At 39.9% G+C, this 576,716-nt stretch overlaps 3 protein-coding genes across 4 annotated transcripts; 2 read left to right on the top strand and 1 right to left on the bottom strand.

The window, feature by feature from the left end:
- Positions 1-126,321: 126,321 nt before the first annotated feature.
- PCSK5 (proprotein convertase subtilisin/kexin type 5) lies at positions 126,322-391,198 on the top strand. Of its 2 annotated transcripts, XM_075725783.1 has the most exons (37): positions 126,322-126,519; positions 153,217-153,321; positions 177,845-177,958; positions 203,107-203,250; positions 205,528-205,604; positions 226,905-226,993; positions 232,081-232,253; positions 248,556-248,768; positions 258,715-258,815; positions 270,080-270,183; positions 294,963-295,080; positions 296,161-296,349; positions 308,129-308,265; positions 315,405-315,548; positions 317,052-317,154; positions 317,706-317,899; positions 319,338-319,422; positions 322,051-322,148; positions 323,721-323,850; positions 324,924-325,039; positions 339,415-339,517; positions 342,875-343,011; positions 344,998-345,195; positions 345,540-345,608; positions 361,340-361,382; positions 362,802-362,944; positions 364,196-364,396; positions 377,211-377,294; positions 377,816-378,011; positions 380,306-380,523; positions 381,532-381,768; positions 382,262-382,492; positions 384,103-384,280; positions 385,480-385,697; positions 387,778-387,893; positions 390,036-390,222; positions 390,795-391,198. In XM_075725783.1, exons 1-37 carry the CDS (start codon positions 126,322-126,324, stop codon positions 391,196-391,198), a joined length of 5,595 nt encoding a protein of 1,864 aa, XP_075581898.1. The 2 variants fall into 2 exon arrangements, with proteins under 2 accessions (XP_075581898.1, XP_075581899.1); XM_075725784.1 differs by lacking the exons at positions 339,415-339,517; positions 342,875-343,011; positions 344,998-345,195; ... (12 more) ...; positions 390,036-390,222; positions 390,795-391,198 and adding an exon at positions 326,870-326,985.
- A 12,850-nt stretch (positions 391,199-404,048) lies between these two features.
- On the bottom strand, positions 404,049-408,965 carry LOC104023988 (riboflavin kinase). Its single transcript, XM_075727053.1, has 4 exons — positions 408,881-408,965; positions 406,846-406,997; positions 405,635-405,737; positions 404,049-404,176 (listed from the first exon to the last, which is right to left on the bottom strand). The coding sequence occupies exons 1-4, from the start codon at positions 408,960-408,962 to the stop codon at positions 404,049-404,051; spliced, it is 465 nt and encodes a 154-aa protein (XP_075583168.1). The 5' UTR covers positions 408,963-408,965.
- Positions 408,966-462,818: 53,853 nt separating this feature from the next.
- On the top strand, positions 462,819-572,227 carry PIP5K1B (phosphatidylinositol-4-phosphate 5-kinase type 1 beta). The gene is made up of 15 exons (XM_075725899.1): positions 462,819-462,992; positions 492,706-492,786; positions 493,421-493,489; positions 511,034-511,164; positions 524,231-524,348; positions 528,424-528,576; positions 530,353-530,652; positions 541,887-542,098; positions 544,468-544,551; positions 544,652-544,700; positions 545,249-545,333; positions 550,511-550,666; positions 551,415-551,559; positions 565,254-565,371; positions 571,788-572,227. The coding sequence occupies exons 3-15, from the start codon at positions 493,421-493,423 to the stop codon at positions 571,788-571,790; spliced, it is 1,623 nt and encodes a 540-aa protein (XP_075582014.1). The 5' UTR covers positions 462,819-462,992; positions 492,706-492,786; the 3' UTR covers positions 571,791-572,227.
- The last annotated feature ends 4,489 nt before the right edge of the window (positions 572,228-576,716 follow it).

Raw genomic sequence — 576,716 nt, 5'->3', positions numbered from 1 at the left:
AGGAGTCCTGCTCTCCACCATAACACCTCCTCCCTCCAGTTTCCTATCATCTGAAAGTGTGCCAAGAGTGCACTCTGTCCTGTTGCTGACATTAATAATGAAGAGGTTAAATATAATCAGTCCCTGAGAAACACTGCTAGTAGCTGGATGGTAGTTGGACTTTGCAACCTCAAGTTTGTGAACTTCCATAAGGTTCAAAAACAGAATAGTGTGAGAAGCCCAGCCTCAGACACACAGCAGAGTTATGCTTTTGCAGCATCCTCTGGCCATCTGAACGTGGGGCCAGATGGGGTCCACAGTCTCTTCTGGGTACCTTAGCATCCTAAATTTAGAGAATGGTAATTATGATAAAGCAGTCCGGAAAATTAATTTCCACAGACACCAGTGAGGGATGAATGGGAAAACAACCCATGGATAAGAAGTCAACAATTTCTGATAGTTTTTCACTGGGGTTAGGGGAGTGGTCACCTATTTTCACTTCTTTACTGTTGGAGACAAAACAGTCTCTTGCTGTGAGGAAGGTCCCAGAACCACTCACAGACAAGTGGGACCACACAAACTGCTGTAGGGTGCAATTAATTTCCTGCTATATCCTGGTCCACCCATTTCACTGGAGTATGCAAGCAAACCAAAGTAACTTGTCAGTATGCTTTCTGATGCAGTGAAACCCCATTAAAGACATAAGATGCTCTAAGTGGGCACTAAGAAAAAAGGAATCTCTTTAAATAACTAAAGAAAACCAAGCATTTCTGAGAGTTAAATATTTATGAGAAATTTATGAGAGCTAAAAACTAGTAACTAATTTAAGGCACCAGCAAAAGGAAAAGAATGGAGAAAAAAAAAAAAAAAAGCAAGCAGCTTGTGTTAATTTCCAAGAGACTCCAGATGGGATTTTTAGTAATTTCTTTTATTTCCTGGACACAGCAAACTCTCTGGTTTCCTGAGGTAGTTTCATCAGCTTGGACAATGTGACCTTAAAGTGTAAACAATGTTGAAGTGATGACTTCAATGTTTTTTTGTGTATTGTACAATTGCATATGATACTGCTGTTCAAAGCTGTAATTTACAATAAAGATTTTATCAGTTCACTGTAAAAAAGTCAGAGACAAGAAAAAAAATCCAGGGACAAAGGATCAAATTTAGAGATGATGTTAGGAGAATGATTAATGAGTCAAAAATATTAATTTTAAACATAAAAACCACAAGCAGTTGCTTGAATGGAAACAAAAACCTCAGAAATGGATAAAGAAAAATTTATCTGAGTTTTTAGTTTTGCAATATAAATTCTCAGAAAAAAGAAATAAAATTTACAATAGTACTCTGACTTTAATTTTCATAAAAGCTTCACAAAAGAAGAGGAGGCAGAGCTAGCATGCAATGAACACACATTTAGATAAGTTTAAACTTTTTCCTTGCTCATTCAACACACTCTTGAATGCCATGATTACACTGAGTCCATTCCTTTTTAAATTTAAATGTTTAAAATAATTTGATCAGGAAATTATTAAATATTATCATCATTTGTCCTTCCTCAGAACCATCAAGTGTTGCCACAGATTTTGGAGAAGACAGAGACAAAGATGCCTAGGGCATAGCAAAAGTCAACCTGATGAGTCTTGTTCACTATTTACCTTTTGAGCTGAATGGATTAGTGATGACAAATCAAAGAAAGCACAAGGTACTCTTTACTTGCACTGGATTTTGTGTCACCCTGACATCACTGAGAAGTGTGACAGGTGGCACAGCAAACAACAGGACCAGCCAGGGTTGATCCAAATCATGTTATCATGCTGAGAAAGGTCATGGGGAACATAGAAAGCTGAGGCAGAGCTGTGGGTGAAATGAGGTCAGAGAGCCTGGAACAGGAAAAGACCCAGAGCTGGGGGAAATAGTATTGGGTTTGCTTGTGACTATTTGGGAAAGGTGAGAGAAGAGAAGGGAAAAAAAGATAGCAATCCCTTCTGCAGGAAAGGACCAGCCTCCATAAGGAGCTGCTACGCTCTATCTCAGCCCTTTCCTCCCTCCCTCTCTTCTTCCTTCCTTCCCTCCCTCCTTCCCTCCCCTCCTACTTCCCTTTCTTTTTCCAGGGAGCAGCAGACCATCACCCTCATTTTCCAGGAATCTGGCAATAATTGAGGAGCACCCCGTGGCCTGAGAGCCATCAGTAGCTTTAGCAGCTGCTTGATAAAAAGCTCAGCAAACAAAGCATTCCCATAGAAACATAGGTGCCTGTGGACTCAACTACAGTCCAAAACTTCCGGAACAATATTACCAGAGGAAACAAAGACTTGGAGTAAAACAAAAGCTAGCTATTTCTACCACTGTTTTACTTTCTTGTCTGCGACTTTTTTTTTCTTAATGATTCTTGCAATTTTGGAAATGGACTCCGCAATATTAGCATAACCAAAGAGACAGGAGTCCATTGCAGATGTCACTAGTGATTCAAAATACTAAGGCTAATTGTTTATTTAATTTTGGACAAATGAACTGTAGTGCTTGTAGCAGATCAAATCCCATAAGACAAATTCTCATCTCCTGCATGCACATTTGCTTTCCTGAGGCCTTTCATGTTGTGGAGTTATGTTGCTGGGAATAACAGTCTACTATGAAAATGGCTGGTCACAGTATCATGTTAAAGGAACAGTTTGTTTCCTGACACCTTAAAAATGTTAAGAAAAATTTGGGATGTCACTGTACCTGATTAACCTTCCTTCTCTAATCCATATGGTATATCAGTTTCTGTTCAATAAAAATAATTTCCATTTAATGGGAGTGTTAGCATAATTTGTGGAACAACACTGATCACTAAGGAATTGGTGATCAGTCTGAAGATAAATAAGCATCTTCCTTTCTTCCTCTCCCTTCAAGAAAATGCTTTCAGGTGTTGATGCTTATCACAAAAGGTGAAGGACAACAATCAAAGGAAGACGCAAGGTTCCTCTGGCATCTTGCAGGGCTGGAGTTAGAAGTCTGTGAGAATCTCACAAGAAATTCTGTAAGTTTCATTTTCTGATATATTTCCCACTTTTTGTTGTAGGGAATCCATCTGTGTGTTCACTTGCAGGAACATAGCCTTGCATAGCAAAAGAGACCTGAGACTTATTGTCATTTCCTGGCTAATTACTCTTTAAACAACTGAACTCAAACTCCAGTTGTGCAGGGATGCAATAATTACAACACTACATTGTTAGTGACTTCAACTCTAAAATTTTGTCTGGAGAGCTTTTCTGCAGCTGGTACCTCATTAGGTAGGTACCTCATTAGATAGCATCAGATCCTCAAGGGGCAGATGAGGTAGACAAAGGGCAATACAGATTTCCTGGTTAATTTCTGTTCCTTCCCAAATAAAGGCACTAATTTTAAAGTCAGATAAGGTTGAAAAACTGTGACAGAGAAAAAAAAAAATAAGCAAAGCAAAAAGTAAAAAGAATGTAGAAATAGCCTCTAATACCCTTAGAGATAGAACACAATGAGATATTTAATGAATAAACAATTTTTAAAAGGAAATTACTGGGAAAATAAGTTTTATGAACACCACCGGTGGACTTTTTGTAGACAGCAAACATGGTAGTATGTAAGCTTTATTACAAACCTGTGGTCTTCTAGCAAAATGCAGGTTTATGAAAAGGCTGTCAAGGCTTATGAAAAATGGGGCTGTCAAAATCTCCAGGTATCACTCACCTAAATTGAAAACGTCTCTATTACCCTCGACTCCCATGTCCTTATATGAGAAGACAGAAGTAGTTTATATATCAGATTACCAGAAGTAATCAAATATAATTTGTTAAAATATAAAAGTAAGGTAGTTCAAGGAGTGGCAGGAAATATCTGCCACTGGCTCCAGAGCGCTGGCTGTAGTGACCACAGAAACAGAAATCTCACAGAAGGCTGAGCAACACTGTTTTGCCAACCTACCGACTCCTGAAGGTACAATGAATCTTGTGATACAGAGCCTGCTGTAGAGATGGTTGAGTACAAGGAACACATCCTGATACTCCGTGATACTCTATTCACCTACACATTGGCCACAATTCTGATCTACTGCATTTGCTGATGTTAGTATTTTTAGCAAGAACTTCTTCCTGAGAGAAGGACTGTGAACAATTAAGCTTTAAGTTAATTTTTAATTTGCAAGTGTTTCAAACCAGACATCCTTTGTCTAAATCTGATTTCTTCCTCTGGAAGTTGCCTTTGCCATTACAGCAATAGTAGGAGCTCCAGCAGGGAGCGGACAGCAGTAAATGTGGCCATTTTCTGCATCAACTATTAGCAAAAAAACTCACCTGGTGACAACAAAAACGTGCAAGCAGATAACAAAATAATTGAAAATGTGTATTAGCTGTTATTCTCCACTGTCTTCCATAACATTAATATTGAAACAAAGTGAATACAAAATGCTGTTAAGCTTGATAATAAAAAAAAAGGTTAAAAAAATAAAATTGTTTCCCAGAGTTCAAGACTATGAATTCAAACCCTACTTTATTTGATATATAAAGCTACAAGAGGCCAGTCATCCACCATATTTCTGGCTTCCCTACTCAGCTCTGCCAACGAAGCACAACTTCAAAACCATCCAAACTGTCCAAACCATCCAAAAGCAATATCTGTACCTGCTAGGACATGTCAGTGCTGTGCCAGTTAAATGCCAGGCACTTACCTATGCTGGGAATGATCTGCCTTATCCAAAGAGTGAGAAACATCAACTGGAAATGAGGATCTTGTCCTCTAACTGCAGTGAAGTTATTCTAGGCATATGCTGCCACAAAACAGGATCTGACCTGTATAGATTTGCACCCACATTACACAAGCATAGATTTTTATATACAGCAAGTGGAAGTGATGCATCTTATGCCCATTGCAAACAAGGTGCAAACTATCATCAGGCACAATGGAGAAAGACACAATTATTTGTGGTGCCCTGAACCATTGGCCAGCTGGTGGCCAAACCAGTCTATAATCCCAAGGGTTGTGTAAAAGTGCTTTCCTTCTGCAGCCAGCAAGCCAGTCTATCTCTTCTCTTCAACCAGCTCTGCTGGACATGTTGTGTCCATGCCCCAGCAAAAGGAAAATACATAGCTTTCCCATGAGTGTGAACACTGAGTGAAAGAAGGAACGTGCTAGGGAGAGTGCTTTCATAGGCAAACATGAAAGTCCTGGATAGTCAATGGACAGCGGAGGTGTGAAAACACAAATTCTTGGTGTTTTCCATGAAAGACAACAATTTTCCTATGCTGGCAAAAGTTTCTCCCTCTCTATTTGTGCATCTTGCTTATTTCTCACACTTGTTCATATGCAGACCAGTTGTTCATGAACAGCCTCCCTGGTAGCATTTGCTTCAGGTTTATCTCTTAAGCATCATCTCTCTCTTCATGCCTCAGGTATATCTTGATTTGAAAAAATAAAAGGTTGAAGAATTGGTTGCTTTTCTTAACAGTTTGTTCTATGGTTAGTCACCCTCATGTTGTAATCATCGTCAGGACTAGACATTGCTTATATGTATTAATCTGGCTTCAGTCTTTTCTTATTAGAGAGTTTCTTAGTGCATAACCTCTTGGCTATAAAGAAACAACTGGCATTCATAGGAACAATTATGTACCTTAGGGGGAAAAAAGGGAATTCTGAGGTACATATACAGGTATATTAGTTTTGCTTATTCATATCAACTGTAGTTTTTTGTCCAACAGATGCCTTCAGTTTCTTATCAATTGCTTAGTGATTTTCAGTTTATAGTCAGTTACTAAATGCCCTGACCCTCTTATATGCTATCTTTTCCCCCCTAATTTCTTCTTTTTCTTTGCTACTGACCTTGCATGGGCTTTTATCTAGGGTGTGCAATTTATGCCAGCTGTTCCTCTAATGATCTCCTAAAGAATATCTCTCTCTCACTTGCATTATTCCATTTTAATTTGTCCTTCAAAACAACTTCACTCAATTTCTCTCAGCTTTGGCAAATTATGTACACCTGATGTTTCTTACTGCTTGAGACTGTCCTTTATTTGACTACAGAAGATATAATGTGTCACCATTGCTGGTTCCTAAGAAACAATGATTAATTAATCACTGGACTGGAACCATTAATCTTTATCTTCTAAAATTAGATTGAAACTTAAGATACCTCCTGTCAGCTGCAATAGCACTTGCATTGGGAGAATAATCACCAAGAAATTTTATGAATGTTAATGTCATTTCTCAGAACCCTGAAAGGCTGCACAAGAAAATCTTCAAGACCAAGTGTGAAGCTCTGGGTGTGAGGCTGTTCTCAGATGACAATGAACCTCTGAACAAGTGAACAAAAACTAGAGAAGGAGACAGACTGAAGTAAAAGAGCCACTTGATTCCATGTCTTCTCTGTGTCATTGAGATGGCTAGAGGACAATGAAGGAGCTCCTCTTCTGTTCACTCTGAAGGAGACTGAAATATGTGGGAGAAAATTGCAGAAGAAAAATGACATAAACACTCCAGAGATATCATAGAATTGCAGAATACCAGGTTGGAAGGGACCTCAAGGATCATCTGGTCCGACCTTTCTTGGCAGAAGCATGGTCTAGACAAGATGGCCCAGCACCCTGTCCAGACAAATCTTAGAAGTGTCCAATGCTGTAGAGTCCACCACTTCCCTGGGAAGATTATTCCAATGTCTGATTGTTCTCATAGTGAAAAAATTTCCTTTTGTGTCCAATTGGAATTTTCCCAGGATTAACTTGTACCCATTTCCTCTCGTCTTTTCAATGCGACTCCTTATCCTGGTTTCAGCTGGGACAGAGTTAATTTTCTTCCTAGTAGCTGGCATAGTGCTGTGTTTTGGATTTAGTATGAAACTAATACTGATAACACACAGTCCCCAAGAAGCTGGGAGGGGGCACAGCCAGAATAGTTGACCCAAACTGGCCAAAGGGCTATTCCTTACCATATGATGTCATGCTCAGTATATAAGCTGTGGGGATTTGGCTGGAGGGCAGTGAGCAATTGCATTGTGCATCACTTGCTTTGTATATTATTATTACTATTATCACTATGTTGTTATTATTACTACTCCTATTTTACTTTATTTCAATTATTAAACTGTTCTTATCTCAACCCATGAGTTTTCTCATTCTTACTCTTCCAATTCTCTCCCCCATCCCAGTGGGGCAGGGGGATTGAGCAAGCACTGTGTGGTGGTTAGTTTCTGGCTGGGGTTAAACCATGACACTCCTTGTAAAAAGGGAGTCTTCATCTTCTTTGTAGCCACCCTTTAAATACTAGAACATGGTCTCTAGCTTTCTTTTTGCATGACTGAACAACCCCAGTTCTCTCAGCCTTTCCTCATATGGCAGGCTTCCCTGTCCTTTGAACATCTTTGCAGCCCTTCCCTGGACCCTCTCCAGCCTGTCCACATCTTTTTGTATAGCAGGGACCAAAAGTGAACACAGCATTCCAGGTGTGGCCTGACGAGCGCTGAGCAAGGTGGGATAATGACTTCTTTATCTCTACTGGTGATGCTCTTGTTGATGCAACCCAGCATCCTGTTGGCTTTCTTTGCCACAGCAGCACACTGTTCACTCATACTGAGCTTGTTGTCCACCCAGACCCCCAGGTCCCTTTCCACAGAGCTGCTCCTTAGCCAGGTAGATCCCAGCCTGTGCTGCACTGCTGGATTATGTTTTCCCATGTTTTCCAAGACCTCACATTTGTCTTTGTTGAACTTCCTAAGGTTCTTGTTAGCCCACTCTTCCAGCCTATCCAGGTCTTCCTGCAGGGTGGCTCTCCCTTCCAAAGCATGCACGTCCCCAGTTTGGCATCATCGGCAAACCTTATCAGAGTACACTTGATCTCATCATCCAGATGTGAAGTTAGCCTTCTTCCAGTCTTGTGGGATATCCCCTGATCTCCATGACTACTCAAAGATTATGGAGAGCATCCTTGCAATGACATCAGCCAGCTCTCTCAACACCCTTGGGTGGATGGTGTCAGGGCCCATTGATTTGTAGGGGTCAAGCTCCTGTAATAGTTCACATACCAACTCTTCCTTCACTGAGGGTGAGTCTGTGTTTCCACCAGCCTGGATTTTTGTTCCTAAGGCCTGAGGCCCAACAGTGCTGGTAAAGACAGAGGTGAAGAAAGTTTGGTAAAGACAGAGGTGAAGAAAGTTTTGAGAACCTCTGCCTTTTCAGCATTGTCGATGACTAATTCACCTCTCCTGCTTAACAGTGGACCAATATTTTCCTTCTGCTTCTGCTTGTCATTTACGTACCTGAAGAACCCTTTCTTGCAGTTTTTGACATCTCTGCCCAATTTCAATTTGAGCTGAGCTTTTGCTTTTCCAACTGCATCTCTGCATGCCATGACAATGCCCTCGTAGTTCTTGATGGGTGTTTGTCCATTTTTCCATCTCTGATACATTTCTTTTTTTGTTTTGAGCAGACTCAGAAGCTCACAGTTGAGTCAAGGGGGTTTCTTCCTCTGCCTACTTCACTTATCTTTAAAGAGGATTAACTGGTTTTGTGCTTGCAGGAGAGCATTCTTGAAAAACTCCCAGCACTCACTACCTCCTTTATATTCCATGGAAGCTTCCCATGGAATCCCTCCCAACTGAGCTCTGAGGAGCTGAAGTTTGCTCCTCTAAAATCTAAAACCTTTGTCTTAGTACTAACCTTCAGTGTGCTCAGCAGGATACCACACTCCACAATATTCTGATCACTGCAGCCAAGGTTATCACTAAGTGAGACATTACAAAGCAGATTTTCTTGGTTTGTGAGGAACAAGTCCAGCAGTGCCTCATTCCTGGTTAGCACATCTAACATTTGTATGAGGAATCAGTCCTCTACACATTCAAGAAACTTGATAGATGACACGTGAGCTGCTGTATTTTTCTTCCAACAAATGCCTGGGTAGCTGAAGTCACCCATAAGAACCAGGCTCTGTTGACCTAGTGCTTGCTTAAGTGGCCCAAATATTGCTTCGTTGGCCTTACTGTCTTGGTTTGGAGATTGGTAGCAGATGCCTACTCCAAGATCCCCCTTGGAGACAACCCATCTGATCTGGACCCAGAGGCATTTGATAGGGCTTCCACAATCACTGTAGCTGACTTCTATACATTCAAGGTTCTCCTTAACATAGAGTATGACTCCTCCTCCTCTTGTTCCCTGCCTGTCTTCACAAAACAGCCTATAGCCATCCATTGTGATCCTCCAGTCATGTGAGTTGTCCCACCATGTTTCAGTTATTCCTATGATATCATAACTTTCCAACTGGGTGTGACGCTCCAGTTCCTCATGCTTGTTCCCCAGGCTGTATGCACTGGTATACATACACCTGAGGTGTATTAAAAATGCAGGCAAACCGTAGTATCTACTGAAACAGAAATGAATGCCATTATTACTGAGATGGAAACAAACAACAATTTTATTACCCTAATGTTTGTTCCTGTTCTTATGTATAAACAGAATCCACGCTGACCTCTCCTTTTCCGAAAGAAGCTAATAACAGAACTACCTTTGTAAAGAGTGCAAAATTTTACTAAAAAAAAAAAGTTTTTAAAACTATCATCACTTCTGATAAATCAGCTGGGGCAAAACGAATATTATTCTTCTTTCTCTTGCTTCCCATTCATCTGACTAAGAACATTTGAAGGCAAAAATATTCTCCAGCATTTTCTTCTGTCAACTGGGAATGGTATCAGCAGGGAATTCAGATTCTATTGAAAATTCAAGTTGTGCAACTGTGTGCTGTTGACTGACCAATCCAAGAAACAGTAGTAGTCCTCTCAGTTTCATGGTTTTCACTGGAAATCACCTTCTTTTTCTAATCCATTAAAAATCCTATTTACAGACATTTGGGTTTCTTGCTTTATCTACATTGAAGAAATAACCACTTTGTAGAAAAGGAAAGAATGTACAATTTCTATCCACTGGTTTTGCTTTTAAGTGGCAAATTCATGGTAGTAATTTGCATTAAAGATAAAAGAATATAAGGCTTCTCTTGGATTTTACAGGTCTTTTTGACAGAAATGAAAATATTATACATCTAACTAGAATGGATTGAATGGTTCAGTGCACAGAGTGTTCTTTTCATCAGTAAACAGCTTGAAAACTCCAGCATGTGAAAAATGAAACACTGATTTAGTCTAAAATTGAAACCTCTCAAATACCCTTCGGCTTGGAATCATTTAGCTTTGGGCTAAAGTCAAAGGCATTAGCAAGTTTTCCCTCTAGAAATACACTATGTCATCATTAACATAAAAGACCACATTTCTAACAGCAGCAGAGAATAGAAGAAAACATTAATAATCTTCAAATATGAGAAACCAAAGCCCAATCTGCTTCAGCTGAGGACACCCAAATTCTGCTTAGCTGCAGCTTGTGCTAGCGATTCACTGCGAGAATGCAGGCTGCATATAAATTACTTGTAATATGGATGCATCACCCCTGAAGACTATCCTTCTGTCTTTCAAGAATTAAATCAATCTAATTTAATGTTCACTGTGTGACTGCACCAGTAGCACTATGAAAAAGTTCAAGTAGTTGTAATCTCTGCAGGGAGGTTTTGTCCATTTTTACTGTTTCATTAAGAGTAAGAGTAAGAAAGTGTCGTCTCCTTTGGAGTGCAGGAGTGAGCCCCAAAGATAAATAAGCATAAACAATCCTCATATAAGCATTTATAAAATGTATTTACATGCATAACTTCACCCATATATATATATATATATATATATATACACGTTCATAACTTCATCAATTAGTGACTGATTTTACTAAGTCATATTTTTTGTGGCAACGTCTGCTTTTAAAATATGATCATAAAGGTCTGTTATTCTGGATAAGTATATACAAAAAGCAAGGCAACAGAACTAGTCCCATTACAGTTCTTTTTATTTGATTATCTTTCAGATGAAAGCATTTGCAAAGGCCCATGAAGATTTATTCTCACACTACTCTCAATTCCTTAAGCCTTTCTACTCCACAAAAGCATATGAGCAAGTGCAACATAGATAATCTAAACCAGCCCAAAATACTTCTAGCAAAGCAGCAATGTTTGCATTATTTTTTCACTTTGCAGGGGAGGAAGAACCACTCCCTACCGCCTTTTATCTCTCCCCCAATTAGTCATTCTACAGTTGCTAAAAGGTAACATAAGAGTTAATATACTGCCAGTTTCTAATTTGATTTAGTCCAGAAAAAACAATTTTATGTCCATCAAATCTGAAATGTCACTTCATCTAAGAAAACAAATGGCAGCACCTTCCTAACCACACATATTATCTTTCACTCTATTTGCTGGCTAGTCTCTCTAGAAAATACTGAAGACTAGATTTTATCCACTTAGGTTAGTGAAGAGCCTAACTATACTGTGTTTAAAAGTTATAAATTTAAAAAAAAAAAAAATTAAAATAACTTTGCCACTATTCCCCATTGATTTTGGTTTTGCTCAGTACAATGCAATTATTTAAAATAGCAAAATGTGTCTTTGTTTAATATCTTCATCAGTGATCTGGACGAGGGGATTGAGTGCACCCTCAGTAAGTTTGCAGACGACACCAAGTTGGGCAGGAGTGTTGAGCTTGAGGGTAGGCAGGCTCTACAGAAGGATCTGGACAGGCTGGATCGATGGGCCGAGGCCAACTGTATGAGGTTCAACAAGGCCAAGTGCTGGGTCCTGCACTTGGGTCACAACAACCCCATGCAACGCTACAGGCTTGGGGAAGAGTGGCTGGAAAGCTGCCTGGCTGAAAGGGACCTGGGGGTGTTGGTAGGCAGGCGACTGAATATGAGCCAGCAGTGTGCCCAGGTGGCCAAGAAGGCCAACAGCATCCTGGCTTGGATCAGGAATAGTCTGGCCAGCAGGACTTATTGTCCTATGATTGTACCCCTGTGTTCGGTGCTGATGAAACTGCACCTGGAATACTGTGTTCAGTTTTGGGCCCCACAATACAAGAAGGACATTTTGGTGCTGGAGCATGTCCAGAGAAGGGCAACAAAGCTGGTGAAAGGATGAGAGCACAAGTCTTATGAGGAGTGGCTGAGGAAACTGGGATTGTTAAGCCTGGAGAAAAGGAGGCTGAGGGGAGACCTTGTCACTCTGTAGGACTACCTGAAAGGAGGTTGTAACGAAGTGGGTGTCCGTCTCTTCTCCCAGGTAGCAAGTGACAGGACGAGAGGAAATAGCCTCAAGTTGCACCAGGGGAGGTTTAGATTGGATATTTGGGAAAATTTCTTCATCAAAACGGTTGTGAAGCATTGGAACAGGCTGCCCAGGGAAGTGGTTGAGTCATCATCCCTGAAGGTATTTAAAAGGTGTGTAGATGTGGCATTTAGGGACATGGTTTAGTGGTGGACTCGGCAGTGCTAGGTTAACAGTTGGACTTGATGATCTTTTTTTTGTGATCTCTAGGGTCTTTTCCAACCTAAATGATTATATGATTCTATAAAAATATAACGCAATGGTCAATGCAATGCAGCTCACTACAGTTTATGATAAGCTTTATGACACACCTCTCTCTCTTTTCTGTAGTCTAGGTGCCATGTCAGCACTGCTTCTTCAAAGGCTGAATGTGTTTGTTTTTTTTTTTTTTCTTTTTTTGCCTATTATAGGTGAGTAAAAATGTTTATTGCTCTTGGTAAAATGCAAAACCAGAAATTAAAATTTATGATTTTGTAATGCAAAATCATAATCATATATTCATAAAACCTTGCTGTAAAATAAAGTGGAAGAATGAATGACAAGGTTGGCCATGGAGCATCTGTATTCAGAGAAACATATAACTGTCCTGTGCTTCTGTTCTCTTTTCATCAGGGAGGCACCTCTGAACACTCTAAAAAGCCCTGCAATCATACACAGAAGGAACAGGCAAAATTCTCAGTGTGCAATTTTCTTGAGTACCTACTTTTCTTAATATAATTTAATCTTTTTATTTCAAAATGGACAACAAAGTAATGATTTAAGTGAAGATCTTCCACTTTTGTTCCCAGAGGCCTCTCAAATACAAGGATCAAAAAATGAGGGACTTAAAAAAAAAAAATACTTCCCACGTTTATATTTCCACAATTCTTACAATAATTTTCTCTGTTTTCAACAAGGATCATGCCTGCATAATGCCCTACCACTTAATTTTTAAGAGTCCTACCAAGTTTGTTTTATATGCAGAATCTCACAGACAGAAAAAAAGAAAAAAGTTTTGAGAGTGGCTAAAGCTACTTTCAATTCAAATATACTAAAGCAGAGATAAAGGTGTGGTAAAATATAAAATATATGCAGCTGAGTACGGCATTCTTTAGATTTGTATCCATTATGTGCAGAATTAGAAAAATTAATTCACTCCAAATAATAGTTCTTAGAACTCATATCTATGAACAGAAAGTTATTATGGAAATTTTTTCAGAATGTTAATCTATTTGTCCTAAGCAGCAGGTATTAACTAAGATGCTATGGCACAAGATGTCATGATACACTTGGAACTAGAAAGAAATTAATTTCTTGTGTCTGACCCACTTGCGTATAGGACTGAGCGTAAAAGTGAGAAAATTCTCCCTTTATCTTCTCTTAGAGGAACTGTCAGCCTTGATGGGATTCAGGGCTGACCCAGATTTTATTCTGGGTTGTACTAAATTGTTTTTAAAAGTGCACTCTGCCTATCCCAATAGGTGACAATCACCAAGATTCATCTGCATTGCCTCTTGTTTTCTACATTGGACTTGTGGAAAAGCTGGGAAAGGGGTACAATGAGTTATTAAAAGATTTCACAGGAGCTGAAGAAGCCATAAACCAAATTCAAAGCCTGGATGAACCCTGAAGCACAGGATCCAACCGAGTCTTTATTCTGATCTATTTTACCCTGATGACAGTGCATTAATTTAAGTGGGAATATATAATTTTCCATGGTTTTAAATGAATAAGATAAAATAAGCAAGTTTGCCTGACAGTCATATCCATGTGTTTCTTTTCCAAAATAAGTATGGCTAGAAAAAGTGAGCCAAATCTTGCTTTGGTTTTGATATAAATTTTAAAGCATAGACCTAGCTGAAGAAGAGAGAGCATATTCCACATTTCAAGCATGTTTGGTCACTTTTCAATCATGCAATCTCACATTAGAATTAGCCCTGCTGTTAGTTTATACAGGATAAATAATACATATAGCCTTTAAACAGATTTCACACTTGAGTGTTTCACTAAGTGAAACAAATTTCTGAGTCTTGCTGATGCCTGCTTAGGGATTGAGACTTGCAGGGTTTCATGTTACTGCAGGGATTATTTTCCTATTAGTATTCCTTTGCTGCAGGTCGAGGCCAGCCAGTCCACCATGAATGGTATCAGGTTGTATTGCAAGTGCCCAAACCAGCCAGACTCAGAGGGTAGCCAGTTACTAATGAGTGGGTTGTTTTAAGTAGAGTGCTCAGGGACTGCATAGTGAGAAAGCAATGATGGCTATCCCTCAAGGCATTTTGTGAGGTTTATGGGTGACAATTTATTCTGTAAAGACCATTATGCTTCTACAGAAGCCCAGCCTGTGGTCATTAATGCCATGCCCACCCATATCACCTGGCAGAGTAGAATGGGGGCAGTGAGGTATGTTACTGCCTTTTTCATGGAAAATTTAGTGCAAGATTGTATTGTTTAGGTAACATAAACCCTGGGTGTGTCATCTTCTATATGATATTGCTTTGTATGCAGCACTCTGCTCATCTGCAATTGCGCTGTAGGGAGTGTTTGTGGAGGAAAGGTGGCCTATGCCTGATCTTTTCTTAATGGGGTCAGCTACCAACCTGGGAAGCAGCCTTCTGAGAAGCATCGTCTTGCTGTACTTTTATTCCAGTATACAGGGGCAACACACCACTCTCACCTGTACAACAACAGTTGTATGGATCTAAGCTTGGCTGCTGTTGTACAGGAGGTATATCTCTCATGCATTGTCAAAGCTCCTTGCACAGAGCTCTTATGTATGCAACAAGAGAGTAAACAAGGAGAAAGTGCTGTAGCAGATGAAAAATTAATATATTCTTAGAAATTCTCAATGCCGATGAAGATGAATGGTTGTTGTACGCAGCACCTAAGATTGTGAATAGACAATTGAATGGTGGCAGAGGGTGATGCTGTGAAGACGGTAGGACTGTTAATGCAGGAAGAACTTCAGGGCAGGGAAAGCATTCACAGGTGAGCTCAACACAAAATTGACTCAGAAGATGATCAACAGAAAAGTGCAGAACCAGAGAGCGCTCCTGAACCCAAGAGTTAGGCCAAGATTTGCTGCCGGTGTTTACAGGTGTTTCTCCTTTCTCTTTTCCTCTGGAAAGCAATTCAAGTTTGGAAAGCCAAACTTGCAGTTCAGTAAGACAATCCATCCTGGAGGTAACCTGTATCCTCTGGTGGGTTTTGAGCCTTAAAAGCTCACAGAAGGCTTTTCTAACATGGCATTCCTTTTTGTGTTGGCTCTATTGGTGGACCTCCTAAGCCTTAATAACTATTGCCTCTGTCTTGGCCAGACTCAGTTTGCTCTCAGCACTCAAGGGTGTCCCTCAGCTGAGTCATGGACTTTTATGCTAGGCTGCAGACATTTTGATGTTATAATCTTGACTAACCTGGCAAAGATGTGAGACATTATCTTGCACAAGACTTGCTCCATCTCTGCCATGCAAGCAAGCTATGCCAGCCAGTGTCAAATCTTAGCCCCTGTGCCACCTCTACACTGACTTCACTGCACTGCATTGATTTCACACTCCTGATTTAGGAATCTGTTGAACTGAAACCTTAACTGACAAGAAAAAAATTTCAGCTGTTATTTGACCAGCTGCATCTTAGTCATGAAACATGGGTCCACCTCTCTTTCAAGGTAAGGAAGAGCCTAGACTTGGATTTCCTGTTTTCCAGGATGTTGTTTACCTACAGTGCACTGTACAGCAGTGCAGATGATAAGAGGTTGGGAAGTCCAAAGAAAACCTCATTTACTATCTATGGTTACTGTGCCTTGTTCACACATCCACAAGAGATGGGAGAGTCAAATTGTGGGTCCTGTCAGGTTACTTTATGATAGCCACTAATGGCCAGTTGTTGTAGTGTAAAATAGGGCTTGCATTGGATTGAAAGTAAGAAAGTAGTTAGCTGCATTTCTTACTGTTTGCTGCAGCTTGCTTTCTCTCAGTGTAGGCTTACAGCCACAGGCAATCCAGATGCTTCTCTTTCATTTCAAGAACTCCAGAAACAATAATTGCAACTCCTCCACTTAACAAATGAAAAAGAATTTGATAAAAACTGTGTAAAATACAGACCTCCCTCACTCTTCAAATACGACAAAACCCTGGAGTTACTTAGAGGCACAAGCCAACAGAAGAACAGGAGGTTAGGAATACCAAAGCGGGCTGACTTAAGTACTCTATTTCCCATCAGCATCCATCTTGTGCTGATGGGCTCTGCCATTACTCCACAAGGAGGTGTTTGAGAAATGGGCTGCCCGATGTGGTCTTCAGTAGCAGAGGTGGACTGACAATGGCCTTCAAGACTGGATGCATGGAACATGGAGAGACATGAGATGGAGGGACATCATAAGCACCTGTCGCTAACCCCACTCAAATAGCTGCGAGGGTGTGTGGCTGTCCTAAACAGGATTGTTGCTTACTTTGGGATATCACGTTTACTTTGCTAAGCCTTTGCTTCTTATCACCTTTATCAGTATCTCTGGTTTCATTCATGCGTACTAAAACTTCTTGGGATCCAAACCCCACACTGTAAGTATGGGCAGGTGAGAGATTCACTGCAAAAGTGCACTAATGCTCTGAACTAAGCTAAACCATTATATAGGTATCCAAGGAGATGTTAGCTGTGCAAGGTCCAAACAAAGAGCAGCAGGGACACACAATGGTAAAATTACAAAAAGTGAAACAGCAGCAGCATTTTTTATGCAGTGCTAGGTACCCTCAAGCTGGTTCTACCCTGCTGGAGAACCTCAGCCTTCTGTCTCCACTTTCCTTGCTAACTAGCAAGGATAATCAGATCTGGTACATCCCTCAGGAAATACAGCTACTAAAAGCAGAAATCTTGTCTCTGAGAATTCAAAAACCCTATAACTAAAATCCACCAGGGATGGAGGAGGACCAGTGACACCTCATCCCTAGAATCAACAGAAATTTCCACATCTAGCAAAAATACAGGCCATTTTCAAAAAATCCTCTTGCAAAAATTCAAGCCATTCTTTGAAAAATGTAGCCTGCCTGGCTATTTAGTTATCAGGTAAGACTTTATATGGGTCTAGGAGTTTTTTTATTTCTTTCTCAGATTTCATCTAGTTTCCATAAACCCTTCTAAAAACTTAGAAAACAAAGACTTCAACAGATTTTTAGTAGGTAATTTTTCTTTTTTTTCCACCATCATATGCTGTAAAGAGTATTAAATTCTCTCTTTATCTATACATCTGATGATAAAGTAAAACAAAAAAAGCAAGCTGGAATGTCTTCTAGAAAGCAATGGGCTATGAATTGTTGATTAAAGAAACAGATTGGGTACTTAGCTCTTCCACATTTGCTGGCAATTTTGTTGATAAATATGCCCATTATCAATCTAGTTCCTGGGATATCCCCATACACTTTAAATCGAGAGTTTAATATATGTAAAAAAAAAATCTTTGTACTGCATTGTTATGCAAGATGAAGGAGTGAGGGAAAATACTGGAAACAAAATGGAATCTGATACATTTTAAGTAGATCAACAGTGTTTGAGTCTTCCCTATCTCCTTGGAAGTGCTCAGAAAATGCATAGTAGATTCCGCCCTGAACATATTTACACTCTGCTCTTAGAATAATAAATAGTCAAGAGAATAAACATTTAAGTGAGTGGAGGGGCAATGGTAGGTCAAACATATTTTGCACAACTATGCTTTGGAAGTCTCTGTGGTAGTAATCACCTATTCTGATTACTTTAAAGCTATTTCAGCTAGCTACTTTGTTCTCCATTAAGTTTTTGTAGGTGTTGGTAAATAACACATTGTATAATTGGAGGTTGCAGGTCATCAGTTATCCACATGGGCTTCTTATACTTTTTAGCTGTTACACCGCAGTCATGACATCAGCATGTAGATAACAGTGCCAGGTGGGCGTGAAGACAATTAATATTGGTAACAAGCAGCACAGGCAGGCAGTACAGCAGTCTAAACCTGCTGAGAAGCAGGTGTGTTACTCCGCAAACACTTTCATAATATAGCTACAACATTACTGTTAGCTGAGTTAGCTACTTCAGAGATTGCTAGGAAATCTGTGCAAAGCTGAGAATTACAGTAGACTGAAACAAGCGTGGGCACTCTCACTGTTACAAGGAGAGTCCTGTATACAATACTGTGTACTGTGTATACAAACCAGAGAAAAAGAAATCTGCTTTGCTTTTTGCACGGGCCAATGAGGCTCTGTCCATTTTTGATCTTCGGTTACTTTAGCCCCTAGCTATTAGCTATATCTGTTTAATTATCAGCAGAAATTTGCTAATGACTGATATAACCACCAAAAAAGCACTAACGCTACATGATGTCTCCTCAGCAGACAAATTACCCCAAGATTCTGGATTTCAGTGCTGTTGATAGTAGTTTGAAAGCCACAATCAGAAGACTTCTCAAGTAAAACGCTTTAGCCATCACAACTCTATTTGTGGGTGCAATATTTGTTGACTTTACCAGAATATTCTTATTTCATAATGATGCTACTTACAGAAACAGACATGCAGAGCAGAACGACCAAAAGTAACCTCACTGTACTTGTCACAAAATAAAGCTTGCAAATACAGCTATGGCAGATACTCACTTTAGCTCTTCCTGTGCTGGTTATATGTTTATACTGGGAGTAATGACAGTATATTCTCATGTCACAGAAGTGACGAATCATATGAGCTTTACACAGGTAGTCAAAATTTTCATCAGCAAGTACAGCTGGCTTACCAGGCCTCCCTTCAGCTGCATCTCAAACTCACCAGTCCTGTATATCAAAGGGGAAAGGGTTTGGCTGTAACTCCACTTACCTTCACATGGAGTAGCTATCCTTCATGACCTTTTTGCATGGTATCCATAGGCTGTTGTTGCTCTTAAGATGAAGGAACTTCACAACAGTAAAAACAACCCCTCCTTTACCAATTTCCTAGCCCTCTTCAAGTCATAGGCTTCCCATTTATCAAGCTGACTCAAGCCCCATTTACTCAGTTGAGTGGGCCTCTTAGGTGCTCAACACTTAGGCAAATTTAGTTCCATCCTGCAAAGACTTAAAGGGATGCTATTGCACACACCTACAATTTAACTAGCTGATGCTACCTCCCCATAAGAAATGAAGGAGAAGAGTTAGAAATTAAATGGTAAGAGAACTGAGGCTTCATTTTAAGGAAGACCAGAACTGTATGCACCACCGGACAGGGGCAGGAACTCCCCAAGGACCTGACTGCAAACAGGATGTAGGAGAAGAACCACCTGGAAGGGATGCTCTACTGCTAGGTGTCCAAGGACAGAGGGTATAATTAAAATGTATAGGAGTCTTAAAACATTTTAAAACAGCTCAGCAAGAAGTTAATCTGGCCAATGCTGTGAAAGAAAATAAAAAATGCTTTTATATTACATCATATAAATTCAGATTCAGTTCAACCAATAGCCTGGAAGCTTGAGTTTATAGCCCTATTCTGGAATCAATAGGAATTCTGGCTGCACAAGATATGCAGGATATTGCTGTTCATTACTGACCCTGCTGTTTATTACTGTAAAGATTTTTAAAAAATAAGGAAGGGAAAAGAATGACATGCTGATCCTTTTGTCACTGAGCTCTGTGTCCAACAAGTACCTAAGTGTCCCAATCATAGCAAAGTAACTTTGCCAGATGTTAAATAAAAGGACAATTTTGTTCACCAATTATTAATTTTTCTATAAACACCTAGCAAGGACTTTTATCTTTAAAGAGCTACTGCTGATATATCTATCCCCCAGGCCTTTTGTAATCTTCTGCAGTATTCGTTGTCAGAAGACATTGCTTGGAAATGCATGTCTTTTCTACCCAGTTCTTATTCAGAGAAAGATAGTAGCACAAGACTGAGAATTCAAAACTACTTCTTCCTTAGTGTGGAAAAACAAACTAGAGATCAACGAAATTATATTCTCATTATAATCTGTCAGCACATGGGTACTGAAAACATGAGACACATGCTTAATAGAAGACAAAGACTTATGTGTATGCATTTGGAAAACATATCTAGCTACTGGAGATTATCAGTAACTATTACTTTTAGAGATTTTTTTTCATATTTTTCACAGAATGCAAACAAAAAAACCCAAATAAAAAATACAAATAAGTGTGGAGAAAAAGCTTCAGCAAAAATGTTGTCACATCATAACTGGACTAGTTGATTTATCTAAACATTTTACAGTGTTTTTAAGATGGGCTTAAAACTAAAGGAAAGAGACAAGAGATCAGTGTTTCAACCAAAACCAAAAGGTCCAGAAAGATTTGTGTCAAATTAAAGCTGATGCTATATTTCTTCATAAAGGCACATATATCTATATAAAGGCACTTTTTATTGAGCATTGCAGTTCAGGAGCCTTTGGCCTTTCTTTATGGGCTAGGTAAGCTGGGACAGATTCCTTCTTCTTTAAAGTAACCAGGGCCACAAGACTAGACAACACGGTCAGGAGGAATTCCCACTGCCTTTATCAATGACAGAAATACCATTTTAAGTGGCACAGTCTGTAGGAGAGCTAGGTCTCAGACCCAGTGGCCACAAGGGAGTGAACAAAAATTAAATCCCAACTTTACTGAGATTATGTGTAGCAAAATATCAGGAATAAATATTAGAAAGTCTATATATGCTTAAATATGTATATGTGTTTATACACATATGTATTCATATATGTATATATGAATATACACACATGTACATACACATACATCTATACGCATTAATCTACTTCACATGAAACATTTTCTGCAATTTCCTTCAATGGCAAACTGCTATTTATTGAGAACCCTATGACAAATGTTACTTACTGATATAAAGCACCTAACAATTTTCACTAGCTGATCATCTATCTAACTGTTTATTCATAGTGATTGTACACATCAGGATGATTTTTATGTACACACATATGTACATACAATTGCACTACCTTTCCCCCCCCTCCCCCCCCTTAGAAAGTCTTTAATGGAAGAAGGACTTAGAAACATTCAAATGTAACTCACTTCTGATTTGAAGTCTGTAAAAACACATTGCAGCTATGTTTGAAAATATTATGCATATTTTAAAAGATATCATATCATCATTCTCTCAAGTAATTTTGTAACTTGTTTTCTAGTCTTTAGATTTGTGAGCCACTGCTGCACTAACAAACCAAAGGAAGACTGGCAAGAGTGGTAGTCATCCTTGACAAATCTATGAAACATTCTGCAACAGACAGCCCCAAATTGTAAGAATGTTTAACATGCGCCCATGAAAAGAGCAGATGGGTTCAGGGGGTTTGGACATATATCTAAGGAAAGTTTGGCCAACTGGGGAGAAGACCACCTCAATGCAAAGGTGATGAAAGAAAGCAGCTTGCAACTCTGTCTGATCTCTGTGATCTGTGGATGTAGCCAGATAGCTTCTGACAGAAAGACAACAGGGGCAGACAGAAATCAGGCAGAGACCATATGTGGTGTTGTAGAACTGCTTTGTTTCTTCATACCATCATCTCCAGGGGCCTCAGGAAATCATCAAAAAGAAACACTGGAGCTGTGATACGTAGCTGGTTGAATCTGGTGGCTAATGTTCTTGCTCTCTAGATAAGCATTGAAGAGGTCAGACTGGCTGACCCATGTGAAGGAAAAATAGACAGGATTTTCATAGGCTAAGTAAGCCTTCACTGAAGAACGGTCTGCAGGTTGCCAGTTTATATAATCTTCCTGCAATGCAAATTAGCTGGAAACATGCTTTGCTAGCTCACAAATGCAATATGTGCTAATGCAAATCCTCCTGAGCCTTTAATGAAATTGCAAAATAAACCTTGTGTGTTATAGAGGGTTTCTGCAGAAAGATTTCTGTACAGGTTGTAGGAACTATTTCCCTCCATATGAAGTGAGAGGGCAGCTGGTCTGCAAACTGGGAAGCTGCAGAGTGATATCACAGGAAACTTCTAATCCTTTTGGGAACCTCCTCATCTGGATCTAGATAATAGGACAAATAAACTTTAACAGAAATTAGAGAAGTGGAACTTGCAAATGATGCGTTAACAGCTGCTTATATATTTGTCAGACTCTGAGAAAGCTGATCATGGGATCACAGGTGGAGTGCCTCAGTGGCCAGATTGTGGGTTAGAAGTGAAACCCTGAGCCTTGTTTTGTGATCTTTGAAAAATGTAGATGAAGATTTTCAAGTGAAGAATTACCACTTCAGAATTTCAAGAACTGACCCTTGTGTAATATAAGAAAGCTGAAAAGTGGTGTGGTGTTCAGACTGCCTATATGTGATATCATGTGCCCTACTTAATTAAGTTTCCAGCAAACTCCCCCAAACATCACTGTATCCGGAATTTAAAAGCTACATGAGCTGTTTTTTATAGATGTACACACAGGCTATTTCAGGCAGATATTAGAGAGCACATTGGCTGAGGTTCTTTTCAGATGTGATTTCTGTACTATTACTTAATGAATTGGCGAAATTTCAGATTTTTTCCATTATCTCTTAAATTTGTAATTTCATTGTCCACACCCACAAACTGAGAATAATAATAAAAAAACTTTTATTAATCTTTTAGACTTCATCATCAACTTTAATCTCTTATTGCTTATGACACAACACAGTATGAAGTAATACTCCTGTGGAACCTAAACAGAAAAAGTATATATGTGTATATATATAGTTACTCTTACCCTGGGACAATGTCTTGAAGTGAAGTGACAGAAGGAGGACCCTAAAGTATAAGGAGAAAAAAGATTCATTATTCCCCGCTTGTGTTTTACTGACTAGTGAAAATCACTTAGCCATGTTATAACCCATTTAGTTTCCAGGACTTCATTTCAAATGCACAGACAGCTTGCAGGCAAAACCAGAAGGTTTAAGCAGGATTAATAATTAATGCATCCAGTAGGAAAAGGTCCAGGTTGTCTGAGGTCAGACTTTGGTCAGTTGCGGCACTTTGCCTTCAGGCTCACCAGCCAGTTCATTTGAGCTGGAGCAGCAGGGTGACCCTGAAAGATACACACACCATTGGATATATCATTGCAGCACATAAACACAGCAGTCATCAAAAGCAAGCAAAGGGAACCATGCAACAGCTATCTCAAGGGGTAGGTCATGCTGAACTGATGGACGCAAGTTGCTTTCGTACAGGTTGGACAGGAGATCAGCTGGTGAGCTACAGAGTCCTACTACCTAATTTCCGTATCTCCCTCCCAGCTCTCTAGCTCTGAGAGAAATGGTTCACAATTTTCTTAAAACTTATCTTGCAAGTATGAGCTGGCCTCAAGTTACTCAGATGTTACCCTTTCTCAAGCAGCTTTCTCCATTCTTTTATGCTACTGCTGAGCATGGGCAGTTCTGCAGAATAAAAGGTCTAACGGGTTAGAGAAGTCCAAACAAAAATATCCCAGCAGTGCAGGAAGCACCTGGGGAAGGTGATCAGTCATCCTGAGCAGAGCAGGCCAGATGGGGTCTCAAGCATGTTGTTCTTCAGCAAGACTATTAAACTGAGGTTCAGCTCTGTAACATGAGGTAAGATTCAGTCACAGGGTAACATGGATATGAATCTTTAAACCATGCTAGTGGGCAATTGCCCACACAAGTTTCTAATGACAGAGAACCACTGTTTTTCAGAAGGTCCCATCAATCCTGTATTGCTACTGTAAGATCTGTAGGCCTGATATGCAGAAGTGTCAAACACCAGCATCTCCCATTGACAAGGAAATGGGACAGAGTGAAAGAGAAAGGTGGGTGTTAACACTACACATCAAGAGATGTGTTTTAAGGTAGAATCCAAAAGTGCAGGCTCCCCAGACATTGGCTGTATTTGAAAATAAAATCTCTAGCATTTCTCTTTTTGCACAGACTTAACAGGTTCCTGAAAAAAAAAGTAGAAGGGAAGGGAATTTCACACTCAAAGGCCTAGGGCACAGGGACATGCAGTAAGTACTTAATATGCACCAGCACTCATCCTGGCATGCACAGAATAAAACCAAGAGGTACAATCAGCAATACATTTATACAGCCAACAGGAAGCATATGAACAGTTCACCTGCCACTGACAGGGAAGACATACATGGCCAAGTTTCAGGCATCATGTGCCTCCCAGAGGTAGAGTTGTACCATGTGGGACCCAGAACAAGGAAGAATATGAGGTAGCACAAACCTGTATTCAAGAAGCATGTCTCTTCTCCCTCCCCCTGACACAGAAAAGCAAAAAGGAATAGGTAATCTGTAGTAAGATGAAAATTCAGTGGAGACGACCTGGTATAATTTTTGTTCACAGAAGAAAGAGCAGAATAATGAGGGAACTGTTTCTCTAGTAGGTCCAGAAAGGATACCATAAGATTTTAAACATCAAAAGACTAATCCTACCTCAGGAGTTAATATTAAATTGCATCTAACAGTTTAGGAAGGGCATCTGCTCTGCAGAGGACTGTATTAAGAATTGATACAAGGTGTATCATGCACATTTAGATTTTGACTTAAACTTGTGAAGTTAGTACTGGAAAAAATTATTTTAGAATCATTAATCATGCTAAAAATCCCTATGAAGGTGAAAGCCATTAAAGGACACTTTGCAGATTAAGCAAAGATTCTGTGGCATTTTGGATGGGCTATCAGATCACCAGAAAAATTTGTTTGCTGATACAGTGTCAGTAGCCTGTGTATGGCAACCCTCCTATTGACAAAGTGCCCAAAATGGAGAAGGTGTTCCAGCCCACAACATAGCTGTGAATATTTGGAAAAGCAAAAGAACCACTTTCCAACTTAATGTTGGAATTACCTTCCAACATAAACAAAAAAAGAAAAATAAATCAACTAGTATGGTCCAGAAATGCACTCCAAATCAAAGTTAAACAGTGATAGCAATAACTATCTTCCCATCTAGTCCCTCATATGGCACAGCTCACAAGTTCTCCACAGCAAGTCCACTCAGCACTCCTGATGTATGATTCAACAGCAGAATGCCATGAAAATTAAAGTACCTTCATAAGGTCTTTCGGTATACTGTCTTGAATATGAGTCAGGTCAGAGAGAGTTGCATGTCATACTAACACAAGTCCAACTCATTGCTGAGGACTGAACAGCATGACTCAGAAGATATAGGGAAAGAAATTACCTAAAAGAGCCAGCAGCCAAGGTAGAGTCTGGTATTCCAAAGCTCACACACAAGACTGGCAAAGAATTATTGAACCTTCACAAGATCTGAGAGTTAGGGAGAGGACAACAGCATCCTGTGTAAAGAAAGTTTGCAAAACCTGCATGACTGAAGGAAAAGTAAATGCTATGTTGAAAATAATAAAACAGTATGTACTAGCTGAAAAATGTTAATGAATATTGAAGACCACAACAAGCACATAAACTAAGACAATCAGATTTTTATACAAGATTATTAAATTCTTGAGGGCTTTATCCATACAGACGTTAATGACCAAAAGGCTCAAATCAAACACATCAGCAACTGAGCCTCTTGTAGTTGTCAGATAAGAGATCAAAGATACAAACCAGGGGTCTTTAACTGTCTGAAAAGGAAAAATCTACTTGACATATTCATACCTTGGCATTTTTAATTTTCATCAGAAATTCTAGTATAATGGCTTGCAAAGTGTCTCCTATCAGGAAAAATGAGCCAGTGACACCCCAGCCATGTGTATGATGCAGCCAAGAAATATCACTTGCAACAGCAGATAGATAAGGTCAGGACTGTGTCAGGCCTAGGTGGGTGTAGGGGTGCGCGCGCGCGTGTGTGTGTGTTATACACTTGTGGATGCAGAGCAAAATTGCACAGCAACATGAGCAAAACAGCCTCAGCTGTACCTTGAAAGGTGATTGCAGTACTTCAGCATCCCCACTAACTCCTCAGCTGCCTACAAGAGACATAGTCATCCCTAACAAAAGGTAAAGGGAGCCAACAGTAGCCACAGTTACAACTAATTTGGTTTTTGTTTTAAAAATTGAAGAGATCAAATAGAATCAAAGCAAGAATATAGTTAAAAGCTCTAGCCTCTGGAAAAGAGCTGGAAAGAAACTTTTGGAGCCATCCTCCAAACAGAGAGAGAAAGGGCAGGATACATACCAAGGTTAGTCACCAAGCATGGCAGTCTTGCTGTAGATGTGGGAGAAGATCCAAGCTCACAATGTGGAAATTTTACACTGGCAATAAACAGAACCTTTAGGACAGCTATCTGTAATTATTTTTGATTACAGAATTGATGTACTGTAATTAAATATTATCAAACTGTTACCTCATCCTTTTAATTCACATAGATGATTCTCAGACGATTCTCAGATGTTGCCCTCATTCTGTGTGCACTGAGATTTTTGGAAAAATTTTTATTATGTGGGAATTGCAGTAATTGCCCAGAATTAAACCAACTCAATTCTACAAGGAAAAGGCAATACAAAGAGGTAGTTTTACAGGCCCATGGAAACCCATTTTAGGCCTACATGGGCATTAGTTATGACTCCTTTGGGTGGTACACTTTCTCTGGGTGGACAGCTTTCAAGAATACTTTCCAGTTTGATCAGGTAGTATTCCTGGCTGGAAAAATAACTCAGTGCATTTACTTTGTAAGGTACTATGCTAGATAGTAGTACGGTGTTTTCTAGCCAAACTGGTAGAGATTATTTCCCATGCAGAGAAGTCAGCAGTAATGCACTACATTAGTAGTGGAGTAGAGCATCTGGTACCTTTCTTGGGGAGTGGGACGTTAGCCTTGGACCAACAGGTATGTTAGCTAGTGAAGCAACATTTTTATGTATGTATTCTGCATGCTTATTGCTAGCCACTTGAGACTGTACTTGCACAAGTCCTGTCAAGAGAAAGCCTATAAGACCAATTCTGGCTGAAAAATTTTTCTTTGGAGGATTTTGGAAGATAAAAGAAACCTTGTTTTCTAGGCAAACAGAAAGGAACAGGGGAGAAAATGAATGTTGAAGTTCAGTACGAGTAGTAGCCAACATGAATGTGATTTCTGAAATGTGCATTACACAAAAATCAGTTCTGCCTTGGTTATAAGCAGAGGAGTCCTATTCAAACCTTTCTTATCTATACTTCATTAACCTCTGTGATGGCCTCATTTGCTCTTTCCACCTCCTAGCAAAGATTCAAGCTGAAACTGCAGGAGACTGAGGAGACTGTCACTAAGGAATCAGCAGTGTTACAGAACATGCTCCAGTACACTCAAATGCTACCAAGAACAAATATCAGTCATCGAAATAATACAGTGAATTAGGGGACAAAGGATTTCTTCAAACACATTTAATTTATCACTCACTAAGTTTACATATTCAGTGTTGTGGTTTAATCCCAGCCGGCAACTAAGATCCACTCAGCCGCTTGCTCAGTCCCCCTCACTGGGATGGGGGAGAGAATTGGAAGAGTAGAAGTGAGAAAACTCACAGGTTAAGATAAAGACAGTTTAATAGGTAAAACAAAAAACTGTGCACACAAGCAAAGCAAAACAAGGAATTCATACACTGCTTCCAATCCATACACTGCTTCCAATCGGCTGCCAGGTGTTCAGCCATCTCCAGGAAAGCAGGGCTCCATCAGGAGTAATGGTTACTTGCGAAGACAAATGCCATCACTCTGAACGTCCCCCCCTTCCTTCTTCTTCCCCCAGCTTTATACGCTGAGCATGACGTCATATGGTGTGGAGTATCCCTTTGGTCAGTTGGGGTCAGCTGTCCTGGCTGTGTCCCCTCCCAACTTCTTGTGCACCCCCAGCCTCCTCACTGGTGGGGTGGTGTGAGAAGCAGAAAAGGCCTTGACTCTGAGTAAGCACTGCTCAGCAATAACTAAAACATCCCTGTATTATTGACACTGTTCCCAGCACAAATCCAAAACATAGCCTCATACTATATTCTATGAAGAAAATTAACTCTATCCCAGCCAAATCCAGCACATTCAGTAATTGAAAAAATTAATTACTCTGCAGATTTCACCCTGTCTTTATTGCAAATATGTTCTAGACTTGCAGTTTGCATTTCATTAGGTACTTTGTTACAGGCAACTAAGTGGTATAAGAAAACTGTGTAGACACCTGGTATGCATATTACTGATGAGAATATTCAGCTATCCAAACAATGTAAACTGTAATCAAAGAGGACAGAACTTGCCCAAATTTGAATGGGAGGTGTGTGGGCTTTCCCACACAGCTCATGCTGTTATGCTTTTCTCCTTCACTGATGAGTCAGCAGCAATGCATTGTAAAACTCCTTTTCAATCCTATTTACTTCACTTTAGTTAATGAGGGATGAATTTGGCTCCTGATATTTAATAACTCTGAATTTGAAAGAAATAACCACCAAACAAATTTACTTTTGGATGTCAGGAGTCACTTTATCAGAGCAATTTTCTGCAAGGAAAGCATTTCTGTTGAGACTGTCTTCTCTTCACAGATCAAGTAGCATGCGAGAAATGTATTGTGCCACCTATACCACCAATTCTATAAACCGATTTGTAAGTACTGACTGCTGGATGTGCTCTTCTCATGCACGTCTGGGCAGATGTCCAGAGACAGCAATAAAATAAGCTTTTTTTTTTTTTTAATAGTTTTTCCTTATGTTGTTGGTATCTTTCAACATCAAATATTCAAGTTTTTGAAGAGGAAAGGAAAAGGAGAGGGGATGGGTACAGAGTACAGTTGGAAGCTCAATAATGTTTTAGTACAAGGAAAGTACTGTCCTGGAAAAGCTGTCTCCAGTATATCTTTCCAGTATGTGACAAAAGAATTACCAAATACAGACACTTCCAATTCCAAGAAAATGGTGCTCTAGGAACTTACTCTGCTCTTTCTGCTGACATCGACCTGCACTAGCATTCATGGACTTTGACTGAGACTTGCACCAGTAAAACTTAGGGCTGAATTTGTCCTGAATAAGGACCTAACTTGTATTTGCACAACAGAGATAGTGGCTGTCAGAACATGTCTATGTATGGGCAGGCTGCTTGAGATACTTAAAAGAAGTCTGATTTTTAAATAACCATCAAATTCTAACATCATAAAAGTCCACTATATAATCTAAGTGTCCAGAAAAAACTCAGAAAGAAGGAATCTTACCTGTTTCCACTTCCCAAAACTCAACAATTTTTTCTGTGTTGTCTGCTTCTAGGAGAGAAGAAGAAAGGCAAACTGTCCTTTAAGACTTTCAACAGTAGAGAGCTGACTATGTGAAAGCATCCCTTTTCTCTTTCCTGTCCAGGCTTGAGCTGAACAGATGAAGTATTTCTGAAGGGAGAAATCAGAAGTACTAGAAATTTGTTTTTACTGCAAAGTAAAGTTATGAGTTATTTCAGCAGCCCATCTCTAGGGAAAGAAATATATAAATTTTTTTTCTCTTTTTCAGCACTTCTTCCTGTAGACTGTTATTCTTCATAACTAAACCACTTCAGATGATGAATCTGGGAACCAGCTAGTACCAAGAAAGTACACTGAAGAAAGCAAGAATGTAACTTTGGCTCTCTGATTCACACTGAAATCTTTGCATCCATTCTTGAACTGTCATCTCTTTGGCCCCATTGTTTGATGAGAAATCCTGTAGATTATTCTCTAACAGGACATGATATAGCCTGAGGAAAAAAGGAAAAAAAAAAAAAAGCACCATGCCATCAAGAAATAGACAACGTAATTGTGGTTTTGAAGTATGGATTATTTATATATTTGCAGATGAGGTCTACAGAGAGAAAAAAACATAGTCTATTAATAATTTCTTCACTGTATGAATGGGGGAAAGAAAAAGTATTTTTATTTTCATTAAAATTCAACACGCATCAAAGTTGAAAAATAGGACATCTTTCTTCATGGCTGGAAGTGAAGAGAAATTGATGATTTTAGAATCCTGTTGTGTGCAGCAAGGAACCAGGTTAGATAACATATTTTCCTAACAGGTAGAAACACACAGGACAGGTAGACAACTAACAAGACTGCAGTGAGATCACTTTGAAACAGGATCACTCCAAGCAAGACAGTCAACATCTAAATTCTCTTTCACTGCAAAGGAGACATTTTCAGTGTTTCACAACATGTGTTATAAGCATTGCTTCTCTTCAACTGATGGGACTTTCATCTGCATCTCTGCTTTGAAACTGTTGCTCTACTGATGCCATAATCAAGTGTCTGAAAAGAATTATTAAGAACACTTGGAACAGAAAGACCAAGTCCTCTTGGAGCACTCAAAGCAATAGTCTAATTTATTCAAATCACATTCCCATGACTGTAGATGGAAAAAACCCTGATATGCAAGTTTTGTCATCACAGTATTGTCATGGTTTAACCCCAGTTGGCAACTAAGCACCACAAAGCCGCTCGCTCACCCTCCCCCTACCCAGTGGGATGGGAGAGAGAATCGTGAAAAAAAAAACCTAAAACCCATGGGTTAAGGTAAAGGCAATTTAATAGGACAGCAGAGGAAAGGCAATTAATAATAATATGGATAAAGGAATATACAAAACAAATGATGCACAATATAATTGCTCACCACCTGCTGACCGATGCCCAGCCAGTCCCCGAGCAGTGATCACTGTCCCCCGGCCAACTCCCCCCAGCTTATATACTATTATATATATAATTATTATTTATTATTATTATATTATATATATAGTGTGTATATATATATATACACACACACACTATTACATACTTACACTAAGCATGATGTCATATGGTATGGAATAGCCCTTTGGTCAGTTTGGGTCAGCTGTCCTGGCTGTGCCCCCTCCCAGGCTTTTTGTGCACCTGGCAGAGCATGGGAAGCTGAAAAAGTCCTTGACTAGTGTAAGCATGACTTAGCAACAACTGAAACATCAGCGTTATCAGCATTATTCTCATACTAAAACCAAAACACAGCACTATGCCAGCTACTAGGAAGAAAATAACTCTATCCCAGCCAAAACCAGGACAGGTATATATTAAATATCTAAAGACATATTTTAGTTAAAGTTGACTACATACATGTATCTGCATTTGCCATCAGAACATTTTTACCAGAAAGATAGATTTCTGAGATTATATCATGTGAAGATCTGGATAGTTGCAGATAGTTAATATCTGATGTCCATACTGCTTAAATACAGCTGCATAATTCTGCACTGCAAAAAAATATTTATTCTTGTATGACTACCCCATCCTAAATCTCTCTTATATTGTTTTTTCCCACCAGTGCAAATCTGTGGACAAAAAGCATACTTCCAGTCATGTCAGCAACACCAGAGACAGAGTATGCTTTTAGGGAAACACAGAATAAATCCATAGAAGTCAAATTTTGATTCCATACTTCCAGTAGAGTAAACCAAAGCAGGTTTACTCCAGAGTCCAGTTCTTTTTTCTTTTAACAGTGGAGTTATATTAGCAAAGATCTAATGGAGATGAGAAGAGAATCAAGGCAATCAATAAAACAACAGACCACACAATGCATAAAGACATCTTTACAGGCATTTTAAATTAATGAAAGCAGATATCAGTTGGGATATAAAGAAAATCATTATTCTTAGCTAATAATGTTCTCCTTCCCCAAACTTCAGTCCATTTCGTTGTTGCCTGTGAACCTGGATTCTAATTTAACCTTCTGGTCAGCGCCTCATCTCAGTTTATCAGAGGCATCAGTCTTCATAATTGTGTTTTGTGAAGAAGCTGTTCTCTCCTGCAATGTCAGGGTCCTCCAGCCTGCACCTCCACAACAGTATTGAATTTTTTCCCCTTACTACCAGTTGAGAGAAATTAATTTTTTTCCCCTCGTAGAGATGCCATTTACAGATAAGCTGTGTTTGATTAGAGCAAAAGACAGGACTGCTCTGATAAACATACAGATAATTGAAAAGGAAGCATTTTAATTTCCTCCTTAATGCATAGAATCTGCAGCTAAAACTGTTGTTCCTTGTTTATGTGCTCCACAAAGCTGGTGTGGGATAAACACCAGGCTTCACTACTGTGAGGCATTTTGTGTAAGAAATCTTAAGTGCACTTTCTGTGCACCCCCCCTCTCCTTATGTTCCCTTCACAATTCACTGAAATAAGACGTATTTCCTGGAGATGGCAAACAGTTCTGCCTGATAAATGAAGTTATTGTTTTGTTTTATACATTACTTCTGGTGTTAAGAACTTTATAAATCTTTCTTTAACTAAGGGACAGAGTGTCACTCTGTGCAAATAATATACTTGTTTGCATTAATAATTTAGGACTGACTTTGGGTTGACCCCATACTATATCCCTCAATGGAGATCTATGAAGGGATATTTGTAATACCTGTGGACATCTTGCATTACACCAGTGGGAGTTTTCGTCATCAGTAGATGAATAGCAGAAACATGGACAGAATAAAACATGGCAGATATATGCAAAAGACAGATTGAACCTGATTTATTTAGCAGTCTATTATTTACTATAGCCCTCCTTGGTCTCTCTCTTGGGTATGTGAAATGGCATTATTTGCTGTAACAGTAAAATAAAACTGGAAAAAAGGAGCACACATAATAAAATACCACTTGAATAGAAGAAGCTTAAATCACGAATGTTATTTCCTGGTTCCTGAATACAGTATATTTTCATCGAAGCCTTCAACAATTTATATTGTTGTCAATCCCCCTGTGAAAGAAAGTAACAAGATTCTTATTCTTATTTGTTGTTACTATTTTAGAGCACCCACATGAGTGCTTGGCACTTTACAGGAGTACAGAAGGAAAAAGGGAGCTCTCGGCCTTGATGAGTATACAGACTCCACAGTGAACAGTTGCTGGCATAACAAACCCAAACAGGAAAAGCAAAGTAGATACCTGGGTTACAGGTATGATTACATGAGCACTCAAACAAGCAGGATGAGTCTTAGAATTTTATCTTAAACATACAAACTCTTTTTTCCACTCTCACTCCTCACCAAAATATTTATTATGGAATTTTACTCTCCATAGACGGATACCAGATTTTCAACTACCTGCCAATATAGAAATCAATCTAACAATATCCCAATATCTCTGTATTTATAGTTGCAGAAAGTATTAATCAGTATGAAGAGCAGGAGGAAAGCATACACTCTTACTCCTGTTGCTTTGATAGAGAATTTTTTTCCTCTTAGCATGCAGTAAAATCGGAGGAGATTGCATGGAACTGGTGGAACTGGTTGGAGATAACCTCTGCTTAGAAAACCAGAGGTGGAGAGAAGGTACCTCCAATAGTTTAATTAAACTGTATGCCATTTATTTAAAAAGATGAAATATTTGCATTTAGACACCAAAGATTAAAAAATTGTGTCCCACAAAAATAATGAGGACAAGTTTTAGCAGTGGCAGCCCCAGCAATGAATGGGATCTTACTTACCTTCTTTGAGTATTGGGTTCTTCCTTTCATGGCCAGAGGTGACCATGCATACCGAGGGAAGAAAATACTCTCTTGTAAGACCCATTCCTGGTTTGTAGCAGGGGGAAAATGCCCATGGCTTCCCTGACCAGTTCTTCTTCAAGTACCTGACATTTTATTTTCAGAAGGGGACTAATATCTGGGACAGAGTCTCCAAAACCACCTTCCACCTAAAAGGCAGGTACTGAATATGCCATGCTACACACTGCTACCATGACTGTGCTGTGTGACACTGTTGCTCCTGAACACTTTTCCTATAACCTTTATCATCTATTATTCCCTTTGTCAGTTGTTGAAGTACTTAATGGTTTAGGGCACAGATGATTTTTAGAAAGTTAACTACCTGAGATGATGCTTAGCCTGATTCATCTTTATTTAAGCTGATTGCAAAGTCCTGGCCAGCAGTAGATCATTTGCTCAACAGCTGAAACACCCAATTATTATGACTAAGTTTAGTATGTTTTCTTGACCTAGGCAAGGTATAAAAGACTCTACCACATTAAATTTCTCACAGCATCATTGATCAACCAAAAAATAGAAAGTCATTGAAATAGGAAAAAAGTCAATGGGATATTTTATTTTCTCAATAAGGAAGATGAAATTACTGGTCCATTGTTTATTTTGAAAGGTGTCATCTGGAGTTCAGTTATAACTATTCAGGCATGTTTTAAAATAGAAGTTACCCGATATTTATAGAATCATGAGAGAGGCTAAATGAATATAATCAACCTTTAGGCTACAGTGTGGAATTGGATAGAAACATTGTGAAGATACAAGCCAAATTCAATGAAATTTTCCAGACTGAAAAGGACTATGTAAATTACAGCCACTCTTAGCAATGCAGAGTCACCATTGTTATTGGATTAAAATGAAAACCAAAACCAAGGTGCAATGAAACAATGCAGTGATGCATATAGAATTCAGTACTTTTCTCCAAGTTATATTTTTTGAGATTCATCAAGGCTTTACACTCACTTGTGGTTAAACAGATACACTGGTACGGAAAAGATTAGTCTGGTTTTTTTTTTTTCCCCTACTATTCTTGCTTAGTTATTTCTTTTGAAACAAATCCTGCCTCCAGCCAACATACCTTTCAGAACCACATCACATCCTCACTTTCACAGAAGAAAGTCACCAAGTCAGTCCTGAGAGCTCCATCCACTTGGGAATCAGGGGACAACTCTGATGAATGTCTCATGAGAAGGACAAGTGTAATCTCTGTGGCTTTGGGAGGAGAGCAAGGTCTCTGCCTGATGTTCTGAGAGCACACATGACCTCAGGTTGACCTTGTGTATTAGTATGAATCACTGACTGTCAGACACAGGCAGAGAATCAGGAACGGGAGCCAAAAATCTCGTGAGTTATTGGCAAGAAGCAATCAGTGGAGAAAAGCAATAATGGAAAAAAAAATTTTTTTGCTTCTCTCTTTGCTGCAAACCATAAAATTTTCACATAAAACCCTCTTTTGAAGAAGCATAGTTTTAAAGGAAAAGTACATGCAGAAGATATGGACACATTTTCCTATATATTATTAACAGATTTGGCTATGTGGGTCTCCTGAGCTACATTTAGCCAATTATTCCCTCACTGCTTATTGATGTTTAATTCCTACCACTTTCAGTATATTTTCCAATAAAACTTTTGTAAATTAATCATGATAATAAATTACATATTTTCCCTTTATTTAGGGAAGACAGTCCCCTAAGGAGCAGACTGAGGAGTATGGCCTCATTTCTCAGTTGATAAAAAAGCCTCCTGGAAGCTATGTTCCAAAAATACTTTCAACTAATGTTAAGGGAATTAAAAATGGAATCTTTCATTCATAATCTTCTGTTTTGGTGGTGTACCAGAAATGCTGTATTACCTCCACTGGTAGAAGATCCAGGATAAGTTGCTTAAAACAAGAAGAAACCGCAAACTCACTAATATAGTATTTCTCTATTCCTCATTAAAAATTAAAAGAAAAATCAAAAAATATTCATGAGTGATATGGACCAGAGCAATACAAGTAATTTTTTCAATACATAGTACATGTACAAGAAGATAGTTCTCTTGCAGTGTCTAAAAATATGCCAAGAGTGTCAAACAGAGAATGAAAGATCTTATAGTTCTGGGGAGGGGGGAAGAAAAATAGTAGATTGGGAGAAACAATAAGAAGTTATGTATAGCAAACACCTTGGAAACACTTCAATTTACTTTTTCTCTCTTCTTAGCCTCCCTCTCAGGCCATTTTTTACCTCTGGTTCACCCCACAGTATCTTCTCCCTCCATCTGAAAGAGGGACATCACTACCCTCCCAGTCCATGCTCAGTATATATATATCTGATATATATATATCTGATCAGTGTATATATATATATATATCTATCTCCTGAACAAAACAGTTCTTGGGCAAAACCCAATTAAGCCATTTTAGTCTGCATTTGTTTGTGAGCTAATTTCTTATTGCAAAGGGACAAGTATTTCAGTTAAATTGGGTTCATATCTGCAATAACATTCGCCAGTTCACAGCGTAAAAACAGATGTTTTGTGAAAAGCTTTATCAAAAGAAACAAACTGAGAAAAGGTTCCCTCCTGATAGTATTAGATGATTCTGTGTTTGAATACAGAAGCTATTGCACTAGTAGTAGGTAAACAGATGCTTTCTTTGGCAAGTGAGGGTGAGGAGGAGGAATAAAAGAGAGAAATCAACAAAACAAAAATTTAGGATTCCATGTAGATTTATTTTGTACAAAAACTCAATTTAGGAAGGACTCAAAGGAATGTATGCTAAGCCAATATTAATAACAGCAAAAAAAAAAAAAAATTCTGAAATGCATTCTGCTAAGTTGCAAGCCAAAATGGTTTTTACTGACATATCTCTCCAAGTCTAACTTTATTATTAAAATTATAGGTGGTACAGTGAAGACTTTGTTAGACCTTTAACCAGAGAATGATTGTAAATGTTGTTCTAATTTATGCAGAGACATTGATGCTAATTAAGTAATAGCAGAGGTTGTCTTCAAGTTTATGCAGCTATAATCGCCTCCCTTGTGTTCGATAAATGCCACAGCTACAGTGTGTGGTGTTAATTTCACACTACAGTGGGAAATGGTGATTGTTGCCAAATATAATCATAAGTCTCAGGCAATTTGGATTATTACAGTCAGGTACAGTGCATGGAGAAATTACTTAGTCCATAATCACTTTTTAAAGTCACTACCAGACATTTAAAAATTATTACTTTTCCACCGCTGCTACAATATACTATATCTCCTGTTCTTAACCTGAAATGATCCAGAGGTAATATTAAATACTTAAACTTGCTATTCCAAAACCAATTTTATGTTACTTATTTTTTTCTTGCATTTGTCAGGTATAGGAAATCTCATTAAGATACATTGTTGCTGGTAACAAACACAGGGGAAGTTCCCATTCGTGGCAGAGGCTCACATTGAGTCAGTTTTGTCTGCATTTCCCCAAAACCCCCCACTCCTAAAGGAGAAGTATGCTTGTGTTCTCCTCCCTCTCTCTGCTCGTTGTTGATGCCAGGCAGACTGCTCTTACGGTGAGGCTTAATGTTGATGTTATATTAATGGAGGTGTTACAGAGAGGAAGACTGTTATTGGACAAAGTCTTTCAAAATCAGTCAATACAGAAACTTTCATCCTATCTTGGAAGGCTGCTGTTGCTATTTGAATAAAAATGAAACACTAAAATAGAGGATTCCACTTAATCATTTCAGAGTAATCATTCCAGTTAAAATCCATCAGCATAAGCAGGAAGGTGATTTTATCCAGAAGAGTTTCATTCACATTTTCCTCTTTCTTTCTCCCTAACTACAAGAAAAAGAAATAAGAGAGGTAGCTATGCTGTGGCAATACTGATGACCCCCTCTTCTGTCCTCTAATTCTAAAAAGTACCCCAAAACCCAGAAGATTGATTAGGGGTGGCATTTATAGATGGTTCTCCCATAGGATTAGCACATGAAAGTCCCCAAAAGAGTGTAAAGCAATGACAGAGGACTGTGTCCTATTCCCAGGCAGGTCAGCAGAGGTTTTCTTGCTCTTGCAAGCCTGAATCTAAACAGTTTCTGTGAGCCATGCCCTGGAAATGGCAGGTGGGAAGCACTGAACATTGCTGCAGACCGGCTTTTGTCCTGCTTGGGCCTCAGTGTCAAATGAAGTAACCCTCTTTGGGACACTGGTGTGACCAAAATACATCAGACTAAGTGTGCAAAACCTGCTTAAGGCAATGAGCTGCTACCCACATAACCTTGCAACTCCCTGTGTCTCTCTGCCTCAGAGAGTAGCACCCTAATTCCTTCTACTGCTAATCTGTTTTAATAGACAACGGCCTCCCCAGAGAAGTACTGAAAGATGGGTTACTTACAGTTTTAACACACAGCCAGGCATTGCTATTGAGAAGAAACTGGAAGGGAAAATGGCAAGGAAATCCACGGAGGTCTCTCTATCTTTGTATCTGAGCTGCTTGCCATTACAACACTTGGCCATCATAAATGACCTAGTAGATGTTTTTCATCTTTAGAATGCATGATTTCATATACACATAGGCACTCAAATTCTCTTCTGAAATCCCATTAAAAACCCACACACTCCACTGCATCTTCATAAAGTCATCTGCTTTAATTCAGAATGAACTCAGAATCGCAAATCATGGATGTTGTCTGGGTCATTGAAATAAATAGCTTCACTTATTAACAAGTTTGTGTCATAACAACTTCAGAAACTACCCTTGGTGCTAAAGAATTTAGTCCCATACCATCTCCTATTTCATGCAATACTGTTTGTACTTTACTAAAGATGAAATAATGCTGTCTCTAGGCCAAACAGGTCTCTTGCTTAATCACCTTCAGATCCCTTTGCAAAACATCTGCTCTTCCCTGCACAAACCCCCAGGTGTGTGTGGGGGTTATCCATGAACTCACAATTTCTCACTTGATCATCACCTTCTCATCCACTTTACAAGGAAGTAACCTATCACTGGTCTCCTGAACCCCTTTGAGACTGTTTCTGCAATGCTGTAATCCTGCTGTTCAGCAGATAGGTAACAGGTTTCTTTGAGAATGTGAGAATGGCTTATTAATGTTAATATTTATTACACCTGACTCACAAAATTACAATAAAAATGAATATAATTGGATAAATCAATCCTGGAGTCACAATTTTTTTTCCAAATATTTGGCTTAAAAAGAAAGCAATAAAAACCCGGGCGCACTCATTATGGTAACTAAATGGTAGATAATTTTTGGGTTATGCTGTTAAAGAGTATTAAGAATACAAACCTTCTTATATTAAACTTTGGAAATACTATCAAGATCATTGTCAGGAAAGAACCTAGAAGTTTCAGAACTAGAGTAGATGTTTTAGCAGGCTAAAGACCAAGGCGGATAGCTATCTATTTAAGTAAATACACGACATTAAACCAGCCCTACAGTCCCAGAATCATCAGAGTAGACACCAGCTGGGACTTGCAGTAGGTTCTCTGCAGCCAAACTCTGTATATGTTCTGATTTGCATAATCATAGCTACTTGACAGTCCTGTAGCAGTATTACTATGTGGCTTTAATTTAGTTTGCCAACATTTTCATTGCTCATATTAGCAAGTTTTTTAAATACATTGGTTTTTTTCCTTGCATAACTCTAACTGCATGACAGGCTTTTCTACTCCCTCAGGGTGTTCCCAAGTAAAATTACCTCATGGCAGAACTCTCCACAGGCAATGGACAGCAGTTATCCATGAATAGCGTAACTTTATGGCACAGTTCCCTGTTGTATGGAGAGATTTCCTTCCTCCACATAGATTTAACAAATATATTTAACGAATCATACATACACATAGAAAATGAAGCATAATTCAACAAGTGGGTTTGCAAGATGTCATAATTCACACCAGTAATAGACAGACTGAAAAATCAATGGCAATGAAAGTTTACTGCTTCTAATATTATTATAGATTTTCCAAAGTGTTTCAAAAAGATCTTATTTAGCATTTCTGAGGACAGATTTTAATCTACAAGACAGAATAGTAATCTTTCTAAAGGCATTTGATATTTCAATGTATAAAGAAATTATTTGTTTTAGAGAAACCACTGAAAGACACTTAGTAAGTCCAGTTCATTCTCTGGTGTGTAGTTTTTTAAGGAATAAATGCAACAGCCCTGTAGAGGGGCATGTCTGATGAAAATGTCCTTTGGCCTTTTTTTTTTTTTCCCTTTTAAACCTTTGTTTGTTTATCAACTACTACTTCTATGGAAGTGGAAATATGTCCCGCAAGCACCATCTGGGAGACCTCTGAGTATCACCTTCAGTAGAAGTCTGCCTCAAAACCATTTACTGAATCATAGGGAAACGTTTCTAAATACTGTTCAGAAAGAGTGTTTAAAGTGAAGGACACATGATGGAAGCCAAAAGAAAGACCAATTTTAAGTAAAACAAATGAAGACGGGAACGTTGAAAACATCGTGGACCAAAATTACTTGTTAAAAAACAAAGCAGACTTTTTTCTGAAAGGAACAATCCATGGGATATATTTTTTGTCATTATTTTAGTTTTGTATTTATTTGAATCTGCTGATGTAAATGGAATAACAGCATAAGATTTTTTCAGAAAGCCTTCAGAGGTGAATTAGCCTTGTTCACTTATATTCATGTGGTGTGAAATCCAGTAATTGCATGTACTGTGATATAAATTGCACATTATGTATATGCAGATTAAATGCTTTACTGCTTACTTTGATTTTGATACAGAAATGACTAGTTTTGCAAAACTAGTACAAGAAGTTTACTACATGAGAAGAGGAATTGCAGCTAAAAAGTATTCACAAGAACCTTGTAAAATAACACTGTCCACAGAACTAGAAAATTATTCTTAATGCTCTTTGTTATCACATGCAGTAGACGTGCTTATGCTGGAACAATGATGAACTCGGCAAAGGAAGACACAAAATGTTACATGTTCTATCATGTTGCATTAGATTTAGGTCATTTCTGTCTTCTTTCTGAATTGACCTGGTGAATTTATTTGAATTGCTTCTACCCGTAATAGCCAAAACACCAGGGTCTGGTGTCTTCTGAAAACAGAAGTGTGTTGTTTAGGGGGAAATATGTAACATCATGAACCAGAAACATTGCAATAGCAGGAAAGAGATGATAGTGACAGTGGACCAGAAGCATGGTAATGGCCATTCTCCTTACAAGGCCTTGCTAGTGGAAGGAAAGAGTTACTGCTTTGTGTCTCGATATCATGACTTCTTTCAGTAATGCCAACTCCTATCCATAGGTGTTGAATGGGACCAGTTTATTACAAGTCAACTAGTGATCTTTCCAATGAAGAAAGAGTGACCAAATCCTGGAAAACAAAATGATGAAAGGAGGTTGCAAGGTTGGAAATTAGGTAGCATGTCTTTTCCCTGGACACCCCACAGGCAACTCTTATGGCCTCAGAAATGTCTGGACACAGAAAGTAGCCAAGGCATCCAATAGAGTTGCTGAATGAGTGCGCTTGTGCTATGGAGATAGTAAAATGCTGCCAGCTTAACCCTGTCAAAGAAAAGCTCAGTAGAAGACCTGTGTGCTTTATTCCAGCTGTGAAAAATTGATTTACAGCTTTCAATGACAGTGTAGAGAAGGCACCTTCCATATTACTGCATCAATGGTGTAGATCTGCTTTGGTATTGTGATGGAGGAGTGGGTGCACGAAGAAATATATGTACAGCACTATAGACTACTTTCAGTACCAAAGCTCCTACCGTGCTCTAACACCCACACAAATAAATCCTCTTACATCAGTAGGGAAGTAGAAAGTTCAACATCAGGGCAGAATCCATCTGTGGGTTTCTACACTTCATAATAATGTGTTTGTGTTGGGATACTGCAAGAGAAGAACAAGGCTGAAGCCTTTGCAAATCAGGTTTCAGCACAAAACCACACATGTATCCTCCCTATTCTGGAGCAGCAGAGTTGGGAACTGCAGGGTATCTTGTCTGGAGCTCTTATATAATCAGATGGTATACATTTGTGGCCTTGTTTTGCAGTGAAAGCAAGCCCTTGGTGGGAAAGGAAGTGAGAGCGAATAATAAAATCTACCTCTAAAAATAAGATCAGCTTTACAATAGGCTTTTTGCTCTTGCACTGTTTATATAGGCAAATTACTTGGCAGACTCTGCTCTGACAGTACAGAAGCAAGCTTTAGCCTGCTATTTTTGAGCCACTTATTCATCACAGGAGCTTTATTAAAAATGTACTTCCCATTCTTCTGCAAACAAATAGAAAAATCTGCTCTCTGAAGATATCAGAGCCATTCATTTTTGAAGCTGGCAGCACTGACTCAGAGAGAAGTTATGCATTATCATTTTTTTTTTTCAGAGCAAACTTTTCTTTTTATCCACTGGAAATAATGAAATATTAAATGTTGTATAAAAAAAATTTAGATTGTTTTGAAGGGAAGAGAAAGCAAATCACACAGTCTGACTCAAGTTCACCGCAGGGAATCTTTCTGATGCTGTGGAGAAGCATAAGAACGTGCTGTCAATGCACATCCACAGGCTACTCCTCCCATGCAGCCTCAATACTAAGGAATTCAGTGTTCCTAGGTAAATAACTTCTATGCCCTATGAGCAATGTATATAACAGACTACCAGCAGAGCAGTCCATGGTTGGTGGTTCAGCCATGTTACACAAGCAGATTAACCTCATCTTTCCCCAGAAACCATCACTGCCTAATTTCAGCTGGCTTTGCCTGGTATAGTTCTGAGGCAGGACGGGAGAAAAGTCACCCCTTGATGTGGATGGTCCTGTTTGTTTCTTGAACACCACCATCTCTGCTTGGTACAACAGTGTTATCTACAGACATGGCAATAGTTTTCCAATATGATCAGGTTTTGGGGGGATTTTTTTGGTCATTTTTATGTTTAGGCTTAAATTTGACTCTTATGATTAGAGAAACCCCAACCAGGGCATCAGGGAGATGCTAAACAGATGGTTACAGCTGTTTGAACAGCTAGTACCTTTATGTGTTTCATTACCGACAAGTGTACTAACACAACACCTCCACCAACACTTCAGAGACAGGACACAGAGCACAGAAAATGCCAATTACCTCTTCCTCCCCCAATAAGTCAGAGTTACAGTAACACTCAAATGCAGTATAAAGAAAAAAAAAAAAAAACACCCAGTATTTAATAGCCCTTGAAAGGTCTTGCTTCTTATCCTTGAGGAAGGCTTGATTCTACAGACTAGCTTAAAGTGTTTCTAACTTGAGGAACAGAAAACATAGTTTAAGATCCATTAAAACATTTAGACTACCTTAACTGCAAACTATCTATGGCCTTATTTGGCAAGAAGGGCAAGAAATCATTCCCAGATGTCTGTTTAAAGGGACCAAGGTCTCATCCCAACTATTCTTCTGGATAGTGCCATGCTGAATTACGGGCAGAAGATGGGGAGGTAGTGAGACTGTGGGTGCTGCTATCTCCCCTCCCAGCTGCAAGAGACTGGGGCATTTCTGCCACCTCCAAGGAGGAAGCATGGAGCCAGACAGCACGTAGCAGCCCCAAGACTGCAGCTCTGCCTCTGCAGGGCTGCATGAGGGCGGGGACCCCTCCATGCCACGGCTGCCTACAGAGCCAGATCTCCCAGGCTCCATTACATTGGTCCCATGAGAGGCATGTACAAGACTGGTGTGAACAAAGGCTCAGATTTGCCCCTATCACAACATCCATAGGAAAAAGACCAGAGAGCAACCCACAGATATGAATAGAAAAAAATGCTACACGCATAGAGCTCAAACACTGCCCTTGGTTGATAGACTGCCATACTACAGATTTGTAAATATAATCAGAAATAGAGAGGACAGAGTTGGCTTATTAAAGCCTGGAAAAATAGATATTTTCCTTATAACTGCAAAGATGTAAATGCACAAAGCACTGAGGCAGCAGAAATTGACAGGGCTTTGAAAGCATCATCAGAAAACTGGGAGGCATATTGTTAATGAACTTCATCCCACTACCTTTTCTGTAGTAGTATTATTTCTACTGCTAGAGATTTGTGATCTCTTTTTAGGTTTCGTTGTAAGTGGAATTCAATGTCTATATCCTACAAACATAATCTATAAATTAAGCCAAATTTCAAGGTCCATCTTAAGATGGAGTTTCCATGTGTGCATATTTAGCTTCACTAAAATAATTCTTTTCAAGCTTTGAAAGAAGTGAAATCTGATATGAATTTTAAATACTTGATTTCCAAATGTTCAGGTCGTATTAACAAGTTCCAGCTGGTCAATAAATCACCATATATATTTCTTATTCAACTGGATGAGCAGATCTTACCCAGTTATTGGGTTTGTGATAACATACACTTAGAGGATCTGACCCAAAATCTTGCTAGTTATTGGTAGGATAGTAAATGGACAATCAATTTATTGGCTTTTCTGTTTTTCCAAGAGCACTTTGGCTATTAAAATTTAATGGGCTGAATGTCTGCAGAAAGCAGACATTTTTATTTGAGGTTGTGTCTTATATACTATCAAAGGCAAAACAAAACCATTCAGTTCTTGCCCAGCTTTGGTTTAAACCAGCTTGTTTTAACTTGGTTGCAGTTCTGGAGAGAACTTGTTGATGTAGAGAGGGGAAATAGTACTAGAATGAGCCGCCTTCTCTTCCCAACTTTATGGAAGAATGAGACCATAGTTACTGCATTGGGGCTGATGAGGCCACTGGAGACAGTAAAAGCCAGGCGAGAGAAAGCCCAGCACACGCAGACACTGGCTGTTCAGAGCACGGTTTTCCGTAAATGGTTGGATACCCACTAAACAAAACCTTTAGAAGAGGACACTGAAGCCAGTGGGTCAGCACCCTGCCATGCTGAGGGCTACAGTTAGCTCTTTCCACAGGCCCCCTGCAGGAGCGTAGAGGGCAAATGCTCTCATTTACTTGTTAATACAAGTATAATTTTAACATTAAACAATTTTAACACTAAAATTGTATCTTTTAAGAAAAAAATGCATTGGTTAACATGCATCCTAACATCCTATCCCTGCCTCCCCGGACTGAAGTAGGACTTCTTATAATGTTGTAGGATAAACTGTAACAGTATGGTGACCATACAGATTCACAGAAAAACAATTACATGTGTGGTAATGTTGGAAAGCTCATCCCATCTGTTAATTCACCTCATTTACTTGGAAGACAAGAGCAGCAATTGGGAACCTGGTTCCTTATCGCTGTAGTGATTCTTTATAAAAGGACATAGCAGATAAGGAAAACATACCCTAATACAGCCATAGCCTGCCATTTGGCCTTCTCAAGAGATACTTATCTATCTGCATACTGAGTAGCTGGATTAAAGGTCAGCAATGATCAATGCAACACTGAGACACCATTATGAGAAGCCTATTAAACACAGCTAATAAGGGGACAAAACAGGATTTATTCCTCACCATTCTTAAATTTTGTGACTTTCTACAAATAGTAAAGCAAAAGAGGCACCTCCAAACAGATGCTGGGTGTGTGTGATTTCACACTCATTGTTTCATCTTTATCATTTGCATTTAGTATTCATTGCCTCCTGTGAAGGAAGCGTCAGATATCCAATCAAGGGGCAGGCACAAATCGAGCACTACATTTCACAGTACCTATGACCAAACAGTCACTGGAGAGCAGACAGAAGTGTAGTCAAAATCAATAGCAAACAACCTATATGAATCAACTTATTTATCAAATATTTGTGATTTATGAGAGCAGCTGGAGAAACAAAAATTAGTTTGCAAATGATCTAAAAGCTTAAGCTTGTAGGATACTTTTTCCAGAACTGGTCAGATCTGTCCTGCTCAAGATATAGCCCTGTTTTTATATATTTAACAGGATGTTTTTTATAGGATTCTTTCTTATAAAAATAGTCAACAGAAACAACAATCATCAGACACAAATTTCTTACAGTGTCACAGCTTTCCAGACAGCCTAGTTTGGCTGTCAGTACAGTTGATGGTGAAAATCCCGCAACACTTCAAGAGACATCACATGATTCAGGACCGAGGACTTTCTAATTTGTACTTAACCTCAGTCTGGAAGCTCAGTGTGTGTGTGCACTACCTGCTATTGCTTTTAAAGGCCTATGTCCTTCACATTCAGTCTGCTATAAGCACTACTGCACTTTCACTAACATGTTTCCAAAACGTTAATCAGTACTTCTCTGTGCAGTAAATATACGGCATGCTGATGTCTGAGATAATTTTGTCAATAATAAACAAAGTTATTTCAAGGATTAATGTTTTAATTAGGATTTGTGTTCTCTGTAACTTAAAATGGTGTCATGAAGCTCCATGTCATTATGTATTCTATAGCACGTATCTTCTGCCCCATATTTCACACTCTTTTCCCTTATCTACTTTGTTGGATGTCTCTCAGTCTGAATAAATATATTCTTTCTTGATCCATTGCACAGCACCAAGTATAATGAAAACAAGTCATAGAAGTCATCTTCCAGTCATTATCCAAAAGGCAATAGCAAAGACAGCTAGGGTATTATTAACGAAAATCTGATCAAAAAGAAGAGGCAAGATAATATAGATATAATTGTCCTAGATATTTGCAGGTAACACAGTAAAATGTGTTTATACTCCTTTACACTAGTAAAGAAGACAGAAGGGTAGGCAAGCCATCTTTAAAAGTGACAGAGGATATCTCCTTTCAAAAAACTTTGACTGACTTTACCTATTTTGTTTTGTTATACTTAGTAAATTCCCTTTCTGATAATTTCAGTCTCTCTACCACAGTAATAAAATTAAATATATTGACGTTTATATGATACATTAAAGGGTGACAGGTGCAAGGGAATCTTAGGTAATGGTACAGTGACATGAAAACACAACTAACCTTTAGTGAAACAATCCAGAGATTATTTGAAATACAAGCTTATTCTTTTCCTTTCAAATTGTGAGGGGGACTGACCAGATCATGCTAAATTCTGATTTTCTGGGGACAATATTGCACAACTTACAAGTTTCACAAGCTACTTCCTTTGACAGTGATCAATTATTTAATTTAGTGCTGTTTGCCTATCCTCATATTTTGGTGCAGGTTATTACTGCAAGCTGTCTCTTGACTTATGATGTCCCTGCCCTGCCACACCATGACTGCCATCATGTGCTTCAACTTACCTGCTCTGCCTAGCTTAGCACAGGAGTCCATCATATTGCAGCCTAAATGGCATGGCCCAACAACAGCAAGGCAGGATTTGCAGCTGTGCCTACACAAAACCTAGTGCTGAATTTTTAATATGGACTAATACATTTATTGAAAAAAATCAGTGCTGATCTACTGTATGAGGTGGCACCACAGGAGCTGGACCCTCTCTTCTGAGAGTGCAGTTTGTTTCTAGTGTCCTTTCCAGACCAGTTAGTAGATTTTGATGGTATCTTTTTCATAGCTGGACTACATAGCATTGCTCCCTGAAATACGAGTCCATTGCCAGGCCAGTGCCGGCCACACCAGCGGTAGTAATGACATACTGGGAAAAGAGAGTAGGCAGAGAGGAAGACCTTCAAAAAAATCTAAAAGTAATAGACCTGTGGAGGCCCAGGGCTCTTTTAACCGACACAGCTAGTACCTAAGCCCTAGCCTCTAGAGTTTTTACACATTTCTGCAGAACTCTCTTCAGCAGTGGTGTTTCAGTAGGTGGCACTCTGTCCTTGGAGTCTGACTGGAGCCCAGCACGGACTTCCAGCACATGAGAAAGTAAACTCTACCTCAATCCCTGAGCTATTGTAAAAGGTTGCTGCGGCCAGTGCTGCAGTGTCCCTCACCCCCAGCTCAGCCCTTCTCCCTCTCCACCCTGGCTGTGCTGTACTCTAGGAGGGCTGAAATTCAGTGGTCAGTGGAGCAACCTGGCTGAAACATGTATTAGTTTCACAGAGGCAATGGACATTTTCATGTTCAGTAAGCAAACAGTTAACCTCTTGAAGCACTGCAAATCAGCTATAGAATTACACAGGGTTTTGTTATACACTACTCAGTTAGTATAAGGAAAAAACAAAGCCAACACATAGGAAGAAAAAAAGATGCAGTCCAGGATTCAATATTCAGGTTCAGTGGCTATCTGGAAACCAAATTGTGTTCATTTGGCTTTCCAGAAAGTACACCACAGAGGTTTCTGATGACAGTAACAGCTGGTGCCCTGGACAGAGAATCCCCCCTGAAAAGTAAATCCAGGGACAGGGTAGTTTGATCAGTAGGTGAGCAAACAGCTGTTTGTCTGTGGAGGTCACTACAGAAGGATCATTAACTTCTCCTTGAAGTGACTTTCTTGTACTCAGGAAACCTGGTCAAGGCATGATTATTGTCGGTACCACCCACTATGTTTTCTTTTGTTGTTTATCCCTGAAATTCATTTGCACTAGAAGGATTTGCAGGCAAGCTGTTGTCCAAGCTCACAGGGACTCAGGACTAGGTTAATGTTTTGCATGGATTTTTCAGCTACATTCAATGACACTATTGAAAACTCACTGATGAAGGGATTCAGCTGACACGTATAACAAGAGAAAGTCTGCAGGGATGGCTAATAAGAAAACCAGGCAAAATCTGCAGAACAAATACCTGGTTAAAACTGTGTTTGGAAAATGACTGAACATTCATTTCAGTAGTAAAATCTCATTCTAGAGGAAACACAGTACAAAGGCAATCACTAGGTAAAGGCAGAACACTGTTTTCCATTTTCTTAGAGCTGCTCATTTCTAATCTTGGCAAGTATCTCCTAAAGTAGCTTAATGAAATGAAACAACGTTTGATGTTGTAATAGGGTAGCATGGTAATTGCAATCAAATTTAAGAATTAACAATCATACTTTTACTATAAGCTTGTACAGCTTTCAGCACCATAAGACTTAATTTCTTCAACACTTGTTCTCAATGAAAGTTATAATTTCTCAACCTTATTTTTTCCTGCCCCCAAATAATTTACAGGCAAGTGAAAAAGAATGTTTGTATTTATGAAGCAACACAAGGCTTGTAGGGGAAATAATTCCTTTCAGCAGCCCCAACAGAGCCAGGGAACTTCCCCAAAATATCACTCTGGTTGAAATAGATTGGTAAATTCTAGCAAGTTATCCAGAGACAGTCATAATTTACATTAAGACAGCTGGACAGAGAAGGTGTTGGAAGATTCACATCCACCCCATCCACTTCAGTCCTGCTCCTTACAAATATCAACACGAGTACATAGGTCCATCATGTCAATGACCAGTTATTGTCTAGGAAATAACCAAGAAAGAAGTAGTATTTTCTTGTCTCTTTTTGAAAACATGAGGGGTTATCACAATCTCAGATCCCTCCTGACAGGCAAGGATGATCAGAAAAGCAGACTTTTCTGTGCCTCCCTGACATTCTCATGACTTTATATGCTGTCTAAAAGTCTGGAAAAGCTGTGCTCCTCTGAGAACAGGCACCCCGACATCCTTAGGAGAGTCTCTCCTCCTCTCCAACTGCTGCATTACAGCTGCATTACAGTTCACTCTTCTGCAGTTATTCTCACAAGGTAAGAAACCACAGACTTCTAAGACTAGATTTCTTAAGGAAAGGTGAACAACGCACCTTTTGTAAATAACAAATGAGCAAGGAACAGAGACTACAAGTCACCCAGGTAACCAGACTGAGAAAAACACCATTAGCAATTTTGGTTGTTTGTAGTTACTTAGATGCCTACAAGTGTTTTTCAAAATCACTTGTTTTAAAGGAAAAACAAATAATGATCACATGAGTAAATTGTTAAAGTGGCATGGACAGCTGGTGCAATACCTGTTAAAGAACCACAGAAATCCATTCTCCAAGTAGCCATCTCAAAGAGGACATTTAACAGGAACCTGTGTTGAATGTGGAGCCAATAATACAGGCTCCATGGATATATGTAGGTTTGTACCACTTCAGAAGACCACTCCAAAAACTACAGGAGATATTTGAACCTGATCTCTGCCGCTTATCACAGAAGGTTTGAGGCCAGGTTTTTTTGTTCCTAGTAGTTCAACTTGGACCTAGCAAAACTGATTTCTCTCTGAATCTGCTCTCTTTGCATGTTTATATCTTGTTTCTGTGCTTTCCCTTTCAACTTCTTAATCCTATTCCTGGGTTTTTCTTCTTTCTTATTTTCTTATTTTTAACTCTCCTTGTAATCATCTAACATAGTTTCACTCTACTAATGAGGAGTACCTCCTTGTTCCTAATTCTGGTTGATGTTATACATTGTTAAGTTAGAGTAGTATCTAGAGCTTGTGGCCAAGCAGAACTCCCTTTTTCTGCTGTGGTGAGTTGGACTTTCACCATCTCAATATACATGTGAGCAATAAGGTGACTGTGAGAGACGCAGCCTTCCCTCTGCTTCTTCAATGTGGAACTGAGACCAGTAGGATGGAGAAAACTGGGAGTCCACCATAAAGGCACTGGCAGAGCAGGAATTGTTGCAGAGGGCCACGGATACAAATCACTGTAAAAACCCCCAGCTTTTGAAGTTTCCAAAAGCAAATGTTATCTTCCTCCTTTTCATGGCTATTACAATCACCTGATTTCCATTTGGTTACAGGGAGTTTCAGATTCACTATCTCATAACTTAAGTTTTTGTTGTCATTTTTCCTGCACTGTACAGATCTCTAAAGAGACCAAGCCAGGCATTTGAAAACATCCCTTGAAACCTCACTTAGAGGACTGTTAAATGTCCCTCTGTAGAATACAACCTGATGGTCTGGCAATTGTCAAATGCTCTTGCAGTGAGCAACACTTGGTGCCTTCCTGGCCCAGTGCTCACAAGAAATAAAGGATCAGTAAGCAGAGAGCAGATGGAAACCTAAGTGTTCACAGTATATCAGAAATTCATGCCAAAACTTCCTCCCTCCCTTCTGCATTTTTAGTAGTTTGTTGCTGTCATTTTATAATTATATTTATCTTCACATAATGCTAATCAGATTTTTTTAAAAAAATCCAATTTTGGATCTCCATTTCTAGAATTAATACACAAGTTTCATACTAGCAACATGTATTTATGTAAGACATCAAATGGAAAGATTTTGCTCCTGAAACTCTGCCTGTTTTATTAGTCTGATAGAGCTGGAGAAGGGATACTGCAGTTCATACAAACCTTGCTTGTATTTATAAAACAGTTAAAAAAAAAAAAAATCTCCAGAAGTTGTCTATACTTCAGCTGTCCTATTTTTCTGTGAGCTTTCTGGTCTCTTAATATTACTCTAAGGAGAAATAAAACCTCATAAAAATTAAGTCACAAAAAAGAGTCTCAAATAATGTTAAGAGTTTTACTTAAGCCTGCACAAAGTTTAAGATATTCCATTTGCCCTCAATACACCACATTGTGCAAGCATTTCCACAGAATGAAGACTCTTACAGACCATACACACCATGGTATCTACCCTAAACCCTACATTTCCCCCCTCCTGCTTCCCCCTTTCAAATTTAATTTGGGCTTTCAAAGTTGTTTTTTGAATAGGCATGGGGAAGCATGGGGAGGGAGGGGTGATTCACTTGTTAGTTTTGTAATGGTCTTTGTTCCCATTCATATTGTTCTGTAATGACGCATAGTATGAACTCTCAGTAATCCTGGAACCAGCATTTCAGCCCAGGCTACACCCTTCCACTGGTCAGAAAACAGCATCATCATCTTAAACAACATTCATGTAAAACAAATGGTGGAGCAAAGAACAATGACAAATAAACAAAGGAAAAGAATGAACTAGAGAGTGGTTTCAATGAATGGCATTAAGTATGAAAGGCAAGTTTTCCTCCTGGCATAATTCTTTAATATTAATCTGTGACCAGATCACAATGGATATTTTTGTATATCTGAACTGAGAAGAGAGAAGCATGCCTTTAGAGAGGGGTATCAGCACACATACACACAGGTTTGTACTGTGTGTTTCCTTCTTTCACTAGTAAATACACAGGTCCTAGATGTAGATGCAATGCAGCTCATCCCAGATCATTAATACCAACTTGAACAACACATTCCTCTAGAGGAATTATACTGCCAAGGCTACTGCTGTTGCTCTTAGGCAAATCAAGTAATACCTGTGGAATTCGAATTTCTCCTGTTTAAAACAAGAACATCTTGTACATTTTGACACTTAGCAATCTGAAAATCATAAGGGGATTTGAGAATTTAGGATTAAAAAATAAAGCACTGTACAGATGTTTATTCAGAGCATATTACATTAGACTTTTCCAGAGGTCTGATTATCTCCTTATCAAATACCCATTTTCCAGCCAGAGTACCTACACAGCATCACTTCACAGCTGTGGAACAACTAATGGGGGCACAACATGCCTGCTGCCTTCCAGCCAGGTTGGAGTGCATTATTTTTGAATTCTTGTTATGTTTGTTTTGATTTCTGTTTTGGGTTTATACACATGCTACATATGCCCATCCCTACAAAGTCCAGTAAAACCAACCCCAGAAGTCATTTGGACTCTAGTGAGCAGCAGCTCAACTGTGGAGATGCAATCCGGTTTGCTGTATCCTTCTGTGTCTTATGGACACTAAGGATGAACTTTTCTGACAATTGTTCTGTTTCCTTTTACTGTTCCCTCTGTTCCGGTGTTATTTGCTCTCCGAGTTGGGCCCAGACATATCCCATTTCAATATGTATTAACCTCACAGGGAGTAGAAGGATATACAAAAGGAGAACCATTTGGTGCAGAAACAGTCACCTGCTTCTTAATTAGAAGACCAACTGTCCAAACAAAAGAATGAATTGCATGCCTGGTTTACTGTGATAGAGTGAAAGAAAGCCTCAAATTACATGAGTTACAAAGAAGATGACACCTTTGCTACAGCCTACTTATTTGCAGCATGTAATCAGGAGATGACAAGGTCAGATTTTTACACAATGATGAAAATTTGGGGATTTTTTTTTCACTCTTCTTTTTCATCTTTGGGGATTACTAAAAGTTTAAACATCTCAGGCTATGTATGTTTAAAAAACCAAAAACCAAAAAACAGTAAAAACCAAACCCAAAAATCAAGTAGCTTGTCCCAAACAAGAGAAATATGTCCTTGGCATGAACTTCTTTATTTCTGTCTTGGTTACTGCAAGACCTTTCATTTCTCACATTTCTTACAGATAGTTTTAAACTTCATCATTGCAACGGGATTATGAAAAGCCTGTACCTTGACTTAGCTTAAATCTGAGTGCAGGTAGTTCACACTGCCTACAGTGATAGTGAGGGGAGGGGAGTGTTAGAATATGTTAAAGTATTTATCTGTCAAGCTTCTCCCCTGGTAGTGCCCCCTGTGCCCAATCAAAGTGAGGATTTTTAGCTAATCAGATTGCATTTATATGCAGATTACTGCTAACAGTATAATGTGCAGTGTATGTGTGGGTATAAGACAACATGCAACTGCCTTAGAAGAAATTATAGTCTTTTGTGCGCACCCACCCCTCACCCCAACCCCTGCCTTCTTTTAAGCCAAGGCATTTCCATGTGATTTGGGATGTGCAGAGCTAGCATTCTATCTTCAGCGATTTGCTCCAGTCCAGAGGTATATACACCATATGAGAGCTGCCAGCACATGATGTTGCTGCCAGGGGCTACAAACTCAATAAGTGTATATAACAGAATTCTGTATATATATCAGAATTTGGTAGCTGTACCTACCCCCTGACTTATGCAGCACTGTCTGAAAACAATGCAAGTCTGAGCATTCTGGGCTCACCACTGCAGTCTCTGCCCAGGCAAAACTACCGTTCAATTCAGAGAGCGCTTTGCCCAGGTAAGCCATAATCACCAAGAGCATTGCTTTTCCAGGCACCAGTCCTAATCTGGGAAGGTAGTTAAGCCTACTCATTCTGCTGGGTCAGCCTGAGGTAAGATCAGAATCTTTTAAGCATGAGGCTCTCATTCTGGGCTTATGCAAATAGGAATGGCAGGGCTCACAGGCAACCTTCCAAGATCTAGGTCATCCTTTGACAGGAGTCAGGGTCTTGCTGCACCAAAATGTGTGCAGGCTACATAGACACACTGCATGTCTTAAGGGAAGAATAATAATTAACTGCAAGTTTGAGAACAGGCAGAAGGAACCCAGTTGGGGAAATCCATACCAGACCATCCTATTTGCAAGGAGCCAAAGGGTCTGTTGAGCAGCTGCTCTCAGACTGCACCAGCACCCGGTTCAAACATTTCATCCCTCTGGACCAAACAATTTTGCTCAGGCTTTGCCCTGAGCAGAGTTTGGATCTTGCTTCAAATCCATACCACATGAGCAAGAAGATATCCCACCTACCCCAAACTGCTCACTTAATACCCTGCTGCACTGCCAAAGAAAGAAGGCAGCAAATGATGCTCAGAAAGCGAGGAACAGAATGACTCCCAGGTAATTTTCAATGTTGCAGCAGCAGAAGTTGGGGTTTGTTTACGCTTTGGAGAAGACTACATATAATTGCAAGGAAATTCACTTGGATGTCTGGAATAAGTGCTAATTCTTGACAGAAAAAGTTAATAATCTGTCTCCTGACAATTCTACTTAATCTTTGCTTGTTATAAGTAATGAAAACATATGTTGCATATTTTGACACGATGGATATTTTAAAGTGACTTGAATGAACAAATACATTAAGTTTTCTGAAATGAGAAATGTGCATTTTCCACACTCTGGCAGCTTTTTTCAAGCTGAGTGTGAGCTAATGCAGGTTGCAAAAGCCTTGTTTTACCTCTTCCTTAACTTCCAAGAATAAAGCAATCAGGATACAAAACACTTGTGCTGTGCAGTCCCAAGCTCTAGTCACAGATTGATACACACACTGCTTATTAATTAAGCAAGTGCATCCTAGGCATTTGGCATTTACCTCTAAAATCAACAGTCTGCACTAACAAACCCCTGTTTGCTGTCATTGAAATACTAGTGCTATTGATACAGTTTAGCTGTAAAAGCTAACAGCACAGCTGGTGTTGCTTCACGAGCTTTTAATATGTAGGTCCCTAAACTGAAAAATTTCATATCATAGACAGCTACAAGCTAGAGCATCTGTATTGACTACAAAAGGACAGTGCTGCCTGGTACCAGAGATTTCTCTGTGATCATAAAACAATTTCTCAGCCACTGCTTTAATTCTCTTTTTACAGAAAAGAGCGTCTCCTCATAGCTCCCTTCTGTTGATTCATAAAATAGCCAGGCTATGCATCATGACTCCTGAGATCTTTTGTAAGTTTTAACACATATCCAGAGCTATCCATTTTCAGAAATGTCACTTTGTTGTTATTGCAAAGTGTCTAACAAAAGATTAAGAGAACAATATGGAACTGCTTCTCCTTGAGTATTTACAACAAGCTTATTAGAAACAGAATTGAATAGCTAAAGTTAAAACAATAGGAACCTCTTCCCACGTACAAGTCGTTTAAGGCTTTTTGGAACTACCATTAACGTGTTGATAATTACATCAGCCCATTACTGGCTTTTTGCTTAAATAAAAGAAAAAAGTAGTAAATACGAAGTTAGAAGAGAAGGCAATCTCCATGAAATAGAGAGGGCTTTCAGTTCCCATTTGTAGCACACAAGTATGTTCCAGCAAATAGAGAAATTACAATGCCACCACTTAACTTACACTCTCTGAAACATTAAGGGTAGGGTACTGTGTTAATACATTTCCATAAGGAAAAGGGAAAGATAGTGATCCCACAGTACAAGCAGCCAGACATACTGAAAACATTTAATAATTTCTTTAAATGGCCTGACTACAATCCAACTCCCACCTCACTGCAACTTCTGCACAGCTCAGACAAAGATTTTCTTTCTGCTTCATACTTACTTTTTGGTACAGAACAGGAGCCAACATAGGAAATATGAAACATGACAGATTTTGTCACAGCTGGGTCTTGCAGTTCCATCTACATTAAGCATCAATCTCTGGAAAATGAAGGTCACTCCCTGTTTCCTCCTTTCTCTCTTCAAATGATGCTTTAATACATCTTTCTTATTCAAAGACATCTCGCAGGCTTTCTGCACAGACTATCGAACACTGCCAAGTGGCCACACACATGAGCCTGTTAAAATCATTGGTGGCCACAGTATTAGGCAGGAGTCCTATGGACTATTCCAGTGAGAAAGAGTACATTGAAGCACTGAAGACAAGAAATCCACTAACACAGCTAAGATACTTCAGCTTGTATGACTAGAGGTGACAATACCAGCTAAGCTGGAGGAGAAAATAAGAAATGTTATAAAAACACATTTAAGACAGAAGTTATGAAAAGAAGCCAAAACAGGCAAGTTCCAGCACAAGTATGGGAAACATGGAAGTGTTGCAAATGGCAACCTCCTATTGATCATTTCAGGCACACAAGGGAGCACTAACTCTCTCACAGCTCTTCTGAAAATGAAACCTTAATCTGGGCAGCCACATGCTATATTGGAGGTTTGCTTGTTAAGGATAAGACTTCACATCTCTATTGCATGTTGTATCCTCCACTCAGAAGAACTTACTCTTATCACCGGCTCTAAACAATAAAACATACTAAATGTCCTCACAACAAAAGACTTTGTAAAAGGATAAATTCCAGGCCATTTTAATTTGGTTCCTTGGTTTAAGCTTTCTCCAAGCTTCTCATTACCAGTGCTTTCCCTTCTTCAAGGGAAGGATAAGACTCACACACACTTGGGACAATAGAAAGAAGAGGAAATATCACAAAACTCAAAGTAAAGCCGCAGCACCTATAATTCTGAGTGCTTACCTCAGAAGTATGTCATTAGGATTAACGAGTAGGATCGCTGGTGTAGAGTGCAAGAAGACTGTGTAATTCACTATGGGGGAACTTTCACATCTGTCCAATGTTCACACATTCATATTTTGCAGTAGGCAAGCCATCACATGCAGTTGCAAGTATTTATATACCCACATAGATCTGGTTTAGGCAACTATCATGCTGTTTATGCTACTTGAAAGTGTGCACTTCCAATTTGAATGTTGGAAAGCTGTGGTCATGTAGAAACAGAAATCAGTATTTTGGTTGGAAAAAAAGACAAAATAAAAGCAGAGTTCTTTTCTGCCCTTCCTATCCTTGGGCAGGCAGTCCCACCCAGTCCTTTGTACCTGTTCTGATGTTTTCACTGGCCCAATTCGAGTTGCTTATCTGGCAGAAAACATTTTTGTTGGTTGGATTTTCTGTCAATTTTCTGCTTTGAGCAAAGGGGAATGGAGAGTGCTCTGATTAATAGTATTGGTAGCACTAGACTGTTAAAATCAGTTCAAGCCAAAACATGCAACTCTGTATTTAAAATCATGCATAATCGGCCACAGTACAATCAAAGAGACTATGATATAAAAAAATGACTGTTTTTTCCATGAAAACACCTTAAAATAAACAAACATACAATTATTTTAAAATAAGAATGTATTTTGTAAATTAAAATGTGGGTCTTCCTTCATGTTTTATCTCTTTTACTTTTTCTTTGCAGGGTATGCAAGTTAAATCCTAAGAATCAGTCTCTTGCCTTCGTTGTTTCAGTGATATCTTGTTAATAACAATTCCCATATACTACCAGTAATCATGATAAATTGGCACTTTAAAGAGCACTGCTGGGGTAATTTTAACAAGTGGCTTTGTTTTTCCTCGTAAAAGCAACACACTTGATGGAGGAAAGAAATGACTTAATTTTTGAAATAGCAAATGACCTCTATTTCTCTCATACCAGTGAGCAGAGGAACTATCAGCAAGGGATAATGGTTACTTTAAAATGAAGTTCTTTGTGCAGAAGGGGAAAAAAGAATCAGAGTTCTCCTGGGAGCACCAAGTCCCTGCTTGGACTGTGCTATGGGCAAAAGAACTGGAGCTGTTGCTCCAGGCAGGATTTTTTCTGTCCTACCTACAGGATAGGCTCATCCATGCAGGATTTTTTTACTGTCACATATGTTGTATTTTCATAGAGCTGAAGAGCTTTCACAAACTTGCCAGTTTGGTCCAGACTGGAGCAGATGAAGGTGTTGCCACCTAGCCTGGACCCAGCATTTGTGATTTGGAAGGTGAAAGAGTCCTTGATTTTCACACATACTGCAGTAGTAATTAAGTTTCTTCCCAGACAAGGATGAGGTCCTGATAAAAAGCTGCAGGTTCACTTGAGTCAAGCCTATTGCCTAGAAATGTCTTCTTTATTAAGAAATAATCAGCTGTCATTTCAGCAGCTAGAGAAAGCTGTGAAATATACTGCACAGGGCTCAGATATGCTAGTTATTTTTAAAAGAAAAAGAGGAATGGAGGGGCTCACAGACAGTTTCCAAGGTTACTCAGGAGGCCCTGCTAGACTGCTTCTCCTTTCACCTTCCCACATCCCTGCAGCTCTCCTAATGGAGAAGCTCTGCTGGGGATGTAACAAGCTCCAGACATCACTCCTCACTTGAACGGGTAACAGCCTCCCTGTTTGGAAGACTGTTTGAACTTTCAAGATGGACCACATACATTCTCCATAGCACACTTAGTTCTTGATTTTTTTCCTCCTCTCTTCTAAATCTATTTTTCAAAAGTTGGAGGGCTTTTCTCCCTTGTTTTCGCCTCTTTTCCTCTCTAGTCAACAATTGAATTTTTCTCAGCAACAGAAAACAGCTGATCAGTCCTAACAGATAAAGATTAAAATGTCGGTTTGGAGTAATACAGTCTTTTTCTGTTCACATTCTGCAGTATTTTCAGTTGGAGCCCCATTTAAATGTGGAGCAATTCCAGGACCCAAATGGGAAAATAGCCTTTCATGAGCCCTTCATAGGCAGAATAAAGAAACTATTGAATGGGCACCGATAAAGGCAGATATGACTCCTACTTGTAAGATCAGAGAGATACTTATGTTTGAAGAGCTTTTTTTCCTGTAGTCTATTACTTACATAATCTAACAGACCCTTCCTTTGAACAGTATCAGTGTGTATGACATTTTATCAACTAAAAACATTCCCTGCTCAAAAGTTCCCCATACTCCATGTAGTGGTAATTCTCTAGATTACCCTTGTAAGTACTGAAGTGAGTACTTATCATTGCCTCAAAGAAAAAGTGGGATCAAAGAAAAGAATTTTAAAAAAAATCTTCAAGCTACACATTCACTGTATCTCCACAATCAAATGGGACAAAATATTGGACTGTAACTCAATTTTGGCAAATACCCTGTATGTCCTTGTGAGAACAGTCAGTTCAGATGGAGCATAAGACATCAATTATTTTCTGAGGAAAGCTTAAAGTATCAAAAGTAAAACCAAAGTGATATTCTGGTTAAAACACACCCCACATTCAAAGACAGCTGCAACACTCTGGGGATTAATATTCTACCCATGCTTCTCTATGTGTTTTAAAGGTTGCCAGAGTACTTGCTGAATGAAAACTTTTCAGAACCATTTTTCTTTCCTTAAGGATTTGACTGAATAAAAAAGAAAAAAAGGTGCCTGCAGATGCAGGGGACAGCAGAACTTGGTCAGAGAGTATTTTCTACTGGATGGGAAAAATCTTTTTCCCTATTACACTGTTACAAATTTCTCTGGTGAAGTGCAGTTGTTCTGATGAAACGAGAAATTAAGAGGGCAGTAAAGTCCACTATCCTTTACATTTTTGTAGAGCATAATTTCCCCCACAAGCATCTTACCATACCAGAATGCTGATATTTTCAGGATGGTCTCAGTATAAAAATAATTCTGAAGTTTTTGGACAGGCCAGACAGCTGGCAAAATAATGTGTATGCAGACACATGCAGATATACCTTGATAAGATTAATTTGCTATGCTGCTTAATGAAAAATTTACCCCCAGTACCAATGCTACCTTAAAATATATACAAAAGAGTGGTATCACATTAGTATAACATGCAAAAAACTTGAACCTTTAGTTAAGCCTTATGTTCCCCACAATATAATGAAGCCACTGAAATGAAGTAAGCATGAACAAAACAGGAACTCAAATTCATTGTAAATGGTCTGATGGGAAATTCTTCCTAACTTCATCCACCTGACCGCTACACTCTAGCCTTCCTGTTTCAACATTTAATTTCTTCCCAAAGAATCCACCATCCTCTACAAAATCATAACTTCTAAGTTTTTGAACACAGAGCCCAACAGAATCTGTCTTTTCTCTCAAACAAGAGAAAAAAAATCCCACATACTACAATGACAACCATTCAGACTTTTCCAGCCACTGCAAGATGCACTAACTCCTCCACACCACTTCTGTCCACCCCCCACCTCTTTGTGTGTCACTAAGTTTCTGTTAATCAGATTAGTTTAGAGAAAAGATGTCATCATGCCAGGGTAGTATGTTTCTTGATATGAGCTTTATTTGGTACAGCAAGTTATAAAAATAAGAAAACTGAGGTAATAACAGACTTTTAGTCAATTCCATAGTGTTCAGGGTGTCACAGATACTATGAGAATGTAGGCTGATACAGGCCACAGTAGACTGAGGAGAAACACACAGGGAAAAGCACAGCTGTTGTAGACTGCAAACTAGCTAGTTCCTGCAGACAGGTCATGATGAATTGGGAGGGGCGGGGGGAGGGCTGGGCTTTTTTTCACAAAGAGAAATGAAGTTGAAGAGTGAGTGAAAGTCCTGCAATGAACTGTGTCATGATTGGCAACCAAACAAAAGCAGCGCTTATTACATTATTCATCCAGCAGTCTTGTCAGAGATATTCAACATGTCTAGTCTTATGCTAATGTTTAAAGAGGAGGAAGTGGTACAATCAAATAAACTGAACATGTTCATAGTGAGGAAAAAACCCCACCAAAAAAAACTGAATGAGGCAAGCCACTTATGGACATAGATGGAACTGGTTAGATTCAATAACATTTGAAAAGTTGAGAAACCATGAAAAAATATATATATATTCATGTCAGCAACCATATGGAAAATCTCTGTAAAGCCCTATTTAAATTAAAGTACACACACGTTTCTTTCATGCAAATAAGAAACAATATGTAGTACCCAGCACTACACACTGCTTTTATTTATTTGGGTGGGTTCAGGCTGTATGTGGCCACTATATTAACTAATAGTCTGCAGAGAGAAATATTAAGGCAGAATTAACAACTTTCCCAGGCTATGCACAAAATCTAAGCCAGAGCTGCCTGGTAGTTGGCAGTCAATTTTTCTAAGAATAGGTCAATTGTACCCCGAGAGCAAGCAAGAGGCATGGCAGCAGTTCTTTATGCTGACTCTATTTTCAACTTTCTACAGCAGAAACTTGTTTCGTTAAGTACATCAGCTGTGAAAAAGAAGGATTTAAATGAAATATACTCAAATCCTTGGGCTTAGTCCTACAAGAAAACCTCTGAGCGTGAGTAAATCTCATTGAAGTCAGCAAATACATTGAGTCCTTTATAGCATCTGCTTGCACACACTCAGTGGTGCATAGTCATGCTCTCCAGTGGCCAAGAGGATGCCACGTGCCCAGAGCACACACCCCACCTCCCCGCCCCACACTGTGGGTGCAACCACTCAAGTCACTCACATCTGGGAGGCGAGTGGTGTCACCTATAGTAAAAATATGCCAGTTTCATGTAGGTAGGAAAGACAGAACTTCAGGTTTTATCTATCACATGGACTCTGTCACAGTAAAAAAACCAAAAAACTATTATAACAGACTATGAAGAGCCCTAGTCAACCTCTTCACAAAAGAATTTCAGCAGAGTGCTGCTGAAATAGTTTTGCACTATCTTTTCCTTGAAAGAAAAATTACATTCTGTCGTAGGCTGCCTCTTCTGTCACCCAAGCTCTGAATGAGAGATATGAAGTACGTACTTATTTACAAAGTCTGAAAAGCTGTATATTGCCCTCACAAAACAGGTATCTACATACTTGATTGGTTTAATCTTGTTCCCCATTAACGTCATGGGAACAAACCAGTTTGACTAAATATGTAGCCATTCACAAGTCACCAGAGATGTACAAATGAGTTTGCCTGTTAATGTGGGTTTTATTATTTGAGCTATGAAAATGAGATACACTAGAGAGCCAAAGGATTACGTCTTTTTAATTTAAAAAAATTAGACTAATCATCTGGTTGGAAGACTTACTCTTTTCTAATTACATACCATTTTATAAGTTCTCTTGGGTTTATAGGACTTATTTCTTAAATGCTAGTGATCTGAAAACAAGACTGTGCTGCAGGACTTGTTTCAAGTACAGTGCTAGAAAAAATAATTTCATTTTTTGCACACACTATATATCAGGCACCTATGTACAAGGTTAGAGAAAAAATTATTAATAATTGATGTAATGATGTAATCAAGTGCTGGAGGTATCTTTCCAGTTTAGGTCAATATTTTGATTTCTAAAATATATTTGCAGTACATCTTGGGACAGAGATTAAACACACCCAAAGGATAGGGAAAGGTTTTTCTCATTGAAATGGGGAAGCCTCTAGGTGAAAACCATTCAGCAGAATTTAACAGCCAGGAAAAAGCCGCTCTTAAGCGACATTACACTACCTACTACTGAAAGAGACAGTGTACTTTCAAAGTAGGTGTAGACCAATTAGGCCCAAACTAACATTTTCCTTAGCAATGACTCACCTTGCCCCAGGGTGAACTGCAATCTAGGAAGGTCACATATATTGTATATTGTCTTTGGGATGCTATGGCAGAGCTCACCACGCATAAACCTGAAAGCCGGGAATATGGCCCAGAATCTGCCTCTTCCCTGTTTTTGAGCTGCCTTTTGTTTGCCCCTTGAGCAGGGGTTGCATTCTACACCTCTCCAAGATGGCCACTGTACTTTGCCAGTGAGGGATGACACAGGCCAAGGAGCTCCCTTGGTTCTTACATTTTCCACCCACCTTGTCAGGGAGTAGGCATCATCTACCCAATGAAGAATGTCAGAGCAAATAGTTTCTTTTTCCATACAAAATCTTTAGTTATCTACATTGTTGTGGGTTAAGGTCATAGAGCAACAAGATGTGACCATTACAAAGACTTTTGTGCAGAAAGAAAGATAGGAGGGTGAGGCTCAGTCCCAAATGGAGTAAATGCAGCTGGAGAGAAGCAAGGAACCCTTTTATGGTTAACAATTACACCAAGTTAGGCAAAGATAGGGTGATGAACTCCCACTTGCCCTGAACACATTTATAAGCAGAGCTCTGTGTGTCTCATAACCACATAAGACTGTCAGATGAGCATTGTTAAAAGCTTAATTATTATGCAGTAAGATGCACAGCACAGTTTTCTGATGATTCTGTTTATGAAGATGTTGTGTGAGCTCTTCCTTTCCTGATAACAGCTTTCAGCTTCTCACCTTTAGTGTCAGCCTTAAAATAGAAATATCTGTCAAAATAGAAATATCTGCCAGTTTTCACAGTGACAAAACCTACAGAAACATACTTGATCCATCAGAAGTAAGCTAAATGCAATTTTCCCTCTCTCCCAACAATGCAAACAAACTATTTTTATCTCTGTCATGTCTCTTCTGTTTTCATCTTTTCCATAATGTCATTAGACTCAATAACAAAGTCAAATGTAATGTAAACACTCAGTAAAGGCTTCTTTGAAGTTTGGTTAGTGCAATAGATTGATTCACCAGGATTCGTGTCTAGATTTTGAAGCAGCCAGACTGAGTTTGGTGGACTCAAAACAGGGCCGACAAAAGTTTTTGCTACCTTATCCTCACACAATGTGGCAATGAAAAGCATTATCATGAGTTACCATGCACTTACCATTTCCACTGCCAGGCATTGCAGCAAAAGGATTAAGCACTGTCTTCTTTTGGCAACAAACTCACTTCAAGTTCATAGAATCATAGAATCATAGAATCATAGAATGCTTTGGGTTGGAAGGGACTGTTAGAGGTCATCTAGCCCAACCCCCCTGCAGTAAGCAGGGACAGCTTTAACTACATCAGGTTGCTCAGAGCCCCATACAACCTGGCCTTGAATGTTGCCAGGGATGGGGCCTCCACTGCCTCTCTGGGCAACCTGTTCCAGTGCTTCACCACCCTCATTGTGAAAAATTTCTTCCTTATGTCTAGTCTAAATCTATTCTTCTTTAGTTTAAATCCGTTATTCCTTGTTCTGTCACAACAGGCCTTGCTAAAAAGATTCTCCCCATCTTTCCTGTAGGCCCCCTTTAAGTACTGAAAGACCACAATAAGGTCTCCTCGCAGCCTTCTCTTCTCCAGGCTGATCAACCCCAACTCTCTCAGCCTGCCCTCGTAGGAGAGGTGCTCCAGCCCTTGGATCATTTTTGTGGCCCTCCTCTGGACCCATGCCAACAGGTCCATGTCCTTCTTGTGCTGAGGGCCCCAGAGCTGGACACAGTACTCCAGGTGAGGTCTCACCAGAGCAGAGCAGAGGGGCAGAATCACCTCCCTTGACCTGCTGGCCACACTTCTTTTGATGCAGCCCAGGATATGGTTGGCCTTCTGGGCAGGCCACAAGTGCACTTTGCCGGCTCATGTCCAGCTTTTCATCTACCAGTACCCCCAAGTCCTTCTCTGCAGGGCTGCTCTCAATCCCTTCATCCCCCAGCCTGTATTGATATTGGGGGTTGCCCCGACCCAGGTGCAGGACCTTGTACTTGGCCTTGTTGAACCTCATGATGTTCACACAGGCCCACCTCTCCAGCTTGTCCAGGTTCCTTTGGATGATGTCTCATCCTTCTGGTGTGTCAGCTGCACCACTCAGCTTGGTGTTGTCAAAGTTCACATCATTATACATTACCAGAACCCACCAAATTATTTGCAAACAATCTATCCAGAAAATTTAACCCTATTTTCTGGCCTGCTTCCTACCAAGGCAGTCACTATTCAAACATGTTCGTTATTTCCCACAACTAGCCTGGCAAAAGGCAATCTAACCGTTCCCAGGCAACTCAGTTGGCTTCAGCTGATCAGGAGACCATGTCTTCTCTGCTGTCTCCTCCCCAAACTACTAACTGCCAAGTTATCAACAGCTGTTCTGCACTAACAAGGAGAGCAAGAGCACATCTGAGTTTTACAGTTCTCATGTGCAAAGTCAGAACATGTGGAAAACTTCTTCTCACCATGGAAATGAATCCCTGCTAATTCAGGGGAGGTGTTTATAATAGCAGGTTATCACTGTTCTTTTTAGTTTGTAAGAGGTGTTTTCAACACACAAAAGAATCCATGTCCTTGGAGGGTTTTCATCTCAGCAGAACTTCCTCCTCTTTACAAGAACAAAAATATATCTATTTTCTCTAAGTGCCATCTGTAAACAGGATGCAATTTGTTAAGGGCTCCTCTTGAGGAGTATACCCATGTATACATGGCCTGTATACACCTGTAGTGGGGAAAATTAGTTCAATCTTTAAGAGTACCAGAGTAGCTCCAAAGACCACTTAACTTGCTAAAAGATGTCTTTTCTTACCAGGCTTAGGATAAGCTCCAGCAAGGGAAAGGACAGAGCTTTTTGAGGTTTTTTAATGTGTTTAACATTCAGTCTTTGCAAGCAGGAAAGGGCAAGCTGTTGAGTCTAAGATCATCTATGCACAATAAAGTTGGATTTTGCCTTGAGAGTGCTGGAACTGCACTTTCTAAACAGTAATGAAGTTTTCTGTCTCTTCAATGAAATTCAGACCGGGTTGTGGGCCTCTAACTATGTTCACAGTTAATTGTAATTCTCTGAATATTCCCCTTTGAAGCAATAAGGCTTTTCATATGCTTCCATATATTAAGCTCACATAAAGCTTTCAAGGTATAAGCACATTGAAAGCTACAGGCAAAATAAAAATATTTTTGTTATTGTTTAGTACTATGGTTCTGGTTGTGGTCATTTTATTGTCTGATTCACTGAATAGCTTTGCAATGGAACTGAAACTGTTAAAAAGATACTTGGGGATATATTCATGTTAAAAACAAAAGCTTTAGTTCATTTGGAAAGGTTTGATGTTCTCAATAGAAAGAGGATTTGCTCTGCAGAAGCACAGGGCTGATAAAATTGTCAAAATTTATGACTCTTACTATTTTTTGCCTCCCTTAACAAGGGCTCTTCACCCCTAAAGAACATGTTTTAAGACTATGCTGGAACAGTAAAAGTGTGTACCACCACAGAAAAGCAAGTTAATTTGTCACATAACAGGGACATGGCATATCTGAAAGTAACTCAACATCACATACAAAACTCAGAATTTATAGCAAAAAAGCATAAATAATAATAGCAAGAGAGAAAGAATTTTTGCATATAGCAGTGATTTTTGCATAGAGCAACATTTTTTGACACATCTATTAATAATAAGATGAGAAAGAAGGGAATAACATTTACCTTTAGTCTAATTTGCCTTAGGAATGATAGCATACAGCAGAACGGAGCAGCAAGCTAGCGAAGAACCACTGGTCTGCAAGGTGCTGACAGGGGATTTTGCACTTCCAGGTAGCTGGAGCTGAGCAAGAGGCTGAACTGTAGCTGCCCTCAGATAACTCTGGGCTCAGGGCAATTGCACCAGCTGCTGCTCTGCCCCCAGGTAATTTTCATATCTTGTGTTTGAGCCCTAAACTGCAGTCCAATTCTTTCTTCTCCCAGAAAATCCTTAAAACCAAAGAGTAAAAACACCAGTGGGCAAGTTTGACTTTGTCAGCCAAAGTGTTTCTACTTTTAGCTGAGTGGAAGCTATGTTTCTTCAGAGTGCCAAAGTAATAGCTACAGCCTGCTATTTAACACTTAAAAACTGGAGTGGAAGTGTGGATTTCAGAGGTTGTTTCCTGTATAATACAATAAAAAGCTGACAGCTGCCATTCACCTGCCAGTCTGGAGCTGTACTGGTGTGAAGTTGTAACGTAGTGGGACAGAAGGACTAGGGTCCTCCTACTTCAAACAATAGTGTTTTAATAGTAACACATACAACAGTACGGCACACTCTTGAGAGACGCTCATTTATATAGTGCAAATACATGATGTTGACAACATTCTCTCATTTTGCTTTTCCATGGCAGATGCTGGCCTAATCATTTGGCAGTAACTTATATTATATAGGCTCTCTGCATCCTCGGTTGATCTCAGCACCCCAATGTGCAGGATCTAGTACAAAGACCTCGTCTTTCCAGTACACCCAACAGTATAAAACCGCACCATACAATTAGTTGTAAGGGGTTCATCACCGTCACAACAGGATTGTCAGACCAAAGGGTGTGTATGAAAGGATAACAAACTTTTTTATCAGTGGAGAAGTGAAGTTGTTTCAGTCTGTACAGCTGAGGCTTCATAGACATTTTTTTCCTTGACATTATATGGCATGAAATGGACGAGATGTCTTTAAGGTTGTTGTCCTCTTATGATAACAATAACCCAAACCCTTGGATATTATCACAGCCAAACAAATTAAGACTAACTACGTATATGAGCTCCTGTTAAAAGTTGTCAATGCACTCCATTCAAGAGTTCTCACAGAAGATCTTCTTTCATAGAATCATGGAATCATAGAATGGTTTGGGCTAGAAGATACTTTTAAACGTCATCTAGTCCAACCGCCCTGCAATGAGCAGGGACATCTTCAACTAAATCAGGTTGCACAGAGCCCAGTCCAACCTGACCTTGAATGTGTCCAGGGATAGGGCATCTACAACCTCTCTGGGCAAAAGTAGGCAACTGAAGATCATCAGGGAAGGTACAGCTGCAGAAATGGCTTTCCAAGCTGTGCACATGTGCCAGTATTGTATCCATTTAGTACTCGGGACCCTAGAGTAACCTCCTAGGTGACTTCAGACAAAGATAGCTTTGCAATGAAGATCCCCTGCAGAACCTTTCACGGAGTAGCTAGGGAAGTTGTGGGTCTGGAATAGAGAATAAAAATTATAATGACTTCCAAATATCTCCCATCTTCCTAGCTACAACCAGTTCAGCTAGCCTTCACTTAAAAGATGTACTACACCATTCAGAGATACAAAAGGTTCCAGATACATTTGCTGTGAAACAATACTTAACTTTTTTCCACTGTTCATCTCCTATGGCACTGTACCATGTACTGGAACTGTGTTAGGCAAGAAATTCATCAAGCAAGTTAACCTAGGACTGGAAATGTTAGGGGCAAGTTCCATATTTTTAAAGCCAGCCAGGTAAGTTAAAAATCTCTGAGCAAATTACTGGCCATCAAAGCCAATAGAAGGTTCCCTGTTCATTTAAATTCATTGTTTTATAGTTAAGTAGAATTCTTATTAATATAATTGTTGACAATTGATTATCAGAAGTGAATTAATTAATTAATATAGCTATTAAACATGTTTGGCTTTTTGCCTTGACACTAAGGGTCCAACTGACTAGGAAACTCCCATGGATTGTGGTAGGAGTCTATCAATTTTATATTCTAGTTAATGATAACAGTGGTTAGCTTACAATTTGCTCACCTGAAATATTAATTATTTTTCTTTTATTTCTGGTGATCCTCTGGCCGTTTTATGCAACTTCCTTAGTTAAGCTTGTTGGAAACATTCAGTAAGATTCATTCTGAATATAAACAACAGATCATGTTTCCAGACTTTTTTCCTATATTAGTTACTTCTTTTCAGATCATTCATGTGAGTAATCCTAGTGAAACAAATTCATCCCCTGCAACCTCACTGAAGTCAATACATTTACCTCCGTTCTGACTTCAGAGTCTTTGCATTATTTGGTCTTCTAAACAGAGATTGAGTTTTACTATACATCAGTATAAAGAAACACTTCCTACGCACCCTGCTGTGTGTAAAGGCAACTGGGGCTATTCATGCAAAGTTAGCAAAACTTATCCCCTAAGCCTTACGATAGAGTTCTCTTTATCTGGTTTTCCTTGCATTTGTTTAACATTGCCTTTTTTCTTCTGAAAAAAAGATCATCTTCTCTTATTACTTGCCTGAGGAAGAAGCGTTTTCCCAAGGTTATTCATCCAAAATCAAAAGTTGAGTGATAACTGAGTTAATGGACCAAGCTCTGGCCTTTCACCTCTGTCAGTGGTACAAATGTAAGTCCTTTGTTTATTCATATTATAGGTACAAGGGAGGCAGCTGTGAACAATGGTCCATAAAACTAATTTCCTAATGACTTAAATAGGTGACTTCGAAAGCCTGATGCAAGGCTTCTGTTAGTGTGTATAGTGTATAGATGTGTATACAAACATGAGTAAGAAACGGATTCTTCATGTTGGGACATTGTTCAGCATTTTCCAGAGTTAAAACATTGTACCAGCTATCAAGGAGTTATGTCAAATATTAGGGTACTATGTATTCACTAATGCTCATTTGCCTAATTAATAAAAAATAACATAGTAGATTGTACTGCAGGGAGGTAAAAAAAGAAAGTTTTATCCCAAGGTTAAAGAAATTGCAACATCCTTAAGAGTAATCTTAATTCGGTGCTGAAGGGTTTGTTAGGGGAAAATATAATTAGTGAATATCTTAAAGCACTGAAAAAGGTTCAACTTTAATTACATTTAGAAAGTAGTTTTTCTTTGCATATGCAATCTATGCCATGACCAGACAAGCTCTCAGTAGTTCAGTGGGACTAATGGATCCACAAAGACGCTTTCCACACACTTACTGCAATCCCTCCTCCACTTTGTATACCCTCATTGTGACTATACCTTTTCTGACAACTAACAAGGGACATAACTTGATCCACACCAGCAACATCATACTCTCTGGTGCCATCAGCTTAACTCCCGTATTCCATTAATAGGAAAGATTTCATTAATGTTCAGGAATGATTTGCAAATTACTTGTGTTTTTAATCCTTTTAATGCAGAACAGTGTTCTTGAGTTTATCTGTCAAATTAATCCCTCTGAGTGCACCTAAGAGAGGCAATAATCTTACGAAATAGCCAGGAAATTGAACCTAGCCTCAAATTTCAATTGCTTGTATCAATGTCGTTATTAGTTTCTGGTGTACGACTTGAAAATAATCCAGTTAAATTGCTTCAGGAAATAGCACTGTATGATAACATATATTATTTGGCTTCCTGCATATGTAGAGTGTGTGTGTCTGTGTGTGTGTGCAAACTAGAAAGCCAAGGCAAACATTTCAAAGGAACAGAAGACAGTGTAATGAAAAAGCAGTGTATTTCTTGTCAGAAGTATACGGATTAGGCACAGTAAAATCAAATAATATTTATTATGGTCTGAGACATTGCAAGAACAATGGATTGATAATTGCTGCTGAACACTTTATTTTCCATAAACATCCCTATGGTGTTGAGGGACTGCTGGGCAAGGTGAGAAAGATGAAATGCCTATTCTGAATTAACATCCATTGCTTTGCAGTGACAAAAGTAAATTTTTTTCCACAGGACAATCACTATTAATGCTTTCAATCTTTTCAAATCTTTTAATCTTTTCAAAGGATCTATGCAAATTTGGTTTACATAATGCTCACAAGAACAGCAGTCTCAAAAAGTAATTCATCAGTGTGAAGGACAGAAGCTTAAACCATGCCCTCAGATTCGTTTCAACTCAAACATCATCCTTACCTTGTAAAAAAAAAAAATCGAGAACACTCCCCATCCCAGCATTTTGGTTTAGTAGCAGATACCACATGCACACAAGAACTTTTTTCTTTTAGGTGTTTTCTATTAACTTTCAGCTGATGATACATGTGGTCATTCAGTTGTAACATAAAGCATACTCATATTTTACTGACCAAATACAGAAACATTTTAATGAGTAGAAGCAGTCTCAGGCCAGTTCATCTTGTTCCACTGGGGAAAAAGGAAGCAGGGTCAGGTTTTTCTCTAATGTTATTAACATTTATTGTTACTAGGAGGGGAGATATTATCTCCTTAAAAGTGACTTGGCAGTCATATCTTCAGGGGCTTCACACTGCTCCTTTGCTAAGGTACCACCAGCAACACTGTTTCCAGAAATTTCCCTGCTCTGCTGGAGAATGCTATTATACTATTATTTGAGAATATTATTGTTAAATAGCAAATCTTTCCTGGAATGCAGTGCTGGATTTGAATTTTAAGGATGCGGGGAGTGATAATTTTAAGAATACTGTATGGCATTAGTTCACATCCAGCTGGATATCATATTGGCTATTTAGAGTTTCCTGAAGAGAAGTGTTAGGGAGATACCGGAGAGCATGTACATAGGACTGTAGTACTGCCCTGTTTTATTTTTACTTGACAACACATTCCATTCAATACTGGGATGGGTAAAATCCTATAGAAATAGAGGACTGCTGTTCCAGCAGCAAAGGTGACAATGGTCAACATGTCTGCAAGCATTGCGCCCATCTCAGGGCTCATGCCAACCCCCCAGGACAGTTTCGTAGTAGAGGCATCTGTGAGAGACATCTATCCACTTGACACATAGTTTTCCAAAAGGGAATGGAGAGTCTAAAGCTGGCCTTACTGATCTCTCTGAGGTCAATTCATATTTTCAGTCAATGCAGTGGAGAGCTAAGTTCTTGGGATATGTTATGCCTGTTCTGCTTTCACACATCTGAGTTTTCTTCTGCCAGGACTCTATAGAGCTCACCCATGGGGCTCACCAGCAGAAAATTCAGTTACAAATCTATGAAAACAATATGCTTGACTCTTCCTTGCACTAAGCTATGGTTTTACTCTAATATTTACCCATTTCAGAGCCTGACTTTTCTGCCATAGTCCCATAATTGAACTCTGGTGAGCAAAATACCTTTACACAATACTCAGCTGGCAAATCATACACACTTTGAACAGAGCCAGACTGGAGTGATGATGGTAGAACAATCCTGCTTGGTCACCCTTATTAGTTTTCCTCTTTGTCTGTTTTTCTCTTCTTGGTTTTGTATTTTTTTTTTCCTGCAGGTCTGACTTTTCTTAACCTTCCAGATGAGCATTTAATCTCGACATCCATTTCTGCTTGAGCTGACCTTTTCTTTTTCTTTTGGAGTGTGGGTAGTAGGGAGAAAATGGGTTAACTTCACTTCAGAATGAGCACAGAGCTGATCTAACTCTGGAATGAGTGCCAGGAAGATGGCAACACAATCACTTCTGTGATGTCCAAGGAACTTCTACAGGGAAAACTCAAATATCCTCATTTTTCATTTCTTCAGTCAAAGAGAACAAGGTCAATTTGGGGCCTGGTGGAGTTTCATTTGGCCTTTTGGGGGGTTTTATAACTCCAGTTTGTTTGTTCAAGCCATATGGTTTTGCCAAAAAGAATTTGCTTGTGTTTACCAGGAACAAACAGTCAGTGGAGCAAGCATTCATTGTGATAAATAGTGTTTGGCATGAAGGGACAAATCGGCGGAGCACAGCCACTATAAAAGCTGTTCTTTTGCTCAAAGTGAATGTTAATGACACTCGTTCAGTGATAAACTAATTCAAAACACTACGTTACTGGAAAGAAATCCTTGACTTCAAGAAATATGCTTGTGTTGCTGTTGAGTCAGAAGCTGGCAGGAGCAGCACTGACATAAATATTTTCTTAAATGTGTACCTTTTTGCTTTTTCTATGTATGTTTTCTGACCCTAAAAGAGGTCAATAGAGAGTGTCCTGGGGTTTCTTTTATTTCAAAATGGAGCTATGCTCTTGCCATAGTCTACCAAGTTCTTTCTCTGTCGTTTAAAACCAACCAAACAAAAAGCAATCAGCAATTCATCCCATCCTTGGTGATGTGTTTACATATCTGAGTCTAATAGTTTAGCCCGTCAGGCCAATAATCCATGTTTTACAAGTTTCCTAAGGATGTATTTAAAAATTCAGTGGTTTGGATCTGCATGTTTAAAAGGCTGCCTTTTTCCTCATGCTATACTACTGCAGTTGTACTCAGCAAAGGCACTTGGGCTGAAGCCTGCTTTCCTCAATGAGTTTTGAGCAGGGCATTTTGGTGTGAAGAGTCCACAGAGGCAGGACCCACCTCCTCTCTTTCCAAACATCCTCAAGGCAGTAGCATTCAGGACATGCTGCTGAGCTTGAGAGAGCAGGGGAAAAAAAGAAAAAAAAAGAAAAAAAAAAGAGAACTTCATAAAGGCTTCTCTTTGTGTTTTTCTATATTCAGAGTTTCTCCCTCACTGGTTATTTGCTGTTGCAGGATGGAAGGAAACTGCTGCTTCATTGTACTTTTCTCTTAATTTGTACTACCCAAACCCCAGGGTTTTAAGGATGTGAAGTCAAGCTTCCAGAGTTAGCAATGGATTAAAGTTTCAGAGCCTTAATTCTGCCCCCTTGTGCTCATGTATAATGGTATAGTCTTTAATTAAATTACCACATGTTATTTTTCCACAGGACTCCAGCCTCATTCTGAGCACACGATGGACTGCCCTCACTGAATGACAGCTATTCAGTACTCCTGCATGATCCTCTTCATTCACTGTGGCACATGCCTTATTTACTCTACATTATTCATAACGCCACTGTGAAGACAGAATTATTAATTTACTTTTCACACCACTCATCCATTTCACAGCTATTCTGCCACATTTGGACACTAGGGGACCACTGGGCTCAGAGCCAAAAGTTGCAGGATTCACCTCCAGTGCTGCACATCCTACCGCTCCCCTTCCATCCCCATCATCTCATGCCACGCCCATGTCAGTCTTCTCTCTCCCATCCTCCAACTTTTGAACCCTGTTTCCAACCCCTTTAGTCAGCAAGTCCTTCTCTCCTCCCTTCCTTACTCCCTAATGGCAGCTACGTCATGAGCCGGTGCCTGTGGGAGCAGTGATTGCGGTAAAGCCCTGCTCAGTCAGTCCAGCAGTATGCACGTTCAGCGCATATGGAGTCTTTGGAGAACTGGCTGCTAAACTTTAACAAGTCTCTACTGAGCATGTGAATAAGATTTTTCAAAGGCTTATAACTTGGCCAAATTTAGGCAGTTTTTCATAGAGATGAAAAAGCACATTCCTGTCACCAAGGCAACCCACTTGCCTAATTTCAAGTTCCTCTGCCAAAACATTGCAGCTCTAGCACTTCTCAACAAACACTTTGCAAGAATTTCTCTCTCTCTCTCTTTTTTTTTTTTTTAAAAAAAACCCCATGGCTAAAACAATACCATTTGCTCTAATCCTCTTCTCAGAAACAGCCGAACCATTTTTACTCAAATTTTCCAAAGACAGGCTGAGTCAGAAACAGAGCATGGAAATCTTAAGCCCAAATAATTAAAGTCTGGCAAAGCTATAAGCAATTAGATATGGGATCTTTACCCTGAGAGGTGTCACACAACCAGAGAGATAGATGGAGTTACCAAATGCACCTAGAAGGAAAGGTATCTTGAATTTTGGAGGTGTTTGGGTTTCCTTCCTCATTTCTCTTACATAGATAACAAATAAAATGTCATGGTTCTCTCCATTTCACCTCTTGGTTGGGTTGCTACACTCTGTTTTTCTTTAATTTTGTGGTAAGAGAAGATGTTTCTTTACTTTTGTGGTAAGAACACAAACTGTCACAAGATAAATCACACTAAAAATCCTGAAGTAGCTAAGCAAAAGACCTATGAGGAAACAAAATACAGCTCTGAAGCTGATTGTCTGGGTTTGAAGGCATGAGTAGGGGTTGGCCATGGTTGGCTATATCTTTGTTAGATTTATATTGCTGCAGTATGTGTGCAGAGCTGGCAATCAAAGATCAGGGCTCTAGTGTGTAGGCTCAGTCCAAACATGAAGTTAATAACTTACTCCTACTCTCTAGAGCTTCCAAGATACAAAAGAAGGATGAGACAGCAGTAGAACAACCCAAACACTGCACAATAAACCACAGTCTCTGCTTCGTTCCCAACTATATAGGTTGAGAGCAATTTTACACTCCAGGCACACAACAACAAAAACCAGACACTGCTTCCTGTTGGGAAGGTGGTGAGGAGGAAAAGGGATGCATCTTTACAATGTTATCTTCATGAAGAAACACACACTTACTTGGTGACAGCTGGAGCACAGTTCGCATCTCCTGGCCTGCATCTGCTCAACTTAAAAGAAATGTGACAGAATTACTGAAGACAGAGTCCCTCTCCCACAGTGTGTCACTAGTGTCATCAGGGTAGAGTAGCAGTGGGCTGTGGCTCACTGGCTCATTTTTCTCTCACTTAGCAGGCAAAGAAGAGCCCATAGGCTATTTCTGGCAGAGCAGTCACCTTTATTTGAGTGTGTTAGGAAGAGCCAATGAGTGAGTGAGTGAATTTTGAAATGCTTGGAGTCCCTTTGCCTCTTGCCTGAAGGCTGTCAATGTAAAGAGGCCTCACTAAAATTCTGATAAAGTTTGCAGGGTGGACTGGGAGGGCTGAATCCTAGCTTCCATATGCTAGAGTATGGGTACATGATATGTGATATATGCATAGAGGACAGAAGAAAACAGGGAAGAGGCAAACACACACCCTGCCCCACAAGGTGAGAAAGTTGAAGACATGTACATTAGCTCCCTTCTTTTAGTTACTGCAAGACCCAGGCAGACCCACAGCAAAAATCAGGATGGACCAAATATTTGGACTGCACAGCTGAACTGTCTAGGTTCATGTGGAAGGGGGACATCTTGCCAGGTTCAGGAGAATACTTGCAACAAAAGGATGTGAAAAAAATTATGACAGAGAAAAGACGTAGTAGAATCTCCATGAACAAAAATCTGCATAAAGTGACTATTAGAAATCTGAAGGCAATGCACAGGAAGAGATTAAAGGTGGAGTATGGGCATCTGGGCATCTGACTATAAAGTCAGAGAAGAGAGGTGGGAATGAGGAGGCAATTTTGGAGCCTTCCTCATGCACTCACTTGTTCTTTGAATGACTAAGTTGCATAAAATTAGATATTATTAATATCTTCCTTGCCACAGCCTGCCACCCTTCCTTCTGGCTGGCAAAAGCAAGCAGTCAGAATCAGGCAGCAGTCAACAGCAGTAGATATTTCTAAGATCTCCCACTCCCTGGTAACAATTACTTTATTCCACTTATTATATTGTATTGTTTGATTTTCCAAAGCCTAAGTGGCTTAAATATGTCAATAATAGAAGCAACATTCCTAAGACTGCCCTTTCTGCCAGTAATAGGAAAGACAAGCATTGCATATAGAAGGCAATACATTATGTCCCTGTTGTACTTGGAAAAGCCATCTTTACAATAAAAATAGCAATGGCACAGTAAGATAAAGAGGAAATTACCAAATCTGTAAGAGCTTGCCCAGTAGATCTGTAACTTCTTTCTTAAGGACTGAATTATCAATTAGATAACATTGCTTTGAAAGAGGTATAATGTGCTACTAAGCGTGAAAAAAAATTTGACCTTTTTATCTAGTCATGAAGTGACAAAAATGCTTCAACAGTTTTTGAAAAGTGACAGGTCTCTGAAATTCCAAAGTCTCATGACTTTAAAAATACTGTGTCTTCAAAATTCCCAGCACTGAAGCTATTATCCCTTCTACATGGAGACAGGCAGTAAATGTTAGATATAAAGAAACCAGTTTCTGAAAACTGTATATAGAAAGAAGAGTTAAAAGGTTTTCTTAATTAACTGTGGAGCCACTACATCACCATAAAAGTTCAGGGAAAAGGAAGATGTTCTGGATTTAAATTTTAGAGCTCTGCAGTTGATCAAAATGGGGGAGTAAATTCCTGCCAGATTTTCATCAGTAAACATGCTTGACTCACTGCTTTCCTTACTGCAGGTCCACTTACCTCTCTGTGGACCCCCACAAGACAAATTCTGCAGGTCTGTATCTTCTTGCTTCAGACAGCAAAGCAGTGGTCAGGTCCACCTGGGCACGCTACAGCAGCTCCCTTCAAGAGGCAATGCAGGGAGCCACAACTCACCATGAGGTACATTATTTTTTATTCTTCCTTTTGGATCAGTTCTATCACACATGAGTGCAGATATATGTTTTCATGGTATGTTTCCTGTTTTGCCCACATTTTATGCTTTAACTTGCAAATTAACATCTGCAGTCTGCTTGTGTCTTTCATTTTCCTTTCTGGGACTTGAAGAAAAAAAAAAGGCTCTGTAGTCAGGGTCTTGATACGTTTGTTTTGTCAAATCCTATTCATGGACACAAGAATCAGAACAATTGTCTTCCCTAATCTGCTGTTCATAAGGCAGATAACTTCCAGGGGATGGAAAACACAGCCTGAATTTCAAAGTAGCCAACTAGAGTAAGAAGCAGGAGCCGAAGCTCAAAGCGCAAGACTGATAAAGTAGTGCCAGTTACTGGTAAGGCAAACACCTTACCAGGAAAAAACACTGGCAGACATCTACTATGGAGAGCAGCACAGCACCAGCCAGGGAATGCATGGGATGACCTACAGGTTATTTCTTCACTTTCCTTTTTACCTTCCTGCTATTCTGCTCTCTCCTTGCTTCACTATTTTTTGGTTGATTATAATCATAATTAACATTAATTAATACCTAACACCACTTCAATGAATATCTTAATAAAATGTCAATAAAGGAATACAGATTTTTAAGGAAAAAAGGAGCACTGTATTTTGGTCTCTGGCAGGAAGGGAGCTGTGTGGTTACTATGAAGTAGTTTCTGCTTCTGGGTTTCTGGAAAGTCAAATAAAGGCAGCTAGCAGCATTTTATTTATAAAATGAAGCCTTCAAGACTATGCCTGGTTTTGCTGATTTGTGAATTCAGTATCACACTATGCAAACAGTTCACAAGAAGAAATTAATTCCAGCTGAACTAGCATTTAGCAGAGAGGACTGTCCTACACAACAAGAAATTACTTTCTGTTCCCTGAAATATATGTTGAGGATGAGTTTTTATCATATTTTGAAAGCCAGTCTTTGCATTGCCAAAACCCTGCAGCTAAATAAACATAATTTACTTGTTAAAACATAGCTGTATTTATCTTCATTGAATTTCAACCAGCAGAGATGTTAGCAAAAGATGGAAAGCTTTGCAACATTTACTAGTAAATTGCAGAAAAAACTTACTTCAAGATGTAAAATTTTGCTTTTCGTCTTCCATGGAAGACCATGGGAGCTGTCATTACTCATAAAAGACAAGGATCTAGTTAGTCAGCATTTATTTGGAACAAACCAGATTAGTAGCTGTCAGTCCACTTTGTTCTGCAAGTCTGCTAAGCTCTGCAGGTAATACTAGAAACACAGTTTCGTCTTCTGAAGTCCCTAGTGTTGCTTTCAGGTCATCTGACATGTACTTTTCAGATTATAAGAGTTCATGTCTCAGCCAAACAAAAGAGTAAATTCATTTCTAATAGCCCCCATGCCCCTTGCTTTAAAATACTGTGATTTTCTAAAACAGTGACTCCCTCAATTTGTCCTATTAAACACATGGAGACTGGCCAAATATTTCAGGGCTTGAAGTTCACAGTCATCCTCCTGACTCAGAGTCATTGCACCACTCCAGACCCAGAGCCATCAGGACTCAGAAAAGCTGCAAAGCTGCCTGGTTTTGGTTTTGGTTCCCTGCCAGCCTAGGGACAGGGTAGCAGAAAGGAGTCTCAGAACTATTTGTGCCAGACTCTGAAAATATTTGGAAGTCCAGAGAGGCAAAGTCTCTCCCACCAGATTTGACTGGTACTGGAGTTAAACTCAGCAGCCTTACACCACTGAAACACCATTTATTATAGCTGTAAATGGAGTCTTTCCAGATTTGCACCAGTGCAAACAAGATCAGAAGAACAATCAAATCTGTCCCTCCAGGGGGTTTTGGGAAACTGAGTTCACAATGCCACAAATAAATCTGATGTTTTCTAAAGATCAGGCCAAGATCTTGCTGTATTACTACAAATCACATTCAGCTTTATGTACTAGGAGAATACATTTTAAAAGAAATGCTAAGGCTTAAAGTTTAATTTGGAGATACCAAAAATCAATGTAGATTAAGGCATTAATGAAATGCTTTCACATAAATCCTTAACTAGACCCTTTTCTATTCAATTCCTACTTTGTTCCCAGCCGGTAAACTCATTTTCATCCTTTGGATACTTGCACTACAGTTATGTGTTGGTCTGCTCTCGTGATCATGGTCTCAAATGTAAAAAGCTGGGTGTTGTTTGATTTTACAGCTCCAAAAATAGTTGGGAATGCTGACAGCTGCTTATTGCTGCAAGTAAAAATAATTCTACTTTGTTAAGAAACAAATCAGAATGGATGTAAATGACTAAAGAAGAAACCACTGCACCTCAGTCTTCATAATCACATAGATTTTCTTAAACTGCTGCCCCTCCAAAGCTAAACAGGAGGTCTTGAATATGCTCATTCACAGCTCCATCCACAACTGGTAGAGTAGGTGCATATATGTCCAGACATCTGACTGAAATAAACTATTTATACTAGTTCTGTCTATTTAATTAACATAATTAAGGGAATTGCACTGTCTTAAAATTTGGACAATCATTACTAACATTAAGCATCAATTTCTATGTACTGTAGATGACCATATGTCTAGAATGACTGGTTTAAGAGAGTTCTCACATTTCAGAAAGGTGTATTTAACTTTTCATTGAGTACTACTGTCCATTAAGCAATTCTCTGCCCTTTTGATGGCCCTGTATGACAAGCTGACATCCAATACACTTTCTACATCTCAAAGCAGGTGTTCTATTGGCAACAGAATTACACAGAATAAACACTGCCACTATACACTGACTGTGTTTTGAAATGAATATTGTAATCAGTATGACTGAAATATTTTCCTAATAATATTTGTCAGCTTCTATGCATTTCACTCTTCTGCACTATTACCACTCAGCCAGTCACAGAGCCTTCACAATACTTTATCCATCACAGAAAAGCAGAGATTTGTTAGTAAATATATTCTTTCTTATTGTAGTTATTTATAGTTTCGTATTTCTTTCCTGGCAGCATGCACACATGGTGGTGAAAAGTAAAATTCTCTTTTATTATTTACAAAGGAAACTACATCAGAATGCCAGAGTGATTTCCACTTTATCTTTTATGTGTCCTGTTGTGCAGAAAGTGAACTACTGCACAATGTTTTTCTACATAATATTGAGCCTGTTCCTTTCAAAAGTAGTCTGAAGTGGCAGTATTGTCAGCCACTCCAGAAGGGCTGGCTTCACTTCTTCTCCCAAATCAGGTGTTACCTACTATCCTTTACTGCTATTTCATGTGAGTATGGCCAACAAAGCCAGAGCCTGTTTTCTGAATCAAGTTTTATAGTGCTCAACATCGCATAGCTGCATTCTGATGTACTATAAGTGATAATGTGTCATACAAATGCAAACGTTCAGTAGTTTCTGATACACCCTGGCTGCTAAATAATCATTCTTATTGTTATAGTAATTCAATAACTAATCACCCTGTACTTCAATAGCCAAGATTCTGCAGAAAATGTAAAGTACTGCATTCAAGCTGGAAGTATTGCAAAAATCAAAGCAGTGAACTCATATCACCAAAAACGTATATGTTAGCCATCAAAATAGTTTTACGTGTTCTAATCTTTACAACAGGTTAGTAAGTCAACTTGATTAGTAAACCAAGACATGGTAATTTGTTGCATGTCCTGCAGAAAGTGCAAGAACCAAGCTGAAGAAATCAGGACTACAGGACCCATGCTGAACAAGGTGGTAGATTCCCACATTCCATAGATTTGGATCTGCACAGCATATCTGTCCCACCCTGCTCTACATCTTTTCCTTCCCATCTACCTCTCTTAATGCCTAACTAAGCAGATAATTTACTTTGAAACAGTTCCTGCTACCTGCCCTATTGTACCTCCCTGTCTCTTACTTGCCATTGAACAACAACAGTGCAGAAAAAATTTCTTTATTTTTTGTGTAATTCCTCCCTGTAATATCATATCACCTTCTTCCAAAAGAATTATATTCATTTCCACAGGAAACAATCTCAGTGTATTGTCCTCTTGAGATATCTCATGACATGAGCTGACTAAGTGAAGTAATAATAATAATCATTCCAAAAGAAGCTGCAAGTTCCTGTATACATTGATGTCAGTATGTGCATTGTGTAGAACAGAGCAGGGTTTACATAGAAAGATGATCCTAAGCAATTTTTTTGGCCACTGGGAAATTGAAAAACATGAATAATAGACACTACACTTATGATTTCAGGAGTCCTACAATATGTTTAGAGGTGAATTTTCTAGGCTGCGTCTGAGTAGTAATAATTAGCAAATGCTGAGACAGGGTGTGCACTAGTTTGTGATCCCAGACAAGAGGATCAGAGATCCCCCTAGAGCAACAGCAAAAAGACAACAGTTGAAGAAGACTCATAGATTCATAGAATCATAGGATCATTTAGGTTGGAAAAGACCTTTAAGATCATCCACTCCAACCATTAACCTAACATTACCAAGTCCACCACTAAACCAGTTAAGGGTAGAGTAGCAATTTCATGTTTCCTGGCTTGGTGGCTGGATTATTTATAATGAAAGAAAAAACTAGGAATCATTAAGATTGGAAAGGACCTCTAAGATCATCAGTCCAATCATCAACCCAACACCACCATGCTCATTAAACCATGTCCCAAAAGTGCCACATCTATCCGTTTTTTGAACTCTTCCAGGGATGGTGACTCCACCACCTCTCTGGGCAGACTGTTCCAACGCTTGACTACTCTTTCCGTGAAGAAATTTTTCCTAACATCCAATCTAAACCTCCCCTGGTGCAGCTTGAGCCTATTTCCTCTCGTCCTATCACTAACTACTTGGGAGAAGAGACCAACACCCACCTCACTACAACCTCCTTTCAGGTAGTTGTAGAGAGCGATAAGGTCTCCCCTCAGCCTCCTCTTCTCCAGGCTAAACAATCCCAGTTCCCTCAGCCACTCCTCATAAGACCTGTGCTCCAGACCCTTCACCAGCTTCATTGCCCTTCTCTGGACACGCTCCAGCACCTCAATGTCTTTCTTGTATTGAGGGGCCCAAAACTGGACGCAGTGTTCCAGGTGCGGCCTCACCAGCACTGAGTACAGGGGGACAATCACCTCCCTGCTCCTGCTGGCCACACCATTCCTGATACAGGCCAGGATGCCGCTGGCCTTCTTGGCCACCTAGGCACACTGCTGCCTCATATTCAGCCGGCTGTCGACCAACACCCCCAGGTCCTTTTCAGCCAGGCAGCTTTCCAGCCACTCTTCCCCAAGCCTGTGGCGTTGCATGGGGTTGTTGTGACCCAAGTGCAGGACCCAGCACTTGGCCTTGTTCTTGTTAAACCTCATACAGCTGGCCTCAGCCCATCGATCCAGCCTGTCCAGGTCCCTCTGCAGGGCCATCCTACCCTCGAGCAGATCGACACTCCCACCCAGTTTGGTGTCATCTGCAAACTTACTGAGGGTGCACTCAGTCCCCTCATCCAGATCAAGTGTACAATCAATTTCTACTTCATTAAATTTGTCCTGGATAAATGCCTAGATTTGCTTCTCCTGTAGATCATTCCCAGGATAAGTCAGAAACTGTCAGACTTAATACAATAAGCCCAGAGTCCTCTACCTGTTGCACTGCCAACTAACAGGTATACCTGCTCACAAGCACTTAACTTATATCAAAGAAAGCAAAATATCCATTTCTGATGTGAAAGGTGTTTGGTATATTTTTGTGTCCTTTCCCCTTTCTTTCCTGCCCAAATCTCAAGCTTCTATTTACAATGAAGCAGCCAGATTTTCTTCTTGATAACAACAGTGCAACATTGCTGGCTTCAGAGAAACTGTGTTTCTTCTGGAGCCTTATCACTGGCAGCTACATCAGCCCAGCCTGCTGGATCTGGCCATTATGAGGAGCATCCTATGACAAAAACTTTTCCACTAGGAAACATTTCATACAGTGGACCTCCATTGGCCTATAGGACATGGCACCAGGAAAAACGCAAACCAGGAAAACAATCCTGATGAGAAAAACCGGAACTTTTCTAAGCTTCACCTGAGCTGAAATTCTGCAAACATTAGTTAGAGAAAGCTTACAGTATTCCTTAAATTTTGTATCTGTAATCCTCACTAGCACATCAGAAAGTAAAGCAGAAGGGAATCTTATTTCTGACAAAAGCTAGCTCTGGATCATTTAGTATTTTCAACAATTTTAGTTATCAAAGGAGAAAAGAGGCATTTAGAGGAGATATGAAATGTGAGGGACACTTAAATTTCGCAAAAGAGAGAGCAAATATGCCTTTAAAAGCACCTAAAGGGAGACCAAGAAAAGAGTTTATGATTGCACTAATGATTTTAAACTAGTCTTGAAAACTCAGGGTGTTTATCAAGTCCATGATTAGACACTACGTGGTGGCCATGGTGACCCGCATCTTGGCCAAAGTCCTCAGAGCAAGACTGCTGAAAAACCTGGAACAAATTAACTTCTAGGTCAAAAGCAGTCACCCTGTCTAGTCTCAAATTGTATTAAATAAAGAACACAAAGTGCACTGCACAGAAAACCCAAGGCAGAAGTCCCTGAAAACTGCAATACTGGCATTACATTTGCTGTGGCACCCACAGGCTCAACAACAACTGGCATACTGAGAAAGTCACAGGGTGAGAAAAAGCTCTACTTCATCCTTCAATATTTTGCAAAAACTAGTTCTGTAGAGTAAAAGTTTTTTCACAAGTGGCATTACTGTCTCAAACAAACTCTTCCTAGGAGTACTGAATATTGCAGCTGGAGATTATGATCAGCTAAGCAAGAGTTTTTATTCATTTTAACTTGGATACTGGCAATCCAGGTGTGGCAAAACTACCCTGGTAGTTTGCATACACACACAAAAAGGTCACAAGGAAAATGCACAGGAAGGAAGAGGGATCAGAGCTTGAATAACCAACTTTTTCCCATTAAAGGCATTGATAAACAGACTGGGCAGAAACCACAGAACAAAACAGGAAAACCAGCACAGGTTGTAACATCACTGTCAGGTTAGCACTAATTTTTACAACTGTAGCACACACTGCTTGTTGGACTTCAGGCTTTATAATCAGTTCCACCATCAGTGGCATTCAAAATAAGCAGAATCATCTTCCAGTCAACTAGTTTATATGGGCTTGACAAGACTGACCCTAGCTGGGCAGTGAAGCTTATTAAAATGTAATTACAGCTCAGTATTATGCAAAAAACCAATACAGACCAGGCCCTGCTGGCCTGTCTCCTACAGCAGTGATAAGCAGAGTAAGAAGGCCGGCATCCATGTCATATAACCCCTGCTATTCTGTTAGCCTCTTATTTCCAGCTCAAGGGGCATGGCAAATCTGAAGTGGTCTGCCTTTTCAGCAAGCCCCTGTGGATCTCTCTCCTGGAGCGCCCATCCAGTCTCTCCTGGAATGAAGGTGAATTTCTTGTGCTTGTAATGGCCTTGGGCACTAGCTCCAGTCTCCCATGTGGTGCATGGAAACAGAGGTGCTAATTTCATCTGATTGCTGTTTGGTCTTGTACTGGAAGAGTTGTACCTGCTTTCCTCATGCCACTTAATAGGCTCCAGAGCACCCATGCATCAGTGTAAGTTATCCAAACCTGGGACTAGACAGAAACACATTAGAGGTATCCAAAATGTTGCAATTTTTCATGGCTTTTACACCAGTGAGAATAAATCCACTGCCCTGTCTATAGAATTATTACATCTTGACACTTTCTAAGCCAACAGAAATGAAGATTTGGTATTGAGCTACCTCTGCTGGAAGGACACTGTGGTTTGTACAAATCATTATGGTAGGACTTTATGCTATTGCATCGTAACTGAACCATTTTAATCACCTCAATTTTAGTCTATCATGGATGTTGGAAAATTTCTTATGCAATAGAAAGTTCAAATGATCTGTCATTTCTCCTGGCAGACTTCTCCTTGCTGGTCTTTTGGTTCACTTACCTGATCTGACCAGTAATCTGCCCATCATTGAGCAGATAATGGAACAGCTCCATGCCCCAGGTGAGCAGTTTCAGCCAGAATTAGGCTCAGCTAACTCCTCTTCTGTCATCTCAGTCTGGATTTCCATGTAGTTTCCAATCTTCCAACATGAAAGCCATCACTGATACTGTTGTACTATCATGGCTACATCCATTAGACACCTGGTACATTAAACTGCTTTAAAAAGGATTTTTATATATACTTTTAAACACAAAGCAACTCCTTTGTAATGGTAAATCTTGAGCAAAACAGATACAGAGTAGAATGAAGATCAAGGAGACAAAAATTGTATCTTTTCTTTTGCTGTGATTCAGTAAATTAAAATGGAACAACCTTACATTTCTCACTTTTCATCACACAGAAAAATCAAATCTGTATTTGTTGCCTTTCCTGGGTGCTATGGAGCTGAGAGCCCTTCAGAAAAACAGCACTAGTACATGAGACTCCAGAGGAACAAAACAGTGGCAAAAAATGGTCTGCAAGGGTAGGAGATCTGCAATGACATTTTCAGGTTTGGCTACCACTTTGACCTGTCAGTTCAGATGCTGGAACAGGACCAGACAAACTAGACTCACTGCTCAGAAACTCTTCCCTGGATGCACATCTCTTTGCCAGTGTACAGTCTCAACCTTTGTATATGCACTCAGCAAAACATTACAGTCAGTGTCTCCACTCTGGGCCAACATGTTCTCTTGGCATATGCTGAGGAAAAAAACATGGTATATTCTTCTGACATGAAGACTATGACATGCCGTCCAAAGTCAGCAAAAATCCAGGTCTCCTAAAAGAAATGTTGGCACAATCATCTTCCTCATACCCCTATTAACTGTTTTGATGTTCTTATCTGAAATATCTTAAGTGTGAACAAACTCCAGTCACAGTAAGGCCCCCGTCTGCAAATACCCAGGTATCAGTGGGCCAGTGGATTTCAGACCAAGAAATTAAGACCAAGTAAGGCTACCTTGCTATGGGATAACCAGTGTTTGGCCATTGATGCTAACAAAAGGAGGTCTTCCACAGAGAGCCAAGAATTCCTTTATGATGGTATAGTACCCTTTTCTCTATGAACTCCTCCAGAATGGGTTGCAAACACAGACCTACAAACGCATCTGCATACTAACACCACTTCTGTCCAAAGGACAGACAAATTTTCCTGCAGCACACTGTGGTATTTTACAGAGATGTAACCTGTGCTTAAAGCAGGCCAAAAATTCAAAGCAGTCACTATTCTCTACATGATCACTAAAATCTTTTGTCTTGTCCATTTCCATTACTGTATTAACTTTTCATAAGCAGGCAGCCGTCTATGCCAAGAGTGTTGGAAAACATCATATTGTCTTAATTCTCTTATGAAAGCTAAAGAAAGGCAGACTTACCTCTCCTGCCAGTTGCTTTTCTCCAGGGTCTGAATTGCTATATAATAGAAGTAATGTCACCTCCTCACTGATTTCAAGTAGGTTTGTGTCTATACTATGTTTTCTGCCAAAACCAATCAAGGAGAAGAAAGTGTACAAATCCATTGAGACTGTACACATAAAGCACAGCAATGCATGAGGGGGATTTCTTGCTGCAGTATGTAAACCAATGTGCTATTGCTTATTGTACCATCTGCACTGCTGATCCAAACTCCAGTCTGCTGCATACAGCTTTATATAAGGCTGTTTGAAGGGGCAAATCCCCAGGGTCAGTGGGAATAGGAGGCAATCACTGTTTTGCAGGTTCAGTGTTATTAAATAGCATATTTCTAACACATAGTACTCTTGATGCAAAGAAGCCATAGGGTTTATTGTATGCCAAGCAGAGATCTATTAACTGGTCTTCATCCAAAGGTTGAATTTTACCCCCCACACACCCAGGAAACAGGTAAAAAAATATTTCTTTTGCAGAGAAACTTTTGACGACAAAATCACAAAGTATTAAAACCCCCACCACTTTCAAATATTAATAAAATACTTTTGAATAACAAGTAGATTCTTAGGGTAGAATTGCAGTATACTGGCACACTAGAGGACTTCATAAGTGCTAGAAATGAGGATATATTTGTCACATGAATTGTGCTACAAATGGAGCTGGACCAGTAATATTTAGTCAATCATCAGTTCACTGATTCTCTTCATAGTTTAATACTTTGTTCCAAAATATTATCACTCCAGCCACTAACAAAGGAAGGAAGAGAATTCATTAATGTGCATGATTTATAGAGTATAACTTTCATATGTAGGTATACATTTTAAAGATTTACATAGGCTTTGGTTGGGAATCACTAAAGAGGGACAGATTACCTCTGTGTGGTGTCTTTGGGCATGGGAGATGTAAATTCATTTCCTGTCTTATTGCGGCCCCTTGATTAAACCACTTCATCTCTCTGTGCCTCAGTTCCCCGTCTATAGAAGGAGGAATGTCTCTGCCAGTCTTTACTCACCTAAACTGAAAAGCACTCAACAATATTACTAATAAGTAATAAAGAGAATTCCTGCTGAATTAAACCTGAATTCTTCCAGAAAACCAAAGCCAGGTAACTAAAGGTTTTTGCTTTGCTTTTTTTTTTTTTTTTTTTTTTTTTTTTAATGAGTACTCACTAAATCCTTCAGAAATCACATGGAAGAGAGAAGCAAAACCTGTCCAAGATCTCTTGAAAGGAGATTAGAGCTATCAATATATTAAGCTTAGATCATGAGGTGAATGCGGCACTTGCAGCCCTCCAGTGCTAAGGTCTGTCTCCCTGTGTAACTTTTGTCTCTCTACATGTTAAATGGACAAGGCAGGCACCTTACTTAGACATTTGCATAGTCTATTGTGGATGCATGGTTGATCAAAAAATGTTCCTGTTGCTCTAATCAAGGCACCTGAAACTACCGGCACAAAATCAGGTGATTACAAAGTACAAATGCCCAAAGCAACCCAAAACCTCAAAAGAGAAATCAGGGAGCCTTACCCCATACCATCTGCCCTGACCCAACCAAAACACAGTGCAATGTTGCAGCAGCCCTGCACAACTAAACAGTTTCCTTTCTGCAGAAAGGAGGTCACTACCTGCAGCAGAGATAAAGTTTGAAATTCTGGTTACAGTATCAAACTAATGTTTAAGGAGTAGATTGACATCTTTTCTGCAGCCAGCACTTCCAGGTTTTACTGAACATCCACTTTAGATGTCCACTACAGAGAGAACTCACACTGACAAACAGGGAGAAGTTCAGAGCTCACCAACAGCTCCTATTGTGACAGTTTCTTACTGAGAAATACTTCATATATTTCATACTATCACAAAGACATACATTTTAATGGTTTGTGTTAACTTTATCATGACTTTCAAGATTCACTTCTTTGCATCCTTCCCTACCTTTTCCACACAGATATTTACATTACTGCTGTTTACTCTCTACACTTCTACTTCGTCTTACAAAGGTGTCATAATTCATGCCACAAACACGGTTGTAAATCAGTCTTTCTACTCACAGAAACTGGATGCTATCAGTGAATAGGTGAGAGCTTTATTCCTTCCCAAAGCTTCCTGTCCAAAAAAACCCCAACCCAAAGCAAGTAACCCTTAAAAAGTACCCACGCAGCACAAAACAACCAACTTTTATGTTTTCTACTGTGATTTTACTGGGCAATTAATTTCAGATGCCATTTATCTGTGACTTAAGAAGATACTAAGAATTTAATCTCTAGGAATGCACTTACTGTTGATTACAGCTGTAAAACCTCTAGAGTTAATCATGGAATATTTAAGAAAATAAGAGAGCCAGGGTATGCCACCCAACTATTTTCTGTAATCACAAACAAAATCAAATAATTTAAATAATTTCCTTGACCTGTCATTATTGAACAAATTTGGGTTTTCTTGAGACTGATTTACCATGGCCATGGAGTGATGATCTAAACAAGGTCTGTAAAATGACCTTCGCTCCACTCCTTTGTGCGCAGGTACATCCTCCTGGAGAATGTATATTCCCACTAGCAACCACAGTCCAGAAAAAGGAAACATCCTCAGCAATGAATTCATTTTGCATCTCAGTAATTCACCCTGTAGCAGAAACAGAGTCCAGCTGCCTCGGTGCTGTAATTCCTTATGTCTACATTGCAACAGTCTAACATACTGGTGGAGACATTAGGTAGAAAGACAACAAAAGAGATAGAGAAAAATCATGTATCTTATAAAATAATATTCTGATGTACATGCATTGCAGGGAAGGGGGAAAAAAAAAAAAATCATTTAAAAGCAGAGAATCAGCTTCCCCGAATGTACTTTACAAGTCTTACTGTGAGTGAACGCTAGAGGGTACCAGTATTTAAAACAGATCATAGTTATAATGGTAACTTGCCAATATGGGAAAGCAACGCAGGACAGAGACATGTTCTTCCTCTCTCCAGTCTGAAAGAACACGTTGTGTAACTTGTGCCTATTTTTCTGTGTGATGCACAGCCTCCAAGTTATGAATTAAGTTATACAGATGTTGTCTGAGTCTGCTTATCTTGTCCCTGACTTACAGACACTTGCTAAACTGTATGGTTTGTAAGTTAAAAGAAATTAAACTACAACATTTTTTATTTGCAGTGAATTATCATTTGGGGTGACAATAAAGCCTTAAAATTGTCATTAAAACATGTTTCAGGCAGGAAAGTTAGTTTTCCTTAGCTGAACTCCAAAATTAATTTGGTTTCGTTTTACCCAGGAACATCTTCATCATGAATGAGTTTTGACATATGCTCAAATTGTCACCAAATTAAAACATACACACACAAAAACTTCTTGTAGACAGTAAGTATCATTTAAAAATTGGTCTGTCCAGAGAATATTTTTTTTAAGTACTTGTGCAACTGATGGAGCACAAATGCACAGAACTTCTGCTGGTGAATACAATCTAACCCAGGTGCCAAATTCTCACTGACATGAAAGGGATTTAGATATTTAACTAGTTTTATGGATTTTGTTCCTCCTCACTTAAGAGCAATTCACATGAGATCAAACTATTTTTCTGCTGCCCACCTGGCATACACATACTTCTGCAGTGTGACTGAAAGATCTTGACACCTGAAATACCATACACAGGAGGAGTAACAGACGATGACTGTAAACGCACTGAAACTTTGGATTCGGGAAACATCCTTGACCAGAGTACATGTGGCAATCTGTGTCCCTTAGAACTTCAATTCCTTCTTTTCCATGTCAGGTAAACTCTTCTTACAGAAGTCCAGTCTTGTACTGCTAGTACATGAGGCATGGATCTTTTCTGAGGTTTATCAGTAAAATGACATACAGAAATAACACTTGGTGCCTGCCTGCTTTATCACACCTACCTACAGCAAGTGTTATTAGTCTTTTGCTTTCATGAACAATTCAGCAAAACATTTAAAAATGCAAGGGGGATGGAAAAGATAATAAATTAAGATGATAAGATAAATGAGGGGAAAGATTTACACCTTTCAAGTAGAGGCTTGAGAGCAAAGTCTTATACTGACATTCTGCAAAGACATCACATGATAATCCTAAACAATTTTTTAGTGCTGAGGTTAACGCTGCCATTGAACAATGAAGGAGTTTGCTGGCAGAAATGCTGAAAGACTGACATCGATCAAAGTTAACTGCAGCATCTTTGCTCATGCTGCACACCCTGGAGGGCTGCCAAAGTGTGTCTCAGGTGCAACTGATGAGGAGGCCATAGATGATTGTGATGATGACTGATGTGACACTTGTGCCTATGTTTGGCTTCTGAAGGCATCTTTGGTTTCCTTCCTCTCCTCTCCTTCTTTCTTTTCTTTTCTTTTCTTTTCTTTTCTTTTCTTTTCTTTTCTTTTCTTTTCTTTTCTTTTCTTTTCTTTTCTTTTCTTTTCGAGCTTAATAAAGATGCATACTTCATCAAATAAAAAAAAGCCTAAATCTTACAGCTGAGGCTAATACTGATAGCATTCCCTTTTTCCCTCAGCTGGCTGATCAGGACCCTTTATTCTAACTGCCCTATGCCTTCTTTGGGGAGGTTAAGGAGCCAAAATAATTTTGCATGTTGCTATGAAACAGAACAACCCCATATTTAGCTGGTGCAAAGGAAATAAGAAGCCCTTTCCTTGACCATTACTACCTTTAGAGTTGATTTAAGTTCAACTTATTCTTATACAAAAGAAATAAACAACTTACACTATTCACATGGCTGTCACAAACTGTACATAATGACCGCAGAGTACTCACAGTTATTTATTGCAGCTTATTAGCTTGCTCTTATCTCACTAGTTCATGCTGAAGGTAAAAGGAAGTTCCTGGCACTGGAGAGGGTTTGTAGCCAAATGATGCAGAAGGGAAGACCACAAGAAGTGCTGTACAATATAAGCCTCATTTAGTTTTGGACACACTTTATGAATAGGTCCCCAGTGCAGGCACAGCACTTGCAGTCTCAGTCTACAGCAAGACCTCTCCATGCTGGGACGCTCCATTTCAGCATAGTAAAGTTCTGTGGAAAATACAGAGACATTAAAGAAGTCAGATTCTTTTTCTATATTGGACATGAGAACAGTAACTCTTGCGGTTCACTCTCTGCTCTTTAATATAATAGCATACTAATGTCACATAAACCTGTCCCTCCAGTGTTTCAGTTCTCAAGTTCTTGTTGAACTGGATCCCATGAGAGAAAGAAAATACATTTCTTTAGCCCTAGGATGCTTTCCTTCCCACCTTTCAAACACCTGCTTCAAACAACAGAGTCGTCATAACTTTAAAAAGGTCCCAAGGATCCTTTGTCATAGGAAGTGTTAGGGATCACTAGCAGCTTCTCTGTTATTATTATAATTACCTACCTGTTAAACTAGTTAGAGAAGAAACAGTTGCTGTTAGCACAGGAATTGGCATGATTTGGCTCCCTTTAAGACAAATGGTGCAATTAACACCTCTGATAAGTTTCTCACAAGTTATTTCAGAATTCAGAATTACAGTCTTGTGCTGCTTTGCATTTTGCTTGCCTTTTCTGTTAGACACAACTTGGCATTATAGGCTTATGTCTTCACTTTTTTTATTCTGAGGCAGGAGGTGATGTCTGCAGCCAACAGCACATAGGGCACTAACAATGCGTTTTGTATTGCCCCACATATCAAGTGGTTGATTAGGATATATCTGCTGTCTTTCACTTTGTACAAGACAAGTTCAGCCTACCTGCTTGGAAAAGCTGCTTTATCTGTTTCATATGTGTTCAATCTACGCTTACATATGGTGGTGAATTTTTAATTTGGGTAAGTGACAGAGACTTGCTTTTCCTTGAAACAGATGTAGGACCAATACAGACAAACCCCGTGCTGATCAATACACTCTAGCTCTAGGTGGTGGAATTATTCAGCACATTCAGGGACAGATACATGTTGGCTCTCCACTTCAGTAATAAATAAATCTACAGGACTTAAAGAGAGTACCCTGAAGTTATATCCAGGAGAACCAGAGGAGAAGCTGGGTAAGACACAGATCTGCTCCTTAAGAAAACAGAACTATGAAATTAAGTAGGCAAATGGCAAGGTGGAACCTGCAAGCAGTTTGTATATAGCAGTGGCAAATTGTCTCTCTCTGCTTGTGGATCAGCACCCCCTAACACAGCTGCCTTCTGCAGCTTAGATGGCACAGTCTGTCACAAGCATGTGGCTGTACCTGAAGAGCTGACTTATCAATTGAAATCGTTATCATTCATACAATCACAGAATACCAGGTTGGAAGGGACCCAAAGGATCACCTGGTCCAACCTTTATTGGCAAAAGCATAGTCTAGACAAGATGGCCCAGCACCCTGTCCAGACAAATCTTACAAGTGTCCAAAATTGGGGAATCCAACACTTCCCTGGGGAGATTATTCCAATGTCTGATTGCTCTCATTGTGAAAAATTTTCCTCTTGACTCCCATCAGAATTTCCCCAGGATTAACTTGTACCCATTACCCCTCATCTTTTCCATATGACTCCTTGTAAAAAGGGAGTGTTCATCTTCTTTGTAGCCACCCTTTAAATACTAGAACACGGTGATGAGGTCTCTCCTAAGCCTTCTTTTCACACAGCTGAACAATCCCAGTTCTCCCAGCCTTTCCTCATATGGCAGGCTTTCCTGTCCTTTGACCATTGTTGTGGCCCTTCTCTGGACCCTCTCCAGCCTGTCCACAACTTTTTTGTATAGCAGGGACCAAAAGTGAACACCGCATTCCAGGTGTGGCCTGACAAGTGCTGAGCAGGGTGGGATAATGACTTCTTTATCTCTGCTGGTGATGCCCTTGTTGATGCAACCCAGCATCCTGTTGGCTTTCTTTGCCACAGCAGCACACTGTTCACTCATACTGAGCTTGTTGTCCACCCAGACCCCCAGGTCCCTTTCCACAGAGCTGCTCCCCAGCTGGGTAGATCCCAGCCTGTGCTGCACTCCTGGATTCTGTTTTTGCAAGTTTTCCAAGACCTTACATTTGTCTTTGTTGAACTTTACAAGGTTCTTGTTAGCCCACTCTTCCAGCCTATCCAGGTCTTCTTGCAGGATGGCTCTCCCTTCTGAAGTGTCCACTTCCCCACTCAGTTTGTGGAATATTCATTACAGTTAAGGGTCCCAGCCTTACTGTGATTCAGGTTGCAGTGGCAAATAATTGGACAGACTGAAGTTATGCAAGAAGCCTGAACTCACTGAGCTCTTTCTTGCCTCTTCCTTCTTCTGCACCCTACCTACTCCTTTCTGGGTTTTGCTGGCACTTGCCTTGTTCCACAAGCTGATTTACAAATGCTGCAAAACACGTGTTCATAAAAACAAACTGGAACAGTGAATAAAATGAGCCCAGAGACTTGAGGAGGGTTTCATGGGTGCAAATCCTGGCACGAGAAGGGGGACAGAACTGCATAATGGGTGGAGAAAGGTGGAACTCAATGACTGACACAAATCTCAATCTGAACAGATCCAGAGAGATTGAAAAATATGCCACAACCCAGAGGTCTGTAATTCTTCTTTAAAGAAAGTCATTAACTCCAATTATATTGGGAACTGTTTATGTATCTGCTTGAAATGATGCAGCTCCATGTTAGCTTTAATAAAACACCTTTGACAAAGAGATGGTTATCACCTGGAACAAATGAGGTTTTGAACTCTGGAGAGCGGGTAGTAACTAAACAGCAAAATCAAACAACAAATTAGCTGGTGGAATAGTTTGGATTACATTGAAAACACATGAAGTGGATCAGGACCACCTGATGAATGGGTATGGATATTAAAAAAGAAATGGCATTTAAACACCAGTTTGAGTAGTAATAAAGTAAGGTATCTTTTTTACTTGAACAGGTATACACTGCAGGATTGAAAGAGGGGAACAGGAGCAGAAGAAGTAGTTTAAAAAAACTTCCTAGAATAAAAGGCATGCTCTGATTTGCTGGAAAAGCTGCATGAATCCTAGACACAGCTGTTTCATTCTGACATGTGCTTAAGAAGTGGTCCATAGTCATGAATAAAATCAGGTATGAATGAGCAAGCAGGTACTTCTTATTTTGTCTATTTCTGTTTCTTTTTTTACTAGCTATGCCTTCTGTGTGTAAACCCGGAAGGCTTCTTCAGATCTGAGAAAGCATAAACCACTGGAAAATTGTAGAGTCCCTATGGGTCTTTAGAATGCAGTGTAATCTGAATGCAAATTCCTTTTTTTGCAGAAATACAGTGCTTCTAGAAAGCATGTCAGAAAGGCTGAAGCAAAAGAGACTGCTGCAGCTCACGGCCTAGACATCACTCAGGACCAATGCAGAGGGGAATACTATACCATATGGCAGCCTGACAAAGATATCCTGGATGGCTTAATTGAAGGTTCAGTCAGAAAGACCAGCCTATATCTTAAAATATTTGGTTTACATGTTTTTTACTGGTGAAAGTAGCATGGAACGAAATAAATGTGGATTACATTAAAAGGAGCCACAAACAAGGAAAAACAGAAGAAAAAGGAGTGATGGAAAAGAACAAGGGAAATCAAAGGACACAGAGAAATCTGAGGAATCAGAAAACAAGAGTTTTGTGAGAAACAGTGAAAAATTGAGAGAAGTGTGAAGGAAGCAGCAAGCAAAGAAGAAGTGTCTATGACCAACCAAAACTGCTGTCCGAGGGCAACAGCATCCCCTGCAACTTTCCAAAGTCTTAGCTTGATCCAGTCCTGCATGCTAGCCTGCTCTGTGGGCCACTGGGCAGAAGGGAGCTGTCTTCCCTCTATTACATGTTCCAGTTAGCAATGGACTCTCCCAGCTTCTCTGTTTCTGTATAACACAGAGGACATGACCAGACCTTAAGTTGTGAGCCATCTAAGCGAGTACAGGTTGCTCTTTTGTTTGTTCTTCTGCTTACAGCTTGTGCTGTAGTTTGTAAGCGTTCATCACTAGAGTTTGGTTCTGAATGAAACTTCTATTATTTATGGCAGAAGTAGAGTAGAATAGCACTATGCCCACGCTTGCTGCTTTTGCTGGATCAAACTGTTTCTGTCCACTCTTTTCATTGATTACTAATTCTAAATACAACTTTACTTACTTTCAGTTCTTTTATCTGGCTGCATTTCCTACAAGTTCCTAGACCCTTTGTCTATCCACTGTTCTTCATGCCCTCAAAACAGGTGTTGAGCAAAGGATTGCTCAGGAATAGTTAAAAATGTTATGAACATACTGACTGCCTAAGGACATTAGTTGGGATCTCTATCCACTGTTAAGCCAGCAATTACCTTGAAATATTCAGCAGCATCACTGTCTTTGATGAAAACTGGCCAATGGATGAAATAGTTTTTTTCAGGGGATGGAAAGCATATCGTAGGTATTATTTTGTTAGAGAATCACGTTAAAAATCCTTATTAAACTGCTCCCCCTCACTTTAACAGTGTTCAGAAATGGTTGTTGACTGTGTGAAACAAGAAAACGGACTGATGCAAAATACTTCAAAACCAGTGCTATAACCATTGATAGTTCATGACTTGTACAGTGATGATAGAATGCTTTCATCCATCCACACATAAGATCCACACCCTGTTTTGTTACATAATATTTTTTTCATTTAATTCCTGACACCATTGAGTTACAGCTGACCTAAAGATAAAGGATGCAGAACAGATTTCAAACACTGCAAAGGAGCATTTGTATCCAAATTTCTCGGTCAACTGTTTACACAGAGGGCCATTGGAAGAATTTACATTTCTCCACCTCTAGAAACCATACTCTTATATAACTGAGACCTTGGCTAAAGTCCATCTCTGCATCTGCCATCTAACACAGGCAGTAAACTGTCCCATGCTGTATACTTTTACTTTCAAAACATCCCTTCTGGGAAGAAATAATATCACACACATACCTTTTCTTTCAATTATAAAAGTGGTGTTTTCCCTTGATCGGTAAGACTTTATAACTGACTTGGAGGCAAATGAGTACAGCTCACACCTTTTTATTGCTCCAAAGCAAAAGAGAAAAGCAAGGTATAACCAGAGTCAAATGCCAGAATGCTAAATCAGGACAGAAAATAAGTCAAACGGGAAGCTGGAGCTGCTGTCTTGCCTTTAATTTCATAACTATGCTGCCATATTAAATAACATTGTGGAATAAACAGTGCAAAATATCCTTTTCCTATTTTACACTCTATTGTTGAAACCAGTTAAGATACACAGCAGAGAATGCGAGTCTTCTGCAGACACTTTCATCAGGGAAGCAGCCATCTCACTATCAATTCACCATGGACTTTATGGCTGTAAGCTTATAGTGCAATGAGTTTATATTATTATATTAATCAATGTCATTAAAAACAGGTTCCAATTACAGTTTTAATACAAAACAATATAAGTGCAAAGTGTTGTTATTATCCTCCCATCTGCTGATCTCAAAGTGCTTTGCATACATTAACAAGCCAAACCCCATAATTCACAATGACATAATGTTTCAGGAAGTGAAAGCAAGTTGCAATCCATGCTGCTTCTCTGGGTCAGATACAGCTTATAGAGTCCTTTACATCCTGCAGTAGTTCAGTGATACTTGTTCAGGAATTCACTGCATTGCCTGTGCGGTTTATTGAGATACTTAGATCAGGATTCAGAAAGGTTCTTCAAGGGGAAATGAACCTTTTCTCTTAATCACAAAATGTCCTATTTATCTTGGAAATTAAGTCCTCAAGTCTACACTACCCAAACAACAGAGAGCAAGGAACAGAGAGGTCTGGCTTTTGCAAGTTTGAAAGGTACTTTTGGAAAAGGGAAATGGAGATAGAAATGGTTAGCAACTGGAATAATTTGAAAAGCAAAGGAAGACTGCTGCTCCTAGAGATAAGAAGGGAGATATCCTGCTTTTGGGACTTAATGTTTTCCTTTACTCAGATTTTTAATATGTTCTGCTCTGTTCTAGTGCCTGAAGAGCTCCCATAATTCCTGGATTGTTCTTAAAAAGAATCAGGACCACTGATTCTTAAGGAAAACAAGATACTTTGCCTTCCAATACAAACTACCAGTGCAGAGGAGCTCAGTTAGAGATCCTGTGTATAACTGGTTTGTAAACAGGGAAAAAACCTATAGAAACCCTCCCCACTTTCAAAACAAGAATGTTGCAACAAAAAGGGCTTCTCTTACCCTGGGTTGGGTAAGAGAGGCAAAACCAGATGGGGTAAAAGAGGCAGTAGTGAGTGGAAATACTATTATCATATGCACATTGCAAATTAGTTATTAGAAGGGCCATTCTCATGATCCTTCCTGACTTTCCTTCCAATTCAAACCAAGCTAAAATGCTATGATTGGAAAAGTGAAGCTTGATAAAGATGTGGATATTGAACAGCTGCAGTTACTGTGTTGGATTTAACCTCTTTAAAAGGTAAGGAATGTAATTACCATCTGACACTTAAATTATTTATGAAAAGCAACCAAGAATGGCATATTTTGGAGTGTAGAAATCTTATTCATAAGCTCACAGGAGTTATTATCCTTCAATTCTCTCCCTAGTATAGGTGGAAAGTTGAACAGAAGGTAAATATCATCCTCAAACATGTTATTCCTTTCCTCACTATCATCTATTCTGCCTATAAAACTTACCTCCGCCTGGATGTTCTTTGACCTGAACATGTGTAAGGTTCTAAAAGGAGCATTCAAAACAGACAGCATGGCTTTGCAGTCTCAGTCTTTCCCAGAGGATGCTATGCCAATTAGAAATTGGATTTGTTACTTACTGCAAACTGCGCTGGCCCTGTTGACAGCTAATATGGGATAAACTTAGAAGATAGAAAGTTTGGAAAAGCTTAGGCTGCTTTCTGGCTTTCAGCTAACAAATAATTTCTGTTTGCTATGTATATGTTTATTATTTGTAGACTATGCACTGCTGTATCAGGACCGTTCCATTGGGACTGTTCTGTGAGGTCTTGTTTCTGTAACACAAACTACACAGGCACTTTCGCTGCTACACAAACCTGTGGATATTAACCCTTCTGCTCCTCATCAAACAATGTGACAAGATCTACAGACAAACCAAACAAACTGTAGATCTACAACAGTTCACACACTTTACACAGAACAATTGCAACAATAACTTCACAACCTTGGCACAAATGTTTGTTCTAATAAGTGCAATTTGAAATTGAAAAAAATAAGCTCAGATACTAGATTATAAATATTTTCAGATCTATTTCCGCTTACAAGCCTGGAAGGAATGGAATAAAAGATATATTTTCAAAAGTGTGTGCATGTATTTGCACACAACATTCAAAATGTTTGCACTCCCATACTAGGATATGATGTGTTACTACAGCATACCAAAAGCAGAGGAGCAAATTGAGGTTCACCTTTGCAAATTAGTCTGGTAACCAGATCCTTCCAGATGATCTTTTCATTTATTGTTTAGTTATAACAAAAAAGCCATGATACATTGCTAACATTCTGTGTATGCAATGTTTCTCAGATACTCAGTAGAGGAATTCCAGAAAGATATGCAAGTAGAAGCTAACTACAGAAGAAAACAGCAAGCAGTTACCAACTAAAAGAAGAGGAAAAGAGAAATGGAGTAGTCAGTTTTGCTCTGGCCCTGATACAGCCATGTTAATACTCTCAAACTCTCTTCTTCATGAGGATTCACATTCTCACTTTCAAAAGTGAGCTTCTAGTCCCACTCCCTGTTGATTCATTTATGTTCAACATTACATATTGAGTACGTATGTATTCCTTCCATTTCTCCATTATTTAGATGTCTCTATTTCTGTGTAGCCTTTCATTCTAAATCACCTATCTCTCACCCTAACTTCCCTTAAAATTCTTAGAATGATTCCCACTGTGACCTTTACCACCTCAGTGCATGTTTTTTTGTGCCAGGAACCTACAGTCCCTTCTCAATATGTAAATGCCACTGCCTGAGCAAGGATTCTTCACATTAACTTCAAATCACAGGGCTGAATCCTGCAAACCCTTCACATGCATAGTCCCTACGCAGGGGTCTCCCTTATGTGTAAGGTGTGCAAGATCAGGTTTCCAGTTTGAATGTAATGCTTTTCCACTGAAAGTAGTTGGATTTGCATTTCTATCCCGGACCTCCCTCATTGACATTTCCAACCCCATTTCTTTGTATGCAAAGGACAGATTATTGAAAAAAGGGTGCTTTTTTCCCCCATGAAAGGGTATTTGCCAGTGTCACAGAGTTTTCTCAGTATTCTGACTTCTCTGATTTGAAATTTCACTAAGATTTTTATTTGCATGAGACTAGGGCATAGCTCAATATGACCCTACTGGGGTATCATTCTGAATTTACATCTTCTGCAGCCACTGTGGGGGAAAGGTTGAATCAGTGTCATCCATCCAACTAAACAAATGGAATTTAAATGTTCATTTCCACAGAAAAGGGTGAAGTGCATTCATTTCAAATATCAGCAACAACAAAGACACCACACAGTTCTGAAACAGTGATAGCATTTTTGTATTTTAATTAAAAGGACATTTGTCATATGCAATGCAATATAATCAAATGAAGGAAAAAAGTATTTATGATCAATTAATACTATCAACTGTCAGATAACTGTTTATTAAAATCAAATAAAGGCATGGCAATGAGAGCTCTATGATAAACAGTAGAAGCACAGGACAGACAGTATACTTGTCTTCCTTAGCCTCACCATTCTTCCAGCTATTCAGCCAATTCCAGAAGGACATATAAAGCTACTGAGCCATTTCTAGAAACCTTTCTTTCCCATGTCGGAAAGATTTTGAAATACTGGACCCTAAAATGGCAACTTTATTATTTACAGAAAAGCTTGTACCAATTGATTGTACCCATCAAAATTGTGTAACCTTCTAAACAGTATCCAAAATAACTTTTTGGCTTCCACAAATGAGGATGGAGAGGAAAGTGAGAAGAACTCCTCCTCTGCTGATAATTGATCAATCACCCCATGGAAAAGATTACTACACAGGCAAAATATGAGTTCAGCTATATAAAAAAGCAGGAAGTTTGGGAAACATTGATGAGTTTGGGAAGAGTAGAATGTAGAAGCTCAGTGATGTATAAAAGCAAAATTCAGGCTCCACTGAGTCAAAAAAAGACAAGTTTAAAATAAAGAGGAAAAATAAAAAATAGGAAAGAAAAGTGAGGGGTTTTCAGGACAAAGAAAGAAGCATCAGAAAATGAAATGTAGAGAATAAGGAGGAATACAGGTGGAAGAAAGAAGTGAGGGGGAATGTTTTAAGGTGAGAGGAAGGAGAGAGATAAAATAAGAAAAAGAGGAGAGACTGCCAGGTGGAGCAAAAGGAAGGGTTCCTGAGTGAAAGCAATGACTTTTTTTTCCATCCTTTAAAAAGCTTGACAATTTCTTTGCCAGAAAATGCTTGGCAGAGGAGATAGGAGCGGAGCAGGAGGTTTTAGAGGAAATTCAGAAATAGCAAAGAATTGAAGGGAGAAAGGTCATGCTAGTTTAAGAGAAAAGAAAAATAAAGATATTGGTCAAGGGACAGAGAAATGGGTAAGAAAAGATAATATCTTCTGTGGAATTGAAAACTCCATGACACTCACAGTATCTTTCTTCAGCAAGGCATGCTGACATTAAAGTAGGGCAAAATCAATGAAAGATAGAATAGTAAAAATATGCAATGAGGGATACCTTTTAAAAGGACCCCAAGGAAGCAAAGGAAAAAGGAACAGAGAAGAAATTAAGATCAGGCAGGAGAGACCAGAACAGCTAACAAAATTAATGAGAACTAGTTAAGGGCATCAGCAGAAAGTAATTCAGTGAAAGGCTGCAGTAGGCAGAAATCACAGTACCTGGCTAAGAGCATGGGTCTGTACAGGCAATGATGCCAAGAGACTACAAGGGAGGGTAGGTGGGACTCCGTGGAGTGACAAGGACCTTCACTGTGGAAGCCACAGTTCCCTCAGCCTGACTGGAGAACTGAGGAGAGAGGGAGAGCCAGGATTACTGAAGAAATAGGAAGGAGAATCAAAAGAATGGCACAGGAGAGCAACAGAGGCAGATGAGGGCAGAGGAAGGAAGAATCAGATATGACAGAACCCATCTGCATTGATATGTCATGTTACTGCTTGGGCAACTTGCAGTAGGATTGTGTAATGTTGGAAGAAAAGAAGCTAAATTTGGTTTTACCCATTCCTCCTAAAAAAGTCCCAAAACACTGGAAAACCTTCCACTAATCAAAGTCTATCTCAGCTATAAACCAAATTCACATTTCATATTTGAATGGAAACCCAAAGTCATCTGGAATTATGTTTTGTTTATGGCTTTAAACATTCATGGATTAAATGAAGTAGCTCTTTAAAAAATAGTACACACTCACACATATACATTATAAGGATGATTTGTTCTCTTTGAAATACTGCTCCTGGGAAGATATGAAAACATCTGATGAAACCTGTAAGGCATTTACCACTCTTGTTTGTTAGACTGAATACACATATATCAAACATATCTTAAAAAGCAATCATATGGTAACTGAAAGTGACAGTTGTTGCAAGAGATTTGACACTACATATCACATCTCAGTACAGGAGAAATTTTTGAAGCAGAGTTTTCAAAACAAGGCTAAAGGAAAGATCTTGCAGCTCGTAAGGAAACTACAAATGTTCATTATAATGACAGATAATTGATATCTACTATTCAGATTTTTAAGACTATAGAATAGGATATCACAAATGCATGGTATGTATTTAATCATGAAATCTTATTCCTTTTGTGGCTTAGAAAGCAACTAGCATACAATCAGTACAAAACTTTTTCATTAAACAGAATTTGGGGGGCATATTAAGAATTCAGCTGTGGCTTATCACACGTTCTGCATAAGGAGATGCACTATGAAAAGCACAGTTTCTTGCCTCCTTTATTCTGGGGCAGAAATAAAGGACACAAGCAGCAGTTTGATGCTCTGTCACAAGCAGCCAGTGGTAAACCTTTCTGTAACACAACTCCAGCACCAGGTGCCTTCCACCTGCAGTAAGGCACATCCAGAGTAGGGGATGATTATTCCTGCATGGAGGGTCTGCATTGACTAACCATTAGCCACTTGTTCCTTTCAGAATTTCTGAAAGAAAATGGCAAGGAAAACTGCCTGGTCCTTGAGCATAGCTGCTTTTCAAGGCAGTCCTTTTTTTTTTTTTTTTTTTTTTTTTTTCCTCCAGAAAAGGATACCATTTTGTTTTGTAACTGTGGTGTGGTTTTGCTGGACAGTTCCCCTATGGAAGAAACCAGCAAGATCAGCAGGAGAGGCTCTGACATATCCTAAACTCATCCTACTTCTGCTTAATGCTGTGAATTATCTTGCAAAACTCCAGGCAGGCACTGCAGTCCTGGGTGGAGACTTGCTCCCCCCTAGTAGTTTCAATTCTCATTCTGTACAAGGGCTGCTGGCTCATTAGTGATTGGGTGTGAGCATCAAAAAGCCCCACTCTTTTTGGTGTTTATAAAAAAAAGCTATTATATTAAAGAAAAACACAAACTCAGTTTCTGAGAGGCTTCTGAAGAGAGAGGAAAAATGGTATCTAAACCAGATGTGAGGGTCATTCCTGAAGAAATTTTAATCAAATATTTCTGTATTATTTGAGCTTTTTCTTATTAGATTTGAGTCTGATCCTGCAAAGTACTGAATGCATAAGCTCCTCAGGGAAGTCTGAGACAGCTGTTGACATTGAGCACCATACAGCCATACTTGTAACTTAAAGATCTCCCTGGGTCATTCATAAAGGCTAAAAGTGGCATTTTGGGGAAGGGAACTGGTGCTTTATCTCCTTCCTCAGACCTATTGGACTTTTGGAAAAGATAAATTGAAATAACGCAGGAAGAGTTTTCCCACAGTAAAGAATGAAGAAAGACTTGATTCTTCAGAGGCAATAGCTACACCATAAAAAATTCCAGTTCATGGACAAGATTTACATTTCAAGCACTTTGAATACTTCTTCAAAAGGTGATGGCCTTTGGCAGACAGCTGTGCTATTATTACTGTCAGAGCTAAGTTGATCTGTATTCTGTGAGTTATCTTTCCTGGGACAAATATTTTGCAAAATTAAATCCCTATCTGGAGACAGAGTATCATAATTTTGGGAATGCTCAGTCCTGGTCTATTGTCTCAGTCTCTCCCCCAATCTCAGATATATCCAAAGCTACAGAAATTCTTAGTGATTACATTCTATCAGTCTCTCTAAGAGTGTAATGTATTGGAAAGCCACATTATTCACTCAGTACTACTATCTGATCATCTAGACAGTCTGGTAGCATTCACACACCCTCCCCCTTCTTTCCTTTGCCATCAACTTTTTTTTTCATTTGAATAATAAAGTAATTAACAGACAAATGCCTGTAAAAGTATTTAAGGTAGAGAGACAACAAGGAAACAACCAACAAAATTCCTGTTTCTAAGATAACAGATTTTATTTAGACAGCAGTGAGCTACCAAAAAAAGCCCAACAAAAAGCTGTCGTGACAGGAAACATGACATGACTGCCAAAGCATTTCTAACTAACTCGACATGTGAAAATCTGTTCCAAACTGCTGTGAAGGGTTGGTTTGAGACACGTCGTGATGAAGGCACAACAGCTGAAACATTAGCATGTCTAATCTGATACAGCTAGGCAAGCACAAACTTTTAACTGACGCGCATAGAGTATGTGTGTGTTAAATGAGGGTGAATGGACTTTGATTTTCCTCTTCGGGTCTACTGGCAGCCCCAGACAACTTTAAGGTAAGTGACTGGAAGAAAGTTAAAGATCACAACTTCAGTGACCAACTTTCTTGCATAACTTAACTCACTGAAAGAACAGAAACAATGGTTAATCACAACTGTTACTGCTATTAAACTAAAAATTAATATTGTTGCTTCACTCTTAAAAGATTTTCTTTTTATCTCTACATCTATCTATGCATGGAACATCTTGCCAGCAGAAGATACACACAGACAGAAATAGGAGAAGGTATTCATTATTCCACAATCTCAGCTCCTATGTTCTTGCAACATCCTGGTTTGCAGATTCAACAAGTGAATTTGCAGTAATCTTTCTCCTTGTGAGCTATGCACTTGCCCTCTTCAATCCACAGGTATTTTGCCATGAAATTTTTGTGTACAATAGAAGAAAAAATTAGTAGTCTCCACTACAATCAGTCTTTCATTTTTCTTAATGAAACCAAAAGGCAGAAAAAGAAATCCATCTGACAATCATGAAATGTATACAGTTGCTAGAGGAAAACTAGAGAACTAACAATAAAACCTAAGAATGTACCCTCTATTTCTTAAGCACTCAAGTTCTTAAAGATGATTTGGAACAGAAGATAGGGGGGCCATGTAGGGTCAAGTAATATCTCTTATTAGAGACATCGTTGGTCTGTGGTTTATCTTGTAAGCTCTGAGGGCAGGTATTTTGGATGACCAACTGTATCCGTTGTTAGTACTCCAATACAACTGCAAGAAGTGGAGAGCATACAGGGGATAGCATAGGTGTAGTACAAACACCAGCAGCCTGTGGGACAGTGAAGCCTGTAGAGTGCTGATGGGGAAAGTGTCGGCATCACAGAGCCCTCTCCCTCCCAGCTGTGCATAGCTGGTGCACTGGCACCAACTCTAGCAGGTCTCTGGCCCTCCAGGAACTACATTAGCTCACCAAGCCACAATTGAGTTATTCAGGGTTCATGCGCCAAAATCCCACATCTCCCAGACACAGGGAATATAAGTACTGCCATATCAAGTTGGACAAAAGGTTTTTCTAGCCTACTCATCCTGTCTGGTGGCTATACATGGATGCCCTGGGAGAAAATACCTGAAATCCGATTAAGAGTATCACTTCAGTCCACTGATTTCTAATCTGCTTTTAAGGAGACAATGAGGCAATATTCATTTATCCTCCATCATTTCAGCTAAGCTAATGGGTTTGCTCTTAATTCTCCCATTTCTCCTCCCCAGAACCTGCATAAATAAGCTTTTCTATTACAGAATGAAAAACCTCCCAATAATATACTATTTTAAAGAGGCCATATGTAGCTATTCATGTCCACTGAAAAATCTGTGAAGCACCCAGCATAATTGCACACATGCAGCATCTGTCTCCTCAAAGAAAACAAAAGGAGAAACAAAACAGAAGTGGCCTGTCAAGCAAAGTGATGGACCAAGTAGCTATACATGATCCCTCTTAGTGCAGCTGCTTGTTGCTGCTATCACTACAAAGCCAGCTCCAGACAGGCATGCTGAGGAAAGGGAAGTTCCTGCAGCAAATTCAGTCTACATAGCAAAGAGTAAAACCCAAGTAATTTAGAAAATATTTCTGGTCTTTCCAGCATGCATTGTATCACAGCTTGGTCTTATTTTGGTAAACTAACCTGCTTACTCTCTGTCCCCTTCCAGTGCCTCCTTCCTTCTCTTAAGACTACAAGTTCTTTAGAAAATGATGGATGACACCTGTGGTGATTATTCAAGGGCTTAAGGTTCTTGCAAAGGATCTGCTTTATTTTCTGTTTGGTCTTAATTGGCTGTGCATAATAACAAAAAGAGCTTCACAGCCCCCTGCCCACAATCTCTGCCTGGGAACCTCAGCCCTTAAAGGCACAGTCCGCACCGCCACAGCATTCTCTTGAAGCTAAGAGAGTAACATTTAAAAATGTACACAGTAAACAGACAGATTTACATCAACCTCATAAACATACAAACTGTTCTCTACTTGTAGACACACAAATAGTTTATAATTGCATATTGTAATCAGTTATGTTTACAGTATGGTACAGGCAGTTACTTAACACCATCTGTGCACTGGCTTATCTGAGAGCAACCTATCTGTGAGAAACAGAGACCATTTTAAGATGAGCATGTTAATTACTGCCAACTGAAAGGTGACAAGTCTCTTCTTTTCCTCTCTCTCTGTCCCTACACTGAGATAGGCGCTTTAACTCAGTTATGTAGTTTAAATCAGCATAAGCCAATCCTAATGCCCCAGAATTGGTTCTGACAGCACAAGCTCTTGTGTGGCCATGCAGTGAAATGGATTGGGAAACTGATCCAGGTTAAAATTAACTCAGCAACGTAGGGGAAAAAAAAAAAAAAAAGGTACAGCTTCAACACCTTTAGGAGGAGGAAGAGGGGAAGAACCAAGTAGTCCTGGTGGGAAGAGAGGAGCACACGCTTTTTTTGCAACAGTGCCAATTCATGTGGGCTTACATTATCTGTGGAATTAAGATATCAAAGGATGTTGTTTAATGTCATATTAAGTGTAATCTGACTGTGGGATGCCACCAAATAAGGTAGCCCTGTATTCTTCACATATGTCTCTCCCTTGTCTCTTGCTGGACCTCACAAGTGTGTGGCTGTGGCATACAAGAGGTCATCTTTAGTGGTCCCATTTGCTCCCCAGTTTGCACCCTGTAGACATGCAGTGTCAATGCTGGTGCAAGGATGGTGGGAAGGTAAAGGCGGTGTGGAGTGGGAGGAAGGGCACTCAGTGTCAGCCTGCAGTTAAATCTGATTAAGGACACAGTGAAATTGCACCCAAAGGCCACAGAGGCAGCAGAAGGGAGTCTTACTCAAAAGCTCTTTTCTTCCACTTACTGATCCAAAAAGCTTTGAGGGAAGATTTTGTTACAAGTACACTGGCTATCAGAGTCTGGGACTTGTATCGCACCCACCTTCTCCAGGAAAGGTTCACTTCCAGTTAAATCATTAAAAGACAAACCCACAGTTATTATTTGTTTTGTTTTGCTTTTTTTTTGTTTTCTGGAGTATAACTGGCAGAGAACATGAAGAAAGTAGGTACACAACTATTCATCTTACCAAATGAACTTAAAAATCCACCCTTTCATTGACTTCAGATCCCCAAAATGCAGACAGAAACCACAGAGCTTCCCTAAAATGCTACCAATACTTCTGGAAGCACATATCTGATTGTGCAAAGCCTTGGGGTCCTCACCCTGTGCCATGTATTGCCTGTCTGAGCAAACTCACAAACATGGTGTGTCTCCTCTTCCAAAAGGGAAGAAAGAGTCACCCACCTACCTAGTGGTAATGCACTACATTCCATTTCCTACTTATTTATTCTTTGGTGAATGAGTTGTATACACAAATGAAGGAGATCTGCCTTTTTTCCCACCCTCTCCTCTTGGCCCTGTGATTCCTCAGCCATGCCTTCATGAGAAAATGGATGGATTAGGACACATATGCTGGATCCAAAATGTTGTAGACTCATAAGAAAAAGTAGTTCAGCTAGGATAAACTCACTCTGTGGATCCAAATCTGTTCAAAAAAAAGTATTTAAAGGTTAACTTTGTCCTGGCAGATTTTCTGCCAGATCATACATCACCTGTCCTCCTGCAGTGAGCATGAAACCAGAATAAAGTGTACCATGTGTTCTAGCTAATTTGGCAGAAATGCAGTCATACACTCAGGCCTGATCCAATCCAGATCTGTAATTAGAGGTGATCTGGTGGTGTACAGCTCTGGTATTCCTCAACACAATATTCCACAGCACAATAAAACTAAATCCTCTTTTAATCCTTTGCCTAAAGTTGCAGGGAATTTCTAGCAGCACGAATCACACTACGTGGATTTTTTTCTCTTTTCTCAGTTCTGAGCAGAGTGTTTTGTAAGAGGTCCTCAACTCCTTCCTCAGTTGTTCTGGGGTCTTGAATCTACTGATGAGCTCCAGGGCTCAACACAGTGTACCATAGCAAATTCCTGCCCATCCAAACATTTTATTCTCCTGTGCCTGCAGTGAGGAGAAGCTTAGCAGTGGGAACCTACAGTTTAATTGTTTACTTCCAGAGGTACTGGCTTTTCTTCAGTGTAAACAAAACTGCTTTTTGTGTAATTTGTTGCCAGAAACAATGTCCGAAGTAATTTAATAGATGCTTTAATTGCCTTCAAATTAATAGTCCAATCTTTTCCCATATTGTTCAACACTCCCAGAGAAAATCCTCTGAATTAATGGTGCTGCTGTTACTCTCTGTGTCTGTGGTGTGCTCCATATGCACACACTGCAGTGTTAATGCAAATGCTTGCCGAGTCACAGCCCATACAGCTCCATGCTGCTCCGCTGGACTCTAAATCTGCAGTACATGCAGTCCTCTGTGTTTCTTTAAATGTTTTTTGTGTAACAATTTTTATTGTTCTCCACTTTACTGGAATATTGACTACCTTCCATAAATTTTTACCAGGATATATGGAAATCTCTTCTTTTATAAATTCCAGGTACCTTCCTAAAGTCTCTCCAGCAGTCTGGAGTGTTTGAAATCTGGCCTTCTCAGGGGACTCAGAACCCAAAATTTCAAAATCAATTCTTTCTGGGTCTGTCTTACAAGGAGAAATTGTGAACTCTCCTGTTATTTTATCTCCTGTCTGATGCTCTTGTTTAAAATCATGCCATTCATATATTTTTTCAACTTCCCATGGAGTGTATCATTCTTCAGATAGAATTAAATTTTCTTGATATTCTATTCTGCCTGAAGAAATGATTAAATTCAGAATTATTACACTCATCCATTCCCAGAGATAATGGGAACTTTTGTCTTCTTCTTTGCTGCTTCCTTTATTTGCAACATAATCAAAATTAAATAAAGTACAGCTTAAATCTTCTTTGGTTATCCCCTTTACTCACAGAGAATTTAAGGTGTGAGTGGCTTCTAAAGTTCCCTCCTTCCACTCAGCTCTTTTCCTAGATTTGTTTTCTTTTTGGTACATTCAGGTTTCAGTTGTCCCCAGAGGCAGCAGTTTTTGCAGAATATCTGTTTTATTTGGTGCCCAGATTCAACTTAAAGTGCCAAATGAAGACAGAGGAAATCTCCATCAGTAGGAGCCAGACAGAAACAGCCACATCCAGCAAAAGAGAAGGATGGCAAATGTCATCAGCAGGACCTGGAAGGTGGGGTAGGATTGAGCTTTAGCCTGCCTCAGCCTCTAAAGGCTGCGGTTTATGCAGCTTCCATATGGAGGCTGCAAGTGCATGAAACAGCTGCAACCTCACTCTTGAAGCCTGTCTCTGCCTGTTTTCCACAGCTGCTCATTTATTCTGGAGAACTGAGGAAAGATGTCACAAGTAAGGAGAGGGTGGCCAACACCAATATAAAGCTCTCAGCCTCACAGGTCAGACCACCATCAGGGCACTGGTTAGTACCAACAGTGGGGAAGGAAAGCTAACACAGTATAAAATATTAACAGAGGGAAACAATACCTAATAATAGCCAGCCTGTTCCACATTTGGTCTTACAATAGTAACATGACTCTATATCAGTATCCACTATTGAAAGCCACCCTGCTCAATAATTCTGAGTACCCATGCTCCTCTGATCATGAAAAAAAAGAGAAGATAACCTTTTCAAAGAATACTGTTTCTGAGAGAAGGTACAACACAGGCACCAAGATATATGCTATAGACAGACAGGGAGCAGGAGGTAAAGTATGTGAAAAGGGACGTGGTGACAGACATGGAACAGGGCAAAATCAGTTGACATTTTGAACATGATTGCATTCTAATATATAGTCAGCAAAACTGGACAGGAAATGTCATGTGTACAGGGTTTCTTAAACCGTTTACAGTACTTCCCACTTCCAGGCAGGCCAGATATTTCACCAGAATAGGCTTTTTAGCTTTCTACCATGGAAAGAACAAGGAAGTACAAAAATGCACAAAAATAGGGATTAAAAATAATTAGCAGAGTGTTTTAAGCCTTTTAAAGAGGGCTGCTCCCACTGCATCTTGAGCATGACTTTATTTCATCTTGTTTTCCTTCACTTCACCCATCTTCACTATAAAAGATAGTCCCAAGGCACAAAGTACACATGCAAATCTTAACTTTCCTAACTCTGGGTATGTCTGAATCTAAGGATTTGGCTCAGGCTGGGTAGAAGTAACCTCTGGTCTAAATCTTACTTGTATTTCAAGGTCTGGTGCCTGGAACTAGGTTTAGAGGTGTCTCAGTCCAGTGTACACATAAAAAATGAGAAAAAGACTTTAGAATTTTAGAATGAGCCTAAACCCCAGGAAAAAACACTAGATGATGCAACAGTGTACTGGGTCTGGCTAGGATGGAGTTAGATTTCTTCACAGCAGCCGGTACGGTGCTGTGCTTTGGATTCGCGACCAAGACACTGCTGACAACTCACCTGTGTGTTAGCTACTGCTGAGCAGTGCTTGCACAGTGTCAAGGTCTTCTATTTCTCACTCTACTCCCTATGAGCGAGGAGGCCAGAGATGGGCAAGAGGCTGGGAGGGGACACAGCTGGGACAGCTGACCCCAGCTGACCAGAAGGATGTCCCATGTCATATAACATCATGCTCAGCAAGAAAGACTTGGGCGGGGGAGTCTTTCTAAAGTAGCCGTTGCTCAGAGACTGGCTGGGTATCAGCCTGCTTGTGGGAGGTGGTGAGTGATTGCCTTTGCATCACTTGTTTTTGGGTTTTTGTTCTTCTTTTTTTCCCCTTCACTCATTAAACTGTCTTTATCTTGACCCATTGTGCTGGGTTAACCCTGGCTGAATGCCAGGTGCCCACCAAAGCTGGTCTATCACTCCCCCTTCTCAGCTGAACAGGGGAGAGAAAATATAACAAAAAGCTCATGGGTCGAGATGAGGACAGGGAGAGATCACTCGTCAATTACCGTCCCAGGCAAAACAGACTCGACTTGGGGAAATTAGCCTAATTTATTACCAATCAAATCAGTGTAGGGTAATGAGAAATAAAACCAAGTCTTAAAACACCTTCCCCCAACCCCTCCCTTCTTCCGGGGCTCAACTTCACTCCTGATTTTCTCTATCTCCTCCCACCACCAGCAGTGCAGGGGGATGTGAAATGGGGGTTGCGGTCAGTTCATCACACGTTGTCTCTGCTGCTCCTTCCTCCTCAGGGGGAGGACTCATACTCCTTCCCTACTCCAGCATGGGGTCCCTTCCACGGGAGACAGTCCTCCACAAAATTCTCCAGCATGAATCTTTCCCATGGGCTACAGTTCTTCACAAACTGCTCCAGCATGGGTCCCTTCCCTGGGTTGCAGTCCTTCAGGAACGGACTGCTCCAGTGTGGGTCCCCCACAGGGTCACAAACCCTCCCAGCAAACCTGCTCCAGTGTGGGCTCCTCTCTCTCCACGGGTCCACAGGTCCTGCCAGGAGACTGCTCCAGCGCAGGCTTCCCACAGGGTCACAGCCTCCTTTGGGCACATCCACCTGCTCCACCGTGGACCTCCACGGGCTGCAGGGGAATCTCTGCTCCAGCACCTGCAGCACCTCCTAACCTCCTTCTTTACTGACCTTGGTGTCTGCAGAGTTGTTTCTCTCACTTATTCTCCTGTCTCCAGCTGCAGTTGTGCAGGGTTTTTTTCCCCCCACTTCTCAAGCATGTTGTCCGAGAGGCGCTACCACCATCGCTGATGGACTCGGCCTTGGCCAGCAGCAGGCTCATCTTGGAGCCACCTGGCATTGGCTCTGTTGGACATGGGGGAATGTTCTAGCAGCTTCTCACAGAAGCCATCCCTGCAGCCTGCCTTCACCCCAAACCTTGCCATGCAAACCCAATACACCCCTGAGGTTCTTCTCACATTTGTTTTTCCAGTCCTGTCCCCCATCCCAATGAGGGGGGAGTGAACAAGCAGCTGGTGGGTGCTTAATTGCTGGCCAGGGTCAACTCACCACACAGAGGAAAGCATATATTTTTTCAAAGAGAAGGAAAATAAAATAATTTCTGTGCCAATTCTATCTAATTGAAGTAGAAATGCAATAGGAAAAAACTCTTCATTTTTCAAGGCACGGTATGTCCAGGGGCCATACTCCATGGCCACACCTATGCACATAACAAACATTTGTCTCAGGTGCCACTTCTTTATTACTAGGCACTAGATTTTAATAGCCTGATTAGATTTCCATTCTGTAAAACTGGGCTTCCTAAATAAGAACAGAAGTTTTATCATTGCTCACATCTCAAGAACAAATTTTAAGAGGCCTATAAATCTTTTGCTCCTCTATAGCAAATGCACTATCCAAACACTAACTAAGTTTCACAACACAAGAATGAGACAGGTTATAATAAAACATACTTTTATTATCCCATTTCAAAGAGAAGGAAATCAAGAAAGAGACATGGAGCCATGTACGCAAGTCTACAGAGAGTTAGTATCAGAGTCAGGGCTGGCTGGCTTTCCTTTCTCTAAACTCTGCCTTCAGGTCTGTGGATGACATTTTGTGTCTGCCAATAGTCCATGTAATTTAACTTCTTTGTTTCTTTGGGGATCCTGAGATAGCAGAACATTTGGAGTGGGCTATGTTTGATACAACATTTGCTACAATTATGTTAAAAATCCCTACTGATGATGAACCACTACCTCTGTCATGCATGACTGATGCACCAATTTGTGTAACTCCAAAAGGCCAGAGGTGCATAGTTTAATTTTGTTTATTTATGCTTGCCAATTTAATCCTTTATTTAATAATTCAACAATGGCACTATTGCCCCTCCCCCTTAATTAGTCACTGGCTGTTTAAACTGAATGGCAATGATCGTAAGAGTTTCTTCATGTCTTTCATGTTATAGTAAAGGACTCTGAGATATTTTTTTCCCCTAAGTCGTTGTTGAATTTGACAGCAGGACTATTCATTGCAGAACTAGCTGCAATTAGAGCAATTATGCAGATCACATGTCTTTCCAGTTTAATAGCTGTTTTTTGTTTTGTTTTTTTTCTTTTTTTTTTTTCTTAGTGCAGCTTCTCTAAGCCAAAGAGGAGGATAAGGACAGACAGACAGACAAGTGGACCACCTACTGACTAGGTCCCACCATGGAAATGGAGAATTTGTTAAATACCTTTGTGCTGGAGGAAATTCCTGTGGGGTGCTTTGCATCTCAGCTTGCCAAAGGTCATCATCACAACAGCACCCCATGCTCTGTTCCTGCTTCCCAGGCAGGAAGAGGATGGCGTACTCTGCAAACACTGATATACCTCTGTTCTCTGCAAAGTGGTTTAGAGTGGATAACTGAACCAAACTATGAATCAGAGGGGAACCAACACAAAGAATAGCAAATATAGAGTAGCCTGCATTGTAAATGTTGCACAAGGAAAAAGATCTTAGTCTCAGGCACCTGTTTATCTAGCCCCTGCCTCACAAAGAAAAAACAGCTCATTAATTAAGACATACAGCACAATATGATCTGTTTTCCTTACTGAAAGAGCATATTGGCTTCAGTAAGAACTGTGGACTTATAGAACATCTTTCAAAAATCTATCCTCATGCACACTAGATAATTCTATGCATGTGAGATCATGGCCTTCAAAGAAGTGTGAACAAAGTAAGAAACTGCTGTCCCGCAAGGCACAGTTACGAGCATAATTCTGGTCCTCCAGACCCAGAAACACTTAAAAGCCTAAAAATCTGAGTATTGCCCTTAAATACTTAATTGAAAGGAAAATTAAAGAGACTGACAGTCATCTGTAACATGATTCATTGCCTTGTCAACAATGTCTTCTAGTCCTGCTTTTTCAAACCTGCTATCAAAAAAAAATCTCAAATTGCCTGTAAGGCAAACAGAAGTATCATGTCCAGGCTTCAGAATTATACAGATAACGTCACAAACAAATAAGCTGCTCTGTGTCATCTTCTCAACACGCAAACAAAATGGAGTCAGAAAATTGACCACCCCTGAAAAAGATCATGCAGTAACATGACAAAGAACTGTTGGCATATCAGTTGCATTTTTTAATTCCAGCCAAACTTTCAAAACAAACCAAACACATCCTTAAAGCAAACTTGATGGCACAGATATTTTATCTTCCACATGGACCACTTGGCTTCACGTGAGAGCTCAACTAGTAGCAAACATTACACATAAGTTTGCAAAACAATTTAGACAACAATTCAATAGAGTAAGAGCAAAACTTTGAAAACTTTGCCTTTTGGATATGTGGATTTTTGCCTGTAGACATCAGGACAGGTGAAGATATTTATAAGGTTAAACAGAATTTGATTTATTATTTGTTAGTTCTAGGAGTGCAAAAATGTATTTCTTACATGTGTGTGCATGTTATGCAGCTTTTTATCCCCCCTGTATCCCTCCCTGCATAGCTCACATACAGGGGATACCTCCACATCCAAATTTGAAAAGAATATTCTAATTATGAACATCTAACAATGAGCTGCTGCACTCACATTGTCAAAACCTCCAGCACAGTACAGCCCTTTTGTGTTGTCTTGCTGGAAGAAACAGATCCAAGAAGATTCAAATTTCACTGCTCATTCTCCTTGTGAGACTGTAGTAAGAAATGTGTAATATAGAAAGTTTTACATCTTAACAACCTGGGGACCTGCATCTGTCTTTTGAGAGAATTTACAACTAGAATCAGATAAAGCAGGGAAAAAATTTAAGGAGGTTTGCAGTAAAATCAATGGAGTTTAAAGGTGAGCTGTAAGCCATCTTCTGTATGTCTCCCTATCTTCCTATTCTGTGAGCTCTGCAGACCAACTGCACAAACAGGACCAGATTCAGAGACAAATATGTTACACACACAAACATAGACTTTCTTTACTTGGCCTGCATCTATATATGCACTGACTTTAAAAGCCTTTAATAAAATTACTCTCATTAATGCCAAATGGCTTTTAATTAGGTCCCTAATCAAGCAGTTTGACACTAATGGGACTCATTTTGTTAAGGACTTCCTAAAAGTTTGGAGTTCAAATCTTGATTTTACTTGATCTATGGCAAAAGCCTATGTGAAATGCATAGAACGATGATTTTACCTTTAATTAGGCTTTATTAAGGGCTTCAAATGATTTAAACATTTATGCTACTTTGACAGCCAATTAAGGACATCAGTTTACTGCAAACATTTGAAAAGGGTAGTGTAAGCTTTTAAGTTGTCACGTCTAAAGCACAAGAAGCTCTTCATCTACTTCTAGCTTCTACCTATTCAGATAAACAAAATGAATAATGTTACCTGTAGCTTCCAATGTGTTACAACTAGAGGGTCTGCAGCAGCAGGAAAAATCTTAGTAAGTTTGCAATATACAGTTTCACACAGACAAGCAAGATAGGTATAAGAGGTTGCTCCTCTAATAAATACAGGGTTATGAGATGACCTCAAGTTGCCCCTTGTCATTTCCATGGTCTCCTCCTAATGTACACAGGAGGACAGGGGCAAGGATCAATGTCATAGCATACATCAAATATGTCTGTATTTAGCTGCTTTGTTGCATTGAGGTACTATATGCTGTACTTGGTATAAACCCAGTATAGTAACCTCTTTCTGTAAGTTACCATTTCCTCAAATTAGTTTCCCTGGCTGCTTCAGGAGCAGCATAGCAGCCTGGTTTTCCTAATAATGAGTTCATGGTAAAGCCAGAATTCTGTTCAGATAATTTTAGCAGTTTTTCATGGAATGTCTAGCTGTATTTCTGCATGCAACTGGTTTTCTGATTTTGTCTTAGTTTGTTTTACATACACTTACAGGTGGTTTTCCAACATATTATGCAACACTATCTTTAAAAAAATCTTCTTTGAACATCTGGAGTAAAATTTTTGAATTAACAGTCACATTTTCATCATTTTTAGAGTCTGTCAGGCTTTGAGCTTAACTTTCTTGCCTTTCCAAGAATAAATCTGGTAATCTCTTCAAGTTTTATCAGGTCACTCCAACTTTCTGTGATACTCCTTGTGAATGGATTTCATTATCTAAGAACAAGTTTCCTTGAGACATTTAGTTGCTACAGCTGGCTTCCATGTGTTAACTTCTCATCCTGACAGTATCTCCCTGTGACACTAGAGATGAAAAGCTTGCCAGTTGTGTTATATTGTTTTCTCTGTTTATGTTGAAAGGTTTTCCGTTTGGTCCTCACCTGTGCTATTACTGCTGCTGAACAAAGCATGTTCTGTTGGAGGAGGAATTCTTGTTCTCCTAATGCATGCAGTTGCATTCAAGCATCATTTCCTGTATCTGAAGCAACAGGAACAATATTATTCAGGAATGGTTGCATCATCTTTGTCATCTTGAGACCATCTCAGCCAAGCTAACAAAATTTGTCTGTGCATGTAGAGAATCCAAATCAGGAATAAATACCATTTGGACCTACTCCAGAGATAGTCAGCTGGCATCATAGTTACATGACCTGAATCAGTGCCATCCCCCAAATATGCTGGAAACACATCACCTTGATTCAGTGAGCCAGATCCTGTTCACTGTTACACTAATGTAAAGCTGGAGTATTTCTTCTGATGACAACAGAGTGTGGTACACAGCTGTAGAGTCGATCAGAAAACTGGCCAGAACTAGAGCTGACTGAGCAACCCAGAACACAATTGACTAAGTGAGCACAGGACACTGACCTTGGGAGTCTGCTGCCTGTTGCTGGATTCCTCTGCCACACTGGAAATAACAAGACTGAGCATTCAGTTCCTTTTACTTTTTATTGAATGTCTACCAAAAATTTGTCATTTCTTACTCATTATTTTAGTGCTGGGAGTGTTTGTATTTTCTCTGGTTTTGTTTACTTCAGGGATGGATAGATGAAGTAAAAAGTTAACTAAGTAACACAGATATCCTGGTTTCGGCTGGGATAGAGTTAATTTTCTTCCTAGGAGCTAGCATAGTGCTGTGGTTTGGATTTAGGATGAGAAGAATGCTGATAACATGCTGATGTTTTAGTTGTTGCTAAGTACTGCTTATGCTAGTCAAGGACTTTTTAGCTTCCCATGCTCTGCAAGGTGCACAAGAAATCGGGAGGGGGCACAGCCAGGACAGTTGATCCAAACTGACCAAAGGGCTATTCCACACCATATGACATCATGCTTAGTATATAAACTGGGGGGGGAGGTTGGCCAGGGAGCAGCAATTGCTGCTCGGGAACTGTCTGGGTATTGGTCGGCGGGCGGTGAGCAACTGCATTGTGCACCACTTGCTTTGTCTATTATTATTATCATCATCATTATTATATTGTTATTATTATAATTACTATTTTACTTTATTTCAATTATTAGACTGTTCTTATCTCAACCCAGGAGTGTTTCTCACTCTTACTCCTCTAATTCTCTCCCCCATCCCATTGGGGTTGGGGGAGTGAGCGAGCAGCTGTGTGGTGCTTAGTGGCTGGCTGGGGCTAAACCACGACAGCAGGATGTACCAAAATCCATCTATGCTGGCAAGGTCTAACTGATCATGTAAATCAGAGGGTGTTGCTTCTCTCTCTGATGGTACAAGTGTGACTCTTCTGGTCAGAAGGTGGTCTTCAGAAAGCTCAGTCTTTTTTATCTCTCAGGAAGAACTAAGATGGGCTGAACATTTTAAGCTGCTGTCTCTCAGAGTCACACAGGCCTTGCCCAAGGCACCATTCCCAGAAAAAGTTTGGTAATTTTAAGATTTATTTGCTGGGTAGAGCTTCAAAGTGTAACTTTTAAATGTCACATTCACATCATGTGTGTATCTGTGAGCATGATTTTGTTGTATTCATGAGACTCTCACGAAAGGTTCAGGGAACTTAATGAGCTGGTGTATTAGTGGTGGTGATCTATATAGTATCTATATAGTATAGATACACTTCTTACACTGTGAATATTCAAGTTTAGGGCTATGACCCACAGAACTGACCAAAACAGATCCTTTCTTGTATTTTAGCAAATAGTTACACGGTAACATACATACTTCTCACTGAGGAAACAATTCTTCTGAAGGTTAAAGCTTTCCAACGTGAAACATCACCTTCAGGGTGGCTCTCCAAAGATGCTCTTTTCTTTTTAATGATGATTTTGGCAGTGGTTTTTTTGGAACTGCTAAGTATCACAAATATGCATTCTGTACATTAAACAGGTGTCTACATCATATTTATTTCATGGAATAATCTGCATTTTACAGCACAAAGAAAACTACTGTAAATGCAAAGGGCCACAAGAAGTGTCAAACTTTTAACAAGCATCTTGGCAAATGTTCTCACTTGCTTTGTTTGCTTTGTAATTGCTCAGTTGCTGAATCAAAAATTTAAAAATAAAAATATTTGGCTCTGAATTATCCAGCTGAGGAATCAACACAGAAGAGACAAAGAAGAGGTAAGGCTGAACTAGAAGGGAAGAGGGAAGTGCTTATGGGTGCAGAAGAACTTGACATAATTTAGAACCAGTGTTTTGTATTTCTTTCAGAATGAGTGAAACTTTTCTGGGAACAATCTAATTTCCTCATGAACCGTGGGAGTTTAATTTCCTAACAGCAGAGAAAGGTGGCAAAAACTGTCTTTTGCATCACTCACAATATAAATCCAAACCAAAATCACTTTCATTTTAAAAAACAGTTAAGTCCCCTAGAAAATGTACTTTATTGTCAGTATCACATCATTTACAAAGCTGGGGCATTTAACAGCAAGGAAATTAATATTTAAGGAGATCGTAAATAATATATTACCCACACAGTAAAGTCGCACAGTATTCTTATCAGTTATAAAAAAGTGTCTATTTCAGCCTTAACTCTGACCAGGGGCTTAACTTTTCTAGCCTTGTTTTGGTAATTAATTATTTTCCTTTATTAATTCCTTCTTTCATTCCTTCCTTATCTTTTCTCTCTCCTGTGCCCTTCTCTCTTACTCTTGTTATATAACACAATATAACAGAATCAAAAGTCCATCTAAAAATTATCTGTAGATAAACAACTAAGAACTTAGCTAAACTTAAGACTCAGATGATGCTTTGCAGCTATAGATGTATTAATTTCACCTGTTAGTTATCATCATTCTCCAGACACTACTTTTCAGACAGTAAATGCACAGATGATCACAACTGGACACATAGGAGGCTTACGTAAAATACAACAATCCCAGAACTTTCTGGGAGAAATGAGTTGTCTGAATTAGTGAGCAGCTAAACACATTCAGATACCTCTTCTTCCCTCACAGGTTACTTCCTCCAGTGCCGGTTTACACATCACTGTGCTGAAGACTCACCAGTGGTACAACTTCTGATCCAGAGTTACCACTAATCACCACTGCAGGACTCTGCCCTTTGAACATGGACTACCAGTTACAGAGCACTCAGATATTATCTATTATGAAGATATGATATCTTAGTGAGGATCTCTCATCAATGCTGTACTAGATACACATCATCATGGTCATTATCACTCATGAAAACCTTCAGCTACATTGTCCTTTGTTTTTCATAAACAGAGGTGAACACAGAGAACAACATCCCATGAGTAGGACATACAGAATAGATGTCTTGCTGAGAATGAAGGGGAGAAATGATGGGATGGACAAAGAGGGAAGAGAAAAATCTTCTCAGGAGCAGAAAGATGAAGAGAGAAGGGAAGGCAGACAGACTGCAGAAAGGAAGAAAAGAAATTTGAAGAAAAGGATACGAAGGAGAGAATTTGGGAAAGAGCTCTCATCAATGGATTACTTTGTCCTTTGTGCCAAATCAAAGAGCACCAAAGAGGCTCTGACAGAAACTGTCAGTGCACCTCTGCTCTTCAACAGGCAGAGCACAGAGGCATCTGCAGAGATATGCATTTTCTCTACCCATTGTAACAGAAATGCTAGAATTGTCTCCTTAATGAATCAACACAGCAAAATGAGTTTCTGAGGTAAGAGATCAGTGCCATCCTCTTGGAAGAAAACACTTTGCACTCACAGTATCTTTTTTCATAGCTGGGCCATTCTTACTGGGTGTCTGTGTTTCTGCCCTCCATCTCTTTTCAGACTAAAATGTGCCAGAACATATCATATATAGCTGAATCTTTTCCAATTTTTCTTTAAAAAACAATGAATGGGAACTTCCATTTTTGCACTCTTGGCATTGGTTTATTTATTACTACAACAGGGAAGAGCATAATACGGTTCCACCAGTGGTCACTCTACCCTTCTCTTTGATAAACCGTTTGACTTCTTTACTATTCGGGAGCAAGAAAGTTTGTGAGTAGTATCTTAGGAGAAAAGGCTGTTCCACAGCTGTGACCTTGACCTCCCTAAAGAGAGAATTATTACAGAATTGTAACAGAATTCTTATTCGACCACAAAAAAAATAGAGGTTATATGTCCTAAAATACCCCTTCCCAACTTCTTCCTTGTCTGGAACACAGAGCGTTCAAAAACTTGCCATACTTCCTAAGTGACAAGTTGGTGTTCTTTCAGATTCTTTCCCCATTAATAAACTCACCACCTCCATGTCATATCTTTTGTTAGACACAGGCTGTAGTAAAGAAGCTCTTTTTCATTTCAAGGCCAAACAAATTGCACTGAACAGGTTCCATGCAAAGAAATGGCAGCCATATAATTCACAGGAGTTGTACTGGGAGTAGTGGAGAGCCCCAAGTTAAAAGAGATGCTCTAAAACTATTATTTCTATGCATTATTCAGCGGAAAACATGCTCAGGTTCTCCTACAGATTAAAGTAATGACTTCTACTTCCTCACACAACAGGAAGAGGGCAAAGATTAAGCATACTCACCCTGTCATCATGGAGTTAGTTTCTTAGGCATGTACATGAATATCATGACAAGATAAGTCTCATTGAAGCACCTGAACAAAGATAAGGGAACAAGAACTGAGGAGAAAATCCCACATCTAAAGAAGGTACCAAATGTGGCTGTGAAGCAGCCAAATACCAGCTCTCCTAGTGAAGGGTCTGTAATAGTTTCTGAGAGGAGTTTGGGCACAAATGGATCTAGCCCAACTACAGCTCATGAAATGAGGCTGGGCCATGCTGGAAGATGGGGGATTACATTTTCTCTCTTCAGGTAAGGACATTGAGCTACTATTTTTTACTTATGTTTATAGTTTGAAAATTGGGTTGGATTCTCACTTGCCACTGGACCACTCTTTTTAGCAAGAATATTGTCTCAGCCATATGCTAGCAACAACATATTGGCCTAAGAAAAGAACAGTGAAATAAACAGTACTTTTGCATTTGATGGTTTCTACAGTACTATAATAGGAAAGGAAAATCCTACAGCTACTTACAGTATAGTTGAGTCAAGTTTTACAGAAAAGGGTAGCTATAATAATTCTGACTCAGGGGACGATTGAGAAACAAGTTAACTGGAATGTTAACTCAAGTGAACTTGGGTGAAAAAAACCCAATTTCTTCTACGTGGGTGAATTCACTCAGATGAGTCATTTCAGATAAACGGTCTTTCCACCATCATACCAAAGGGGCCCAAGATAATTTCCATAGCTAAAATTCATAGCCAAAAACTAGAAATGTCATTTTGATGCTTACTTTCTGCATGTATTTGAGATTGGATCATTGAAACTTTACAAACCAATGAGAAGTTGGAGAGGGAAAATGTGCATTTGGTCTTCAGAAAAGAACTCAGGATTTAGTGTCACAGGATGCTGGGTCAGGCACTGAAGCCAGATGAGAAAGATTCCTGCTTCCACCATCCTTTTCCCTCCATGCCTTAGCCATTCATCCCAGCTATGCACTGTGGGTTGCCAGTAAAGTTAGTGCAGTTATTTGCACTGTCAACTAGATCTCTGAAATAAATAAATGAATAAAATTAAAAAAAAAAAAAGAGAAGAAAAAAAGAAAGATGTAAGTTACCATTATTTTAATGACACAGTTTAGATTTCAGCCCAAAGAGACGCATCTGCTCAAATGGGAAGATGGCAAACAAGCATGCTGGCACAGGGGTCAGCACACGCAGTCTCTTCAGATAGTTTTGCAATGAATGCTAGCACAAATTATGCCTGCCAGTATGGGCAGAACTATAATGAGGTGGGAGCCAATCTTTCAAAAAAGACAATAAACACAATCAAAGAGGGAAAGGTAAGAGAAAGCACAGGGTGAACAGAATGGAAAAATATGCAGTGCAGCCTTATTCATAAAAACAAAATTAAATCCACATGGTAACTGAATGAGGCAGTATCAGTCCAATTATCAGTGATCAGGAAAAGCCCAGACTCACGCCTGTTCCAAGGTCCAGACCCAAATTCTATTTCTTCACTACCAACAGACAGGAAATAAAGGATCCTGCCCTTTATTTTCTTACGTGAATCACTGAACTTCTGCCATTAAATTGCTCAGGGGAAATGCAAGGCTTGGGCTGGAGCACACCCCAGGCAGAGGACTGCTCTGTCGAAGCCCGGTTCCAATATCTTTCTGTTCCTTTCTCCTGCCCCAGGCTCTTTATTCCAGTTGAGTACTTTCACCAGCCCTGTTTCTTGTCTTCTCTACATTCAGGGCAGAAGGCTTTTCTCCTATGCATTGCCAGAAGGCTCATTAAAGACAGCTGTCAATTACCATGCTCACTTCACTCCCACAGTGACCAAAAAGAAGTGGGAACAGCAATTGCTGCATAAAATTCATGCTTTGCTGTGGACTGCACACAGGGTTAGGGGTACAGACCCTACAGTCTACACACTAGGAACAGTGAAAGACACATGTCCAGTGACGCTGAGCAATCTCAAGGTATCGGCTGCTGAATGCAAAAAAGTATCTAGTGTACAGGTGAAAATTGCCACTCAAAATTTCAACATACATAGATGGCTTTTCATGAGAAGAGTGATGTACTCAAAACAGGGATCACATCCTGTTTCAAAGCAGAAGAAGGGAGGTATTTGCTAAGGAAAAACCTGCTAATATAATTGAGCATGTGCAAAACCAGTGTTTTACTTAAAAAAACAAACTTTTATTGTTTTCAAAAGCAGCTGAAGTCAAAAGTAAATAAAATCAGAGACAAGCCTGAAGCATGGAAAACTGCAGATCAAAGAACTATGTACCAGCAAATTGGATCATATGGTAGCTGGTGTCAAGTGATCTAGCTGCACTGTTTATAAAAAAGTTATGGTTGAAACGAAGGAAATCTGAATACTCCTTTGGATTCCAAAACTATCCACCTTTCTAAGGCAACCTCTAAGTGACTCCCTGACACAACCTCCATTCTTTGAAGACTTCTCTTCCCTGAAGAGTATTCTTTCATCTACTATGCTCCAGACTCTCCCACTCTAAAAGCTGATGAACATGTACGCCCAGTTCCTTCTGAAAATATTCTGTGTTCTGGAAGGTCTTCAGGGGCCAGCACATCTCCTTGCAGGACTTTTTCCTGGGGGACATTGGGCTGCCACTTCCTTTGAATAGATAGGCCCTCTGTGGTCTCCTCCGTAATTATGACCCCTGGGTGCCTAACACGTCTCTGGAGCACTGATCTGAGAAACACACATAGAAAAGTGCTGGAAAGTTAAAATGAAGCACAGCACAGTAGAGAGGCTGCCAGAGCTGGTGAACCAGAGGGATTTTCAGGCTGGGAAAGGACTAGAAAGGAAAGAATAATTTCAGGACTAGGTAGGCAAAATAGCAAGAAGAGAGGCAATTAGATCAAATAGGAGGAAAGTGATAACAGCAACTGAGGTCAGATCCTGCATCACAATCATTTGGAACTAACAGAAGAAGAGGGATTCAGGGATTAGTATCAACAAGTAAAGGACAAGACAGACACATGGAAACTTGCATTTTGAGCAGTCAGCCAGATATTGATGTTGATCATAGCAGAGGGGTAAGAAGGGGGGTGGGGGGGTGCAGATAAAAGGCACAGGTTGTGAAATAGTGATGAAATGGACCAATTTAGTGCGCTTGCTCAGAGGAGAAAAAACTTTCCCCAGAGCGTGGTGTGTACAAGCAAGCTATCTGGCCTCCATCAGAGTACAGAAACAAGCTCAGCTACCAGCTACAAGCAGTCCACATACAGCAGATAACACTGAATAAAACTATACCACTGCTGACAGTCCCCTTAGTGGTCCCTCCACTAACCTGGTACCCAGTCTACTTACTTCCTAACTGTGTTGGAAAGAAACAGCTTAAATTAGAACATGGCACAAGTTAAGAGTACAGGAGTTCTTGCCTTTATTTTTGTGAGAGGAGGGAGTGCAGTCCCCCCTAAGGATATGGCAGTGATGAGGTACTCAGCAAAACTTTGCAGTTTGGGGTTCACAATGAAATGGGTTCAAATGCTTCACATTATGACCAATGTCCAAATGCTCACACCCTAGCTATGATTGCCATCTGCCTCAGTGGCCTCAGCAAAGAGGACTCTGTAATCATAGAAAAAATGCCTCTGGGAACTGTGTCCTTCCTTTTTCAGAGGCTGTTTTAGGTATAGCATAACTTTCACAACAGTTTTGTTAGGCTGTGCGATGCAATGCAGCATTAGGAAAAGATACTTGAGGACAGTGATGTATTTATCAAGTCTACCAATTCCTAGTGGCTTTCGTGCCTGTGTATAAAACAGTCTGTCATATAAGCAAAGTTGTAAGTAGGTATGGGACAGCATGGCTTTATTTTTTGCTTGTAGTTTGTGCCTTTTGTCCCAGAAAAAAAAACCCACCACCTATACCTGGAAATAAGGCAGTCAAAACAACAGTAAACTTCACTGAGAAAAGATTAGAAAATAGATTTTTAATTTATCCTCTTCACAAAAACAAACTGAGAATGCACAAAGTTCAGGTTTTGTGACCCATTGATTGCTACGTACTTCAGTAAGGTGGCCACTCATGATTAAACATACTTCAAGCACTCCAGATGTAGGAAGAGATCTGGCTTGTATAATTACCATTGAACCAATCAATAAGGAGGGCTAATTGCTAAAGGATATTTAATGTCATATTCAATGACTATACATTTATGAATATTAGCTGCAAGATGTAACTGTCTGGGCCTGACACTGCTCCTGCTGAATCCGATGAGTGTTGATTGCGTTTTCAGTAGAAGAATGATTCGCTAAACAGTGAGCCATCATCTGTGAAATCCCAGGGAAGGTAAGCCACGTTGAGGTCTTGAATCTACAAACAGGAGTAAACAGTATGTTGTAATACACTGAGCAAATGATAATGCAAACTACAGGAAAAAACACTAACAGGAGAAAGCTACTAACTGGCAAATAAATTTTTGTAGACATAGAACAAACAGCAAGGTAGAGAATTGGTTTCCCCCTTTTCCCCCTTTTAAAAACAGAGGATGTGGGAAGATGTTAGTCATTAATGTAACACTGATGTTTAGAGGGAAAAATGAATGAACTTAAGGCAGAGAATTGTTTAAAGTGGAACATGTGGTTTTGGCTGTCTGCATTTTACTATTCCTACTTTATTAGGAAATCAGTGGTTTTAAAGGTAGGAGCACAGGTCTTGGGGGAGGCAAAAAAGAACTCCATGTTACTGTATAACTTTCTGTAAAGCATTTAACTTCTCATACTTCATGTCCCCATCAAAGGGAGAATGATGGCTGCCTGACTTTGTAGGACACCTTAAGTTCCTCACAGAACCACCCTCAACATTTATGTTAGTGCATTACAATAGTACTTCTCACGTTCAATTCCTTCGCAACGTGTAATGGATCCTCACATTGGGTCTGTTGGACTGAACGTTATAGACGCTTACTCCAACTTTCAAACAAAAGGGAGTAGATCCATAGGTTGTCCAAAGCTTTAAGGTTTAATCTGGTAAGCAACAGTTTGTGCTTGAGTGGACACGAGTTTTCTCGCACCCCACCCAGGCACCTCCAGTTGCTGGTGGCATCCGGGCCACCACACGACCAGCAGCATCTTTTCCAGGCCCACGTGCGCGCCACCGCTGGAAGCGCATCCCAGCGAGGTGGCAGGAGCTGCGGCCACGCTGCACGGGACCAGGACGAGGGAGCACCGGGAAGGCCATGCTCCTTGTCCGGACCACCGCTCCTCTGCTGAAGCAGCAGCCGCCCACCTTTTCTTTCCGAACGTGGTGGCCACGAACGGTCTCCGGAAGGCAGGTCAACCTTAAATGACGCCGAGCAACGTTTGTGGAAGGACGGCCGGCAGACTCTGGTAAGGCGCAGCCCGTAACGGGGGTGAGGCAGCTTTGGGGGTGTTCGCTTCCCGCCCAGCACCCCGGCCCGCTCCCCCGCCGCCGCCGGGGCGGGCCGGGCCGTGCGGGGCAGCCGGGGCGCTCCCGCGGTCGCTCCTCGCCCCCGGCGCCCCGCGGGGGCAGGGCCGGGGGGCGCCGCGGACGGTGCGGGACACGAGGCCTTGCCGCAGGCCTCGCACCTCGCCGCGGCTCCCGCAGCCCCGCCGGCGGGGCGGCGGCCTCCCAGCCCGGCGGGGGCAGCCCTCGGGGGCGGCGGCGGCCGGGGCCGGCGGTAGCCGCGGGCCCCGGAGCGCGGGGGGCGGCGGAGCGCGGGGCCGGCGCGGCTGCCATTTCCCTTGGCCCTCGGCGCTGCCGAGCGGGCGGGCGGGAGCGAGCGAGGGCGGGCGGCGGCGGCGGCGGCGGCGGAGGAGGAGGAGGAGGAGAGGGAGGGAGGGGAGAGGGAGGTGGCCGAGCCGGAGTGAACTGAGGCGCTCAGCTGCCAACACTCACACACTGCCTGCCGCCGCAGCCGCGCTGCTCCCGGACTCCGGGCAAGAGGGAGAGAGGGGAGGGCGAGGAAAAGCCAGAGGCGGGAGAGGAGGCAGAAGATCGCTGGCAGGGGGAAGGAAGTCAGAGAAGAGGGAAGCGCGGAGAGGGGGAGAAGGAGCCCTCCTCCCGGCGGAGAGACGACTTCCCATGTAGCTGGGGACAGAGGGAGAGGCTGGCGCTCAGAAACTGTGAGAGAAGCTTTCCAAGCAAGTTACTTAATCCCCGAAGAGCGGCGGGAGGAGGGGACAGCAGCAATCGCCGATCATAACCATTATTCCCAACCCCTCATCGTTTAACCCCCGGGCGGTTCAATGCACTACTCCAAGCTCTTCCTAGTTTCCTCCTCGGGGTAACTTGGGAGGACGCGCCGCCGGTGCCGCCCGGAGGTGAGGAGAAGAGCCTCGGAAGAAGGAAGGAGAAGTTTTGTGGGGGTTGTGTGCGGAGGAGGAGAAGATGGGCTGGAAGCGCCGCTGCTGCTGGGGAGGCGGAGGCGGCGGGGACCTTCTCTGCCGTCTCACCCTGCTGCTGGGGTTCCTGCTGCCCGCCTGCAGGACGCGCCTGTACACCAACCACTGGGCTGTGCGGATAACCGGGGGGCTGCCGGAGGCCAACCGGATAGCTAGCAAGTACGGATACGTCAATATAGGACAGGTAACCCTGCTTACAACTACTTCCGAGCGGGCGCCGGCGGCGCGGCCGGCAGGGTCTGCTGCCGCCACCCCGGCGGGGACAGCGGGCAGCGGCAAGGGACGGGCAGCTCCGCGGCCGCCGCACGACCCCGGCCCCGCCGCGGGCTCCGCCGCCGCTGCGGGGCGGCCCGCGAAGCCCCCCCGCCGCCCCGGCCTTCCGCCGCGGGCCGGCGGAGGTGATGCGCGGGGGCAGGTACGCCGGAGCCGCGCCGGAGGGCTCAGGGCCGCGGCCCCTCCGCGCCCAGGTGCGGAGCGGAGCGCGCCCCGCGGAGCCGCCCGCGGGCCGGGGGCGGGGAGGGGGGGGCGGGCCGGGGGCCCGGCCGGGGTCTGCCCGCCGCCGCACTGCCTCCGCGGCGGCTGAACTTTGCGCTCCGCGCCTGGCAGCCTCCTGCCCGCCTCGCAAAGGGAAGAAACGCCAGGACGAGAGGAGCTCGTTCTGCAGCGAGCGCCTGTCTCCCCGAGCAGCCAGGACGTGGCAGCTGCGGCTGCCGGCCCGCCGCGGGGGGCGTCCCGACCCCCCTTCTGGAGGGGCGTGCGCAAGGAGAAGGTGACAGGGGCGGCCCCGGTGCCCCGGAGCGGCTGCCGGGCGTGCGGCGGCCGCCGGGGTGCCGCGGGGAAGGGGAGCGCGCCCGGGGGGGAGCCGGGGCCGCCCCGGGGGGGAGTCGGGGCCGCCCCGGGGGGGAGCCGGCCCGCCCGCCGCTGCGGCCCCGCAGCCCGCTCGCTTTCCGCCGGGTTTGTTGTGAAATGAGGGGAGAGGAGAAGTCGGCTCTCGGATCCCGGCGCTGTAGGCAGATCTTCCCCGGCCCGCGCCCGGCCGGTGGGGCAGCACCTGAGCTCTGCAGAGCCCGCAGATGTTTCGCTAGAAAACACCTGGACTGCCTCGATCCAGAGATCACTCCGTGAGAAAATCCTTGGGTCCAGCCAGGGCCAGGAACTGCAAGTGAGGAAGCACCTGGTTCTGGATGGATCCCATCACGCTAAAAAATCCCCCGCTGCTACAGCTAGGCACCGTTACTGTTTAAAATGTCCAAAGATCACTTTTTCTGACAGAGTTTGTGCCCAGTGTCCTTGGCTTTCCTGACAATTATCCTCAAAATATGAGTTGCATATGTAGGGTTTAGCACGGTGAGTGCCTAAAAAATAAACAATTCCGTTGCATGCTTGGGTGCAAACATCCAAGCACAGTCTTTCTAGGCGGTGAATTCATACTACGTGAATTGATAGTTTAGAAATGAGCATTTACAGGTACAGAAGGCTTCATCTTATACATGAGATTGACAGAAACACAGCTGCGTTTACACAACAGGCCTTTCACATCAAACAGATCAAAGTGAGACCCGATTTTTATTTGTGTTGTAGAATGAGTTCCCACATACTGCATCATTGACTCAAAAGTTTGAAGCGCATGTCTCAACCGTTCCCAATCATTGCAAGCCTGAATAAGGCAGCTGTGCAGTCTCTTAAGATAAATAATTTACATAAGAAAAGCTGAGAAATGACACTGAGGTAGTACAAAACATGATGTGTAAAGATGGAAAATCTGAGTACCAACTTCCCTGGTGGAGCACTTGGCAGGTAGGCAATGTTATTCCCACTTGGAGGCACAAAAATTCAGGAGGAAGCTTTCATGTCAAAATTGAACCCCCACCTTGAAACTGCCATCTAGGAATCTAAGTGCAAAGTTTTTTGCATTGATGTCTTTCTTTTTTGTCTTACACACATCTTTTGCTCAGGGTGTTTCTCTGTATTCCTATCTGGGCCTTTATAGTGCAAAAATAAGAAACAGTGAGTCGGTTGGAGGATGCATTTCTTCCCTTTTTGTCTTTTGTCAGGCCAGCTGGCTAGCTCAGAGCCTGCTTTTTTTATACCCTGCACATCCAAACCTCAGGTTGAATTAAGGAAAGAATGTAGTAAGCCACTATTGCTTCTCATGTATCAGTGAAAGTGCCATGTATACACCTGTAAGATATTAATAATAGATACATTACTGATCAGGTATACACATGGGAATGAGAGAAAATAGAGACTATAAATAATGAAAAACTGGAAGATACATTACTGGGTATGCAAATGAAAAGAGAGCATACGTGAAGGGAGCCAATACCATTACTTAGTTAGGCAGATAGGGAAAGCGCAAGTAGAAGACAAATATAAGAATGTTAAACAATAGATGCATGAGAAAGAAAACTTCAGTAATAATATGAACTAGGCTGATGGGTGATTCCTTGTCTTCTGGCTGTAGCCAGCCTTTAAGAACAAGAAGCAGGCGGTGGGCATACATGAAGAAGTTCCGCAGAGCTTCCTGTATGTATTTTACATTGGAGTAGCTGGGTGCTAGATGTCATTGTGCCATGCCAAGGTAGAGCTCAACGCTCTACCGTTACAGTTACATGCCCTAAGTGTTGTGCCTTTGCACAAACTCTTACGCAAAGTTTCCTTTCATGGGTATCTTTTTAAAATGGCCAGTGTTAGGCTTCTGATAATTTCCTGCAAAATCATCTCCAATGGTCCTTCTGTGACAGCACATTCATTAGTATGTTTGTGGTCAGTCTAATGTCTGTTCTTTTATTCCCAGCTAGTGCTTATACAGCTGTCATCAGACTGACCTGGTCACTAGATAGAATTTATAATTTGAGAATTCAGAGTTCATAAATAATCCAAATGGCTGCAGTCTGACCACACATAGTTTAACACATAAATATATGGTTCAAGGCATATGTAAAATAATTCTGTAACTGTATTTCTTACAACTACAAACAAATGTGCATTGTTTCCTGTGAAGCTTATCAGTCACTCTTTGTAGACTGTATCACTGATAAAGATGGGTAAAGGGAGTACGCTATTAACTTTTAGAGAAAGGAAGTCAGGAATGGTCTGGACTGATGAGTTAGATTTGCCCATTACGGACTTTTTGCATAGATTTGGAAAAGCAGGAAGATATTTGACACAGAACAGGAAGTGCAAAAGAATATGAGGATGGGGCAGGAATCTACTGTTTTTTATTCAGAGACTATTGCAAGCAATTTAAAAATCTGTATTTGGTGTGAATGTTGAAAGACATTCTCTTACCTGAATACACTATGAAAACACTGAAAGAGATAACCAGTAAGGAGAATTCTCTGTTAGAGGCAGGACTTCACACACTGTATGTCTGTATATTGTAGCAGCTGTGGCCAGGCAATTAAACTTTGGTTTTGCAGGTAATATCTCTTCTAGGTAAGCTGAAATACTATAATTAAAGCTGCAAGTGTCAGTAAGAGCTAAGCTGTTTACTTCTGCTTGAAGAAGGTAATTACAAATCTCATAAAAATACACATCAAAAATAATCTGAAACAGATTTTGAAAACCTAGTGTAATGCATTAAGCATAATATTTTTGTTAAATTAAATTTGTGAGCTCACCTTTAATAAGAAAGTGCAAAAAGCTAAATCCCAATCCCACTATGGCTGGTCCAAATAATTGAGTCAGTACAAATGGCTCAGAAGAACAATGGAATTAAAATATTCAAGATAGGAGGTAGTGAAACTGTGTATAAAAAATGAAAGTCAAGTAGGTGCAGTTGCAAAGTTTGCAAACTAGGAGTATTCTGATAACAGTTAATTGCATGATCAGAGCTGAAGGGAGTAGTGGAGAACAGGGGTTCTGAAGGTCTTAAGCTTACCAGCCACCCTGTTAATTTTGCATGAGTGGAGATGCAAGGTGCTATGGAAGAGAGAGAGATTAGGGTAGGTTAGAGGCAAAACAGTTAACCGTAGGCAATATGTGGGTTGTATTTGTGGAAAACTGGCATTGAAAGGTACATTAAGTTGATCAGTGGAGATGAGACAGTAGACCCAGGAAGGCTGTGAATTGTAAACACTGGACAACATCCCTTCTCCCGGTTTTTGTTATTTGGTGCATTCCTGGTAACAGGCGGAATTTAGCTTTCCCTTTTTTTGGTGCTGGTGTGATTTGGAGAATATACAGTTGAGTAGTGAAATACCTCTTAGGTCCATTTTGTTTGCCGTGGTGATGACAGGAAAGCTAAAAAGCCTACCTGAATGACTCGATGAGTCAGTCAGAAATAGATGGCAGAAAGGGATGTTAAAAGAGGCCTTGAGATCACCTGCTGGTGAGCAATTGAGAACGCCAGTTTCTGGTGAACTCCTGTTGCTCTCAGACTTCTTCGGTGGTCTCCATCTCTTTTTACAGAAATTGGAAGCTTTAGCTTCAATAAGCTCTGCTTATTGAAAAGAGGAGCTTTCCATTAATTTTTAGGGGACACTGTGCAACAGAGAAAGAATCCTTTTTTACTCTGTGTTTTTCCAAGCTGCATGTTCTGGTTCTTGTCTCCTACAAATTGGTCCAACATACTGCTCATTTATCCTGTTATTTCCTTACCATTACCAATGTGAAGCTGACAGCAGACATAGAAGCTTGTTCTTCAAAGATACTTGAATTCTTGCAGTGAATCTAGTGAAACTGTCATTAATTTTCTTCATCTATGGCTTGGAAAAGTATAGAGCAGCAACTTAGACCTATCGTTGCATCCGCCATTACTCAGTTTCTGTTGGAAAACTTTTCCCCACAGGACTGAACGAAGGTTACATATCACAAAACCAAAAGCATTACATCCCCTTACTGACTGACACAAGTGGGCAGGATATTCTTCAGAAAGTCAGTGATCTTGATTGCTGCAGTTAGTGCCACCAGTTTGGAGCTTTTGATTTGGACAGTAGGGCCCACTTGAGCTGACACTCAACAGGCCTTCTTTCAAGGCCTATTAAAGGCCTCTCCCATAACTTTAGGTTTGAGTACTTGTTTACTGGTAATGTAATTTCTGTGACATAACCACAGCTGCATTAAAGATGGTGGAGTAAACACAGTGAAGCATCAGTTTTAGCTACAAAAGAATTGGCTTAAGGTCTCTTGTGTTTCATTTGGCTTTAAAATAGCAGAAACATAATATCAGGGCTTAAATGCATAGAGTTGACTTTTTTTTCCCCCCGCTTTTCCCCTGTATTGCAGGCATTTCTGGCCTACCCTTGAAGTGCAATTAGTAGTTTCTCTAGTGAACAAATCCTTGTCTCATGAAAAAAAAAAAAGCCTCTATTCTTTTTGCATCAGTCTTTTAAGACAGTGGTCTGGACTAGCAAGCCCTCTGGGACTGTGACAAGGTAGTATAATGCAAAGCAGCCAAGGAGTTGTTTTAAGTTACACACTGGATGGAGCAATTTGGGGTATACTGCATCCCCCAGCAGCTCCTTGCTGACGAATTTTAGCCTTCTGTCTTGCAGGGACTGCACTAAGCAGACCTTTCTCTTGGAGCAAAGTATCTGTCACTGACTTTTGGGAGTTTCTTTCACTGTTGGCAGCTGCTGAGGGTTAAACATATAGTCTGTGTAGCATTTTGTACAACTGGCGTAAGTATTATGACTGTGTTGATAGTATGGAGATTCCTTACTATACAGTGAAAGAAGGAAGTTTTCTGTTGATACAGCCATGAAAATTAAGGTATACTGATATGTCATCTTGATTCCCATGAATTTCCTCATTTCTTGTAAACACAGCTTCTCACTGGATATAAATTTCTGGTTTGGTACTAAAATATTCTCTAACCTAAGTAGACTGGAGAAAGGAACACCAGCTTAGGGAGGGATGACTTGTGAAGCATCTGAGAAGCTGGGAATGCTGCTCTGGGCTCCAACGCTGAAGGCTTTTGTGCTCTTGAGCTTTTAAATTAAGCTTTTTCCCCTCACTTCTTTGTTTATATAGATAAAAGAGGAGGAGCTCCAGTAACTGAATCGGGCACATGAGTTTATTTTAATTTGAAATGTGTGGGCTTTAAAGTAAGGAAGGTTTTCTAGGTTTGTGCTCTTCCAGAAAGTGGTGCCTCATCAGTTTCAGGTTGCTGTCATCAGGTTCCAGCAGTTTCTTGTTCAGGCAGGGGACTTTCCTTGAAGGTTCAGGACAGCCGGAGAAACAAACAGCTGATACACAAAAGGTGATGGAAGAATGGAAGAGATAAAGATATCTTATCTGGGGCTCCAACAAGGGAGAGAAATGCTGCGTTAATTAGTATAGGATTAAACTTTAGATAGATCCTTCTGTTCCTTTTTCTTTCTTAATTCTAGGCAGGGGCTAAGGATGGGTCAGCACTTTTCCAGATCACATCTTTCCTCTGCTAATTGTATTCCTCCAGTAATTTTTCTTTTCTGATCTCTTCCAGGGTCTAGTGGCCTTCTCCCCACCCTTGGCAAGTGACAGACTACCCTTTCCCTCCAATTTTCTTCTTGCAAGGAATACACACTCTTTGTGAAAAGACACCTAAGTGTGCTAAGCCTGAGATGTAGCCCACTAGTCACTGTTAGATATACAGATGTGGTTTTTTAGATAATGTAAATGGTGATGTGATTTGCCTAAAGGTTTTTGTTTGTTTGGTTGGTTTTTTTTATTGGGAGTTTATAGATTTAAACCCAGCAAATCACCCAAAGAATTGATAAATATTATTGTGTTTCAAACCTGAGGTCCCAGTGATGACACAGAGAAGATGTTGTGTAACAAGATCAATTGATCAAAAAGAATGGGAGGAATGGCTGTTTTCCATTTTCCAAATCTATTCCTGATGGGAGACAAAAGGAAATTTTGCAAACTAAGTAGCTGAAATGGGAAGACTAGGAAAAAAGCATTCAGTTAAAAGAAAAGGGAGCTTATTTTAAGATAAAGAGCCTAGAGTAAGGTTGTTGTCTTCAGCAAAGGAAGGCATTTGCTGCCATAATCTCCACCACCTTACATAGATGACTCAGAAAAGCAGGGTGGTAGGCCTCTGTGTGCAAAGAAATTCAGCTACCCCAGAATAATAATATAGACAGTTAATAGAAGAGACATGCCTCTTAAGAGCCTGTGGGGTCACAGCACTGAAACAGAGTATACTCTTACTAAAATTTAATACCTGGGATGAGTTTAATGAAGTCCTGAGTATTAAAGATGTATTAAAGATGATACCAGGACCATATTAAAAGAATCAAAGCTAGGTGTGCTTTAAGGTGTATGCACATGCAGATATAGTGGGGCTACACAGATACACCAAGGAAAATTGAATTTTCTCTTATTGATGGCAGAAAAAAGTACATTTAGGGACCAGAATAACCATCAGATAGAAAGTTCTTTGGAAAATGTAAGCACTGAAACAACATTCTTGCAAATGCTTACAGAAACCCAGCACATATTGGAGAACACAAAGGGTATGCCATGGCTAATTACTTCACACTTAGCAGTAGTTCTCTTGTCTGTGCAGTTAAAAATGCGAGGGAGGAGGGAGAACTACTAAATGTGAGTTTTCATTAGGAGTTGGATGAAGAAAAGGATGTGCCGAATAGGTTCTGGTGATAGAGGCAATCTAATAGTCTTTGTATGTTGTTACAAAATGAGGGAAGATGAGAACCTTGTTTAACAGCATAGCAGTCAAGCTATTTTTTATGTAAAGCCCTTAGGTAAATACACATTATACTTTTAAAATTAACAATTAGTTGCAAGCCCAACTTACAAATGGCAATGTTTGTGGGTGCCAGGTCCTGCACTTGGGTCACAACAACCCCATGCAACGCTACAGGCTTGGGGAAGAGTGGCTGGAAAGCTGCCTGGCTGAAAAGGACCTGGGGGTGTTGGTTGACAGCCGGCTGAACATGAGGCAGCAGTGTGCCCAGGTGGCCAAGAAGGCCAGCGGCATCCTGGCCTGTATCAGGAATAGTGTGGCCAGCAGGAGCAGGGAGGTGATTGTCCCCCTGTACTCAGTGCTGGTGAGGCTGCACCTGGAATACTGTGTCCAGTTTTGGGCCCCTCACTACAAGAAGGACGTTGAGGTGCTGGAGCGTGTTCAGAGAAGGGCAACGAAGCTGCTGAAGGGTCTGGAGCACAAGTCTTATGAGGAGCAGCTGAGGGAACCGGGTTTGTTTAGTCTGGAGAAGAGGAGGCTGAGGGGAGACCTTCTTGCTCTCTGCAACTACCTGAAAGGAGGTTGTAGTGAGGTGGGTGTTGGTCTCTTCTCCCAAGTAGCTAGCAATAGGACGAGAGGAAAAGGGCTCAAGCTGCACCAGGGGATGTTTAGATTGGATATTAGGAAAAATTTCTTCATGGAAGGAGTAGTCAAACATTGGAACAGGCTGCCCAGAGAGGTGGTGGAGTCACCATCCCTGGAAGTGTTCAAAAAACGGGTAGACGTGGTACTTTGGGACATGGCTTAGTGGGCATGGTGGTGTTGGGTTGACGATTGGACTGATGATCTTAGAGGTCCTTTCCAATCTTAATGATTCCTAGTTTTTACTTTCATTATAAATAATCCAGCCACCAAGCCAGGAGACATGAAACTGCTACTCTGCCCTTAACTGGTTTAGTGGTGGACTTGGTAATGTTAGGTTAATGGTTGGAGTGGATGATCTTAAAGGTCTTTTCCAACCTAAACGATTCTATGATTCTCTGATTCACTAATTTGAAGAGGAGTGTTAATCAAGTAGTACCTGAATATAGATACAGTTTTTAATTTGCAAAGTATCAAATCAAAATAAATATAAAAATTACAAGTATGTTGGATTGAATTGGATCATCAGTGATTGCTATTATATACCTTAAGGTGTTCATAAGTGGATTTTTTTACCCCACTTTTAAAGAACACTAAAACTAACCAGTTTTAAAAGTGGTTTTGTTATTTGTCATCAGTCTGGAAAGCTTTTTTTGGGTTTTTTTTTTTTTGTGCTGACTTCCAACTTACAGACTGAATTTAGTCATGGCCAGTATGTTCTTCTGCTTAAGTGGCTCATCTGTTTCTCCAGCATATTTGCAGGGGGAACCAGCCTTCACTTTTGCTTCTGTAGCTTCTGGTTTCCTATTGGAAGATAGGCTTCGCACTCCCATGGTCATCCCAGTTGCTGTGTTTTGACTGATGTCTGTTTGCCTTGACCAGAAAAGATGTCCAGCTTGTATACAACCTCCCCACTGCTTTGTACAATGTCATAAATAATTCTCTAGACTTTGTCAGGCACGATATTTCCAGTATCGTATTTACATGTTTTGCAGCTGTGTTCTGTGGTTCTGTGATTGACCAGTATATCTTTCTCTTCCTCTCCAAATGATGAATTGTAAAATCACAAAGTGGGAAGATACATATGCCAGCGATGGATGTGAATAAATCATGTGGTCCCTAGTGAGGAACTGTCATGCTCTTTGTCACCTGCCAAACACAGGAAAAAATATGATCAAACAGAATCCTGCTTGCCAGAGATATATAGCTTAAGACAGTAAGTGATTATTTGGCAACATGCTGGACCCAATTTGATTGATATTTGCAGAATGAAAAACTCTTGGAATGAAACGTTGGCAAGTCCAGAAGAGTATCAGAGCTACACCATGAAATCCTGCCAGAATTGCTTGTTGCGGAAATTCTTGTGGATTACATGGTGGTGTATGATGGAGATGAGATTGTACAAGGCACGTTAGCCAGGCATGATCATGGATTATATAGTTCTAAACAAGTTAGGAGAAAAAAAATTCTCAGCACAGACTCTTCCATATAGAAAGAATCTGCTCCCAGGGAGACAGCATGCTTCTAAATGAGGGATAGCCATCAACAAGGGGCCATTTCTGGCTAAGTTATGGTTTTTCCTCTTTTTTTTTCTTTTTAGAGATGTTTTTGTGCCAACAGGGAATAGGCCTCATTTCTGTTTTTTCTGGGGCCAAACTGAAGTTGTAGAGATCTCACAAGTAACAATTAAAACCTTTGCTACATTCTCGTATTGATTCTTCTTCAAACTGGAATAAAACCACTGGGTTTTGTGCAAGAGTGCTTAGTGGGCAGTGAAAGTGTTGCTGAGTAGTGCTGTGTGGCTGAAATTCAAGCTTAGAATTGGATAATGTTCTCCTTTTTTAAATATTTAGCTTAATCAATGGTATCATGTAGCCTCCCCTCTGGGTAAACCTAGAGAAATTTTTTTCTTTTATGGAGCTTTTCTTTGTAGAGCATATTAACACAGTAACCTGATGTCTTAAAAACAAACAGCAAAGAAAATGCATGCTGTGTGACACCTCTAAAGCCAGTAGTATGACATCTAGGGTGCAGAGAAGTAGTTCCTATAACACTTCTGTTCACGTGAACAGCCTTTATTCAAATAGACCTGTAAGGATGGAAGGCCATTCTGGGTCAGTTAGAGTATCCATCTAGCCTGCCTGCCTATGGCAGTGGTGTTAAGTTACTGTCTGTGGGAGAGAATGAACAAAACAAGCATCTGATGCTTCTCCCTAACACTGCCTTCAGCTGTTTGCAGCTCAGGAGACTGCCTGAGCTGGATATGGTTTCTGCATACTTAGAAATTCTCAATGTTTTTGTTTGTCCAGATGCTTGTCCAGTCTTTCAAATTAAAGTAGGCTTTCAGCATCCACAATATTCTTTGGCAGGGATTGTAAGAGTTTGCTACTTCACTGATTGAAGAACCACCTCTCTTTTGCTTGTTGCTTACTAGCTTAGTTTGATGGCTACTGAAAGAGATGGTGAAAGTCAATCGCTGTCCGCTCTTCTTATGCCGTACATGATTTTTTAGATTTCTAATATTTTCCCCTAAATTGTGTTGTATCTAGACTGAAGAGTCTTAGCTTACTTAGTTATTCCCCATACAAAGGGTGTACCATGTCTTTGTCCATCCTTTTTCCAAAATTTTCCTCTGTTTAACTATTTGTCCTGGTTTTGGCTGGGATAGAGTTAATTTTCTTCCTAGGAGCTGGCATAGTGCTGTGTTTTGGATTTAAGATGAGGTGAATGTTGATAACACGCTGATGTTTTTAGTTGTTGCTAAGTACTGCTTATGCTAGTCAAGGACTTTTCAGCTTCCCATGCTCTGCAAGGTGCACAAGAAATTGGGAGGGGGCACAGCCAGAACAGTTGATCCAAACTGACCAAAGGGCTATTCCATGCCATATGATGTCATACTCAGTATATAAACTGGGGGGGGTTGGCCGGGGAGCAGCGATCGCTGCTCAGGAACTGTCTGGGTATCGGTCAGCGGGTGGTGAGCAATTGCATTGTGCACCACTTGCTTTGTCTATTATTATTACTATTATTATTATATTGTTATTATTATAATTACTATTTTACTTTATTTCAATTATTAAACTGTTCTTATCTCAACCCAGGAGTGTTTCTCACTCTTACTCCTCTAATTCTCTCCCCCATCCCATTGGGGTAGGGGGAGTGAGCGAGCAGCTGCATGGTGCTTAGTGGCTGGGGCTAAACCACGACACTATTTCCAAAGCAGTCATTTTATCCAAGTGTCCATTAATTCTCTTATTTCTTAGTTTCTACTCATTTGCCTAGTAGTGACTTGCAAGTCCATAGTGCTTCAGATCTCCTTTTAAACATTGACACCACAGTTGTTACCCAGCTGTTCTGAAATGTGAAAACTGTTTTTTAAGTGAGAGATTTCATACCACTGCTTCTATTGCTTTCAATTACTTAAATTTACTGAGTGGTTTTATTCAGCTACTTCATCCATATTCCTTCCACACTCTCGACTGCAGAATATTTCTACTTCAAATACCGTGTCTTGAGTAACCCATCTGAGCTGCACTAAAGCAAAAAAAAAATCAATCAAATGCTAAACTCTGAAAAAAAATTGATGCTTTGTGAGTGTGCTGGGCTCCAGTGAGCCAAGCATGAAAGAACAGCAATGGCAGGGCTTTAAGCTGAGAAAGTTCCCCTACCCCTCTTGGAAATAAGTAGCACCACTTCCCTGCAGGTATGCACTGCAGAATAAATTCTGTTTTCTCTTGAACAACCAAGCCCCATCCTGCACGAGGAGCAGTAGTTTTACCAGTTGGGAGTGGAGTAGAGCCAATGCAGGCACCTGAACAAGATGAGGTTTTTCTGCTTTTAAAGAAAAACACTTCTCGCACTGGACCTCAAAGTGAGTCTGAAATTTAGCCCAGCAAAGCATTCAGTTACAGTTTGTAAAAGCTTCAGTAGCCTTTTAGTATGAATATTAGAAATGCATTTGCAGGTACCCCAATTTTATCAGAAAGTCTTAACAGACCGGATGTGTCCCATCACCGCCACACAACAAGAGCTCCAGCCCTAACTAGCATGACAGTATTAACTATGACACTGTTTTCAGTCTTCCTCTTGAAAGATTCCCTTTTGCTCCATTGTAAGGCAAATCATTTAAATATCCATTGTCAGTGAACAGACTCCTTCTGATAATTCTTAGGCCAGTGCATGATGATCGTGGCCAACTGTCAAATAACAAAGCCATCACCTGGGAAAACTGATACTTGGGATTAAACAGGGCCGCTGAGCCTTGCTTTCTAAAAGAGTTAACCATCCTGTGACCTAAAGGGTCTCTAGACTGTGTTGGCATCACAGGTCTTATCAATAAGTGGTTCTACTGTTGCAACAGATTGCTCTTTTGGAAGCTTTCTTGTAGATAAATGCCATTCCCATCTTGCGAAATTTGAGTGATTTCCATTTCTTGCCTGGCAACTACAAATATTAATCTGACACACTTAACTGCACAGTGAGCAATACTAATGGTGGCTGGAATCTGTGATTTCCTGATGTTTCTGATCTTGTAGGACTCATTTGACATGAAAGCAAATGTTTCAAAATAGAAATGCAAATCCATTTATAAAGAACAATACATGTTTTTATCCAATACATTGCTGCCATTCTAACTGACCAGCTCTTCCCTGTTTCAGTATTTTACCAATATGTTAAACAAATATACATTTGAAACATTTCTCCTTTCTCCAAGAAAATCTGCTTTCAGTTACACAGCTAAGCATTCACTCAGCCCTCAGGTTGTAAGATTCTGCTCTCCAAACCAGAAGGCCACCAAGAAATATTCTTTAAATGTGTGAAATGGACAGTGTATGAAAGCTGTGACCTGTTTTTCATTGGTTTTAGTAAATTTAGATATTTCATCATGAATTGGATATCAGTTCTCCTTGACTTTTCACTGTAGTCTGAAGAAACTTAGAAGCTGGTGTATGAACCTAGACATTAGGATGCTAACTTAATCTAAAATGTAGGTGTCCTGGTTTCGGCTGGGATAGAGTTAATTTTCTTCCTAGTAGCAGGCATAGTGCTGTGTTTTGGATTTAGTAGGAGAAGAATGTTGATAACACGCTGATGTTTTTAGTTGTTGCTGAGTACTGCTTATGCTAGTCAAGGACTTTTCAGCTTCCCATGCTCTGCAAGGTGCACAAGAAATTGGGAGGGGGCACAGCCAGGACAGTTGATCCAAACTGACCAAAAGGCTATTCCATACTATATGACGTCATGTTCAGTACAGAAACTGGGGGGGGTTGGCCGGGGAGCAGCGATCACTGCTCGGGAACTGTCTGGGTATTGGTCGGCGGGTGGTGAGCAATTGCATTGTGCATCACTTGCTTTGTATATTGTTATTATTCTGTTGTTATTATATTGTTATTATTATTATTTTACTTTATTTTATTTCAATTATTAAACTGTTCTTATCTCAACCCAGGAGTTTTTCTCACTCTTACTCCTCTAATTCTCTCCCCCATCCCATTGGGGTTGGGGGAGTGAGCGAGCGGCTGCGTGGTGCTTAGTTGCTGGCTGGGGCTAAACCACGACAGTAGGCCTCACTGAGGTCTGGATTAAAAAAAAGTTAAGTGTTTCTTCATTAAGTCCTTATTGCAGCTCCCATTAAATAGAGTGGAAGATCCCACTAATTCCAGTGAAAGCCGAGATGAACTTTAATCTCTTTTCCAGTGCTATGGAAGTTGGTACAGCAGGAAAGACCTGCCTATATCTGAATTAATATGTCACTTTTTGTTGTTGTTGTTGTTGTGATTGCACATAGCTACTTTAAGTGGAATATTCCATGTCTATGCTAGAATTGACAGTCCCTTGGTGCTGTAATATTTTTTTGAAGTCCTCACTAAACATTAGTTATGATAATTTTGATGTTTTCTCTCTTACTAGGTTTGAATACTACCTAATGCAGTTGTTTGGGGGATTATTTTTTGGTCTTGTTTGCCTACTTACTTGCTTTATCTTTATGTGTATCTTTAGATCCTTTCAAAGAGGTACCTTTTTTGTTTTCATGCTGTTAAACTTAGGAAACGATAAGATCCTCTCCAGAAAATGTTACTCATATGAAAAGTTGTTGCTTAAGTTGTCGTATCAAAATCAATGAGATTACATGTGGGTGTGGAGACTGCTTATATAAATAATGGATACTGGGAAACCTTACTTTTACACAAAAAAGTATAAACTTTTGTACAGCTCTAGCATTAACCAGATAAGATAGGTGAATGTGTCAGCATCATGCCTGTTTCTGGACAAGTTGCATGCTTCTCTGTATTCGGTTAAGCATGTTGTACCTCTAGAGTGGAAGATCATCAGACTTTGATACAGTACAAAGTTGAGGATGTACAATCTAGGTTCACTGTAAAAGAGCGTTGGATTTAGTGCCTACACACACCACATAGATGAACTTATCTCAGTCCTAGATATTCCCATGAGTCACTTCTTTATTACTCTTCAGTAAATTATATTGGTGATAGAGGAGGAAATTGCTTAAATCAAGTCTCGTGAGAAAGTCAGTTAAATGAAAACATTGTATTTACTATGACCAATAAGAGCTGAATTCAGACTTGTAAGACAAAGTGCAGCGTGAAAAGGTTTATTGCTGGCAATATAAATGTTCAGTGGAAACAGTATGACTACTGTAGGTCACTGCATTAGTCATTTTGAATGTTATAAACTCTCTTGCTATGAATGTGCTTAAGAGTTTTATATTGATGTTTAAATAACTGGATAGAGATATAACAGTATATCTAACTTGGTGCCCAGTTCTTAAATCTTTTACTCATACAAGTAACCCCATTAGATTTGATTGCCCTTGATTTATGCCTCTTAAATTCCATTAGCTTCAATAGAGTTATTTCTGATTTACGATTTTGTAAATGAGAAAGGACTTGATCCCACTGGGACTGGGCAGATGTTTACAAGTTTCAGGACAGCGACAATGGTTATTAAATACTTCATGATGAAGATTTAAAAAGAAATGAATATGAACATTCTTTGCTGTGAAACTTCTCTTGCTGTAGTTTGTTTAAAAATAAAACCTGTTTCTTAACTACCCCTTATACTGTTTGCATGATTGAAAGAGCAGTGTCAGAACTTTGTCAAGCCTCATTCTTATGCTTTATTATAATTACATATCAAGGAGTACAGCTTACAAAGAAACAATAATCCTTAAAGTCTGGAGTAGCTAATAATGTATGCCATGTGGCAGTTCTGTTTGCTGCTTAAATAAACATTCATGGTACTGCATGAGTATCCATCCTTGTTCTATCATCATTTTACATTTGTTCAGTGATACAACATGAAATAGGATTGGAAGTCAATAAAATAGTGACAAAGCTCATTTCAGGCAATGCAGTATATCATTTAGATATTTTAAATTACTGAATAGTGAGTTGGGAAAGGGAAAACCACATTTCAGAAAGCAGTGGCAATTTAGTTGACCCCTCAAAATGTTAAAGGTATTTGTTTCCTATTCGATGGCTTCATTTTGGGGGCTGTTTACTGAAACAAACATTACCATATTGCCTAACAGCTTCTTTACAGATACAAACAACATTTGTTACATCTTGAACTTGCAATGCATGATGACTGTGTTGAAGTCACTTGAAATATTGCAGAGGTTAAATTTGTTCATACAGCAGAAAATAAATACACTTTGTTGCACTCATTTTTACTTGCAGAAATAAGGTGTTGACTCATTGGGCTTCAGAAAAAGGGGCATGAACTACCAGTTTACATTGCACTGCTTTCTGTATTGAAAAGAAACAATAGAAAAGATTAATGGGAATGGAGGCAGTAATTGATTTCCTTCTGAGAATTTTCATGAAATGTGTAATGTTGCCCTGGAACTGCAAACCCACGGTCACAGGTTGCTGAGCAACCTTGCATTGCTTTATTTGATAGGGACATGAACTTGCCAATTGCTGGGATGCCTTCTTAGGTGAAGCTTGCACTGACACTGGGGTTGCAATTATTAATATCTATCGTTGTACTTGAATTGTAACATTTCTCATGACAGATGTGGAAATGGCTTCCTTCGCCATCTCCCACCAAGTCTTTTAGGCTAATATATCTGTTGGAAGATCACACCTGCAATTCGTACACCCCCCCCCCCCCCCCCCAGTAATTAAGGACTCTGTGCTTATTAATTTTAACTACTTTTTTCAACATTGTTCTAATAGTCACAACATGTTTATCAGTCCTAGAGAGGAGGTGGATGAAACTCTTCCTTACTGTCCTTAATAGAAAGATTTCAAGTACTATAGTGATTTCTTTCAATTTAATGTTTGAACAATCAACATAGTGTCCAGGTACCTTCCACTTCTCACATTTTATTAATTCTTAACTTCACGGAGGGCGTTATTTGTATGCCCTCATCTCTGGGGAAGTGGTACCACACAGCAAGTGTTCAGAGGGTACCAATGCGCAGCACAGTTCAGATTCAAGGAGGGCTGCCAGCTCTTGTCCTGCCATAAAGACTGATGCATATTCTTGTTCTCAGGACTGCAACAGAGAAAGGTAGGGGCAAAGATGAGGCTCTAATTCTGTCATAATTTTTGGAAGGAATATCTATTTACTGTGATCTCATGTGACCTGCAGTGTATAAGGCACAATTCTCTTCACTGCTCATATATGTAGGACTCAAACATCATTTTCTCCTAGACTTTATTCAGGCAGCTTTTTGCTGGCTTTATTTACATGGCAGGTGTCTTTGGGATTTCTCTTTCTATGATTTGGCTTTCTATGATTCTGTTTTTCCTTGCACTTTTAGAAGTAGCATTGGTTGTAACTAAATATGATCAAAGTGTATTTTTATCATAAAGAATATCAGCTAACCTCTCCCTCCTTTCAGAACTCAATTAAGAAGGCAGAAAGATCTTCATTGCAATATCCACAGGATTTATATGAGTATATAACCCAAAAAAAGATGCCACAATCCTCTTTGGAAGGATTGTTCATCCTGTATAGTACAGTAGATTAAATTAATAAATCTTGGTGTGATTTAGCTTGTGTTAGAATAAAGCTATGATATGGTTCTAATTTATATCTTTCTAATATCTGAACTTATTTTATAAATTCACATTACCTCCTGAGACCTGTGACCTTTTTTATGACTTAATGCTTTCCCATTCTTGCAAAGGTAGTTCTCCTAAAACTTGGTTGTGTTACATGACAAAAGATTTGTTTTTTTCATGAAGCAAAACATTTTATGTTGCCATTTGGTTGTTAGGTTTTTTCTCTTTTTTTCCCAAGTAATTCCACATGTTAAGTAAGTTTACCAACAGAGCACTAAAGTACTGAAATCATAAAAAGCAGAATTTCGTTTGGCAATATTTGTTTTAAAATACAACTGTACGAAGTAACCTGTGTGTGGAAGGTATGATCTAGTGTCGTGGTTTAACCCCAGCCAGTAACTAAGCACCACACAGCCGCTTGCTCAGTCCCTCTCACTGGGATGGGGGAGAGAATTGGAAGAGTAAAAGTGAGAAAACTCATGGGTTAAGATAAAGACAGTTTAATAGGTAAAACAAAAACCGTGCACACAAGCAAAGCAAAACAAGGAATTCATACACTGCTTCCAGTCGTCTGCCAGGTGTTCAGCCATCTCCAGGAAAGCAGGGCTCCATCAGGAGTAATGGTTACTTGCGAAGACAAATGCCATCACTCTGAACGTCCCCCCCTTCCTTCTTCTTCCCCCAGCTTTATACGCTGAGCATGACGTCATATGGTGTGGAGTATCCCTTTGGTCAGTTGGGGTCAGCTGTCCTGGCTGTGTCCCCTCCCAACTTCTTGTGCACCCCCAGCCTCCTCACTGGTGGGGTGGTGTGAGAAGTAGAAAAGGCCTTGGCTCTGTGTAAGCACTGCTCAGCAATAACTAAAACATCCCTGTATTATTGACACTGTTCCCAGCACAAATCCAAAACATAGCCCCGTACTAGCTCCTATGAAGAAAATTAACTTGGTCCCAGCTGAAACCAGCACATCAAGGAAGCTTTTTTGAATTTACCTGAACTTTGTAAAAGTTATAGTCCAATTATCAGTCTCAGAGAAAACTTAATTTGTATTATATTGCTATGTTAATTAATACATATTATATTTTATAATATATTTAGAATAGAACATTTCTCTGTTTAGAGAAGTAGAATTTTTGAACTCTAAAAAAATTTTAGAATAAATCTAGGAATTTGGAATTCTACATTTAAATTTAGATTTTAGTTTGAATTAAATTTTAATTGTAGTTTAGAGTTGAGACTCTAAATATGTGTAGATTATACTCCGGCCCACAGGAGAAAGCCTTGAAAAGAAAACCTATTAAAAAAAGTGTTTTTATAGAGGTAATCCAAAATTAAATATACCAACTCATGTAAAGAATTTCCAAATTGACATGTTCTTTTTAATCTGCATTTTTAATTAGCTTAGCTACAGTAGTATTTTCTGAGAACTTTAAAGCTTCCTAACAGATACATAAAAATTGAAATTCACATTAAAATTTACAAAGTGACTTTGAAAAAATCTCAGCCTTGATGCCGAATTAGAATGATATCAAGAATATAATTGACCTCAGGATATTGTTAGTATGATAAAAAGGGAACAAAGGCACATGAAAAGTTAAAAGACTAGAGAGCTTATGTTTATTTTTCCAGTGAAAGAGTTAATGTGCTACTTTATTTTTAAAACAAAATACAGCAGCATGCAAGCAACAGCAGTTGTTCAGATAACAGATGTTATCTGAAAGAATATAATGCAGAGCTACTTTATTTTAATGGCTCTGTTATTCATTTTTGACATCAACTGTTTAAAAAGCCAAACTGTACTTTTCTAGCTCAAGGTAAGTGCCCAGACAAAATTTCTTCATTGAAATTGCTGAAACACAGAGGAAAAATACAAAAGGAGTACGGAGTAGCGTATGTTAATTCAGTAAGGTGATACCTTTTTCTCCCCATTTAAACAGAAGGAGGAATGTCAAGGGTAAAGAGTTAGCATGATCCTACCATGTGAAGAGATATAACCTGATTTATTTTTATGGAAATTGTGCTGTTTCTGCTGTAATAGCCAGCCATGTGCTTTAATTTATCTGCCTGTTTGGGGGTTTTATTTATTTTTCATATGCAGGTGGTTCAGAAGGGATTCTCCTTTTTCCGTCTGAAGTGTGCTGTCCTCCAGACCAAAGATTTAACAAACTGAGCAAGAACTCTTGATTACAGTATAGTTTTTTTCCATCTAGGAGACTCAAAAAAATGTTTCAAGAAGGAGGGGTGGGTGCATTTAAGACCAAGCCTGACTTGGTCAGGGCATCACTATTCAGGAACAGCAACACTCTGCAGACATATCAGTTCCCTTTAAAACAAACCTGAAGAGAAAGGAACGTGAGAGGCGCAAAGATATGAACTGGCAACTTAGGCTATTCCTACCTTGAGCACATACAGAGATGTTTTCACAACTTGGGCTGTCAAATTTTTGTTAGCTAATTGGGCTTAAAATAGTGCTGAGAACTGGGTTACTTAGGCATTTGAGGGTAGCTGGAATTCAAGCTTTCAGAGTAGTCTGGATTGCATCCGAGGTGACAATCTGTGTTCATACCCACATCACCTTGGTCCTGCTGTTGCTTCAGATTCTTTTAGTTAACTAAGTTTGGGTACATTAAAAGTGTACTTTTTTCCCCCACCTGGTATATCTTCCTGTAATGTATAGATTCAGAGCCTCTGTAATACAGACTAAACATTATTATTTCCATCCTTTAGTCATCAGGGCAGTATTATCTTGCTCCTGCAGCTCAAGACAAGACCATAATGTTTAGTAGTGCTAGTGATTTCACCTTTTTTTTTAGTATTATCTGCCTGTAGTAATCCAAGAAGCTATTTTAACTCATGCAGGGTAGTATAGGATATCAGCCCAACAAGGGACTAGTAGAGAGCTTAAATATTTGGATAGAGGCCTCTCTTTAAAAGTTGGAATTTTAGGTTTGAGGCTGAGTAAGATCTGGAGGGCCTGTGCTTCTCTCTCCTAAGTATTTCATAAACTGATCTTTGCGAGAGCCCCAGATTGTCCAAAACTGAAAGTGGTCCAATCCTTCACTTCACTGCAGCGTGCCATGTATGGGTAAACCTTGCTATTATTTCTTGTGAATGACACATACTAGGTGACATTCCCCATTCTGATGACAAAAAAACAATTAAAAAGATTTTTATTAGAGAGTATATTTGGGAGAGAAAGAGCCCCCATCCCAGTCTGCAGGTCAGATGGGGGACTAGCTCTGCAGCTGTCCTCATGGTGGTTCCTCCAGCCTCAGTGTGATGGAGATCTGTCAGTGCTGACCCAACAGTGGGGTTGTGGGCAAGAGAGCTGGAGGTTAGCAAAGTGTGGTCACTATGGCAGTATCTTACGGAAAAAAAAAAACAAAACAAAACCTCACCCCCCAAAAAACTCCAGTACACAGTTTTGCTGCCTGGAATACAAGTCAAGTTCAGGTTCCAGGTCTTGGATGAACATGCCCTTTCGAGGTATGGGTGCTTTAATTTGAGTAGGTCAGCAAACAACTAACAGCCTCTGCAGGACTTTCTTGCCCCTAAATGCTGAGATCAGAACCCTGGTTTTAAGATGTTTAATGCTTCCTAAGTCTGGACGAACACAAGAAGGAAAGGGAGTGGCAGTTTTCTGTAGTATCAATGAACCCTTCTTCACATGTGGATAATGAGAGGCCAACGTGCATCAGAGTTAAGGACCATGGGCTCACCTCCTTCGTATTCATTACAGAGTGGTGTGCATCAAAGGAGCATAAGCAGTATTGTAATCTGTGTCAACATCTGGTTCTGTCAAAACACTTCATGGTACTAGGTTGGCTTCACTGACCTTTGATGCAGGGAAGAAAGCTCTGGTAATAGCAGCACATTCTGTTTCAACCTTTTCAGACTGAACTGTTTTCATTTTTGCTCTGAAACATCGTTCCCAATGTACTTTGTATAATGTGACAACATTTTAAACATTTTTAACTTTGAAATATAGTTGCAGTGATTTTGTCAAAATGAGATGATGATAGTAAACCTGATAAACTTTCTTCAACTCTCTGTTCCTGGTATTTCCTTCCAGCAAGGACTTTGGAAATTTGCAATTCTGAAAGAAGTGAAGTGTCAGATCTTCAACCCCATGTGAAATACATTGCTGTACCTATTTATAATGGTATATGTTCCAGGTCTGCACAGGAGTAGCAGATCTGTGCTTCTTTGGCTCTTCTAGAGCTTTATAGAGTTCAGAACCAGATTTGGACCTGATCTGCCTTCCTTTCCCAATCCATTTAGGACCAAAGTAATTAAAGACTGGAGAAACAGGGACCCTTACAATATATCACCAATTTACCAACTCAACAGCATATTATTTTCCATTTAGCCCACTGGGAGAAGTGTACTTTGCAGCTAGATGTCCAGATGATTCTTCTCTTAAAAAAAAAGTTTATTTACTAGATAAGATACTGTTGGGAAGGCATCTATTGGGTTCCTTCCCATTAACTTCAATGACTTCCCTGCTCATGTTCTGCTACATGGAAGTTTCAGTTGTAGTTTCAGAGCTTAGTTGGATATGTCAGTTTGGTGATCATATATATATTTAACAGGCGGCTTTAGCATTTTTATTTCCTTACAGAGTTATGAGGACACAATGCAGATGTGGATGAATGCATTCAGTAATTATGTCCTAAATTATCTTAATATTGCCTTAGACTATAAAACTACATATGGAAGAAATATTTTCCAAGGACAAGCCTAGAAAGTTTGGTTCTTGTGTCGTATTCTCTTTAAAATTCACACATTTTCTCAACTTTAAGTAGAAAATAAGACCTAATAAGTATAAAGCCAATGTAAATATGCGGATGCTTTGGTTTTCTGGGATTCCACTGTGATATTGTAGGATTGTTACTTCCAGGAATTATTTCATCCTTGAATAAACATAGTATGGTACTATTAAGATAACGTATATAATGATTTAAAATGTTCAGTAATGAAGGTTACTTCTAAAGAGAGTAAGTCTCCCCTGCCCCCGCCATCCATTCTCCTTGCTTTTGGCCAAGCAATTCCTCAGGAATATTTCTCTATTTCTTTTTAAAGAAATCAGGTCCTCCAGGTCAAAAAGGAGATTACAAAGATTTCCCAAGGATAAAACAGTTAGAATTGCCATCAGTCTCTAAGGTAGTTAGCTCTGCAGTCTGGTGTTTCTGTCTTTGCATTGCTTTTCCTGTGAGAGTGCCTCTAAGACCTGGTAGTTAAAAATATAAAAAACAATTTAACAAGAACATCCATAATGATAAGTTTTATTGTGCTATATTTCCATGGTTTAACTGTTCTCCAAGTGGTCCAAGGATTTGGAAAGTCTAAGTAAATTCCCATTAAGGGGAAAGAAAGCAATAAAATTTTTAATAACACTGGTGTTACCTTACTGTGAGAGGCACTGGCAGTTAGTGCATATGAATTAAATTCCATTTAAAAGATTTGGGATCCATTTGTTTCATTGACAGTTATGAACCAAAGCTGTAGATCTCACCATTTTAATTAATTATTATTTTTAATAATTGTTATTATCTGCAAACTGATGGTGCCTGGAAGACATGGTGTTACAATTATCACACTCAATTCTAAGGGCTTAATTCTGTCTTCCGAGCCCAAGGTCTCAGAGGGAGTACAGCTGTCAAGCATTACAAAGCCTCAGGCTCTCCCACTTTGGCTGGAAGGTAAAGCAGATATGCAGATCCCTCCAGTCTGTTCTGTGGGTGACTAGTGCTGCTAGACTGTAGGACCTTCAGGAGTGCAATTAGGTCATCTCCTAAATTTGCTGGTTTGGATGCCCTCAGAGGGGTCAGCTGGAGTTCATCAGTAGCAAATAAATAAATAAATAAAATTCCACAAACTAGTGCAAGACAAGACACAGAGAACTGGGTGATATTGAGATCTGTGTAGCACAAAACAGGACAGATGTTTATTTTCCCTAAAATGTGACCTTTCTTTTTATGCAGTTCTGTGCAGTGGTAAAATACAGTTAGTTACCTGCTTGAGCTGTGTCTTTTCAGTAATGTGTGTTCTTGTGTAGATACACACACACACACACACACACACAGAGTAGCAGGTTTCTAATTCACTCTGAAGACAGCAAGGTCCATAAAAGGTCTGTAATCTTTGTACTCTCACATGATGAATATGCACTTTACGGGTCTCTGAGAACTTAAGGAGCAAGAGTAGCATCGCTTTCCAGTAGTTAGCACTTCAACCCTGTTTGAGGCTACTGATGAGTCCAGGAAATGTCCAGGAAGTGACTGATTACACCCCTTTATCTCAGGGAAGCATGCCATCACGTGCACTGGTGATGCGCCAAATTTCAATGGTTGGTATGAATAATAATAATTCAAAAAGGGCACAACAGTAGCCTGATGCTAAGGAACGTTCAGTATGCTACAGGCTGTTAAACTCAGAATAAACTCTAGTTAATGTAGTCAAAAGTGATGCAATAGAATCAAATAGAATAGACTATTTCAGCTGGAAGGGACCTACAACAGTCACCTAGTCCAGCTGCCTGACTAATCTGGGACTGACCAAAAGTTAAAGCAAATTGTTAAGGGCATTGTTCAAATGCGTCTTAAACACTGGCAGCCATGGGGCATCGACCACCTCTCTAGGAAGCCTGTTCCAGTGTTTGACCACCCTCTTGGTAAAGAAATGCTTCCTAATGTCCAGTCTAAACCTCCCTGGCACAGCTTTGAACCATTCCCACGCGTCCTATCACTGGATGCCAGGGAGAAGAGATCAGCACCTCCCTCTCTACTTCCCCTTCTCAGGAAGCTGTAAAGGGCAATGAGGTCGCCCCTCAGCCTCCTTTTCTCCAAAATAGACAAGCCCAGAGTCTTCAGCCGCTCCTCATAGGATGTTCCTTCCAGCCCTTTCACCAGCTTTGTTGCCCTCCTCTGGATGCAATCAAGTACCTTCATAACCTTCTCCAACTGTCAGGGCCCAGAGCTGCACACAGGGTGAGGCTGCACAAACGCTGAGTACAGCGGGATAATCCCCTCCTTTGACCAGCTGGTCATGCTGTGTTTGATGCACTCCAGGATCCAGTTTGCCCTCTTGGCTGCCAGGGCACACTGCTGACTCACATTGATCCTGCTGTCGACCAGCACGCCCAGATGCCTTTCTGCAGGGCTGCTCTCCAGCCACTCCTCTCCCAGTGTATACTTGTGCCCAGCATCCCTCTGTCCTAGGTGCAGAATCGGGCATTCTGACTTGTCAAATTTCATCCCATTAATCATAGCCCAATGCTCCAATCTATCTGGATCCCTCTGCAAGGCATCTTGTCCCTCAAGAGCGTCAGCAGAACTCCCCAGTTTGGTATCATCAGCAATCTTGCTAACGTTGCATTCAATTCCTGCATCCAGATCATTGATAAATATATTGAACAGAACTGGCCCTAGAATTGAACCCTGAGGAACACCGCTGGTGACTGGCCACCAGCCAGATGTAGCCCCATTCACTGCAACCCTTTGAGGTCTGCCTTTCAGCCAGTTCTTCATCCAGCACACTGTGAATCTGCTCATCCCACAGCTGGATAACTTGTCCAGAAGGATGCTGTGAGGGACAGTATGAAAAGCCTTAATAAATCCAGGAAAACTACATCCACCACCTTCCCTTCCTCCACTAGGCGGGTGACCTTATTATTGAAGGGTATCAAATTAGTTAAACAGTATGTTTCCTTGTAAACCCACATTGACTGTGCCTGATGATTGCATTATTTCTTAAATGCTTTTCAGTAGTACCCAGTATAATCTTCTTAATTTTTCCAGGAACTGAGGTTAGACTAACAGGTCTGTAGTTCCCTGGGTCTTCCCTCATGCCCTTTTTGTAGTTTGGAATAACATTGTCTAACTTCCAGTCAGCAGGGACCTCCCCAGAAAGCCTAGGGTCCTGCAGCTCTTTGAGGTGTCCACAAGAAGAGTTCCCCATATATGTTTAAGGAGGGTTTATTCATGGGCATGCCTGTGGAGATGTGAGACCAGGCTCATCCATGCTACAGAGTTGCACCACTTCAGCTGGAGTTGCCTTTCAAAGAGAAGGCAGCATGAAAATTATTATAATCACAGTGCTAATTAGGCTTAGTCAAAACTAACTCAGTTTAACTGAATGTTTTGGTATTTGACTTAAGCTAAACATCAGTTATTCTTCCTGAAATGAAGGTATCAATGGACCAACTGCATACTCTGGGATTAATATCTTAGACCTTGTTGCAGTTTTCCCCATTAGGTGAATTCATTTAAGCTGTTGATTTCTGCCCCCCCAAAAGGTTCTCCCTCATTCCCCTGTGCTGTTTCCGTCTTTAAAGTGCTCCTTGAGAATAATAATTGTCTATCAATATTTCTTCTTTGTCTACTTTGATATTTTCTCAAGCTTTTTGTTTTCTGATATTCTAAAAGCATATTCTTGGAGTTTTTCAATGGCTTATTTTCAGTTCTCTTTGAACCTTTACTGTTGAACTCTCAAGTTTCCTACATGTGTATTCTTGTAGATGCATATTCAGAATACTGGGTTTTTTTAAGATTAGAGTTTTCAAGTGTTGCTCCATCCTCTCTGGTGATTTCATTCAGATTTATTGGCAAAACCAAACCTGTTTTCTGAGGTCACTTTGAGTTTCAACTTGAAATGACAGTAAGCTCAATTGTCCTCTTTTTGTTCATCATTAAGGATCTTTTAACTAAATTATTAAGTGTTGTACAAGATTTGCAGTGCAATAGAAGGTCAAATTCCAAATGAGTTGGGAGAGACATTCTCCCTAAAGAAAAGGAGGCTGAATGTTTGTTTATAGGTGCGTGAAACTAAATTTCAAGTTATGAATGTTTAGAATAATGATGTATAGACTCTGGAAAGGAAAATTTCTCTGTCAAATTGTGAAGGCTGTCTTAGTTTAATATTTACATTGCTACTGTGTACTGATGGGATGAATAAGAAGTATTTGTATTGTACCATTGTGAAATTTGCAATTTTGCGTGAATTGATTTTGTACTTCGAGCTAGTCATTATCCTATGAAGTTACCATTTCCATCTTTCTTTCTTCTACTTCTTTCATGCCCACATTTGGCAGAAAGAGAAGCCTATTCCTGTTGTGTAGTCTGATGCTGTGAATGTCCTTTTTATAGTTTAATTATATAAATAACTGAATCTAGTGCATTTTACAGTGCATTTCCTTAAGCAAACTAGATGGAATGCTTTTTAATAATAATATAGCCATTTGATGATTTTTATACTTGCCATTTGAAGACAGTTTGGATATAGATTGATATAGAATTACTTAAAATACTGCATATAAATTAAACATTAAAAAGGTAGATACAGCAAGACTAAGCAGCTCAATTATAATCTTTGGTTATGCAGTTACTGCCTCAAGGACACTCCATCCATTTCATATCATATGTCCTTCTTCTGAAAGATGATCAGTGGGTTCAAGTAACATTTCAGCACACAGGAAACTACATAATTCATAGACTTGTAGAAATGCAAACAGAAAACTGTTTTTTGTAAATTAAATCTCCCTCTCTTTTTTTCTTCTCTCCCCTTACAGATTGGAACACTGAAGGATTACTACCACTTCTACCATAGTAAAACAATTAAAAGGTCAGTTCTCTCAAGTAGAGGTACCCACAGCTTCATTTCAATGGAACCAAAGGTAAGAAAATCCACCTATGTGTCTGAGGCAAAAGCCTTTGCATTTTTTATATAAAGTATCATACCAGAGGACATTCACCTGAATGGCATATAGCATTACAAAAACTGACACACTATCTGTTCGCTAAGGTTCTGCTTCCCATTAAAATGAAACAAAGACAATACCATGCTATTAAGTACGTGCTATTCTTGGAACATTAGGTCCAACATTATTCGTGGAGGAGTGCAGGAATTTTGTTAATGCACTAATCACTGTGCTGTTCTGCTCTGCAAAACAACATGTGTAACATTCATGTCTGCAGATCTCCTTCTGTAAATCAACCAGCTTGCAGAATGAAGATGAGCAATATGGGATGGTACAGTGTTCAGAGAAAAGTTTCTCTTGCTTTTTTCTGGTCTTTTTATGGACTTGGTGTATGAGGGATTAAAATAGGAATGCTCTTTTCTGTGGTCCTTTTGGCAGTTCCTTCTGATCTTAATTTTAAGATCTCGCTGAAAAATTATGTCATATCTTTGGAGTATATACAGTAATAGGTAACTGTCAACTTAATTTCATTACTGATTTATAGTCAAGTATAATATTGTCTTGTACCTGTTCCCAATACACACGTTTGTTTTGATCCTTTAATTTCAGTGGTTAGTAGCTTCATCACTGACTGTAGAACTGGATTTCCTCTGGTTTTCTCTTAGAAAGGAAGTTTCGAGAAGATCCCATTGCTTTTTTATGCTCTTCATGCAACCCACTCTTGCCAACAAGCCCCCAAGTCCCCAGTGTTTTTCAGTAGTGAGACCAGAGTCAAGATTTTTTTAAGTCCTTGGATGATGACTGTGGCCTATGAAGAATACCTGGCAAATCATTTTATGAGAAGTAAAAGTTATGAGTAAAAGACAGTTTGAATACCGTAAATGTACAGTGTGCAAGTTGAGCATCATACAGGAATACTTCTGCAGTCTGGAAAGCCATATTTAGGGCTGAAGTTCCTCTTGAGGATGGAACAAAACTAGGGCAGTGCACACAAAGCATGTTCACCCTTTTGTTGATAGGTCTGAACTGCTTAACCCTTCCCTTTAAGAGCACCAGCAGCTCTACTGAGCAGCATATTTTGGGGATTAGTATGCAAATGATCAGGGCCCAAATCTCCGTTCCCACGAGTGCTGAGACCCACCATTCAAACAACAAGCACTGCACTTAGAATAGGTGATACTGCAAAAGGAAGGGAAGATGTTCACAGCTGGCATCAGTCTGCACTCTTTCCCATGTGCACAGAGGTAGAGTGATGTACACACAAACGCACAAGTTCACATGCACATACCACCATAAACTTTGGTGTTACATCCAGCTTCCAGATACCCCTTCCGCACCTCTAGCAGCCAGCCCAGACTATTGTGGCCAGAATCATGAGAGACTGTAAGGCAGAGCACGGCAGAAAATCAGAGTAATCATTTATTTCCCAGCGCTTTCCATGTTACGCCATTTAGGTCTTGTCCCTAATCTGTGCTGCTGCTGCTACAGAATTTCTGAATTTCTGAATCATTGTTAAATATCACTTTAATATTGAGAAGCTCTAGTGAGGTTTGTGCAAGGTGCTCAACCCTGTTAATGATTCTGTACCCAAAGAGAAGTCAACGGTCTAATACCTAGATCTGGGAAAAGTATTTGTGATTGACTTTGTGACTACTGCACTGAACCTGGGCTTGGGAATTGTTGTGTGGCTGCAGACATGTCAATATATGGATGTGTATTTGTAGAATAAAGGCCAGTTTGTCCTCAGTGTGTATAACATTTAATGATTATTAAAGAAGACTGGAAATGTATTATATAAGCTGGACCCTTTAAAAGCAAAAGGTTTCATGTTAAATAAGGCACATTGCATGGCTGTGAGAATTTTAAAGGACCAGTACTATATGCTATTGTATTTATGAGCGTGACTGTATCTAATGCCAATATTTGCAGCAGATTAGATGGCATGTGTATTTGTGAACAAAGGAACACTGAGGTTTGTTTACTTTCCAAATCATTTAATGGTAGTTTACTTAATGCTTAAAATCCTCTCCATGTAACATGCACGCACAATTAACTTGATCTGTGCTTGCTTCAGATGTGGACCACTAATTTGCTCCGTTATGAAATTTTAAGTGATGGAATTTTTATTGAGTGGTAATTCATTATGTAAATAACCTGCATATAATGGAAGAACTGTTATGAAATCTGGTATTTCTAAACTACTTGCGTGGATATTGTTTGATTTCACTGTGTCAATGCACAGGGAAAGATATATAGGTAATATAAAATCTTGCTATTGTGGAATTAATGAATTGCTTTGAAGATCTTTGGCTTGATTTTTTGTTCTGGAAAAGCCCCTTGACACAGTTATAAACAATATTAATAGACCCAACAGGGAACATAAACTGAAGACATGTGGATTACACATTTTGACAATTTCCTCAGTATTAACCAAAATGTTACTCTGTATTTAGATGAAAAGATAAAGGATACACAGTGTAACATGATTTTGACCATCATCATCCACATCCTTGCCTAGCAATGCTATATGTTGTCATTTAGAGATGAAACGGCTGAAGTAGTTTTAGGAAGAGATGCCCAAATGTCCCTAACATAGATCGTCATGTAGAAAATTGAAACATAGCTTTATCCACAGCATCTTTTCTAGGCCTGTGTATAGTTACATGGTGTTTCCTATGTGTTGATAGAAAAACAAAGAAGTGGAAGAAGTTGGTGGGTTCAAAGTAGAGAATAGTACTATGCATTAAAGTTAAGCATTGAATGAAATCTATTACAGAGGTTTCTGGTTTCTCCAGCTGATGTGCTGCTTGTGGTTGGCCTTTGGCAGGGGTCAATGAAAGCACAATACCATGAACCAAGAGCCTTTTTTAGCTCCATAGAGTTTGCTCAGCAAAGTTATTTTGGTGATGCTACAGTGCATGAAACAGTGGGAGCAGGAGCGAAAAGGAAGTGGGAAGATGGACAGAATCAGTCCATAGTTGAAAGGTATCGTGAAGCTCTATTCAGCTATTAAATAGCTGAGTTTATTGCTGGTAGGCCCTCTGTTGAAATCAGACTATTACAGAACTTCCAGGGTGGGAATAAAGAGCTGTGGTGCACCTCTGGGTTTGCTGCAGTGGTGAAATGAAGAGTCACAAAGTGGAAAAAATTGCAAAGAATGATTGCAACCTCAGTCTGTGGGTCAGACTTTACATCAATACAAAGCATAAGGAAAATATAGTGGAGCTTTTCTATGACTGAAGAGATTGCAGTTCCAATGAAATGTCAAGAGTTGAAGTACCTACACATGACAATAACACATAGAAGTTAAATGGATAGTATAGATGATAAAGCTGTCTTTTATACTGAACTGTTACATGGGATGAAGAGTTTGTAATGAAGGGCTGTGAAAATGAAATTTGTGACTCATATGGTGAAAAATATCCCACAGAACCAAGCAGTATAAATGGCAAAGCAATAATCCTAGAAGAACACAATTCCTCAGTTAATAAAAGGCAGCTTTAAGATTGATAATATATTTAAATTGATGTACATACGAACTAAAGTTCGTTCCATTTTGCTTATAGGGTCCCCAGTGCTTTGCATCACAGTGGAGATCTGAAAAAGACGTGGCCCATAGCAATGCTCAAAAATGTAAAATTAATAATTCAAGTTCCTGTAAAGTGTCACATTTACTAATGGGGAAAACATTTTACAGCATTAGTGCTTGTTTATCAGTCTCATCTAAGATGACATCTCATCTTTCTTTCATTTTAATTAATTTTAAGTAGGTTTACTTCGGGTTTGAACTCCTGGTTGATGGGTCAGGTTCACTCATCTTTTAGAAACTGAGAAATTTCCAGTCTCACTTCCACTGAAATAAGAAGTAAAGCTACCTAATTTCAGCAAGAAACCCTGCTCAGCCAGGGTTTTGCAGAAATGTCGTGCCTTTGTCACCTCTGCTCCAGGATCAGAATATATGGGGAAACATTACTCCAGACATTTACATTTTACCCAGCCTCACCTAACCACACACAGAGCAGATCCATATGAGCTGGTGATACAAAAATGTTAGTGCTGTGCGTGTGGGGGATTCTTACCTTTGCCATAACAAGCTGAACAGAACTGGTGATAACAGCAAGTAAAATGCTGGCAAGCATATCTTTGATGAGACAACACCAAATGATCTGGGCTGCCTTCAGAGGAAAGGAAAGTAATGCCAGTATCCTGTCCTTATTATGGGTAGGACAGTGTGGATGTTCATGAGAGAGCAGAGAGGAGCAGAACTGTAACAGCCACAAGTAAGTGTTTCATCATGTTGCTATGTAGTTACACGAGTTAATATTGCTAAATAATATCTTGGATTGATATGGAAGACAGCTATCTAAAGAGTAGGGCAAAAGATGGATTTCACCACAATGTGCTGATCTTGCTTTGGCAAAAAATATGCCACTACTTGTGGAGTGTGCCTTTGGGAAAATCACATTTGATCACTCCGGATCAGACTGTTCATTGCAAATGGAGAGGAGGGTTAAAATTTTCAGTGCTAAGAAGATCATCATCAAGTTGTATTTTCGAATTATTTATGAATTTAAATGTTCCAAGATTGCAGCATGAGGTTGAGTAAGGAGAAAATAAAGCTTTGAACAATTTGGATTTAATGTAGGGGACACAAAAGTCAGCAGGAATGAAGAATGTTATTACAGTACTAAAACCCCGGGCTTTTAAAAGCCAGCATCATGGACTTAGAGCTTAGTGAAATTCAGATGAGAATGCTGTTATGGGTGAGGTGGTGTTTCATACTGGCAATGCTAAGTGTTAAGTTGTTCAACCTCATTAGTGAACAAAAAGATTTTGTTAGCCAAATAGAATAACACAACAGTTAAACACTGGGACCAGGTGAGTTAGTGATGTCTGCCTGGGTAGCCATAATCTGTATAAGCACTCAGAGGACAAAGAATCAATACTACTCTACTTGGTTGCAAAATAATAGGAACTGTCATGCTGTTTTCCATGTTCAGAGTTTGACTGGAGGTTTAAGTTAGTTATTAAGTAATGCAATATTTACCGCTGTGGACCCTTTATTTAATTGCCTCAAAAAGCTTTTACATGAGCAATTCTTCCATCTCTAGCTTAGGCAAAATCAAGAATCAGACTTGCTATTTCCAAGGAGCCTGTTGCTGGGTGAGTTAGAACATGAACTGAATCACAATGTGTGAGAGGGCATAGCAACATCTCCCCTTAGCACCTGCCTCCAGAGTATGAAAAAGTTTCATGTAAACATGATCAAATAGTCCTACAACCTGGATTTTTTTCAGGGCTTTTTGAGATATGAAGTTGCTGTTCACTGACAAAGAACTGCATTAGATCCGCTGTAATTTGTGTTCTAACTGCTCATCATGTTGTAGAGTTTGCACAAGGTGGTAGGTATTTTGTTTGCTTAATGGTGATTGAAATCTGTACTTATAGGGGTGCCTGGTATATTAGTTTTAGCTTAAACCACATTCTTCATCTGCAAAAATTCCTGGGAAGTCTGTGTTGCTCCATCAGGAATCAAAAATAAATCTACTGTGCTGAGGCTGCATCAGACTTATTTTCATTTGTGACCCAGTATGGGCTAGACTGCTGTTCACAATATACCTAGACCTAGAGGAAAACCACAGTGATAAATCCCAGTGAGCAGAGCAATAACGGAGTGGAATTGCAGCCGCATTTTGTAGCAGGTTTCTCCCTTGTCTGCACCAACCCAATACCTGAAACACTTGAGAAGGTTGGGTGCAATGTCTAATCATTCTGAGGAATAGCAGCCTAAAATTTGGTGTTCTTTTTTGGCACATGGAACGGTGTTTGGTCTGTGGATGATACAAAACCTCAAAGCTGAGCCTTGGGTGACCGTAACTTAAAGATGAAAGGCTTAATCCAGAGCATGTTCAGACAGTGTCACGTGAATATATGTGGCCTTCCCCTTGTACTGTACTGGCCAAATGCAGTGCTGTTATAACAGGAGATGACAGTTGTTCAGTCAGCAAATTTTGTCATATAATGGTAATTTTTCTTCATTTATCTACAATAGGTAGAAATACTTAATGAAGTTAATTGTAACACTAATGGGACTGAGGTTTATTTGTGAAGAATAAAACCTGTCTAATTCTATTTCTATATTCATGAGATAGCTGACTTTTCTATTAGTACTTAAAGAAATCCTCAATAAATAATCACTGAAGCTTGCCAATGGGATTACCTTTTGATGTTTTCTACTAAAAGCAGAAAAATGGCCAGTAGGAATTGAGTGTAATATAATTTTAGAAAAGAAAAATGTCCGCTATCGGGGAATATGGAAGTGTTTATTGAAATAAATTATTGTGTTTGATTACCTACACTTATATTTCCATTTCATCATGATTATCCCAGTTGTTAGCACCTGCTTCAAAGGGGTTTTGTCCCCTTGATATCACTAATTGCATGTGCATTAAAAAGAAATATTAGATTTCAGAACATTACGATTTTCTGGTTGCCAGGTTCTTTTACAGAACTCCTTGACAATTACAGTCTCCCTGTTAACTTTTGGGCAAGAACTGGAGGTTAGCTGAGAGGTTTTAACTGGCTCACTTCCTAATTAGTGTAGAAAATGGTTTGAGGAATGAAAAAGACATTATTCAGCAGGATTGCATTCCCTTGCTATTTTCATATTGTTATTTTCTTAAGCTGGTAATGAGATGGGCAGGGAAGTTGAAAGACCACCGGATGACAAGGAGTTGAGTCAAGATTTTCACGAGTAGTATGCTGTGAAAAACTTCAGTGCCCCACCCTTTTTATCAAGTTATTGCAACATCACAGAAGCCCAGTGTCAGACCAGCTGTCAAATATCCCATTCCAGCTCTCAACAGTTTATAGGGATTGTGGTAGAGCTGCTCTTGTGGTCTCTGGACTTCATTGTCAATGAGAAAGATGTTGGCTGACTAAAAAGGCAGACAAGGACTTATCCGTCTCTCAGAGAAGTAGGTAAAATCTTCTGAGACAAGACTATTCAAAATGAGGCAGATTGCATTGGTCTCTTCAGTTTGAAGTATTTGGAGCCTTCTGGTTTTGGAGAGGCAAAAGCAAAAGACCCTACATATATGCAATGGCTTGGGGCTTTGCAAGGGACTCACTCTATCAAGAGGAAAAAAAAAAATGTAACCCATTCTGAATTTTGCAGAGCAACCTGTGTCTTGAACATACAAGTATTAAAGACATCAAAAAATAGCTGGAGAGTAGCTGGATTTTAGCTTAGAGCTGTTTAAAAACACAGGGGATTTGTCTTTTGAGAAATTATGTTCTTTGACCTCTCTGCACTTGGTGAATCTCGGGCTTGTGCCAACGGGACTCCTTGGCTTTTGCGTCATAGTGTGTGTTCTGCTGTTAAAATATGTTGTCTTTCCAGTAAACATGTCGAGCAGAGGTTAGGATCAGTGGCAATATTTGTGACTGTAGTCTAGATCTTGTTACAGAAGTTTGTTTAGGAACCTTCAAAAATACATAGAAATGTTCTTTAGGAGTGATGGAGCAGAAAACTTCCTTCAGGGGATACTTTTGCTGTATAGGGAACAAACATTTCTGAAAGTGAATGTTACACAGTGCTACATTCACAATTTAAGATTTAAGATTCAAAATGTAACATACCTCTTAAATTTCTTGAATTTGAGGACAAATTAGGGAAAAGAGCTTTGTACATGTTTTCCCTTCACTGTAACTAGTGGAAGCTCAACAAAAATCTATATTTAGGTATCTTAAAGCCTAAATCTAACCTGTTCGTATGTGATAGTGGTCACAATTTTCTTGTGCAGACAGATCTTTACTGGAGCTGCAATGCTAATCCCAGCAATGGATAAATTCAGAAAAATGTCTTACTAGGCCTAACTGCAAATTTAACATTGGCTTTAGCATTTGTCATTTTACTTTAGAAAATAAAAGTACTTAGGATATAGATAATTAGTCATGAATTTTTGCTTACTACCTTATATTCTTTAGGTAGTAGAACATTTCAGGATATCATAATTGCAAAGTTGACTGTATATTAATGAAGTAACAAAAACAAGGAGGAAAAAGCTCTGCCTGTCCATTGCTTCATCAAAGGACATTTCAGCATCACAACCATGGAGGTAAAGGTTGGAGAAATTATTTGGGAAGCATGCACTCTGGTATGGTGCAGCATGCTATGGGAGTGTTCAGCTGGCAATTGATTTGAGCGGGGACTACTAGAGGTCCCAGCCACTTTTGCTGAGAGTGTAAAAGGTGTATGCGGCATTCTGTGTAGCTAACTTAATTAGGCCTCATTACATTCATCTTGTGTACCCTGAGTTATCTAAAAGCTTTCTAAAATCTCTCCATCCTGGACATAAGATTTTCTCAGCACCTCTTTGTCAGAATTTCTAAACACATGGCTGTTGCCTTCTTGCTTAACGGCACATCTGCCTGGCTGGCTTTCCCCATGTAAGCTGGGAGTGCTCATCGTCATTCCAAGTGAGACAGTTAATGAGGGACATACAATGCATATGCAGCCAGATCACACAGGCTTGTGCAGCTTTATTTTGTAAGTGCAAATGCTATGTTAAAAAAAAAAAAAAAAGAAAAATCCATTTGCAGCCTAAAAAGCAAAAACAGTGTTACATTCCTCTCACAATTCAGGAACTGCTAAAGGATTTTGCTCATCCATAAAGATGACAAAAACATATTACGTAAATCTATGTGTGGGAAACTTAAACCCGTAAGATGACTATTTCATCATAGCAGTTATAAACATGTAAAAACAGAGGGTTTTAAAGGAAACTGTTTGGCAATCCTGAGCCCAGGGATGCTAGTAGGTGTTAATAACATTTGAGTTTCTTTACAGTTCCAGTAAAGCAGTACATGCTCCTGTGTTTTTTAGCAGCAAAGTGGGTTTATAGGTCAAAAATGATAGGGCAACTAAATGTTTAAAAAAAGGTAGGGAGAATTAGTCCTTTCATTGCTAATCTGTGTTCTAAGAGCTTGCCAGGGAAGACAGCAGCTCTGACAGCTGGAACAGTCTCGCGTTAGATACTAAGTGTGCTTTTGCTGTCGTTAGAGTCGGTTTGCATTGCTAGTGGCAGAGAGATAGCAAATTGCTGGTTTGGCTACTGGGCTATAAAATTGTTGGATATCAGAAAGAGTCAGAAGAGGAGGAAGTGGAGATCCTAGTTATGAACCAGGGAAAGATGCGCCATTCTGGAAGAAGCTGATCCTGCAGGGCCAAATGCCAGCATATCAGGGGGAGAGAGAGACTGAAAGAAAACACATTTTGGAAAGGAGCATCTCAGAGCAGGCTGTCTAGGCATATGACAGAACAGCTTCTACACTCTATTTCCTGAGGGGATCTAGCTTCATCTGGTACTGATGATATTGGTTATAGTGCAGGATATTCATAGAAAAATGGATTAAAGGTCTTTTCCCCCTCCTCCCCCTGCCCTGGCACTTGGAAAACTTTCTGGAAGCAATGTATGTTCCTGATGTAATGTCAACATTTTTATGCATCTGTCTGCCTGCTTCTGACAGGCAAGACAATCATGTTTGATTCTGGTGGTTGTTATCTCAGCCAGCTGTTCTAAATGGTGAACAGCACGAAATCATGATACACATAGATAATTTGTCATATTTAGCATTATTAACAGGTAATTAAAGGTAGGGACCGGAAGCTGGAAAGATATCCCTCCCTAAAACAAACCAAAAAGTCTTACCCCTGCCCAGCTTTTTGTATGTAACAACCTCCTTTCTTTTAGGATCATTCTAAAAAGTTGATGTCTCTAGAAAGCCCCTCATTTTCCTTGGCTGATCTGTTTCACTCTAGCAGATTGTCATCATCCTGTGAGCTTCAAGTTTTAACAGCTCAGAGGAGGTGCTAAGCAGCTATGCCCTGTTCACAGCTGTGCTGCTTGAATGCGTGTGGCCTTTGTCATACGACTTTGCTCCTTCATGCCTCTGCCTCCCTACCTGTGAAATGGGGACAATGCTGACAGCTGAATAAAAACTGCTGCAAATGGCAAATGCACAGCAAGTACTATATATTTTATTCTGTGGAAGTCTATTTCTCTTGATATCACACAGAGCATTTTATGAATACAAACAACATTTTAGTAAACTAAAACACTCATTCTAAATCCTTTTCATATAATCCACTTAAAGCAGTCATATCCATTTGTGTGTTGACTGTTGCTTACATAAGCTGTGTTTAACCTAGATTATTGTTTGACATTATTTTTTCCCCTTTTTTTTTGGCGGGGGGGGGTACATGCTGTCACTCCCATTGACGCTGAAGTTCTAAATAAATATAAAGGCCAGAATATCAGTTTATCATTGCTTTTGTAAAGGATCCAAATTAAAAATTTCTTTTTATGTACGTTTACCAAACTCAGAGTCAATCCACTGTTTCATCAGTAGCTGTTATAACAACTTTGTGTGATCATATAATAAAACTAGAATTTCTGAATTCTAAACAGTTTTCTGTTTTCCAGGGTGTTCCTAAGAAACTATTTCTACAAAATACAGTTGCCAATAGACTCATAGTCTGTAAGACCAAAAGGAAACATTGTGGTCATCCAGTCAAACCATGTTTGACCAGATGTCATATGCCTCACCAGAACTAATTTCTGTTTGAAGCAGAGCGTAGGTTTTAGAAATCTTCCAGTTTTAATTAAAACACTGACAGCAATGGAGAGTTTCCAGTTTTTAAGATGTTTTATTTTTGTTTTATCTGTGGTTATCTAGCTTCAACTTATAGCCATTTCACATTGCTATAACTGTCTGTGAGTTTGAAGAATACTCCTCTGTAGCAGTTTGATGACCTGCATATGTTTTTGGGCACTGTGACCCAAATGCCCACAAAATTCCCATTCCTCAGCAAGGAACACCTCCTAGAACCACTTCCTTGTGGATCTGTTTTTCTCTTCTTTTCATCAGTTTTGGGATTCTTTCCTGGGTCCTTGCTGTGTCAACATGCTTCCCTTGCCTTGGATGCAGGAAGCTAGCAGTGAGATTTGCAACCTTGCTCAGTGCAGATGTATGGTAAACTTGCTTGTCATTTTATGAGCCCAATTACACTTTGATGAGGTAGTCTGAGGAAGGCATTTAGGTAATTTAATACTGTCCCCTTTGTGAGAGACTGAGATTTCTTGCCATCTCATTTGACTTTCACACTGTCCTGGCAAATAGTGGAAATGCAGTCAGGTGGTTTTAAACTGTTCTCTGATGATAATATATGTTTTTAATCCACCAGAGTTCAGTTTTGTCTTTCAGTCCCTCCTATCAGCAGGTAAAGGAACTGGATGGATGATTAGATATGTAATAATAGTACTACTAGGAAAGTTTATGAAAGCCATTACAGTTTTTGAAGCTCTTGAAATGTCTACACTGGCAAGAGCAGACATCTTCTGTAGCACATCCCAGATTTTATCAAAGCTTATGTTTGTATACTTCAGAAGATACATGTTTGCACATTTGAAGATTGGCTTCGTCAGAAGAAGAAAGGTCTTATTGGTGCAGAGTATTCATACCCTGTAATCATATAAAGAATCACATTTCTATTAGGCTATTTCAAAGTCCTTTTATCCCAACAGAAGACAAAGTAGAAATAGCTCATAAAGATTGCTATCAAATGACAGAAGCGTTGATAACAGAAATTTTGGCAAGACTATAGAGACCACACTGCAACCTCATATAAGTGGCCTGATTGGAGACCAAAAAGCTTTAGTATATGCCATTGAAAAGTCTATCCCATAAACGATAGTCATGGAAATAATGCTCTTTATTTCCTTTTTCTCAATTTGTAATATGACGAGTGTTGTGAATTATGAGCACAGAGAAATGAATCCATAACTAAGTGACTGTTCTTGGCACATTTCTAATGTCAGAATGTGCACAGGGTCCATCCAGGAGTTGCAAAGCTGAGATGTTGCCCTTGTTTCAGCCAGAGCTTTGAAATAAATAAAAGCAGTAACCAGCAGGTTCATTAATCAAGCATCACTCCAGCTTTTATGTGGTCTGACCTGCAAAAATTGAGAGATATTGCCTTGCTGGAAGCACTGTCAGCAATTCATGAAGGTGTGGGAATAGTACTTCAGTTGAAAAAACACTTGCTTTTCTTCAGCCTACTGAATGTAGGAAAAGAAACTTCAGTCCTTTTTCGTTTGCCTGGGGGGGTTGACTGCAATGTTTCCTCAGCCTGGCTGTATGTGTCTTTCACAGAGGCTCTTTGCAGATTATTTCAGATGGTGATGATGATGATGTTTAATAGCTGCAGCAATCAACATTTTAATAGCAGCAAACTTCACTGACAGCTGCAAGACTGGAGTTCAGGACAGAAAGAGGTGTGCTGGAGCTTGGGTCACAGGCTGAGGAAAAGAGAGATTAAGCCAGCAATGACTTAAAAGGACACAGAATGTTTCCCTTTTCTGTTCTTGTTTGTTTTGGGGTTTTTTTCAGTCCAGCTTGTGCCAGAGGAGACAATGCTAGCGATTCCCCTCTCCTGATTTGAAGTGATAGATCAGCCAAACATGCTGGCCATGTAAGAAATAGGAGTATTTATCAAGTTGTGCTGCAAAGGCATCTGAAATGCCAAAGAACTAGTGAAATGGGGTGGTGTAAAATATTCCACTGATACTTTCATAAAGAGCAAAACCCAATTATTTTTAATATTTCAAAACTCTAAAACTGAAACTTGATATAAGTATTTTTGGTTCAATTCTGAATTTTAAATACCTCCTTCTAAGTATATAATATAAACAGGATAAGTTTGGAAAAAAATAATTGATCCTCTTCTTATGATTAGGGATATACTAAACAGTAGCGATACAGACACAATCAAAAAAACCCAAATGAGATCAGCTTTTCCTGTGGTTTAAAGTACTCTGATCAGAAAACTGCTTGATTTGATATTTAGTATATGCTTTGTGACTGAGTTTTTCCATGGCAGATTTATGTCAAAGATTTCCTTGTTGGCAAAGCATCGTTAAGCAAAAGTGCTGGAAATACACAGAGTAGTAGGTGATAGCTTCTTCCTTTGCAGAGAGCAACAATATTGTATGAGAACAATTTCAAGGTAGGTGAACAGACTACCCAGAAGAAGTATTTGCTTTGGCAAGAACAGTATACCACTGCTGGATATTATATATCACTTGATTATGGAATATTTTTACTGTTTCACTAATTCTCAGTGGATTTGCTGAACTGCTGTGGATATCTACAGCAATAGAAGCCATGGCAAACCCTTGACTGAATCAACACCTTTGGAATTACACTGGTATTCTTGACATTTGAATTTGACCCCATGGGAGAGATTTGTCTTCCTAAGAAGTAATTTAGTAAATGATTTAAGGCGATCTTAAATTAGCACATGGAGATGTCTGAAGGACTTAAATGATTTATGACAAGAGTTGTAGGATTAGCCTAAGGAAAGAAAAAAAATCCATCAGAAATTTCTACAGGTTATTTAACATATATGATCATTGCTACAGTAATACAAACATAAAACCCAAGATATTTCAGCTGCCAGATGTTAGACTCCAAAGCTAATTAAGTTTAGAGAGCTTAAAGTTTTATCCCCTAGTGGCTACTGGATTTAGCATCAGCCTTTCAGTTTATTAAGAAGATGCAACTTGAGGCCTAAGTTAGATGGAGTTACGATATACCAGTTTTGCATTTGGAGTGATATTAATACTAATCCTCATGGTTTATTGAAATTCTAGATGATTATACTGTTCTAAGACTAGATATACTGATGTTTTATGTAATGGTGTAAGCAGAGCTTTAGGTACTGTACCAAGCAGACCTATCAATTGGAGGTCTTTTTTTAAATTGTAGTTCTTGAGTTGTTATGAGGTGAGTTGTATGACCTGTGGCTATAAATGATAAAGTACCTTGTATAAACATAAGAGTTGCTTTTAAGCTGGTGCAGCAAAGATTTTTCCTCACTTTTCCAAGGCTGAGGTATTTTAGAAACTGAACAAGAGCATCTGAGCTGGTTAGGGCCCTTCAGATCTGAGGAAGGGAAATATTCCCAACTGCTTGAGACATGCTTTGCCTACGACAGCTGGTGCTGCTGGAAGCCACCAGGCAGGAGCCCAGGCTCCCTGGAACTTGTTCTCAGCTCTGCCACAAAGCTGCTGTGTGATTTTCATCCTGTAATTTTGAACTGCTCTGTGGTCTGCTGTGGTACAGCATGCAAGAGGGGAGGTTGGGCAGAGGCCGTGGCAATGTTCACTCTGCAGTTGCTACAGTCACACCTACAGATAGAAAACCTGTTGAGACTTCCCCAAGGAGAGAAAATGTGGGTCTTTCTGACTTTCACTGTTCCCTGCTTTTTCAGTGGGACAAAGCTTTTTCAGTCCTGGGCAACAGCAGATGGGCTGAGCTTCTCCAGAGTTTCATTGTGGTGCTTGTCCTTCCTAGCAGCTCTGGCTGCTAATAAACTGCCTTGGGACAGAGACTGTGCAGCTCCACTGATAACTGGGCTGTGCCCTTTTCTCTTCCCAACTTACTCCTCTACAGTCATGCTCCTAAAGCGGGAAGAAGACTTTGCTGCCACACACAGTTGTACTGATATTTGTGAAGAGCTCTGAGCTCTGGGGGTGAGAAGGGTGCAAAGGAAATGGAAAGGGTGTTTCAGATATGTTAAAATGCACAGCTGTGGATCATTGTACCTCATGGAGGTGGAAGTATGGCTGTAGTGCTACAATGGATTACTTGTATGTAGCGAAGTAGGTGGAAACCACTTAATTCATATCAGGACTGACTGGCTTTTCTATGGCTATGAGGTGGAAAAATGTGCATTGAATTTCAGCTTTGTTCCATGGGTGAGACTGCAGTAGCTTGCCATGCTGTTGTGCAAGATGTGTTTCTGTGGGTTTAAGTGGTAATTTCAAGCATTCTCTGCTGCCTTCTTTCCTCCTCTGCTTTTCTTTTCTCTCTCCAGCCTGTCCTAACATCTGTTTCTTTTTTTATCCTGCTTCTTTCAGCATGTGTAGTGTAATTATGACAACTGCTTTGATTGTGGATTGTCATTGACCCTTGCTGAAGAAGCACATTGTCAATCAGCAAGAATGCATCACTTAGCACTGCTGGATTCATTGACTTTTTATCCAGCTTTAGACCCCTACAGTTTGTGAAATGGTATCTGCAATAATTTTCCATGCTTTTGACCTGTGTCAACAGCTACTTTACCCAACTGTCTTCATCTATTTTTATGGTGCAAACTGGCTGCTGCTACTGCAAGTCAGAGAATACTGACAGGTTAGAAAAATAGCCCGGTGTTTAATTATATTTTAAAAAACCCACACAATTCTTCTTAAGCTGAACAGTCCAACTTTTGGGGGTCTCACTTTTGTGACTCTGCACATGGACAACAGGAGGTGTGCCAACAGTCTTAGTCACCCCTCCTGCATTCCTGAGTAATGGCTTGGGTCTCAGTTGTTCAGTAATCAGAATATGACCCTTGCATATTGGTATATTCTCCTACACACTTTAATCCTAAATTTATTGACTTTTTGTTTTCATTACAATGTGAAATGCAAAAAGAGAGCGTTGTCAAATGATATGCTTAAGCAGAGCTTGAGTCACAGAAAATTTCATGACGGGACAACTAAGGTACATGCTGGTTTTGTTGCAATCATAGAAACATGATTCTAGTATCAACCTAGTATCAACAGACAAGGAGAAAGCAGAAGTACTCAACAACTTCTTTGCCTCAGTCTTCACCGGCAACCTCTCTCCTCGCCCCTTGCGAGTCGATGGAATGCAAGATGGGGAACAGGGGGGTAAAGCCCCTCCCACTGTAAGGGAAGATCAGGTTTGAGACCACCTGAGCAAACTGAATGTACACAAGTCTATGGGACCTGATGAGATGCACCCCAGAGTCCTGAGTGAATTGGCTGATGTAGTTGCCAAACCACTCTCCATGATATTTGAAAAGTCATGGCAGTCAGGTGAAGTCCCTGGTGACTGGAAGAAGGGAAACATCATGCCCATTGTTAAAAAGGGAAGAAAGGAGGACCCTGGGAACTACCAACCTGTCAGCCTCACCTCTGTGCCTGAGAAGATCATGGAACAGATCCTCCTGGAGGCTATGCTCAAGCACATGGAAGACAGGGAGGTGATTCAAGACAGCCAGCACGGATTCACCAAGGGCAAGTCCTGCCTGACCGACCTAGTGGCTTTCTATGAAGGAGTGACTGCATCAGTGGACAAGGGAAAAGCAATGGATGTCATCTATTTGGACTTCTGTAAAGCCTTCGACACAGTCCCCCACAACCTCCTTCTCTCTAAATTGGGGAGATATGGATTTGATGGGTGGACTGTTTGGTGGGTAAGGAATTGTCTGGATGGTTGCATCCAGAGGGTCGTGGTCAATGGCTCAATGTCCACATGGAGACTGATGACAAGTGGAGTCCCTCAGGGGTCTGTACTGGGACCGGTGCTGTTTAACATCTTCATCAATGACATCAACAGTGGGATTGAGTGCACCCTCAGCAAGTTTGCAGATGACACCAAGCTGAGTGGTGCAGCTGACACACCAGAAGAATGAGATGTCATCCAAAGGGCACTGGACAAGCCAGAGAGGTGGGTCTGTATGAACCTCATGAGGTTCAACAAGGCCAAGTGCAAGGTCCTGCACCTGGGACGGGGCAACAACTGATATCAATACAGGCTCACGGATGAACAGCCCTGCAGAGAAGGACTTGGGGGTACTGGTAGATGAAAAGCTGAACATGAGCCAGCAATGTGTGCTTGCATCCCAGAAAACCGACTGAATCCTGGGCTGCATCAAAAGAAGCATGGCCAGCAGGTCGAGGGAGGTGATTCTGCCCCTCTACTCTGCTCTGGTGAGACCTCACATGGAGTACTGCGTCCAGCTCTGGAGCCCTCAGCACAAGAAGGACATGGACCTGTTGGCATGGGTCCAGAGGAGGGCCACAAAAATGATGAGGGCTGGAGCACCTCTCCTACAAGGACAGGCTGAGGGAGTTGGGGTTGTTCAGCCTGGAGAAGAGAAGGCTGCGAGGAGACCTTATTGTGGCCTTCCAGTACTTAAAGGGGGCCTACAGGAAGGATGGGGGCAATCTTTTTAGCAAGGCCTGTTCTGACAGGACAAGGAATAATGGATTTAAACTAAATAAGAAAAGATTTAGGCCAGACATAACAAAGAAATTTTTCACAATGAGGGTGGTGAAGCACTGGAACAGGTTGCCCAGAGAGGCAGTGGAGGCCCCATCCCTAGAAACATTCCAGGTCAGGTTGTATGGGGCTCTGAGCAACCTGATGTAGTTAAAGCTGTCCCTGCTCAGTGCAGGGGGGTTGGGCTAGATGACCTCTAAAGGTCCCTTCCAACCCAAAGCATTCTATAATTCTATAAAATGGTTTGGGTTGGAAGGGACCTTAAAGATCATCTAGTTCCAACCGCCCTGCCGTGGGCAGGGACACCTTCCACTAGATCAGGTTGCTCAAAGCCTCATCCAACCTGGCCTTGAACACTTCCGGGGAGGGGCATCCACAGTTTCTCTGGGAAACCTGTTCCAGTGCCTCACCACCCTTACAGTAAAGAATTTCTTCCTAATATCTAATCTAAATCTACCCTCTTTCAGTTTAAAACTGTTACCCCTCATCCTATCAGTACACTCCCTGACAAAGAGTCCCTCCCCATCTTTCCTGTAGGCCCCCTTTAAGTACCGGAAGGCTGCTCTAAGGTCTCCCTGGAGCCTTCTCTTCTCCAGGCTAAAAACCCCCAACTCTCTCTGCCTGTCCTCATATGGGAGGTGCTCCAGCCCCCTGATGCATCTTCGTGGCCCTCCTTTGGACCCACTCAAGCAGGTCCATGTCTTTCTTATGCTGGGGGTCCCAGAACTGAACACAGTACTCCAGGTTGGGTCTCACGAGAGCAGAGTAGAGGGAGAGAATCACCTCCTTTGACCTGCTGGCCACACTTCTTTTGATGCAGCCCAGGTTACAGTTGACTTTCTGGGCTGTGAGTGCACATTGCTGGGTCATGCTGAGCTTCTCATCAACCAACACCCCCAAGTCCTTCTCCTCAGGGCTGCTGTCAATCCTCTCATTGCCCAACCCGTATCCGTGTTTGGGATTGCCCCAGACATGGTCCTGTCCAGGTGCAGGACCTTACACTTGGCCTTGTTGATGTTGATGTGTTTCACATGGGCCCACCTCTCTAGACTTTCAAGATCCATCTGGATGGCACGCCTTGCCGCTAGAATAGGAACTGTAAGAACCATTTTTCTCCTATGACCTATTCGGGGCCAAGGACAGTCTCATGTTCTGTCTGAGAATGCCAGCATGACTCTGTCCTTTTCTAGCCAGGTCTATCAGAATTCACATGCATGTGGATGTTGAGGGTCTTTAAGCGTGTGAAGAATGAAGTGTGCCAGATGCAGTGTGAGACCATTCCCACAGGGAGGGAGGATGTTCACCCAGAGCAATTCCTCTGTAGACAAACTCCAAGCAAAAGTGCTGCAATGTTGTCCAGTGTCAGCTTTCCACATGATGAATGTTACCCCTTTTGCTCATCTGTCCTGGCTCCATACAGATTCACTGCTTGCTTGGTGATACTTTCCACGTCCCCTATCCGAGTTTTCTCTCTCTTTTTCTCTTTAATCTATAGTGTTCCTGTGGCACCTGCTTTCTTGTTATCTGAGCAGGAATTTCTAACTTCTTACAGGTGTAGGACAAATGGACGTAAGTGATGGCAGTACAAGGGATAAAGCCATGATTACATTTGGGAGTGGCACCTTCAGCAACTCTTCATCACAGACTGAAGACCCACGCCTTCATGTTTAATTCTGCAACATAAAAATCATAGATTCTGGTATGAAATGTATAAACTACTTCAGAGTTAGGGTGGGTTTTTCCCCATGCGTACTTTCCTCAAAATGGAAACAATTACATCTTCAGCTTGCCTGTAAGTTACGCTTTATAGTAATCACATTTTCACATTCTGGACTTGACACATTTTTAATCAATTTGAAAATATTTATTCAAGCAGACCCCCCCCCATGATATATTTGAAAAAGTACACTTTCACAATAGTGTCTGGTGTTTGTATGTTGAAAAGCACACTGCTTTGATAAATTGGTGGCTTGTTTTTTTCAACATGTTAATTTTTTTCCATTTTTCAAACTTTTTTTTCACAGTTTATTACACTGAAGGAGGTCTTACTGCAGCATACTTACATGGGGCTCCTTTCCCAAGAATTCTATTGAATCAGTGAGAGTGAAAATGGTAGAAAGTAGTTTTGTTTCACACAGAGATAACATTTCTTACAAATTTTAGCACTTAAAGAGAATAAAAGAGTGGTATGCTTGAATTAGCTCAGAGCAGCTTTTATGCCATAGCACTGTTCCATGCAGGTCTGTGAAGAAGAGCTGTATCATGCACAGAACAACCCTGTGAGTGCTGAAGTGAGAAGACTGGAAATGACCATTTTTTTTAAATAGTTTGGTCTCCAATCTGGCTTGGCTTTGATTTCTAGACATTCAGGAAATGGAACTTTCGAAGCTGAAGTTGATGGGAAAATGCACATTGTACCCCCTCAGTGAGTGTGACTTTATGGAAATGTTAAAATTCACCTCATTGTTTGCATAGAGTCTCTTTTTGGTAAGAAACAGGAACCTGTATAATCAATTACTCCAGAGATTTTCCTTCAAGGCCTTGGGTTAGAAAATCTGGACACTTTTTAAGAGAAAATATTTTTATACAAATGAGCTCTTTTCATACAGAATCAAACAAATCCAAGATATACCAGGCATTTGACAGCAGTGTGTGGATGAATACCCATAAAATACTCAAAGGAAAAATATGTCAGAATGCTAAAGTAACTGCTGAGTCTTGACCTTGTGTTCATTAATATAACCCAGTGATTGTACAATTTAACTTAAACTGAAGACTACTGGCAAGTTTTTCTCTTCACTTATTAAGGAAAAACCCCAAACCCTATGGTTGAGTGGAGTTATTCTGTTTATATAGCAATGATATTTTCTGTAAACTAAATTTTATGCAGTGACTTCTCAGATGAGAAAAATTGTCTTCCTGTGATATTTTTAATTATGTTCTAGACGGCTGTATCGGTGCATCCTCAGAACAAAAACCATTAGTAAGCAGATTTCAACATACGGTGTTTGCTGAAAATCTTCAAGACAAGGCTATAATTAGGACTGTGATCAGGCATGTTGTTATGTTTTAGGTTACTCTGTCTAGCATCCTGCACTGTGTCCCTCACAGCAGTGCACAGTCACTGACTGGGAATAGTCATTTTGAGTTCCTCCCTTCACTGATGTGGATATCTGTAGTGCTCAAAGTGAGTCCTAATGTTTTACACCAGGTTTGTCTATTTTGGAGAAAAGGAGGCTGAGGGGCGACCTCATTGCTCTTTACAGCTTCCTGAGAAGGGGAAGTAGAGAGGGAGGTGCTGATCTCTTCTCCCTGGCATCCAGTGATAGGACGCGTGGGAATGGTTCAAAGCTGTGCCAGGGAGGTTTAGACTGGACATTAGGAAGCATTTCTTTACCAAGAGGGTGGTCAAACACTGGAACAGGCTTCCTAGAGAGGTGGTCGATGCCCCATGGCTGCCAGTGTTTAAGACGCATTTGAACAATGCCCTTAACAATTTGCTTTAACTTTTGGTCAGTCCCAGATTAGTCAGGCAGCTGGACTAGGTGACTGTTGTAGGTCCCTTCCAGCTGAAATAGTCTATTCTATTCTACTCTGTTCTGTTCTATGCTATTCTATTCCATCATTAGAGAGCTACCTGCACTGTCTTCCCGTATGCATACTCAGACAAAACATCCATTTACCCCCTCTTTATTTGTATGAAATAAAATGGCTATTTTAATTATAGTAATTTTATGCACACATAAATTGTCATTAGGTCTTATGAGAAGACAAGAAGTTTCTTTTTCTGGCTTTGGGTCTGATCATGCAAGTTGCACAGCCCTTCTGCAAAATTACTCTCTCATATGTTTTCTCTAACTTTGCTAGGAGTTGTGGAAATAGGAATTATGGACAACATGCAGCATGTAATAGGGGCAGGCCCTGCAACGGATACATAATCTGAAGTACAGTCACTTTTTTTGTTAAAAGGTGGTAGATAAGATATGGAAAAGTATTTATCCATACCTCACTAAAATCTAACCACCTACTATACTACAGGCTTGCTGATTACCTCAGTTGATACAAGGTCTTGTACAAATATATGCATGTACATAAATACCCACATAAATACAAAATTCTTTATGTGTTAAATTATTGTTCCAATAAACTGGAACTGTGCAGTGAGACAGTGTTTATGATTGCTTGGACTAAAGAACTGTCTGATAACTGTTCTCAGTGATGTTGCCTGGAATAAAGGAAACAGAGAGAAAAGGAATTCATTCGGTGTTTTTTTGAAGCATCAATGTATGCATGTGTCAGTCTCCACAAGCACTATGCTGCCTTTATGTTTCAATCTTTTTAATGGACAGCAGATATTTGCAGCTGAATAAGCAGTAAATAAATGGAGACAACATATTTTCACAGTGAATAGTAAATAATTTTGCAATTTGTCTTGTCAGGAAAACCCCCTTCATTTATCCATATAGAAATGGTACTAGGTTGTTGAAGTTCTGCTTAAACTTGTGTGTTGTGCAGGCTCCTGGAATATTTTACCCTTCTCTGGCTCCATTTACAAAAGAAAGGTGTTTTTCAAAAACTTCTCACAGTTACTAATGGTAGTTCTTATAGGAGCCTTGATGCACAGGAGTCCCTAATGCCAAATTAGGTGCCCTGGGTCTCTGATTTACAGCTCCTCTAGGCAATAGTAGTGTTGGTGACTACCTTCTTCCATTAATGTTCATGCATCTAAATCAGAGGTAGCAGTGGTAGAAAGTTTAATCCTCTTCTGCTAAGTCTATCTCTTTGTTTTTTCTTTGTGGACACTTTTACAACACTGTCAGATCCTCAGATTGTGTTAGGTAGGCATTTGTAACTCCTCCCTGCAGACTCAAGATATGAATGAGTTTTCATAATGAGTTACCATGCATGGCATGGTGTGCTCTGTGTGCTCTTGGCCTGTGCAGTATTGAAATTTGTTGACTTAAACAACTTTCTCAACATGGTAGGATGCCCGTGCAATTAATTCCTGCAGCTAAAGATGAGTCAAGATGCCAATAAATACTCTTGCAGCATAGAAGCCTGAGACCCCTCACTCAGTTGACAAAGTTTCTAGCACTGTGACCCATATTCCTAAGGCTTGGAAAGTGGATCTGTATAAGCCCTGAAAACCATGGTTGCCTAGGCAGACCTGTTGAAGCTTTTTTGTTACTGATTGCTAAACACTAGTAATAGAAGAGAGGTCCATGATCTATGGCAATCCAGGCAGCTGCAGAGTCAGAGATTGAATGGTACATAGGATGCCTTTCAGGTGACAACCTGTGTTGGGAGGTCTGTGCTACCTGCAAGGAAAGAAACATTGAAAAAAAACAAGCTTCTCCTGTGAGGGTCTGGAAAAGAAAGCGTATATTAGCAGCAGGTGACAAGGAAGTGGAGTTCATTATAAGTCAGTTATAAATCAGCATTTTTCGTGGAGGCGAGATCTAGTTAAGAGGGTTGTTGATCCCACTTTAAAGCAGCTGTAATGCTTAGTACTTACCAAAGTCTTTTGGCTCTCTCTCCTTTGGCCTTTGCCCAGATTCACTCTGTGCATCTTACAGGCCTCCAGACTCTGTTACATCAAATGGTGCCCAAGATTGATTAGCTGTCTGCTCCTGCTGAAGGAACCTCTGGATCGTGTAAGATCTGAAGGGGGCAGTCAGCTCTTGGCTTCTCGAGAGGGTGTCCACCAAGATGGATTTCAGCCTGAGCTGAAAGAGGAGCACAGTAACCAGGAGAGAAAGGCACACTATCCAGTTTCTCAGTTCTCATAGAAGCGGAAAGGGATCTATGATTGTTACTAGAAGATTTAACAGAGAAATGGATTTCAGTGTGAAAACCACCTGGTAGTGTGTATTCTTAAACTGCATAATTTCTCCTCTAGAAGAATACTCTTGACCCTGAAGTTAATTCTTGGGAAGGGGAAAACTTCATTTCTTCTTTATAAAGAAAACCATGAAGCCTTGCCAACCTCTGTAAGGAATGTCCTAGGAATCCTCTCGTGCTGAATTCAGGGATATCATCCCATATTTTCATGTGACCAAGAAGTAGATGCCAGAGTGGTATGGTAGAGGTGGCAGAGGTAGGCATGGTATGGATCTTAAGCAAAATTTCTGTTAATGTCAATAGACCTATGTCTGTCTAAGGATTTGAAGCTGAGTTGTGAATGTACAGTAGAGAAATTAGCCTGCTAAGGAAAAACATTAATACCATCTCTGACAAGTGACAAAGAATACATGAGCTTAAAGTAAACTTCTTTTGTATATTTGTATGTTTGTGTGCATACACAGATATTCATAAACAGCACAAATAAAAGGTGTGGAGTTGGCTGCTAGTAGGAAATGGCTGTCTTGCTTGGGGAGAAGTGAATTGAATTTTTATAGTTCTATCCCATGAAACAATTCAGCAGAAATATGAGCTGTTGGGAAGCTAGATGTGTGTAAATATGACTTAGGTTACTCTGTGGGTAGTTTATATTATTTACATTTATAGAAACCAACTCCCATTTAGAATAGCTAATGCAGAAATGACTGCAGAGTCCTGACTGCTCTAAGGTTGATACCACTTTTGGTGTCACCCTTCCTGGATGTGTCATGAATCTTTGAAGAGGTGTCAGACAGACAAGAATATAACTTTCAGAATTAGATTTTTAATCCTTGTATTTATTTTCCTGTTTCAAGCTCTTTTTTTTGTTGTTGTAATTTGACCTGTTGCTCAGTACCCAGCTGTTTCTCCTGGGGAGAAGTTAGTATAAAATAAAGTACCAGGGTGCCTGGCTGAGAGCATCTTGACAAAGAGTCACTTTGCTAAAAATACAGTTTAATTTTGGTTTTTTCACTCCAAGTGGTGAAGGCGATCTAGATATTGGTTAAGCAAAACATTTGAATGTTTTTCTGAATGTTTTTGTTTTCAGGAACAGACAAACAAAAATTAAAAAAAGAAAACAAAACAAAAAAACCCCACACTGTCAGAAAATTAAGTAATTTCTCATTGTAATAGACTGTTATGGTTTGTAAAAGTAACTGGTTTTGTAAATTTGAAAGAAGCACTAGTCTAATAATGAAAAATAATAAAATAATGGCATTAAAAAGATGATAGCCAGTGAAGCCCTTCTAGCAGGGGATTTAAGCAGTTGTTCAGAAAGATTTGTAGCACTAACTAAATTGGACGTATTCCTTAGTGAACAGTATGCCAAGGTGAGCTGTGCGTTCCCACTGCCAAAATGAACTCTTTAACATGAAATATGTCTTGGACTATGGTAATGGGAAACTTCCCAAGATTTCACACATTTCTTGATAATCTCCATGGAACCCTAACACTTACCACATGTTTTCCTGGTTGGCAGGTGGAGTGGATACAACAGCAGGTGGTTAAAAGAAGGATAAAGAGGGATTATAAACCTGGTGGTACCCAATCCACTTATTTCAATGATCCCAAGTGGCCAAGCATGTGGTACATGGTGAGTACATACTGGGTCATTGGCTCTGTTTCATGCTAGTGTTTAGTTGTCTGCTGTGATATTTTGAAAAGGGGCAGAATAGTATGCTCAAAAAAAGCAAATTTTGGTTTTTTTACGTAACTAATGAAGGTCTATAAACTCCTTACAAGTATTATAAAGAATTCCTAGTGGGCCCTGCAATAGGAAACATTTATTAATGCATTCATTCATGAATGCTTCCTATGGCAAGATGTCTTGGGAATTACTTATTAGAGGATAAACTTTCAGCAATGAGAAGGGAAGGAACTTAGCCATAGTCTGTGAGAGCAGTGAAAACACTTGTTTTCAATGTGCCTAATTCACTTTCTCCAACAGCAATGTGATATAAATGTCTTGTGTCCTGAAACAGGAGAACAGAGCCATGAACACCGACTGTTCAGTGTTATAATTATACTCTTTTTACAAAAGAACAATTACATTGCTGAAATAAATTGATTGTGCTGTTTCCTGTCTGACAGGAGTTGCATGTTTTCTGAGCAAAAAAAAAATTTTTTTTTTTTCTCAATAGTCACAGTTAAAGCCTGGAGTGAAACTTCTGTATTCATGGTGTTTTTAAAAATATCCTCGTTTTGCCTAGGAAGGTGAAATGAAAAGTTGTATTTAGTTTGCAGCTCACTCCAGCTGACACATTTCCATTTTGGTTAATAAAAGACTTGCTCTCTTTCTCTGCTGTCCTGTTGATGTAGTTCTAAATCCCTACATGTTGTGTTCTCGCTGTGTCACCTATGCTGCTGACACTAACACACTGAGAAGGTCTTATGACTTGATAGATTGAATTGCTTCAGACAGGGAGAAGGCAACAATATGTAAGATAATTTTCCTGTAAGTAGATACTGTCTTTTCAGGTGTTTTGTTACTCTCAAAGCATTCATTTAGTATTTCAGGTGAATGAACAAGATTGTCCTGACACAGCTTTAAAGTATGTTTAAGTTTCTATTAATTTCATTCTGGCTTGTAATTCATTGTTGTATACATTGAAAAACAAAAAATGTCACAGGTAATTTGTAACTAACAGTAAACGGTTGCTGTTAGTAGTCCTTATCTTCTAAGTTAGAAGTCCTTATCTTCAAGGATATATCATATGTGCACGCCATCAGTCAGAAAGTCTAGTAGCTTTGCTATTCAGTTTCCTGAATTCTTGTAATTTAATGAGGCTAAGTAATAACTTTACTTCCAAAATTCCTCTTATTTTTATTAAAGAACTGCACTGCTGACTCTTCTTTTCTGATGGAAAAATTGTTCCATATTACTTTTTTTGAGTTGTTAGAGATCTATGTCTTCAGGCAGTAACTCTCCTCATACAGGAGAAATCTATTTTATTTATGTTTTATTGCAGTACTGGGTTGATGTAGCTAAGGGGTTTTTTAGCAGTTTGTTGTCCGCTTTGAAAACAGCTTTTATCCAAAATGTAGTTCTTTTCAGTTGTTTGTGAAAGCTGTATTATTTGGGGTCATGGGATCATGGCAGGTCTTTTTCCCAGTTTATTGAAATGTGTATAATGTCTGTCTCCTCTGATATGTACATTTATTCAGTCTGCCTATGCTATAAATATGTGCATAAAGTGACAGACAGATTCCAATAAATGGCAGTAGATCATGATATTGTGTCCTGTCACTTTTCGTTTTTTAAAAAATGTATTTCAGCATTTTTAATTGAAACTAGAAAATATCAGTGATTTACCTTTAGGTAGTCTGCTGTTAGTGCTACAGACTGTCAGCTCTGTGTTAGACTAAAGAGGGAGGCCAAATTTCAAGAGAATAATGGTAGTCAAGCAAAAGCCCACCATAGATGGTATAGGGTAGCTTATGTAATTTTTCCTTTGTGCACCTAGATTTGTATACAAGGTTTTTAGTACCACCATAGCTTTTTGATGGAACTAGATTAGTGGGGTGGTTTTTAACTGATAATAGATGCTTATAGCAGTTGCCTCTAATTTTCTTCAGGAAGGTAGCAGTCTCCTATTTATAAATCAGTTGTGTTATCTAGCCACACTGCTTCACAGCTGCCCCACAATTGCCAATCTACTGTGGAAAGCACTTTAGGGCAGCAAAAATGGACTTTACTGTTTGTCTTGTACAACTTTCAGAATAATGTCATTTCTATACCTGTGGAAGAAAGTCCTCACTTGCAAACCCTCTGGGAAGCAGCTGTTCCTGATTGCATTTACTGCCACTGAATAACTGTGTATTTGCAGTATCTTTAGTGGTAGTGGTTTGATGCCACTTTGTTGAGAGCGATCAGTAAAGTATTAGCAAGTACACTATTTCAGCAAAGACAATAGCTAAAAATATGCGAATGGGTTGACTTCAGGGCTGACTTGGGACATTACCAGATATCCTTATATGACTGTGTTTGTGATTGTAACCATAGCTACTTTTGTTAATCTTATTTACCTTTTTAAGATGAAGGGAAAAAAGGAATTTGAGGTTAGTTAATGGTTTCAGTCATTGCTATGTCAGAAAGAAGTTTTTAGTTTGCTGGCCGCGGACATGTTATTGAGAACGTAATGAAGTATTATCATGTACAGGTTTGTGTTTTGATTAATAAGTAACTCGGTTGTGGGTTAAGATTGATACCTTTGGCCGTTGAACTGGCATAATCTCTAACAGGGCTGTAAATGCAGTTCAGATTTGTTGACACAAGTCCTTTTATTCAAAGACTTTGTCAAACAATATCTGATTGATGTTTTTCCTCCCCCAGCTTTTTCTTCACCCTTGCAATTTTAATTGTCTGGGCTAGAAATAATACATTTTTGTTTGTGTGATATCCATGGGAAGAAGTTACGAAGGGGATTCAGGGCTCCTCTCTCTTTTGGGCCATCACAAAGTTTAAAAGTATCTCACAAGAACTATTCTGTGAAGAAATTAAAAGGTCTTTTAATCACTCTAGTTTTCTTCATTTACTCTAAACACATTCCTAGAAAGAGTAGAGAGATTAGGAATATTGTTATTTACCACTGTATGGTTCTGTGGAAGCTGAAGCAAACAGACCTTCCAGAGCCACTCATCACCTGAACAAGTATACTTGCACTTTTCATTACCAATCATCTATTGAGAAATTACAGCTTCTCATGCTTTCTAATAACAAGAAAAAGGCAACTTCTTCTGACTTCCCTCCCTCAAAGTAAGGCAAGTTGGAAAAAACCCAACTGCTTTATCATGACCTCTGAATCCTGAGGCATCTGTGCTTAAGAGTAAAGTAGAATATTTTTGTAGATTAAGTAACATGTGAAACTTCACCTCTTTGGCTGTTATTCAGAACTGACCTATGGAATTGGGTCCAGCTTGCTCAGAATGAACTGATATCAAAGAAATAAAATCAAAGGGAAAGAAGGTCTCTAGTTAACATCCCTTTCCAAATTTTGCATCAGGAGAGAGCTAAATCCCGTATGCCATCCCCAGAGCTCAGCTATCTTTGTATCATCATGTTATATCTAATACATTTCTTCTCTTCCATTGATGTTGACAAAATATTCTGTTTGTCAATAACTGGATGAACTATATACAGTCAATTTGCATAACTGAAAGAGGTCGAAGTCAACCCTGAAGCCCTACTGCTATCTGAACTGTTTTACTTGACTTGTAATAACAACAAACAGTGTCATTGGAGTGACTAAGGGGACTTTGTGCCTAACCAATTTCACTGTACCTGCCAGTTGGTTTAATGAGTTTCCTTATCTTGCTTGCATGGAAAAATGGTCATAAAAACTAGAGAAGGTAAATATAAAAAAAAAATTAAAATATATGCAAAGATGTGGTTAATATAACTGACATTGACTTTAATAGTCTTCAGTCACAAGACTCTCCTTGCTGACCATTTCTTTTTGCTCCCCACTTCAGAAGATCTTCGTAGTGATCAGCTGAAACTGGAATCACACTGGCATACAAGCACAGTAATCTGCAGCTGTAATCTAGCTCTGCTGTGATGCTGGGCTCCGTTGCATATTTTTTTTAAAATAGAATGTAAGTGCAAGAAATTAATTTAACCATTGTTTGTTTTTTAACAAACCATGTTAGCCCATCTAACTTTGTTAGACTACAAAGATGCTGACTATGTTTTTTCAGTCAGTTCAGACAGGCACAAGTCTTTTTCAACACTGATCAAAGACAATCCTCTCCAGTACTGTTATCATCCCTTCTATGGTTAATAATAATTGCTAGTGCTGACAGCGTTCTCTAATTTGGAGAAATTTCCACTTCCTACCAGGTTCTTCCCACTCTGCATCGCCTACTTACTGCTAGGCAGGAATTGAACATAAAATAGAGTATTTCTGTGGGACTGAGAATTTACTGGAGGAGAGTATGATGTTTTGAGATGTAAGGCTGGAGGGAGAGGCATTGTTCCATCAGAGCACCTAAGAATAAATGCGATAGTTAAAGTGTATTAGCCAAGTGTTTTCTTGTCACTGGATGCCACTTCATCAGAGGAGGAGGAAATGTGTGTCCAGAGGTTACTCCTTATAGCTGGAGAGGGTATGGCACTGTCAGAGAGAAACAGGAAAGCTGGAACTTCCATTGCAGTAAATCACTGGGGCGAGATGGTATTCCTCTGAGAAACTACAGCATAAAATAACTGACCTACCCACAAAAATAAGTAATATAACTTTAAAAATGGTGTTAGAGAAGATGCTGACTATGGTCTCTAAAATGCATACTTGGGGGTCATCCTGAAAATTTTTATAGCAGTGAAACTTACCGGAGAATGTAGGGAAATAGCTGACAATATCATTAAAGTTGTAAACCACAGCAGTAAGTGGAACATGTAAAGTTGCCTGTCAGCTTCTCAGATAGAACATGGGTTAGAGAGTCACTTTCATAAGCTGCTTAGAATGGAGGAAGAAGGGCACCACCTATTACATACCTAAACCAAAGAAAACACTGTCTTTTAATTGTCATTGCTAAACATATCCCACACCAGCATAAATTATAATTCAAAACCTCATTGAAGTAAAACTTTCATTTTGTTTTCCATGTATCTTAGGTCCACAGTGATGTCAGCTTACCTTCTGTCTTAAATCATTTTAAGGCCTGTTTGTGCTGTTGATCTCTACAAATGAAGTACTTCCTCTTTTGAAAATTCTTTTCCTCTTTCAGAATCTCTTTCCTTTTCTCAACCTTTGTTGTTTTCTCTTCACACTTATTCCTCGTTATTCGTTATTTCTAGACATAACCCTGATGGATGACAAAATGCATTTGGAGAAGTGCTAAAAGCAGATGACTTCACAGTCTTCTGTTTGGAACCCAAAAGGAGGGCTTTTGTAAAGCTGCATTGTACCTCTCCACAGTCTGCTAGTTTTCTCTGAGAGGTAGCAATATAATCGAAAAGGATTATAAGACACTATAATTTACGCAGCCTTTTTAAAAATAAGGAACACATATTAGGTAAATATAAAGCACTTCAGTTTGCTGAAAAAGTCAAATTTTCTCACAAAATTTCTGATAAGGTACTCTAACAGATATTTGTAAACCTAAGAAAAGATACAATGTCTGGCTGTGCTGTTTCTCCAACTGCTTATATTATGACTTATTTCTGGGGGCTTTTGGAAGAGCATTCCCAAACTGGACTGAAAGGACAAGCAGATGCCACAAATGCAAAGTGTTTTAGGGGATTCAAGGTGGAAGAGAATTATAGCAGTGCCAGCAGGGAACAATAAAACTAGGTGACTGAGCCACAGTGGAAACTAACATTTACAAATTACTTGGTGAATTGCTTGGGTGAGACAGCTATATGATATTGTTGCACAATTATAGATGTAGTGTGATGTTACTGAGATTTTTAGAAAGCTGTTGAAGATAAAGGACTTGCTGAGAAGCTTAACTCATCAGCCAATATTTATCAGTCATCCTTTTATATTTGAACTGGAAGATTTCTGGTATAGACAGATGAAATGTAATTTATACTGCAATTGAGAGCAGTCCATGCAGACTGCTGAGATCTGAACTAGTTGCAGCTACGGCTGGCTGCTCTGATGCTGAAACCAAAACCCAGGAAAAGTCGCTTACTTTTCACTTTCAGGGAGGACTGTGAATTCAGCGTTGCTTTGAGCTTCAGCAAAGGGTCTGGTGAACCCAGCTTACTTTGTTTCTTCAGAAAACTCCTCCAGTATGTTACATAGTGCTCTCCAGTTATATTTGTGAGCTCCCAGGTGAGCTATACTAGCATTCGTAGGGAGGGACAGACACTCCTGCTCTAACACGGTATAGTTGACTCTGGACGGCAGCCAGAATGGGGCTAATAAGCCTTTATCAGCAGTAAGTAATGTGAGTCTCCTAAGGTCCTATAGCTGTGAAATAAGGTGGAGGTGAAGAGTTAGACAGGCCAATTGCCTCCCTTATGCTGCTGATGAGATCTATGGGGAGTTGGCTCATCTTGTGCCTCTCTTCCAACTCTAAGTGCAAGCAGCAGAGCAGAGCAAAGCATTTTACATCCCTGGCCTGGACCTTAATGAGGTCAGCTAGGGCGAGTGGGGCTGTGGAAGGAGACAGTGGGGACAAAGGAAGGAGTGAGAGGTGCCTGATGGGACAGGCTGGAGAGAGGTGGAGGGATGAGAAGTTACACTGAATCCAAGTGCAAGCCCAGGTACAGGGGGGACAGAATTTGGGAAAGTATTTCACCTGCCTCATGCTAACACCACAGCAAATGAATACGTGTCACCCTCCTTTGCAGCCTCCTAAAAATTTATTTCCAACTCACCTATGCCAGGCATTCACAGCTAATGAAAAACACCACTGTCTTTTTATTGCCCTCCCAAGAATTGTTCTCCCTCTCTTTCCATCTGTGCAGTGGAAGCCAAATCATTGTTTTTTTCTGAGGTGGCATAGCTTGCTTGCTTGTGTTCTGAGTGTTTTCTAACTTGGTTTGGTTGTTGCATGCACTTTTTGTGTTTTTTATTGCATGAGAAGATCGAGCTTTTGGTGGTTTAGAAAGTTAAGACGATGATCTGTGACTTAACTTCAGTGGAAGTGCTGCTAGAAAGAATTAAACTGCCTGTCAAAACATTACTTTGCAAATCTGTATGTGGAAACACACCTCTTGTTCTCTGTGGACAAGGTAGAACTAGGAACATAAGGTCAGGTAATACACAATTTGACCTAAATTCATTTCTTGTTGGAAGACGGCAGCATACTTTAAGTAATCAAAACCCTGTAGAAGTGGATTTATCCTTATCTACTGACAAGAGATTATTAGTGCAACTAGTTTAGCAAGATTAGCAAATAGTTTAAAGACAGAACAACCAGATAGGCTGCTTGATCTGTTCCTCTGGGACATTCGGTTCTGACTTCCAGATAAGCAGCCCTGGAAGCGCCCAGGAAACACAAAATGGAAGTCAGCACTGTTCAGGGGTTGTGCCAGCATTTTCGCTGAACCAAGAAGCAGCAATACTGAAATAATATCCATACTTGCTTTGGGAGAGATTTTCTTGAGTGTCAAAGATTTGGTAATAAATCATACAGCAATAGCACACATTCCTCTGCCTATTTACTACAGTGATTTTATCTTCAGAGGGAGAGCATCCACTTCTATCTTTCAAGAATTTATTTAAAATGGAATTTTCTTTCTGGGCAACAACTGAGTCACATTAAGAAACTGAAGGTACTTTTCTGTATAATGTCATTTGTGAAATATCATTTGTGTATAATATTGTGTTTTTCTGATCTGCCTTCTTCTGACTAGTTTCTGCAATTAGTAAGGAAATTATAGTGCCACAAAATCTTTGCTGAATTTATAATGAGGTATAATAAATATCTGCCTTTAGTTCAAACTGAACAGCTAACATAAATTATATGGAATATAAATGGATAGAAAATTGCTAACATTACCAACTGTAAAGTGTGCTATACTGGGGCATGGTTTGGTGTATTTTAGTTTTTATCTCTCATATCACTTCAGCAGGAAAAACATTCATGTATATATAGAGTTACGTACTTATCTTGAAGTATACTTTTTCTCTTTTCAAAGGAGAAGAAATTTGCCCATCATTACTTTCTAAGAGCAGTTTTCCAAGAAAAACTGCTTAGTTAGCTATCCACTTTTCAGATTTTTTTTAATCAAAATCAAGTAATATCAAATAGCAAAACAATTTCTTTCTTTTAGTAGTCTATTAACATTACTGAAAAAAGGAAGAGGTAATTTAATTAATTGTAAAAAATACTGCCTTGTTTCAAACACTCGCTTTACGTGGTTTTTTGCTATTGTTCACATACTAAAATTGCAGATACTTCAGGAAAGGGATTGCTAAATAATATATCTACTTAACTAATATTTTATAGCTTTTTTTTACATAAAGAACACCATAAAAACACCAGGAACCCCAAAATGACCAGAACTGCACAGCCACACTACAGAAGAATCAATTCTGAAGCTTGCCTGTCTTGTGGTCTGATTGCTAAAGAATGAACTGGTGTGACATGTTTAGTGTGCCCTCATCAGAAGCAAACTCATAACCTATGACACATATAAATTTCTGACACAAACAGTAGCTATATTACTTCCCAGTCAGGGAGCAAAAATTTGTGTTTTGCTTCTATAAGGCAATTTCCTAACCATTCTGTACAGAGGAGAGCCTGATCTGTGTAGTGTCCTTTGTAAAGGAGAAACTCGGGAAATGCTATTTAGCTCTAGGATGTTAGGTCTCGTACCAGTCTTTAAATGTCATTATGCCCCTCTTTACTGAAAATAAATGCCATATGACAGAGGATACCATGAGAATGGGGACATCAAAACTCCAGCTTTCCTGATTCCTGCATCCATGCTCTAACATGTCTTCCTGTGTATCACATAAGCAAACATTGTGATGAAAATTACCAGTATGCAGAGGACCTTAATTCTCACTGACCTTTTTTTGACCTTAATTTGCACTCGTTTTTCAACCATGTTTAAACAAAAAACCCCACCAAAAAACAAGAACAACAAAACAGAAGAAGCAAACAGTGAGGATGGAGGCTTCAATAAAGTGCGTTCTGCACCACTTCATTAGATGCAGGTCATCCTTGACGTTGCTTGTAGCTGCTTCTGATGTCATGAAATCTGCTGTGAGTTCCATCTGCTGCTCAAGCCCTGTGAAGAGGATTTTTTTTCTAGCCAAATAAGAAACAGATACCAGAGGAGACTAAAAGTATAGCAAACTCTCTCAGTGCCATTTTGGAGGGAAATCCAGCAAGTGTTTGCACATATGCAAGACTTTTAAATACAGTTTCAATGAAAGCTAACCTAAATAAATTAAGTGATCATTTTGAACTCGGTCATTGAATACAGGAGACCCTGTCAGCACAAAACCCAAATCTCCTCAAAGAGAGGCAGTAGGGCTTTTTGGAAAGTATGCCAGTTCTAAGGTGTGGAGCAATACAGGCAACATCTGTGCTTGCTCATTTGCTGTGGAGGTTATAAATTCTGCAAAAACTTAAACACTGCTGTTTCAAAATAAACTGATTTCCAGCAAACAGCAGAAATGCATGGTGGTCAGTGGGAGGAAGTGTGCGGGAGGGAAGAGCCTCAGACAGCCCCAAGAGATGCAAGTGTGAATATTTTACAGTATTGATACCACTTTTGTCTTACCTTTTCTATGGCATTAGAGTCCACTAATACATTAGTAGCATGCCATTTAAGCATATACTTGCCCTGTCTGTATCTATTTTTGCATTAATTCCTAACAGAACAAAGCAAGTTATTTTCAGTTTTGGAAACAATTAAAAACTGTATTAAACCCAAGTAGTATAAGCATGGAAGCCTAAGGAGACACAGATATAAATACATGTGAGAGACTAAACATTAAGTATATAGTGGGGTTCTCCTCTTCTGTGTCTTTTGGATAAGACAGTTTATTAGTAAGCAGTAAACTACTGCTTGGGAGGTAGTGCTTTGTTTTTTATGAACATCAACTCCTGGTTACAAGATTACATTTGGGAGCCAGAAAACCCATTTAGGAAAAAAAAAAAACCAAAAAGACGACAAGCAACGAAAATATGTTTCTGAAGTTACAAAGAGGTTGAATAACTCCTCCTTTGTTCCACTTCCATGTACTCTTCCACATCCAGGTTTAATGTTGAATCAGAAGGAGACTTTTTTCCCTTGTAAGTGCCCTGGTCTGGCTGCAGGTAGGCTGTTGAGGAAAGTTTGTTAAGTGCAAGTTTTCAGATGCAGTGTTTGAATGGGCTTTATGTGATCGCAGCTGCTGAAACACTGAAATACATATATCCTTCATTAACTAAGTCCCCATCTACATGAACTGAAACGTGGATAGAGGAATTAATACAGCCTACTAGGAAAGTGTTACAGCCCTTACATCTTGGTAAGGAGTCTGTCTGCTTACAGAAAACATGATTCTGGAAAAAAATCCCTGAATTCTTGTAGCCCACTAAATTTGTGTCTCAGGGGTTCCTCAGAGCCCTCGTCTGATGATGAAGTTTCCCAAGACACCAAAGACAAGCTCAAGGCTCTGTATGTCACATCCTACAACCTACATTATCTTTGCCCCCAGCTTTTCAATCCTGTCCCAATCCCTTGCATCATCTCTTATGACTACCTGAACAGCAGAGGAAAAAAAAAAAAAGGAAGAGGGAGCAGGATGCACTTTTCTGACAACACAGAGAAGTGAAATTGGTTCAGCTTTCTTGAGGATTTTGACACTCTGTTTAGGGTGTCTACTCTCTTAGTTTTGATTTCATTATTAGGTGTATTTGCTACCCTTATGGTTTTCCTTTTTAAAACATTGTCTTCTGCAGTTTCCATCTGCTCCTACTCCAGACTGGTGCTGAACTACTACATAAGAGGATAAAAGTATTGCGAAAGTAAAAGTATTCTTCTGTTTTATGTCTGTCCTTTGAAAATGTTTGCTCAAACACACTGTTGTGACATTGATACATTTTTTGCTTAACGGGCGAGTTGCGTGATACTGGCAAAAAAGAACAAAAATCTTAAAGGTTGCTGTCTTTTAAGCCCACTCACATTGGGCACGTGGTCTGCTTTCACTATGTCTGGCTACTGGTCCTTCTCCAGCGTTCAAAAGTTTCAAGTATTGACCACACTGTGTGAAGCAGCTTTGATCTTGTTTGGGACTTCAAACATGCTGATGGCCTGAGACCATGTTATACATTGTGTAAACTATTACCACTGAAACATTCTGAGGACTAATTCAGTAGATATTCTCAATGAATGAATCTACAAGGGTGGCCAAAACCACTTTGTGAGCTTGGTTTGTTACTTTGCCAAGCCCTAGAAAAAGTCTTAGATTGTCTCAACATTTGAAAGACTCACAAATAAGATTTATCCCACAATCTAATAGGAAAAAACCCCTAAGGCTGAGCCATTCATCTCTTTTTGCTGCTTAACAGGTAGAAATTGTACATATGAGTATGACTATGAATGAAACAGAGGTTATGACCCATGTTGCCTCCAGGTAGGCACTAAGGAGCAGAGATCTCCTGATGCAGTTGTGTTGTATGGGGAAGGACAGGAACAATTTACATGTCCGTATATGTGCTTAGATTAAAAAAAAAAAAAAACCTAAGTCATCACTCTTTTTCTTCTAGGCAGTTGTGAATAGGGGTACTACTAGGAAATTGATTCAAATAGGAAAGTTCAAATTAAAAGTAAGGCATGCAATGACAGCATTGAGCAGTTTCCCCCATTTCTCCTTTCTGTAGCAACCCTGTGATTGTAGTCACACTGCATCAAGTTGTTCATTTCATTCATGTGTTGGTTTTCGGGGAGAGGCAAGGAGAAAAGTACAGAACAATCAAATAAAACATTTATTGTGAATTGAAAAGTTCTTACCTAGACTCTTGTTTTGCCCTTTGTATCCATGTTATATCCTGGCAACTGTAAGTCAAAAGATGATAGGTTAACTGAGAGAAAATGGCTGAATGGATTTAAAAAAAAAAAAAGCTGGTTTGGCTGTTCATAAGGAAAAAAGAGAAATCTTTAATAATGAAGTGGCTACTTGCAACAGTGCTATTAATGAGATACTGTGCACAAAGTACACAGTCACGTCATGAGGTCTCATGCGCCTTACTGGAATTAGGCATCCACCTGAATGCTTTGCAGATCAAAGGTAGATGCAAGCATATTCCTAAACTTAAGTGTGTACTTAAAGGTTTTCTTGATTTTTTCAGTGTCCCCCAAACAAATATTAATTGGCTGCTAAATGGCCCAAACTTTGTGTTTAAATAAGCCTGCTGTTACATTGTGATAAGTCTTTAGTTGGGTTTGTGGATTGTTTTATTTCAAGCCCTATATCTACACAGGAATTGACCAGGGTGTCTGTAACAAGACTCTGAAATGGATCTTCAGTTGAATTAATACAAAAGCCTCATTTATTTTATACAGCACCAAGGTTACAAAAACAAAACCAACTTTCTTCTTGCTTTTAGAAAACTTTTTTCCTTGAAAGATCTTTATCTTTCATACAAATAGCAGATCAACCACATACACTCATGTTTTTCTGTTTTAAAACAATCCACATGTATGCACAGAGGTACTCAGCAATTAAAATTTCTAGATTTTGCTCCAGAAGTAATAAAAAATGATTTTTTCAAAAATTTTTTTCACCCACTCCTAAATGTAAAGGTCAAAGGCAAAAAACCCTCAAAACATCACCTTATTTGAATGTTTCATGTCAATTCCCTTTTGACATTATTGCTGTGCATATGTAATCACATTTTATTTATAGTAATTGATGTTCCTCTGCGTATTTAGAGTGGAGTTATTCAGGATACACTTATATTTAAAGCAACACCTAACTGCAGACACCGAAACTCCTTCTCAAAGTATTTGAAAGCAGTTAAATGGCAGAAAAAAGTTTATTTCTCCCAGATCATACTTCCTACTGAGGTTTCTGTGGAGTTCCTGACACAGAGCTGCTTTAGTCTCACAGAAGCCAGCATCAGGACCTGAACTCCTTTGGTTGATTCATTTCACAGATATAGCAGAGGACTGTATGATCATTTTGTTTGACCAACAATCAGTACAGCTGGTAATCTGCAATCACAAGCCCAGAATTTCTAATTAAGCTGCAGTAGGTTTTCAGTAAGACATGCATATATTAGATAAAAGATCACATCTGTGAAAGAGTCACATCTATAAGAGCATTATCTTAATGATTAACTGTTAAAAATCTTACGCTTTGTAGTTGCATGTTTATCCTGATCTTTCCTTACCTTGTTAGGCCATTCTCTACTAGATTAAAGAAATGTTCCAGTTTCAAAAATCTCATTTGCATGCTGCAATCAAGTCATGTCTGCATCCTCTCTTAGATAAAATAAATTCTTTGAGCTTGTTAAGAATCACTGTAAACTGTGTTGCTAGCACTTAGTTCAGAAAACAAGCAGCAAGGACTCATAGCTCATTTCCTAAGAGCATCCTTTTTGAAACATCAATACTAGGCACATGCACATATCATTCCAGGAATAGTATCATTGCTGTCATTAAAAACACCGCATTTATCTTGCTATGCCACTGCTTAACTGTCAAAGAATAATACATGGCTTCATAGAGCATCTTCTTGAAGTTGTAGGTGACTGCCTACCTTGCATCTTAAATCCTTTTCACCATTACTGTGTTTCTGGACACTGACTGCACTGTGAGTCCTACCTGCATAATTTTATGTATGATTTTATATAAAATTACATTGCAAACACACCACTTAAATAGGTTCACCTTCGTAAGTGATCCAGATCACTCTGTCTCTATTGCCATCATTACTTCCCACTCCACTAACTTCTGTGTCATCAGATTTGAGAGTGTGCTACAGGAGAATGTAATTTCAACTTTCCTGAACTACAAGGAAGCATTGTAGCCTCTTAAGATTTGAGACTTAACAATTGCACATGCTCAGTAATGTTTCCTTAAAAAAAAAGAGTATATCTGTTAAGCCCTCGTAATGGCTTCAAAGTACAAACTGACATGTCAAATCCTCTGTTAACTTCCTTATGAGTGGCTCTGTTATTAAGTGCTTATGGATTCATACTACATCTCTAATGGATCCAAAGATCTCATTACAGTTTTTAGATAACTAAATACTTTCTTGTAACTGCCTCATGCATTTCCCTGTTAGAACATAACAGTTGAAAAAAAAAATTCGTTTACTGGAGGTACATTATATTTCCCTGAGAATTTCCCCTTTTACTTGGAAGACCCTTTTTCGCTTTGCAGTGTATTTTTAGCACACATTTGTGTTAAAATAGTATTTTCACTTAAAGAGCAGAGCCAGTAGGAGAAACAAAACAAACAGGGAAAAGAAGATCCATTTACAGCTGAGATATGAAAATGGAGAAAGCTGAGAGTCAGAAGGCCAACTGACAGGAATCACAGAAGAGATGGATAGAGACAGTAGGAAAGACAAGGAAGAATGCAGACCGCAGAGAAGAGGAGATACAAGGAGTATTTTGTAGCTGAAGTACTAGGAAAAGCGGTGGACGCAGAGGAGTCATCAACAATCATAAAATTAAGAACTCTTACCTTCAGTTTATTTCTGATTGTGTGTAGTTTTCCCTTCTGACAATGCTCTGAGCATAGTTTTCTTCAGTACTTTCTCTGGGTGTCTCATCTGCTGATTTCCTGGGTTTTTTAAGATACCTGCAAATGCTAAGGCAGTTATCATTAACAGGTATAATTTCAACGTTGAGACTGCCCTATGCACAGACTCTATATAAGCCTGGCAGTCATGAATGTGATTTTCCTCCTAGTTGCAGTTAGACAAATTATATTTTTGAATCTTTGATGTGCATAAAAAGTAGTTATACTAAGGTTGTATATTCTGTCTGTCTACAGGAATACATTCCGCTAGTATCGGTTCAAAATTATGTTCTCAGATCAGTTCCACATATTCAGTTACTTTATTTGCAACCAGGGGGGGTTCATGCATAGTACTGCTGCAGTCAGCATAATCTAGGTGTCTTGAGTGATAAAGTCAGGGGTTTAGTTTAGCAGCACCTCCCTAAGTCCCTTAAAGTCCTGTTACTAGAAAGCTCCACAGACATTGGTCTGTGTCCAGTTCTCCATAAAAACAGTGTTTGCAAATATATTGGACTTCTCCAGAACCTTTCTGCCACACCTGTTTTGGGGCCAATCTTGTTCAATATCTTTATCGACAATCTGGATGAGGGGATTGAGTGCACCCTCGGTAAGTTTGCAGATGACACTAAACTGGGTGGGAGTGTCGATCTGCTGGAGGGTAGGATGGCCCTGCAGAGGGACCTGGACAGACTGGATCGATGGGCCGAGGCCAGCTGTATGAGGTTTAACGAGGCCAAGTGCCGGGTCCTGCACTTCGGTCACAACAACCCCATGCAGCTCTACAGGCTTGGGGAAGAGTGGCTGGAAAGCTGCCTGGCCAAAAAGTACCTGGGTGTGTTGGTAGATAGCCAGCTGAACATGAGCCAGCAGTGTGCCCGCGTGGCCAAGAAGGCCAACAGCATCCTGGCTTGTATCAGGAATAGTGTGGTCAGCAGGAGCAGGGAGGTGATTGTCCCCCTGTACTCGGCGCTGGTGAGGCCGCACCTGGAATACTGTGTCCAGTTTTGGGCCCCTCAATACAAGAAAGACATTGAGGTGCTGGAGCATGTTCAGAGAAGGGCAACGAAGCTGGTGAAGGGTCTGGAGCACAGGCCTTCTGAGGACCGGCTGAGGGAGCTGGGATTGTTTAGTCTGGAGAAGAGGAGGCTGAGGGGAGACCTTATCGCTCTCTACAACTACCTGAAAGGAGGTTGTAGTGAGGTGGGTGTTGGTCTCTTCTCCCAAGTAGCTAGCGATAGGACAAGAGGAAATGGGCTCAAGCTATGCCAGGGGAGGTTTAGGTTGGAAATTAGGAAAAATTTCTTTACGGAAAGGGTGGTCATGCATTGGAACAGTCTGCCCAGAGAGGTGGTGGAGTCCCCATCCCTGGAAGTGTTGAAAAAACGGGTAGATGTGGCACTTTGGGACATGGTTTAGTCTAGTCTACCCTTAATCGGTTTAGTGTGGACTTGGTAGTGTAGGTTAATGGTTGGACTGGATGATCTTAAAGGTCTTTTCCAACCTAAACGATTCTATCTGTATTTTCTGAGATAGCTTGAATCCTGACACTCTTCTGAGATTTCCTTTAAGACCCTTTGCAATTTTCACAACATTTTTACATTTGTTGCCTATTTTGCACAGTCTTTCATGCACAGCTGTGTCATATGTCTCTGGACTAACCTTCTTCAGCATTGCAGAAGGACTTTAACATTTAATCAGCTGAGTCAAATTTCCTGAGACAGTAACAAGAGTAACTGTGTGGGACTTTTTTGCATTACGCAAATCTTTTGTTTTGTTTTGTTTTGTTCTTGAATAGCCTTCCCTTTTCCTTCCCAGGCCTCCCTAGATTTCTCTTGGCTAGTTCTCTCATTTGTGCCAGATGATCTCATCTGCAAAATATAACTAGCCACTCCCTCTAGTGGTTTGGCCTTATCTTCCCAGGTTTCTCTTATAATAAATAGTGGGCCTTGCATTCATCAACCATAGCATGTTCAAATGGTGAAAAGCCCATTGGTGCCTAGGGCACTTACTTCCCTATAGCCAAATGAAAATAGCAGCCATTCATCTTAGTCTGATCCTGTACTGTTAATGAATTTTCACAGCATGCATTTCAGTGTTAGATTAAACATTTCTGTAAGGCTGTCTAAGGAGGGTATGGAGTGATTTTTATACTTCTGTCTCAAGAGAATAGTTTCATGAGCTTAAAGTTTGTCCTCTGGCAAGTTATAATCTCCTCTGACATACCAAACAAGTAAATAATGGGACCAAGGGTACAATAACCTGATGGCTTTTTATGGTTCTTCGGGAAAAGGCTTCTAGGTATCGAGTAGCATAGATGTTTATTGCTGAAATAAAGGCACTGTGAAACAGTTCCAGCCTCAGGAACTCCACACGCCTACAAGAAAACAGGGGAAAACTCTGCCATTACTAGTAATGGCATATGGGGCTGTCATCATATCCTGACCTGCATGTGCCCTGCTTTTCCGACCCTCTTTTGTCCCTTGGGGAAGAGTAGGGGCATGTATCTTTCCTTCATCCTCCTGATCAAGTCCTGTTGTCTCACATACCTCCCTCTCATTGTCCCTCTCTCCCTCCTTCTCCCCCAGGACATCCCACCATTAACACCAGATGTCACCAGGCTATTGCCTCATGGATCAGAGGGACCTCAACACAACATAAAATAGAGAAAAAAGGGCTGCAGTAGTTCAACAGTCCTTAAAATTTGGGTATGAGCATTCAGAGCCAACATGTCTTCATCTGTTTCCTCATGAGTCCTCTCATTCCTACAAGTTCATAACATTCTTAGAAAAACAAGTTTCCTGGTCCATCCTAAATTAGATCCCTGCTCACGTTCCAACCCCCAGCATTCCCATAATAGCATATCCTTGTTAAACATCACTTTTCTCTTTTCCCTGTAAAATGTAAAGAGAGAGGAAAGGGACGGAAGTGGGTTTGTATACGCCCTGGGCTCCTCCCACTCTCATCAGTCTGGGAAGGTTAATGATTAATTGAAGCCATCTGCTCAGGGCCTTAGCTCCATGTGGTTAGTTCGATTCTGTCACATATGTTCACACAAACTCTAAATAAAACCGCCTTCCTCTCCCATGCTTTTTAACAATTTGAGATAGAAGTAGTGGTCTTTGACTTGAAAACATCTTAAAAAGTAAACAGTGAAGAGCCTGTCTTTAGTGTAGCAAGAATCCTTGGAAACTTATGAAAACTATTTTAAAGCAAGACTTACCATCTCTCTGTTTAATTGTTATCTTAGAAATAACAAAAACATCAAGTCTAGCTTGAGAGAGAGAGAGAGGGAGAAACTTGGTCTTAATAGACAACTGCGGCTCCACAAACTCATGCATTAAAAAAAAAGGCATCTTGGGACTTTCTGTAAAACTGCCCTATTTTTCTTTCTTTTTTGGGACTTAGAGAAGGTCAAATAAAAATATGAGGCAAAGGCCACAAAAAATGGTGGAATGGAAAGAATTGTCTCTCTGAGTAATTATTCATCCTTCATGAATACTGGATCCCCAGGGTTGATGGTGCACAGCTGAGACCAGGGAGCAGCTGTTCTTTTCACATATTCTCTCTAATTAATAAAAGAATTGCCATACTTTTTTTTTTCCTAGACAGGGCTTCAGACAGGTAAAAATGCATTAACTTTTGATCCGATTGCTGGCCTTTTCTTGCTAAGTAGGCTATTTATATAGTAGCAGTCGTGTCAGTAGTAGCAGCAGCAGCAGCAGTAACACTCATCATACAGTCATCTTGAGAGAATACAGCCACATACAGAGATATATTTCCATGCATGCTTCTTTCCTTCCTGCATTTCTTAGCAGTAGCCAAAGGCTGTGGAAGTTACTACTTTTCTCCTTTCTCTGTCCTTTACTGACTCCCCAAGATGTTCTGCGTCAGATTCTTACATTTCTCCCAACACTTGCCAGGGAGAAAACTGTCCATACATTGACACGTACCTCTCAATATGTGAGCACTGATTCAAGGATATACAAGATGCACCAGGTCTGTAATATGCCATTCATATGGATGATTTTTGCATCCAGGGTAAAATGGACACATTCTGGCTGCCTATATTTGCAATTTCTTCTTCTTCTTTCATTTCTTTCTGTACATATGCATATTTTTGCTCTTTGGGATGATGTGGTGGAACTTTTGCTGTTTTGGTGAATGTTGCTTTTCATATTTGTCTCTTACTGGAGGTGACAGAACATGCACAATGACTATGAGGCATTTTTAGCTACATTTCTCTCTTTGCCTTGAAGGAGTCTCTCACGTTGCTGCCACATAGGAAAGCAACAGGACTAGAGGCGGGCATCCGAATGGAGCCATAGGTCATGCCCCATGTAGAAAGAAGAGGTGATATCAAAGCAGATTATTTCTGTGCCTCTGCAGGTTCCAGAACTTGCAAATGGGAGAGAAACTTTGCTGTCTGCAGACGTAGAAGCGGGGGGAGTTTCTCAATCCTAAAAAGGGTGTGCTGTCATCAGCCTGTGGAACATAGACTTACAGGGCTTCCCTGAATTAATTCATGTTTAAGCCAGCACCCAGGTTGCAGAAAAACAATCAGTGGTGACTTCAAAAAAGTGCCAGTGATGGAAAAGTGATGGAATTTTCTTGAATACAGATTTAACACATTATGAATTATTCTATTTTTGGAAAGAATAGCAATGTAATCACAGACAAAGAATAAAATTTATGAGCTCCTTATTTTTCACTGCAAAACCCCATATATATAGTCTTGTAAATTATTCTTGTCTCACTATAGCCATCAGATACTCCTGTGTATCCAAGAAGCCTTTTTATATTGATTTCCTGTTCTCCTTCATTGCTTAAACACACATAAAATAATGTATGTCTGCAATTGTTCTTATTGGCCTCTAAGTGTATTTTTGTTTGTTAACTTAAAGAATCAATAAAGCTTAAGAAACAAATTAATCTCTGAAGTAAATTAACTAAGCCCTCTGGAATTGCACAAGCAATAAATTGGTGTTAAATATTTCATATGGTACACTCTTGAAATATTTCTCTCGATACACACACAGATAAAAAAAAGTAGCAATTCAATGACTGAAGAAGTTGGATAGTACTTAATGCAAAAAAATCTTGTGTTTGAGATGAAATCAGACTTTATATTATCTGCCTGCCTCTGCTATAGCTTAAAAATATTGTGTGCAGCAATAATCAGAAATTATTTAAAGATGAAACTCAGAAAAAAATAATTTCCTAAGCAGTTAGCAATTGTTGTGTATCATGCACTAAATATCAGGTTATGTTTGAGAAAAACAAACAAACAAAATCTGCAAGTAAACTGGCGTCTTCTAAAAATCCTTCTTTCACCTTCTGTTTATTGTGAAGAAAGAATACAAAAAAAGTAAGAAATACTTTTAAAAAGAAACATTATTTTAATAGTCATCTTAGAAAATGTAGTCAAGTGCTTAATCTATAGAAGACAAAATAATTTCAGTAGATCACATTAGCTTTACAGGTTATGGTGATCTTCAAAGCGTGTTGTCATGATTTCTATTACATTACACAAGCCATTTTAATAAGGAGCCTACCTTTCCAACTTTCCTGACTATCTCCCTGTTTACTTCTTTCATTCCACTTTAAAATTCGATCACATCAAGAGCATAAAGAAAAGAGATGATTTCTCTTTTTTGCAGGAAAAGAGAGTACACTTGGCAAGTTTTAACTTAGAACACTGCACAAAACTGTACCTCAGAAAGCTGAAGGTAGCATCAGGATGTCTCCTCTGCTAAAGTTAAAAGTTGATAAACTTTGCTGCCTGTGCATTTTCCTGGACCAGCTAAGAGTGCCAAATGCCCCACATTACATTCCCTTCATAGAACAGGTAGATGGTCTCTTTTTTCTGATAGCTCCACAAAATGCCAGGGTCCATTCCCTGGCCCTGTGTATCCCCCTTCTCCCTGCTTGTGCTGATGAAGGTCAATGCGTAGGCCATTGACTGTCCTTTTTCCTCTATGTGAGATCTTGTGCAACTTCTTCTGTCCTCTCCATGCTCACAGGTTACTAGCTGACAAAACCCCCTGATGTACAGAATGTGACTGTAGTCTGCTTGTCTCTGTCTGTGCCAAAGACCGTTTAATTACTACTCTAATGAAACCGGGGAGACTGTCTTCTTGTTCTCATTCTTGTTCCTATTCTTATTCTTAATAGTAAAAGAGTATCTGTTCTAATCTCTGACTGGGAACTAGTATTTCAGAGGTTTCCTGGGAGCAGAAGCATGTGTAATGTTCCACTAAATGAGATCCAAGACCTGCCAACTCACAATTGGTCTTTAAAACTCTGTCATTCGGATTATCATCTTGTGTTTCTCTATATCCCCTTAGATATTGACAAGATCTTGTCAAAGAACTCCTTGTAACTCAAAAACTACAGGAAACGAATGCAAGGTACCTCATGAAGACTTACAGAGGGCACAATATGCCATTTCTGAGAGACTGCATGTCATAGGATTAGAAAATTCTGTTTCTACTCTGTCTTTATAGACTAACAGGCATTGCAAAAGACAGAACAGAATTTTATAGTCATTGTTCTTTTAATTTGATTTTAAGCTCTGGAATTCCAAAAGATTTTGACTATTGATATGATTCTTGATTTCTCTGTTCAGTTTTGTTATTGATCCTAAATGGATACACGAAGCCTCTGACCACAAAAATTAGTGCAGCAGACAAGAAGCATTAAGATAATGATAATGACCATAAGCTAGTTTTTAAAGAGAATTTCACAAAATAGCTGAGAGAATCCAGGCCCATGTCTGATACTGAAAGCACCATGCAAACATCAAAACAGGAAATCTTTCTAATGTTATGTCTGCTTGTTAATTGCACAAAGGCAGGCTTCCAAATTGTCTGTCCAAAGATGTCTAAGTGATTCTTTTGTCTTTTTATGCTCATAAGCATTGAATTTCAAGTATGAGAAAAATTCAGTATCTGAAATTTTTCTTACTATAGCCCTCTTCCTTCCTACGTGTACTTCAAGAGTTTCTCAACCTTGCAGATGGTTTCTATTAAATACTAACGGTGGTATCATTAACATTTTCCAATTAAACAGTCCAAAGAAAAACATCATCTTTTGAATGCCTTTTAAAAATCTCATTAAAATTACTCTATGTAACTGGGCAAGAGGCTGTTTGCTCCTTTTGAGGCAACAGATGAAAACAATATATATTGAAATAGTGCTGGCTTAACTGCAGTTGTCTGGTCATGGTACCAATGCAGGAAATTTCTGAATTACTTTATCTGCTTGGAGAGGGGGGAATTCTGTACACTAACCTATTTTATACTATTCCCTTTAAAATTCAAAAAGCAACAGTTCAAAGATTAACAGATCTAATAAAAACTTGCCAGCACACAGCTTTTGTACATTATCATGACAAGGTTTGTTTTTATTCTAAAAAGAGAGAACAGGAAAAATAGATTGAAAATTAGCTATAAAATTCAGTACTAGCCCATTGATATAAAATTTGATCACATAGTTTTTATTATCATGACAGATGTTTTATTATTTTTTGTTTGGGTAACACTGTAAATTGAAACAGTGCTTCCAAATTCATTAAAAACCAGCCCTCTGCTAAGAAGCTGAAAATGTAATTTGGATAGGTGGTAAAGCAGCAGCACATGGTTAAAGAAAAATTATAGAATGGAACCCGGTAGTGGAAAATTCCGTACAAGAAATGTTTTTGAAGGAAAGAGGAATTTAAAGGGACAGGAGAGAGTGCAAGTGAAACCAAATAATAGATGGCATCTTAGATGCTGTTCAACATGGAACAATATATCTATACGATATTATATGGTATTTGAAGAGTAATTGCACTCCAAGTTTTAAAGTGTTCCTGAAAAAAGCCAAATCTGACTGCTTTGAGAGGAAAGTGCACAATCCGATTAATCTGGAGAAAATCACACACAAATCCAGAGGAAGGTATAGTTTGTGGTTAAAAGACGGGAATCTGAGATCAGATGTTGAACAAAACAAAACTGGAATTGTAAGTGGTAAAAGACAGTATTGGAAGAGAAGAACAAGGCTCGGAGCAGGGAGAGAAGAGTGTAAATAGCGAAAGAATTGAGAGGAGGAAGAAGAGTAAGGAATAGAGGTGAAAAGAAAACAAAGATGCTATTTTTAGTAGGACTTGAGAGTAAGTTATATATTGTAACCGTAAGAACTGAACCCTTAGTCTGCTGTTGAACTACTCCCACTTGGATGCTTCTCTGCTGCCTTTGCATTTTGTATCCATATGTTGCATGTGCTGTGATCCAAAGTTATAAGTGGGCATGCAGTTATGCCTGCTTTACCCCTGGAATTTATTTTCTGGAGAAAGATTGTTTAGACTAGATTTTTGCCCAGTCTTGGAGCAGAGCAAGATAATTTGAATATCAATTTGATCTGGCACGTCTCTTGAGAGACTCATCAGAGCACGCTGTAAAGCAAGAGATGTCTCTTGTCTTGTGTTTGTCTACATGCACGTAGCAAAGCAGCTGATGAAGTAGTCCCCTTCAGCCACCACCACAAAAGCAGAAGTTCCAGTAAGGTAAGTGAAGGCAACTGACTGTGCCAACATCATTAAGGAAAAAAACAGTGATCTTCTGGTGGACAGCCAAAGAGCTTGCAAGGGAATGGGGATGAAAAACCCATATGCTTGCTCAGCCTGGGTGGTCTGACTGGCATGGAAGCAAAACAACAAGCTCATCCCCTAGGAAGAGAGGACAAGACAGTCAGCAAAGCAGCCAAAGGGTCATTTGGCATTTCAAAGAAGGGGATGAAGGGGCAGTGTAACAGCCCAGGAAATTTGGCTGGAGGTTAGAGCCAGGAATCCTGATTGCCCATTGCAGTTCTCTCTTGGGTTTACTCTGTGGCTGGAGGCTGGTGCTTCCATGTTTTTGTCTCCTTCACATCAGCAAAATGTGAATGATGATATTCATAGCTCTTGCAGGTATTTTCTGATGCTTAATTCAGTAACACTTTTGAAAAATGCAAAGGCATCTAGAAACATTACACACTTTTAACCCCCTTGCTTGTACATTAGAAAGCCTCATGTGTACAACCGTTACATTCAGTGTACAGATGGCAAGTTTAGACTGTAATTAATTTCATAAAGCCAGCAGCATGAGCATTTCCGTGCAATGCCAAAAGCATTAAGCCTGCCTTATACATTCCTTGGAACTGGTCCCTGAAGTCAGAGAGAGACAGATACTTGCAGGCACAAGGGAAAGACCATGACGGAGACTTTATAGTATGTACACATATATAGTGCCTAATAATGTAATCTTGCTTTAGTAACAGCAAATGACCACTCTTAAATCCTCTGGCTGTAAACTGGAGAAAAAGGAGGAGAAAAATTACAATTTAATAGTAGTCTGATGTCAGTTTTCACCCTGTATGGCTAACAGTTCTTCAGTGTGCTTACATTCAGGAGGAGAGGGATGAACTAAGTCAAGGCGGAGTGCATCCCTCTGAATGTATTTATACTCCTTACAAATTGTAGAGTGCCAAAATATGAGTCTGAAGTGGGGACATGAGGCAGTGGGGCAGGGAGTGAGGTGGACCGTGCTCATGTGGCCACTGTTGCTATGTTACAAGTTTTTTTAATTTCTTTTTCCTTCCTCCCACCCTTTGCTTTTTCCCTTCCCTGCACTCCCTCTTTTTTTTATATTTTTGCCTGTTACTCTGTCTGAGCCTGCAGGAGCTGGACGAAAGCAGTGCTGATGAGAGGCTCATTGAACTCACTTCATAGGGGAGGACTCTGTGTGCGGGTTAGAGAGACGCTAATGGGGCATACAAATACCTGAGGGTCATGTCTCATTGCCATGGCAAGCCAGATTTCTTCACATGAGCTGACTGCATTCGTATCAAGGAAGAGGCTTTCAGTTTTAGTGTACCCTCAACTTTCTTTCTCCACCACACTGGACTTGGTTGCTCTGAAAGCTGTACCCCAGGCTGTTCTCAATCTATCTATCTACAATTCATCAGACACCTTAAGCTGCAAGTTCTTCAGGGTGTTGTTTTGGTTACAGGTTCTTAACTGCTGCTCATCTCCTGCTGATATTGCAAAACCTGCCAAAAGCCTTCTTTTGTAGATAGAAATGAATCTGGATTAGTTTCCAGACATTCTGTCAAGAAATTATACAGTACATAAGCTCCAAAAAGCAAGTTTTGTTTCCATGACCATTTCTGTACAGGCATTTGTCTACTTTTATCCACATATGGTTTGTTTTTCTGAAAAAATTCAAATAATTCAAATGTACATTTCAAACGGGCACGCTTAACAGCCAGGAACAGTTGCTTTGTTTTACACATGGCTTCTAGTGGTTCAGTATGGCTGGACACTTCTCTTTTCTATTGCTTAGCATGAAGAGTAATCTGAAAGACAAATAAGCAGGTCTAGCAGTTTTCGTTTAATTTGGCATTTCTTTTTAAATTATTTTATGTCCCAATGAAAGTGTTGATCTTGTATATTTACTATTCAAATGAATATGCTCATGTGCTGATTTAAATAGTAAAGTTAATGTAAGTAGGATAGTATCTCAGTCCCACACTGCTCACTAATCTGCAACATCCAACATCTTTATCTCCTCTTCTCTTCCCAGCACTGCAGTGATAACACCCACCATTGCCAATCAGATATGAATATAGTAGGTGCTTGGAAGAGAGGTTACACTGGAAAGAACGTTGTGGTCACCATCCTGGATGACGGCATTGAAAGAAACCATCCAGACCTGATGCAGAATTATGTGAGTATCCACAGGAGTCCAGATTTGCTGCTTTATTATTACCCTGAATAAATTTGCTGCTCCTGGAAAGATGGAGGGAGGGAAGAGGGAAGGAGGAAGAATCATACAAGCGTTTCCTCAAATGTTAACACCAATGGGAGGAAGGAAGACAGCTTTTGGTAATCTGTATTGTTTTGTTAAGACTGTGTTCATCTGAACGTATTTAATATCTGCATGCCTCTTGTAGCTGAGTCCTGAATTTCTGAAGGACTGGAACTAATCATCAGATGTTTTCTCTCTTTTCTGTAATAATTTTACTTAATATCCTCACACTCTCAGAACTTAGAAATGGAATACACTGCTTTTCAGTTAATGCATGCAGCTGAAGTCCACTTTCAGCCAATACATCTAGCTAGCAAGGCAGTAGCTTTTCTCAAAGACTGTAATTTTAGGCATATCCTTCCATGTATTTATTTTTAAAGCTGTTTATCTTACAGCTAGTAACAATATTAAAGGAAAGGACATGACTTGTTATGATTCTCATCACTCAGTTACAAACAGGTGGTTTGGATTTGGGGTCTTTCTAGTAAATCTCTCTTAACTGCAGTGAGTCCCCTCACAATTTGTAAGAGAGCTTTGTTTTCTGCATCCTGTGTTTCATGTCACTGCAGGAGGTTTCTGTTTGCTTGTGGTTCATCATATTTAAATGATTGGTTTAATATACCTTGAAAGGATTGTATAACATGAGGAGAAGCTGCTTCTGTAGTGGGTGACTTCTTGTGTTAGTGTCGGAGTTTGAAGCTGTTCGGAGCATCAGGGCCATGCTTTGCCAAAGTGATTAGTCCTGTGCTTTGGGAGTGGGCATTGCCTGAAAGCACATGACCTTGAGGACCTGATCATTTCTCTGAAATAAGTGTGCAAGGTGTACATTCACACGAGGTAAGAAAACAAACAAATATATTTGGATTGAGCCAGACTGGTGAAGATGACCAGCACAAGGCATACATATACCTTCAGTTCCATTACAGACGTAGATCTTGTAAAAAAGCCCTGAACACAGGCTTTTTGCCAGTGAGCCTATCTTCTTGACAGAGCATTGAAGAGATGAAGGTGACAAAAATATCTTTAACAACCCATCAAAAGCTACAATCATGTCCACAGTTTAAAGCCGTTTATTTTAAATGAGCCATACTTACATCCATATTCTTCTCCATGCTGCACATGAAACTCAGCTTTGAAATACATGAGGAGGACTGCACAAACACAAGTGACAGGCAATTGCCCTATTTGTAAATGTATGCTTGATCCTAATGCATGCCACATCTTTCATTTTAATCTCTTAAGTTATTTAAACAAACCAAATATAATTTTACCTCCTCAATGAATGACCCAGATTTTATCATATGTCACCTCATCCCAGTACTGTCCTTCCACTGAATTTAAAGCAGCTATTTATTCCCTTACCACCTCCTCTCTCCCTTTCCTCACACCAGCAGAAATTCCCCCAAAGCAGTACACATTGCTTGTTTGATGACAAATGCCTTCTATATGTCAGATTATTGCTGGTGTGGCTGCAAACAGGAATATTTGAGGTGGATGTGGTAACTGGTTTTGAACAAAGAGATTAAAAAGAGCTGCTTGCCATGTCAACACACCACATGCTACCGCATCAATTAATGGGAGCCATATAAACCAGTAGCTATTTACTCTATAAACTATTTTCAGCTGTAAGAATCCTGGTAAATGTAAAATATGGAACAAAAATACAGAGATACCTTGCAAATATTTCAAACAGTTACACTCCCAGGGAAATGGGAATGAAGTTTGTGTTGCATTTCAAGCTGTATTTTTATAATGATATTCTTAAGAAAATTATATTATTCTTATTACTTGAAACTATAACTTGACATTTCAGTCATCATTGTGCAGATAATTTCTTGAATCTTGAAACTTTTAGCAAAATCCCAATTTTGAGAATGAACTTTCTTAACTTCCAAAAGTTTCTTAGAAGAAATGTAGTCTTCTGGTTTAATGAAACACCACTATTTCCTATCTGACACTGGAACTGTACTTTTTCAGAGCATTTGTTATCCTTCTCCCTTTTCCAAAAATAAAATATGTAAGTCCCATAATTATTAAACATATAATCCTTTCCTAAAACATGCAACCATCATAAAACCGCAGGAATGTTAGTTAACCTAATTACTCTCTTGTAGGAACCTGGTGAAGAATGTATAGGCCACATGAGTCAATGCATAATTAATGAGAAACTGGTTTTCTTTCTCCTGTTGGCTACAGGATTCGCAGGCCAGTTTTGATGTCAATGGAAATGATTTTGACCCTATGCCTCGATACGATGCCAGCAACGAGAACAAGTAAGGCACTATGACATTCATGATGTTTTCAATGTAGTTTGTTGAATAGAAAGTACCACTTCTTCTATGAAAGTCTAAGAAACTTGAATCCTCATAAAGCAGTGTGATTTGCATTTAAATCTTTGTGAAATATGTATTTATGTCTCTTCCATGCACACTGCATGACACTTACTCTTTGAAAACATTTGGAGCCATCCAAAAGCACATAAAAGTTTGAGAGTTCTGGGCACTTGAAATTAACCATTTTCAATCCCTTTGGGATGCAGAATATAAGGGGTGATTCTTACTTTCCTCAGATATTATCATCATTGAGTTATTGGGGGGTTATTTTGTGTGGCAACTGGCTTGGCTTCTGGCTCTCTTGAACTTTATAGACTTTGGGTACTGAAGGAACAGACAAGTTAATGGAGGTTGGTTTGGGGTTTTTTTTCCTCTAATAATGTCTTTTAAAGTGATAGAGATTTTACATGTGGAGGTTTGATAGAAACCTTATAAACCCAGAAGTGGCAATTCTGTTGGATTATAATATCTGTGTAGCATGACTGGTTGGATATATCTCCATGAATGATGTATTTCTCATTCAGAGCTCAGCTTCCTGATATTTGTCATTCCAACTCTGCTCTTTAGATGTGCTGTGGTAAAGGCTGGGGGAGACACTAGGAGGGATGCCTCACCTCAGGAAGCAGGCCACTTTTCTGCCCGTATGAGTATTTGAGGGCAGTTATTTGTTAGTAACATTTTTTTAACTTGGTACTTGGCAGAAAGAAATACCTTTCTGTGGAATTGCATGAATAAGGAAGGATAATCCTACTAGCTGTCAACATGCCGACTGTGCATTTTGTTTTCTTGAGGTTTGGGGTTTTTTTTTTATTGCGGAAGGCATTTAGTATTGTTTGCCTGCAGAAGAGAGACTACAAGAGGCGAAACTTCGTCCTTTACACAACTGAAACACTTTTGGGTTTGTGTTGTCTCTTCCCTACAATCCCACAAACTTTATCCAGAAGAATGCAGCAGGTACAAGCTGGGAGTCAGCAGCAAAACTTAACATTGGTTTGACTGGAGAAACCACTTGGAGCAACTTTGGATCACACTTTGATGAGAGAATCCTCTCCTGGTCAACACCTTCTTCATAACAGCAGGGAACCATGTGTAGACAGGCAGAAGAACAGGACCTTTGTTATGCATAGCTGCCTGTTACGTATAGATCCACTTGTCTTATAGTGAATCTCAAGGAGCTGTCATAGCTCCTTTCAGCCATAGGGTGAAATGGCTGTGAAAACTGAGGTGAATTCTGCCAAATACTTGTTTGGTCAGTCAGCCTGATCCTGCCTGGTAGGCTGAGATGAGAAATGTGTAAGGATTTAGCTCTTACAAGCTATGTAAATAAATATACATACAACCCCCCCCCCCCCCCCCCCCCCGTTAGTTGTGATGACTAGAAATACTGTTTAACATAGAAATACATTATGTTGGTATTAATTTGAATAATATTAATCTTTTATTTATTTGGGACTGCAATCTTGGCCTATGTTCTCATTCACTTGTTCTTATTTGATGCTGTTTACATGCTGCCAAATATTTTTTTCTAGAAACAAGCTCATGCAAGAGCTGTTTCTTTCCCTTTTGCCCATTAGGCATATCTTTCTCATCCTATTTTCATACAGAAGGTCAGTTTACTGAATCATGTCTGCCTCTTCTTCCCTAGAAATCTCCTAAAGCAAGAATACCATGAGAGAATAAAAAGAGAAATTCAGTAAAACCCTTTGTTTTGAAATGTGTAAACATTGTGCACATGCAGCCTAGTTTAAGTAAAAAGAAAACACTGATGTGGAACAAATGGTAGCCAGACCCAGTCGCTGCATTGCCTCAGTTAAGTTAGTGACAAGCCAAGGATTTCAGAGCTAGGTGCTTGTACTGAAAATGCTAATACTGCACTGAAGTTGTCAGGAGATATCCTCAAGACACATGTTCATTGGAACAGAAGAATGAATAAAAGTCTATGAATTCTTGCTCTTTCCAAAGCCTTCTATTTTTCTTACAATTGAGGAATTTCATGTGCCGTTGTTATCTCAGTTGTAGAGGTGTCCTGTCACTGGTGTAGAAAGGTCAGAATCAGCAAATGTGGTATACATTTTTGGTGGCTAATAAGATAAATCTTTGGTTTGGGTTCTGAGAGTCTCAGGACTACAAGCAAGGTTTATAAACATGCTAGTTACCTGAAAATGGAGTCAGAACATAGGAACATATGGGAACATAGGAAAACAGCCCAGAATATGTAGACATTGCCACTCAGCATGCTGCAACATCTAATTTGTATGACCGACCACTTCAGCATCAGGCCTAGCTTTGAACTAGGTTTCTTCTATATTATAGCCTGGTACAAAGTGTTGGAAGAGCAAAACCGTGGCTGCATGATCACCACGAAACGGTGGTCACCCCCACTCCTTACCTCATGTTAGCCATTTCCTCCTTTCCCCAGCCTTTGTGCAGCATTCCAGAGTGAATCACGCTGAAAACTGTGCTGCCAGCAACAGCAACAACAAATTGCCTTTTCAGCCAGGTCAGGCAGGTACCTCATTCAGCTCAGCCTGAGATCAGAGGAGAGCGAGACAGGTGCAAGTGGGGAAAATGAAGCATGGCCTGAACATCTCACTGGCAATGCCAGTTTCAGTGAACTAAGGTGACTCTATGACAATGTCCCAAGTGCCTATGACTATTGTCCACAAAACTGAACGTGGTGGATGGGCAGTCACCAGCAGTGGCCTCCAAGGAGTTTTGAGAAAAGATGGCACGGTCAGCCTGGCCCTCTGCGAATATTCCTCAGCTGAGCTGCCGGTTTGCATCACAGCACATCCCTCTCTCCTGCTGTCCACCAACCCCCTATTCCCACACACACTGTGGGGACACATCTTGGCTCATCTGTGTGAAGAACCTACTGTCCTTGGAGTTGGGGCATGGCAAGGGTACACTTGGAGGCCTCCCAGTTTAGGTGCACTTTCAGGGATTCACCCTCTTTGGTGCTGTGATGAGCCACATACCTCCAGCTGTGAATCACAGCTGAATCTTCTTCTTTGGCTGGGTACTGAAGTCATCACTTTCTTACAAAGCATGTCCAGAGAAGGGAGGCTGTTTTCTGTTTTGTTGCTGGTTAGAGTTTTATATGGGATATAAAACTGGACTGATTAATTTCTCTCCTAGGGCTGGGGGATTTGAGTTGTCGTACCCTACCTCCCTGGTGAATACTCTCACCGCCCAACCCCTAAGGTCCTGTGGTGAGATGTAGTGGTGGGGGTAGATGCTGCGCTGTACTGAGCTTCGTCAGTGTTATCAGGAGGTACAGCATCAGTGTAGAGTCAGCTTTTGGACACAGAGAATACATGAAGCATGCTTTCAGTGTAAGATTACTTGGCAGCCTAACCTCCACATAGAGGCTCAGTATTTCCAATTAGCAGATACACTGAGCCTGGTAAGCAGCACCTAAGCACCTTCAACTTTTGGGGCTGTAACCCTTCCTTCCCTAGTTCCCACTGGACTCAACAAGAATTAAATGACTACATAGGTGCTGAAAAGCACTACTAGTAGCCTGCCTATATTTTTATGTGTCTAAAATATCTCCAGAAATTGGGGCAGGAATTCTGATTATCCAGCATACATGGCCATTTGGCACTGCATACTCAAGTTGTGCCTGGAAGTTGAGGTAACCACAACCAGGGAACATTCTGAAAGCCATACTTTGCAAAGACTGTGTAATGTGCAAGATCAGTTTGGTTGATTCCTGCTTCCTGCTATAGCAACTGGACAACATTGTGTAATGGTGATTTGTGTCTTCCAGTAAAGGTGGGATGTACAAATGTACCATCATTTCATTAAATGATCTAGTTTATTCTGCTTCATTTTATAACCTAACCTTAAGGGATGGAATAATAAAGAGTAAAAAGAATTGCTTTAAAAATAAGCAGGTGTCTCTGGGCAGCTTTGCACGCAGCTGTGAAACATCAGGGTACTGGGTCTGTTTGCTAGCCTTTCACTTTTAATTAGTTGTGAAGACTTTCTGTTGCCAAGGCTTATTGGTGAGGAAAAAGGAATGAGAAAAAATTAGCTGGGGGGTTGTGAAGCAACTGAAGATAACCAGAGCGGCACTTTCCAGAATTATATTTTTGAAGTTGTACATTAAATCTTATATTAGCTAAGGAGAATAAGAGGGTAGAAAGAAACATTAGACTAATCTTTCAAGGCTTGTAGTCAAAATCAGGGTGGGACGATAGTTTCTTTAACTACTATGGTATGTAGGAGTCCTGCCAGAAGTTTACTTTGGTTTCTACAAATTGGCAGCAAATCATGAAGCTTGTAAATAGTACAGGCCTATGCTAGAGCTTCCTTTTGCTCGGAGGCTGAAGACAGCAGTCAGCTGTGGATGAAGTCATTCCTGCTATGCAAAGCATCTTGTTTTGGTTTACTGCCGAGTATTGCTGCTTTATTCTTTTTCTGTTATTCCACCATTACCTGTAAACATCTACCTTGAAACAACTAGGCATTATCAGTCAGAGGTCCTTAGGCAGAATGCAAATGGGGTCACTGAAATGGTACTCTACCCATTGTATAGCCTCAGAAATAAAACAGCAATGTTCATAGTATTAAAACATTTTGCTATTTTGACCGAACAAAAATGAGTTTTTCTGTTTCATGAGAAATTTCATGGGGATGATATTTCAAAGCTTAGGTCTTATTCTACTGACAGGTACTTTTATAAAACAGAGGACCTTTCAAAAAAACTCCTTTAAATAGTACCAGTTGACTTTAATGCAGTTCTGCCTAAACTTATGTAAGAAAAAGTAAAAGTAAGCTATCACTTGTGTTTTGAAGATACTGAGTCACTCTTTGGATGCCTCTTCAACATTTTTCAGTGATGCATCCCACTACATAAATAACTTATTTTAATAACCTTCTAAATTATTTTTTAATGAGTGTAAGATTTTGGGGAGACAACGATTTTTGCTGTTCAAAAATCATAAGAAACACGAGCTACTTATGTCTAAACTTTGCATCTTCTGGACAGCTTTACATCTCACAACAGCAAAAAAGTTAATGAGCTAATGAGTTTCAGTCCTGCTTGATCCAACATATTGACATTGTTTTTCTGTGGCATTCATTCCGATTTGTTATTACTTTCCTTTGTCAGTCACATTAATGTAGATGCTCAATAAAATGCCAAAGATTTGATTTTCTTCCACGAGTGACAAGCTGCTAGTTTATACTGTCTGCTTGTGTCAAAGACCTGTAGTATGTCCTGAGTCATTTAATCAGCATGGATACTAGATATTTGACAGGCAGATCAGCTTCTGTTGCATCCTGGATGGTCAAAAAAGTAAAAGTAAAAAGCTTCATTGACTGCTGTGATGCTATTCAGAGCAGATAGCTGAAGAAGTGAGCACAGTCAAACACAGGGAGCCTGAAGTCTCTCATTGCTGGCTTGAAAGATCATCTCAAAAAGGTTCCCACTGCAGCAGTGTGATAGAAAGGAGTGCTGACAGTTGGAGGTATCTGTCTGTGTGGTTTATGCATTTTGATTGCCAGTATGCACCTGTTGCTATTGCTTTCAAATTGGCTGTATCGTGCTGCACACAAAACTAAAGGGAAGATAAGCTGTACTGAGAAGCATGGCTGCACCATCTTGTGCTTTATCTTTTGTGTAAAAAACAGTTCTGCTGTCAGATGGCTAGTCACAACAACAGAAAAAGACCTTGGCAATTTTTTAGACTAGTCACTACTTCTTTTGCTTGTGCCTGCTCAAGGCTTTCAAAGAGGACTGAACTACAGATCCCAAGGCTCACACCTGCAAGGAGGACCTGGGAAAGCCAGTGATTAAGCTGTGAAAGGAAGCTGGAGATAAGATGGAGCAAGGTATCAGCTTTCAGGAAAAGTCTTTTTTCGGAGGGAATCTCCATTGTGTCTGCCCTTTTTTCTGACTTTTCACCTTGACTTTCTCCAGCCTCTGGAGGCTTAAAACCCAAAGGATTCTGTGATAGTGTCATCTGGCAAAGTGTGGTCTGTCCAATGCCAGCAAAGCATTTCTGATAGCAGAAAAATCTTCCTTAACAGGAAGGTAATTTAGAGTAGAGAATTAACTTAGTATGTATATGTATTTCAGATCAATAGATCAAATGCTTACACTGAGTGTGGTATTGTTAATTCCAACTGCAGATTTTGGATTGTTTTCTATGAACTAGTGAAGTGTTCATTTATGAAAACCAGGGTCTGAACCAAACAGTCAAAGGTCATTGGTATAGGCGATCTTTGCAGTAAGAGATTGCAATCCTGATTTATCGTGTTTTGGTTCTATTCTGATTTTAAACTCATTGCCCTTATGGCCATATCCTATTGCACTGCAGTTTTAGCAGATGTTAATAATGAAGTAGGGTTTAGTCTGTGTCAGCTTACAGTGAGATTACCACATTTTACGAGGAGCAATGTTAGTGATTCATCAGCTAGCTTCCAAGTTAATTATGATCTAGTGACCCAACCAAGTGCCTAGGGGCATGATGCAGCATGGAGATCATGAGATACTAGATCTGTGTTGCTTGCCAGTTGCTGCAGTTAAAGGTGCCAGTGTAAAATTGTGAAAATAAGGGAGATAAACATTGCAGCTTGCAGAATTGTACTGTGGTGAAGTAGGATAATTTTACAGATTCATTTGGAGCATATTTTTCTTCACTTTCTGTTTTAACTGTTACTTACAGTCCCTGTGTGCTATTACCCAAGGAGCATGCACATCCTGAAGGTGGCCATACCTCAGGAGTAATCATCATACATCCTTTGTTTCTCTCAGGGAAGGACTGAAGGACTTGATGCATGTGTGTAAAATTTTTTAGAGGAAAACTTCCTTTCCTTGAAAGAAAAATATTGTAGAAACATGGAGCATGAATCCACACCACATAGTGCATTTGACGTTTTTCTTTTAATCTAAAACAGGTTTTTAACCTGTGGGAAGAGATAAGGTCTGCATTAAAGCAGAACAGAAAACAAACTAAGTGTTGATGTTTTGAAATTCTCATGTTTTCCTGCCTCAGAATAAAATGTGTGTTTCTTTTGAAGCTTTTGAGAGTATGTGGGACCCCAGAATTGCTGGTAGCTGAGGACAATTAGCCGGGCTAGAGGAGAGGCAGTCTTTGCCAAGTTAGTTCACTCACCCACGACAAGCACCCTCATCACCAGTCTCTTGTGAGAGCATTTCATGTTGACAAGACAATGAAAAATTCACTGGACTACAGGGCTTGATTCAGTAGCCTTTTGATCCAGGTTCCAGCTTCAATAGTGGAAATTATCCTAATGAATGTTTTGTCAAACTGCCAAAGATTGTCGTTCTGGTGAACTCTTCTAATCTGCTCATTATATTATCACACTGCATTACATAATCCCCTCCCAAGTCCACAAGTGGTATGAGTTACAGTTTTTTGAGAGCCAAAGGAAAGATGTTTCTTCGAGTAATCATTGAAAGCGATAGAAGTCAAACAGAGGAATAAACAAAAACAAAGTTCGGCCAGGATTCCAGTTACTCATAGATGAAAAAATAGTTCTTTTTCACTACCTTGGTATCAGTTGCTGAGCAGTATTTCCTACCACCTAATTAGTGTTTGAGAAGCAGTGCTCTTCCTTTTTATAATGTATAAGACTCTCATGGTCTCAAAACGTTTAACCACAACACTACAGGAAAGCCTTTTTCCTGTTTCTAATTACTGTAGTACCAGACAATGAGCTCACAAATAAAATGACATTCTGAAGCATTATGTAACTGCTTCTAGTTCTTTTATGTAAATAATTGATAACAATGAGTCAGATCTTCCTCTCCAATTCAAAGTCAACAATAGGAGGGATATAAGCTTTGATGGTTACTGTATTTGTGGCATTCACTTTTCTGAATTCTTTTTTATGCAGAGTTAGAAATGAAAGATTTTTTCAGATGGTCTTTTTCCTAGAGTTGGTATTTCCTCTAAGTATGCATCTGTATTTTGAGGTTTTGAACTTAGAAGGGGAGTCTGCAACTACAGTAGGCAAGTTTTGATTCAGTAAAATGGTAGACCAGTTTCAAGTTACATATGTTTATACATACAGGTCTAAAGCCCAGTAGAATTTGAGAGCACAAATAAATTTCTATATGTTGTCCCCTTTTCAGACATTGTAGGTATTAGAGAAAGTTGAAGAGTGGATCCATGCTGTGTATATGGAATCAGTTTTGCCAGCTGATTTCACAGTATTCAGCTCAGTCAAATGCAGTGCAAAATGTGGTTCATTGAGAATTCTCAGCCAGCACATACATGCACAAAGTATAGTAGTGATTCTCCTTTCAGTGCTTGTGGCATCAAAAGCAGACTTCTAATTACAAGTTTGATAAAGTAATTATGAATCCAGTGTCAAAAGCTTTTTAATTGAAGCATTTTTTCTAAATAACATGCTATTGACAGTTGAACTCTGTGAAGTTTTGCTATAAGCAGATGTCTTAACGGAATTAGTAGATGTTTTTATAAGACACTTTCAGGATAAAACTCTCAGATGTTGCTTTTTCTTGCAAATGAAAAAATATGCATCTGCATAAGTTTATTGCTGTAAGCAGGCTTATTTTTTCTAGCCTTGTTTTACATTACTGTCATTTTGTAATTTTTCTCGAAGATACATGGTCAAATTATTATGTTTGACATTTTAAGCAAAGTCAGATTGCTCTCTTGAAGACAAGTCACATTTTTTTCCTGAAGGAAAGCAATCAAGGTAAAGAAATTCAGATGCAGAAGTAAAGCAATGGGTGTCCATCATAGATATAGATTGTGCTGCTGGGGTCTATGCTACAAAAGTTTAACCTGCTTTGAAAATTATTTGTATTGCTATAGAGTCCCAAAGCAATCGTCAAATCTGACTTTAGCAAACTGAGGTAGAGACTATGGCTTGTTCACTTCTCCAGCATGTAGGATGATGAGGCTCTTGGCTAGAGGTGTCAAAGAGTTCCAAAGAGAGTGTAATGAGAAGGTATGTGTACTTCGCCTTTCAGCCCAGACTTAGGTCCCTGCACTACTCTTCTGAACACTGCAGAAACATCAGGTGAAGAGCTACTAACTTGTTCTGCAGTGTAGTGAGTGTGTGAGAATTAGACTTCTTATGGTGAAACACCTTTTACAATTAGGACCAAACCTTGCTCCTGCTGAATCAATTATATGTTTCATTAAAAAACAATTGTCAAGACAGATAAGAGTAGGACTTGAACTTATTTCAACAATTTCGTCATTCATCTTTGAAGTACAGCTCTAAAGAGAAATGGGAGGTCCATTTAATGCAGAACAGCATCAAATGAAATTTAGGATTAAGCACAGTACATGTCTTGCACAGTGCAATTGAAATTGCACTCAGAATTCAAAATGGGTAGGACGTATGTCTCTGAGCTGGAATATGGTGGAGACCTAGAGTTATGTAATATTCATTTCCTTAAAATGTTGTCACAGCAGTCATCTACTGTTAGAAATGGAGTATGCAGAATGGGTAAAGACCCATCCATGACCTGCCTGCACATTATCGTATTGCTCCTCTTTTTTGACTTATGACCTTAGGATCCTTGTGTCTGTTATCTTCCTTGCATGAAAGCATAAATATCTTTTTTCCTTAAAAGCATTCCCCCAGACTGTTTTTAGGAGGTTCAATGGACTGCTTTTCCTGCGAAGGAGATCTAAACATGAAACTCCAGATCTGCATTCTTGTATTCATAGGATATTTTTCGTTTCTGCTTAGGTGTGATTTCAGTAGAACTGATGCAAAATATTTTTGAGAAGGGTTTTTTTTTCTGTTTCACTTGTTTTTTCATTGCACAGAAATGATGGGGACCTAATGTGGAGATTTTTAAGTAAAAGGAGATTGTTCAAGCACCCGAGATCTCTCCAGCTGATGTATATTGGTGTCAGTCTGGATGAAAAACGTGAAACATAGGACAAATAGTGACTGATAATATACTCTCATACAAAAGCTTGTGAAACAAAAGATGTGGAATGGAAGATAAAATACCTAAGTACAGAATGTATCTGTAACAGAGCAGGCTTATGGCCTTCAATTTAAGGTGATAAAGAGCACAGGCATTAGTGTTACTTTGTTTTATTCACGGTGGTCTAGGAACATGGACAGTCCTGATAAAGGATTTTTCATGGCTTATTTTTCCTAGTTATACCAGGTGGTACTGGATCTGGTTGGGGCAGAGTTAATTTTCTCCACAGCAGCCCATATGGTCCTATGTTTTAGATTTGTGACCAGAATAGTGTTGATAACCTGTGTTTTATCTACTGCTGAACTGTGCTTGCACAGCATCAAGGCCTTCTCTGTTTCTCACACTGCCCCCTCAAGCAAGGAGGCTGATGGTGGGCAAGAGGCTGGAAGGGGACACAGCTGGGACAGCTGATCCCAACTAACAAAACAGACATCCCATGCACAGCACTAAAGCAGAGGGGGGGAGTTTTTCCAAACTAGCTGTTACTTGGACAGTGGCTGGGCATTGGTCTGCAGGTGGGAGGTGATGAGTAATTGTCTATGCATCACTTGGTTGGTTTTCTTCTTTTTTCCCCTTTATTTATTAAACTGTTTTTATCTCAACTGAGAAGTTTTTCTCACATTTGCTCTTCCAATTCTCTCCCACGTCCCAGTGGGAAGGAGGGAGCAAGTGACTGGGTGGGGGTTAGCTGCTTGCTGGGGTCAATACTCCAACCTTTTAATAATGTACTAGTTCCCAGGAGTAATTCTAAAAGCTTTGGAAGGATTCTGTATGGTAACAGATATCTGAAGCATTATCCCTGTGAGCCTGATTTCATGGTGAAGTTGACCACAAGATCTGTGATAAGTTACTCTCTGCATATGTAGGCATGTTCTGGTATAAGAGACGTATGCTCTGGAGAAGTATCCAAATGTGGAGCTGTTGCAGAGCTGCTGATCCCACAGTAGCTGTGCTGCTCCATTGGTCCCTGAAAAGCAACACATAACTGACACCTGTAGCAGTGGATGTGACTGGATGACGTGTGGGAAAATGCAGGTAGAAAACAGTTGAGGAAAAGTAGAAAAATATCTTTACTTCCTCACTTCGGTTAACTCAAGTAATTCCATCACTTGATTTCTTCATGCACAATTAGGTTGCAATATAAAGTCTTTTAATTCACAGGGCAGACCTCTGCCATGGGACAGCACGAATGTGGAACAAAACATTCCTGTCTGTCACTGGTTTACATGCAGTTTGCTAGCTTATGCAGGGATGCTGAGAAATTGCAGTCTGAAGTTTTATTCCTGGCTTTGTTTACAGATGTGATATGATGATGTGCTTAGAGAGCAAAGAAAAGGGTGTAGAATTTACATATTTATTATGAAAGTTACCATTATTAAGCTGTGGCTGTTCTAGTAGAGGTGTTCCTTCTAGTCTCAGATTTGCAATTTAACCTCTCAGTACCTTTTCAGCAGAATGAGAATAGTGTTTTCTTACATCCAACAGTATGGCTTTTTAGATTGTAGATGTTACAGTAAAATTGGTGAAATGCAAGCAGGTGGGAAAGCAAATTTGCAGGTTTTAGTTAATGACATTTTTTCCTTTGCTCAAAAACCAGATGATAGACTACTTCACTTCTGTCCACCTCATCCAAAGCTCTTCTTTATGCCTGCTGTATAGATAACATGGTGTAGCCAGTACACAGGGAACTTTCTCAGGTACAAGTATGTTCACTGTAGGTGGTACATTTGGAAGTTTCAGCAGCAAATTTCTAGCAAGCTTTACTCATTGTGTCCAAGCCTGTGTTTTCTAAGGCTAATATCTTAGATAAATATGGGTGGATTTTCCTAGGAATAACAAATGCAGGGCCTAGCCAAAAATACTCGTTGTGTCAGTGTTTCGGTTCTTAGTCTGAAGCTTTTAAAAAATACTGAAATACATCATCAACTTTAGATAGCCATATATTCAGAAACACTGATAATGGTTCATTAGTGAAACTTGATATAAAAACCTGCAGCTTAAGTTAAGTTAATAGGAAGCATTCATAAAGCATACCAAGAGTGTTTGATTTGTGTAAAGTAATATTGGGAGTGACACTAACTTCCTTTGCAATCTGAGGCCTTGTTCCCAAATTAGGATTAATTTTTGACTCAAAAACCATTAACAAAACCTTAAACTATGCTCATTATCCATATAGTTGCATGAGGAGAATTAGTGTAAAGACTTATTTTCTAAGTCTCATCTTAAATATACTTATGTCAGGTTGAAATATTTTATTTTTGTAATTAACAAGGGTAAATTAAAGTGATGTAAAACATTGTTAAAATGGTACAGGAAGCTGGCTGCAAAGATTTTTGCTTGTTTGTTTAAATACATTTACTTTTACATCTTTCCAGTTAAATCAGTGCAATTTGTAAATAAAATAGTTGTTGATGAAGCAACACATCTGCTGACAACATCTAGAAACTTATCTAGTGATTTTGTGAGGTTTCCTGTTGACTTACATATTTCTTTTCGGTATCCTTCTATGAAGACGTGTGGATGTTTTCAGGTTTGGGTGTTTGATTGCTTTGGGGATTTTGTATTTTCAGTTAGAAATCTATGTAGTGCATTGACTGTGAAAATGACAAGATGACCTTTGTGTCACAACAGATATTTTTTGCAAGGATCTAGAAGTCTCTTGCATGTAGGTGGAAAGACATGGAAAGTGAAAGAGAGGGTGCCTCTGAGGCATCTGCTGAGGCTATTTTCTAGTCAGGTGGGACCTGTAAGTATCCAGACAGCATTTATTTGGCTTGGGGGAGCATCATTTTGCAGGGTTAAACTTGAATATAGCATTATAAAGACTTCAGAGGACAGTGTGTTGGCCATGGCATGGGAATATCAGCTGTCAAGGACATTATTTCCTCTGCAGCTTCCACGTTTAGGGTCTTGCGATTATTTCCATGGACCTTTTTGTGGCTCTCCAGGTATTACTCTACCCCACTAACCTTGGGGGCTGAGCAACTCGGAGGTGGTCCTCTGAGGGACAGGTTGGTATAGACAAAGGAATCACGAAGGCTGTATGTCCCACATTTTTACTGTGTCTCCTCCCTCTGCTTTTCCCTGTGTCCAGCATCTGATTGCTCTGTCTTAGGGGTCAGTGTCGCATTGATATGAAAGCATAATGTGGCCAATGTTTAGTGCTTCAAACATGTTTCATTAGTTCCCGTATGATATGACTGCTGTTTATAACCATGGCAATAACTGAAGCAAGGGAGAAACAGTCCTCTATGGTTGTGCACTATACTGTGTGACATAGAATGAGAAATAGCAGAGAAAATCAACAAATAATATATTTATCCAAGTATATAGGTTTATGTATTAAAAATAAAAAGAATTATTTACTGATGTCTCAATATGTTTTAACCAAAGGTAAAGTAAGTAAGGTTACTGGGATGCTACAGAACCTAAGTTCTACGATTATGTTCTGTTCACTGAGACAGTTGCAGACTGGGAAGAGTCAGTTCAATTATTGTGTTGAACCAGTAATTCCATGTATAAAAAACTGTTAAATTAACCATTTTTACAAGGTGCTTACAAGAATTTTCTTGTGTAAAAAACATGCCTGATTTTGTCCATCTTCTTCCCTCATTGAGTTGCATAATACAGTAGTTCCCCTTACTACTTTGTTAGCCATATTCCAAAAAGATTTGAAATTGAGCTTTTGTTTGTCCTTTTTACTGTATGTCACGAGTGAAGTGATTAAAACTGTCTAGTCTCACAGATTAAGAACGAGAAAAGTATGGACAGATACCCAGTTCTTCCCAGGTGTGTATGCTACTCTATTCTTCAGGTAGACACAAAAAGGGATCAACCACCGTCATATACATAAAGTGATTGCCAGAATTGCTTGGAGCACATCCTCCTTGTTCTATGAGTTTCCATCCCTTCTACAGCCTCTCAACCAGCTTGAATTAGGTTAAAAAAAGATCCTTTTTGCTTATATGGCAGGAGAGCCTTGAAGTCTAAGCAGCCTCATATTCTTCAGTTTCAAAAGCAAATGAAATCGTCCTTTTGATTGGGTATATCTAGGTAGCCCTATACTGTTCCATGGTAATACTGGCCTTGATGTTGCTGCTGAACAGATTTAATTCCAGTGCACAGGAACTAAACTGTACTGTTTTTACTTGTGATTTACTTTAATGAATGAGAACAAGAATTGGATTACCCACCTTAAGAAGGTTACTGTACAGTTAATGTGAAAGGCTGTATGAAAAAAAAGCTCAGATGAAAGTTTTACTCTTTTCTAGCTTTTGAACTTTTTTTCTGGCTTTTTTATTTCTTCTCACCAACGCCTTTTTCCCTACAGGAAAAAGGGTGAATTAAAATTTTACCTTGGGTTAAAACACATTAAGACATCAGTAAATATTTTTTTTTATTTTTAATACATAAAACTGTATAGTTGGCTAAATATATTATTTGCTGGTTTTGTTTGCTATTTCTCATTCTATGTCAAATTTCATTGGCTCCATCAGACCTATTAATTGTTTGTTTTGGCTTTGGTAGAAAATACAGACAAAAGGCATATTTGTTTTATACATTCAGATTCATTTGCCCACTCACAAAAACAAAACTGTAAAATGGTAATTAATATTGCAGAAGCACAGTCCTTTGTTGGGCTCATGTCAGAACTTCACACTTGTGACAAATTAGCTGCTTACTGCTAACAGCTAACAAATGTAGAGAGAGTGGCAAGGCGGCATTGCCGTTAACCCACGCTGTTAAGCTTAGGATGTGCTTGTTTGAGAAGTGAAGTGTTCCATGTGTTTATTTTAATGCTGTCACCTTTGACTTTATTTGTGAGAAATAGATGAGTTATTTTCAAGTTATTCTTTAAGTACCTTCCCATAATCATGCAAAAAGTCATTAGCCTTGGGGACCTTGACTCAAGACAGCTTCCAGTCCTGTGCTGTAACCACATTACAACACTGTGTTTGATGCTCAGAAACAGGATCCTGTCTGTGATGTAACACCCAAGCCTTTGGCATTTTTCCTGATATCTCACATTGAAGATGTGTAACTTGTTTTTCACATTTACTCTGTCATCTCTTTCTCTGCTGTTAATATCCAAATATCTCTCCTTTGTGAAATAGCTATATTATTATTATTTTTCAGCTGTTAGCAGATTGTGTTTTAAAGGCTAAAGATTGAGGTTGTCCTTGCCCATGCTTTTAACTTTTGACAGTTCCTTTATATCTCCTTTTTCAGATGTTCCCAGAACAACCCAGTGCCAATTTGGAAAGTATTTTTCATCCTCCAGATTATTAGAGACCATTGATATGTGAACAGCTCTAAAAAATTATTTGTTCTGCACTACATAAGACATTACTTTCGTGCAATAAAATACATTTCTGATAAAATGCATTTCTAATGATTGCTGTTCAAATATATATTTTCTCCAGCAGTTATTACATTGTGGTGTCTCAGATATCACTTTGTCCTCTTTACAAATGTATTCCAGTGTAAGAGAGATCTTTGAAAACATTTGAAAATTTAACTAAAGAGTTTTGCAAAAAATAAATGCCAACTCAGATATTTTTCCTACAGATAACAATGGCTACCTAAAATTCCATTCTTCCTCTCCCCATAGAGATTTGAAAATTATTTTAGCATTTGAAGTTCCTTTAGTCCTATAATTTTCAATGTCCACCAACTACATAGTTTAGTCCATGTTACAGCTTCCATCCCTGGGATTCTGCTCTAATTTATAATAAAGACTAAGTAATTTTTTTCTTAATATTAATACATTAAGCATAAGGAATATATTTATTACATATTTATGCAGAGAAAGGAAGTTGACAGTTATCAAAAATAGGCTGTTAAAGCATAGCCTATTAATATGTATATAACCTTGTGTAAACTTTTAGACTATCTATGCTAACCTTTTTGCAATTATTTAATATCCACTCTTACAATATGTGCCACACAGAATTTGCAAAAGGTGTGATGTTTTCTTCTTTTCTGTAGACATTTCTCTGGATTAAAAAATAACCCAACAACCCCAAACAAACAAAGACACCCCTCCCCCCAAGCCCCCACACTGTTTTCTTCATTTGTTTACAAACTAATTCCTGTGCTGAGTATCTCTTAGAAAACCTCAGTAAGTTACTGCTATGCCCAGAGATATCTGTGATGGGCTTGCATTGAAATACTCTGAAACTCTTTTCTCCTTAAGTTCCCATTCTGAAAAGACTCATTGGTGACAGGTTGAAGTGGGTTGGATTATAATGTTAGTGTCATGAAAAGCTGGAGGGCTTTAAATCCTCCCGTCCCCTGAGCTTTTTGTGTTCTGAAATACTTGATGAACTCCAGAAGAATAAAATATGGCAAAGAAATGCATGGTCAGAGTGTTTGTGGAATTCAAAGAATAGCTGTCAGAGGTGGAGGCTCTGAAATGCAGAGCCAATTTACATGGCAGGGGCTTTTCAAATTACCAGCAGCTGTCTTCACTAATTCTGAATATTTCCTTACTCTAAAAGTTCAGAGGTGAGTTTAGTTAACGTTTATCTTAAAGATGTTCCTGGTGCCTTATACATTCTTCCTCTTCTGAAAAGCAAATTAAGAGTGATTATTGAAAGATAAATGTCTTGTGTTTAAATTATGTCGGTGGGATGGGGAGTGATAGTTAATCACAGAACGTGCAGCTTTTCTCTTTCCATCATTGCCTGAAACACTGAGCCATTTCTGTCTCAGAAAAAAAACTGTTACTGAAAAAAGTTATTTTGTGTAACAGATTACTGTGTAACTCTTGAATTTCTCTTATCTTATACTTAGAGAGCCATCAAAAGACTGTACCGTTAGCATCCAGGTGCTCAAGCACTGTCATCCATGCAGCAGAAAAAAGTAACATACACCTTTTCATAGAAGTGTATTTCTTCAACAATTTATTTCAAGTTCTCTATATAATAGTGAGGGCATCATAAGGCAAAAAAATTATCTTTACTAAGATCTTCCTGAGTAGGTCTTTGACACCTTACTGACTTGTTGTTAATGACAGACTGACACATTTCCTCGTTATACGAAAAGAAGAAAATTGATCTCAACTGTCTACATATTTTGTCTCTGTGTTCTGTGTCTCTCATATACAAAAATGAAAATAAATACATTTCTGAAAAAGTTGTACTTACTTGCCTGGAATGGAAAAATTACATAAAGCAGTTAAAGCTAGGCAGAATCATAAAAGATGGTTTTATGGTGGAAAGTGCTGGCCAACTTTATAAGCATCTAAGTACAACTTTTTTGGAAGATAATGCCTATGACATCTTACTTCTTTTACCTGGTGGCCTTTTCAGCCTAAACCTGTCTTTGAATAGCAATTTTTCATGTGTCTCCTTGCAAGACAAACAACCAACAACAAAAAAGCTTTTTTTCTTTCCATTTTTTTCCTTTCTATTAGACTCCAGGTAGGAGACATTTGTAGATGGCGAGAATGTCTCATAACCAAGCTTTCTTTCATGTTCTATTCTGTGATACTACATCACACTGACATTAACACAAAGGACAAGTGCAAAACCTTTTAGCTGAGTGTCTCTTCAAAGTGCCATTTAATAGCCTGGGAACTTACTTCCCTTCAACATAAGCTGGCAAAGGATCCAGTGAAATGAAGCATTGACCCTTAAAGTTTATCAAGATAGGCCTTTGTAGAAGGGCAGTCACGCTTTGTTCTAGGACTGCATCAACTTTTTAAACAAGTTGTATGTGATGCAGGCATCCCACAAAGACAGGAGATTGTTGTGTTTTGACATATATATACATTCACAAAAAATGCTAACTTGAAAGCACCTCTTCTTTCACCTCTTGTTACTGGTTATGCCGCCTCCATAAAGTGTTTGTAGTTTGAAGTTTTCAGGATTTCATGCCCAGCAGAAGTTTTCATAGTTTTAAGGAAGATAATCAATTTCAGGCATAAGGTTCATCATATTTGTTTATCAAGTTAGTTAAGAAATTAGTGTAATGATTAATCAGAAGTCTTTTCTAATTTTAGCTCCAGAATTCAGAGTCTGTTCCAAACTGTAGACCTCAAGTAAATATCTAGGAGAGAGAAAATTAAAAGCGGTGTGGAAAAAACATAATTTAGAATATGCAGATTTTTTAGAAAGTCTTCCCTCTCGCAGCGTAAATGAAATATTACTTAAAGGACCCATAAAAGATAACATATTAAAACAAATAGAGTTGCATACATGATTATTTCACACAGTGGGAAACTGATTGTAGGAAGTGCAATTTTATACATAAGGCCTTGAAATGAATAAAACAACTTTTAATTTTGTCATTTCCATTATAAATGTAGAATGCAATTAACAATAATCTTGGCAGAGAAGCAAGGGTCTAACAAAAATCCACTTACAAAATAAACTTATACCATTACTGGACTTAAAATATGATAAAAAGAAGGATTTTCCAATACATGAGGATTCAGCAAAGTTAACATAACTCACATGTTGTAAAGCTGTCTGAAGATCTAATTCTCTCTGGAATATGCTTTCTTCTATGAGAAATTTACATGAAATTTCTTACTGTGCTTGAATTCAATAAATACATGTCATGATACTTCCATACCAGTCCTTTAAAGCCTTGGCTACTTCTTACTGAAGTTACATCTACCACTGCAGCTACTTCCACTTCAGCTGGAATTTAGGGTACGGTTTCATGTTGCTGCTAATTCCTTGTTACTGTGTGTTGCTGCTGGGAGGTGCCGTCACACTGTGACACCCCGCCATCTCCCCACGCCCACCACACGTCCCCTCTGTTTCCCTTCTACAAACATTACATGACCCTGGGGTGATTGGGGTGTGTTTGGTGAGCCGGTGGAAATCTAACCTTTTTGATGGTGTTTGGTGAACGTAGCTAACAAAGTAGCAGGTTTCCATATACTCCACTGGGAAGCACAGAGAAACTTGAGCTGTTTCTTCCATTCTTCTTCAGGCAGCCTCCTTCCTCCAGGTGTGGTTTCCATCTGTCCCCTTTCTCTACAGAAAAACTTCTTCCCATCACTGCTTCCTAAACTTAGTACCCAGGAAGGGTTTCTTGCCAGTGCAGTCTCTCTCTGGGAAGCTGTGGCTTGGCCACATGCATTTCACCAGGCAGGCAGCGATTTATTAATAAATTATATGCACTGAGGTGATGTGTGCGGGTATGTACACCTACATTTCTAGTGTATAGTCATCCGTGCTTTGATGTGTGAGTGATAACACCTCTAAACTTATATGTGGCACCTAACAAAATCATAATGAGAAGAAAGGAAGTTAGGGAATCATGTGTCTTGTAAATAATTCTTAAGACAGGCATTTTCCTGTAAATACTAATACATTTTAAAAAGACACTGCTTCAAACAAACACAGAGCTAAAACACTATTTGAAAATACTTGAAAATGAAGAAGGATCTTTTTAAAAGCTGTTTTCATCTGTGATTCCTGCATTATTTACTTCAGGCTTTTCAAAATAATTCTATAATAGAATAAGACATTGGTTTATCAATTAGAGTTAGATAGGTTTTCTTCAAAAGAAGAAAATCAGGCTTGAAAATCAGATTTCATATGAAAAATAAACTTCAAATTCCATCTTGAAAAATTTTCTGATCAAGTTTGGCAACCAAATGATGAATTGTAAACAGATTAATAGGAAATGAGTTGAGATATACATATAATTGTGAAACCTTGATCCAGCTTTAGCATTTATAAGCATCCACCTTATCACTTCGATTTTGCGAATAAAGATTACACTTTTCTCATAGATTATATGTATGTTACTTACCTGACAAACAGAATGATCTCCTTTGAAATTCTAACAGGTTAGCATTGATCGCTTACATTGCTTATTTTTTTGTTTCCTGTCTTTTTTTCCTAGTCCTATTTGTTGTTGTTCTTGTTCAATATTAATCCGTTCCAAACAACTTATATCTTAGTGTTTCTCATCTAAGTGTCTCAAAAGGTTAAGGGAAAAAAGTTGCACTTATAATAAAGAAATAAGGAGTGGCTCTACCCAAAACAAGCTGTACCAAGAGAAAGCAACTGTGATTCTTGTCTGTAATATGGGCGTCAACTTCAATTCAAAAACACCCGTGTTCTCCAGATGTCTATGTAAGCAGTCTGTCAACCACCACCAGCAGAAGAGTGCCTGTGTACACAACTGACCTCATTTAGCCTCCTCTGAAGTGCTCGCTATGTTGTTATCTATTTTTTGCCTTGACTTTTTAAACTTTGTTCTTTGTGGCTACCCAAGCCTTACATTATCTTTCTGTCTCCGTCCCATCGACTCCCCATCTCTTTTCCTGTCTGGTCTGAAACTCCGTATCTCCTCTCCACAGCGGCTCTCTCAAGTTCCCTGTCTGCTTCTTGTTGCTTGTGTCTCATTTCTGCAATGGAGTTGCTTAACTACACAAGGATGACGGCAAAACTTACCGGTAGCAAACATGCTGTCAAACCTATATTGCAGGCAAAAATCACAAAAACTAGGGACAGCTTTCCTACCATGGTGGCCATATGGATGGCCACTGTCACCTCATGGAGAGCATGGATCAGGGCTAGGCAAGGCATCCCACTGTGGCTTTGCACAGTGAAGAAGAGGGTGGGCAACCACTGGAGGTTTTGTGTTTTCCTTCAGCAGCTTCTTAAGATTATAACCTTGCAGTCCAGCTCTGCTTCCAGGCACAGGGTATACCTCTGATGTGGAGGGTACTTCAGCTGTTTTTTCTGCTCCCAGAAAAGCAGCAGACTTGGCCCAAGGCATGACCAGGACATGCCTATACAGAAACTTTGAGCACATCTGGCATATAGTGAGTCCTAGGCTTGCCTCTAAACAGCAGTATGGGCATTGGTGCGATCTCATCTTGCTCATGGAAAAGTGTGGTACACGCTGTGCCTACTGGAGGTTGTATGGCGATCTATATACTAGCAACATGAGTGGTTGAGGGAGAATGCAGGATAAAAATTCTGTTTATAATGGAAGATTTGGTTCAAAATCAAGAACTGGTATCCAAGACTTCTTTCTGTTGCTGTGGATTACGTATCTTCATTGTATGTCTTTGTTACAAACTGTGCGTGTTTCCAGTAGCTAGAAAGCCTACCATGAAGAGTTTAATATGATTGTGATAATGATGTTAAAATTCGGAGGAATATTGTAACATGGGTATAAATTACTATGGGGGATTACATAGTGCAAGACATTGTGGATAGTTGTGCTTTTAGCACCTGAGGATGGGCAAAGTCAAAGCCTTTAATCCCAACAGTCTGTGCTTACTTGGAAAAATGTTTGTCTGACTGCAGGCATGGAACCCGTTGTGCTGGAGAAGTGGCAGCCACGGCAAACAACTCACACTGCACAGTAGGAATCGCCTTTAATGCCAAGATTGGAGGTATGTGAAACAATCTCCCACCAAAAAAAAAAAGTAACCAAAGAGCCATTTGTGCTAAATGGTACATTCAGACCTTTCTCAACAAGAGAAGGAGATTTGTATGGATAACAAACCTAGCTGTGTTAACAAGTAAATCTCAGTTGTAGAGTGGTCATTAAATACCAGTACTGAAGGAGTTTGTCTGCGGTGACACTTCTCCAGTGCTCCCTGGAACACTGCCTCTCAGTACACACAGAAAAATAGAAAGCAAGACCTTTGATGAAAACACAAAACCCAGAATTAGGACATTTTGGTTTTCTCACAGATTCAGAGCTCTGAGTGATGAGCTTTGACAAACCAGAAGTAAATGTACACATCAGCAATATTGCCTTGCATATTGATCCCAAACAGAACACTGTCAAAACATAAAAAGCTGTTGTGTTGTTTGGCTGTGGTTGGAGAGAATCTTCTTGTGATCCCTCTGTGTGATCAGATTATTGCCTGAAATACGGGATTCAATTGCACTTTTTTGTTCATTCGGCCAAGAGGTTCCAAGTGGCTTCTATGAATTCTTAGTCTGTGGCTGCTCAATTAAGACCTTTGGCTTAATTTGTGGAGATGACTATCCCAGTGTCATCTATGTGTCTCCTAGGCTATAGCCTGCCTGTGCCAGATTTTAATGCTTCAAGCGAAGTTTTACCCTGTACTTTTGATGAAATCAGGAGATTGGTATATTGGCTTTCAGTAGAAAGACTTATAGCTCAAACTCATTAATTGCTGATTTTCTGTCCCAAAATAGAACCCATCTGTGAAAACAGAAACGTGTTTACCTATATATACACAAGAGGACAGTTCAAAAACATGACCAGGCAGAGTTGAGGCCTTGTTTCCACAATTAATAGTACTGTATCTGTTCTCTACTGGATCAGTACAAGTTTGATCCAAATCAAATGTGAGCACAGCTGCATTTCAAATTAGCCAAAGCATACAATGTTGTCCTAATATCAGCTTTCTGTTTTCCTGCTGGCTTCAAGAGGATAGACAATACCTGATCCAGCATAAGGTTAGAGTGATGCAGAAAAGCAATTTCCCGTCAGGTAGAGAGCCTGCCTGCACAAAGTTACCCCTGTCAGAGTGGTTTAGAAATTCTGAACTGGCCAAGTGAGTGAGTTTGTGGCACATGAACAGGCTGTCTCATGTGGACATGGCATTTGGTCATCTACCAGCAGTTACGAAATCAGATTTATTGCGTTGTCAAACCAGAGTCAGAGGAGAGTTAGCGCACTGACAGAGATAAAAGATGGCTTCTGGAGAAGTTTCATTTGTGAGTTGGATATACTCACACAACCTGCAACAGCTTAGGCATGACCTTGAAAAGTTCTCCATTAGTAACAGTGGCTTCTTAATAGGTTATTATTTATTAAGCATTAGGAATGTACAATAATAATGTTTTAGAAACCCTCCAGGCATATTAGCTGAATCACAGCCTTTTCTAAATACAGAGTAAAAACTGATTCAGACTGACATAGTATGAATGCAGTTAATGTGAACAGTAAAGACTGGATACGTATGCCTTTTCATAATATTTATTTATTTATTTATTTATTTATTTATTTATTTATTTATTTGATTTGATTTGTACAAAGAATACAACAGCCTTCGAAAAATTTCACTAGTCTAAGTGAAATAAAAATTTTGTCCACTCCGTTTGTCACCATGATTCTGCAGAGCCATCACTAACACTGTTCTTAAAAGAAAGCTGGAAAGTAATAACAGCATGTAAACTGCACTTGAGGTAATGTACCACCTTTTAAAAGCAACAGCACTTAAAAATAAGACTTCAGGAGGCTCAGCAGATGATCTGCAGAAAGTCAGAGGCAAGAGGGAATTCCAGGGTATCAGGAAGGGAGGTTAAGCTTCCCCGTTCCACTAGGTGTATATATTTAAGAGTTTCACTGCTGCTGACCTCTATTTGGCATGCCTCCCTCCCTTCCCTCAGAAAAGCCATAAGCTACACGTGTGAATATGCAGTGGTTGTGTTCCTGCTCCACAGGCCAGATAGAGTGTAAAAATGTTGAATCATATTATGCTGAACTAGCGTTCAGCTTGCTTGTTTCCCAGGGATTTAAAGACCCTCCTTGGGCCTTCTTGAAGAAGAAACTAGAGTCAAGGTAAAGCAATTACATTCTCCGTACACCAAGGAACACCTGCCAACAGTGGTGTTGAATTCGCTCCACCAAGATAAGTATACTTTTTTTCAAACGAAAAAGCATCTCTGGACACATAAGGTATAGTAAGGAGATAAAGCAAAGGGGAAAAGAAATCTTTTCCATCAAATACTGGCAGCTGAACAAATCTGATTAATGATCTTTGTGATAGAAAGTTGTTAACAAGATATCCACCAGTAATGCTCACTTTTTTTCTAAATGTGTTTGTAGTCCTTGTCTCATTTCCACACATTTAAGACCCTCTCACCACAAATAGGTCCAAAATAAGATCCTTAGAGGGTCTGAGCCTTCTTTTACAATGGTGTAAGTGGGGATGTAATCTGCAGATAAGGAAATGTGAGTAAAATTACAATCTGCAGCTTCAGTTCTTTTAGAGGTTGTGGGATGTTTCTTAAAAAAAAAAATTATGCACTATGCCTGCAGCTTGTGCTTAGCTAAGCTACAGGCCCTTTCACTGAAAGACAAACCAGTGCACCAAAGGGGTAGATCTTTTTTTTAATGTGACTCTCTGCAGTAATCACACGTAGCAAATTACCACCTACGGAGCTTGTGAGACTTTTTATAGGAAGGGGTGGTTAGCCAGTTGGTATTGTTGCAGACTGATTGTGGAAGTTGCAAAGCATCTGTGGGGATTTGGATGCTTAGTTACTTGGCTGGGCTTGAGTCCTGACAGGAAAACAGTTACACTGAATTATGGCACAACAGATGTAGATTGTCTTCAGCTGATGAGGAATTAGTTCAGCTGTTTCTTTAAGTTTAAGTCAGATGCTGATTAAAAACAAACATTTTAAAAGAAAACTTGCTTTCAGCTCAGTTTTGCATGTTTCCTGTGATTCACTGAAACTTTGTTCTGACTAAAATGCCACCTACATTTTGGCAATTACTGCAAGTATTGGAAAAAGTGTACGGAGCTCTAAAGTCTTAGGTGGAACAGTCTGCAAACGCAGTCTGTTAATTGCCTTCTGGACAGCTTTTGTTGCGCTATCACCACATGCCAAATGCAGTTTGGAGGTTTTGTGATCGGCAGAAGTAACTACTCCAGACATTTTGGAAAAAAAAGAAAGAAAGAAAGGAAGGAAGGAGAGAGAAAGAAAGGAATTATTTTTTCTTTAAATAGTCAATGAGATGTCTGCTGTTCAAAGTCACCATTGAAGCACGTCTGTCAGTTATTGGCCAGAGAGAGCAACACCTAAGTCACAGCCTTGTCTGTGTTGCTTTAGATTTGACCTCTTCACCATTAGCAAAAAAACCTGGTGTGAATTACTTCAGGTGCCAATGGCAGAATTTGGAGTTATTGTTCACCGGGTGCATGTAGTATTATTTATGTTTGCTACGCAGTAACATGTCTATAAAGGGAAGCTTTATTTTCCTTCTTTCAAAAGCGATGTACCTTTTATTGTCTTTATTTAGAACTAAATATATTTTAATGTGCTTGAAAGGAATTGAGAACACAGCTTCCACCCATCATTAATTTTCAGATTATACTGAGGAAGAAAAATAAAACCTGAGAATCCCAGAGTTGGTTTAATGACTTTTTTTATAAAGTAAAGTTCATAGTGAGATCACTGTTTGTAAAAGTTTATTATCTCACAAAACATGGGCAGCTTTTGTGTGAACTTAGAAATATGATCACTTTTCATTTTTGAGTCAATTAGAGTAAGGAAAAAAAAAGACGCTTTATCAACAAAACACCCCCTTTACCTTTTGTTAATTGGAAATTAAGGTCTTGGTAAACACTCCAGTTACTTCAGTCTGAGCTAATGAGCAAAATGAAATGTGTCTGTAATTAAAAATATGTAAATTTGGCTTATAAATAGCAGTGGCCTTTTAAAGGGGAGTGTCAAATTTGTTAATTGTGGAAGTCATCATTACTCTGTACTAACGTACAGTTACGTGCTAATTATTATTTAATATTTAACATCCCTTTGGCCAGATGTCACGCTAGCTGTATGTAGGTCCTTTTTCTTGTTTAGTTTAAAACTGGCATCGGTGGTTTTCTTAGTCAGAATTAACTTCAGTCAAAGTTTTACAGTTAGTCAAAAGAAAAACTTCAAGATTTTCTGAGTTTCCAGATTTAAGCCTACCTTATTCAGTCTAGTGATCTTAAAACATCCTGATGCCATTCACTTTAGAAGGGCTGTCACACCAACTTGTCCAAACCCACATGAATGAATTCTTTTAACGCAAGAATTTCAGATTATACCTTACAAAAGCTTCTTCTGCACAGAGGAGGATGTTCACAATATTGTAGTTTCAAGTTGAATAATGTTACATATAGGGTATCTGTTAGTAACTTCCTGTAATTGCCTTGCTACTGTGTATGGTAATCAGTCTGTACACATGGGCTTTCTCCCCAGTTTCTTCTTTGTGGCCTCATACAATGAAGGAATAATCCCATGTTCATCTGTGAGCAGAGATCCTTTTATTACATCTGTCAACATACTTAGGACTGTGAATGACTCAAATTAGGTGTTGCAGTTTCCCTGCAGTATAAAAGGAGAAAGAAAATCAAGTATTATCTTCAAGTGAGACATACAAACATTTCAAGGTTCAAGTATTTTTTTAAGTTTTCTTCAGCGTTAAGGTTTGTTGTTGAAGTTCGAAGGCTGTATAGTGGATAAATGACTTGTAGATAATTTTTAAAACTTGAAGAAAGACCAAAATATTCCTTCCTTTTCTGTATTTTTTCATCTAGAGACTTTTTTTCCATTGGAAAAACACATATCCAAACAGGTTTGGGGTTTTTTTTAACAACAGTAGAAATCCTTATGATCATTCAGTCCAATGTCCTACACAACAATTTTCTCTGGGAGAAAAAAACAAAAAAAAAGAAGCATTTTGGGTTGCTTGGTCCTGTTCATTGTATCTTTCATTCTGAAGGTGTACGAATGCTGGACGGAGACGTGACAGACATGGTAGAAGCAAAGTCTCTAAGCCTTAATCCCCAGCACATCCACATCTACAGTGCCAGCTGGGGGCCTGATGACGACGGTAAGACTGTGGACGGACCTGCTTCTCTGGCACGTCAGGCCTTTGAGAACGGCATCAGAATGGTAGGTTGGCATCAAAGTGCATCTCCTAGATCTGCTCTTGTGTGCAAGTGTAAGGGTACACGTGTCCTGTACATGCAAGTGCACAGCATGGGGAAGAGGAAAGGATTCTGAAGGAAAGAAGAAAAGCTCCCTTTGCCTAAAACTAAAAATGCATTTTCCTTCTGATGGTCAGTCCTTCTTGAAGTATCATATTCTTGAAGGAATACATCGTCCTCACTGTCCTTTAAAACTGCTCTGAGGTAATGATGTAATTCTGCAAGAAAAAATAAGACTGAAAAATGCTACTTTGCACAGCAGTGCCAAGTCATCCAATCTGAATTGCAATGAAATTTTAAAGCAAAAGCCTTGACTGTTTTTCCTTCTTCCTTCCTTTCTTTTGTTGCTTTGTTTTGTTTAACTTCTTAATGGAAGTTTGCTGATTTTAATAGGAGTTGGGGGCTAGAAAAGCCTATAACCATGTTTCTTTTAGAGTTTCTGTCTGGTCTCAGAGAAGTTACACCCTATTTATAACTTGCGTATACATTTCCCTACAAGTTTATGCTATTATGTTTTCTCTGTGATATAGCCCAGAGATCTTCAATAATACAACACACAAAATCCCAAACACCCCTATATGAAAACATCTAAGACCTTTTCAATTTTCTTTAATAATTTACTGTCAAACAAATAAGACCACAGAAGGAAATGAGTATTTAGAGGAACTTTTGATGTCAGAGGCCAATTTTTCATTCTTCCTTTTACCCTCCTGCCTGTTAAATAGATTAGGGAATTCCTCATCTTCCAGCACTCACACCTCTTTCCACTATATAGGACTGGTGGAAAGGATTTTAAAGCTTTGCACTTGAAGGTCTGAGCACTGTTTTAAATGCAGCAGGAGACTTGCTAGTTCAGTGGTGGGTGGCTGTAGGATCAGAAAAGAGGGGATTAATACAAAACATTTGTTTAAAGAGACTGAAACTGTTGGACCAAAGTGGAACTGGAACCTAGTTACTGGAATATGGTAACACTGTGCAGCAAGATTGGAAAGTGCAGTTATTGAAGTCAGTAAGTTTTTTAACCAGGTGTGCCAAGACTGATTTTAGCAAACTATAGCTAACATTCAGGCTGGAAGATTTGTGCCGCGTGTAAGAGAGAGTGTCTGCCACTGAGAGACTATACTAATTTAAGGTATACCATAAAAAGCAGTCATAACAGCAAACAGGGACAATGGGTGCAGAGTGGTAGTAGACAGAGTTACAAGAGCACCTGGTCAAGCTGACAGTCTGTATGCACAGTGCTATGTTTCAGATTTACAGTATACTTGACTGTCAGTTGTAAATAAATAATACATTGTAAAATTGATACCCCGTATCACCATAAACATTGCCAAGCAGCACAAGCCTAGGAGGTGTGAATTCACATCTAATCACAGCTGCATCCCTGGCTTATTTTGGTTTCCTCAATAAAGTTGCATAAATTCCTTACTCTCGCCCCTGTCCCCCCGCCCCAAATGTGCATAATAATACATGCTCAGCTACCCAGCAGGTAAGTTATGAAAAGCAATTACTGAAATGCTAAACTAATGAAAGGGACTGTGTGCTTTCTATGCTATGTGATATTAAAGACATGTCTCGACTCAGTTCTGTGAGTGCTTTACTAACCACGCAGCCACAGACCACTGCCTTCCTTTCACTGGGTCATACGCAGACCATTCAGTGTGGAGCTGCAGATTAACGCTTTTGCTTTTTGTAACATATGTAACATGTGAAGCCTGGCATAACAAAATACTCAAGCATGTACTTAACTTTACCCCATGAGAAATTCCAGGGGCTTAGCAGTTAAACACATTTAGGGACACTAATAGATTCCGACCCAGAGAGCTCTGCTGTATTCAGTAATCATTATTAAAATAGTTATTGAAGTGCTCTTAGAGCAATATAACAGGTATGTAGAAGGCAAAATGCATCTCCATTACTGCTTCCTACTCATCATCAGATGGCGTATAAGCGCTCCCCATCACCCAGCTAGAGTTTACTGCTGTTTGACAGTGACCACAGAGAAGAAAAACAATAAAGTGATGAAGGGGACCCTAATGGAACTGCAGAATGCAGGGGGACTTGAACAAAATAAGTTTTATGTTTAAACATATATGTGTATTAGTTTAAATGTCATATTTCATGTAGGTAAGACAATCACAAAAAGTTCAGCCCAAATTTCTGCACCAGAAGAACTCAGCCATTTCCTCACTGAAGTGGGGATCCACTGAAGAGGGGATAAATCCGGTATAAATCAAGAACGTGGAATAATTTGCCAAGAGCGTGGATCTTGCCTGCAAGCCTTATTGTTCCACTGTTGTTATTATTATAGCTGTAGTATGAGAGGATACCCTACAGAACCCAGATGAATTTCATTTTACCAGCACATTGTTCTATATTTCTAGTAAGTACCAGTATACAGTGGAAACATATTATTTCATTTAAATTCTGAGGTGGTCTTTTTTCTGATAACAATGCAGAAAAAGAGTTTGGTATACTTTTTTGAGAAATAGTAGAAGTCATATTTGATGCAAGTCAAATTATTATTTTTACAGTTTAGCTTCTATCTCATTTTATCAACTTTTTGTTCTGCTCAAAGTTGCCCATGCAGAGTTGAGTAGATCTAAATATTTCCACGTATTCAGAAATTTTGTCTAGCTCTGATTACAAAAGCTTTTTCAATTCTACTAAGGAAATAAAAGTTCTCTTTAAAACTTACATAAAATCATACTGATCAGAAATACAAAATGTTTAAGGTTAATGTCTAATTTTCATTCTTTAAATGTAATATAGACTGAAAGATTGTATATGTATGTCTCAATTGCCACCTTCCTTAATAGGCTTAGTTTCCAGGCCAAAAATTACTTTAAGATTAACCTGTTCTTGTTCTTTTTAATAAACCATGCCTTTCCATGTTCAGATAAAGCTACTATATTGCCTTACACTGTCATAAGATGTGTCATTTTAAAAGATGAGGCAAATGGGAGGAAAAAAAGACAAATTACCTCTGTGCCAAAATATTCCTAAAATCACATCATTGTCCAAGGTAATGACTAGATACTCAGCCAAACATAGATTTCCCCAAGCAGTCACAGTAATTGTGCAAATAATAATAGGCAGACAAAAATGCTTACTACATTGTGTACAGATCTTGACCTTCCTTTTTTAGGAATATAGAACTGAACAACAACAGTATTACATCTAGTGTAGCATCTGTGATGTAAATTAAAGTAACATTGGTACAGGAAAATTTGGCAAGACCTTATTTCAGATCTACACAAAGGTTCAAGATTGATATTCTTCATTTATTGTGCATATGCATACACAATTTTTAAAAATGAGACAGCAAAGGGACGTGTCAAGATTTTTTAAAAGCATCTGAAAAGGAAATTATTCTCAGCTTGTTTAATTAGGAAAATCAAAGGTGGTACTGAATAATAACTTTGATTAGAGAATAATTAAACTGAATTATTACTTTTTTTAAATCATACTCATGAAGTAAATATGAAATGGATGCAAGAGCCACAGTTCCTTATTCAGTTTGCTGAGAGACTGGAATCCATGAAAAAAATGCCTGGTTTATCTTTAGCGCATATTATTCCAATTAACAGCTCATGCAGAGTGTTTTAGGAATATTATTATTTTTAAATCTGCTGAGCTAATATGATTACTCCTTCCAAATCCTACAGAAAATAACAAAGATAAATGACTGTACAGTTTTTCCGTAGAGTCCCACAGAGACAGCACATGCCATGAATTGAAATAGACAAATCTATTTGAAGAAAGGATACTGAATAATAACTGAGTTTATGAAATGACAACCTAACCACAAGTTAAATACGTTTTTAAAATTCTGCCCAGGATCAAGGTAAAGAAAGAGGAAACCAATTTTTAAACCTGTCTCAAGTACCGTGATTTTCTGTCATCTTTGGGGTATTTTGTTTAATTCTATTAAATTTGCATACTTGAGTTCAAAGAGAAACCTTGGAGACTTTGCTATCAAACAATTTCTATGCAAATATAAAAGCTCTCTTTATATCATGCTTCCAGTTGACAAGATCCTTTTCTTGGAAATAGTGTAGTCATAAGGGTGGAAAATTCTAGAGGCTTGTGTTTTAAATACCAATGTATTAGAAGTTGTAGACCTAATAATCTCAAAAATAATTCCATTATAATCATGCAAAACTTTCCTGAAAAAAATCAAACGAAGGGCAGTATATCCAAAAGTAACATATTCAAGAAAAGATTAGGTATGCAATGTCACATTTCACCCTGTGTTCAAGAACAAACAGAGTTAGCATTGCAAAACATGAGTGTGGCCAAATCATGTAATAAGACTGTGCTGAGTCTGGGACAAAAGGGAGAACACAAAAGCCTTTCCTTGATTTGGAAACATAAAACCAAAGTCCCATTAGATTTTAAGATGACTGTCTGTATCTCACAATCTATAAGCACAATGGTATAAGAATTTGAGAGACTTAGACTCGCTGATTCATGGCTCTGTGATACAACATTCAGACTGGTTCATTTCTATTCATACAAATAAGCCTGTTGTTCTGGGATCAGTCTCAACATCATTTGGAGAGTAATGCATTTCAGATATTCTGACTTGTTCTTTCACTGCTGTTTGGCAAAGACCTAATAGTCAAGTTTCTGGATATAATACCCCTGTTGATATTTTATGTTGCAGGGTTTCAAAGAGCTGGTTATCTCACCTCTCCAAAAGTCTCGCCAACCGCATGCTTTATGTTGGTTGTTCTGCAGTACCCATAAGGTAGTCCAAATCAGCAACAGGGCAGGTCATCCTTAATACAACCTAAGAGGCAGGGAAGTCTACATGGAAAATTTTGGCTTTCTGCCTGTGTCGGCGCAGGGCCCTTCATCTTATTGCCATGACACCATTCTGTTTAGCAAGCTGGACACAAGCCAAAATGCTTGATGGACATTAATGATCAGATGCTGTGTGGCTGAACCTCTTGTGAGAACTCGGCTTGGTGCCTTCCCTCCCATCATCACTGCCCCTTCTCATCTCTCTCGCTTCACCAACTTTGGCTGCAAAGTGTGTGTTCAAAGTGTTTGCTGGGAGCAGAAGGCTCTCTTACAATCACTAAGCAAGCCTTCTACCCACATGCAAGAGAGAGAAAGGCAAGGGAATAAATAGGAAGGGAAGAAAAGGGAAGGGAAGCAAAGGGAAGAGAAGAAAAGGGAGAGAAGAAAAGGGGAAGGAGAAAAGAAAAAAGGATTTCACTTACTACTATTATTATTACTACTATGATTACTACTACTACTATATACTTCTACTCCAAAAGTGGAAGATTGTTCATAATTTGCAAGTGTCCAGGCAAAGGGTTGCTGCCTGTGTTGTACCACCGATGTTTCTCTTGAATTTATTTGTTCTGTCATCACTTCTGTGTATCATTCTGAGTAGGATGTGTTGCCTACACAAAAAGGAGTTACTCTGTTTTGCTTTGCCGGAGAATTGCACTATGAAAATCAAAGACAGAAGTTACTGCAAGAAGACTTCCAGTCAAATGTGTCAAAATAACTTCCAAAATGGCTGTCGTTTTATATGCTGAAATACTGTGATGCACAGAGGTTAAGACCAGATTTTTTAAACTGTGCATTGCATTTGTTCACCTTGTAGAACTGCCATTTTAGATTGAATAACACATATCTATGTGTATGCATATCTCAGATCATATGTAAATATGTTTTGAATGCATAAGACCTCCTGCACATTTCTAATTAGTTGCTGAAGATCAATCACAAGAATTAGTGCTGTTCTTGGGCAAGGCCTCAGAGGACATGACTTCCAGTATGCTGATGTAACCTAATGTTAGGTCCTGGCATTTATCTGTTATATGATTTGCATATATACTGTGTATTCCTTTTGCATCTAGGATGTAATATCCAAACATGTGATGTTACAGTTACTTCAATATACCAAATTAAACTGTGGGTGGTTCTGTACTACAGGTGGGTGCTGACTAGGTACCAGAACTGGAAAAGTCATATGGCGTTTTAACACTGTAATTATTCTTCCTGACATCATGAGACATAGCATCATTGGCTTGAAATAATATTCATAGTTCTAACATCAGAAAAAGCAATTATCATCTAGTCCTGGCCTTCATCATAAGTTAGATCAGCAAAATTTCATCCAATTATTACTGCATCAATATCCCTGTTTTCTTGATTCATCTATTATTTTCTGTTTTCTGTACATCTGTTGGGAAGAGCCAGTCTTGACTGAAACCTGTTATGTCCATGGCTGTGCAAGTCACTAACAACCTTCACTATTAAAAACATATAGCTTGTTACTAATCTAAATGTCTTAGTTTCCTTTCCACTTTAAAATGCCTTTTCTGCTATATTTATGGTGCATCTTATGGTGTTAGAAATCTCCACATGTAAGTAATTACAGAGTTTGGCCAAGTGATCTCTTGGATAAATTAAATTGGAACATAGGGATATAAGACAGGAAATGACCGTGTAGGTCATCCAGTACAGTTCTCTGCTATCACAAACGTCATGTCCTATAAATACATTCAGCAATTTCTATTCTAGAATGAATTAGAATTTTTTTCCCCTCTATTTCTGTTGGGAGACCATTTCACAGCCATCACTGATGTATTGGTGAGAGACTTTCTTCTAAGTTACAGCCAGGTTTACTCATGTGCAGTTTTTTGCCCATTTGTTCCAGGGCCAAAATTGTGCTTCAGCTTAAATACCTTTTCTCCTTCTATTTTTCTTTCTGACGTATTTATAGAACACAGTCCCCTCTCAGACTTCATTTTGATGTGATAAACAAGCCACACTCATTAATCGCTTAAAAACTAGGCTGTCCATCTCCTTGCTCATCAGAGCAAGGTGCTTCCCTCCACATCTTCCAGAATGAATTCTTTTCTTAAATGCACGTGATCATAATTACTAGATTCACTACCATGTTCTTTCTTTTTATGTCAAAATCACCTAATAACTTTGTTTCCCTGGCTCATCCTTAAAATACTTTACTCATAACTTGCTTAACCCCTGTGTTTCTCCAGCACAGCCCACGTCATCCCCAGTGCAACCATTTCCACCTCTACCTCGCTGTTACATTAACCTTCATTTTCTTTCATTTCATTACTGATTTCTTGGAGGGTTCATCCCATGTTTTGCAGAAAACAGACTGGTTCTAATACATTGCTCTGCATAAAATAAGATATCAGAGAAAAAATTAACAGATTTACCTGGAATTCTAAAGTGTGTGTTGCATTTTAACCTGTTTTCATTAATGCTAGTGCCTCTTACTGTCCTTCAAAATCTGTTCTACAGCCTTAACACTAATGTTTTGTATATTCAGTTTCCTTCTGTTAGTCAGAATTTCCAAACCACAGTTCATTCCTGTAGTTCTTTCTGAAACATTTTCTGTTTCCTGGCATTATTTTTTCAAGTGTGGATACCAGAATGGGGCATGGAAGTTGTAGCCTTCTCTATGCACACATAGTACTGTTTCCCTATTCCCTGCACATGTTCATATTCACCCTGCTTCCTGATCCAAGGAGCAGACTAAATTTTAGGGCAGCTCATTGCCAATTGGTTATCTGCCATGACCCTAAACTCTCTTTCAGAGTCACTGCTTTCCAAGAGTTTGCGCACCCTCCTGTATGTCTTACCAACAAGCTTCATTTCTAGGTCTTATTACCTTGCATTTGGCTGATACACATATCTCAGGATGCCTTAATGGCTTTGCAAATGTGATTTATACTTGATATGATTTAGTTTTCTCCAGACTAAGATTGCCTAGCAAAAATCAGGTTAGGTGACAACCTTAACACATCATTAAGCTAATAATAATTCTTTGCTGTACCATTTGCACATAGTTAGCAACTTTCAGCATTCAGCCAAAGTAGAATTAGGGATATTGCCTTCCAGTAAATGAAATAGAGTTTAGGCTCAGTGATGCCTGGATGAATTTTGATACTATGTATTTTATTTTCTTTTGGAAATATATAAACAAAGCTAACCTTAAAATTTCTCTCCTTTGCTTTCTGTGAAAAGTGAGCTTTTTCACAGTCAATGTGAAAAAAAATGCAGAAAATGAAATAATATGCCAGAAATGTTCTTACATTACATCCAGTGGAATATACAAATCCTAAAAGGCAGGAAAATTTGGAATGAAAGTTACAGGAAAATATACCTCAAAATGTCCAGTTTCCTTACAATGTCACAAAGTGTACTGGAAACCAAAACTGTTTAGTTACCTCATCCCATCTCACACATATATGGAAACTGTTGTAACAAGCCAGAATAGCATTACTGCTTTTGGACTTGTCATCAGAAATGGCCTCTGGTTTTGGGTGCCCAGCCTGAAACAGGTGATATATTTGAACATAGAAAACCACACCATTCTTGTTGTGGGGTAAATCTTAATTTGGAGAGCCAATACTGAAAAGCAGCTTTGGCAAATGGGTGTCTTTCCATACACTTAAGTACATACATTTCAGAGAGTGCATTTTTGAAACACGGTTCTGGTTATTTTGTATGGGCAAGTCACATATCCACTTTACTCATATACTTGAACAACAGCAGAATCTAGGTACTTGTACATGTCCTGTGGGAAAAAATAGGTTTCTGAAAGGCTAATTGCTGGAAGTTTGGTGTCAAGAGTTTTCTGTGCATAGAATTTAACATAAGTTTAAGGCACAAAACTGAGAAGGCAATGGTTTTGCACACAGCCTAGGTGTGTTGTTTCCTCCTAAACAAATGCTATGGGAGACAAACTGCACAAAGCGATTACTGCAGTCCTCAGTTTGCAGAGGTAGAAGCGCAGCAGCTCTATTTTCGTGCTTATTTACTGAAAAGAGCTAAATTTGAAGAAAATCTGAAGTTCTTCATTGAACCTCAGGATATAGACAGATATCTCAAAACATGAAGTTTTCCATAAGAAAGAGTCTGCCCTAAGTAGTGAAACAGCTATGTGGATCTGGTGGCCATGGACTCCTCTCTAGAGTGCTTAATCAGACAGTAGTATAAAGGTGATGAAGTCCATCCCATATCCAGTCCTAACACAGGTATCTTTCTTGTGCACTGCCTGTTTACTTTGGCTTTGCATGCAGGGACAATTTTACCTATCATTAACTAGAAATTCTTTGTGCAACAGAAATTTTGGAAAACCCAGCTCTTGTTTTATCATAGGTGTTTACAATATGCAGCTTGCTTTATCCCAGTAACAATATCAACAACAACAACAATAGTAATGATAATATGGAGAGATAGCCTGAACCAGAACTGCGATTCATGCAGCCCTATTGCTGTCTCTGTTTTGTTTAGGAAAATGAGAAATTCATTCCAGCATTCCACAGGTTCAGATTTCAGGTTTCAGCCAACACTTCTTTTTGTTGCACTTTAAGCACTAATTATAGCTCTGTGGGGAATATCTTGGAGCTGTTTAAGCTGTTGTTCTAGTGAAGAATAAAATAAAAAATATACCACATGCAAGGATGCATGCTGAAATGTTCCACTGATATATCCTGTTTATTAATGTATACAATATATAATAATAATTAACACTGATTATTGTGTTAATGCATGGGTGTTTGTAGTTATTCAATATGGGGGGGGCATCTGCACACATTAAAATATTTTCATGCTTCAGTATTTTAAAGATATCATATCCTATGAGCTAATAAAAAACATTTTTCCTTCTTTTTGTCATGATTAATTATTTTGTTTTTCCTTTTCTTAATTAAGAACCTGGTTCAGTCAAAAAGTTTAACTTTTTTAGTAACAACTTGCCTTTTCAACAATATAAGGTAATCTTTGCTTTTTGTAAGTAGTGACAGATTTTTGTGTTGTATATGTATTGTGCATATGCCTGTTCCAGGACTAGACTTCCTAAGTTTTTCTTGACTTCCTAAGTTTTCCTAAGAGTAAAAACATGACTGCTAATATAAAATCACAGGACTTAATTTTTAGACTTTCCCTCAAATACGCGTCTTTATTTAAGTACAACTGTTAGGCTTATTATTCATTTCTTCATAGATATCATAGGTTCACATTTTTAATGAATTGATGCACAAATGTGAATTTTTCTGAGACCATGGATACCTCAACAGAATTAATAGCCTCAGAAATATCTCCATGTGTTCATGATTTTTTGCTTTTAATACCCAAGGAGGCTGTTTTAATAAAAACTAATCTGTTTGGCTGTCTTCTGATAGCACTTCAGAATTGCTGGCTTGGACTCTCAGCTTGCCATTATCTGTTTTGGAGAGATGCCTACTTTCAAGTGAGAGTGTTGTGCAGCCTATGGGAGAGTCTTTTAAGGGTGGTGTGCCAGACTATTTTTCATTCCCAGATTAAAATTTAAGTGGACTGGTAGAAACTCAGCAGAAGCTGAGAGATGCTGCTTCTCAAAAGCAAAATGCACTATGCCTCTACACAGGGCAGCAGCATCCAGCTCCAAGGGATTGCAGAAATCAGTGGAAGCTGGAAGGAACGAGATGCTGCCTCTCACAGGTGCATCTCTCAGGATGCTGTGATCCTTGGTGCCTGGCCCTACAGTGGTTGTACTGTGCTGCACTCAAAACCATGCCTGCATATTAGTTTTTTTGGTCTCCAAAGGGCTGACCTCTGTTCTGCACATTCAGTTATGAACATTTCCTCTTAAGGAATTAGTTTTTTAAGGAAGAGGTCATACCATGGGCTACTTTTTCCAGCTTCCACACCAGGATCAGTTTCTCTTCCCAGCAGCAGTTTTTGTTCTTGGAAGCACTAAGTAATTTTAGAACAGTATTGGGGAGAATAGAGGAAATTAAATGTTTAGGTGGATCGAGTGTCCCTCCTTCTCTCTCCATTTTATATGTTCATGATTTGTTTTCTGCTCATGGGTGTGGGATTTCTAGCATATTGGTGCCAAATTACCTCTCCCTGGCTGCAACCCCTGTACCTCCACTTACGCCAGGTCAGTGGTTCTGTCCTCTGTCTTTCCTGCCCCTTCACGTTTTCTTCCCTGTCCCTTGGTAAATTTGATCACCTCTATAGAGACAGCAACTCACCCCATAGGCAGGGAGGGTTATTGGGGCATTCGATTCCTGGGCAGGAAAACATCAGGATTCACAGGCTGGATTAAGGCAGCTTGACTTGTAAAGCAGTGAATGAATGTACAGTCTAAACTTTGTAAAATAGTGTGAATAAATCTTGCTCCACTGGCTCAAACTACACGTCGTAGATGGAAACTGTTTTTATTAGATGGAAGTGTGCTGGAAGCAACTTGAAAGTGTGTGGGGCTGCTGGTTGTCTTTAGATGAGTGTGTGAAGACCTCTACCTTATAATGGTTCCTGCCAGTACCACTAAGGCATTCACTCATAAAGATGTGGTTTATACGTATACACACACACATACACAAACGCATGCACTTGGAGTGGAGGATGTTCTTTTAATAGTGTTAGGAAATTCTGCAGATGTCATTACGAACATGTTCATACTGGCTCTGGTTCTTGGCAGACTAACCCTTCCGTGCGGTTGAACTGGAAAAAAAAAAAAGAGCTTTCGTATCACTTACCCTGCTTGCAACTTGCTGACCAAGGAAAAGGAGGCAGTAGCAGAAAAAAAGTGGGAATGCCCCAAGATTTTTGTGCCGTGCTTTTTCAGGTGCAATTTCTGCCTTGGGGCCTTTTTGTCAATGACCTGAGTCCGTCTCATTCAAGGTCAGCTGTGTGTTGAGCACACTGACTTTGCCCAGGATATGTGCTAGAAAATTGGACTGTGACTAGGTCAATAGCAAGTCTTAGTTGTCAGTGAGACTTTTTCTTTATCATAATGGCACACTTGATTATTTTTTTTTTAAATTATCTGACATTCTGTGCAATTTAAGAAAGTAGACAAAACAAAAGGAGAACGTTTCATAATGGTCTGACATGTGCACTGACAAACACAAGTGCAGTTATGGACACCTTGCAGAGTTTGTGAGAGGGAGTCAGTAGCTATCATTGCAAATGGAAGAGCAGAAACAACACTGTTTCTAGGTGGAGAGGTAATGCATTTTTAACATCATGGGACAAGCACGGAGCGTACTTTGCTGCACACCCGTTCCACTCTGGTCCATGCTTCTGCTATAGGTCACTAACTCTTTTAGTTTTGCTCAAGCTGTACCCATATGGTTTGTAAATGCACCTTTGCTTTTGAGTAATAAATGACACATGGCTTCTTTGGCAGCTCAAGGCTTGACTTTTCATCTTGACACCCTTGGGCATCTGGCAGATGACAGATGATAGATTTAGACAGTGTGCCTTGCATGTGTGTTTACCTTAACTTTGTAACACGGTCCAAATGTTATTTAACTTTATGTATTTAAAGGAGACCAATTGGGAATGGCATTCACATACAGTAGGACAGCTGATGCTGTTGCTGTAATTACTTGTTTGGTATAGTTACTAGCAAGTTTATAATTTCCTGAGCATGACTGGGTCTATTGAATTAAAGCAGGGTGTTTGGAAACAGGGAGAAAGAGGAAACCAAATGGTAGTTTAACAATAGGCAGTAAATGTAAACCAGAACTTATTTACTTGACACATTATTATAGTCAGGTTGAATTTAGTTTTGGGGTTTGGTTTTTTTTTTTTTTAAGGCTGCCATTTGCTTTGCGAAATAGGTTCTAGGAACTAGATCTTTAGCATGTTTTCTAGACTGAAGGTGATGCTGCTGTTTTCTGTAAAATGCTGAGTTGTTAAATGTGCAGTATTGCAATGTGTTAGAGGAATGGGAATTCTTTCTTTGTATGTATTAGAAAATACTCTTTTCCATTAGTCAGTGCACCTGGTACTTACTTTTTTATTGCAATAACAGAGATGTTGATACTTTATATATTTTCAGGACACATTACTTTTGAAGAAACATTTGTTATTATTTGTTTACAAAAAACTTAGCATGGAAAGGTAAATTTGGGTACAAGTGGCTGTTATTTTTAAAGCCCTGTCATTACTATTAAAATCTAAATTGGTGTTTATTATTTTTAAATACTGCATTGCAGAATTTCTGACATCCATTGGTATTTTTTCATCAGGACCACTTTTTGTGCCCAAAAATGTGTTCACGTATCTGTTTCTGCAGCTCATTTTTCATTATTAGTACAGCAGTGTAAGTATGCACCTAAAGAAATATAGACACATTCTCTGTGCAGAGAAGCTAATAATTCAGGGTTACTCCTGCAAAATTTATACAAAGTATAGTCCTACCCTGCTGTGAAAAGGTTTTCATTGCATGAGTAGGACTAATCATGTTATACTGCTATTTGCAGACAAAAGCAGCTGATGATGACAGCATAAAAATGACAGCTGGACTGTTATTGGTAGGATATTTCCCTGTATGCATATGTTTTTGAGAATTTTTTTTACAAAACTTTTTTTTTAGAAAGTGGAAGATAGACTTTTAGCCAAAATATTAAAATAGTTACATTCCATTTCTTTCCTCCTTGGATCTGTGGTTTGATTAGCCTGAATTGTCATTTCTTCTCTGTTGGTTGTATGGGTGGGTTACTCTGAAATTCCCATGGGGTATCCATTTGACCAAATGTAGTTACATAATACTGTACTTTCAAGAAACCCATGTGAAGAAGAAAAATGTAAAATTCTTCAGATAGCAGATAGTTGTGAAAATTCATCAAAAAAAGGTTTTGATGGAATATTTTGACGTGTCCTGGAGGTAGAGGTGTGTCTGTACGATATGTTTTTTCTGTGTATTCTACCTGCCTATACATATATTAACATTGTTGGGGGGGGGGGTTGTATGTAGGAGAGAGAAGTTGTTTCTTAAGGGCAATGTAGGACTGGACAGGAATGTGTACATGACTCTGAAACAGATGTCAGAATTGACAGACAAGCCAGAAGTGACCATTGAGGAGACAGAAGATGAAAGCAAATAGTAGAATACTGCTGGGAAGCGTGATCTAATTGCAAGAGATGATGGGATGAAACCAAAACAGAACCAGTAAAAATCAAAAGTAGACAACCAGCGTATCTTTAGCATAATCTTCCACTGCAATCCCCACAAACATACAGAGGGCCCTAATTTCTGGCTCCCTGAGCTGCTGGGATAATAAATGGGTCAATATGCATGAAATCATCTTTCCAGTTACCCTTCCTTTTGTCTGTCTTATCAGATGTTTTCAGAATGGAGCTGTAAGAAGTAAAGATATGCAAAGGGAAATGACTAGATGGTAGAATGAGAGAGGAGTGGTTTGTAAACCAGTTCCAGCCCCATAAAGTTACAAAACACTTCCCACTGGCTTTGAGAAGCTCTGAATCAGACCCTGCTGGCTGAGAAAATCAGGCAGAACAAGAACCCCAAATGGAAAGGGGGTTTTGATTTGTCAGGAGTTCATAATATGGGGAGAGAGAGCTGTAACACTTCATAACGGTTGTCTTAAAACAACAAAAAATGTCGATATTTTGCATCTTTTTGTTAGTGTAGTAGCTAAGATCAATGAAAGGAAGTGAAAAAAGTTAAAATAGTTACACTTCCCGGCTGGTCAGACTGATCTTGTCTGGAGAATGTGGATTTCATAATACATTTAACTTGGCACCCTGGGATTTTTTCTCTGCTTGAAATGTTTTTTTAATGAGAAGTTGCATTTTAGAGACATAATCTTATGTAAACACTAGCCAGGAGAGTTTGATATTTAACTTATTTTGCTGGAGAGAAGAGTCTCTCCAGGTAGTATACTTTTATTAAACTTACAAAATGAAATTCATCAATGTTTGAGAACTCAAGCCTGGATTGTGAACTGTGAGGGTTTTTTGTCTTACATTGATGTAGGTTCAGTTATGCTCAGCAGAAAAAGCCATAGTGAAACCCCTCTGAGCATCTGGATTAAATGAATCTTTGAATTGCTAATTGTTTAAGGTTGACCTAGTAGATGTCCAACAGCTGTCTTCGTGTTGTTTGTGGTACACAATTGCAGTCTGCCTAGAAAAAAAAAAAATTCAAACAGACTCCCCCCATGGCCAAGCAATTAATTCATGCACAGAAAGTGGTGGTCTATGCCTTATAAAATTAATTTATCATACACAGGGGTGGGGGTAGATACTACATGATGAGTTGCAAGCAAATGAGGTATAAATGAGACTGTTAGCATAATCATAACTGAGTGATGTCCCATGCTTTGGGAGAATGTCATGTAAGAAAAGGTGACACAATTTAGCTTAATCAAAGACAAGTTTAGTCCTTTGGTGAACCTTTCTGTCTGAATGGTAAAGTGCTTCCAGATAGTGAGTGCTGATAATTAATGCAGATCATACAGTTGCATGAGTCTGAATTTCATTCGCTGGCATGAAATATGTAAATATAAATCAGGAAAAGCCCAATTACTCATATATCAGTAATTCTCAATTCCCATGTATCAGCAATACAGGTTACTGGTCATCTTCACTTTTCATATCAATGCCTATATAAGAGTACTAGCACAATCAAAAATGTTTTGATTCATTTGGACACTATATAACTTTGGTGTGTTAAGGAAATGTCAAGGTGAGGTTACCTATTTTTAAGTCCTCATTTGAAATTATGAATATGCCTAAGTAACTTGCGCAACTAGTCATATATTTAAAGTATCATGCTGAACTAACGCTTTAGTGCTTCATTATAATAGATTTATAGGAATCTTTTATTTTTGTCCATTTTTTGGTTTATATTGTATTGTGTATTTAGCATTCATAATGGACTAGATGGGTTGGACTAGACAGGTTGGACTAGACAGCCTGAGGCCCCTTCCCACCTCAAGTATTCTGTGATTCTGTGATTTGTAGTGTCTGTAAAACAATGATGCTGTGGTTCACAGTATACAATGCTACCCAAACAATATCTAGTGCCACCAGGCAACCCAAGAGTAAACAGATGAGAATGCCCTAATAAATGAAAGGGATCATGCATTACAAAGGGATTTAGTTTCAGGTATACTATTTTTTTTTCCTTTTCCAACCCAGTATGATGTTTTAATCTTCCTCTGAGTCTTCAGCACCTCTTTCTTGGTACAGCTGGATAGCATAGATGCAGAGCAACAAACAGAGACTATATAAGAGTTGTTTCTAAAGCTGTGTTCATACCGCTCATTTTCTGAATTTTTCTGATGTTTGATTCTGAACTCTGCTAAATCCTGTTTTCATTTCAGATTCTTCTCAGTGAGCTAGTTTGTTTTATTGTCTTTCCCTCATCAGATGTCTTTTGGGGGGAAAAGATCTGTCTGTTAACCAGGTGAGGGGGAAAAGAAGAATTACTAATCAAATCTTTTGTGCTGTTTCCAAACAGGGAAGAAGAGGCTTAGGTTCAGTCTTTGTTTGGGCATCTGGAAATGGTGGAAGAAGTCGAGACCACTGCTCCTGTGATGGCTACACCAATAGCATCTACACTATCTCCATAAGCAGCACAGCTGAAAGTGGAAAGAAGCCATGGTATCTGGAAGAATGTGCATCCACACTAGCTACAACATACAGCAGTGGGGAATCCTACGACAGGAAAATAGTACGGGTTTAACATTTTTTTTTTTATGTGTATGGGTTTGTGTTTTGCATGGTGACTTTGAGGGTAGGGGTACAGGGAGACCTCATTTATACTAATTTGTGGACTGCTTTAGAAAAAGATCATATGTGGGCAAGTTCATTTAGCCCCAGTGTGTTACTTGGCTGGCGTCACCATACTGCTTTTTGTAACCAGCATGGGTATCTACATGTTGCAGCCCAGTGCACTGCAGGTATACCCAGTTCACATCAGGTTTTTGCATTCATCTAGTTGCTGCCATCTCTGATTGATGCTTTCAAAGATCCTATTGCCACTGCCACTGAAACCAATACCTTGTACCCTATCAATAGGCCTGAGAACATATCCTCCTGTTGTTTTTAATCCAGTTATCAAAAGTTTTCATATTTTACTTGCACAATATTAGGAGTTTTCCTACGTACCTCTCTGTTCTCTCAGATTTATTTCAATCCAGCGTCATTTCTCCTTTACATTCAGTGATGGTCAGTTATTATTCATAGTACTGCCTATTCCACCTAGATGATATATTGTAAGCAAGATTAAGCTCAGTGCTCATCTTTCTTGTATTGTTCCTCATCTCATACCTAAACAGCCAGCATCCATTTTCCATTATGTTCTCATCTTGGCTGGAAACTGACAAATTGTTTTAATTCTGTTTGATAATCTATTGATACCATCAGTATTTGTATGCTATGTCTGCTTTTTCAAATTGAGTGCATTCAATATACTTTTCAATATTCAATATACCACTCCTTTTAACCTTTTAAACCCTTGTACTAGGATTGTTCAGGTTTGTTAATATTGTCCTCTTCCCAGCTTATTTATTCTAGTGTATAACTTACAGAACTTAATTTCTTCCTGATCAGAAAATTTAGGGGGTTGAGGTTTCCCCCCGCCTTCCCCCCCCCAAGATGTTTTCTTAAGCACCCATCCAACATTACGTTCTTTCTGGTCCTTAGCAGATACCTCTCTTGGTGTCTGTGACGAGTTAAAAATTCTTGCAGCTATGGTTTTTTTAATAGTGTCTGCCTTGTCTTTCAGGATTCTGGGATGCTGGCCATCCCTTCTTGGATTCTCCTTTATTTTCAGATGATCTAATTTTTGTTTTAAACCTGTTCTGTGGTTCTTTGTTCCAGTAATTTTTCTGTTCTTAACTTGTTTCTCTCCACTGAAACCTTATCTCTGTTCCTGGCATGTTTCTTGTTCTCCCTGATAAATAATAATAAAGAAAAGAAATTACTCTGTCTCCTAGCAGTCCTCACTTCTGTGATTAAATTCGCTGTACTACCCTTTAAAAGACCTTCAATAACTTCTTCATGTTTAAGTGAGACTAATACAATAAGAGCTGAGCAGAGGTAATTGTGGTTCCCCAGCCTGACCTCTTGCTTAGCCGAGTCTATAGGACTTCCCTGAGTCCTTCAAATCCCACAGTTGCTGTCAACTCAACAATAATTTTCATAAATACAAGCTTGCTTTCAAAGCTTCCGTTGACAGAAAATCCACTTAAATTTAGGGCAAGTTGTTTTAATTACCCATTGCCATTAAAAAATTTCTCTTTTTTGCTATCTGAGCTCCTCTAGCTTCAATTTCTAGGCATTTGGTTGTGTCACAGATTTTATTGCTAATATGAAGAGCACTCTAGATGTGTGATGTCTTTCTCTCTACCCGTGTAGGCTTGTCAGTTAATCCCTTTTGATAAATGAAGGTAAGCTTCTTGCATCATTCTGTGTAGGGCACATTTTCTTATAAACCTTCTCCTATTTGATGAGCTTTGAGCACACACCAGTCAGGTAGTAGCAGTGTCAGTGCCAAATGCACAGGAAAATGTGTATCTGTGAGTGCCAACTCAGTTCCCCTGTCTTCATACATTAAGCCTGACTGAGACTTGTTAGCTTCACTGTCATGTAATGTGTTCATCGTTGTGTGATGCCCAACCCGCTTTCAGAGCTGCTGCTTCTCTTTTTCAGAGTTGGTGGTCCAAGGACAGATCTGAGGGTAGCTATGGTCTCCTTATTGCACCATTTATCACTGGCTGTAGTGGTTTATTAACCAGGCCGGACCAGCCCTCATCATCACTGTCTCCAATATTTCTCCAAGTGCAGCATTCATCAGAAGCTGATGGTGTTTTCTACCAGGTCTTTGATAAAAGCTATAGGTCATATTAAGGCCAAGAACCAAATTGTGCAAGGCCTGATTAGAAACAAGACTCATTTCTTATACGTGCTATAAGTATATATATAATTTCTCTGCTTCTAAATATATATCTGATTTCTTATGTATGCTTACATTTTGAGATCTCATAATTATCCCATTTTCAATATATGTATTATGTATCATGTACATTTTTAATCTCTTAAATAATTTTTTTTTTTTAATGTGCAGTATCACATTATGTGTCTTGTAGAATCACAACTGTACTACTTTCAACCAAAGTGGTGGCCAGAAAAAAAACACTGCAGCACTTCGGCAAGCTCCCTTTTCCAGCAGCTTATGTTATCCACCATTAAGTATACTATTAGTTAATTAATTTATTAATGATTACTTTAGATCCTTTATCAGCTGTTTTACACTAGATACAAACTTGGCAAATAGATGAAATTATTAGGACAATACTGCTTACCCTTTCAAAATATTGACAATGTGTGGGTTTTCTTTCGATCTTTTCTCCAGTGTTCAAAGACTTGCTAAAATCAACAGTAAAGTCTAACATGTTCCCTGTCCAGCTCTTGTAAAAGTCTTTGGTGCTTCCAGTCTTTCTGATTTAAACTTGCTATTTGAAATACGTATAAATAGGAAGATGATTTATCATCTTTGTATGCTCTGAAAACGTAATTTAGATTTTTTTCCCAAAAGGTACATCCAGTAAAATAGCCATTTCCTATACACTGCTATTAATTATTCTATTATTTCTGGACAATTAAAATAATATTGGTTTGGGGGTTCTTTTCCTTCTGATATATTTGAAAATAAAGCATCCTTTTACTATATTCTGTTCTTGCAGGCTTTGCCATTTGGCTTTTGTCTTTCCTTACCACCTCTATGCACATTCTGTCTCCTAATTTTTATTCATTGCTATCCACTTTGTCTTTTACTCTTTATTTATTTATTTATTACTTCTTGCACCTGTCAATACTTGTTCTGTTGACCAGAATATCCTTGCTCATTTCTTTAAAATCTAGTAAAATATCTGTATGTTTCTCAGTCCTTATTTATAGTTTTCTACTTAGCTGATTTAATCTATGTGCATTCCTCTGATTTTTTAGTAGCTGTAGTTTTCCTGATGATTGTCTTCCATTCTTTTCAATTAGCATGGACTTTCTGCTTTTACAGAATTACTATTTCAATAAGAGACCATTGCTTATTTCTGATGTGTCACTCCCTTATGACTTACGCTAGAATGAAAAACACCTGGAGGTGATCTCACCTTCATGGTTAAAGACTTTCTTATGAACCACGAGAATAGATATTTTTTTAGTTTACTGAAGTATAGTACCCATCACTTCTAGAATTTATGCACTGTGCTAATACAGGTTTATATTTTATTGTAAGATTTTTGACAGGCATACTTTACAAATGAAAGATAAATTACTATATATAAAATGAACATACATTATCCCATAGTTAGAGAAATAATGAAGAGGGTTTATATAAACATTATTGAAAAGATTTAAAGATATGTCTGTTTAAAAACATCCTTAATTTGGATGTTCTGGAGTTCTCACACAGGCTATAAGAGATAAGTAAAAATAACTTTTAACTGAAATCCACCAGTTCTGTAAGCACTGATTGCTTTTACTAATCAGACCCTCCATTCCTTTGGGAGCAATCCAGTTGCATATGCCAATTTTAGATTGTTCCTACAGAGTGCATCATTTTGCAGAGTGAATGGTAAAAGCATAAACGTACTGAGGAGCCATAAGAATTAACCCAAGTCTGTTGATCCTTTGTTTACCAGAACTTAATTTATCCTTACATTTGAGTAAAGCAACTTTGATATTGCGTGTGCCATAAGATTCACTGATCTCAAATGCTTGAATATCAGACCATAAATATTCCCTCCAAGACTCTTTTTTCTGTACTATATTATCAATTGACTTCTGAAACACACAACCTGTGTGAGGGTGTTTTACTACTGGTACTTGGTATTTAAAGCCAGGCAAGCCTGTTCCCCCTCCAGACACTTTCAGAGACAAAGCAGAAGAGTGTACGAGAGATGCCATCAATAGCTGTCTCTTTGTGTTGTTTGTAAACCAGTTATCCCCATAAGGGATACTATGTACCTCTGTTATGCTACAGCCTGATGAGAAGTGACATAAAATTGTGAGGCCTACTTTTCAAACTGAGTATTAAGCAGTCCTTTCAACATGCACACACGTGGAAACAGGGACATTGCTCTCACCTGTGTGATTCTCTTGCTCATAGCCTGATTTTGAGAGCAATAATGATAGTATCACTATTCTCTTCTCCAACTTGTCTACTAAAATCCAGTGCTCCTAAAGACCTATCAAACCTCCTTTACCTTGGAAAGAGGTCTTGTTTGAAACAAGCACTGAACTGAAGACAGAACTGAAAATTGTGAGGATGGAGTTTTTCAACTGCTATAAAATGCTAAAAGAGTCTAGAATAAAGATGTGTATTTGTTTTCATTGTTGTACCACACATCCTTTTCACTGCATCGTATCTCACATTTTTGTTTAGACTGCTGCTCCTTTTGAGTCAGATTGCCTTCATATCTTTCCACAAAAAGCTTAGAGCTTGCAGTAAGTTTAAAGGGAGAAATAACAATAGAAGATGAATAGAAAGATTATTATTAAATTTAAATTATCCAAATTCTCTTATGCATATACATTTATATGCAATATACAAATTAGCTATGAAGGGCTCAACTTCATGCCATAATATGAAAAGAATAGCAATATTTGGTCAAGTCATATGGTGATTTGGTTTGTTGGAGTGAGACTCCTATCTTCAGAATAGGAAAAAAAAAATACTGCTGCAGTAAATCAGGAAGAAGTGACCTGGTGTGGGAGTTACAGTCAAAATCAAATTAACTTATTTATTGTCATGTAACTCAGAACAAACTCCAGTATCATATGAAATTCTGCAATGTTGTAATACAGAAATACCTATCCACTGTCCTGTTAAGGGCCCGTGAATGGTTACAACTTTATAGTGTCATACTCCACAGTTCCTTCATATTTTCCCTTGCAGTTCTTCAGTTTAATATCTTTTTTTCTTTTCTGTTTTTCTATTCATTATGTGCAGAATGTATTATAAGGCAGATGAACAAACAGTAACCAAATGTTGGGCAGTCATTGTGTGGACTAAAAATTCATATAAAAATGTTTTGGTTTCAATATAGACTAATAGAAGCACCCACACTTTTGTAACTACACAAAAGATTTTTTTTTTTCTCTTTTCATTACTATGCGTTTTTATGATTGCTTGTTACAAATATAGGATTTTTTTTCAGTCTTGTACAATGATAGCTTAAGAACATAATTTCACCTACACAGCTCTGTTTTCCATATGGAGCTTTTTTTACTGAGTCTGAACTAAATAGAAGCAAATTCTGGCCTGAAATAATTTGAGCTAATGATTACAGTTAAATACACACTGATGTTACCGTCTTGCATGAGTTGCTTCTTGCTCCGGGAAGGTACTCCAGGTGTGCTTGACTTCATGCTGTACCAAATTTTATTGCAGTAACTGTTAGCCCATTATGGACTGAGTTGCCAACCTTTGGCTGTATTAACATGCCTAATGCGTACAAACATTTCACAGATGCAGCTGATGTACACCTTTTACATAGACTCTTAGAGAAAAGAACTAGAATTACTTGTAGGTGTTTTCAAGAGCAGCTGTTAAGTGCCAGCATAGGTATAGGCATAGAAACACACTCTGGGACAAAGGCAAATTAACAGTAGGTAAAGACCATAAAAATGTACTTCTTTATAGAGATTATCTCTCATAACAGAGTGAGTGCAGAAGTATTGGCTAATAATATACAGTTGTCAAGGTATTTTGTCCTTTTATTCTCTTCTTGCTGTTTTGAATACTATAGGACAATGCTGGAAGATAGCTTCCCCACTCCAGACAATGCAGCTAGGATAGGTTAAACACCACCTAATATAGTTATCTATATGGTCCTTTCATTTATCAAACATGTTGCACAAATGCATCACATTTCTTTTGAATTCCTTTTTCAAATTATTTCTTAAAGCACTAAGGGATTTACATATGAAAGTCCCTCACATATAATTTATAAACCTATTACATGTCTTACCTTCTGAAAATAACCTCTCTACTTACTGTTCCACCTATTTCTTTGTTTTCTAAAAAATGCCAATTCATCTGCTGAGTTTCTTTCTCTTCTAAGATATATTTCTGCCTTGCTGACTAGCTTCTGCTCTAAGCAGAACTTGAAACAAAACCACAAAAAAACCCAACATCTCCTGACAGTTCTTAAAACACAAACGAAAACCTGCTCTTGTTCAGAAACTCTTTTAGGGTATCAAGATACACACAACATGGCACCTTTAATTTTGGGTAAATACAGATACATTAAGGATGTGAAAAGGAAGAGTAGATTTTTGTTAAACCCTTGTCACTCCTAGGGAGTCACAGGTTCATAGAAACCAACATAACTTGAAGAACTATAGCAGAAGGTAAAAAATGGTTCAATCAGTTCAGAAAGCTCATGTCCTGAAATATGAACTAGGAAGAAATGCAGAGGATTGGGAGAGGAAGAGTGAGTATGTTCTCTGCTAAGGGAAATCCCATTTTTGACCTTAGTCATTAACCTCCCAACTGGTGAAACTATGGAAAGATTCATGATGCAGCCTTAATAATGACTGTACAGAAATGGCATCTCCTTAATTCTTCAGAGCAAGTTGCTTCTGTAAAACTACAGTGTGTCTAAAGTTTTTTCTTTAATAAAGGTGTGCATTTATTTTCTGAAAGCTGTTGGATTTCTGCATTTGGTGGGTATTATAGTGCATTGTGGTGATTTGTATCATTTTTGTCTGCCTTTCATCAGGGTGTCTGTCCTAGGTTGCTAATCTTGTGTTGATTAAACTAGGCCAGTACCAGAAACATTGTCACTGTCTTCAGTCAAATCTAGTTGATTCAAAAGATTTAGAAGTGGGTATAACTCATGGCCCTTCAAATATTGCATGGACTTCTCTTGGGTAGTCTGATCAGCATTTTCGTAGATCAGAAGTTGTTACAAAGGTATTTGAAGCATACAAACATGTTGTGCTCAACAAAAGATTTGGAAATTTCTCCTTCTCCCCACCCTGTTGATCAGAATGACAGCAAATATACACTAATGACAGCTTCACGGTGCTGTCAAATACCACATCTTTTTATTGTGATTAATGATGTTGCCCCAAGTGGTTCAAGAGTTTGGGGCACCATTTTTCTTCTTGAAACTTACTCGCCGGTTGGTGGTCCTGTACTCTTATTTTTCTCAGGATTGACGCGACACTTCTCTGACAGTGAATCCATAGTGCTGAAAAACATATCTCAGATCTTGGAGGTAATTTACACCCAAACATCTCAGCTCCTGTCAGTAACTTTCCTTTGAAATAGCTCAAATGGGATTTCCATTTAAGAAGCTTTCCCTCCACATTTTCTCCTGAAATATTTGCTGAGTGAAAGAGATAAGGGTCTGTAGTTCAAACTGCTACCACAACATCCACTTAGAACGTGAGAGATGTTGCCAAATAAAGACGTGTCATGGTTTATTGTGCTTGATATCTGTAGCTACAGGACAATAAAAACACTCTGGAAGCATGTTTTTGCAGAGGATAATACAGATAGCACAATGCAGTGTGCTTTTCACTGTATTGAGAAAGACTGTCTCTTAAGGAAGAGCTGCTATGAGGGCACTTCTCCCTGCCTGAGCTCCTATAGGTTTTGCTACCCTTTGGTCCAAAAGCAACTGCTGCACCACTTTTGTGTGGGACAAGGTACCAGCCTGCAAAAGAGAGAAGCATGTATTAGTCCCTTTTTCTGCCTTCCCTTGTTCCTGGCCTCGTTTCCACTCCTTGTCACAGCACTGACCAGTGTTTTTCCAAACAGGACAACTGAATCTTGTATGTCTGTATTTGGGTGCATGTCATCCTGTAGTCCTTGGCCACATTAATCCCACCTGCAAAATCACTACTTGCATTAGCACATATAGGCAGTGTAATGTTAGGGCTGTTCCTGCTGCAGTTTCGTTTCTTAATAGTGTCAGGGCATTTATGGAATTTGCATGCATAAAGGTTTTTTCCAACACTATTAATTTTCATTGTCTAAATTAGTACACAGTCAGTAGGAGGGAAGGAAAGAGGTAAAGAAATTATGTGAATATTTTATTTATGGGTTTCAACTTTTAGCAGATGACCCATAAAAGAAATTGTTTAACAAGATGTGCATTAAATAATAGGGAAAAAATGTTCTTTCTAGACTTCGTTATTCTTGAATCTGACCTTTAGTAAGTTCACTAATGTAAGGATATGACATTATAAATGCTTTAATCCATCTTTTTCAACTTCTGGAAGCTTCCATTTTGTTTCACTTTCTCGCTACTTCCTTTCAACAATAATTTCCTGGGTGCTATTAGCTCCTTCTCTATTAGAAGTCTTTTCTTTTTGTGATTTTTCGATCCTCTGATCCTCTCCTTCTCCCATCTTTGTGCATATCTGTGTTGTGAATGAAGTATGATATTAGTGAATTAGATGAAATGAAGACACAATAATTCTGTATACTTAGGTAAGAAGCATGTAAGCAGCTTCATCTCTGCCCCTCAGGCAGATATTTTATGCCTACTAGTGACTGAATCTAAGGGATCAGCTGAAATGCTGGTAATAAGGTTTGGCGTCACAGGTCATTCACTGCCACCTTCATGGAGGTTTCTGTGCTGTAGGCTGCTGTCTGCTACTAACTGTTCTCAAGTCCATGGGGGTTTTGTTTGGGCTTCTGTTAGGTAGTAGGGACTTATTGTCTCTACTGCCTTGCTCTTGCTAGGAACCACATCTTCAGAAAGAAGAGCATGGATTAGAATCATGTTAGATTAACATTTCCTGAAAGAAGCAGAATTTAGAATAAACACATTTTTGTGTGTGATTTGCTGTCTTACAGAAAGAATCTGCCTAAAATTCATTATGGGACAGGAGCATGCTAATGCTACATAGAAGGCTGTGCCTCTAGTTGGTATTGCACATTAGAGTTTATACATCCACTTAGATTACATATAAAAATATGTGGCAGCATATAATTAAGCAATACATAACAATTTAAAGCTGCAATTAACTAGTTGACTGGTGATGTCTAGGTCAAATTTGTGATTACATCAGGATTTTCAAATGAATTGTTGCTTAATTTCATGTGAATTATTGCGTAAGGCATGAAGGAAGGATAAAACACAGTACTTAGCATGAATGCAACTGTATTCTATTCTTTCATATAATTCCAGTCTGACTTCAGGTAACCTAATTAACACCTCTGTACCTCTTTTATAGTCTCTAAAATGGGCATAACCAGCCTGTATATAGGGAGCACTGTAAGATTTAGTTCATTCCTGTTTGTAAAGCACTTTGAGATTCTTGGATGGAAAGTGCTCTATAGATGCAAATAGAAGGGCAGAGTTCTAACTGTGCAGTTTTAAAACCCTCTGCGTGTTTTCCTAATTTACAAATCTTTTTGTTCATCATGCCATGAAAAAACGGAGACTAACTTATGCTTTCACTGCGATACAGCGAACACTTCTCTAAGTTCACAAGGGACTTCAAGCTCAGAACATGTAACGTCACCTTTTTTTTTGCCTTTCCTTGCAATGAAAGAAGGAAATACCCTCCACGTACATGTGACTCATTCAAGCAAATGAAACCTGTTTTGATTTCTGAAGCTGTGTTCTAAATTTCACACATTCAATTTCTTCCAGATCACCACAGACCTGAGGCAGCGTTGCACAGACAGCCATACTGGAACCTCAGCCTCTGCACCTATGGCTGCAGGCATCATTGCACTGGCACTGGAAGCAAAGTAAGATCTGAGTTATACTCTGACAAAAAAAAATTTAAGCATACGGAAGGATCTTTCTCACTCATCCTGCACCTGTATCCAGGGATCTCAAAGTGCTTTGGCAACTTTGTTGTAGTAATTCACAGTACCCTTCCAAGGGCAGGAAAGATTAACATGCTTATTTCATGGGCAGGAAAGCTGACACTGTGGAAATGACAGCAGAGTACTCAGTGTTGAAATAACCTGAAACAGTGTTGAGCACAGGTAGTTTCCACTAGATGATGTATAGGATCCTCACCATGTCTTACAGTACCCTCACAGTGCTGCCCAGATCTGCTGTACTCTCTAAGCTACTGTAGGTCGCCTCTTGCATTCGTCAGGCTCCTCTTAATGATATCCGTTCTTGAACATTGAAGAAAGTTTTGAGACAGTGTTAGGCTACCATGGACAGAAATTAATATAGTATGAAAACCAAAAATTCTTAACTTTTGCATGCTGACACAAGTCTGTTTTTTTCTAATGGGTTAAGTTCTTCAGCTGTAAGAACTATAGGTAGTATAGCTCCATGGTGCTTTTACCTTTAAATCAGAAAAGTTTCCATCTTACAAGCATTTTCTCAGCCTCAGGGTTTTGTTCTTTGTGACTAATGTCTATCTTTAATGTGCTTTATGGAGCAGCAGAAATAGGAAGATTTAGCAGGTAAATCAGTATTTCAAAACCTTTTACATTGCTTTGCGCTGTGTTGGATAATATTTGTAGGTCTAAGGTGGAATGCTCTGCCCCAAATCCGGCTTGAATCACATGTTTCTAAGTGCTAGGAGATTGATTCTATTAAATTCTGAAGAAAACCAGTTTCCTCTGGGGGCAACCAGCTCCTTTGAAGGAAGTAAAATAGTTGCACACAACAGTCATTTCAAATTGTATGTAATTCATAGCAGCAGAATTGTTTCCATCTTGAATGTTTCTTTTTTGAAGAAACCATGGGCCAATATTCAACACAAAATACATTTTTGCTGTTGAGTTTGAGAATAAAAGTTAGTAATTGAAGAGCTGACATAATCTTAAGTTGTGCAGCACTTGTATCATTATAATTAGATTTTCTTGATGCAGTCATTAGAAACAAAGGTATTTTGAAAATTTAATATAATGCTATTTTTTTTAAAAAAAATCTTTTTAAACTCTTCTTAATCGCAGTTTTAAAATCCTTAAGTTCATTCTAAACAATCTGCACATGCAGATAAGGTTGCACATGTGTAAATTTCATTCTGCTGAAAGTTTTTCTGATTATTTCTTAATGAATGGAGGTTGCTTATAATTTTTGGTTTGTATTTTGTATGACATTTTGTGTGCATTTTCTGACAAATGATTTTTGTAATTGAAAGTTTCAAAGAGTACACAAAACCCACAAGCCATTGCTGATTGTGACATCTTAAAACACACTGAGAGGCTTATACTTTACACAACCTTTTTTCTCTGTGAACTTTGGTGACTTTATCAATGGGAAATCCATATTCTTTCCTGTGGAGTAGTATTATTTTTTTCAAAATTAATAGTTGCTATGATGACTGTATTTGCATGCAGTGATGGAGACAAAATGTGCCAGTGACTACAGTTCCTAGTCACTTTTTTGTATTTTTAGTACTCTGTTGCATGGTGCTAACAAGAGATTCAGGGTGAAAATGTATTGATTTTGCCCCCTTTCAGATTCTATTCAGTTTCAGTATATGGAGGGTTCTCACTTATTTCCAAATCTTAGCCTGTGTATTTGAATAGAGCCAAAGGAATTATATTAATAATATCATAAATGTGTTTTTTCTCATTTGTATTCCATTCCCTAAGTTTTCTCTTCTATGTGTACTTACAACCAATTTTCTGAACACAGCCACCACCAAGAAATGAAAGAAAAAGAGAAAAAAAAAAAAAGGAAACTAGGGAGAGAAATATTTTCAGGTTTCCCATGCTGTTTTTTCCCATAAATTAATCCAGTCCTAGGGCTGGAGAAACCTTTACTCTTGTGAAGTTATAGATTATTAAGTAAGGCCTTTAATATTACAAGTAGATCATATCATAATATAGTCAATTTTAGTGTCTGGGATTTGTTTGTATGAAATCTATCCAGACTATTTTAAGCAGTTTCTGAATTGTAATTCTTATTTATTTATCTGATTTGAAAATTCAGGTTGTATTTTTCACCTGTGATACCTGCCAATTTAGGTGATACTAAATAAATGCTTGAAATTAAAGTATGCAAAAAGAAGTTTTGAAGCCATCTTAAATATTTTCTCCAATATTTTTAAGTTATATGGCATGTAAGGGACTCATGATACTGTGGCTTAGCATAAGGGCTTACTGGAAGTTTACATTCAAACAGAGTTTGAATTTACATAGATTTTTTTTCCTTAGATTCCATATTAGTGCCTGTGCTAATATCACTAATGTTTATATGAGATTTTTTAAAAAGACTAGTTTGAAAGGGGTTTTGCAAAGTTAATTATGCTTTTCATACAGTAAGCTGCTTAAAAATTGGAGTACTTAGTCCTGAATGCTCCTTGAATATGTCTGTAATAATGTATACTTTCATTCCACTTTGTGCTGGAAAACACAACAAATTATACTGTGGAAGGGTTTCGAGCCTACAAGGTCAGTTTTCCCCAGTAGCCAAGTTCTGTTCCTGGGAGACATCAGGAGGTGAACAGAGCACTAGTCTGGCCTGGGTATGAACTAGAACAGCCAAGAGGTTGTTTCAACTCACACACAAAGGTACATTAAACCAGTGAAAATTGAGCAAGGCAGATTCCCACTCCAACCTGCCACTTTCTTTGATAAGCCCCATATGGTAGGATTGGCAAATAGCTGATGGAGGACCTCTTACCTGCCTACTCATTTGAACCTTCCACTTAGTTTGTTTTTCCAGCTGGGATCTGCTCCTGAAGTCCTGGCAACATCGTTTTGGATGGTGGTCTGCTTACTACCCCAACTTCAAATAACATGAACACATATTTTCTATAAATTTCCTGTCCCGTATTTTGAGTATCGAGTGGATTTTTTCCTGCAGGAACCAAGGAAGTGTAACTGAGTTTCAGACTGCTTTTTTGGAAAGCCCAAGGGCATCATGCAGAAATGTAGATATGCAACAACTGCCACACAAAGAAAGGAATGTCTTAATCTTCATATTCTATGGTTTTCTTATGGTATTCAGGTAGTTAATTGTTTTATCTGATGGTTCTCAGTGTATCTAGTATCTGTTCGGGCTCTATGAATAAATGCTTGCTTGTGTATTGCACTTCTTAATCATTACACAATGTTGATTTTTGCTAATTGTCAACCAGCAATTAAATGTATAAAGTATAATCAATTTAGTCAGCAGAGGCAGCAATCTTCTTACTAAAATTAAACTATTTGCATTGCATAGTACCATCTACTGCTGATATCAGAAATACCCTTTCTCATTGATGAAAGGTTTGAATTTGGGTTTGGGTGAATCAGGGTCAGGAGAGACAGTATGCCCACATTTATTCCAGTGGGCATTGTGCCGTGTTCCTTTGGAGAAGTCAAATTTTAAAAAAATCTTATGTTGCTGATGGAAGAATACATTATACATCCCTGAGTGAACTGCATGCTCCACTGTCTATAAGCCAATGCATGTTTTCCATCCCATGGTATATAAAATGCAGTTACATAAGAAGTAGCGCCTGTATTAATCTGCTGTGTGTTTCTACTGTGTGGTATACTCAGTGGTACAGCTTTGGCGAGAGTATGTTTTCTTCCATGATTCTATTCACATGAGCTGTATGCTTCATTTGTCTTTGGTTACATGAAACCAAGGCTAGAACAAGGTAGTGCTGGGAGGAGATAAAGAGTTTCAGTGAATTCTGATGCCAATGATCCATTCAGAAAAGCGACAATGCACCACGTTCTTCTAAAAGGCAGTGTAACCGAGTGTACTTACTGAGATGAAAGGAAAATGGAGTTCATATTGGAAGGGGTCAAAAGTGTTAGAGGAAGATACTTAAGATTTCTGAAAACTGATCAGGTACTTGCAGTACTTCCCATATTGATTGATTTTCTTACAGAAAGGAGAAAAGCAGTATACTGTTTGGCAAAGGGCAGTTTTGGATACAGAGAACATCTTTCTGTGTCATCCAAGTTACGAGTTTGCTTGTTCATAAATATAGTCAGAGGCTAAAGGTGATGAGACAGTTGAGGCGAACTGTGGAAGTGCTGTCAAGTGACCTCTATATGTAGGCTTCCAGTGTAAGAGAAAGAGAGGTTATCACTTAAGTTCATCTCATCAGCTTTAGCTAGGTCTTTGCTCCATTGACTGAGTGCCTATTATAGAAGGGAACACTGGCGTGTGTGAGTTAGAAATCTTTTGTGAATATTTGCATTTTTGGAGTACTTCTAAAGTAATGCTCTTAACGGTGAAGTATTTGAAAAACGTAAACATAAATAAATGCTTAATTTAGAACCTATGTTTCTCCTGAGCTTTAACCACCTGCACCACTTATGCAATTTCAGTTATTATATTGAGATTGACTTAGAAGTACTTTCCTGAATTCAGGTTGCCCAGTGTTTCCCATTTTAAGGTCCTGTTTTCAGTTACAGGTGACTTTGCCAAAGAATAATCATTCAGTCTGAAATTTTCCATGTAACTTGCTTTAAAAAGGTTTTAAGAAAATTCTATCCAGGCATTTCTTAAACTGAGTCTAGGTTAAAAAAAAAAAAAGTTTGACTGTGATCATTTTTAACTTTTTCATTGAGTTTTACTGTGTCTGCGCTTTTGAGCAACAGCTAGAAATAGAACGAATGGATAGCTATTGTTCTGATGCCAGGGCAATGCCTTTTACTTTCACAAGCTTTTCAAAAATCTCAATTGGCATGAGCTCAGCTGAGAGTTTTAAGAGTTTGGCAGCTCTGTACCCTCTAGTTTCTTGGTTCTCCAAGTGTTCCCCAGCCTCAGCTTTTAGAGGCTGTTTAGGGTTGTCTCTGAAGTTGCTGTGAGGGGTGTTGCTAGCTGTTCATCTTGAGAGCAGGGAGCCCATCTGCTTTTCCCTGTCTGTGTTTTTGCAGTAAGAGGAAAACAAGGAAGGTGGAAGAGGAGCAGGTTCACTGGAGTGCAGTCGCCCTGCAGTCTTTCTTTTGCAATTCCTTGCACTACAGTGGCATAGCTCAACTTTATTAAAAGTGATCAGTATCACTGGACTTGGCAGATAGGTCAAATCAATAGTCTGGGTACCATGCTAATCATGACTGCCTGTATTAACCTAAGATAACGTAAGGCTTCCCCGCATGCACAGTCACAGCTGGTTCTAGAACTGGCAACTGACCTGACCTTTTTGTTGCTGTTGCTTCTACACTGTTGTCCGTTAGCAAACCATGCACTCTGTCTTTTGGGTGGTCCCATTTCATTCTTCCTCTGGAGAAGGCACAATAAGGGATGTCATTCACGTACCTGTCTCTCAAGGGATTTCTCCTCAGAAAGTCATCATTATCAACCCGCAGTTGGGCCATTTTTTTTCTTTTTGACACTTAGGATTTTCTATCTCCGGGGAAAACCTGATACTCTGTAGGCTCTGGGATCTTCCACCACTGTGTGCACAGCAGATTTGACACAGGTACGCACCAGAAGGCCATTGCTTGTGGATGTATGGCTGCTTATCCTGCTGTTCATCTGAAGGAATATTTCTGTTCTGTCATCTCACGACTTGTCTGCATTCTATCCTAAAAACAATATGAAGATAATCCAAAAGACGGTCATAGCCAATGCAAAAGCCTGAGACACTGACTCATGAAGAGACTAGGATGCATTGCAGAAACTGTGGAGATGCTGCATGAATATAAACTGAATGACATAAAGTAGAGCCAGACAGAAACTGGTAAACATGATGTTATACAGGCAAATGCTGTTACCTTGAAAAAATGTTCAGAAAGCTATAGCTTTGAATGGAAAATTCTGTTATTGTCGAATTTATGAGCTTGAGATGTTTAATATTAATATGCTTAAAATATGAGTGAAATACTGAAGTTATTTAGTGACTGTTGAAATGGACGGTTCCAGTGTGTATTTCCACAATTCTGTGCAGCAACAGGCATCTTCACGCTGACTTTTTATGCAACCTGGGAAAGAAGAATGTCTCCCATTAACATGGCTAATATTCCTGTCCATGAGGCTATACACTGGGGTCATTAGGACAGATAGTAGCATTGTAGATCTCATGGGACAATTCAGCTGATTTGTGAGTGATGGGAATGTGTGACTAAACCAGGCAACTATTTCTTATGTTTTTTTAATAAATTTATCATAAAGCACTGAAGGGTGGTGCTATGCAGAAAGCAGCGATGAAAATTATCTCCTACTTCTCTACAAGATGTCTAGGGCACAGAGACTCTTTTTTATAGCAATAATGAACCATGTCTGTTCTCTCTCATAGCCAAGATTTCCAAAGAAGGTTATTTGATATTTCCAAACTGAACGGTGATCCTCTTCTTAATCCACCCTGTGATATTGTGTTTTTCCATGATTCTTTGGAGAAAAGTTTATTGTAGTCTTCCAGCAATTCTCATCAGACTCTGCTATTTTGGCAGAAATATTTTTTTAGATAGGCCACCTTTGTCACATTCAAATTGCTGGTTATGAAGATAATGTAGCAATCATTATTCATGTTGCTAACTGTATAATTTTGCTAAAAAAAACAAACCAAAGTTTCACCCAATTTATTTATTGCATTGAGTGGTATTTTTGCTAATTGTCTCTCTTACACCAATTATTTATTCTGAACAGTTATTTTTGGCACAGTATCATTATGCAAAAGGATAGAGCCTGAATTCTTTACTGTTTCCAGGATTAGCCCAATTGTCACTAGGGAGACTACTTATGGAATGAAGAAATCAGATTTGGCCAAAAATGATGATCTACTATTTCTAAGCAGCCTGTTTAAAGATACAAATTAATATTACTGTAATATAATTTAATAAATTTGTCCTATTTAATTTTTTTCTCATTTACCTTGTTTCATAAACATTTTGAGAAGCCTGAAAGAAGAGGGCTGTACCTTAAAGTATAACTATTGGTTAAGGACACAACATTCATTATTTTTTGTCTGCTGTACAAGCACTTTTGTATGTAATTGTTCTCACTTCTGCTTATTCTGATTTGATTTTGAGTATTGTCTGGTATGTGTAATCCCAAGGCAATTTCAGATGAGACATTGAAAAAAAATCTTCTGGAAGGAAATTGCCCATTTTTTGAAATCAATCCATTATCAAGCAGAGTTAGTACTGTTCTTGTTAATGCATTTGTTCATTTCAAGATGTTTAGCCATTAATTCTTCTGAGATTAATCAAGTGGTAAATCAATTAACATCAGTGACATCTTGTCTGGATCTGGGGCCCACATGGCTAGCAAACAACTGTTTACTCACTTAGGATCCAATTTTGACATGTTTTACAAATATTTGATGAATTCTGTGATTTTTCCAGATGCTTTAAAATTGGCTGCTAGACTATCTTGTTTAAAAAAACAAAACAAAAAAAATCCCTCTTCTTTCTCCAAATGAACTGCTATTTTGACATCATTCCAGTTTCTTTTTTATTCTTATTTTTTTGTTAAAGTTTCTGAAAAAAATTATGGGCAAACAATTTCAGACCTATTTTGTTTCAAATGAGGTGTCTACTGTAGAGAGAAAATTTCAATCTGGCAATAGTTCAATTCTTAGTATAGTGAAGGTCCTATAGTAGGCTACAGAAATTGGTTTGAATATTGTTCTTATGCTGTTAAATCTCTTAGATATAAATATTTCCAAACTGCTATTCCTTAAGAAGAAAACATAAATATTTTATGAATTAAACAGTAAGCAAGCAGATTTGGAGGTTGCATAAGAGATAGATTGATTTAACTATATACCATGTTGTGTCCTGGAAATCAGACCTCTGAGCAAGGTTTTCTGCCCCAGAAATTCTTACATTATTTTTTATCATTAGATAAGGATGCTAGATACAACAGTGAATGGCTCAGTTTCAAGATCTGCCATGATTATTGTTCTTAGAAGTAAACCATGATTCTGAGACATAATTTTGTTTGCTGACTGCGCCACTAAGTCCAGTTTAGGAGAGTTTAGTATTATCAAGTGAAGACTATTGTATCTTTCGATGCTTTATCTAGGCATAGTTAGATCCACCATTAGATCCATCATTCTTCTTTACATAATCAGTTGAGTGTGTCCTATCTTGAGTCTCTCCTTGAGAAGCTGAGAGGAGTGTTTTAGTGCCTTATTTTTCACCAGTAGCATGGACAGCTTGCTTTATAGAACAACAGATCGTTTAGATTCCAGATTATAAAGAATGCAGCTCTTGGGATTCCTGGAGGTCTTCCTGAAGGCCTGAAACATGTTTTTCTAAGAGTTTACACAGGCTCCCAGTGAAATTCCTGAGCTGGTATAAAATCATATTGATTTTTTTTCTTGAAGTATGTTACGTGACTGTCTAAGCATACCCTATCTTACAAACCCTTAATACTCCTTACATTCCATGACATTTTTTTTTCTTTTTTTTTTTCAGTAGTTTTTACCAGCTCAGCTGGATAAACAATTACTGTCATTCTAGTCCAACTGTCTAGTGTGAGAATTTCAACTTTAAGAAAAAAAAATATATCTATGGGCATATTAATACTTTAATAAATGCTCAGGGACAGAAGGCATCAGCTCTCCTTAAAAATAACAGAATAATTTAAACATGGGGATACCCTTATATCTTGTCGACAAAACCAGAGAGAAATTAAGTTGCCATGAATTGATACAGCCTGGAAGAAATTGCAAAAAATTCTGGCTACAGTTAATAAGAGATTCACTTAAAAATCATCTTCCTTCTTCAGATTATTCTTGTTTCAACAACAAGCTTAGACAGGACTTTCTGTGTTGACTCTAGAAGAATACATGCCACTTCCTGTGGTGTCCCAGCTGTAGGTAGAGAGGTGCTAGGTTACATCAGCATACCCATGGTCCACACACCTACTGGGAAATATTCTGTAATGGGAGAGATACACTCAGAATAAAACCATATTACTGCAAAAGAAACAAGAAAAACATGTATAGTTAAATGGTTTGGTCCCTGTCTTTGCATTATTCCTTACAATCTTGTTACATAAAAGAAGTCTGACATTTTTAGGCAACTCCCACTTGTTTTCAAGCATATGGATTATAAGGCTATTGGAAAGTAAAATGTGTAAACATCAGTTATATGTGAGTGAATGTCCTATATATCCCAAGTTTTTCTCTCCTGTATGGAATTATGGACGATAGTTCTGAAACTGGTTTTCATTTTCAGTAATTCCACCAACACAGGTGAATTTCCATTGGTTAATACCCATGAATATATGTCTACATGCACACAGAGGATAGGCTAGGAGCAAGTTTTTCTATAAACAAGTTGACTGCAGTTTTGCAATAACTTCTGCATCCCTACTGCCTTCTCCTAAAGCTGCAGGTTGTGGAAGCTGAAATTTGTCACCTGAAAACCTAAATTGATGCATCTTGAATGAAAGAGAAAGTGCTCATTTTTTAATAGGTTATTACACATATTCATTTATTGCTTCCTAATAGCTTGATTTCAGCTCACAGCATAAGCAGGATTCTATTTCCATATTTAAGCACCATAAAGCACTGATTACTCAAGTATTTCCAAAAAGATACTGTTTTAACAGAACAAGTTCTGGAAGATGTGAAACAATGTGCAAGGGATGCCAATCCACACAACATTCGTTTGTGTACATCAAACAGTGAGATGAGTGAGATTTTTCTGTGTCTTCCACTGTCAGGTGGACTTAGAGAAGAACAAGGTATTTCTGCCTGTTTCTTGTTATCCTGTGTCTGCTTCCCAAAGAAATTTCTCATTGAAATTTCTAGTAACTTGACTATGTGTTGATTTAAGAGTGTAGAGTCACTCCATGTGATGGCAATGTCCCACTCACCCCGCAAAGTGACCCACTTACAGTCACCCATGGGTTGACCTTCCCTGCACTCTTATGGGTGTTGCCTTGGTGCTTCTACCTGCAAGTGGAAGCAGAGCTCAAGTATCATGCCTTAAAGATAAGTTCCGAGAATAAGTCACTTATCTGCTGGCCCAAGTGACTTCTTGGTCTGAGAGGCGTGAGGGCCTGTATTAAGGAACTGAACCATGGTTTCCCAGGTTTTCAATGACTGCCTAGTCCTGGACAGTGTAGGCAGCCAATGCTGGGTCTGATAAACTTCATTCTCATCTATTTTCATCATTACAACTGAGTGGAGTTGTGCCAGTGAGTGCAATAGGGGCAGATAGTGATACTCTGAGAATGATACCGAGTGACTGGTGTTCTGTACTGCAGTACTTTTTTTCTCTTTTTTATTTAGTGGCTTAGTTTATCATTCCCTCTACTAAACTGCGTTTTTAAATAGAATACTATTCGTCCTCTTACAGATGATAGAAAAACTGAGAAATTGGAAAGATAAAGAAAAAATACCCCAATGATGGCCATGCACCTTTAGACGTCTTCTAAGAAAAGAAATTCTCCTTGGGGTGGATCTTAGAGAAACAAGAAAACTATACTCCCTAAAGATTTGCTCTAGTCCTACAAGATAAATGGGTATTAATGTCATAGTGAGGATGCAAACAGCATCTTCTTTCGCCTTCCCAGTAGACAGGTTATTAGGAGTCCCTTAAAGGAATACATATCTGTGCAATCAGACACTTGCTCTGTAACTATTCAGATTCAGTGCTGCCTGCTTGGTCTTCTTGAAGAATATACATAGACCCTCAGTGAATTCCAAGACTGGGGGTAATAGACAAATGAATAACAACAGAGGCACCTGAAATAGCTTCAACAAGAGCTGAACGTCTAAAGCAATTGCCAACTTGAGCATGCAGTTAGTAAGATTTAGTGGAGCTTTTCAGCAAGCCAACATTTTGCTTTTTCCTTCTCACTGGTCAAGGTAGATAACATACAGTAGTTGGTGGTCATACAAATTACCTCTGTGTGAAACGTGCTCCTTCATCTTCCCTTAAGTTTTATATAATAGAATATTATCACCTATTGTTATAGTCTGCTTAATGCAAACCTCCCAGCTGTATAAATAATTTCATGTAGTAATTCTGTAAAATTAGGAGACATTCTTTTCAATGGAGCAAAGGAAAGCAGAGAAGAGAAATGAGGGTTGTTTTGGTTTGGGTATTCTTTTAGCTTACATGACCTTGTATCCCTACATTCTGGTGAAATATGTCTGATCTGTGACTTCTGTCTTTCCCCTTTTTCATAGCCCGTTTCTGACCTGGAGAGACATACAGCATATTATTGTCAGGACTTCACGTGCAGGACATCTGAATGCTAACGACTGGAAAACCAATGCGGCTGGTTATAAGGGTGAGAGCTTCCTTTCTTCTTTGCCATCAGAGGCAACATGTTATTTGATATTTTTGAAGAAGAAGTAATCTCAAGTAGTTTGTTTGACCCTATGTTGTGCATAGTTTTGAGACCTTTGGGGCTCAAACTGAAGGGGCCTATCTTCTTTTTTATAAGGAAAACCTCTGAGAATGACTAAACCCAAAAATAGCAGCTACAAAATGCATTGGCCAGATCTTCTTAGTCCCTTTCAGTCCTATTTCATGCACTGCTTGCAGAAAACTAAGTAAATTGGTGGGGTTTAATTTTTTCATGTATAGCTAGTATTGTGATAAAATAGTCTAGAGTTGAAGATACAGCAGTTTCTGGATTCAGAGCATGTTTTCATTCAGAATTGTTAATTTTTATTAAAAATGACAAAACAGTATTTTCAAATTTCTGTTTTATATGAGTCACCCTACATTATTTATATTTAAGATTTCTATCAGATTTAGGATAAAATCAAATCTTGAGCTACCAGAACTTTTAATGGGACAGAAATCATACTATTCAGTCAGCCGTCATGTAAGTTTCTAAAATTTTGTACAGTCCTGTAATTTTGTATTAAAGCTACATATTTTTACCTTTTTTCCTCTTCTGTAATGCAAGCAGAGGTAAACATTTGTGCCCTTAAATAATATATATTTTTTCAGAATGGGTTAAAACTGGACTTTGAATCCGTACAACATTGTATTTCAACACAGATAGGCTTCTGATTCCCATTCACTAAATTCTTACTGCTTTCAGTTTGGATTGCATCTAAAAAAAAACCCAGAATGGCTTATTTCTGGTCCTCTTTTCATGAGAATTCCACCCAAGACTGCAGTACTTTTAAGATGAGATTTGAACTGTTTTGTGCTAGGATCTCCTGAGAGAACAATGTAATATACAAGAACCATCAAATCTTTACCCTGGTTTCACTTTAAAACTGAAGGCTAGCTTTAATCTATTTCAGATCAAGGCACTGCTACTATAGAGCATCTTTAATATATCATTCTGACCTATGACTTTTCTGCTGCAATGGAATAGAAACTAAACCAAAAAAACTTTCATTTTTGGATCCAAACCAGGCTCTAACTACAGAGGATAGATTTAGAAATGGGTGTTTGACTCGAACCCCCTCATCACGTTCTGAAGGTTCTGACATTGAAGAGCCTGATTTTGTCTCATTTACAAGCACATGCCCACACACAACAACATACATAGCAAGAAATGGATACTTTCTTAATTGCAATAACATTACAGTATTTGTTATTGTGAAACATTTCCCAGGATTTAAAAAGTTTTGACAGGGGATTGTGACTGTATTATTTTGCTGGAGATACCTGAAATTCAAACAATGCTTTTCAAGTAGCATAAAGTAGACCTTTTTTCTTTCATAACTCAATTCCAAAATTCTATATTTTTATGTTTTTCCAGTTGTTGCCCAAGAGAGGCAAACACCTTGTAAGGTATTTCACAGCAGCTGTCACTCATTATCAAAGGAGAGGTCACATTAACACACCACCAGTAGCAGCATTGGCAGCAGGACTTGTACTGTTGCACCACTGGAGCCTGCTTATTCTGAATCCTTGGAGCCACACATTTTTCTATGCATTGTAGCAGATAACTAGTGAGGAAAAAGACTGAAATAAGGTTTCTCCTCCACTTGTGCAAAATCACAAACATAGATAAGCTCAACTGGGGGACTGGGATTCAGGAAATAAAACTTGAGCTGGCAGAGCTCCTCTGTAGACTCCATGGTGGAGTTGAAAAAGAGGAAGACAAACTAAGTGCCTTGACCTCTGTGGAGCTCCGGAATCAACCTTAACCCAAACAAAAGCACTAGTTTTAACTAAATTATTTTGGCAACTTAGGCTGACCAAATGGTTCCAATAAAAATGCAGCTCTCTTTAAACCTCTGTTAGTTTTGGAAGAAGGAGAAGCAAAAGATTTAGATTAAATCACAACATCCAAACCTGAATTCAAAAGGGGGTTTGCACACCGCTGCTGGCAAGGCTGGAACAGTTTTTTTACTATTGCACGTGGCAATATTTAGTATAATATTACACTATTATCCTTCACTGTTGCCAAGAGTAACAATTAAAGTCTGGTTTTTCATAGATGAATTACTGTGATCAGACTGAGTTCCTTAAGGAATTGTATCATAATTTTGTTGATGGCAAGATCCGTATTTCTTCCACAGCATGTTCTTAACAAAGGAAGGGGTGGAAGATTTTTTATTTTTTTCTAAAGTAGTGACAGTCACAAGAAACAATCTGCCTTTCTTCCATGCATACTGGGGAAGAAAGAAAAAAATGAGGAGAAAGAGAGAGACAGCCTTGCTCCTTTAGAAATGAGAACTGAAAGGGTGAAAACAACAAAAACTTGGAAGAACCTCTCGCTCGACAAAGGGTCAGCAAGAGTTGGTAGTTGAAAGTGGGTCAGCATGCCTTTTCAGGGGGCTGTTTCACTGGGCTGCATGGCAACCCTGTCCCTCACTATAGTCCCTGGCAGTGGTTTGCCATTGCAGAACACACAGAAGGAGCTCACAGATGTCATTACTGGTTGCAAGATCTCCTTTTTTTCTGTCTTACATTCATAAAAAGAAAGATTAATTCATGAAAAACACTTGAGCCAGCTAGTGGTTTGCTAAAGCAGTGCCCATTATTTGTTTAATTTTCTGGCAAGTAAACAGCATTCATTAAATGCATGTCAATCGAATTAACTCACGAATGGGCAAGATTTTTTTCTTGGTAATTTTTTTATTACTGTTGTGTTGTCAGCCAGCATTTATCTTTCCTCCGGATCTTATTGCCTGGAAGTCTCAAAAAGAAAGACTTGAACACTCATTTTGGGATGTTCTCTGGTTAGCCAGTTGTACACATAACTTGTCACTAGATAAAGAGGTAAGTTATGCTCAATTTCACTTCAAAATCAAGAGGATTTCTTTAATAATTAAAGCACTTAATTAACTGACCATATGGAACAATACTAGAGACCATCTGTTTTTGTGAAGATATCAAAACTGTTGATCTGGTTTTGCTATGGCAGGTTGGTATGCAAAGTCTCCTTGTTCTGTCAGTTTGGTCAACAACAGAGCATGCAGATGCATTTGTAAAAAGGGAATGCTGTGTTAATGCTGAGTTGTCTCTAGGTTGAAAGATAGAGAATAAAACTGCAGTTTTAAGAACAATGATCAAATCATCTCAGCAATCTGTAATTGAAGCTCCGAATACTGTCAAGTACTGTTTCTGGGGAAACAGGCCATTCGCAGTAACAGAATACTGTTAATTTGCAGGGAGATTTTTAGAGAACATCCTTCACTCTTCCGGGCTCTCAGTGTAGACAATAACACTTCAGTACAGTGACATAAAATGGTACTGAAAGATAAAAGCAAGTCAAAACTCTAGGCACTTTTTATTCATTTTCAGACCATTTCTGGGCCCAGTGGTGGTATTCTTCCTACAGAAACCGAGTCATCTCATTTGCCAGGGAGTAACAGACTACCACAGTTATGTCACATTCCTTTAGGTTAACCAAACTATCTGCTGCTTCCACTGGAGAGTGACCACTGGAGAGAATTGGTCACTTAATGTTTTACAGCCTTTTAATGTAATTGCTTAATTACAGTATTTAAATAAAACTGGTGATTATTCTTGCTGTGAGCAGAACATTACCAGTCCGGGAGTGAGAAAGAGACAAACCTACCTATGCTCCTAGATAGGAGACTTATATTGGCCAGATTTAAATTGCTGTAAGGTGACCAGTAACCAGGCACAAATGCACAGACCAGCAAGAAAATCTTCACAACAATGTGTGCAGTTTAGAGAAGACAAATATACTATTCATAAACACCCTGCTGCATAAAATTATACTTTTAAATCATTGTTAGAAGCTGGCATAAGACTTTTGAAAAATACCAAGCACTTATGAATGGGTATGTCAACCAATCAAAGCTGTTCCTCTATCAAAAGACCTTCCAGTCTTACAGATGCTAGCTGATATTTTCACATGCCATTAACAGCCAGTATCAACTCTGACCTACTCCTAACACCCATACACATGGTGCATGGAGCAAGTGAAATACGGGCTTTGAGTTTGGCTATTGTAATATCCCAGTTTTGGGTAGTTTTCAATCTGACACCAAACACATGAAATTGCATTGGACTTTGTAGGAGTGAGGAAGACTATATCCTATGCAAGTTAGACTAATGATTTTTTGTGCTTGAGAGATTAAGCTGACATTTTCAGGCGGACAACTTAGAATGCTGTTGGTAAGTTTCTTTTTCAACTTGTTGGTGAGCATTGGCAAATGCAAGCTATCTCACATGTGACTTTTTTCTCGCTCTCCCAGGGCTGTGTTGGCTCAAGGCAGAATTTCCTCACCAGGAATACTCCTAGTGCCATGTCCTTTGGCCACCTGCTCTTCTCAGCAGGCCCATGGCTTCATTGCCAAGCCATGACACGGAGCTGTTTCTGCAGGTCTACACCACCCAGGGAATTCCCTTAAGCCATATTTTGTGTCCAAATGCATTAGTCCTTGAGAAAGGCTCCGGCTTAGTAGTGTCACTCTCTAAACCACTGGTGTATTGATAACATCATCAGAAGAATCTGATATCTGGAGTCCTATTTACCAGACATTAAGCTACATGATACTAATGTTGTGGGAATTACATTTCTCAAGAAAGAAGCATATAACATACCATTTCCAAATCTGGGCCACGCGAACCGGAACCTTTCTAAGTAAGGGTTTTCATGTAGGCAGCAATGAAGTTGCAATAACAAGTCCAAAGGTAATCAAAAGAGACTTCAGGGCCTTGGGATGACTGGTTAAGGCATCAGAAGCATAAGCAGTGTTCTCCTCTATCCTTCCAGTTGCAGGAAGTTGAGGGAAGAAACAGGAAGAGCCAGCAGACCAATAATTGGCTCCGGCACTGGTGTCACTGGCAGAATTCTGGGGTTTTTGATCATGGGTCGGTCTACATGACACCAGGCCTGCTAGCAGCAGATGAGGTACACCTGTCTCAAAGAGGGAAAAGGTTCTTTGTGCAGGAGTTAGCAGGGATCATTGAAAGAGCTTTAAACTCAATTTGAAGGGGGAAAGGGTTAAAACTAGGCTCACTAGAGGCAAGCCTGGAGGTGGCATGCCAGAGTTTGAGGGACAGTGTGCTAGCGAGGTCCTCTGGTCTGCTCCACAATGTGCTGAGTACACTGGAGCACATTTAAAAGTCCCTGTAATAATGCGCACAGCACCCTAGCCATCTCAGTGGAGGTAGGGGATGGAGATCCACACAGCAGCAAAGATGCAAGGGTTTTTGATATGTTAGAAACCACAGAAGTACCTGAGAACAGTCACATAGGAATTAGGGCTTCTCCCCCAAAAAAGGTGGCAGGATCAATAGCCCAGCTGAAGTACATCTACACCAATTCATGGAGCATGTGCAGCAAACAGGAGGAGTTGGAAGCCATTTTGCAGCTGGAAAACTATGATCTAGCAATCATGGAAACCTGGTGGGATGACACACACAAGTGGAGTGCTGCAATGGATGGCTATAAACTCTTCAGAAAGGATAGGCAAGGAAGGAGAGGTGGTGGGGTAGCCTTGTATGTTAGGGAGTATTTTGACTGCCTAGAGCTTGACAATGGTGATGAAAGTGTTCAGTGTTTATGGGTAAGAATCCGGGGAAAGGCCAACAAGGCAGATACAGAATCATAGAATGCTTTGGGTTGGAAGGGACCTTTAGAGGTCATCTAGCCCAACCCTCCCTGCACTGAGCTGGGACAGCTTTAACTACATCAGGTTGCTCAGAGCCCCATCCAACCTGACCTTGAATGTTGCCAGGGATGGGGCCTCCACTACCTCTCTGGGCAACCTGTTCCAGTGCTTCACCATCCTCGTAGTAAAAAATTTCTTTGTTATGTCTAGCCTAAATCTATTCTTATTTAGTTTAAATCCATTATTCCTTGTCCTGTCATAACAGGCCTTGCTAAAAAGATTACCCCTATCCTTCCTATAGGCCCCCTTTAAGTACTGAAAGGCCGCAATAAGGTCTCCTCGCAGCCTTCTCTTCTCCAGGCTGAACAACCCCAACTCTCTCAGCCTGGCCTTGAAGGAGAGGTGCTCCAGCCCTTGGATCATTTTTGTGGCCCTCCTCTGGACGCATTCCAACAGGTCCCTGTCCTTCTTGTGCTGAGGGCTCCAGAGCTGGACGCAGTACTCCAGGTGAGGTCTCACCAGAGCAGAGTAGAGGGGCAGAATCACCTCCCTCGACCGGCTGGCCACGCTTCTTTTGATGCAGCCCAGGATTCAGTTGGCTTTCTGGGCCACAAGTGCACTTTGCCGGCTCATGTCCAGCTTTTCATCTACCAGTACCCCCAAGTCCTTCTCTGCAGGGCTGCTCTCAATCCCTTCATCCCCCAGCCTGTATTGATATTGGGGGTTGCCCCGACCCAGATGCAGGACCTTGCACTTGGCCTTGTTGAACCTCATGATGTTGACACAGGCCCACCTCTCTGGCTTGTCCAGGGCCCTTTGGATGACATCTCATCCTTCTGGTGTGTCAACCGCACCACTAAGCTTGGTGTTGTCTGCAAACTTTCTGAGAGTGCACTCAATCCCACTGTTGATGTCATTGATGAAGATGTTAAACCACACTGGTCCCAGTACAGACCCCTGAGGGACTCCACTTGTCACCTGTCTCCATGTGGACATTGAGCCATTGACCACGACCCTCTGGATGTGACCATCCAGACAATTCCTTATCCACCAAACAGTCCACCCATCAAATCCATATCTCCCCAATTTAGAGAGAAGGAGGTTGTGGGGGACTGTGTCGAAGGCTTTACAGAAGTCCAAATAGATGACATCCATTGCTTTTCCCTTGTCCACTGATGCAGTCACTCCTTCATAGAAAGCCACTAGGTCGGTCAGGCAGGACTTGCCCTTGGTGAATCCGTGCTGGCTGTCTTGAATCACCTCCCTGTCTTCCATGTGCTTGAGCATAGCTTCTAGGAGGATCTGTTCCATGGTCGTCTCAGGCACAGAGGTGAGGCTGACAGGTTGGTAGTTCCCAGGGTCCTCCTTTCTTCCCTTTTTAACAATGGGCATGATGTTTCCCTTCTTCCAGTCACCAGGGACTTCACCTGACTGCCATGACTTTTCAAATATCATGGAGAGTGGTTTGGCAACTACATCAGCCAGTTCTCAGGACTCTGGGGTGCATCTCATCAGGTCCCATAGACTTGTGTACATTCAGTTTCCTCAGGTGGTCTTGAACCTGATCTTCCCTTACAGTGGGAGGGGCTTTACCCCCCTGTTCCCCATCTTGCAGTCCATCGACTCGCAAGGGGCGAGGAGAGAGGTTGCCGGTGAAGACTGAGGCAAAGAAGTTGTTGAGCACCTCAGCCTTCTCGTCTGTTGATGCTAGGTTGCCACTCTTGTTCATCGGGGGGGGTACACTTTCTTTAACCTTCCTTTTCTGGTGGATATACCTGTAGAAACCCTTCTTGTTATTCTTTACATCCCTTGCCAAATTCAGTTCCAGCTGCACCTTGGCCTTCCTGACCTCCTCCCTACACAACTGGGCAGCTTCCCTGTACTCTTCCCAGGACACCTGTCCCTGCTTCCACTGCCTGTGCAGTTCCCTCTTACTCTTTAGTTTGACCAGCAGGTCTAGACTCAGCCATGCTGGTCCCTTCCCTTCCCTGCCTGATTTCTTACGCTTGGAGACTGAGAGCTCTTGCGCTCTGTGGAAGGTGTCCTTAAAGATCTGCCAGCTCTGTTCCGTTCCCCTGTCCCTGAGGAGTGTTTCCCAGGGGGTCCTTCTGACTAACTCCTTGAAGAGCTGGAAGTTTGCTTTCCTAAAATTTAGGGTCCTGACTGTACTCCTCGCTTTTCCCATGTCCCTCAGGAGTGTGAACTCCACCAACGCACGATCACTGCAGCCCAGGCTGCCTCCAGTCTTGACATCACCGATGAGCTCACTTGCACTGGTGACCGTCAGGTCCAGCCAGTATCGCATCCCCTTGGGTAGGGGTGTCTATTACCTGGCTTAGGAAGTTATCCTCAATGCATTCCAGGAATCTCCTGGATTGCCTACAGCTCACTGTGTTGCTTTTCCAGCAAATGCCGGGGTGGTTGAAGTCCCCCAGCAGGACAAGAGTCTGCAAGCGCGAAGCCTTCCGGAGCTGGAGGAAGAAGGCTTTGTCAGCAGGCTCCCCTTGATCAGGCGGTCTGTAGTAGACACCAACCACAAGGTTCCCTTTGTTGCCTCTGTCTCTGATTCTTAACCATAAACTTTTGACCTGCTCGTGGCTATTCTTCAGGGACAGCTCTTCACACTGTATTGATTTCTTTATGTAGAGGGCAACGCCTCTGCCCCTCCTTCCTCGCCTGTCCCTTCTGAACAACCTATAGCCATCAATAGCCACATTCCAGTCATGGGATTCGTCCCACCAAGTTTTGCTTATGCCAATCAGGTCATAGCTTTCTAGTAGCACAGCAGCTTCCAACTCCTCCTGTTTGTTCCTCATGCTGTGTGCATTCGTGTAGAGGCATTTCATCTGGGCTGTTGACCGTGTCACCTTCTTAGTGGAACATCTCTTGTTTCCCTTGGGGTGTTTCACGAAGGTTTCCTTGTTAGCTCCTACTACCTCAGGAGCCCCCAGCTCATCTCCGCAAGACTTCGACTGTGCTGCAGTGTCCCCATCATACCTCAGGGGAACAGGTTGAGGGCTCATAGTAGCACCTCGTCCCTCCAACCACTGTGTACCATCCCACAGCTTGTCACAGGCAAGCCTGGTATGTTCCCCCTCCCGCTTCACATCTAGTTTAAAGCCCTGTCAATGAGCCCCACAAGCTCCTGAGCAAAGACCCTCCTTCCCCTTTGAGAAAGGTGGCTCCCATTTGATGCCAGCAAGCTTGGTGCCATGTAGGCCGTCCCACTGTCAAAAAACCCAAAGTTGTGATGGTGGCGCCAGCCACAGAGCCATGTATTAAGAGATTGGGTCCGCCTGTTCCTACCAATGTCACCTCCCACAACTGGAAGGAGGGAGGAAAAGATGACCTGTGCCCCAGATTCCCTCACTAACTGTCCCAAGGCCCTGAAGTCCCTTTTAATCACCCTTGGGCTACACACTGCAACTTTGTCACCACCTACATGGAAGAGTAGTAAGGGGTATTAGTCTGAGGGCCGTACCAAGCTGAGAAGTCTCCTGGTGATATCTCTGACTTGGGCTCCTGGGAGGCAGCAGACTTCCCTATGAGGAGGGTCCAGCCGGCATATTGGACCCTCTGTTCCCCTCAGAAGGGAGTCTTCTACAACTATGACCCGTCTTTTCATCCTTGTGGAGGTGGTAGTAATATGGGGGGTAGGTCTTTGTGGTCTTGGCAACTCCTCTGACGTAGATGGATTGACACCCACGTCATCCACTGACTGGTCCTCCACATCTAGAGCCTCATACCTATTGTGCAGCGGTACCTGAGGAGTCATGGTGGGCAAGGAAAGGGTTCACCTGCTGCCCCGATTGTGTACTTGTTTCCACTCACTGCTTCCCTCTAAGACCCTGTGTACATCCTGGTGGGGGAAGGATACTGTCTTCCTTTGGTCACAGGCTTTCTCAGGAGGCTGTCCCTGGTCAGGTTTCTGGGAGGTCAGAGCATGGTTCCACCAGTCTATCTCTTGCTCAGACTCCCTGATGTTCCGTAGCCTGTCTACTTCCTCCCTTAGTTCTGCCATCAGGCCGAGTAGATAGTCCACTTGGTCACAGCACACACAGCTGTTCCCTCCACAGCAATCTGTTCCCAGTGCAAGTTGGTGGCACTCCCTGCAGCCAGAGACCTGGACGGCTGTGTGTTTCTGTGGGAGCTCAGTCTGGGTAGATACAGCCTTTCTGGCTACTGCAGAGGATACAGCCTTCCGCCGGGCAGACACCATGGCCATGCCTAGGCTCCCTCTCATGAGCTGAACTTACCAAACCTACCTCTTGAGCTAGGAGGGGGACTTGGCCTTCCCCACACGCCCTGCCCGTGCAAACTGCTACACAAACTGACATGCCACGCCCTGTTTGCCCGTCCTGGTTGCCACACTCCTGGTTGCTCACCCTCCCTGCGGCCTGCTTCTATAGGTGAGAGGGTTTGGCTGCCGTCACTCCTGTCCCCACCCACGCTATGTCAGAGCTGCCTCTCGTCAGCAGCTTGCCCTTTCCCTCTCTTTCCCACTCTAGGCAGGGGGCTGGGGTGCCCGCTCTCTCCCTGCACTTTTGGGCCTTAGGAAAGGTGCCCTGGCACAAGCATCTGCTCCGGACCCCTTCGCCTCTGTTACAGACAGCCCAGCCAGGATGAAGAGATGGGTGAAATATTCTGTAAGCAGCTGGGAGAAGTCTCACAATTGCTAGCCCTTGTTCTCATGGGGGACTTCAACTTACCTGGTCTGCTGGAAATACAACACAGCAGAGAGGAAACAGTCTAGGAGGTTTCTGGAGTGTGTGGAAGATAAATTCCTGACACAGTTAGTGAGTCAGCCAACTAGGGAAGTCGCCTCAGTGGACCTGCTGTTTGCAAACAGGGAAAGACTTGAGTGTGATGTGTTGGTTGGAGGCCATCTAGGGCACAGAAATCATGAAATGGTAGAGCTTTCAGTTCTTGTAGAAGTAAGGAGCAGGGTTAGCAGACTGCTACCTTGGACTTCCAGAGGGCAGACTTTGACCTGTTTAGGGGCCTGGTTGACAGAGTCCCTTGTGTGAGGCAGTCCAGAAGGGCAAAGAGTCCAGGAAGGCTGGACATTCTTCAAGAAGGAAATCTTAGAGGCGCAGGAGCAGGCTGTCCCTATGTGCCAAAAGATGAGCCAGTGGGGAGGAAGACTGGCCTGGCTGAACAGAGAGCTTTAGATGGAACTCAGGAAAAAAAAGAGACTTTATGACATTTGGAAGAAGGGCCAGGCAAGTCAGGAGGACTACAAGGATGTTGTGAGGTTATTCAGGGAGAAAATTAGAAGGGCCAAAGCCCAACTAGAACTTAATTTGGCTACTTCAGTAAAAGACCACAAAAAAAAGTTTCTAGAAATACATTCACTACAAAAGGAGGGCTAAGGACAATGTCCATCCTTTACTGGATGCAGGGGGAAACATAGTGGCATAGTGACAAAGGATGAGGAGAAGGCTGAGGTACTTAATGCCTTCTTTGCCTCAGTATTTAATAGTAAGACCAGTTGTTCTCAGGATACCCAGCCCCCTGAGCCAGAAGACAGGGACGGGGAGCGGAATGAAGCCCTCATAATCCAAGGGGAAATGGCTAGCAACCTGCTACACCACTTAGACACACACAAGTCTATGGGACTGGATGGGATCCACCCAAGGGTACTGAGGGAGCTGGCAGAAATGCTCACCAAGCCACTCTCAGTCATCTGTCAGCAGTCCTGGTTAACTGGGGAGGTCCCAGTTGACTGGAGGTTAGCAAATGTGGTGCCCATCTAGAAGAAAGGCCAGAAGAGGATCTGGGGAACTCCAGGCCTGTCAGTCTGAGCTTGGTGTTTGGGAAGATTACGGAGCAGGTCATCTTGAGTGCCATCACGCAGCTTATACAGGACAACCAGGTGATCAGGCGCAGACAGTATGGGGTATGAAAGACAGGTCCTGCTTGACTAACCCAATCGTCTATGACAAGGTGACCTGCTTAGTGGATGAGGGAAAGGCTGTGGATGTTGTCTACCTAGACTTTAGTAAAGGCTTTGACACCGTTTTCCACAGCGTTCTCCTGGAGAAGCTGGCTGCTCATGGCTTGGACAGACGTACTCTTCACTGGGTAAAAAACTGGCTGGATGGCCAGGCCCAAAGAGTTGTGGTGAATGGATTTAAATCCAGTTGGTGACCGGTCACAAGTGGTGTTCCCCGGGGCTCAGTATTGGTCTGGTTCTGTTTAATATCTTTATCAATGATCTGGATGAGGGTGTTGAGTGCACCCTCAGTAAGTTTGCAGATGACACCAAGTTGGGCAGGAGTGTTGATCTGCTTGAGGGTAGGAAGGCTGTACAGAGGGATCTGGACAGGCTGGATCGATGGGCCGAGATGGGTATGACATGCAACAAGGCTAAGTGCCAGGTCCTGCACTTGGGTCACAACAACCCCATGCAATGCTACAGGCTTGGGGAAGAGTGGCTGGAAAGCTGCCTGGCAGAAAAGAACCTGGGGGTGTTGGTCGACAGCCGGCTGAACATGAGGCAGCAGTGTGCCCAGGTGGCCAAGAAGGCCAACAGCATCCTGGCTTATATCAGAAATCATGTGGCCAGCAGGAGCAGGGAGATGATTGTCCCTTTGTACTCTGCAGTGGTGGGGCCACACCTCAAATACTGTGTTCAGTTTTGGGCCTCTCAGTACAAGAAGGACGTTGAGGTGCTGGAGCGTGTTCAGAGAAGGGCAATGAAGCTGATGAAGGGTCTGGAGAGCAAGTCTGATGAGGAGCGGCTGAGGGAACTGGGGTTGTTTAGTGTGGAGAAGAGGAGGCTGAGGGGAGACCTTGTCGCTCTCTACAACTACCTGAAAGGAAGTTGTAGTGGGGTGGGTGTCGGTCTCTTCTCCCAAGTAACAAGCAATAGGACGAGAGGAAATGGCCTCAAGTTGCACCAGGGGAGGTTTAGGTTGGTTATTAGGAAAAATTTGTTCACGGAAAGGGTAGTCAAGCATTAGAACAGGCTGCCCAGGGAAGTGGTTGAGTGACCATCCCTGGAGATATTTAAAAGATGTGTAGATGTGGTGCTTAGGGACATGGTTTAGTGGTGAACTTGGCAGTGTTAGGTTTACGGTTGGATTCAATGATCTTTTCCAACCCAAATGATTCTATGATTCTATGATTCTAAGTAGGCATCTGACAGCAGCGGTGGGTTGACCCTGGCTAGATGCCAAGTGCCCACCAAAGCCACTGTATCACACCCCTTCTCAACTGGACAGGGGAGAGAAAATATAATGAAAAACTCATGGGCTGAGATAGGGACAGGGAGGTCACTCAGGAATTACCATCACGGGCAAAACAGACTTGACTTGGGGAGAATTAGTTTAATTTATTGCCAATTGAAACTGAGTAGGGTAAGGAGAAATAAAACCAAATCTTAAAACACCTTCCCCCCACCCCTCCCTTCTTCTGGGGCTCAGCTTCACTCCCAATTTTCTCTACTTCCTCCCCCTGAGTGGCGCAGGGGGATGCAGAATGGGGGTTGCGATCAGTTCATCACACATCATCTCTGCTGCTCCTTCCTCCTCAAGGGGAGGACTCCTCACACTCTTCCCCTGCTGCAGCGTGGGGTTCGTCCCACGGGAGACAGTTCTCCATGAACTTCTCCAGCGTGGGTCCTTCCCACGGGCTGCAGTTCTTCATGAACTGCTCCAGCATGAGTGCCTTCACGAGCAGACTGCTCCAGCATGGGTCCTCCATGGGTCACAAGTCTTGCCAGCAAACCTGCTCCAGCATGGACCTCTCTCTCTCTGTGGGTCCACAGGTCCTGCTAAGAGCCTGCTCCAGCATGGGCTTCCCATGGGGTAACAGCCTCCTTTGGGCACATCCACCTGCTCCAGCATGGGGTCCTGCGTGGGCTGTAGATGGATATCTGCTCCACCATGGACGTCCATGGGCTGCAGGGGGACAACCTGCTTCACCATGGACTTCTCCACGGGCTGCAGGGGAATCTCTGCTCTGTTGCCTGGAGCATCTCCTCCCCCTCCTTCTTCACTGACCTTGGTGTCTGCAGAGTCGTTCCTCTCACATATTCTCACTCCTCACTCCAGCTGCAGTTTGAGTCCCATTTTTTGGGTTGGTTTTTTTTTTCGCTTCTTAAATATGTCCTTTCCAACCTTAATGATTCTATTCTAGTTTTACTTTCATTAAAAAATAATCCAGCCACCAAGCCAGGAAACATGAAATGAACTATTACTCTACCCTTAATTGGTTTAGTGGTGGACTTGGTAGTGTTAGGTTAATGGTTGGACTTGGACTGATATTAAAGGTCTTTTCCAACCTAAATGATTGTATGATTCTATGTTATCCCAGAAGCACTACCACTGTCACTGATTGGCTTGGCCTTGGCCAGTGGTTGGTCCATCTTGGAGCTGGCTGGCATTGGCTCTATCAGACATAGGGGAAGCTTCTAGCAGCTTCTCACAGAAGCCACCCTTGTGGCCCCCCCACTACCGAAACCTTGCCATGCAAATCCAATACAGTTCTGGAAAAGTGAATGTATTTTTGGAAGAGACATGTAGCCATACATACATGACCAAGTCTTCAACAGGTTGTCAATGTAAAATCTGAGAGAGATGTTGGTACTCACTCACATAGGTAGGCATTAGTCTTATATTAGCTGAACTGGCTAGATTAAATCTGAACACCTTTTGCCTTGTAGCCCCTGCTTGGAAGTTGTTTGAAGTCAGAGTAGCATTTAGTTTAGCACCAGGAAAGGAGAGAAGCAAACCAGCTACAATTAATAGCTAGTCTAAGAGTGAGTGGAAGTGTCTCCCCTAAGCACTGACAGAACATGTATGACAGGAAAAGATCTGTATCCTCAGGAATCTTAAACCACATTTAAATATCACAGAAGTCACAGTGTCAATACCATAACATCTATCATTGCTTCATACAGAAAGCATTGCTGTAGTTTGAGAAAATATCGGAGGTGGGATTTGGAAATTAAGATAGTTGAGGAAATGTGGAATAAAGACATGTACTTTTTAGCAGCAAGTTTAAAATTATCGTCTTTTTATTGTATGGTCACTGCAACCTTTCTAGATGGCTCTTGTGTCCTTCCCACATGCAACAATTCAGCTCACAGATATAAATAAAGTTTTCTAAAATGTAATATTAAAATTGCATTAGGAGTTTTTCAGTGTTTCATATGTTAAACCCAATCAAATTGCCAGGTATCTGAACTCTGCTAGCCTTGAGTGAGACCTAAAAAATCTTTCTGGGATTTGGGGAAGGTAGCTGGAAAATTTATTGAGTTCTGCAGCCTAGATCATGGTTATTGGATTTTTTTTTCCCCCCTAGCACAAACTGAGAACCACACAGCGTTGCTTCAAGTTGAAAGACATGTAAGATCAGGAATATATCTGTATAGTTCCAGAGATGGAGGTGTACAAAGGAGGAGAGGGAATCTCTCAGAGAAGCAAGGGAGGTGTCATTACTTCTCCCAGCCTCAAACTCTTCATTATCAAAGCTTCTCATTGCTCATCGGCTCTGCAGCGCTCTGTTCCCTGCTGTCTCTGAAAAGCAAGGAATGGACCTGTGAATGTGAAATGGAGTCTAAGCAGAAACTTCAGGCCTGTGCTGGGATACATAAAGAAAAGTAGATTGACATTTTTTGTTACAGTTGGTTGCTTTCCTGGAGTCATATATTGTGAGTCAAACTTACACATGTTTTAAAATGTAAATTAAATAGCTCTGGAACTGGAGTAACAGCAGGCAAAAGGCAAAATTAGGCTTTAAATTGCTATTATAATAGCACTTAGAATTGTCACCAAACCATGATCAGCATAGCAGACAGAGGATTTAAAAAGATAGTGTCTCTGCTCAACAACTGACGGACTTGATGTCCATCTGTCCTAGATATAAAGCTATGCATAATTACTATGCTCTGCACCTCCTGGTATTCCAAACATTGCCAATTGGACTGACAGCACTAACAGTATGCACACTATGGGAATGATAACCTTTGATATTATTTTCTTTTAACAAGCCCAACTCAGACTTTTAGCAAAACTCAGCAAAGGATTGGGGGCAGGGAGGAAGGGGAGGGATAGAAGTCTTCTGCTATGGACTCATAACCTAAGAGTCTGCCACTTAAAGTGAAATGTAGATTTCTGTTTTGCAGTATTAAGAAAGAACCAGGATCAACAAATTTAAAAAGAGAATGATAAACTGATACAATTCTCCAAAGCAGAATGCATTAATTATAGATAATGAAGACTGCATTTTAAAAGAAAAGTTCTTAAAAGTTATATGCAATTGCATGACCTCTTTATACCCTAATTATCAAAGCAGTACACTTGTGAGAATGTTCTAGACAAATATCTAGCCATACTTGTATACATCTATGGCAATGCTGAACATCCTGTGCATGGGATAGTTCTGTCTTTTTTAAAAAACAGCACCTGCCTTTGAAAACACCAAAGCTCTTCATTGCTGTTGCATTGCTATAGTGCATTTCAGTGATTACAAAACTGGCAGTTGTTTCATTATCAGAGTGTGTCCACTTTAGTGGAACTAGGATTCAAGAAAGTTAGGAAGCAGATCTCACCATCTACTATACAGTATTTTAAGCCCTTAGAGCATCCTGGCAGGATGTAGAACATCTAGTGATAATAGGGAAAGATAACGGCCTTCACAGGACAACTCAGATCAGTTAGATGCCTGAAGTTGTTGAACTGTATCACCTTTTCCCTCCAGAAGAATCAGCTATTGGGGGCTTGCTTTTAAGCTAGGGGATACAGCAATTCATCCACAAGGTCTATTACCAGCTTTACTGGTCCAGCTATCTGTGTAGACTTAGCCTATTGTTTAATTTCCTTTTGCTTCAGGTTACCGATCAGAATCTACTACATAGCTCTACAGGGATAGTGTGAAGTTCACGTAGTTAATTAATAATTTCTCTGCTTTGGGGTGAGGTTGGTATATTTTTAGTTCTAAAAATGACCATCATTATTATTAAATAAGTTGCAAAACACTTTGTTATGACTTTCTGCATATTTACGTACATCCTTCCTCTGCCGAAATCTGCTGCACCCCTGTGCTCACTTAGGAATTAGTTTGTGTGTAAATAACCCTCTGGAGCACTGACACTTCTGAACAGACACAGCCACTGTGCAAGACAGAACAAGAAGGATGTTCTGCACCATGTGTCTCATACACCTGACAGCACAGAAATGCTACCTTTGTGTCTCCTGCTAACGATCTGTCAGTATTTCCACTTGCAGTGCCTTTGACTCATCTGTCATCATCTGTTCTGAGATGAAGCCTAGCACAGAGGCTCTCACCAAAAAGTGTTTTTATTGTTTGGTAAGATGAAATGACATTTGGCTGCTTTGAGTTATCAGGGAATCCTAAATGTACATCTGACGGTAAATTTCATCCTAATAGAGAAAATCAGTACATTTTCTTAAAAGGTGTTCCATGGTGCAGTCACAAAATGGCTTTTTTTGTTTAAAGAAAATTTGCAAGCTCCCATGTTTTTCAATGGATCTTTGTGCTTTTTGGAAAAAAAATCCAACATAAAAAGGCTATCACTAGTTAAAAAATTATAGCTTCTATTACTGTAGATGATCCTTAGCCAACTTTATTTTGGCAAACTTTTTTCTCCCTTCTAAATGCACATAATCCTCAGATTTATTCCGTTCACATAAGCTGGCTCATTTCAAGCGATATAAATGAATGTCTTCAGTACAGGCTTTATGATTTACAGCCAAATGCTGCTTCAGAGAAGCAGCAGCAGCTTGTCTGTCTTAGCAATCACCAGCCAGCAGTAGTGAGGTTTTCTGTTTCTATCACAACCCTGCTCCTTCAGAGGCAGAGAAGTAAACCAGTCTTCCTGGTCACTCTGCTGAGGTTTTCAGCAAGGCTCACTGGTGTTTTCTCTGACTCTGGGCAAAATGTCCCCATATGCAGGGCACAGTAGATACCATGTGCTCGGAGAGATGCATTAACCTGGTTTACTCATGCCTAAACAAGCTCTGAGAAGTAAATTGGGAACTGATTCAGGTCTTGCTGTGGTCAGGGGAGAACTTGGAATGGCTGTGCTGGGTACACATGGGTGCTTGCTGCTGACCATGGACCATGGGGTGGCTGAATTCCAAGACTGATGATCTCTGGCCAAAGGCTGCTAAGACTCATGAGAGGGGGAAGTATTTGGGTGGTACTTGCTGTCGCTACTAGTAGTCTGACTCTGATGCCCCAAAGTGTCTTTCATTCTTAGTCTTTTTTTTCAACCAATGTCTATACTTAATAACCATATGTATTTTAAATTCTTGACGTAGGTAAATACTTCCAGGATGTGAATGCAAATGTGATCTTGGATTTAATTCCTTAATATTTTAATATGGTGTGTTTTAGGGCTATTTTTTAAGTGGCTGCAAAGTCTCATAGTAGGTGATGTAGTGTCAGAATTGCATATGGAAACTATTCACAAGGGTACACTGGCTACTGGAGGCTTAGCTCCTACTAGCTGTCCTGCTAGTGTTTCTGGGCAATCTATATTTTATTTTATCAATGAATAGGGGCTTTTTGGCAGACAGAAAAAATATAAAATCCAGGGGGCTGATCTTTTTTGTCAAATCTATTATCAGGTAAATCCACAGTTAGTATACTATTGAAGAAATTACTTGTACTAATACAAAAATCAGAAATTGGCATAAACACAACTGGAAGCTCAAAAAAAGCAATTTTTAAAGTATTCTGTTAGCACCTTTCTGACCATGAAAATTGTCAGAGGGCTGGAACAACTCTCCTCTAAAGAAAGGCTGCGAGAGTTGGGGTTGTTCAGCCTGGAGAAGAGAAGGCTCCAGGGAGACCTTACTGCAGCCTTTCAATATATAAAGGGGACTTCTAAGAAAGATGGAGAGAGGCTTTTTGCTAAGGCCTGTAGTGACAAGACAAGGGGCAGTAATTTTAAACAGAAAGAGGGTAGATTTAGATTGAATGTACAAAAGAATTTTTTTTATGATGAAGGTGGTGAGACACTGGAACAGGTTGCCCAGAGAAGTTGTGGATGCCCCATCATTGGAAGTGTTCAAGGTCAGATTGGATGGGACTTTGAGCAACATGATCTAGTAAGTTGTCCCTGTCCATGGCAGGGAGGTCAGACTACATGATCTTTAAAGGTCCCTTCCAACTCAAACCATTCTGTGCTTCTATATTTCTATGATATAGAGACCCTTCAGTTTCTCATTGTGCATCTTTGTAGCTGCCACTTTCAAGACAAATCTATTGGGCAACTTCCTGTCCTTCAAATCCTTCTCTGGTGTGATGGTAAGAGTAAGAACTCAATGTTCTACCATCCCTGCTGAGTCTTTAAAGATACCTGGATTTAAGGGAATTCTGTGGGGAGGGAGGACTGAGTTTGCTCTTTGCTTTGTCTTTAAGTAGAAAAATTGAGGGGTTGATTCTGTGTAGAATATAAAAATACAAATAATGTGCTTAATCTAAGAAGCATGAGGGAGTTGGTTTCACAAGCAAGAATAAAAAAGAATGTTCTTGCACGATTGTGTTATTGGCTTGTAAAGCAGTTATGTGTTTCAGAAATCATATCCAGTTATCACAGATTACTGGTCATAGGTTGACAGGAAGCGGGAATATGGCTGAAAGAAGATGAATTCTCATTCAAGATCAATGGTCTCTTAGTTAGGACATGACAAAAGAAAACTAAAATTGTTTAAGCTGTGTGTTATCATAGCATTTCTCCATTTTGTCCCTTAATTTTCTTTAGACAATTGTCTTTCCTGGTTGAAGTATTTTGGTATACTAAGCAAATGACACAGACTTAAAGTAATTTAGAATTAGAGCTTTATATTTGCAATAAAAATGCCAAATATAAAAGAAATTTGGTGTAGGTCAGTTTGAAGTATTTATAAGATGAGAGTAGCTTGAGACTCTCACACCTTCTGGTCTTGCTAAGCAACATTTAAGAAAACGACAGTATAAGGGGTAGAGTCCTATTTTGTCAGTCTCCTTTTGGATGAGACTGGATCAAGATCCTAAAGTAGCATAAATGAACAAGTCATAATAATTTACATATCAAACAGCTGAATCTAGTTTAGGAAAGCTACGTATTCCTCATTTGACAAACTGCAGTTATTACCATTTCTCTCCTTCTGATTTAGTATTTGACATATATATACAAAATATTTATCTTTCCAATGCTGCTTTCACAGTATAGAAAATTAAAGGCTAAAATTGTAGTAAGGAGAAAATATTCTGCAATTTTTTTTGTCAGATGAGCAAAATAACAAGGGAGGCTTAGCATCTAAGCTAGTGATGAGACATCTTGATGACTGGCAATGAAACTGCAGCCTAATAAATCAAGTTTAGCTGCATTGAGGCACTGGAAATGCTGTGTTTTCAATGTCTGGGCCCAGTTTTCCTGGAATCTGCATGATTCGGTGTTATGATTTATCAACACCAGCCATTCATGTTTCTCTTACTCAAGTCAAGTGGGATATACATGCTGCCTTTAGATTTGGGCTTAGCTTTACATACTCGTATATAAATGAGAAAGTTAATGAATTTTCAATAGCAGTTTCAGACAAAAACAAAGGGATTATGAAAAAGCTGGGGAAGTCTATCCAGCAGCTGAGCAGGCCTTGATTTCATGGTGCACTAATAGAGGAATAGCTCCAGGGATAAATAAATGGACTTCAGCTCCAACAACTGTTATTTTCTTTAATGATAAGAAGAGTAAAGACATCAGCTAAAACATAATATTTACTTTGTGTTGCAGGAGGCAAGTTTTTCTCTGAAACTTGTCCTGCATCTGTAAAGCTCTGTGTATGTCTGTGATTTTGCAGAAATAAGAATGGATCAGTTTGCATTGCTGCATGGGTAGAGAGAGGATTCAAGGACAGTTCTGTCTGCGGACACCTTGATCACAAGGAGATCATAGTTTTCAGCCCTTCAGCTCAACAAGAGCAACAGTCTGCTCTTTAGTGACTGGCTTATATTGCACCTACATCACATTCCTATTCTGTCTCTGAAAGGCAAATATCTTCTTACAAAACAGCCCTGTACCCCCTCTCACACGCTCAGTGATTCCTAGCAACAACCAAGCCCAGCAGCAATTCACAGCAGTGATAATGTAGAGCACATAAGTGGGTATGTGCAAGGTCCTGGGGCATTTTGCACTTGCAGTCAGCTGACCTCACTCTGCAATCATCAGTACCTTTCAAATAGTGCTTTTCTATCTGGCTTAGCAGAAATGAGCACAGTACCATTCACATACAAATCAGTGGCGGTTCTAGATGCTACCCAGAAGACAGTTATGGCCCCATGTCAACCATTGAGGTAATTTTTAACCTCTAGGAGAGGCACCCTGGCATAGAGTTCACAGCAATACTAGCATATACACAGATGAAGGGGTGCAATTTGAAGGCAGTAGGAAACAGAATTTTCTTTCTTCTCTAAGACACAGGGTATCAACTACTTTTGTTAACTTTGTAAGTCTTTCCTAAATTGCTGTTACTTAGTCTTCGAAAATTATGGGCCTCTGCTGGTACCTGCAGCTGCTAACCAACCCACTGGATCAAGGGCTCTGAATTGCAAACTCTGCAGACAGCCAAATGTCAGCTGCCTGGAAGCTTCCCATTTGGAAGGATTTAGGAGCACCCCTGACTGTCAGGAAGTTTTTACTTCAATGGGAAGGCCTTTCAAGGGAAAAATGTACTTCTGTTTCAGCTGTGGAAAAACAAGCCAGCAGGTGCAGAACATCTCACATCCACCTCTGCTCTCATGCAAGAGAGTTTAAGCATTGAATCATGGACAATTAACCCAACCACATAAACTTGGGTGGTAATTTTTTCTCCTGGATGATAAATGAACACAATTCTACTTCCCAAGTAATTTTTAGGGTAGGAATGATAGAAAGTTGACTCTGTAGATTTTATATTGTCCTGGTTTTGGCTGGGATAGAGTTAATTTTCTTCCTAGTAGCAGGCATAGTGCTGTGGTTTGGATTTAGTAGGAGAAGAATGCTGATAACATGCTGATGTTTTAGTTGTTGCTGAGTACTGCTTATGCTAGTCAAGGACTTTTCAGCTTCCCATGCTCTGCCAGGTACACAAGAAACTGGGAGGGGGCACAGCCAGAATAGTTGATGCAAACTGACCAAAGGGCTATTCCATACCATATGACATCATGCTCAGTACATAAACTGGGGGGGGGGGGGGGGGGGGGGGGGGTTGGCCAGGGAGCAGCGATTGCTGCTGTCTGGGTATCGGTCAGTGGGTGGTGAGCAATTGCATTGTGCATCACTTGCTTTGTATATTGTTATTATTATTATCATTATTATAGTGTTGTTATTATTATTATCATTACTATTTTACTTTATTTCAATTATTAAACTGTTCTTATCTCAACCCAGGAGTGTTTCTCACTCTTACTCCTCCGATTCTCTCCCCATGCCACTGGGGCAGGGGGAGTGAGCGAGCGGCTGCGTGGTGCTTAGTTGCTGGCTGGGACTAAACCACGACATATATGTATTTCTAATGTGTATATGAGGGCAAAAAATTTCTAGGGTGAGGTGGCTTAAAAGCTGCTTTAAGTTTCCATTACAAGGTCACTGCCTGATGGTGGCAAAGTTAAGTGCTCTTCTGCCCTTATTTCTGGATGAGAAAAGGTGAGTTGAGGAGAAATTTGGCTCTTCTTTGAGCTCAGTAGTTGGGTTAAACACACAGCATCTTATGGCTGGACATCCTGAGTGCTATCCCAATGCAGGTTGCTACCTGTTAGGAATGAAGAATGCATTTTCCATGGGTTAGCGCAAAAGATTTTTCCATTCGTGAAAATTTAACCCCTCACTGTTTAAATGTAGTACCATACAGAGTAACTGTGTACAGTTACAGACCATGTGAGTTAACACTCTTGTTCCTCCCACTGTTCTTCAGAGCAGACAGAATGATTATTAAAATTTTAAATACCAGAGCAATGCATGGAGTGTAAGAACAGACAAATGGCTTCACAGATAAATACGCTTTCATCAGAAGATGCAGTTCATCTGTGACCAAGGAGATTTCCATCACAGGAACTGTCTTCACAGTACAGTTTCTCCATCTAAGCTTTCCTTGCCTTTGTTCTGGCTGCCTCCACCCATGTGTGCCTCCCTGTCCATTTCTTTGTGGAATACATTAAAGAGAATTCAGAAGTCTGGAGGAGTGCTAAATTTAATTATTTTCAAGTATTTTAGTTGTTGTGTTTCATTTCTGAAAACAGTACCTGCCTTATTTGGCAGAAGAGCTGTGTTTAGTTCTCTCCAAATGAACATTTGCATGCTATGTGCACTCCAGTTTGGGGCTGAAGGGGAAGGAGATGGTAAGAAAATCAGTTCATTACACAGTCGTTACGCCTTGCAGTATTTTCCATTGAGGAACCCTCTTCACTTGGCAGTTTCAGACAGTATTAGATACTGCCATATTTGGAAGATGGGATCCTTAAGCACTGATTATTTTTATGCTTTGAACTGTTATTTGTTTGACAAGGTTGGGGTTTTTTTGGATGCAGTCCTTTGAATTCTGGTTTGGCAATGAATGGAGGCTGCTTTCACAAACCCTCTGCGAAATGCCGTTGGAAAGACTTACACCATGCCTTGTTGCATTACTGATTAAAATAGCACTTATGGTTTTTATGAACGTTTTCTGTTAGCACTGTCTGTGGTAGCAAGTAAAACTGATTTGTTAATATTTGTGATCTAAACTCCTCCCTCTGGAAGCTTTTTTCCTTCACCTTCTCCTGTCAGAACTTTACCAAGAGCACCAATTTGTCACAATAGAACAACATGGCTAGCAGCTCTTTCTAATTCATCAAAATCCATTACAAGCTTTTGTTTTAATTGGACCAGCACCCAAAACCAGACAGCTGATTCAGTAAGTGAAACTTTCAGCCTTTGTGAACTCCTAGCACTCTTGAAATAGTTACATCAAGTACTCTTAAAATGACAAAAAAGTGAAAGACACAGACTTGGCACAAGTCTGTTGGCAATACTTCACCTTGTTGAGGTGTTGGGCATTTGAAAGTTCAATTTTTTTGTATCCTGGGAAAGTTGATGGTTTAAAGCCTCCTGCTTCTCTGAGTAGAAGGCATTCAGGCATTAAAGTTACATTACTACACATTGAGTTTCTTGCAAGGGAACCATTGTTGACTCTCCATGGCATGAAAGGCAGACAGAGGTGAGGATGTAACATCCAGGAATGAGCATTAACAGAGTGCTAACCTCCAGGCATGAATGCTGAGTACCACTGTGTGTGCAATGCATGCCGCAGGTAATATCAGAGGTCAACAGCAACGTTAACAGCTCTCCCCAGCAGTAGTTTCATCTGCAGATCTGTCCTTCATCTGGAGATCTACAAAGGAGGTGGAGGAAGAAGCCTTTCTGACACAGACTCTGCAAGAGAAGCAGATTATATTTAGGGCTGTGGACTTCAAATACCATTGCTTTTCACCCTCATCATGCAGACAGCTTTAGGGAGATGTTGAACCTAGTTGGTTGGCTGGCCAGTGGCAACCATACTGCATATAGGAATAGACAAACATCTACATGCTGCTTACACTCAGTGAATTTAAGAGTGTACAGCAGTTACAAAAGACCGTCTGTTCCTTCTTAAATTTATTGTCTCGGTTACCTTCAAAATATACGTACATGCATGTGTTTGGTATGAGTAACAGAAATAACCCTCCTCTGTTTTTTTACACCTTTTCATGTTATGTCATATAAGAGGACTCGGCTGAATTACAGCACATGGACAAAGGGCTATCAAAGGCAATTGTACTCCCTGGCATTTTGGAGTTCTGGTCCACGCTCCTCATGCTGAGGCACTGTTATTCATGATGGTCATTTGCAGCTTCTGTAATAAAGCAGTGAACAGATTCAGTGAACAAATTAGATTTAGTCATTATTGTTTCTGGCAAGGTCATTTTTGAGCTTTGTGCAAAAGCAAGGAAGAAGAAAAGAAGCAGTTCCTTTTAGGATATAACCCTCTGGAATTAGTCTATGTTGAAAAACAAGGTTTTATGCTATAATTGCAACCATTCTGTTTGTACCTTGCAGTGAGCCACCTCTATGGATTTGGATTGATGGATGCTGAAGCAATGGTGATAGAAGCAGAAAAGTGGACAACAGTTCCTCCACAGCATGTGTGTGTGGAGAACACAGACCGGCAAATCAAGTAATACTCGCTGCCAAAACTCTTGCTGGCATAAACTTATGGAAAGAAATTGGGTATAATTTACCCCTCCCTTGCATTGTGTATAATGTGTCACTTTGAAAGCTATACTGGAGACCTCTGTCACCTTGACAGATGTCAGGTCATTTGCCTGTAAAAGTTGTTCCTGTAGTGCTTGGAAAAAGGCCCTAGTTTAAAGAATGCCCCAGAAGTTGAGGGTGTAAAACAAGCCAGGCTGGATAATGATTGATCCTGGTATAGATGATGCACTGAAAAAGAGGAACATTTGGTTGAGTGCACTGCAGTCACCTTTGTAAGATGATATGGAGTTATCAGTCCAGCATCTAACAAGCAAATACCCTTTTCATTAAAATACTGGATGATGTTAACTCAGACAGTCTCAGGAGAGTCTCTAGCTCAGAGACTAAGACTAAACTGCTTTACGCTTGCTAGGATAGGCTCTTTATAGAGCCAGGCTTAAGAGCAAAATTCTGTATGTGCACTCTGTGGATACAGAGACAACATCAGTCATAAGGCACACTTCCAAAGCATTGAGATTATTATTTGATAAATATGCTTGACAGGCTCAATCTGTAACTGGTATAGTCTGCAAGGATGTCATGCCAATTTAAACCAGCTGAGTCAGATGCCGTTTGGTACAGTTAACATGTAGTACTTGCTATTACGTAAGCAAGGACTATGGCTATGCCAGGCATTTCCTGGGGCTTAACAACCAGCTGTGATCCCATGACAATCCCAGCAATTCTCAGCTGGCCACTAATCCACAAAAATGTTCTGTCCCAAAGGCTTATTCCTATTACAGGTTTTTCACTGTCCTCTTTTAGCATGTGTACATGCTTAACAGAAAGCCAGGTAGTTGCCATTAGCTGCAGTAAAATTATTACCCTGTGGTGATAGATTCAGCTAGGGAAGTAAGTGTTAAAACAAAGGGTTATAGGCTACTGACTTCTCAGAAACAATTGTCCAACACTGTTATTCACTACTAAGCAAAAAAGATGTGGTTGTCTTATTTTACAGAACAAGCAAGAAATGCTGATGTTGTTTTATATGCTTATATTACAGAACAATACGACCTGACAGCGTTGTCCGTTCAATTTACAAAGCCACTGGCTGTTCAGACAATCCTAACCACCATGTGATCTACTTAGAGCATGTCGTCGTGCGCATCACTATTACTCATCCGCGCCGTGGAGACTTGGCAATTTACCTAACCTCTCCTTCTGGAACTAGGTCACAGCTCTTGGCCAACAGGTATAGTATGACAATGCAACTTGACAGTCCATTCAGCATGCAGAGCCTGCACTGAGATTGCAGCATCAGCAAAGAACAGTCAAGTTGTTACAGTACGTTTGCTGGCAGACACAGGCTAATTATTTTTTCTGAGAGAGAAGGGGAGAGGCAAGTGCAAATGAACTCAAAGATGGCAATCTGTATCAGTAGATGAGTAGGCTGTAAAGCTGTTGAACAAATATTAGTCAATTTCGATAGTCTTGTGTGGCTCACCAATTATTAGATGGGTGGAAAATGTGAAGAAAATAGTAACAGGCTCCGTGTTATGCAAGGAAGCTGAATGGAAGTGAGTTTCTACATACTATTGGCACTTATTTTTCATTTTTCACCTTTCTTATCCTTTGTTCACTAGTTATAAAAATCAAACAGAACAGTAGTTCTCTACTACTATTTTCTTTAAGCTTTGTGAATGCGGTTATGACTCCTGATGTTACCAATTTCCATATTGGTTTTTTCCCCTTGCATGAAAGGCTATGAAAGGCTCCTAGTTGAGATGCTGAGAAGCTGCACTAGTACTTTGAAATTAATAGGTCCATTTGAAAACAGCCTATTAAAATTTTTAAAACTTAGCCATATCCTTCATCCCACAGATCTGTGATGGATAATTGCTTTTGAATGTCCAGCCACTAACATCTAAGAAAGATCAGTCCTTTTTCTCATCCTGTCACCTCTGTGTTTTGTTCTTGGAGAAAGAGTGACACTGCATCAAATTGTCTCTTTTTCTCCAGACTGGACTCAAACAAGTACATCTTTATCCAATGCAGTACTTCCAACATTAGTGCAATATCAGTCCCTGGAGATTGAGGTGCATCATTAGTATTTGGGCTCAGCAAATTGAAAGACTTCCCAGTGATACTTCTATTTCTCTGGTCTACTAGCAGAAATTTACTTGGAAGAAAACAAAGGCAGTCTTTCCCAGATAAATCTTGCTAAATCAGTGATCAAGAACACTGCCTCCTACCAGAGATGGTTAAAGCACTAAGAAACCCCAGAAACCTTCTCAAACTCTACCCCATTTCTAAATGTGCAAGTCAGTTACATTTACAGTAAGAAATGCTTCTATACTTTTCCAGCTGGCTAAAAAATCTTCTTCCTGATGGGACCATAGTATGATAGGGAAATTTTTTTCCTTGGTGACTAGCAGATTTAGATGACTGCCATTCTGGTGGACACAGAGCATGGCTTCCACACAAAAGTTGATGTTAGCTGACATTATATATCTCAGAAACAGCAAAAGCTGCCATGTGTCAAACCTATCTTGTGAGAACTTTTCTGCTGTCCCACTCAAATCTTCACAAAAGTTTATATCTTCAGTCCTACTCTTCAGGGCTTTTAATTAATTCAGAGTGGCCTGCTTTCCAGACTGCCTCATCATCCACATTCCCCAAACCGATTTGCTGATATAGTGACTATCTAGTCCTGGAGACTTGTGTGTCATCCTGCCCCTCAGTGGTAGAAGGATTTATCGTTCCTCTTGAAAGGAAGGACCTGTTTTGGAGACGGTTGGAGCTCAAATGGACTAGTTTCTGATTGAAGCGTGAACCCACATTTTCATCAGAGATAAGGTTAATTTAAAAGAAAAGATATACTGAGAATACTCTTCAAGCTGTAGGCATTAATTCATCAAATGGCGAGAAAGTTGTCCTGGAATTTTTGGGCCCTCTAGAATATCTCCTGTGTTTCATTATGAGTGTTGTCAGTACCTTGCTGATAAAGGACATAGGCACACATATCTGTGTATCTCCCTGCTGCACTGAACAAAGGATTTGTCCTCTGCTAACCAGTGCAGAGGCAGACTTCTACCCTCTAAGCAGTTATGAAAAAGGCTTTTGTTTTTCTGTTTGAAGAAATTCTTCTTTAGTTTTCTGTTCCATTTGCATGCAGCAGTTCTTCCATGCTTCAAAATGAAATAATTAGAAGTCCTCCAACTAAGTATCCAAACAAAACAATCTCGTGTAAACCCAGTGGTCTTAACACAGCTAACTTTTGGCTCTAGACTTCCATGTCTTGCAGCTGACTCACAGCAAGTGGGAGATAAAGATATTCCAGTATTCACAGTTCACCTCTGGTGATGACTAGTATGTGGAATAGGTACAAAGTTTAATTCAATGAGTTTCTTTGTAACCCCTGCACCTTATTTTCTGTACCTGCAGTAGAGAGAGAGAATGCAAAAGTATGTGTTAAAATAAAGTGATGTTCAGCTGTTTCTTATCCTATACTATCAGAAGGCTAACCAGAAACTAGAGAAACCTGAAAGGCCTTTTAATGTTTTGCCACTTTCCAAAAAAAAAATTATTCATGGCAGAACGAATACTCATACAGTCACACCAGAAATTCCCTTCCCATGCAAGCTTCAGAGATATACTGACTTGTCAGTCACATTTGGCTGAAACAAACAACTCTGGGCTACTAATATTAAGAAATAAATGTATTTTGCAAACTCTAGGTCAGAAATACCTGGCATCTTCACAAGCCCTTTCTTAGGGTAAAGCAATGGATATGGGTGCAGTACTTTTCAAAATGGTATTTCAAGGCTTGTTTTATTTGGTCTTGCTGGAAAAAGTCTTAGAGCTTAGTGGTCTTGCAATTAGTAGTATACTGAGTGCTGTTGAGTGTATATGTTTTAGCATCATGTTATAAAATAAAACTTGGAGTAGGAGTGTTGTTATTCACTAATACAAGAATTTAGTTATGAGGCATTTGATTTTTAAAGTATTATTGATGAGGGCATCAGAATAAATGCATTCAAGTACAAGTATCATGCAGGGATGCATTGGCAGCAAGCGGTCTGGGGTTTTTTCTATAGGCAAAGGTCCCACAGGCTGTTATACATTGCTACTACCTGACTGAGATGCTTTTCTCAGACATACAAGGCCTTTTAATGCACACGTACATGATTAATAGCAGCAATACCAGCTGTTTTTAGTGAACCCAGAGAAAACCTCATTGCTTTACCATTACTCATCTGGGTTTAATTTGAAACAGTTTGGTGGTAAAATGTCTTAAAGTGCAAAAGGTATATTACACATGTGCACTTCTTCTCCACCAATTCTGGAAGAAGAGTCATTGTGTAGTTTCTGGTGCATTGACGAGTAGGTCCCTCAAGGCAATATCTGGCCTTTTTTCTGCATATTTTATCCTTAATGTTGGCATCCCCTAAAATGACTTCAGTAAGAAAACTTGTTAGTCAGAGGCGATGTGGATTCCTCTGCAGGCATTTGGTGGATTACACTGTCACTGGCTTGAACCTCATGTGCATTCTTCAAAAACTGCATTACAGGGAACATCTGCTTTGTTGTTTGGAAAGTACTAAACATGATTACATTGGATGTACTGCAGCAGAGGAAAATACAGGCTTGGAAACTGCTGGCTGGTGTGATGATGAGGCTACAGTTAAGTCCAAAGGGGAACAGTATCCCCTTTTTAAAAACAATTGGCCATTGGATTTGGCAGCATGGGTTTCTGGGTGTTTTTGAGATGTATCAAGGTCAGCTCTAACAGACAGTCAGTACAGGGGGGCTATGGAGGAGAAGCTAAATACAAAGAGGATAGGAGAAGCAAACTTAGGGCTCGTTTGTCTCCCACTGAAGTCATGGCTTGTTTAATTCTTGCCCTTTAAATTTAAAGCAGCTGCTGCCATTCGAACTGCGTAACTGAAATTTTTTAGCCACGTGGTGGCAAGTTTCCAGGCCACTAGCTTCCAGTGCTTATATGGCACTGACATTAATAATACCTCTGTTCAGTAACAAAGGGAAGTATTTTCATGACCATCTTTTTCCTATCATGAAACCTTAGATAATCAGTAAATTTTAATAATACCCTCCTCTGCGGGAAACTGTTAGATCAAAACCAAGGTATTCTCATCTAATCTTACTTGCTAGTTTGCTTCATAAAAAGTCTTCGTGATCAGAAGTAGAGGAAGCCTTTTCTTTATAGGAGCACATTTTGATTTCTGGACCAGTCCATCTTACAGCTTTATTGCAGTTTACACATTATAGTCTAATAACAAAAACAACATGTTATGTATCCAGACATGATGAAAAGGATAGGGCCAACCTTCATGCTGAGTCTCACTGTTACTGTTACAGTAACTGAAAAGGACTCTGTGGTGGTATTATTAAGTCCAGGATAAGCAAACAATAATCCTCTCCTTGTATTATGTCTACAGGATGAAGCAGTTCTCAGAAAACTATTTCTCCCAACTCGTACTTTATATTTTTTATTTCATTCAGGTTCTCTAAACCTCATTTTTTTCTTTTTTTTGGAGGAGGTAAATAGACATCCCACTACCCTTCTACCATCCATTTTTTGAACTGCAATTGCAGTCTCCATATCTCTAAAAATTCTTTTTCTTGTTATACCCTGTCAGTATTAGCAGTAGATAGGGTGGGGAGCTCTGGGGTTACTACAGACACAGCATCAATTTAAAAAAAAAAGTAAACTTTTTTTCTAATCAAAGAGGGGGAAAAAATACTGTTGATTTGCCCAGGTCTGCAGAAAAGGCTAACAGGGTTTACGTGCAAAAGAGTAAATGAACGCATGTAAGAGACACTGTCCTTCATGTAAGTCTAAAATTGAGCCTGGAGCTTGCTCAAAGAAAAGTTGGAAGAAGAATGAAGTGCAATGTATCTGAGATTAAGAGTGACACATGCCTTTCTTTGATGACTGAGACTAGTAAAGAATTCATCAGGGATCTACAGAGTAGGCATGTATTAGGCTTTTAGAATTCAACACTTCAAGTTCAGTTTTAGTGGAAAATTACAATCCATCATTATGGGATGCAGGGGGAAACATAGTGGCATAGTGACAAAGGATGAGGAGAAGGCTGAGGTACTTAATGCCTTCTTTGCCTCAGTATTTAATAGTAAGACCAGTTGTTCTCAGGATACCCAGCCCCCTGAGCCAGAAGACAGGGACGGGGAGCGGAATGAAGCCCTCATAATCCAAGGGGAAATGGCTAGCAACCTGCTACACCACTTAGACACACACAAGTCTATGGGACTGGATGGGATCCACCCAAGGGTACTGAGGGAGCTGGCAGAAATGCTCACCAAGCCACTCTCAGTCATCTGTCAGCAGTCCTGGTTAACTGGGGAGGTCCCAGTTGACTGGAGGTTAGCAAATGTGGTGCCCATCTAGAAGAAAGGCCAGAAGAGGATCTGGGGAACTCCAGGCCTGTCAGTCTGAGCTTGGTGTTTGGGAAGATTACGGAGCAGGTCATCTTGAGTGCCATCACGCAGCTTATACAGGACAACCAGGTGATCAGGCGCAGACAGTATGGGGTATGAACGACAGGTCCTGCTTGACTAACCCAATCGTCTATGACAAGGTGACCTGCTTAGTGGATGAGGGAAAGGCTGTGGATGTTGTCTACCTAGACTTTAGTAAAGGCTTTGACACCGTTTTCCACAGCGTTCTCCTGGAGAAGCTGGCTGCTCATGGCTTGGACAGACGTACTCTTCACTGGGTAAAAAACTGGCTGGATGGCCAGGCCCAAAGGGTTGTGGTGAATGGATTTAAATCCAGTTGGTGACCGGTCACAAGTGGTGTTCCCCGGGGCTCAGTATTGGTCTGGTTCTGTTTAATATCTTTATCAATGATCTGGATGAGGGTGTTGAGTGCACCCTCAGTAAGTTTGCAGATGACACCAAGTTGGGCAGGAGTGTTGATCTGCTTGAGGGTAGGAAGGCTGTACAGAGGGATCTGGACAGGCTGGATCGATGGGCCGAGATGGGTATGACATGCAACAAGGCTAAGTGCCAGGTCCTGCACTTGGGTCACAACAACCCCATGCAATGCTACAGGCTTGGGGAAGAGTGGCTGGAAAGCTGCCTGGCGGAAAAGAACCTGGGGGTGTTGGTCGACAGCCGGCTGAACATGAGGCAGCAGTGTGCCCAGGTGGCCAAGAAGGCCAACAGCATCCTGGCTTATATCAGAAATCATGTGGCCAGCAGGAGCAGGGAGATGATTGTCCCTTTGTACTCTGCAGTGGTGGGGCCACACCTCAAATACTGTGTTCAGTTTTGGGCCTCTCAGTACAAGAAGGACGTTGAGGTGCTGGAGCGTGTTCAGAGAAGGGCAATGAAGCTGATGAAGGGTCTGGAGAGCAAGTCTGATGAGGAGCGGCTGAGGGAACTGGGGTTGTTTAGTGTGGAGAAGAGGAGGCTGAGGGGAGACCTTGTCGCTCTCTACAACTACCTGAAAGGAAGTTGTAGTGGGGTGGGTGTCGGTCTCTTCTCCCAAGTAACAAGCAATAGGACGAGAGGAAATGGCCTCAAGTTGCACCAGGGGAGGTTTAGGTTGGTTATTAGGAAAAATTTCTTCACAGATGGTGTTGTCAAGCATTGGAACAGGCTGCCCAGGGAAGTGGTTGAGTGACCATCCCTGGAGATATTTAAAAGATGTGTAGATGTGGTGCTTAGGGACATGGTTTAGTGGTGAACTTGGCAGTTCTAGGTTAACAGTTGGACTTGATGCTCTTAAAGGTCTTTTCCAACCTAAACAATTCTATGATTTTATGATTCTATGATTAAAATTTGAGTTAATTTTCCATAGTTGAAGTAGGAGTGAAGACAAGTGGCTAAGGACATAATTAGGAACCAGCTAAACGTCTCAGCTTCTGAGGTTTGTATTGAACAAAATAGAAAAGAGAGGAGCTGTTTAAGACAGGCTGAGGAAGAATGCCTAGGATTTCTACTTCCTGCAGATAAGTTTGCCCCAGCTACTATAGTGAGTATGAATTAATCTGTTCCTAGTCTTATGAAAACTTGACCCACCTCAATCTTACTATAACACTTGCTATATTGAGTTTCACTTGGAATAAACTGGATTGTGTGATGTACAGTCAGTGACCCCTACTGCCCTTACCCTAATCAGATGTCCCTTTTCCAACCTAGGATAGGGTAGGAAAAGTCTGTATATATGGCACCAGGTTCATACACGCTCTTGCATTAGGTTTTCTTCCTGTTTAGAGTGAGGTTTCTGAACGTTTACTGCAAATTCAATAGGAAAGCACATGTGGCTTTTAAGAAGAGAGCTATAAGTATCAGCCACACAGCTGACTGACCAGTGTGGTGTGTGGAGCTCAGCAACCTGACATGTCTATAGGTCATGATGGAGCATTTAATGTGTAGTCCCTGGGGACAAGCTCTCCATATTTAAAGTTGATGGTTGCTGTACTGTCCAGTACTTCAGGCTGACAGGCACTGTACTCTGTTGTTCATGCTACTCAACTTTATCATGAGAGCTCAGAGATCTCCATTGCTTCATAAAATCAACTGTGATAACCAGATGTAAAATGGAAATCTAAAAAAAAAATGTGTATGGATACATTTTAAATACATCCTTTTTAGATCCACATCCAGAAGTTTTAAGTGATCTTCCCTGGCACATGTAGGTGAGAAAGCTTCTGAAGTGCCTGTGTACTCTCTGGCCATTTCTTTTTTTCCTGAATACTTCAGTCCAGGTGGGCACTAGGGTCTGGCTGAAGCTTTGGTTAAGTCAGTTTGGGCTGTCTGAAGTTCCTCACAGGCTACATCTCACAAGGAGCTGGTGGTTGAACCCTGTGGAGAAGAGCTGCTCTAAGGAGAATAGTTGACCAAAACATTTTCAGGTGCACAGCTCAGGAAGGCACTCTGTACTCTTTTCAAACAGTAAGCTCACATGAAGTCTTGTGGCCAATTAGACTAGTGGGCAAGGACCGCTTGCCTGTCAGGCTGCCGATTTAATAGGCTGGAGCACATCATAAACAAAGACTGCTGCTACAGAGGAGAAAATAGCCTTCTCTTGCCCCCTACTCCACTGCAGACCCAGCCATCAGCCAGTGCAAGGCTTCCTGGCTCTTGGTGTGGTCAGTTCAATATACAAGAATGGCTGTCAGTCAGGTGCAGCTGCACCTTCTGAGGTGAAAAAAAGATCTTGATAATAAAAAAGCTCCTTTTATGCATTTACCTTTTACTGTTTGTGATGGGAGATGGTGGTGTTACCAAATGGATCCCCTACCCCCACTGCCTTTTCTCACATGAAATTAGAAATTAAAACAAATTAAAACAAATTAAAACAAATTCTTCTGAGCATTTAGGAACCTAGAGATTCTATGCTAAAAAGCTGACACACTTGTTTGTTTGTTTTTTTGACGCTAGTAGATTTAACTGTGAGAGACTAGCCTTACGTTCCCACTTGTGCAACTGCAAGAAAGTGGCTAATTGTCTTCCTCTGAGTCCAAAATTTGATTACAGATTAATATTTCTGCTTGAAGTTATATTCTTAAATAGAAAGGTGATGCAATTTCTAGGCTAAAATGTCAGCAGTGGAAGAGGCCAAGCGTCTTGAATTTGTTTTAAGGAAATAATTATTTTACTCTGCACTCAGTAACATATATATTCTTATATAGACCTACATACGGCATGTGATGAGTATATCATAAAATTTCTCAGAGAGAGAAGAGTCATTATTTTTAACTGTAATGCTAGTCTTTGTAAGCAGCAGCCCATAATTAGTTTCTCGGGATGTAGTCAGCCATATAGTCGCATCCATCCCAACTTTAATGTCCTGTTACTAAGAGAGGTCACCTGAGTAATTGTATAACAGATCTGGCGTTCTGTTGCGGTTATGTTAACAAATAAGTTATAAAGATTCAAATGCTGTTACTCACTTTGGTACTTAAAAGTATGGTATATGCATGAGCACAGGTGTTGTAGATGTATATGATCATGGTCATAAAAATTATCAGATTATTCTAATAATCTCGTTTAACTATTTTAATCTATAATGACCTGTAATAGTCAATGGACAATTCATCAGACCATATACTAATAATTTACTAGTCCATCATAAGCTGTGTGTAAGTGTGTCCTTGATATGAATTTTGACTCTGTATCAGTCTGACAAATAACAAAATCAATTAACTATCTGGACTGGCTCCATGCTCCTTAAAAGATCCTATTCCATATGTATTTCTTTCTGAATAAGAGAAAGTGCACCTGAACATTCAATCGTTTCATTCATTCATTTAACACCACTGAAAGGGAAATCCATGCACTGCCTCACAGGTTCTTTGATTTGAGAGTTTAGTGCATAAGCAGAGCAACACAAAAATACTTGGACCATTGAGTATGTACAATATATACATACACACAGCCTCAGAGTCAGTATCTTTCTACTTTTTTTTTTAACTGTTCTGTTTATCTGTCTGTAGCTTTTTGACTTGTTTGTAGAATCTTTTGTAGACACACAGTTCATACATTACAAGATTCCAATTTATACCTTACTCTATAAAATTCAAATCTTTAAAGTATTCTTTCAAAAAAACTAGTCAATTTTCTATGAAAGAATATTAACGGATTTTCTCCATTTCCATGGATGGAGATATGAAAGCTTACAGTTGCAGCCATCACGTATTTTAGGTAAAGGTATTTTTATATACCTATGATAAAGTCATAAGGGATTTTTGTCCCTTCCTCCCAAAATTACTTAAAAGAATGATGCAATATTAAAATGGAAATCTGACAAGCAATTTAAAACTCCAAAACATGACAAATAAACACCCTTGAACAAAAAAATACTATGGGAAATATTGGACTAATCAAAGTAAAAACAGACAGCAACTTGTGTTTCTATGTATGTGAATGGAAGCCCAGTGAATATAGAATTTACAATATAATTGCACAGTACTTACACAATACTATATAACTTAGTTGCCACAGTGGCAAAGAGGAATATTTCTGCCTTGATGGATTGACAGGGTGTTTAGAAAGTAATACATTAGTTATCAGCAGAACACGGTATGATAATTTGACTAACTGTTGGAAATAACCTACATAATTACATAAATTGAACATGCACACATGCAAACACTGGATAATAACTGCTTAATAATTTCTACCCTTTCAGTAAATGATATGTACCATGTGTTTGTGAGATTTGCTGTATTCAAACAACCGATTTAACAGTGACATGAAACAGGCCAATTCTGCTGGCAGAATATATTTACATACACATGTAGATAGATGCACACACAGAGGCTCAGAATTACATCAGAAGAAAATCTCACCCAATTATCAGTGCAAATGAAGCCTAATTCTAAATATATATCTATATTTTGATTTAATGTTATCAACACTAATAAAAAAGAGTGCTATTATAAGCATTCATTTAAAATGGAAAAAGGTTGCACAAATGAGAGCATGAAAATCAGCTCTGGGCTGAGCGTTATAGAGTGCACCAAGCATGCAGATCCATACATGTCCTATTGAAGTAAGTGTGGATACACGGTACCTGACCCCATGCCTCTGACTGACCAAAGATTTCAGCAAGAAGTACGGCATTTTATTCACATCCTGTGTGGCAGTTGTTACCAGAAATTGACACATGCTCACATTGCTGCAAAAGTATCCTGCTTTCCCAATGTTTGCTGAACTTCACAACCTTTTGAGAATAAAGCTTGAAATTAGCTTAGAAAATAACAGTAAAGAATCAAGTGAGTGTAAAATATATTTGTAGTCTAATACTAAATTTTTCTCTATTTTCTGGAAAAGTGTTTTAAATCTAGCAGGTTTTCTATTGTAGAGATCTTGTTTTACAAAAAATATTTAAGCATAGCTATTACCAGTGGAATTTTCACACATAAAGACCAAATTAAAATAGTGATAAATATATATACATACATATATATGTATATATGTGCATATATTAAAAAATAGATATGCATACATGTAAGTGTGTATATATGCATGTATCTATATAGAGATTTATATGCATACGTATATATGGGTATATATATATGTATTTTTTTTAAAGCTGAGCTGTGCCATTTTATTGGAGGCAACAGTCTTGATTAGAGTGCACCTCCCTTCAATAGCTTTGGGGTACCAAGCAACATGGTGTCAGCACTGAATAAAAGCACAAATTCTCCTGTGTCTTTCTAAAATCTCATTAATAAATTCCAGTTTTCGGTAATAAAATCTCTGGCCAGTCCTCCTTCCCCTTGCCCCATGGGATCGGCATCACATTGCAGCCTCTGAACTGGGCCCCCATACTAGAAATTATCATAATCCAGGCCTAAGCTCCAACCTTTTCACCCAATACCTAGGTAATTAAATTATGGTAATGTTGTTGGTTAGATGAAACCATCAGATGCCATTAGTCTCTCAGTTTTACCCAAACTCAATTCTGTCAAGTGTTTGAAGAGAATGTTACCTTGGTCATTTGAGGATTGAGACCAATGTCTCAGTTACATTTTATTTCCTCACAAGAAGTCACATATATTGAATTGCTAATATTGTCTCAGTCACTTAATACTTTTTATTGGTTTTAAACCCCTTTTAAGTATTCCAATGCAAAGCCAAAAATAAACGCTACAGAAAATTTCCAACTTATGAGTTCTTTGTATTTACATCATGCTGTTAAAGCAAAAGATATGCTGTATTGTACACACTTTCCCAAGACACATGAATCTATCAAACAGCATTAGCAATTTTTTTTTTTTTTGCAATGATTTCTCTTTCCATTCTTTTTCACGTTATGACAAATGATGGCACATAAAGAATCTCTCCCATCAAAACAACAAGAAACTGTTGAATGTACTTGAAATATGTGTGGGAAAACCATCAGGAGTAAAATTTTGTAAAGGCACAGATGAATGAACTAGCTAATTAAGATATCATTCAAGAGTTTGCAGACTTGGAGGCTTAGCTCCCCAAATACAATGGTTCACTTAAAATAATATCATGATTTATTTTAGGCTATTTGATCATTCCATGGAAGGATTCAAAAACTGGGAGTTTATGACTACTCACTGCTGGAGTGAAAAAGCAGCAGGTGACTGGATCTTGGAAATCTGTGACACTCCATCTCAGCTGAGAAATTTCAAGACTCCGGGTATGACTCTAACCTTTATTTGGACTCAGTGAATTCAGAAGAATGCTTGCAGTTGCTAATACTGCCTTAACTGTTTTCCAACTTTTATTTACAGCTAGAACATCTCACCAGTTTTAGTGTGAAGACAGAGCTCTGAAGAGCATTATTCTTAATTTCAGTTATCAACACACTCTTCATTTTTATGTTGCTGTTGTTTGCTATTTAAGACACGTGGTTCTCTTTTATTCTGCACTTACTTCTGGTTTCGATGGAGAATTTCATCTTCTAAGGGGTAAACTGCCCTCTTTCTTGTAGTCGCGTGTGTTGCCTCAAAATATAAAAAAAGACTTTGGCCATTCAGAACTACATCATACCAGACATGAATTCCTCAAGCAGAGACAGACCCCTGTACCATCTGACAGGTTACCAAGAGTCAGTGCTTTAAACAAAGCCAAATCTTTACTACGTGCAGTTTTCAAGCAAAAAGATACAAAACTGCATGAAACCGCATGTGCCACATTTGAAAGAAGTTATAGTATTTCCATATGCAGGCATCTGTTTTCTTGGAGGTTGAATATAGATTTATCAGACAGGTCTTCAACATAAGTTAGAGCAGCACAGAGTTACTCTGCTGTATTCATATTGCCTGTGGCTTTCATGGCTGATGCAGGGCCCATATTTACTTGGCCTATATCAGCTATATAGAGCCCAGGGATTTATTTTCCTTATGTTTTTCTTTGTTCTGTATTTTTTATCCTACCCATAAGAAAAAGTGGCATTTATCGGTGTTTACACAACCAGAAAATCCCACTATACAAGAGAAAGAGATTTCACTGCTTGCTACCACTGGTAGGTTGGATTGTGCTCCTGTGTGTATGGGCAGAGTGCTCAGACCTGGCATTTGTCCACTCACAAACTGTGCTCCTAGTAAGAATTTTTGAAGCTACAGAAGTACTTCTGCTTTTAATTCCCACTGCACAGTTCAGTTTCATTCACACATTTCAGTATGAACACTTCGAAAGAAATGCAGATTGAGAGAAAGGCTTTCAAAGAGACTCACGGGAGTACATGCTTCCATTTGCTGGTTATGAGACATGAGTGTATACTTGCATTTAGACTTACTGAAAATTTAAACCTTAAAACCCATTTTGAAATATGTACATTATAGACAGACAAAAATACAACTGTTTAGGTATGAATACTGAGTGAATATAGTCCTTCCTTCAGAGCCTCACATCAAAGCCGGTGGAAACCCTTTAATAAAAATAATCAAAGGTGAAATACCACTCAAATGAATAATCAAGATTAAAACATGTTAGAGAGATGAAAACTACTGATGTATTGGAAATCATTTATCACTAAATCTAAACTAACACTCTTGTTGGACAGCATGTAAGAATGCAATAATATTACATTGGAAGTGACAAATCTAGTTGATTACTACTTTCTGATAGATAAAAATTATAAGAATTCTGCTATGAAATATATTTAGGACTACAATGACATTAGCCATAGAAGTAGTTTATAATTCAGTGAAATAAAAGATACATTCCATCTCAGGCAGCTAAGTGAACTCACAAAGCAGTAAGAGTTTTCCAATTGATTTGCTAAAAATCAATTCTGAATTGTGAGACATAGATGTTAACTTAAAGTACGTGAAGTTATAAAAATATATCTTTGTGAACTTAACAATGCAGGATTTTTAAGTATGTTTGTTCCTGAATTAGTAGGTTATTGGAAGTCATTAAAACTATTCAAATGAGCCTCACTAAATGTAAATGCTTTTATTGTTTCTACTACATGAAAAAGCACACATAAAGAAACGTTGACTAAAATGCGAACTGAAGTGCTTAAAAGCTTTGAATTTAAAATAAGAAAGGCTAGTGTGATAGGGCATGTGCATGTAGCTGACTATTCTAGAAGTTATGTTAATTGTTTCAATTCTGTTTTGTCCAAGAAAGGCCCATTAATGTTTCTGCCACCAGATACAGAGGTGGAGTACCTTGTCTTCCTCTTAGCTGAAACTTGCTTTCTTAAATTATTCAGATTGGAATGAAGGCTATGTGCAGTTCACCTGTTCAAGGTAAATGTGCCTTTCTGGGAGGCCAGCTGGTCCAATCACTCCTGCAGCTTACAAACTCAGTAGGAGTATTTCCATCATGACTAAGAGCAAGCCAGGGCACAGGAGGAATTCTAATGTGTGAACATAGAGTTGTCCAGTCTCCTTCTTATTCCAAGTGGTGCATAGGCCAAACTCAACTGGTTTTATACATTTCACTTTGGACAAAAATAAACCCAGTCGTTTCAAAATTATGACAAAATGGAAGTGCTGATTTTATGCTGCTTAGATAGTTTTCTGTCTAAAAAATCTAACACAGAGATCAGCCTCACTCAACTGCTGTTGAAATTGGTGGAATTGAATGAGGGTTTTAGTTCTTTATTTCTGCTCTTCATTAGCAGAGTTATGTTCTTCTTAATGCAGCAGATGGCCAGATAGCCAATCTCTCTGCTTTTTAAAAAAGTTTCTCTGCCTGCCTGGCCATCAATCATATTCTCTTATTGCCTGTCTCAGTTGTCTGCATAACCTGTATATTTTATGGATGCTAAACAGCAGTCATAAGCCAAAATTTTTAAAACCTGTTATGTAAGATGAGGCCAATAAGTGCCTATTGAAGACCAAGTTAATCAGTGTGATTTCCATAATTGTTGAACAGCAAACAACTTGTTATTAAAGTCTGTGGTAACTCTAGGGTGGCCAGGGTCATTTAAATGTCAGCTGTATACTCAAGTGATTAACTTTAAGGATGGCATTTTGAAAATCTTGATTATCATCCTCTAGAGCTCTGAAAGGAAAAAACTAGCATTGCCAGTGTTTCAGTTTTCACTTCATTTTATCTGCACTGATCACTTTTCACCATGGTTTTGCAGTGGTGAAAGGTTCTTAGCTAAGTGATGTTAATTGCACCAGTAAATGCAGAGCAAAGTTTCCAGTACACTAAAAAGGGGTATTCTTTAAATATATTCAGAAAAGCAGCCATCGACTGTGAGCAGAAGTGTTCAGAGATTCAGGGGAAGGTTTGGTGTTTGGGGTTTTTTTTAATTTTCACTGCTTTCGAATTTGATATAAGGGAGATATTAAACAACAACCAAGTAATTTAATTTTAATTGGATTACTGAGAAGAGACAAAAATCAATGATTTTCAACCCCATCTTGCACTTGTTATTCTTGATGCAGCCAGGAATGTCTCTGGCTTGATGGACAAGTTAGGGTAGCTCTTCACCTTTGTGTGACCAGAACCCATCCAACATGCGTGAAGGAGAGACAGAATGCAACACATTTCAGCTGTTCCTCTCTTCCCTGGCACACTCCCTGTACTAAAGCCTAGAAAAGAGGTAGCATGGAGCCATTGTGCAAACTGATCATCTGGGCTATTCTCCAGACTTCTTTTACAGCCCTTTTATGTCACCAGGACAGTCTAAATGTGGCCAGCTACGTTTCCGTCTTTACACTTTAAAACCTGTTCCTGCACACTGCTGTTTTACCTATGTAGTTGTATAGGTCTTACTGATGTATTGCTTTCAATACTTTATATGTACTCTTAGTGCTACAGTGGCTAATCTCATGGGACTGATTTCTTTTGCTCCATGATGACTAAAGCCTAAAGACTCAACTCTGGAAGAAAAGGGGCAGTAAGACCAGGGGATGTGGAGAAGGTAGACCTGCCCAACCAAGGGCTGCGGAGGAAGCTGATACACTGAAGGAATCCTGCTTCACTTTTCTTTTAACCACAACATGAAACAGTGCTTGAGACTCGTTAGGTTTTTACATGCATTTGGGTTTCACAAGATGCAGTCTGGTTGTGAATTTGGATCCTGGTTCATTGTATACTGTCTAGTAGTACATCCGCCAACTTTCTAGAGTGGTGGTTGCCCTGTGATGGAAGCTGTCCAGTAACACTTCTGTTCAGAAAGATTTGAAAGTGCCTGCCACATATCAGTGGTGGATAAACTCGGCTGTTGGGGCATGTTGGGGTTAGTCTCTGCACTGAACAGAACATGAAGTAAACAAAAGGTGCTTAAACGTAATTTATGGTGCCTCTCCAGTTTATCACTGTAGCCTGCAGTTTATCACACTGATATCACCATTATGCCTGTTTTTTGTTTCTGTTGTGTGCGTGTGTTTGTTTAGCTATTGAAAGGTCTTATAATTAAGAGCTGCAGTTTTCCTGTAATCAAATTGAGAACAAACTGCCAACATGTCATCATATCCCTGCATTGGCAAGGTAATGCTACATCTGTTACCCGTAAAGAAATGCAGGGTCCAGTTCATAAAAGTAGTGCATGTGATTTCTGCATTTAATTCTGTAGAATTTATGGAGGTGGACATGTGCTTGCTGTGAAAAACTGTGATATACCCTTTCTCCTATACATACAATATGGGACCTCTGTTACATACTAAATACAAGCAGGGTAAAGGATTATTCTAGCCAAACTAAATGATGGAATCAGCCAAAAATGGGGAAAGAAAGATTTTGGCCTAAATGTGCATACTTTGTTTATTCATTATAAAAGTGTGTGTGTATGTATATATACTTAGTTATTGAAATATTTTCATTGTGCAAATTAAACCTGCCTTGAGGCAGACTTCATTTATTTGCTGGCAAGTCACATGAATTTTTCCTTTCTTTATTTACTGAACCATTCTTAAAAGGCAACTAATCTCCAGAGAGACCTTGCATTATTCCCCTTGCTGCCCTTTTGCATTAGGTATACATTCAAAGCACCAATCCTTGCTGCAGTAATGTTAGTAAAAGCCCTTCCATGTGTGTAAAGTACAGACACAATACACTGTGCCTGAGGAGCATCTTTACCTGTGGTTTTTTTAGTGGGTTCTTGCAAATACTTTTTTCTAGTATTCAGTATTTTTACCAGTGTTCTGAAAAGTATAAAATCAACCCTTGGAAAGTTTAGTGATCTTCAGAGCATAATAATGACAAGGATTAAAAGATCTGAATAACTTAGCAAAACAAACATTTTTGTTTGCATCCAATATATTACAGTCCATATGTTGTAGAAGTGGGTTAAAACACAAAAAGGACAGAGACCGTACATGGAGAAGCTTTAGCTTTGAAAAGGCTCTAGAGATGATTGCCTATATGGTTGAAAATGAGCTCTGTGTGTGACTCCTTTCCTAAAAAGAAAAGTGCTTTTAAGGACCCAGCTGAATCACTCTAAAGAACACTGAGAGATAACTTGATCCCCACATGTATATACAGGAAGAAAATACGTGATTTGGGTCTTTTTAATCTAGTGGGGACCAAAGAGCTACACGGCTGTGAGCTAGTGGTAGGAAGAGACAAACTGAAAATAAGGTACATGCAGTTTTACAGCCAAGGTAATTAGCCAGTGGTTTGGCAGCAGGTTTAGTAGACTCTTCATCAGTTAATTTTTTTAAATCAGGTCAGGATTGAATGTCTCTTTAACAAAAGTAATGCTTTGCTATAGCTGTGAAAAGTTGGAAGCTACTGTGTGAAACAACTGCCATGTGATGTAGTCTGTGGCCTAATGTTTCTTCTCAAAAACTGAGCATGGAGCAGAGAAGGTTTCACATGAAGTGTAGAAATTTATGCCCCAGGAAGATTAAATTGGGTTGACAAGAGACAGAGAGATAACAGTTTCCCATCTTTAACCCCAGTGTAAACCATTTAAAAGAACTGGGCTATTGTCTGTCAGGTAGTAGTTTTGCTTATTGTTGCTTACTGCTTGGAGGATGAATGTAAAAGGAGAGAGATAACATATTGTCTTGGGCATGTCAGTGGAGGACACCAGATGACATTGGGAAAAACACAGAAAATCACTTGTAAAGGTCCGAGTAATTTGCTTGCACGGGTTGAAAAAGTCCAAGTGAACAATATGAAAGCTCAAATTATTGAGTATCATTAAAATGAAAGAAGGGGAAGATTGCTTGAATTTAATTTTACATGAAGTATACTGAGTGATTTTCTGAAGAAGAGACATACCTGGATTATATTTCTTTTTGAATAGTATTTCTAGGGAAGAGTATTTTAACCACAGAAGAGCATCAAAACCAGGACCTTTCAAATTCAGAAAAGAAATACTCCCTGCTCCTCTGTTTCCTTTCTCTTCTGATGAGAATTTGACATTTACAACTAGCTACTCCAACATAGATAAATATAATCAAGAGAATAGGATAAGACCAAATTTACATTCCATCTTTTCAAGCAGGGATGTGTTTTTTATGCATCATTACTTGAGGCATTATTTCAGGCCTGAGTGCTTTTGCTCTTTCACAGAATTAATTCACCAGGTAGAATTTCTACCACCGTAGAAGGGTGGGGACTGGAATTTCACACTTTGTGTCCTGACGGCCTGAACTGATGACTTTACACACATTTATCTTTTTATTCTTCCAGAAAAAAAAAAAATTACCAAAAAGTCAGATAATGCTTCAGGCAGGCAAACAATTTTTTCTTTCTTCACTCAAGTACTGAGAGGATAAAATATTAGTGATGAATGCAGACAACGCAGTGATATATCTTCCAAATAACTAGGGCAAATAAATAAGAAATTATGCTGGCTAGGGAGGGGACACTGATGTTCTACCATGGAGATTTTAAAAGAAGTTGTTTCCTGTTCATCAAGATGTGTCCTGTAAGCCAATGAAAAGTGCTCTTGAGTAATAAACAATTTTTTTTTTCTTGTCAGAATTCTGAATACAGCTAGTTAGCTAAGAGATCTCAAAAAATAATTACTGGATTGTTAATGTTCTGAGGGAAAGTGAAATTCAGAGCAAACACTCCTTGTTGAGTACCATATACCTTTTCCAAATAACTGTATGGCCAGAGGTTTTGTTGTTTATTGTTTATATTGAGTTCAACCCGTGGTGCAAACTTTTACTAAACCTACAAGAGGCTGGAGCTCAATGAAAATACCATGTAAAAATCTGATTGCAGAAGGTATGCTTTTGCAGTTTATAGTGAAGCAGTGATTGCACTATCTATATTAAACTTAAGACTTATTTGAAAAGCAATGTCTTCCATACCTTCCTACAAAGTCATGTTTACAAGTGATATGTTTTTGTAGGACACAGAAAATAGAAATCGTTTCTAAAACTAGATTTTAACTTACTTAACTTCTAGGCAAATTGAAAGAGTGGTCCTTAGTACTGTATGGAACATCCATCCAGCCTTACTCACCAAGAAATGATTTTCCAAAAGTGGAAAGAGTGCGCTCTAGTCCCATTGAGGACCCTACAGAAGATTATGGAACAGACGACTATTCAGGTGCGTACATTCATTTACTCTGTGCGTTTACTGAACACATAATAGGTTGAAGGAGTGACCTGAGACTCTGCATATGTAAAATGTTCAGTGAAGTAGATTCTTAAGATCAGAACTATGTGTTTCATAATTTAAAGTTGGATATTTTCATTTCATCCTTATAAGTTTTGTAAGCATAGAGATATATTTTTAAGCTAGACTTAGCATACTATGAAGAATGCACTGCTTTTCATGTAAGTATATAAAAATATATATACATACATATGCACACATATATATATAAAGAACATTATGTTCTACATCTGTGTTGTTTCTTACTAATCCCTGTAGAAGTTTTTCAACCTTTTCATTAGACTTTAATACAGTTAGATTTTTGGCACTGCAAAATAAGTCAAGTTGGCAGTTTCCTACATGAAATCCAACGTTAGGAGCATTATGTAGATGGTTAGGGCTGATGAATCTTAAGTATAACTCCGGAAAGCAAACAGCAGGACAAAGTTCAATTTAGAAGTTTCTGTTATTACAGTCTCCTGCCACAGCATGTCAGACCCACAGTCCCTGTTTTAGATGGAGAGCTGCTGAACTCCTTGTTTTCATAAGTGATGAAACACTACGATCTCTGCTGTAAAGGTCACTAACTTCTTAAGGTTTTGTATGAAGCAAACTCACTTTACTTCAGGTTTACCTGATATTAGGAGAAATTTCAAGGTGGCTGGCAAACTCAATGCATGTCATTCACAAGAGAGCAGTGATCCTGAAAGTTACAACTTCACCCACGGGCTTTGCTAACCTATATAGAGGCAGGAGTTGATGGCTCTCTCCTCCCATAGGAGGAAGGGCCTATCTGAAAACTGTAAACATAGAATCATAGAATATCTCAAGTTGGAAGGGACCCATAAGGATCATCAAGTCCAACATGAGTGTGGGTGAGATGGAAGACTTGCTAATCAGCAAGCATTAGCCAAGGCTTTTACAGCATGGAGCAGCACAGGGAGAAGCACATCTGGGCCCTGGTGGCTGGTTCAGTTGGGTTGTGGTAGCCACTTGGACCAGTTGTTACCCAGTTGGTAACCAGAGTAGCCACTGATCATGTTGATCATCATTTATGTTGACCTGCTTGTTAGAAGTGATTTTGCTAATAATTCCTTATTATGAATTACAGAAGCTTTTGCATATTTCTGAATAAAATTCGGAATGAGTTGTTACTCAATAGGAAAGCATCTGTTCAGATCCAGAAATAGCTTCTGACCAATAGATTCTGTAGAGCATGCCATACTTGCTAAAAATTATAAATCACTGTGAATAAATACAGAGGCTAGATTTGCAAAGTCGTCAGGTACTAAAAAACTTTTCTTTTTGGTGGAGCCAAATTGCTATTTGGAATTCAAATCAAACAGGGAAAAAGAGTAATTGCATTCTGCATTAAAATACTATCTTTTAATGGGTGCTAAGTACTAAATGAGAAGTTTTAATCCCTTGCCCCCCTGTATTCTGGTTTTATTACAGGTCCCTGCAATGCAGAATGCAGTAAAGTAGGGTGTGATGGGCCAGGACCAGATCATTGTACTGACTGTCTGCACTACTACTACAAATCTAAGAACAATACACGGTAAGACCAAGAGAAAAAATCTTTACCTACAGATTTCTTAGTGTGTATCTTAACTTCTTTTCCTCTTCTCTTTGCTGCAGTCATGGAAAATTCATTTTCCACTGAATTTGACAGATTTTCTTAGGAGCTGAAAAAACAAAAGCTCTAGCTAGTCAGTATTTAAAATACAGCCTTCAAACACCCTTCTCTAATTATTTTCCCATCTCTTGATTATTTTTACATAAGAGGCTATATATATGTATCTGTGATAGCTATTACAGCTTCTGTGATTGAGTTTGAATAAGATAGGAAGAAATGTAGATGGTCAAAAATGATACTGTATGACTGTCTGACAAGGCATTTGCCAGTGAGATAGTATATGCTGTAGGGAAATAAATGGAAGGGAAGGGGCAGCTTGATGCAATGCTTTGGAGGGTTACATCTTAGTAAACATGTGATCATTAGAAAAGCAGCAATGCTAAGAAATACTTCTGCTTTGCAGTCATAGTCCAGGAATGTGGTGGCAGGTTATTTCATTAACGACTCTGCCTTCTCTTCCCTGCTGTCTGCAGGATCTGTGTTTCGACCTGCCCACCTGGTCACTACAATGCAGACAAGAAACGCTGTAAAAAATGCTCACCCAATTGTGAAACCTGTGTTGGAGGCCATAGTGACCAGTGCATGACCTGTAAATCTGGCTACTACCTGAATGAAGTAACCAATAGCTGTATTACCAACTGCCCTGATGGGTTTTACCTGGATAAGAGTTAGTATTTCTTGTTGTTTCTTTATTCTGGGCTACAGAATTTGGTCTGGGGAGGTTGCTGGAATACTTAAAAGCAGGAAAAGTGTATGTTGATGCATCTCTCTCTTATTCTATTCCTCTTATTGAATTGTTGCCAAGTTCCTCAAAAATCTTCCTTTATAAAAAACATGCTTAGTGGCAGGACATCTTTTCCACTTGTGGCTAGGAGTAACAGTAACAGAACAAAGGCAGTTCAAGAGCAAGTCAGCTGCAGGACAGAGCAGGTTATCACTACTCCAGGAAGGGACAGGCAGCGCCCACATTCTGAACATGAGGCATTCCCCATTCCCCCAAATTCAAATACCGTACAAGATAGAAGAGAAAGCTGAGGAATCAACCATTGCCACTGAACTGCAGCTCCAAGAAAAATAGGCTCCTCAGATGTAAAACATGGTTGCAATTAATGTTTCTGACAGACCTAAGTACCTGCAGTGATGTGATGACCCAAAAGCAGTAATTCTCTGCCACGTGAGACACCTGCCTTCAGTTTCCTCCTGTGATTGCCAAGTAGACTGCCCATGTTTAGTTTCCAGCTTTGGCTAGCAAAAATACTTAGACATATACTCAAACATGTGCTTAAATCCTTAGAAGATAAATATGTGCTCAGGAGCTTTGTTCATCTAGGTTTTGTTCATCACATTTTGCTTTCTGCATCATGAAGCTGTGTGATCAGTTTTGAGGATTAGTAAAAACAGGTACTACTTTAATTCTTCCATTTTTAACAGTGTGAGAACTACAGTAAAGAGAATTCCTTTCCACCCGATTAGATGGATAGATGAAAATTTAGGATTAAATTGGAACATGGGGTTTTTCTTCTCAGAAAGGTAGATGGCACTGCATCTCAAAAGACAGAAGGTCTGAAGTGAGAGAGACATCTCTTAAAGTAGAGAGCTCTTGAGATGAAAAGGCAGGTGTTAAGTAATTTATGTGTTGACTTTGTTAAGATCAGACCTGTTCATGCAGGTGTGTCTTTAAGCACCAAATCAGGTAAGACAGGACAGGCTGCTTGCATGGGAAGTTTAAGAGGTAAATTGCAAGGCAGTCTTTAGAACACATGGCAATCATTACTGCATATCACTGCTGTATGAAAAGATTATTTTCCATATTATAAATAGTTAATGTAAATGTAAAATGTTCATGAAGTTTTTTTAATGATCTCAAAGCATGTTTTTCTCACGGTACAACTCTAACTTCAAATGTTTAGAAATAGATTAAACCATTTGATGTTTGATGGAAAAAGCCAATAACAGGCAGAATTTAGCTATTTTAGTCTAGCTTGCTGCTTCTCTTCCTGATGTCAAGCTAGAAAGCAATAAATCATGTAATAATATATCCATATAGTTTTATTAAACATAACTGACCAAGGTTTTCTGGGCTGTTTTCTTTTTTTCCTTTGTAGATAAGATTGTTTGCCGAAAATGTAGTGAAAACTGTAAGACATGTGTTGAATTCCAGATCTGCACAGAATGCAAACATGGCCTAAGGTAAGGAAATGATGGATCTAGCTAAACACAATGCCTGAAGAGGCTTACAAGGCTGTGGATACACAATGAAGAACATCAGCTATTTAACCTTGAGTGGCCCTCATTTCATGTGTTCTATCACTGTTTAGTTTTTTCTTGTGCTACTATGTGCTAGTTTGGCTAACAATGGATTTTTAGAAGACCTTTCATTTCAGGTAAAATAAAAGCCGCAGTCATGTGGAAAGCTGGCTTCTTCACTTTTTTGACCTACAGTGTGGCAGTCAAGGATTATTTTAGAGGTAGAGCTGATGAATCATATTAATCTTTCTGATTCATTCCTGTGATAGTTAGAAACTATTTTCTTATCTTTATTGTATTTCTTCATACATCCAGTCATTCACTTATCTCAAGTACCTCAGGCTCAATTCTATTACAATATAGTGTGCACATACTTTAAACAGCAGTGGATATTTTTTCTTCGTATGGGGGACTTTCATTCTTGAAACTGATAGGTAAAACCTACAAAGCAGCAGTACATATTTCAAGCTCTTTTATGAATGAATGACCTTTTGATCCAAGCAACAGAGGTCAAAAATCTTATAAAACTGATGACAGAATGCATGCTGGCTTTATGCCACAAAAAATATTCCATATTTAGTATCTGTGGGGTTCTTACAGAATGCAAGTGTTCTGCAAATGTTTTAACACTGAGCTTTTACTTTCTGTCAAAGTGGATTTTCATCTTTTAGTAAAAGCTGAATATTGTTTGTTTCTAGGACATGAATAACTGGATTCCTTTACATTTTGTAAAGGTATTCTCATTTCTGTGTATTTATGTTACATCTAGATTTTCCAAGTGCCTGCACAATTTTTATTACAAATATCTTATTTTTTCAAAAGTGACCCTTTGAAAAGGAAGTGTGATCTAATGGGAAGGAAAACATCAGATCATATCACAACACTGGTCTATTTACACTGTCTGTGAAATATGAATATCCGCTTCCCTTTTAAAATGTAAATCTGCAGTCCGTGTTAAGATTTTGGAGAATTTTAATAGACTCAGCATGACCTTCTGTGTATCTGTAAAATCAAATAAATAAATTAGCAGTTTAGAAGTTCCTACAATGTCAAATATGTCAAGACACCAATGATTACATAGATCTGTGACCTTAGAGGACACAGTTGTTACAAAAAAGTTATGGCCACATTTTCTTTATTTCTCAGGAACTGAGTTTCCCTGTCCATTAAAACAAACAGCAACTTGTAGCACCACTGAAGAAAGTAGACAAGTAGACAGTGTGAGAAGAGAAGAAGAAATTGAAATATAAAAAAAAATCAAAAGAACCCAAGCTTCATGTTTTGTTGGGCAATATTAGCAAACTGAGATTGATTTTTGGTAACATTTTCAAAAAGTAGCCTGTGAGGGTGTGACGGATAAATGGAGCCTTGCAGGACATGCATTTCATATTCTCCAGCTGTTCGAAACTTGCTGCGTTTTTTTGGCAGAGTTATTGATAGGCAGGGCCCTGGGTGGGACTTGCGAGACCTGGATTCCAGTTCTGAGCCTGTTACTGGCCCATTAAATAAACTTGGGCAAATTATTAGTTTTCTCATCTGTAAAAACATGATAATGCTACCTGCATTGTAAAGCACTTTGAGGTGTGTGGCTGAGGAAAAAAAAGTAAGAAAGCAGGGGTTGTTAAGTGTGTTGCTGCTAATTTAATTTTTTTTCTAAATTCGGACCATATACACTCTTGAAAATTTCCAGCGGTGCTGAGCACACACAAATTTTGCTGGATCCAATCTGTAAACCAGGGTTAGCACTCACCCAGGGTTGCAATCCCCAGAGCTGAAGAGAATTTTTAGAGAAAGAGTTGAATTGGATGAAAGCTGAGGTTCCACAGAAGATGGCAAACATGGCAGAGAAGTCCTAGCTTAAAAAAAAACCAAACCGGCTGTAGACACCCTATAACATGAACGCATAAACAGCTACTTAGAGGGAAGCACGGAAATATGGCTATGCTATTTCATTTTCCTCTGTTACTCACTCTTTTGTGCTCTCTTTCAAAAGTGCCTGAAGGCAGAATACTGCAACCTTGACAATCTCCCTGGCCACTCAGAGCTGGCATTCAGTTAGGAGGTTGCAAAGGAAACTGCTATTGCAGAAAGAGGTGGTGATTTCCTTCACTGTGAATCTATTCTTAGCCTGTGCTATAGCATAGTATCAGGAGATGCTGCTGGTCTTTCAAGAGAAGCGTGAGATCTTGTTATCAAGTCCCTCAGCACTTTTTTTACTACAGTGGTGCTGACCCTGTGCCAAATTCCTCGTGGGTAATTGCGTTTTACATGCCTGAATTTTTAGCATTTTTGGCGTTCTCCATTTTTTTTATGTCCCCTACTACTTGGTAGCATTTACAATGAGTTTGTAAGCAGTTTCTGTATTTCACCATGGGCAAAACTGCATTTCATTCCCACTTGAACTGATATCTGCCTCTAAATTTGTAAAATATGACCAATGAAGGAAGCTGGTGAATCCTAATATATGTGTTGTTCTTTTAATAAAAGAGAACTACAGGTTTGTGCATGACCTTGTTGTCCTCTCTTGTTGTTATCTGCCCAAACACTGTGCCTTTTTCCTTTTTACAATAGTTTGCATGGCACTAAATGTGCTATCCGCTGTGAAGAAGGAAAATACCATAATGGTAGAGAATGTGAACCATGTCACCGTTCCTGTGCAACGTGTGCAGGTACCCCACTGACATTTATCTGCATCATTTCCTTTCCTCTGTATTTTTAGCTCTGATTTTATTCTACTATATCACAGTTACAGTATAACATGATTTTTCACTTGTAAAAACTTAATTCTCGTGATAGTTCTTGAATATATTTTAAATGCAGCAGACTTCTTTTAGCTAACATGAAAATCTAAGTTTTCTAATTGAAAGTGTGCATACACTCTGTTTTCTTTTCTTTTTCCTTTTCTTTTTTCTTCTTTTTTTTTTTCCTCTTAGTAGAGCTTATTCTGATTTCCAGTAATGCCCTCCATTTTCTTTCTGGGTTGGAATAATGACTCATAGATTTTGTGCGAGCTTTAGAACTACCAACAGGCATTTCTTTGAGAAAAAGATATACTGAAATTATGTAATTTTGTTTATTCTAACCATGTACCATTATTGCTTGATGTTACTGTCTGAAAGAAAGTAAGGCAGGTAAAACATAGCCTCTAAAATGGTAAGATTTTGCAGTTAGAGGTGGTGTCTGTTAGGCAATAAGAGGAACTAGCCAGTATGTCCTGGCTTTAGTTGGGTTAGAGTGAATTTTCTTCCTAGTAGCTGACATAGTGCTGTGTTTTGGATTTAGGATGAGAATAATGTTGATAGCACACTGACGATGAGGGCTGGAGCACCTCTCCTTCGAGGCCAGGCTGAGAGAGCTGGGGTTGTTCAGCCTGGAGAAGAGAAGGCTGTGAGGAGACCTTATTGCAGCCTTTCAGTACTTAAAGGGGGCCTACAGGAAAGATGGGGAGAATCTTTTTAACAAGGCCTGTTGTGACAGGACAAGGAATAATGGATTTAAACTAAAGAAGAATAGATTTAGACTAGACATAAGGAAGAAATTTTTCACAATGAGGGTGGTGAAGCACTGGAACAGGTTGCCCAGAGAGGCAGTGGAGGCCCCATCCCTGGCAACATTCAAGGTCAGGTTGGACGGGGCTCTGAGCAACCTGATCTGGTTAAAGCTGTCCCTGCTCACTGCAGGGGGGTTGGGCTAGGTGACTTCTAAAGGTCCCTTCCAACCCAAAGCATTCTATGATTATATGATTCTATGATGTTTTAGTTGTTGCTAAGTACTGCTTACACTAGTCAAGGACTTTTCAGCTTCCCATGCTCTGCCAGGTGCACAAAAAGCCTGGGAGGGGGCACAGCCAGGACAGCTGACCCAAACTGACCAAAGGGCTATTCCATACCATATGATGTCATGCTCAGTATATAAACTGGGGGGAGTTGGCCAGGGGGCAGCGATTGTTGCTCAGGAACTGGCTGGGCATCAGTCAGTGGGTAGTGAGCAATTGCATTGTGCATCACTTGTTTTGTATATTCTTTTATCATTACTAGTATTGTTATTACTTTCTCTTCTTCTGCTGTCATATTAAGCTGCCTTTATCTCAACCCACGGGTTTTACTTTTTTTCCACAATTCTCTCCCCCATCCCACTGGGGGAGCAGAGGGGAGGGTGAGCGAGCAGCTGTGTGGTGCTTAGTTGCCAACTGGGGTTAAACCATGACACAGTAATACAGTGTATTTTCTCTCTGGTTTAAGGTGCTGGAGTAGATGCCTGTATAAACTGCACACAGGGTTATTTTATGGAAGATGGAAGATGTGTACAGTCCTGTAGTAGCAGTTATTACCTTGATCACTCTACTGAAAGTGGATACAAAAGCTGCAAAAGGTGTGTCTGATATTTGGCAGTATATTAGCTATTACTGTGTTGAAAAAGATAATACTTATGAGAACATAAAACACTGCTGACTTTAAAAAAATAGGAAAAATATATTGCATGCTAAGCAAATTAAGGAAAAGCGGTTTTTATTTTAATCTGAGTTACATTCATGCAGGTTTTCTAAAAGTGTTTTTTCTTGCACATATGTGTGTCCTTCGCTTTAAAAAAGCCTGTAGTGAGAATATAAGTAGGTATGCATAGAAATGTGACATTTACAAACCTAGCAGAGGATTTGCATGTCAGCAACAAACCAAAATAGTCAAGCTAGTTTTTTTAAATTGCTAGTTAATTACTATCGGTAAGGACCATTTCAGTTCTTCAGTTGCATATTCACAAACATGGCACAAGTATATTACCAGACTGCTGTCCAGAACAGCTCACCTGAGTCAGTGTACAAATGGGGGGATAAATCTTGAACAAGGCTTTGCTGTGCTGTGCTGTGCAAGGAAGGGATATTTTTTTCTATGCCATTTTCTGTTAAAGAAATACCATTTGTTGCCCTTCAGAATCATTTATTATTGACTCACTTTGAGTTCAGGGCAGGAAGGGAATCACCATGTGTTACAGTTTTCCACACAAAAAAATAGTCAACACACAATGAAAATATGATGGAGCCAGAAGGATGATGAAAGGACTGGGCAGCAGGTCAGTCTTTACCATCCTGTGGCTTTAGCTCATGCCTTGCTGGCTCATGTATACACGATCAGCTTACTACTTTTGTTGATTACTTCTGCATAGTTCCAAAATACTAGAATAATGCAGCCATTTAGTAAAAAAGTGTGAATAGAAAGTGATTGGAGGAACGAAGCAGGACTGGGTTGCCAGGGGAGTTGTTTTTTTTTTATTATTATTATTATTATTATTATTATTATTATTATTATTATTATTATTATTATTATTATTATTATAGCAACTGATACCTCTAGAAACAGTAAACAAGCCCCTTGCAATACAGAAGAGGTCTCCTAGGAAATCCTGTATTTGGTGAGGCCATAAGACCAACTCCTGCCATTGTCTTTCAGATGTGATGCCAGCTGTTTGGATTGCAGTGGACAAGGAGACAGAAACTGTACAAGCTGTCCAAGTGGCTATAACCTAGACACTGGTGTCTGTGTAGTGGGAACAGTCTGCAAGGATGGTGAGTACAATTCTCTGAAAAGATCCCGTTTACTACTGCCAGCTTCTTCTTTTACATGTATTGGGTTGGGTTGGTCTGTTTCTTTTCTTTTGTTACAGTCTTGATTTGAGGTCTGCATTACTTCTTAATTTTTTCAGGTTTATGAAAAGGACAAAACTACATTTACGCCTATTAACAAGATTAGTCACATCCACTTTACCTGAATTTTCCTAAAATAGTTTTCCCCCCTGCCAACAACCTACTTTTCCTTCCTTATCCGTTTTTCAAAAGCCATTGCTTTCAAAAGATTTTTTTTATATGAAGACCCTGGTGTACTATCAATAGAATCACATTTATCTATTTTGCCACTGCAAACTGTGAAAATGCTGGTATGTAAAAAGGATTTTAAGTGCCTGTAGTATTGCTTGAATTATGTGAAAGGGTAATGAGAACAAAAGAATTCTGAAATAGGGAGCATCTAATTTGTGGTGGAGATTTGAACTTCCTCCACGTTCTCTGTGACAACCAAGATAGCATTCTTATTGCATATGATTGGCTTAATTATTCACTAATATTCAGTCCTTTCAAATGTCACAATTACAGAGACACTTAGATAACATCATGCTTCCCTAAAAATGTTACTATGTGAATTACTGGTAGATACGGCCCAACAAGTGCAGTCCAACAGAAAAATCATGCCAAAACAAAGCCCAATGTTAAGCTGTGTGGAAGATACCTGACATCAGATGTACGAAAAGCTAACAATGACTCTTGCATCCAGCTCATTTCCACTTGATTTAGTAAGAGTTTTACCAAGGACTTCAAAAAAAAAAAAAAAACAAAACCAACCAAAAAAAACAGAAAGTGTGCAGGGTTGAGTCTTGTTTCTGTGGACCTTTACAGCTCCTGTTGGAATTTCAAACTTTGAAAAGTATTTTCTCCACTGTAAAGTTACATTACAGGTATTGGTAAACCAGTCATGAGAGCTTTTTATGTCAGGACTTTAGAATTGCCAATGTAATCTAGAGCAAGTTCAGAGAAGGTCAGATATAGATGGACAAATGAAGAGGAAATGTAACACTAAGAGTTTTGAGTAACCACAGTCTCAGTATGGTATTGCAGTTGAATTCTGCAACGCAAACTTTTGACGTACCAGTTTGGTCTTTAATATGGTTGGATAAATCTGTCCTCATTTGTACACCCCATCTCAGTACCGTCTCCCCCATTCTTCCAAATGCAGCTGCCATGAAAAGGCAACACATCAGTGTGTGGGGCCTTCAGGCATTTGCAATGCACCACGCAGGATCCCACCACACAGTATGTGTTCTCAACAGTCTAGGTCAGCCGAGGAAAGTCCAGAAGCGGGGGTGGGCCCTGTTACTTTACAAAGCGCAGACAGTCTCATTTCGTTTGCCTGACAATCAAGCACTGGTTACTAGTCTAACTCACTCTATAGGGTTTGCATTTCTGTTGAGAATGTTTTATTCTTTTTCTGTGGTTTGACTGTTTTATTCTTTTGATTCATAAAAATTGAGAACAAAATCCTTTGCTGTAAATACCACTGTTTTCTAATTATTCTGTTTCTAATCTTTTTTTCCTTTTCACAAATGGATACCAATCATTCCCTGTCGGACCACACAATATCTCTTCCTGAAAAAAAAAAAAAAAAAAAAAAAATGCTGTTGACTGAAATTCCTTTTGATGGACCAAATTTCCTACTTGCTACCTGCTCCTGAATGGTCTCTTCAACCAAATCTGCCTGTCTGACCAATTAAACCTTCCTCCATTGTACACGTCATGCTCTCCAAACCTTCAACCTCCCCTCCTTCTCTTGCTGCTGCCCTCCGGAAGCCACGGAAGAGTCCTGGGCCGAGGGAGGATTCTGTATGCTGGTGAAAAAGAACAATCTCTGCCAGCGGAAAGTGCTTCAGCAATTGTGTTGCAGAACATGTACGCACAAGGGGTGAACTGACACCTCCCAGCGTCCTCCTGCTCCTGTAGACTTATAGATTAATCCGTATTATTGAAAAAGGAAAAAAGGAAAAAAAAAAAAAGAAAATAAAAAGAAAGCCACCTCTCTCTCTCTCCCCCATCTTTGTCTGGGGAGATGGTGAACTGTTTGTTGGAACTTAAATGGAAAAACTACAACACGCCTACCTTTCATAACTGGGTGTCTAGAGTTGAGCATCCAGGATCACAGAGTCAGTATTGTGTGACCAAAGCATTTGATGCCAAAATTAACATTTAACTCATGATTTGATTTCCTGTCAACCTTAGGATTATTCCTGTTTTTTGAAGGTCCTTTTTCTTCCCTTTTTTTCCTGCTTCTTTTCCCTTCAAGATGTTTAAAGAGTGTTTCAAGAATACAACACAAGTTTACATGGATTAAAACTAAACAATACAAAAATGTTTGCATTAGTCTTTTTTGTGCTATGTGTATTGACAGGGGGAACTTGAGTTCCTGAGGGGATCAGAAATATCATTAGCTGCAGGACTAAGTTCTGCCCCTTTTGTAACAGTATTTAAAAAAAGAAAAGTGAACATTTCTGCACACATTTCTTTCTTACTTCCTCTGCTGTGTGCTGTTTTTTGTATCACATGCAGTATGTATATATGTTTGCCCAAAATGTGGTTTTGGTCATATAGATTTCATTTTTAGACAGCTAGCTTATTAACAGATATGCTAGGATTTTTATTTTATTTTTTTAAATTGTCAAAGCTATTTCAAATAAACTTTAAAAAAAAACCTTGTTCCTGTAGTGAACAAATTCAAAAGATACTACTTCTCTTGGTTTGCATAAGCGAGAGTAATGTATACGCTCGGAAGTCAGAAAACATTGCTAACATGTAATAAGTATTCATAAATTATTGTTGTCTTGTAACTTTCACAAAAATGGGGATATTATCATACATATATGTGGAGCTATTTCATAGTGCCCATACATAAATGTCAGTGTGACTATATGCGACAGAATGTGTTTACAGGACTGGATTTATAGTTATGCCAAATACATCTCCAGGAATGTAGGGCAATACATATAGGGCAATAAATCAATGTTTCTCTTGGTGTAACAATCATGTCGTGATAGGCCTGAATCTGCTTTTAACTGCTCACAATAGAAATTTCAGCAGGAATAGTCTTGCTGAGGCCAATGGAGTTACCTCACTGTAAAACCATCCTGGGTGGCGAGAGAAGCGGCTCCTGCCTTTCTCTCTTTACCCACGCACATGGCTGCCAGTACATCAGTTTTACTTAGATTACTGTTCAAAAGACAGTCATTTAGCAGAAAACAGAAAATTGAACTTCAAAGATACTGTTTTCAGGGGATAATACTTAAAATGTGCACAGTGTCTTTCTTAGTTATCTTTCCAGGAAACATAAATAGAAAATGGATTGCAGGTGTTTAATCATGTAAATGTTAGAAAATAAAGAGGATCAAAAATTATTGTGGAAGTTTTACAAACAAATGGGTACAAACCTATAGAGGTAATGTGCCACCTGTAGCAGAGAGCAGATAAATTATTACAACCTGGTTCGGTGTGACAGGGAGCCAGTCAAGCTCCTTTGGTGCCCATCACAAATTTCCTGATAAACATTAAAATCTAAAAGAATTCAGTTTGTGCTAGTTTAACTACTAGTCTGTTACTGCCTCATTTCTCAGTATAACATGTTTAACTAGAACATAATGCTTTCAAAGTTTAAGTTAATATTATATATATATTATATATAAATATATATTCATAATTGAGATTTAATTATGTAATGGATTGTAAAGAATTTGTTTGGATACTTACAAATGTCTCTAACACTATTATAGAGAAGAAATTAATATCTTTGTTTTCTTTAAAAAAACTGACACATTGTTATATCCAAATTCATTTTTACTGAAAAAATACTGTACATGTGTAAAATGTTCAGTTGTTATTTGTAAAATAGGGTAGTTCTGTTGTAACTGATATTGGCCAAAATCAATGTTATTCCATATTTTATTTTTTCTATTAAATTAACCTGAATTCCTGTTCTTTTGGTCTGGAAAAACATGTTGATGATCTGTATGTAAAATACCTTTGTTAAGGGCACAGGCAGCTTTATGGTGTAGAGCACTTAGACACCACACACAAGTCATGGAAACAAATTGGGAGGGTAAGGGTGTTTACTTTTAAAGTGGGTGTTTTTTGTTTTATGTGATGGAATTTATGATTGCAGAAATGTCTGGTTTCTGTGGAGGACACCTTTTGTGTAGTAGCAGTACAGCCATGTCTGAACCCTAGTGGGTAACAACATTAGCTTCCTCTGACCTGTAAGAGTTTGTGACGAGCCTGTCTTGCATGCTTAGGATTAAAAAGTGAAATGCATAACTACCTATTGGCTCAGACAGTTTAGGAGGAACTAATCTTTCATCTTCACAGTCATATGTGGCCATTTGCACAGTGAGATATTGATGTCTGTTCACATGCCAATACTCACATCCAGTACACTTCAGACCACAATGCCAGACTGCCACTTGAGAACAGGCTGTCTGCCCTTGCCAGCAGATCAGAAGGGCTCCATGTAGGCTCATCTGTGATCCCTGTAGGGTAAGATCCTCCACTGGCATTAGCTGATGCTCTTGTTCATTTCCCACTTAGTCCTACAACCTGAGTGGAGATCGGTGGCAACTTATCCAAGAAGTCATATATTCAGGTGACTTTTTAAGCACATTCACTGAGGCCATGTAAAGAATTTCCTGAAAAAAAAAAAAACACTTTTCAGCATTAAACATCTCATTGCCACCAACTTGGTTTCAAAGCAAGGAGTTAGGTCATCATTCTCACAGTTTCCATCTCAGTCCTGGGAGCAAGCATATGTGGGATGGCACATTCTTAGCAGTAGTTTGGTAAGACCACACCTGCAAAAAAAGTAGGCCTAATCCTTACACCAATACTGTATGAAGAGCTTCTGTCAGCTCCCACCCCACCTTCATCTTCCAACTGGCATGAGAAATTCAATCAGTCATGGTGTCTTTTATTGTCAAGATTTCATCTTCTTTGGGTAGGAAATATACAAGAGAGATAATAAGTTTGTTATAGCTCTGGCCAAAGAAGTCTGCTCTAGAGAGTTTACCTCTGTATGTTGAGCTGTGAAGTCTCACAGACAAGTGAGCATAAAACTGAGTTTTAGGCTGAAAACCAGTACTTTCTGGTTTCAGCTCAGACTCTTCCAACATTTTTATTTGTGATGCCTTAATAGCAGCAGCCAGATGCAAGCAGAATTCGTAAGCAGCACTATAGTTAGTCCTTGTACAAGAGGATCACTGCAGCAACAGGACTGCAGTTGAAGGCAGCTAGTTTGTTCCCAGCTGCAGGGTTTTCTTAGGTGATTGATCCTCCCTCTCTGATTCAGTGGTGAATAGTTTGGAGTGTTCAGTATTTGACACTGTGTTGTTGGCATGCAGAACAGATATGGACCATTTTAGGAAGATCAGAAGCTAATAAGCGTGAACAAAATGATATTTTTCTCCATGTCTGAAAGGACTGTGGATGGCATCAGTCCAAATCTGTTCATAGATTTCTGCCTTATTTGTATCACAAGTCAAAAAGCAATGGCAAATTGAAGATGCTCTTCTAGTTAAGACATGTCACTTCCATGGTAAAGTATTTGACAGTTCATGTCTGTTTAGGAGAATCCTTACACAATCCTTGATTTAAATGGAAATTGGACACCCAACTAGACCTCTTCTTTACTAAAAGTCTCAAAGACAATAACAGCTTTGGTCCAAAAAAAAAATATCTCATACATGTGCTAACACTATTTTTAACTAGAAAATAGTTTAGCATGCCCCAGACGTGCAGAACACCCTGCAGAAGCCTGTTGTGTGAGGGCATCATTTTATAATAGAAGAAGTCCTTCTTTTTCTGACTGGGTTTACAGCCTTACTCCCTTTCTAGCTGCAGCTCTCCACCTCAGCCACACACCAGTATTGTGGGATCTGCAAATAAGATACCTTCCAGGATATGTCAGTGGAAACCTTATGCTTCTGAGCAGTAGCTCCTGTGGCTCTTGGCTTAGACCCTGCCTACCCACACACCAATCCTCACTGGCACATCCTGCCTCATTCTGGGGAGGCTTTGCAAACACCCTCTCTGTGGAGAACACTGTTTTCTAATCAATATTTCCTATGAGATCTTACAGACTGCCCCAATCTCTGTTGAGATTGCAACTTTCCAATGTCCTGTGAAATTCTGAGCAACCCCTGCTACTGAATATATTGTGTAATAGCAGGGCTGCTGCTTGTTCCACATTGTCAGGTAATCATAAGAGGTATGACAGTATGAGCCCTGAAGATGAGTAAACCTATATACAGATATACTAGAGCTGACTACAGCAATTTCACCCATCACTAAATACAGCTTCCAACTGGTGATGACCAAGTTAATCCTCTTAATAGCCACATCACAACCAGAGTGAGCATTATCTGTATGAGTGGCCACTTTAGCTAACTATCTGCTACTTTTTAATGAAATTATTTAATGAACTGAATGACTGTAAGAAAGCCTGTTATAAATTCATGATTCCTGTAAAGACATTTAAGTAACTGCTTGTATGAGTCAAAGCTTTCAATTTGCAGTGCAACTCGCGGAACAATAACTTGTCTGTGATCCATTACCATGCCTTATATTTATACTGGATATGCCATTGTCATGTCATTGGTACAGAATGAATCAAGAAAAGTTCTGCCATTAGATGTTTGTGCAAAGTATTTTAAGCAAGCATTAAAAAAGTTTTACAGCATACAAAGAAAAATCCTAGTCAAGTTTTCATCAAAAAGAAACTGATACCAACAACAACTTGCATGAGCTTGTTCAGAATGTGCAGTTTCAATACATGAAAAAAAAGGTTGAAAATGTATTTTTGATGAACATTTTGTTTAGCAGGGAAAAACTGATTTCTGTTTGGCACAATTTTTATTTATTTCTCTTGCTTAAACTATCTTGGGGGATTTCAATTTTTTATGAAATTTATTATCTGATTATTTACTACCATCTGTCGTGAGAGTGTATTGGGGCTTAAATCCTCCTCATTAGCAAGGACTAAAGAATTGTGGGCAGCAACACACTGTCCTTGAGAACAGACTAAGGCTCTGAACCTTAGGATTGCAGCCAACCAGTGGAAGTGCAACCAACACCTGCATTTCCACCATCAGTTCCATGCTGATAAGCAAAGAGAATACAGATCTATTGAAGTCCTGGGACATTTCTGTGAAATCTCAGAGCACAGTAACATTGAGTCTTACTAGGGAAACTGTTCTGAAATCCTCAGGATAAAGCCAGAGAGATTGTAGTAATGTTCACCCACTGTGCAAGGGTAGCAGACACCACCACAGAATTATATTTTAACAGTCACATTATGATTGAAATGATCCTGGAAGGACTTCCTTCTGGATTAGAAAGCAATGTTTATTGCATAAAAATGGAGCCAATTTTCACTTCTAGCATGGGAAATGTAGTCAAAGGAAAGCATGTTGTGGTGAGAAGGCTCTGAGCATTTAGAAAAAACAATTCCAGTACGCAACAAATGCTGCCTCTGAGTGCCACACCAAAGGCTGAGTTTTGTTACATCTTTTATAAGCAGCTCATGCATTTGCTGCCAAAGATGGGCAAGGCACAGCTTAGAAGAATGCCCCTTGTACAATTATTTATTTATCACTGTTTCTTAGTGTTTGGGGGACGGATTTGTTGAAAGTCTTCTGGGAAAACAACATCACTTTTCAAAGCAAAAAATACTGTCCTGTCACAAAACACAGTAGACATCTTTGCTTTATGGTGTTATGCAATGAGCTGATTAAGTACCCATTTTTCCAATCAGCCTGGGGGGCAGAGAAACTAGAACATTGGGCAGTGGTGGATATTTATTCACCCAAGGAGAATTAATGGCTCCATCATGCAAACTCAATAATAGCACTGAATGTTCACTGGAGCATGACTAGTGTGTTAGTTACAATTCAGATCATACTGCATATCTTTTCCATTTACAATTGTCCTTGGCCTGCCCACTGCCCTGCTCCTGATGCCTACAGATGTTCTTTGAGATGTGTATTGGAAAGAAAGTTTAGCACCTGTTGCCAGTCCCCATGGATCGCATTGCCGTCAGCCATGGTGCCTGTGACCATGCTACTGTGCCATTCTGTGCAATGCCATACTGAACTGAAGTTGTGTAAATGCTGCTCTTGCTGGATCTGCCTCTAGTACAGCCTCCCTGAATGCTTTCAATCCCAAGGCTGCAAGGAGGGTTCAAAGAGCTCCCATAGCCAAAGCATGCCACAAAGCCTTTCTCCAGCTATATCTGAATTAGAAGGGCTGTATCATTTGCCTGTTTCTACACCCTCAGCAGGGAATGTGTGATCGTTAAAGGGAGCATCCTGGACTATGCTTTACAGGGTAATCATCAAACGTGATTACCTTGGCTATTCCTGAAATGCTTATAGTGGAGACAAGCAAGGGGAGATCACCAATGTAAGGGTATTGAGTTGGCTGAAGAGGTACAGATGGGAATAAAATCTACTCCTTTACACCTCTCATTAGAAGACTTAATTTGGTCTGCTCCTTACTTCCAAGGAGATAATCTTGTATCTTTTTGGCAGATTTCTTTCAGGCTTTAATATGTATTCAGCCCCACAAATTAAACAGAAATTGTATTTGATTAGCAGTATGAATCTATGTTCTTATATCTTGTCAGGGCAATAGTTTGCCTGCTGAAATCTGTCCAGTTATCAGCAGATCAGCAGATCTGTGTTCACATCCTGATTAAGTTGGACATCTCCAGTACAAACACTCTGTGCAGGGGTCTCTCTGTTTAAGATGGATGACACCACTGAAACACTGCCCTGAGACATCCAGCTCTTCCCATTTCAGGTTTATGTCTATCCAAGTGAGACTGCAGAAATCCTGTGGACAGGGAAGGCCCCACATACACAAATTACATACCCCTTGCTGTATAACATAGGAGAGAGATGCCGTGCTACCATAGATGCCTCTGGAGTATGACATTTGTTTTCTTCTGGCCTTGAAAGATCCTATCTTTAATGTGCTCCAGATGCAAATAACACCAGCTTTACTCAATGCATACAGTCAGCTTCCACCTTTCTTTTACATATTTCACAGGAAACCACCTGGGTTTCCAAAGCAGTACTATCAGCACAATGAGATAACTTTCAGTGAGATTCAGATGTCTCCATTCCACTGCCCTTTAGGAAATTCCCAGCTACTGAGCTTCACAAAAAATAGGAAGCTTGACAAGATCAGACAGAAAAATTTCCAGCTAGGAAGCTCCAGAAATGGAGAGGCTAAACAGATTTTTTTCCATTGTCAGTCTAAAATTTTGAAAGTGTCATAGTATTTCCTCCTCCTTCAAGAAGTGAGAAGGGTACAGAACAAAGCGTTAGCAATACAGATCAGGATTGCTCTATTCCCCTTCCCACTTTCTCATGGGGTTGTCAAATTTCAGGCTCCGTGTGAGCAGCAGAAAACCTTGCCAGGCTCTGACCTTTGTGCTTACACAGGCAAGGGAGAAACCCTGATCCCAGCCAGCTTTTACTTCCAGGCATGCATATTATTAGTACAAATGCAGGTAGGTTTAAAGCTGATTTTTCAAAGGTAAAAAAATTTCTTTCTGGAGTCTATTTATGCCCGCTCAGTACCCCTGAGGGGTCTGCCTCTTCAACGGGTTTCTAACAACCATTGTATAAATACTACATAGAAATGAGGGAAGAAATACACAGAATGAAGAGTGGGGGGGAAATCCCTTTGTGTCAGCAAAAAGGGCAGCTTTGGCTAATATAAATATTTTTATTCTGCAGGGAAAAGAATAGAGGGCTGTGTAAGATAGTGGAGTTGATAAAGGCAGTTGCCTCTCTCCTGCCTGTCACGATTAAAGCTAACATGAGGCTCTGTGTGATCTCAGCTAATCCTGTAACAAAAGGGCCTTTCATCCTAAAATAATTATATCACACTCAGCTCCACACACCGCTCTTCAGGTAAAAGATGTTCAGCCCTTTTCAAGGTTCTGCTTTGTCCCTTGACACCAGGTGGGATTTCAGTGACTTAGGAATCAACATCCTAATTTCAGCCTTCTGGTTCATCACTGCCAAGAGCACTTTTGAAAAGAAGACTTCCAGTCTTGAATCCCCCTCATCACCTCAAATCATAGGGCCCCGAAGTTTTGCCCATGAAGGATATCTTCTCTGTCCCTTCTGCACATCCAAACAGGGAGATACAAATTTGGTCATTGTGTGAAATGACTGAGTGGGGAAGAATAATTAGCAGGAAGCTGAAAACTGAAGCTAGACAAATAATTGGAAACCAGGCTCAAATTTTGTATGACTGCCCAAAATTTGGGGGGAAAGGAAATGCTGTAATCTCCATGTCTTAACGTTTTCAAGATGAAGATAGGATTTCTTTCAGGGAGCTGTAATCTATCAAACATTAAGGCTTTGGGCTAAACAGAGGGGTAACTTTAAGAGGAATCCTCGGGGTGAATTTTAATGGCTTGTTATATGCAGGTTACTCTAAGTTCCTTATGGACTTAAGCTTTATGGCTAAATATTTCTTCAGCAAAACTCAAGGAGCTGATCCCGCGAGCCAGCCAAAATAAAATGTATCAAGGCTGCACATGGAAAAAGCAAACTGCTCCCTAAGACCGAATCCTCTTGGTTCTCACTGCTGATTGATGAAAAACAATTCTGATCAATGTTTCCTTATCTGCTCTGCAAAACCTTTGTAACCCATAAGACTGCATAAAAAAGCCTAAGTAGAACATCCATATCCAGGTTCCCGTGAAAGTGAACAAGCAAAAGAGAGGAAATAAGGTCATTTTTTCGTTGATTATAAAGAAAAGCCATTGGGACAATGCTATAGAAGATAACCAATGAACATTTAAAATTAGATAAAGTGATGTTTTGATTAAGAAAAGTGGGGAAGTAACCCATGACTTGCAGTGACTAAGTCTCATGAGGGGGCTACAAGAGGAAGATTCATTTATGACATAAAACTGTATATCTCCAGGCATAACTTCCAAGCATGTTTACACACTCATCTAACTGGTCTCCTGAAGCACTGTGTGCTGTCAATGAATGGCACAGCTTTTGGAAAGCAGGAGAGAAATAGTGACAAGGGTTGTATGCTTCATACTGCTCATGCAAACACATGGCAACAACCTGGCCACTTTGACAGTGCTCTAGTCTGGGACTCAGGAGGGACAGGTTCTAGTCTGCTGTTACACCCTAACTTGATGATCTTACTGCAACTCAGTTTTTCTGCCTCCTTAATGGGAGATAATAGTCCCTACCTCATTTTAAAATGCATCATATCGACTGATAGGTACTCAGTGTAAGCGTAGGCTCTTGTGTGCAGTTAAAGGCACAGCCTGCAACCTGATGTGGAATTAAGCATTTCTAACTAGGGACACAAAAATTATACATGAAATCTTCCCATTATGAGGCATTATACCTGCTAACATAGCCTTATCCTATAATACCTTCAGTTCTTTTTTTTTTTAAACAAGGTGACAAATGTTTTTAAACAAGGAGACAGGGTAACAGAATTGAGAAATAAATGAAGGTTAAATATAGGATGATCCAAAGTAACTGGCAAGTGTTGCCTGATTGAAGGCATAGCTGAGATACATTTTTAAGAGTTTTCCCCTGCTACATATGTTGGACAGATAAAGAATTTTAATGCAGAAGAAAGAAAAAAAAGAAGAGGGTTGAGGCTTTGGTAACTAGTATTTATCTAGCGACATTTGTAAAGAAATATATTGCCCACAAGGAACTCTGGCAAGCAGTTAAACTGCCCTGTGGAATAGTTTAAAAGTCTTCTTTAAAGCTGCATTTCAGTGTTAACTCTTTGAATATACACTAAAAACTATTTCATTAACATTTAGTGGCAGATCTACAGCTCTAGATGTGACTTTCAATTCAGAGGGCCTAATATGTAAGTATTTTCTGGTGCACATTCTTATAATACTATGCTTTAAAATGCTTCAGCTCAGAGGATAAAACAGAGAACTGGTCTTCTTGGCACTATTCCAGCACAGCTGAAATGAATTACAGCACTTCCAATGAAAGGCATAACAAAGAAATAACAAAAACCTTTTAAAACTAAGCACTTCTGCCATGCGGGAAGGATTTGAGTGGGCGTAGCCAAGGTGTATGAATTAGTAGCTCAGGTCCAATGGATAAGCATATAGGCAGTGGGGACAAATAAAGTGAAGGACTGGAGAAACAAAAAGTTTTTCTAACACATATCACAAAACTGTTGTTTCTTTGATGTTTCAGAGAAGCAATTATTTAATAACCTAACAGTTGCCCTGACAGTTTTCCCAGTGATGTAAAGCCAGTAGTATAAAGCACTGAGCCACCAGAGCTGCAATAGGAAGACTTTCTAGATAGTGCATTTCTTCATGGCTGTGTATTGTCCAAATACGTGTGTGTGTGTGTGTGTGTGTATAAGTATCAAGTTGTATTTTAGAAACTTATAAAGCATTTGAGGTCATGGGATTCTATGTTATACCCTCTGAATACATATTGGAAAGACTCAAGAGGCCTACATTAAGCAAATCTGCCAATGGCCTGATAATCTACTGGACAGCAGGCCACAGTCTTTTTTTCTAGAAAGGATTGTGACAGTTATTCATCAACACAACATTTTATCTCAGTGATGTCTGGAAAAATTCAGAATCCTGCTGAATCCTATGTCAAACAGTTATACAATTTATAATATTTTTATCATTAGTCCTTTATAAAGTAGTCTATCATACAAGATACAGTGTTGCAGTTCAGAAAAGCTACAGCACTTCCATGGAATTATGTCAATTTACACGATTCAAGTTTTAGCCTGCATGGACACGTGTGGAATTACATAAATGCATGTAAATATATATATATATACACAAAACGTTCTTTGGATAATGAGAGCTATAAAAATGTCTGAATGTCTATGCATACACAGATTTCTGTTTCCCTGATGTTATCAAGAGACTGTTCATTTGCTCCCAGTTCTGAACTTCTTCCCAGTTAGCACTGATCCCGGACCAGCCTCTGAAGAGCACTGTCTTTGTGTTTTATATGGCTTTGTCACTGGCTTTTGGCTTGTCTTTTACCGTTTTCCTTTCTTCAGGAGACACACAAACCTTTACAAAATGAAAATTGTATCTTTACCTACATTTTGGGTACCTCAGCTTTGGCCCACAATTGGCTGGATGTTCCAGTTGGTATGCCTTTATAACTATACTGTTCCCATCTCCTTAGCATAATAAGTACAATGCAAGTGGAAAGAGTTTTCCATATTGAAGTATCCATAGAAACTGCAGGGTTTATGTATTATATAGGACTCTGTCCAACCTCTTCTATTACTTAAGAATGAAGGAACAGTTAATTCTCTCAAATATATAGACTCAGTTGGAATAAATTTTCCCATAACAAATGCACATAAAAGACATAATCTTGAGCTTTATAAAACTGCTTGATAAACTGATTTACTGTCCCCACACGATGCTGCACATAGATACAGTATTCATGCTATTACCAAATTAATATCTCTGCTCTGAGAGTTATGAAGCATACAGCTTACCAGTTTGTATCAATATTTTAATTAATATTAAGTAAATAAAGAGGCAAACTTTACACTTCAGTGCAGTAGTACTAGTGCATTCATGATCTGGAAGTGGTTATATTTTATCTCAGTTTTAAGGCAACAATTCATATAATACTTTTTTTTTTTTTTTCCCCCAAGTCCAAATAGGCACTTGGGCACCAAATTTTCACTCAGCCTAAATGAGAGGCTAGGTCTTTTAGGTGTGGAGTTGTCCAGCAGTGGCCTGGGAGGTGGACAAAAGATGTTATAGCTATAGGTCTGGGGAGAACCAACATGTCTCTGACTAATGGAAGCTTATTCAAGTCCTTCTTCCCACATCACATACCCATGAAAGCACACTCTTTATGCTCCAGCTTGCAATCAGGAGCACATTGCAGCTGCACCAAAGGACATTAGGTAATGAACACTCCTAGGTAGCACTGGTTTTGATGTAACTCTCCATGGTGAATCTTAGAGTCTCATTATTTCAACTGATGCAAAAGAAATAGCTTTAACCTGAACAACAAGAATCGCTGTCTGTCAGATTCACATGGAAAATAAAAATAAATAAATAAATAAATAAATAAGGACTAGAAACTATTAATTCTGAGTATCCTGGTTCCCCAAGGGAGCCGGTACTTGTTTTCCTGACACCACAGGGAAATGTGTTCATTTCGGTAACTCAAAACAGATCTAATTCCTTTTACTCATTACATTTTCTAAGCTGGCTTGGTGCATGTTTTTTTTTAATGTGAGATGTTGATCTGAAATAAATGTTTCTCTACCAGGGGAATATCTTGATGATTCCCAAGAATGTCAGTTGTGTGAAGCATCCTGTCAGAAGTGCATTGGACCTGAGCCAGACAGCTGCATCAGCTGCCCACTCACAAGGTAATTGTCTCCTAGCACAGTGCAGCACAAAGACATCGCATCATCATCTGGAGAAGTGGCTGTATGGTCTTTAGCACTAGCTTGCAGAATCGACTGAAGAAGCAAGCAATGACTAGGGCAAACAAAACCAGGGCAACTGAGAAAACAAAGTGTTATGTGAACAAGACAGCTGGCTACACAAGCAGTTGATGTTTAGCCAGATGATTCCCACAGATAGAGAAAAATTTCTTTTACTATGTGAAATAGTCTTTCTTTCATTGTCATTCTTTCAAAATTGTAATTGTTAGAATCACAACAGTGACAAATTTAACAACAAGAGTCTAGGGGATCTGTAGTTGTACACAGTGATGGAGTTTGGCACAAGGCATGAATATGGACACTGAGGCTAGCAATCAGATAATTCAGGAGGTATTCATGGCACCTAAATATCGTCTGTCCCCTCACTGAGGCATTTTAAGTCAGGCTGATTTTTCTAACCTGCCATGAGGAGTGAACAGGACTAGAATGAAGCTTTTCCACAGGACATTGCAGATCAGATGCTTGTGTTTGGGTCATCTTGCACCTAATCCAGGAGTCTACTGGTTTTAAACTCATGTCCTACCAGTAGCTTTATTCTCACACCCAAAGGTCTGGTTCTGTTGTGCTGGACTGCATTGTAGGCAGCTGATATTTACACTGGTATGAAATCAGAATCAGTCAGGTTCTGTAAGGCATAGAAAAAATCCCCAAGCAATCCTGCAATTTACCCTGCAAATAGCTATAATATGACTATGCCAATAAACGACACACCAGGACCAGTGGACTCTAAACAAATTCATAACTGAGGAAACAGTATTGAATTAAGGTGTGTTACATCAGAAATGACATTAGCACAGGAAGTCCGGGCAGAATTTTAGACTGCAGACTGGATTTCTCTGATTCACAATTGCATTTAAATTAGATTGTCTGTGTTTCCTCACAACCTATTTTGTGAAATTTACACAGAGATATCTGCAAAACAAAGATGGCACAGAATAATGCCATTAGGCAAAACCACCTAGGCATTTACAGGAATAAGGTCTCTGTGACCTTTTGGAAGGGTGCTACTGTCTCCACCATAACAAATCTTCTAATGGTTTTTAGTGTTGGTATCTAAGGTTTCCAAAAGCATTCTGTGCTCCTTCTGCACATTTTGAAAGCTGTTAGAAAAAGTTATATTAGGTAAGTCAGTAGTACAAGAAATAATAATAAAGAAAAATCTCACCCAGAGGATAAAGTGTAAATCCTTCCAGTGGACATTATTCATCATGTACTTGAAATAGACCTGTTTAATTGAAACAGAATCCTAAATCCTGTCACTCTTGAGAGCTTCAGATTGTGTCTATTGAAGACAGTAATGAGTGGCCATTAGACAATACAGACTAAAATTCAGCAGTGCTGGTTTCCTACAGGGGAACACCTTTCCTCTTTGAAAAGGATGAAAAGACTTGGCAGTGGTGGGGGAGATTACCAAAAATAGTGTGAAAATGAAAACACTGAACAATTCCTCTTCTTTGTGAAAATTCAGCAGTAAATGTCACCTTATTTCATAATAAAATCACTGTCAGACTATCTTCTTGTTACTGTCAGGCCATCTTCTTGTTTCTGTCAGATCATCTTCTTGTTTGACAATTGAAAATGCTGAGACCTGTTTTTAAAAATTATGGAATTGTAGTTTTTTGTGCAGCCAAACTGGTTTTCACAAAATTCCTCATCCGTCTCTTTACTGTTTGAGCTACAAAGGTTAGTGGCAAGATCTGACCTGCTGGTGTCTTTCATTAGAAGCAACATAACAAAGAGCAAGAAGAATGTACTTTACCACTGTGTGAGCTGTTGGTAAGGATGGTTATCATTACAGCCAGTACATGCAGTAAAATACAGTAATACTTGTATGTCATATAAGCATAGCCCAGCTAGCTCCAGTACTTCTGTCACATTGTCCCATTTGCACAGAAGCCAACCAGAGAGGGCTGCAGTCCCCATGAAGAGCTGAATAATAGTCTTAAATATGCAGGTATAGCTATATGAGCTACAGTCTGCATAGGCCTATCTTGCTGTCAGACTCTGGATCAGAGATGCATCTTTGTGGAATAACTTGTATAGCCACACAAGCTTCTCCCTGAGTCCCTCCAGCACCCTGTCTTCAGCCTTGCAAGTCTTTTTAATCAATTCCTAAGTTTTCTTTGTTACGTGCACTTTCAGGAAGACTGTTTGCATGATAGCCTATTCTTCTATCTTTACACTTCACAAGCCTAGACTTTCCCAATCACAGTAAATTTTAAATGGTTTCAAAGACTATTTGACAAAATTAGTTTTAAACTTTGCAGATATTTTTCTCCTCCTCTTTCAGAATAAAACTGACAATGACCATAGCAACTGAAATTCATGAAGGCACATTGCAGGCATTCTTTAATGCCATTGGCTGGCTCCAAGGAAGTATGCACTATCTTAATGTTATGGAAAGCCTACTATTCCCTAGGTGTATGGACAAGCTGATACTCTCAAAATCTGTGCTAAGATCCTGAATAGTGCTCAGCCTCTCTAGAAATTGAGTCCCAAGTCCTCAGATACCAAACTGGTCAAAGCAGTTAGGTGTGAAAGATTGTGGTGTCTCTTATTTTCTTAATATTGAAAACACTCTCAAATTCTAGCCGACTTACTTTTTTTTAATAGTCATATCTGTATTGTTGCTTTTCTACTTTTCTCCCAAACAGATTAAAGCCAGTAGACATTAAGTAGCAGTGAAAAACGGACCAGAAATTTTCATCACATAAAAGGATTCTGTAGCAAATACTTCATTAACCAGCAAAAGAACTTTTAGCAGCAAAACTCCTAAGTGTTTGCAGATATGCAAGTCTAAAAATATAGCTCCTGAACGCCAAGATTCAGATAGATGTTCAACTTCATGTTCAAAGCCATTGCAGTGAAGCCATAGTACTTTTCACAGGGAGCCTTTAAAGTAAAACTAATAAGAAACTGCAACAGATTGATCATTCCTTCACAGAGAAAGACCAAGCCTTGCTTTCCTTCTAACAGACATCAGTAACCACTGCAGGGATTGTGGTAGAGGAACATCTAGGTACAGGACCAAAAGGTGACTTTTCTCAGAAAAATCTTAGAAAAAAGTAGTCTCTGAAGTCTAAGAACCAGGTTCAAAATATGGTTGACTTTTCACTTAGTAAATACTATAAATAAGATCAGAAAAATGAAGGAATAATGTGTACAGACTCTTGTAAATAGAGTGAACAAAGAATGTCTTGGATTTCTTGTTAGTTTCCTTTAAAATTAAAGAACAAATAGTTGCTGAATTTGTAATTATGCCTCTCTCTGCCTCAAAAGAGCCTTTGACAATGGTCGCTGTGTTATGCAATGCCCCAAAGGAAAGTTTGAATTCAAAAGACAATGTCATTTGTGCCATCATACCTGCCTGGACTGCAGTGGAAGTGAACCTAACAAATGCACCACTTGTGGAACAGGTAAAAAAGATTTCCTCTGGCAGCTTTTTCCTCTTCCTTGGCCTCCAAGTTCCTTTTTCCCTCTGCTCTCAGGACCAGTCGTTAGAGCCAATAAAATAACTAGTGCTTTTGCTGTTGATCTGCATCATAGTCTTGTTTTAACCCTGAAGGGAGTTGGAGCTCAATTTATTTTTCAAAAAGTACAAGAAAAGACAACTCAGCATTGTCCTTGCATCTTTATGTATTTCCCTTGGTATATTTTGAATAGGAGCTATGTTAACAGAAACAAAAGGAGTAGCAGGGGAAAAAAAGGACAGAAAACCTACATAGCTTGCCTCTGGAAAAGAAAGCACCATACATCCCTCCCCCAGCCTCTACACAGTATGTGCTACACTGAAATGGAGCAAGCTTGCTTGCACAAGCAGGCAGGGAGCCAGGGTGTTTTCCAAACCATCTGTCTGGAGAAGGCTAGGAAACAAGCGTGGTGGGTTCCACTGCAGACTGCTGTGTCCCCACAGCTGGACAAACGGGGCCTGCAGAGAGAAGCTTACCACTGACACACATAGAAACTTCTCTTTTTGACACATTTTTATAGAGCTTAGATTGAGAGAGAGGATAATACAGTTAAATTTGTGGTTGTTCTAAAAAGCAACTCCTCTCTTTTTGAAGCTCCGTTATAAAAATTATTTCCTCTCACCTCTGTAACACCTGATTGCTGAAGAACTTGAGGCTATTACATACAAGTATGTGTAACTAGCCTGAACAGCCCTTGGAAATGAGGAAGATTTAACTTTCAATTCACTTAATAAAAAGTAATTTTTGGTGAGCTTTTTCTGAGGACTTACAATGGATTCACAGCCTTTTTCCTTTCAGCAGCTGCTTCCAGTTCACTCCTAGTCATTAATGGTCCATGATTTATTTAGTAATAAGTGTTCAGATGACAAGAAAACACTAGTATGGCTGGCATTTATTTGTCTTGCTGATAGAGATTGACATTCTTACTTTGCTAATGTGACTGAGTAGACAAAGTTTTCAAATGGTACCTCACGTCCAATGTGAGGGAGAAGTTTGTATAATTGTTCCTGAAGTCTCTCCCTATGGTGGACAGCAATATAAATTTCTGTATTTCTGTGTATCAAGAAATGAGGACACTGATGAGAGTCAGACCCTGAGGAGGCTGGAAAACACCATTCTAAAGATATGTACATGAAAAGTAAAAGAAACAAAGTCTGAATAGTTCTGCTATGGTGTAGCAATTATTCCTTATAGCTACTGTCTCTGCAGTTTCAAAAGTACATTATGGTAAGCAAATTCTTGCTCCATAGTTAAAGCAGGCAAACACGCTTAACACAATAATGTATGTAGTTTGTACTGTAGGGCAACCCATTAGAAAACTCCCCATGTTGCAGCACCTGGCACATGGAGTTGTAGATGTTTTCACAGGTTTCATTCAGAAGCATTTGAAGCAGGGGACCTCCCAGTTCCCCATGGACTAGGGAATGCAATTGCTCTCATAGCAAATAGATGCACACTTGCTATTCAGATTCAAATATAACTGATTCTGGAGTCTATCTGTGACTAGACTGGGATGAGGATGACAGTTTAACCTACTATGGACACAGACTGATCCTTTCCAAAGGTGAAGTGTGCAGCTTTGCTTTCCTAATGGCAATTCTACATCTGCATGTGCAAATACTTGTATGTTCATTGCAAGGGGACTCAGTAATGGAAATCTCTTGATCCTTATTTTATTAGATTGATGGATGTAAACAGTAATTATTCACTAGCATGACATCTTTATATGTCATAAATCTCCAGGAATGTGGAAGGTTTGATGTCCTGAACCTTTTATACATTTTAGCTCATCTGGTGTAAAACTGTACAAATCTAGCAGTTAGTGAACAATATTAAATTTCATCAGCTGAAGCACTGGTGCTTCATAAAGCTGCTTCTTGTTCCCAAATGTCCTCTGTTGCTGACATCTTTTTCCTGTTTGTATCCACACAGATAGAAGAGGGATTGAACGTTTCCTGTATCATGGGGAGTGCCGAGAGAGCTGTCCTGCAGGTCACTACCATTCAGAGCACACCTGTGTGGCTTGCTCTGGCCACTGTGAGGTGTGCCTGAATTCCAGCCATTGCAAAAGATGTTTCAGAGGCTACTACCTTACTCAAAGCACATGTCAGAAGCATAGCTGTAGAGAAGGTAAGCATCCTTCAGTAGGAGTTAACAAATACTCTTATTTAATCTGTTACAGAAATGTCATTAAGGGTCTTGGTTCCTGTTTTGACATATACAATCATATCTGATCCTGAGGTCCTTAAACTCCAGCTCTGATTCCCTTCTAATATTTTGTTAAACTAAAATAGGACTATTGTCATCAAATTGAGTGGGGTTACACAGGGGAAAATGAGAAAAGAAATTGGTGCGAAGCTTTCTCCTTTTTGGATTTGAATAAAGTTTATTTCCAGGAACCTTGCTGAGTGCTTCCAACTGTTGGCCTTCCCTTATCTAGAATTAACCCAAAATCGGTGATTTTCAAAACACAGGTGAAGTGGAAGATCCTGACTCCGAAGATTGCGAACCTTGTTCAGACGGATGCCAGAACTGCAAACTGGGTAAATAATCCCTTTATGAACCTTTATCCTTATTCTTAAGGTAGGGAAAAATTATTCCTCCTCCTTTTCTTGTCACAAGCCTATGTGCATGCTGCTGAGCATTTAGTCACTGCTGCATTCTCTCACCAAGTAAACTGTATTTTTCCCAGTGTATTTATTTTTGAACAGCATTTATAAATTCCATCTCCAGCATAAATAAGAATTTTTTTTTTATTAATTTAGCTATTAATCTTTGGAGCACTTTTTTTTTTTTCCTGTCTGAACGCCACACACATAGCTGAGACACTTACTGACTTTCTGAAGCCAGTATCAGACACAGAACTTTATCATAGATGTTCAAAATTTCTAGGCCTGAAAATAGATCATTAGCCTGTGTTTTTTCTTTAAGGAAATAGAGATAAGGACAGACCTTAAATTTAACTCAAGAGCAAGTCACTGCAATAGCAATGCTACTGTCCTAAAAAAATACTAAAGTATTCATTCATTTTTCACACTGGATTAAAAAAAAAAGTTCCTTGTCAACATAATATGATTTTGGCAGAGAGTTTGTTGTCTTCAGATAAATGCCATTTAACTTACTGAACTTAATCAAATCTGTATTGCATTAATGTAAGTGGATGCAACTAGCACAGCTTAACTCTGAAGGTGCTTTTGATCTCAATAGTTCACCTTCACAGAGAATTAAAAATGTTCAAAACACATCATAATTCATTGTTTCCACTGTGTTTCCATTAAGAAAATTTTATTTCCTGTGGCTATATGGACAGGAGTACAATGGATCAATAACTCAAGACCGAGAGGCAACAGGGTGACCCATGAGAAAGGCAGTCTTCACTTACAACCTCTTAGACAAATTTCTTCTCAAGAAAGAACAGAGTTTAGGTAAAGTAGTGCCCAAATGAGTACTGATATGCCAAAATGCTTTGATAAGACCATCTACATTTCAGAAAGTAAGACTTTGCTAAAATTTTTCTTCTTTGCAGAAGAAAAATCTAGACCTAAGCTTTACTTCTTTTGGTGCAAATCTAGAGCAATTCACTGATCTGCAAATACTTACCTGGAATACTACTTGTTAAAAAAAAAGAGGAACAAATTTGGGTTCCTATATTTCCAAAGACTGTTCTTCAAAGTGCTAAAATTAGAGACTACCAGGACTATCCATCCCCTCCCTGAATTCAGATTTCCACAGACAGAGGAGTTCATACCGGGCCCTCTGGTTTCTCCCCCTTGCTCCCTAATGTGTTTTGGGGCCAGATGTAACAGTCACTACCATCAATACCAGGAGACTGAATGTTGCTATACATATGAGAGTGAATAGCAGGAAAGAAAACTGTGAAAGCACCCCATAAGAAAAAACAAATAAACAAGCAAAAAACCCCTCCAAACTAGAAATTAATTCCCACTGCTAGTCAATGTTCTTTCTGCTTTTGAGTCAACAACACTTTTCCCTGGGAAATAAGATTATCATGAATGCTTATGCATACCAAACTTATGTAAGGATTTTTATCATATACTACTTTCTTCTTTCTATGAGTCATCCTATCTAATATGTCATACCATAAAACTGCTTATGATTCTGGTGATCATAGAATCATAGAATCATAGAATCGTCTAGGTTGGAAAAGACCTTAAGATCATCCAGTCCAACCATTAACCTACACTACCAAGCCCACCTAAACCAATCAAGGGTAGACTAGACTAAACCATATCCCGAAGTGCCACATCTACCTGTTTTTTGAACACTTCCAGGGATGGTGACTCCACCACCTCTCTGGGCAGCCTGTTCCAACGCTTGACAACCCTTTCCGTAAAGAAATTTTTCCTAATTTCCAACCTAAACCTCCCCTGGCGCAGCTTGAGCCCATTTCCTCTCATCCTATCGCTAGCTACATGGGAGAAGAGACCAACACCCACCTCACTACAACCTCCTTTCAGGTAGTTGTAGAGAGCGATAAGGTCTCCCCTCAGCCTCCTCTTCTCCAGGCTAAACAACCCCAGTTCCCTCAGCCGCTCCTCATCAGACTTGTTCTCCAGACCCTTCACCAGCCTTGTTGCCCGTCTCTGAACACGCTCCAGCACCTCAATGTCTTCCTTGTATTGAGGGGCCCAAAACTGGACACAGTATTCCAGGTGCAGCCTCACCAGCGCCGAGGACAGGGGGACAATCACCTCCCTGCTCCTGCTGGCCACACTATTCCTGATACAAGCCAGGATGCTGTTGGCCTTCTTGGCCACCTGGGCACACTGCTGGCTCATGTTCAGCTGGCTATCTACCAACACCCCCAGGTCCTTTTGGCCAGGCAGCTTTCCAGCCATTCCTCCCCAAGCCTGTAGCATTGCATGGGGTTGTTGTGACCGAAGTGGAGGAGCCGGCACTTGGCCTTGTTGAACCTCATACAGTTGGCCACGGCCCATCGATCCAGCCTGTCCAGGTCCCTCTGCAGGGCCATCCTACCCTCGAGCAGATCGACACTCCCACCCAGTTTGGTGTCATCTGCAAACTTACTGAGGGCACACTTGATCCCCTCATCCAGATCATTGATAAAGATATTGAACAAGACTGGCCCTAAAACAAAGCCCTGGGGAACACCGCTCGTGACCGGCTGCCAACTGGACTTAACACCATTTACCACAACTCTCTGGGCTCGGCCACCCAACCAGTTTTTTACCCAGCGAAGAGTATGCCTGTCCAAGCCGTGAGCTGCCAGCTTCCCGAGGAGGATATTATGCGAGACGGTGTCAAAAGCTTTGCTAAAGTCCAGGTAGATGACATCCACAGCCTTTCCATCATCTACCAGGCGGGTCACCAGGTCATAGAAGGAGATCAGGTTGGTCAAGCAGGACCTGCCTTTCGTGAACCCATGCTGGCTGGGTCTGATCCCCTGGTTGACCTGTACTTGCCTGTGGAGTTCGCTCAAGGTGAACCTCTCCATAATCTTCCCCGGCACCGAGGTCAGGCTGACAGGCCTGTAGTTCCCCGGGACCTCCTTCCGGCCCCTCTTGTAGATGGGCGTCACATTGGCAAGCCTCCAGTCATCAGGGACCTCCCCTGTTAACCAGGACTGCTGATAGACGATGGAGAGTGGCTTGGCGAGCTCCTCCGCCAGCTCCCTCGGTACTCTTGGGTGGATCCCATCTGGCCCCATAGACTTGTGAGCGTCCAGGTGGCGTAGCAGGTCATTAACTGCTTCCTCCTGGACTGTGAGGGCTCCATTCTGGTCCCCATCCCTATCCTCTAGCTCAGGGGCCTGAGTACCCTGGGGATGACCGGTGATGAATGCAGTCAAGCCTAATGTTTTCCTCTGTGACTACACCTGTAGCTTTCTATATTGCTGAATGAAGAGCTGGAGGGACCAAGTTTTAACATGACTGAAAATACACTATGGTCTTTTTTTTGTATGGCATGGTATCCAGATTCATGCCAGCTGTCTGCTTGGTTATGGGGAGAAAAAGAAGAAAAGAAGTTTAAGGAGACAATCTGTTTCAATACCAATCTTTATTGCGGCTATCAGATGTTACTTTCCTATGGTAATATTTTCAGTGCTCTTCACAACACTTGTGACTTAAAATTCTTTATATCTCTTCTGCAACTGTTTAGTGCCAATCCTTGCTTTGAATCAGGATGAAATGTACTATGAATAGCATTAACAGTCTTAAAAATAGTCATTGCAAGTAAGTCAGAGACTGATTTTCTTTGTATATGAGCTTAATAAGCCTGCATAAGGAGACTGCAAGACTGTTCATGGGCAGCCGGCATAGAGAAAAAGAGGGCTGTACTCATTTATCTTTGTCCTCAGAAGATCACTCATCTCCTAAATATTAATAATCCATAACATTCACTACATATTTGCTCTCAGGTTCTTGCACTCAAAGTTCTGATTTAAAATAGGCTTTTCAAAAGCTTCAAAGATAGCAGGTAAAACAAAGACTGAATTAGCTTTCACTGCTGAGTAAAGTAGGAAGTATTAAGATGCCAGAGTTTGCAAGGGGCATACTATTAAGGAAACTCTTTAGCAGTTACGATGCATATATTATTGACAGTCAAAGAGGCTGGTTTAATGTTAGCTCTATTTGGAACAGAAGCACAGCAGTGGGCTAAAAACAAGGTCCCAGGGAGCTTTTGTAAATTACCACATGTTCCTGAAATAAACCATGACCTGTAAACTTCAACTTAAAATTAATCAGGTAGAGATACTGTTTGCTTGTGTTTCTGCTCTTAATACTCAATGAGTTTTCTGGCATATCAATAATTTAATTAATAGATAAGATGAGCACAGTAATATGTTTCTCATGTCTTATCAGAAAATTGATATATTTAGAGACTTCTGGAAAAAAAAAGAAAAAAAAAAAAACCAGCTGAACTGCCTGTCTTAGAAAACAGAATTGGATTGGTTTGAAAGCTGTAAAGAAATTACACTGCCATAAAAATAATTTAAAATAGTAAAAGTTCAAGGTGAGAAAATATGGAATGTGATACATTTAGTTTCACATCTATGGTCCTTCTAAGGACTCTCTTTTTAAAAATTAAGCAAATGCTGCATGATTTTGCTGTGTCTCTTTATCTTATCTTCCTTTCAGCACCATTGAGGAATTTAACCTGAGTAAGAACTGTAGACCAGGAGTAGGAAAACCATTCCAATGCTATGAACATTTCTACTAGAAGTGCAGTGGAAAGCTCTGGGGAATGCTCCATTAAAAAAAAAAAAAAAAAAAAAGGAGGAAGCCAAATGTATAATCACAGCAAATGGAGTCAAAATTACATAGTTCACATACTGAAAAGTAGTTATTCATATACAAATGCAAATACACTTTGTGCATACTTATGGATCTGCAAAAGACTCAAGATCATTCTCTCACAAAAAATCATCAGGCATCTGCTCTTTCTGAATTGCTTTGAGATCATTTGATATAAACTGTAAGAGATAAAAATAATTACCTTCTTTGGTTTACACTGAGTGCAGGGTCACTTATAGAAGCTGTATGAATTTTAAAAGGCTTATCAGACCACGGTGACATTACATTGTAAATTGGGAGCAATGAAATGCAAGTGATTCTCTTACTGTCTACAAATTACAAAGGTTAATTGATTTTTTTTTTCTTTTTTGTAGACACAGATCTAGTTTTAAGGAGGGATATATATGCTAATTAACATAACTAACTGCCTGTTTTCCTAGCAGCCTGAAGGACAAGTAATTTTTGGCCAAAAGTTTTTTTCACAGGGCACCAAAGAATAGATTAAACCACCATCTGTGGTCTTGGGCAATGTTGTCCTGCTTTATGCAGGCAAGAAAATGAGTAAGATCTACTCTCTTCTGGCATGATGCCAGGTGCCAGCAGAATAGAGCAAGTAATGGAGGCAGACTATGTGGGAATTCTTTCTTCTTGATCAGTAGTGACTCTACAGATGGATTAAGACACAGATATAATACTTTTATATCAGTTTGATACTTTACATCCCACGTCAGACACTTCAGAGAAGAACGTAAAACTCACCCAGTAAATAACACTGCAGGTTAGTGTTCACCAGGCATGAGGATACTGAGGTGGAACATTGACAGCATTTGTAATGTTTTCTGAGATCCTCAGGGCATAAAGAAAAATCTGTCTGTTTTCCTCCAAGTTTGGACCCAGTTTTGTTTTAGGGTTCCAGTGTGTCAATATATCTTTACTGTATCTACACTGAAGGTCTAAGAGAAAAGATAGGGACTGTCAGAGAGACTTAATCAAGGATAGATATGTCTTGTAGTTTAAATACTTTCTTTTAAATTCAGGCAATACTTTTCTGTCTGATTCACTTCATTAATTTGGAGGCTGCTCATATTTTAAGGAGATAAAGAGTCTTTAATGCTCATAGACACCATTCTGCCTGCAGACACTGTCAAGTCCTGGGATATGTAATAGGAAGATTGCCTTAGACAGCACTAATCCCAAAAGGATCTATGGCTGTGTGTACACAGTGTCAAAACAATGGCTATGCACAGCAGGGTTCACCTCCCTACCTTCTTCTGCCCACATGCTCTCAAATGCATCTGACTCTGCTTGCTACTATAGTAGCCCAATTGGCATGGTCAAGTATGTATGGCATCCCACAAGATCTGAAAGGCAGACCCTTGCACAGGCAGTGAAATCTGAAGTGAGAGCCAAAGACAAGTCAAATCCTAAGGGTGACCTCAATATGTATGTTTAATCCTAAATTCTTACAAGCTGTATTCAGATATATTCCTACTGCTGTTCAAGTAAACACAAACACAACATCGAACACACAAAGTGTCTCAGAAAGTGTGCTGAAAAAATTTTAAGTCCACACTCCCAACATTATGACTTTGGTACCTCAGGTCTGATAACCCAATTTTGGACACTCTGAGCCTACTTTCTAGAGCAGCAATGAACTATTGCTCCCTCTGATGCAGATAGATACATGGGAACTGCAGGTCTTCATCACCTCTGACTATCAGGCCATGATTAAATTTTAATGACTTGTCTTCTGGTGGGCACCAGAAAACACCATGAAGTCTACAAAATTAAATCCAGTTTCCTCAAAGGCAGCTTTTGAAAGAGAAAGTTCTGCTGAAGCAATGTCATTAAGGAGCAGGATTTTCTTTGTGCCATTGCAGCAGCTACCTTCCACCCCTCAATGCAAGTTCACTTACTCAAAGATTTAGATCACTCAGAATACCACACGTATTTTCTCCAGACTCTTAAAACTGTAATGAGCTTCAGAAACTTTCTTCAGAGTCAAACTTACCTTTTTAGAAGACAGTCAGCTATAAACCGACACTCAGGACAAGGAAGAACACTAAGGTAAAACTGCAGAATTTGAGCCACTTAAAGTAATTTTTCTAAGAGGATTTCAGAGTCAATACAATGCAAGAACATAACAATCCCAACTGTTATTTGATATGACTAAAATACAACACGTGGAACAAAGTGTTTTCTCAAACACTTTCAGCTCTTGCTCTCTTTCTGATAATACAATTTGCATTTGCGCTTTGGTACCTGCATAATGAACAGACACAAAATGTGAAGGTGATAAGTGACAAACTTCTCTGTTATGCAGTATCTACTGACTCGCATATGTATACTTCACAACCAGAAACTGCCACACCATTAACTGATAATGCTAAATATGAGCACCTAGTGCACTGAGGAGCTAAATATTTGCAACACATGGAGCTCATGGGTATTATTGATAAATTCATAGGAATCAACAGGATAGGTCCTCCCCTAAGAAGGGATTCTGAAAGTCAGGCATTGTCCCAATTTGTTTGCCTTCCTGCCAGTGTACTCCCATGCAGCCACACATTCCTGATCCAATTCTTATTCACCCACTTGCTGATTCACTTCTACCAACCTCTATTCACCTCACCCAACTTGCGAAAGTACGACATGTTATGATATGAACACTTCTTACAGCTTCCCAGAGATTACCTCATCTCCATGTAGCAAAATACCATGTATATCACCTTTTGACCCATCCAGGTTTCTGCAGAGAGCAGCACAACATGGCTTTTCCAACGTTTGCACCAGGACTGTTTTCAAAGGCTAACACTGAGAATAAAGTGCTCCTAAGTGAGGGTGCAGAGTGAAGAATGTTCAGAATAGCCATCACAATTTTCTCTTTCAAAGATACCTTACAAAAGAGACAAACACCAAGAAACCCCAAGGAGCACTGTCCCTGAGAATAAAAGCCTACAAAATAGGCATTTAGGCCCAAGTGTGACTCTATTTTAGCAAGATAAAGCCTGAACAACTTTCAAAGGTCATCCAGAACCTAACTATTTAGTTTGGTCTGGGTTACAAACATATATACAAACATACAGTTATGAAGGCAGAAGGTGAGACTAAATAACATGCAAATGTTCGAGGAGATCCATTACACAGAGTGCGATGGGAGGAAAATACAGGCTATAGGCAGTGGGAGTGAAAGGTATTTGGAAAAGACTTAAGGAACCCGTGAGATAGCTAAAAGGGCAGCACTGTGAACAGGCTCAAGCTCACAGGTACAGATTGCAATTCTGGCAGTTGTGATCATGATTAATGAGTGAAAAGTGATCTGGTTCCTATAGCAACCTAAGAAACACAAAAGAAAACTTCATTTCTTCAAACCTTCCCTGATGATGAATAGACCCTGGCTTTCAAAATACCAGAGAAAATTATGATAAGGATTCTTTTTTATCTCAGCGTAAATCTTCCTCAAGAGGTTAATTTTGCAGAATGGGGTTTAGATTTGCAGATAATAGGACCCGTTTCCACAGGTTTCTGGAGTGAGAATATGTAATCTGTGCAAAAAGAATGCCCATCAAGATCTGGAACTGTTCTTCTCTGATTTTCAGTACTGACATTTCATTAGAGAATTTTGTCTTTCCTAGAGTAAAAGAGAATTGCCTTGCACGTTGAAGATACAAGATGCAAGTATTAAAGAAAACATTCTTTCTTTGAAATTTTTATTTCTCTGAGAAAGAAAATTACTTTCTGGGTAAAATCCAGGCTTGGGGCAAGTCACTGGAAAAACTTAAGACATGAGATTGAACCATGAGTTCTGCAAACACAGGATACTTCTGATTTTAGAGTTCTCGGTAGAAATAAGAGCACAGAAGAAAAATACTGGATCAGACCAAAAGTTCATCTAGCTAGTAGCCACTGACCAAACAATGAATGCACTCCTAAAATTACAAAGATAAACAAAGCATGTATTGCTACTTCTTCAACAATTTGCAGTTCAGGAGCTCCATGAATCAAAACAGTAAAGAAATGTTAGATACTGAATCATTCTGCTGGAATTACTGAAGAACAAATATATTAAAACAAATATAATCTAAACCATCTGCAGACTGGACCCTCTTTTCAGGGAAGTTTGCTGCCTCCCTGGGGCCGAGATCAGGGATGTCATCAGAAAACTGATGAGGTTAGTACAGCCTTCAAATTATTACCTACTCCTGCTCTTTCACGTGGGTACCAGTGATATTTCAACAAGAAGACTGAGGTCAATCAAAAGAGTTTTCAGGACCCTGGGAAGAATGCTGAAGGATTCAGGAGCACAGGTCAGTCGTCCCAGTAAGGAGGAGAGACACTGGAAGAAACAGGCGAGCCCAGGATATCAACACCTGGCTCCAAGACTGGTGCCTCCACCAGAACTTTGTTTTTTATAATCACCAACAAATGCCAGATGGGATGGAGTAACACTAGGCACAAGTATAAAGTGGGAGAAGAGTGGCTGGAGAGCAGCCCTGCAGAAAAGGATCTGGGGGTGCTGGCTGGCAGCTGGATGAGACAGCAGTGTGCCCTGACAGCCGGGAGGGCATCCTGCACCCTGGGGTGCATCAAACGCAGTATTAGCAGCCAGTCAAAAGAGGGGATTATCCCACTGTATTTAGGATTGTGTGGCCTCACTTTGAGTACTGTGTGCAGCTCTGGACCCCACAATTTAAAAGGGATGTTAATGTCCTTGAAAGTGTACAGAGGAGGGCAACAAAGCTGGTGGAAGGGCCAGAAGGCACGTTCTATGAGGAGCAGCTGAGGACTCTGGGTTTGTCTAGTTTGGAGGCAAGGAGGTTGAGGGGCTTTCATTGCAGAAATCTCATTGCTTTCTACAGCTTCCTGAGGAGGGGAAGTGGAGAAAGAGGTGCTGATCACTTCTCCCTGGGATCAAGCAACAGGATGCATGGGAATGGCTCAGAACTCTGCCAGGGGAGGTTCAGACTGGACATTAAGAAGCATTTTTTAACCGAGAGAGTAGTCAAACACTGGAACAGGCTTCCTAGAGAGGTGGTCTATGCCCCGTGGCTGTCAGTGTTTAAGAGGTGTTTCGACAATGCCCTTTATAACATGCTTTAACTCTTTGTCAGGCCTGAATTGGTCAGGCAGTTGGACTAGATGGTCATTGTAGGTCCCTTCCAACTGAAATCTATTCTATGGTATTCTACTCTATTCTATTCTGCTCTGCTCTGCTCTACTCTACTCTCTCTACTCTACCCTGCTCTACTCTCCTCTACTCTAGTCAAGCAACTCTACTTCAGTATGTACTTGTTTCAATTCTTTGGGTTTATACCAGCCTAAAGCTCAGGGTCTTGATCTTTCAAATAAGGAAGTGTATTACAGAACCACTTACTGACTGTAGCAGTGCAAATCTTGGACTCTCCCCATATACAGAAGATGTTTCCCATATGAATCCTGCCTGCATAAATGTTTTGTTAATGGAGGACCAATGGAATCCAGCTGTTCAAATTAGTGTTAAACCTGCATCGATGTCTGTGGTGTAAACTTAGGACCTCTGGCTCACAGTCTGCATTCTTGCTTGTAGGAGAGCATTCTTTGGGTAATGCTATTCACTCAGAGGAACTACCTGTGTAGTAAGAAACTATTCAAACATAAGGGACCATCTCAGCATAGTAAGTGTGTTCAGAAAATGCACCTCAACACACAGAAAGTTCAGTTTTCATAACATGCAGTTTTCATGCGTCTTGAAATCAACACATGGAGATTTTGATGAAACAATGGCCAGTAGAGTAAAAACAAAAGATAACATAACTTCTGAGTGATAGAATAAAATCTAAGGCAAATAAACTGAATGGCCTTTCTTAATCGTTAGATAGTACTGCTGATCTCCTGGTTTCATTTCTGTTGAAGTGCTCTTACCTTTTATTTTACTAGGAGTAAGAATGAACCACTAGTTCTTTGTAGGCCTGTAAGCAATCACTTCTCTGGTTATTATCACATTTTGAAGACGGTGTAAATCTTACTACAGTACTGATCAACTATATCTGGTGAGAGACTAGAGCGTTCTGACCCAATATTTATTTTTTAAGCCAGTTTTTAAAAATTTCTGTTCCTTAAAGTTTCCTGATCTCATCACTTTCCTTCAGTGAAATCTCTCCCAAAATTTGATGCATTTATCAACATACATACAACTATTTATGTATTTATCAACATTTCACCTCAGTCATACAAACCACGGAGCTATTATAACATAATTATATGTAATTATATATAATTACAACGTAACACATATTATAATGGTTTCGTTTCATCTTATCTGCACTTCATTTCTACTTCTAACTACAACACATTAAAATTCTCATATGAACAGGAAAATATGCCTCAATCCCTTTATTTTGTCAATGAAATACAATAACAGCAAGTGACATTATTCCTCTTTTAGAGTAAGGTAATTAAGATTAGAGCTGTGTGATTTTTTTAGTTAACCAGCTTTACAGCAAGCATAACACTCAAAACATTTTTTGGTTTTCTTTTTCTCATTTTCATCCTAAATAAAGGTAGCTTTAATTTAAAAAAAAAAAAAAAAAAAAAAAAAAGAGGTAATTTTAGTAAAAGTACATTTTTGGAAGACATGAAGTCTATTCAAAGGTTTGCTTTTTTTTTTCCTTAAAAATACATATATTTTTAATTCATTAAATATCTTGCTTGAACCAAAGTTGTAGTTTTTGGCCAAAGAAAATACTGATACCTTTTTTCCCCATATAAATCTAACTGACAGCAGAATCCAGTTTTTTCCTTGGTTTAAATTCACAATCTCTTCTTTCTTTCACTTCCTGGTAATATAACTTGTCAAAATAAATTATAATGTCAGAATGAGAAGAAAGAAGATAAAGCTGATTTACTGACAAATCACAAAAAAAAAAAGAAAAAGAGGTGAAAAAACAACAAAAAAGACACAGACAAACAAATATCTTCTCACACAAACAGAAAGATCCAAATCAGAGTCCTTGGTTCCGTGACAGAAATCTTCATTTTTAAGGCTTACTGAAAGCTAAGTTTTCAGTTGGGCCCTTGTCTAGTCAAAAATGCTATTATGTTTGGATTGTACATTTCAGTTATTTTAATTGAGATGCCATAAAAACTAAAGAAAAAAATGGTCTAAGGTAGTTAAAATATAGAATTACTCTTGTTGGTGATACATTACAATTTATAGTACTTTTTTTCAGATTATTGTAAATTATTATTCAGGGGAATGTAAAAGGCAAATAAAATCTAGCAGTAACTGTTGAAATTAAACAATTACTGCAGGCTGGCCCTTAAAGGAAAACTGCAATGTAATATAAAATCATTTTCAATCATTAGATTTAATTAAAATGGAAAAGAAAGGTAAACCAGGCATTAAGTCCCAGGCAGTGAATATCCTGAACTTCTGAATGCAAAAAAAATTGAGTGTATTCAGCACATTCTAGACTCACGGCTAAGCCAATAAATGGTTCAAGAAATTTAATTTTTAAAAAAGTTCATAAACAAAACAGGAAGCTAAAATAAAAGTTACAGTCTAAATACAGATCCTGCAAAATGTATCCTTGCACTTAACTTCAACTCCCAGCTTTATTGTGTACAGTAGATGAAGTTAAGCATGCATCTGAGTCATTGCAAGATCTGGGTCTAATTAGATGGGATACTTTGAGTAAGTGCTACTCAAAAGTACAGTGGGCTAGCCACGTAAAGTTTCCAGAATTAGGATCTGTCTAAATACCATGAACACTCAAACATAGTGAAACAGTGACAAAGATTTCCAAAATGCTCTGGAGCTCATTTTTAATATGGATGAACTTATGTACTAAATATTTCATTAAGCCTCTACAGTAATCCGACAAAAAAAATCACTTGCAGTGTTCCTCTACATATTTGAACAAAAATACCCTTCCAGCACAACAATGCTATGCTTGTAATGCTAATGCCCATACTTCCCTTCCAGAGTAGAAGAAAAACACTAATTCATTTCAAATCAGAGAGTTCCAACAGAATGCATGAATGTTTGGCCTTTGACCAATATTTAATCTTTGCACGTACCTTTCCTGCATTATAACATAGCTGCACTCCAAATGTGTTGTACTTGAGAAGGGTAGCAGGTAGAGGAGGGAACAGGAGTATCAGTTTATTACAAACAAGGAAAGAAAGCAAATTACTTTTTCTATTAACTCTAGATCATCTTTACTTATCTAAGAAAACTGCAATCAAACCAGGAAGTCACTGAGAATTTGTTTGTGTCTGAAGCCTTATTTTAAAATTGGTTGAATCCTGTTTCCATTGCTATCAAGATCACGTTTGCTTCTGTCTTCAAAAGAGTGGCATACTGTAAAATATAGATGAAATATTAGCAGTTCTTATGACAAGAAGTCTTTTGGAGCATGACATACCAATGAACCCACTTTGCTCCACAGAGGTCTTGTTATTTTATGGGCAAGTGAAGGTCTCAGTGAATATAGGATGTTTGTTACTGCTAGCCCAAGAACTGATTGTGGCAGATTTTAAAGGAGCCACTACAGAAGAACTGCACGTATATATCCATAAAATTCCCTAGACTTAGTTCATTCTTAAAATTCATTGCCAAGATTTTGGAAATATAGCATGCGTTAAATATCAAATTTGATATTGCAGCTGGGTTAGCTCAGTTGGTTAGAACATGGTGCTAATAACACCAAGGTCACAGGTTCAATCCCTGCTCACTGCAGGGGGGTTGGGCTCGATCATCTCTCAAGGTCCTGTCCAACCCAAAGCATTCTATGATTCTATGAGTAGTTGCATATTTAGTTTTCTCTTTGCCTGCTATCAGACTGCTGCCCTCTTTGCATTCCTTTCTAAACTATGCTCATTATTCCTCAACAGTTTAAATTCAGAAACTATAACTAAGTACAAAAAGTCGTAGAGCTTCTATTTAGTGGATATGTCTTTAAGAGAAAGAGCAATGGTTCAGTAAGGGCTGATAAATAACATAATATAGTAGACAAATTGGCAAATGGACTTAGGCTACAGTAGCCCAATGACCGCATGTTTTCATTTTGCAAAATTGTCAAGAAATCATCCCCCCACCTCCAAAATCTTAGGTTCGAAGAAAGACTCAGTGCATTCCAAAGTGAAATACAAACCAGCTATTCCTACGAAATTTGTGGCCTTCTAATAAGGTATTTGCTATTGCCACTTCTGTCTAAACTTTGTGTAAGCAGCAGGGTGCAAGTGCTACAGTGATACATTTTTTTGCCCTCTCCACAATATCCTCCTCCAATCCGCAATCTAAACAAACTATTTTTACCCATTCAGCCTAGATACTTTCTCTTAGAACCTAAACCAACTCAAAATGCATGATTTTTAATTAATGGTCACTTGCTTAATACTTCATTTTTCTAATCTCTTTCCAGAGGACAAACAGACATTGTGTCTTTCTTTGCAATTACTGCTAAGATCTATCTCAAACTGAGCTATATAGATAGTCATTCATACAGACAAAACTGTAGGCAGTTAGGAAAGAAAAATGTCATCAGAACCTCCCACAGGAAAGAGTCCTTTCTTCATAAAAGCCAGAAAGTACATGGTGAGTTAGTTACTAAGCCCACAAGCAACCCCAGCAATTTTAACAATGCCTCTTTGATGCATAGTCTATTCTTTCCATCAATGAAACATAAAGACTGTATGTACCAATACTATAATAATTTTCAAAAAGTATAAATACACTTATTTATCATCATATCAATCTGGCTTCTAACTATGCTCTATAAACACTGTAAGGAAAAAAACCACACGAATTGGGAAAAAAATATCTCAGGAAGTGTCCTTATTCGGAAACAATATTAGTATTCCAGAAATCATTCAAGAAGCAGCCCTCGACAAACCACATTTCTTTTATCTAGAAGTAAAGAAAGACTTAATAGAAAACATTTTCATATTTTAAGAGTGTTTCATGTCTTAACATAAAATCTAACGCGAAGAACACTAGATCAGGTGATTGCTGTTTCTGTTTGTGCTCTAAACAGTAAAGAGAATATTTTCACAGATCTGCAGCATTTCTGGGTAAAACTTTACACCTCATAAATAAATTGCTAGAACTACTTGCAAAACCAAGTGCATGTTGCCTAATAAGTTTGCATGTGTAAAGTGTGATTTATTGTAGACACAGTTCAAACAGACTCAGTGAAAATTTTGCCTTATGAGTACTATTAATATCAAAAATAATTTATAGGCGTTTCATAGTAGAACAGTTTATAAATACATTCACCCAGGTTGTTCTGTTTCTTTCCATTCCACTCCCTTTGGGATATTTGAGTAAGGTAAAAGAAATAGAAAGATAATAGAAGATAATGGAAGGCTAGAAAATATTCTTTACTTGATGTGAGCATAAATCCATATCTATCACTGTAACAGTTTTAAGAAGTTATATAACACTTTTTTCTGTACATTCAACAACATTTTTTAATACAAAAATTAATCTTTTCATGAGAAAGTTTACCCAAAAGCCTTGCCTCCCCCCCCTAAAATAAAAAGGTCTAGCTCAGGATTTTTAAGATTAAACTGATTATACATGTTTTTGAAGTTTGCTTTTAGAGGTGCCAAATGCTTTTAACTTATCTCTGCAACAAATAAAGAAGTAGGATGAAACTACAGCTTTGCATAACTTAGAGTCTCCTTTTAAGAGTTCCTTTTGGCCAACCTGAGCTCCGGGGAAGGTTCTGCTTTTCAGAACACCACTTCCTGAGCACTTAGTACCTTCTAGGAACCTTATGCTGAGGACTCAAAACTCACAAGTCACTGCAAAAATAAAGGCCAGGACCTGATTTTGGAGGAGTTTGTCCCCAAAAATTGTAAACAGAGATCCAGAGATAATAATGTTCTAGTTATGGCCATAGTGATTTTAATGTAAGAAATATTAACATAAAAATGGTGTAGAAACAATGCTTTTTAGAATTCTGGTTTTATCTCTGAATATTATTTACATAATTTCACATTTTTAATTTCAGATGACCCAAGAATGTGTATAACATGCATTCAGAACTATTATATGTAAGTATAACTGTATCGCTCTTCATGCCTATACATTTTTCTAAAGCAAAAAATGCGTGCTTCACTACATAGATCTGTGCTGTGCATGTTATCCCATTCCTTTTAAGTATGGCCTGAGAACAGTAGCTTTTGAAAAAGGTGTGGGAAATGCTGAAAAACTAGCCATTTGCTCACTGTCAAGGCCTTTTAAATGTTATGGACTGATGTGAACTTTGCATATATGAAGAGAGGAGTATGGAACAGAAAGGGTCTAAAAGTTACAGTGCCTCTGGATTTGGAACTAGTATGCTTTTAGTACATTGTGTTGTCCTGATTTTGGCTGGGAAAAAGTTAATTTTCTTCCTAGTAGCTGGTACAGTACTGTGTTTTGGTTTTGGGGTGAGAATAATGTTAATAACACACTGATGTTTTGGTTGTTGCTGAGCAGTGCTTACACTAAGGCAAGGACCTTTCAGCTTCTCATACTGCCCTGCCAGCGAGGAGGCTGAAGGTGCAGACGAAGCTGGGAGGGGGCACAACCAGGAAACCTGACCCAAACTGACCAAAGGGCTATTCCATACCCTATGACATCATGCTCAGCATATAAACTGGGGGGAGTTGCCCAGGGAGCAGCGATCACTGCTCAGGGACTGTCTGGGCATCGGTCAGCGGGTAGTGAGCAATTGCACTGTGCATCACTTGGTTTGTATATTCTTTTATCATTATTATTTTTTTTTCCCCTTCCTCTGCTGTCCTATTAAATTGTCTTTATCTCAGCCCACAAGTTCTACCTTTTTTCCAATTCTCTCACCCACCCCACTAGGAGGAGTGAGTGAACGGCTGTGTGGTGTTCAGCTCCCTGCCGGGCTAAACCATGACATGTGTCCAGTTCTGGTATTTGCAGTTCAGTGGGCACACTTAAAGATGGAAGGAGGCTAAGCAAAAGAAAAAAATATATAAATTAATTGAAAGTTTAACTTAAATGGAGGGAGAAGAAGAACGTTACTGCTTTTCAAAGAGGCAGCTAAGAGACCTCTGTAAAAATTACTATGATAAAAGAAAATGTTGATAAAAAGGCTATTCAAGCTGGCTATAAACAATGGCATTGGATTATATATTCTTACAAGCTATCAGCTGTTTACAATCACAATATAGTAATTTCTAATTAAGTGTGCATTCATTTTTGTGCCTACATTTAAAAAAGAAAATCAAATTAGTTTTATTTAAGAACCCTGAGATTAGAAAACATGACTTGTTAGTATTTGCCAGTGGAATAGGTAACATAACCACAAATACACTTTGAATCCTTCATTAGAGGAATAATTTCTTTTCATTAGGATGAGACTAGAGCTTTACCATTACCATACCTGGAAACATACAGAAAATAAACTCAGTGACTTCAAAGGAAACTTACTAATGATGTTCTACTTTATTTTACAGGTATAAGCAACATTGCTATAGATACTGCCCAGAAAATACCTACAGAGATGAAAGTTCTCTGCAGTGTAGAGAGTGTCCTAGCAACTGTGATAGCTGTGACAAGGACAAGTGTAACTCCTGTAAGGAAGGCTTTTATCTCTCAGGTAAGCAAAGTACCAAGTACGGCATATATACAAAAGTATTTTAGACCTTTTCTTTACAGAAAGACTTTGGACCCAACTGCTCAAATTCATAAATCTCCTCTATGGCAGACAGTGGAGGCTGAGGGAAGTTAGGACTTTGCAAAATTGGGTCCTTTGCATTAACATAAGGTGGTTATGCCAGTCAATGGTGCTGTTTGGTTCAAAGGTTCCATATATTTGACTACATATTCCTACTTTTTTTTTTTTTCCTAGTTTTATTTTTAATGCATTTCCACTCTTTTTGGAAAATACAAAAAATATTGTATTTGATTCAGACTTTGTGAAAGAAGGGGGTTTTAACTGACAGAAAGACATGGAAACATTTCTTTACTATTTGCAAGTCTGGTTTTACTTTGACTTTCAGGTCCACATAAAGTAAGAAGCCTTAAAGACTCTGAAATGAGCTCAGTTAAAACCACTAAATTCTACATCAGATTCACACAAGACTAGGAATCTCTTAGCTTTATTATGAAGCCATATATCAGGCAGACCTGGTTCAGACATGGTGCCTAATATGAATCACAGGAAATTCTGAGGTTACGGTAATCTTGTGCATTGCCTGCTGAAGATGTCCTGTAGTGGAGTACAAAAGCATCACAGTTATGGAAAACTGTAGTCACAACCTGAGGTGATCTGGTGGTCTATGTTTTTTTTAATTGAAATTGGAGGAAGCTCAAAAATTTATCAGTGTAACAACTTCTAGAAGCTTTGCTGCAGTATGCCAACCCTTAAACTGAATCAGATTTACCTGAGTTTAGATTTATATTCACCAGAAACTAGAGATACATCCACTCCTCAAAATTAGCATGCATCTAACAACCTTAGGGAATTCTGGACTTTATTACCAGATTTTATATTGGGGCAGTATAATAATTGGGACTCAGCCATAACATTTTTATCCAGAGTTGGACTTTTGTAAGATTTGTATGTGACAGGATTTAGGATATGTGTGAAAACCCATCTAGATATAAATTTAAGTGCAGATTGGTTTGAAGTTTTTGAAGTTTGCATAAGCAACTGAGCTGAATTTAGGTTTCACACTAAAAAATTAGAGTTTATATAGCTAAAAAAAGTTTCATGGTTCTTACATACTGCTTTTTTCTTAAATCGTTTCTTGCTGGAGACAGAGAGATGCTATAGGTGAGGTACCTCCTTGTCAGGATTGGCAGGGGTCAATAGACACCATGATGCAAGGCTCTGATTCTGTTGCAGGTGGCACATGTGTGAGTGCGTGTGGAGATGGTTTCTTCACTGATGACATCTCTAGAGAATGTGAACCTTGCCACAGGAGCTGTGCAACATGTGTTGGGTACAGCTACGAGAACTGTACTGGGTGCAAAAACAGTTTCCAGCTATCTCATGGGCAGTGTCTGAATCCAAGAAATTCTCCACCCAGTGGGATGTTCTGGAGTGGTAAGTTGCAACAGAACCCTTAATCTTTTCTGTTTCTCTGAAGACTACTAAAAGTTTTGGAAAGAGGATATAATGATCTTGCAGCTTGAGTGAAAGATCTTGCACTTTTGTCAAACTCATTGTCATTTTAAAAATATACTGACCAAAAACATTGGTGTGTTTCACACAACAGAGTGAAATTCACCTTCCTGCAAATAGCATAACATTTTAATACAACTTAGATGTTCCTTATCTGGGAGTTATCATATCTGGATAGATAAAAGATTAAAAAATAAAAGACTAAAAAGATCAAAAAGGTAAAAGATAGGTAATAGATACTAGGTAATAAGATAGGTAATAGGTACTGGGAGTTCCTTATCTAGCCTTATCTTTAAGTATGGGGAGCCTCATAGGCTATGTGTTAGACCAGCTTTGTGGCTATTGATTCCCTACACAGAAGTGAATGTAAGTTGGAGGAAATGGAAGAATCAAATATGTGTCTATGTGTGTGTAGTGTGTATTGAAAAGCAAGCTCTCTTCTTTTCCCTTCTCGCCCCAGTGTAGGCATGCACCACTGTCTAAGGGACCCAAACACAGGATGCAGAACTACATTCTGGAGTTCTTATCCTACCCTGGCCATTTCCACAACCTTCACAAATAATCAGGTCTTTCTTAGTTCCCTCATCTATAGCATGGGAAAAAAAATTTCTCTGTTAAAAAAAAAAAAAAAGGCTTTGGAAGGAAAATGTTTTTAAAATTTAAAGTTGTTGAAGGGAATGATTTGTATTAATTTTTAAAATTATTTCCCTTCATCAGCATCTTCAAATGCATCCCAGTACTGTCACAAATTTCTTGTTAAGAAAGTGTTAAATGAAAAGTGTGTACTGGAATATTTGTCATTCCCATTATGTCAGTTATATAAAGTACAATTGAATAGGTTATGTTACCAAATGAGGCAGTGCTAATGGTGAATTTATCACCCAGCACACAAATTAAAACATAAATGAATATTCATTCTTTTTAAGTGAAACCTGTGCAGCATGTGGAATCTCAATAGTTAGGATTGCAAGTGGCCATTTTAGTTATTATGTACTCCATACCCTCCAACAAAGGGTAAAATTTCCTCTAGAGTTTCAATAGCTGCTTTGCTGATCACTATAAACAATGAGGAAAGTTGGTGTCATATAATCCTTTCACTCTATAGTTGTAAAGCATCAGCTGGAATAACACATTCAATTTTGGGCACAGTTTTTAAAGAAAGGAGTGGGCCAATTAGGGAGGAAACAGTAAGGATTACCAGAAATCTAAGGAAAAAAATATTTACAATGAAAGGTTGAAATAAATGAGGGGCTTGTGATTAAACGAGAGAGCTAAGAGGAGCACAATCACAAAGAAGAAAGGAATAGATCGGGTCTCTGTAAGTGCAGTAAACAGGACTTAAAATCCAGAAAAGGAGTTTTAGATTTGGCATTGGAAGAAAGGGGACTTTCAGTGGAATAATGGAGTAACAGTAGAATCTTTGAGGAGCTTTCAGGATTTCCATTACTAGTGGTCTTTAAGAACACAAGAAAAGCATCTGACAGGGATGTTTACCAAGTTGAGTAAGAGACTAGATTACTTAAGGTCCCTGCTAGCTTTATTTTTCTATCAAATACAAATTTTCTTCTGATTCCTATGTCTTTATTTGACTCAAACACATCAAAGAATGACTATCCTTAGATCTATATGACCTTGCATTAAAAATTAAAATATAGTAACAAATATTTTCAGAAAAAATATTGACCATTTCTATTCATTGCCTATCTACGGAGAAATGTTGTATCGAAAGGAATAACATATTTTCACTTCAGAAAAAGATCAGAGACACTTAAAAAGGAGAGCTATTAATAGAAAGTTGGTCTCCTCCATGCATTTCCTTGTGTTTCATCCATATGAGTAAGTAATTTTTTCAATTTGAGACTATCTACATCAGTGTCATGGAAAGAGCGCATCTGTATTTTGGTTATCTATTTCTCACACTGTCAAATGAGGTGACTTATTATCAGGTTTCTTCTTTTGATCAGGCAGCTGACATAGTTCTGTATATATCAGTATCACTGTGCTGTGAAACCTCTTTCTCTCCATCTTGCATACCATTTCTCTCTCCTTTCAGTAGTTAAAATACATCTTTCTTAGGGGCATTTCAAACTGTAAGACACATATCTCTCAGAGCTGTACTGGCTTGAACATTAATGACTGCTCCAAAGTCACAGGATTTCTGCTGCAGCTGGTGATGGGAGCCCACGGAACCTGGCTGGAGGCTCTTCACCTTCTCTGGGATAGACTTGCTGGGATTCCTGCAGCTATGATAGCTGCTATGCCATGTAACTGCTGAGGAAATGATGTTGAACTTGGTGAGATCTTGAGCCTTTTCTCACCAGGGTAGGCTTCCAAACAGTAGTAACCTTCAAGTCAAAATGTTAATGAAGTTGTCACTGTCTTTACTGAGGTTACACCCCGAATAACTACATTTATCAACAGTTTGTGAGGTTTCTTGCTCAGATACTGTAGGATCATCTGGTTCTGGTAACGGTCATTTTCATTTGCTAATTAACAAAATCTAAATGGTTGATTTTTTGGCTAGAATATCACTCTTTCACTCATTTCTTTTGATGATGCTTTCAAGGGCCAGGTATCAGCTGAGTCCAGATTTCCAGCTGTGCCATCTATATTTGAAATGCTCGTTCCATGCTGAAAATCCTTAACAAAAAATAGAGGATTCAGGCAGGACCACATTTAACTCTAGCAGTACATCACACCAACAGGGTAGTTCTTAGTTAGGGACTGCAGTAGATCTCATATCCTGATAATGTTTCAAAATATGTGGATAATTTTAAAAGAAAAAAAAAAAGAAAAAGAAACAGAGTTACACCATCTGTTAGAATTATTTTCTTCATTGTCAAAAGCTTTCTGAAAACCAATAAAATCTAGGATAGGCAGCCACTGTCTTTTATTGCTTTGTTCAACAATGTTGTTGGATCAGTACAAGAATGGACAAAATGAAAACCTATCTGTGCTCCTTCAAACTTATTGTCAGTAGGATTCTGGCTGGCATACCTGTACAGAAAAACTCCCTGGGCCTGGAACAATGATCCCTCTCCAGATTTTCTTGAGCATTTATGTAGGGCCTCCTCTTTTCCATTACTTATTTTAAAGAAGATCATGGGGACAGAGAAATTTTTTTTTTCATACATGGGTGCAAAGTCATGGCATCTTTCCAAGTTTTTCAGTGCTTTCTCTGGACAGATCTCCAATTATTTTATCCCAATTTACTTTCTTTGTTCTTTAGCTTATTTATAGGTACTTTGATTTTCTCCAGGGTTATTTCTTCTTAGCAAAATATGAGGATCTTCCATCTCATCTGTTGCCAAACTCAGTTACTAAGGGTAGCCTGTCATGCAGCACGGGCATGGTCCAAGAAGCTTGTCCATTTTACAGAAGGTATTAAAATACTTTCATGTTTGCTCACCAGCCCAGTGTGGGAAAGACTGTGGCTGAGATTTGGCTTTTGGCTCTCGTTCTCTCTGCCTCTTTATCAATATACACTTCTTCCACTGGGTGCTCAGTGTCCTCAAGACATTTACATTGGTGCAGCACTATGGCAGAGCTGCCTCTAAGCTTCAGTGGCCTGAATTAAAGAATCTAATTAAAAAATACAGGCCAGACAATTATTAGTCCTCCCACTTCGGGGGACTGAACTGGGTGTGGGGGTCAAGTATGAAATAAACAACCTCGCCCCTGTCATGGGAATGAAGATGAGACTGCACCAAGCTCATCCTCAGCACATGCCCTGCTCCAGACAATGCAGGAAGACAACACAACAAGGAAGATAGCCAAAATTTCCAAATCCAGTAGTTTACATCAGCTTTTACCACGTCAGTCTTCTATTTACACTTTTTTTTAGAAATGTTACTAACAGAGAGTTGAGGTATTGGACCTTGAACTGTATTTACAAATAATGAAACCTCTTTGGCTCTTCCAACCACATGGATTCCGTGGGTTCTGCTGTGGTTTTAGTGACCGTATTGACGTACTATATAGGACAAAGTGAGTTTTGGGAAACAAAGACCGTTGTTTTGTTTGATTCCAAGACTAACATAAATTAAAGGCAGTGCATCAGAGCCTGCCACACAGAAACCAACATAGAGTCTGACTTTGCAGTTTGAGAGACTAGTCCATCTAGGTGAGGATTAAAACCTTTGTGAATACGGAATACACTTTTTTCCCATATTTAAGCTTTCACTTCTATTTCTTGTGCAAGGATAAATGATTGACCAGTCCTATGAATGTTTATATGCATACATTCCAACAATCAAAACATTCTATTAAAAAAAAAACTTTCTAAAGTGATATTTACTTTGGGGGTATACTCTGGTGGACAAACAGTTCAATTCATATCAGGAATCATTAATAAGTCATATCCAGGTCTGAAATAATGAAACAGACTATGTCTGTTATCCAGGCTTTTAAAAAGACAGGGCAAGCCAAGAAAGGGGCGGGGGGGGAGCGAAATTGAGCTCTGCGTTTCTAGCGAGAAACATCTGTGTTTTATCTCATGTACCAGATGATGAAATTACTTTGCAAGCCAGGAGGCACACTAGTGTAAGCTTGATTCACCAAGTGAATACACACACCCTTTCAACTGGATTAGAAGTTTTGCAAGTTATGGTCAGGTCTTCATTTTGTCTGTTCACTGTAAATACCGCACCCTAAAAACTTGTTCATTCCTCGGTTACATGGTTTAGTCTACCACATTCTTCTGAAAAGTACAAAAGGAAAAAAATGGGTATGGAATGAGGTCTGTTTCTGATGCAAACTAAAAATGGAATATGTGCTTCTTTACATGCAGATAATATATGCTGTAGTAAATTATGCAGCTAAATAGCAGCTGGTTCTGTTTACTATTACATACCGCCCCCAATAATAAGAGCAACCTCCCACAAGCAGTCATTGACCAACTGCATCTATCTTGTATATTTTCTTTTTCCTAAATACAGAGTAAAACAAAACCAGTGAAAACATACTGTTTGAGAGAAAGCAATAATTCAGGCTTTAAAAGGGTTATTTGAAAGGACCTTAATGCAGCTATGCAGATATACTTATAAAGGTCTCAGAACATGGAAGGGGTGGGGGGAGAAATGAACAGGTGGGCAGAAGACACTAGAGAAATCATCAGCAAGAGAGAATGGGTCATAGTTTTCCAAATGTGAAAATGTTATGACATTTAGATTGCAGAATTAGAGCATCATGGGAAGAGTTAAGAGACTTTTTAAGCATCATCTGTATGTGAAATTTCAGGTTGCTAGAGGCAAGGAAAAATGATTCGTTATCCCATATGTTCTTAGTCATGCCAATTTCATATTCCAGATACTTGTTTGTAATGTGATACTAAGGTAGTTACAAGATAACTAGACTGGGAATTAACAGTTATTGGGGACTGTGATTTGCTTCTCAGCACTGCTATAGTTTTGTTAAATTTACAGTTCACGTAAGTCTTCAAAATGTCACAGGTCTAGTATTTTATTACATATGTATATTGTTTTCATTATGTTTTACTGTGCCTATGTAATTGTAGTTACCTCGTGGAGATACATAACCTGGTTTTGTGGTTTTATTCATGACTGTACCACTTTTGCAAGGCCAGTGCCATGTGCAGAATAAAATCTAATGAACTAAGTAGCATCTCAGCTGGATCACATTCAAATCACATCTCACTACACGGTGTAAAAGCTAGACAGGTGACCTTCTAAAAGGAATACACTTGCAGTTACAAACAACCATGGCACTTAATTCCTTCTGCATTCCTCACTGGAGCAATTGTACCAAGGTCCAACAATAAACTTTACCGTAAAAAATACTCTCCTTGTAGAAGTCAATGTGTTTTTGACTAGAAGATAAGGGTATTATAAATGTACACAGGGAGCTACTTCAATACTCATGGTGAATGGACTTAAATCCAGTTGGTGACCAGTCACATGTTCCCCGGGGCTCAGTATTGGGGCCAGTTCTCTTTAATATCTTTATCAATGATCTGGATGAGGGGATCCTCAGTAAGTTTGCAGATGACACCAATTTGGGCAGGAGTGTTGATCTGCTTGAGGGTAGGAAGGCCCTGCAGAGGGACCTGGACAGGCTGGATAGATGGGCCGAGGCCAATTGCATGAGACTCAACAAGGCCAAGTGCTGGGTCCTGCACTTGGGTCACAACAACCCCATGCAATGCTACAGGCTTGGGGAAGAGTGGCTGGAAAGCTGCCCGGTGGAAAAAGACCTGGGGGTGTTGGTTGACAGCCAGCTGAATATGAGCCTGCAGTGTGCCCAGGTGGCCAAGAAGGCCAACAGCATCCTGGCTTGAATCAGAAATCATGTGGCCAGCAGGAGCAGGGAGGTGACCATTCCCCCATGCTCGGTGCTCAGCAGTGGTGAGGCTGCACCTGGAATACTGTGTCCAGTTTTGGGCCCCTCAATACAAGGAAGACATTGAGGTGCTGGAGCGTGTTCAGAGAAGGGCAATGAAGCTGTTGAAGGGTCTGGAGCACAGGCCTTATGAGGAGTGGCTGAGGGAACTGGGGGTGTTTAGTCTGGAGAAGAGGAGGCTGAGGGGAGACCTTCTTGCTCTCTACAACTACCTGAAAGGAGGTTGTAGTGAGGTGGGTGTTGGTCTCTTCTCCCAAGTACTTAGTGATAGGACAAGAGGAAATGGGCTCAAGTTACATCAGGGGAGGTTTAGATTGGTTATTAGAAAAAATTTCTTCACAGAAAGGGTTGTCAAGCATTAGAACAGGCTGCCCAGGGAAGTAGTTGAGTGACCATCCCTGGAGATATTTAAAAGATGTGTAGATGTGGTGCTTAGGGTTTAGTGGTGGACTCAGCAGTGCTATGTTAACAGTTGGACTTGATGATCATAAATGTCTTTTCCAGCCTAAACGATTCTATGACAGCAACTTAAAAATACAAGTTTTTAAGTGTCCCTTTTACTCATAGAAGAACATGAATAAATAAGATTTAAAGAAGAAGAAAACAAACTATCTTTTATCTGTCTGAACACTTACTGCTTGCACTACCTGGTATAAAGATCTATTGTCCATAAGGAGCAGGTAGAGAGAGCAAGATGGACAGCACAAAGAGGATGAGTATATACTAGTAAGAACTCTTATAATGCAGTTGTGGGTTTAAATGACATTCAGGTGGGATCATAAGGTACTTCAAATGCTATTATATTTAAAGGTGTGTCTCTTTAGATATGGCTATAAGTTTGCTTATATGTCCTCAGGTTTTGTAGAGGGTTTCATGTTGGGTTTTCTTAATAAAGTTTACATTTTCCAGACAAATGGTGAGCATGTGAAGAGGACCACACTTCTTTCCACATAGGCCTATGGTTTTCACCCTAAATATTTTTGAGGACTCATTTAATCTTTCTCTAAAATCAGACTGAAAAATTCTGGGAGCTCAAAGTAAAATCACAAGTAAAAAGAAAGGAAATATGGGGACATTGTGTTAAATGGAGCTAGAATTTCACTCATTTTGTCCTTAATTCAGTTTGGGGTCACAGTTAAAGTCTTATAGTACTAGGTTTCAAGAAATTCTGCCATTGTCTCATTCATGTTGCACAAGTCTAAATGAGAAAAGAAAATATGAAAAAATATATCTTTCAGTCTTCCCCCACCCTTCCAGGTTGATAATCCCTTGAATAGACTGAATGGGCAAGAGCATTATGGTAGCTTCAGAGCTGCAGTAAACCTTAGCTCAAGAAATGGCACACTGTGATTCCGTTTCTCAGTTTCTAGAAAGGCATAGGAGAGACTGAGCTGGGTGTATGTCACAGTTGTTAGTCATTCTGACACAGACACAAGAATCAATGTGACCTGAGTCAGATTCTGGGCTGAATAGAGTTTAAATAGAAGGCGTTTTCATTTGGGGGGGAAAAAACCAAAACCAAAACCAAAACCAAAAAAACCCAAGAAAGAATATGAGCGTAAGGATAAAAACAGTTTAGTAGGTCTGAAAAGGTCACAGGTATTGGCCTTTAAAAAAAGAAGAGCAGAACAGTATAGTAATAGGATGCAGTGTTTTTTCAGAGTCAATGTCCCACTTCTAGAATATGAGTGGTTCACCACTCTACACCATAGTCTTACAGCTTCTACATTTGCAAGTTTCATATGCAACCATAAGAGCTGCAGACTGAAATTTTAAAGGAAAGCTTGTTGGATCCTCAAGTACAGAATGGCATTCTTTAGGGGAAATCAAAATACAACCTAAGAGCTAAACCCAGTCATTTCTAAGCTTTCCATTTACTATCAGTCCAAAGACCAAGGAAATACATGTCTGGCCATTTTTCAGTTTCGTAAGGCTATGCTTTGGAAAGCTCTGTTTACATTATTGAAAGTACTGTGCACAGGTTTCCAGAAACAAATCTCTCGCATCACATTTGCCCATTTGGGGAACTTTTAGCTGTGCAAGAAAATTACATATAAAAACTTCACATTATTCTAAACATGTGTGGAGTGGGTTTTTTTTAGTGAATGAAAGCCTATTTCCAGTCATTAAGAGCTTTTTCACAGGAAAAAATCCTTTCAACTGTCCAGAATTTTTTTTTTTTTTTAAAGTCATTGTAAGATTTCTTCTGTCAATACTAAAGTTGGGGCATTTAAGTCCTTATATTTGACTGGAAAGCTAAAGGTTTTCTCCCGTGCCAACTACCAGGAGCCCAATTGCTTGTGTACATTCCCCTCTGGTGGTGACTAGCACATATTACAGAAAACAACAAATTCTGCCAAAGGGGCAAGGATTAAATGGAAATAAGAAGTACTTCACCGAAAAAGATCTTTATTTTTAATTGTATGGCTTGAAATGTTTTTGAAACAATGAGCTTTTTAAAACATTCTTCAGCAGTAGTTAACAACTTCTCTGCTTAACCCTGCCTTCCTGCTGTTTATTTTTTATATTACACCAACTCTCTTGCCAGGATCAAGGTCCTTTTCCCCTGGCAACACATACTTCAGTAATATTTCTGGCTTGCTTCTTCACACACATAACTGGTATTAAATTACAGCACTTAAAACTACCCAGTAGGGATTTTAAAAAAATAAAACATAAGCCAGGGTAAGGTAGCTGGATGCAAAGCTGCTGAAAAGGGAAATGAAAATTTGTATCATTTACTGCATATTTAGAAAAAGGCCAATGACATTTTCAGTGGGAAAACCTGACCTCTGCCTTCACAAATTCTGAAAGTTTATCAAAGCAACTGATGGAGGAACAGAGGATGTGCAACTGCAGGCAGACATCAGGAAGAGTTGGTCTTTCTTTCAGCCAAGGTTCTAGAGGAAAAGTGAAAACATTGATTAAAAACTATATGGCTGTGCAATATATCATCAGTTATTCAATGTTCTTTTTCAGAGAGTGCCAAATGATTATTCTCTAAAAGGGAAAAATCTTAGGATTTGCAGGCCAGTGGGTATCTTCTCTTAAGAGCAGAAAAAGAAAGAAGGTCTGCATATTTAAGGTTAGGAGAATAGAAAATCTATTAATGCCAAACATCCAGCTTTTCTGGAGTAGTCTTTATATTCTCACAGATGACATCAAGAAGGACACTCTTGAAGGATTTGTTCAATAATGAAGCATCAGGAAAAAACATGAAGCTAAGGAGTAGCCTCTCCAGAAAAGTCTTGTGACAGTGAATTTCTGCATCTCACACGAGTAAGCAATGGTCATCAGCAAGTTATTTTGAGGATTATTTGAATAAGCAAACTCAAAATGCTTGTGAGTTATATGGGGCTAGAGGCTTGAGAGAGACTCAAACTGCCCTCTACATTCAGGGGCACTTAAACAGACTAGAATCCTCTTGGAACAGCAAGTTTTAACCTGAAATACAGAAAATAGATCTTCAGCAGGAAAAAAAGCCATAAAAATATCTTAGCAAGAGACAGAAAGGATCTAAACTCACAGGGCCTCCTATTGCAGAAAGCCTTACAAGATAGCCATCCACACTATTAAAAGGGCTAAGAAAAGCGGAACAAAATGCTCATTCTCCTCAAGAAGGGTGAAACTTACAGGCAACTAAAAATTGTATTTTAAAATGAATTTGTAACTCTAGTTCTTCACTCCCTAAACTACACAACTATTTATCTATATGTAAATATATAACTTATGCATAGATAGCACAAAGTACAGAGCCTAATCAGGATTTTTCAAGAAATTTCCTTTCATCCTGAATGTTCAATGAATCTGACAACGGCCTCCCCAGCAGCAGGAACCTCATTGCAAGAGGCCCCAGTTATACTGTTGACACCAGAAGACGGGGCATTTCATTGCTGCTTTAGGTAGCACTGAACTTGCTTCATGCACTGAGGTCTCCTTGTGTCTCTCTAGTCCTTCATCAATACCTACCCCTGTGTTCCCACCCCTGCAACTTCAGAAGTTACTTAATAGTAAATCCCTCCTTCTCCACGTCTTGGGCTCCCAATGCTTATACATCCACCTTTTCTTCTTCCACAAGCCAGGGACTCTGTACTTTTCTCACTTGTTCTGGTCTTTCCAAAGAGCTTTCCCAGAGGTTTTAATTTTTCCACAGTGATGATTACTTGATACTATACCCCTTAGGTTCAGTTGTGGTCAATATGAAGTCATAAATGTGACACAGCCTTCCTGTGTACTCAAACCCAGGGTTTTTATGTCAGCTGTTTAGCAGTCCTTGAGTCTGCACATCTCACAATTCAGTTTTAGGCATTTTCTACCTCCAGAAGACCTCTGTACCTTTGGAGCTGAAAACTGTCTTCAGGTAGTACTTACTGAAATATTGGCCTAGTCCCACCTGTCTTGGTCCTTGATAGGTCTCTGATGCACCATGACCATCAACACTTCTGGCTACTAAAGCCAACACTAAACCTATTTGCTGTCTTGCAGGGTGTACACAAGGGTCTAATACTTCATCCATTAGCCTCCAACTGAGCAGACCCAGTCTCCAGTCTACATTCATGTCACAATCTACATTCACCCTGACACTATGCAGCTTTCTTCTGTTACATACATTATTGTGTGGATCCTACGGCCTGTGCCTGGACCCTGCAACCACCCTTGGGCCCTTGTTCAGGGAAGCAGAGATGCTGTAGCCAGAAGGGTGTTGACAAGAAAACCTCTCCTAATCTTCTGCTATATGTAGCGCTGCTTAATATTGTGCCAGTTACCATCAAGAGCTGTAACACTACAGGCTTTCACTGCCCTGTGCAGGTAGTATTCACAAGTAGTCCTGCAAAGAATGACTAACCATGTCTTTGTTGAGTGCCCTACCATTAAACAGCCAGGTTTTGATCTGCTGTCCTGTTCCTGGACCCTCCTGAGTCGTTTTTCTTGTGGCTAGGGACAGCATGCTGAGAGACCTTTTAGCACAAAGAGGTTTTAAGCTGTTCTGAGCTGCTGGTAGGGTCAGATGTGGATGTGACATATTGTTATGGACCATCTCCTAGCCACATTGAATGTGGACCTAACTTCTTAGACTGAGACAGCTATGGGTCAGCTTATTTAGCAGTACAGTTATAAATAATAATAATTATTAATAATTTTATCATTATTCCTCTTTCTTCTGCCCCTGTGCCATGTTATGCACATACCCACTTTTCTACCAATTGCCTCTTTGTTTAATAAAATGCCCACCATTTCCCCTTGTGGGAAAGGTTCTGTGTAAGTCTCCTGTTCTCCTCCCTCTTCTTTTTACTCAAAGCATTTGCTTTCATGACTTTCATTCAAAATGTCAACATTTTAAACTACCTTGCCATAACAGGCAGAACAAAAAAGTGTAGTGGTATGCTGCATGTGGCTAATGCATATTGTCAGACAGTGCATCAACTTACAAAATCATACATATTTAATTGGCAGGATGCGCTCGATGTACTAAATGAGGTGCAAAGCTCAATCTGCAACCAACTTCTGATTTATTCTTTATTTTTATTTTCAGCAAAATCAGAAGGCTACTGTCTTCTGTCCACTGGCCCACAATTACTTTTTCATCAGGCATCCATTTACCAATTGTTATAATTGCTTGGATCCAAATACAGAGCTGCATGCTGAGACCTATCACATTGCACGACAGACTTTCTCTGTATTAAGTATCATCCTTGAATCTCCTTGTCATCTTGGAGCTGAATAACACATTGAATAAAGTCTATGCAAAGCATAACCAAAGTCTTAGTTTTCCACAGGCATAAAAACTCCATCTGACACACATCAGACTCTTCCTTTCAGATGGAAATAACAGGCAATGGCTTTGGTGAGAATTATTTAACAGATTTTCTTTCCAAACACTCGTTTCTTTCTCCTTTGAACTCTGAGTTTTCTCCCTTAGTTACAGAGTAATGGTGTTCTGCAACCAGCTAGTACAAAATCTCCATGCAAATACCTCACTACACCAAGTTCCCCAAATTTACATACTTTCTAGCTCTTACTGTTTGTAATCTATTAGGTTTACAGATCTGGATTTGGTTTTGGAGCACTACATTGAAGCTTACATTAAGCAAGATTATTGTTCTCATTTGCAATGAGCAGTCCAGAACAATGCCTTAATGAATCTCAGGATAATGTTTGTATTTGCCTTTATTACAACTCTTAACTTACCTTTTAAGAGAGTGGAGTTGGACACAATCATCAAGTTCTTCAACTTTGTGAATTCCAAAAATTCACAGAGGTACATTTTCAAAACAGCTTAGAAAAAAACATAGGAAATGGCCCTCCTAAAGGGAGAGGAAATGAACAAAAAAAAACCTATAAGAAAGTAAAAAACTGAACTTTTTTCCTTTCATCCCAGATGCAAAAAAAAAATTGCAGTCCTGTGACCCTTCATGTAGGACCTGTGAGAAAGCTGCTGACACATGTACTTCGTGTCCAGAAGGTAAGAGACTTCAGCTTCTTTGGGTAAGTTTTGCAAAAGCCTAAAACATTTTGTATCCTACACACCTCCAGGGAATATTTTCCTCAACGGTCACTAGAAAGTTCTTTGACAGCTTAAAGCATAGCCAGGTAATCAGATAATGGCCAGCTGAAGTCAGGCGTCAGCTAGGAATTAAGTATGTGTCCTTGGCAATACAGGTAAAAAATTTGTTAGGTGGATGTTGTTCCTTTTCTCTCTTTTCAATCAAAAGTTGTAGACATGATGCAGGAATGACTGAATAGGGATTTATTCAGGAAGATGTACTAGATAATCCTGATGATTCCTTCTAACCTTAAATTTCAGTGAAGGTTGAGCAAACTACTTTGGGAAATGGCTTAGAGAATGTTTTATTCATGTTTTTAAGCAGTATAAAGTTAAAATTTGAGGAAGTTGAAAGGTTTTTTTATAGCCATCCAAGGCAGGAATCTTTTAAATATATTTCTAATTGGTGCCTTTCCCCACCTGGGTTGCTCTTTTGCCAGGAAAATTTCTTATCCATGATACCTGTGTTTCTCTGTGCCCTCAAAAATCTTTTGGCAATGTTGCAAGTGGAAAGTGCGAGATGTGCATGGATGGCTGTGAGGTGTGCTCCGACCACTGGCACTGTCAGAAGTGTCAGGCTGAACAGGACCAGCTGCTCTTCCTCCACAAAGGCAGATGTTTACAGGAATGCCCTGAGTAAGTAACTCTTGTTGGATGACTGTTCCTTATTTTCTCACTGTGCTCCTTCTCTTTAAAGTTCGGATCCACTATAAACCTTTTAAGGGAGACCTTAATGTAACCTAAGCTACCAGAAACTCCCACAAGGTAAAAGTAATTTTCAGCTGGCCTGAATAAACAGCATTTTCTCTTGCTTAGAGAAAAAGTGAAAAATCAAAAGTGAAACTAGACATGAAATCCTATGACAGAAGGTACAGCTCCTATTGACTTCAATAGGACCATGGTACTTTCGGATGGTTCTTTATGGTGACTGAAAATAAGCCTTTAGTTATTCTCCTGACTTGTTCCTTCCTCAAAGTAGTACAGAGCAGGGGTGTGAACCCAGAAAGTGGATGTATCAGAGTCCTGGTATGGAAATAGAGTGCTCAGTGATGTGTTTCTCTCTTTGGCTTATATTCTTTACTTTTTCCTGTAATAAATGGAATTCCAAAACAAAGATTCCCATTTGACTGTGATGGATATTAGACCAGGCACTTGAATATATCAGGTTCTCCTGTTTCTGTGCTTTTTTAATCAGCATTCATCATATCTATATATCACATAAAACCTGTGCTATGCTGTATGAAGGTCTTGCCTGGTTAACCTTTTTCTTTAGAATGTGCATTCCTACTTTTCTTATGATCAGTACAAATTCCCTGGCAGTACTTTCTTGCTGACTTTGTCAAATAAGTCAATAAGGGCCAGAAGAACTGATTCTGATCATCAAATGTCACAGTAAATGCAAAGTAATTGCACTAAAGCCTGCTCTAGTCCAGAAACAACTTTTAATATCAGAAATCGTGGCATACAAGCAAAGACAATGTTTTGGCACCAATACTTTTGTTCTCAGTACTCATTCCCCACAAGTATCCCACACAGGGTCAGTACAACAAAATTAAACCTTTTCATGTATTACCAGTCTTTTCAGCTGTTATTATCCCCCTTTTTCCCGAATTCCAGACTATAAATAATGGCTTCCCAGACATCATTCAGCAAAGCCCACCATGGTTAAACTCTGGTTTTAGCCTCTAAGGCAAAGTTCTTGAGGCATAACTATTCCCCACTGGAGCAGACGATTATATGAGATTTTTTTAGGGGTTTTTTTTGAGTTTTGGGACATGCTGTAGGGGATGGGAAGGGTTGACTTGCTGTACTGATAATTTCTGACAGAGGGTTTTGAAAGACTGGGCTAGCAGAGTACTCAAGACTGGAACAAGAGAAGACAGGACGGTGAGATATAGATGCAGGATCATGACCAAGGTTAAGAGAACAAAAGAAGATGACAATAGATGGCAGGCACAGCTCTTCTTATCTTTTCTTTAACCTTTCTCCTGATGCATCTCCTCAGCCTTTCTTTGGAAAGATCATCTCCAAGAAGGAAAGGAGAAGCACCCCTGTACAAGAAAGAACAACCTTCTTAATATGAAGTACATGTTCTGGGACTACTTTCTATGTCAACTTCTTCCTTAGTTTTCATCAACGGCTGTATATATATATAGATTAGCAATCACCTCAAAATGTGGACTTGCTTGCCTTTTAACCTTGTAACATTTCATTTTTGAGAGTGTAGACAGATTGGAATGCATCCAGCCTCTCCTTTTATCCCTCTTCTCCTGAAATATAGGCGCAATTTTTTGTTATATTTTCTTTATGACTAATAGTCCCAACTGTGGTTGTCTATGGTTGCTCTCACACCACAGACACCAGTAAAACATGCTCCCTCTTCACTGTCTCTAGCTTGCTGTCACTAAATGCAGCATTAAGTGTTAAGCATTTAACCACTTAAGCATCCTGGTTTTGTTGGGTTTTTTTAATCCTGGCCCTCCTTACTCTTCCCAGCCTTCACACTTCCAGGATTTTCTCTTCTCTTTCTCTAGGGCCACTGAGGCTATACTTCTCTGTCCTTCCCTTATATCACTGTTGACAGTCAGCTGTACAAGACTAGAGATTGCATCTTTCTTTTCCCAAACATTATAGATCTTCCTATCTTATCTAAGGGGGAAATCAAGAAACAAGCAAGAAAGAAAGTCCAACATCTCTTAGTGCAAGTGCAAGAAAAAAGGAAGGTCACACTCCCTTCATAACACTAACCATGCACGTTTTCTGCTCTCAGACAGAGGGGGTGTAAGTAGAGGATGGGCAAGAACCTGTTTGATCCAGTGAAATGTGTGTGCTGAGCAAGCCTCATATATGCTCATAATTCTTAAAGCCTGGACTGTTTGACAACTATACATTGACCACCAGTTTGCTTTGTGTTTGTTTTCATTCAATAGGGGATATTTTAATGATTCTGAGACTTGCAAGGAATGCAGCGGATCCTGTAAGACATGCATGGGAAGTGCAACCAAATGCCTGTCCTGTAACAGTCCATTGCTTCTGGAGCACTGGAAATGTAAACCTACCTGTTCAGAGAAGCATTTTGCTTCTGAAGGAATCTGCAAACACTGCCCTGAAATGTGTCAGGAGTGCATTCACAATGAAACATGCAAAGGTATTATAAAAAACTGGTCTTGACTTGGCTAAAATCCATCTGGATCTGTCTAGAGACAGACTGACAGAAAAGAAAAAAAAAATTCTGTAATGAGCAAAATTTAAAAAAGGAATGCATATATCCTTGCTAACCTCTGACAGAGGCTAAACAATCAGTGCTTTATGATTAGACTCAGTCTAAACCATTAATCTGTAAAGATTGCACATTGCTTTGTCTGGTCTGTTGTCCTTCGGAGATTCCTACTGGTTTGATTATATTTCTGACCTAGTGTATCCATGCCTAAACACCTGCATACACAATGTGAAATACAGAATGTTTCTTTCCTAGTTTGGTTGAACTTTACATCTCTCTACCATTTTTGCAAATGACTACTCGTGGTAGAGAATGAAATCTCTGTAATGAAGTATATTAGGAAAGCCTTGGGTATCCTGGTGAGTCTGAATGCCCCAACAGAAATTTCCGGGATACTTAGTATTCAGCAAGTCATTCCAGAAACACAAACATGGATGAAATTTAAAAAAAAAAAAACCAAACATAAACAAGGTACTCAAAATTAGCAGCTGAATCCCAGCTCTGTGCAAAGACAGACACTCAGACCCATATATTCCAGCCAGACTCGTATTTTAATAACAAACCAAACAAAATTTCAGATGTGGACATCCCTGATTTTGCAGGAAGTTCACAATGCAGATACAATATCTCAGCAGAAGTTCACCTATATTCAGTGGCAGCGTGGTTTGGTTAATATCACCAAAGCTGAACAGATGGCTTGGCTTCTCAATCTCTTGATGTAATACAGAAGATGCTGTGTAAGAGTTGGGCCATTATGGGCAGGTTGGAGGGGAAAGAGTTGAAAAAGAAAGCACTACCTTCCCAAGCTGTCCTTTTACCTCCTGCTATGACAGGCACTGCAGAATTTATGATTTCCTAGGATTTCTTCACTCCCTCACTTACAGAGCTCAGAATTTGCTGCCCATTTGCTTACCTGTTGTTTGCTGTTCTCTGTAGAGTGCATGGACAACTTCTTCCTGCATGAGGGCAAGTGTGTGCAGGACTGCCCTTTTCAATTCTACGCTGAAGACAAGCACTGCTTTCCCTGCCATGCAGACTGCAAGGATTGTGATGGGCCAGACTCAGATGACTGCACTGTGTGCACCATTGACCACTTTGTCCTCTACAGTGGCATGTGTTTTGAAGAGTGCCCTGAAGGGACTTACTATGAAGAAGCCACTGAAGACTGCCAAGGTTGGCAGCTGTTTTCCCCAGGACGTTATTGAGATACTAGTGGGTCTGGTTAAAGACCATCCCAAAAGGGCCTGTGTGTGCCAGCTTATGTCACTATCAGTGTCCTGGAAACAGAGGAGATAGCTAATGTGGAAAAATAACAAGGCATAGCTTAGAACAGCAAAAATTGGAGAAAACTGAGAGGGAGGTAGCAAAGTGAGATGTGTTTAATATTATGGGCGACCACTCTGGTAAAGTGCTGAGTATTGCTGGAGACAGTATGTTGAAAAACACTGCTCAGCAAAAGCAGTGCCAGTGCAAAAGGAAACCTAAGGAACTGGCTGCATAATATTGATAACAGTAAAATGTTCGACTATGCAGAAGCAGAGCTATTGCTCTGTTTCCCACAGACTCTCATCCTGAGATGATGGCTGCTCCTTGCAAAATTAAAGCTGAAATAATAATCTGAAATACAACAAGAAATGGTGACATTCCTACTGTTTGTCCATTTCAGCATGCAATAGGACATGCCAGACTTGTTCTTCTTCCACTGCGTGCCTTACTTGCAGAAATGGCCTGATGCTGAATCATGATGGGCACTGTGTGGCACCTGGATACTGCTCTCACACTGAGTACTACGTTGAGAAAACTCAGACCTGCAAGCTTTGTCATAAGAAATGCTTCCACTGCTCAGGACCCACTGAACACCAGTGTCTTAGCTGTGCGAATGACCGCTATCTTCTCAGTAAGTGTCTTGCTCCTGCCTCTGGATTTTATACTACACTGAAAGCATAAAATAGGCAAGTTTCTGTCATGTTTATGAAACATCTAGGGCTTCTTCAGCCAATCTAAATATTGCAAAGTTGACCTGACAAGTAGATAACTTGTGCAGAGATAATTACTTCTGCAGGGCTACCTGGAAACTTTTTATGAGACTGGACTTGCCACTCACTGGGGCCAAATCAGGACTTCTAAGTGGCAACAAACTTCATGGCTAAACAAAACTTTCACATTTCATTTACTTGGTATGTACTGTTCCTGTTGTTTCCTACAAAGAACTTAAAAAGACAAGAAGGATATCCTTAGCTTTTTTTTTTTTTTTTTTTAAAATGAACACACAAAGATCTCGCATTTTCATGTTGGCTTGTTTAATCCCTGCAGAGATCTGATGAGCAAAGAAATACTTAAGCAGAGCTGTTAAAAAGTTTTCTATGGATCATTAGGTCAGTATCTAGTGGATGGCTGAGGTGCAAAACTGCTTTTCTGACTTTGGAGCAAAAAACTGTATTGTCTCAGAAACAAATGGTCAAAAGTATAAAATCCCAGAACTTAAACCTTACTTCTTTGCATAGTCTTTAAAAAGCAAACAAAAATTTTAGAAAATAATTGGGAGAAAAAAATAGATTAAAATTATCTTTCATGCAGGAAAATCTGAAGTCAGTTTGATTTAAAACTGAACCTGAGCATTTTGAGTCTAATTCTGATGCAGATTTGGCATTCTTTAATTTCTGAGGTCTTGCATCATAGCTGTCTTTTTTATCAACATACTCAGCTGTTTTGCACCATTACAATTGGTAAAGTTGATGAAAGTATGTAAATATATATCCTGGAGTAGAGAAAGAATTGCAAGAAAAGTAGAAATAAGGGGAAGTAACTTCTTTTGCCCAGTTGCAACCTGAGCAGGAAAACTATAAAGACAAGCTAGATAATGAGTACAAGCTACTAAGTAATCACGGCTCTCTTAGCTTTATGCACTTGCAGTTAGTTGCATCAGTCCTAACTTTTCATCCAAGATTCCCATTCTAATGACCCTCTGAAATCTCACGGGAAAAGTGGGATGTACCTGGTACTTTTGGCAGCGTTACAGGCATTTATGCCTAGAACATAAAGCAGCAGACAGGGTAAAGACCAATGAACAGATGTCATTCAATCCCAGATTTACCATGAGATTTGTCATATAAACAGAGTGCAATGAGGTTGATGCTTAGAGTGAAACCTAAGGAAAATGGCAATGCAGACAGTTTCCTAATTACTATTTCTTCTTTTGTGTATTCTGAAAAATCACAGCTGCTGTTCATTATTATGTATTATGCATTTATATTTCCCAAAGATAAAAAATTATCCATTCTGAAAAGCCTGCTAATGTACATGAATCACGGAAATGAGGACTAATGAACTGGCAAGACTTAGAAGAAACAAAAAATAATTACTATATACCAACATTCTCTTTTCTTATTCTGGTACACACTCTAACAGCATCTCCTGATAAAGGGTTTCCTTTAGCACAGCTGTGAGATGTTTTTATGGCAGCAAATACTGAATATGATGTGTTATTCTGCATTGTTGTCTGTGCAGATACAACCTGTGTTGAAACATGCCCAGATGGGTATTACGTTGACAGCAATGAGCAACAATGTTCTCCATGCCACAGCAGCTGTGTCACTTGCACTGGAAAACACAGCTCTCAGTGCCTTTCCTGCAAACCAGGCTGGTACAGACAAGGAAAAGGATGTGTAAACCAGTGTCCAGCAGGGTAAGGTCCAAGATGTTTGGCTAAGAGCTACATCACAGGGAGAGCTTTGAGAAATGGTATCACTCTGCCGTATTCTAATTCAGAGTGAAATAGAACTGAATTCTATTTTCAGTGAAAAATTCTTATGTTGTCCCAGTACAGAAGTGGTGGAAAACCTCCCGTCACAGTAGCAAACTGTAAAGTTGGTGCCTAAATCAGGAGCAGCTTGATGTGATGTGGCCATTCTTACACTCCAAGGATGCTCTTAGGTTAGGTTTATACAGAACAGCGTGAAGCAGAATAAATATACTAAGCTATCTGTTAGTCAGCTTGAGCACAGGAAACAGTATAACTTCTTTCAAGCTTCCTTGCAGCCTTCACTTAACCTGAATTTCTGATGAGGTTACTTTTGGTTTGCATTGAGTGAATGTTTATAATGGATCATAATAAAACCAACCATTAAAACACCTTTCAACCGAGGATTCATAATTCTAGCCAGCAACTTCATTAATATGAGTCCATTTAATTTCAAAATCTGAATTCAGTGTGCTCTTGTGAATATGTCTCAAATTCAAATTTGGGAAGTGGACCCACAGTTTCTGGTTCAGGTCCATTTCATTCTGCAGTACACTACGATCATACTGGCTGTTAAATTCAGTTATCATCCCATTAAATTGGAAGTCTGCAATGACCACATCTCAACAGAACCACAGTGCAGCTGTTCTTTTTCTCTGACAGCACAGCCTAGGTGAATGCTGTTCCTCTGCTGGTATCCTTTGGCTAAGCCTGTTTGCACACTGAAAGGAAATACAAAATTTCTGAATTTCCATCTGACAGCAGGTCATCAGGAGCAGTGAGGAATTCAGTGTTTACCCAACATCTCCAGGATATCTCTTGCAGAGCCAAAACAGAGTTGAGCTTTCTGAGCCCTGCTTATTTAGATACTTACTTCATGTCTGAATTCACCCTAGATTTTAGAAAGCTTTGCTTTATACACCCTCAATTTACAAAGTCTTTCTTTATAGCTGAATTCTGATGGCCAAGGGGAACTAAAGGCAATTCATTCTATTTTCACTGAGACTGCAAATTTTTACTGTGATGACATCAATATCACTTTTATACATTGGTGTAATCACAGTAAAAGCTAATAATGAAGGATATTTTGGCTTTCCTGTCACTGCTAGGCTTATGCAAAGCCATGACTAACTGATCTGTTTCAGATATTTTGCACAAAACTCCACTGGATCATGTGAGAGATGCCACAAGGGCTGTAAGGAGTGTATGGGGCCTCAACCCACAGACTGCCTTTTCTGTGATACATATTTCTACCTGTTGCGCTCCAAGAATGAATGTGTTAGCTCTTGTCCTGAGTATTACTATGAAAGCAAGGACAACAATGTCTGTGAAAGATGCCACCCTTCCTGCCGAACTTGTGAAGGTAAAAGCATACACTCCACTTTGACTAGAAAAAGGGTTATCAAAACACCTGCCTTCTCTTTTTTTATGTTTTTACACTCTGCTGCAAGATTCGGAAACCCTTCACAAAGAGGTGTACCACGTAGAGCGCTACCAACCTGTCCATGACCTAAGTAGCTGCAGTGGGTGATGCAGAACTCCCCCGGGGCTGCCGGGCTCTCCCTGGCCCTAGGTGACTTGCTGGGCTGGCTGCTCCATGCTGCCACCTTACTTTTAGCATAGTGATTGATCAAGATCAAAGAAAAGATATGAATTCCTGCCAAGCTTCCTGCAGGGCTGCCTCCACCCATAGAGCGCAAGTGTAAAGGCAGCCGCTCACATGGAAGGCTGGGAGCGAGTCCCAGTGCCAAGTCAGTGAATGGAAACAAACTGACCACAGTAATGAAGTTTCTGTCAGCCAGGCCTCTCACAAAGATGCTCGCCAACTTAAAAAAAAAAAAAAAGGGGCTCTGTTGGTTACAGAGCTGGACCTTGTTTCTCACACAAACACTGAATAATAACTGAATAGTATCTCACTTGTTGACCTGTCCTACTATGTGTTACTCTGTGAAAGCCGAAGAACCTAAATCCAACCACACATCTTTACAGTCTACAAAGGCCAACAACAGCTAACAACACTTAAGATAACAATAAAGCCATAAAGCATATCTTTAGAGTGAAAAGCAAAAAAAAAAAAAAAGCAGTGAAGTCCACTGCTTTTAATATAGTTAAGTATTTTTCTAAGTTAACTCTGAGTGACCATCTGTTTTGTTCTATGACACGCTTATATATTCAGTTTCTTCTTCTTCCAAATTCATCCAATTCTTAATCCCCTTGGACCTATTTGGTGGCCTGTTCTATCTGAACAGCATCAGATGATAGCTAACAGGTGCCACTCTGCAGCTTAGACCACACCAAATTGTAATATACAAAATTTGTTTTGGGTAGTGGATATACTTGGATGGCACAGATGGCTAATTGCAACATAATATTTAAAATTGTGGAAATAACTCTTAGCGTGAATCCACCTTCAAGAACTATTAAAATGCAATTGTATAACAACATTATAACAAAGAAATATTTTGGCCTGGATTTGGCACAAAAAGATAGCCATTTTAATTTACAGACTACTTCCATTGGTTTTTACTTTATTTGCAGTAAATACTATAGGATAGATTTTCTATTGTAATTACAGAGACACTAAGATAAAACACAAGCCAGTCTTTCTAAACAGCAAACCTGTAGGTGTTCTGAAATGTATCTGCATTGCTGATGTAAGAGCAAAGAAGTGTTGTGGTGTCTCTTGTTTCTCAAGAGCAGGAAGGCAAACTCTGCACTGCTCAGAAAAATCACATAGTAAATTCACTGGGTTATAGAAGGTTGCTAACTTCACCTGTTTAACTGCTTCTAAAGTGAACTACTTGCATTTCCATTATCTTCCTTTCAGACAGTGGCAGAAAATGCCTAGTTGCAGGGAAATTGTCAGGTGCATCATATGACAAACCCTTCACTTCAGTGTTTCACAGAAATAATACATGTAGTATCTGTCTTCAAAAAGAGTCTCCAACACACAAAGTGCGCATGATGCTCTCTTTGCACCTAGTGAGGAAATTTTTTTCCTATGCACCTGAAGAATTTATTTTTCTATTGAAACATAAACATACCTTAATTCATTGTGGTTTGAAAAGGGCTAGCTAGCAGGCCTAGTAAATATTGATTTTCTGAAGGAGTGCATTTGGCCAAGGTTTTCCACAATATCACTTCAGTGCACTGACTTAATTGATTTTCCTGAGTGTGTCAGAACTTCCCTGTTCAACTGATTCCCAAATCAGCTTTTCGTTAATATCAAAATACCTAAGAAATACAATTTGTGAACACATAAAAACTCAAGACTAGGCCCAAGCTCTTTCTAATACCAACGTCCTCATGCTGGACTCCTCACTGCTGATTATTGCTGTTGACAAATAGCCTTTTCTTTGGTGGCAGTAGTCAGTATAATTTTTAAAGGAAGTTAGATGACAATTTTTCCTGCTGTAATATTGTTATTTTATTTGCCTTTCTAGGGAGCGGAGCATTCAGCTGCACATCTTGTGTATGGAGCTACAGCTTATTAAGCGGAATGTGCAACTCAGACTGTTTTGTAGGTGAATACAAAGTCCAGGAGACACCAGGACAAGAGGTACCTATTTGTAGGCATTTTGTCCTGTGATTTGTATGCTGAACCTCAACTTCTGAACACAATACAAACAACCCAGAATGCTCTTCTCTGAGTTTTCAAGGTTGCTTATCTTTAAATACACTTACGTTTTTCTTCTCTTGGCAGAGGAAGCATTGTTTCTCTTTCTGGGGTTCTCCACTATAGAGTAATCCTCTACCAGTAAATACAAAGGCACAACTTCATCAACAGTGATACCAAAGCCATATGAACAAAATCAGCTATATTAGTAATAGCGCATTTTTTCTTCCAGTATAACTGAGATTTCCCCATGGATTTCTGCTGCTTTTTCTGTAAGAAATCACATTGCATTCCTGATTGACAGCTTTGCTGGCAGAAACGTCTAGTGGAGAGACAGGCTGAAGTTAACAGAGCTGTATATTTAGTAGAGTAGGACCACAATTAGGTTTGGGTCTGTGCCACAAGTCTGGGCACTCCAGCTTCCAGATTTCCACACCAACTGCCTTCCAAAGGTGTTTATTCAAGCATATAGCAGCAAGGCAAGCCAGCTGGCCTGAGATGCTGCATACCCTGGAGTCTTTGGCCTGGAATATCCCCTTAGCAGTGCTGCTCCATAACTGTGAGCCTGAGGAAATAGCCACAGAGCTCCACAGTTCTTTGCAAGAGCTCTGGCTCTGAGAAACTGGACCTCCCCCTACAACCCTCCCATCTTGCCCAGATTCTTCAATTCAGGCCAACCAGCCTCGCAGGTCTGACACAAGTTTGATGAAAGGTTATTGGAGTTTCCAGATTCTCACAGTCCATATGGGGTGCTGGTACCATGGCAGAAAAATAGCAACTTTTTTCCCAGTAGGCCGGGAACTGCGAACACTGGAAGCCTTGAATTACCTGAGTTCAGAGCATTCTGCAAGGTAGATGTGACAACGACAATCTCCAGTACTCTTTGTACACAGAGGGTCTCAGGAGCCTATCTGGTATTTGAGAAGTATATTGGAATCTAAGCTGTTTCTGTAAAACAGAAACAACACAATCTAATAAAAACCTGGTTTGCTAGAAAATTTTCAGCCAGCTTTATTCCTTATTTCTGCTCCTTCCCAAGTTAGAAAGGAAATTCATTCTTGCAGCTGCTTTTTGTTTCCCCTGAATATTTCATGTTGCTTCTCCCATGTCACTTTTAATGATATTCTTGAGTACATGTCATGGTTTAGCCCCAGCCAGCAACTCAGTACCACGCAGCCGCTCGCTCACTCCCCCTACCCCAATGGGATGGGGGAGAGAATCGGAGGAGTAAGAGTGAGAAACACTCCTGGGTTGAGATAAGAACAGTTTAATAATTGAAATAAAGTAAAATAGTAATGCTAATAGTAACAGTATAGTAATGATAATAATAATAATGATACACAAAGCAAGTGATGCACAATGCAATTGCTCACCACCCGCCGACCGATACCCAGACAGTTCCCGAGCAGTGATCGCTGCTCCCCGGCCACCCCCCCCCAGTTTATATACTGAGCATGACGTCATATGGTATGGAATAGCCCTTTGGTCAGTTTGGATCAACTCTTCTGGCTGTGCCCCCTCCCAGTTTCTTGTGCGCCTGGCAGAGCATGGGAAGCTGAAAAAGTCCTTGACTAGCATAAGCAGTACTCAGCAACAACTAAAAACATCAGCATGTTATCAACATTCTTCTCCTACTAAATCCAAAACACAGCACTATGCCTGCTGCTAGGAAGAAAATTAACTCTATCCCAGCCGAAACCAGGACAGTATACTTCTTGAAGACCACTTTACCATCGTCACTGCCAAAGCACCATAGATCTGCTAGCATGAGACTAGCAAAACAAAACCACACTTTCTGGCCAAAGAGCTTAGTCTGAATGAATTTTGACTCACTGTCTAGCTAGGTGAGATCTCTAACTAACCTCCTACAACAATTTCCTCCCTCTCTGTACAAGCAGATCACTGAGAACCCAGGAAATATGAACCAAATTTTAGTTTTCCTACTCCCTACTTTATTTTGCCATTGACACCCATGGTGCCCAGAGATGATCACCCAGACAGTGAATGACAGGACAGAACTGCCAGGTCAAGTCCAAAGAATCGAAAATGAAAGGTGCATTGATTGCTTGTGTTCTGTGTCTGAAGGAGGATAAGCCCAAGTGTGAGAGATGTGACAGCTCATGCACTGAGTGCAAGGGACCTGGGCCTCTCAACTGCACGGTCTGTCCAGCCAGCATGCAGCTCTACCTGGAGGAAAGCCGCTGCCTGCCCTGCTGCAATGACTCTGACCCGGCAGGCACCCCAGAGTGCTGTGACTGCAGTGAAACACAAGGTAGGACCGTGCCAAAGAGCAGTAAGAGTGCTGAAGGGCTTTATGACTGACTAGGCTGGCATTTAAAAATCAAAAGGGGAACAGAGAAAAAAAATGTGCTGCTGAGCTGCAGGCAGACAGTGTGTTTCTACTGCTCCATCAGCAGAATAGGAAGGGCTTTACACAAGTAACTGCAATTGCGACTGATAGGAGAGACGGCACCTTCTTTCACTCACAGCTATTGTGTTAAACGTCCAGGTATTTCATAAACCAGGTGACTGGGAAGTGCTTGCTTCAGTGGACAGCCATCTGAATCACTGCATTTTAAACTCATCATCTGTTAGCTTTTCTGCTTCTTTCTGATTATTTCTAATCTAACAAAGAAGCCTAGCTATCCCAACAACCTTGCTTACATCCTTATACCATCACAGCTACAAGAGCACAGTTGTGGTACTTGCAGAGTAAGGTCAAATGCATTCAAAAATGTAAGCAGGCCTAAATGTTGTACTGGGTGTTTTAAGACAAATACCCACCCCCACAATACACATGCACACAAGCTCATTTAATCTGTTTTTTATTAACTGCTGTTGTAGATGACTGTGTATTACGGACCACTCTACCACCTGAGAGCAAAAGCAAAACTGCTTTCTTTGTTATTACCTGCATTTTGCTTCTCCTTGTCATCGGAGCCATTGTATTCATCTGGAGAAAATCACGAGCCAAAACCCAGGCTGTCAACAGAGGTGGGTATGAAAAGCTAACAAATCACTCCAAAACCTTTCCTTCTTACATGAGCAACTACCACGAGAGTCCCAGTTATCAGGATGATCAAGTGATTGAGTTTAGAGATCAAGATAATGAAGATGGTGACGAAGAAGGTGATATTGTATATATGGGCCAGGATGGCACAATTTACCGCAAATTTAAATATGGACTTTTGGAGGATGATGAGGAAGATGAGCTTGAATATGATGATGAAAGTTATTCATTTAGATAACTCTTTACTAATTTATGGATTGCCTACTCTGTTGCTTTTCCTATTAAATCACAGCAATTTAGTTACGTATGTTTAGTTACTTCTTAGCATGCCAAGCTCAAGATTTTAGCTAACAGTTATTATGAGAGCGGAACGGTTTCTAAAAACATGTTTTCCTAAAGCTTTTAAGTAGCACTCCAGATGTAGGTTGGCTAAGAGATTGTTTCTGTGCATTTGTGCAGAGAGTAAATCCTTTCCCGGTATGTATTTGTGTGCAAACTCTGCTTCAAACCATGCACACACACTTACTTGCCAATCACTACTAGAAATGTGCAGATATAAACAAGATGGGTGTATTTATCTATCTGATGAATGACACTGGGATAGGATGCCAGCCATTTGCTACTTTGTGATTATAGTTACTCAGCAATTTGTAATGGAATAGGCAAGTTTGTTGGCTTTACCCAGATTATCTTTGTTGGTATCATCTGGTGCATCTGTGTTCCTCGAAGCCAGCACCCTCCTCCTTACAATCTTATAGCATACTTCCAGTGAAATTGTGCATCTATGACATGATGTTTTAAGATTTCTGACTGTGACTCTACTGCAGGTAACTATATTTTATTCATGGTTTATATGAAACATAACTAAAATATTTTATATATCAACCTCTGATGAACCTTTATTGTGGTGTTTGTCAAATAATCTTTCGTTGTACACACAAACTTCTGAGTTTACTGCAAAGCAGGTCTATAAGCATGCCCACAAAAAAAGGACTCTTTTTGTCTTTTTAACCACCTTCTCAGGCTACAAGGAAGTGATTGAAACACAGCACATTTATTCAAGCAGCTTTCCCATTTCTGTTGTAAATGGTTCAGGATGTTCAGACAATGGCAAAGGGAATACTTTGCACTTATTTGGTAAGATAACTTAAAGGAACACAGCAATGTGATTTTATAATTTATCATGCTAAAGAAAAGGTTGCTCTTTATGGCCCTTTGTTGTGAAAGAATAAATTCTTTGCACAAAACTGTCTTGAAAATGCTTTCATCTGTCAAGTTCCATTCGCTCTCAGAGTTCCTTTAGATTTCCAGTAAGAATCTGCTCTAGAACTATAAATCAACTAGTTAGATTTAGTATCCACAAAGGAATTGTGTGCAAATACCTTATTTTTATGGCTCAGTGCCTCAGTGGAATTTTTTGTATTAAGTATTCCTAAAGACCTCAGGATAGTTCCATCTGTAAGTTTAAAGAAGTTTTATGGAGAGGTTTATTGCTTCCACTTTGAATTTTAACCTTTTAATCATTGCAACTTCAGTAAGAGAGACGAATTAAAAGCCTTGTGACTTCACAAAAACTAAACCAAGGACCTATATTTAATTAAAAATTATACGTTAGCAAGATCCTTTGGAAAGATGCATGTTACATGTCACTTGAATTCAAGTTCTGCTCTGGTGAAGTTTGAAAAAAGAAGAGGGAAAGAAGAGTGAAAAGTCAGTTTGAAAGGTCATACTGAAAGAAAGAGACTGTGTTATCCTGCTCTCCTAGACTTGTTTGGATAAAAAATATGCTTTATTGTTGTTGTTAATGGCTTATAACACAACTGTAAGAATTTGCTTTGACCTGAAATCTCTCCTCACATTTCAAAGGCTTAATCCTAGCTATGCCTGAGCAGTCTGAAACCACTGTGATACATGTAATGAGCATTTTGTTTATGGGCTCTCAGACACCATCACTTCATCATCGTTTTATGAAAATAGTTTCTTGCATTTAAAGTTGAACTGAATGGTAAAATAAAAAAAAAACCACCAGCAAAAAAATGCAAAGAAGCACTCCTTTTGGAAACACTGTTACTTAAAAGAATTTTGTCTAAATTTGTGCAAGTCAGATTGGGAAAATTTGCATTTCTAAGTACACATCAAAAAAAAAAAAAGAACAACTACTTTTTAAGTTATCAGCTGCATATTCTTCTGATTCTTCTTGCTCTGCAGTTTGACATTCCTTCTGGCTTTCAGAGGTTGTCACATGCAGTCAGGGATCCTGGATGTCAGAAAGGGACTTCCTTGTAGGGCTAAATCTGCACAGGCAGAGGTGAGACACCATTTGTTAGTAGAGAAGCAGTACTGGTAAATTCCCTCCACCCAAATAAACACTGCTTTTTGGGAGGGATTCAAATGACTGCTCAAATGATAAGCCTGTTCTTAAGAGGTGGCAGCATGCATGCAGCAGCATGCATGATTTCACGCTTCATGGGTAAGGTGACAAGGCACATGTCTTATAAAATGGAAGGTAATTGCCTTGAAGGTGAACCAGTCTTCTTATGAGAGCAGTCAATAATTGATGAATGAAGTTAGAAGGATATGATATGAGGAAGAGAATCACATTCAAGGTTATTTTTTAAAGTAAAAGTTTCAAAATAGTAGTCAAGGAGACCCAAGCTTAGTGACCTGCAGAGCCATATTACTTTTACAGTGTTCACAATTAAAACTCCCTGCTAAGAGTCCACAGGGAGACCAAAAAGACCAAAGTTTAACAGTTAATTGGCACAAGAGGAAATCATTCATGAGTCATTCACACTTCTAAAGAAGCTTCATAGTGAAGTGAATACTACCAAGGAAGCCAGTAACAAAAGTACAGAGAACACAGCACACAGAGGAAATACTGCTTTTCTGGATTATTTTATGGACTTGTAGTGTCTAAGCCCTTTACACTGTGTCCTGAAAAAAAGCTAGAGAAAATCCACAGTTGTCCAATTCCACAAATCCGTGGTTGTCACAAAACCAACTGTTCTTCTTTCTCCTGACTTCTTTTCTATCCACCATAGAGAGAAAGATGTCCCAAAGGAAACAAATGCCTTTCAAAAACAAAGCTGTTATGGGATCTCTTTCATTCAACTGTTCCCTAATTAATTTTCTTTTAATCAGCCTCAAATTCTTGTTACCTTTGGCAAATTTCTCTCACCCTCTTGCTTCTCAAGGTTTTCTCCATCGCAAGGCCCTTCCTTCCCCCTGTAGCGCTTTCTTTGCTACTGTCATTCATCCACAGAGTTTCCTAAGTCCTTCAGTCTTCGCCAATTACTTTTACTTTCTCTATCCTTCTCCTAGGGAACTCTCTCTCATTACCCTTTCAGTAGGAAAGGTCTTCCAAAAAGAGCTCATAAAAATCACATCTCCTACATAGATTTACCACCCACTTACCTCTCATGTAATCCAGCAATTTGATTTCAAATGAAAGTGTAGGTTACCAGTGTTCTTTACCCTCTCTTTCCACAAAGTGTATGTAAACAGGGAAAAGTTTTCTCTTCCGTGGCTCTGCCCTGAAGTTTTGCTAGAAAGGAGGTGGAGGAAAGCAGATTTGACGTGGTTTAGCCCCAGCCAGCAGCTAAGCACCATGCAGCCGCTCACTCACTCCCCCTGCCCTGATGGGATAGTAAGAGTGAGAAAAACTCCTGGGTTGAGATAAGAACAGTTTAATAATTGAAATAAGATGAAGTAAAATAGTAGTAGTAATAATAACAATATTACAATAATAGTAATAATAATATACAAAGCAAATGATGCACAATGCAATTGCTCACCACCCGCTGACCGATACCCAGACAGTTCCCAAGCAGCGATCGCTGCCCCCAGCCAATTCCCCGCAGCTTATATACTGAGCATGATGTCATATGGTATGGAATACCCCTCTGATCAGTCTGGATCAACTACTTTGATTGTGCCCCCTCCCAGTTTCTTGTGCAGCTGGCAGAGCATGGGAAGCTGAAAAGTCCTTGACTAGCATAAGCAGTACTCTATCCCAGCCAAAACCAGGACAAGTAGGCAGTAATTATGACTTTCTTCCCCATCATTCCTTTCAGATTTAGGTTTACACTGCAGGGGGATCTCCTCTCAGACTTTAACAAACAAAACAGATGCAAAGTCATGCAAAGAGATAATTAGTGCAGGTTTATATTACACATTTCATTAAACAGTAAAAAGGGAAATAAGTGTTCTTTTATTCTTCCTCATTTATATTGTCTATTTAGAATCTGTCCTGGTTTCAGCTGGGATAGAGTTAATTTTCTTCCTAGTAGCTGGCCTAGTGCTGTATTTTGGATTTAGGATGAGAATAATGTTGATAAAACATTGATGTTTTAGTTGTTGCTAAGTACTGCTTATGCTAGTCAAGGACTTTTCAGCTTCCCATGCTCTGCCAGGTGCACAAATCTAGGCCACAAATCTATCCAAACACTCCCCTGGAGCAACAGGTAATGCATGTTCTCTAACCATCACACTAGCAAGAATACCTTCTGTTTATCACTTCTCTTACATCTTTCTTCTCCCTTCAGAAAAATAAAAGAAAATTAGGGGAAGAATTATAGCTCTGTATGGACCATATTCATTACAAAATACATTTGAAGGCAACTTGATTTTTTTTAAATATCATTTCAGTTCCAGAATGAATACTAGGTAGAACATCTGAATCCTTGGAAATTATAGTGCTTGAGTGTTAAACAGAAACCTGAAGAACATAGGTGCTCGAGGATTTAACTTGTAAAGCCATGCCTCTAGTGTGGACACTGTGCTGTTAGAACAGCAGCATGATCCATGACAAACATCAAAGTACACTAAAGAATCCACTGCATCTAACAAAAAAAGCAATCCTTATGGCATACCCACAACACCACATTCATTCCTGATGCAACTTTAGGGATGCCACAATGAGGTTATATAAAGGTCTATGTATAAACAGCATGGAAGTATGAGAGCAACTTTTCCCCAAGAGGCCTGAGACAGATTAATATGTTTCAAGATACAGGTTTGACTCATTTTCAGCTGTGGCAGATGGACCTTTGCACTGAGCCAGCTGAATGTTTAAACAATTGAACCAGAACAGAAGAACAGGATGCAACTCTTTCCACCTGACTTCTAAAAGAACTAAGCAGCTTTAGATTTTGAAAGAAGGGTATAGACAAATCTATTTTCAGGTTACAGAATTCTGAAGATGTAGCTCCCCCAAGCCCTAAATAAAGCACAAAAATCCCCTGAGTGGGACCGATTTTCAGACACACTTTAATTTGAGCTAGTTTAAACAACCTCTGAATGCTTTTTTTCTGTCAAAGTTTTTAGGCGATCACCCTTACAAAGCTTTGCACAGGACTGAGACACCAGGCATGGCAAAGTTTCCTTCCGCACCCTAGGAAGCAAGTCATTGTCAGAAGCCTCCTTAGTTACAAAACTCACTTACTATTATACAATGAAGCAGTGATTCTCACAGATTAGAAACTGAAGAAACTATTTCCAAGAATTGCTAGAAGTCTAAGGCAGAATAAGAATTAAAAAGTATACCAACTACTATCTCTACATAGCAATTTAGAAACAGCTTTCTAAGGATACCGAAGTTATCAAAATATCAAGGTATCAAACATATCAAAATAGTGCAAAGTCTTTTGAAGCAAACTTTCAAAGTTCACCTACTGCAGCTTTGTGATTATTATATTTAGCCACAGTTGTCAGATACACATCTGCAACTAGACAAAGGACTAAGAACTTGCATCTCCTTTGGCTCAGTGCAACCTCTCAACGCAGATGTGGCAAATCAGGTTGCAAAAATCTCAGTAAACTAGACTTCACTCTTGTTATCTTTAGCAAATTTCTCTCACCTTCTTGCTTCTCAAGCTTTTTTCCATCTCAAGGTCTTTCTGTTTTTTCCTTCCTTCTCCCTGCAACTCTTTCTTTACTATCCTCATCCATCCATGGAGTTTCTTGTAAACTAGACTTCACACTAGTGCCACTCTTTAGTAGAAATGTTACTAATGACACTTTCCTTTCCAGCATTTTAATTCACTGTATTCATTTGGAAAACTATGTTTGACAGTCTCCATGTCCACAATATGTAACAGTTACTGTTATATAAATGAACTTATATTCACATCAGTAACACCTTTAACATGATAACTATTCTAATTTTATAGGTATGTAAGTATATATATTTTTAAAAAAAATCAGGATTTTTTAATTGATTTTCAAGTTTTAGCAAGCTAGATTTCATTTTCAGGTCAATTTCAAGAACATTGTCTTGTATACATAGGGAATCTGTTCTAAAGTAAAAAGGATACCAAGTGAATACAGGTTCCGTATCTGTTTCTAGGAAGGCTCCAAATTCAAAATATAGCTAGCCATACAAGAAGCCTTTATGAATAACTGTTGCAGACTATTTGTCTATGCACAGTGTGCCTTTACATTTTCTAAATGTGAAGGCATGCTGCATTTTAACATCTGCTAAGCACAGGTTCTTTAGGCTATTAAACTTCAGATACTTGGATAGCTGCAGCATTAAACTAAGACCATTATCACCTGTATGCATTTGAAAAAAAAATTCTTATACTGTTATTCTCACATTGTCAAAAAACTCCATTTCAGAACAGTAATGGACTTCAGAAGGAGACAGTCAATTAAAATGCACTGCCGGCTTTATTTAAAAAGTATTTGAAACTGTGGAAATACTTACATTGCTTGAACTCCAACAGTTTCAGTGACCTTTATGCCTCACTTGGTGTTCACATATTGCTTTACAAATAAAGAACTACAAACATGTGGAACATAAATAAGGTAGCACCAAGTTTGTAAGCAAGAACAGCAATTCTCCCCCTCCCAAATCTGAAAGAAGTTTAAGCACCATAATGAAGGAACTCTGCAGCACCTTTCAGTATATGCTAAGGAATATGCGCAGATGATTTGCATCACATATAATACAATCAATCAGAAAACCTGTGATAAGCAGCATCACTACTTTCTCAATTACATTCTTTTATTAATGGTACAGTGTCATAACATAAATTGAAATAGTTATTTCCACATAATACAAAAATATAACCCTTCATAAAGTTTATACTGTGCTAGAAATCATTTATTGAACTTAAAAATCAACATACAATATTTGATATTAAATAATGCACAGAGATAGGTACACTCAGCCAAATGAATGCAACTACATTTTCTCTAACTTGAAGGCAAACATCCAAAAAGCAGTTTATTACTTTACTGTATGCACACATCGCACTTCAGATTGTTGTTGTTTGTTTGGGTTTTTTTTCAAAAAAAAAAAAAGAAGAAAGTATTTCTGACAGCAGGTACGTTCATTTTCTTTTAGTATTCTCCTACAAGGAAGGCCAAAGTGTGCTGAAAATGTCCAGGCAACAATTAGGACAAAACTGTCAGTGTCTCTGAAGAGCTAAGTTTATAAACAAACTTAGCAGCACAGGTCAAAATGCTGCTTATTCTAACAAGTGCTTTTATAGAAATCATTCTTTCCTTCCTCAAGAGGTGTATATCCCTTCTAACTTTGCCATCAACAGGACTGATAAGCAATTCATCTGAATAATCAAGTTTTGGCTGAAGCCCTGCACAGCTACAAGTCCTTGACTTGCTCAAGGCCTTTTCCCAAATACCCCATGAGATTGGCTGCAAGTTAAAATGTTATGAACTATAACACTGGCCGGCTGACAGCACCCACCACAGAGAATTCCCTTAAGGCTACCATGACAGAGCTCTCCGAAACGCTACAGTGAAATGCAGGATCAGAATGCAATGGGACAAGGAGGAAATCCACAAAATTGTACTGGGGTGGGGGGAGTAGATTTGGCAGTACACACACTATATATACATACATACATACTATAAAATTTTCACAAATATTTTCCAAACTACTATCAGTTTTGACAACACACCCTCCATTTATCTGTGCAAACATTTCAGAGTGGGAAAGGCCTCACTAACTTGTAATAAATACTCAGTATCTACTAAAGTGTTGATTTATTATGCCAAGAATCTCCAAAGACTTTCACTCAGCTGAAGCCAAAATTTTGGATCTTAGCTGCACTTAGTGCAGAGGGGTGAAAGGATTTTCCTGTGCCATACATTCTAACTTCAACCTTGAAGTCATTCATTTCACTGTCAGTACAGCAAGCAACGCAGAAGTTTTCCTCATCTAAGGCAGCTGTCAGCAGCAACCAAAATGCAGCTGCTTTTTTTTCTGTTAAGAAAAAAAGGAGGGTAATTGTGGTGGGCGATTCCCTCCTGCGGGGAACTGAGGGCCCAATCTGCCATCCAGACCCATCCCACAGGGAAGTCTGCTGCCTCCCTGGGGCCCGGGTTAGGGACATTACTAGGAAACTCACTGACCTTGTGAGGCCCTCCGATTATTACCCGCTGCTGGTTGTACAGGTGGGCAGTGATGAGATTGCAGAGAGAAGTCCTAAAGCAATCAAAAGGGACTTCAGGGCACTGGGGCGATTGGTTGCAGGATCGGGAGCACAGGCAGTGTTTTCCTCAATCCCATCAATGGCAGGGAAGAATGCTGAAAGGAACGGAAAAACTCACCTGATGAACAGCTGGCTCAGAGGTTGGTGCCATTGGTGGAATTTTGTTTTTTTCGATCATGGGGAGGTTTACATGGCACTGGGCCTGCTGGCGGCTGATGGAGATCAGCTGTCTCCAAAGGGGAAAAGGATTCTCGCCCATGAGTTGGTGGGACTCACTGAGAGGGCTTTAAACTAAGTTCGAAGGGGGAAGGGGATATAAACAGGCTCGCTAGTGAGGAGTCCAGGGGCGGCATGGCAACGCTGGGGGCAAAATCGATAGCCCGGCTCATGTGCATCTACACCAATGCACATAGCATGGGCAACAAACAGGAGGAGCTGGAAGCCCTTGTGCAGCAGGATAGCTATGAAATAGTCGCCATCACAGAAACATGGTGGGATGACTCTCATGACTGGAGTGCTGCACTGGATGGCTATAAGCTCTTCAGAAGGGATAGGCAGGGAAGGAGAGGCAGTGGGGTGGCTCTGTATGTTAGGGAGTGTTTTGGCTATACAGAGCTCGACTGTGGTGATGATAAGGTTGAGTGCTTTTGGGTAACGATGCCCTCATGTTGGGCATGTCCTGTTGGGAGTCTGCTATAGACCACCCAACCAGGATGCAGAGATAGATGAAGTGTTCTACAAGTGGCTGGCAGAAGTCTTGCAATCGCTAGCCCTTGTTCTCATGAGGGACTTCAACTTGCTGAACATCTGCTGGAAATACAACACAGCAGAGAGGTAACAGTCTCAGAAGATCCTAGAGTGTGTGGAGGATAACTTCCTGATGCAGATGGTAAGTGAACCTACCAGGGGAGGTGTCTCACTTAACCTGCTATTTACAAACAGAGAAGGACTTGTGGGAGATGTCATGGTTGGAGGCTGTCTTGGGCTTAGAGACCACGATACGATAGAGTTCTCAATTCTGGGCGATATAAAAAGGAGGGGCAGCAAAACTGTTACCATGGACTTCTGGAGGGCAGACTTTGGCCTGTTCAGGATGCTGGCTGGGAAAGTCCTTTGGGAGGTAGTCCTGAAGGAGAAAGGGGCCCAGGAAGACTGGGCATTCTTCAAGAAGGAAGTCTTAAGGGCACAGGAGCGGGCTGTCCCCATGTGCCCTAAGACCAACTGGCGGGTAAGACGACCAGCCTGGCTGAACAGGAAGCTTTTGCTGGGACTCAGGGAAAAAAGGAGAATATACCGCCTTTGGAAGAAGGGGCGGGCAACTCAGAAAGAGTACAGGGATTTTGTTAGGTCATACAACGAGGAAATTAGAAAAGCAAAAGCCCAGCTAGACTCAATATGGCCACTGGTGTAAGAGATAATAAAAAATGTTTATACAAATACATTAACAAGAAAAAGAGAGCCAAGGAGGATCTCCATCCATATTGGATGCAGGGAGGAACATTGCCAACAAGGATGAGGAAAAGGCTGAGGTACTTAATGGCTTCTTTGCCTCTGTCTTTAATAGCCAGACCAGTCATCCCCAGGGTACTCAGCTGCTGGAGCTGGAAGACAGGGACGGGGAGCAGAATGGAGTCCTCATAGTCCAGGAGGAAGCAGGTAATGACCTGCTATGCCACCTGGACGCTCACAAGTCTATGGGGCCAGATGGGATCCACCCAAGAGTACTGAGGGAGCTGGCAGAGGAGCTTGCCAAGCCACTCCCCATCATCTGTCAGCAGTCCTGGTTAACAGGGGAGGTCCCACATGACTGGAGGCTTGCCAATGTGACACCCATCTACAAGAAGGGCTGGAAGGAGGATCTGGGGAACTACAGGCCTGTCAGCCTGACCTCGGTGCCAGGAAAGATTATGGAGTGGGTCATACTGACTGCACTCAACAGGCATGTGCAAGTCATGCACATCATGGGGATCGGGCCCAGCCAGCATGCGTTCATGAAAGGCAGGTCCTGCTTGGCCAACCTCATCTCCTTCTATGACCTGGTGACACGCCTGGTGGATGAAGGAAAGGCTGTGGACATCATCTACCTGGACTTCAGCAAAGCCTTTGACACCGTCTCCCACAGCATTCTCCTAAGGAAGCTGGCGACTCATGGCTTGGAGGGGCGTAGTCTTCGCTGGGTAAAAAACTGGTTGGGTAGCAGAGCCCAGAGAGTTGTGGTGAATGGAGTTCAATCCAGTTGGCGGCCAGTCACGAGCAGTGTTCCCCAGGGCTCTGTTTTGGGGCCAGTCTTGTTTAACATCTTTATCAATGATCTGGATGAGGGGATTGAGTGCACCCTGAGTAAGTTTGCAGATGACACCAAGTTGGGTGGGAGTGTCGATCTGCTCGAGGGTAGGATGGCCCTGCAGAGGGATCTGGACAGGCTGGATCAATGGGCCAAGGCCAACTGTATGAGGTTCAACAAGGCCAAGTGTCGGGTCCTGCACTTGGGTCACAACAACCCCATGCAATGCTACAGGCTTGGGGAAGAGTGGCTGGAAATCTGCCTGCCTGAAAAGGACCTGGGGGTGCTGGTTGACAGCCAGCTGAACATGAGCCAGCAGTGTGCCCAGGTGGCCAAGAAGGCCAACAGCATCCTGGCTTGGATCAGAAATCATGTGGCCAGCAGGAGCAGGGAAGTGATTGTCCCCCTGTACTTGGCACTGGTGAGGCTGCACCTGGAATACTGTGTCCAGTTTTGGGCCCCTCAATACAAGAAAGACATTGAGGTGCTGGACCGTGTCCAGAGAAGGGCAACGAAGCTGCTGAAGGGTCTGGAGCACAGGTCTTATGAGGAGTGGCTGAGGGAACTGGGGTTGTTTAGTGTGGAGAAAAGGAGGCTGAAGGGAGACCTTATCGCTCTGTACAACTACCTGAAAGGAGGTTGTAGTGAGGTGGGTGTTGGTCTCTTCTCCCAAGTACTTAGTGATAGGACAAGAGGAAATGGGCTCAAGCTGTGTCAGGAGAGGTTTATATTGGATATTAGGAAAAATTTCTTTACGGAAAGGGTGGTCAAGCATTGGAACAGGCTGCCCAGAGAGGTGGTGGCGTCACCATCCCTGGAAGTGTTCAAAAAATGGGTAGATGTGGCACTTTGGGACATGGTTTAGTCTACTCCACCCTTAACTGGTTTAATTGGTTTAGTGTGGACTTGGTAATGTTAGGTTAATGGTTGGACTGGATGATCTTAAAGGTCTTTTCCAACCTAAACGATTCTATGATTTCAGTTACCTCTTCTGCCTTACGGCCCAAAAAGGAGAAATATTGTTAGACTGGTTCTGCACCCTTTAAGCCTGAGCTTTTGCAGTGTACCAACCTCCTCCGTCATTCAATTCCTGAGCTTTAGTGAAACACTTCTTCAAAAGTCACCTACACAGGTTATGTGTTGTCATATCCATAGTCAACTAGGCAGAATAATCTAACATTCCAGCAACTCAATGAGCAACAGTCATTTCCTCTATTTCAATTAACAATACATAATTTCAATTAAAATGACAGCTACAATCATGACAGCTGTATAGCATATCAAAAGTAGGAACTACAGTGAATTATTCTTGTTACTGTTATCTAATCATTGGCTTCTTGCACCACAGGTAAATTTTTAACTCAATCAATATAAAAATTGTCTAAGCTGCTACCTGAAATCCAGATATAAGCATAATGTAAAATTGGGAAAAGAGTTTGGAATAACATTCCCTGTCTGAAAAACTGACAGTCTTCATTGAGGTATTTAACTCTCCACACCTTAGGAGCAGAAGAGATCACAACTAACTTTGGTCTTGTTCCATGTGTGCTAAGATCTCTAAATGGCTGGTAACATTGGGATTCACAATTTTTTGGTAAAGACCTAAAAGAGCCTTCTACTCCTTTTGCATGACTGGTTAAATGATAAAGTTACACAAACAAACTTACATCATCTTGTGTGGTTTTAGTGTTCAGTTCCAATCACAATTACCTAAGCATGTTGTTTCAGGATAACCCCAGTAGGCAGCTGAGCACCATACAGCCACTAGCTCACCTCCCTGACACCTCCCCCAGTAGGACAGGGAAAGAAGAATGGAAGAATAAAAGCAAGAAAATTTGTGGGTCAAGATAAAAACAGATTAGCAAGCAAAGGAGAAGTGGAAGAAAAAAAAGAAAACAAAACAAGTGATGCAGAGGCAATCACTCACCAGATGCCCAGCCAGTTCCCAAACCAAAGACAGATGACCTCCCCCTCCATTTTATTGCTCAGCACGACCATTATATGGCACGGAATATCTCTGGTTAGTTCAGGTCATCTGTCTGGTTGCGTCCCCTCCCAGCCTCTTGCACAGCCCCAATCTATTCAATGGGGAACAGAGTGAGAAACAGAGAAGGCCTTGATGCTGTGCAAGCACTGTTCAGGGACAGACAAAACATTAATATGTAATGTTCACTGTTTTGGTCACAAATCTAAAACACAGCAACATATGAGCTTCTATGAAGAAAATTAACTCCATCGCAGCCAGACCCAGTACACATGCATACACCACGTATCAAATGATACATGATACACAGTAGTGCAAAGAGAAGAGCTCCATGAGATGAAAAAATCCCACATGGTTTTGCTTAGTGGTTTACTGTTTTGCCTTCTGGCAGATGAAAGAAGTTGTCTTCTTTGAGTTTAAGATGTTCTGGTAAATCTAGCCGTCTTTTTGCCTCTTCAATGTCTTCCCGAATTGCTGAAATGAGTGCCTCTGCAAAAGAGAAGTAGGAAGAGCAGTATTTAAAAGCTGGTCTGAATTCTGAACACACAATAGCAAGTGAAAAAGGGTGTACTACAGAACACCAGAAAACAATCACAGAGGCAGAATGTATTTATTATTATGAAGTTGAAAAGGCAACATTCTGTTTCTGAAATGACATGCTTTTGACATGTGTTGCACTTTTCACTGCTGTAAATACTACTTTTTCCTTGTTCCAAGCCATTTTATCAAAAAAGTCAACAGGATTTCATTAACCCAGTTTTGAAATGGACAGACTAGACCCAATGCTTTTACAAGCAGCTCATAATTTTCAAGCTACTCCTCAGACAACTGACATGACAATGTAATTTTTAGACTGAAATAAATAAGTACTCATAGTCTGGAAGTTGTGGAGTTTTGATTTTTTTAATATGACTAATTTACATACTAGTAGATTTAGCTTGGAAAAAAATTTTACTAAGAAGTCAAAAGTAAGACATAGAATCACAGAATATGTCAAGTTGGAAGGGACCCATAACGATCATTGAGTCCAACTCTCTGCTCCTCACAGGACTTCCTAAAACCAAACCATATCACTAAGAGCATCGTCCAGATGCTCCTTGAAATCTGATGGGCTTGGTGCCATGACCACTTCCCTGGGGAGCCTGTTCCAGTGACCGACCACTCTGTCGGTGAAGAACCTTTTCCCAATGTCTTTTCCCCGTCTGAACTTCCCCCAATGTGGCTTCACTCTGTTTCCTCATGTCCTGCCACTGGTCACCAGAGAGAGGAGATCAGCACCTCCCCCTCCATTGCCCTCCTTGAGGAAGGTGTAGACTGCGATCAGGTCACCCCTCAGCCTTCTCTTCTCCAAGCTGAACAAACCAAGTGACCTCAGCTGCTCCCCGTAAGTCTTGCCCTTGAGGCCTTTCACCATCGTGGTCGCCCTCCACTGGACACACTCTAATAGTTTGATGTCCTTCATACACTATGGTGCCCAAAACAGCACACAGTACTGGAGGTGGTGCCTCACCAGTGCAGTGCAAAGTGGGACAATTGCCTGCCTCGATCGGCTAGTGATGCTGTACTTGATGCACCCCAGGGCATGGTTGGCCCTTTTGGCTGCCAAGGCACACTGTTGACTCATATTCATCTTGCCATCAATCCAAACCCCCAGATTTCTTTCTGCGGAGCTGCTCTCCAGCCTCTTACCCCCCAGTTTGTACGTATAAACAGGATTACCACTGTCCCAGGTGGAGAATCTGCACTTGCTCTTGCTAAATTTCATGTGGCTGGTGATCGCCCAGCTCTCTAGTCTATCCAGATCTCTCTGTAAGGCCTCTCTACCCTTGAGAAACTGCTACATGAAACAGCTGATTATGAAGACAGAGAGAGAACAATGACACAGTACTTTCAATCTGCAAGAACATAACAAACACAACATTAGTTTAAGAGACCTGCAATACTGACCTAAAGAACTGAAGCTTTTTTCTGATCGAATATATCCAGTAATGATTATACTAAGAATTTCTCCATAAAAGTCGTCTTTGAAAGTGTGGAGAATGTGCGTTTCCTAAAAGAAGATAAATACATTGACAATTATCATGATGCATTTCGAATTTATTTCCGTTGTTGCAAGGATGTTCAGCTAACACCTCTAACTTGAATTCTTTCCCACACATATCAGGAAAACCGAGACACTCAGTCTAACATGTATAGCGCAAGATGAAGAGGTTAGAGCTTTCGATTATGTTAGCAGGAAGAATTGTACTTTGCATGGCATTTAAGAAGATTGAGATATTTATTTCAGAGGTAAGATTTTCAAGGCAGCAAATCACAAATAATGCCTAGATTTGTTTGATCGTTAAGTTGCTGAGTCCAAATAACTGTAATGAATTTGATTGAAACAGGTGTTTCAAGAGAGCTTTTACAAATAACTCACAGGAATTGAATGATAAAATTCTAAGGAGAGTAAAGGCAGCTACCTTCGAAGCAGGGATTGATGTCAAAATAAAACTGCTTCCAAGTATTAGCAATTAAAAGAAAGTTCTGCAAGACTCAGGAAAAGCACCAGCACCTGATAGCAAGAAAAACATCAGACGCCACACTTCAGGATTTTAACTATGTCCTGTTACTATTTAATTTTGGATCTTGATTCTGTATATTAAGCCACAGCACCACATGTATGGATTCCACCATTTAAGAGAAGAATTACTGGAAAATCATTAATTTAATCACAAATTAAGATGCCCCAGAATCTCATACTTTAAATGTGGATGGACTGCAAAGGATGAGAGTTCCAGCTCACTGTAGGGGTCTTATAACCTCTAAACTGAATACATCTATTAAGCTTATGTTTATCTAGTTATCAGCACAATAAGCAACAACCACTTTGGAAATAAGAATTTTTATTTCAGAAATATTAAGTAATGGTGGAAGCGGCAAATGAAAATAAATTTTACTTATCTACAGCTGCATGCTCTATGGCTACTGAGAGTTTTTTGGGGATTTGGTTTTTTTCTTAGCCAGAATACAAACGTTTCAGAAGGATACAAAATATGTTTCTGACAGCAAACAGAATTTCTAATCTTGTTTATGGATCAAATGCTGCTTATCTCATTCAAAGTCAACGTCTGGCTCATTTATTATAATCAAAGTACCACACAAAGCAAAATTCTTACCACTGATTTCTTAATATTCTTATAGAAAGGATTCCATCCTATGCTCAAAACCATTTTATGCACATCTCCATTTCCAACACAGGCCCATCCATAGTATATACCAGTAGAGATATCAGATGGAAAGCTTTCAACTACTTGCTCACAAAAGTTAGCTGCAAAAATTTTAGAAAGTGTACATTTGTGTAAGTAAAGTGCATCACAGAATTTTCAAACACATAAAAGCTGAGCTCTGCCTACACACTATTTACAAGCAGAGCCCTGATCATGACAGTGATACAACATGCCACTTGCAAAGCATAAAGCAGAAAACAGCCTCATAAAATGTAGTCTCTGCGGTAATACCAGTTACCACATCTCCTACACGTACTATTTCATAGTTATATACATACTATCCTATTCTATAGTTAAGCAGTTAATTGTATAGTTAAAATTAATGAACTAAAATATGCAGTCTGAATGCATTTCACTATTAGGACTATCACTGCTTTAGTATACTCAAAGAACAGAAAAACCAAGTTTCTTCTGCACTGTAAAGTAGCATCTTAGAATTACTTAAGTATTAGTAATTTTTTTTTTAGTAAGTAAAATACGTTAAAATAAATTAAGTTATAATTTTAGTCACCTGCCAATTTTTTTCATGTTGCCTTTGAGGTTATTCATATTTGGGGATTTCTAGGATTTTCTTAGAAAACTAGAAATCTGAAATTAAAAAAGTTCCTTTCTGACTGTGGGGAATAAATCTAAGCCTTTAGCCAAACAATTATCCTACTTTAACTTCACACACAGGTAGAGCTCTCCATGCAAGGTTTCGAGTCGATTTTAAAGAATTTACATTCAGTGGATTTCCATCCTAGCTCGTAAGCAGAAAAAGCTTCCCTCCCACACTCCCTGATACTAATAAACCATATATAAACAATCAAGAGAAAAAAACCTAAGTTTATATTAACAGATGTCATCACATGTCCAGCACCTCAAGACCAGCTGGGTTAGCTCAGTTGGTTAGAGCATGGTGCTAATAACGCCAAGCCCACAGGTTCAATCCCTGCTCACTGCAGGGGGGGGTTGGGCTCGATCATCTCTCTCAAGATCCCTTCCAACCCAAAGCATTCTATGATTTGTTACCGGTTTTCTTGCCTATTAGGATTTGTGCAGAATGCCTGCTGACTTCAGCCTATCTTTAGAAAAGGCTGAAATCCCTTTGAATTACACCTCTTTCCGTATTCAGACAAGTCAAACAGAGAACGGCAACGGGGAAATACACCTCTCTTTAGGACAACTGCACTTGCTATGCTTTTTAATCTCTACATTATTCCCTTTACATTTCCTTCCTTAAAGCTAGTCCCAGTGCCCGCTCCCCTTCTTGTCCTGTCTGAGGTCCAACGAGTTCCTAAGAACAGACGTTTCTCAAATGCCGTATCACAACACCATGCACAGTGCCTACGGTCACCGTTCAGCACCTTGCAAATCAGCATGATCATCATCTGATGAGCTAACTACTAAAAAAGCAAACAGAAATCGTTTAACAGAACGTCGGAAAACACCACAAACGGGCGAACAAGAGCGTCAGCAATACAGAAAAAAACAAACCCAACAAAACCAACACCAAAAAAACCTGACGGGGAACAAGCTAAGCCTATTTGCAGAAAGAGCAAGTCACGCCAGCCGCGCCATCGTGCGGAGCGGGGCGCCGGCCAAGCCCGCAGGCGCCGGGCCACCAGCGGCCGGGCTGGCAGCGCCGGGGGCCGGGCCCCCGCGGGAGCACGGCCGGGCTCCGCTCGGGCGGCCGGAGCGCTGCGGGCTGCTGAGGGACCCCCGGGCCCGCCGCCGGCGGGGGCACTCCAGCCAGCCCGCGGTCCCGGGACCCGCCGCGGACCACCGCCCCCGCGGCCGGGTGGCCAGGGCCGGGCCGAGCCCGCCTCTGCCGCGGCGAACACCTCGCCGGCGGCCTTCGCGGGAGGCGGCACCCTCGCCCCGCCGGGGGAAGCGGCGGCGGCGGCGGCGCCGCCCCGGCCGGTCCCCCGCGCCCCCCGCTCACCGGTGGGGATGCCCAGCTCCTTGGAGCCTCTGCCGAAGCCCTTCACCACCGCCCCGCGGCAGAAGTAGGGCAGGTGCCTCATGGCGGCCGGCGGCGGCCGCTGGAGCGGGCCAGCTCCCACCCGGCGCCGCGCTACCAGCACCGCGCACCTCCGCCTTGCCCCAGGCGCTACCGAGAGGAGCGGGAGGAGGAGTAGCAGGAGTACGAGGAGGAGTAGCAGGAGGAGGAGTAGCAGGTGGAGCTCTCCAGCGGCCAATCCACGGAGCTGCCTGGGAGGCACCTGCCGCCCCTCAGGCACGGACTCGCTCCCACCTCACCCATCCAGGCGGGCTCGACGTTCCGCCCCGTCGCCCCGGGCTGCGGGGGCCTGCCGGCAGGCAGGCGGCTGGCGGGGCGGCCGTGCGGCCCAGGGCCCGCTCCCGGCGGCCCAGGGCCTGCTCCCGGCGGCCGTGCCCCCGCAAGCGGCCTGCCCGGCGCCCCCGGGGCGCCGGGCAGGCCGCTTGCGGGGGCACGGGCGTGGCCTGGAAAGTCCGGGCGGTGTGAGGCTGGGGTGTTCGTTTGGGGAGCTGAACGGGAGGGAGGGAGGCAGCGGTGCTCAGGGTGATTAATTACAGGTTACGGTTTTGACTTGGCTTTCCGAAAAGCTGAAATGCTTCAGAATACGGCAGGCATCTGGGGAAATCTGTGAAAACAGATTTTTTTTTCCTTCTTTTTTTTTTTTTTTTGGTCATGTAATTACCACAAACTAGAGTTGCTTGTTAATGAAAAACAGTTTGTACTCTCCCATGATTTGACAACCTGCAGGGATTTCCTTCAGGAAAGTACATCTGGACAGAAACACTCGTCCTGTATTTACTCTGTATCGTAAAAGGAAAGCAAAGGCCCACTCACCATTTCTCTTTAATTTCCTGTTTCCAGTTGCTCTTCATGTTGTAGGTGTGTCACTACACGGCTTTTATATGCCCAGCTGACTAACACTCTCCAAAGGGCCTAATCATAGAATCATAGAATCGTTTAGGTTGGAAAAGACCTTTAAGATCATCCAGTCCAACCATTAACCTACACTACCAAGTCCACAATAAACCAATTAAGGGTAGACTAGACTAAACCATGTCCCGAAGTGCCACATCTACCTGTTTTTTGAACACTTCCAGGGATGGTGACTCCACCACCTCTCTGGGCAGCCTGTTCCAATGCTTGACCACCCTTTCCGTAAAGAAATTTTTCCTAATTTCCAACCTAATCCAGCTCAAACAAATTGAATCTGCATATGTGCCATTCAAGGTAGCAGATACAGGTGCATATTCAGTCTCCTCTACATAGTAGATGACCTAAGCGTGTCCGTTTATACCACTGATATAAATGCCAAATAAGTTTTGGGAATCTTACTCATGACTCCTATAGTGTAATTCAGCATATTTATATAAAAGCATATACCAATATCTTAAAATGCCACCAAGTCCTTGAAGTGAATTCCCAATCATTTCCAGTTATTCTTACAAAGCACAGTTGCTAGTTTTACCAGTTTGATATAACCAGTTACAAAAATGTTGCTCGAGTTACCTCTGTTAGCTAATTTTTTATAAGGAAAAGCAGTCTAAGTACCTATGATGTGCTCATATCTAATTGCAGTCAAAGCCGCCGGTAACCATTCTAATGATGGGGAACTGTCTCGAGAAACTGATTATGTCACACCACAAAACGCTGAATGCTGCCAGTTCATGGATCTGTGGGCACTAGGTATTTTACAGGATACGGCCAAAATTATTTTTAAGAATTATTCTACCTCAAATTTGCCCTCTTCCTATTTCTTTTTTCTCTCATCCTACTTCCCCGCCATCTGTTTAGTGCTAACATTTTAATTCATTCCTTCAGTTTGAGTAACTTTGACTGACTTAAAGAATCATTGTTTATGTAACTGCAGCTGAACAAAAAAGAATGGTGGCAATATCTAAAAGAAGGAAAAGTAGAAGAAAAAAAGGTCCTAAATACGCTACTACTGCATACATTCTGTTCTGCTGTCTGACAGCATGGAGAGAGAAATGTTACAAAAAGTTTTGTTTAATGATATTTAGTAATGGAATTATCTTGCATATTAAGCCCAAATGCTGAGGTTTTTAATTAGCTGCCTAACCAATGACAGGCCATGACATCAGGTAATGTGACCACTGGCCTGTGGAATTTTTAGTTTATTTCAGCTGTAGAGAAAAAAAAAATCGTGAAGCGGGTACATTTATATTGTTCATAGTATGTTTCTTCTTGTTAATAATAAGTTATGCCTTTGGTTATAATTTGTATATAAGTAGATCTATACTTGAGTACTTCTATTCTTTTTTTAATGAATACTTCTTTTTGGAATAAATTTTTATGTTCTTGTGATATCCACAAGATGGCACTCGATCTCTTTTTAATATCTGCAGGTTTGGGCACAGGTTTCAGGCACAGGGTTTACAGTCTCAGAACAGATCTTGAGAAACAGTAAGTCAGATAAATATTTGCTTAAGAACGACAGGGTCAGTAATTTCACAGAAGTCTCACTGGCAATTTATATCTCATCTGTCAAATGGTTATTAATCTTTTTTTCTCAGTCGTGATAGGTTGCTGTGATCCGCTTAAAATCATTCATCCTTGATACTGGATGTGTTTTTCTTTTGTTATAAATTGTACCGAGTTCAGCTTGGAGGGAGGATTTTACATAAGTAGAATTTAATTACCTGTATTCAAATATAGTAGACATGTTTCTTCAAAAAGTGTGTTTGAATTTTAGTCACAAACATCTATGCCAAGAAAAGCCGTTTGATAGCTCATACCTGCAGTTAGAAAACTCAGGCATTGTTTCACACAGCTGGAAAAGAATTTCTGCTCTGTGCTGATACTACACTTTTCTACAGCTGTTAGAAAAAGATGTTAATGAAAAGCCTTTAAGTATTTTTTTCTACTGCACATAATAACCTTACAAACCAGAATACAGAAAAGAGAGCACATGTCATGTGTCATCTGTGTAGGCTTTCTTTTGTACAGGAATAGCCTGCATCGGCCCTCACTGCTATACTCTTTATAGAAAACTGAAAAGGCCTTGTTAATTTTCAAGCTGCAAGGGAGAAAGATTTCCTACCTGTGCAATAGCATCAGAAAGAAGAGAAGATGAAAATGGTGGCTTTAGTGACTAACATTGCAGGGACGAGGTAACAGAGGAAATGGCTGCAATATTTTTTCCTGCTTGCTCATTATTATTCGTTAAGCTTATTCTCTTCCTACCTTCTCTGAGCTGTACCTCGATATGACAAGAAGGCCTTAAGCAATGCACTAGAAAGACAGGTTGCCATTACAGTCTTGTTCACACACTAAGCAATGAGCAAACAGGAAAGATTCTGGTGAAAATTTCTCACTCTTAAAAGGAAGTGGGTGTTTATACTCTGTCCATCACCAGTACATGATGCTGTCTCCCAAGCACATGCAAGGCACATCTGCATTTGTTACAGCTGTCCTGGTTTCGTCTGGGATAGAGTTAATTTTCTTCCTAGTAGCAGGCATAGTGCTGTGTTTTGGATTTAGTAGGAGAAGAATGTTGATAACACACTGATGGTTTTAGTTGTTGCTAAGTACTGCTTATGCTAGTCAAGGACTTTTCAGCTTCCCATGCTCTGCCAGGTACACAAGAAACTGGGAGGAGGCACAGCCAGAAGAGCTGATGCAAACTGACCAAAAGGCTATTCCATACCATATGACGTCATGCTCAGTATATAAACTGGGGGGGGGGTTGGCCGGGGAGCAGCAATCACTGCTCGGGAACTGTCTGGGCATCAGTCGGCAGGTGGTGAGCAATTGCATTGTGCATCACTTGCTTTTATTATTATTATTATTATTATTATTATTATTATTGTTGTTGTTGTTGTTATTGTTATTATTATTATCATTACTATTTTACTGTATTTCAATTATTAAACTGTTCTTATCTCAACCCAGGAGTGTTTCTCACTCTTACTCCTCCAATTCTCTCCCCCATCCCATCGGGGTAGGGGGAGTGAGCGAGCGGCTGCGTGGTGCTTAGTTGCTGGCTGGGGCTAAACCACAACCCAGCGCTACCACCTGTACAAGGCAACTGTACTGGGAGCCTTGCAGAAGACATAGTAGTTGAGGAGTTTGTGATCTTGAGCAAGCCATGCCTATTGGGACTTGTACTTAAGGCCCGCTTGTTAGCATGAGTAGATGCCGTAAGGGAACCTGTGGGAGTGACCCATGCTGGCCTGTGCTGTGCACTAGTGGATGTTATGACCTGCAACCTCTCAGGAGACGATACATGTTCCTGTTTGTTACGCAAAACAAAAGCCACTGCAGCGTGGGATAGAGGAGGAACCCCTCCAAGGACAGAATCTGCACAGGGAAATCCATCCGGGATTCCTCTGATGCTGCACAAAAGCAGGGTACCCTACACCTGAAGGGACATAAGATTTACTATCTATATTCCTCTTTTTATTCTATCTTATTAAAGCAGCTGTTTTATTAAGCCACTTGTTGTTGGGCCTTTCTTGCTGAGGTCCAGAAAGATCCCTGCACCATTTCACTCTCTTTCTCACCTCCCCACCCTCCCAGGTGCAGAAGAGCAACCCCTCTTTCACGTAGGGTAGTACTGGAAAATATCAGTCCACATGTGTAACTCAAAGTTGACATAATACATCAGATCTCTGACAGGAGTGCCTGAAAATTCATGCATTCAGGTCCCATGTTTCTGTAGTTTCTTGGGAATAACATATAGGGTACTTTTATGAAGGTGGTGTACAGAAAGACTGGTCAGACACAAATTTCGGTTAAAAATAGATGACTTGCTGAAAAATGTGCTGCTGATCCCAGTAATCCTACTATAAAAAAAGAAACCCAGAAATAAATAACGTACAGCAAAAACATCACTGGATGAAAATCCAGAAATAACAGAAGTACTGCCATTTTCACAGAAATTTGACAAAATTGCACCATACCACAAAAAAGAGGGTGAAATTCTGAGTAGATGTTGAAAGCTTGATGACAAAGAAGGAGCGAAGTAAAGACAAGAATCTAATGCTGTGCATGTTAATAATATTGAAAGGAACTTTGGCTCCATGGTCCTACACTGGCATTAACTTGTTTGGATATGCTGGTAGAAAAGTGTTGATACTGCCACAGAAATAACCAGAATACAATTTAGATCAGTTCAAAACAGAAGCACTTTATTACTATTGCTATAGGAGAGAACACAGAGCAACAGAGTGACCGTCCCTGCTGAGACAAACTCTGCCCAAACGCAGCAGTTATTGAGCTGATATACCTGCAGGTTATACAATTCCTTCTTCACCAAAACTGTGTCAGATAAGCAGGATACGGTAGATAACTGCGATTTAAATCCTGCAGATAAGGAGGCTCCAGACAGTACATCCTTTTACAAGTAATCCACTCCTTTTATGAATAATCCACTCCTTTGTAATTAAATCATGCTGACTGGCAAGACCATTAGCTGTGAATGTGTCTTAACTAGGGAGGCCTGCAGAGGCCTATGAGACATTAACTATTTTGCTTCCACAATACTGGATTCTTTTTTTCCTCCTTTCTAAAAATAGCACTATCAGAGAATATAGCATGAAATCATATTAGCTAGATATTTTATGCCAACAACCCTGAATCTGCAACATCAGCAGAATGCAGACAGGAAGCTAAGAACCAGAACACCGTTTTATGCAACAGCTGATGGTAAAACACTGACATTGTAAAAATGTATGTATTATAACTAAATCAAAGATGCTGCTCATGTTATGTAGGACCATGTAGGCTTAATCATTTCTAATGGAAAGGAAATAGATTTTTATCTAGCAAAAACATGAACACAAGGATATAAAACAGGTTATTGTGAAATTGTTTCTCTCTGCTATAACGACTAAACAAAACATCTTCAACAAAAGGAGGAAGGAGAAATGAGACTGAAATTTAAATGACAAAAATCAGCTGTGAAATAGGAATAGATCATAGAAAATCAAAGGAAAGACTAGAGCAGATCCTTGCAGAGGCAAAGTCTGCAGTCTTTCAGAAGGATCCCGCAATTAGATCACCTTAAAGCAATTCTGAGACCAAGCTCTGAAATTCAGGAAATCCAAGAAAGGAAACCAGCTCAGATGTTGTCACGAATAGCCGCACCTAGGCTCCTCTCTGAGAAGGAGTTTAGAAAGCAAGGGGGTCTAGTCTAAACCTCATGACTCAACGGGAGGGTCCCCCTTATTCCATATATACACAGTCCCTTTATGAATCATTCTAACTCAGTGTGATTTAAGTCTCTTTTATGCACTTCTATGTAGTAATACAGTGAACCTTGCCATCTTCGAATCTGTAACTAAGTCACTGTTTTGATCAATTTTGTCTACTCACTTTATTAATCATTGATGATTGCTATTAAAAATATTATAATCAAATTCTGCTATTTGCTACAAGTAAATTCTGTTACTAAATCAAACTGTGTAAAGTCATTCATTCATAGTGAATTGACATAATCAGCAGGATTCACAAACCTGCATTCGTGACAGACATGAACTCAGAACTCCTGATAAATGCCCGCATACATACATACATATATTTTTACTTTTTTTTTTACTGTTATTTACATAATATTGTCATCTGTTTTATTTTTACTTTGGGAAAGGGGACTTTCTAGGATAATTGGGACTGTCAGTAGATAAAATTTGGAAAAATTTGAAATGTTGAAGTTACTATAGTTTGTTAGTGTCTCAGGTTACTGTCTCAGGAGGAACTTGACTGATTGTCCTCATGGTTTAGGTTTCCTGTGGTTAAAATACAAACTTTTTCTGGCTTTACCTGAATCATCTTTCATCAGTCCTGTCAGAGAAGCCAGCAAGAGGAGGAGTAATTAATTTCCCAGGCAGCCCTATTAATGCCTGCTTCTCACTTCTACAGTGCAGTCAGCAAGGCATGCTTTTTAACTGGATCAGAGTAGCAGAAAGTAATCTAAGAGGGACAATGAGGGGCCCCTAATTTACCCAGTACATGTTTGTAGTTAATTTCAGCAACTCAAGGCTGCAATCCACTTCTATTTCTATTTTCTAAATCCATTTCTGGTTTTGATTCTGTAATTGGGGCTATCTGTAATTGGGGCTAACTGCTAACCAGTCTCCTGGAAGAACTTTGTCCCAAGGTGGCCTTAATCTGACATGGTTTGTTCATATTAAACTAATTAGTTTTAATTAAAATTAATTCAATTAATTAAATTAAAATTAACTAATTTTAAACTCACCTGAAAAAATTGCCTATCAAAAGTATGATGGTTTGTGTAAACTCACAATGGGTAAAATGAAAAACTATTTCTGATGCATATTACAGATACTCATTTGTGCAGAAAAAGCAAATGTGATGTTCCCTTATTAACTCTTGCCATGCATCATGCTCATCCCTGCAACTGAGCACTCAGCTTGAACATGGTGAGTCTGCTTGTCTGCTTCCAAATCTGTTTCCTGATCCTCAGTTTATTTGATCAGGCTCTTCCAACTGGAAAGAGATGGGAGAAGAAAACTGCTCCTGGCAGACTGCGGGGTCAGTCCCTCCTTTCTGAGCAGTGAGTCGACCAGCAGCTTCTGCCAGCCTCGGTGCCCAGAGGTCACTGCTGCAGCCCAGGCTCCTCAGCAGCTTCTGGGGCTTCGGGCTGCTCACTGCTTGCATCCAGCTAAATGCATCAGACCCGACCTCAAACACCGTTTACGTCCAGGATGAAACACAAAGAGACACTATGAAAAAGCATGGCGAAAAAGTGTTAACTCAAGATGATGTTATTTGTTTTTGATCTCTTAAATCCTCTCAGTGTAGCACAGAATGAAATGCAATGCTAGAAGTCAAGGGACCAGGGCCTGAAGCAGAAAACCAGTCCCCGTCACTAGCTTAGCCCCAGTCAAAGGAGTTATTTGAATGTAGAGCAGTGACTCGAAGCGGCCCAGCAGGTCCTCAGCCAGGAACAAGGGCTAGCCAGGGGACCAGACAGACAGCAACAGGGAACACTGGCACCATCAACCTTCCAAAATACTCTCTGCTTCTGAAAAGCCATTGAAGAGCACCTGCTGGGTGCATTCTTTGTGAGGCTGCTTTAAGACCAACAGTGAGGGTGGAGGGGCTTACTAGAGACAGCAGGCCACAAGAAAGATATGAAAAAGAAGCTCCACTGGCAATTCCTGCATTGAGCTTTGCACACAGGAGAAGGAGGGAGGAAGAACACAGCCTTCTTCAACTGCAGTGCTTTCACCCAGAGGCACTGAAAAAATCCATCCATTAGTTGGATTCTACATTCACATGGATTAAAAATATCCTCCAAGGTATTTTGTCTATGTGGGTGAGGAGGTGCGAGTCAGGGAGGATGGAGGAGGAGCAGCAAACTGGGGAGAGGACAGCAGGATGTGTCAGACACTGCAGCTACTCTTGTGCATCTTGGGAATTATCTTTCTCTCACTCTTTCATTTAGGATGAACGCCCTAATCTGTAGCTGAGGAAGCTTAGAAGAAGGGAGTTTAAAGCCTTTCATTAGATACATGTGACTGCAGGCACAGTGTGTTTTTTGTTTCCCACAACAAGGGCATAGGTACTATCAGGACTATGACAGAAAAGGGCAGAGCAGTGTTGGCTGTACTATAGGCATACAGATGATTAACATAGAGAATATAATTAGGAATCTCTAATCATTTTACTGCTGCTGACTGCATCCAAGCCTCTGAGAGCAAGCAGCCCATCTCAGAAGCAATGTGAAGCCAGCAGCAAGGGTAGGGCAGCATGCCTGACACTTGTACTATTTCAGTTCAGCAGCAACTCCCTACAGAGGTGGAATGGCTATTTTCCAAAATTAAAATGTTTTTAAGTAAATAAAATGTTTAAAAAGGCAAAGAAGGCTTTGGGCACTTGATGTTCTGGTTAGAATGGCACCTGCTGCCTTAATCCACCACAACCCTGTAACTGTGGCATCTGACCTGACTGGAGGAAAACAGCTGCTAACCAGTAATATTCCCTGAGTTTGTAACTTATGAATGAGCTCTACCCTCCCCACTGCTTCCTTCTCCAACGTTTCCTCCAATTCTGCCATCCCACAGGGAAGGCACTCTGTCTCAGTATGTGGGAGTTTGACAAGACGAAAGTAAGAAAAAGTATTCTTTTGTTAATGATGCACCACAGGATCTTGGGAAGCAGTTTTCACTTGCTGCAATCATAAAGGACCAAGCATTGTTGCTGCAAGATGCTCGCTGGGCAAGAGCCAGATGAAATCTCTCTGAAGTAGGTGGAGGTCATAGGTTTTACTGAGGCCTCTGCTCATTATGGATCTGGTCCCCTCAACTTCTGTGATTTTCCAAGGGGTCTGGCACCTTTGGAGGCTATGCCCAAAGACAGGCAGGGACATTCTAGTTCAAGGAAAATAAATCTCCTGAGCAAGTCAGGATAAGAACAGTTGCTGCTTTTCACTCCAGCAAATTCTGGTCTCAAATCTGCCAAAACTGTTTGGTCTCTCCAGCTACACCACTCTCACTTATCCTTGCACTTCCCAAGCCTGCTCTTTGCACACAGAAATCCAAAACCCTGTCCTGTTTGCAAGGTCCACCCTGGTCTGCCTCTGCCTTGTAAAATAGTGGGAAGAGGGCAAACATTACCAGGCTGTGCTCTGGTGACCATAGCAAGGCCCAGGGAAGTTCTATGCAGACCCACAGGGAGCTGTGGGATTAATGGGCAGGGGCTCCCACAGGCCATGAGTGCTAAGTCCACTGCAGAAGTGGGGAAGGGTCTGATGAGCTGAGCAGTCCATTCCTTCCCTTCCTTTCTAACACTCACAAGCACATTTCTGTAGCGCTTGCATCTGCTGGCATTTGCCACATTCCTGCCAAGAGAAAGTTGCACATAAAGTATTCAGGCCTTTTGCTTTTCCTTCTTCCATCTGGAATTCAAAGAATGATGACTCTGTGAAACTCTTAAAACAAGAAAAAAATGAAGGCAGAAGTAGAGCTAAGCAGACAGTATTTATGGCCTCTACTTTTTCCCAAGCCCTTTGTAAGAAAAAGTGCTTGAAAAGAAAAAGTGTATTCCTCCTACAGACTACCAAGCCCACAAGGAAAAGGGAATCCCTTTTTTCCTCTTTGCAAGTCTGTAACACCATGGTCTAGGACCAATAAAATGAAATCCTTCTCAGCCGTCTTAACGTGCACTGATCTCAAGGCAGATGGCTTTATTGGGACTGCAGGTAAAGCAGACAGTTAGCCTTGGGGTGAGCTGAGGTGGTCCAGAATTATCTGAACTGTTCCACATTCCCAGTTTCTATCCTGTTCCACACAAGAAAGGCTTAGAAGAGAGAGTGTGTAAAGCTGATGAATGGTGAATAACAGAGACTTTCCATTTCTGTTTACTTCTCATGGGTACTATGAATAGAAGGTATTCAATATTTGGAAATCTTGAGAGGCAGCATGTGTATTCAGGACTTCCTGGGTTGGAAGACAGGAGGGGACCTTTCTTACTTTAGAGCACCACAGAGAGACTCATTTAAGAGGGAGCACAAGGAGAATGGCTCAGCTAACATTGACTTAACTGCACCAGGTATAGAAATAAAATGTTGTTGGGTTTGTTCTCTTACAGAACCACAGAATTGCTTAGGTTGGAGGGGACCCCTTGAGATGGTACAGTCAACTCCCTGCTCAAGACAGGTCAGGTACAGCAGGTTGCTCAGAGCCATGCCCAATCAGGTTTTTAGTATCTCTATGGATTGAAACTGCCACAGACACTCTGGGCAACCTGTGCCAGTGCTCAACCCCCCTCACAGTAAAAGAGTGTTTCCTTGCGTTGAGAGGCGATTTCCTGTATTTCAATGTATGTTGATGTCCTCTTGTTCTTTCACTGGGCATCACTGAGATGATTCTGTTTACATCTTCTTTACTTCTCCCCACTGGGTATTTATATACATGGATAAGCTTCCCCTGAACTTTCTCTCCTCCAGGCTGAACAGTCCCAGCTCTCTCAGCCTGTTCTTGTATAAGAGACGCTCCAGTATCTTCATCATCATCTTTCACTGGACTCACTCCAGGATGTCCCTATCTGTCTTGTACTGGAGAGCACAGAAATGGACCCAGCACCCAGATGTGCCTCACCAGTGCTGAGCAGAGGGGAAGCATCATCTGCCTTGACCTGCTGGCAATACTTTGCTTAATACAGCCCAGAATGCCATTGGCCCTCTTTGGCACAAGGGCACATTGGTGGCTCATGTTCAACTTGTTGCCCATCAGGACCCCAAGGTCCTTCTCTGCAGAGCTGCTTTCCAGCCAATCAGCCTCCAGGTGTACTAGTGCCTGGGGTTATACTTCCTGACTTTGTATTTCCCTTTGCTGAACTTCATGAGGTCCATTTCTGACCATTTCTTCAGCCTGTCCAGACCCCTCTGAATGGCAGTGTGACCATCTGGTCTAGCCACTCCTCCCAGTTCTGGATCATCTGCAAACATGATAAGGGTGCACTCTGTCCCGTTATCCACGTCACTCATGAAGATGTTAAACAGTATTGGCCCCAGTATTGACCCTGGGGTACACCACTAGTGGCTTGTCTCCAAATGGACTTTGTGCCACTGTTCACAACTTCCTGGGACCAGTCATTCAGCCAGTTTTCAGTCCACCTCACTGTCCAGTTTTCTAGCCCATACTCAATCAGTTTGTCCACAAGGATGTTTTGGGAGACAGTGTCAAAAGCCTTACTAAAACTGAGGTAAACAACATCCACTGTTGGATCCCACTCTCCCCTCAGACACCAAGCAAATCACCTCATTGTAGAAGGTTATCACATTGGTTAAGCATGATTGTCGTCTTCATAAATCATAGTGACTATTCCTGTTCACCTTCTTGTCCTTCATGTGTTTGAAAATGGTTTCCAGGATTAGTTGTTTGTCGTGGCTTAGCCCTAGCCAGCAACTAAGCACCACGCAGCCGCTCGCTCACTCCTCCTACCCCGACGGGATAGGGGAGAGAATCGGAGGAGTAAGAGTGAGAAAAACTCCTGGGTTGAGATAAGAACAGTTTAATAATTGAAATAAGATAAAGTAAAATAATAATAATAACAATATAATAATAATAGTAATAATAGTATACAAAGCAAGTGATGCACAATGCAATTGCTCACCACCCACCGACCGACACCCAGACAGTTCCCGAGCAGCAATCGCTGCTCCCCGGCCAACCCCCCAGTTTATATACTGAGCATGACGTCATATGGTATGGAATAGCCCTTTAGTCAGTTTGGATCAACTCTTCTGGCTGTGCCCCCTCCCAGTTTCTTGTGCACCTGGCAAAGCATGGGAAGCTGAAAAGTCCTTGACTAGCATAAGCAGTACTGAGCAACAACTAAAAACATCAGCGTAATCCAAAACACAGCACTATGCCTGCTACTAGGAAGAAAATTAACTCTATGCCAGCCGAAACCAGGACATTGCTCCATCACCTTCTGGGGGACTGAGGTAAGGCTGACCAGCCTGTAATTCCTCAGATCTTTTTTCTTGCCTTTCTTGATGAAAGGAGTGACATTTGTTCTCTTCTGGTCTTCAGGAACCACTTCCAGTCATCAAGACCATTTAAAGAGTCATCCTGCAATGACATCACCCAGCTCCCTCAGCACTCATCCCCATGCACTTATATACATCCAGTTTGTTTAAGTGCTCCCTAACCTAGTACTCATCCAGTGAAGGTAAGTCTTTCTTGCTCCAGACTTTCCCTAGGGTCTCAGGGACCTGGGATTCCTGAAAACTGGTCTTACCAGTAAAGACTGAGGAAGGAAGGCACTGAGTACATTGGCCTTTTCCATGTCATTTGTCACCAGGTCCCCTGCACCAATCAGCAGCAGGCCCACGTTTTCCCTAGTCTTCCTTTGACCCTTGATCATGTTCCTGACCACACAGGGTCCCTGGAACATGGCTACTCCAAAGAAACGCTCCCGCCCTGTGTTGGGGCATGGAAGCCCTCTGCAAAGCGCAGCAGGAAGGGACCAGGCTGCTCTGATGGGTGACAAACCCAGCAGGAACCTTTGAGGCAAATTAGACTATTTCAGGTCTGGCCTTTCATTGCTGGAAATGATTGTATCTCCTACAAAAAGCATTACTGAGATAGGCCCATTTTCTCGTAGTGATTCATACCTCCTCTCTGCATTGCCTCTTCTGCTCTTCCTGGCACAGCACCTCAGCAAACTCTGCCACCATGTCAGATCTTCTAGCACTTAGAGCAAGGCTTATTGCACAGTTTCTGAAATCAATGCCTCCAGCATCAGCTTGACTTCCATGTGGAGTCTCTCCACCTGCCCTGCAGGAGTTCCAAGGGGCTGCAGTTCCCAGCAGGGAGCTAGGGCTGCTGCAGGAATGTCCAGGCTTCCTGTGGGAGCCCCTGCCTCAGGGCTTGCTGCTCCTCACCCACCTGCCCAGGCCCTGGGAGTAGGGTTGGCAGAGAGTGGGGGGCACTGGGTCCTGCAGGTGGAAAGCAGCTGGGCTGAGAACACAGCAGGCAAGAGGAAAAGGAGCATGAGGAGTTGGAAGAAGTTCAGCAGAACAGTGTGGGCATCAGGGTGATTTGCTCCCTTTATGAAGGGGTCAGAGCAAGCACTTGCTCCTTCCTAGAGCTCACCCATGTGAGCAGGGGCTTTAGGCAGGTGGCATGGGTGCAGCCTCGCTCTGCATGAGCTCCCATGTTTGTGCAGCTGTGCACATGTCTAGGGGGATGAGCCAGTCCCTGTCCCTGAGGAAGGTCTGTGCACAAGGTCTGGTCCAAACTGTGCATAAGCCCTCCTATCCCACAGCTTCCAGCGCTACCTGCATGCCTCCCAGGGCAATTAACACTTCCCTAATGGTGCCAACTCCAGAGGACCTTCTGCCCCTGGGCTGTGTGGCCAAGTGTGCAGTTACTGACTGTGGGGCTGGGAGAGGGGATACAGCCCTGAAGTTTGCTGTTCTGTCCACCACAGAGTTCCCACCTCTGCACCTTCCTCTCAATGAGTAAAGGGAAGCAAGTCAAAAACAGTGAAGTGGTATTGACATACAGGAAAGCAACATGAGTTACAGTATTTTAAATGCTAAGCTAAACCAGGAATCCCACATTGAAAGACTCTTGACTGAGTACATTTCCTAAACTGAAGATATTGCTAAATATGTCATAGTCCTGCTGGTTTTCAGTACAGGTAACAGATTTGTGAGACAATCTGATCCAGATATCAATACTGATTTATGTGAGGAGCAAATTCAGGTGCTGCTAAATTATCTGAGTGGGGCAGTTTTCTATTGGAAAACAGTGAATTCTGGCTAAATTCAATGAGCATATACTGATCTCTTCAATACACAGATAAAACTGGTGGGCAGCAAAGCAGCCAACAAGCTTGGGCTGTGATTTGCCCTACAGTCAAATATTATTTTTGTCATTGCAAAGAGTTAAAACTGATAATGCTATTAGGATTTTAAACACAGTTTGCATCCAATAAATACTTTACACTCTTGCATCAAGAGCAAATGTAACCCTGACAACAAGCACAGTCCTCTTGTATGCAGCAGGCTTAAAACTAGCTTCTCCCACTTGGCAACTTACAAGAGATGCTTCAGCAAAGTCTCCCTCTGTTCATCTGCTTTCAGGCTTTTCAGGTTAGACAGAAACCTACAAGCCCCTTCAAAGGCACCTTCCAGCAATGCCAAGACTTCCGCTCCAGGACTGCAGCCCTCCTAGCCTGCAAGGTGATCATGGGGTGGCCTCTCCTGTTTCCTCCTCGGATGGGTGTTGCACTAGGAAAATGGGTCTTACCACACAGCCCATGGGAGCAGATGGGTCAGGGTGCCAAGAAGAGCCTAGATTTTTTAATATTTAAACTTGGAACTATTTAAAGACATTTAAATTCTTAATTCCTTTAAAATTCATGTTGCCATGAAAAATGCTGATTACACACAGTTGGTTACAATAATTTTTTTTCTAAGGATAAAATAAAGTAGTAGGTGTTCTTTTCAGTCACACTAGCTCCTTGTATGGGTGCAGGTCCCAAGCAAGCAGTATAGTATGCTGTAGGGGACACTGGGTAAAATGAGCTGATTTCACAACTGGAAGCTGTAGAGATACATCAGTACTATGTTGTGATTATAGAATCATAGAATCATAGAATCATAGAATCATAGAATCATTTAGGTTGGAAAAGACCTTTAAGATCATCCACTCCAACCATTAACCTAATATTACCAAGTCCACCACTAAACCAATTAAGGGCAGAGTAGCAATTTCATGTTTACTGGCTTGGTGGCTGGATTATTTATAATGAAAGTAAAAACTAGGAATCATTAAGATTGCAAAGCATCTCTAAGATCATCAGTCCAACCATCAACCCAACACCACCATGCCCACTAAATCATGTCCCAAAGTGCCACATCTACCTGTTTTTTGAATGCTTCCAGGGATGGTGACTCCACCACCTCTCTGGGCAGCCTGTTCCAATGCTTGACTACACCATCTGTGAAGAAATTTTTCCTAATATCCAATCTAAACCTCCCCTGGCGCAACTTGAGCCGTTTCCTCTTGTCCTATCGCTAGCTGCTTGGGAGAAGAGACCGACACTCGCCTCACTACAGCCTCCTTTCAGGTAGTTGTAGAGAGCGACAAGGTCTCCCCTCAGCCTCCTCTTCTCCAGGCTAAACAATCCCAGTTCCCTCAGCCGCTCCTCATAAGGCCTGTGCTCCAGACTCCTCATCAGCTTTGTTGCCCTTCTCTGAACATGCTCCAGCAGCTCAATGTCTTTCTTGTACTGCAGGGCCCAAAACTGGACACAGTATTCCAGGTGCAGCCTCACCAGTGCCAAGTAGGGGGGGGACAATCACTTCCCTGCTCCTGCTGGCCACACTATTCCTGATACAAGCCAGGATGCTGTTGGCCTTCTTGGCCACCTGGGCACACTGCTGGCTCATGTTCAGCTGGCTGTCAACCAGCACCCCCAGGTCCTTTTTGGCCAGGCAGCTTTCCAGCCACTCTTCCCCAAGCCTGTAGCGTTGCATGGGGTTGTGTGACCCAAGTGTAGGACCCGGCTCTTGGCCTTGTTGAACCTCACAGAGCTGGCGTTCAGCCCATTGGTCCAGCCTGTGCAGATCCCTCTGCAGGGACATTCTACCCTCCAGCAGATCGACACTCCCACCCAGTTTGGTGTCATCTGCAAACTTACTGAGGGTGCACTCAATCCTCTCATCCAGATCATCGATAAAGATATTAAACAAGACTGGCCCCAAAACAGAGCCCTGGGGAACACTGCTTGTGACCGGTCGCCAACTGGATTGAACTCCATTCACCGCTACTCTCTGGGCTCAGCCACCCAGCCAGTTTTTTACCCAGTGAAGAGTATGCCTGTCCAAGCCATGAGTCGCCAGCTTCCTTAGGAGAATGCTATGGGAGACTGTGTCAAAGGCTTTGCTGAAGTCCAGGTAGATGACGTCCACAGCCTTTCCTTCATCCACCAGGTGGGTCACCAGGTCATAGAAGGAGATGAGGTTGGCCAAGCAGGACCTGCCTTTCATGAACGCATGCTGGCTGGGCCCGATCCCCTGCTTGACTTGCACATGCCTGTTGAGTGCAGTCAGTATGAACCGCTCCATAATCTTTCCCGGCACCGAGGTCAGGCTGACAGGCCTGTAGTTCCCCGGATCCTCCTTCCAGCCCTTCTTGTAGATGGGCATCACACTGGCAAGCCTCCAGTCATGTGGGACCTCCCCTGTTAACCAGGACTGCTGACAGATGATGGAGAGTGGCTTGGCAAGCTCCTCTGCCAGCTCCCTCAATACTCTTGGGTGGATCCCATCTGGCCCCATAGACTTGTGAGCATCCAGGTGGCATAGCAGGTCATTACCTGCTTCCTCCTGGACTATGAGGACTCCATTCTGCTCCCCGTCCCTGTCTTCCAGCTCCAGCAGCTGAGTACCCTGGGGATGACTGGTCTGGCTATTAAAGACAGAGGCAAAGAAGCCATTAAGTACCTCAGCCTTTTCCTCATCCTTGTTGGCAATGTTCCTCCCTGCATCCAATATGGATGGAGATCCTCCTTGGCTCTCTTTTTCTTGTTAATGTATTTGTATAAACATTTTTTATTATCTCTTACACCAGTGGCCATATTGAGTCTAGCTGGGCTTTTGCTTTTCTAATTTCCTCGTTGTATGACCTAACAAAATCCCTGTACTCTTTCTGAGTTGCCTGCCCCTTCTTCCAAAAGTGATAAACTCTCCTTTTTTCCCTGAGTCCCAGCAAAAGCTCCCTGTTCAGCCAGGCCAGTCGTCTTACCTGCCAGTTGGTCTTAGGGCACATGGGGACAGCCCGCTACTGCGCCCTTAAGACTTCCTTCTTGAAGAATGCCCAGTCTTCCTGGGCCCTTTTCTCCTTCAGGACTACCTCCCAAAGGACTTTCCCAGCCAGCATCCTGAACAGGCCAAAGTCTGCCCTCCAGAAGTCCATGGTAACAGTTTTGCTGCCCCTCCTTTTTATATTGCCCAGAATTGAGAACTCTATTGTATCGTGGTCTCTAAGCCCAAGACAGCCTCCAACCATGACATCTCCCACAAGTCCTTCTCTGTTTGTAAACAGCAGGTCAAGTGAGGCACCTTCCCTCGTAGGCTTGCTTACCATCTGCATCAGGAAGTTATCCTCCACACACTCTAGGATCTTCTGAGACTGTTGCCTCTCTGCTGTGTTGTATTTCCAGCAGATGTCCAGCAAGTTGAAGTCCCTCACGAGAACAAGGGCTAGCGATTGCAAGACTTCTGCCAGCCACTTGTAGAACACTTCATCTATCTCTGCATCCTGGTTGGGTGGTCTATAGCAGACTCCCAACAGGACATCTGCCTTGTCGGCCTCCCCCCTCATCCTTACCCATAAGCACTTGACCTTATCATCACCACAGTCAAGCTCTGTACAGCCAAAACACTCCCTAACATACAGAGCCACCCCACCGCCTCTCCTTCCCTGCCTATCCCTTCTGAAGAGCTTATAGCCATCCAGTGCAGCACTCCAGTCATGAGAGTCATCCCACCATGTTTCTGTGATGGCGACTATGTCATAGCTATCCTGCTGCACAAGGGCTTCCAGCTCCTCCTGTTTGTTGCCCATGCTATGTGCATTGGTGTAGATGCACATGAGCCAGGCTATCGATTTTGCCCCCAGCGTTGCCATGCCGCCCCTGGGCTCCTCACTAGCGAGCCTGTTTATATCCCCTTCCCCCTTCAAACTTAGTTTAAAGCCCTCTCAGTGAGTCCCACCAACTCATGGGCGAGAATCCTTTTCCCCTTTGGAGACAGCTGATCTCCATCAGCCGCCAGCAGGCCCAGTGCCATGTAAACCTCCCCATGATCGAAAAAACCAAAATTCCACCAATGGCACCAACCTCTGAGCCAGCTGTTCATCAGGTGAGTTTTTCCGTTCCTTTCAGCATTCTTCCCTGCCATTGATGGGATTGAAGAAAACACTGCCTGTGCTCCCGATCCTGCAACCAATCGCCCCAGTGCCCTGAAGTCCCTTTTGATTGCTTTAGGACTTCTCTCTGCAATCTCATCACTGCCCACCTGTACAACCAGCCATGGATAATAATCAGAGGGCCTCACAAGGTCGGTGAGTTTCCTAGTAATGTCCCCAACCCGGGCCCCAGGGAGGCAGCAGACTTCCCTGTGGGATGGGTCCGGGCGGCAGATCGGGCCCTCAGTTCCCCGCAGGAGGGAATCACCCACCACAATTACCCTCCTTTTTTTCTTAACAGGGGCAGTCGTAATCCGTGGGGTTGACTGACTGGCCCTCAGCAAGCCCCTGGCTGGGCCTTCGCCTTCACCTCCCTCCCCGTTTGCCTGGCCCTCAACTCCCAGAGCCCCCTATCTGTTATGTGAGGGCAGCTGGGGAGATGAGGGAGGCCAGGAGGGGATTCGCCTGCCTCCCCGGGCAGGGACCTCTTTCCATTCCCCCCATCTCTTGGATCCCCTCCTTCTGCTTGCTGGCAAGAGAGTAGGGGATCCTCCGCTCCTTGTGGGGCCTCCGCCTGCTGCCCTGGCCCCAGGGAGGGCAGGGTGCGGCTCCACCAATCCATCTCCCTCTCGCACTCCCTGATACTCCTCAGCCTTTCCACCTCCTCCTTCAGCTCTGCCACCAGGCTGAGCAGATCATCTACCTGCTCACACCGCAGACATTTGCTGTCTCCGCTGCCCTGCGGTACAGGCGACAGGCTCAGGCACTCCCTGCAGCCAGACCTGGACGGCTGCGTGTCTGTGCGGGAGCTCCCTCTGGGTCTCCGCATTCCTTCTGGCAGCGGCTTTCAGGCAAGTGGTAACCATAGCTGCCAGGTGTTCTCCTGGGCGGACGATGACCACTGCCTGAGTTTCCCTTCGGAGCTAGGAGCGGGGGGGACTTGGCCTTCCTCGCATGCCCTGACTGCATGAACAGACGCGGCACGCGCTGTTTGCCGTCCTGGTGGCTGCGCTCCTGGTCGCTCGCGCTCCCTGGGGGCTGCTTTTATAGGTGAGGGGGTTTGGCCGCCGTCACTCCTGTCCCCCCCACGCTGCATCAGAGCTGCCTCTCTTTCCTGCTCTTCCCCGCTCTAGGCGGGGGGCTGGGGTGCCCGCCCTCTCCCTGCACTTTTGCCACCTTAGCAAGGGTGCCCCTGCACGAGCATCTGCTTCAGAGCCCTTCACCTCGGTTATCATCATCATCAGGAGCATCTTCAGTTTGAAACCCAGTCACCTAAAAAGCTAGAATTAATTTTGAGTACTGCATTCCCCAAAGCCTCATTTCAGTTTTCATTCATTTTTCCAGTTATAGTTTAGAAAACCTTAAAACTGTGTCTGAAGGGTTTTCAGGTTAATCCATATCTAAAAAATGTCAAAGGCTTTTAGTTTGTTTTGGCACTGCAGAAAAAACGCATTATAGCATGGCCAAAAACTTGTACAGGGTACTTGGTATGTTTCGTAACAGCTTCTCCTTTAGCAAAGCGTACATGCAGTGCCTATGCTCTAGCACTTGGTGGTGCCTTCTACCAAAATGGTGTGTCTCCAGCTTGCTGCAGCACGGTTAAAATGTATGCTGCCAGCAGTAGTTCTCAGTACAGTAAAGATCATCGATGTTGTAAGGGAATCCCCTCTGTTTCTATCAAGTAAGCAGTCCCTGAGGTCAGCTACATCGGGCTTCTTGTCTCCACACTGGATTGTCCGTGATAAATCTTTTCCCTTCAGTGCATGTGCTGAGGACATATCTCTCTGTCATCATCAGGGGAAGGCACAGGCCTTCTTAGCATGCTGCTCTTTCCTTCAGAAAGCACTGACAGCAATGCTTCTGCTTGGCATGTGGCAGTTTCACCCAAGACTAGTGATTTGAGGGAAGGTGGCTTGGCATCTGTCTCCCTTAAAAGCACTCAGCAGGTGTTTGGCATGTTTTTCTTCATGGGTCACCTCACCCTTATGCAGTTTCCCTGTTCTGCACCTTCCTTTGCTGTAGAACAGTCCATCCAGTGCAGACTGCAGTGATACACATCCAAATGGAAACCCATCTGCTAGAGCAGCATGCTCACATCTGTATATTAAGCACTGCTGGAGATTAAATTCTAGCATGTTGTCCTTAGATGCCAAGAAACTCATTTCTGTTTGTAGAGTCAATTAAGTCACGGATACTGCACAGAACAAATACGCACTGAGTGAGTAGCATTTACATCAATCTGGTAGCTTAAAATTACCTTAAGATTAGTGTAAGCTAACTTTTGAAGCTCCTGCCTACTGCCAATGAGCATGGAGTGGCTGCAGTGCAAAGGACAACTGGATCCCTTGTATCTGCCTTTTCTTGTGTCCTTACATTTTGCAAACTCTTGCTAAGTTTGTTGAACCTGTAAAATATGGAAAGGGCATGTTGTTGTAAAGAAAAATGGTTTGCTCAGAAAGAGGAAAATCTGCCCTGCCTGCAGTAGAGTGTCACAGAGGACAGAGAAAGTGAGATTTACCATTAGCATAGCCCCATGTAGCACACAGGCTGGGGCATGCATCACATACCCTCACTGCCGTGTAAAACATAAGTTTCTCTCTTTCTTTGTGCTCAGAGAGAAACGAAGGCAGTAAAAACCACTCTGCACTCTAGTATACAAAGGAAGTGGTCCAGTGTAGATGTACATGGGGAAAAGAAATCCTGTAGCACCATCACTCTGGACACTAGCGTTTAGTGCTGCTATTTCCCAGGAGTTCTCCACAGTGCAGCCCCGAGCTCCAGGACAGGTGGGATGACTGTACTAGCCGAACCTCTGTCCCTATTAAGTGCTGTGTCCCACAATGACTACACAGGCAAACAAGCAGTTTTGCAAAGCAATTCCTTCATTAATGAGCTCCAAGTTAAAGGTTTTCCCCCACTCCCTGGCCATTCTTGTTGCTCCTTCCCAGAGTTTCACAGCATCTTGTAGCCCAGTTGTCTGAGAGGTGTTCAGTCCTGTCCTCAAAGCCTATGAAGGCTCCCGCTGTGCACTTGTGAATTTGTCATTAGCTAGCTCTATGACACAAGCTGCTGCCCCCTCACTTTGCTCAGTGCTCCTTTTAAGATTGATACAGTGAGGTTCAAGAGAAGCACAACCCAAGGGAAGAGATAATTAGGCAGAGGTGAAACTTCCTTCCAATCACAAACTAACTGAAAACTAGTAACTTTTCAAGATCTACCTTCATCTATACTAGTAATTTAAACAAGCCAGGAATCATTCCTTCTCTTTCTCTGGAAAGTTAAATTCCTTTTCATTTCTGTTTTACTACAGATTGATGATCCCTACTACTTCACACATACCAGGTTTATTTTCTTTAAGAGATTATCAGTTTGTAGATATCTACTTAAACCCTAGGTAATTTTCTCAGTTTGTGTTTTGCTCTGGTCTAATAAAAAGTCTTACCCCTGTCCCTGATCTTTGGCCTCTGTCCTTAAGACATCATGCCCACATCAATGCTTTTATACTGTTTAAAAACAGACTCATGTTACATTCCAAATAAACTCCTAATGCCTTTAAATGCTACCCTGAACATTATTTCGAATCCATGTTCTTCCCAATGCACTCAAATCTTTGAAAATCAGAGTGATATCTTGGTTTACCAGTCTATTGAAAAAGTCTGTTTTCAAACTTGTAAAAAGTCTAAGTCTTCACTGTCAGCAGGGAAACGTTTGAAAATAAAAGAGGAAGAGTTTGTTGCTATTAGATAGCAAGATAAAACCATAAATATAGAGAAACTCTTTGCTGTTTCAGGTTTAAGATCAGAAGACCAATTCTACCATCAAGGCAATAACCCTGGTCTGAAGTCCACTGAAAATAACAAAAATCTTCCCATTACTTAGGTTGATGAGTAGTAAAGCAGAAATGAAAAGGAATTTACCTTTTCAGAGAAAGAGAAGGAATGTGCTTCTTCAGCACTTCCTAGAAGTCTGATTACTTTCCCAATTAGGGCCCAGAGAGTTATGTAACCTAATCTGAAAAGGTAAACAACTCAAGGTTTTGTTTCAAGTAATGGAGTCCAGTGTATTAAAAAAATGACAACTCCCTTTTTTGGGCAACAAACCCATCGCTAAGTTGCTGAGCAGCCTTCTCAGGTGAGCAGTGTCCTTCTCAGGACTTGACTTCTGCTGAAGAACTCATCAGGGTGATGAAACAGCCAAGTTTGTGCTACTCATAAGCTGTCAGAGGACAGCTCTGACAGCTTATGATCAAGAGCTCATGAAAGAGTTAGTCTAATTGCACATACATTTCCCACAGTCATCAGCCAGATTAAAAATTGGTGTTCGTATCAGACTTTAACTTGTGAAAGCTAGAAAAGAAAAACCTCTTTTTGGATAACCACCTTATACCCCCATGGCCTCCCAGCATGGCTCAGCCTGGCCTGTAACAGCTCCCAGTGCATTTCCAGGGGCATCACGGGTGAAGTCAATAGAGTCATACTTGGTGAGGGGTTTTGTCATGCATGTGATGGAATAGAGACCCAGGAAACTTGGCTTGAATAACATAAAACACCTGTGCCATGCAAATCACTTTCAGCCTTTAGCAAAACTGGCTGAATTCAATATAATCATTGCCAGACAAAAGACCCTGTGATACATTTAATGGTAATATGAAAGACAGGAACGTTACACACTTGTTAGTCTGGAAATGGCAGAAGTGGATCGTAAAACTGTTCTTCTGCATAGTTTTCTTTTTTATTATATGAGTATATCCCAGGTTCCCCTACAGCTAAAAAAGCATCAGGAACAAGATCTGACTCCCAGACTTTCCCATACAAAAGATGATCTTTTATAATTAGATGTATAGGAGTAATTATTGGTATCTGAACTGGTATTCCTAAGTAAGTATGTCGTCTGCATGGGTAGTGTAACTCTTCATGAGAGAACGCTGAAACACAGACTTTCTTGAGCAAAGGAACATATCTTTGGAGGAAAAAAAGTCCTCAGAACCTTTTAGGAGGTCAGAGAAGTCATCAAAAAACAGCTGTGAAAGGCAGTCCAGAATAGTCACAAAGCCTCAAACGGGTGGGGAGACTTGCTTAAAACCGATCAGACAACCTGATCCCCTCAGCTAGATGGGTTTGTGTAGCAGAAGCTTTTCTGAGCCTCCCTCAGACTGGAGGCTGGCCAGTTCACTGAGGCCACCATGCACCCAGACTGCCAAGATGTAGCCTGTGTTGGCCCAAAGGACAGGGAATGCAGCACCGTGCTTCTGTTGTGGTCTTCTGGAACCAAGCATTCAGCAGATGGGAAACAGGAGAGTTTAGCAATTTGTTCATAAGGAAAAAAAGCAACTGCTTGTACACTGGCACAAGTGATACAATGCTGAGTCAGAGACTGGGAAGCTGTGGAGAGGCCACAAAGTATCAGTCCTGCATAGGGGCTAAATGATTGCCCCAAATTCTTTGAGATGTTTATCTACTCCCCTTTAAAAAGACTGTAGTTTTTTATAACAAAACCCTTGAGAAAAATGTGAAAGCTGAAGCAGAGATGGGTCTGAGTCCTTTCTTAGTTAACCTGAGTAAGAGGAAAGGTGAATAACTGTGGCACATGCCCAACTTCACAGGGGGCCAGAATTGTTCTGGCCAAGGTGTCCTGCAGGGTACTACCTGCACCTGCCAGCACTGAGGGGTGGCTCTTGACCTAACCAAGAAGCAGCAGAGGCAGGACTTGGTCCCACCTGAAAATCCAAGCTCTCAGGAGTGATAAAGAAGAGGTGTACCACATAAAAAAAAAATCATTTAGTCAGTTGCATTCTGATTGTAAAGTCCAGTTACAAAGGTGCTTACAAATAATTTGAGAGCTGTGGGTTGATGGGCAGTGGAAAGGAAACAAGAAAAATCTTGAAGGTACTGCATCCCAGAGCAGAGGAAGAAGTTCCCAGGAGTACTTGATGACTACTCCTTCCCAGTCCTTTCCCTCGAAGGAGACAAATGTGAGAAACTGGAAAATGTTTATAAGCATGTTGCATGCCCTGTGTATGTTAAATCAGGGTGTTAGAAAAAACAATCAAGACAGACAAACAACAACAACCACATTCGGTGTATATGAGCATCAACAGATGAGCCTTTACTGATTAGATGTCTGCCAGTTTGGGGGGGGAGGGGAAAGGAAGGAAGGAAGGAAGGGAGGGAGGGAGGAAGGGAAGGGAAGGGAAGGGAAGGGAAGGGAAGGGAAGGGAAGGGAAGGGAAGGGAAGGGAAGGGAAGGGAAGGGAAGGGAAGGGAGGGAAGGGAGGGGAGGGGAGGGGAGGGGAGGGGAGGGGAGGGGAGGGGAGGGGAGGGGAGGGGACGGGAAGGCAAGGCAAGGCAAGGCAAGGCAAGGCAGCTCTGGGAGGGGGCTGCTGTGCTGTGAAAGCAGCAGCCCACCCTGAGGGGCAGCAGCTGGCCACCAAGGCACAGCCTTCCCCACCAAGGGGTGGGGAAGACACAGCCATGGCTGCAGGACATGGCAGAGTTGAACAAGCTTTAGTGCTTGTCACACTTAGATAGAATGAAGTCCTGTCCCAACAGAGAATTAGACATCCTCTAGTTAATGTGGTGCTTTAATATAGCTGATGCCAACTGGACTACAGAGACGCCCTGTGCTGGGAAACTGTAACCTGGGGCTTCATTCCGGGCCAGAGAGTTGCTGTTTCTCTAAGAACTGTAGGCAGGAATGTGCTTCTAGTGGCATCAGCTAGGTCTTTGCTTTGACATAGAAAAATTTACTATACTAACACTTATCTTTTGCAGACTGTAGCCAGAAGAAAATATACTCAGCTGACAAATAAACAGTTCATTCTCTTTCTTGTCGTAAGTATTTAGCAGAGAGAGAAAGCATTGTGTATACACAACACGATCAGTCAGTCTTGAGAAATGCTATTGTTCTTACAACAGAACAGAGTGTTTAGAGAACTGTGTGTGTATTCTTACACCCTTTGTACACACGTGACATTTCCTGCTTTTGCAATGTAACAGCAGTATGGGGAAGTATTGAGAGCACTGCAAGAAAAGTTGTCTCCTCACATTACCTCAAAACTCATGTGAATTTCTATGCTAAAAAGGTGAGAGGGCAAAAAGTGGATATAGTTAAAAATTGTGATGACAGAACAAGTTATTTTTCTGCTGAAAATGTTACTGATAGTTTAGAATGTATTGAAATGAAAGGTACATGGTTACCCTCTTCCTTCTCACCCCCTGCTCCCTCCCCATCCAGCAAACAGCTAAGGCAGCATCCCAGGACTCAACCAGGAACTCAAGGATGGGTTGTGCACAGCACCACACTGCACAGAGATATTTCTTTAGTTTCCTTGTTTCCAGATTCTCTTATTCCCCCACTAATTAGCAATGCAGGAAATGGGAGAGGAGAAGTCAGTATTGCAGCCATAAAAACACATCAAGTATCAGCTAGCCACTGATCATGGTAGAAAGCTGGTAACAAGAGAGGTACTTCAAGCAAAAGACTGGCACGTGCCTTTACCAAAGACCATGCTAGTTATCTAAGAAGGACACTACAAATGATGAAAACTTGTTTGGTGGCATGAGTGGTAAGAAGCTCTTCCCTCTTACAGCGTAGCACTGCCTAACAGGACTGCACACCCTGCTTGGGGAGCAGTTGTTCTGGTACACAGGAGAATTTTAAGAGCACCATCTGAAGGGCAGTTTATATTAATACAGCAATGCCAGCAAAAAGAGGCTTCTCCTGTGCTTTTTTTTCTCACATTATTTTGATGTGTGGCCACATACACACCTACTCAGTTTAAAACTAAAATAGATGATCTCATTTACGTTACCTATGGAAGTTTTAAGAATGCGAGTTTTTCCTTGTGATTACTTGTAAAAGTGTAACACTTGCATTTCCAGTTTGTTTCCTCAGCCAGCCTGATGCTTTTCTTCAAGTTAGAAGGAATCACTCGGGCCTTTGAAATGTTTTCTCCCTTAGGAGGAAGAAAGTCTTTACCCAAAACATATGTTTTTATAGATTTCCAATCTTAACAAGAGTACTCCTCTGAAAGCTCATTTTGAAATCAGTAAATTTATTTTTTTGCTGCCTCCAGGTATATCAGCAGACATTACAGGCTGGAAACAGAGGCATGTGCTCCAAGAGCATGAGAGCCCTGCCTCTGACTCAGCTGGCCCCTGGGGAGCACAGGGAGCAAAGCCACCTACACACCAGTTCAACACAGAGGAAACAGAAGGAACCCAGGTTTTCTTCTTTTCATGCAGTAACTCCTATACTGTTTGGAAACAACGAATCAACTAAGTTACCTGATAATATTATAATGTTCTCTCTCAAAATACGGATTTTAAAATGTCATTGACCTGTGGTGTGCTAGGTATTACTCAGTGCTTATGTCAAAGTCATTCATAGCTTAATGAGCACAGCCAGCTGCATACAGAACTCAGTAGAAACACCACCAGTGCTGCTACTTCTTGTTAATATCAGTAATGTGCTCTTACATGGAAATAGTCTTACTGTTTCCAGACACCCCTATCTCTAACAAGATGTAGCAGGAATAGGAGACATCCTAAGATGTTCCTTACAAATCATGATGAGGTTTGGAAAGCCCGTTGTTTCAGGCCAGGTAGAAAACACAGGGAGTATTTATTCTGTCGACAAATTAGACATGTAACTGAAATAAAGTAAGCGATTCAGGTACTTCTGCCAGGTAATGTATTTACTTCATCTTGTACACTTGGTGATTTGAATGGCATGATTGCCCAGAATATGCCACAGATTCAGTGGACTTCATGTATTTATATGAATAATGTGATCATCCACAGTTGCAGATTAGTTAGTATAACAAGAGAAGCCTTGTGGTTTGAGGACACAAGTCAGATTGCTGAATAGGCTGCTTCAAAAATACCCATTCCGGTATGTCCCTTTGAGATATCTGAAGCATTTCTTGGTTGGAGCTGAAACACTGATCTGATCCAATACAGTACTTTCCATGGCCCTAGATTTTTATTCATGCTGCCAAACAATTGCATTTTTGGTATTTGTTGAAAAAAAAAAATCATAATGTAAGGCTATTCCATAAAATCCCATCCTTCACATATCATCTTGAGAAGATCTTTTTTATTTATTGGTAAATAAAGTAATATTGGAAATACAATTTTTTTATTTATACCTCACATTCATCTTAACAAGAATTGTTAAATTACCTGATCTGAAGCTTTCTTTATTTGAGCCATATTTAGCGCTTATAGAACATTCAGGGTTTTTTTTAATCCAGTCTGATTTACAAACATAATATTAGCATTGCTCAATTCTTGTCTTCTCTTAACAGTTGGGTATTTTTAATTTATTTAGACAAAAAAAAAAATTGTTGCAAGCACAAAAGATATTTTCCTCCTGAGTTCAAGGAATAAAACCCTTTGAGTAATTTGTGACAGACCAGTTTTGACAGATGTGAAATTATGAATGAACGTGACATTTGGGGGAGGAAGGAAGGAGGAGAAAGTCTTTTCTAGAAATATCTCTGTGTAAATATATTTCTTGGCTCAGCAGAGAATTTATTTTAAAAACAATAACCACTGGAAGAGTAAGTAATACAAACTCCTAGTGCTGATTATGCAAACATCAAACTTTTTTGTAAAGCTTTTTCCCCTGTAGAAATAGCCTTTGGAGGCCTGATGGGAAAAAGCCCTCAACTGTGTATCTTGATAGACATAGTTCGGACATCAGGCACATCTTTACTTTCACTGAAGTAAAGAGCTGCTCACCTACTGTACTTGCTTGGCACCTACAAAGTGAGGGTAGTTAATGCCTGGCAAGCTTAGCAATATTGTAAAATATGACGCTTTTGTCCCCAGGTCAACAGTGGTGTATTTAATGAAAGCTTGCTGGTCACTGGTGAACTCTGCTAGTGTTTCTCAAGGAAGCAGACCTACACCTACTGCAAGAGGCTCAGACTTGCTTGGCCAATCATTTTGGTAGCAAATTTTAAAAGCACATCCCACTTTGCTTCATATACATAATTCTTGCATTCTGTTGTCTTAATGCACTCCTGCATTAGACAAATTACACTTTTTTTTTTTCCCTTTTTACTAGCTTTATTTGCCATTTTATTACTATTTTCCTGGGGAGCCATTGGACTAGTGTTTTTAAAAATAGCTTTTTGGAAAGATGCCTGTAAGCCCAGTAGGTCCTAGGAACTAAGTTTCTGCGGAAGCAAGATGTGAACAATCAGCTGGGGACTGGCTGCCTTTGCCTGTGGCAAGCGGTACCACTGGTGAGTTCTCCCATGTTAGGCATTGCTTTCCCCATCACCCTCAAACAACTTGATTTGCCTCAAAAATGACAGTCATCTTCTAACATGAATTTCTGAAATTCAACTTGCTCTAGATGATCAGAACATATTGCAACTTCCTCAATTTGAATACAACACAACTGAAATCAGTTCAGCCAACAAGGAGAGGTCTTCTGTTGGACCTCATACTCACCAACAATGAGGGGCTTGTTAGGAATGTGAAGGTCAAAGACAGCCTTGGGTGCAGTGACCATGAGATGGTGGAGTTCAGGCTCCTGAGGGCAGTGAAGACAGTAAAAAGCAAGATCATAACCCTGGACTTCCAGAGAACACACTTCGGCCTCTTCAAAGATCTGCTTGGAAGAGTCCCATGGGATGAGGCCCTGGATGGAAGAGGGGCCCAAGAAAGCTGGTTAATATTCTAGGATCACCTCCTCCATGCTCAAGAGCAGTCTATCCCAACAAACAGGAAGTCAAGCAAAAATGCCAGGAGCCCTGCATGGATGAACAAGACGCTCCTGCCAAACTCAAACACAAAAAGGAAGCATACAGCAAGTGGAAGCAAGGATAGGTAGCCTGTGAGGAATACAGAAATATTGTTCAAACATCCAGGGAGAAAGTTAGGAAAGCTAAAGCCCAAATAGAATTTAATCTGGCTAGGATGGCAAAGACAACATGACAGGCTTCTATAAGTACACAGGTAACAAAAAGAAAACTAGAGAAAATGTGGGCCCATTGTTCAATGGGACAGGGGACCTGGTAACACAGGACAAGAAAAACCTGAAGTACTGAATGCCTTCTTTGCTTCAGTCTTTACTAGCAAGGCTGGCCTTCAGGAATCCCAGGCCCCAGAGACCATGGGGAAAGTCTGGAGCAAGGAAGACAGACCTTTGGTGGAAGAGGATCAGGTCAGGGAATACTTATGCAAACTGGACATACATAAGTCCATGTGCCCTGATGGGATGCACCCATGAGTGCTGAGGGAGCTGGCAGATGTCATTGTGAGGTCATTGTTGATAATCTTTGATCGATCACGGCAACTGGGAGAAGTCTCTGAAGACTGAAGGCTGAGAGAGCTGGGACTGTTTAACTTGGAGAAGAAAAAGCTCAGGAGGACCTTATCACTGTATATAAATACCTGAAGGGAGGGTGCAAAGAGGATGCAGCCAGACTCTTTTCAGTGGTGCCCCATGACAGGACAAGAGGCGATGACGAACTGTAACACAGGAGGGGTCCCTATGAACATCAAGAAACACTTTTTCACTGTGAGGGTGACTGACCACTGGCACAGGTTGCCCAGGGAGGCTGTGGAGTCTCTATCCTTGGAGATACTTAAAAGCCATCTGGTCATGGTCCGGGGCAGCTGGCTCTAGCTGGCCCTGCTTGGGCAGGGGCATTGGACAAGATGACCTCCAGCAGCCCCTTCCAGCCTCAACCTGTCTGTCATTCTCCGATTCTGTGAAATACAATGCATAGGTTTGAATCTCCTCCCAACCTATTTAAATGTTTTTGGATACAAGACCAAAATAGGATTCAGCTCTCTCATGAGACTGTGCTTCCCACCCAGCCTGGAAAGGCAGAAAGGGCTTTTCTCAGGCTCTGTTGGTACTTTTGCTTCTCAGCTAAAACAAGACAGTACAGTGATGTGACTGATAATAAAAAGTAAAAATGAAAAGTAAGGAGAAATATTGGCACATCAGTGGAGAACTAAATAATGCTAGGCAGCAAATTTATATGGATTTGTGTCTTAACCGAAGCAGCCCATTCTTCCTAGTTCTGAACTGCCTGAGCCATGAAGACACACTGCTTTCCCTGAGAAGAGGAATGAAGCAGATGCCACCATGTGTAGGTTTTTGAGGGTGACATGAAGTCTTCTGTGGTTCGCACTCTACAAAGTAGAATACATTTGTATATTACCAGGGCATCTGTAATTGCAAGTTGCACACAGGATAAACAATCAAGTAAGAAATACTGTTGAACTAATGAGGGTTAAAGAGAGAATAAAATTTCTTATGTTAATTTCACGGCAATTGTAAACTTTAAGGATGGTTTGAACATTTTACAGCAGAAAGGCTGACTACTTTAGCACATGCATATGTTAAAAATAGTGCCAAACAAGGGGGGATTTAATTAATAAGCCGTAAATAGGATGAGCACCTTTTCTCGTACAGATTTGTTTAGGAAAAAACAACTCATTTTCTTATTCTATGCATACAGCTTTCATGAGGCAAAATTTTAATTGGAATTTATGACCTAACTTATTTTCTTATTTTTCCTTCTTTTGCTTATTCAGATTATGATGTAAGCAAGTATAAATTCTTCCCTAGATAAGATATCACAGAAGTCATTAAGATCAGCAAGTTCCTTAGGCAGATATTTTCCGGCTCCATTAATATTCTAGTGTGAAGTGACGTCAATTAAATTCCATTTTTATTTGGTCTGTGTGATAAGCTATGAGATAAGGTCTCAGTAGGAAATGTGTAGTAAGAAACTAAACAGAAAAAATAATTCCCCTTCTTCCATGCTTTTTCTGTGTCCTCCCATCCCCCAGTATAAACTACATGTTAAATACAGAAGCAACATCACGTTAAGCAGATAATTGTTTCCCAGGGAATCCCTTCTTTCCATAGGTAGTAAGAGTACCTACAAAAGTAACCTATTAGGAAAGTGCTGTATTTTAAATTATAAAGTACAGGGTTATTCTTTGTGGCATTTTAATAGATGCTAGTGATATTTTGTGCTTTCTTCATGCTAGTGATATTTTAGGTGCAACACCTAAGAAAAAGAGTAATAGAAATACTTACCACACTTCCTAAACCATGTATCATGCTCTTTGCTCAAAGGTCTCAAGCTGTGATGAAGCAGAAGGGCATGCAGGCAGCAGATGGACTATTTCCTGATATTGCCACAACGCCCAAAGAAAGAAGGGCATGGGCCCTTCCTCCTAAACCACCATGCCACAGGCACGGCTGCACTGCAGCCTCCATGGAGGGCAGGCAGGCAATTGCCCTGGCTCATCTTCAGTGTTCCTCTGATACCTCTGGCCATCCAGCCCAGCTAAATGCTACATAGCCTGTGAACCCCCCACATTCCCCCTTTTCTGTGAGGAATTATTTTCTCATTATGCCTGTGCTGAATGAGTTGTTCTCACAGCTCTGTAAAAGATTCACTATTTGTCTGACTAGGAGGACTAAAGGGGGAAGTAACAACCTTGCCTGACCCCATTGGTGGTTAGGACCTCTGAACGTTAATCAGTGATTGTTAGGGAAGCAGATCTACAGGAAGCCCAAAAAGTTTGGGGTTTTTTGGTTCTAAAGCCAGTGAAATAGTTTGGGTTTCCCACCAATTTCAGAATGTGAGAGCAATCTAGGAGACTGCTAAATAAACTGGCAAGTGTGGGAGCCAGAGCTGGGCTGAAGTTTACATATGAGAATTCACCAGAACCTGGCGACTTGCCACCATACATCTGCTTGTTTATTTTATTCATCTTTTTCCATATCCACAGGTTTGTCAGAAAATAACAAAAGTTACCCAGTTCCTACTTTTGTACTCTAGCTCTGTTCATAAAAATACTGTATACGCCAATTAAAAAGAAACTGTGAAAAAATGCTTATGCCAATTTCCTTTCCTTCCTTGAGACAGTCCTGAAAACCCATCTGTTCTGGGAAGTACGCCACCTGTGAGCAGATGCCTCCCTGGCTTGTGCTTGTGTGCCTTAAATTGGAAGTTCTTTGGGCAGCAGGTCTGCTAACCACTTAGTATGCTTCCTTTATTGGAGATGGCTGTGTTTAACACTAATAGCACTACTAGTATTGCCTTGTTCTGTGTCAGAGACAAGATAGCAACATGCGGTAAAACAGCCAGATAGCCTGCTTCACTATGCTTCTTGCAATGTGACTTTGCAGCAATCAAATCGCAGCAATCACGCTCCTGTAATGACAGTGGTGAACAGCAGTCATGAGACCCATGATGGTAATGACAGTATCTGAGATTATTTTTCTTTTCTGTAACAGAAAGCAGTAGCAATTCATTTGGCAGTTCTTACTGAACAGTTTCTATTTAAGTTATCCCCATAGCTTACTTAGGCAGGGTAATGGTGTAACTGCACTGCTTTGCTCAACACATGAGGTAGCTTAGTAATTAGAAAACGGGAAAAAGTCACAAGGGACTAAGTCCTGTGTTTGTTGAAGTGAAAAAAAAAAACCTACTGGTTTTAATGGAGGAGGATAAAGCCCGTGGAATGCGACCTACAACTCTGAAACAAATTAATTAATAATGGGCATTCAGCTGTTTCTCCTCAGATCTGCATGCTTTTTATACATCAGAATTATTTTCAGCAATACGACAGGGGAAAATGTCAAGCCTTTTACTTTGATTATAATGTTGGAATTGTTTGGACATTAGTAGTACTTGTTACCAATCTGTATGATTTTCCAGTGGTTTGGTTATGGCTTTGATCATGGCATCATCTAATGAAACATTATACCTTCTCTGTGTTTCCTAAGAAAAGGAACAGCCAAACTGAGACGGCAAGAGAGTCTTAACAGAGAAAATACCCAATGTTTAAATCAAATAATTGATTAAATCTAACATCTTAAACAATGGAGCAATACTGTATCAAAGTGTGAAGCAGATTCGTGCGGGACATACCCGAAGCAATATATTCCATGTGTGGAAGTGGGTAAAGAACATAGCTGTTTAGACAGATCAGAGGTACTACTCCAGTCATCTAATCAAATTTCCCATTAGATAAGGCAAGCAATTTCACTCTGTGATAACTACATTAAATCCTTAATTACAAAGTGACACTGCAGACAATTCAATGTAATTGCAAGACACCTTGCAGCAGCAAGACATCTCTCTGTTGACAGCAACTAAGGAAGCTGTAACAGTCACTTACTGTTGTATAAACCTGCTAAGAATAGTACTTGATGATTCCAACAAGCTATTTAACCTTTGGATGACAACTGTCTACTTCAGACAAGAGGCTGTTTCTTCTGCAAGGGAAGGGGCTAGTTGTGCATCACATTCTTGGAATGGGTTGTAAACTGGAAGGGTTATAACTGCTTTACAGTTGCAGGTCAACTGGATTATCTTTTGATAAATCCTGACATGCTCCATCCTTTTCCATCATGCCACTGAGGCTCTTAGTGACCACACAGTTGCTGATAATACAGCAGTAATATTTGAGAAACACACTTTGCTACAACTATATACATCCCCTTCTGTACTAGTCAAGGCTTGCCTAGGGAAGGTAGAAGCTTATGCCTCTTGTCCTACTTGCACACATAAACTTTTTCTGCTTACCTTTTTAACCATGAAAGCCTCATGTCTTCAGAAGTAGTATCAGTTTGGGCTCAGCATCACGCTGATCTGCCCGTTTCAAGCCTTGCCAGAGTGCTGCCCACTAGAACTGGGGTTTGGGCTATTGAGCAGCCCCTCTTGCATCCTCTAGTCCAGGGTACCACCAGTGTTCCCCAGCAGGTTGGTGCTGTTTTAGAAATACTGGGTACATGTAGTCACAGCTTCACGCACTTGCCTGTCAGCCTTCTTGATCCCGACAAGAACAATCTTCTGAGCATGCACAATGTGTGGCATCATAATTTCTCCCACACCTCATTTCTCCTGCACACCTCTCCCCTACCTCTTTGTACAGTGCAACATAAGACAAAAGTGCTGTGGAGATTTTGTATAGGTTATGCATCCCAGGGCAATGCCTGCTGTTCTGCTTGTGGAGCTTCAGTGCACACCATGCAGAATTTCCTGCGCAGTTTATTCCTATAACTTACTGTACAAAGCCCATTCTTACACACTTGGGAATCCAGGGTGGGGGAGGGAGGGCGGAATCTGACCTCAGGCACCCAAGCACTGCAAAATGAAATTAATCACTGCTCTGAAAATTTCCATCCTTCTCTCTCGTAAACAGCTGCCCCACCAACATGACTAAAAGATGCACTCCCAGTAACACGACACACGGTTTCAGTGAGGAGAGCTGCCCACAAAAGCAGTGCCAAGGCAGCTGGAAGTCTGTCACCTCCTATAAAAATAGGAGGTGGGACAGAGAAGGAGGCAGCCTTGGTGGGACTCTGCAGAAGACCAGGAGGACCAGCAGCACCTGGGAACATCTGTGCAGGGCTATGGCGCTTGCAGCCACCCATCCAATGGTCTCGCTGTCCAGGGGATTCTGCATTAGACAAAACTACAGAATCACCACCTTCATAACCCAGCTGTTGTTTCAGGGATCATGGTAGCTAATTATGCCGTGTTTTGACTTTGAACTGGATTTTTAAGGAGCACATATAGAAACGCAGAAGTTCACTCCTTACCACACAAAATTTAGCTTGATAGCCTCCTAAGAAGCCCCTCTGTATTCAGGTAGCCAGACTGCGTGAGTACTATTCCAGAAATGCTGTATCAAAACAGATTAATACTTTCAAATTATCTAAAACTATGTCACTCTACCAGTAGCGCAGCCTCTGCTGATAAGTTGCACCTGGTGACTGGGATAATAGTCTACTGCTTTTCCAGAGGACATTAAATTATGCTTATATTGAGAGTAAAAGTGGATTTTTCCTCTGCTCATTTCCCAGCTATGTTTACTTTCTGTGTTAGGAAAATGATGCTCTCCTCTCTGCCAAAGCTTTGCTCTGCCAGCAAAACTGCTGCTCTCCTTTGTGACATTCAGTACCCTGCTTGTTAATATTTGACAATCATGAGATTTATTGGAAAATGTGTTAGACAAAATATTTCAGGAACATTATGCTCTGTATCAACTAGTAAACCTACTCTATGCCAATTACACTTGCTGAGCATTTGGGAAATGTAATATGGCATTGGATACTTTTGAAATTTTTATCCGAACTGGGGGAGGGAAGAAATATAAGCTCTGAGTATCTCAAAGCTGCCTTTATTTTCATAAATATTTTCTGTTTTTCCAAGGCATGCAAGTTTCTTCTGATAGGCTAGATTGCCTTCTAGGTACTCCCATGTATCTGTGCAAAGAAGGGTGTAAGGGACACCTCATTCAAACTCTTCATAGTCATCTTTCATGCAACTTATGACCCCACAAGAAGGAATGGACAAGAAAATCAGACACAAGTTACAGCCCAGAGTTGTTTCCTTGGATACCAAAATACTGTGATTTATAAGCTGTATCATTGAAATTACGATAGTTTTAGCCTCTTTTCACGCCTTTCACATGCTTCTCCAAATTATGAACCTGAGATTATGTGTTTGTCTCAATGTGTAGCAGTGAAATACCATTCTGATTAAAAGGGCATCAGCTTGAGATGAGTTCATTTTGTTTATACTGGTAGGCAGAGGGAAAAAGACACTTTTTGAGGTTCTGTCCTCTGATGTAACATATACCTTCCCTTTACTTCACTGGGAGTGCCATGAGTATATCAAACCAGAAAATCTGACCTTCATTTTTCTGAAGAATCACTCTCAAAATTCTTTGTTTTCCTTGCATACATGTCAACTCCTGGAGAGTCTGTACTATACTGTAAAATGATAGTGGTTTACACATCTGAAAACAGGATTTAGGGCTGCATATGCATGCCATTATGAGCACCTGCCACCTAATAACAACCAATTTTGTATCTGAAAAAAAAATACATGAAAGTATGAGAAACATTTCCCACATCCTTCAAACAGTTTAGCAGAGAAATAGGTTTTTGAACTTTGTCCAGATTTTTAAGAGAGCAGCTCTTTGCCTCCAAAGTGTGTGTTGGGGATTCTGGAAGAGACCCCTTTCTGTCAAAATGCAGATGGAATTAAACTCTCTCTGTACTAGGGAGGACATAGCACCAGTACCATTAAGATTCAGGCTAATTATATAATCATATAGTTCTTAAATGCAGACAAGTCTCACACTGAGTCAAGGTACAAGTTTACATGTACAAGATGAGCAGGTTCAAGCCTTTAATCAGATTACTGGCAGCAATCATTCCAGCCTTTCTAGTTCCTTTTCAATTTTCTTAATTTATTTGCATCTCTCTAGTTACTGTATTTGTCCTATGTGAGGCCTAGGCATTCACAAATAGAGGCTTTTTCTTTTGTCATGTTAATTTGACCTTAATAATACCTGCCAAGTGGTGGAGGTATGAAACAGTAGGCTGAAATCATCCCAGATTCTCTGCAGTTGAGGAGTTGTGGGATGGATGCATGCCATGGATAGCAAGAACAAGATACACTGCTTCTGCTTTTATTTTTCTCTGTCAAGGTACCTATACTTCTTTTTCTTTCTGTCTCCCAGTCTCTTCTTCTACTTCCATTTTTACTTTCCCTAATACTGTTTTTTCTCTTATTTATTTGCCTAATCTCCCCTGTCAATTTCCCTTTTGTTTGCAACACAGTTCAGTCTAATATTTATGGCCAGTACTATAAAATGTGGGTTAATAATGCAATAGGATAAAACTGACACCCAGACAAATGGCTATTTTCATTCTATTTTAAATAATAACTCATCAAAAACTCTTCAATTTTCACATTCTTTCCATGAGAAGATAAAGCAGCAATAAAAGATAAAACATGTACACATTTTAAAAAATGCCTAAGGGAGTTGTCAAAAGATTTGTTGTATGTTGAGTGAGCTTTTAAGATAGTCCTAAGGCAAGATTTCCTTGAGTCTTTTACGTATGACTAACAGACAGGTGATGGGAGCATATGACAGAGAACTGGGCTTCGTATGGAATAGAAGGGTGGCCTGAGCTCACTTAGAATCATAGAATCATAGAACCATTTAGGTTGGAAAAGACCTTTAAGATCATCCAGTCCAACCATTAACCTACACTACCAACTCCACCACTAAACCAGTTCAGGGTAGAGTAATAATTTCATGTTTCCTGGCTTGGTGGCTGGATTATTTTTTAATGAAAGTAAAAACTAGGAATCATTAATGTTGGAAAGGATCTCTAAGATCATCAGTCCAACCATCAACCCAACACCACCATGCCCACTAAATCATGTCCCAAAGTGCCACATCTACCTGTTTTTTGAATGCTTCCAGGGATGGTGACTCCACCACCTCTCTGGGCAGCCTGTTCCAATGCTTGACTACTCTTTCCATGAAGAAATTTTTCCTAATATCCAACCTAAACCTTCCCTGGCGCAGCTTGAGCCCATTTCCTCTTGTCCTATCACTAACTACGTGGGTGAAGAGACCAACACCCACCTCACTACAACCTCCTTTCAGGTAGTTGTACAGAGCGACAAGGTCTCCCCTCAGCCTCCTTTTCTCTAGACTACACAATCCCAGTTCCCTCAGCTGCTCCTCATAAGACCTGTGCTCCAGACCCTTCAACAGCTTCGTTGCCATTCTCTGAACATGCTCCAGCACCTCAATGTCTTTCTTGTATTGAGGGGCCCAAAACTGGACACAGTATTCAGATGTGGCCTCACCAGTGCTGAGTACAGGGGGACAATCACCTCCCTGCTCCTGCTGGCCACACTATTCCTGATACAAGCCAGGATGCTGTTGGCCTTCTTGGCCACCTGGGCACACTGCTGGCTCATGTTCAGCCGGCTGTCAACCAGCACCCCCAGGTCCTTTTCAGCCAGGCAGCTTTCCAGCCACTCTTCCCCAAGCCTGTAGCGTTGCATGGGGTTGTTGTGACCCAAGTGCAGGACCCGGCACTTGGCCTTGTTGAACCTCATACAGTTGGCCTCGGCCCATCGATCCAGCCTGTCCAGGTCCCTCTGCAGGGCCATCCTACCCTCGAGTAGATCAACACTCCCACCCAGTTTGGTGTCATCTGCAAACTTACTGAGGGTGCACTCAATCCCCTCAGCCAGATCGTTGATGAAGTTGTTAAACAAGACTGGCCCCAAAACAGAGCCCTGGGGAATACCTCTTGTGACTGGTCGCCAACTGAACTCCATTCAATCTGAACTCTGGGCTCAGCCACCCAGCCAGTTTTTTACCCAGCAAAGAGTATGCCTGTCCAAGCCACGAGCTGCCCGCTTTCCAAGGAGAATGCTATGGGAGACGGTGTCAAAGGCTTTGCTGAAGTCCAGGTAGATGCCATCCACAGCCTTTCCTTCATGTACCAGGCGGGTCACCAGGTCATAGAAGGAGATGAGGTTGGCCAAGCAGGACCTGCCTTTCATGAACCCATGCTGGCTGGGCCTGATCCCCTGGTTGGCCTGCACATGCCTGTTGAGCACACATGCTCTTGAAGCAGTTCGAAGGGTTAGAAGACTTGAATGGCTGCCTTAAGTTAGACATTTAATGAACAGAGGATGTGGCCCATCTTTCTTCCCAAAAGATTATTTCGACAATTTATGCAGATAAGGACTTGGCAAAACTAAGCTTGTTAGGAAGACGACCCTAGAGGAGGTTCAACTAAGAGTCTTTTTTGGTGGTTGCAACACTGCATGCGGCTACATTGAAAAAGTGCTGATTTGTTCTTTAGTATTTCTTTTAAAAAGTGACAGTGTATTTAGCCCGAAGAGAAACTGAAGTTCTGCAAGAACAGTTGTTGCAGCAAGTAAGTTCTTGACATGTTTCCTGCTTGCCACATGGCTTTGCACTTCTGCACTCTGATGGAGACTATATGAGAATGATGCTGTTTCTGACCTTTCTAACTGTACTCATACGAGATTTGTGTACTCTGAGTGCTCACATGAAGGCTGATTCTTGAAAACTTGGCTACTGATGTAAAATTGTTTAGAAAGAATAGTTGCAAGCATTATTCTGCTTCTTCAGTTGTGCAGCCTAAGATTTAATAGCTATGATTTCATTAAAAAGGATTTTGCCCAAAACTAAAGACTATAGCACTGTTTGCATACTTTCTCAAGGCTTTCTCAATGCTAAATCCATATGTACATACTGCTTCCTGTTTGTGTATATGGTCTTTTCTTAACCTAATTGTAAAAAGAGTCTCTCCTTAACATACACACATCCCTTCTCATGTGGAATTCTCTTGACCTCCTTCCTCTTAATTCCAATGATCAGAAATCTTGGGAATTAAGGAGGTCATGGGTTTAGTAATGGGATATAATTTCTTTCTAGTTCAGTATTTCAAATCCATTCCTAAATAAATAATAGCTTTTGATTACTACGTGAATAGACGCTAGTTGTACTTATTCTGATTCTTTCTATAAAGATGCTGTATGACAAACTCCTAGTCCTTTGTTCAATTTAAATGATCAGTTCATTACTTACAATATTTAAATCCTTCCAACAAAGGAAGAGGCATACTGGTATACAGTGCTCTGACTCTCTCTTTAACATGTCATTTTTTTCTGAATAAATAAGAAGTTCTACTTCTGACTGTTTGTGTAAAGACAGTAGGTACCTGCAGTTCTAAACATCAGATAATAATTTTGGTCCATGATTTTTCTGAAATTGTATCAGATGGAAACTTACTGAGTGCTTAAATAGCAATTTTGTAAATTTAGCCCTCAAAGACTTATTTGATGACTAATATCTCTCACAGAAGAGGATTGGGGAATAGAAGAAAACGCATTTATAGATTATAGTAATCAGTGCCCTTATTTCTGTATTCAAGATACTCAGCTGTGACAAATTCGGTAATAAGGCTGTATGTGGGATTTTGCATTTGAGTCTGTGGTTTGCCTTAAAGGTACGAAAAAAACTTGTGAAAGGTGCTTGGCCACTAACCACAAAAAAAACCCTAGTTCAAATTCAGCATAGCTTATATTTGATACTTCATATTATGGTTTTGGTAGCTTCACAGAACTCCATTTGCTTTTGGGTTTGATCCTACCAAAATAATTGAGGATTTTCCTGTCAGTCTGAACAGCAGCAGGGCCAATCTTTAGTGGCCTGAAGAAGTCCACCAGGAGAATAATAAACATTTCAATCCTTCCAAATCTTTCTTTTTTTAAAAAAAATAAGTTCTTTCTGTTTTGCAATATATGCTGCGGTACATAACATTGCTCCAGTCCGATTCCCTTAGACATTTGTTGAAAAAATTGGAAGACACTGATTTCACTGAACCAGACTCTCCAAGAATTTGTCAGTGTGCCAAATGTGAACTGTCACCAAAACCATTCTATCCACCAAACAAATTACTGACTCAAAATATGTCAGGTTGCATAGTGGGTATGATAACGTAATGTTTTTATTTAACATGTGATGCAATTCAAACACAGCTAAGAAGGGGAGTTTACAAATGATAATAGTAATTTCACAATCACAGTGGAAGTGAAATATCTAATAACAAGGTCAAAGAAACAATCCAGAGCACTTAAGCCATTGCCTACTTCAGCAATTGCTTTTGAAACACAAGAAGCTCATAAATAAAAGTTTATGACAATGCTCTGACTCTGGATATTTTTTTTTACCTTCAGTTGAGTGTTTATGGTAAGGTTTTATTGACTTCCTGTGCTAAAGGACTATCATAAAAATATTTAAGGAATGACTATATTTAATCAAATAAACTTCCTAGGCATGTTTTTTGGTGGGATACTAACAGATCAACTATTTACTACCTAGATTCACAGTGGGAAGAATTGCAGGTACTTCATGATAACAAATATGGTTTATATAACTTCTTTTTGACCTTTTCTTTTGTCATGGGAATGCATATCATCTTAAGGACTGCCAGACATGAAACCATCATAGCAGCAGGGGCAGTGCTATCTTAAGAAACATAAACTGAAATGATAATTTGGAATAGTCTGAAAATATATTAAAAGAAATTGATGCTCTGAAATACACTGTAGTAACTTTGTAGACAACAAACAAGATTAAATTCCTGTTGCCTTTGTCACTACAGAACTGAGTGTAAAATACCTCATCCCTTCCCTGAAAAGATCAGACTTAGTAGTAAATGGCTAGTAACTTAAGAGTAAGTAAATGTGGAATTTCAGTCTATGGGAAGAGTGACCTAAAAGAAGTAAACATAACTTCAGAAAAAACCCCACCAACTCCATGCCCTGTTTTTCACTGGCTGGCAAGCATCTTTCAGCTATCACGCTGAATTTATAGACTTAAAGATTGGATTTAAAATAATCAGTTTTCCTATGGATTTCACATGGGGTACTTGGGTATACAATTTATTGATTAGACCCCCACAACAGGAAAACATCTGTTATTAAACATTTTAACTGCTCTGTCTAATGTTTTTAATTATTTCAAGGTTAAGCAAGTCAAAATTTCTTTACAGCTCTGGGAACACAATCAACAATGCTGAAGCACCTAACATAATGTTAAATACATCTCAAAAGTTTAAATGATCAGTTTGGATTCATTGTCCCATTTGATGAACACCAAATCAGATAATACTACAGGTTTAGCAACCCTATGTATGGAAAGATGCACACTGTTGAACTTCAGGTCATCATGTCTCAAGTAATAAAGCAGTGCAGGCTCTCTTTGCCTTTGGGAAGAACAGGTGTGCTGCCTCATTGCAATTTGACTTTGCAGCTGTCTGTGCAAAGAAGTTCTCTGTTTGCATGAATTCCAGCTTTTATACAGTGCCTGGCATTTAGCAGCAGGAATTATAAGATAAGTTTTGTAGGTCTTTTCTTAAGTGGAAGCTGGCAAACCCATTTTAATAGTAAAAGTAATAAGCATTTTGGCTTCTGATTATTCATATCACTTTAAGTATGAAAGTGAAATACTGACAGGAAGTGTTTCTAAGTGCAGCATTCAAAGAAGGGAGTCACCATGAAAAAGTCCCTGGCTAGTTCCCATTTTGCTGTTGATCACTGCTCCACCCAGAAAGTCAACATAGTTTATGAAGCTAAATAAAACAGATAAACTTGCACACCTGTAACCTACTAAAGAATAGAATATGTGTGTTTCATAGAAGAATAGGCAAAAGCTGCAGGAATCCACAACACCTGGCTTTGAGACTGTATTTCCACAAATCAAAACAAAACCTGAAAAATCGAGTAACTATTTACAGTTAAAAATAACATGCAAGTTAAAACTGAGGAGAATATAGGAATCAGCTGAAAAAATAATGAACATTAAGGATAGAAAAAAAGAATGAAAATGGAAATAATTGCAAAACCTGAAATATTGATAAATATGAAAAAAACCACAGTGATGTAAGTTTTTCAAGTTTTTATGTACATCTTTTGACGTATTTCTACTGAGAATTAATTCTTCAGTGCTCTGTATGTGGGAGTGGGAGCATGGTTTTGTTTCAAAGGCTTGTCTTCCATTTGCAACAACTACAAAGATTAATCCATTTTCTGTTTCACAAAAGCAGTTACAATTCAAGAGTGAAACTTCCAAGAGCCAACAGGCATATATGATGAGAAGCTCAACATTATTTCAGGCTCAGTGAACACAGGTAATACATTCAATGTGTTTTATCCACACAAGTGATGTAGCTATGAGACATGTACTGAGGTATCAGCTGGAATTCAAGCGTGCTTCTCCCCATACTTGTCCACTGTAGGAATCTGACTTCACCCCACTGGAGAAAGAGTATCTTTGGGACTACTCATTTACAAAAGCTCTTGCAAATTCAGGCTTTAGCAATGTAGTAGCAGCTCAGTAGCAAAGTTTGGATTGATCTTGATTGTGCAAGATTCCTATCATTAATAATATTGCCTATTTGACCATAATGACAATCATATTCCTCCTGGGCAATTACAAATATTGTCTGATATATTCCTGCAGTCCCATGCATGGGGTTAGAGCCTATCTCACTGTGAGAAGCCCACAATAAGTTAGTGGGGCTATATAAACAGATGGGAAATCAACCATAGAGATGAGCACTGAGGATCATCATATGTTAGTATGAAGCAGAAAATGGCCCTTTCATTGCTAACAGAACTCCATGACAGTCATTTTGTTAGGAAGGAATTTCTGAAGCAAAATAACTCTGCCCTGAGGTATGTATGGATACCTCAATTTTCATTTGGCTGAGCCCATACATGTATTTACAGGAAATACTGAGTAGAAATGTCAAAACCTTTCCAAAAAGACATTAACTACTTTAACCAAGCCAATAGCAAGTGAGAGAGCTCTGTTGGTTTAGTTCTGTGTAGCTTAAGAAGGTCAGACACCTAGAACATACATATAGGTGAAAGAAACAGGTTTTCTGTTCCATACAGATTTTCTTTAAAATTATTTGTCTCCTACTCCTGGCGGCTCTTTCCTTCTGATGGTATAATTCACTTCAAATGAAGACAGCTTTTCTTTTAAAGCATAAAGGAGAACTTGAATGAAATTTGGAAAGCAAGAGCACTAACAAGAATGTTAACTAACTATCATATTTTTTCTCTCCCACATCTGCAATAAATGGAGCAGATACTGATTCCTTAATAGCCAGGTGTTTTTAGGTGAAGGGCATCCTGCTTTTACAGAAATGCAGACCTATTCCCTATCAAATTTTCCTAGCCTCTTCTTCAAATTCATCTTCAGTTTTAGGCTACAAACAGATGAATTGCAGTCATGAGTGTAATACCCACGAAGGTAAACAGGATTGGAACCTTTCTCCAGATTTCAATTGAATCAAAAAATGGCAAAACTCGTGGGTTAAAGAAAAATCTTTTTCTAACATAATCCTATACGGCAGCGTTTTCAGAAGATATCCCAATCAGAAGTATGATAAACGCCCACAGTTATGTAATATGTGCAACCCAGGAACGTATAGTCAAAAGTTTGCCAATAGTTCTTTGATGACCTCTGCATAGGAACACCTCTTTTTCAGCACACTGTCTCATTACCTTTGACAGTCTCCTGTTCAGACATCAAGATCTGAATGCAGAGAGCTCACTGAGGGACAGAACACTTGCAAAAACTTTTGAAGTATCATGATAGATGTGTTGCTTCCCTGTTATTAAAGGTTTTCCAGATACACATTTTCACTGGATGGAGTCACAAGAAGATACAGACACTCCAAAATAATTTCTCCTGAATATGTTGGATTTCGAAAACAGTGGAGGAGAAGGAATTCTTAATATCTAACAAGCTTCTGTTTCATGTGTTCCTGCTTTTGTTTGTTCTCTGTTATGCTTATTATTTTGTTCTTTTTTTTTGTGACTGGAAGCAATTACTAAAACTTTTTTTAGCATTTTCCACTAACAGAAAATTCACAGTAGTGGACAGTTACTCATGTCAGACTTAGAAGCACCAGCTTGTTAACTACAGAACATTTGCTGATTGCTCACACAGTCTAATGCAGCATCTCATGCAGCGTTACAAAGTCACAGTCTGCCTAATTATTACCATTTAGAGATAATGCTGAAAGACATTGCTTTTGGAGCCCTAGCTGTGTAACTGTTAGTATTGCCCTTCGTCTGGGCTAATTAAGTTGCTAATGCAACTCTATTGTATCTGGTACCAGAGTTCCCTCCAGTATATTTGCATAGCACTGCACTGTGCCATGTAGGCAGGCCATAGGAGCTAGCCTTAGTACGAGAACAGTACCTACCAGCATTTGCTTTTCCATATGATGATGTGATACTGTAATAGAGAGAGAAATACACTGGAACTCTGTTCCTGTGCAGTTATAAAGGAATGTGTCTGGAAAAAACATGTGGGCTTGGTCTCTACCTGCATCCAGCAGAGGAGGTTTGTCAGGGCTTAGAGCTCCTGTTTAGCTAGGGAATAAAACCATGTTTTCTTGACCTGTTACTAACAATTCACGACCCACACTTTGGAAAGATTTCTGGAATGAGTGCAATAAAACTTCTAGGTAACTCTCTGCACATCCAAAAGCCAAGCGCACTGTCTTGTTTTGAAATACTGAGATATCACATTGATATGAGTCATGCACTTCTGAATACTCTTAGAAATGAAATTTTTTGCTCCCCAGTGATGTATGTGAGCACAGCTGTACACCCATGTGCACAGCACCTCAACAGCAGGATTTTAGCAGTAAAATGGCACCAAAACTCATTGAAAATGCACTGCACCTCATGGTTAAATTCCCTGATACAAATCCTGAGTACATTTTTGTCTAAAAGGGAGAGAAAGGAAAGGAAAAACTTTAAAACAGCACTGAAAGACTTAGGAACAAATGGTTCATTATCAGAGAGGGCAGAATCCCAAGCATGGGAGAAGGCGTCTCTCTACATGGAAGATGTTGAACTGGCGTTAGATTTCCCTGAAAGACAATCTTGCTCTGCCAGACAGTGAACCAGGAGTTTTACACTCTATTGTCAGAGAAACCTGAGGCATGCACTCAGACCGGAGCGTACTTTGATTCAGTGTCTCAAAGAGAAGGCATAGCTTTGAGAAAGCCACAAAAGCCAGCAGAATACTGCTGGGTCCATGCTACAGACTAGTACCTGTGTTTTCATTTGTTTTGTATAATTATTGCTTTTGTAGAATTTAAAGATGCAAGCATTTGTACTAGTTTGTGTTCAAGTGGAATTTTCATTTTCCAGGTCACTTCAGATATGAAGCAGAATTCTTATAATCCAATAACATAGCTTACTGTAAATAAATGAGTGTATCATTAGTGAACATGTAAAATCTTTATAAATGCAATCTCACTCTAAATCTGATGCTTCTTTAAAAGGGTGAGTTCAAATCAGCCTCTTCTCTAAAATGACATTTCTACAGTCATTGCAATGTTATTTTAAAAAGCCTGAAACTAGATGACTAGTCAATAAAAACATTCAGACAACATTTACTCTAACATTTACCTAATTTCTTCCCCTCCTCTGAAGATTTTGCACCAGTTTGCATCTATATCCTCTAAGCAGTAAAATCAACAGGAAAAAAAAATACTGTTTTACAATTTCTCCATAACTGTTCTTCCTAGGGATTAGATCACTTCAGATACATGTCCTAAAGTGGGGAACAGAATCAATGTCATCTACTTTTTGACAGCTAGGAGAGGTCAACACTGCTCAGTTTTCAAGTGAATGTGTGGCAAAACTTATTTAATTAATTAACTGCCAGAATTTTGCCTGCTTTCTGGTTGGCACATTTCAACTTGCCCAGATGCTTCTCCCTCTTTTGCTTTTAGAAAAGTTTTTACAACCTCTTTTCTCTGACATGCAATTTCCCCTGTGGACCTGGCTTAGATTATGTAACTAAAAACGAGGAAATAATGGCAACACGCAGACTGGAAGTCCTCTCTCCATGTTGTCAGCACCATGCTCTGCAGCATCATAGTTACAAGAACAACCAAAGAAATGCAGCTTATTGCAGAACTGTTCACTAACTAGGACAAATGCAAGCATATGTGGGTGGCTAAGAGGACGCAGTCATGGATGAGGAAACCAGAAAGACTGAATTTATTTGTAAACTTGGCTGGACTGCAGAAAGTGATTCGGGGAGGAGACAGTTTCCCGTATTTCATTGGTGCCAGAAAAGTGTACCTGTTCTGTGCAGAATAATAGTATCAATGGTACAAAGACCGCAGTTTTGTTCTAAGGAAGGGATCAAGATGACTGATTTGCCAACTTGTAGATAAATGTTGTCTGAATTACCATGGCTCATGTGAGTGTCTGTATGAAGAGCTCTCCCATTTCTAGAGCAGAGCTGAGTGACTAGTTCTACTCGGTTATCTCCATTGCTTGTGGAGCAGCAAAAAAATAAATGGGGAAAATGAGCAATCAGTTCTTAGATACCAAAGACTTATGCTCTTCTGAAAGCAGTAATCAGAAATCCAGATAATCCCCACTGAAAAAGGTCTACTTTCTTAAAAGCATTCAGGGCCCTTTTATAAAGCCTTTTCTCCTGCCCTTGTTTTCAGCAAACAAAACTCAGGCTTAGTGTTGACATGCTGATATGCTGTAACTCACATCTCCTTGATGGTATATAAGAATATAAGAGGTTTATGATATCTGGAATTACTAGACAGAAAGAAGAAACTGCCCTTGAATATTCAGACAAATATAAAAGACCAATAAATTTTAATTTCCAGTAAAGTGCATCCTTAATGAGTGTGCTTAATATTATTTTAATATAGATCCTTTTTTATTATTTTCATAAGCTGATCAAATCAGTAGAATTGGAAAACAGTTTGGGGTTTTTTAATATAACCTTGCATACTCTTGAAAGACATGGTGGGAGAGGAATATAGGAGAAGGAAGAAATTGCTTATTTTAATTAAGAGAAGAAATAGAACACTTTGTAGTTCTATACATTTCTAGGGAAAAAAAAACCCTCTCCAAATTAACATATCACAGAATTGTCAGTCTTGAAACAGCATGTTGAGTTTTAACTCCTACATAAGTCATGATCTAGAGGAAGGCTTTTGATGCAATAGGCTTTGTTACCCATTGCTACTCAGAAGGCTCTAAGTTGCCCCTTACTGCATTTTCACATTTCTAGAAATCCTTTCTTACTTTTTCTTTTTTTGAATGCTGAGCAAAGTAAATCTTCCTATGTGCAACTTTCCTTCAAAAATTGGTGCATGATTACTGGATATGTAAAACCAAAGGAATGTATAAATGAAATTAGTAATGTGGGCCTAAAATACTATCTGTGCATGATGCTGGACTCCGTATGTTGAACTTACTCAATTAGTAGCTCAGATCAGTACTAGCTTATGGATTTCATGACAAAAAAAAAGTTACTTTGATCATCTGATCTCACTCTTCTGTTAGAGACAACTGGAACTCACGTAAGTATCCTGCAGTGACTGAGCGCTCTATACCACCATCCTTATGCAAATGCTTTGACAATGTGAAGTTGCAATAAAAATGTTAAATGTTCTGCATTGGCAAAATGATCCAGCTGCAACTACTGATGGTTCCAGCAAAATTCATCCTGGACCTTTGCACCGCTGGCTCTCCCAGTAGCATAAACTTGTTCTGGCTCAGGCATGGCACACAATTACACTTCACCCCACACAGTCAAGAATATAAGTTTTTAGGAGAGGAAAGGTAAAAAACTTATCAGCATAAAGCTAATTCATATAAACTGTCTGAAGGAGTCTGAACCAGCGAAGTGAGTTTATACCAGATCATCACTCTGCCACAGCACTTTTGATCTGGAACTATGAGTCTTAAAACTGACTTTTGTGTATTGTCAATACATGTCTTCAGTTACCCATTTATAAAACAAATAGTACTTTTCTCATCTCAGATATTTTGTGGAAGAAATACATAGGCTGTGAGATGTTTTAATATTTTGAAGCCATGAACGTAAATGTCCTTTACATAAACATCACCATCCCATCAATCCCATCAAAGAGTGATTATATGAATAAGAAAAATGTGTTGGACTACCATTTATGGCTCCAGATTTTCTGCAGTTACCTCGCTAGCTCATATCATGTGAGCAGCATAAAGTGTTAGCATGCAATTTAGTGCAGGGCAATCTACCAAAATGATAACTGTAGAAAATTAGATTGTAAGGAGCAACCTACTACCACAGCTAGTGGCAACTCTGACCAGGCTGGTTTTTGTGTATCTGTGCAGGATGCTGCTGTCAGACCACAGGGCACTTAGCTACCACCCTGGCAGTGTGAGGAGAAGAAAACGGTCATTGAGATTCATAACTTGTCATTTACTGACTGTTTTCTTACATCATATGGCACTGTTACTCATTGCACACAAGTGGGAAAAAACATTCAGGTACCTGTTTGGCTCAGCACAAAGAAGGAAGGAAGGAACTCTGTCCTACTTTGGGATGCTTTTTTGCAGGAAGAGGAATCAGAGGTTCTGTCTGCTATTCTTCTTGGGTCTGGGACTTGGTGTTGCCTGTTCACTGCATGTAACCAATGTCACTGCTATCTGCAGTTCCTAAAACTTCCTTTGGAAGAGTTCTGTAAGACAGTTCAGTCTTGCCGGCCGAGGTGAAACATAATGTTAAGCAGTGCACCTTGAAGATCTGAAAGGAAATTTTGAAAAGCCCTGATGGTATTAGATTATTCTCCACCATCTTCCAAATACTCATATCACCACCAGCTAGTTAATGCTGCAGATTTTGAATACATTAAGAAAGTGCCATCCACTCTAAAGATTCAGAGCTGAGCCAGATGGCACATCTGACTGCAGTGTATATGAGCCACTGTACTACTACTAGTGCGAAAAGCAGAAACCGACGCATCAGCAGATGAGACCAGAAGCGATTTTACCAGAGATGTCTCTTGCAGCTCTGACCTAGGGAAGCCATCGTCATTTAAGTGGTGTGACTAATGCACACCGATTTGACTAAACATATGATGTAGTTGCTCAGATATTCTTTGTTGTAAATACCATGGCAGATAAAAACCAGAGTGAATAAAGGACCTTGAACAAAGTGGAGGTAGCACGTCGAAATGCTATGTGATTTCTTCTCTTGAACACACGCACACATACAATAATTCCTTCTGCACCTGGAATTCAATGTGCATGAGTCAGTGTATCTGATACCAGTAATTACAGCTATAAATGCACAGTTATTACGCACTCATCTCGTGTAGCTCGGGAGCAGTCTATTCTACCAGGAATAAAAAGGTCCTGAGCAGACGCCAGGGGTTTGTAACCATTCTTGAGCAGCGAGCAGGCACAGCCACCTCTGCAGCCTTGGGTCGTGTGGCAGGGGTACAGCCCCAGCGTTCTGCTCCCGGAGAAGAGCTCAGGGCCCTGTAGAAGAGACGTTCCCTTGAACGCGGACAAGGTCCTCCCAATCCCCATCTCCTTCACCGGGAAATCTTTGCACATTCTTTCTCCCAGCTTGCTTCCCACATCCATTTGTCTACACTGATTTATAGCCTTCCTCACTGTCCTCCTCCTCAGTACCTCCCTGAGGCCTGCAAAACTTAAACATGGAAAGTACATGACATTGGGGGAATTAACAACTTGGATTTTTGGCCTTTCCAGCTTAGGCGGGAGCGCGCAGGCGGATGCTGCAGTGGCAGTTCTTGCGCGGTCCCGCTCAGGGCGCACGTCTCTCCTGGTGGCCAGCCCAAAGGTAGCTTTACGTGAGAAGCAGTACTCGGAGCTCACGTGCCATGAACGAGCGCGATCCTGGAGAAACCGAACGAGAAGCAAGGAAGCGAGCATGTGCCAGATGGTGACCCTTCGCTCTGGGCTGGCAGGCTCGGCCCGGAACGGCCGGCTGCCCGCGGAGGCAGAGTCCCTCCTGCCAAAAACGGGCCAACAGGTGCTGTCACACCTCAGTGCGCCAGCACGGCCGCGCACGCCAAAGCAGGCCGCAGCCCTCCATGACCCCTCGTAGCCGTGCCACCCGCGGAGCCGGGACCCCCAGCCACCAGCCGCTCACTCCCCTCCCCGGGTCCCCACGGCCCCCAAACAACCTCCCGCGCCCCGAGCGCCCGCAGGCCCGGGGCAGGAGGCGGCAAACGAGGAGGAGAGGCAGCCAGGGCCGGCGGCGCGCCGGCGGGGTAGGCGCAGGGCGCAGACCCGGCACCCCCGCCGCCTCGGCCGCCGGGGCGGGCGGGAGGAGCCGGCCCGCGGGCGGGGCCTGGGGCGGGGCCTGGGCCGCGGCCCGTCGCGCCGCACCGCGCCGCCCCGCCTCACGCCGCCACACACCGGCGCTGGAGGTGAGGGAGCCGCGGCGCTGCCCTCCGGGCGGCTCGGGGGCGGCGGGGGTGGCAGCTCAGTTCTCCGCTCCGGCCTCGGCGGGCCGGCGGAGGGGCCTCCCGGCGGCGGGGGGCGCCTCGCTGGAGGCCCTCGCAGGCTGAGGCGGCTACATCCGTACGTGCGGTGCCTCTGGTTTTTCGTGCCTTGTTGTTTTCCCCCTGTGGGGTGGGCGGTCTCGCCGCGGGGCGTGGGGGGGCTTCGGCCCGTACTCTCCGGTTTTTTTCCTTTTTCTGGTTTTATTTTCAGGGCTGTTCAGTTCCCCCCGGGGGGGGGGGGGGGGGTGTCTGTGGGGGGAGCGGGGCGGCGCTGGCGGCTGAGCGCCGGGGGCCGGTGGGGGCGGTGGGCGCCCGGAGCCCGGAGCCGCGCTCGGGCAGGTGCCGGGCCGGGCCGTGCTGGTCCCTGTGCCCGCCGGTGCCCGGGGCCGTGCCGGCTGCAGCCTGAAGGGCTGTGACAGAAAAGGCGTCTCGTGTCTGCGCTTTTCATGTTCGCGTGTTTTGGGGGGATTTTTTTCTTTTTTTTTTTTTTTTTGTCAACTTCCCCGGACTTTTAAGTCTCTTAATTGTGGGATTGTAGCTTTTTAAGGAACAGCAGCAACAACAAAACCCCACACCAACAGCGTGCGAGGGAATGGTGAGGGGTAGGTTCCTGCCTGCCTTAGGCACTGCCTGTTCCAGGGTAAAACTCGGCTGCGACCGGGCGGGCGGGCTCAGGTGTGCGGAGCCCGTCCCCGCCGAGGGTCCGGCCGGGCACCAGAAAGTGGCTTTCCTAAGGTAGCAATGTTTCCAATACACTGCTTAAGTGATTAGAGGTTGTTTGGCTCCCCCCCCCCCTTTTGAATGCTGCTGCTTTAAAACGGAGCTATGGTATGTGCTGTTGCATTAGGAAAACTTTGTGCGGATGTTATGTTAGCTCCCCCAAAGGAAATGTAAATATACTTGTTTCATGTTGCTTCTAAAAGGATGTTGCTTAAGGTGAAGAAACAGTGGGTTTGTTCCTTCTGTTTTGTTAGAATTTTATGTATTTATGTAAATGTTTTGAGCTAACATTTGGATAACGTAAGGTGGAGGAGGGCGCAGATCAAAATTAAAACCGTAGAAACTGTTCCTTAAAATGAACCTAACATAAGGAGCATTGGCAGTTTGGGAATTAGCGAATGTATATTGTAGCACCCACTGGGTTTTTTATGTCTCAACATAAATTTGTAGGATGTTTATCCCATGGTTTATTATGGTAGAGATGCTTTTTAATAAAGTTCTTCAAATGATCTCCCAAAATTCTTTGATCTTCAAAGCAGAGAATACACAGTCTGATGAATGCCTAAGTAGTTGTTACTCTGACTCTTCCAGAACCTAAAAAACATAAATACTTCTTAATTTGTCACATCTCTTCCACCACCCAGATACTTTCTCCCATCCTTAATGTACTTTTTTGGCTTGTAGCCATCTCAAAATTGATTAACGAAAACCAAAATTGAACACAAATATTTAAATTGTTTTGTTTTTAAAGCTCATTTTCTGGTAATTAATATATTGAGGGAAAAATAAAATGTGATTGTAAAAATGTTCCTCTTCACTCATTTTACTGTATTTCATCTCTTTCCTGGATTCTTCCCCTCCCCTGATTTGATAAAACTGGGAGTGGAAAATCATGTTCTAAGTTTAGGAATTGATCCTTAATCAATTAACAACAGTAGGAGGTTTCTTTCACTGAGTTCAGTTGGTGTTAGTTTAGGGCTGTTTACAATCTTAAGTTATGTATTTAGGTCTTCTTGATATCGGGAGAATTGAAACATGTGCCTAAAAATAAGCGTATGCTTACATGGTTTGCTGTAGTAATGTATGTTTGTGGAATGGTGTTGGGTTTTTTTCAGTTTTGTTTCTTATCTAGCCTGGAGGTAGCTAAGGGATTTCTTTTTTTACTTTTGACACCAGCAGAATGGACTAGAAACTGTGAGCCCCAGAGAAAGTATTTTTTACGTAATGTGGTCCATACAGTGTTGAAAATGTTCTTACTGATTCTCACAGCTCCATGTGTACCATGTCTACTCCGTGTGTTTCTGGTCTGTAACCAAGGCACGTTAAGTGTGTTAGCGTTCTCGGCTATGTTAGGGTAGAAGGTGGCAACACCCTTTCCTTAGGACCTGGGCAGCTGTTCGTAAGGTGCTGTCTCCCCTTTGCCCCCCAGCTCCCATTTGTTTTTAAGGGGAGATATGAGCTGGCACAGCTTCCGTGCAGTTTTCAGCACCCTGCAGGATACAGTGCTGCGCTTACAGTTGCTGAGAGCCCGCCTAAGCATTTGTCCTACACAATGATCGCAGAATGTATACTTGTTGGTGTTGCAGTGTGGTTGCTTTGGTTACTGCTGGAAATTATATGGTGCTATAGTTGAAATTTATATACAGTGGAAGCTAAAAAGCAAACTTCACTAATCGGGCGAAATAAAATGTGCACTTAGAAGCATACAGAAGAGCAGTTTGGTATATGTTGTAATGTTCCAAACCCCATATTGCTTAGAACTGAATAGCAAACTCTGCACAAGTTAAATGCAATGAAATGCTTTTCTAAATGAAGTTTTACTGACAGTGCTAGGCAGGGATTGGGAAGAGGGTCCTCATGCCTTCCCTGCCATCCAGTGTTAGGTACAGCTCGGACCATTCTTCTTGAATCCATTTTCTACTGTACCGGCTTGTTGTGGGCCCACACCACTGATACTGTGAATTTTATTTTCCCTGAATAGATCAAGTGTCTGGTTTATCATTGCAGATTCCTGCTGTGGTTATGAGGTCATGCGTCTTGTCTTATTCTTCACGTTTGTACAGTCCATAAAGAGCTTTTTCTCCTTCTGTGTGAGGAAGAAACTTCAAGTCCTCCCTCAGTGAGCTGGAAATCCCATCTTTTACCTTCCCTCTTCATTCTCCAGTTATGAACTAGAAAACCATATCAGCCTGTTGCAAGGTACAATATCTGCCATTTTACTGTTATTTCCTCCTTGCTGTAAAACTAGCTGTTTTATTTGTGATCAGCAAAGTAGGGGAAAGATGTAGGTGTTGCAATTGCCTTGTATATTTTACCATTGTCCAGATGTGCTTGTGTTTTCTATTTTGAAATACGAGATTTTTAAAAAACTAGAAGTAGTAGTAAGCTAGCATTAATTTCTTCAGTATGTCACAGCTATGATCTGCATGATAGTCAAGAACTAAGTTACATCTAAAATTTTGTGTGGTGCTGTGTACATGCATAGTCATAGTATGCTTCTGTCTAGTAAAGCAGGTGCTGGATGATGGTCATTTTATTAACTGTGCCCATTTTTGTTGCTGGCTCTTTTAACTCAAGGTTCATGTCTTCTGTGACTGCGTGCCACCTGGCCAGCCCCCTGTGTTTGGTACCCTTTGTTTTTTATGTGATCCTTGTTACTGCAGTATTTAAAACTCTATAGATAGTGACAGACCTTTTAAAATGCCTCTCTGAGGCCAGGGAACACCCATGTTACACACCCTGGAGCTGAGACACATAGGCTGAAAGATTCATCCAGTGCTGTGTAAGAAGTGTGTGTCTGCAGGTCATGGCCCAGTGTTAATAAGATGATTTTTATTCTCTCTTAGACCAATTCACTGTGAATCATAAAACTCATCCTATGAAATAAGTACTAGGGATCTGGAATCGGGTTCCGCTGGGCTCATTTTGTCTCTGTACAAACTTAGTGACTTGGAAGTTTTCTGGCACACAAAGATATAAATTGGAAGGCCTATCTTGGTGTCCTTTGGCTAGAGCTGCTAGTTTATGATCAGAATTATATTAATGTGTATAATTATGTATATATTTTAAATGGACACAAATGGAAAGGTGGTTCAATTACACAAATACTTAAAAAATTGAACACCATTCAATAGTAGAACTAATGCTGTAATTTACAAATACAGTTACTGAATCTTGCTCACAACTCCAGAAACATAGCCGTGCCATTTGAACTGAAGGAAACTGCTAGCATTTAAGTTTATAGCTTGATGAGCAGTGCAGTTTAATGGCATGTTGCCGTCAGCCTCAAAGCTGATTTAATACTACAACTGTTATGGCAGTTTGCCACTTTTTTGACTGCGATTGCACAACTGTTGGTGAGGCTTTGTGATAATACCGCATCACTGAACTGATCTGGGTTAAAAATAACTTTGCAAGAACAAAAGAAACTGGTGTGGAGGGCAGCTATTTTTCAACTGACTCTTTAACTGGTGCAATTTGCTGGTATGACCATTTGTGGGATTGTCCTGTGTGTAAACGGCAGTGGAGAGGCAGAAGAGAAGTGGAATTAGTAGAGTGAGACCTGTTAGCTTCTTCTGCGCTTGAGAAATGTGAGATTGCTGTCAGCATTCCAGTAATCTAGTCAAGAGAGAGAAACTTGTTGCTTGGTTGCAACAGCTGTTGCCCCCACCATGTCCCCGGTCTGCATTGTAGTCTAAATCTCATGTTCTGTGGCCATCGGGGCGTTTTCTCTTGTTGCCATGAGCTATAGTGTAGCAAAGCCTTTGGGCAGACCTGTGTCTGCAAAGGGAGTGAACAGGACAGATTCTTCTTGGGCTGTTTCGTGTCCAGAACTTCCCGTCCCTCTCTATCTGGGAAAGTACTTTGCTTTTTTCTCCTGCTGAGTTTGTTTTCTCGAAAAGTTCTTGGCCTGGGTACCAGTGTGAGTCAGCTAAATGCCAGAGGATACATCTGTGCAGCTAAATGATAGCTTAGTTGTAGCAGGGGTGTGCCTGTTGTGCTCCAGGTCTCAGCATAGCTAGTTCCAGCAGCAGCACCTGGGGGAGCAGGGAGGTGCCAAGGGTGGCAAGCTGATGGGTGCCCCAGGTGTGTACTGGGGCTGGTAGCCTGTGCTGGCCTCTGTCCTGCATTAGTTTGCTGCTCTTGCTGACTGGTGTGTGTGGAAAGGTTTCTCAGTGTTGGAATGGCACTCCCATTTAGTTAACATAAATTCTTGTCAAGTCTCCTGCCATTAGCCACAAGACCATGAGAGTCAGTGTTTCCTCTTGGCTTTGTTACAAACTGTTGCATCTTCCCCAAATTTAAGGTTGACTTTTTTTCAGTTCATGGAGAGGATTAACTGCATGAGATAGCATGTCTCAAACTGTGGTTTGCTTATTAGTGATGATTTTTGAGGCAACAGTAGGGTCACAGGCTGTGTGTCAAATGGTCTTAATTTTTTTTTTTTAGCTTACTAAAGGTTTCTGCTGGTCTCTGAGTGATTTGGAGGACAGTTTGTAATCTGTTGGCTTACAAAATTTGGGAAATGTGTTTTGTTTGTTTGCTTTTTTCCCCCAGCAAACTCAGTTGTTGGTAAATCATCCTAAACACTCGAGAGCCAGAGAATTGGGGAACCAAGTTTTTATTTGTGTAATATAAAAATCCATTGCAGCCACCACTGCTGCCTATCTCCAATTAGAAGATTAATAAAAATATTTCTTTTGGGTCAAGATAGCAGTCTTCATGGTTACGTACCTTCCCTAATCCAAGAAGTTGTAGGATTATTAAAAAGGAGTTTAGAAATTCGTGGGCTTCCTGTTACAGTTATATATGAAAATCTTCAGAAGATGATTGAACTAAAGGAAAGATTCTGGGATTCCCTGGATGCTGCTAAGATAACTTTCTGCCCTGAAAGGTTCTGCAGATGTTCTTTCCCTTTGTACCTAATTAAAATATAGGTTTTACTGTGTCATGAGTCGAGGCTTTTTGCATGAGAGTAACACAATGTTTGCATGAGACCATGCCCAGGTTTCCAGTGTGGCAGTTAGCACTACACAGCTTGTTGGTGCTTCCTCCTTGGTGGGAAGGTGTGCATGTACAGTGGTATGCGGTTGGCTTGTCTGCCGATCACTGGCAACAGCAGGACAGCAACTTTTTTTTAACCTCTGGAAAAGAACCAAAACCATCTCAGGTAAGAACACTGAACTTTATTTTCAGCAGTGCTGTCTGAGTTAAGTTTTTTGGATTACTTTAAATATAAAGTTACTTCATTGTCAAGTTTGGTATTCAGAGCTCCAGTAAGGGATGTGTCAGATGTGTCATGGACCTTTGTCTTTGTTGTGCACTTCTCTTGTTCTAATGTCTAAAAATTTGAGAGGGCTTATGTACTGATTTCTTTGAATATACAAATATTTTTGTATGCATAATTCTAAAAAATACTGCTAAAGCAATAAATAGTCCTGTTGAGCCTTTTTTCTCCAGTGTGTCTGCTGACCATAATAGGAGAGGCTTATCTGAGGGCGGAGGGGTGAAAATTTAACTTCTTGGCTGATGGAGAGGTTGCCATGCAACGTACTGTTTTGGCTTATGAGTCAAGGTAAAGATTACTTCACCTTTACGCTCTTCATAGTGCAAAGCGTAATCAGCACATCCACACCTGCAGATGCCGATTAGGATCTCCTCTGTTTTCCTTTGTGATATGTTTGATGTGAGTCTGTTCAGAGAGCAGAGGGGGGTGGTGCTGATTTGTGTGGTGTGGAGATTGTCTCTGACCCAGCCCACTCAGCTCCTGGTCACCAGGCTGCAGAGAGGTAAAGCGGTATTCCTGTGGCCCTGTATAAGACACTTGGAGCTCTGGATAAGAAAGAAGTTCTGGAAAGAAAAAGGCACGTGTGGCTTACCTTGCATGGAGGAGCACACCCTTAAGTGAAACTTGAGTACCCAGGTTCTGCCAAAACTGGTGTCCTTGCTTGATTTTGAGTGATGTGGAAGTCAGTATGGATAATCAATGAGGTATATTGCAGTGCATGAAGGCAGGCACACACAGAAGCCTTTGAGGAACTGGTATTTTAGTCCTTTATTCCCCACTCAACCTTGCACGCACTTTGAGGAAAAGAAACTTTCACATTCAGAGTGGTAGTGGAAGGTCCTGGGAGGGAAGAGAGATGTCCCACCAAGTTCAGTCACTTTGTTCAACATAGAAACAAAGGAAGTATTATGAAGAGGCTTTTGGCTAGGAAACAGAAAACCTTTTCATGGCAGTCCACAGCTTCTGGTTTTGTTTTTAACACAAACATGATGATGTAACAAGTCATCTTGTTAAATAATGATACTTGTACATTTCACGTTACAAGATTTTGTTTACATTATAAACTTTTTGCTGGCTATTCACAGGTCACTATAGTAGGACACTGAAGTGCTGCAGAGGGAGAGAACATTATTATGTATTTCTGAGTGGTAATAGAAATCTAAATTGGAACCTTACTTTGCTTCGAGGCTTTGCTGGTCTTTACACTAGAAATAGTTTGAAACTACTGGGAATGTGGATGAGTAAGGATCATAGTCTTTCCTGATCACTTTTTCTCTGGTTGTTAGACTTCTGCTGAAATGTGTGGTGGTGATACCGTACAGAGATATGGTGCTGCTGGGACTACTTTAATCTTCAGTCATATCAATATGGTGATTCTTAGCATATGGAGAAAGCAGAGACGACATTGTCAAAGAGGCAATTTGGCATCTGATTTCTAGGCTGAAAACCACACGTAGAATATTATTGCTTGGTGTGCAAATAATGGAATTCAAGTATGAGGTATTAAAAGTACCTGAAATTAAAACACAAATACCCGTGTAATTTTAAGATACCTTTTGAAATTCTGTTGTAACTAGATGAAACAGTGAATTTATGAAAAGTTTTAGTGATACTGATTCTGAGAAGGAAGAGTTTCAGAGCTCTTCAATAAAATAATCCATGGTAATTCAGAAGGATCTCTTAAATGGCAATGTGAGTGGCAAATTGTTTTTGTTTATGTAGGAATACCTGCTGAAATGTTCACTGTTAAATTAACATTTTGTTTATTTGTTTTTCAGAGCCAGGGCTAAAGAATGAGTAGCTTTATAGTTATAAATACTTAGGTTAAGATGGTTCATGTACTGCTTCACATCTGAAATTTATTCATAAGGATGTTTTATTCAAAGTCTTATGCTTCAGCATTTGAAAAAGGAAGCTCCAGCAGTAGGAGGAGTGTCCTACTTGTTAGCCCTCAAAACTTTAATTAAGTCTTGGAGTATTGTAAACTGTCATCTTTGCTCAGTCCCAAGCTCTCTGTCTGGAATTACATAGCACACGGGCAACTAATTTTGACCTGTCTGTGGAGAAATATTTTAATGGTCTGCATATGTTAAACAGCAGATTCAGTGTACTGTGATGTTCTCATGCAAAATAGCCAAGAAACATACCTGTGCCTAGCTAGACTCTATATCTTGCAAGGCTGTCCCATGCCTTTGTTTAGGGTTTACAAGGTTGTTTCTCTTTCTTTAGGTTACTGTTGTGCTAGAGAACATACCAGTTTTTGTTGTGTGTTGGTGTATACCTACATGTGACTTTTGTCATGTGCTTTGCATACACTTACATTGGAGTCTGAAGTGTTAATCCAGACAGACGGATCCCATCTGGGACTGTCTATGTTATTTGTCTAGCTGTTTGTAGCAGAGTAGCAAAACCAGAGGTTTTGAGCAGGGAATGAATACTTTGAGTCGCCTATACAGCCTGCAGTGAAGGCCGTGTTTCCCTCACATCTCCTTACCTCAGCAGACTAGGTGGTTGTTATTATGTGAGCACAGGCCTTGCTGTTGTGCTGTAATTAGCCAAGAGCGAGCATACAAAGCTTCAGGATGAAAGAAGAAACACATTTGGAACCACTTTTCAGAGTTACTGGTTCTCAAATTGAGATTATTGCCTTCTGTTAGCTGCTGAACCGATCAATTAACTTCCTCTTTCCAGTAGTGATCCAGTAAGTCATTAAACTAATCATTCTATTGTTAATTAGTACTCTCACTTTTTTCCTTTTCTGTATAGTCTTGGCTGTAAAGGGGGGCTCTGTAACATGTGCTTGTCTCACTCTTAATTTTAAAAGATACTGTCCATGCTGTGGGAAGGCTGATTGTGTTGTAAGATGAACGTACCTTGCAATACCAAGAAAGGAAATTCTTGTCTTTGTGATTCAGCAATGTACATTAACAGTATTTTCTTATTATATGAGTAGTTAAAAATGTTGTTTAGAAAGGAAAAAAGAGCCATGGTCTGGTCTGTCTCTCAGGGCTCCAGTTTCTAGATTTAGCTGGATTTCTTTGGGATCTGAATTCCATTGTACTAAAGCCCAAACAGAGCATGTCTTGCATGTTACTGACCTCTGAGTTTATTTTGACAAGTCTTTTCAATGTTTGAATCTATCCAGCTTCTTTCTGCTTCATGTGCTTTATGTCACAGAGGTGACAGGAACTCTACAGGGTGGAAGATGCATCTGAAGATTGACATGTCAAGCTGACTGTCAGAGAGCAGTACCCTCTTCACCTCAGTTTCTCCAGATGAAAAATTGTGTAAGGATCCCTACAGTAGTTGTGTACTGCAGAACTCATCTTTGAGCCTACTCAAGAAAGATCACTGTAGTTTAAGTGCATTCGTGATCAGACTGTGACTTTGGTGCAGCCCCAAAGCAGTTGTGCACCACAGGAGTATCCTACCTTGTATTTTTGGTGGTTGAATTTATTTACCTGTGATATAAGAATAATAATTCTTTCAAAGCTGTTTGACCTTATGTAGAGGTCAATCATTAACTAGCAAGCAGCTAGTGAACATCTGCACAATTACTAGGTGCAGTTATCTTTAGCACTTGCCTGGACTTCTCCTAGTTTGTGCATACATACTGCAGAGACTATCTGTCATTCAGAATTGCCCTTTGCATCGCCAGTTGAATGGTAGTTCCAGGTTTGGTGTGAAGTGACAATCTGCAACCACAGAATGTTGAAACTGAATCAAGACCCTTTTGTGCAGTTCATAGCCCTTTGCAAAACTCAATGGGATTTCCCCTTGGTTGGGAGGGGTGCAAGGAAGAGCTTAAATCTAAAATCATCATGTTCAGTTTATTTTAATCTGAAAGTATCTGGTCTATTCATATGTTGTTCAGATATTATAGAACTTTGAGGGAATTTTAAATCATATTTGTTAGCTGCATAAATTCAACTCAATGTTCTAATTTATTTGCCCATGCAAGCCTGATCTATCTTTTTAATGTCCGGTATATGTCTGATTTAATATGCAATATCAGGATAGTATCATTAGCTATAGCAAATGTGAAAGTGCATGAGTCCATTGTCTGTTTGGAATGGTCAAACTGGAGGTTAAAATGCCAGTGGCAATTTCAGCTGCCTCCAGGTGAAGCTAGGTGTGTAATAACAGACTGTGATAGGAAGTAATTTGTAAGTTGTTTGCTTGGTTTTGGGTTTTTTGGAGGGTCACAGCATGACATTAGTAGAAGAATTTAGTTTTGCTTTGTTATACCTGCAAATGATGATAAAATGCATGGTGAGAAGTATGGCTCATAAAAGTAAGTTAAAACCAAAAGATGGCTTAGGATATTTTTGTTGGCTGCTGTTGAGCAGTATCTTGATTTTTACATAGACCTTCAAAGCAGAAAGACTAACTTGAAACTTCAGGTCTAATTACAGGGACTTTTTACAGGATTTTAACTTGTTTGTTGAAATGTAAACATTTTTCTCAGTGTTTGCAACACTGTAATAGTGTGCTAAAGCATCACAAATTACACGAAAACTGCTAGAAATAAATGTTTTTATGAAGTAGTTTGAGGGGGTAAGTAAGTAGGCATAGTGAAAAATAAGAATTTTTCCATTTGCAATAATGTCTTGGGATATTATTGATAAATGTCTGACTGGAATTTAGTAATAGCTTGGGTTAGAACTTTGTTGCAGTAGCAGCCACATTAAATACTGTTTGCTTGCAGTGCTCATTTAGTATTGTTTATCTTATGTTTTTATGCAGAATACATTTGAAACAGTGGGGACTATTATATTTAGAGGCAGCAAAGCTGAGGCTGAGAAGGTGGGGAGGAAATGATTTTTGACATAGGTTTTTTGGTGGTACTTCTGTTAATTGAAACAAGAAGCAGTTGTTGAGACAGGGAGATGTAGGGTCAGAGTCTTTCTGTGGGACCTCAGAAATACTAAGTATAAACATCACTTCTGTGAATTTGTGGCTTCCACCTATCAATTGTAAATGATATATTTAGAAAGTGCTTTGCAAACTATGAGAAATACTATGTAGTATATATCTACCAAGTGAGAACAGTAGTATGTTGGTAATATACTGGAGGGTGGGATTTGCAGGAGCACCCCCTTAGAAGGGGGAGAAATAAAATTCTTTGATGGTTTTCTTATAAATTCTGTAAAGTTTGCTGGATACTTTGTCTTCACCATTGAAATTAGATGTAAAGTTGCAAATACAAATTTTATAGAGCACACCTGATGCAACTTTGCATTTTATTGAAGAATTAAAGCTAGCTGTTAATGTGGAAGCAAGCTGCAGCTGGTTCTTGTAATCTTGGTTCTGGTTGTGTAGATTTGTTGTATAAGGCACTGAAGGTAAAAACATGTCATGAACTTCAGTATGTAAGGCCTAGGCTAAATAATTTTTTTCTTACTATTAAAAACTTGCACCTAGATTGCCAGGTTCAATTCAATACTCTGCCATGAGCAGTCACTTAAAACCTGGGATATGAGGAGAGAATCAGGGCTTGTTTGATGAGAGGTGGTCCTTGCAGTTTCTTCTGGCACAAGTGAGGGATGCAAAGGTTCAGCCTTTTATGTGAGAGACTCTTAAGGACTAAACAAAAAAGTTGTAAGAGCTGTACCTTTAAGGGCTGAGAAAAGAAGAAATACGGTGTACTGAGTATAAGAAAGGGTAGAGTCTTATGACGAAGGCTGCCGTCCACGTTGTGTGTTTCCTGTGGTTTGTCACTGTATCGCAGTAGAGTGGTGCACTCTGCCTGTTACCTGTCCGTATGCATGGTAAGCAAATGCAGGCTGTGAACCTGCTTGTGCTGTAGGGTTTCTAAGAAACTCCAGCAGCACGCAGAGTTGGATTTCACACTGTGAAGCATCTGTGTTGTTTAATGGACCTTGCCAATGTATTTCATGCCATATATTCTGTTAGGGGACTTTTTATTTGTGCCTATAAAGTATTGGAATATATTCTACTCTGCCATACATGTTCTGTTGACTCACAGCATTGTATGCATATAACTGAGAAGCAGACCTGGCATTCACTGAATAATTAGCAAAGCCAGCAGTGATGTTGGGAAGTTATAAAGTCATTCTTGATCCTTCCATCTGTTCATTTACGTTATCTTCAAGAGAACAGGGCTCTCTGCAGGGAAAGCAAACATTTCAGTGAACTAAACTGTCACAGTGAACTATCATTTCAGATCTGTGCAATGGCTACCAAATGTAAATGGAGAAAAGTAATACCATTTTTTCCAGTTTTAACTTTGTTGCACTCTTAGCAGATAACAAGGTGGCTGACAACAGTAGCAAAAGCCAACTTGCAAGGACTATTACTCTAGGTAGCCTGAGAATGGCATGTGTGAGATTAGTTTATCTCCACTATGTTGCATTCTGCTGAGTTAGCACCAAAGGTGATTAATGAGGTCATCTTCAAAAATCTGTGTGCAGAGGCAAACTGTATCTGGGTTTCGCTGGGAAGAGAAGTTCCCATTCCTGCTCAGCCAGAATTGGGTTGATTTGGATGTGTCCATGAAATGTGGTTGGCACTGCAGCTCCTGTACCTCCTATTGATAGGGAATTTTTTCTTTATGTGCGGCAATATAGCCTAAGAATGGCAGTAATCGACAACAAGTTCAGCTAAACAAGGACTTAAACAAATGCAACACAAAGTAATTTGTCTGTTTAGTTGCCATGATAAAAATAGAGATTTGAAAGCCAGGAGTCAGTAAGATCTAATACTGTGTTGCAGTGCCACACAATAAAATTCTAAATGGTTTTGAATATAGTGTAAAACCAAGTTAAAGCAAATTCCTTTTTATGAATAATCACAGACTTCCAACAGCAGCTATACTGTGGGAGAGGCGACCTGATTCACAATTCATATTGTGCAATTATTTTAATAAATATAGTAATATATTGCTTTGATCTTCTTTATATTTCAAATATTGTAAGAACATATCTTCTCACATGTAAGGAGGTATCTTCATTATGTAGTAAAAAGATAGAAAGTATTTCCCAGGTCTCTTGCCAGCAAAGTGTGAGAAACTGTAGTGTAACCCTTTATAACATTTGAAACTGTGCAGAATTCTGCTTCCTGCTACCTTTAGTTAGTGGCCAGAAGAATGGCTAGAAACCAAAACCCATAGCAACTTGTTTTCTGCTGATGTTTGGTGAAAATTTGTTTTTCACAACCGAAAGGGGAAGGCTAAAGCCTGTCAGGAAGTTTGGTCTGCTCTCCTTTTTCAATGTTGAAAACTTACAAGGCACTTACGTGCTGCATCAAATCCAGCTTGCTTTACAATCCACAACTTTTCTGAAGTTGTACACTTCTAGTTCCTGAATTGAAGTATGGATACTTTGGGGGGTAGGTGTTGGGGGTGTTTGTAGATCTTCTTGCCCCTCTCTGTCCTTCCAGCAAAGGAGTTGAACAGGTGATATGCTTGCCTGTTGCTCTGCTGGCTGGTCTGCAAATTGTATTGTCAGTAAGTTGGAGAAGGGCGACAGTTTAACCTTTCCATCTACCTGTGAAGTTAGACAATATGTGAGTTTAAGGAAAAACTGAAGGAAAGTAAGGATGGGGAGAACAAGCTGGTTTATTTTCAGTAAAGCCTACTTTCATCTCACTTTTCTTCAACCCTCCCCCTCCTCTTCCAACCCCCAATGCAGACAGATTGCAAACAGATATTTACCTGGTAATGTGTAGGATTCTGGCAGTGAGCAGTGACCAACAGAATCAGGAAAAAGAAAGGTTCTTGTCCCTTCATGGTGTTTCAGGAAGCACGTTCAGCTCCTGGAATCACTGGAATAAGTTCAGTTAAAGCTTCAAAATACACTGTTTTCATGCAGGTGTGTAAGAAACTGAGCTGCTTTTGTCAGTTTAAATATGCCTCCTGTGGGCTTATTGCTGGCCTCTCTTGTAAAAAGTGATACAGATTAGTCCTGTCTGGACCTACAGCATATTGCAGATGCAGCCTCCAGGACCTCATATTTCTTCAGCTGTTCAAAACCGTATTTCTTAACTCTAGGACTTTTTTTTTTTTTGAGTCTGTGCTACGAGCAGCTTCAAAAACTTTTCAACAACAAAAAAAAAAATTTAAAAAGTGTTTTCATGTGAGGTAGATCAGTGTTCTTTCTCAAGTTGTTTCCTTGAATACAGTTCATTAGAGCTGAAGTGCCTGTTGTAGGGTTGGGCACTGTTGGTAACTCATGCAAATCATTTGACAATAAAGAGTTTTAGCAGTGGAACCTCTTAGAGGAGAGAGAGAGAGTATCAGGTTGAGGATGGTGGATGAAAAGAGCTTATATTTTCTAGTCTGCAGGACCACACATTTTTTTTTCTCTCTTCTGCACTGTGGCAGGATGAATCCATAAGTCATCTGCCTGCTCTTTATCTAGCAAGGTGATCTTTTGGAGTGATGGACCTACCTCCCCTGTCTTGAGTTTTTCTTCATGTTTTCCTTAGTCTCTTGAGATTTGGATAATACAGTCATTTGGGATGACATTTACAGAGATCTCTGTAGCCTGCCTCCTGTGTTAGATTTGAAATACATTGGACTTTCACTATTTATGCCCTAAATTGGGGGAGAAGAGGTGCACTATATATGTGAGAATAAATGCTAGTTTTATTTATGTATATGTAAATATATAATAAATGTAACTTTTTACAAAGAATAATGAGGTCTGAATTTTGTCAGACTAGAAGACAATGAATTGATATTACTTTATTGTGTTCTTAATAACTAATGAAACAAAACTGAGATGTGCATTTACCAACAAAGTGATATATTATGGAGTGAAAAATAACAGAAGCCTGTGGAAAGTTCACAATTTCAAACTTGACATCTTTCTTTTTTTAATGGGCATCTTTGATGAAATGTGAATATTCTGTGGTTGTTCTAGGCAGCCTATAAATAGGTACGTACATGGTATCTTAACAGTGCTTTTTGTTGTAAAAGAAAGTCAAGAGCTACTTTTTCTTTATGTTTAGGCCTGATTCTCCCAGAACACTTCTAATCCTGTCAGTACCCCTCTTATCTTACCCTTTTTTGTGAATGTAAACATTTTTTTGGTGCCATAAACTTGCTGTAACCATCCCTTCTTCCTGACTGGAACAAAATTTTCAGGTGAATATTTTTATTGTAGCTCATTCCAAATTCTAAATGAATCTTAAAGAAATCTAAATCTAAAAGAATCTTTTCACCATTTCATTCTTTTCACCTTTTAAGGGTGACTGATGACCTGTTCCCTAGGATATGCAGTTATTTTGATACAAGTATGTTTAAATAAAATGAGATTGAATATACATGTTTAGCAAAATGTGTTCTGAAGTACAATCTAAGTGGCTTGATCTCTCCAGAGAATATAGGGACATAGCACATAGCAGCATCTCCTAAAATTTTAGTTGCTGATGCTTATGCCCCATCAAATAGATGTTAGAAACAAGGACATCAGTTAAACAGTGAAGCAGTCTTCATCTGCCTGTCTCAGTTTTTTCTGATTGATTTTAAGTTCATGACTATTACAAAATTACTTGAAATAGGAAATCAGGTTAATTGCGCCGTGTATATACTGCAAGATTTTTCCATATAGAAAAAAGTGCATTAACATGCCTTAGATATTTTATGGACCATTAGCACTTAATATAAATAGACAAATAAAACCTCTGCTTCAGCATTTACCTCAAACTCTGTAACTTGAAAGGTAGTGTGCTGCCCTTTTCATTGCTGCTCTTGTCTATGGCCTAAGTAGAAACTCGTATCTTAAGAATTGATGAGGCAGAAATAGATATCTGAAAAATCAGAATAAGAGGGCAAAACAGATAAGGCAATTGTTCTCAAACATACCAACAAAATTAACAAATACCCATACAGTAGGGAAAAAAAGAAGGTTTCTGATACTATTTTTGAAGCCATTCAATATTACACAAATGTTTAGAAGAGCCTGAAGGAGTGAAACCACAATTCTGCTAAAGTCCCAGTGCAGAAGAGGGTGGTTAAATCAGCTGCCCTTTGTGAATTCAATGATTCTGGGTTGTTCAAAATGCACTCATTTTGGCAGACCAGTTTCTTCCGAAGCAAAGTCAAAACAGGCAATAGCAACAACAATGGCACTTTAAAAATACAGCTGAACCTTGCAGTAATGTGTCTTGTATATAATTTCCATTTTTGGAGGTGAGGAATAAAGAAAGTGGCAAGAGTGTTATGACATGCTTCTGCAAAGGAAATAAGGATGTCAGAGACTCTGTACTTGATGATTAGACATGTCTTTTTGTCATGTGGACTCCAGGTTCTTGGCTACCTAATTAAAATACAGACTCTTTTCCCATAAGAGAGGGACCTGTTTCTCATCTGAAGATGCAATTGTTGATGGTGTAGTATGTGAGAATTTCTCATTAAAGGGGAAATTTCACATGTAAGCCTGTCTTTGTAGTTACAACTAATAAAAGCATTCAAGTAGTTTCTTTTAGATCACTCTGAACTGTGGAGTTTCAGGAAGGGGTGGTTTCTTATTCATTGTTTCTTTAGGATTAGTTTTGCTTCTCCTATGTGGATACTTCTGCAGCTGTTGCAGTAAAGGTGATTTTTTTTGGTTCAGTTTGTGCATAGGTACTTCCACTTTATTTTTTTTTGAACAGGGCCTGGTTCTGCAAGCAGCTAAGCATTGGAGTAATTTTACTAAGGCCACAGTGATGCAGGAAGTAAGGAAGACACATTTCTTCAGAAACAATATTCCTTCTCTTATTTTGAGCCACTTCTTGTGATACTTAAACTTGTTCCTAATTATTTTATAAATATTGTCCAGAAAAACACCTCAAGGGAGTGGATGTGGACTGTTCATCATTCACTTAGTCTTACATTATCATTTCATTTTTGCAAATATTACAGGCCCTTGGAAATAAGGATGACACTGATTTAATGAGCTGCAAAGATGGTTTTTGCACTCATATCTCAAATTTAACACTGATAAAATGGTGCGTCCTGCGAAAAGCCTACTCGGAATGTATTTATGGGCTATCTTCATGTTCAAAAATATTAACGAATTTCATTTGACACACAGTGTTGGGGGTGGGGGAAAAATCATGCTGTGTTTTTTCCCTTATCATCAAACACGTGTTTTCCTGGTAAGAATTATATAACAATGAGCTGCAAAATGGGAAAAACAAGTGTGTTTCAAGTTATCCTGAGAGCATTAGTATAGTTTAGTGGTGGAATTTGGAGATTAAGCTAGATATTGTCTAGCAGGAGTGTGGGTCAGTTGAAATGACAAGATAGTCCATATGTTGATTAGGAAGTAGCATTCTGAAAAATCACCTTTCAACAATTTCAATGAGCACATGAGGGAACAAACCTGATGAATGACATATTTGTAGCTAGGAATTACATCATCATGTCCAGGATGAGGCAGTGTGAGAAAAATTCAGGCTTCTGCATGACGTCTCCTCTTTTGTGGGATGAGGAACAGAGGCCTCAAGGACTGCATGTTGAGCGCAGTGCTTTGTGTTCAGGCCTTGCAACAGGCAGCCTGTGACTGAGGTCTGTGCAAAAATACAAGAGGTGGGCTCCTTCTGTGGTTATAAACTGCTATACTAAAATTCACACATGAATGCTATTTGTTGAAATTGTGGCCATGAGGTGTGAATGCAGGTAAATCACAGTAGTAATATCCTGTATTTCTCTCTCAGGGCCTATAGTTAAACTTGTATGTGACTTAGAAGAAGAAAAATATGTGTGTAACATCTATTAGGTGGTGCTTAACCTATCCTAGCTGCATGGTCTGGAGTGTGGAAGCTATCTTCCAGCATTGTCCTGTAGTATTCAAAATAGCAGGGAAGAGAATAATAGGAAAAAATACCTTGACAACTATATATTATTAGCCAATACTTCTGCATTCACTCTGTTATGAGAGAGAACCTCTTTCGTCTGTGATCTGTTTTGCATGGTATAATGACAGAGGAAAAGAAAGGGTGCATGAGGCCTAGATGTCTATGGTAAAGGACCATGTTATCAAAAAACACGTTGCAGAAGTAACTTTATTCATTTGAGTCTTTCCTGGTTTATTGTGGTTGTGCTTCTCATCCCTGTTAGGCTAATTTTGGCCTCTGGTAACAGAGGTAGGAAAGGAGCTGAAACACATGTCTTTGTTCAGTTTGCCAGAACTGTGTAACACAGAGCTTTTGCAAAATAAGTACAGGTTCACATCTTGCTCCTTTGACTGCTTCCCTTAGCTCAAAGGTTCCTTTTGTAACCATCAAACTATCCCACACAGAGAATATGCAAACAAAAACTCTTTTCTGCATGCAAATGTTACTTTCTGTTACAGAACATTGTGTACCTAGGCTTCCAATTCTGTCTGTTTTGCATGGTAAAACACCATCTGGAGGGTCACCACAAATGTGGACAGTAATGCAACCTTAGTTCCTTGACAAGGTTTTAAAATAGACTGTACTAGCATCTCCTACTAAAGATCAATATATTTGAAATAACTGTGTGGGAGGGTGTTTCCCAATATTGACAGCGTGTACTGCAAAAAATAGAAGTGGTGTTTAATATCTTGTTGAATTCTTCAGTATATTCATTTGCTTTTATAAAGGTTTCATCTGGTTATTAAGCTATAGAACTGAAGCTTTATCTCCTTTTGCTCTGATTTCCTGGTAAGAGAATTCTTTTTGTATGATTGCTTTTGTTTTAGCCGAAATGGTGCATATGGGTAATAGTTTAGATTGATCCATCTACAAATATTGCTGTACTTGATGTATTCCTTATAGAAGTGCATCAAACTATGCAGTGGCTAAAAGATACATATATATGGTGGTTGGTTTGTTTGGGGTTTTTTTTCTTAATTAGAGAAATGACAGCAGAAAAGGATATAAAGTGGTTGTCTTCAAGCCAGTGATACTCAACTGCCTACTGAAAGAAGATTAAGAGGCTTGATAGTAGAGGTGTGAAGAGTTAATAAAGACTCCAAACTTTTTGAGAGAGGTGATTTTCCCCTGTTTTGGCTGTCTAAAACAGCAAATATTTTTCATAACAGCACTGTGCCTATCATGCAGTATAACTGAAAATCCTGTTTTAAGAGTTTGGGATCACAGTGTTACGCACCAGTGTGCACAGTTAAGGGTAATAAAAAAACACATCTCGCACAGGTGCAGGTTGGTACCAAGTAGTAGAGGAAAACATGGAAAAAAGTGTGTGTGTGTGTATATATAAAAAAATTTTCACTGAATGTGAAGGCTAAATTTCTGTCTGTAGTTTGTGTTCCACCTAATAATAGTTCATGGTAAATATCTGAAAGTGATGAAGCCAAGGCAGGACAATCCTTTCTTTTCACAGTAGCCTGATGTAAGCAAATGGGATTTACTGTAGCAAGCTGCTCAGGTCTGCTGTCCCATAACAGGCTTCTGCATGAGCCAGTTCTGGTTTGTTTGCACAGGCCCCCTCCAGTGGTCCTTTGCAGATAGATCTCTTCAAGCTTTTCTGCAGCACAGGAGCAAGTTAGAATGGTTGCTTCCGCAGCTAAGCTCTACTGCGCTTTGGGTTTGGCTGATTGGTTTGTTTTGATCTGTCTCCTTGAGTTTAACCATGGATTGATGCCATTTTGTGTAGGTAATAGTCACCTGACAACGGGCAAACAGGGCAGGACTGAATATCTCAAGCCCTTTCTCTGAGATAAATGTATATATCTGCTTCCCAGTGAACTGACCTTTCTGCGTGTTGGGACAAAAATACCCGTATTGTCCTGGGGATAAAAATCAATTTTGCTTTCTTTGCTCTCTTCCCTACAACATAACTCTGTACTATCTGTTTATTGACTTTTTTATTTGTATTTTCCCCTCCCCTGAGTATCCTTTTGACTATCAAAGTTAATGGCACTGAATGCCTGTTTTTAATAGACCAAAGCAGAAAGCCTTTCCTATCCATGTATTTCCTGTTAACATGTACTTCCCTTCTACTTTGGCTCCCTTGCTCTTCATCCACTATTGCTTCCCATTCCTCCCAGTTCAACTGTGCATAATCTCTTGCTCCCTCCCCTTCTTGCCTTGTTTTTATCTTTTTTTCTTTGTTCCCCATCCCAAATTACTCACTGTGTTCACTTGCACTCTTCCTGTCTGTTCTATGTGTGAAAGTCTTCAAAGTGAAAGAAGGTATGCTTTTCAGCTAGTTTAGTTTTCTTCCTGCTGTGAGGACATAAACACAGCAAAGGAAATGAGCAAAGTGAAGGCTAGTCCAGAGAAACAGAGTTTCTTGGCTGCTTTCTGAGCAAAGAAGGGTGCACAGCCTCACGCAGATATATCCCTTGCAGGTATGAAATATCCCTATACCTCTTCCATCCACCCACCCTGATACATGTCAGCTCTTGGAAGCTGTATTTCTTATGCAGAGTACCCATGCTACCTTAAATTTGGTGGTACGGAAGGAAATCCTTCCAAACCTGTGCAGAGACTACTCTGGCTGAATTTGGGACCTCCTGGGCACATTGGTGCAACAGATTGTTCAGGTTTACCAACACAGGCAAATTGTTTGGTAGTGCAAGTAATCAAGGGTTTTTTTTAATTAGAAAGCCTCATTATTACTTCCATGATTCGGAGAAGCTCCCAAGTGAAGCGTCTACCAAAAAGGGTTGCAGGACTTCTGCTTTACCCCTGTGAGGGGAGAGTGGTTTGCCGTCAGCTGCTGGCTTAAGGCTGTGTGTCTTTGCCTGTCGTAGCCTCACTTAGCATCACCCTGGCAAATCCTTTATCCTCTTGAGTGAAAATGCAAGCTTAGACCTCTATCTCCAAACCAGTGCTTTCTGCTGAAAGCCATTTGCTTTGGAGGGAGATATGAATAGTGTCCAGTTTTCCTGGCTTTTATGCCAGACCAGTGGTAGTCACTGCTAGTTAATGGCAGCTTTTTTTTTAATGTGGTACAGCACCCTCAGTCTGGTCTTGTGAGGCAACTTGCAGTGTCTAGCTGCCTTCTCTGTCACTTTCATATGTGCGTAGACTAACTCACACACACACAAACACACCAGCCGGAACACCTCAGTGAAGATTTTTAGCTGATCTAATCTGCTTCTTAAACTAACGGCCTTCTTTTACTAGCTTTTGGATAATACAGTGCTCTGCAAGAAAACTGTTCACACCACCATCACCATTTTTGTGACCTGCTGCTGCACCTGCAATGAAGGGGCCATATCTGTCTGTCCTGTGGCCATTCTTGCTGCTAGAATGATGAGGAGGGGTAAGCATGCAGGGTAGTCTGTCTGCCTCTTACTTGTCTCACTATTTTCTTGCCTTTTATTTGGTGGTTCTTAGTAACTAGTGCAGGGCTGCAGTTCAGTGCTCTTATAATGGTATCATATTGCAAGCAAAGCTGAAGACCAGTCTCTTTATTTGCTGTAAAGTAAAAGCATAGCTAGCTAGTCCAAAATATAAATGAGTATCCCTTTTCTCTTACCTAGTTAATTGTCAGGCTGCTTATTCCTAGGAACAAGCCACAAAACCGAGAGGTTCAGGGGGTAGTAAGTGCACACTGCTAACAGCAACTATTGAGAGGCAGATTTCTATAAATACACTTAAACATATGTGCTGTTCAGCATACTAATTTATGTCACCTCAGACTAAAAAAAAAAACCAAACCCAGTAACTGGTAATATCATAGGCTGAAAAAGGTATTTAATTTATTTAGTCAGACATTTCCAGCTGATTAATACCAGGTAAGGCATGTCAGAAAGTGGAGTATCGCATTGTATACTTTAATTCGTAAGAACACTCCGTTCCTGTGAGAACGTATTGATTTAATTAATTTTTTTCACTTTGGTTTATGGAAACTATATAGTGTTCATAGCCAGTGACTATATTTTATTTTGTTGGAATTTTGTTCTCTTTCTAGTTAATGATTCATAAAACGGTATGCATTAGGCAAAAAGTGTGATTAATTTTTTTTTTTCCTTTTCTAAATGCTGAAAGCTGGTTTTTTACCTTTTGAAAACCATGGTGTGGGCCATTAACTGACTTACAGATAATACTGTATGCCTTTTCTAACCTAATCATAATGATGCTTCTAACCCAGTTATAATGATGCATTGAGAGGTGTGGATAGTGTTTCAGAGGGCTTCTGTGTGAAGGAAGGAGATTCTTATTCAGGCCTCTCAAGAATTCAGAGACCTCTTTCATTTGTGGGAAAACTCACACTCATTTTCATTGGATGAGCTGACAGGTTCTGGTCTGTTCTCTTTAAAATTCAGTGGTGTCAGGCTGTGTATGGTTCTGCTACAAAGTGCTCTTGCTGGTGGAGAACTGTCTCCTTTTTGTTTTAAGTCACATTCTCATTGTGTTCACTATCTTTTTTTAATTGAAAAAGCTGATTTATGTGCAGATGTATCCTTTGCTTATAGTGATAGCTTAAGATTTTGAGTTTTCCCATAACATTTCCAGCTAGGTTATTTAAAAAGAAAAACAAACAAAAACCAGCTAGCCATTTGCAGAGAGCTTCCTGGAGAGGAAGACTCTGGTGGTGCTTATACTGTTTATGAACTTGCATTTTTTTATACACAATGTTCATATTTGTCCAATTAATGTGGAGTATAAACCACATCTAAAAACTAATGGAGTGTTTCGGAACTGGCAAAAATATTTAGTAATGACTTCATTTTACTTTCTTGCTGCCAAAAATGTTCAGGAACAGGTTTTTCAGTTTGGTTTGGCAGGTGAAAGACTGTTGGAAAACAAATCGCTTATGTCATTTGGCTGTAAATAACTACTTACAAATGTTTTCAAATAAACTTTTTTATCTCCATTTAAAAATTCTGTGGCTAGGTTTTCATACCTTAAAACAGCTGTACATATTTCTTCCCAAGATATACCTCATGTTCCTTAATGTCAATAGGATAGGTATGCTGATGTGGTTTTGTTTCTTAAAGTACATTACAAGTATATTTATAATTTCAGATGAGTGCCAAATTCAGCATACTGTCAGGCAAAAAAGTAGTCAGTTGCTCATTCTGGTCTGCCCATTGAAGACAGACTTGGAGAACAAAAGTATATGGTTCCTTGTAAGGGCAGTAGTAACCTTTACATTTAAGCAGCTGCATGGTCAGAGAATGGAATGACTTTTTAAAAATACTAGCAGTTCTTTTGGCGCGCTTAGTGGTGCAGTTCTACTCTAGTGGCTGTAAAATGGCTGTCTCAGTTTGACAACTAGACAGCAGCTATGAAAAATAGCAGCTATTTCCTTATATGCTGAGCAGTTCTTTCCTTCATTGGTTTCAGAATTTCACTTTACTGTAGTACTCTTGTTTTTTTGAACTACTCTTGTCCAATACAGCTTCTGAAATTATTTTTTTTCCCTTGAAGCTTTCTCTGTAGTTTAAAAAGAAACATGTACTCAGCACTGGTGAGGCTGCACCTGGAATACTGTGTCCAGTTTTGGGCCCCTCAATACAAGGAAGACATTGAGGTGCTGGAGCGTGTTCAGAGACGGGCAACGAAGCTGGTGAAGGGTCTGGAGCACAGGCCTTATGAGGAGCGGCTGAGGGAACTGGGGTTGTTTAGCCTGGAGAAGAGGAGGCTGAGGGGAGACCTTATCGCTCTCTACAACTACCTGAAAGGAGGTTGTAGTGAGGTGGGTGTTGGTCTCTTCTCCCATGTAGCTAGTGATAGGACGAGAGGAAATGAGCTCAAGCTGTGTCAGGGGAGGTTTAGGCTGGAAATTAGGAAAAATTTCTTCACGGAAAGGGTGGTCAAGCATTGGAACAGACTGCCCAGAGAGGTGGTGGCGTCACCATCCCTGGAAGAGTTCAAAAAATGGGTAGATGTGGCACTTTGGGACATGGTTTAGTCTAGTCTACCCTTAATTGGTTTAGTGTGGACGTGGTAATGTTAGGTTAATGGTTGGACTGGATCATCTTAAAGGTCTTTTCCAACCTAAACGATTCTATGATTCTGTGTTAGAAAGCTCATTTAAACCAAGAAGACTCCAGCTTTTGTGCTTTACAGGGCATTTCATAAAATGGGATAATGGTGTCCCTTTCTATATGTTTGCAAGTGATTTAGGAAAGGTCTCTGAGGAACTTTTGCCCTATAGGAAACTGAAAGCTCTTAATCTAATTAAAGGAATTACGGTGATGTAGGAGTTGTTCTGTGCTGAGAATGGTACGAGAGGGTTTTTTAAAAAAAACAATTTTCAATTATAAAGTGACCTTTCTGTTAAATTCCAGCTAAAATTATGTTGGAGGGGTCCAAGGAGAACTTCTACTAATTGTAGTTTTAACTTTCCTGAAGGAAAATAGTGGAATTTTTTAATTAGTCATAATAGGTTTTATTATTCAGTACAGTAACTTAAAGTGTCTCTTATCTGAATTTACACATAACTTTCAAATTTGGTGCTTACATCAGTCTTCTATATACATTCTTGAGTGACCTTACTTTTCACACAAGCTAGGCGCTTGAAAAACAAGTTACAATGTTTAAATATACATTTGGGAACGTAACCTTTGCTGTGTGTTACTGTAGATATTTCTCCTAAGCTAATCTTGAGTTTAGTTCTGGTAGTGTTGCCCAGCCCATTGGGCACTGCTCCTAACAATTCTTTCCATCTGTCTCTCCGTCTTGCTTCCTGGTTTTGTCACAAGTGGACTTGAAGCTCTGAGGTTATGCGAAAGTATTTTAGTGACTGAAACAGCTGAGACAATGGAACTCCCATTCAGCATGGGCCAAAGGTCTGACCTGTTGCATCACCCTCCTCATCACCTTCCAAGTTTCTTCTTGATCTCAGGGGAGTCCATGTAAAAGCTGCACTTGCTGTTGTAAGGAGTTCTGTTATGATTAATATTGTTTGGTAGGTTACTTTTTTTGTTAGTTTAATCGTCTATGTGAGTTCTCCTGGGGCCTGAGGAACACTACACATCTACATGTCTTCTAAATACCTCCAGGGATGGTGACTCCACCACCTCTCTGGGCAGCCTGTTCCAATGCTTGACTACTCTTTCTGTGAAGAAATTTTTCCTAATATCCAACCTAAACCTCCCCTGGCACAGCTTGAGCCCATTTCCTCTTGTCCTGTCGCTAACTACTTGGGAGAAGAGACCAACACCCACCTCACTACAACCTCCTTTCAGGTAGTTGTAGAGAGCGACAAGGTCTCCCCTCAGCCTCCTCTTCTCCAGACTAAACAACCCCAGTTCCCTCAGCCACTCCTCATAAGGCCTGTGCTCCAGACTCTTCACCAGCTTCATTGCCCTTCTCTGGGCATGCTCCAGCACCTCAATGTCCCTCTTGTACTAGTGCATGTGAACTATTTTAATCACAGTTTTTGTGTGTTGTTCACTCAACAGTCTTTTTTGGAATGTTCTTCTCAACAAATAATTTCTATTATCTTTCTTCATTATGTGCTTCTGTTGTAAAGTTATGTTTGCATAGCAATTTTGAGTTGGTGAAGAAAAATATGGTATGGCTGACCTTTTGTTGAGGTGGAAAAAGGTGGATGACTAGACAAAACATAAAGGTCTCTTTATAAAATAGAGCATTACAACTGTTGTAAAGTTCTTGTTTCATACACATTTCTCTTCATAGTAATTTGTTCTGTGCTTTTCTGCTTTTGATCTTATGTGTTCACTGTGGTTTTTGTACTTAGCCTTATCCAGTTGACCTATTTTCCACTTTTTTTTTGTATAATTCTTTATGGAGTTTCAGATCGCTAAAGTTGTTGGTTTGACCAAATTCATCTCTTGTATATATTCCCTGCCCAGCAAGGTGGGATTGTTTGCACCTCTGTTTGTGTCTTTCCTTTAGAAAATAAGTAACGCTTCCACTGACCTCTTTTTTCCCCTTGTATGAGACTTCATTCCCCTTGGATTTTACCTACTGATTATGAGTGATGCAGCTTGCCGCGCTTTCCTTCCCAAAAATCATGACCACCGTGTTATGTAATCCCTGTCATTCAATTTTGCATGTACTGTCAAAGGCAAATGTAGAAGTTTCCTTCTGTGCTTTTTGCTCTCTTAGTAAACCGTTTGCCCCAACATGCTGCAGTATTTTGTTGGACAGCATGCATTATGTGGTGGTGTTATCTCAAAGTGCAATGTCTGGTATATGTTAGTAACATTAGGACCATTGCCATATCAAAGTTGCCAAAGTAAAGGAGCAGAGCTCTGATTCTGGACACTGTAATGTCTTCTACTTGTGCCCTTCACTGCAACTTCTATTTTCTTCTATTGCATACAGTTGTATATAGTGTGCAGGCATTTCCTTCTTTCACTTGTTTCAAAGAAAGCCTCATCTTGACTATTGTTATTAATATGTAACTGCCATTGGTTTTATAGAAACGGGACAAAATGAGCACGGTTGTCTTAGGAATTTTTTTTTTTTTGCGGGGCATAACAGGCTATACAATTTCTGATCTGCTTTTTTTAGCTCAGTGCAGCTGTTCACTCTGAAATTGTTCGTCCTAGCATTAATTGGCAAGACCAGCCTCTTCCAGTTTTCACTAATGCAACAACAGTAATATTACAAATTTCACCCAGAAGGTTTGACTTACACTTACTCTTAAAACGTCCAGAACCAGTTGGGGGCAGGGGGAACTTGCCAAGGTAACAGGCCTGACCATTCTTTTTTCCTTAAGTCTTTTCCCCCCATCTTCTTTACAATTCATACAATATTTTTTTTTTTTCTGACAGATAGGCAGAAAAGATAGATATTTTATTTTTTTTAGCAGAGTAAGTCAGTGGTATCTATGATGCAGTAAAAAGCTTGCTCTGCTTTCACATTTGGTGTCTGGAAAGACATAAAAGATCCTTCCCGCTTCTGGGAATAGCAGAAGTCACAGCAATTTGCAACAAATAGGCTAGCAGGCATTACAGGAATCAGATAGATTAAAGACTGTCAGACTGAAGTTCTGAATTTGAAAACTCATGGAGGAGAAAAGAGTTTTTCAGATTTGAAGCTTTTTCAGAATTTCCAGATTGTCCAGTGCATTGCAGTATGTAAACATTGACTTCATTCTCAGGATGTGTGGGTTTAAAAATATGTACTAGCTTTTACTTCTTGGATGTTTCAGCTATGGGGACATACAGGTATGTTTGATCTTAGATGGCTACACAACTTCTGCTATAAAGTGAATCCATTCCACAGACTAATGCCTGGGATATTATTAAAAAAAAAAAAAAGGAGAGGAAAAAAGAAAAATAAATGGCTGAACTGTATATGTGTTTTCTTATAACTGAGTGGCCACATGCATTACCTTAGTTATTACTTGAGGGCTATGTAACTGTCCAGACACTCAGATAGGAAGAATGTTCACTGACATTAAAAGACATCAGCTTTTTGGAGAGGGGGTTAACTTGTGATGACTGTTGAGAAAGCTGTAGGATGTTTCATGTATTGCCTCTTTTCTTACTCTGTGCAGTACACCAAATTAAGCCCCCTTACACTTGTTTACATCTGCTTATGGGCACACTGCCTAGCAATGCTTGCAGGTTCTTAAAACACCACTCTGCATTGTCTGGTCACCTCAGAATGAAGGCAATTAAATCATGAAAATTGTGGTCAGCATCATTTTAAAGCATAAAGAAAAGCTCTGTAAAAAAGCTAAAATGTAATAAAAGCAATTTAGGTCATGCTTTTCACCTGATGTTAACAATTCAGCTGCCTCCTAAGTGTTCTGGAAACAGTGCAACACAAAAAAACCTCTGAGGTCCCTTCTTCAGTTCTTGTTCCCAGGGATACCCAAAGTATGCTGAAATTTTTAACTTGATTTCCTACAGAAACAAGATATATGTATGCAGTTTGTATATCTATCGGAGGATGTTTTGTGTGTCCAGAGCCCCTTCCTTTGCAAAATAGTCTTACAAATAATCCTACTGTTCAAATTCTACTGGAGAGGGAAGGGGAAGGCTATTGTCAGTTTTGGTTGACCTAAATTTGTCAACAAAACTTGACAGTGGTCTAGGGTACCAGCAAGTTTCATGGAAAAATAAACAAGACAAGTTGATATCTAATTGGGAAAACTGGTGCTGATGTACGTATTGTATTAGGTGGCAGAGAATCCAGATGGGAGGGAGACTATAAATGCATCATCTGCGAGGGGTTTGTTCAGTGCCTAAGAAGGTATGAGCTCCAGCCTTGATCAGCCTAAGGAAGTAGGTGAGTTAGCTTTATTAGCGCCTTTTGATCTTGGAGCTACTCTTCTGTAGCTCCAAGAACACCATGAATGGTTTTGGGGCACTCTGTGTGTGGTGCGAATCACAAGAGGATAAGTACTTAGTAGTTTTTAATTAATGAGTATGTGTTGATGGATTTCTTCTGCTGTGGAGGACTTTCAGTTCAGAAGTTTTTCCCCTTTCCGCATCACTGTGTAACAAAGATTTGCAGTTTCACACTGGAGCTGAAATCTGGCAGTGTATGACTGTCCCCCAATTGGTTTGGTGGAAGCATGTTGCCATATAGATCTGCAAGTCCTTTCAGTGAACTGAGAAACTGATTTGTTAAGCTACTTTCACAGCTACTGCAAGGAAAAGTATAAGTGGGCAAATCTTACCTGTAAAGGTGAGTTTTGCAATAAACAAAATGGCTGTAATTTTGATAGATGTATTAAAAGATGCTGCTTTAAAGCTGTAACAGAGGAGTGACAAGGGCGACCAAGGAATTTAACATGATGACTCTTATTAATGGAGTACACTCTAAATGCTGTTTATAGAATTAGAAATGCCTGGCAACATTTTTGTGTTGCGCTGACAAACTGCCATCATCAAGAATGCAGTCTTGTGTTGAAAACTTCAGTTACTTAGGGACAGATAAAATGATTATTCTGATCATATCCATTTTTTGTCTGGTGCTGACTTAATACCCTTGGTATGAATTTAATATGAGATTCTATGTGCTTTTCTGAGGAGTCAGCTGCCCCATTCTGGGGCTTTTGTGTCTTCCTGGAGGAAGAGAACTGTTTAAGGATTAGAAAGTGACTATCTCTAATAAATAGGTTATCTGAAATACTTGGAAGTATGAGAACCAAATTTCTGTATTAATTCCAAAATGGGGTATTCTGTCCCAATGCACTCGCACATACAAAAAAAGTGTTTCCTGAGAATCCAGTTGTGTGTTTCAGACTCTTAAAGATGAAAATGTGCACCAAGTCTACTTTATTTGTATATTATTGGTCTTAGACAAGCATAATTACTTCCTGTGTTCTTTAACTTCCAGTATTCTCCCTGTGGCCACTGGAAAATTTTAAGTGTCATTTTCTTTTACTTTTCATTTGCTTTTTACTCCTCATATTTAAAATGATAGATTATGCCAGGTGAAAAGATAGCAATATGTTTTCTTTCAAATGAGGTTTCTCTTTCTGAATGTACTAGCCACTGTGGAAGCCTGCTAGTGGTACACCTGGTGAGATATCTCTCACAAAGGCTAGGAGGAAAAAATGTAAGTTTTAACTATCAGCCAGGACAAAGCGGCAGTTGTAGAGAGAAGCTACATGGTTTGAATTTGGAATGTGATTCCTAACTAGCATGCTTTATCAGTGCTTTTAAAAAATTATTTATTTAAGCAAATGATCTAAAGATATTAAGAAATGCATTCTTCAAACAAATACTGTTTTCTTGATAATGGAAAGAAGGCAGAATTAATCTTTGGTTGGTTAAATTAATGTGTGAGGCCTGTAGGAACCTGACAACAGTGTTTGTCATGGATGTTGTCTTTCACTGAGGTTGGTGGGAATTCTAAAGTTCACTTGAAATTGAGCTGAAAGGCCACTGAACTGTTAGTACCAGTGCCTGTTCCTGTGAGCTGGGCCTAGGTGATTAAGGTTGTGTTAAAAACGGATAGTTACTTACAATCTGGCAAAATGAGTGCCTTGTGCTGTCAGTAAAAGGTGAATTTCTGCTATATAAGGAAAATGCAATTAAAAATTCAAGAAAAAAAAAAAGAGACACTGGGTGGGAAGCTTGCATTTGCTGTCTGTCACCTTGGTCCTTAAAACTCCGGCTGTGTGGTGGGCAGGGGGGTGCTGACGTAGGGGGTTTCTGGCTAGGCAGAGAAATTAAAAAAACACCCCTGTAGTTTTAGAGGAAAATGTGTATGGCACTTTTTCGCCAGGTTAAGAAGCATGCATTTCAACAATTCCAGTGTGAGAAACTAAACTGTAAACTATAGATTTTTCGTTTAAAGGTTGAAGCATATATTGAGTAGGTGTGATTCTTTCAAGTCTGCATTTAGGACAAGGAGATGTTCTGAGCAGAAAGTTGAAATTGAAGGCTGTAGACTTGTGTCTCAGGAACTGAACAGGTCATGCTAGTTTTTGCTGTGAATAAGACTCGTGACCAAAATGTTGACTCTTCAAGAGCATTTGGGAAAAATAGTCTTTAAATTTCTACTGGACTTTAATGGTTCTCTTTGTCATCGTGTGGGTTATGTGGTGTCTAAGAAGCTAAACAGGAGATCTTTATAGACCAGTCCTTCACTGAATACCTACATTGTTTTTGAGACTAAATGTTTTCCTCCTCCACTTCTTACTTTATTGTGAGTCTGCCCTTTGTCAGATACATGCAGACATCCAGTGCTTTAGTTGTGGTAGTTTCCTGCTATTGTAATAAATAAATAAGTAGTTGTAGCTTAGCCTGGAAGTGGGTGCGAGACTGTAAGTTGTGACCTGTCTTTGCACTGTTAAACCTCAGAAGAACTGAGACAGTAGCTCTTGCTATCCACGATACAAAGCATGTGAGAAGGTACCCTGTACCATTTCAGGAGCTGCAGAGCAGGGAGAAAACATATGAAGTAATACTTGCTTTGCAAAAAATTATTAGCATGGAATAGGAGACGGTTGTTACAGCAAAGATCTTGAAAGATGTTTAACACACCACCAGTTAAGTTAGAGCCGTGTGCTTTGTTTCTCAAAAGATTATGAACTGAAATAATTCTATTCTAGATGCATCTAGGAATGAAATAAACTGGCATAGACAGGAAAAATTTACCTCCTTCATGGTGTATGAGGTTTTGTACTTGGTAGTTACTGAACTTGGGATCTCATTGTCTGTTTTCCTATCCTTGGCAGTATTACAGGGGCATATTTCCACATGAATGAAGTGTTCCTGAATAATTTGTCTGACTATGCTGGGAACAAACAGGCTTTTCTTCCATGTCTGGCATGAGTGTTTTCTTCAGCCAACTTCTTACTGAAAGAAAGTTCCTGTGTTGCATTTGTATTTGGCTCTTGCTGAGCATGTATGATCATATTTTGGGAAGTTTTGGGAGTAGTAGAACATCCTATTATATCGACAGTCTTGGGGGTGTGTGGAGAACAACAATTTGGGGGGTTTTGGTGGTCTTACTGAGGGATCAGTTGATTAAAAAGTCTTCCTCCCACTAGTGATTAAAATGACATTTATTTTTCTACAAAAGCTGTTTTTACAGTAGTTCTTCATGTTTGTGTTCATGTGCTGATAGTTACAAGCATGGATCAGTATTAATTAATAGTAAATGTGTGAATATAGGTAAGCTAGATAAACTACACTCAGTTTTAAAAGCTATCAAAACTGAGTTGTTACCTTTAAGTAGGAGTTTGATGTGTAGGATGATGCTAACGCACATCCAAGTAAAAGAATTGTTGATTAAGATAGATTAATTGCATGAAGGCTACAATGAAGAATGTAGCTAGCTGCAGTAGGAAAATAATGGTATGCAACACTAGAAGAGTTTTTTCTAAGGAGGCATTGTTTTGTTCTCAAAATCCAGGTTTCTGTTTGTCCCTTTTCTTTTTGTCTCAGGTGCAATTAATAGTCCGTTTCTCTGAAGAGGAGGAAAATACTGGTTTGAAACCTTTTATGAAAAGCTTTCTGTGTGGTGTTACGTATACTTTTCAGATTACTGGAAAATTAAATTCAGTGAATGAGGCATGGGAATTTTTTTTTAAAATAACTTTTTAGCTGTGTACAAGATGCTATTTGTACTGATTAAAGACAAAGGAGATTTGTCTTTCTTCTGGTGTGGTTGAGAAATTAGATTGAAAAATAGCTTTACTGATGTGGCTTAGAACAGATGTGGAAGGTGGGAGGGAGAGCTGATTCCAAAGAGGTATCAAATAATATCTGATTATGTAATATTTTCTCATATGTTTAGGCAAATCATTTTAACTATGAAATAGTTCATCTCAACAAGACTACTCACAGAAATTATGCTGATAGTAACTACTATTATGGGAAACTTCCAAAATGAGTTTACTTATTATCTATGACTATTCAGTGTGCAGGTTTCCAAACTGTCAGTCCTATTGCTTATCTTTTTGGCTTTGGTGGAATGAAAATATGGGCTATCCAGAGTGACTGGGTATTATAAGGTTTAGTGTTTAATTTTTAAAGTCCTCATGGAAGAGAGCATGTTCCACTGTTCCACATAAACGTTTTATTGTAGGGTTTCTTGTGCCACACTAGTGAAATATCGGGGGCAAAGGGAAATTAGACTGCACTGATTCGATCCTGTGTAACACTGCTAGTTTCTAAGTACCTTAAATGACCCATTAGTAACCAAGTTATTTGAGATGATTCTTGAAAAGCATCACTCATAGCTGGATTCTTGCTTGGGCTGAAGAACAGTAGAAAAGGGAAATCTAAAGCTATTCTGCGAGATGTAAATTTGTGATGGCATGGTGATAACAGATTTTCCTTTTAATAGGTTCTGGAAAACATAAGAACACCAATGAATGGCTTGATCTTTGCTCTCAGCTCCAGATGACTTATCCCATTGTTTGTAAGGGTATGTATACTTCCATGGTGAAAGTGTTGGCAAAATCTGGAATGATTTTAAAAACACGTCCTTGTAGCTTTTTGTTTTATTCACTTTGGCAGCCATACTTAGAGACTCTAACCCAAGGGAATCCCTAGCTTAGTGGTTTATTCTTGATCTAGCATTGCTTTACAGCCATGATAAGATGCAATGTCAAGTATCTCCTTGCTCCTTTGAGGAGATGGTGTGTCAATGCAGCCAAAGGCCTTGGCCCTCTGAGACATGCCACTCAATGTCTGGCTTACAAGCTTCATAGTTTTGCCTATTATTGTACCTTTCAAGATCATCTCATGCAGTCTGCTGAGGAGCAAGATTTCACTGCAATGTCTTCCTGCAGACCTGCATGCTGGTGTAGGGAAAAAGAAATAGAGGGTTGTGTAGAATCAGTCATATGCTGCACATATGCCTGGGGTAGTGCTGTCTTTTTAGTCTGCCTGGAAAATCCTTCTGGGAATACCCTAGATATGTCACTGATCTTGGTGACTTGCTGTCCTCTAAAAAGTTTGAATTTAGCAAAAAATGGATAACAAATTGTATGGTGTTTTCTGGACACTTACTTTTCTAAAGCAAGTACTTTGTTTATACCTTAAGTTTCTGTTGTTAGATGTCATCTGTTACTGAAAATGGAGATGTTACTGCTGCAAAGCCAAATGAAGAGAAAACATATAAAAAGGTAAATAAGACTTGCAACCTTTTCATTGCGTGTTTTTCCCTTCATAATGGTAATTCAAACCTGCTGTAAGTGCAATATATTTCAGAACTGACTAAATACAAGAACAAACAAAACACGTTTCATGGATTTTTTTGAAAGTGCTTTATTCCTTCTGTGAAATCGTAAGACATTTCTACCCACTGCAGAGCTGACTATTTGAAAAATTGTTCAGGACAGGTTTAAAGGTATGCACTTTTGCTAGATTGATGGAAATTCTTTGGTCTTAGCAACAGGTACACCTCTGGGCATAAACACCGCTGTCAGAAGTTTCGTATGGTAAGTTCCCAAATCCTTTGAATCATAGAATCATAGAATCATTTAGGTTGGAAAAGACCTTTAAGATGATCCAGTCCAACCATTAACCTAACATTACCAAGTCCACACTAAACCAATTAAGGGTAGACTAGACTAAACCATGTCCCAAAGTGCCACATCTACCTGTTTTTTGAACACTTCCAGGGATGGTGACTCCACCACCTCTCTGGGCAGCCTGTTCCAATGCTTGACTACCCTTTCCATGAAGAAATTTTTCCTAATATCCAACCTAAACCTCCCCTGGTGCAGCTTGAGGCCATATGAATGTTTATGCCATGTGTATGGACTACAAACTTTTTGTTTGCTTTGTTTTTTAAAAAAGAAATATTCTTTAAGAGAGGACATATTTAATGTCGGAGCATGCATCAACGGTAGCAGCATAGGTCTATTTAGGTGTTGTAGCAGTAGCTGATGCTGGTTTTGGTTTTCTGTCACTGATTGTCTGGGACCAGCATTATTTAGGTCCACCTATCACTGTTGATAACTAAGGGGAGCTATAAATGCACATTTTTCTATACATATTTAAACAATGAAATTGTTAGATGCTGGATTTGGTCATTTTCTTGGTAGATCACCTCAAAGAAGTGATGATATTTTCTTTTTAATGTCTGTAATGTAGCACAGGCATCCACATGTTCCTGCAGTATATATCATGGGTTAGGGTTTTTCATTTCTGAGTGTTGCCTACAGCACTGCTAGTGAAGTCAAGGAGAATAATAAGCTACCATTTTTTTCTCCCACCCCTTTTGTTGGCAGCTACATTTTCAGTATCAATATTTCAATATCTAACATTCCAGATAATTTTCTCAGAAATGAAAGGAAATAATGTTCGAGAAAACGCTTTTGTTCTTTTTAGCTATAGGTTATGCTTAGTCTTCTAGCTTATGACTTTTAAAATACTGAAGTCTAAATTGGTCTTGACATTTAGTATGAGAAAGGAAGAAAAGCTCAGTGCCTAAGGTGGACACTTTTGCAGTTTTATGTTGCTAGACTAGACAAGACAAATCCTGGTAGTCCCACCACAGGTGAGTTTCCATTCCCCCCAGTCATCCTACATGCTCTTCTCTGTTTCTGTTCAACTCTAAGTTCACAATATTCCAGAGGAAGCCTCGTAAAGACTTCTCACCATGGCACAAATTCTTCTGTGTATTTACTGGAAGTACATCTCTGACCAAACCTAGGATTCACAACCGTATTAGATTGGGAGATGACGGTGACTATCATCTCCAAATTCTACCCTTTCCCTGAACCACTGGTTGTCTTGTACTTGTATCTTACACCAGTTTAATTCCTTTTCTTATACTTACACCCTCAGTTGTTCTCTGTTCAAGATCCTGTGTTGCATATGTCCCATAGTTTAGTGTTACAACCGAGTATTATCATTATGCTTTTGCTTCTTAATAAAATATAGATAAAAATAATTAATTTTGACACCAATGTATTTATCCATGCAGGGCTTACTGGTAGCATGTCTTTGCCTGATGCTTTCGCTTTTAACAATGTATCTCTCCTCTTAAGCCAAATTCCTTACAAATCTTGCACTTTCTGTTAATTCTCACCTTCTCCAGATATTCCATGTACATTATTTCAGGTTTTCTTACAGCAGTCCAGAGGAATCAACTGCATATGTCTAGAAAGGTGGTTACAGGGTGAGCCTGGCAGGACCTGTGCTTGACAGAGGCATTTCATGCCATTTCCCATTTAATTCCATATTTTTAGGTAACTCACAAGGAGATCTTGCTCTGTTGAAGTCTTGTTTACAGTTAAGACCCACCTGTCTTTTATTGCCCACATCCCTTTTCTCTTTTAGACAGGTATTGTGTTTACAGTTCTCCAGTCACGTGTTGTTGCACTTGGTTTGTTTGGCTGGAAAATAATTGCAGTTCTGACTTGTGACTTCCTGTGCCACTTCCTCCAGAAATCTGGGCTGGGGAAGAGCTTGTTTCCTCAGCTGGTGGTTTTTCATCTACTTGGGCAGTTCCTGTTCCCATCTACCACTGCCCTTGATCGCAGTGGAAACACTTGGCTGAGATACTCATGTAGTTCTGAGGTCAGACCGTGCTTGCTAACCCGTTCTCATTGCTCAGAGGCTTCGCTTCCACCTTTTTTTTTTTTAAAAAAAAAAAAAAAAGTGACGTAGCTTGTGCTGTTCAGCTTAGAAAAGCAAGGGACAGTACCTTGGCTTCAGTTGTGGCAGTTCTGGTTTTTGCTATGCTCTGACCTCTAATGTATAGCACAAGGGCAGCTGTATAACTACTGTTAAGATGGGACTGAGTAAGTTTATGAAGGACTGTGTGGCATGGGACCTATGATACTGGTGTGTATCTTTGACCTGGAATGTTCTTAGAAGTTACATGCCTGCCTGCAAAGGTCTGGTAGCCAAAGAAGTTGTGTCATGAGATGTGGGCATGGAGGGTTTCAATGGAACAATAGTATAGCTTGAAGCAGAATCAGTAAACTAACATGTAGTTTAGAAATACAGATCCTAGAAAAGTTCTGTAATGTCAAGTTTTATGTGGGTAATTCAAGGGATTTCTAGTGATAATTCTGGGAGATAATCATCCTGAAATGTGATGACAGTTTCAGTCTCAACCCCACCCTAGGCAAAAGGTCACACCTGCAAAGCAGAGAGATTAGCAAAGGAAGAGGTAATGTCATTCTGCCATCGTCTCCTGTTGTGGGACCCACCGGTTCCACATGAGGACTCGGTAACAGTAACTTTTGTCATGAGCTGTGTGGTGTGGTCTTAACTTTAAAATTTAATCTTCCTTGGGCTCTTTATCTTCTCACAGAGCAAAATGCCAGTGTGCCTCTATTTCTTTATCCTCTCCCAGCAGTTGCAAAGGAGCTTGCTGATTCAGGATCTGCAGTCACTTTGTGGAGAAAAGTACATGATACTCAAATGCATGCTGGAATCCCTATAATGCCCCAAATAAAATGAAATCTCTGGGGATAAGGGATGCACTGATACTGCCCTGCTGAAAGGTTACATTTTCCTTGCATGAGGTGGGGGGTGCAGGGAATCAATTTTCAATCTGATCTAAAAAGCAAAATAGCCTTTTGTTTTAAACAGTTTTGCATTTTACTTAATTATATGTTGTGTCCATTCATCTTTCATAACAGTATGCAAAGATTATGTCTGTGCAGCTTTAGTCATATATATATACACACATATATAAAAATTCCAGACAAATGGGAAAAGTGATGCATGGAAAATGTCTGCTTTGTGGTGTAAAATCCAATGACCCATAAGAGAAAAGTAAATAAATGTCTTGGCTTTAGAGGTATTTTCCTTGCGCCAGGTCCAATGAGAAAAAAGCTTAACAAATCAATATATATTAAGCAATGTTTTAGTTGCTTGATCTGGAAATGTAAATATCCCTTATTAATAACTGTGAACTGTCTCATAAGAGAAAGCTGTGGGAAAATTAGAGAAAATAATTGCAAATACTTGATTTTTTTAATCAATCTGTTTTATGCAAGTGTAAAACAAAATAGTGCTTTTGTCTTAGAGATAAAAGTGGTTTTATCTAGTGTAAATGAAACTTACCTTAGCCAATACAATCTGTCCTATTGATGTAGAGATTAATAACTACTGATTAGATGAATTACTAAAACCCATTTCCATCAGAAAACAAATAATTTCTAATGGCTGTTTGATGAAAAACAATTTTCTGCTGGGGCATGTAGAAAACCTTCACATTCTTTTCCTTGTGGTTCACTCCCCCTTAATTCTGATGACTCTGGAGCAGATGATGTAGATAACTGCTTTGGACTGACTAATGTGGGAAAGACATACAGCTGCAGTTGCACCTAGTGATGTGGGACTGAGTTGCTGCAGCAGGTGGAGAATGAGTGGGAACTAAAGACTCCTTAATCTGCTCCCTCTTCTTTCCCTCTTTATTCTGTAATTCTGCTTTTTGCACACTGTTCACACTGTCAGGGAATGCACTGCTGAGGGTGATGTTCTCATCTAGTGCACCTCATCTCTGAGGACTAGTTAGATGTGATAAATTAGTTTGTAGCTGTATGCTAAGAAAAAGCATCTGAATCATTCACTGGAGAAAATGGGCAATCTTCAAAATGTGTTTGTCCTTCCTCTGCGTGTATGCATCAGTGTATTTTGGTAACTCTTTGGCATAGTTTGGCCTTGGGAGAACTGCCAAAGGGATTACTTGCCTGTTCATCCTGGGGGAAAAAGGAACCTTGTTTATAATGGAAAAGTTTATTTCTAACCTCTAGTATCCTTGCTGTGCAGTAGCAATATGTTCCAAACATGTCCTGAATCTATGTAGATTAGTTATAAGAGCTGTCCATATATTACAAACATCTGTAGTAATGGCTGGTTTTCATTGTTTTTAAGTTCACCTCAGTTGGATAAAAATTAATTATCTCCAGGAAAGCATCTCTGACTTCATCTAGGATGAAGCTTTCCAGGATAGTAAGTAATCTCTAGGCCTATCAGTTGCATTTCTGGGACTTACATTCTTCCAATATTTTCTTTAAGATTTTGTTCAGCTCAGCTAAAATAGAGGTAGGTAACATCTTTAATTAAATTTGCATTTCTTCAGTTTCCTACAATAGTCAAGTTTTGGCCCACTTCCCTGGCAGAAGAAAATCTGACTTGCCAGCAGCATGAATGTAAACACCTTGGAGCTCCAAGAAAATGTCTTATGTTACTAAAACCTTGTGCGAGGCCTTGCACAAGCATTACTGCAACATCCTTTCAGGCTCTGAAATGCATAACTAGACCAAGGCAGTGGCACAGTTTCTATCATAAATCATGCTTCTTCACTCTGCTCTATTTTTTTTTTTTTTAGCTTTTAGTTTTTCTGCCACTGCAATCTGACATCAGTGCTCTTCTGGTTTTTAATTGTCTAATATTATTTAGTCAAAGTCCTTGAGAGATGATGGAATAGAACTTTCTATTTGCGGTTTTGTTTTTTTTTTTCTTTTGAAAACCACAACCTTCCCTTGTATATCCTCTCTTTAAAATGGTATTGTTTAAGGTGGGTCTGTTGGGCTGTTCAGCTGCAGTCATTTGCTACAAGACTTATAATCTCTGAAAGTTCTCCTGGGTTTTCTCTGTATCTGTAAATTTCAAGAAGTTGCTAAGTTTACAGTGTGAATATCACCTAAAAAATTTCAGTCACTCTAATCAAAGAACTTAGTTAATGGAAGAAAAACTTCACAGATATATGTTCAATGCAGCTTGTAAGGTAGAGGATTCAAATAACTTTGAGATCAAAGAAATCCTAAATTATGCAAATTGTGGCCAGCTTTTTCTTGGTTGGTTTCGTTTTGGGTTGATTTGGGTTTGGGGTCTTTTTTGTTTTGGGTTTGGTTTGGTTTTTTTTTTTTTCAGAAAGAGAGAAATGGAGGGTGGGGGGAAGAGAGGCTGTGGTTATTTGCTCCATTTCGTGCTTGAAGATCCTAAGCAAAGTAGCAAGGGAGCCTGGCAACAAAATGCAGTCACCAGACTGTAGCTTCTCTTGGATATCCATCACAGTCTTGTCACTGAGATCTGGAGTATGCAATAGCCGCTATTTTTTTTCATTTCCTCCTGATATTTTGCAGACTTTGTTGTAAGAAGCTGCTGACACACATGCAGCTTTTGCATTGCGATGTAATCTGCTTCCTGACAAAACAGATTTCAGTAGCATCCTGATGCTTAATACTAAGCTGGTGACAAGAACAGAGCACAGACAGGTCTGTCAAAGCACACTAAGTGTGTAGAAGAAAATCATACCAGAAAACAAAGCGGGTGTATATAGTGCACTTGTGTAAACCTGTTACTGGATTACCAAAATCTGTGCTTGTAATCTGAAGGCTGCCACATATGTATGTAATTAGACTTTGTTTTCTTGTTATTACATATCTCGTGGCTCTTTTGCTTAGCATATGACAAGCACTTTGTGTAACCTGTTCAAAACTGTGTATCATAAGTGTGAGTCACTTTGCCCAGGAGCAAAGGGAATTTGCGTGAATAAAGGAAACCAGCTACCTATTGTTAGAGCTTGCAAACATGTATGAGCAGCATTGCTGCATCACTTCTGGTGTTGGCTTATGCCCTGCATCTAATGTCTGCGCATAGGGTACTTATGCTTGCAGACATTGAAACTTCGCTACTGGAGTTTTTGTTGCACCGGGACCTATGTTTTCAGCGGCAGACTTTTGAGCACTTTGTACATCTGCCGAGATACTGAAATGACTGGTTTTAGTGGCTTTGTCTGGAGCAATGGCTATTACCAAACTTAGAGGTCTCAAATTCTTTTTCTCAGAGAGACAGAGAGAAGAACCAAAGCACTTGGATTCATGGCTACTCCTGAAACTTTGGCATAAATGTTTTGAAATGGAGGAAAAATGAATTGAAAGCCATGGAGTCACCTGAATCCAATTCTGGAACATGAAGGGAAATCACGTTCTGTTTGGGTCAGAAAATCATTCTGATAGCAGTTGAGCTGGAAGAATCTAATGTGTGGATGTCTTCACTGTTTCCTGGCAGAGCATCCCAACAAAGTTGTTAAAACTATTCAAAGAACTACAGGAAAACTACTTTCACCAACTTCAGACAGTAATTATATAAAGGGAAAAAAAGATACAGTATTATCAATTGCACTTGCTTAATGATCTTCATTTATATTAGCATTCAGCATAGTATGCCAGAAAAAGATAAGGTTTACTGTTTATATTTTAATAGCACAGCTATTGATATGTGTAATTTAGAAAGCACCACCAACACTATATAGGGCAGCATGTAGTCCTGCATTAGTTTGTACTCGGCCATTGCTCTAGAGTGCAAAGAAAAAGAATGACAAAAGAACACGGCATAGACCGCTATAGTTTCAGCTTTCTGAAAGAAGAGATACACCCTGGATATTTCTACTCTTCACTGCAGGCTTTTATTTTTCTAGGTTAATGGGACCATTTCTAATTATATCTGCATTGTACAAATAAATACCTGTCTTTCTGGTTATTTTGAATTACAGATTGCCTTATAAGAAAGACATAGGGTAGAGTTTTCCTCTGGAGGTCACAGCTGCCTCTTGCAAAGCAGACTAATGGCACTAAGGTAATTTTGTTCTGTAGAAAGAAAGAATAACTTAGCCATTCACCCCCCACAGACCCTGCCCCCCAGCAGCAAGATCTGGAGGTGAGTGTGATGGACAGAAGTCCAGCTTCATGAAGTGTGACCTGCAGCAGCTGGGCAAACATTTGGTAGAGAGAAAAACAGTGTGAAGGAAGAGTAAAGGAGTACTGTGGCTGTAGTGACCCATGGTTACAAGTTGTGGAGAAACAGTAAAACTAGTTCAGTACATGGGATTTTCTTGTAAGTCTATTTTTATGTCCCTGTTTGTGATATAATGTTAAAGGGAATTGATAGCTCAAATGTGGCAGCTGCAGAGAGCATGCAGAGATGGGGTAGCCATCTCCAGAAGCTTCTGCAGAAGCAGCTGCAAGTAGTGTTATTTCAAAGGGACTCTAAGCACAGCAGGCACTTAGTAGATGAGAGAGCTCTAGTGCAGAAGCAATGGACTAGGCAATAACCACACATGCATCTTGAATCTAATTGCAACTTCCTAATGCTCAAAGAGAGCTCTTTTTAAATGTTGCTTGAAGAAGACATACTGTTTTTCAACAGGCAGTCTCCTCAGGTGGTTTGGCTCAGGGGGTTACACAACTTATGGAGGCTTAATATCTTTTCAGGAGTCTGGAAAAGATAAACTGTGTTTGCATGGGAGTGATAGCGTGTGTGGATTCCTGGTACTTCTGGTAACCAACATAACTGAAGAACAAATGTTTACTTGTAGTAGAAAATTCACATCTGGCCTAAACCATGTGGCTTGAATCATTTTGACCAAGTGAGACCCCGTGGATTTCATTTATTATGTTTTTTAACTTCACTGAGAGCAATGCCTGAAGGAAGGCAGCTATCCTACACCAGTCCAGTTCATTAAAACCCACCAAGCAGCAGAGTGGACTGGTGAGAGAGATGAGGCGTCTCCACAGACAGTAGTAGAAAGAAATGAACTAATGGCAGCTATATTGTGGGAAACATGGCTACAGAACAATGTTAATCAGTGGTGGGTTCTGCTCACATGCCTTTTTCTCCCTGTCTTGCACAGAACTGTGATAGGAGGTATCTCTAGCATTTTGTTAAGCAGATTTTTAAAACGTCTTTGAATGACAGTAGTACAGAGGGTGAAAGAAAGCAAATACCATCTTGCCTTCCAGACTGGTAATGAGGTGGAGCTGCTAAGGCAGAGTTCATTTTTTTTCATTGTTTTATAGCATCTGCAATAAGACAGGTGTCTTATGGAAGAATCACCATCTTTGCCCCAGAAAGTTCATAGGCCAAACTTCAGCTGCAATAATATGAGTTATAAAAAGGGAGAACAGATAAACAAGGACAAAGTTTATCCATGCAGTCCTAAAGGATGTCCCTAGGATGTCTACTTTTAAAGAAGGCAAGAATGTTAGTTACCTTTTTCACGAGCTGCTTGTGTGGAATGCATAAAGACTTAGCAAAGAACAATTGAGCGTTAAAACAATAGGAAAATAACTTCGTGAATGAGAGTAGAGGGGAACTTCTACTAAATTAAATGAAGCCTGCATCCCACTCAGCTCCCCTCTGCTCATGGTTTGTTAAATGACTTGTTTTCTGTCATTAGTAGTCCCATAGAAACATGGAGAAAATACAAGAAAACTTGTTTAAAAGAAAAAAAAACTATTTACCATCTCTGAAGTCTTTGTGCACTATGTACTCAGAACCAATCCTTTACCATCACATCAGTGGTTAGTTAGGTTTGCCAGCCATTTACAACCTTCACACTCTAATGGAAATAATTATTGAGCAAAGTATAATATACTTTCTGGAACTATAGTACTTATGTTTTTGTCATCCCTGTTTTTTTGGGTTGGTTTGGTTTTTTCCATTTCTTTAAAGGACAGACTTTTCCAATCTTTTCAGTAGCCTTGTCCCTAACTTGCACAATTGTTAAATAGTTTCAGTTCAGTTGATTTTTTTTGTTATCTGAATATAAACTGGTTTTACATAGGTATATATGTGTCTGATTAATACCTTTCTTTAATGAAAATAACAAATCAAAATTTTATAGAACTAGCCTAAAAGCAATTAGCTGTAGGAAAAGCAATGTTAAAGCCCTACCTAGTACATTCATGCGATCATGCACAAACTTAATACCTTATTCGAAAAGATTTAAGTTCTCATTTATTTTGCTACTCTGAAAAAGGTTTTCAGATTGAAGTGATGTAGAGCAAGTGGAAGACCCACCTGTAGAGAACAGTAGTTAATGACAGCACATCTAGTGCTAGAGTATTTATCAGTGATGCAGATTTTCCATGTACCTAACTGTCTGTGTTCTGTATTGTATTCTGTTTTCATCCTGTAACCTGTTGTGCTTTATGACTGCATATAATTTTCTATCTCTACAGGCCTTTTAGCAATGCTGTACAACAAATACAGGGAAAATATATAGTTACTTTAGACAAAAACGGGCAAAGGTATGTTTCATGAGAATGAAGACAATTTAGGCTTTTATATGTAGGGATAAAACTGTGGAGAAGCAGTAGACAGGAGGAAGAATTAAGTTTCATTTTGAGTATGTTCATATTGTGGACAGCAAGGCAGACTGACTAAAATAAAAAATGTGGGAATACTACAGGTGGAATTACCTAAGCATTATGAGATAACAGTGAAGGAATTTTGTAGCTTGAGGTGAAAACAACAAAGTCATTACAACAAATCCCTCTGTTATTTGCTAATCTATTACTTGGATATAGAGTAATCTAAAGAGGTAGGGTGATCCCATTCATTGAATGTGGAGCTGGGTCTGGCAGAGTCTGTCTGGGAGGCTTTTTGTCTCAACAGTTTAGAAATTGTGGGACTTCTCCCAGAGCACTTTATCCCCAGTACGTCTCTTCCTGAAATGCAGCTCTTTTCCCTTCACTGATCTGTTCCCATTTAACAGGCAACTGGTGGTAGGTGGAAGAGAAATGTCCCTACCTGCTTTGTGTAATACCGGCACTGTGGGGCAATAGAATCATAGAATGCTTTGGGTTGGAAGGGACCTTTAGAGGTCATCTAGCCCAACCCCCCTGCACTGAGCAGGGACAGCTTTAACTACATCAGGTTGCTCAGAGCCCCATCCAACCTGGCCTTGAATGTTGCCAGGGATGGGGCCTCCACTACCTCTCTGGGCAACCTGTTCCAGTGCTTCACCACACTCATTGTGAAAAATTTCTTCCTTATGTCTAGTCTAAATCTATTCTTCTTTAGTTTAAATCCATTATTCCTTGTCCTGTCACAACAGGCCTTGTTAAAAAGATTCTCCCCATCTTTTCTGTAGGCCCCCTTTAAGTACTGGAAGGTCGCAATAAGGTCTCCTCGCAGCCTTCTCTTCTGTAGGCTGAACAATCCCAACTCTCTCAGCCTGTCCTCATAGGAGAGGTGTTCCAGCCCTCAGATCATTTTTGTGGCCCTCCTCTGGACCTGCTCCAATAAGTCCATGTCCTTCTTGTGCTGAGGGCTTCAGAGCTGGACGCAGTACTCCAGGTGAGGTCTCACCAGAGTAGAGGGGCAGAATCACCTCCCTTGACCTGCTGGCTACGCTTCTTTTGATTCAGCCCAGGATACGGTTGGCTTTCTGGGCCACAAGTGCACTTTGCTGGCTCATGTCCAGCTTTTCATCTACCAGTACCCCCAAGTCTTTCTCTGCAGGGCTGCTCTCAATCCCTTCATCCCCCAGCCTGTATTGATACTGGGGGTTGCCCCATCCGAGGTGCAGGACCTTGCACTTGGCCTTGTTGAACCTCATGAGGTTCACACAGGCCCACCTCTCCAGCTTGTCCAGGTCCCTTTGGATGACATGTCGTCTTCCTGGTGTGTCAACCGCACCACTCAGCTTGGTGTTGTCTGCAAACTTGCTGAGGGTGCACTCAATCCCACTGTCTGTGTCATTGAGGAAGATGTCAAATAGCACTGGTCCCAGTACGGACCCCTGCTTCTCACTGGGAATAGTTCTACCGGGAGTAGTTCAGGGAATGGGCAGTTTCTCAGTTTCCATGGCTGCAGGAACTGTAATTTACGTTATACTTAATCATACAGCTTCATGTTTTCCTTCTCAGCATCTGCATAAGGTACAGTTTAACCTGAATTTGTGTGAAAGTCTTGCTTTTCTCTCCTGGACTAACTTTTGTTGAAAACGTAGAGTGGGCAGAAACTGTACCTGTTGTGGATTGGAGAGATATGCAGGGGTCCCACTACCAAGACAAGAGTGTGCTGGCCGTACGGTACAAAGCACTGAGCTAGCATAAATTCAGTGTCCACTGACATGTGTTTAGGAGGTGATGACACATAATTTTGAGGAGGTAGGCTTTTTGCTGGTTCAGACTTCACTAGTCCTCCTCCAGCCAGTAGAAAGACAAACATAAGCCCTGTCCAATTTGTTTTATGGTGTGAGGGTGTGATTTTTCTTACTGATCTGGGTGGCTGACATTAGTGCTTGTGTGAAATAGGGAACTGATCCCGCTGAAAACTTGTAGTTGCATCAGCTCTTTTGTAATGGGTTGGCTGGACACAGAAATTGTTGCTGGTACAGTGGAAAGAGTACCAATGCATAGATTCTGGGGGCTGGAGAGGAAAGAGTTGGTCTGTCCTTTTCAACAGTGGCATCAGAAGTGAAGATCAGTGTAAGTCAGTAAGACCTTGGCTGGTCTGAGAGAGATGAAGTTGCGTGCCTACTCCCATTCAAGTTTATGCTGTTATATGTTGCCAAGGAGGACAGATCCTGGCCTGGCACATTAGGATCTACAGTATCAGAGCCAATAAAAGGTATTTTAATCTGAAACTGGCAATGTTTTTATGGGTTTCTGTCTTCATTGTCAGTACAAAAACCACCAAGGCACCTGTGCAGTAGACAGTAATACCCTAATCAGCAAAAGGAGGATGGTAAAACTTTTGCTTTGTTGTGCCCCTTAAGGTAGCAAAGACAGTTGTTGTCATAGTGCGCACCATTTGCTGTAAATCCAGTTAGTTTCATAGTCTAAAATTCATCAGCTGAAGTTGTTTATCCTGCTGATTATTCTGATCCTTTCATTTATAAGAGCTTCAGAAGGTGTTGATAATAGGTTAAATGATCCAAGTCAGTCACTGTATGCTGCCAGCTGTACAGTTACAGCTGATACATGGACTCAGGGCTACTTTCTGAACCTCCCCATGAGGCTAATAGGAAGAAAAAAATATTTCACTTTCTAAAAGAAAGAACTCATAGCACAGAAGGTTGCTAAATTTTATTGCTTTCCCTACAGCAGGATGGTATTTAAGAAGAATTGGAAGACATAAAGGGCTTACATTTGAAACAAGGTTTTCCTGCCTTCATGCGCATTAAAAAAGGTGCCTGAGTAAGGAGAAATGCATGAGAGTTTAATTTTCTATTTGCATTTGTAGATTCCAATAAATATATTTTTGTGGTAGTGAAGTGGATGAATCAAGAACACTTCCCCTAAGGCTTGAGGAGCAGCTTTTTTATCTCTTCCTTGGATTCTGTTCTTAATCACACAACAATAATAATAAAGAAGTTACACCAAGACAAGTGTTTGTGACAAATACCAAGGTTTGTTTTGTTTTCATTTTAAGGCTTGTGAAAACAAAACCTTGTCATTTGCTAAGGGAGTATTGGGTGGCCAGCCTTTGTTCGGGTTAACTTATAACAGTGGTTCACAAACAATTGACTTTGCACCAGCAATTGTATTCAGCATGCTGTAACTGCTATCAGTTTGTTTTAAAACAGTTGTTGAAGTACCCTGAATGATTTCATAACATTGTCTTTCTGTCCATTGCTGTGATTGCTGCAGAAATGATGGGTGATTACTAATGGCACTCTTGAATAGGAGTGGAAATTAACAAGAAGGTAATGTTGTAGGTAAGGTCTGCACCATACTAGTAGAAGGCCTTACATTCTGCCTTCCAGAGACTGTAGGTCTTATTTTGAATTTGCAGAAATCCTGCAGAAATTGTTTATGAGCTTGAAAGGTGATCCAGAGTTCTCTTGAAATCACATTGCCAGGTTACCTGCCTTGGTTTTTTGGGGGTTTGGCTTTTTTTTTTTTTGGAATGGCTTACCCTCTCTCATTAATAAAGTAGTACTGTGCTATCTGCTGCTCTTTCAGACATCGTGCCTTGCTGTGGCAGCAAACAAGATGGGCATCCAGCTATGAAGCAGAAAGTCTTATTTGGATGTGTATGAGTTTGATCAAAGTTACATAATTACTGTTTTTGTTGAGCATTAATCATTCATGAATGGAGGTCTTTTAAGAAAGGAAAAATGTGAATCTTCTTATCACACAAAGCCAAATCTTTTTAATAGTCAAAGTAGCAGTCTAAGAATGGTGGTGCTTGTTCCCACCAAATGGCCTATTCTGAACTGTTATGCAAGTGCAAGTTCTGTTTGGTGTGCAGTCTTAATTATTTAGGAGCTACACATCTCTGCCTTTTATAAAAATAAGCAGTCACTCTAGCATACACTGTTCTGAGAACTATAGCAAGAGTAGTTTTGTGTACTTGAACCCTTTCTTATGTCATTCCCACTCCTGAAATGTTTGTGTTCAAGTGCTGAAGTAGTTCTGACCATGACACTTCTGCTGTTCATTGCTTCCACTGATACAGTTTCTTGCTTGTTTGGTGGGTGGGAGGTAAAACATGAAAACAGGCACCAAAATGATATCTTCAAAATGGTGAAAACACCATGCTGAAGGAAGATACTCCTTTCCTGACTAATTTCTTATTTTGCCTCAGTTCTGCCTTTTTTTTTTTAATCTATCCAGCTGGATTGTCTAGTCAGCATGAGAGAGTTTCAGAGATAGTCAATTTATGAATATACAGGATCTATCAGCATTTGGCACTGTCCTTTTGAACCCTTCTGTCCCCTGCAAGCCCTGTTCATTGAATTTAAGTCATTTCACTCTATGCGTATAGATTCTTATATAGAGATTTTTCTTTCCTTATCAATTTCATTTCTCTCTGGATTCCCCCCTGTTAATGTACCTCTTGCAGTGACAGTTAAGCAGAACTCCATAAATACATTTGTATCCAGAATCTGCATTTAAACCATTAGCCTGCATTGTGATGCCTTGATATGTGTGTACAATTGCCTGGAATTTGTGACTCTTTTTTCCAGAAGGTAATGCATGCTGTTTCAAACTCCTGAAGCAGTTTGAATGTCCAGTTAGATTGGAAATGTCTTAAGAGGATCGTGATGGATGGCTATAGGCTGTTTCATAAAGACAGGCAGGGAAGAAGAGGAGGAGGAGTTATGCTCTATGTTAAGGAGAACCTTGAATGTATAGTGAGTCAGCTACAGTGATTGTGGAAGCCCTATCAAATGCCTCTAGGTCCAGATCAGAGGGGTCATCTCCAAGGGGGATCTTAAAGTAGACATCTGCTACCAACCTCCAAACCAAGATGAGAAGGCCAACGAAGCAATATTTGGGCCACTTAAGCAAGCTTCGGGTCAACAGAACCTTGTTCTTATGGGTGACCTCAACTACTCAGGCATTTGTTGGAAGAACAATACAGCAGCTCATGTGTCATCCATCAAGTTCCTTGAATGCATAGAGGACTGCTTCCGCATACATGTTAGATGTACCAACCAGGAATGAGATACTGCTGGACTTGCTACTCACAAACCAAGAAAACCTTTTCTGTGATATCTCAGTTAGTGATAACCTTGGCTGCAGTGATCACAATATTGTGGAGTCTGGGATCCCGCTGAGCCGCACTGAAGGTTAGTACTAAGACAAAGGTTTTAGATTTTTAGATTTTGAGAGGAGCAAACTTCAGCTTGCTCAGAGCTCAGCTGGGAGGGATTCCATGGGAAGCTTCCGTGGAGGATAAAGGAGGTAGTGAGTGCTTGGAGTTTTTCAAGAATGCTGTCCTGGAAGCACAAAACCAGTTCATCCCCCCTAAAGGTAAGGGAAGTAGGCAGAGCAAGAAACCCCCTTGGCTTAACTGCAAACTTCTGAGTCTGCTCAAAACCAAAAGAGAAGTGTACCAGAGATGGAAAAATGGACGAACACCCATTGAGAACTACAAGGGCATTGTCATGGCATGCAGAGATACAGTTAGAAAAGCAAAAGCTCAGCTCAAATTGAAATTGGCCAGAGATGTCAAAAAAAATCTGTGAGAAAGGGTTCTTCAGGTACATAAATGACAAGCAGAAACAGAAGGAAAATATTAGCCTGCTGCTAAGCAGGAGATGTGAATTAATTACCAACAATGCTGAAAAGGCAGAGGTTCTCAACACTTTCTTCACCTCTGTCTTTACCAGCACTGTTGGGCCCCAGGCCTTGGGAACAAAAATCCAGGTTGGTACAAATGTAGACCCACCATCAGTGAAGGAAGAGTCGGTATGTGAACTATTACAGGAGCTTGACCCCTACAGATTGATGGGCCCTGACAACATCCACCCAAGGGTGTTAAGAGAGCTGGCTGATGTCAATTGTGAGGCCGCGCTCCATAATCTTTGAGAAGTCGTGGAGATCGAGGGATGTCCCAGAAGACTGGAAGAAGGCTAATGTCACCCCCATCTACAAGAAGGGCTGAAAGGACGATCCAGGAAATTATAGGCCCATCAGTCTTACTTCAGTCCCTGGGAAAGTTATGGAATGAATCATCTTTGGGGCTATCGCAAGTCAAATGAAGCATGTGATTGGGAAAAGCCAGCATGGAATTCACCAAGGGCAAATCATGCTTGACAAACCTGATTGCCTTCTACAACAAAAGAACCTGCTCAGTTGATGTGGGGCAAGTGGTGGACATTGTCTGCTTGGGTTTCTCCAAGGCTTTCGATACGGTTTCCCACAGCCTCCTCCTGGAGAAACTGATGCATTACAGTCTAGGCGACAGGCTACACCCAGAGGATGGTGTAAATAGCTCCTTTTCAAACTGGCAACTTGTCACCAGGTGGTGTACCCCAGGGATCAATATTGGGCCCAACACTGTTTGATATCTTCATAAGGGATTTGGATGATGGGATCAAGTGTACCCTGATGTGGTTTGCCGATGATACCAAACTGGGGAAGTGGATGCTTTGGAAGCGAGAGCCACCCTCCAGGAAGACCTGGATAGGTTGGAAGAGTGGGCTAACAAGAACCTTAGGAAGTTCAACAAAGACAAATGTAAGGTCTGGGAAAAACCTGGGAAAACATAATCCAGGAGTGCAGCACAGGCTGGGATCTACCCAGCTGGGGAGCAGCTCTGTGGAAAGGGACTGGGGGTCCAGGTGGACAACAAGCTCAATATGAGTGAAAAGCATGCTGCTGCAGCAAAGAAGGCCAACAGGATGCTGGGTTGCATCAACAAGAGCGTAAAGAAGTCATTATCCCACTCTGCTCAGCGCTTGTCAGGCCACACCTGGAATTCTGTGTTCAGTTTTGGTCCCTGCTATACAAAAGAGACATGGACAGGCTGGAGAGGGACTGGAAAAGGGCCACAAAGATGGTCAAAGGACTGAGAAGCCTGCCATATGAGGAAAGGCTGGGAGAACTGGGTTTGTTCAGCCTTGAGGAAAGAAGGCCTAGGGGAGTTCCAGTATTTAAAGGGTGGCTACAAAGAAGATGAAGACTCCCTTTTTACAAGGAGTCACATGGAAAAGACAAGGGGTAATGGGTAGAAGTTACTCCTGGGGAGATTCCAATGGGACTCAAGAGGAAAATTTTTCACAGTGAGAAAATCAGCTACTGGAATAATCCAATGGTGGCAGACTCCCCACCACTGGACACTTTTAAGATTTTTCTGGACATGGTGCTGGGCCATCTTGTCTAGACTGTGCTTTTGCCAATAAAGGTTGGACCAGATGATCCTGAAGGTCCCTTCCAACCTGGTATTCTGTGATTCTATGATAAGTTAGAACCCAATGTCTAAATTATTTGGGCAATTTGAAAAGTCTCAGTCTGTACAACCAGAGAACTGATTTTTGTAGCTTTTGCTACAACATAGTGTTTCTTTTAAATCTTTTAATTGAAAAGCGGTCGTGTCTCTGAGGTCCAGGAGGTAAAGATGACATGGCATTATTATGAAAATGATTAACAGTTTGGCATATAATGTTACAAATAAAGAACAGATATCTCTTTTTAGCCAAACTCATGCTTGAATTCTTACTTTCTCTGCAGACTGCATCCTCAGCTATTAAAGGTGCTATACAGCTGGGAATAGGATACACAGTAGGAAACCTGACATCAAGACCGGACAGAGATGTTCTTATGCAAGACTTCTATGTAGTAGAAAGTGTCTTCCTACCCAGGTAAGGACAAGCCTATTCAATTTATTTTCAATAGAATTTCATAACGAAACTCTTGACTAGATATTTCAAACAAGGATTGTTTTCCAGTTCTAACGAAACAGGGTTAGAATAAGTTTAATGTATGAAAACCTGGAAATTATCCTGTCTTCATGTTGTCATTGAAAATGAAGGTAGGGAGAAAACTGGGAAGATCACACTTCAACTAAAGATTTGAGACTTGTCACTTCTAGAGAATGAAAGTAATTGTGGTACTTTCAATTAAAGGAGCTTTTAATTACAGTTGGAAGTGAGTTGTGGATCTGTATACAATTACGTATTATGTCCAACATTCACATGTTTGTGTAGTTTCAGTTTAGTTTCTAAAAACTGAGAATAATACTTGCTATTTTATTGAGGTGTTGTCAGAATTTATGAAAAATTCAAGTCCTGCAGCGTTAAGACTAATATAAAAATTTACACTATAAAATTCTAGCCAGGACTTTAGCCTGTGATGAGGCTCAGCTTTTACTAGCTGACTAGAGGTTGTGCACCTTTACTGCTTTGCATTTGGCCGCTTCAGCTTGTATCATTGCCAAGTTATTGATGTAAAATTTATAGTAATACAGTTATGCTGATGAAAGAAATCAAGTTCATACTCATTTTGGGGGTTCAGAAGCTGAAGCACAGTGCTATGTAACTTTTCCAAGTACATATGCTAGGAATGGATGAAGAAGGTTTAGGAAAAATGTATTTCAAAACCAGGATGACTTTCTCTATTCAGTGTTGTCTGGGTTCTTAGAACTGCTAAGTACCAGTAGTGCCCATCATTTCTGCAAGGGCATGCTATGTATGCAGTATTCCCTGAATGTGGGAATGCTTTCTATGAGTTTTTCAAAGTTTTGTTCATGTGCAGTTGAATGCTGCTTCATAAATGGCTTCTAATAATTTACAATCCTTAAAAATTACTGATGCCACTAAACCAAAGCTAAACTGACAATGTGCAAAATAATTGCAGGCACTTTAAAGTTGATCTCTCCTCATGTAGATTTGCTTTCAACTTGTTTTCCTCTGAACTGAGATATCCCTTAAGGAGAAGAAAATTTATTTCTTATGTGAAATGAAGATTTTCGATTACAATCTTTAGTTCCTAGTAATTGAGGGTATTCATATCCTTGTTCTGGTGTTAACTATAAGGTTTGTGCACAGTTTTGTAATCTTGTAGATTAGGTTAATATAGGGAAGTTGACTGTGTGCATGTGTTTTCATACACTGTCACTGCAAAATTTTGTTTGTTTAAAAAAATTGAAATTACATCTGAGAAATTTGCATATCATGTAGCTGTTTTTATTGGTCTGAAAAATGGAGTGAGAGGGAGTGGGCCATCGTATTTGTGAAGTGTGTGATTATGACAGTGATGCAGGCTTCTGTAGTTTTTTTGGCTATGATATCAGCTTTGTTGTTCATGGAAATAAATTAAACATATATGCTAAAACTTTTATTACATAGCACAGTTTCGTGAAAAAAAATCTCATCTCTACTTTTATTTTTTAACATAGTTTTAGAGGAACAAGTAAAATAAAATGGTTTGTAGTCAATAGCATTGCATATGTCTTTTCTCCTGTGAAACTTACATGCATGTACACTCAGAAATTAGATTTCCCTATTTTGTATTGATTTTAAGGGAGAGCTGGGAGAGATCCCTTGTGGCTTAAAAAGAAAACAAAGGGAGAAGGAATAGCCTGTTTGCACTAACATAAAATTTATTATAAAAGCTTTAGTAGCACCTTTCTGGACAGTTTCCAATACATAAATAAATCAATGAGGAAAATTAGACAAATGAAAGTAATGGCCAGAGCAGCATAACTTTATTTTGCATAGGTATCTGGTAAGCAGGAGTGTATAACATAGTGAGTCATCCTGACTGTAACAAAGAGCCTCTCTATGAAGAGCATTTGTTGATAACATTCTCTGTGAAACTAAAAATTGGCTAGCCATAGCAATGTCTTAAAACCATGACACCTGATCTCTCATGCTAATGCACAGCAATGTCAAATTTCAAGTCCTTCTGTCATGGTTTAACCCCAGTCGGCAACTAAGCACCACACAGCCACTTGTTCACCCTCCCCCTGGTGGGATGGGGGAGAGAATTGGAAAAAAAAAAGTAAAACCCATGGACTGAGATAAAGGCAGTCCAATAGGACAGCAGAGAAAGAGAAAATAATAATAATAATACTAATGATAAAAGAATATACAAAGCAAGTGATGCACAATGCAGTTGCTCACCACCCACTGACCAATGCCCAGCCAGTCCCTGAGCAGCAAGTGCTACCCTGCAGCCAACTCCCCCCAGTTTATATAGTGAGCATGATGTCATATGGTATGGAATACCCCTTTGGTCAGTTCAGCTCTGTCCTAGCTGAAACCAGGACAGTATCCACCCCTTATTCTATACCATCTATGTCATGCACAGGTTCTACCTTTTCCAATGCATTCCAATTAATCACCACCACTTTTCCTGTCTTTTGATATATGCACACAGATATCATTCCCTTAGTCTATGGGCCATCCCTCTAAAATGTCCATTGAGTTCTTTCAGTCCATGACTTTGGGCTCCATCTGTCATCACAGTCCTTCAGAGCAGGAGAGGTGGTGTGTGGTGTTGGATTGTTGCATGCCGAAGGTAGTTCTGGTTCCATCACTACTGCACTTTGCTCAGTTTCATCAAAGTTCATTCTGGGTGATTCTCACTGTAATACTGTTGATATGGCATATAGAATTGATGCCATACAGTATTATATAGCAATTAACATCATACCATTGAGTTCATTGGCTATTTTCACCCAAAATCAAATTCCCTTGAGGTACACGCTGGACTTCCCCATCCTTCCGCATTACCCACCAAATGCACACAGGTCCTTGAGCAAAAGCAATCCCACAGATGGGTTTGCCTTTGCTTGAGGCAGGAGTAACCCAGATTGTCTTCCCCAGCATATTTTTTTATGTGCACTATAGGGACTTTATCCCCTTCTACAGTATGTAAAAGTGTTGATTGGGCAGGGCCTGCTTGCTTGGCACATTCCCTAGTGTTGACTAACGAGGTGGCTTTTGCTGAATGTGTATCCCAGTGTTTGAATGTCCCACCACCCAGTGCTCTCAGGGTAGTCTTTAACAGTCCATTGTATAGTTCAATTTTCCTGGAGGCTGGTGCATAGAATTATAGAATAATTTAGGTTGGAAAAGACCTTGTAAGATCATCCAGTCCAACCATTAACCTAACATTACCAACTCCGCCACTAAACCAATTAAAGGTAGAGTAGCAACCCCACGCCTCCTGGCTTGGTGGCTGGATCATTTATAATGAAAGTAAAAACTAGGAATCATTAAGATTGAAAGGACCTCTAAGATCATCATTCCAATCATCAACCTAACACCACCATGTCCACTAAACCATGTCCCAAAGTGCCACATCTACCCATTTTTTGAACACTTCCAGGGATGGTGACTCCACCACCTCTCTGGGCAGACTGTTCCAATGCTTGACCACCCCTTCCGTGAAGAAATTTTCCTAATATCCAATCTAAACCTCCTCTGGCGCAGCTTGAACCCATTTCCTCTTGTTCTATCGTTATCTACTTGAGAGGAGAGACCAACAACACCCACCTCGCTACAAGCTCCTTTCAGGTAGTTGTAGAGAGCATGATAGGGGATGTGATATACCCACTCAATTCCATGCTCTTTGGCCCAGGTGTTTATGAGGTTGTTTTGGAAATGAGTCCTATTGTCTGACTTGATTCTTTCTGGGGTGCCATGTTGCCATAAGTCTGGCTTTTCAAGGTGCAGGTTGGTGTTCCGGGCAGTGGCATGGGGCACGGGATGTGTTTCCAGCCATCCGGTGGTTGCTTCCACCATGGTGAGCACATGGCACTTGCCTTGGTAGGTTTGTGGGAGTGTGATATAATCAATCTGCCAGGCCTCCCCATATTTATATTTCAGCCATCGTCCTTCATACCAGAGAGGCTTTAACCGCTTGGCTTGTTTGATCACAGTGCATATTTCGCATTCATGGATAACCTGTGCAATAGAGTCCATGATGAAGTCCACCTCTCAATCACAAGCCTGTCAAGAGATGTTGCATCTCTTCCTTGATGGCCTGAGGTGTCATGGGCCCACTGAGCTATAAATAATTCACCCTCATGTTGCCAGTCTGGATCCACCTGAGCCACTTCAACCTTAGCAGCCTGATCCGCATGCTGTTTATTTTGATGTTCTTCAGTGGCCCAACCCTTGGGTACCTGAGCATCTACATGATGTACTTTTACAACCAGGTTCTCTACCCGGACAGCAATATCTTGCCACAATGGGGCAGCCCAGATGGGTTTGCCTCTGTGCTGCCAGTTGCTCTGCTTCCATTGCTGCAGCCACCCCCACAGGGCATTGCCCACCATCCATAAGTCAGTATAGAGATAAAGTACTGGCCACTTTTCTCATTCAGCAATATCTAAAGCGAGCTGGATGGTTTCACCTCTGCAAAACTGTCTCGATTCCCCTTCTCCTTCAGCAGTTTCTGCAGCTTGTCCTATAGGAATCTATACAGCAGCATTCCACCTCTGATGCTTTCCCACAGTATGGCAGGACCCATCAGTGAACAGGGCAGATTGCTTTTCATTTTCTGATAGTTTATTATACAGTGCGGCCTCCTCAGCATGCATAACCTCCTCGTCTGGTGATATTCCAAAATCTTTTCCTTCTGGCCAGTCCATGATCACTTGTAAGATTCCTGGGCGACTGGGGTTTCCTATTCAAGCCCATTGTGTAATAAGTGTGACCTACTTACTCCATGTAGCATCAGCTGTGTGCTGTGTAGAGGGGACCCTCCCTTTGAATATCCAGCCCAGCACTGACAGTCGGGATGCCAGGAGGAGCTGTGTTTCACTACCAATCACTTCTGAAGCAGCTCAAACCCTTTCATATGCTGCCAATATCTCTTTTTCAGTTGGATTATAGAGGCCTTGGATCCTCTGTATCCCCAATTCCAAAACCCTAGGGGTAAACCTTGAGTCTGCCCTGGTGCTTTCTGCCAGAGGCTCCAGGTAGGGCCATTTTCCCCGGCTGCAGTGTAGAGCGCATTTTTTACATCTTGCCCTGCCCAGACTGGCGCAAAGGCTACTGCATGAACTATCTCCTGTTTAATTTGTTCAAAAGCTTGTCATTGCTCAGGGCCCCACCTGAAATCTTTCTTCTTCTGGGTCACTTGGTAGAGAGGGCTCATGATCAGACTGTAATTTGGAATGTGCATTCTCCAAAAATCAACAATGCCCAAGAAAGCATGTGTTTCCTTTTTGCTGGTTGGTGGAGAGATAGCTGTTATTTTGTTGCTCATATCCATTGGGATCTGATGGTGTCCACCTTGCCATTTTATTCCTGAAAACTGGATTGCCTGGGAAGTTCCCTTGACCTTACTTTGTTTTATGGCAAAACTGGCCTTAAGAAGGATTTGGAGTATTTTCTTCCCTTTCTCAAAAACCTCTTCTGCTGTATTGCCCCACATGATGATATCATCAATGCATTGCAGGCGTTCTGGAACCTCACTCTGTTCCAGTGCCGTCTGCATCAGTCTGTGGCAAATGCTGGGGCTGTGTTCCCACCCCTGGGGTAGTTGACAGTGCAGCAAGTGTGGGGCTGAAAGCAGGCGCTTGCCAAGCAAGGAGCAGCATTTTTCCACTTGCTTTGGGTGTGCATAATTCAGCTGCAACTCCAAGCAGGATGTTAGCTGAACTCCCCCTGTATTGTGGCCAATTCACAGCAACCTCCCTCTTTGCAAGCTGTCCTGCTCCACTTTCCTCCCATGTTTTCCCTGCATCCACCTTGCCTCATCTGGGTCTGACAGTGAGGTGAGAGGACAGCTGTTTTACAGAGGCAGGTGTACCTGCTGCTTTGACAGCAACAGGAGTGTGGTTATGGTGGTAGTAATAAAATAGACCTGAGCTGGTAGAAATACAATGAAACAGAAGCCTGCACACCAGCGAGCAAAATAGTGTTACCTGTGCCCTTTTACTGTTAGGGGAAAATAGTCAACAGTTGTTCATAAATTTTATCAGTTGCAGAAGGTAAATAGTCTCTGCGTATCTCAGCCCCTGAAGTAAACCTCAGCACTGCCTGTACCTCAGCTTCGGTAACCACAGCAAAACACTTCCAGCTGTGTTCGGGATTCATGAAGGAGGGAGAAAAATGCCAGGGAAAAGAAGTGGTCAGTTCAGACCTGAACATAACTGCCCTGCTTATTATGGGAGCTACTGATGTAAATCAGGAATAACTCCATGGATTGCAGGTTATGCCTGGTCCAGAGTTACTTTGTAAGTGGGTTAAGTTGGTCAGAGTTCAGCCCAGATTCATTTAGATGTTTATTTCAGGAAGTGACTTTGAGTGAAGTACAGGTATCGCTGTACAGTGGGTGGATTTGAATGGCAAAGGTGCTTGCTTTCATTTGTACATTGTAGTGGTGGGGGAGGGGGTGGCAAAGTGCCTTTGTCACTTTCTGCTTCTCATTGTGGCATCCCCTTCATTCCTTTCTCTTTGGGCTGCCCAGGAGTTTATAATGCGCTGGTTTTGGGAACTAAGTGAGGTATTATTAGGGACTGCTATAAAGGATTTCATTGAGAACCACTGTCCAGATTGAGTTTAAATGCCACTATGCAAATATGCTCCTTGGACTGAGAAAGAAATGCAGTCTGCAGTAACCCAGTTGATTCTGAAGATTCAGTGCCCAAAGTCTCCACCCAGCTCCCTGAATACAGTGAGACCAAGGGGGAGCTACTCCAAGTAACCTCTCTTCTGGCTTTTAAACGCTGCTTTGGAAATCCAGCAACGGAGTTGCTTACCTGGTGCTGGTACTGCTGCAGCAGTAGCTGGAGGGTTCAGTGGGAAGTTTGTGCCTCCTGCCTGCACTCTCTATGCTCTGCCCTATGGCTCAGCTGTGTGGGGCATATTCTCCCCCTCCCGCATTATGCTCTGTGCCCCTGACTTCCTTGGTTGGAACCAGTTAATTTCGTGGTGGCACGTTTTGTCTTCAAATCAGTTATTTGTGCAGTGTGGCTACAGCAATGTTTTGACAGCTGTTTGATTCAAGTGTGGAGCTGGCTCCAAGTAGTGTGGCCATGGTTAGCAAGGCTCGTTGCTGAGCTAATAAGCCTAGCTGTGTCAGGCAGCGGTGGCTCAAGCTGGGCCAAGGGGCCATGCAGCTGCCTGTGGGTTGGCAATATGGGCGCCTTGCTAAGTTCTTCCAGCAGACACATACTAAGTGGGCACATTTTCTACGGTGATGCTTGAGAAGCTAAACAGAAGCTGCTCAGTTCTGTCAACCTAACTTTGGCTAGTCAGTTGTATACAGCTTCAGAAATGCAGAGCGTTTGGAGCAAGGCAGTATGTTTCAGGCTCTGTCTCTTTTTTGTTTTCTTAGATGGAGGCTGCTGCTAAGCACAGCTTTGAGTTTGACCTTTTTGCAGCAAGCTGCTAATCAGTCTTGTGTGCTTCTCTTGCTAATACACTTTATTTTCAGGGTCTAGACCCTGCATATTGAGAACACTTGCTATGGTTTCTAGTTTAACTGGTAGGTCTGTTAGATGCTGTTGACCTGTATATGCACCCTGTAGCTACAGTCATCTGTACAGTGAACTGGCTCAATTACGAATTGCTTTCTTGTGATACTAATGAAAGATTATTCAGTGTTTTCTGCTGTTTAATGTCAAAAGCTTAGTATTGTATTATGATAGTATTTGGATGACAGCCCAAAGAAGTAGTCAAAAGTACTAAGAAAAGTAAAACCTTGGACATATTTTAACCAGTCTGGGTTTTACCCTACATCTAAAACTGAAGTGCGCTATTTTCTGGTATGTTTTTGAAGAATGCTTTAGAAAAATGAGGAAAACTGACGCTTGCCCTTGGAAATATCTTTGTGTCAAACCTGTATCATAGGTTACCTATGGGTTAAGTAGTGTCTTTGTAATTAAAGTAGTACAGAATGCTCTGCATGCTTGGTGTGAATAGTACTCAAATGTTCACACTAATGCTTGTTGTGTAACTTATGCCACTGTATTTGTTTCCACTTCGGCAGTTTCACAAGACAGATAAGAAAGTGGCCTGAAGGCTTTGATAAAGCACTGCTACTCTTGTTTGGCACTTTGGTTGCAGAGATGCATAGGATGACCCAAGTTTTGACACACTTGTTATGGTTTGTGAGTAGAGTGATAGCACAGATAGGAGGAATTCATTTCTGTTTGCAAAAAAAAAAAATAGTATTTGAAATGGGGATAGTGTGGCAACAAAAGCAAAAACTTGTTCATTATGAATTACTGGTCTTCACTGCTTCTGTTAGTGTCAGATTCTTGGTAAACCTGTGATAACCTGGATACTTCAGTGGTTATGTAGACATACTTAAACTATTTTTAAAATACTCTGAGATCCTTTGCTTTAATGGCATCTCCAGTTGGTTGTGAAATAGTCATATCATCATCATAAGAAAATGTCTGTATGTTCAGCTTTTATATAGATAAGATTGGCTGGACTTGTTTTGAAGATATTTACTATTCATAGTTTTATTTTAAAGCTGCCTTGCAGGGCACTGCTCAGGATAGCATGTAGTAACCGAAAGTATAGGAGAACGTACAGTGAGAAACAAGGATATTACCGCTGGACTTTATCCCACAGTATGAAAAAAACCAAACACACACCTATTTGTACAGGTAGCCATAATACCTACTTCCATTATGTGGGAAACAATTGCTTTCCTGAAATGATATATAGGAGATGAATACTCCAAAGCACTACCTGATCTCTCAGTATGTATTTATTTGGTACAGTTTGTAGAGTTTAAACACATGTTGATGTATGGTAAAAGAGCAGCTTTATCCAAGAACAGTGAAACTGAGATTGGATGCTCTCAGTTTTTAATATTGGAAGCATTTAATTTTAGATGTTTTATTTTGATTATAAGATTTAAAAAAGAGGTGCTATCACATGAGAGAACTGAGGTGTTCCTCCTCTTCAGCCTTTTTGCATTACATACATGGGCCCACAACTACAGTGTGACTACTTCTTTTGTAAACAGCTACATCAGAGCCTATTAACATTGCTCTGCAGTGAAAGGCTTGCTACCAAGAGATGCAGCTAGCCTTCTCTGCCCCTTCAGATAGGTCTGCTATCTCCTGAGTACATCCTACCAGGGCGAGGCCATAGTAAAGAAAAGCTGCCAAGAAACATATCTGGGTGTCTTGTTTAGCAAAATTTTTGCAAGCCACAGGGTTAGCCATTAAAAATATAATTACACCACCTGCACTTAAATCAACCCTCAGCATTTGCTAAGAGACAGGTTAAGATGCACATACTGTCATTTCTAGGTGTGCTTGATTTAAAAATTAAAAACCCCAAAAATTTAAGTATTAAAGCAAACTCGCGTAGTAAGCTTAATCTCTCTTTTTTTTTTTTTTAACTCTACCTACCAATCTTTTGCTTTTGTGTGGTCTTACAGCTAAGGTTATTAAAATACCTCATAAATTACAATTGCTTCCTAATCTTTCCAAAGCCTATATTGTTTGTCATAGCTCGTATACAGAGACTTGAATTCCTCAAGATTGGCAGAATCAAAGCTGGTATTAAAAGCCTTTATTTTTCCTTTAATTTTTTTTCTGGTAGACCTGTGCCCTAAATTATCTATATGTAGATATCTATATGGTTAGCCACTTTTTTTTTTTTTAATGGAGTACATTTCTATTATGTCTAAAGCTCTATTTTGCAGATTAAGGTTTTTTGTCAACAGATCATGGGTATTTTTCTTGTTCAACTTCAAAGACATAATTGTCCCCATGGAACTTCCTAGCCTGATTAAAAGTTGTTATATGTAGTGCTTTGCACATATGCTTTAACCCAGCCAGAGTGAAACACACTTGTGAAATGCACCAAGAAAATGTGGGAAGGAACTACAAAATACATTCTCTCAAGAGCTAATAGAGTGGAAGGTGAATAATTGCATGTCTAAATAAGGTAGAGATGTATTTACATCAAGCCTTCCATACAATGGAAACTGTCCTTTTCAGGTAAGAGCAAGGACATACTCAGCCACAAGGCGTTTGAAGGTTTTCCATTACTGTAGGAAATTACTGGAAGTGAGGGTGCTTTTTCTGTTAAAAGTAGCAACAAGGAAACCTTACGAATTTTCTTCCAGAGAGGTAACCAAGAAATCTTAAGTTTGTGTCAAGCTTGCTTCTTGCATCACAGAAGAGCTTACTGTTGGGATCCTGTAAACTGTTCTATTAGGCAATGAAGCTGAAACTAATTCATATGTTCAACACAAATGGTAGGGTATGATAAAAAGCTCTGTAGACCTCCAGTAAGAGGGATTTTTAAAGATGATTTTACAAAAAACAAGGAAACTTGTCTGCATAGTGAAATTGACTGTCATATCTGTAATAAAGTAAGCTCATGTGCTCTAAATACATGGAGTTGCCCTTTGGGTAGGTGCCATTCCAAAATAATTGCTCTGTTTTGCAATTATTCTGGAATAAATTTCCACTGACTATGCATTCCTGTCTACCTACAGACCCAGTATTGGTCATTTTACTCTCTATGCACTTATGAAATGGCTTGGACCCGTGGTATTATAGCAAACCTCCTATCTTCATTTCAACCTGGTGAAGTTCCAACAACAGTACATGTTCTGGTGTAGTAAGGTCATGTAATCTATTTATTGCCATGCTTTCACAAAAGCAGCTTTTGAGTTATGGCTGCAGGAAGCAGATTTATGAAGGTATTTATGTACTGAAAGGTAGGGCTTTTTTATAAAGTTTAGATGATTAATCTTCCCTGACAATGATGTGATGCTTTGGCAGAGAACACTCTGTTCTGTTCTTGTCCACATCGTACAACAATTAAATACATTTACAAATATGCCCTCCGGGTTCCCAGTATAGCTATATATTACCCCTGTGGCATCCTCATATTGCACAAAAAGTCAATGAGATGCATCCAGGTGTTTAAAACTTAATGTCAGACAAGACTGGCAGTGTTCTCAGCAGCTGAAAGACCTTATAAGAAAAAGCAATATCCAATCTTAACTGCAAAGAAAAACTACCGTCTTCAGCCTAGTATCCTATTGATTTCCATTTTTTTACTATGTAATGGAACAATAAAATACATGTGGATTTGACTTTAATACCTTGGAGTTGTGATACAGTAGACTATAAAGTTATCAGACAAGTTCATTAGGACTACACAGCCTTCACTAGCTGTTAATTGTATGGTTTAGCACTGCAAGAAGCTGCAGTATTTTAATGCTTTTGTATGTATGCATGCTTGGTCATCCACAACCATCTTTTTATTTGTGATTTCCAGGCAGAAATCAGGTGGATTTTTCCCTCCTTTCATCTTCTATTCAAGAGTCTAAAGTATATGCATTTCTGGAGCCTGCAAAAGCTAGTTCTCCAGGTCACACTGTTTAATTAGCAGCAGTTCAGTTCTGTTGGGTTTTGGTGGTATGCATGCAGGGGCAGCTGGGTGGGTTGGGTAGACTTCTGTCATCGAATTGTTATTAATGGAAGGTGACAAGTTCATAGGACAAGCACTAATTGTACAGAATCAAAGCTCTTAAGTGTTTTCATGATACTTAATATAGTCTTTGTAGGAATGTTGCTTAGAGTTTATTCCTTTTCATACCTGTGTGAATACCTAGCTTTTTTCTTTTTTTTTTTTCTTTCCTTCTTTGTATACTTTCGATAGTCTTATTGCCAAGCATAGAGGTACATGCTGCATTTCTGAATAATTTAGTTAGGGTGAATGACTAAAGAAGTGCTGGAAGAGCTGATTTTGGCAACTGTGTCAAGTCTTGGATTATGTACTCATCTATTTATCAAACCGTTCAGAGACTGACCAAGCTGTCTAAAAACAGTTCCTGTTTGTGTTGATATCATAGTGTAGCACTTTACTCTTCTGCTTAAAAGCCTTCTTTTAGCTTCCATCATAAATGAACCCACAGGCAGTATATATTTTTTTCTTCTGGCAGCATTTTGCTGCTGACATTTTCCTTTAGCTTAAATCATGTAGTATTCATCTCAAGACTCATACAACTGCAGCCTAAAAATACAATGAGATGGTATATAAAACAAGGAAAACAGCTAAGGAGGCTACAATGATTTCCCTCCCCACCCCTCTTAAGGAAGACTGTCATCCAGTCTGGTCATCCTAGTAGTCTTTGTCTGTGCCTCTTTAGTTTGAATCTGTATCTTGCATGTAACTGCATACCATTTTCCAGAATTCCCCAAAGGGTCTGTACCCTGTGTTCCTATTTAACCAACTGAGCATGTAAGCTAGTGCTGGTTTAGATTGAGGGGGGTTAAAATATGTGATGTGACAGGCAGACAAACAGAAAAACACTTTAAGGTCAGCAAAGCCAGAGTGGCTTCCCAATTCTGGACTGTACTAGCAAGACAGACATACTGTAACTGCACTTAGCCTGCAGAAGAGACTGATGCTGAGGATGCAGTTTCATACATAAGGCTGAATCAGTCAGTGTTTGCTGGGACTAAAAAACATACATAGTCCTGCTTCCTTCCCACTGCTTTGGCTGCACACTTCTGCCCTCTGTGCTGTCCTTAGTATCTGTCTGACTCCCCTGCAAACCAGTTCAGGTCACCAAACTAGTGTGAAGTTGTTTTGCTGTACTGACTTCCAAACTTTTTGTAAGAGCTTACATGAGGTGGGGTGACCCTTCCTGTGTTGGTAAGCCATTAGAATGGTTTACCTTGGAGGGCTATCAGAAGTTGTGGCATTAGTTTAAACCTGATCTTTATGCAAATGGATATGGGTGGTGAAAATAGTAATTGCCTTTATAGGCAGGAGAAAGGAATTTGCTGGCAGTATTCTGTCTCTCACAGACATTTCTATTACACAGTGATATGAGGTTTATTGCATTTATGACTCTTGTCTCAGAAGGCCAATGGTTGAGTTAGGCAGCTTTACAGTAAAACTAGCTGCAAGAAGGAAGTTGTTAAAAATTGCTCAGTAATAATTGCGTTCAGCTTACTTTTGTTTTTGTTTTCAGTGAAGGGAGCAATCTCACTCCTGCTCATCATTACCCTGACTTCCGATTTAAGACGTATGCACCTCTTGCCTTCCGCTATTTCAGAGAACTTTTTGGTATCAAGCCTGGTGATTACTTGGTAAGAGCCTGCAGTTTTCCTTTGAGTTACAAATTATTATAATGTATACTAGTTTCACAGTGACAGAAGAGGATGTTTTAATAGTGCCCAAATGGGTAGTAAGTTTTGCATGTGGAGTGGTTTATAACTAGTGAATATTTTTAGTGTTTTAAAAAATTTTTAATTCTTTGAGATGATTCCCATAAAAACCTGCCTTGTTAATTGACTAGAGTAACTTGAGTATTACTGCTTATTCAGGTCATTGTTTGTAGAGAAGTTATAATCAGTACTTGTGTGAATTCTACCAATTCCGTTCTAATGAAGTACTCTTGTGTTATTTGTTTTATTTGTTCACTTCATTAAATAAGTGTTTGTCTGCAAATGTTCCCATCTAGCCTTGAGAAAAGTGGGTGGTGGGCTAAAAAAGAAGCATTTTAGAGTATCTCCTTTGTTCTCTGTTTTTTATAGTTTGAAGACTTCTCAGTGTTCAACTGTTTATGTGAGAAAAAAGCAATGCATTTGCTGCTGTCATAAAAGCAGGCTTTATTTGGTAGAACCACTTTGTGCACACCCGGGGGTGAGGATCCACTTCTCCTGTAGTTCTGCTTTTGGAAGGGTAGTGTGAAAGCAAAGGGCTGGATTGTTTTCTAGATGTTTGCCTCATGTCTGGTTTGTCTCATGCCGGTCCACCCAGCAAATCAGAGTCCCAGTACAAATTAGCAATTTTGTATGTCAGAGTTTTATAGTTAATTTATTTTTAATGAGTTTTTAGATCTTTTTGTTCCATTATTGATAACTGTTTCTTCAAAACCAAAACAGTTTGAAAGAGCTTGAATGAATAAAAACAGTAAAATTGATTAAATGGTGTTGAAACATTACTTAATGTATTACTTCACTAACTTCTGGGGTGTTCAAGTGTGTTATAAGGTTTTTTTCCTTCTTCGACAGTAAGCCTAAAAGCAAAACTTAGCTAGTTTTGCTTTTATTTAGGTTGAATGTGGGTGTCAGATTTTAATTCTTAGTACTATGTACGGATTTTGTATTACTAGCCCTCATGACAATAGTTATATATGAAAACAGATCATTCCTTTGAATTATAGATGTTGGTGGCAGAGAATTGCAGTTGGGTTGGAGTTTTATAAAGGTGTCATTATGTAATATGTTGTTTATCTGTCTTCTTTCATGGACCTGGTGAAAGTTGATGTATTTGGGCTGTGTTGCCAGCTGCTAAAAAGACTGTACTTCTTACAGTAAAGCTGTTGTCACCTGCAACTTCTATACCATCTAGGGAAGGATTTGCAGTAGCATAAATTAAAGATTAGAGAAAGACTGCATGCTGTTGATAAGACTTGTGATGCTCAGTTTAGCTACAAAATGACTAATCCCTGAGGGAACTTCCTAGTAAAGGCAACTTGTTGCAGTCTTTTTCCTCTTGGCACAGCAAAAGACACTAGCAGTATGTTTCAAAGGAAAAGGGGCAATTAGAAAAGCTAGTTTCAAGATTAAGTGCACCTTCTTTTCTTGAAAATGCAAAAGCAGATTTCCTTCAAGAAACAGGTATTTTTGTGAAATACAGTTGGAATTTCAGTATGTGGTGTTGTAACTGATGCATGCCTCTGCTAGGGTAATACTTGCTCTGCAAGAATGTTAGAATCTATTTCTGTTGTTTCTGATTCTAAATGGGCATCACTTTGCAATCAGAGCAGGTTGCAGTCCCTTGTGGTCCAGAGGCAGATGTGGTCAGAGGGATATTATGGTCGTAAAACAAAACTATTTTTAGTTTGGGACCCTCTTCCCATTTGGTTATGACCAAAACACTTTTTAAGAGTTTGCGCCCAATAACATGTGTCAGGGTTCTGGCTGAACAGTTCCTCTTGTTTCTGTGAAATCTGGATTTGTCATGTAGAGACTGTAACTCCAGTTCAGTGTCTGAAACACTTTACTGTAACAATATGCCAACCATGGCTGAAAGGGAAGGGAAGTAAAGTAAAAAGAGAAGAAATAACAGCTAGCATATGTGAGTTTACACTGTTAATTTGCAATGACAAAGCCCAGGGATTTACAGTTTCATGTTTTCCAAGGAGGTTGAGTGGTAATGCGCTGTAGGAGTCAGACTGGATAACAAGGGTAAATACATTTGAACAGCTGGTAGAATTAAGTTGTCACTGCAAACCTCATGGAGTACTGGCGTTTTGCATGGAAACTTCTTGATCATGAAGTACTTAATTGGCAGGGGCTTGGGGATTTTCTTACTTTTCAGTTTTGAGTTGGCTTTCATAAGTGTCCAGTCAAAATTAGCTGGGCTCTTTGTATAGCAGCACTTGGTGGGTAGACTTTCATTTTGCAGGAATGAACTCAACTGCAAAATGACCAGCACATAGTGTAGGTTAATAACTTGTGTTTATGCTACACTGTTTTATTGAGCTTTAAGGTTTAGGGTAATTGCTTTCAAATGCTTACAACAATGACAATTACTTGTGAAGCTTTATACATTTTGGCAAGAAAAATGCAGGGCTTGCAATACAACTGGTGATTTGCTCTGAAAGTCTGTAGTGTTACAGACCAGTATTGCTGTTCTATCTATAGGCAATTGCAAATATAGGAATAAGAAAGGTCTCTTGTATTAATTGGAACTGAGTGAACTGGAGAAGGAGGGAGACCAACAGGCAACATTTTTACAGCATGCAAAAGTCTCTCAGAAATTGCAGGCATGGGAAAAGCCTCAGCTGGAGCCAGGATAAGAAAAATGCATTAAGGCAGTGGTTTGAGTCCATGGGAAGCATGCTTCTTTAGTTCAAGTACTCACAAAAGAACATATTTGTTAGGTTTTCTTGTATCACTTTTCTTTGCTGTCACCACCTGCTGAAATCAATGGCAAAAATCCAGTTGAATTTCATGAAAGCTGTTTTCAACAAACAAAAGTGTTTTTTCTTGTGGAATTGTTCAACTCATCTTAGGCAATGACCCAAGAAACCAGATATTTTGTTACTGAAACAGTTATTCGTTTTGTTCTGAGAAGACCAGAAGACATACTGCACTGCTAAGAATAATTCCCTGGTGCTTGCACTACTCACAATTCACATCCTGTGTAATTTTGTTTTTATCAAAGACTGAAGCCTTAAAATATTGGACTGTACAGTAAATCTCCAAGTGTGTAAAATTGATGATATATAACAAGGGAAAAGAGTGTGAATGAAAGTTTAACGATACTATATTTTAAACAAGCTCTTGAGTTTAATACAAACAGATTTTTCTCTGGTTTTGAGCTTAATGTCTCCTCTCCATTTAGTTTAAATGAAGCACGACATGTGAATTAATGGAGATTTAATAAATGTACATTAGTCTCTGTGTGAGATCTGCTTCTACTACTAAGGAATACTCCCTGGTGTCTTTTTCTGCCTTAATGTGATTGTAATTATTACTGTCTTCCTGTGGAAGAGAAAGCTTTCTAAGCATCCAAAATAATGGTCCTCCAAAACCTAATTCAATTTTTCCTACTTACTGGTACTTAATTTTTCTCTTTCAAGCAGTTCTCAATCAGAAAACTACATTAGAAGCTATACTGAGATTATTATTCTAATGGTTTCAATCCCAATTTCACAGAAGAGGACTTGCCTGTTTGTCTATGATGAGAAACCTCTACTCCCAGTGTGTTTGTCTGACATCTTCCTGTACCTGTTTCATAAATGGCTGTGAAAAGCGAACAGTTGCAGTGAAAATGTCATCTTAAGGCTCCTGACTCAAGAATTTGCAATGCTGATGGTATAGGGATGGACTCTCTCCACCTCAACCACTTGCTTCACTCCAGGGAAAGTTCAGCTGGTGCAGTGGGACGTGAAGAGGGACTGTATGCTCAGCTGCCAACTGCTCTTCCACGGTTGTGCAGCATGTCCTGGACAGAGTGGATTGTAACAACTGCCCTGCTAAATCTCAGCCAAATTGCTGACTCAGCTTGCTGTAGAATTGTTGCAGTTGAAGCCCAAAGAATAAGCTCCATAATTTTCCTGTGCCTATCTGAACGTGCAGTTCTTTGTATTAAACTTGTGCTTGAGCAACGCATGCATTGGCAGTGAAAAACAATTTTTGTCTCTTCCAGTACTCAATCTGCAGTGAGCCTTTAATTGAATTATCCAACCCAGGTGCTAGTGGGTCCCTGTTTTTTGTAACTAGTGATGACGAGTTCATCATCAAAACAGTTCAACACAAAGAGGCCGAGTTTCTTCAGAAGCTCTTGCCAGGTTATTATATGGTAAGTAATTGAAGACTGTATTTTACCTGTTTCATGTCACACTTTTGAAGATTCAGTTTAATTTGTTGTCTTTTAATCTTTCATTGGCTTTGTCCATGTTTTTCATAATATTTTGACATTTTTTTACCTGTCTTTCAACTTTGTACCCCACACACCCACAGAAAGAGTAGATATAAATCAGGAATATATTTAAGATAATAATTGCTGTTCTTCTAGCATTCAAGATGAAGCTGAATGTCATCTTCTGATTTGATACCAAACTTTGCTTCTAATACGCTAGTAACAAAAAAAGGTTTCTGACTTTCTAATTCAACTTTTTTTCTCCATTTTGTGTTTGTCTACCATCTGCATTTCACTCAGAGTGGACAAATAAACTAGACCAGTTTCACTTTTGTTTCTGGACTACTTCTAATTTCCATTTCTCATGTATTAAAACAATGATGTAAAAATATTTTTATCCATATGATTTGTTCAAAACTTAATTATTTTTAAATGGAGCTTTTCGAGGGCCAATGCTAAGTCATTGTATTGGTTTATGTGTGTCAGTCATCAGAAAGGGAAACCATTGATCCAAAGTAGAACTTAATTCTCCTTTTTTTAAAAAAAAAAAACCAAAACCAAACCAAAACAAAAAACCCACAAAAGGCACTCATACGTATGAACAGAGATTCTTGTGGGTAACATGCAAGATTTTTGAGTATTAGACCTGTGACTAGCTTTCATTTCTTTCTTTGCTTTCTTAAGCAAACTCTTGAAAAGTTACCCTCTCATTTGTACTAAAAATGAGAAATATTGTCATTATTACACTAAAGTAACATGGATTCACTGTTTGTTTAAAAAAAATTATGCACTGACAGCATCAAAAGAGCAATGGTGGCAGGTACTTTTTGTGTTGTTGTTTCTAATCATGATAATCAGCTCAGCATAAGTTTGAGTTATTATAAGTAAATATAAGACCACTTTGCTTTGTTTCTGGGAACTTCATTCTCATTGCTACCATATGCAAGGGTTTCCAAAGTGCAAAACTTTAATCACTGTGCTTATTTCCTATGAAAGTACTTTCTTCCCATAGTTGTATGTTATGACTTAGTAATCATGTAAGACTTGAAGTAGTTTTTCCCCTTCTTGCTTTTTCATGCCAAAACCCGAGAGCAGTTGTATTCAGAGGGACGATTTTCGCTCTCACCTCTCTTATCCTCTGCTAGTAAATTTTTTGCCTGTTGTGGAATTTGGATTATTTCACACTTTTCTGTTCTGATGGTCAGTTGTGCTTCTGTTATGATCTCATACTCCTGTGGAGACAACTTGGTCATTTGGCACTAACCCTCAACATGAAAAGCCTCATGGAGACAGGGGTTCTGTTTTTCAGAATCCCAAGTCAAGGTAACGAGAACTACATTTGACCCAAACTCCTTCCAGCAGGTGGAATGCAAAGGTTATTGAGCTCAGAATAAATAAATTAAATCTTAGGGATGCTTTTAGGTTTGGCCTAGTCTGCTCTTTTGTGGATGTGAGAAAGAGAAACCTGGCATAAGTGCAGTTACTGCTCTGCTCTTGGCCTATATAAGCTCCTGGCAAAAAGGCAGTGTTTATGCCAGCTTTCTGAAATACAGACTCATGAAGAAAATCAACTGGTCAAAGAAACTATGTTGAATAAGAAAACATGCACAGTTTTTTTGATGATTGTTAATGTCCTTTGGTATTAAAAAAAAAACTTTCTTAAGCATGGAACTTTATTGCACATAGATATAGTTAACAATATCTCTTTTGTTTTAGAATCTGAACCAGAATCCAAGGACTCTTCTACCCAAATTTTATGGGCTGTACTGCGTTCAGTCAGGAGGCATTAATATTAGAATTGTTGTAATGAACAATGTTTTGCCGCGAGCCTTGAAAATGCATTTCACATATGACTTGAAAGGCTCCACATACAAACGGAGAGCATCAAGAAAAGAGAGAGAGAAGTCCAACCCTACATTCAAAGACTTGGATTTCTTGCAAGACATGCATGAAGGGTTGTATTTTGACTCTGAAACACACAGCGCACTAATGAAAACACTACAGCGTGATTGTCGAGTGAGTAAAAATTATTGACTATTTAAACTTCTGTGTTCACATGTGCTCTAGATTTACGTCAGCAAAACAGAGAGCAGGACGTTGCTCTGTATGTTGTTTAACCTCCATTCCTTTTCCATGTAATTTTATTAGGAAAAACTATGAATGTCAAAGCACTGATGAAGCCTATATTTTAGTTAACCTGTTGGGATCTGAGATCGTAGAATCATAGAATGGAATATCCTGAGTTGGAAGGGATCCACGAGACACATCAAGTCCAGATAAACCATATATCTAAGACTGCTGTCCAAATACTTCCTGAACACCAACAGGCTTGGGGCCATGACCACTTCCCTGGGTTCCAGTGCTTGTTCCAGTGCTTGCCACCTCTCTCACTCAAGACCTTTTTCCTAATATCTAGTCTGAACTTCCCCAATGCAGCTTTAAGCTATTCCCTCGTGTCCTATCACCAGGCACCACCACCCTTTCTGCCCCTGTTGTGAGGCAGTTATAGACAGCAATGAGGTCACCCCTGACTCTCCTCTTCTCTAAGCTGTACAAACCTAATATCCTCGTCTGCCCCTCACAAGTCATGCCCTCTAGTCCTTTCACCATCTTTGTTGCCCTTCTGTCGTGGTTTAGCTGCAGCCAGCAACTAAGCACTATGCAGCCGCTCCCTCACTCCCCTTACCCTGACGGGATGGGGGAGAGAATTGGAGGAGTAAGAGTGAGAAAAACTCCTGGGTTGAGATAAGAACAGTTTAATAATTCAAATAAAGTAAAATAGTAATGATAATAATAATATAATAATGGTAATAATAATAATAACATACAAAGCAAGTGATGAACAATGCAATTGCTCACCACCCGCCAACCGATACCCAGACAGTTCCCAAGCAGCAGTCGCTGCTCCCTGGCCAGCCCCCCCTGGTTTCTATACTGAGCATGATGTCATATGGTATGGAATAGCCCTTTGGTCAGTTTGGATCAACTATCCTGGCTGTGCCCCCTCCCAGTTTCTTGTGTACCTGGCAGAGCTGGAAGCTGAAAAAGCCCTTGAATAGTATAAGCAGTACTTAGCAACAACTAAAAAATCAGTGTGTTATCAGCATTCTTCTCATCCTAAATCCAAAACACAGCACTATGCCTGCTACTAGGAAGAAAATTAACTCTATCCCAGCCGAAACCAGGACCCCTTCTTTGGACACATTCTAATATTTTTATATCCTTATATTGTGGACCCCAAAAGTGCATGCAGTACTTGAGGCGAGGCCACAGCAATGCTGAGTATAGTGGGACAACCACTTCTTTCAGCCACTTGGCTACACTGTGCTTAACACACCCCAGGGTATGGTTGGCCATTTTGGCCACCAGGGCACATTGCTGACTCATTGAGCTTACCATCCAGCACAACCCCAAGATCCCTTTCTGCAGGGTGTCCCCCTGTTTTTCTGTACATCCAGGATTACACTGATCCATCTGTGGAAATACAGATTAATGTAGGAAAGTAGTCCAGGAGAAGGGGTTTTTTTAATTCTTGTTCTGGCTTTCCATTAATTTGGAGTTTTTTATGATTTTTTTTTCTGTGGCACAATAAATAGCCTTGTGGTACTGTTGTTACATATGATAAACTGTATGTAAAGCTGCAAGCTCAGTACTGCTTTGGTAAGTCTGCCTCTTTGTAAGTTAACAAGAGCTAGGAAACTGAATTGGGGAGGCGTGTCTAGCGACAGCAGTCTTATTTCTGGAGCAAAGTAATTTCTTCCTCACCTGAAAGGTAGTGCTTAACATCCACATAACATTTTCAAGGTAGGAGAAAGATATCTGCCATTGTCCTTTGAAAAGATCTTGGTGAATGGATTTCAGTGCCTCTTGTGGATAGGGAGAATTGTTGTAAAATGGATTCTTTTCTGTGGCAAAGGTAAGAAAATGTAAAGTAGGTAAAAGGGGAGTTATCCAGGTCTCTGAGTTTCACAAGATTCACAGGGAAAAGAAGAGATTGGCTATGTCTGAGGGGAATCCTAAGGGTTTCATAACAAAACAGCAGAATGCGTAAACTGAACTTATTACATAGAGGAGGCATCCTGAACATCGGAGTCTGTTGTTCGCTGCCACCTGTGGTGCAAGATGGAAAGCGTTGTTTTTGCACATGAATAGTACTTTTTGTCTAATTATCACAGAAGTCTGCAATGCCTTGTACTTGGTTTGTAAAGCTGGGTGACCTAATGTTCAGCTGCATATTCAGTGTGAGACATTTATCTAACACCACACATTGTTCTTTATGTAGCCTCTTGCAGCGAGCATTTCCTGAGCTCCTGCCATGTGTGATAATGCAGAATGTATCAGTATGTCACATCTGGGGATCTGGATGGCCTTTTGTACATCCCCCCCTACTTGTTGAAGGTTACTTACCCAGTCAAAGCCTGGGGGGATCTCTTGTATAGAAAATAATAAACAGAATGCAAAAGAGGGAACTGGACTGAAAAGTAAGAACAAGAATCAATCATTTATTTGTTACATATAAAGGGGACTCTTACTGGTTCTTTGAAAGTATGGGTAAATTCTTGCTACATGTTGTTTGAGTGCTGAACTAAACATCAGCTTTTTCATTGTGTAATCTTAGATTAACAACTCTAAAGTTAGTGTGGAGTTCTTAAAGGCCTAGCTAAATTTTAATATTAAAAGAAAAAAACTATCTTTAAATAATCAGTGTGTATATATAAATACATATATATACACACTATAGTATGGCGTGTCTGTGTGTGTCTATATATGTGCATGTCTATAAAAAAAATTAGACTGAATTTTTTTTCTATTCAAATAAGTCTTACTCTGTTGTAAAACAAAGGGGCAGACACTGTTATCTTTCACACAGCTGAACTTATTCAACAAATGAGGCTGGATCTGACTACCTGCCTTGTACTACTGCCTTTAGAAAGAATAGAAATATCCACCCATTTCAGAAAAAGGACATCAGTTTTGCCATGGCTTTTTTCTGCCCATGTGGTATTTGGATGGCTACTTAGTGTGAGTGATAACTGACCTAGATTTTTAGGGCTTCAAAACTTGTCATTTCTTTTTCTTTTTACTCCAAAGTGAGAAAGTTAGTGTAGGCACTGGAATTAAAAATTCATTGAAGAAAGGAAATTTTTGATCTTGCTAATATTTCAGGACTAAGAAATTCTCTTCTGTGTTGCTTAAATTTGGGTTACATTTTCATTGTTCTTATTCACAATCACAATCAGTAAGCAATGGGTTTTTCCATGCTTCTTTAATATAAACATCCCTGGCTGGTAGGCCGTCTCCTTCTTATGCCCCGTCACTAAGTGCAGATGCCTGACAGAACTTTCTGGTGATGACGAAGGCGGTGGTGGGGACCTGCTGTGATCTGTGTCTGCTGTTGCTGTATCACCCGCCCCATTCAGCAAGGGCCCGCACTTTTCTTGGGCAGCCTTTTACCACTAATAGAGCAGTAGAAGCTCTTCTTTGTGCCCTTGATATCCCTTGCAAGCCTGTCTGAGCTTTGGCTTCCTTGACAATAATTGCCAACCCTACATGCCCAGGCAGTGTTTCTCGGTTCCTCCTTTGTAGCCTGTCTGTCCTCCCCTACGCTGTATGCTGCCTTCTCACATTCAAGTGGTGCTGTGGCTTCCTTGCTTAGCTGAGCTGGCCTCCTGATACATCTCCTCAGCTGACACAGAACATCTCGTCAGCTGACACAGAGCTCCCTTCCTAGGGAAAGGTAGCAGTGGGTACGGCAGTGGCGGACCACTGCTGGAGTATCAGTTCTTGTCTGTCACACCTTCCTACAGCTCTGATGAGGAGATGCATGGTCTATTCGATTAGAGGATGGAGCTGAGTGGCTTGTGGCAATCCGTCGTGGGCTGGTGCCTTCAGTAGCCGCTCCAGATAGTCTACTTTGGGACAGGTACAGCTCGATAGTATTCTCCAGCTCCTGCATCCCCTGCTTCTTATGTTCACACTCAAAGTGACAGGGTCTGAAAGGTCTGCTCACAGACCATTTTGCACTTTTTGCACCTTAGCTAAACCAAAGAATGTAACGTTACAGTGTTCCTAAAGATGTAATATTCATGAGTTTATCGTACATACAATGCATACAGTTGAAAATTTGAACTAGCTTTCAAGTTCCAGACTATTGCTGAGACTAATTATAGCTATCCTATCCTTGCCATCAGGTGCTATCATAGTTACTGGGGTGGGTGGTAAGGAGGCGGGGGGAAGACAGGGGACATGCCACAGGCAAACAGTACTAAAAATAATTAATTTCACTTGCCTGAATAGCTTTCCTAAAAATCTTTGCTTTGAAACCTTATTCACTTAAGAGTTCTTTAACTTGGAAAGCCAGTGTGCCTGTGTTTTGTATAATGGTAAATACTGAGAGTATTGGAAGGTAGTTTCAATAGCTGTGATTTATTTTTAGTAATCATTCTGTTAGCTACTCTGATTGTTGTATAAAATTATGTATTATTAAAGAATAGAGCAGATTCTCCAGTCTCCAAATAAAATTAGTCTTATAAATATTAACAGAAACTATTCTGCTCATGAATGAGACCAAGAATTAAAAGCTCTATGGCACATAAGCAAGTACTAACTAAAAACAAAGTCAGTAAAGACATTAAAGACAGTTTAAAATGCATTTGGCATTTCTTTTTTTTTTTTTTTCCTTAAAGGTGCAGAAACGTAGCTGCTGTTGTGTTTTGTGTTTCATTATAAGCACTTAATCCTGCAAAAGTTGTTTTTCTGTGGAGGAATACTTAAGTGGGGCAAAGGATAAGCTATGGCACTAAGTGATGTGTCAGGTACAAATAACATTACCACAACCCTGCATGAGAAAGGCTAGAGGTGAATTAATAGCAGTATTTTATTTTTCATAGTTAATATGGAATTGAAGTAAAGCTAGGCATCCATTATTACTTATTTGATCTTTAGTGGAGCTCTTAGGCAGTTTAATAAATACAAATTACCTCTGTTCTGGGCAGAAAGCATGGGAAGACACCTGTTCTCTGGTACAAGGAGTTCACAGTCCAAACACACAAGTAACAAAGTTTGTCTTTTGATCATTCCATGTTAAAAATGAAGACAGAGTTTTGTAGAGGTACATGTCAAAAATTACTGTAGGAACGGTACACCAGCACATCTCATCAGAATATGGTCCAGTGGTGTGATTATGAAAACACTCTTAATATCTTCCCTGTAATCCCATAAAGTATAGAAGAACTGGTAACTGTTTATTAAAAGAAAAAAAGGAAGTCCTTTTAAAACTGACAGTGTCATGGTTACACAGAGATGTTATTCTGCAAACTGTTTCTCATTTAGTTACCTAACAAAGCATGTTAATATAACTTTAAACAAGAAATATGAATTCCAGGAGAACAGTTAATCACAGAATTCTGTATTTTGTAAATCTTTGCTTCACATGCTCACACAGATATAGCATGTTCTTGAATGTCAACTAGTCATATGCAGGAATGTGGGGTATTCTATTAAAAATAGCCTGGTTGTGTTTTTCCCTTTCCATCTGCTGCTGAATCCAAGAGAAAAGAAAATTGAAAAGGGCTAAAAGGAGGACTGCATGTAAATGCAGTTAGCTCTATTAACTGGGCAAATGGAAAATTTTCCAAGTATTGTTCCTCTTGCTCTTTACTTTGCTGTTAATGTCTGCTTAGCAAGATGTTTGCTAAGCAATTTGTATACACTCAGATAACCTCTTTTTGTCAGCCAGTGGTCAATTCCCAGTATTTCTTCCTCCTCTTGCATAACACTTTTTCATGTATATAAATATCAGAGATGAAAAAAATATCTATGCAAATCAAGCAGTATTTATTTATCCTGAAATTTGGGATAAAATTCCCCAGCAAAATTGCAAAGACATGATATTCTAAAAAATGAAGTTCAGATTTATTCCCCACCTATTTAAAAAATTGGGGAAAAACTGAGCCACAGTGTATAAGAGCACTAGTGATCTTCATTTGTTACTTAAGGATGACTTTTTTTCTTAATGAAGCATATTTAAGAGCTGGCCTATAAACTCAAAACTAGTTCTTCTCAGTAAACTTGGTGACCTTAGGGATCCTGTGACACCTGTGACATTTAAAACTACATTAACAAATGTTGTTTTACACAAATGGACAAGGCAATTCACTCTAAAACTAGGGAATTTTGTCTTGCCATAAGTAATTAGATTTTCTGTCTCAATGGGAAGAGTATTTTTCAAGCTATCAATTGAAATGCTAATGACCTACTAGTAGGCAAAGTATGCGTGTTTTATGATTTCTTGCTGGGGATATCTCTTCCAAATTCATGAGGGTGGAAAAATAAGTTTCTTCTTCTCTCTGTAAATACAGCTATTACTAAGAAGTGAGATTCAGATCATCTTTACTGTTTCCTTCTTTCCTTAAGTCATGTCTTACTGCAGATGAGGAAACCAAAACCTTTCCTGATGGTTGAAGATTAACTCGGTGTTGTTCCCTCTGTGGCAGAATACTTAATTTTTATAGTCTATTTTTGGATTAGAAAATTAAGAGAATTATTAGATGCCTCATAGGACTATTGTCAGGGTTATTTAGCTAATACCTCCACACTCTCTGGAGGATTAAATTTTGTGAACATCATTTTTTGTCTGGTGGTTGGAGTAGGAGTTCAAGTCATGGGTTTTTTTTTCTTTCTCGTTGATTAACATTTTTTAAGACATGTAGGACAAAATGCATTGCTGCTAAGACTTATAAGCAGAACTAGAAACCAAACAACAGAATTCAGCTTTTTGTATTATGGGATTTCCCTTCTGATAATTTTAAATGGAAATTGAACCTATTTATTCCAAAGTTGCACTTTACCAGAATTATTTTTATTTAGTTTGATGCAGTACTGTTACGGTTTCTGTTTTCTTTTTTTTTCCTTTTTCAGACGTTTAGTAGCAATGGTTGGAAATGATCCTGTTGCTGGAAAAGCAAAAGGCATAGTTTGTTAGGGGAGCTTTCTACATTTATAAGAATTTAATGCGAGTGATGAGGAATGTTATAAAAAAACCTATGTGGTTACCCATTTTTCATTTGTAAATTAACATTAGAACAATTAATATGTTGATACCTGTATTGCAAAATATCTGTTACAGAAGCAATGACAATTAATCCAATTGTGCTCATGTGGTTTTTAAGAACAAAATAATTTCAAGATGTTTTTCATAATGAGAATAGAATGGCTTTTTAGACTCTGCATTTTCTCTTTATTATATTAGCAAAGAACACTATGGACTTTTCTAAGAAAATCACATTTTTAAAGTGGCATTAATGGCCTGACTAACAAAGAAACCTGTAAAGATGAGGAAATTAAAAGTTGAAGACAAAGAGGGTCGTATCTCTTAAGTTTCAGGTCTGGGTATTATTTTCATCACTGCTGTTTTAGCTACTTGCTGCAAAACTCTCAAGCTTTATGGGATGAATGCATGCCTGGTTTGTGCTGAAGCAACTGTGACAGACCTTGTATGATCAAATTTATTCACTGGATCTTTCAAAACCTTTAGTAGTGAGGTGGTTTTGTTGGTTTTCTTGTCTTTTTTTCTACCTCAAAGGTCTACGCAGGTTATTCTTTAACCCACATAATTTCAGTGACCAATTCTACAGCATGTCCTTACAAACAGTACTGCTGGCACAACCTGAAGAAGTATTGAACTGCAGCGTACATCAGAAATAATAGATGGCATGGCGTGGAGGTGGAGAATGTGTTAATCTTAGATGAAGGGCCTCTTTGTCAGAAATGGCAGTTTGAGGAAAATGGACATGGAATGATACTGCAGATCTCTTGTATCTTTATGTATTATCATTCCTGTAGTATCAATTGAAAATCCAAATTTCTTGCTACTTCTGCTTTGAAAATCAGAAACCAGATTGTAATTTTTAGGAGTGTTAGTTAACAATATGTTTCAAGAATTCTATCGAAATGGGAAGTGACTCCTCATATGCTTTGGGGGAGCTGGTGATTTATTTTCTTGGGATAGGTTGTTTCTAAACCAGACCCATCACTAGGCACTTGACATTTGTGCACTTGTTTCTAAGATATGCTTATTTTGCAAGATAGTCCTTTGTGTTGTGGGATTTTTATATATCTCCTTATGTTGGGCAGTAATTATTGATTCAGCGTAAAATCAGTTGTCTTTATGTTAGCTCCTATGTCCCTTTTCCAAAATGTCTGTAGGTGAGGAAGTGCTTGCTTGCATGGTTATCCTTTTAGTTTTTGCATTTCATAAGCTGGTGAAATTATATTTTTTTGAGTAGCATTTTCCTTGATTTTTTTATGAAAATGACCTGCTGACTTGAGTTGTTTTGCATGGTTAGCATCGTGAATGCAGATTTCTCTGTCAGACCGTACACAGCTTCAGCTGGCTGCATCTAAAAATAAAAATGAAATTCCATGGCAGAAATACTTGCTTTGCTGTATTAGTCACTGGCTGAGATAGGTGAGTGTAACCATGTCTAAGATGAATCACAGAGTGCTTTAACATCTCATTAGCTCAGAGAAAAGAAGCTCTGATTCAGGGAGTTATTTTTCCATGTTCTGAAACAACATATTTTGTGATGCCATTTCACTGGGTTTTTTATGTGGTATGAAAGCAAAATAGTGCTTAAGGCTAGAAGTGGATGAACAACGCTTGTCATCTGGAAGTTGTCAGTGCAGCTAAAGCCAGCCTTGCAAGCAGTACTTGGTGATCAAGTGACAATGCTGTGTTGACAGAATCTGTGTAGCTAGTGACATAATACATATATAAATGCAAACAAGATGACAATTTAACGTCGAGTTAATGAACTGAATGTTTACTTGTCATTATCAAATACAGCACTTAACCTTGCTGTGTGCTAACAAGTAAGAATATTCTTGTGCCAATCTCCCAGTGCCATTTTGCTAGCAAGGTGCATTTCAGAGTGGTTACATGAGTAAGGATTGAATTTCTCTCACTTTAACTACACAAGGGTTGTATTTCTGGGAGTTAATGTCAATTTCTAGTGATCTCACATGGATGACATGAGGTGTTTTACAGGGCTTTCTCATTTTGCTGTGACTGTAACCCTTTTAATACTGTGATTTGTTTGAGTGTTTTTTTTCATTAGATTAGGATCTCATTTTGGTACCTTTGTAGCAAAAACTTGATGCCATTTCTCAAAAGCAGTTCCATCTAAAATCACCAAAGCTACTTGCAAGCAACCCTCAGCCCAGGAAAAGTCTTACGGCTTTTTGTGTTCTCATAGGATGCTGCATGTTCAGAAATAGCTTGATATACTGCATTCTGTAACTTTTCTGTGGTGAACCAGATTAATTTGTACAACTGTGTGTGCAAAATGTTACTTACACATTTGAAAATAATGCTGATTTGGTATTTTAAATATTAATGATGACATATATGTGAGAACCCTTCAGATATATTCAGCTGGAAATCCCCCTGACTGAGGTGAAATTTCTGTCAATACAGACTGAAGAGTTTGACACAAAGTAAGTTTTTGCTGAATGCTGATGTTTGCGATTCTTCCTTTTTATTCTGGTTAATTATTTCTTACCAGAATTTTCCTTAGAAACAAACAGGGGAGTAAAACATGCTTAGATCTGGTCAAAAGATGTGTATTTGCATTAGGAGTGGCTAGTTTGGTTATCAAATTTCTAAGGGGAGGTAGTCAGAACTGTGTATCAAACCGGTAGGCAGACAGAGGGGCAGATCATACTAAGATATCCTGAAGATCCTTTGTAGACTATACAATCCTGCCTCTGAGTAGGACCATGAATAGGGTGTCTGGGGGACAAGGGCTAGAGTTCATATGCTATGTAGTGTTTGTAAAAATATGTACTGCAGCTAATCCATTGGAGGAGTAGGTGTTTCAGTTTTATAATGAACTGAAATAACAAAATAGCTACTTGTTTTTATAATGTTTTTCACTAATCCTAGAACAAAGTCATCAACAGTCAGATATTTTTAGTCCAATGTATAGTACAAGTAGTATGGGTTTAAGTGACAGTGGTGAATTGATGCAGTCAGAAAGATTAATTTTATCACGTAAAAGGTCCCTGTGGAAGAAGCAGCAGCACATTATACCACAGCCTTTCATGAGGCTACATTCAGTCCTAGACGTAGGTTATGTAATTAGTGCAGTTAAGTCATAATATGTCTAATGTAATCTAGTTCAGAGGTGGTGAAGAATAGGTTGAAGGCAGAGCTGTCAGCAGTTATGTTTGTAACTGTAAAATAAAAGTGGCAATGCTTTTTCCAAGCCTGACTAGCTGCTGTAATCTGACTTTGCATAAACAGTGTTGCTGACTGTACTACTAAGGTAAGTATTTTTGCAGAGGATGAATTGTATTATATTTTTTCTTTCAGCCTACCCAGAAGTAAAAGATATTTAACACAGCTGCTGTCTGCTAACAGTTTGGTTATATTACTAGATGTGATCACAGCTTGTTTTAGTTCACGTTTGCATATTGACTTGAACTCTATTTCCTTTTAATGGCAGTATGCCTGACTTCATAATGATGTTGCTGACTAGAAACTTATGACAGTATATGTGCATGAAAGAAGAAAGGGAACTCGCCTACTGACAGAGGCAAAAATGGTTGGTAGAGCTAGAAGGCTGGTTGTTTAAGTCACAGTCCAGAAATAAAATGGCCTTTGCAGTTTAGATAGGCCCTGGTTAGCCTAATAGAGAGATGCATGGGTTTTGTACCCAAATCCCATCAGCTGTTAATGAGAAGGTGGTAGCAAATGAGTTTTTTTGACATTTGAAAGTTCTCCAAGAATGCTTTCGCAATTATAAACAGGAGGTGGAAGGGATGGGTAGAGAGTAGTCTAGGCAAAAATGCTCAGTAAGGTCTAAAACATGCATCAGAGGTGACTCTAAAAATATCTGTAGTTCATAAGTATATGGTGGAACTATTAACTTATTATTTGTTAAAGATAAAAAAGATGCTGACTGGACATATCTTCCTTAGCTACAAAATAACATTGGGTTACATTTCAGCTATGCATCTTTCTTTCCCAATTGTAAGAAGAGTATTGAGCTAATTAGATAAATAGCACTTTGACTTATGTAGGGTAGTAAAAGATTTTTGTTTCATTATAATTTCACACATTTTCCTAATAAGAGAAACTTGTGCTTTGAAGGCCTATTTTTACTTTGGTTTTCAAAATGCTGCTGTGTAATTCATATTGTATCTAGTCTTTTTTTGTTTCTGTACAGCTGTTTCTTTTCTGTTGATAGGTTCTAGAAAGTTTTAAGATCATGGATTACAGTCTGCTACTGGGAATCCACATACTGAACAGTAACGTGAAGGAAAAAGAGGGAGAGAGTTCCCAGAGCACATCGGATGCGAAACGTCCCGGAGGGCAGAAAGTTCTCTATTCCACAGCCATGGAGTCTATACAGGGCCCTGGGAAGTCAGGGGACTCCGTCACCACAGAGACAACAAACACGTAAGTGCCATAACTTGCTCTTAAGGTTACTATTAAAACTTGCACATTCTGTTTCTTCAGTCTGTGCTGCTTGGTATTAAGAGTAAAAACATTGAAGAGCATACTGCATTTCAGGAATTGAAAGATTAAGCCTTTTTTTTTTTTCCTTCCCCCCAAAAGCTACACCATCAGGATTTGCTGCAGAGCAGGAAATTAAAACGTTGGTTAGTAGATTGATCATTTTTAAATTCATGATAGCAAATTTGGTTAGTTCAGAGTGACTTATGCATGCACAAGAGATGTTATGAGACAGCTATTACAAGAGTCCCAAGTATAATCTAATTTTAACTGGAAGCAGCCTGATGGGCCATAAGCAAAAAGTGTTCATTAACATTGAAATGTATATTCCTCCAGTGGTTATTTTCATTTCAAAGTAGTATATTCAACATGTAGAACTGTAGCATCAACCACTGAAGTACAGTCATACCCATGTACGATATTTCCTGAGATTAAGAACTGATGTTTTCCTTTTATTTTCCTAACAAAAACTGCAGTAGAAACTTAAATATACAAACGATAGTTATTATATTGTTTCCCTTGAAATACGTTCGGTGTTAGTGAGAGCATTATGTTCACCATTCTCATTCTATATAATCAGTCCTTCATTATAATGAGGGCTTAATTTCATATTATGGATTTACTCTTCTCGTTCTCAAGGGAACTGTCTACATAAATACAACTAATGATATAGAAACATGTGCTTAAACCTACAGCAAACAAATGGGAGAATTATGATATTTAGCATTTATAGAGTTTCCAGATGTTTACAGCTCTGGAATATAAATTAGAGCTGAATTTCAGTCATTTTTTTACAGCATTACTCACATTCACACAGAAGATGGTGCATGCTTTTGTATGGTGGCAGAGGTGTCGCACTGGCAGTTTTGGGGGGTATTGGTTTTGGGTTTGTTTTTTAACTGAAAGCCAAAGCTGATTATATAGGTCATCTGAGAAAGTCCCTGTGGTTACTATGTATGGCAACCCACCCTGAGCTCTCACATCACTTGAGCTAATGTGGTGCTGCCCAGATCCTGAGCAGTGTAGTAATGCTGCTGCAAGCCTAATGCAGCAGTTGAGTCCTTCCTTGGCACCTTGCACTACCTCCTCTCTGGACTTCGCATAACTGGTAGTGTGGCAAACCTCACTGAGGTGGATGAAAATAAGCTGTCTTACAAAAAAGACCCCTAGGTCAGTCTTCTGTTGTGGTTCATTGTAAGGCCGTACAAGCATGAGGATGAGAATGGATACCCAGGAGCAATAACTTGTACCAGACTGAATTTAGAGTCACAGCTTCCAGGAAAAGATGACAGAATATAGTTTTGTAAACCACTTAACTGACCAGTTAATTGAGCTGGAGTTACATGGTTTTACAGTAATTTAAACTCCACTTGTTCTTACATGGTTTATTTTGTGCCTAGAATAATAACACCACACCCCTCCACCCCCCAAAAAAAAAAGTTAAGTAGATGGTAGCCCTGTTTTGTCAGGGGAAGGGACTACTCTGCTGTAGCAGCAGAATGGGGAATATACTCTCAACTATGTCTTTTGTTTGTTTCTCAAACTGTTAAAAAAGATTTGGAGGTATTGCATGTGTTGCATCTTCAATCTCTTTTTCTTCTGGTTTTCTAATGGGTCCGTCAGTGTCAACAGAAGCTGCCCAACTGAAATTGGGATTTCAGTTTCTGGTTCTAAAAACAATGGACCCTTTCTTCTAGGTGGTGGAGTAGGAAGACAGGGTCTTAGGATGAGCATCTTGTTCCTCAAGGTCATGGCTGAGTAAATACTCTGACCCAAGTGGAGATCCAGGCAGTCAGGCTTCTCAGCTTGATACTGTTACTTTTTCTGTCACTAATCAGTCTGTAAAGAAATTTTGGAAAAGCACATATTTAACTTTTAGTGAAAAAATATACCAAACAACTTTTTCATACTTGGAGTAATGTGCAGGCTTTCTACAGTTCTGTTACGTGTGATCAATAAAGAGACAAAATTCTCCTTTAGCTAGGCAAAATTATTTATTTTCCTTAGTAATAAACTGACGTTTGCTTTTTTCAATTTTCAGGTCATCTATATATTTCCAATTCTATCTAAAATTTATCCTAAAATACTCTTTGTTTATAATGGATATTTACGACTGGATCCCAGATACTTTGTGTTCGCTATTTAAAATCAATCATATGCTAAGTGACTCACAACTGACTTTGCACTGTGGCATCTAGTTTTAATGTTGTGCCTATTTCTTTGGGTTTGCAAGTGGGTACAGTTCACCTGCTAACTGATGATCAGAGATGCCTTAAAAGATAATCTAACTACGTTTTTGTTGTTTCTCTCAGAATGGGAGGTATTCCAGCTAAAAGCCATAAAGGAGAAAAGCTGCTTCTGTTTATGGGTATTATTGATATTCTCCAGTCTTATAGGTAAGTTCAGTTTCAAGTTTTTATTGAATAAGCTATTCTGAAATTACTTACAAATGTGAGAATTTTATAAAGCAGTTCTGATTTTGTTTTATATGCTTAGATTAATGAAGAAACTGGAACATTCTTGGAAAGCTCTTGTTTATGATGGGGTAGGTAGATTTGTGTTGTTTTTTTTTTAACTGCTGATATTTCATCTAGTGGAACTTTGACTTGTGTTGACCAGGAAAGAGCTAGCTTTGGTATATTTGTAGTCTACCATCACCATGTGGTTTTGGCTCTTGCTGAAATGTTTTAGGTCCATTTCCCAGTACATGCTCTGATTTATTTGTTGATCTTTCAAAAGGCAACTAAAATGATCAGCTTGTCCATATAACTTACACAAGACAACGGCCACTTAGCAGAACATTGATGAATCTGTAACTGAAAAATGTACATAATGTGAAAAAAGCATTTCAAATGCTAGGAAGATTTTGCAGAATATGGCTGTAGTATTCATAACTCATAATTTCATAAATGAAATACTTAAAAGTTCTTGAAGAATTAACCTTTAAAAAAGAAAAACTTCTTAGGATTCACCTGTTTTGTGTATGCCTGAAATGTATGATATAGTTTACCTGAGGTGTCCAGCTTCTTTCTTGACAATTTACTTGTGTTTTACTTATGGAAAATGTGACTGAGACCTTTTTCAATCTTGTAGGATACTGTTTCAGTTCACCGACCAAGTTTTTATGCAGATAGATTTTTAAAATTTATGAGTACAAGAGTTTTCAAGAAAGTTCAAGGTAAGACAGTTGTGAGTTTTACTCTTTTCGGTATTTTTATAATCATTGCTTTATAACGCTCCTGTCTTGGCAATAGAAGAATCCTTTCTTCAACATCATGTAGCACTTACAGTGGCAGAAGTTGAGTTTCTTCACTGGAGCTAATGGGATTGTACTCTAATAGTAAAATCAGAGAATTATTTGCTATGTATTTTTTGTCACATCAGGGGCTTCTGACGGTAAAACAGGTTCCTTTATATTAGCATTAATATAAAGACAAATTTCATGATCTAATGATGTGTCCAGTCCTGCATCTGTTATTTATAGGAATACCTCTATTGATTTTAATCTATTTAATTTGCAAAAGTAAAGACTGTTTACATACCACCTCCAGCATGTTTGAAAAGGTAGGCACTCTGATAAGGATTTCTTCTTTATCAAGGAAAAAAGTCAAAAGTTGGATATTAATAAAGTCTTTTGTCTTTGTCACTGTCACCTGCTTCTAGTTTTCCTCTGCATTTCTCCTTCCTTAATCTTTGAATTCATTCTCAAGGGTAAGATACATATCACTATTAGCTACTCACAGGGTGAGGTGGGTTGACCCTGGCTGGCTGCCAGGTGCCCGCCAAGCCATGCTATCACTCCCCTCTTCAACTGAACAGGTGGAGAAAAACATAACAAAAGGCTCCTGGATCATGATAAGGACAGGGGGAGATGACACCAAGCTGAGTGGTGTGGTTGACACACCAGGAGGACGCGATGTTATCCAGAGGGACCTGGACAAGCTGGAGAGGTGGGCCTGTGTGAACCTCATGAGGTTCAACAAGGCCAAGTGCAAGGTCCTGCACCTGGGACGGGGCAACCCCCAATATCAGTACAGGCTGGGGGATGAAGGGATTGAGAGCAGCCCTGCAGAGAAGGACTTGGGGGTACTGGTAGATGAAAAGCTGGACATGAGCCAACAATGTGCTCTTGCAGCCCAGAAAGCCAACCGTATGCTGGGCTGCATCAAAAGAAGCATGGCCAGCAGGTCAAGGGAGGTGATTCTGCCCCTCTACTCTGCTCTGGTGAGACCTCACCTGGAGTACCGTGTCCAGCTCTGGAGCCCCCAGCACAGGAAAAACATGGACCTGTTGGAGCAGGTCCAGAAGAGGGCCACAAAAATGATCCGAGGGCTGGAGTACCTCTCCTATGAGAACAGGCTGAGAGAGTTGGGGTTGTTCAGCCTGGAGAAGAGAAGGCTGCGAGGAGACCTTATTGCGGCCTTTCAGTACTTAAAGGGGGCCTACAGAAAAGATGGGGAGAGTCTTTTTAGCAAGGCCTGTTGTGACAGGACAAGGAATAACGGATTTAAACTAAAGAAGAATAGGTTTAGACTGGACATTAGAAAGAAGTTTTTTACAATGAGGGTGGTGAAGCACTGGAACAGGTTGCCCAGAGAGGCAGTGGAGGCCCCATCCCTGGCAACATTAAAGGTCAGGTTGGACGGGGCTCTGAGCAACCTGATGTAGTTAAAGCTGTCCCTGCTCCCTGCAGGGGGGTTGGGCTAGATGACCTCTAAAGGTCCCTTCCAACCCAAAGCATTCTATGATTCTATGATCACTCACCAGTTACCAATCATGGGCAAAACAGACTCAGGGAAATCAGTTTCATTTATTACCAATCAAATCAGAGTAGGTTAATGAGAAATAAAACCAAATCTTAAAATGCCTTCCTCTCACCCCTCCCTTCTTCTGAGGCTCAACTTCACTCCCGAATTCTCTACTTCCTCCCCCCAAGCAGTGCAGGGGGACAGGGAATGGGGGTTGCAGTCAGTTCATCACACATTGTCTCCGCCTCTCCTTCGTCCTCCGGGCAGGACTTGTCACACTCTTCCCAGGCTCCAGAGTGGGGTCCCTCCCATGGGAGACAGTCCTCCACGAACTTCTCCAACATGGGTCCTTTCCACAGATGCAGTTCTTCATGAATTGCTCCAGTGTGGGTCCCTTCCACGAGGTGCAGTCCTTCAGGAGCAGACTGCTCCAGCGTGGGTCCCCCACTGTGTCACAAGTCCTGCCAGCAAACCTGCTCCAGCGTGGGCTCCTCTCTCTCCACAGGTCCTGCCAGGAGCCTGCTCCAGCACAGGCTTCCCACAGGGTCACAGCCTCCTTTGGGCACATCCACCTGCTCCAGCACGGGGTTCTCCATGGGCTGCAGGTGGATATCTGCTCCACCTCCATGGGCTGCAGGGGGACAGCCTGCCTCACCATGGGCTTCACCATGGGCTGCAGGGAAATCTCTTCTCTGACGCCTGAAGCACCTCCTCCCCTCCTTCTTCACTGACTTTGGTGTCTGCGGGGCTCTTTCTCTCACATACTCTCACTCCTCTCTTCTGGTTACTGTTGTGCAGCAGTTTTTCCCCCTTCCATGTTATCCATGTTATCGCAGAGGTACTACTAGTGTTGTGGATGGGCTCGGCCTTGGCCAGTGGTGGGTCTGTCTTGGAGCCAGCTGTCACTGGCTTTATCAGAGATAAGGGGAGCTTCCAGCAGCTTCTTAAAGAAGCCACCCCTGTAGCCCCCCTGCTACCAAAACCTTGCCACACAAACCCAATACACAGGGGAAAGAAAAAAAGCCAAGAGAAACCCACCTTCGCTACAGGGAGACATCGCTACCAAGAGTTGTCCACAGGCTTAAGTTTTAAGTCTTGCAGCAATAACTGTAACTATTGATTGTCACTTCTCTCACATAAAATTAATTGATTTCTATAACTTCAAGTAGACCTCGAAACCATAGATCATCTTAAGGAATTGGGGGTGGAGCATAAATTGATCCTACGTAGGTGAGTTCTTCCTGTATGTTGTGGTTTAACCCTGGTGGGCAACTGAGGCCCACACAGATGATCACTCATTCCCCCACCCCCCACCTGGGTGGGATGGGGGAGGGAATTGGAAGGGTAAAAGTGAGAAAACTGGTGGGTTGAGTTAAAGACAGTTTAATAGGGAAAGCAAAAATTACATGTGGAAGCAAAGCAAGGAATTCATCCACTATCCATCAGCAGGCAGTTGTTTAGCCATCTCCAGGAAAACATGGATTCATAATGTGTAATGGTTACTTGGGAAGACAAATGCCATAACCATGAGTGTTTCCCCCTTGCTCCTGTTTATTCCATCTTCTGTTGCTCAGCATGATGTCACATGGTGTGGAATATCCTTCTGGTCAGTTGGGGTCAGCTGTCCTAGCTGTGTCCCCACCCAACTTCTTGTGCACCCCCAGCCTCCTCACTGGCAGGGCAGTGTGAGAAGGCCTTGATGCTGTATAAGCACTGCTCAGCAACCACTAAAACCTTGGTGTGCTGTCAACACTGTTTTCATCGCAAATCCAAGACATAGCACCATAGAGCTACTACAAAGAAAATTAACTTTGTCCTAGCCGACACCAGTGCACTGTACCTTGCAAAGAGTCCAAACACTGCAGTAACTGCCTTGTAGATATATGAAGTTAGATTTCAGCAAAAATATTGGAGAATGGAGAACTAAATGAGACTTCAGTGAAACAATAATGACTACAAATACTAGCACAAATTAACAACTTAAGATGTTAAATGTGAAATCCTTCCGAAAAGGATGATTAATATCAAAATAAAAGAATCTGATGTAATATGACAAAATACTAAGCAAAATTCAGCTGAAAGGAGGAATGAACCTTCTGAGACTCATATCTCTTAAACCCTGGAATAATTTTGCTGGAGAACTGGTGGGAGCTCTGTTGTCTGAGACAATACTCAAAGGAACTCCTCTGCACTGATAGAGAGTAAGGAGTAGACAACTTGCTGTTTGTGTCTGTCGGACAAAATAAATGTCTTATGCAGCCATACATGTTCCCTGAACATTTGAGTCTTTTTTTTTTTTTTTTTTTGTTCTAATTCTGACTGCAAGATTTATGTCAGCACAAGACACAACCCATTCTGTGTTTGAAAATTACAATGTACGATTAAGGACATCATGCCTAATTTTCTCTCTAATCTTAATTTGTCTGTCTCACTTTTCCAGGCTATTAACCTGTCTTAATTTCCCACTCTTATTGATCTGCTCAGCATACAAGGCTATTAATCTACTTTTATATGGATTAATGGTTCAAATGCATTATAATTCTTTCACAAAATAAAAAATAGGGAGTGCTCCTGCCTTCAGGAACATTGTTTCTAAACTTCAAGTTACACGTTCCAGTTTAAACTCGTTAAGCCCTGTTCCGAATGTGTGCTTTTTCCCCTACTGCACAGAACGAGCCTCCGTAAATAACAATAAAAACATAATAAGCAGATTCAGCCTTGGGCAGAGGCTAGCTCAGCAGCTATCTACTATGTTATTTTTTTAACAATATCCTGGAGCTATGCATCTCATTCTCTTCTTCAGTCTTTAGCCAGGTGGCTTTGATGCTTTTAATTTGAATTTTGTAGTAGAGCACAATAGGAACTCTTGCAGTGCATCTGAAGTAACCTTGCAGCCAGTGCATGGAGGTCAGCCGCTGGCAACTGAAAAACTAAATGAACTGGCTGGCATCCTTCTGGAGAAGAACTATAAATGGGTGTCATGGTTCAGTAGTAGTGGCAATGGTCAGATCCTAGTGTTTTACCCAAAATGCCATTGTAAGTAGGCAGGCCCTGGTAAGAATTATAAAAGGGATGCTCATGCCTGAGTGTACAAGCAATCAACATTTTGGAAGAGTTTATTTTATCCAAAGATGATGTTTGACACACATCACTGAAGTGGAAATTCTGCAGTAGCACATACATCATTATACAGCAGTAGTTCACAGCTGAAGGAGTGATCATAACCACTCAGAATACTCCAAATGTCTTTTCAGTTTTCCTGTCTTCTGTTTTTTTCTGCATCATTCTGTCTCTGCTTACATGGGTTGATATTCCGTGGGAGACTTGTAACTTAGTGGTGTCAAAGTTGGTTAACTGACTTCGGTTTTTTTGTCCTATGAGCAGTAAGAAACCCCAGAAAAAGTACTTCACTCATAGATGAAATAACAATGCCTTTGGCTCTAGTTTTAATATAATATTTGGTAAGTGGTTTTGTATCTGGATGTGTTCTTCATCTGTATTCAGAAACTGTAGCTTTACAGATAGCTTGCTTTTCTATATGACGTTAAAAGATGTGCAGGGAGATAAGATGAAATCATTCAACACTTATGTTCATTTGATAATGCAGCTTTAAAGTCTTCACCTTCAAAGAAGCGGTGCAATTCCATCACAGCCCTAAAGGCAACATCACAAGAAATAGTGTGTGCTGTTAGCCAGGAGTGGAAGGATGAAAAGCATGGCGTTCTTGCTGAAGGACAAAGCTACGCCAGCCTTGATGAAGAAGGTAATGTCTTTCAAATCAACAGCCTAAACAATGTTTTTAAAGGAATTTCGTATAAGCTCTAGAAGCCCTATAACTAGAAAGCTTCCAATCTGGCTGATCTTTCAAAACTTCAGAGTCAGGTTATTTTCATGGAGAGAGTTGTTAGTCATATTTGGCAGAATGGACCTTCAGGAGCAAGAGGAAGTCAGAATCAAGCTTATACTATGATGTTAATCTTTCGGGTTTCAGGGGATCCTAAAAAAATTTATCCAGCCCAGGTAGCAGATTAAGGCCAGAGCCAGTGCTATTCTTTTCACTGACTTTTAAACAAACATGTCACCTGAAGTGCTTTGAAGCTTAAGTTCATTGTTCCCAGAGTCTTTTTGAGGAGATACAGACTTTGCCCCTTTCAGAGCTCATCTGCAGCCAGGCTCAAAGGAGAACCAGCCACCTAATCCAATCTGAAAACTGGGCCCTGATAGTGTGAGACCAGTCCCAGAACTTAGAATTCATCAGATATTCATACCACAGTTTAACATTTGACCTTGGGGTTGCTCTGCATTCTGCTGAATGTACTCGCTAGCAGCTGAAATTTGCCCTGTTACACAAAAAAGCATAGGTGTGGGCAAATGAATATTACAATCTTCTCGATTCGAACACACTAAGAAGCTTCAAGAACACTATGTGACTGCATAGACTTGCATAAAGATTCTTAGATTTGATTTGAAATTAAATTTGCTGATGTTGTTCTGTATTTTTATGTGTGCAGTACTAGGTTCACGCCACCGGCCAGATCTAGTGCCAAGCACTCCATCTCTGTTTGAAGCGGCTTCCTTGGCAACCACAATTTCTTCTTCTTCCTTGAATGTAGATGAGCATTATCAATGTGATCAACCTATGCTGTATTCTAGCAGGTAAAGGCTGTATACGTGGTAGAGGACTCCCCACTGTTTCGCTAAAAGTCTGACAATGTGTGCAATGGAAGGGGGCTCTGCAACAGAAGGAGAAGGGGCAAGTGCCTCTGAGCTCAGTCTTGAGCCTCTCCAGTGAAGGAGGGGTGTCATAAGCCCATAGGATTTGTTATGTATTTGTTTGTTATTCTATGTATTATCACACAATAGAAAGCATAAACACAGCAAAAAATGTTATAGTATACTTTGAATTTTTTTGTCATACTCCAAAACTAAACTGAGCATTAAAAACTTGCTTAGGCCTTTACGCTGTGCCACAAACCACACTACATTAAGATCAGGGTAGAAAATACTTCTTGTAACTTGGCTGTAGCCTAAAACAGCTGCAGAAAACTGTGAGGTGCTGGGAAAAGGGACCTACTTTCAAGCTGATCTTTATTCTGAATGTACAGTGCTGAGTGGTCTGCTTTAACTTCTTTCAAAATGACCATTTTTTGAAGTGAATTTCTATGAAACTTCACCCATGGGTGTGATTAGAGCCTATCTAATTTTAACCCAGGAAGGATAAAAACAGGCAAGTTTCAAGAAAAGCTGTACAGATGCTTGTGAGCTAGCTTGAATGTGATTTGAGTTGTGTTTGAACGTACTTTAGCCGTGACTGTCCAATACCATGCTTATGCCAGTAAGTCTTGCTGGGAGATCGTCTGTCTGTGTGCCTGTACTCTACCTTGTATACCTGAGGTGTGCTGTGTTGTGTCATCTTGCCTCCTTCTGGATCTCTTTACCATGTGTTGTACTGCAGAATAGCTATTTCTGTATCTGTTTTTTGTCAAGAAGGGTAACTGCTGTGAACTCAAGTATCTTGAACTTGGTTTGGAATAATCTGGAACCCTGGACTACACAGTGTCTATATAAATTTGATAAGCTTACTCCTGTGCAAAGGTTTAGTTCTCTACTTTAAACTGCATGTTGTCCAAAAAGATCAAGTTATTTTAAAAGCAATCTTGAGGCAGTAGGATTTTTACCTCCTATTAAAATTTGACCAACTGCATTTTCATAAGTAAAATGACTTGCAGAGTTACTTGATCAAAGTGATATTTGCAGCTTCCATTTTCATTAAGTTGAAATAAATCTCATTGATGTGGCATCTTCCGTGGGTCTGATGTTTTGCTATAAAACTTTGGAATGAGGTATGGTTTAGGGTGTAACAAAGATGAAGTTTTCATTACAGGACCATCACAAGTTGTCCCAAAATGCACCTACACAAGCTTTAGAAAATAAAATTACTAATGAATACACATTATTAGAAATAGAGCTCCTTCAATTCAACTTCTGTCAGTCTTGTCCATTTTCTGACAAAGTTAGCGGTAAGACTTCAATATTCCATGATCTTTTACCAAGCTTTAGCTTTGCTAGAAACAAGGTTGTAGACTATTGGGTTTTTTAATTTGCTTTAAGCATCGAATAAATCTACAGAACTACTTTGTATTTGCACCATTTAGCAAAGGAGAACTGCAGAGTTGTCTGCATAAAGAGTTCTTTACTGCAAATAAAAACATTTCAAAGAGTATTTCATACGCTTTACTCTCCATAAGTTAATTGTAGAGAAAAGCTATAAGTAAGTCCATGATATTTTCCTGCAAATATATTCCAAAATAATTCTAAAATAAATAAGGTTTTTGGCAGACTGACACTTTGATTGTATGTTTAGACTTGTTTACTCTTCAATTGTGATTCAGTCAATGAAATAACGTAAAATCGAGTGCATGCTGTCAGTTATACTATTACCTTGCACGTCCTTATCTTACAAAATCAGATTGGAACTGTAGTTTCTGCAGTCCAGGTTTGCATACTTTCAGTTCATCAGTGCAACAGGACACGTTCTCTAACACAGCAGACCTTGCACCAGCATTCATAGGCATGTGGTGCTCTCTGTCTTGCGTCAAAGCAAAAGACCTTGCCCCATAGCCAGGAGATCTGCCACAGGGGCTGACCAACTAACATCCCTGCTGGTCTCGATGTATCCTCTTCAGCTAAGGCTCAGTGGCAATTTTTTCTCCTGACCGAGTACTGGTTCATGTCACAATCTCAGTACGTACAATTCATGAGGATTAGCTTCCCTGTCATAGCTAGCATCTTTCTTTTAGGATTTAAGAAAGCTGCTAAGCATGCTCAGTATTAAACTAATTTCCCCAAGATAGTTCTGGGCATTCGGAGTTTTGTACCTACCCCTGCTTTCTGCATCAGTGCAGGGAGGTCCTCCCTTCTTCATGGCACTAAATAATATATCCAGCTGAAGTTTTATTTATATTTTTATGGTACATTGGAGGAACTTCAGTCCTCCCATGAGAAAAGCTGGCAAAGAAATAAAAACATTAAAAAACCCATGCTACAACGATGCATTGAGTTGTAGATGTCTTAGATTTTTCTTGCTGGAGTTCTGCTTTTGAGTAACAAAATGTTGTGATGCCAGGACTCCACTTTGCCATTTGTCTCAAATGGAAAGCCTGGAGCAGTCTTTGAAACAAAGCTTGAATGAATGATTTGTTTTCAAATGTGAGCCTGCTTTCAGTCTTTAAATATGTAATTGACTATGACATTCTCCATGTTGTTTAATAGAATTAGTTTCTTCATCAGGCTTTTTCCTTCTCCTTCAAAGTGTCCTGGCACAAAGTAGAGAGTACATGAATTTCCTTGTAACCAGTCAGAAATCTCTGGTTTAGGGTAATAACGGGAGATAATCCTGTGTGCATAGAAATAATATGGTATTTGTACAGCTCCTTGACTCCTGTTAATGCTAATGAGCAGTATGTGCCCATACCAGTGAGAAGACAGATGCTGTTATTTACCTCATTAAAAAGAGAGCAGTAATACTTTGGATACCTTGAAGCACACACTGTATTTTTAACTTTGTTTTTTCAGAATTACCTTCTGTTTCTATCAATCATGAATGTAATAATTTTCCAAGGAGAGGGAGATGGCATTTTTATATGAGAAAGGAGCTTGGCACCATCTCTGCTTGAGGGTGCTCAGCGATCATGGCAGGAAGCGAGGAACTGCTGCCAATGTGGTTAAGCAGACAGAAGTGACTTGCTGAGCTGGAGCTGGCTCCTGAGGCTGTATCATGTGAGGAGGGTTTATGTAGGCCTGGCTTGGTACAGATTAGAACTAGCACAGCTAATTGGTAGATAATGCAGAGCAGCATTTAGGGACTTGTGATTCAAGCAAAAAGAGAGACTGAGCAGCAGTCATAAGCATACATCTTATTATGAGGTTTTTTCCCAGACTGCTAGCTAATTATTTTTCACCAAGTTATTCCTCAGTCCTTGAAGAGTTAGAGGAAACTCAAGGTGCTACCCAGGCAATGTGAACAGGAACTGGTAAAAGTAATGAACGAAGGAGTAGTGGGGAAGGGAAAGTGGCTGTATTTTTCAGTGTAAAAGGAACTTTATCTAAAAAAGGGAAATAAAAAGGAAAAAATGGACGAACATGACATATGTTATTCAGCAAATGTAGGCTTTCTTGTTTGTCAGAAGGCAGCTGGTTTCTGTTCTATGAAGCTGTTTCTCGGTCAAGTGGTTCTGTCATAAGCAATGTCAAGTATTCATTTACTAAGAGAACAGAATTGACAATTTATTGCTTCTATTAAAATGTTCAAGGATTTTTCACGCCTCCTTAAGTAGGTTTATATTTGGTGCAGAGATATTTTAGTACCTAAAAGGTCTGTTTTCCACTAGAATATATGTTCAATTTTGAGTCCAAATACCCTTCTTTTGAAAGGGTTTATTTGCTTTATCTTAGGAAATGTAATACTTACATATTATATCAGGGATTATTTTTATAGCAGAAGTGATAACAGATTTTTTTTCCCCCTCCAGGTAAAGTTTTCCTAGTAAGTACTGATGAATTAAATTAAAGATGACAAATCTGAATGTTCTGAGCAGTATGACTGTTGTTTCAGTTGACATTGCTTTTACAATTGCAAGGAGCTGAAGGAGGTTAATGCCTTTACAGGTGCTTCTGGAAATGTTTTAAACAGGAGTTTCAAGATACATTGGAAAAAGACTTTCTATTGTATCTTTCAGCAGGTCTCATGGCTTGCAGTCACTAACCCAAAATCCCATGATGCATAAAAATCCCATGATGCTTAAAGGGGTACTTCACCTCTCTGTCTTTAGAGCAATGCTAAGATACTGCAGGTTTGCTGAATAAGGAGGATTGCTGAATTCTTCTGATATGTTTGAGCTTAGGAAAATAATCTATATGAAATCTAATTCTTGTTTCTCCTTACGTATTCTGTACCTCCTTTCTGTAAGATGTGTATGAATTATGGACTTCAGCCTTCTCTTTCCTCTTCTTTCTGCTTTTCTGTATATAGCTCAGCTGTTTGTTTGCCTTACCTTTGCATTGCTGGTTTTTGGTGCAGACCACTTGAAATTTTGGAAGGCTTTGGAGGGTTTGTGGGGTTTTTTTTCTCTTACACAGTCAAAACTTCCTGAATCATCCAAACTTTGAACTGAAATGTCCCATGACTTGACATTCTATCAAACAACCTTTTCAAAGACAGCTTAGAAAATAAAAATAAAATCTTGTGCTGTTTTTTCAGTGGAAGGGATTTGTAGGTATTAGTTTCCCTGTTGTAAGGAATATTTAATCACACCTTTTGCCAGTCTGGTTTTCTATGTAAACAAAGTTTTGTGTGGTAAGTTCAAACGTTCTGTCTGTCCACCCACCACCCTTAGCTTCTAAAGCTTAGATGAATTTGTCTGAATCTGATTCAAAGAGGATTAAATTCTTGCAAGCTTCATGAAAGTAAGCAGCTAGGTGGAGGAAACACACTTGAATGTTCTAATGCACTCAGTGTACAGATGCACTAAGACACTGGGGGAATCCCCATGGGAAAGAAAGAAAATTTGACTGTGATTGAAGTGACATGTAATTGTGGCTTAAAGAAAAACAAGGCTTTCCCAGTTCTCCTGTGATGGAATTACTTTTGCTTCTTTTTTTTTCCTTTTTTAATTAAGAACCAAGATAAAAGAGAAGACTGCTTTAGCAACAGGAGGGCAACAGCACAGTTGAGCACATTCATTGTGGCTGATCATTACTGAATGGGAGAAAGTAACTGTAAAAATGGGGGAGGGGGTCTGCTTGGCTTTTGTTTCTCTTTCCATCTAAAAATTAAGGGTGAGAACTTAGTGCACTGTTGAAATTGTACAAAACCTCTGTTCCACTGAAGTGTTCTTTCTGACACACCATGTATATAGGGATTTCTCTTGTTCTCTCCTGTGGCCCCCCCCCCCCCCCCCCAATTTGTCTTTGCCCTTCTAAAAGTCTGCATTAAAACTGGCGATCAATGGAGCTATGCTAATGCTGTTGCAGAAATTTGAACTTTTAGTTACCAACTGCTGACAGCATGTTTTGCTGTTAAGAGATTAATTATGAGATTTTTTTTTTAAGTCTTTTATGCAGAAGTCCCATGTACATGTCAGTTTCAGCTCAGTTATTTAATTTGAAAAAAGGCTATAATTTGTAAATCTCATTAATGTGCTGGTAGAAGCTATATTTTGTTGTATCTGACAAGCTCTGTGTGTTTTAAGGTGTGCTGTCATTCTTTTTTCTTCCTATTATGGGATTACAGCTGAGGTAGTTAATAACATATCTAAAGCATATCCTAATGCATAAGGTCTAAAAGTGTTCAGGGGTACTTAATTAAATAAACAATTTGTGTTTATTTGCTTAGCCATTATGTTCTGTTGGAACAATAATACTGTGACAAGGTTAACAGAGCAAGAAACTTAGCAGAAAAGCAGATTGAAGAATACTGGTTTAAAGAGCATAACACTGCTACCCGCAGTCCTGAAGAAGCATCAAAAAAGCATTGTTGCACAGAAGACTAATATCTATTTAATTTAATATTACAGTTTGATATTTTCTTAAAGATATATGCTTGCATTAGAAGAAAACAATGCCATCTCAGTGAACAGAATTCCCCCCTCTCCAGTGGTGTCAGAAGTTAATATTTGGGTTTATTGTAGTTGGTTTATGAAGTGTTTGTGGAAATAAAAGAATCTTTCTTAGCATGTAAATGCTTGTGCTGGACACATATCAAAATAGAAAATTTCAGTCTCTGGCTTCAAATGTGAAGTGTAAAGCAAATCTGGATGATGCATCAGTTTCGTTAATTTACTAAGGCATGTCTAAATTTCAATGGTTTATACCTAGTATGATGATCTCTATCTTGTGGAGTTCATAGTGTTAAGAAAGATTAATCTGAAATTTGTTTTTCCTACTAGCTTTTCACTGAAGTCTAGGTTGTAATATGAGTTACCTTGAGAGCCAGAAGAGTACTGAGTAATCCTTTAATTCAGTGTAAATGGTTAAGGATTATCAGTCCTTAGTATCAAGTAGCAAGTGGTTAGTATCACTACCAAGGGATCAATGAGGCATCTAGATTTCCTGGAAAAGAAATACAGTTCTTGCTCCATTTAAAGTTTTCTGAGCCATTTATACTTAATCTTGTAGTCATTGAGATATTAGAGAATGCTTAATAATGTATGATTCTGGAAAAAAATCAATGTTACTTTGTTACAAATCTTATTTGAAGTAGTCTGTGTGGTTATAATGCTGCTCTACTGATATATTATTTAAGTGTATTACTCAATACATTAAGTATTTTCTTCATGGAAATATTTAGATTCAATATTAAATACCATATAGCAAGTAAGATTTCAGAACAGACATTAACTCCAGCAAAGCAAGAAGAGCTGATTGATTCTCAGATGTAAACTATTTGCTTGCCCACTGCTATTCTGAGGCTTGTGTATAAAATAAAGGCTAGAAACTCTAAATAGAAATGATTAGTAACTGTGACAAAACTAGAGACTTCATATTTTGCCATTGTATATTTGCCCTTATTGGAGATTCTGAATAATTTTCAATAATTTAGCTGTGAAGGGTGGCAAGAAAGCAGTAACAAAGATAATTTTTTAGAAGACCTAGGAGGAGTATTTCCTTAATGAAAGTTTGTAAGATAGGCAAATATTTAGTAAAGCAGAGGTTCTGTCCCTGGCGCGGATCAGTGCTGTCCCGAAAGGCAAAGGTCACTGTCCCTGACAATGGAAGAAGGACCTAACAAAGACTAAAGGACTAGTCCTGTGAACAGAAGTTCCTCAGTCAGCTTTGAGACAGTGTTCCAAGTATGGTGTTTCGTAATTAGCCTTGAGTGACCCTTTAATTTCACCTGTTTCTGCTCCAAGCCTATAGATACATACTGATATGTAAAAGGCACATAATTTTTTCAGAAAAGTAGCCTGTGTGATTTCACAGATGACTCTCTTTCCTGTTACAAAAGTTCATCCTCTCACATCTCCAGAAGGAGAACCACTGCTACGTAACTCAACAGGATATTAAGCAAACAATTAATAGAAGAGAGAGCAGTAAATAAATATAGTACTCTGTTTACATCATACCTGTTTAATTTTTTTTTTTCCTCAAAGTTACTGTCTAGAAGTTTCTGGTTAATAACAAGAGATGTCACCCCCCTGCTTTTGAGTCTTTCCTCAATTCTAGTGTGATATAGGTAGGCAGCCTCAAGGCAGAGTGAGAAGACTTTGCTCTGTTCCAAGGTTTATTTCACCTTCATGACTGAGGGACCCTTTGTCTTTAAAATGTTCACAAGGTGGCTCCACCCATTCAGAAAAATAAAAATAAACACCTCCTGAAAACTTGATGTTCTGTTTGCAACAGGCCAGTGTAGATCTGAGGTTCTGCTGATACTTGTGGCATTACCTGACCTTACCATCAGGTAATTGGGATTAACAGTTGTTAGGGAACAGACATTGCTAGCCCTACGGAAGGAATATTAGCTCAAGAATGTGTCCTTCACCAGCAAATATATATATATATGACTTTTTTTATGGATTTTTTTTTTTAATCTCACAGCTCTAAGTGTAAAAACAGCACTATATATCTGAAAGCAGTGAGCCTTCCCATAGTTTGCACCAAATTGCGGTATCATGAAATACACAATGTTGCTTCATACTTTGGTTCTCTGTACTATCTTCCCTTGAGACATACTGCTGTATCATAAGCCAGTCTGCAGAATTATCATAAATTTCATCAATGTCACTTTAAAGAGTGAGTTACCATTTTCCTGTTTCCTAACTTGATAGGATCCTTTGCCTCCTTGTGCTAGATGAACAGAATGACATAATTTCACATTGCAGTCTGAACAGGGTGTTGGGATTTTTTTTTTTCCTTCTTGGTACATTTTAAAAGCAGCCTCTTACATTGCTGTGAGCTTTCTTGTGAAGATCTCTGCACAGGTACTGAAGTAGGAATGCCTCCATCTGTGTTTACTAAATTAATTTGATCTAATCCCATTCAGTTGTTGATGCCGTTTGCAGCATTTTTTGTTGTAATTTTTTTTAATAGAGCTCTAAAAAGATCATAAGTGTTTTCCTTCAGAGAGGAAAGAAGTTTTATAAATTATTTAACCAGTGTTTCTGGAAACAACTTGGTTGTTGAAATGTAGAAAGAAAACCTATTTTTTTTTTAACTTGAAATTTAAAAATATTGTTCAGTTAAATACACAAATGTGCATGTGAAACTCCAGTGGTAATATAATAGTAGTTATTTAATACATAAGCAAATGTTTCCTTGACTGAAATTGTCCCTCTGCATACTGCTTTTCATACTCCGTACTCATCTTTGCAAGTCTAATTCCATTACCTTAATTTTTTGTGGTGAGGAGGATCCAGAGGAGCTTCTCTGAACAGACTTCATGTGTAGATCCCTCCAAGGGCTCGTACGCATTGACGTGTACCTCTCAGTGGATTTGGCTGTTATTACTTAGTATTTTGTAATCTAGACTGAGTTCCTAAATTCTGATTGCTTACACCATCTCTTTTCAACTATATACGTATGTCAGGTACAAAACTGACAGGTCTTACGATTTTAATTGGCACCTGCAAAGGTGTATATGTTTGACTGTTGTGAAATTGACGGGCTTACTGTGATGTTTACTGATTCACATGTCACGGTTTGCCATTTGCATGAGTGTAGTAGCACAGACTCACTGTCAGACTCCTTCACCTGAAGCAGCATTTAGAAGATCAGTCATATCTATTGTTTTCTCAGGTCTGTAGTTTTGATGTTTGTCAACAGTGTTAGTGAAATATTACAAGGGAGTTTAACTATGTTTGACCTACTTCTTTTTCTTTCCCAGACACACATGTAATTTATAAAAATGAAATGCAAGGTTGGGTTTTAGAGGTGATACAATATTTCTACATTGTAAACATGAGACTAATTAATGCATTTAGTTCAACAGGTCCATAAGTACCTGTTGTCCCTATTCACATTTATATGTATGCAGGACAGATTTTCTGCAACAGTTGGTATTGGGTTGTACCTTAGAACAATAGTTTTACTGCTCATTTATGCTACAAGACATTTTTCTGACTAACTTCTATATGCAGAGATTTTAAAGATGAAAACTCATGATGCAATGAGCTGATAATTTTTTCAAAAGCTAATATAAGAGTTTTCAAACACACTGGACATTGCAAATGCGCTGCTGTTTAGGGGATAAATATTCTGTGGGATATGCTACAGGAGAGCATATCTGACATCCAAAGATAGACATCAAAGCCTATTTTTATTACAGCTCTTCACAACGGGGAAGACACAGTGGCTCATTCTAATTTATGGCTGTTGTATTCTGGCACTATCTGAAAGAAGCTGATAATTACATTCCTACAAGAGCTGTTCTTCACAGTGCAGGAGGAAAAAAAAAAATAACCAAAAAAACTACCAGCCAAACAACCAAAACCAAAATACAGCTCAAACTTCTGCTTCAGTCAGTTGTTACTACCTGGCACTGTTTCTGCTGTTCTTCAAAGGCTGTGCAGTGACGTGGAAGGGAGACTGAAGAGTTCTACCTGTCCTGCAGGCTTCCTTGCAAGTCGACACATTATGAAGAGGCATATTTGTTTTTCTGTGAAGAAAACAGATGTCTTTTATTTCTAAAACTGTCACTTCAGTTTAGTATAATAAAATATGAAGGACAGAAATAGTAATTAAAATCTGGGAAGGTTTGAAGGACACCAGTCTTTTGATGATATTATTATTATTATTACTGCCTCGTTATGCTAGTTCCTTGACAAAATGTAATTTTTTCCTTTATTCCTTAGAAACTTAATAGGATCTTACATATATCATCCTTAGATTAAGATGTGTAAAAGTTACGCTGTTCTACAAATCTGCAGAAAATTAGTCGAATTTAATTGTTCATACTGACTGAAGATCTTGTGCCCAACATCCCATTTTCCATATTTGCAAGTAGCAATCCCTAACTGTCTTTAACTTTTTGAGCTAATTTGTGTGAGGATTATTTTTGCATCTCACATCCAAGAGAGCATTTTAGAAGGACTTCAGAAAATGAAGGTTTTATTTTCTACTCAAGAGGAAGAGAACTTGAGCCTTGAGGTTTTTTTATTAAATGTGTTGAAGTATGCTGATTTAGAAGGTCAAAGTATAGCTTTTCTCCTCACTTCAGCATAAGGACAGAGTATTTAGTGCTTCTTAAAATAGGATCCACATTAACACTAAGCATGAGACCTTAAAAAAAAAAAAAAAGCGCTTCTTGATTTTTTCCCCCTTTTCATAGGAAAATTGGAAGTCTTGTTCTTATGTGTATCTTCATGTAGTTCATAGTCGCTTAGCCAGTTGGGACGCATGTTTTCCATGCTGTCGTTGCAAGGTAAGTACAGCAAAACGATTGTCATATTCTGCCATGATTTCTAACTAAGTAGCTGTAACTGAGAAGGTGTCATTACGTTATTACATATAAGCACTATACTGTAGTTGCAGCAGAATTCACCTCCTGGCAAAAGCTGTTGCTTTCATACTGACACCAGCATGGGCTCCAGATGCAAATTAACATGGCAGTGACTTGGAATTTCCACTTTCTCCTTCATATGCGTTACAGATTAGCGTCCCAAAGTGGACCATTCATGTTCTTTTAAATAGAGAAAAACCTCCAGTTATTGAACTTAAGGTGTATGAAAGCAAGCTGTCTTCCAACAGTTTTCATACACTTCTTTTAATAAACAATTCTTCATGCAGGAGATGAGCCTTATTTGCAGAGTTTCTCTCAATTATTCAGTGTGTAAGTCACAGCAGCAAGGAGATTGCTATCTGCAAATAAATTGTGGTTCTTTGTTTGTAAGTGAAAAGGTGGACTGGCATCTGGGCTGTTTCATTCTCTTCCTTTCATGCCTGATTTTGTTCAAGGGACTTTAGTCACTGATGGTTTTCTGTATGTAAGATTACTATATCTTTGTACTTTCTTCTGCCCCTTTTCTTTTTCCTTTCTGTATGTTAATATATATTATATTTTATGTATTGTTTGTTTCTATATATTAAATCTCTTTTTTAGGCAGTTCACTACTAAATATCCAAATTGTGACATTCATAGGAGCTTCTCTTTGACTTTTTTTAACGTGCTGGTTTTGTTTCAACCCTCAGTTTCTGCCTGACTGTATAGTGTGTTTCTGTAACAAGTAGGAAAAAAAAAGAGGCACACTCCAAAAGATGGTATTGTTTTTACGTTATAGGTTATAGGTAAAACCAGTAGCTTAACAATCCCAAGAACAAGTGCTGAACTTACATTGCTATTGTTTGCTATCCACAGCAGGCAGTGAACCAACATAGATTATAATTTAACAAACTAATAGCAAAAGAAGCGCAATGCCTTCTAATGGAAAAGTAGAAAAGAGGAAGAAAACTGAATGTCACAGTAAGCCAGTTAATTAAAGTGAAATAATAGGAGGACTAGCCCTTAGTCTTCTGATACATGAAGGTTATAAAATAAAATGCCACTGGTGTGAACTGCAGAATCCTCACCTCATCTTGAGTACAGGTTCCAGAGGTTTTTGGGAAGTGAAAGAAGTTAAAAATAACAGCAGTGAAGGTGGCAGTGATGTGGCCTGATATGTATATGAAAAGAATAACTATTTCAATAATTTTTTTTTTTTGCTTTTAAACCTTGCCTGATGCAGCAGTGAAAGCCAGGTATACACCACAGCCTGCCCGACTTGCTTTACAGTTAGTAATGCAGAGTGCTCTTTTCCAGAACAAAGGGTTGACCACTGGGTTTGCATATTTTTATAGCAGTAGTAGCTGCTCACTGCACATTCATCTCATGTCACGTGGTTTTCATATATAGGCCTTTGTACGTTCAGAGGCCTGAAGTGTGCAACAGCGGAGATCAAAATTCTGCAAGCAAAAGTGACTCCCCTGCCTCCTCCCCTCCCCCTGCCTTTTGCCAAGAGTAGTATCATTATATGCTAGAGGTTATTTTGTGGGAGATGATAAAACATAGTCTAACACTTGGCAACAGCTCATTTTCTTCCCTTCCTGTCTGCCCCCCCCCCCTTCAGCAAAATGAAGCATTGGCAGAAAACTGATGTGACTGAAATGTTGCTCAGTAGAACACAAGTAACAGGTGTGAGAACAATGCTATTAAGTCAGTGGGAGCGGGGTCACCCTCGGGACAAAAGAAATAGTCTTGCTATTGAAAAGATGCATAATACACTATATAAAAAAAGGAACATTGTAATGTGGCAAATGTAATGCTGTGCACTCAACACTAATACGACATGAGGGTGACTGATGATTCATTATTTTGTTGAGCATTTGAATTTGTTTTCTACTTGGCATGCTAGCTTTGCCCTTTCTGTAATTATACCCCATCTGAAACATACTTAAATTACAAAGTACTGCAAAATGAGGGGGCAATTAGTCATTTCTGGACTGGTAGCTGTAACCATGTTTTCATACCCAGCTATAATGCAGAATTGTTTGCTTCTCACCTTGAGTGTAAATAGATAAGAACTTTTAAAATGTCTTTGCAAAACTGACAGTTGAGTTTTCAAGGCAGCCTGGAGTCTTAGTTTCTGGCAGCTAGTGAGGACAGGTGATAATAGGCACCTAACTCCATTAAAACACCTTTGAGAGTCTCAGCTTTGTGGTTCCAAGTGTGTTTACAAAACAGAACAAGATTCATGTGCAGATGCATTTGCATTTGCTTCACACTCTTTCTGGATAGCAGAGAACAAAAAACTCATATCTATGAATAAAATAATACAGTGCGCCTGCTCTATAAATACTAGTTCCTTGCAGAGCTAAACTAATTACAGTAGACTCTCATTCTTCTCCCACTTTTCCTTCTGAACTGTTGGCTGCAAGTGATCCCATATCTGCATGAAAAAGTCTAATGCTACTCTGCCTAATTACTGAATCTTTTTTCACTATTTTGAATTAAGAAATGCTGCGAAAATTTACACCATGTTTAATGTGGAAGTAACTTCTTTTGCAATTAATTAAATTATCCCACACTTACTGTGACACAGTTTCATTCTTGAAATAAATATTAAGAGTCCAGGAACAGTATCACTTCCTCATAAAATGTTAGTTAATGCAAGAATAGAAACTGTGGTTTGTGTACGTTAGTTAAATGTGAGCTGCCAGTTATCTAGCCATTGTCAACAGATCTATGTTTGTCCATTTACATTCACTCTTTTCAGGTATTTGAAGCTTTTACGTTTCAGAGAAACATTTTACAATTTTCAGCTATGACTGAGTTCTCTGTAACTTGTGTTTTTGATTGACTGTAGTCTCCCTTCTCTTTGCAGTAAAGGGTTGCCTTCAAGTTCAACATTCACTTTAGAAGACAGTGCCATCTACTTGACTTCAGAACAGAGCACACTGGAAATGGAAAATGATAATGCTTCAGTTTTGGATGTCTACTTAGTAAGTTGTCAAACTGTTTCTGATGGATTTTTTTCATCTGTAATTCCTTTGACTCAGACTCAGTAAGTGACTCAAATACATGCTTAACTTCAAGATCCAGAGGTTCATTGAGGTATTTCTTATATGAGGCATATGCTTAAGTACCTTGCCAAAGCAAATCCTTCAAGAATCTATGTGCCTATTAACTATTGTGTTAAAAATGAAGTATGCCAAAATGCCCTTCAGTTTTTCTCTAATGGTAGGGGTTTTTTTCCTATTTGTTTTCCAGAGGAGAAAAAAAAAAAGTCTTTTCTCTTTGTTAAAAATTCCACAATGTAAAAATTTAACTTTCTCAGAGAGGAAAATGCTATGTTTACATCAGTGATTTTGAAGCCAGTGAAGTAGAGCTCAGTATGAATTACCTTAATGGCTCCCCTTTCTGCTCTGAAAGGTTGTCCAGTTGTGGTGGGTGGAATACGATTAAAAATGTATCTTTTCTTTGTTGTTTTGGTTCCTAGTGAGCAGTTTATCTGACTGCGGTATGATAAGCTCAAGACTACATCTTTGGTTGTCTTCTGTCACCTGTGTTCTAAAAATTCATGCCATGGGGCAGGGTGCTAGATAATCTCATCTAGGCTCCCTTTCCCATGAAAGGCTGGGCCACACGATCTCTCGAGGTCCCTTCCAACATAGGCTGTTCTGTGGTTCTCGTGGCCCCACTTAACAGAGAACCCACTTCTTGTTGATAACTTTTGGAATTGGTTTATAATGTAACAATCTTGTTTATCACTAACACTGCTCAGTACTGTGAAGTGCTTTTTTAAAGTTTGAAGTCTATAGGGTGGATGATGGAATGCTCTGAAAATCTAGTGACAGGCATACATAATATTTTCTGTAAAGCTGACCATAGGAGTTTCAGGTGTGATGGTGATCTCTTTAGTTTTTGTCTTGTAAAATGTTCATTAATGTTATGTCTGGGAGACTGCAGTAAGTATGTGTGTATTCCACTGATCAGTATAAACAGAAAAATAAAACCCAACACTGGATGTTATACAAACACCCAGTGTTTATTCCCCTGAGCAAAGGTCTGGAAGAATAAATAGGTCTTGAGTGGAAAGAATCATAGATGCTTTTCTGTCCTAGCAAGCACCCTTTCTCTGCACCCTGAAACATCCAAACTTGTAATTCAATAATCAAGACAAGAAGACAAGGTAGTGGCACATACCTCAAGTGTCTAGGTATGCAATGGCTGACAGCTTCAAGGAAATTGGATACTGTGGCTAAGCACATGTTACTTCTTAAGTAGTAAACTCATTTTGAGAAATTACTTACCCTTGCCTTCTAGGTTCTGTTGCACACACTGCATGGAGGCCTCCTTAACTATTTTGAGATTGCTGTGGAAGTGAGCTGTAACTTAATCACATGTACCCCTGTACATATGCTGAGGTGTTTGTGGAAGAAAGAAGAATAAGATACGGTTTTGTGCACTACTAATCTTTTACCTCCTAATGCCCCCCCACCATCCTTCAGCGGACCCTGAAACAACAGTTAGCCTCTGGTTGGGAAAGTCTGATACTAAAGGATCAGTGCTGTGTGTTACTGGTTTTATTCACTGCTGCTGAGGCAGAAGGCAGTTTTATTTTTATAGAAGGATGATTAAATGCAGGCTAGAAGGGAAAGATGCATGTTTTCAAGAACACTAGGAACAGGGCAGTCATTTCTAATGTACGTCTCAAAACTAAAGCAAATCAGTGATTTTTGCATTAGCTGATTTAAGCCTCAATTGAAAAGGTTACAAGATACATTTTGACCTTTTAAAAGCATAAGGAGAAAATGTAGCTTTAAATGGCATTCCCAGATTTTCCTTTAATCCCGTAGTTAATAATCCTTGTCTGTGTTTCTACTGCAAGGCAAGCTGCTATAGTCTTACCCACTAGATATTACAATCAAAAATATCTTAACTTGCTTAATTTCATTCACTCCACTAATCCTTTGATGTATTTGCCTCCTGCTTTGAAATGCTAAACTTCTTGGACAAATTTTAGTCCTCTAGTAAATTAAGCGCTATGAATTTTTGATCCCATGAATGAAAGAAAAGACATTGTAGTAAAATGGCATTGTGTTAACTTACTATAAAAAACAGCTTAAAAATGGCATTTGGCTGAACAGCATTGTGTACAAATTCAGAGAGTCAAGTAAGGTAGGGTGGAGCAGAGATTGTTAAACAAACAAAAAAAAAAAACCCCGAACAACCCAACTTCTTACAGGCAAGAGCGTTGGTTTTGGGGTGTTACATTAAGGGAACACCATGCAGACTCACACTGTGAGCTGATGTCAAACTTGAGAATTTACCTGGTAACAGCAAGAATTTTTGTTCCAGGACACAGGTACAGAGACATCTTGAGTTTGCAACTGAAGGGGCAGTCTGGTCCCAGAGTTCCTCAGTTCTGAACAAAGACCAGGTTCAGCAAACCAGCATTTTACACACCTGCCACTCTAAGCAGCACTGTTAGGAACATCCTCAAATCCAAGTTTACTTTAAAATTCCATTGGTTTATTTTCTTTTATTATCTTTTTTATTTTCTTTTAACCCAGATAATAACTTAAGAAATCTAACTTTTATGAATAAAATATGACTAACCGTGATCTGCACTAAGTAGTAAGTATAAGCCAATGTAAATTACTTCCAAATATTCTAGTACCATACAGTGGGAAACAAATACTGAATAATCTATAAAAATAATATTATTTTTTAATTAAAGATTGCAGAAGGAAGCAGATATATAAAATAGTTGGAAAATTGAAATGTTTCTCTGCAGAGAATTAAAACATTAAAGGATTCTTGCTTTTATGAATATATAATACAATGATAGGTCAGATACTTAGAAGCAAAAGGTGCCATCCAAGATAAACAGAAGGTGTCCTGCACATGGGCAGTAATAGAGAAGGTAATACTCTTCTGTTTAGGACTTTGATGTAGAAATCCACAAAACTGGTAAACTGTCAAAACTGTCTGCCTCTTCTTACTCCTCAGTGCTCTTCCTCTTTTCTTCTGTTCTTGCTCCCATAGTTCTGTATTAAAGCCTGTCTCTTTGAGCATTTCCTAGTTCATATTCAAAGCCTTCCGACTGCCAGGCTACTGTCTAACTCCTCATCTTCGCGGTTACTTTCTCTTACAAATGTTTTCACTCCTTCAGCTATTTTCAGTTTAGCGCAGTAAGGTCTCTCTTCCAGTATAAACTTTTCTTTCAGAGAAGAAAATTCCCACCTGGCTCTGATCACATGAAGCATCCTCGTCAGATACAACTTTCGCTAGGGGATTGTACTTCCACCATAACTCCTTGACGAGGTGTTTGTTTTTCATTCAGAAATATTTTGCTTCTCGATCTTTCATAACATTTCATTCAATTCTGATCATGCTGTAGTTTTCTTCAGGGTGCTGTTGTGGAGTAATAAGTGCAGCTGAAACTAAAGCAGTTCCCAGGCAGGATACATGTGAAAACAAGCTAAAAAGTGTACAGTCACACTGTGCTGCATACCTCAAATTTTGACATGTTGCTCTCTTCCTGGAGGCATCAGTTTCTCTGTCTCACCATTTCCTCTGAAGATACTGATGGAAAAATATGGTAGATTGAACATTAATTCTGGGACTATGAGAAGGGAATTCAGGCCTCCTCACTTACAGACATCCTTTCTTTCCCCTGAGAGCAGAATAATCCTTAAAATGTTATGTGCACATACTGGAACCAATCAAGCACTCTTTCCTCAAAGTAGAATCCTGTTTAATTAAGGTTGAAGGGGGCAAACCTACTTGTTTTATCCAGTGAGGTAACTGCTCCTTTACTTCCTGTTAGCTATCTTATCCCTGTATCCATCCATCCATGATCTTAAAAAGGAGAGGAAAAAAAGGCCTATGTCTCTCATAAAACTAAAACCCGTTGTGAGGTGAAACAAAAACCAAGCACTTGAATGTGGTTTGGCAGAGGTGTTCTTGCAGAAGCAACATTATGTAGGAAGCAACATAACAGCAATGTTTCAGTCACTCTTGCATGAAAATCAGACATGGGAATTATGTGCTTGATTAGATTAAAATGGTACCATTTCAGATTACAAGTAATACGTTACCTGAGTAAGCCAAATGCTAAAATGCCAGGACATTCTATCACTAAACTACACATTCTCATGCCCGGGGCTTTTAATGCACCATATGAGGAAATCAATCAGCTCAAAAACAAATCCATGAAAAGAGAACTGGGAGCACAAAAATGCTCCAATACAAAAAGCCTCAAGTAGGCTCAAACATTGTAAATCCATTATATACCCAGCGTGAGACATCTCAGACAGTGATTACAGGAATGCATCCTGTAGTGTCATTTATCCATTATTTATCATTTTGGACCCAATTGCTATGGCCAAACTCAGTCTCTGTCACAAAATGTTTCTTATATCTGTAATCAGAGTAACCCCAAAAGTTGTGCAGTGGTTACAGAGATGCTTAGAGGATCATGTACTGTGCCTTGAAATAGATGGAGGTGTTTCCAGAGTAATATGCACAAACTGGACTGTACCTGACACAAAGATGAACATCTGAAAATTGCACCTCCTTAAAATGGCATCAGTACCATGAATAGCATTTCTGTGACTCACACAGTTAGCAGTTGCTACAATTTTCTGTCAGGTCTGTTTTCTCCAACTCTGTAATACAAACTTTGCTGATATTTTTTGCATTGCTAATCCCCTCTGAAGTGCTTTGGAAGGATCAGAGGAAAGGGAACAAGAATAAGCTAGTTGTAATTGCATTATGTAATTAGTGGAATAGCATAAAGCTAGGATCAGCAATACTGCTAGTCTCCTTAGAGAGTGAAAAGTAGTGATAAGGTCAGAGGGTCTGAAGCTGTGTTGAGTGACCATTATATCTGTCAAAAATGGACCTGCAATCATTCAGATCTGAGCTTTCAGCCAGAAACTAGATGGTGCTAGTGAGAATTTTAAGTAATTTATCTTGGCTGCATAAAACATTATTTAGTTTATCAGTACTAGCATTTTTCAACTTTTTTTGCCAAACTGATTCTTAAAAAAATTTTTTTTTAAAATCCTTGTAAGCCTTATGACATATTATTTTTAAAATATCACTTTATTTAATTTAACTTGTCCAACAATTTCATTTTGCATATTAAATTGTTTTGCATCCTATAAGTACACACTACTTTATCCCTTAGCACATTCCAGTGCTAATATGGCAGTAGACTTTCATTGCCAGACCACAGCTATCTAGAGAGAGAACAGCCTCTGAGAAATTAGCACTGTGCTCACTAGCATCAGTGATTATGAACACCCTAACACTGCTGCTCAGTACAGTAATAGGTTTAAAGGTTGCCACAGAACAATGTTGAAATATTATTGTTCAAGGTCTAGTGCTAGAAGTCATAACTAAAATATTGATTTAAATCTACTGGTTACCTTTTTCTAAGATAAGCTTTAAAAATGCCTTCAGAGATTTTCTGTTGTTTTTCATAGTCAAGATTAGATTGTTGTTGAACTATTTAAAGGTTAGTTAAATGCTTGTATTGAAAAGTACAATTTAAAGGTGACCTTAAAAATCTGCTTAATAAATGCAAACTTACGCCCTCGTTATATTTTTTAGTAAGGTTTTAGAGTAAGGTCATTACAGATATCTTTGTTTTGGCATTTTGTCCTGCTCCATGTTGGATACGTTAGCTGAGATGCATTCAATTTACTGAAATATTTTGTTCAGCTGTCAGTTTATCCTTAGTTTGAGTCGTAGTAATCAGTTCGGCAAAGAAGGTTTCTCTTCAATTCATATCTGACTCCATAGAGATGCTAAGAAGTGATCAACTATTTGTTGATCTGCTGCTTCTGTAGAAGATACTGTAGAAAACTCTAATGAATTAACATTATTAAGTAATTTTGTGAGATAGAATAGCTATGACATTGACTAGAACATTAGTTGTGCCTGAAAGTTTTTGGGTAACTATCCTTTTTCAGCTGGGGAAGGGTATCATGCAGAAGCTAACAGGACTTCTATATGTGACGTACGAAGACTGCAGTTTTTCCCCTAACATTTTTAAGTAACAAAGGCCCCAGTCAATTCAGCAGGGTAATAAAAGCTGTTGTGAACTGCTGAGTGCTCTCAGTTTGGATTGCCTTCTCTGACGTCCAGAGTGTTCAGTATTTTGCAGCAGCAAGTGGTTCTATTCCATGTAATGTAAGCATACTGCAATGTCTGCAACACCATGGGGGTTAGCTGTTGTACAAGAAAAAAGACCCAATGCTTTTGATTGAGGGTCAAGGTAAGAAAAGAATCACTGCCAAACTGTGCTGCATCCTGTTTAGGGGAAGAAAGATGTTACCTGTTTATAATTCTGTAAGAAAACAAATAAATGCAACTCCTGAGTTTGTCATTTCTGTATTTCCAGTAACAAAGAATACACGAAGAGTGAAACTAAGAGAAGTGACCGTGGTTAATGAAGAGCACTTTCTGCACTCCTGATTTAAGAAGGAGGAATTTGCTGAGCCTAATAGACAAAAAGTAATAATCAACTGAATTTATTTAAGAAGTGTCAGGATCTTTGAAACATAGAAAGGATTGATGGGCCTGGCAAAAATGATGTGAAACATTCCACGCTCTGCTATCATCTGCTGTTGCTTGCTGAACTGTGAAGAACTGTGTATTCAGGCTGCTTTCTACTATATTGCCAATCACCTTTTTTGGATTTGAAAGTGATATTTTCTTATCAGCTCTCGAGTGGTTTCATTTGCATGCATTCTGTAACTATGCACAAACAAAATCTATTACCTGCTTTACCTGTTTAAAAATAAGCACAGTGGTGAATAAAATTAATTTCATTTGTTCTGACCCTTCCATTCTAATCACTTAGGTCAACATCAGTGGAAGTTGGAACTGATGTCATACAAGGGTTAGGGTAAACCTCTGCACATACTATATGAAAATGAGCCTCTGGAGATATTTTCACCGTGGGTGAAAAGGAGAAGAAAATGATATTTATAACAAGGCCTTATGTTGTGTACATATATTGTCTTTGAAATATCTTTGATTTTAGTTTATTTCTTGTAAAAGAGAAATTATATAATTTATTTAGTAAATACTACTGTAAACTATAGTTTTATTGATGAATAAAATATTTTGTTCTCAGGACTGTCACAGCTGTCAACCTGCTCTTGATCTGTACAGGGCTTACTGTTCTGGTATTCCTCTGCCTTCCCGAGATAGTCTTGAGAGGCATCTCAAGAGATATGACAACCAGTCTGTAACATGGCATCTGTCTTTACCGTCTACCAGCTCTATAATGAAAAGGGGAGTCTTGAAATTAGAGCAGAAAAAGCAAAGAAACATACACAGCAGGCATTGCTTCATAAAAGCAGTTCAGGTTTTTCAGTATAGGCAATGATTTTAAGATAACTATAGAAACTATTCTGGTTTCTGTAATTTCCCTAGCAGCAGAGAGAGATTCTCAAACACCAGTGACCATCAGTCCAAGATTTCATGCTTCAATGCAGTGGTGTATTTAAAAACTACACAGGTGTCACTTTGAAAGTTCATGAAAATTATTGGTAATAACCTTTCTTCTAGGAGTAAGTGTAGCAAACCTGCTGGATTGGCAAACCCAGAATTTGGCACTTTAATTCCTGGAATTATGCTTTGTACCTCTGAAGAATTTTTCATTTAAGGTTTTGGTGTGGGGTTTTCTTCTTTTACTTTGATGTAATCCTATAACCCTGACAAGGAGGAGAGTCCTGACAAGGAGAGTATTATTCCGTAATTATGTGCAGAATAGAGAAATTGAAAGGGTTTGGTTTTTTTTTCTCTAATATGTAGAGTCTCTGGCTTAATTTAGAGCCTGTGTCTCATGATTACCTCTTCTCCAAGCTTTAAAACGAGATTGCTTAATCTCAGCAACACAATTCTTCTGCAGCATTCCTCTGCAAGAGACCAATCTGCATGCCCTGTGAGAAAAAACATTCTGGACATCTAAGTGAAGTGTCTGCTCCTTCATGCACAGTGTATAGCATATTTAGAATGTGTCTCTATGCAAAGTAGATATTTCTGATTAGTCTTATTTGGGGAAAAACATGAAATTTCTTAGTTTAAGCACCAGACTTACCTTCATAAAGCACATACATGTCACTTTTTTCCCAATTACCTAGCAGACTAGTGTCTGAATAATTTGTCCTTAAGGAATACTGCAGAGGACACACAACTTAACTGCAGCAATTCTGTCCAAACCCAGAATGTCTGCGCTAAAAGCTTCAGAGGCTGAGCCATCCTTTGTGTGCAATCCCTTTCATACAGTCATTTATAAATGAAAACAGTCATATAATACTTGCAAAAGAAAATTCTTTATAGACTATGGAGCCTACCAGGAAAACCTTCTCCAAAGCATATGCACTTACAAGTCTTTTTTTTTTTTTTTTGTGTGTGTGTGTGTGACTACATGGTTCCACTGAGAGCGAAGAGGGATTATAGCTAAGCAATGTTAATGATCAACAACTTGGAACCCATTTCTTTCTCTAGCATGTGAAATGGTATAAAGCTTCAAACATCACAGTACAGGAGCTTGTAAGGATGTGTATGTTTCATACCTAAGTATTTAGTTTCTCTTTGTCCTGCATTGGTGTTTTGCATTGGTAGCTCTTTGATGAAAATGTAATGACTATTAAACATATCTATAAAGCTGATGAGGCAGTGCATGTCAAGTAAAAATAAAATACGTGCAGAAGGCATAATCAACTCCCTGGGGTATTAAAGTAATGTATTGGTCTACTTCTCTAGGTCTAAACAGATGGGACTCACCAGAGGGAGCAAAATTTGAAGAACTGGGTCACAGATGTGGGCTATCTGTGTGCAGTAGTATCTGAATACTCTGGCCCTGCAAGCTGCCCAGAAGAAAAAAGCACAGGTCGATGCCTGCTTAGAGAAAGGTAGGGAGTAACTCCAAATTTATATATCTGACCCTCTGACTTAATCATACAGCATTCAGAGGGCAAGTTTTGCCTTTGGTGGTAGCGTGTAATAGTTGTCCTCAGTTTAAAAAAGAATACTTCATGTCCTTGTACTGGAATTCAGTGGTTTGAAAATACTAATACCTATCCCAAGATCTGTGTTCTTGTTGACTTTGGTTATACTCCAGGCAATTTAATTTCATATAACTCAATGCTCTTTTCCCAAATCTGAACACTAGACAGTGATAAAAGAGTAATCAGTAGTGCAATCCACCTGTTCTTCATAGAAGCCATTTGCTGACCCATTTCCAGTGGGGCATGCATTTGCTTACAACAAGAAAGATACCAGTTCTTTCTAGACTAAAGGCGTGGGGCCTGACCCTGCAGCTATTTTGCATCTGGAACTGCTTCGCAGTTATTTTACACTAGCCTAAGAAGGTCATCCCCAGAGTACTCAGGCCCCTGAGCTAGAGGATAGGGATGGGGAGCAGAATGGAGCCCTCATAGTCCAGGAGGAAGCAGTTAATGACCTGCTACGCCACCTGGACGCTCACAAGTCTATGGGGCCAGATGGGATCCACCCGAGAGTACTGAGGGAGCTGGCAGAGGAGCTCGCCAAGCCACTCCCCATCATCTGTCAGCAGTCCTGGTTAACAGGGGAGGTCCCTGATGACTGGAGGCTTGCCAGTGTGACACCCATCTACAAGAAGGGCCGGAAGGAGGACCCGGGGAACTACAGGCCTGTCAGCCTGACCTCGGTGCTGGGAAAGATTATGGAGAGGTTCATATTGAGTGAACTCAACAGGCAAGTGCAGGTCAACCAGGGGATCAGGCCCAGCCAGCATGGGTTCATGAAAGGCAGGTCCTGCTTGGCCAACCTGATCTCCTTCTATGACCTGGTGACCCACCTGGTAGATGATGGAAAGGCTGTGGATGTCATTTACCTGGACTTTAGCAAAGCCTTTGACACCGTCTCGCATAATATCCTCCTCGGGAAGCTGGCAGGTCATGGCTTGGACGGGCGTACTCTTCCCTGGATAAAAAACTGGTTGGGTGGCCGAGCCCAGAGAGTAGTGGTAAATGGAGTTAAGTCCAGTTGGCAGCCGGTCACGAGCTGTGTTCCCCAGGGCTCTGTTTTGGGGCCAGCCTTGTTTAATATCTTTATCGATGATCTGGATGAGGGGATTGAGTGCACCCTCAGTAAGTTTGCAGATGACACCAAGTTGGGTGGGAGTGTCGATCTGCTCGAGGGTAGGATGGCCCTGCAGAGGGACCTGGACAGGCTGGATCGATGGGCCAAGGCCAACTGCATGAGGTTTAACAAGGCCAAGAGCTGGGTCCTGCACTTGGGTCACAACAACCCCATGCAACGCTACAGGCTTGGGGAAGAGTGGCTGGAAAGCTGCCTGGCTGAAAAGGACCTGGGGGTGCTGGTTGACAGCCGGCTGAACATGAGCCAGCAGTGTGCCCAGGTGGCCAAGAAGGCCAACAGCATCCTGGCTTGTGTCAGGAATGGTGTGGCCAGCAGGAGCAGGGAGGTGATTGTTCCCCTGTACTCGGCACTGGTGAGGCCACACCTGGAATACTGTGTCCAGTTTTGGGCCCCTCAACACAAGGAAGACATTGAGGTGCTGGAGCATGCCCAGAGAAGGGCAACGAAGCTGGTGAAGGGTCTGGAGCACAGGTCTTATGAGGAGCGGCTGAGGGAACTGGGGTAGTTTAGCCTAGAGAAGAGGAGGCTGAGGGGAGACCTTGTTGCTCTCTACAACTACCTGAAAGGAGGCTGTAGTGAGGTGGGTGTTGGTCTCTTCTCCCACGTAGTTAGCGATAGGACGAGAGGAAATGGGCTCAAGCTGCACCAGGGGAGGTTTAGGCTGGAAATTAGGAGAAATTTCTTCACAGAAAGGGTAGTCAAGCATTGGAACAGGCTGCCCAGATAGGTGGTGGAGTCACCATCCCTGGAAGTGTTCAAAAAATGGGTAGATGTGGCACTTTGGGACATGGTTTAGTCTAGTCTACACTTGATTGGTTTAGTGTGGATTTGGTAGTGTAGGTTAATGGTTGGACTGGATGATCTTAAAGGTCTTTTCCAACCTAAACGATTCTATGATTCTGTGTTGATACCAAAGTGTTGTGGTACAAACAACATTAACCTAAGGGACACAGATCAAGATGAAAAACATTAGGAAATCATTGTTAAAATCGCTAACCCCTAACTCAGACCCTTTTGAAGTTGTGTGAATGATCCTCACTGGTAGTAGCATCCTGTAATGTTCATTAACTTGAACATTGTTGACAATTTTTTAAAAGATTTGGTGAGATTGCTAATGCTAGAGAAAATATTTAATCTACACTAATTCAATGATTTGTCATTAACTTAGAAA

Source organism: Pelecanus crispus, chromosome Z (genome assembly GCF_030463565.1).
Source record: "Pelecanus crispus isolate bPelCri1 chromosome Z, bPelCri1.pri, whole genome shotgun sequence".
Classification (NCBI taxonomy): domain Eukaryota; kingdom Metazoa; phylum Chordata; class Aves; order Pelecaniformes; family Pelecanidae; genus Pelecanus; species Pelecanus crispus.
This window is presented reverse-complemented; position numbering and strand designations above follow the sequence as displayed.

Bases quoted from the DNA above. Each gene is read 5' to 3' on its own strand.
- LOC104023988 (XM_075727053.1), bottom strand. From the start codon at position 408,962: ATGAGGCACCTGCCCTACTTCTGCCGCGGGGCGGTGGTGAAGGGCTTC. The intron at 406,998-408,880 runs GTGAGCGGGGGG...AAATTTTTGCAG, and splicing joins GGAGCTGGGCATCCCCACCG to CTAACTTTTGTGAGCAAGTA. The intron at 404,177-405,634 runs GTCAGTATTGCA...TCTCTTTTGCAG, and splicing joins AAAAAGCTTCAGTTCTTTAG to AGGCACTCATTTCAGCAATT.
- PIP5K1B (XM_075725899.1), top strand. From the start codon at position 493,421: ATGTCATCTGTTACTGAAAATGGAGATGTTACTGCTGCAAAGCCAAAT. The intron at 493,490-511,033 runs GTAAATAAGACT...CTTTCTCTGCAG, and splicing joins AAGAGAAAACATATAAAAAG to ACTGCATCCTCAGCTATTAA. The intron at 530,653-541,886 runs GTGAGTAAAAAT...TTCTGTTGATAG, and splicing joins CACTACAGCGTGATTGTCGA to GTTCTAGAAAGTTTTAAGAT.
- PCSK5 (XM_075725783.1), top strand. From the start codon at position 126,322: ATGGGCTGGAAGCGCCGCTGCTGCTGGGGAGGCGGAGGCGGCGGGGAC. The intron at 296,350-308,128 runs GTATAGTATGAC...GATTTATTTTAG, and splicing joins TCACAGCTCTTGGCCAACAG to GCTATTTGATCATTCCATGG. The intron at 323,851-324,923 runs GTGTGTCTGATA...ATTGTCTTTCAG, and splicing joins GGATACAAAAGCTGCAAAAG to ATGTGATGCCAGCTGTTTGG.